We start from the raw sequence: 530,266 nt of genomic DNA, 5'->3' as shown, positions 1-530,266 counted from the left end.
AGAGTTAAAGTAAAGCCACCAGGCAACAGTGGAGAGGAAGACAAAATGGCAGTCTGCTCAGTTTCTGGTAAATATAGAATTTTTTAGATAAAGGCAGGTCAAAAAAGCTGGCTACTCTGCCCAGCCGTGGGTATTCTGTAGTGTAATAGGAAATAAGATATTACTGTATATACTCGCGGATAAGTTTTCTCGCAGATAAGTCGGGGCTTGATTTTACTGTATAATTTCTGGTATCTTATAATGTCGGTCGTATAAGTCGAATGCAGAAAACTCACGCTATTGGTCCAAGGGATTGTGATATGCTAACGCCCACCTGAGAGAGTAACCACGGAGCGCACTGCCTTTTTTTTCTATGTGGGTGCGACAATGTGCTGTATCAGCGTGTGCTCCTAACCTCATCTCTCTATTGTCCCTACGTGACCACATGGTATCCAAACTATCCCGAAGCAACGTTTGCACTGATTTGTGTTTTTTGTATCTCACACCCTCATACACCTTTATCGTAAGAACATCCCTTATCTATGATTGGAGCGTTCGTTCAGAAGAAAATATGAAGCTGGTTTTAAATTAAACATTGTTGAAGTAGCGAAAAAAATTGGTAACTGTGCTGCTGCAACAAAATTTGATGCGTCTGAGAAACTGATGTGAGATTGGTGGAGGCAAGAAGATTTAATAAAAATAAAAAATAAGTGTCTCATTTTTGAACGGGCGTATAAGTCGGGGTCTGATTTTATGATCGATTTTTCGGGTTTCAAGAGCCGACTTATACGTGAGCATATACGATATTCATGATTTTGAAGATGTAATTTTGTATTATTCTTAATACATATAGCATTAAGGCAAACAATTGCTAATGCAGTACTGATTTTATTTTGGCTTATTTAGTGTGAGCTACAAATTCCAAAGTTATCTTGTATATTTTTATTAATGCTATTTCTTTATGTGTAGTGTGACCGGTGGACAGCCTGTAGGAGAGCCAGCAAGATTAGATGGGGCACCAGCCACCCCATTTAATCGTTGATGTTGAGCCACAGAAAATAAACATAAAACACATTCAGCACTTTTATGCACACAGGAATTAATCATAACTATGGCCAAAGAGGCCAACTTAGGATGTTGCAATAGGCTTCAATAGTGGGAGCTCTGTCTCCTTCACCGGTGGTTTGCAGAATGAGCTGCCATCTTCCATGGATCACCTGTTTTGATCACTTCCAGACTGTAAGGGTGGTGCCATCTAAGCACTGAAGGCATGTACTAGATGTTCTCCTGGGGCTGTCTGTCAGAACTGCGAGAGATAAAGAAGACAGTGTTAGTAACAGCACCCCCTTTTGTCACGGGGTGATACTCCTTACCTTGACAAAGCAAGAATGATGGCCTACGGGCGCACATGCATGACAGCAGTTATGAGAATGTATCAAAAGTTCTGGGTGGTAGCATTTAGAATGAAATTACACCATAAATATTTTGCGGTTCTCGTTACATGTAACAATACACTTTAGCATGAAGTTTATTTTTAAAAGACAGCAGAGAAGGTGCTCTGCGAGAGACTTATTATCAAACTGCAAAGGGAAGGGGTTTGTGATTTTGTATACTAAGAAATGTTAGAAGCGATACTGCATGGGAATTACAGCTGGGTCCAGTGTTATTTTTATTTAAAATTAAAAGGGTTAACAAATTTGCAAGAGTTGTTGAACTCCTTAAAGGTGGACCTTGGCAAAACTGATTCGATCTCAAAGAGAGGAAATGACGTTTAACGTTCATAAGTGCAAAATGTACATCTAGGAACAGCAGAGACAAAATAAATATCTTATGCAAGAGACACTCCCTGTCCAAACAGTATATACAGTGCATCCGGAAAGTATTCACAGCACATCACTTTTCCCACATTTTGTTATGTTACAGCCTTATTCCAAAGTGAATTAAATTCATTTTTTTTCCTCAGAATTCTACACACAACACCCCATAATGACAATGTGAAAAAAGTTTACTTGAAATTTTTGCAAATTTATTAAAAATAAAAAAATTGAGAAATCACATGTACATAAGTATTCACAGCCTTTGCTCAATACTTTGTCGGTGCACCTTTGGCAGTAATTACAGCCTCAAGTCTTGTTGAATATGATGCCACAAGCTTGGCACACCTATCCTTGGCCAGTTTCGCCCATTCCTCTTTGCAGCACCTCTCAAGCTCCATCAGGTTGGATGGGAAGCGTCGGTGCACAGCCATTTTAAGATCTCTCCAGAGATGTTCAATCGGATTCAAGTCTGGGCTCTGGCTGGGCCACTGAAGGACATTCACAGAGTTGTCCTGAAGCCACTCCTTTGATATCTTGGCTGTGTGCTTAGGGTCGTTGTCCTGCTGAAAGATGAACCGTCACCCCAGTCTGAGGTCAAGAGCGCTCTGGAGCAGGTTTTCATCCAGGATGTCTCTGTACATTGCTGCAGTCATCTTTCCCTTTATCCTGACTAGTCTCCCAGTTCCTGCCGCTGAAAAACATCCCCCACAGCATGATGCTGCCACCACCATGCTTCACTGTAGGGATGGTATTGGCCTGGTGATGAGCGGTGCCTGGTTTCCTTCAAACGTGACGCCTGGCATTCACACCAAAGAGTTCAATCTTTGTCTCATCAGACCAGAGAATTTTCTTTCTCATGGTCTGAGAGTCCTTCAGGTGCCTTTTGGCAAACTCCAGGTGGGCTGCCATGTGCCTTTTACTAAGGAGTTGCTTCCGTCTAGCCACTCTACCATGCAGGCCTGATTGGTGGATTGCTGCAGAGATGGTTGTCCTTCTGGAAGGTTCTCCTCTCTCCACAGAGGACCTCTGGAGTTCTGACAGAGTGACCATCGGGTTCTTGGTCACCTCCCTGACTAAGGCCCTTCTCCCCTGATCGCTCAGTGTAGATGGCCGGCCAGCTCTAGGAAGAGTCCTGGTGGTTTCGAACTTCTTCCACTTACGGATGATGGAGGCCACTGTGCTCATTGGGACCTTCAAAGCAGCAGACTTTTTTCTGTAACCTTCCGCAGATTTGTGCCTCGAGACAATCCTGTCTCGGAGATCTACAGACAATTCCTTTGACTTCATGCTTGGTTTGTGCTCTGACATGAACTGTCACCTGTGGGACCTTATATAGACAGGTGTGTGCCTTTCCAAATCATGTCCAGTCAACTGAATTTACCACAAGGTGGACTCCAATTAAGCTGCAAAAACATCTCAAGGATGATCAGGGGAAACAGGAGGCACCTGAGCTCAATTTTGAGCTTCATGGCAAAGGCTGTGAATACTTATGTACATGTGCTTTCTCAATTTTTTTTATTTTTAATAAATTTGCAAAAATCTCAAGTAAACTTTTTTCATGTTGTCATTATGGGGTGTTGTGTGTAGAATTCTGAAGAAAAAAATGAATTTAATCCATTTTGGAATAAGGCTGTAACATAACAAAATGGGGAAAAAGTGATGCGCTGTGAATACTTTCCGGATGCACTGTATGTTGGGGCTAGAAGGGGGTGCCACCGAGCCCCATTACCTCAGACACAATTGCACCAAGTCACTCCTCGGTTCAAATCAAGAGCTTTTCTGTTCTTTCTACAGACAATCACAATACCATCCATCACTTTGACCTTCCTTCTTCCTTCACTTCTTCTTATCTCCTCCACTCCTCCAGCAGGTGTTTCCTTCTTTCTCCCAACTCCGACCTCCCATGAGAGGCAAGGTGACTTCTTTAATATTTGACCCAGGAATACTTCTAGTGCAATTGAATTACAACCAGGAAGCATTTCCAGGCTGGGTTGAAGCGACCTAATGGAGTGAAGTCTTTTTTCGGCAGTCCCTGACGAACCCAACAGGGCTGCATTCCTGACCCATATACCCAATGTAGCCCTGAGGGTGTCCCATCAGGAGGCAGCCCATGAGAACACTGCCACCTAACATACTGGGGTGCCGACTATTCTTTATAGGCCATATCCCCCCTATCCATTCATTATTTCCTCATTATGACTGGGAGGGGAAGCAGAAGCCATCCCAGCTGGGATTTAGACCCAAACAAACTGTCCTTCTGTAACAGCCTCCGGGACAGGTAAAAATCCACCATCGATCCCAGATGGGAGTCCAGTCCATACACTAAGGCCTTTACTGTGTATAGGAGTTATTAAAAAGGCTTATTCTCTTTTATTATTCAGAGAATTGTATGGAGTGCTGGGTGTAGTTATGGTCTCCATATTACAAAAAGGACATAATAGCACTGGAGAAAATATAACACTGTTCTTCAGAAACATAGTTGACCTGCATTTATGATAAACAAGATGTAGTATTTTCAGTTCCTGTATATTTATTATGTATTCTGCTTGCTGCAGATGTACTTATTCTGTCTGGGATCATTTTCTCTGCCAACTATGGCAGAGGTCTTCACTGATCATAAATCTTAAATAGAGTGTTTTATTCAGTTACTAATAAAAAATGCAGACTTTAAACTGAGCACACTTTTTATTGTAAATAATTATTTATTCATAGAAACATGTTCATGTCTAGCAAATGTTGTACTTGATATAAAGTCTTAGGCCTAAAAAAGCAGAACTCATTTGTACCGAGAAGTGTTTGAGTAGCAGGTGCCGTTCCAATCGGTTAGTTTTACTGTTCCCCTGAGGCTAATCTTAAACAAAGTAATGCGGCCCCACCTTTGCACACCAACTAAACAGCCCCGCCTTACAGAAACCTATAGGTTACTTAATTATTGTATAAACCAAAAGGGCATTACCCGAAAATAACAAGGTTCATTCATCGATTTTCTGTACCTTATTTTTGCAGTCCGTTATTGGAAAATGTAGAGCCCACTCCTTCAGAAGGATGCAACGCTCATGAAATGTGAGATGTTTTGTCAGTAGACTGGTAACAATACTACAAGAATTACAACCTAAACATCACTACCACCATCAACATCGACGTCACACCATCAAATAAAGAGTCTGGTTTCAGGTTAAATGAGACAGAACCATATCTGGCAAACAGAACCTTCATTGTCTTATTATTCACTGTTTACTTTTCCATAATGAATCTAAGAATCTGAATAACGGCTTCTAGAGCGATCCAAAAACGTCTTTTTTTGAAGTCCTGGGTTTCTCAAATGCAACCCTGTGACTTTGGGAGTCTGAAAAAGCTATCAAAGACATCTTTCATAACTGGACAATAGACAATAAATGGAATTGACAAAAGTATAAAATATCACGTCACCTTGCGTGAGTAATACTCGAGCAAAACTTCAAGCAAAAACAAAAAAAGAGGAAGACTTACCTAAAATGTTAGGGGGATTCCAGTCCGACACAGAAAATCGTCACTTGTATTACATTACATTTCAGAGCACAGTTTTCGTATTATTTGTTCCAAACTGACACTTTGTTTCATCTTTCACAATGCATGCATTTCTTATTTCACTAGAAAAATAAAGAAGACTTCCCACAAGCAAACACTGGGAGCTAATGGAATATATCACATGAGTTAAAACTAATCTCACATGGACGTCAAAGTACATTTAAGAATAACTGTGCTTTTTTTTTATTTGCATTTCTCATACCATCCCAACTTTTTCAGATTTGGGGTTGTAGTAAAGGCATGGCTTTAACTTTATGGTTCTGATTCTGTAAGGTAAAGAGCTCCACGTTGCCCTGTACGATACATGAGTCAGCCATTGCATACATACTGTTATGATTATATACTGTTAGAAACAGTACTAGGGTGTTGTACCATGTTAGCTATTATGAATGTAGTGAGAAGTCAAGCGAAATGACACCTTTTATTGGCAAACTAAAAAGATTACCTGCGGTGGGCTGGCACCCTGCCTGGGATTTGTTTCTGCCTTGCGCCCTGTGCTGTCTGGGATTGGCTCTAGCTGACCCCTGTGACCCTGTATTAGGATATAGCGGGTTGGATGATAACTGACTGACTGCCTAAAAAGATTACAACATGCAAGCTTCCGAAGCAACTCAAGCCCCTTTTCACATCTTGCCTGAAGAAGGGCGTAAGTTGCATTGAAGGCTTGCATATTGTAATCTTTTTAGTTAGCCAATAAAAGGTGTCATTTTGCTTGACTTCTCACTACATACTGTTAGAAAGAAATTCATAGTTTAGGAACAATTGGTTGCAGAAGCACCCAAAGATGAATTGATGTGCTGATTGATGTTTTTTTGTCCCCAGTCTGTCTTAATCAACATAGTTGACCTAATTATTGATGTATTTATTCTGTACACTTTTGGTGTCTCTTAATTGGCCATGCATGAGTGAGAATAGGTACAAGCAGGACTGCCCTAAGATGGACGTCTGCTTTGTCCAGGGTTGGTTCCCACCTTCCACTTCCCCTGTGGTTCCAAATTTAATAAATGGCTCATGAAACAATGGATGGGCTTTCCTCGTTTTACTTGACTTTGTGTAGGAATGATATCAAAGAAGGCGCTGAACAAGACAAAGAAACTGTTCACGTCAAGTTAGTAATTAGAAGATATCCTTATGATATGTATTCCGCAGGTCCTCTGGATAGACACTCTTCGGAAAGGACAACATTCCATGGAAGGACGTGGGGTCTTCTAATTACTTGAATGTGTCAATGTGCTTTGACTTGGAATAAGTGTAATATTTATTCAGCTTTGGTAACCCCCAGACATTTTGAAAAATACATCACTATGTGACACTTTTTTTTATTATAGCAGATTGTCAGTAAAAAAACAATGATGAACTTCAGGGTTGGCTGCTTAGCGGACACATTCATTATGGTAGATACACCCGAAGCAGAGAGAGTAGCTGGCACTCAGCAGGCAAATAATGACACAGCAGAATGAGAGTCTAGACATCTCTGTTGCCTCCTTTTCCTGCCTAATTGAGGAAGCCACTTCTGATGAATGACTCATATCCCACTCTACCTTTTTCATTTTCCCCATTAATAGAATTTTTTTTTTTTACCAGATGTTTATGTGCATTTGTACATTGGGCACTTTTTTTTTACCAGCTTTCCATCCAGAGTGTGGGGATGCTTCTTGAGCGGTTGTGATTCCAGGAATGCAATGAAAAGATTAATTACCTTTTCTAGTCCGTCTGATTGGGTTTTGTTGCATTGCTCATTAAATAGTCGAGCCTGTTTCCCTTGGCGGGGACCCAAGTTGATCCTCTGACACCTGGCCCCCTGTTCTTGTAGATATGGACTTCTGTGTCCTAACCACACATCAGGGTAATTACCATCACACATTTGCTTCACTTGTTCTTTTTAAATGTCCTTTTGAAAAACAGGTTTTGACTTTCATTTTTTTTATTCTTACTATTATTTGTCTTCATTAGATAACATTTGGATATAACATTCTGCCAAATGAATATCCATCCATCCATTATCCAACCCGCTATATTCCAACTACAGGGTCACAGGGGTCTGCTGGAACCAATTCCAGCCAACACAGGGCACAAGGCAGGAAACAAACCCCAGGCAGGGTGCCAGCCCACCGCAGGGCGCGCACACCCACACACCAAGCACACATTAGGGACAATTTAGGATTGCCAATGCACCTAACCTGCATGTCTTTGGACTGTGGGAGGAAACCGGAAAGCCCGGAGGAAACACACTCAGACACGGGGAGAACATGCAAACTCCATGCAGGGAGGACCCGGGAAGCGAACCCGGGTCTTCTAACTGCAAGGCAGCAGCGCCACCCACTGCGCCACCGTGCCGCCCATGCCAAATGAATATATGAAATGTAAATGTTATTTCATACAGTAACCTTTGTAATATGGCACCCCGTTCTCAACTATGCCTAGTTTGTACAGAGCTATATTACAAATTGTGTGCATGTATTTTTAACACTTGGAGTACAAGAAGATAAAGCAACTTGACTTGACACCAACTCTGGCTTACAGTCCATTGTCTTAGCCAGGATACCATTCTGACTGCCCTATAATATATTTTATTTTATGGTTTTAGGGTAGTACAGTAGTCATTGCTGCTACCTTACAGCCCCAGGGGCCTGGTTGCAATTCAGCTATGTCAGGGGTCTCCAACTCCGGCCCTGGATGGCCGCTTACCTGCAGGTTTTCATTCTAACCCTTTTCTTCATTAGTGTCCTGCTTTGCTGCTAATTAACTTCTTTTGAATTCATTTTAATTGGCTTACTCTTGAACACTTGAACTTCTTAATTGTTTATTTTCCTAACTAGCAGTCAAACAATAATGAAAAACAAAATGAGCCAAAACATGACCAGCAAACTGTGTCCATCATACAATATCTGAAAATAAAGAAAATTGAAGGTGCCAGGAATGTCGATCTGTTCAGGTCCACCAAAACATTTGAACAGTGCTGCTCTTAGAAAAGAGTAAATCAACAATTTCAGAAATGTCTGCTATTACACAATGAGAGCAGCAACAAGCCATGGAATTAAAGAATGGATTTAATTAACGACAAGAATCAGCACGTCATTAAGCAACCAGTTGGAGTGAAATTGATTGGAGTTTGAGGCCCTGACTTAGTTGGTCTTCTGTTGGCTCACTTACTTCACTTTTTATTTCTGTATGGGTGCCACTTAAGGAAAGAAATGAAGAAATTCAAGGGAACAAATTAGAAAAAAAGTCAATTAAAATGGGTTAGAATGAAAACCTACAGCTAGTGCGGCCCTCCAGGACCAAAGTTGGGGCCCCCTGAACTACAGTGCATCCGTAAAGTATTCACAGCGCATCACTTTTTCCACATTTTGTTATGTTACAGCCTTATTCCAAAATGGATTAAATTCATTTTTTTCCTCAGAATTCTACACACAACACCCCATAGTGACAACATGAAAAAAGTTTACTTGAGATTTTTGCAAATTTATTACAAATAAAAAAACTGAGAAAGCACATGTACATAAGTATTCACAGCCTTTGCCATGAAGCTCAAAATTGAGCTCAGGTGCACCCTGATCATCCTTGAGATGTTTCTGCAGCTTAATTGGAGTCCACTTGTGGTAAATTCAGTTGATTGGACATGATTTGGAAAGGCACACACCTGTCTATATAAGGTCCTACAGTTGACAGTTCATGTCAGAGCACAAACCAAGCATGAAGTCAAAGGAATTGTCTGTAGACCTCCGAGACAGGATTGTCTTGAGGCACAAATCTGGGGAAGGTTACAGAACAATTTCTGCTGCTTTGAAGGTCCCAATGAGCACAGTGGCCTCCGTCATCCGTAAGTGGAAGAAGTTCGAAACCACCAGGACTCTTCCTAGAGCTGGCCGGCCATCTAAACTGAGCGATCGGGGGAGAAGGGCCTTAGTCAGGGAGGTGACCAAGAACCCGATGGTCACTCTGTCAGAGCTCCAGAGGTCCTCTGTGGAGAGAGGAGAACCTTCCTGAAGGACAACCATCTCTGCAGCAATCCACCAATCAGGCTTGTATGGTAGAGTGGCCAGACGGAAGCCACTCCTTAGTAAAAGGCACATGGCAGCCCGCCTGCAGTTTGCCAAAAGGCACCTGAAGGACTCTCGGACCATGAGAAAGAAAATTCTCTGGTCTGATGAGACAAAGATTGAACTCTTTGGTGTGAATGCCAGGCGTCACGTTTGGAGGAAACCAGGCACCGCTCATCACCAGGCCAATACCATCCCTACAGTGAAGCATGGTGGTGGCAGCATCATGCTGTGGGGATGTTTTTCAGCCGCAGGGACTGGGAGACTAGTCAGGATAAAGGGAAAGATGACTGCAGCAATGTACAGAGACATCCTGGATGAAAACCTGCTCCAGAGCGCTCTTGACCTCAGACTGGGGTGACGGTTCATCTTTCAGCAGGACAACGACCCTAAGCACACAGCCAAGATATCAAAGGAGTGTCTTGAGGACAACTCTGTGAATGTCCTTCAGTGGCCCAGCCAGAGCCCAGACTTGAATCCGATTGAACATCTCTGGAGAGATCTTAAAATGGCTGTGCACCGACGCTTCCCATCCAACCTGATGGAGCTTGAGAGGTGCTGCAAAGAGGAATGGGCAAAACTGGCCAAGGATAGGTGTGCCAAGCTTGTGGCATCATATTCAACAAGACTTGAGGCTGTAATTGCTGCCAAAGGTGCATCGACAAAGTATTGAGCAAAGGCTGTGAATACTTTTGCACATGTGATTTCTCAGTTTTTTATTTTTAATAAATTTGCAAAAACCTCAAGTTAACTTTTTTCACGTTGTCATTATGGGGTGTTGTGTGTAGAATTCTGAGGAAAAAAATGAATTTACAGTAATCCCTCACTTATCGCGGGAGATAGGTTCCAAGGCCGACCGCGATAACTGAATTTCCGCGAAGTAGGGACACCATATTTATTTAATTATTTAACGTGTATTTGGATGTTTTTAAACCCTCCCTGTATTATTTACAACACACCATTTACTCTATTAATAACAGGGACAACTGCTAAGCAATATAAAATCGGTAGATAAGTTTACACTGACTGTATAGCGAAGTACACGTAGCAGCTTGTAGGCGGTCATGACGTCATTGACCTTGTTGCAAAGATTCCTAAAGCAGATTACATCCAGACTACTGCCTTATCACTTCCACTTGCAACTCATTTTGCGCCCTTGTTAAAAGAAAAAGCAGCCGTAGATCTTATATGCTTTTCCTCCTTTTTAAATAAAAAGAATCGTGGATTCATTGATGCTGTAATGGTGTCCTCCAGCGGTGTAGCTGTTCCCTTCCTTCAACATATCCAAAACTTTTACCTTTTCTGCAATTATTTGCATCTTCTGTTGGTGGTTGGACACGGCCCCTGTAGGAGTAGCACGTTAATGCTGAATGAGTGAGATGAGACTTCCTGGTTAATGCAACACTCCATCGCCGAGCCAATCAGCAGCACACAGGAACTTAACTGCGTGCTCTGATTGGGTAGCTTCTCAGTCATCTGCCAATAGCATCTCTTGTATGAAATCAACTGGGCAAACCAACTGAGGAAGCAAGTAAAAAGACCCATTGTCCGCAGAAACCCGCAAAGCACCGAAAAATCCGCGTTACATATTTAGATATGCTTACATATAAAATCCGTGAAGTCGTGAAACCGCGAAAAGTGAACCGCGAAGTAGCGAGGGATTACTGTAATCCCAATGTGCTGTGAATACTTTCCGGATGCACTGTAGGATGAGAAGCTCAGTCACCCGGAAGGGACTCAGAGTACAGCTGCTGGTCCTCCGCATCGAGAGGAGTCAGATGAGGAGGCTCGGTCATCTGATCAGGATTCCTCCTCGACGCCTCCCTGGTGAGGTGTTCTGGGCACGTCCAACCGGGAGGAGGCCCCTGGGAAGACACAGGACACGCTGGAGGGACTATGTCTCTCGGCTGGACTGGGAACGCCCCAGGATTCTCCTGGAAGAGCTAGAAGAAGTGGCCGGGGAGAGGGAAGTCTGGGTATCTCTGCTCAAGCTGCTGCCCCCTCGACCCGATCTCGGATAAGCGGAAGAGGATGGATGGATGGATGGATGTATGGATGGATGAGTGCCATTATGAACAATGCTGTACATCCACTCTCTGACACACAAATACTGGGGACTTTCAGGCAGAAGTGTGTCAAGAAACACTACGGGGGCTCCTTTATACCAACAGTACTATGTCTGCATAATGCCTCAGTGTGACTGGGACTGCCAAAGCAGAAACTTCTTTTCCTTTTAAATTTTCTTCATTATTAGTCGTTCTGATGTGTGTTCAGACCATAGTGTGTGCGTATTTCCCATATATACTCACATTTAAGTTCTTCGGGCTTGATTTTAACTGCATAATTTCTGGTGTTTTATAATGTCGGTCGTATAAGTCGAATGCGGAAAACGTGCTATTGGTCCAAGAGATTATGATATGCTAAAGCCCACCTGAGAGGGCAACCACGGAGAACACGGCCTTTTTCTTTTCTATGTATTTTGCCAACGTGACCACATGGTAATACCCAAACTATTTCGAAGCGATGGTTGCACTTTTTTGTGTTTTTTGTATCTCGCACCATCATACACCTTTATCGTAAGAGCATCTCTTATCTACGATGGAGCGTTCAATCAGAAGAAAATATGATGCAGGTTTTAAATTAAATGTAATTGAAGTAGCAAAAGAATTAGTAACTGTGCTGCTGCAACAAAATTCGATGCGCCTGAGAAACTGATGTGAGATTGGAGGAGGCAAGAAGATGTAAAAAAAAAATTAAGCGTCCTATTTTTGAAAGAGCGATTTTGAAAGGCGAGGTCTGATTTTATGATTGATTTTTCGGGTTTCAAGACCCAACTTATACGCAAGTATATACTATACAGTACTTATATATTTATGTGTTTATTTATTTGAAAAGCTTCAATAAAAAGCCAAATTTCCCCCTGGGGGCAAGCAAAGTTCTATCTATCTATCTATCTATCTATCTATCTATCTATCTATCTATCTATCTATCTATCTATCTATCTATCTATCTATCTATCTATCTATCTATCTATCTATCTATCTATCTATTGTATTATATAGTGCTTTCATATCTATCTATCTATCTATCTATCTATCTATCTATCTATCTATCTATCTATCTATCTATCTATCTATCTATCTATCTATCTATCTATCTATCTATTGTATTATATAGTGCCTTTCATATCTATCTATCTATCTATCTATCTATCTATCTATCTATCTATCTATCTATCTATCTATCTATCTATCTATCTATCTATCTATCTATCTATCTATCTATCTATCTATCTATCTATCTATCTATCTATCTATCTATCTAGGAGGATGATTAAGGGTAAATATCACCCCAACATTATAGAGACTGCATGCTATGGTCCCATACATGGATCAAGTTACTAAGCAGTATTGTAGATTTTAGTTCTTTGCAAGCTTTTAAATTGTTGATTGAATCGAGATTGATTGACATTGTTGGAGTAAATATCCTGATGTCTTAAAAGTTTTTCTTAAATTGGTTTCATTTACAGTACAATTGAGCACAAGTAGGTTGAAGTAGCTCTCTCAAGGTCACAAAATGATTTTGTAGAATGAACTGAACTGACAAATGTGAGCCTTCTAGTCCAATGCTTTAGCTACTAGGCAGTACCACCTACCTTTCCTTTTATTTGAGTTTTTTTTTAAACCATATCTTTTCATTTCATCTTTTTAAAGTAAAAAAATATGTTCCTGTTTGTTATGCTTTATGATTTCCCAGCTAATGTGTCAATTTTCCACATTTTATATGCATCCCGGATTTTTTTTTTTGTTGTCAATCATATTTAGGGACATGTATTAGTACAGACTTCACACTCTGGTTAAGGAGCATTTTCTGCTGGACTATTTTGAGTAGAAATCCATTAAGCATACAACATAAAACAGTTCTCTAAGAACATAAAGAGCAAGTTTCAGAAAGCGTGGCTGCACAAGCACATATGTACTGTGCGCCCAGATGAATGAGGTATTGGGCTCAGTGGGACTTACCTCTTGTCCAGAGAGAGGGCCTTCCCTTCATCTCATTGACTATATTTCTAAGCACAAATATGACCACCAATGATCGCTCATCATACATTACAGAATCACTAGGCCCGCACAGGTTAGGTGAGAATAAAAATGTCAATGATTAGGATAAGATTTCATGAGAAAACTTCAGCAGCTTAGTATAGGAACATCAGTCAAACCAAGGGGTGATAGAGAACAGGCAGGGGGGTAGTTAATGAGTTCTGCATAATCTGTAATCACTAGAACAGCTGTCACTTATCTGCACTTATACTGTACTTGACTGAGGACGAAAAACAGAAACTGGATCAAGGGATCATGTAACTTTCTCATTCTTTGATCACGTACATGAGCAACACATCTTAACTTCTTAGTTTAAATATCAAAACTAATGTGTGCTTATTTGAAGGGAGTGAACAAGAGAGTGCAAGAGAGTTAAGATGAGTCTTATCCAGTAGAAACAACAGGCCTACATGTCTTTCATTTGGTTATTTCTTCTTTTACTCAAAAACAGCCTAAAATAAAATTGTCTTTCAAATAACTACTGTATAGTGTCACAAACTTGACTCCGAGACATAGAAAGTTTTAGGGTAGCCACCCGTATAATTGGTATCCCGGCTGCAAAGTCATAAAATTATATACAGCACTGATGTGCACAAAACCAAAACAGAAATGAGTCCAAAACAGAACTGAGGGAATAGGGAAAAGGTGCAGGCTTTTAAAGGGGAAGACAGGAAGTGAGATCATAGGGATCGGATCATGAAGGTCGTCAGCCATTGGTTCGAGCCCGGACGTGACATCACAGGGGCCGGAACTGACAAGGACTCCTTCCAATAGGCTTGGTCCCAGAAGTGACGTCAAGAGAGCCAGGTGGAATCTCCCGTGAATGGTCTACAGGAAAGGGAGAAAAAGAGTCAGTGCACTCTGCCACATCCCGGTATGACTCGGAACTGCCCTCACTCAAGCCCTTTAGCTGCCTCCCATGCGCACGTGTGTGACAATATATATTCATTCCTTACCACTTTTATTTGAACTCAGTTTTCAAAAAGGACATTGCACTGCTCTTTACAACAAAACTCCTCTCAACTGAGAGGGAACTGGAAGAAGTTAGAAACACTGAAAAATAGCAGAAAGAAAATTAGCAGACCATTTTAATATAATTTTTAATTTAATATAATGCGATCTGTGGACAGGTGGGAGGAACACTCGTAGCTTTTGCAAAGTGTTGGGGTGCCAGCCAGGTCGCCCTCTTTATTCTGGTTGCATACAAAGTAGAAATGCACTCAATGGCACCAAAATAAACATAAATTGCCTCAATGGCTGCAGCTATCGATGTGTTCTAATGGTCTGGAGAACTCCATCCTTCTCAGAGGTTTGAGTCTAAATGAGATGCCAACATTTTGGGTTTTTTTCCCTTTTATACCGGCCCTGAGGTAAGGGGCATGGTCCATTACCCTCAAGGGGCATCTTATCTGGGCTGAAGAAGAAAAAGAGACAAGGCTGTTACCCGAGATGAGTCTTTGGGGTGTCCCTCAGATGCACATGAATGACACGTTACACTGCATTTGAGCACAGGTTTGCACCTTCTTCCCATATTTGCATGTTTTCTTCTCTGAGTATTCTGCTTTTCTTCATATAACTCAAAGGCATTTATTTTAGATTAATTAGCGACTCTAAAGTGACCTTGTATGCGCGAGTATAGGTGAGGTCTGGATCACAATGCAGGGTTCATTTTTGCTTCATTTTTTTCTGTTTTTTCCCTGTTGTTCATTTTGAATTTCTGTGAAGTGCTTTGAGCACGGGAAAGGCGCTAAATAAATAAATTGTATTATTATTATTATTATTATTATTATTATTATTATTATTATTATTATTATTATTATTATTATTATTATTATTATTATTATTATTAATTTATACCCTATATCTCTAGGATGGGTGGCGCAGTGGGTAGTGCTGCTGCCTCGTAGTTAGGAGACCTGGGTTCGCTTCTTGGGTCCTCCGTGCGTGGAGTTTGCATGTTCTCCCCGTGTCTGTGTGGGTTTCTTCCTGGTGCTCCGGTTTCCTCCCACAGTCCAAAGACATGCAAGTTAGGTGCATTGGCGATTCTAAATTGGCCCTAGTGTGTGCTTGGTATGTGTGTGTGTGTCTGTGTGCCCTATGGTGGGCTGGCACTCTGCCTGGCATTTGTTTCCTGCCTTGCACCCTGTGTTGGCTGGGATTGGCTCCAGCAGACCCCTTTGACCCTGTAGTTGGAATATAGCGGGTTGGATAATGGATGGATGTCTCTATGATAGAAGCCTGTTCCCAGTCAACTTGGTGAGCAGGCATGCAATAAGTGAGTTAGAATATTCAAATAAAGCAAAAGTCATTTTTTATTCTGGTCATCGTTCTTCTAATATACTTACTTCAACAGTAATGGACATGGCAGCTATAAGCTGTAGTACCTCATGCTCATGCACATGGTGGTACGTCAAAAGCACATGGTGACCAAATATATGCAGGAAAAATACACACAGTGAAACACATTGAGGGCATCACTTTACCTTTTTTGTCAGGTATTCACAATTTGCGCTTTTCGGAAAGCGTGCAAAACTGTCTTCCTAGCCACACAGCGTGTGGTTGCCTTTTCTTTCTCAAACATTTGATGTGGAAAAAATTGCTTTAATATAATTAGTGGACATTTGGAAATTTGCCCCCACATTCAAATGTTATTAGCTTTACATTTTGTGCCTTGGGATGACAATACATTGTGGAAACTTCACTCCAAAGCTAGAGGTATCCAAATCATGGCCAGCCTAATCACTGTTTGCGACATTTAACACTAACATATGGATGGGTGTCACTTTTAGACTTTTTGCACGGGATTGTGTAGAATGAGGTGCTATGCATTACATAGTTGGTACCCTTTAGTTCCCATAGTTTTGTGTTTTCTGTCCATTTGTTTATAATGCTTTTTAATTTTTCTTGCATTTTTTTTCCACATTTTTGTTTTATTTCTTCACTAGCCAACCCACGGCGTAACATACGCCGCATAATTTTGTATTGATGGGTGAACACTTGCTGAACGACACAGTTGTCCAAATGGGGTGGGTTTGTGGATACCACTGTGAGTGAATGAAAAGATGGACCTCTGGAGAGAGCAACATACAACTGTCCGTGACTGAAAGCGGGATCGTCTGTGACGATGGAGTCCACGCTGGTGAAAGTTACTTCGTCGGTAGGGATAAGTTTCAGCACTTGTTTATTAAGGTGTAGCGAGTCTTCGTTGTTGACGCTTAATATAGCTTGCGTACTGAGTTGTTCCGGAGTCACAGTTGAGAAACACTTTTTTAATGTCTTTTAAGCACAGGGAAAAAAATTAAGAAGTGAAACATCCATAATGTAATAAGCCACCAAGAAAAGTAACATTGCAACAATGCACGCTATGATCCGATCGCTGTAAACAGAAGTGAAAACAAAATCGAGCCCAGTGCATTCTTTAACTGCTTTGTAGCGCAGTGGTAGTGTTGCTGTTTTGCAGTAAGGAGACTGTGGAAGATTTTGGGTTCGCTTCCCGGTTTCTCCCTGTGTGGATAGCGCTTTGAATACTGAGAACACCGCTATATCAATGTAATGAAGTATTATTATTCTTATGCGTCCAGCGCTCTCTCTCTCGCGCACCTGTATGTGTGTGTGTGTGTCGCTCACTCGCTGCACGTGTTCCTGCAGGCATACCAGTAAGTGAATGAAAAGGTGGAACTCTAGAGAGAGCAACATACAACTGTCCGTGACTGAAAACTGGTTTTGGCAGATACATGCACATCTTTTTGAAAGTTTGGACCTGTGCCTTATCAATTGTCATCGCACAGGCAAATCTAACAGGAAATTGTCTTTGCTCAGATGCACGCACAGGCTCTCTCTCAGCAGCACAGGAGCTTTCCCAGCAAACTGTCTATCTCTCAGCAGCACGCGAGCCCTCTCTCTCTCTGTAACATTGCAGCAGTTGTATAATCACATTTATTTTAAATTTTAAACCCAGGCTCCCTGCTCAGCTGCATGCGGAGGCTCTCTCTCTCTCTCAGCAGCACGCGAGCCCCCTCCCCCTCTCCCTCTCTCAGCAGCACACCAGCCCTCTCTCTCTCTGTAACATTGCAGCAGTTGTATAAACACTTTTTTAAAAAATTAGTTTTAAGCACAGGGGGAAAAAAGGAACATTTGAACAAATCCGAACTTTATTTAAAAGCCAACCAAGATAGTAACATTGCAGGAGTTCACCATTTTTAATCAGGCGACTGACAGTAGTGGAGTCAGGCACAGAGAAGGTCAGCTGCTGAGAAAGCGTCTTGACTGTTGCAGGGCGGTGAAGCAGGTGAGACGCTAATGAAAGAGAGGCACAGGGCTTATTGGTTTTTAAAGACTGCTTCCTTCATTGTGTTTTAACCTCAGTTTTAAAGGATTGCGCGGCTCTCTCTGTCGCGCTGCCTGTGTTTGTGTGACTCTGTCGCGCTGCCTGTGTGTGCACGGCTCTCTCTCTCGGGCTGCCTGTGTGTGCCTCTGTCTCTCTCTGGCGCTGCCTCTGTGTGAACCAAGGTTCCACTGAGGTTGACTAATGAAAAGTCAACGTGGCTCAGAGCTGCATGTGGACTATGGCACAGACCAACAGAAATGACGGCATATTTTCCAAGGCGTCGCGTCCGAGTTGGTGGGCGTGGCTCTGCGAGTTGTCGTCGTATCCAATGGTCTTAGAGTTGGTGGGCGTGGCTCCTTCCTGCGTGCGCCAAGGGTGTCTTACTTATTGGCGGCTTAGTGAATCCACGCCCCTTCTGGGGTGCTTTCCATGGGTGGCTACTTGTCTTCCGGCTTAGTGAATTATATATATAGATTTTTATTATTTTCATTTAAAAAAATAATGTTTCCAGTATATATTGTATATTTTCTGTATAAGGGGTTTATATCATAATTTAAATTATATTTAAATGCATACAGTAGTGGAGAAATTATTACAAAGGAAAGGTTACACTTACGGTAAAAGTGTAAATATTTGTCACATACTATTCTGTGTATGAAAGGTGAAAAAAGGACCAATACCCTGACACTTGTTACTCCTTGCACCTTACAACACAGCTGTTATGGTATGGAGCAGGTGTGCAATGCCACCCTTGGTGCAGGAAGCAAGATGCTGGAGGTACATATCTGGATGTTCTACTGGATGTTCTCTGGTTATCTCTGATGGTTCTGTAGTGCAGCTGAACAATGTCATACCCTGGTTACTGATCTGTAATGGCAGTTTCAAGCTGTCCAGTAAATGGAGTGTTCTCCAGTTTCCAAAGGATATGTAGATCTTCCAGGTCAAAGTGATACAAGGCCATATTCATACATACTAGCCAACTGCTGTCAAAATAAATTAGCAAGGCAGCTAACAAACAACCGCTAAGATAATCTTAGCCTTTGTTTCCAAGCAGATAACACCCTGACACACGTGTCACTGCTAAAAAGGCAGGCTACACTGCCACTTGAAGAAGTTGCTCCTTACTACGGTATGAAGCAAACATTCCTGGGAGAGGTAACACTGGGTTCATCCAGGATATGTCAGGGCCTTTTCTGCTAGGAGACAAAGATCAGTGTGAGAGCGGAGCGTCACATGTAACTAAACTGTTTATTAGTTTTGAAAAGCACTTGAGGACTGAATATTCCATTACATACTCTGAACTCAGTGAATGTATTGGCTTGGAGATCATCACAGCAGCTCCTCACAGAAAACTAAATGTCCTGACCACATAGTCTGCTAGTTTCAGTCACGTAAGACACGTGAAACTTCAACTCCAAAGCTAGAGGTGTCCAAATCATGTCATGGCCAGCCTAATCACTGTTTGCAACATTTAACACCAACATATGGATGGGTGTCACTTTTAGACTTTTTGCCCAGGATTGTGCAGAATGAGGTTCTATGAGGTTCATTACATAGTTGGTACCCTTTTGTTCCCATAGTTTTGTGTTTTCTGTCCCTTTGTTTATAATGCTTTTTTTTTTCCTTACCTTTTTTCCCACATTTTTGTTTATTTTTTTCATTTTAATTATTTTCATTAAAAAAAAATTATAACTTGCCAGTATATACTGTATATTTTTTCAGTGGTAAAAATCACAGCTCACAAGGGGTTTATATCATAATTGAAATTATATTTAAATGCATACAGTATGTGTAATGGAGAAATTATTACAAATTATTACATAGGACTGAATATTCCATTACATACTCAGTGAACGTACTGGCTTGGAGAACTTCACAGCAGCTCCTCACAGAAAACTAAATGTCCTGACCACATAGTCTGCTAGTTTCAGTCACACAAGACAAGTGAAATTCTCCGATATTGGGGAAACCTGTCCCCCATCCTTCCCAGAGATCTACACCCCCAGGAAATAGATAGATAGATAGATAGATAGATAGATAGATAGATAGATAGATAGATAGATAGATAGATAGATAGATAGATAGATAGATAGATAGATAGATAGATAGATAGATAGATAGATAGATAGATAGATAGATAGATAGATACTTTAGTGCTTGCTCTACTTCTTCCTCTTTCTCATGATGGCTCCCTATCTGAGGGGCAGACTGTGCCATTGATGGCTGAACCTGTGTGTGGAGGACATAGCATTTATGACCAGAAATAGCAGCTGGAAAAGAGTGTGAGTCAGAGTTTGAGAACGAGGAAGAGTTTAAGGCCCTGATTTTCTCATGTGGACACAATGATAACCAAACACTTATATTTACTTTAAAAATAATAATTTAGGACGGCACAGTGGTGCAGTGGGTAGCGCTGCTGCCTCGCAGTTAGGTGACCTGGGTTCACTTCCCAGGTCCTCCCTGTGTGGAGTTTGCATGTTTCTCGCCGTGTCTGCGTGGGTTTCCTCCACAGTCCAAAGACATGCAGTTAGGTGCATTGGCGATTCTAGATTGTCCCTAGTGTGTGGTGGGTGTTTGTGTGCATGCCCTGCAGTGGGCTGGTGCCCTGCCCAAGGTTTGTTTTCTGCCTTGTTGGCTGGGATTGGCTCCACCAGGGCTCGTAGTTAGAATATAGCGGGTTGGATAATGGATGAATGGATAATAATTTAAAACATCAACATCTCCTTTCACAAGCCAGAGTTTTCAAGGTTCTGAGAAACCCATTCAGTCAGTTTTGTGTCAAGAAGGAAGAGTTTGATGCTGAAAGGGACAGTGGAGCCCTGATAGTAGAGAGAGAGAAATAATTGGCGCTGGTGCTGGCATGCTGATAGAGAAACTGAGCTGCATTGTGACTTCCACTCCAGTGTTACCCAAAAGTAAACCCATTCTGAGCAGGGCATCAACGCTGTAAGTACACTAAAACTTACAATCCCATGTTATCCAAAAGTACCCCGTTCTGAGCAGGGCGTCAGTACTATAAAGGCATAGCTTCTTTTGGAAAATGACCCTTGAGCTTGAGCTTAAATGTGAAGAAAGGTGCCAGGGGGCACATGCTGTGTTATTGTTGTGCCTCCTTCCTATGCCCTTGGGCTGCATCCTGCGTCTGTGTCTCCCTTCACTACCAGACATTTTCCACTCAGAGAAGGTCAAGTTCATTTAGTGCTGCCAGAGCCAAGGCAATGGTGATAGTCGCGCCTGACTGCCCCCATATGCAAGCGTAACACTCCATCTCTGACAACGGTCTTTGCAGATTAAACACATGCAGATAATAATAGCTGTTAGATTAACACTTGACCATCTGGGACCTCCGGGGTGGAGGACTGGGGGACTAAGCACTGGGATAGAGCTCTGGCTCGGCAGATTTTTACAATTACGAGAAAAATGATGCAGCTGATAGCCACAGTTTTCATTTCCTACTTTGCTCCTGTTTGACATCTGGGATTTGGATTAGGAACTGAGCCACGAGGCAGATATCACTATCATATGACACAATTAACAATCCCCTAAAGGGAGGTGTTGAGGCAGAAATCCTGATCCAAAGCCAGGAGTCAGTATATTATATAGCAACGTTCTGTACAAATAAAAAGAAAGTACCAGGCCATAATGTTATCAGCCTGCTGGTTTGCTCAAAGCAATTTGAAGGAAGTCATCTTATTCTTTAGGTTCCTCTCTGTCAAATTGTCTGTTGCCTTAAGCATAGAAATCCATTTGATTGACGGAACAAGAGTCACATGGACATTCACAAATGTTTTCATCACTGCACACTTGACTTCTGCTGCTGTTATGTTACACACATACTTTAAATACAAATGATAAATACAAATAAAACCACTTCCCAGAATCTCAAAATCAGAAAGTTAGTTTTTATTCACTGCCTATAAGGGGGTAATAAAGTTTATTTTTCTCAAGTCCAGTGTGTCAAGTCTTCCAAAGAATGCATTGTAACTAATCTGATAATGTGAATTGTGGACCAGGGCGCGTAGTGAAATTATGTTGCAATGGGGAAATCTTTGAACTCCCTGGGGATAGAGATAGCTAATATGAGGTTTGTAGGAGGAAACCGTGCAAATAGAACTTAACATTTCTAAAACTGATTAGTCTAATTCAGGGTTATGAAAGGGGCATACCCCAGCAGCAATGTGCGCAAGGGAGGAATCAGGCCTGGACAGACTGCCAGTCCATCCCAGGGCCCAGTCACGCACACAACCCCACTTACACTCAAATAGGTGATGATTTTGAATTATTAATTACCCAAACATACACACATGTTTGTACAATTGAGCAGAAAACTGGACTACCCAGAGGAAATCTACGCAAACAAGGTGAGAATGTCCATTTTCAAACTAGACAACAAGTGGGTAGAGGATTTGAGCACAACACATTGGATTCATGAGGCAGAAATGCTAAATGTTACACCGCTGCACTAACTCTTATACACTAGGCCGAGAAGTGCAAAGAGACTGCATGCTTATAAAAGAACAGACACACTCTCTACGGTGTGTGGAAGTGGGCGGCAACAATTCAAAGAGAGGTGTGGCAAACCTAAGAGAAGAAAAGGGGCGTGTTTAAAATTCAAAGGGGGGGTGTGAACTTTTAAAAAAGGTCAAACGGAGCAGATTTTAATAAACATAGCTGAGCAGCATTTAGTAGTGAGCACAGCATTTTTCAGAAAATGTGACAGAAATAAAACTTCATGCCACAATCGACATCATGCATGCCATAATAAACAGCCCGGACACAGACAGGTAGACATGTTGTTTCACCACACACACGTTTATTTACAGCTATTTTACAGGAATCAAAGTGCACAATACCCAGTGCCGCAGCACCAATCACCCCTTCAGTCCTGGCCTTTCGCAATGCCTTTAAGTCTCAGGTCCTCCTCCACTCCTCTCCTCCGAGCTCCGTCCACTTCCACCCGACACTCGCTTCCGAATGGAGGGAGGCGGCCCCTTTTATTCACACTCTGATGGGCTGTAGGTGCTTCCCGACACTCCTCCACTAACACTCCCCTGTGTGGCAGAAGTGCTCCCGGACGGATCCGGGTGTCCCCCATCCTCTTCCCCCCAGCACTTCCGGGTGTGGCTGAAGTGCTGAGGTCCAGGGTTCCCAAGGCAGCGGGGCGCCCCCTGGCGGTGACCACGGGCCCCTACAGGGTTGAGCTTCCCAGCTCTGTACCCATGGTCCCCAACACAACCAGGGCGGTCGCCCCCTCGTGGTCTGGTGGAGGCACAAGCCCTCCTCCGGTCCTCCTGGGTGTCCCGGCTGGGTACCACCCCCAGCCACGTGCCACACCATCCATTATCCAACCCCGCTATATCCCAACCACAGGGTCACAGGGGTTTGCTGGAGCCAATCTCAGCCAACACAGGGCGCAAGGCAGGAATCAAACCCTGGGCAGGGCGCCAGCCCACCGCAGACCCTAATAAAAAGCAAATGCTTTTACACAAGTGTCATTAAGAAACAAAGACGTATGTTCATTATGTTTTAATTTAAGGTGTTTTTTCCAGACCCTGTTGATTCTGTACTTTGGACAATCGTCAGAAGACATTTTCTCCAACGAGAAGGATCACACCTGACAGATGTTACATTGTCTAGTTTTATTGCCGCTGACCAATCATTTGAATACAGAGATGTGATGCTGTATATTTTTAAAGTGGTACATGTGTTTATATTAAGTTGCTGAAAAATATGTAGACTGTGGGCACTGCACATGATGTCATTACTGAAACGAAGATGCCAGTAGTACTGTACTTCTGGTCACACAGACTGTTGTGCCTATAATACACAACTGGACAACAAATCTGGGCTTCATTCATGGTAGTTGTGGGCCTGTGATAAAAGTATAGGTGGTGTGACTCCCAATCATTTTTATTATTAAAATGAAACTTAAATTATTAATATTAAATTACAGCAGCCCGGGTAAGCAGAAAGCTGAGGAGACTTCGTGCCAGCAAAGCAGCGGGTCCAGATGGAGTATCGCCACGACTGCTGAAGGTCTGTGCGTTGGAGCTGGGGAGTCCTCTACAGCGCATCTTCAACCTGAGCCTGGAACAGGGGAGAGTCCCCAGGCTTTGGAAAACATCTTGTATCACCCCAGTCCCAAAGGTATCACGTCCTAGTGAGCTGAACGACTTCCTGCCTGTCGCTCTGACATCACATGTGATGAAGACCATGGAGCAGCTGCTGCTTCACCACCTGAGGCCACAGGTACACCACGCCCTCGACCCTCTGCAGTTCGCATATCAGGAGAAGGTGGGAGCGGAGGATGCCATCATCTATATGCTACACCGATCCCTCTCCCACTTGGACAGAGGCAGTGGTGCTGTAAGAATTATGTTTCTAGACTTCTCTAGTGCCTTCAACACAATCCAACCTCTGCTCCTTAGGGACAAGCTGACAGAGATGGGAGTAGATTCATACCTGGTGCTATGGATCGTGGACTATCTTACAAACAGACCTCAGTATGTGTGTCTCGGGAACTACACATCTGACATTGTGGTCAGCAACACAGGAGCGCCACAGGGGACTGTACTTTCTCCAGTCCTGTTCAGCCTATATACATCGGACTTCCGATACAACTCGGAGTCCTGCCACATGCAAAAGTTCGCTGACGACACTGCTATCGTGGGCTGCGTCAGGAGAGGGCAGGAGGAGGAGTATAGGAACCTCATCAAGGACTTTGTTAAATGGTACAACTCAAACGACCTACATCTGAACACCAGCAAAACCAAGGAGCTGGTGGTGGATTTTAGGAGGACCAGGCCCCTCCTGGACCCCGTGATCATCAGAGGTGACTGTGTGCAGAGGGTACAGACCTATAAATACCTGGGAGTGCAGCTGGATGATAAATTGGACTGGACTTCCAATACTGATTCTCTGTGCAAGAGAGGACAGATCTGACTATACTTCCTTAGAAGACTGGCATCCTTCAACATCTGCAATAAGATGCTGCAGATGTTCTATCAGACAGTTGTGGTGAGCGCCCTCTTCTACGCAGTGGTGTGCTGGGGAGGCAGCATAAAGAAGAAGGACACCTCATGTCTGGACAAACTGGTGAGGAAGGCAGGTTCTATTGTGGGCACGGAGCTGGACAGTTTAACATCTGTGGCAGAGGGACGGGCACTGAGCAGGCTCCTGTCAATCATGGAGAATCCACTGCATCCACTAAACAGTGTCATCTCCAGACAGAGGAGCAGCTTCAGTGACAGACTGCTGTCACTGTCCTGCTCCGCTGACAGACTGAGAAGATCGTTCCTCCCCCAAACTATGCGACTCTTCAATTCCACCCAGGGGGGTAAACGTTAACATTATTCAAAGTTATTGTCTGTTTTTACCTGCATTTTTATTAATCTTTAATATTGTTCTTTATCAGTATGCTGCTGCTGGAGTATGAGAATTTCCCTTTGGGATTAATAAAGTATCTATCTATCTATCTATCTATCTATCTATCTATCTATCTATCTATCTATCTATCTATCTATCTATCTATCTATCTATCTATCTATCTATCTATCTATCTATCTATCTATCTATCTATCTATCTATCTATCTATCTATCTATCTATCTATCTATCTATCTATCTATCTATCTATCTATTAAACTCTCCATTTTGCCTATTAATATAATTAATATATACGTTTTAAAGGTAGCCTGTTTAAGAGTAGAAGTATTCAGGTTTGTAAACAGAAGTCATAGTCAATTGTTCTTTTTCCATCGATCCATCCTCTTCCGCTTATCCGAGATCGGGTCGCGGGGGCAGCAGCTTGAGCAGAGATGCCCAGACTTCCCTCTCCCCGGCCACTTCTTCTAGCTCTTCCGGGGGAATCTCAAGGTGTTCCCAAGCCAGCCGAGAGACATAGTCCCGCAAGCGTGTCCTGGGTCTTCCCTGGGGCCTCCTCCCGGTTGGACATGCCTGGAACATCTCACCAGGGAGGCGTCCAGGAGGCATCCTGATCAGATGCCTGAGCCACCTCATCTTACTACCCTTTCTATCAACTTATTACAAACATGTTGTACTGCTTTAAAACATGCAATTTCACATCTCACTCAAATGATTAGGAAGCTGCAATTAAACTAGACAATGGAACATCACTTCTTGTGTCAGGTGTGATCCTTTTAGTTAGAAAGTGTGTTATCTTCTGCTGTTTGTCCAGGTGCAGAATTGACCGGCTCTGTGAAGCAGCTTTTGTTAAAGTATAACAGATACGTCCTCATTTCTTAACAGAAGTACAACAACGCAGTGGCGGACTGTCAGGGCCTGCAAGGCCTTCTCTGCTGGCCTAAAAAAATATCTGAATCACAAACTGATGTTAATTATATTTTGTCCATGAATACTTATTAAATAATTCCAAATAGTCTGTCCGCTTCCTTTCATAGCTTTTCCGATGGTTGTGCCACTTCCAGACATGTATTTTCGTATTAAAGCATTTAACCAATCACATTTCAGCCATCATTTGTTGCCAGGCAGGGTCAAAGTCAAAGAAGTCTGCCCGGGAGGCCTTCACAATCCGTTCTGCAGGCCCTCTAACACAAAATAAATGTCGATTAAACTGTTGCTTCAACCAATCAGATTTTGAGTTGGTTTCACTAGGGCCCTCTAGCAGGTGTATGGTGTAATATAAAAATCTGAATGAGAGCATCATGGGGCAGCTGTACACATTGGTATGTTTGGCGGTGAGCATTCCCGTGTCCACTGCTTCTGTCGAGCGGAAATTTTCAGCCCTAAAGCGAATTAAAACTTATGCCAGAAATACGACAGGGCAGGTTTGACTTTCAGCATTAGCTTCGATGGCGATAGAAAGGGACTTCGTGACGGAACTGAAGCGCACGGATAATCTGTATGACAGAGTAATTGAACTATTTTTGAGGAAAGAGAGGAGGATGGATTTTGTTTACAAATAATCCGAATTTTTGGTGAGTAAAATGTTTTCCTAAATAATATTGCAAGTTTATGAGTTGTTATTGATGTTTTTTATGTGTGTCGCGGGCTGTAGCTTCAGTAGAAAGGAACTTGTTCACCCCTGGTTTGTCTATTCAATAAAGGCATTTATTGTGGCTACAGGAGTTATCTATCTGTGATGCAACGGCTCTTTATACTGTATTTCTGCATATTAAGATGTTTTTTATAACCATAAATTAGTGTTTGAGGGGTGGGTTGATTCAGACGGACCACTACTGAAGGCCTAGGTGTGAAATGCACGGTCCGCCACTGCAACAATGCGTCTTCTTGCCATAGAGTTAGCTTGAGATGAGGTATTCCATAGTTTAATTCGCCTTTGAAATGTTTATCATGCTTATATGCAGTAAATTTCAGGGAAATCAAAGAAAAGAACCAGAAGATGGCTGCTATCAGTGAAAAATGTGCACACATGTTTTGATATCATTTTCAATGGAAATGTATTTGCTACTATTGTTTAAAAGTATAGTAGTATCAGAGTAAAAAAAGAGTGTGCTCTTGTATAAACCAAACACCACATTAATAAACAAAATCTGAAGTTACTTATTAATTCATTACATGTTTTTGTCTTGCAGAATACTGTGCACATTTTGTTCCATGTAATGCAATTAAAATATCAGTTCAAAGACTTTGATTAACATCTGCCAATTCTGACAACAAGCTATTTATAAGCGCACCAAGGCTCTGTTCTTTTTTCAGTATTGTATGGGAGATATCATTTTTGGCAAGAATTTTTATTTCCAGCAGGCGTTTTCTGAACAATACTGCACTCTCGTCTATCAACAAGGCTTGCAAAACACCTTAAATTAAAACGTAATGAATATGTGTCTTTTTTAGTAACACTGGCATAAAAGCATTTGCTGTTTAATATTGTATGTGTGACGTTATTTCTGAAATGAATCTTTATTCCCGGCCAGATGTTTTGCTGCTCAGCTATGTTTATTAAAACCTGCTCCACCCCCCTTTTTTTAAAAACATTCACACCCCTTTTGAATTTTAAATACGCCCCTTCTCTTCTCTTGCCACACCTCTCTTTGAATTGTTGCCGCCCACTTCCACGTGCCGGAGACAGCATGTAAGTTCTGCTATAAGCACGCAGCCTCATTGCACTTCTCGGCCACTGTAGTTAATATCTTTTTCATCATCATGAAAACACAGTAAACAAAACATGCAAAAGAGGACCATTCAGACATTGAAGCGCACACAGTATAGCCCGGACACTTCCAAAATACAAATTAGGTACTACAAGATGGTAGCCTCATAAATTACAGATGTGATGTGATGAAAAACTTTGTTAACTGCTGCAGAGAACTTATAGTATATACTCCAGGATTCATCTGAATGAAAAAAAATAATTTTTCACAGAAGCAAAGAAATCAGCACTTAATTCTGAGAAGATCTAACATATTTATGTGCTAGCCTCATAAAAGAAGCCAAAAAAAGAAGAACCCGCAAAGGCTTGCTTGCTTCTCTCACTTACCTGGTCTAGGCACGAGTAAATTCATACACCTACTGATGCATAATGAAATAAGTGACAAAGCAATAAACTAAAACAGAAATAAAACACACAAGAAGCATGCCCAAGGTGTATCAATACAGCATGTAAACACACAAAACACGTAATTAAGGCAAGCAAGTGTCTCCTTTTGACACCGTGAGGCTCAAATCAAAGCCCATGATATACTGCCTCATGGCATTCCAACACATTCCCACAAGGTGGTGTGCAGAGTCCCCTTAGAGCTCACATGAAGTGGTGAGCCTAGCACTGACGTTTATGAGCTATTGCCCTTTGGTGGACCTTCAACATTTACTCATGCTTTTGAGATGAGCCTTAATTCAATGTAAGCAAACTACTGCCCTCTGGTAGCCCTTCAGCATTCACACCAGCTGCCGGAGATGAGCCTCAAACTAGTCGCTCAGAAGCCAGACATACGATATATACATCTGGAGACAACCATGATTAAATTGTGCTTAAAAATGAGTGAGAACAGTTAGACTGCTCACTGAGTATAACATCTGTACAACAGTCCAACGCCTCAAATTAGGGTCTGTGATTTTGAACTGCAAAGATCAGAGGTGCTCTTGTTAATCTGCTCCAAGCTTCTGTTTACAATGAATTATCCACAGTCGAAAAGTCTCCGAACAAATTCTATTAGACTTATAAATGTGTGTCAGGTGTTCGAAGAGAATATTTCATGTTTTGAAAATAAACTTAACTTAATGCAAGCGAAAAACCTTTCTGTTTCATCAGATTGTATATTGGAATTCAACAAATCAAAGGGCGAATGGTAAACGTGAATGATATGATGGTCTACCTTTGCATCTTGGACAGTTCCTTATCGTCTCCACACTTTGCTCTTGCCATCACTCTCATACAGGTTCATCTGTGTGTCGTCTGTTCACAAGACCTTTTTCCAGAATTGTACATTCTGTTTGAAGTCCTGTTTCACAAACTGTAATTTGGCCATTCTGTTTTTTTGGCCCACTAGTGGTTTGCATCTTGCAGTGTGGCCTCAGTGTTTCTATTCATGAAGTCTTCTTCTGATAGTCATCTCTGACATGTCCACATCTTCCTTCTGAAGGCAGTTTGTTATCTGGTGTTTGGGGCTTTTTCTTTACCACAGTGAGGATTCTTCTCTCATCAGCAGCAGACATCTTCCTTGCCCTACTAGTTCCTTTGCGATTACTGAGCTCACCAGTGTGCTGTTTCAACTTAATGAGATGAGACCCCAATGCTTATCTAAACTCTGTTTGCTGTTGACAGACAGATATCATAGCAGACAGAAGCACTTCTCAAACATGTGGAGCCCAGTAGCTTCGGTGGTCTACATATGTGTGTGTGTCTGTCTATCAGTCTCCACTGTCGCAGTGCTTATTAGAATATGAAAATGAATTATGAAGCTTCATTTACCTTGTGCTACTGAGCTCCTGAGTGGATAAGACCAATTTCAGCTTTTTTTATTTTCTCTCAGCATCAAGTCTTTTGCTCAGTATCTTTGCTCTCTCCCTAAAACCCGACAGCAGTTTAAAACACATGGACTAAAAAAATTGAGGATGAGTGTTTTAAGAAGAAGCCCTGAGATTGTAACCTTTGCAGCGGAGGATTTCACTGCTATTCACTACATACTTTTTATTGGGTTGTCTTCTCGACGTGTATTCTTGTTTGAGAATCATGTCTGGCCTGGCATGGCTACCCTCAAACTGATAGACTTGATATTCTGCACTCCAGTGGCCTCTCCACATTCACCTCACCAGGTGCGCTGACCCACAATCCAGTGTCAGTGAGCCACTGCCTCATGGTGGCCAGCAATTTTTGCAGACGTGGAGGGATTTAAGGGAAACACAAACTCTTCCCAGTAGTGTTTTACAGGACAGAAGAAGAAGTCTTGACTCAGCCTCTGAGTGGATGATACGTTGACAGTTCTCAGGTCTTTGCATGGCAGCTCATTTCTAAAACACTTTATGGCAATACTAAGTGCAGAAGGTGGGCTTGAATGAGAGAAGATGACCCAGTTTTGCTAATCCTGTTATATATATCCGATTAATGATATAACACTTCAGGTGAGCCCTGACTAGTCTGCCATCCTACAGATGCAGTTTGCCCTTGTGGTCTCCTGAAAGCAGCTTCAGTTTCAGGTATGATCTGAACCTACTGCACACGGGGATGCCATATTGATGGCATTGAGAACAACAGCATAACTTGAAACTTGAAGTAAGTACAGGTATCTGAAAGTGCTGCCATATGACTCCATCCCTTGTATGGATACCAAAATGCCAAGCCGCACCCTTTGACATTCTCTCAATATACTCCAGTAATGTCGCAAGCTGGCCCACTATGACATAAAAAAAGAAAAAGTAACACAACACTTTCAGACCCATTTAATCCACTTTTAGAACACGGTTTGGCAGGCCCTACCCAGCCAGCATTCAAGGCAGGAGTTTACCTACCCGTATACACACTCACTCATGGCCATTTTGGAATCATCATTTAACGTAAACTGAGAGTGAAAGGATAAAATTCACAAAGAAGGGTAAAGTTAAGCAGAGTGTGTCCCAACATACTGAGCAGCTGCAAAAAATATACAAGGTATTACAGAAGACACCTTGGAGTTATAAAAAGCAGTGTTAGTGATGATATCACACCTGAGTGAGCTGACAGCCTGTAAATATATGCCGATGTTCTGGGTCCCTCAAACGCACATGCTTGTGCTGCTCTTCACCATCTGTATGCTTATGATTTCAGATCTTTTTAATATAGGCAGTAACAATGAGACATATAGAAGCGGCCCCTTTATATGTGTGGGTGACTTCCAGGTGAGCCTCTTGTTAGTTTAACTGAAGCTGTAAGAGTGAGATCATTGACGGGAGAGTGAGAGCGCAGTATGATGGACTGGTGCCTTCACCAGGGTTTCTTCCTGCCTTTACCCTGATGCTGATGACACACAACACCTGATGCTTTCACAGACAGCACAGCAGCGCCCCCTAGGTGGAAAAATGTGCCGGGGGACACATTCATTTTACAGGATCCTTCTTTATTTTCCTCTATGGAAACCTGCAGATATCAAGTTCACCACTCTACCCGTGTACCTCCATCAGGCCATATGTCTCCATCTGACCTTTACTGCAAATAAACGTTAGTTAGTCTGATGGTTAACAAATAAAAAAATGAGCAAGGTGCGCTTGAGTCAGCCAGCCACTGTCGCATGTAACATATAGTACCATTGTCAATGCCACTTAATCCAGTTCAGGGTCAAAGGGCCTAACCAGCTTTGGAACCCACACTGCACAGTCCATCACAGAGCCTTATTTTACTAAGCACTTTCTTTTATACCACCCAAGTACTTTATGTGGTGTTCTTGATTTGTAGATGAAGAGCATTTTGTAGGCAAAGTCAAAGTGAACTTTATTGTCATCTCGACCATATACAAGTATAAAGACTTGCAAAGCTCAGGGTCCACAGTGTAACAACATGACATGCAAATAATAAATTAAAAATAGAATTAAAATTTAAATTTTAAATTAAAACACAAACAAGACAAGACATTGTGCAAAGACAAGACAAAGAAGTAGCAGCAATATCGATGTGTAAGATATGTAATATAATAAATAAATAATAGATACAGATAATACAGAAATGATCAGTGTATGCTAATAGTTGTTTAAGACATGTAAACAATGACAGGTCAGAATGTTTCACAGCAGAAGGATAACAAGAGTGTTAAAATACTTAAAGGTCAGTAGGAGATTTTCAGTTCTTTTCTACCTGCACACTCGTCTTTGCAGGACAGTGGCTCACATGTATAAAAGTTCTGTTTTTAGAGGTGGTGGAGGCCATGTGGAAGGTCCCAGGGGGCAGCCTGGTATTAAGGAGTCTAACAGCTTGGGGGTAAAAATTCTCTTGCAGCCTGGCAGATCTGGCTCTGATGCTGCAGTATCTTCTCTTGGATGGCAGAAATGTGAAAAGTCCTTATGAGGGGTGTAAGGGGTCCTGCACAATGCTGCAGGCCTTGCGGACACTGCGTTTGTAAAATATGTCCTGTAGTGAAGGGAGAGGCACCCCAATAATGTGCTCTGCTGTCTTCACTATCCTTCGCAGGCTCTTGCGGTCGGATATGTTGCAGTTGCCATACCAGACCGTGATGCAGCTGGTCAGAACACTCTCAATGGTGCCTCTGTAGAATATGTTGAGGATGGAAGGGGGAAGACTTGCTCACTTCAGTCGCCTCAGGAAGTGTAGTCTCTGCTGGGCTTTCTTGTTTAGTGATGAGGTGTTATGCGTCCATGTAAGTTCCTCAGTTGTGTGCACACCGAAGAAACTTGGTACTCCTAACAGTCTCCACATCTAAACTGTTGATGCTGAGTGGGATGTGGGCAGGACATGATTTTCTGAAGTCCACGATTATCTCTTTTGTCTTGTCGACATTGAGAGATAGATTGTTGTCTTCACACCATGCAGACAGCTGTTCCAACTCATCTCTGTATGCTGTTTCATCATCCCTGCTTATCAGTCCCAGCACCGTTGTATCATCCGCAAACTTGATGATGTGGTTGGTGTTGTGTGTGTCTGTGCAGTCGTGAGTCAGCAGGGTGAACAGCAGTGGACTAAGCACGCAGCCCTGCGGTGCTCCAGTGCTCAGTGTGATGATGCTGGAAGCGTTGCAGCCCATCCGAACTGACTGGGGCCTCTCTGTCAAGAAGTCCAGGATCCAATTGCAGAGGGTGGTGTTCAGGCCCAACCCGCTCAGTTTCACAACCAGTTTTGGAGGGATGATTGTGTTGAAGGTGGAGCTAAAGTCTATGAATAGCATTCTGACATACAGTATGTGTCTTTTTTATCGAGATGTGTCAGGCAGAGGTGAAGGGCAGAGCATATGGCATCCTCAGTTGACCTGTTTGAGCGGTTTGCAAACTGAAGAGGGTCAAGGGAGGCAGGGAGATTAGTCTTTATGTGTGACATGACTAACCTTTCGAAGCACTTCATTATGATTGGCGTGAGTGCAACTGGTCGGTAGTCACTCAGGCATGTCACTGATGACTTCTTCGGCACTGGTATGATCGTGGTCGACTTGAAGCATGCTGGGACTGACGACTGGCTCAGAGATGTGTTGAAGATGTCTGTGAGGACACCAGCCAGTTGACTGGCACATTCTTTGAGCACAAAGAGAAGCTCTTAGAAATATGAACTTAGTAGATGTACATTAAATAATAGTGAGTAGTATGTAAAAGCTACACAAAATGAGCACATTCATTATTTATTATTTTATGTTGTGCCTTTCGCAATCAGAAAAGGCATCGTATTTTATCTTCAATTCATGCTGTGTCATTTACAGAGAGAGCACCTTTACAAGAAAGGTTTACAGCTTCTAATTTACAATTTGCACAATGTGCCCTCCGACCTCTTCAGTCTCTCTTTGTATCGTGGCACGGCAAAGTCAGTCAATCATTTTTATACTTTTCTTCATTTCAGAAGCAAAAATCATGTGTGAATATCTTTATAATCAAATATCTATCCGTTACTTCAGTTGATTTCTATTCCAACAAAGGGTGCAAATCATGGAAGGGACGCCAGTGCATCCCATGGGAAAAGTATTTCATTAGAGTCAGCAGTAGCCTAACGTGCATTTCTTTGAAGCGTGACTGGAGAACGAAGTGTCCAGAGAAAAGTCATCCCATAATAGTGACAATACGCAAGTGATTTGAACCCAGGACACTGAAGATTCGCTGACCACTAGTTCAAATACTGTAGCCAGATGCTGAGTGGTGTCTCCATGTTCTCCCTATATATTTTTATTTTGATTCTTCAGGAAAGTTAATTGGAAATTGCACAGTGCTTTCCATGATGTTTGGGACAAATTCACATTTTTCCTTGACTACCACCCATGCTACACAGTTTAAAATTACAAATCAAACAATTCAGACGTCATTATAGTGCACAGTTCAGACTTTACTTTGAGGGGATTTGCACACATTTTAGTCTCACCATGTAGAATACTTTTACTACATCGTCCCCCCATTTCAGGGCACCATAATGTTTGTGACACAGCAATGGCAGGTCTATTAAAGCAGTCATGTTTAGAACTTTGTCACATATGCCTTACATGCACTGACTGCTTGAAGTCTGCGATTCATAGACATCACCACATGCTAATGATCTCCTCTGGTGAAGCTCTGCCAAGCCTCTATTGCAGTCATCTTCAGCTCCTGCTTGTTTTGGGGGGTTTGTCACCTTAGGTTTTCTTTTCAGCATATGGAAGGCCTACTCATTCTGCTTTAAGTCAGGTGACTGGCTTGCCCATTCAAGAATTTTCCATTTTATAGCCTTGAAAAACTCCTCTGTTGCCTTAGCAGTTTGTTTGGGATCATTATCTTGTGTAGGATGAAATGCCGTTCAATGAGTTTGGAGGCCTTTACTAAACTTGAGTTGATCAGATGTTTCCATAAACCTCAGAATTCATTGTGCGACTGCCGTCAGCAGTTTCATCATCAGTGAAGAGAAGTGTGCCAGGACCTGTGACAGCCATCTATGCCCAAGCCATAAACCTTCACCACCATGTTTAACAGATGAGGTGTTCTGCTTTGGATCTTGGGCAGTTCCCTGTTGTCTCCACAATTTGCTCTTGCCATCACTCTGATGCAGGTTCATTTTTGTCTCGTCTGTCCACAATACCTTAATCCAGAATTCTGCATTCTCTTTGAAGTCCTTTTTCACAAACTGTAATCTGGACATCTGGTTTTTGTGTCCCACTAGTGGTTTTCATCTTTCAGTGTGGCCTCTGTGTTTCTGTTCATGAAGTCTTCTACTGTTAATCGTCTCTGACACGTCCACATCTTCCTCCTGAAGACAGTTGGGGTTTTTTCTTTACCATCGTGAGGATTCTTCTCTCATCAGCAGTGGAGGTCTTTCTTAGCCTACCAGTCCCCTTTGTGATTACTGAGCTCACCGGTGTGCTGTTTCTACTTAATGAGATTCCAGATAGTTGATTCAGGTAATCCTAATGGTTTTACCAAAGCCTTAAATGGTTTTATTCTTTTTTCTCAGCCTCATAATGGCTTCTTTGACTTTCAAGGGCACAGCTCTTGACCTCATGTTGAACAATGACAACTACAGATTTAGTTTAGAAGTTTAGAAGCAAGCCTGGGTCTCTTATGAAGCAACAAAACCCACCTGAGGATTCATAAACACCTGTGACGCCAATTGTCCCAAACAGTATTGCGCCCTGAAATGGGGGAACTATGTAGAAAAAGTGTTGTCATTTCTATATGGTGGGACTAACGTATGTAAATTCCCTTAAATGAAAGTCTGTAATGCGCACAGCTGTTTCATAGGTCATTTTAAACTGTGTATTAGAGGGAGAAATAAAGGAAAAATGTGTCTTTGTCCCAAACATTATGGAGGGCATATGTCAGCCTTAGTGTGGATGTATGCATTACTTTGGAGGGCTCTGATCCCTCAAGGTCCTGAAATGGATTAAGTGAAGGTTATAATATTACACTATGTTACGCTTTTGTCACAAATTATACAGTACATACAGTATAACAGCCGGCAGTGTGGTGTAGTGATTAAGGCTCTGGACTGCAACCCCTGAGGTTGTGAGTTCAAATCCCAATACTGACACTGTGTGACCCTGAGCAAGTCACTTGACCTAGCTCTGCTCCAATTGGAAAACCAAAAGAAATGGAGCCAGTTGTATAATAAATGTTGTAAGTCACCATGGATAAAGAGGCCAGACAAAATAAGTAAATGTCAATGGGTGGGTATTGTGGAATTCCTAAGTCTGTTCCTACTAGCAGTCATGGCAGGGTTAGTACCAGCACTTCCATCCTGATTTGTATCCTAAGGCCAGCAGCTCTCTCTGGTGATGTTCACATTTCCACAGGCTTTTCTAAGCGGGCCACATACTGTATGGAGTGATGTAAGTGAAATAACAATCACCTAACTAACGTAAGCCTGCAATAGCTGGACACAATGGCTGAGATTTTTTTGTGGTCAAATATGTATTGATGTTCTAAATAATATTAGTGAGAAATAGAAACAATGACACCAAGAGGTTTCTCATAAAATAAACACTCCAAAAAACAAAAATGACTGTAAAGGCAGTAATAATCCATTTTTACGGATTTAAATTTTAGGGCCACCAATGGACTTGTGGGTGTTCCAATAATGACCTTGTCTTCTTCTTGTTCTGCTTGCCAACAGCATTGTAGTGCCCTAGAGGTGAACCCCTAATGGTGCTGAGACCTGATCTCTCTTCTCTCAGTTAACTCACTGGTTATATAATCTCTGCTATTATTTATCATAATTCTACTAATAAGGTGTAAAGTTCAGTACACACAGCTGAAAGAAACCAAACACCAGCTGTCATTACCTGTAAAAAAAAATAAAAAAAATAAAAAAAAGAATGGCAATGGAAGCATTTACTTGATACCCAGCCGCCATGTCACCTGGTATCCGCAGAGACCCATTGGCAACCTAAAACAAATACATTTGTGACAGACTTCTCTCCAAATGAGTGGCCACTCTCCAGCCATTCCACAGGTTAAGCCAGGGCAACCATGCAAGGACAGGGAAAGGGAGGCAGCTGTGTCTGGATTGAGTTTCTGAGCTCTTGGGCAGGGCAGGTGAATCCCAACACCGTTTCATTTGTTTACCCGTATTAAACGTTAATGAGGCTAAATGGGCTGTTAGTGGACTGTTGCTGCAATAATGATAACAGCTTGATATCAAACTCGATAGGTTTCCTCAGGTCTCAGTGAACAGCTTGCTAATTAAGTAAGAAAATAGCACTGGCGTCATTTGCCAGCGTAGCTGCCTCTCAGATGGGCAGTGTTTTCAGTTACTGATCGTCTGCGATGTAATCTATCCTTGTTAGTTCAGCATGAGAATCATTTACTGGTTACATACTCGCTTTGTTTGCGAAGCCAAAATGTTGCAAACTAATTTCTCTTTTTTCTGTTATCTATGCTAAGTTTGGATGTATGTGACCAGAAAAAGAAGACAGGAGAAGAAAACTTGCAAAGCTCTTGGAGCTGCTTTGTAGTCTGCCCAGAACCCTCTGAGGCTTTGCTGTCTGCTCCAGGCAATCCCACTTCAAATTTCATTTGCATGTGTCTAAACACTGAGCCTTGCTTGCCTGTTCTTTTAGTCAGACTCTAAGGCTTTTCTTTAAGCGCTCGATAAGCTCAGTTCTCTGTTTTTCTTTTTTCTACTGTTCATGAAAATCCTGCTTGGTTCAGCTATCCTTCTACTTCCCAAAAGGCACAGTCTTTCTGCTAGAACTCCCCGCACTAGACATGTTGTTACACAACAGTCCTACTAGACAGCTACTCAATGGCCACAACGTCTTGATCAACAGTTCTTCGCTTTGGTCCCTGTGACAGTGTGGGCCGGCCCCACACTACCAGGTCCTTCCAGGGAGTCTCTTGAACCCGCGATTGCTGAAAATGTCAACGAGGGATGAGCCAGCAGATGAGGGCACATCACAAAGCAAGGGGTAGGAGCATAAATGCTCCAGTGCTTTTATTAAAATCCAACAAAACAAATAGTGTTCAAAAGTGCAGTGCAAGAAAATTCCAATATGTAAATAATCCATAAAACAAAGTGATGATGGAAGTTAAAATTAAATAAAAATAATCCTTTTAAAAATTGAGGTTAAAAACTGAATTTTAAAATATGGTCCCCGGTGTGTCCCTGTGATAGTGACGCCTCCTTTCTCATCTCTCACAGTGCCTCACAGTGGAGGAGACACCCTGCCGACAGACCCAAGACTCAAGTCCCCAAAAGCCATGGCACTCATTATTGGGCTCTCACTCCGAGCTTTTGTGTCCCCCGCTGCCTTGCCAGAATTAGGCAGTGAGTCACTCTAAACAGCTGAGGTGGAGCGATCACCTCTTCAGCCCCTAAGCATCAGCCTCACACTCCCTCCAAAGGGGCTCTCTTCCTGGCTACCTGCCTCCTCTCTCCCTCTTACTCACACCAGCACTCTTCCATCTTCCTGCCTGCTTCTCTCTCTCCCCTTGCTACTTTTTAACCTCCATTCTCCCAATTAGTTTTTCTTTCGTCTTCTCTCCATCTGTTTTCTCATGCCGGCTCATCCTTATTGTATATGCCTCTGTCAGCGTAGCATCCCAATCTTTCACTACAGGAAGCCGATGAAGCAACTGAGACAGACCGCACTTGCATGTGCAGGTGCTGCTTCTCTGTCTGGAGATGATGCTGTTCAGTGGATGCAGTGGATTCTCCATAATTGATAGGAGCCTGCTCAGTGCCCGTCGCTCTGCCATGGATGTCAAACTGTCCAGCTCCATGCCTACAATAGAGCCTGCCTTCCTCACCAGTTTGTCCAGGTGTGAGGCTTCCCTCTTCTTTATGCTGCCACCCCAGCACACCACCGCATAGAAGAGGGCGCTCGCCACATCCGTCTGGTAGAACATCTGCAGCATCTTATTGCAGATGTTGAAGGACGCCAGCCTTCTAAGGAAGTATAGTCGGCTCTGTCCTCTCTTGCACAGAGCATCAGTATTGGCAGTCCAATCCAATTTATCATCCAGCTGCACTCCCAGGTATTTATAGGTCTGCACCCTCTGCACACAGTCACCTCTGATGATCACGGGGTCCGTGAGGGGCCTGGTCTTCCTAAAATCCACCACCAGCTCTTTGGTTTTACTGGTGTTCAGTTGTAGGTGGTTTGAGTCGCACCATTTAACAAACTCATTGATTAGGTTCCTATACTCCTCCTCCTGCCCACTCCTGATGCGGCGCACGATAGCAGTGTCGTCAGCGAACTTTTGCATGTGGCAGGACTCCGAGTTGTATTGGAAGTCCAATTAATATAGTCTGAACAGGACCGGAGAAAGTACAGTCCCCTGCGGCGCTCCTGTGTTGCTGACCACAATGTCAGACTTGCAGTTCCAAAGACGCACATACTGAGGTCTATCTGTAAGATAGTCCACGATCCATGCCACCAGGTATGAATCTACTCCCATCTCTGTCAGCTTGTCCCTAAGGAGCAGAGGTTGGATGGGGCTGAAGGTGCTAGAGAAGTCCAGAAACATAGTTCTTACAGCACCACTGCCTCTGTCCAAGTGGGAGAGTGATCGGTGTAGCATATAGATGATGGCATCCTCCGCTCCCACCTATAATGATGTGACCTCTTTTTAGCATGACCTGTTCAGTATTATATCTGATGATACTGTACAGATGCCTGGAATGTAAATGTGGGTGTCTGTGTCTTTAAACACGGCTTGCATGGATGTGGAGGGGCTGATAGGAACTATAATTTTGGTAACATTTTAGGTACTGCAAAGATGCATCTACCACTCATTTTACTATTAAGTAACAAGAAGTTAACAATGGCTTCTTTTGGTTTTCATATACACTAATTAACATTAATAGATGGGTTATTCATCTCTGTGAAGTGTGGCTTATTAGGACCCTTTGATACACTACTCAAGTTACTTTTTAATATGAAGGATTTACAGTTCTTAAACTGCAGTATGCAATATCAAGAGACATGTGCCTCACTTAAACCAACATGGACCATTCTGGAGTGAAGTTATTTTAGCAGGCCGCATTACACAGATGAATAACCACTTTACTAATGCTTTGTAAATGTTATGAAGACCCAAAGAAGCCTTTGCTAAGGTCTTGTTACATACAAGTAAATGAGTAATAGATGTGTTTTTGAAGTACCTAAATTAAAATGTAATTTTTGTCTACTTTGCATGCACTATAAATATACAAAATTGGGCAGTACTTTTCTGAATTACAGTCATCTTACCAGCTTCAGCAACATGAGGACTTTTGCTACAAGCTTCAACATACTTTCGAGAGGATCTGGCCTAACATCAACTTCAAGGGACTGCAGTGCCACACCTTTTCAGAGAAGACGTGCACCTCAGAAAACGCTAAAATAATTTGTGAATAATGGTGACAGGACTGTGATATTAAATTCTTTTTTCGGGAAGCAGTTTACAAAACTGGATCCAGCCATTACATCTTTTATGCCAAATAACTGTTTACTTCACTTTGGGATTCATAGACACCATTAAAAGGAAGGGCTTTTTGAGACTACATGTACAGTATATGTGATACCAGGAGTATACGTCTAGCACAGTTCATGCTGTTTGTTGCTGTTGTGTTTTTTAAATACCTGAATATATTTTGGTATTTACAATATTTTCAATTTGTATAGACATTTTCTGGTGCAATTTTATTGATATTTAGCTGGTGGTTGAACAAATATAGTAGGGCTTAGGTGTTGGCCTAAATCCTTCTGTCCCTAATTTTTTAAAGTGCAGCCGTATGATTGCTACACAAATCTGTTTGTAACCTTGCCACCCCTTTGCCAGTCAAATGCTTCTCTAGCATCTGAACTTTGAACATTTACATTTTGACCCAGCTGCTTACTACAACCTGCAGAAAAGAAACGTGATTTGCACGTGTTTCTTGTGATGAACTAGTGTGCTGTCTGGTGATGCTACCTGCCTTGATCTTAATTCTTATAAGATAGGCTTTACTTGTTTACGATTCAGAAAATGTATTAAGTGGATCTAGTAAATGAAAAGATGGATGGATGGATGGACTGGTAAAATGTTAGTTTAGGTACTGCAAACATGAATCTATTACTCATTTACTTGTATGTAACAAGACCTTAACAAACACTTCTTTGAATCCTCATCACACTTACAAAGCATCAATGAAGTGTTTCTTCATCCCTCAAAGTGACCTCCGAACAAACCTTCACTTTGGAGAGGTCTGAGCTGGCTTAACGGAGACACATTTCTCTTGATATTCCATATTTAGCGTCAGATGTGTGAATCCTTCATACTAACAAGACATTTTACCATCACGTCAATATGCCACGCTGCACAGACATGGATAACCCATCTACTGATGTTCTGTAAGTGTTATGAAGACCAAAAGAAACCTTTGCTAAGGTCTTGTTACATATGAGTAAACAGTTAATAGATGCATTTCTGCAGTACCTAAACTAAAGTGTTATCATTGGACCAAGTAATTCGAGTGTCCAGCTTTAAAAATTATGGCACTATTCTAAGAACAATCTCTTACCCAGAAGCAACTAGAACCAGCCTTCATTCATTTTTTTCTTTATCCAAAAGTCACTAAAATGGAAGGCTAGTTGTTGATACCTCTTTATCCTTTCATTAAAAACTAAACTTAAAAAAATGGATGTATGGAACAAGGTAAGTAGAGTGACCGACTGAGAAGAAGTAGTAGAGATTAAACCGGCAGTCTTCAACTTTAGTATGCAGTGCCTTAGCCATGTGGCCATATTCCTTTTCTGTAAATAACAAGGAAGTGAATGTTGATTCTCCGGTTCAAACTTTCATAGTTTTCTTCAGAATCTAACACAAACAGATTCATACCCACAATCCTCTGCTCTGGAGACTATTCCTTAGTTCAAAGTAACAGGTTTATGTTGCTGCTTCACCGCAACATTATTTATTGTGTCCACAGCTCTGGAGTCACATATCTCCTCATTTCTGTATACATCCTTCTGGTAAGGCCTGAGTTTGGTATGAAATGTGCAGATAACCAGTGCCTGACGTGTGGACAGAAAGGAGGATTATTTACCAATGTAAACACTGTCACATCTAAAGATGACCTCCAACCAGCACGATCTTCATTCCTACAGTATTGAAAAGCAGGGGCAGACCCCTTTTTTAAACCGTTATGTGTTTTATACTGTCGATTTTTCAAATGATTTTCATAATGTTATTTATCCTTTCCCTGATCTCTTGTAATAATAAGGACTTCATGTTACAAAGTGGAGTTGGCCATATCTTTGGATAATGGGGAACTGGAGGCATTGCCACTCAGCTCGATTGCCAGTCCAAACAATGTTATGAATGATTAACCACATCACTGCTCAGAACACATTATTCATCTATTCAGTTTTGAACCTGCTTGATTGAGCCATTTATTTTTGAACTATTGAACCTATGGGGCACAAGGCAGGAACCAGTCCTGGGCAGTGTGCCAGTCTACTGCTGGGCACAGTCAAGCAAACACCTACAGTTTCTTTCAATAGGGATTATTTAGACCTACAAACTATATAAAGTACATGAACATATTTACATTTTGGGGAAACAACATGCAAACCCCAAACTGCATTCAACCAGGCTGATCTCTTATATCTACTGTATAGAGTAAGAGTAATAATAATAATAGTAATAAAAATAATGCATTTTATTTATAGGGCACTTTACATTAGCAGTAAATCTCAAAATGCTACATAAAAAGTTTAAACAAAGGCAAAGCAAGTTAAAAACAGATATAAAACAACAATAATTGTAGCATTCTTGTTAATAAGCTTTCCAAAATAAAAAAGTCTTTAGCTGTTTTTTAAAACAGCCCACAATCTGCTGTGTTCTTAGGCTCTCTGGTAGGGCATTCCAGAGCCGTGGAGCAGTGGCTGCAAAGGCTCGGTCACCCATTGTATAAAGTTTGGTCACAGGGGGCGAAGGCGGTAGGTACTTTTTAAAATGGAGGTTTCTTGTAGTGGATTGTAGTATAAGGAGTTCCTTGAGATATTGTGAAGCATTTCCATGGACATACTGGTGAGTAAGCAGACAAAGTTTGTATTCAATACGGAGGTGAATAGGGAGCCAATGAAGTGTTGACCACTGTGTCGCCACACCATCTGTGATTACTAAAGTTCACTCTTAATGTATGGCTTTGCATTTCTTTCCTCCTTCGGATGTCATTAATGCTCAGTTCCATTTCTATCTATAACCACACACACAGCATTACCAGGCTCAGCTCTCAGGTTCAGCCAGGAAGGATCACCTTCACTGCCATAAAAACCATAAGAGATATTTTCTTTAAACCCGGCAGCTCAGGTTCAAGGGGGAGTGTTGGAGATGGGGTCAGGCAGCAAGAGCTAAGGTAATAGGAATTGAGTGTCATTTCCATTACCGGTAAAGCCAGGGCCAGTGGAAAAAATGAACTCAGAAGTGTAGGAAACTGCGAGCAGTGGAAAGAGGACTGAAGAAGCATCTCAGAGGAAACAGACAGTCCCTGGGTGTCATCCCTATAGGAGACTGATGAAACGGAATCTGCTTTCAGTTTGTCAAAGGGAACGTTGAAAAGTAGAGAAGTCCGACAGAGTCTCTCTCAGCTTACAGTGTTGATCAAAGCAAGCAGGGCTCAGGTGTCACAGTTTAGGCTACCTGCCGGCACAGTGCAGCAGAGCTCCTGAAGAAGAGGCCTTACTCGATTAACTCCCAGCGTGTTTGAGTCCAGCTGTGGTGGCTGATCATGAGCTGAAATCAAAATCTTTAAGTCGAGCTAAAGAAAAACATTTTAGTATTAGTAGTTTATGCCTGTATTTTATAATGAGATTGATAGCCATTCTTGTATACAACCCCTTTCTACTGTCTATAGTGGATATCATCCTAAATACAATATTAAGATCGTGTAATACACATATATATATATATATATATATACTGCTCATAAAATTAAAGGAACACTTTTTATCAAAATATAGCATCAAGTCAATGAAACTTCTGGGCTGTTGATCTGGTCAGTTAAGTAGCAGAGGAGATTGTTCATCAGTTTCAGCTGCTTTGGTGTTAATGAAATTACCAACAGGTGCACTAGAGGGGCAAAAATGAGACGACCCCCAAAACAGGAATGGTTTAACAGGTGGAGGCCACTGACATTTTTCCCTCCTCATCTTTTATGACTGTTTTGTCACTCGTTATTTATTTGGCTGCGGTCAGTGTCACTACTGGTAGCACGATGTGATACCTGGACCCTACGGAGGTTGCACAGATAGTGCAACTTCTCCAGGATGGCACATCAATACATGCCATTGCCAGAAGGTTTGCTGTGTCTCCCAGCACAGTCTCAAGGGCATAGAGGAGATTCCAGGAGACAGACAGTTACTTTAGGAGAGCTGGACAGGGCCGTAGAAGGTCCTTAATCCATCAGCAGGACCGGTATCTGCTCCTTTGGGCAAGGGGGGACAGGATGAGCACTGCCAGATCCCTACAAAATAACCTCCAGCAGGCCACTGGTGTGAACGTCTCTGACCAAACAATCAGAAACAGACTATATGAGGGTGGCCTGAGGGCCCAACGTCCTCTGTTGGGCCCTGTGCTCACTGCCCGGCACTGTGAAGCTCGAATGGCATTTGCCATAGAATACCAGAATTGGCAGGTCCACCACTGGCGCCCTGTGCTTTTCACAGATGAGAGCAGGTTCACCCTGAGCACATGTGACAGACGTGAAAGGGTCTGGAGAAGCCATGGAGAACGTTATACAACCTGTAACATCGTTCAGCATCACTGGTTTGGTGGTGGGTCAGTGATGGTCTGGGGTGGCATATCCATGGAGGGACACACAGACCTCTACAGGTGAGACAATGGCACCTTGACTCCCATTAGGTATTGGGATGAAATCCTTGGACCCTTTGTCACACTCTATGCTAGTGCAGTGTGTCCTGGGTTCCTCCTGGTGCACGACAATGCCCGGCCTCATGTGGCGAGAGTATGCAGGCAGTTCCTGGAGGATGAAGGAATTGATACCATTGACTGGCCCCCATGCTCACCTGACCTCAATCCAATAGAACACCTCTGGGACATTCAGTCCATCCAACACTGCCAGGTTGCACCTCAGACTGTCCAGGAGCTCAGTGATGCCCTGGTCCAGATCTGGGAGGAGATCCCCAGGACACCATCCGTCATCTCATTAGCAGCATGCCCCAATGTTGTCAGGCATGCATACAAGCATGTGGGGGCCATACAAACTACTGAGTACGATTTGGAGTTGCTGCAATGAAATTTCAACAAAATGGACTAGCCTGCCACGGCATCATTTTTTCACTTTGATTTTCAGGGTGTCTTTGAATTCAGCCATCTGTAGGTTGATAATTTCATTTCCATCAAACGATGTGACATCCTTTCATTCCTAACACATTACAAAAATTCGGTCAATTGTTTTTATAAAACTCAAAAGACACTGAAGGGAGGGAGGACAGACAGTTTTTTAGGGAAGGACCGGAAATTAAACTGTGGAATGAATGCTGGGAGAATTGTGGTGGAGTATGGGAGTATGATGTCATTAATCGGGAAGCAGAGGGAAGAAAGGGACCCAGAAGTGTGCATCTCTTAAAGTTGTCCGGGCGATCTTTACGGCGGCGGTGTCTCGGTCTTCCTGAAGAAGCAAAGAGAGAGAGGTTAGTACGCTGCCGTTGTCCCCCTGCAGGACTTGTCGCGATGCAAATCGGGTCCTTAAGCTGCCCCCCAAGCACTCGTGCGTGACAATATATATATATATATATATATATATATATATATATACAGTGGTGTGAAAAACTATTTGCCCCCTTCCTGATTTCTTATTCTTTTGCATGTTTGTCACACAAAATGTTTCTGATCATCAAACACATTTAACCATTAGTCAAATATAACACAAGTAAACACAAAATGCAGTTTGTAAATGGTGGTTTTTATTATTTAGGGAGAAAAAAAAATCCAAACCTACATGGCCCTGTGTGAAAAAGTAATTGCCCCCTGAACCTAATAACTGGTTGGGCCACCCTTAGCAGCAATAACTGCAATCAAGCGTTTGCGATAACTTGCAATGAGTCTTTGACAGCGCTCTGGAGGAATTTTGGCCCACTCATCTTTGCAAAATTGTTGTAATTCAGCTTTATTTGAGGGTTTTCTAGCATGAACCGCCTTTTTAAGGTCATGCCATAGCATCTCAATTGGATTCAGGTCAGGACTTTGACTAGGCCACTCCAAAGTCTTCATTTTGTTTTTCTTCAGCCATTCAGAGGTGGATTTGCTGGTGTGTTTTGGGTCATTGTCCTGTTGCAGCACCCAAGATCGCTTCAGCTTGAGTTGACGAACAGATGGCCGGACATTCTCCTTCAGGATTTTTTGGTAGACAGTAGAATTCATGGTTCCATCTATCACAGCAAGCCTTCCAGGTCCTGAAGCAGCAAAACAACCCCAGACCATCACACTACCACCACCATATTTTACTGTTGGTATGATGTTCTTTTTCTGAAATGCTGTGTTCCTTTTACGCCAGATGTAACGAGACATTTGCCTTCCAAAAAGTTCAACTTTTGACTCATCAGTCCACAAGGTATTTTCCCAAAAGTCTTGGCAATCATTGAGATGTTTCTTAGCAAAATTGAGACGAGCCCTAATGTTCTTTTTGCTTAACAGTGGTTTGCGTCTTGGAAATCTGCCATGCAGGCCGTTTTTGCCCAGTCTCTTTCTTATGGTGGAGTCGTGAACACTGACCTTAATTGAGGCAAGTGAGGCCTGCAGTTCTTTAGACGTTGTCCTGGGGTGTTTTGTGACCTCTCGGATGAGTCGTCTCTGCGCTCTTGGGGTAATTTTGGTCGGCCGGCCACTCCTGGGAAGGTTCACCACTGTTCCATGTTTTTGCCATTTGTGGATAATGGCTCTCACTGTGGTTCGCTGGAGTCCCAAAGCTTTAGAAATGGCTTTATAACCTTTACCAGACTGATAGATCTCAATTACTTCTGTTCTCATTTGTTCCTGAATTTCTTTGGATCTTGGCATGATGTCTAGCTTTTGAGGTGCTTTTGGTCTACTTCTCTGTGTCAGGCAGCTCCTATTTAAGTGATTTCTTGATTGAAACAGGTGTGGCAGTAATCAGGCTTGGGGGTGGCTACGGAAATTGAACTCAGGTGTGATACACCACAGTTAGGTTATTTTTTAACAAGGGGGCAATTACTTTTTCACACAGGGCCATGTAGGTTTGGATTTTTTTTCTCCCTAAATAATAAAAACCATCATTTACAAACTGCATTTTGTGTTTACTTGTGTTATATTTGACTAATGGTTAAATGTGTTTGATGATCAGAAACATTTTGTGTGACAAACATGCAAAAGAATAAGAAATCAGGAAGGGGGCAAATAGTTTTTCACACCACTGTATATATATATATACATGTATACATGGCCCTTGTCATTATGATTGCCTTAGGGCTGCCTCTCTACTGTGTCACAGCAAATGAGATGCACGCAATAGCAAGGCCATGAGTGAGTTAACCAAACTGGATATTTAAAACTAATTCTAAGTTTCAAGTGGAGCAACCACCTGTACGACCGAATATTCAATTTGCTCTTTGTGACTAAGTTCTCTTACCCACGTTTGATTCCTCCGGCCTAATGTGTTAAGAAAACAACACCCATTCCCCAAATACTTTGACTCGAAAGTTGAAAACTGGCAAAAATGATGATTTAAAAATGATGATGAAATGGCCAACTCCTTATTAAAATTAAAACAGACACCTCTTTAGTTTAGCCTAACATACAGTACTTCAGCTAAAAGTTGTCCAGTCATTTTAATTGGCTGTTACTAAATTTTTGCCATTCTGTTTATCTTCCTGGGGTGGACATTTTGATGAATTTGCTCCTCTTGGCATTAAGATGGATGTCACATCACAAATGACAAAACCACAACTGGACTCTCGCCATATTTCACCAGACTCATTAATGTTTGCCTGGAGTGTCCATGAATGACCAGTTGGGACCTATGAAGACTTATTTTACGTCTCTGTTGTGAGTAGTCTTTGCTTAAAACATCCATATTTTTCTTCTCAGGTATTAATGTTGAGGCATCTAAACAACAACAACAACAACATTTATTTATATAGCACATTTTCATACAAAAAGTAGCTCAAAGTGCTTTACATAATGAAGAAAAGAAGAATAAAAAACAAATAAGAAATTAAAATAAGACAACCTTAGTTAACATAAAAAGGAGTAAGGTCCGATGGCCAGGGTGGACAGAAAAAACAAAAAAAACTCCAGAAGGCTGGAGAAAAAAATAAAATCTGTAGGGGTTCCAGGCCACGAGACCGCCCAGTCCCCTTTGGGCATTCTACCTAACATAAATGAAATAGTCCTCTTTGTAGTTATTGTTCGCACGGAGTCACTTGATGCTGATGGTTATACAGACTTCTGGCTTTTAATCCATCCATCATTGTTGGAACATCATGGTGCTTTGGGTAGATGGTGGTGGCACAAGCCACCACCAATAGGACACCGGAAAAGGAAACAGAAGAGAGAGTAGGGGTTAGTACAAATTTTGAATGAATAGTTATTATAATGAATTGGATATACAGAGTGTCAGGATTAAATTACAGTGAAGTTATGAGAAGGCCATGTTAAAGTAATGTGTTTTCAGTAGTTTTTTAAAGTGCTCCACTGTATTAGCCTGGCGAATTCCTACTGGCAGGCTATTCCAGATTTTAGGTGCATAACAGCAGAAGGCCGCCTCACCACTTCTTTTAAGTTTTGCTCTTGGAATTCTAAGGAGACACTCAGTTGAGGATCTGAGGTTGCGATTTGGAATATAAGGTGTCAGACATTCCGATATATAAGACGGGGCGAGATTATTTAAAGCTTTATAAACCATAAGCAGTACTAGGGTGTTGTACCGTGTTAGCCATTATGAATGTAGAGAAAAGCCAAGCAAAATGACACCTTTTATTAGCTAACTAGAAAGATTACAATATGCAAGCTTTCGAGGCAACTCAGGCCCCTTCTTCAGGCAAGATGTAATACAGAAACTGAAGTTTCCTATGTTTATATACACACTCTAGGACAAGAAACAACATTGGTAAATCTTTAAATGAGAGATTTTGTATGTAAAAAATTAATAGATTCATTCAGGCTAGGCGACTCGAACATCACATCAAGGGATCATTTTCCTGCAGATCATCTAATGTAGTCTACCTAATTTTCTGCATGAAATGTCCTGACACTGCACTCTATGTGGGAGAAACTGGACAAACACTCCGCCAGAGAATGAACTTACACAGGTTCCACATTAAACATGGCAACACAGATGTTCCTGTGGCGGCCCACTTCAACAGCCATGGACACTGTGAGAAGGACTTTAAGGTCACAGTGCTTATGGGCAACTTCAAAACACAGCAAGAGAGAAAAGAATGGGAAGTTAAACTCATGCTAAAATTTAATACTTTACAACATGGATTGAATAAAGACAAGAGTTTTATGGCCAGATATGAGGATTGTTTACATCTCTCAGAATGACAGACAACCTGTCTACAGACCCACATTGTTTTGAAAAACTCATTACAAACTTCAAAAGACTTTGTTGGACAGTTATCTTATCCAGAGATCTTGACAATACATTGTTCTTTTCTCTCTTGCTAAATTAACCCTAGCCTGAATGAATCTATTAATTTTTTACATACAAAATCTCTCATTTAAAGATTTACCAATGTTGTTTCTTGTCCTAGAGTGTGTATATAAACATAGGAAACTTCAGTTTCTGTATTACATCTTGCCTGAAGAAGGGGCCTGAGTTGCCTCGAAAGCTTGCATATTGTAATCTTTCTAGTTAGCTAATAAAAGGTGTCATTTTGCTTGGCTTTTCTCTAAACCATAAGCAGAATTTTAAAGTCAATTCTGAATGACACAGGTAACCAGTGTAGTGACATCAAAACTGGAGAAATGTGTTCGGATTTTCTTTTCCTGGTAAGGATTCTAGCAGCTGCATTCTGCACTAACTGCAAACGATTGATGTCTTTTTTGGGTAGTCCTGAGAGGAGTGCATTACAGTAATCTAGCCGACTAAAGACAAACGCATGAACTAATTTCTCTGCATCTTTCGATGATATAAGAGGTCTAACTTTTGCTATGTTCCTTAGGTGAAAAAATGCTGTCCTAGTGATTTTATTAATATGCGATTTAAAATTCAGATTACAATCAACGGTTACCCCTAAGCTTTTTACCTCCGATTTGACTTTTAATCCTAATGCATCCAGTTTATTTCTAATAGCCTCATTGTATCCATTATTGCCAATCACTAAGATTTCGGTTTTTTCTTTATTTAATTTGAGAAAGTTACTATTCATCCATTCTGAGATACAGGTTAGACATTGTGTTAGCGAATCAAGAGATTTGGGGTAATCAGGTGCTATTGATAAATACAGCTGTGTGTCATCAGCATAGCTGATATAAACAACATTTATTTATATAGCACATTTTCATACAAATAATGTAACTCAAAGTGCTTTACATGATGAAGAAAAGAGAAAAAAAAGACAAAGTAAGAATTAAAAAAAGACAACACTAATTAACATAGAATAAGAGTAAGGTCGGATGGCCAGGGAGGACAGAAAAAACAAAAAAAACTCCAGACGGCTGGAGAAAAAAAATAAATCTGCAGGGGTTCAGAGGCCATGAGACCACCCAGCCTACTCTGGGCAAAAAAAAAGAACCAGTAAGTGGCATGACTGGGAATAAAACATTGTACCCACTTCTCGGTTTGATTGTTGTACACTTGGTTGACTGTCTTTGAGTGAGTTCATGATAAATGACACACGCAGTCAATGCCTGTGATCAATGTCAGTAAAAGATGTCACAACCTGACTAATAGATAAACGGGTAGTGGTTAAGTTGGAGAAACTATAGGTGAAGTGGGGTACATCTGTGACACCCTCATGGTAAAACAATTAAGAAACTCATTCCTAATTACTGTTGATTTTAGGTGAAGTGAGACATCATGAAGGTGTTAGAATGGTCCATATTATTGATTGCCATTGAGAAAGGGGCTAATGTTCTTGTTTAGGTACCTCAGACATGATTAATTATTGCAGAGCACCAAGAATCCATCATTATGGATGAAGAGAGGCACACTGACAATGGTGATGAAACATGGTAGATATCAGTGTGGCCCTGTGAGCTCTCTGGTGAAGTGTTGTTTGACTCTGCATAAGCTGGCCAGAGGATTTCAAATAGCTTCCCAATGTCAGAGAGCTTTGTGATTGTGGGAAGTGAACAGAGTGACAATGGATGGCAAATGTGGGCCTAACCGATGTGTGCATGTACAGGTGTGTATAAGATGTGAGTAGAAGTCATATTAGCTGAAGGGCTCATTGTGTGCTCCACTTTGTCCTCGTTTTCTCACATTCTGCCTCTCTTTTACATATTTATAACCATGACTATTCCAAGGCATTGTCCTTAACCTCTCATCATGACTTTTAGCTTTCTACAGATCATGTTTACTCTGATGACGTTGACAGAGGATGTTGGCATTGGGTTGCTTTGCAGATTCCCTAAACCTTCCTGAGCCACCAAGGCAGTCCAGTTCTCTGGAGCTCAGTATCTCCATCTCATAATCACCAAGACATGAGAAACCATCTGAAACCAGCTGCCTGTCATTCCAGTATGGCAAGGCTGACGCTTGACGCATAAACTGAATCTTGGGCACCTTTTAACTTATTTATTGTTTAACAAGCTTCTCTTTTTTGTTTGTTTCAGCGGAGCACAATACCTTCTTGTTTCCTCGCCTTTCATGAGTCACCAGCATACAATTCATTCACAGAATAAATTAGAGACTTGAGAGCAGTGTGATGTGATGCTGGCCCCAGGTGGGTTCTTTCTTTCTTTCTTTCTTTCTTTCTTTCTTTCTTTCTTTCTTTCTTTCTTTCTTTCTTTCTTTCTTTCTTTCTTTCTTTCTTTCTTTCTTTCTTGCAGGTTATCCTACCACTGCTGAATACTGTCAGCATTATCTGTTATACTTTATTGATTATGATGTAAGCTGATGTTGTTTCCTATGTTATCCTCTGTCCATATTTACATTGAAAGCTGTTTTGTGCCTGGTGAACCATATGTGACTGGGCTCTACTGTCCACAATCACAGGTGTAGTAATAGCAAACTCCAAATGAAGAGTTCCACTTTCTTAGTTTGAAGTCATCTGAGTTTATGTTTTTACTATGAACTGAGTCTTCTGAACTAGTATAAAGTAAATTTATCCATGTACATATGTTTGGGCCAAACCTAGATTTGTGCAATATGGGGAATAAAAAGTCCCATTCGACTCAAAGGCTTTTTTGCATCCAAAGGTAATACGATCTCTGATGTATTAGATTTTGTGGGTAAGTATATTACATTAAACAAACACTGAAGCCTTGAAGGTAAGTGCCTGCCTTAAATTAATCCAATTTATCTATATGATATTGCAGAAGAAAGCACTTCCCCAGTCCTTTATTATAAAGCTTTGGAGAGTATCTCAACATCTGTGACTACACAGGGACGCAAGAGATCCTCAAACCACATACTGTACAGAGTAACTCATCAGACATTGAATGAATAAAATAAAGGATTTGTATTCCACCAAAGCATGTTCCACAATCGTCTCTCCAGTAATAAACCACAAATAAATAGTAAATCACAATTATTCTTCCATCTTTCGTTGAGTGTTGCCTACTGCTTCCCGACTCTGACTTGTCCACATGGGGCAACCAGCTTCATTTCATGGCAGATCTACTTCTGATGCCATTTATTCTCCTCTAGGAAGCACTTACGGGCCATGGCCAAAATAAGGTGGCCCTCCCCAACTGATCCCAAGGGACTCCTACAGGGCTGCACTTCTGGATTCCATTTCCCTAGCATCAATGAAGGTGTCCCAACTGGGTTCTCATACGAGGGCCACTGCCACCTAGCGCTTGTGGAATGGAACCACACCCAAGTTCCGGCTTCTGTTGGTCAATCCATTATTCTATACTGGCTAAGCACAAAGTCATCCCTTTGTCCAGCTGGCCAATCCCTCCATCGTTCCTCTTGTGCCTCCCATCCAGGTAATAACCCATGCTCCTCCTTGGCTGGAATGCTGTTTTCCTCCTACACATTATTATTCAGAAGTGAAATTGGTCTGTATGATGCACACTGTAGTAAGTCCTTATTTTTCTTTAGTGTTTGGTGAAAAGTTTAAGCTGGAATTTTTTTCTCTGGCTTCAATGAATGTTGTTAATAAAAGAGTTAATTATTTTAAAATGTTTAATAAAGTTCCACTAGGTAGCCATCCAGGCCTGCTGCCTTCTCACTTTGGACTGAGTGTATAGCATCCAGTAGTTCTGAGAGTGTCAGAGGTTTGTTAAGTTCTTCTGCACTAAGAATATCAAGATGCAGTATTTATATTGTATCAAAAGCTCCTAACGGGTGCTAGAACAGTAGTTCGTAAACATTAGTAGGAAAAGTCTATATTAAATGGCAAGGGACTTTGACCTCATTCTTTTTGTTGGTTGTATTTTTCTTTCTTTCAGCCTTTCTTTTGTTGATGTTTACTTGCTGAGCTGACCGTTTTTCGTGGGCTGCCGCCGTGTATTGTGTGTCTAATTTTCTGTGACAGTAATACTGTCTTGTACAGCTCTGTTCAATAAGGGCGCGCACAAAAAGTCGAGCTTCAAAAGGGCGACCTCAATTGAGCGCGGCGAATAAAGGCGTTCATAGATAATTTAGTTCAAATGGCTCTGAAATATGTGAAGAGCAACAAAGGTGCAGATCTTTATTTACGCGCGCCTTTATTCGCTGCGCCCAATTGAGGTCGCCCTTTTGAGGCTCGCCTTTTTGGGCGCGCCCTTATTGAAGGATACCGTCTTGTACGTCCGCTGGCTTGTACGTCCGTAATATACCTTTAATTTTTTCTGGTGGTAATACAGGCGTGCGCGTCGGTAATATGCCTTTAATCTCCTCTGATAGTAATACTGGCTTGTATGTGGCTGTAATATGCGTCACTGTATTGTGTACCTTTAATTACCTCTCGCAGTAATACTGGTTTGTACTTCCGTAAAACGCCTGTAACTTTCTCTGACAGTAATATCGCGCATTGCACCGTGCCCCGCGCATGCGCACTTCACCAGAAGACACCCACACAAGGACAATATAAAAAATTTTGGATCAAGACATGATCATTTCAGAGAGATACTTTCAAATCCAGCGAGATGAGACTTTGTGCCAAGTGATGTAACCATGCCCGGGGCTGGAAATCAAATAGTTAAATCAGTTTTATTTTCCATTGATTTTTTGTTTTTTTTATTAAGAATACTTTCTGTGAAGTAAAGGCCTTTACTTGCTGGTTCAAATGTTTGAAAGGACAGCAAAAAAGTAAGTTATGTCATTTAGTTGTTTAACTGATGAATTCATGTTTACTGTTACAGGTTATTAAGATGGTGAATGGACATTAGGTTAGGGTTGCCACCTTTAATGTAGAGTTATAAGAGACAGCACCAACCCCCAAGGTGTGATGCTTTAATACATATGACTTTATTGAAAGATAATGCACGGCTGGGGGTCGGCCCTTCAGGTTTTCGCACAAGTCGTTTAAAGCAAAAATACAGAACAAATCACAATCAATATCCGTTCAATACAGAATAGATCTTTTACTTTCCAATTATGGGACAATTCTGTATTTTATGAAACAATTCCATATTTTACAGAACGGTCAACAACCCCGCATTAGGGTGTCATCTTTGTATTTTCCAATTGGTGTATATTTGTGTTGGTTTAGACAGTGGTGTCAAAGAAGTAGCAAGTAAAGTAATCCCATTACCTTTTAAAAAAAGAAGTCATTAGTAATTTGTAATGGATTACCTTCATTGAGTAACTACACCAGCTCCACTTGCTGCCCAATTCAGCATCACACAAATCTATCCCAAACAGCATGGGGCAGAATGCAAGAACCAACCCAGCTCAGAGTTCTAGTACACCACAGGGCACACTTACACTTACCTGGCCAATTTAGTCTACCCACTTAGCCCCTCAACTACATGTCTTCGGGATAGCATCTGGTAAAAAAAAAAACAAAAAAAAAACATCATATAGACATGGAGAAAACATGCAGACTCCACATAGGCAGGGACAGGGCTAGAATTTGACACAGGAGCTATGGAAAGGGGACATTATGATATATAAGAGACTGGGTCTTACGGGTGCTGGTCCCCAAGAAGCACTGCTCAAATGCTAGCTCACTTCCACAATCTCCTTATTCCGCATATGAATTTCCTTGATCCTTTTTCAGAATTTATATTATTCTAGTGACAGTTTTGACCTAAGTTCACCTCTTGTGTGATGTCTCGGGGAAATATCACACACAATCTGGAGAAAAGCTTTATTGTTCGTGTTCTCAAAGCAATTGTTGTTGTTAAACAGACATCACAGAGCATTCTGCATGCTGTGACTTGTCCTAGGAACACGAGCTTTCTTCTGTGACAGCTCGTAGCTGAATGTGCCAGGCTCTCTCTGACCAGAATACATATTGTCAAAGCTGACATGTGCCTACTAGAGATCTTGGGATGATGAGTAGACTTTCCTTATATTTCTGCTCCATAAATTCAGGCTGGACTGCACTTTGATCCCTTTACGACTGGACTGGATGAAATTCACAGCCATGGATTTTCAAAACTGAAGAGGGAGTCAGAGGTCAGAAGTGATTACAGCAGCTTATAATGTTTTAGAGCCATCACTGTCACATGTATACTAATATAATCAAAATGCAACACGCTCCACCATAATTAAAGAGTATAACTAACTTACCTTAAAACTTCTGTTCTTCCTTACCTGAAAAATCTCAGAATATATTTACATATAAATTAGTACAAAGGCCTGAAGGGAGAAGAAAAAGTTTGTGGTAGACGATAGTGAGGTATTTTTTTATTCTACAATCATCAATTCATTATTCAATTTTCTAAACCCAATTATTTTTCAGGATGCAATCCTGAAACATCACGTGAAAGACAAAAAACATTCAAGGAAGTGACATGAGTGTATTGAAGCTGACATCCATGCACGAGACAACCACACTCACTCAGAGAGGAACAAGTCAGACTGAGCTGCAAGTCTTCTTCAGGATGTGGGAGCAATCCAGAGTACCAGAAGATAACATATGGGGGCAAGGAGAGAATGTAAAAACTCCATGGTGACAGCAATGTGGTCTCAGGTCTGGAGATGGGATGCAGGAGCAGTAACGTCAAAAGAGTATCTATCTATCTATCTATCTATCTATCTATCTATCTATCTATCTATCTATCTATCTATCTATCTATCTATCGATCGTGTTTCAAGACCCGACTTATACGTGAGTATATACGGTACTTATGTATTGTGGTACGCGGCTGGGGGTCAGACCCAGCCGGGACACCTGGAAGGACTGGGTCGTGGCATATTTATCCTCCGGACCACGAGGCCCTGGAGTAGAAGAGGCCCACGGAAGGGGAGCAGGGAGGCTCAAGACTGTTGGGGCCTCTGGTCACTGCCAGGGGGCGCCCCGAGCCTCATGGAGCCCAGGACTTATTCACTTCCACCACACCCATGGAGGATGATCCTTTTAGGGTCACCTGGAGTGCTTCTGGGTGCTCTCCTGACACTTCCGCCACACCAGGACGTGACGTCAGGTAGGGCACCTGGAGCTCAACCGGGTGAAGATAAATAGGGCCGCCTCCCTCCTGTCATTGAGCTGGAGTCGGGAGCAGGAGCAGGACGAAGCTCCTGGAGAGAGGAGACAGGTGGCCCAGGGACGAGGAGAGAGATGGCCCAGGAAAAAGGTGACTGGGGCTGAAGGTACAGTGTTGTTGTGCGGGACTGAGTTTGTGTTGTGTAGAGAAGAAAAATAAAAACATTATTTGGATAAAGATGCGGTGTCGGTCTGATGGTGTCCGGGCAAATATCAAAGTATTTATGTGTTTATTTATTTAAAAAGCTTCAGTAAAAAGCCAAATTTCCCCCTGGGGGCAAGCAAAGTTCTATCTATCTATCTATCTATCTATCTATCTATCTATCTATCTATCTATCTATCTATCTATCTATCTATCTATCTATCTATCTATCTATCTATCTATCTATCTATCTATCTATCTATCTATCTATCTATCTATCTATCTATCTCTCTTATTAGCCATAATGGTCACAGTTTGACCTTTCTAGAGCATGCAATGTCCTTCATTAGGTAAGACAGTGCTCCATGTAACACCATCCCAATGGCCCTGAAGTGACCAAACAGGCTCCTTGTCTTACATTTCTGGCTCAGGTTTCTACAGGTTGCAACTAAGGAAGGGTCATTATTAATTCACCCGGTGGACACCCCATGTCTGGCGTCATTGCAGCCGTAGAGCAGTGTCTGCTTCTAAATATGGAAACTGCTTAAACTGGTGAGTTTACAGGTCACCACATATCTATGTCAGTGGTACCAGTGTTTGGATAATCTCACTCTTATCAATGAAATAGCTTGTCAGACAAGTGTAAAATATTGCAACAGGCAGGCGCTGATCACCAGTTGTTCATATGCAGCACTTAAACTAAAGAGTACAATTCAAGTGATCTTCCACTAAGGCTACATGGATCGCTGGGTGAGATTATCACATCAAAGATAAGTAAAGGGAGCAGACGTCGGTCTAACATAGGACACCATCTGCAGGGCTAGTCATTTTTCAACATAACAGCAAATAACTTTGTGTCACAGCTTATTTGATTTAATCATAAACAGGGTCATATAGGTCAGAATTAGTGTGGAGAAAAGTCATCTGTGTTCTGACCATCCAGGTTCATGAAGATCACAAAGAGGCTTCACCTCCAGACCAGACCTCAAAGTAAGTCTGCAAGGCCAACTTGAGCAGTTGACTTTACGGACTGAACAAAAAATACAAACTCAGATTTCATCCAGAAGGGGAGAATGGTACTTCTTATCTGAAATAACAACGAGCCTCACTATTTAAAGATTCTATAAACAAAAATATTTTAACAAAAGAAAACAGAAATTAACTAAAACATGATTTCGTAAAAGGCAAACCAAAACTAAACAAAACCAGTCCAACATACCAAAGTTTTAATACTTTTAACAGAAAAAAAGTCAAAAAACCAGAAACTCAAAAACTGGAACGTACAAAATCGAAATCCAAAATCAAATTCCAAGTAAGAGAGGAAACCAAAAGCCTCAGCGGCCAGCTAACTGACTGTTAACCTCTTAAAAATTCTCTTAAAACCCTTCAGCCTAAGGGTGAATCACCTACTCTGGGACACCAGTGCAGATTAAGGGGAAATGCATTTAGGACTAAAAGCAGCAGGCACATCTTTGAGTAAAGAGTTGTGGGGATCTGGAACAAACTACATAGATATGGAGTTGAAGCAGAAACCTATGCAACATTTAAGAAGTATCTGGATGAGATATTGGGACAGTTGAGCTATTAGCTAAACAAACGAGCTTGATGGTCTGAATGGTCTCCTCTTGTTTGTCTAATTTCTTATGCTGTTATGTTCTAAACAGGGGTGGGGCAGTACCACTACGACAGCAGCAGGGGGCCCTGTCCCCTTAGGCTCAATGGAATAAACGTAAAACACTTACTCATCTACAGAAATGGAAAAAAACACTACTTTACAAAATTTACAAAACAATACTAAAAAAAACAAATAAAAGAAATTTAAAATGGAAAAATTATTGAACCAGGAATGAAACCCTGTCTGTTCCATAACAATGTGGAAAGTGTCAGGAACTGGCAGAGGTGCCTTTGCATTATTTCTGCCTTTAGCACTTGGCTTCACCTTTTTGGGCCTGTTGTGTGGCAGTTTTATGATGGGCAGCCTTGAGGATTCTAGGGTGGTGGAGTGGCACAAGCTTTTGTAGTTTTGAGTTTTCAACATCCATTAGCACAGGTGCAAGCTCATATATGGGCCAAGGGAGCACTGACCACCCAGACAGACAATCTGAACTGACAAACATTTATAGCAGGGACTTAAGGCGGAGGAAAATCAAATAAAACTGAGGGTGTTTGTATGCAAATAAAACATAAATCATATAACAAGTTAGATGATGTTTGCATTTGGTGACTAAGTTATCTGATATGAAAGTTGGAGCATTTTACATTTTATTAGTTATTTCATCCAAGAGTCAGTTATTATGTTTTTGTTTATTAAACATTTCTGTAACAATGAGTCATATTTAAACATAATAAGGATAATAGAATGCAGTTCCATGTGGTGTAAGACTACATTAAACACATTCTTCTTAATAATACTTTACAATGGAGTTAAAAACAGAGCACAAATAGGCTTGTAGTGACTTTCATACACATCAGAGCCGAATTCAAGTAATGTGATAATGGCATCAGATGATGTGTGGCAGTGGTGGGGGGTCTGTGGCTAATTGTTTAATTTTCTTAAACATGACATTTTTTTCATCGCGAATACAAGCAGCTGAAATGAGTTTCCTCCGCAGGGTGTCTGGGCTTTCCCTTAAAGATAGGGTGAGAAGCTCAGTCATCCGGGAGGGACTCAGAGTAGAGCCGCTGCTCCTCCGCATCGAGAGGAGTCAGATGAGGTGGCTCGGGCATCTGATCAGGATGCCTCCTGGACGCCTCCCTGGTGAGGTGTTCCGGGCACGTCTAACCGGGAGGAGGCCCCGGGGAAGACCCAGGACACGCTGGAGGGACTATGTCTCTCAGCTGGCCTGGGAATGCCTTGGGATTCTCCCGGAAGAGCTAGAAGAAGTGTCCGGGAAGAGGGAAGTCTGGGCATCTCTGCTCAAGCTGCTGCCCCCGCAACCCAACCTCGGATAAGCGGAAGAGGATGGATGGTTGGATGGATGACATTTTTGAAAGTTCACCCAATAGAGTAGTAACCAATAATTAGCAAATGAAAAATATCTGTTAAAACAAAATGTCTGAACTGAAATAAGTTCTCTGTACAGCTATTAATATTAGGTAAAATACAGTTATTTGTTAAATTTATATAAATAAGAGCTTGGAGAGAAAGTGGTTTATTGTAACAAGATTGCAAAAGTTGCCAATTATCTTAAATATTTTATTTCTAGTCTGAAGGTACACAGAAGCAAAAGCAGTTTTTTTTTGGTACGGGAAATCCATAATGCACGTCCAGTCTGTTCTACATCATATCGCTAAGTGATCAGCACTGCACTAACGGTAATCCCTTTGCTACTAGTGGTCAGCGTGGTCCTTGTTTTATGCCCAGTGGCTCCGGTCTTCTGTGTGCGGATCAACTGCAGTTCCATTTCTGAATCATGGTATGTTTATGTCGGTTAGAGCAGCTGAACTTTTCCTGTGTCATTAATTAGTTAAAAACACCATTGAGCTGCATGTTGTTAATGTTGGCTCCTTACAAATTATTAATCAGTAGATAATATTTGTTCTGTCAATTCATTCTTATATATGCCTTCTTAATTGCTGTCCTCTTCTGGTCATTTCCAGAGAAGTAACTTTGTTGTTTTTTTTTTTTTTTTCTTACTTCTATGGTTAACTTACCTAAAGCAGCAAGAGAAGATGCTGCTATGTGAGCTCCTTGCACACTCACCCTCCCTGGCGTCTGAGTATCTGAGAGGCTGTCATAAATGTGAAAGTAAATTAATTTTTAGCTGAAGTCGCACAGAACAGTTTTCTGTTTTAGGATAGATGAGTTCCAAAATTACTCTTCCATTGAGATTTTGAAATTTCAAAAATACGTACAATGCAATCTGCTCAGCACCTCTACAAAGTTGGAACAGTCTCGACAAATTTCCCTGAAGAATAAGCATGCCACGTTTTAACAAAATTGAGCCACGAGGCATCCAGGTTGTTTCATGCAGACAGACAGTCAGCCTTGCGCTTTATAAGCAAACACACCTAAAAAAGAGTTACATGAAGATGTGTGTAGTGGACTGTAAAATGAGTGATATCAATCGTATAAGTTGATAAATATATTGTAGGTCTTTGTTTGTAATGTTAAAGAGTTTGGAAGCTGGACAACAACAATTGCAGCAACATTTATTTCTACAGCACATTTTCATACCAAGAATGTACTGTAGCTCAAAGTGCGCTGCAAATGTCAAAGAGAAAGTTACAAAAAGGAAAAAAACAAATAAAATTAGGTAAGAAGAATAATGATTAAGTGACAAAGAAAAAATCAATAAATAAAAATAGATAAATCCATACAAGCTCATAAAACATAGATAAATAATTAGTAGAAAAGTTCCATCCTTATATACAATCACTAATTTAAGTCTCTACAGATGAGTATGACGATAAGGCCTGATAAAGTAAATGTAATAGCGGATTGTGTTTCAGGAGGCATATTTTACTTTACTGGTAAGAACAATTGTGTTTTGATGTCAACGTAACCAACCCTTGACCACCTGTACCCCCCCACCCCCACCCCCAACAAAAAGTAATATTTAATGACTGAGGATGTGAAATGTATGGTGAGGGTGTTAGCTTGCATCAAACTGGTTAAACCTTTACTGGGGCATTATATCAGCCTATAAGCCATCCTCAGCAGGACAGCCTACAACTGAACAAAAAAGCTGGGGGATGGCTTGTACCTGAGCATCTTCATTGGTGAATGAATCATAAGTGACAAGCTGATTTCTTCTATTTGTTATTGGAACTGGATTTTGGCTGAAATTGGATTGGATGAACCACAGGGGTTACCTGCACCTATTGATCTAGAGGTATAGGAAAGACAGTTGTAAGACCAGGGTCACCCTCCACCTTAGTCTCTCTTCTTTCATCTACCGTCTCTCTCAAGACCTGGCCATGAAAAGAAAACCATCTCTCTCTCTCTCTCTCTCTCTCTCTCTCTCTTACTCCCTCTCTCTTTTGCTATATCTGTATGATGAACACAACTCTATCTCAGCAGCCATATTGAGACAGGCATGTGGGCTGTTTCAATAATCCATTCCATAGGCCATGTGGTAGCAAAGACCAAGGTAGACTGAAGATAAGCCAAGAGCTGTCTTTTGACAGAAGATGGAGTGCTACTTAGACTGTACTGGTAGGTTTGTCATGCTCATTTTTTGGTAATAATTTGGGCATATGATCTACAATTCAATTGATTTAAACTCTCTCCTGTTTGTCCTATTGTTCTATCCATTTGCCTGAGGGCACGGGTGTAAACGGTAGTGTAACATATGAAAGCTAAAAGTATGAGATTTAAGACATTTTGTTAAGGTCTTCATAATAAAGAGTATAAAGAGGAAAATAAGGTCACCATAGTACCCTAGAACAGGGGTACTCAATCACGGTCCTGGAGGTCCGCAGTGGCTGCAGGTTTTTGTTCTAACCCGGTTGCTTAATTAGAAAACAATTCTTGCCAATAATTTAATTTCACGGCTCGTTAGTGCTTTTACTCTGCTCTGTCAGGTCATTCTCATATCCTGGATTTTCTTCCTCTTTCTAAGGATATCATCCGAATGATCTGAACGCTAAAATGGATGAGTGATTCTTAGTCCTTCACTTTTTTCTCTTCACTTTCCTTCCAAATATTTAATTAAACCAATTAGTGCACGATAAATACAGAGGTGTAAATGGTAACAAGCTAAATAGAGAAATGCTGGTCTCTTTTGTCATTTGCATGTTACTGCTAATAAGGAGCAATTAAAAACCAAGACTACAGCTGTTTAAGACTAAAATAAGCAATAAGGGTTCAAAATCTTAACGAGTTAGACAACTAAAGTGAAGCTTAAGTGTTACTTGAGCAGTAAGTGCTTCTTATTAAGCAATTGTGTTGGAGCAAAAACCTGCAGCCACTGCGGACCTCCAGGACTGTGATTGAGTACCCCTGCCCTAGAAGATAAAATAATGTTACAATACCTTCTAGATGAAACAGACAGAGAGGCACATCCCAGAGATACAAGACATCAATGCAACCACAATCCAAAATGCTGCAATGAACATATTATCATCACTTCTTTCATTGATAAATAGTTATGAAAGGTGCTTGCTTTTAGGCAGAGGAGGAGGTGTGGTGGTGGAAGTTCTGTTAGGGTGTCGACTCATAACTACATGAGCGCCCTCATTGGAGTGGGTGAGACCGGTGGCTCATGCAATGAAGGTGCTGCAAATAAATAAAAGCATTAGACCAAAAAAGACATAAGAGTTACAGATCATAGGAAAAAAGAGAGAATAGGAAAAGAGAGAGTAGGAGGGAATGAGAGCAGCTTGTCCATTGGTGGCAGGCAGACATGTGTGTATTTGCACATGAGTGAGGACTCGATTACCTAGAGAGTTCTGTGAGTGAGCACATGGCCGCCAACATGGCATTTGTCTCCCATTGAAGGAGATGGAATGCGGTGATAGATGGGATTGGTTTTGGCCGTATAAATCCAGGGTGAGAAGCTAAAGTCTTTCTGCCAGCATCAACCTGAGAGCAAGGAACACCTGAGCAATACGTTTAGAGAAAAAAGCCTTAGAGCAAAGAGAAAAGGGGCTGCTCTGGTGACTTGTATACCCAGTGTTTTGTGTAAACAGCGTAACAAGAAAACACAAAGCCAGAAAAAGGTTTGGGGAGCCACCCCATATACTAGGAAAAAATAGTGATCACGCTGTAAACAAACATTACACTAAAGCGAGTAATCTCTCAAGACTGAGTCCAATATGGGACTAAATGGGATACAGAGGGCATGGGGTTTTATAGAGGACAGGCAGGAAGAGGCGTGTCATTTGGGCTGTATCCGCAAGTGAGGTCAGACGTGGGATTGGCTGGGAGGTCTGTGCTAGAAGCAGAAGTGAGGTTAGGTAGTCTGTCCTTCTGTGGATCTGTAGAGGAAGGAGAAAAGGTGCTAGAGTGCACTTCCAACCCACGGCCTGGTGTAACCACACATTGAGTCAAGCCCATCAACTGCCTCCCGTGTGTGCTTGTGTGACAACAGTTTGGTTTACAAATATTTACCTTGATTTTTGATTATGGAAGTAAAGAAGAAAGGATTACTTTTTTTTTTTTTGTAAACATATTTAGTCTTTTTTTGCTGTTTGTTTTGGGTACTGTAAATAAAGACTCGCTGATTTTCCACTTTTACGTTTTGTCTGTGTCTCGTTCTCTCAACCACTGGTCATCTCAGTCATGAACTAAAGGATGACTGTGGGTCAAGGGTATGGGGCATCACAGACCACACTTCTTGCCTGATATTATATTAATTTCAACTTTTTCAGACCATTTCTTGGAGATACAGCCACCTTTGAGAACTATGTGTCTTCATTGTCCATGTTCTGTTAACTGGTGATAGAAGACATTCTTTTTGAGTCAGTCCTACTTGTGTTTTTCTAGCATTTTTGGAATCTCTAAAGCTTCTGTGTTTGTGGCCCTTTTTGCCTAGCTATCCTGTCATGTGAGGTCTTCCACATTATTGAACTTCACAGTGAATATTTTTCACATACTAGACACTATGGCCTGTCTGTAACCTTACCTGGGTATCTCACATACACTTGTAGTTACACAGGTGGTCCAACCTCCCATTGTACAAGGTGACTTGTTTTTTCATTGCCAGTACACATATTGTCAAAAACCTTGTACTGTCCTGTGCCCTACTGTATAATGCCATTGTGATTGCTATTCTTGTGCTCATTGGGCTCCCATCTATTGTGTAAATTGTAAAAATGCACATGGAAATATTACGCATCACTAGACTATTAGGAATTGTTACCTTTCCAGACAAATGGAATCTAAAAATGCAATATATACAGATGTCAGCTGGACTGTGAACTCTATAGATGGTTAAGGGCTGGATGTCTTTGTGATGCAGTGTGTTTTGAGAAATTGGGCCCTGTCAGTATAAGTTCAAATGCTTTTTATTATTATTAATCAAACACTTTTCTATCATACTCTGTAACTGAATTTTCAGAGATATTTGGTGAATTACTGGAAATTTACTCCTTCTTGTTATGAGATGTTCACTTTAAAATGTATTTCTCTTGAAATAAAATTTTCTAAGCCAACTATACAAGGAAATATGGGCTTAACTATTTCTAGAACATTTCGGTGCAGTTACTTTTGCATTACAGTAATCCCTCACTTATCGCGAGAGATAGGTTCCAAGGCCGACCGCGATAACTGAATTTCCGCGAAGTAGGGACACCATATTTATTTAATTATTTAATGTGTATTTGGACGTTTTTAAACCCTCCCTGTATTGTTTACAACCCACCCTTTACTCTATTAATAACAGGGACAACTGCTAAGCAATATGAAATCGGTAGATAAGTTTACACTTACTGTATAGCGAAGTACACGTAGCTATAAATGACGTGATGATGGTGATGAATATGCTGCGCAGTAAAAATGATGACGATGGAGGTGATAATCCCCTGAATGCAGTAGCAAGAGCACGTTAATGCTGAATGAGTGAGATGAGACTTCCTGGTTAATGCAGCACTCCGTCGCTGAGCCAATCAGCAGCACACAGGAACTTAACTGCGTGCTCTGATTGGGTAGCTTCTCAGCCATCCGCCAATAGCATCTCTTGTATGAAATCAACTGGGCAAACCAACTGAAGAAGCAAATACCAGAAGTAAAAAGACCCATTGTCCGCAGAAACCCGCGAAGCAGCGAAAAATCCACGTTATATATTTAGATATGCATACATATAAAATCCGCGAAGTCGTGAATCCGCGAAAAGTGAACCGCGAAGTAGCGAGGGATTACTGTATAATGTTTTCTGATCACACTGTTATTTCACAGTGCCACAACATTATTTTGTTTTGCATATGGGGACTGCCATGTTATGATTCCCGTTACTGGGAGTGGAGTGGTGGCTCTGAGGCTAGGGATTTGCACTGGCAATTGGAAGGTTGCCGGTTTGAATCCCGTAAATGCCAATTGGGACTCTGCTCTGTTGGGCCCTTGAGCAAGGCCCTTAACCTGCAATTTCTGAGTGCTTTGAGTAGTGAGAAAAGTGCTATATAAATGCAAAGTATTATTATTATTACTGGCATGCTGCCCTTGGATGCCGTGGAATATGGCTTCAAATGGCATTGTGTTTTACATCAACAGCATGACAATTCACTCGTATCTGTGATTCAGATAAAAAAAACCAAAACAAAACAGAACATAATGTGCATTTCTTTCTGTAATTTCTGGTTTCTAAACTTATTACAATGTATTTTTCCTGCTGATTTTGATTAGTATTTAGTAATTATACTTTGGCCCAAAGGTTTCATCATCTTGGTTTCGACTTGTTTCTGGTTACGTTTCATCTCCTGGTCCTCTTCAAGGGCTTCTACATTTGTCTTTTCCTCTACACCTGATAATTCAGCAGATCTGAAGCCTCTAAAGGTGACACAGTGGCACTGTGATGGCACTGCTTCCTTGTAGTCAGGAGACCGGGGTTTGCAGCCCAGGTTCTCCTTGCATATTCTCCTCGTATCTGCTTGGATTTCCTCCAGGTGCTGTGGTTTCCTCCCACTGTCCAAAGACTTGCAAGTTAGGGGAATTGGCGATAAAAAATGGGTGTGTGTGTTTTCCCTGTGATAGACTGGTGCCCTCTCCAGGGTTTGTTCTTCCCTAGTGCCCTATACTTGCTGGGATAGGCTCCAGCCACCACGTGACCCATGTCTGGATTGAGCAGACTATAAAATGACATGACATGAAACTTCTTACATATCCGTTCAGTTTTTTAGTCTATTATTTGCTTTGGTGTAACACATTTTTCCCATTATAGACTGCCATCTCATCCTGGACTGCATGCAGATGTAACAGCTAACACATTTTATGAGTGTATTTTGCTGCATTTGCTGGTTTTCATTATGTAGATTTTGTTTGTGGAGTTTATTTATAATTTTACATTTAACATTGCATTTATGCGATAAGGATACGTCACTTGCATTAACAACATTGTGGGTTTACAGTGTTTCCTGTATGTATTATTCCTTGATGGATTCACATCTTGAAGACAAAAGCTGTATAAGCGATTATCAGCCTCTATACCCAGAAGGACCTAGGACTCTTTTTTCGCCCTTGACCTTAATTCTCATTTCGTCCTCGTGTTTTTGTTGGCCTGATCTTTTGGTGTTCTCAACTTTGAAGAGTGCTTTCTCTGATAACGATTTTTGGTTCATGCTTATCATCGCCTGGTTATTATCTCTCATCTCACAATAATCTTCAGACACATCGTGTCTCACAACAGCTGCCTTGCGCTTGATGCTGCCAGAATAGGCTCTGGTTCCCTACTACCCTGGATTAAGAGAATTTGGTTATGAATTAATTATTTTATATGTTACATTTTTTACATATGTTAATGATTCAGGAATGTTAGAAATTTGACAAACAAGAGGAGACCATTCAGTTCATCAAGCCCGTTTGTTTAGCTAATAGTTAAGATGTCCCAATATCTCATCCAGGTTCTTCTTTAAGGTTGTCAAGGTTTCTGCTTCAGCTCCATGTCTTGGTAGTTTGTTTCAGAGTCCCACAGCTCATTGCTTAAAGAAATGCTTCTTGGCTTCCGGCATAAATGCACTTTCCCTTAATTTCCATTGACGTCCTTCAGTATGTGAGTCAACCTTAAGCAAAAACAATCTACTTTATCAGTGCCTTTGAGGATTTTAAAGCACATGGACAAAGGTTAAAAGTTTCTGGGTTCAAAACTAAAAATACTAGGCCATGTTGTACTTGGTTTAGAAGTTGAACATCTGTCCATTGTCAGAGAATCACCATTCAGGTTCCTCTCAGGTATGTAATACTACCATGGGCTGAGAGGGGGTGCTGCTGCTAACTGTGTTGTCTTCCTTTACCTCCACAGTACTGAGAAACTGGGCAACTGTCTCTGCCCCTTCTGGCTCCAGATGCATTAAAGCCCAAAACCCGAAAAGAAGGGATCACTTGTTGACAAAAGAGCAGGAGAGATGGACTTCCTTCAAGTCTGAATAAGAAGCCTTTCTAGAAGCCTTGATACGGTAGGTAGCAGTTTTTTATTACAATACTGGAGGGTAACATTTCTCTTTGTAATCGTGCCATCAAGCACGGTTTTATTTTGTTTTGGAAGTAAACTTTGACAGCTGGGCTGGCACCCCAACATTTATTGGGTGGTTATCGACCTGTTGTTACCGTGGATGACCACACCATCCATTTACTTCAACTGATTTGTCCAGTAAAGCACATTAAGGAGGCTGAGCTTATTCCAGCAGCATGTTGCAAAAGGCAGGAACCATCCCGGGACACAAACGCCCATTTATTACCGGGCACACCCAGCACACACCCACACGCTCACACACAATGAGAAACACGAAGACGTTAACTTAATTGATTGACTTTGCCTTTCAAAAGAGAATTGGAGCTGAAGAGGAATGCCTCTGCTGGCTGTGACTCTCTGCTGTCTGAGGCTCCCTGTAACAATGACAGATATTAGAATAGCTTTGACCGCCTCCTCTTTAATGTCATTGCATGTCACCTTGGCATCTGTTGTCTGAAGAAAGAAAAAAATCTTTCTTAGGTAGATGAACAAACTGCAGTTCACTCTTCGGGTGAATCTTCACACCCTGACCCAGGGAGGCGAGATTAAGTAATAGCTGAGGTGGGAGACGAGCCATTGCAGTGACTGTGTGGGAGAGAGGATATGATAGGAGTGCAGTGAAGCATGCGTTATGGAAATGAGGGCTGCATATCAAACTTCAGCTCACAGAAGGGTACACTTTGAGAGCTGGCACCAGGACCGCAGGGCAATCAAAACGTCTCTGTGATGTGAACGTGTTTATGCATTTCTATATCAACACTTGCCTATAGTCTAGCTTGAGGACCAAAGCTGATGGCCACTTTGAGGGCCGAAACTGCCATCTCACCAGGAGGGAAACTTAATCTCCATGTTGGGAGTTGTAGGAAACTGTGTTTTGATGTGAGAAGAAGAATTGATCAACTAATGTTAATCAATCAGGTAATTAATTATCAGTTTTGCCTTCGGCAATACTAGTAAGAACTTACATAATTTAGTAAGGCTCCCACTTAACTTTCCTTACCTTTCACAGTAGGAGGGGGTCTCTGGCTGTTAGATTTACTTCAAGGTAACTGAAGCACACTTGTAAGTAGTAGAATAATACAATTTATTAATAAACAAGGATAACAGAAATATAATAACTGCATCTATATTAACATAGAAGACAGGACATAGACTGACAAGACAAAACAACATGTAACCCAGAAGAGGCTGACTGTTTTACTGGTGTGGTTGTCCGAGCGAGAGAAGGTTGTGATAACTGGAGAATTTTTGAAGTGTAATCTTGAATGAAAATAAAACTCGACAGCGTAAACAAAGCAACAAAAGTAATCACCACATGAAAGGGGTGGCTTCTTATTAAACTGGCTCGACCTGTGGGTAGTCAGATTTGGAGATCCTTCCTTCAAGACGCCTCCCTGATAAGTGACACATCCTTCCAGCCGGTTGTCCTATTAAAGCTCTGGGACCGGAAGGGGCGGGGTTAGTTGCCCTCTTTGGGTAGTTTTGCAGAGGAAGTAAATGACAAGACAGTTAGCAGCAGTGCCCCCTCTCAGCCTGGGGTGGTATCACATCCCTGGGAAAAACTTGGATGATGATCCTCAGGCACAAATTGCATGACAAAGGCTATTACAATAATGTTATTGTGTGGAGGTTCAAGTGGAAGTCTTTGTGATGGTCCTTTGTCCATGGTGTGCTGCAAAGTTGCCTTCCTTTGTCCTTTGCAACTTTGTAGGGTAAAGCGCAACTCTTTCCAGCCAAAGAGTGGAGGCACTGAAGTCTCTGTCTTGATGTAATGCTGCTTCTCAGGCTTCTAAGACTGGACTCAGTCACTGGCTTGGCAGAGTGGATCTTAGTGCAAGTGCAGAGCATCCAACTCCAAGATTCTATGGAGGGTAACTTCCAGGCCAAAGAAAGTTTGTGAGCTTTTTGCTCTGCAGAGAGTAAGTGGCTTCTCACCCCAGTGAAACCAGATGATTGTCAGCTTTCAGGTCCCCAAAAGAGAGCAGACCCTCAGCTTTCAGCACAACCAAAGTGAGTGGATTGCTAGCCTTTAGCTCCTCTCCAAAAGAGAAAGAAGAGGTGAAGGTGGCTTGTTTTGAAGGAAGGTGTAACCTCCGTTGATTGGATCAAGGACACATCCATTTACAGAACTAGGGCCTGCTTATTGGTGTCTTATTTTGTCCATCACTTCCAGCCAGAGTACAGTTCATGATCACTGAACTAAAACTTTAAACTTAAATACTTGGTCCTTAAACTATTTAATAATTACCTTCACGTTTAATTTGACCACACATATTAGTAAGATAATATAATGTTTCTGAATGGAAAGAGAGAGAGGAAGCCTATTCCAGCTGCACTGGGCGCAAGGCAGGAGACAATTCTGAGCAGAGCACTAGTCCATGAGAAAGCTCAGTCATACACATACCCTCGCTAACACTCACATGGGGCCAGTATAAAATCGCCAGTCAATATGGCCGGACATCACCCTTCATTGTCCAGAGCAGATAGTCGTTATTATTAGACTTCAATGACATGTAGAGCATGTGCCCCTTCAGTAGCACAAACTGTGCCCTTTAAGTAGCCCGTGTTCCTTAGCGTACGGAGCGTGTGCACTTTTGCTTTCGTAAACCGTGCCCAGTGGGTAACATTGCCCACTCAGTATCATTAAAGTTTGACGACTAGGCTGGGTCCCCCTCTGTGTCTGGTTAGCACACCCCTTAACTTTCATACATGGCGTCCCTCAGACGACAGCACCCTATGGAAGAAAACAATGTGAGAGAACAAAATCCATGTAGACACATGGAGAACATGCAGACTCCACTTAGATAACATCAGGATGCAGAATTCAAACCCAGTTGGTTCAAATCACTAGGTGGTAGTGTCACCCAGTGTGCTGATCCACATGAATTAGTATTAATTACTTAATACTTATTTACAGAAAAAGCTTTAATCAACAAAATAAATGAGCTGAATATACTGTAATAAGAATGAGTCTCCAGACATCATAAAGGTTTGGGGCAGCCACCCGTATATTATTTCCCTGCTGCAAAGATTTGTAATATTTGATCAGAGATGTTCACAAGACTGAGTCCAAAACAGAACTGATTATTTGGAGGTAAGATGGCGGTTTTAAGGGCTGGGGAAGGAAATGATGTCATCTAGTCCAGAACCGGAAGTGACATCATCAGAGGTGCCGGACGTGACGTCATCAGAGGCACCCGAACCTGGTGAGATTTCCTGGGAACTGAGAGAGACAGTCAGTACACTCTTCCACCCCCTGGTCTGGTGCAGTATTACATTTCCCCAGGCCCTTTAGCTGTCTCCTAAACACACGTATGTGTCAATGCATAAATTAATTCTACATAACCATAAAATGACAGAAAGAACAAAATACACCTTAATTTATTTTAATTAACCACATATCTAAATGTGTGGAGAAGAAGCCAGAAGTGTGGTGCTGCTGTTTCAAAGAAGTCCTGGTGCAGAAAGAACAGGTAGGGATGTAGAAAATGCTTTTTGAAATGTTTGCTGGCCTTGTGCTGTAAACCAAACAAATGCCCACATTGCATTTAGCTGTGCTATCGGGCAGCCCCGGCTTGGTGTTTGTGTAGTACGTGAGCGGTCTGTGTGTTCTTTCCGTGTTATTGTGGCTTGTCCTTTTTCACCTTAAAACCACTCAGTTCTAAACTGGAGGTGTTGCTCTTTCACTTTAGGCAGTTTGCACTCAATAAATTTTCCTGGGCAGGTGCCAGCCCACTCTCAGAAGGGCACACGTGGCTAGTTTAGAACCTAACGGGCATGTTTGTGCATTTATGTACACATACTGCAGTATGACATATATACCATAAGTGGCACTATTAGGGGTCCACTATTCAGGTTGTTTTATTAATAAAAAATAAACACATGGATTAGATACAGTGGTGTGAAAAACTATTTGCCCCCTTCCTGATTTCTTATTCTTTTGCATGTTTGTCACACAAAATGTTTCTGATCATCAAACACATTTAACCATTAGTCAAATATAACACAAGTAAACACAAAATGCAGTTTGTAAATGGTGGTTTTTATTATTTAGGGAGAAAAAAAAATCCAAACCTACATGGCCCTGTGTGAAAAAGTAATTGCCCCCTGAACCTAATAACTGGTTGGGCCACCCTTAGCAGCAATAACTGCAATCAAGCGTTTGCGATAACTTGCAATGAGTCTTTTACAGCGCTCTGGAAGAATTTTGGCCCACTCATCTTTGCAAAATTGTTGTAATTCAGCTTTATTTGAGGGTTTTCTAGCATGAACCGCCTTTTTAAGGTCATGCCATAGCATCTCAATTGGATTCAGGTCAGGACTTTGACTAGGCCACTCCAAAGTCTTCATTTTGTTTTTCTTCAGCCATTCAGAGGTGGATTTGCTGGTGTGTTTTGGGTCATTGTCCTGTTGCAGCACCCAAGATCGCTTCAGCTTGAGTTGATGAACAGATGGCCGGACATTCTCCTTCAGGATTTTTTGGTAGACAGTAGAATTCATGGTTCCATCTATCACAGCAAGCCTTCCAGGTCCTGAAGCAGCAAAACAACCCCAGACCATCACACTACCACCACCATATTTTACTGTTGGTATGATGTTCTTTTTCTGAAATGCTGTGTTCCTTTTACGCCAGATGTAACGAGACATTTGCCTTCCAAAAAGTTCAACTTTTGACTCATCAGTCCACAAGGTATTTTCCCAAAAGTCTTGGCAATCATTGAGATGTTTCTTAGCAAAATTGAGACGAGCCCTAATGTTCTTTTTGCTTAACAGTGGTTTGCGTCTTGGAAATCTGCCATGCAGGCCGTTTTTGCCCAGTCTCTTTCTTATGGTGGAGTCGTGAACACTGACCTTAATTGAGGCAAGTGAGGCCTGCAGTTCTTTAGACGTTGTCCTGGGGTGTTTTGTGACCTCTCGGATGAGTCGTCTCTGCGCTCTTGGGGTAATTTTGGTCGGCCGGCCACTCCTGGGAAGGTTCACCACTGTTCCATGTTTTTGCCATTTGTGGATAATGGCTCTCACTGTGGTTCGCTGGAGTCCCAAAGCTTTAGAAATGGCTTTATAACCTTTACCAGACTGATAGATCTTAATTACTTCTGTTCTCATTTGTTCCTGAATTTCTTTGGATCTTGGCATGATGTCTAGCTTTTGAGGTGCTTTTGGTCTACTTCTCTGTGTCAGGCAGCTCCTATTTAAGTGATTTCTTGATTGAAACAGGTGTGGCAGTAATCAGGCTTGGGGGTGGCTACGGAAATTGAACTCAGGTGTGATACACCACAGTTAGGTTATTTTTTAACAAGGGGGCAATTACTTTTTCACACAGGGCCATGTAGGTTTGGATTTTTTTTCTCCCTAAATAATAAAAACCATCATTTACAAACTGCATTTTGTGTTTACTTGTGTTATATTTGACTAATGGTTAAATGTGTTTGATGATCAGAAACATTTTGTGTGACAAACATGCAAAAGAATAAGAAATCAGGAAGGGGGCAAATAGTTTTTCACACCACTGTAAACAGGGGGAGGATAACAATAATAGATAATATTAAATCCAAGAGCCTCCCTGAGCCTACCCAAGAACACCACATTGTTCTTTCTCTGTCCCATGGGTTGGCTGGTCTACTTACCCTTTTGCCAGTTGGGCTCTTGCCATCCCCTACTCTGCTGATTCAAAACTAGCATTAATTAACACCAGAAGGAGATCTTAAGCTTCCTTCTAGCATCATGTCTGAGTTAAACTCCTTGTCCACTTTTGCTCTGTAAAACTCCTGAGGTTGTTCTTCTAACACTGTTCTTTGCAGTCCCAAGCATTATCATAGTCTAGAATCCCAGTGGACATTTAAAGGGCCAGACTGGCTTTTACATACCATTCTTCTATACACAGGGGTCAGAAATGGTGCTGTATAATACTGGAGCACCTCAGGGAACTGTCCTGTCTGGACTGGTCTGACAACACAGTGGCGCTGAACCAGAAGATCCAGAGCAGGGCTGCACTTGATAAAGAGACTATGAAACTATAGCGCAGTGGTCTCAAACTCCAGTCCTGGAGGGCCGCAGTGGGTGCAGGTTTTCATTCTAATTCTTTTTTTAATTGGTGACCAGTTTTTGCTGCTAATTAACTCCTTTTCCTTTTATTTTATTTGACTTGTTTTTTAAGATGTGTTCCCCAGAATTTCTTCACTGTTCCTCTGAATTGCTTCATTCCTTTTTCACCCAAACAGAAATGAAATGTGAAGTGAGTCAACTAACAGAAGGCCAACTACGTCAGGGCCTCAGACTCCAACCAATTTCACTCCAACTGGTTGCTTAATGAGATGTTGATTCTTGTCGTTAATTAAACCTGTTCTTTAGTTCCATGGCTTGTTGCTGCTCTCGTTGTGCAATAGCAGACATTCCCAAAACTGTTGATTTCTCTTTTCTAGGAGCAGCACTGTTCAAATGTTTTGGGAACCAGAGTAGATCAACATTCCTGAGACCTTCATCTTTCTTTATTTTCAGATATTGTATGATGGACGTCAGATGTTTTGGTTAATTTTGTATCTCATTATTGTTTTGCTGCTAATTAAGGAAAAAAGGAACAATTAACGGGTCTGAGTCTTCAATAGAAAATCAATTAAAATTAGTTCAAAAGAAGTTAATTAGCAGCAAAAACAGGTCAGGTAAGAAAATGATTAGAATGAACACCTGCAGCCACTGCGGCCCTCCAGGACCGGAGTTTCAGACCACTGGTATAGAGGAAGCTGCTGGAAATGTTCTACCAGTCCAGAGTAGCCAGTGCATTGTTCTATGCTGTAGTGTCCTGGGGAAGTAACTTAATCTCAAAGGAATCACAATGGCTGAACAAACTTATCAGGGAAGCCTGTTGAATCACAGGATGAACAATGGACACACTGAAGGCTGTTGTGGAATGAGGATGATGACAAAAATGGATGCTACCATGAAAAATCCCTTCTGTCCTATCCAGGAGGTGCTCTCTTGGAGCACTTTTAGCCACAGGGTCATTCCGCCATGGTGTGCTAAGAAGCACCTCTGGGGGTCTTTTCTGCCCACTGCTATCAGGCAATTCAGTGCGTCCTCCTGATAGACTCTTTAAGTTTATTTTGAAATATCTGCATAGTATACTTTTATTTCTGTACTGATTTATTTGTTTATTTACTTACTGATTGAATGATTGATTAATTGTATTATTTGTCCTGTGAGTCTGTATCCTTGCTTTTTATGTTTCTGTTGCTGTATGCAATTGAATTTCCCCATGGATTTAATAAAGATTACCTAATCTAATCTAACCTAACCTAATCTAATCTAATCTAATCTAATCTAATCTAATCTAATCTAATCTAATCTAATCTAATGGACACTATAAAGCAGCTCCCTGTTGCCACCTACTCATTTCTGGACTTTTGCAGCTAGCGTTCTTATACTTCAATTCAGGGTCACAGTGATGAGAGACGATCCTGGCCAAACTGAACACAAGACATGGAGAAGCTCTATTAGAGGTTCCATTCCATAAAGAACTCATTCAAACACACGGCCACTGCCACATGGGGTCAATTGGAAATTGCCACTCAGTGTATAAATACATACTGTAGAAATGTGTAAGACTAGCTGTGCTACCCATTCCTCCCCACCCCCAATCCAGGATGGATTGAAATCTAAGTACTCAACATAGACCTCAGGGTTAACGTTAGCAGTGCACCATGCAATACATATGTCTCTGTTGTATGCCATTTGGTGTTGGATTCGTTAAAAACAGTGTTAATGTTTGTGATGTGCCATCTGTTGGAATGTCAAATGCAATGCATTTTATTATCAAAAATATTTGTGACGAGACATCTTTTGGAATGGCAGACACATAGCGACTGGAAAAACACACAGTAAAATACACAGACAGACTTGCAAACACTTATCCTTTTATTAAGGTCGATGAGCATGGATATGGCAGTAGTACTTATTCTGTTCCTACAACCAAAGTAAGAGTTTTGCGTATGGTGCAGTTACCTCCAAGTTGTGAGAGCCACTGAATCTCTAACCTCATTCCTCAAGTATCAGAGAATCAAAGTGTTTAGACAGTTATGTTATTTTTGACTCCCTAGGGGAAGTGAAGCATTAAATATATAACAGGCCTCTGAGCCCAGCGTAGCTCATCTGTTTCTGGCACTGAAGACTGTCATGTGGGAAGGACATTATGACAAGATGCAGCACGACTGATTGATGAAGGCCCTGCACGGCAGAAGCCAAGACAGCACTTGTTGAAAATGGCATGACTGTGCACTTCTCAACATCATCACAGCTCCAGTGAACACTCTGAAGACAACATGAGGCTCCAGTTGTGTGGGCAGAGACCCAGTTGCAGAGTTCTCTGGCTCAGTCTTGACTTCTGCTTCTTGAAACCAGTTTTCTTCCCTTCCCAGAAAGTTCACATTTACTCACATGTAAACTGTTCTGTTTTAATTATATGATATTTTCAGTTGCTGGGGCTGTTTCAGAAAAATTACTGAAAGTGCCCTAGGGGATGGGCTGGCACCCCGACTGGGATGAAAGGCGATTCCTGGGCCAGACGGGAGGCCAGTAAAGTGGAAGAACAGGAAAAGACAATCTGGCTGGACTACAAGCTCCACTGACATGCTAGGTGACAGCCTTCCATTGTGATTGTGTTTAATAAAGAAGCCTTTTTATAAGGTGTTTGTAAAAATAAACCTGTTTATTGTATCATGACTTGTGTCTGAGGGTTTGGGTGCTGCAACGCTCCTTAGTGGTCACAAACTCTTTCTTTACTTTATAAAGCTCCTTACATAGTGTGTGTACTCTCACAGAACATGACAAAAAAGTTTTATAGAAGTTAAAAAAAATAATAAAAACATCATTGTGATAAGCAGCTTGATCAGGGAACACTGCTTTCATACTATAGAGTGTCTTCAGTAACATAGCCCATACTGTGGATTCAATGACTATTCAGACCCCTTCACTTTCTGCACAATGTGTTGTGCTTTAGATGTAACTTTAAAGGGAGAAAATTGTCATTTTTGCCTATCAATCTACACTCAATAACCCATAATGGCAAAGTGAAAACAATTTTTCAGAAAGGTTTTCAAATTTATTAAAATTCAAAAACTGAAATATTTCATTAGCATACAGTAAGCGTTCAGAGCCTTTGCTGTGACTCTCTAAATTGTATCCTGTTTGCTTTAATTCTCTTTGAAATGTGTCTAGCACTTAGAACATCAGAACATTAGAACAATCTAGACGAGAACAGGCCATTCAGCTCAACAAAGCTTGCCAGTCCAATCCACTTATTTCTTCTAAAAAACATCAAGTCGAGTTTTGAAAGTCCCTAAAGTCTTACTGTCTACCACACTACTTGGTAGCTTATTCCAAAAGTCTATCGTTCTTTGTGTAAAGAAAAACTTCCTAATGTTTGTGCGAAATTTACCCTTAACAAGTTTCCAACTGTGTCCCTGTGTTCTTGATGAACTCATTTTAAAATAGCAGTCTTGATCCACTGGACTCATTCCCTTCATAATTTTAAACACTTCAGTCATGTCTCCTCATAATCTTCTTTTGCTTAAACTGAAATCTTTCCTTATAATTCAACCCCTGTAGTCCTGGAATCAACCTAGTCGCTCTTCTCTGGACCTTTTCTAGTGTTGCTATGTCCACTTGACTGGAGCCCACTTGTGGCAAACTGAGTTGATTGGACATCACTTCAAAAGGCTTCGGAAGTCATCTGCGAAGATGGGAGGACATCCATCTGAGCAGCACTCCATCAATCAGGCACTTGTGGTGGAGTGGGTAGACGGAAGCCTCTCTTGAGTGAAAGACATAAAACAGTTTCAATGACTCTTGGGACATGAGGAAAATGATTCTCTGCTCTGGTGAATGCTTTAGGCAGAACTCTAAGCTCTATGTCTGGCAAAGATCAAGCACTGCTCATCACCTTCTTAATACCATCACTACAGTGAAGCATGGTGGTGGTGACATCATGCAGTGGGTGGTTGATTTTGCCTGTCCCAAAAGCCACTGTCAGACTAGAAGCAACAGAAAAAGGATGTCCAAGGCGACCTTAGGCAAAAATGATGGCATCAGTTAAAAAGTGTTGACCCGTTCACACACACACACACTGAACATTTTGGTCCATAACAGGGGCTGATGACATCGCTGAACATGATGCATGTCTCACTTAATATGGATAGTTTGCCTTTAACTTAAAATAGTTTTATGTCCTCAAATCTCCAAATGGTCAGCCCACAGTGTTGTAGGAAAAGAGGATAGTACACAAGTCATCTGTGCCGGCTACATCCTGGAACCCTGACAAAGACCCAATGAGTGTTCAATGCAGCAGCAAAATGCCAAGTTTTAGACCGAGGGAAGTGCAGTGTGTGGTTCACAAAAGGTCATTATGATAACAAATTCACAGTAGTGTCATACTTTCCAAGTATGAACTTCATATCATGTTGATGTTATCCAGTTGGTCCCTATTCCGATTTAGAGAAAATGCTGGACAGTAAAGGCCCAGCAGTTGGAGCAAAGCATAAATACCAGAAATGTCATGGCTCTTGTAAGTCCAGATAATGGCTCAGTGTCTGGATAATGAAGAGTGAGACAGCCACTCACGCTCTTCTCACTAGTTTCACACCAAGCTGTTTTATCCATTTCTCAAAAGCTTGCAGAGGCAAATAGCATCAAATAGCATCAATGTTTGACTGTAATAGCCATACAACAGAAAATATCTCCAAAATCAATATTTATTATTATGGATGTTCCTTGGAAGAGCTGAAACATTTTGCTCAGACGTGTGTTTAAATTAGTTTTGTCTAATTCGTAACGATTCTTTTGACTAATTTTAATCTAAAATAAATCATTTATATAGTAATTATTTCTTCTTGTTTCTTCAGTGAGATCATGGTAGTAGCATTTTGGCATTTGTTTTATGGTTGTGACCATAAAATAAACCATTACCATCATGCTGATGGTAATGATGCTTGTTGTTGGTCATATATTGACCAGCAGCACTTGTGTGGGACTTCCTGATTGGAAACACTATTTAAGATGGTGGCACGGCATCATAAGCATCATAAATAAACTCAAAACAAACTACTCATGACTGATAATTTAAGGGAAGGATATTTAAATATTAGAACTTTTGTTTTGCTTCTCTTAATCATTGTTTTTAATTTTGATGACTGGTTTCTACTGATTTCCTGGTTTTGACCCATTTCTTATTTAAATGAATATTCTCTTGCCTTCTCCTTTCTGACACCTTCATTTCCCAGTTCATCTATACAAATCGTCGTTGATGAGTGTCTTCATTTGCTTGCAGCAATGTACGCCATAGACCTCTAAATCATCTAGACCCAACATGATCCAATTGCTGTGTATTGTTTGTGGAAACAGCAACAGCATGGAGAAAATCTATAATCAAAGGGAATGCTCTTATACATGTAAATATCCACTGTAACATGGCGAATGATCAGGAAGGGCAATAGCCAAATGCTTGGGGTGCCAACCAGGCAAAACTGTGTTTAATTCCAACAAAAACAAGAAAAAACTGTAACAAAAACATGCTCATTGGCACTCTTTGCTAGGGACAATTCCCTTGGGTCAGTGCACTTTCTGGGTCACATTTTCTCTTTATTGTTCACTACTGCGGTCAGGACAGAAGTAAGACGTCATCTTCTGGGAGTGTCTCCCTTTTATGTATGAGCAGAAGGGGCAGAGCTTCTTTAGCTTTGTTGCCCTTTAGGGGTAGTTTCTCGAAGCTGTGAGGGAAAAAGGAGACAAGACTCTTAGAGACAGTGCCCCCTCTTGTCCTGGGGTGGTACTACATACCTTAGGTGAGCCTGGAAGGTGATCCTCTGGTGCGCATGCATGACACCAAATAAATCATAAAAATCCGATTGGGGTGCTGCTCTTGAAGTTAATTTAATACTGCTGGTAATGAAAGTTTTCCTGAAAAAAAAGACCATTGTTGTGCAAGCTTCTTCTAGATTTTGCAACGACAAGGCTGTCTGCGTGGAATGGAGATGATCCAAGTACAGAGGAAGGAAAAGTGTTGATACAATTAAAGACCTGCACAAATGTTCATTAAGTTCATTCCTCAGATGCATTCTCATCAAGCAAAAACACCAAAGCTAATCCCATCAGTGCTGGGATTTTGAAACACAGTGGTGCCCCAGTGAGACACTATGCTCTTACTTCCTTTGTGCAACATTTCAAAGTGAAAAAACACAGTAATCTCAACAGGTCGCCTCTAGGGGAGGTCAGACAACATGACTGTGATCATGCAAGGCTGCTGCTGCTGACAGCCACACCTAGTCTGTAATAGCAGCTAAATATTCTCAATGTTTTAATTAGGAAGGGCAGAGCTATCCTAGGGAGAGGATGTCACCAGGTTGGTTTGATTTTACAAGTTCCAGCCTATACCCATTTAGGCTGGTGCACAGGAGCTGAAAAGGGTTTATGCACAGAAGGCACACATACACACACAGGAAAAAAAAAGGAAATCTAAAATAGTCAAAGGACTTTGATCCAATAGATACAAGCTGTGCCTGTTTCTTAGCCTGGTGGCCTAGTCAGACCCTGCCTTATTTGAGGACTGGCTTGATGCCTTCAGTCTCACACTTTCATGCCTTGTCTGGCATTCTGCTTCAATGACTTTACTGTCCAAATTTGAAATTCAGCATATGAATCAATGCAAATTTTATATAGCACCTTTTTACAATGCATACTGTCACCAAATGCTTAGCAACACATTCACGCCAAAACGTCAGTATTTAATGTGGTCTAGAAAGAGAATTATTCTAGATTGTGCTATGAAAGGTGCTCCCTACTGCAGGTGCCACTTCTAATCTTATATCACAGCACAAGCTGATTCAACACTCTGCTGCAAGAGTCCTTACACGAACCAGGAAGAGAAAACATATCATACCCATACTGCTTCATCTTCAATAGCTCCCTGTGTCTTACAGGACTGAATATAAAATTCTATGAATAACCTACAAAGCTTTAAATGGCACCAGACTACACCAGTGACCTTCTCCAACGCTCTGCTCCTGTTCTCCCACAAAGGGTTAGGGTTAGGGTTAGCCACCTTGTTGTGCCCCACACTAAACTGCACTCGATGGGTGTCAGGGCCTTCAGCTCTATAGCACCCAGATTTTGGAATGACCTCCCGAAATTAATAAGATCAGCGGACTCCATTCTTTCTTTTAAAAAACAACTGAAAACGCACCTGTTCAGGAAGGTGTCTAACTTAACGTGAATATTCAGTTTACCTCTCTGTCCAGATGCTCGGGAAAATTTGTGTGTGTGTTATATCACAAATACGGTGATTTGTTCAGGCTTTTCTTTTAGTATTGAATTTACTATTTTACTCTGGATTATTGTCTTTTATTCTTTTTAATACATTGTATATCATATATTTACCTGTTTTAGTGTTCTATACAGAAAATAGTTGTATCCAATGTTAAATATACCCTTGCTATTCTTTCTGTGACTCTGTGAAGCACCTTGAGCAAGGGGGATGTCTTTTTTTATAAAAAGAAATCCTACGACGAGACTTTCTCTGAGATAATTTAAGGTCCCACGAGAGATAATTTCAAGACAAGACTTTATGCAAAGAGATTTTGAAAAGTCCTGCCCTCCTCTCAAACATTTACAACCATGCACACGGTACAATCATTTCTCATTTGTGTGCATTTCATCCTTTAAAGAAGCTTTTCTGGACAGTATTTTTAGACATACAATTTAATCGTTTTATTAAATTGAATCAAGCAAAACTTAGAACGAAACATATGGAAGGTCTCATTGATCATGATCAAAATTCAAATATCAATAGTTCCCACAAATCCTTATATTCTACTGAGTTTAAAGAAGACAAGACACAATCTAATTAATTTCTGGATGTATTACAGATATCACAAATAGATACTCTTAGTGAAGAGGAATTGGATAAACCATTGGCACTATCAGAATTACTAGATGCTATAAAGTTACTTCAGAGTGGAAAAGCAGCAGGCCCCGATGGCTTCCCTGACGAATTTTATAAGAAATTCTCCACTCAGCTAGCTCCCCTTTTATTACCAACATTCACAGAAGCTAGAGACAATAAAATTCTACCTCAAACTTTTTGCCAAGCATTAATCACCGTCTTTCCTAAGCAAAATAGGGACTTATTACAATGTGCATCATACAGACCAATTTCACTTCTGAATAATGATGTTAAGATACTCTCCAAAGTCCTAGCTAGAAGGATGGAGAAAGTGCTGCCTTCGGTAATATCACAAGATCAAACTAGATTTATTAAAGGCCGACACTTAACGTCCAGTCTTCGACGTCTGGTTAATGCAATATATTCACCTGCAAAGTCAAACACCCCAGAGATATTATTATCCTTGGATTCAAAAAAAAGCATTTGATATGATTGAATGGAACCACCTTTTCACTATATTGGAGGAATTTGGGTTTGGCCCAAACATTTGTGCATGGATCAAACTACTGTACACCAATCCAGAAGCTTCAGTTTGTATTAACAACATTAATTCAGACTACTTTAAACTAGAACGTGGTACCAGACAAGGATGCCCCTTCTCACCACTACTTTTTGCAGTCACCATTGACCCACTGGTAGTTCACTGTCAAAATGCTTATGAGGTAAAGGGGATTATCAGAGAAGGACTTGAACAGAAAATTTCTCTATATGCATATGATATGGTACTCTATATATCAGACCCACAAAATACTGTGCCTGCAGTCCTAACAGCACTAATAGAATTTCAAAAGATCTCTGGTCTCAGAATTAATTTGACTAAAAGTGTGCTCTTTCCAGTGAATTCTCAAGCACACACTATTAGATTGGACACCTTCCTTTTTATCATTGCAGATCAGTTTAAATATCTAGGGGTAAACATCACAAGTAAATATAAAGCTCTTTATCAATAGAATTTTGCCATCTGTATAGAAAAAATTAAGCAAGACTTGCTTAGATGGTCAACCCTTCATTTCACTCTAGCTGGAAGAATTAACATTGTTAAGATGAATATCCTTCCTAAGCTTCTCTTTTTATTTCCAAACATTCCAATATACATCAATAAATCATTCTTTAAGCAATTAGATTCAACCATAACCTCATTTATTTGGAACTTAAAACATCCACATATCCAAAGAGCAACCCTACAAAGGCCTATGGCTGAAGGTGGCATGGCTCTACCTAACTTTCAATTTTATTACTGGGCAGTAAATATGCAAACTATAAAAACCTGGACATGGACACAAATTGATGAACATACACAGGCTTGGTCCGCAATAGAAATAAAATCCTGCAGTACTTCTTTATATTCCTTGCTTTGTGCCCCAATAAATGCAAGTTATCGCCAATATACTAACAACCCAATTGTGCTTCACTCACTCAGAATATAGAACCAATCTAGGAAGCATTTTAAGATAGACAATCTTTTATCGGTGGCATCTCTGCATGAGAACCACCTTTTTCAACCCTCGCAAACATATGCAGTTCTTAATGTCTGGAAAACATTTGGGATTAAATCACTTAGAGATCTGTACATAGACAATATCTTTGCATCCTACAAAGTTTCACTACCTTCAAATTAGAAACTTTGTTAAACAGAACCTGCCCAATCTTCCTCACCTCCTACCTCCCTCTATGCTGGAAAAAATATTGCTCAGTTTCTAGGACTTTCAGATAGCCTTGGTGTCACAATCCCCCCAACACACTAACAGCTGTGTTTGGTGTACTCCTAGATGGGCTTAAAGTGGAGAAGGACAAACAAACTATGATTGCCTTCAATACACTATTGGCACATAGACTTATCTTGCTAAACTGGAAGAATCCTACTGTAACTCTCCTCTTTTAAGTCAGTGGGTAACTGATGTTACGTATATACTATTTGAAAGTGGAAAAAATCTAATTCTCACTTAGAGGATCTATGCAAAACTTTTTCAAAACCTGGCAAAGATCTGATCAATAATATTTTAGAATAAGCTTTTAAAGCGCTGAGGAAGCAGATTCTCTCCCCATTTCGTTTTCTTCTCCATTTATCTTTATTCACGTATTAATTCATCTATTTACTTGTTTCTATTAGCTTTACGTTTTATTCTGCTGGACATGCTCTCTTTCTTAGAGGTGGGGGTTGATTTGTTTTCAATCCTATTTTTGTAAAATTTATCTGTTTTTATGTAATGTTGTGTGATTTCAATAAAATCAATAAAATTAAAAATAGTTCCAACAAATTTAAAGTAGGTAAAACAGTAATATTACCATCATCATATCAAGGTAGTCTAAGAGCATTGCAACAGTTATATCATGATGCAATGGCAATTTCCCAAACTAGCGGTTGGCCAGATGTATTTATTACAATGACTTGCAATCCACAGTGGCCAGAAAACCGTCAATTCTTGAGAACAATGTCAACAGCAACTTCGGCTCTGGATATTCTGACTTTCTAAGTAGAATGTTTATAATCAGAAAGTTTAAAAGAACTTGAATCGGTGTTCGATCAAATCAGAGCATACATTTACACAATCGAATTTCAAAAACAGGATTTGGCTCACATGTGTGTATTGGTTACTTTGCACTACATACACGAGCGGCAGAGACGCGACGCAGGCAGGGGGGTTGGCGAGCGAAGCCCCCTAGTACTTTATAAATAAAATGTATTATTATTATTATTATTATTATTATTATATGTAACAAGAAGTATTATCCATGATTGATAGAGGACAGCTGTGGTCAGCCTGTCCACAAGTCTGTCTTCAGCATACCTTGTTTGGAATTCATTTGGAATTATTGTAATATAGTGCCTTTAACATCTGGTTGGCTTACAGTGCTTTTCAGCAACATTCTTTTAGTTTTTTAGTGTCCCTTAGCTACCATAATCTTTAGTTTACTTTAAAATAAATAAATGAATGGCCTGTTTAAATATTTGAACTGGCCTGCATTGTAAGAAGTGTGTGGAGTTCCAGGAGAGTTTCAATCCACCACTCCCACCTTCTCCTCCTCAACCAGCCCCTTATAAAATCAGCTACTCTGTCTGATCGCACAGCCAGCCGTTTGCAACACCAATGGCAAAATGTCAATGTCATCCAAGGAGCTCAACGGGGAGCAGAGAGACAGAGAAAGAGAGATGACGGGAGGGCTTGTGTAAGCTTCCTTCTTAGTCTCAGTGTGTTTATTTAAAGAAATCTGAACAAAGAAAGTGTGTTTTTTACCAGAGATTACCACTGAGAGCTGTGAGAATCATAGGCAAAAGGCTAGACGGAGTGAAGAGAGGCTGCCTTGGTGAATGGAGACTAAAATTAGCAAAGCCTCCGACTCAATCACACAGGGATTCAGCCAAGACTTCTCTCAAATGAAGTGACAAATTATGAAGTGGATAGCGGGTTCTGGAATAGTATAGTGCCATTCTCTTTAGTGCTGCAATCCATTTTTTTTATTAGATGTTATTGCGGTCCATTATTACTTACATTATTATTCATGATCTGGGGAGATCCTGCAAACAAAACCCCAAAATGAGGCTTTCAAACTAGCTGGGGAGTAAAATATATTGTAAGTCCCAAAAACTGTTTGCAAAGAACTCCACACAAGTGATGCTTACCATCTACCTTTGACTTGTGTAACAAAAAGGACAAACAAAGAATCTTTATAAAATAGAATACGTCTGGAGAGAAAAAGGGCAAAAATCAAGTACATCAAGAAAAATGAAGGAATAATCACAGAGATCTCACCAACACCCAGCTTATATAATGTAACTTCAAGGAACTATGAGTTCTTATATAATGTAACTTCAAGGAACTATGAGTTCTCTCAGCCTTTATAGGGTTGAGGGTACTCTATTGATGGTGATGGACAGGTGGCCCCGCCTCTTGGGGAACCACACACAAAATATAAAGGACGTGGTAGAACAAGCATGGGCACAAAAATGAAATAACACACAAAAATAATAAACATGTAATAATACAAATAATAAGTGTAAATAATAATATTAACATAAGCAAAGGAATCAAACATAAAGAAAGAAAGAAAGAAAGAAAGAAAGAAAGAAAGAAAGAAAGAAAGAAAGAAAGAAAGAAAATAATTTCAACACAAGCTAAGGAAGGAACCCTGGCTGAACCATAACATTATGTAGGAGAAACTGACATTACCTTTGTATATTGTGTTTCCAGCACATCTGGTGTTGAAGGTATGATTTACACCTTGTGGCCACCAGGGGGTGCACCGGCCGCCCACCCCTAACACAGAGAGGCTCTAGGCACAAGTCTTTGTAACACACATTTTATTTTCCAGGGGAAATGCTTGTCTTTCGTTCCCCCTACAGCACATTGCCATAAACAGCACACAATACTTGCTTTCTTTTCCCTTTCCCTTTCCTCTTCCTCTTCCTCTATTTTCTGCTTCCAGTCCTCCACAGGCAAGCTTCGTCCCTCTTCACCCTTTAAACTTCACCTGAGAGCACTTCAGGTGACTCATTAGCATTATCTGGCAGTACTCCCAGGTGTGATGGAAACCCAAAGTAGGGCTCTGCAGCTACCCCAGCGGTCCCTACAGAACCCAATAGGGCTGCAGTGAGCTCCAATTCCCAGCATGTCCTGCAAGAATCTGTGGAGCCACAGCAACCCTGGGGGGCTGCCTTTTAGTGCTCCGGGGGAGACAGTGTCCTGTGCACATCTGCTCCCCCTGGTCTTTCCTTTCCTTTTCGGGAAAGGGCCATTTCCATCCATCCCAGCCTTTAAAAACTTTCATTGACATGTCCATTGAGCATTTTATAAAGAGCACAGCATTACTAGGTGCTTTACTTCTAACATCTAACAACGTTAGCAACACAGTGGCAGGTAATGTGCAAAGGTGTAGGAGGGGTTAGAATAAAACAAGTAATGTGTAAGCATGGTGGCATTTGAGTGTGGGAGGACATTCTCAAACATGTATATTATGACACATTATGTAAAATAGGCTTCTTGACACCAAAACATTTATGTGGCGGCAGCAGACACTTCCTGTCTTTGTCATTCTGGACTTCATTGTATACTTTAATCTAAATGTTGTTACAGAACATACACAGAGTCCAAGGATTATTGTGAGAGGCAAAAGTACTTAGAGATAGATATTGAAAATCCAGAGACATAGTCAGGCAGAGCAGGGGGTCATGACCAGGAAGGCTTAACAAAACCTGGCAAACCAGAATCAAAAAGACTAGACAAGAACATAAATCAAAAGTCAGAAGGCAATTGTAACCGGAAAATAAAATCCTCCCACAAGGGCCTACTTGAAAAGAAGCTAACACTAAGAAGTACAAGAGTTCTTGAATCCAATGAGGGAGAGAGAATAGTGTGATCACTGCTTGCGAGTCATATGATCAACTTCCAGTCTCACCTGAGGTATGCAGTACCCAAAAGGGCAAGAGGGGGAGCTATTGCTAATAGTCTTCCCTCCTTTTGTTTCTGTCAGAGTGCCAAGAAGATGCAATTTTAGGGAAACTGAGACAGAGAAGTTCTGACCCCTCCGGCCCAGAAAGTATAAAAAGCAGATGTCCCCAAAGGATGCTTTTGCTTTTTGTATTACAGCAACGACACTAAAGCCTGACTCAATCTTTAGATAGCCAATTCCAGGCTGGTTTTCAATGCAAATTGCCTTTCTTTCAGTTGCTGAGCCCTAGAGTGCCTATTTCTTTTGTTCCTGAAAATATTTTTGTTTTGTGCATTAAACTGGGCAGCTCAATTTATTCCCTAACTTTTCTTCATGACTCTGTCAATTCAGATTCATATACCACTATATATATATATATATATATATAATATATATATATATATATATATATATATATATATATATATATATATATATATATATATATAATGTATATATATAAGCAATATAAATAATATTAAACAATGGAACAAACTAAACAACACAAACTGTTGTAATTAGGATGATGTTTAGTTTGATCAAAATGAACACAAGGGGCTCTAAGCCAGAAAATGATAGCAGGAATGGGGACTTAAACAAATGTTTGGCATCTTAAAAAGTAAGATTTATCATTAACTAAAGTCAAAATTTAACATGGATATTCTAGTCAAAATGGAAGTAAAAAATCATAACTGTTAACTAAAATTCCTTTTCCTAACTAAAAAAAAAAACACAGTTCTTCACCAGAGTTTTTGTTTGTTATCCAAAACCTGGATGTCATGTGTTGTGAGCCACCATCTTATGCAGATGGGCAGTGATGGTTATGCTTCTGTTCAAAGTTATGTGCATTTTATGTTTTACTATTGCTTTTGCTAATTTTGGATTATCATTTTTCATTTCTATATATAATTTCTGTTGATTTCATATGTGATTTTGTAACTGTATATTATAACTTTATGTTCCTTGTGCTTTGTGGGTGGAGCGCCTGGGAGGCACGGCCACCCTGATGTCACCACTCCTGAGCCCTCCCTCAGGTTATTTAAATTGTCTGTGAAGGCTCAGGCATTTGGAATCACACATTTATTGGAGTTTCTGTGAATTGTGTTTAATTTGAATTGTGTTTTCCATTTTCTGGTTTTTGTGAGTTCTTGTGTTCTGTTTAAAGGACTCTGAGTTTTGTGTTTTGTATTGGACTTGTTTGCTTAAGATGAACTTTTTGGGTAGTTCTGTCATGCTTCTTTTAACTCTTTAAGCTTTCCTTTATACTATTTTATTTTTGTCAAATAAATCCTTGACCTTTTAAAGATTCTTCATTTGCCCTTTAATACAAGATGCAGGTTTATGGTTATCCCTCCTCTTGTAGGGTTTTTGTTACATTTATAGTTGGTTTTCCTCCCTCTCTAGGCCTTCATGTTCTTTTTCAACAAAAGAAGGCAAAAATCAACAGTCATGTGAAAAAGTAAGACATTGAACATCATTTTTGAACAAGCAAACATTAGATTTTTATGCAATGTGTGCTTACTGATGAAGGCGGTATACCTGAATAACTGACACATTAAATTGACATGGCATTTTCATTCTCATAATGTAAGCTAACAAAAATGCAGGTTTGGTATGTGGAAGATCACTCCTACATTTATCACCAATTTAAATCTACAAAATTTAAAACAGGTGTTCCATATTAGTTGCCAATGATTAGAACCTTCTTAGGGGTATGCTGGTGGACCCTGTCTTATTTGAACCACAGACATCTGGGATCTGGTGTTCTCTTTGCTATTGATGTGAATGGTGTAATTACACAAAGATCTAAAGAGCTCTCTAAGGCCCTCAAAAAGAGGGTAGTAGTTGGCTAGGTGTCAGGCAATGGATTTAAATCAATCATTCAACTGCACATGTGTAGATTTCAAATGGCTGCTAATTTGTCTAGGATTGGATGACCCAGCAAATTCAGCCAAAGAGCTAACCATATGATACTAGAAGAAGTTTCCAGGAACCCTAAAATTTCATTGTGGAATCTACAGGTAATACTTAGAGATGTTGGTGTGAAAAGTGCCTGCATCTACCAAAAGAAAGAGATTCAAAGTTCTGAAGTCCAAAAAGAACATTAGAGCAAGACTGCAGTTTGCCATTGAGCATCAAGGCAAAGACCAGGCCTTCTGAAACAATGTGCTCTGCACAGAGGAACCAAACAGAATTGTTTGGCCACAGTAACAGTAGACATGTTTGTCACAAACCAATGACAGCACTTCAGGAGAAGAACCTCATACAAATTGTGAAGCATGGTGGTGGACATGTTATGGTTTGGGATTGCTGTGCAGTCTTTGGCTAGGGCAGCTTGCAGTCACTGAGTCAACAATGAATTTTATCAAAACATGCTCGAGGAGAATGTTCATTTGTCTAAAAGTTGAAGTTGAAGCAGAAATGGACCTTCCAACACTACAACTATCCAAAGCACATTAACAAATCCACTAAGGAATCACACAAAAAGAAGAAATTGAAGGTTATAGACTAGCCTAGTCAAAGCACCATTTCGAATCCTATTGAAACATTGTGCGGGGGATTTGAAACATGTAGTACATGCAAGAAACCCTACAGACGTCTTGCAACTGAAATTATTTTGCATGGAGGAGTGATCAAACATTTCATGTTGATTTCAGAGACTGGTGAGTAGTTATGCGAAATGCGTACAAGAAATAATTTCTCTTAAAGGGTCAAAGACAACTTTTGAGGCAAGAGTTGTACTTAATTTTTCTCCAGTAGACCAGTACTGTCTATCCATTGACATTTCTGTGGATTAAATAATTAAAAAGGTCAATTTTCCTTATGTTTTTATGCAAATATATCACCTTTACCTGTAGGCACCATTTGCGTAAAGATCTGCTGTTTGCCTCTTCAAATACATTGAAAACGTCAACAGGGTGCACTTACTTTTTCACGCGAGAGTATATAAGGAACACACGTTGTCCCCCAGCACATTTTATTCACCCCTTTGTATAGAGGCAGTAAAACTGTGGGACCAGAGATGTTCACCGTTCTGAAGTAAGTGTCATACTCTCTTGTAAGGTCATTCATTCGAGGAGCTGCGAGTATCACACAATAAAACTCTTGTGGGACACAAAACACACACAGACACAAAAAAAAAAAGCCGCCAGACTTCCAGACGTAATGAAGATCATAGCTTCTGACAGTTACATGCCGAGGACAACGTGAAGTGGAGCAGATTAAGTGCAAAGCATTTTAGGAGGGCCTTTTTTTCTCTCCTTTTATATTGAATAATTTACAAGGCAATTTGTTACAGTGTGACGGCGTGACCCAGGCTTTTTCTTGTCAGCTCTTTCCCAGTTGAGTGCTTTGTGTCTGTGTAATAATTCTTTGCAACTTTACAGTAAAGAAATCTAATAAATAATTATTGAGCCCACGTCTTTAGGGTTTGAAGTTTAGTTATCCAAATAGTGGGCTGTGATGGACTGGAGCTGCAAGCTTTTTCACAAAGTGCAGAATGAAAAGCAATCCATTAAGAGATCCAGTGGTATGTGTGCTGGCAAAGGAAACTTTGGTGGCCTTGTTTACCAATAGGGTGTGCTATGCTTCCTGAGTATAGAAAGGAATATTATAGTTTTATAATTCAGGCCATCAGGTAGTGGCAGGAAGACTCACTAAGGTCTTCTCTCCTCTTGTTACCCACTGCAATGCACAGTTGGCCTGGGGTCACCTGGACCTGGTACTTTAGACAACAGAGACACAGCTATGGAAAGTTCTATAGGATGGCAGCAAGGGTTTCAGAAAACATGTAATCTAGGATTCTGGAAGTGATTACTAGTTAGAGCTTAAAAGCCCATTTTAGCCATAAGGCCTTTACACTGGGATTGGGGAATATTGGTGTTGGTTTGATCTAGTGTTGATCAGTGAAATTTGCCAAAGCATTTTTTTGCAGAGAATATGCTGTATTTGCCTTATTAAATATTTTCCTGGACATTTGCCAAGCTACAGCAGTATTTTCATTGGAGGGATACATTAGGTGACCATAATGAGAATATTAAGAGTACTGCCATTAGATATATAGCACTGATCTCTGTGAGCTGGCCGCGCAGCTCTGCATGGCTAATTGTGCATTTGAATTAGCCACAGCTTAAAACAAACCTTAAAGGAGCCCTCCATCTCCCTGAGAAAGAAAACACAAGTGACCCTGAGAAATAATAATCATAACCAAACATTTATTATTGTTTACAAGGTGTTTCTGTCTTCTTCATGGAAAGTGCAAAGCATCTGCAGAAAGATTGGGAACAAAAAAGTCATTCAAGCAAAACCCAGTGACTGGATTTCAAACGATGGAAGAAAACTCCACTTCATTGCATTGCTAATGTGTTCCCCAAGATTGAAATTTTATGAGCATTTTATATATATATATATATATATATATTTATATATTGTCATGCACGAGAGCATGAGGAGCAGCTTAAGGACCCGACGTGCACTGCGACAAGTCGTGCCAGGGGACAATGGCGGGGTACTAACCTCTGTCTTTTTATTTTCTCAGAAAGAATGAAGCACCGCCACCATAATCTTACCCGGATGACTAAAAGAACCGCAGCACTTCCGGGTCCCTTTCTACCCTCTGGTCCCCGTTTGATGACGTCAGCTACTCATGCATCACCACGCTTTTCCTAGCATCCCACTGTTTCATTTCCGGTCCGACCCTATAAGTTGTCCATCTACCCACCCTTATGGGTCTGATGATTTTGTTTGAAATTACTGACCATTATTTACAGTATATGGGGCTAAAAACCCCAAACCTTTATGCGTTTGATTTGTATTTATTACAATATATATATGTTTAGTTATTACTAGTTTGTAGATATTTGTTATATTTTGTTGGTGGTTATTGTTCTTTCTGTTTCTTTTATTCAATGGCGGAGTAGTTAGCACTGCTGCCTCCCAGCTCAGATCACATTTTTGGTCACAATGATTATAGTCCAACACATTGCTGGAGGCTTCTCTAGCCATCAGGGACACTTAAAACATCTCTGCACCATTATAAGCCACTCAAAACTAGTTCTGTTCATCCTTCTCCATTGACTTTAATGCATTTCGTGGAGTTTGCTCAGGTTTGCGAACATTTCCATGACGAAGTGAACTCTGCAGAGTTTGGTCATCACTAGTGGGAACTCACCTGGTAGGACGAAGAGCAACCATCAATCCATCCATCCATTTTCTAATCCGCTGAATCTGAACACAGGGTTACAGGGTCTGCTGGAGTCAATCCCAGCAAACACAGGGCACTTGGCAGGAACCAATCTCGGGCAGGGCACCAACCCACCGCAGGAACAGAAACCAAATGTGATGAAAAGATGTGGAAAGTAAATCACACAAAGGGTTTGTAGTGGATAGTGAAGTTGCAAAACAATTTGTGAAACAAAAGGGTGCTTCGCTTCTACTAGAATTCATGTCATCGACACAAAAAGAAGGGTATTTAGTTTTATTCTGGAAGCATTTCATGCATTAATTCCACATTCAGCCTCCTGTTATTTACTATTTAAGTAAAGATCTCTAGTGAAACAGATAAAAAAAATCACCAGAGTAATTTTCTGTCGTATGCAGACATTTAGTTGAGCCATGAGACGTCTGTTGTGGTTGTTCTGGTAGTACAATCCCCTCTTTTCCAAATCTTGCCGATTGAAATTGTGACAATGTGTCAGAGGTAAAAATAAAACTTAAATGACCAAAACCAGACACGTAAGGCAAGAACATAGTAAGTTAAGAAGATCAAAAGCCAAAAATCCCAATGCTACTTTTGGTTTGCTTTCCCCTAACTTACACTATGACAAAGTAATTTAATAAAGAACTAAGACTAGTAGTGATGAGCGAAACAGCCAAATTTCATTTTGCGAAACTGACACAAAAATTCATGTTACATACAATTACACAATGTCCAAGCTCATTAAAAATAATTTTAATGGAAATTTTGAAATTTGTTTTGATTCCTGAGATGAGATATGCATGTTCAAAGCACCATAAAGAATGCCATGTGCCATTACTGACTCCTCTTTAGGATTATGATTGATAAAATAATCATCCTAACTAGCAAAGTTAGCATCTAATGTATGTAACCAACATGGGCATGACCATAGAAAATGGTCTAAAAATGGTGATGACTGAACAAACAACAATGCAATAAGGTGTTGAGGTGTCATCACTGATAAATGAGAAAAATAACTACAGTAAATAATCAGCTCACTAGCTCCCTCTGCTGGTCTCTGTGCCAGCCTAAGTCAAGCCTGCACAATCTGGAATGCTGGGAATCAGATGTGTTGTACAATCATTAAATGATAGCTGTAGAACGTAAGGAAGTAAGTATTTGGGATTTATTTATTATAAGTATTTGGAATCCCAAATGAGGCACACTACCTGCATTATGATGGCCATGTGGCGTGATTCACTGAGAATGATCATGGTTGAGGACCCAGGTAGCTGGACCAGGCCAAGGGGAATGCCCACGTAACACCAGGCTGCGGCAGATAGATGCTCATTTCAGGGAGGTGTAACAGGGCCGGCGTGTCTGCTTGGAGGGTTGCCAACCAGGATCCTGAGCTGTTTCGTCATGTAGTAGGTGTGGCAATGTGCTGTACCACTGAATACTCCCCATGACCTGGGCATCCAAGAATAAAAGACCAGATTTTTTAATAGTGATGGCCTCTTTGATTCACTTTACTAAACTTATTCTTTCAAACTATCTGTATAAGTAAATCATTTTTTTATTCATTTGTTCCTTTGAAATATTTTTAGGATTAGAAGCTGGGACATAAGGAAAACCCATTTGGGTCCCTCTCTGATCACATAACCTGACAGAACTGGAGAGGATCTGCAAGGAGGAATGGCAGAGGATTCCCAAATCCAGGTGTGAAAAACTTGTTGCATCTTTCCCAAGAAGACTCATGGCTGTATTAGCTCAAAAGGGTGCTTCTACTAAATACTGAGCAAAGGGTCTGAATACTTAGGACCATGTGATATTTCAGTTTTTCTTTTTTAATAAATCTGCAACTATTTCAAAAATTCTTTTTTTTGTCTGTCAATATGGGGTGCTGTGTGTACATTAATGAGGAAAAAAATTAATTTAAATGATTTTAGCAAATGGCTGCAATATAACAAAGAGTGAAAAATTGAAGGGGGTCTGAATACTTTCCGTACCCACTGTATATATTGTGAAGGATTGCCGGCTTTTTACTCCGGTCCTCACCCCCAGGCCGCCAGGAGGAGCTCTCCCAGCAGCGTGGACGTGCCCCGAGTTCCAGCAGGGCCGCATGGACTATGTAGTTTTTATACACAGCCCTGCTGGATACCTTGGGGGCCACCGGGAGTCGCTATAGGGGGGCTCGTGGACTCTTATGCGCCCTATAACCCGGGAGTATGTCACGGTCATGTGACAGGAAGAAACGATGTGCTCCTGGGTTGAAGAAAAGGACTGTTTACCCTGTCCCGGAAGGGATAAGGAACTGTGGACGGATTGGACAGGAACACCTCCGGGTCAGGGTGTATAAAAGGACGATGGGAAATCCCAGACGTTGAGCTGAGCTGGTTGGAAGGGTGGCAACGTGTCTGGGAGTGGAGGATTGTGTTTATTGTTATTTGTTTATTGATTTATTATTGAGTATATTTATTTATTGAGTATTGTGGAGAGGAGGGTGCTTTGTGCACATTTATTATTATTATTATTATTAATAAACTATTATTTGGACTTTTATCTGGTGTCTGACGTCTGGTCTAAGGGTTCAAGGGGTCACGGAGACCTCAATCTGTCACAATATATATATATATATATATATATATATATATATATATATATATATATATATATATATATAGGTGTGTGTAACTAAACAATTTAATATTTAACATGATGATAATTCACATCATAATCATAAACAGTAACAGGGGTTCCTATAATGCTTTGCCTTTGGATTGTAAACAGGACTCCTGACCAATGAATGAAGGGGAGAGGCAGGTCTTCAATTCAAAAGCGCAGTATTATGGGAATGCTTTTCCTGTTTATAATGTATGCTGATTTGTCCAGAAGTAATTATTATTTAGCAAAAATTGCTTGCATTTTGCCAGTTTTACCCATACAACTGGATAATTGATGTTTGCATAAAGCAACATGAATAACATGAGAATTGTTTGCTTTTTTTTCCATGGACGTTTTTCACATCAATTGCCGCTGTACAGCCCTGGTCACTATTGACTTCTATTACATCATAAATGTTTTTCTTTCGTTTAGCCTGAAGACATGAGATTACAAATTTTTCTCAGTCATCAATGTAAGCTACACAGGGTAAGAAACCAAAAAATGTAATTTTTGACTCGAATATTCCCTTAATTTTTGGTTAGCATTTTGGGTTCCAGTTATACAGAATTGTTTTGGTTGGTTTTCTGTCCATTGACCCCTCTTTGCTCCCAACTAATGATTTTTGGCTATGTCTCTTACTTCTTAGTGCCTTAATATTTCACCTTAGCAGAACATCCTTGTTTGTTCTTTCTCATTCTCTAACGTATTGCCTCACCTCTGATCATGAAATTTGCCCACTTGTTTGACTTAATTTCTTGTTTCTGGACATTTACCACCCTACGGTGCCCTTACCATTTGTCATTTCAGTGTAGTGCACCTTTGTCTTCTGTTTCTATGCTCCTCCATCTCTGAAAGTCGATAGGGTGGTTGGCAGATCCGGCGACAACTCAAAAACTGTTCCACCAATCAAACTTTATTTGATTATCAGTAATCACCATGACAAGGCACTTTAAGGTACAGATCCATCTATTGTGTAATCACTTACAAGACGAGCACAGGCAGGCTTGCTCATGGTTTGAATGGCGAGACCGAGTCCATGAGTGAACTGACAGGTCTGCTGGTTGTGGCCCAATTCATTCACCACAGTAGCTCTCCTGTGTGTTTATGCACATTTCTGTGAGGAATTGACTTACCATCCAACCCTGGCTGCTACTTTGTGTTGCTGGGATGGGTTCCCAGTTCAGGGGATGCCATTTTAGATAAGCAGGTGGGAGTGTGTGACCATTGGATAAGAAACACATCACAGGCTTTGAAAGTCATTCACGATTGAATTGTTTCACTTACGTTACACAAGTGCTCTGCACCTTACCTGATTTCTTCCTGCTTCTAAATTCAAATATTCACAGGCCTACTAGGATCAGTTATCAGTGGCAGTAAGTCAATCAATGATACCAATAATGTTCTTCCAATATTGTCACACTTATTGCATGTGGCCTACCCTGTATACTCAAGATTAGTGTCACTTTGATTGAGATAAGAATGGTCTATGCCTCAGAGTTCCCGGGGGATCGTGGTGAAAGGGACAATGGGGCTGCTGGACTCCAAGTCTAACGCCATCAAGAAGCATTCTGCAGCCGCTTCGTTCTTGCCTTGTGCTTGAAGGACTTCACCCAGGCAGTTCCAGGCCTCGTGGGACGTGTTTTGGAGCTGAACAGCATCTCTCAGGACCTTTTCTGCCAAACTACTGCGTCCCATACGATTCAGGATTGAGCCCTGTAAGGAAAGAGAAGGAGAATGAGAAAAATACAACCATAGGTGGGCTGCACTCCATGACACTGAATCAGTTTTCAATGTATGCTGGATACTCTCATCAATGCACTTGGGCATTTAGAGTTTATTTGTAACTCTCTAATTCCAATTCAGAGTCACAAGGTACTAAAAGGCGCCACATGAGACGTGTGTCCATTACGGGCAGACTTGGGAATAAGGAGGATGGCGGGGTCTTCAATTCAGAAGCCCGTTCTTGTTCAAGTATTCTGGATATTCTGACCAAGGCTACGTCCACACTATGACATTTTCATTTTTAAAGAAAAAGATCTCTGCACACACTGGAGTTTTTGCATCGTTTACAAAAATATCCCTGTCCACACTGAAACTTCCGAAAACGCGTAGGATATAGCCCTTTTAGTACACTTGGCATGCGCGCCTCAATGGTAAACTCCTCGAAGGGGCCCCTTGAACATCAGGGCCCCGTGTGCTTTATGAGCATTCAAAACTATCAGTGCAGGCAGGGCTCTGACAGCGTGTTCACAGCATAGAAAAAGAAAGAAATTCTTTAAGGAACCAGAATGAATAGCCTCCGTGTCACGTTAATTCACTGATTACAGTTCAAAACAGAGCCGCACTGATGTTTACAATCAGCGGGAGCTTTCCCGGTGGCCTACTGCCTCGCCTGGCCTGGCATTCAGAGCTACCAGTGAAATAAACTAATGGTGAAATTATTTAATGTTATTATACTGGAAAATGAGCAAGCGTTATTGCTCTATAGTGGGTACAAATGCTTTCGGTTTAACGTTGGAGGGTTTCTTTTCTGGTTTCAGGTTGGATGCTTTCTTGTTTTTTGATCTCACGCTCTGACACTCTGACAGTTAAACAGGAGCGCAATGATGAGAGGTGTGTACGTCTGGTGCTTTGGTGATTAAAGTTATATATGAAGATTGTTTAAAAGTTTATAATATACTTTGAATTATATTTGGATGTTTTATGGGTTTTGATATTTATTACTGTGTATTTATTTTGTTTTATTTTTGTTTCAAATTTTAATGAAGTTTCGCGTATGGTCACATTTTTAACCTTTTTTTTTTTGCCTGCACGAAATGCTTTATTTTAATTTTTTTATTAATGAAACACATATATGAGTGGACTGATTTGTGTTTTTAAATGTACCTGTTGTTCTTTATTTCATGTTAAGTTTGTTAATGAACGTGTCTTGTTTATACTTTATTTTAATATTTGTAAAGCGCGTCTCTCACGCTCTGACAGTTAAACCTTAGCGCTATGACAAGAGAGTGACTGAGTAGGTGACACAAAATGTTTCATAGTTTGTTGTTTACCAAGTGCATTCTTTAAAAAATGTTTAACAGAATTCTGTGGCACGGAGACATTTTTTGAGTCTTTTGTCTATTGAAGAAATTCAAAGTGGTCTTTTCTGACCAACACTTCAAACTTTGTGGAAGGGGATTCAGCATTGCCATCCAGACACAGACAGCGGCTCGGCTGTGGAGATTCCAGACTCACAGTTGAAATTGCAAACATAATCTCTGCACTACGGATTCAACTGACACCTACTTTTTATAATTCATTGCTTTTTGCACATTTGTTTTGATATAAATATTATAGATCTACATGGTTTATTTCTTAATGATGTGTTTACATTTACGAGGTTATCTTGAGACTACTATTTAAGAGTGAAATGTATGTGTAAAAGCCGAATCTACTGTCTTCTCTTTTATAAAAAATTCCAAGACAAAGTGGTGTTTGTTGGTTTTTTGAGTCTGTGCCTGTACAAGAAAACTGATGTATATTGTGTGGCCAGGGTTAGACTTGGGATTCCCAGCCTGAATAAGCTTCCCAGTGACAGTGGTCAGAACTGGAAACTGTTGTCTTGACATTAAATAAAAAATAAAGCAAATGTTAAAGCGACACTTTAAAAAAAAGTGTTTAACTCTGTGCATTCGCAAGATGATAAGCAGGCCAAAGTAATCTTATACCAGACAACATTTAGAAAACTATCTCAGTAGAGGAAATAAATAAATAAAAGTGTCTGTGTGCGTCTGCCTATATCTTCACTTTACCGTATTGTGCTTTCGTGTCTCTCTCTGTCCTGTATATATTGTGAACTCGATTGCATTTTAAACTCCTCCATTCCATTAAGCACATTGTTATTAATTTTCTCCTTAGTGAACAGATTAAGTTTAAGTAATAAATGCTGATTAGAGGCTGTCAACTGAGTTATTTACAATCGGATTTTCACGGGGCTCTGAATTTTTCACTACAATGGTAATAGCCACGTGGTTTATCACAAAATTAAATTTGCTTTTTACGTTGGCTTGCAGCATTCAAACTTTACAAAACACAATGTAGATGCTTACCGGTAAGCAGCACCACAAGCTTTTGTGTAGGAAAATGAGGCGTTGTAATAAGCAGGATGTAATCAGGGAAGGGCTACGAAATAAGCACCGACCAATCCGAGTGCGATTAGAGTATTGTTTTCTGGAAAACTCCACACCAAAAAACTGATGCTGCATTGTCAGAAGTATACAACTCTGGAGAGTGTTTTTAAAAGTCTTTGTTTTCAGGGGTCAAAACGACAGGGTAGTGTGGACGAAAGGCGAAAACATTGACAAATATATGTTGCAAAGTTTCTAAACTCTTTTGGGGCTTCCCCCAATGGGACGACACACAGAAGAGCGTCCCAAAGTGCAATCGCCTCGTCTATGAAAGATAGTCTGTCGGTTGTCTCACCACTGTGGCAGTTCACTGTGAAAAAAATCAGAAAAGATCGCGGTCACGCTATGAGCACCTGCTGTCGATGGGTGATGCAAGGAACATTATAGATGCAGGGAACAGGATTACTTAGCCACGACCCTGCCTGATTGCCATGTCTGTGTATAGGAGAGTGGCAGATCCTGCTACAATAAATAACCAACAGTTGGTTTTTCTAAAGTACTCAGACTCAGCCTCGTGTTTTGGGGTGCAAGACAGGAACTCACACGTCACAATGCGTTTTTAAATCACCTCGGCCTGAGTCACTGGGCATGTCCTGGTATTCCATGACCGTTCACAATTTTCTAACATTATGTAAATAAAGCCAACTACTACAGTGTGCGTCATGCAGTGTGATGTGGTTTAACCCAACTCCCCACTAATTCTGTCCAGACCCCCAAAGTGTCAGACAGAGGTACCCACTTCATCCAGTTGCAAATCCCACAAGCAACTGAAGGTGCTTGCACTCTACCCATCATACATCAGAGGACACCTGAGTCTGTCGACAGAACAAAGGTTAGCAAGCCCCCAGTGCGTTAAACAAGCTAAATAGGCACAGGAGATGATGCAGAGCCTGCTTCCCTTCACAGATAAACATCTAACGTCATGTTTCCAGCCCCATTTTGTGCTTCTTTTAATTCCACGTGTTATTTATGCAGTGAGTATTTTTTCCAGTTCAAATCCATATTTTTTCCCAGGGGATTGTAGACATGCTCCTCCATGTTTTATTATCATTTAGTCGAGGGAAATCAAACAGCAGCTGCACATGAGTTACTAAATCAGTGGAGAATTTATTGCTGAACGTATCAGGGAATTTTTATGGCTAATATAAAGCCAGTCACATACCAATATCATACAGCAATATCATCATAAAATGTGGTCCACCCTCCTAACGGTCATCACATCACAAACAGTGGATTATAACCTAATGTTTGTTCAATAATAATTTTGTGGGTGTCTCACCCAGAATATGACTGCAGACACTTGGCTTCTGACTTAAAATGATTCTATATTTTTAAATCAACCTCTTATTACAACTTTTTACTTTCTGTTTATATCTATTCCTCCTCCTCCTCCTCCAGGTGGGCTTTGCCCCTACTCCTTATTTGAGTTTAGCTCACCTGACTGAGGAGGCGAGACTCTGTTTTGAAGTCAGACCTTGAAATATTTCCAGGACATCTGAAGAGTACCCAAGAAGCACTTATAGACTTTAAGGAGAGCAGGGACACTGCCTCCCACTACCTCTGGTGGTCCCAGTCAGGGCTGCATGTTCAGACTTCATACCCCATGCAGCACTGTTGGAGCCCAAGCTGGAATGCTGCCACCTTGCATAGTGGTCATTTCCTCTCACTGTCTCCATTGTTATGCCTTCTTGCTATATAAATGTATGAGCCACCATCCTGGCCGAGATGCCAGTCCATCCATTTTTTCCATTACTGCCCTAAAATTGGAAAGGAACAGAATCCAGCTCCTGGGTCAGAGTGGTTGGGCCACATATTCTCCTCCAGAGGACAAAAGATGACCAGACCCCAGGAAAAAGTGGCAATCGGTGTGTGAGAACCACCTCTACTCCCAATGAACTTCTTCTTAAGAATCAAAGCAGCCCCTGATCAAGGTCACATGGGGACTCAAACTGGAGTCAACCATTCCAGAACACACAAAAAAAAGCTGGAATACTGTACAACATCTTGTATTTGCCCAGTTTCTGAAGTTGCATTTTATTTTCTTCTTCTGCTATCTGCTTTTAGGAGTAAAAGCTTTCCAAATGGCTGTTCTTCTTGAACAAGATTGTTCTTTATGCTCACAACACTTCATAAAAGAGTGACAAATCCGTTCATCTGGCTGTGTTTTGCCTGAAGCCTGCTTTACTTGACTTTGATAGCTGACCACTTCTTGCTGATGCTTTCATGGCAGCCAGTGTCTTCTGCAAAGTCTGGCCAGACATTACTCTTGTGTCTCACTGCTGCTCTGCTCAGGCACTTGAAGCACAACCAGAAGAAGATGTGTTCATGCAGCAGGAGGTCCCATTTTATGTCATGGCATTGCTCTGCAGCCTGAAATCATCAAATATTGGGGCAATATGTGAGTATTTTGCTCGAAGAGGTGCTATTGGGAAAGTTAATAGGACTCTGTGGTCTGTCGGCTGCAGGATATCTCTTCCAGTGCAGCAGAACTCTCTCTCTCTGAGGATTCCTATGGGCAATCCAAACCATCGACAAATTTTCCCAGCCACATTGACAAGAATGAGAATGCTCCTCTCAGAAGCACTTGCTCAGATTTTCAAATGACTGCTGGGGTCCCCTCTCCCACCTTTAACACTTCCACAGGAAAGCCATGCTTCTCAGTGAAGCTGGACTGTGTCTAAGGTAGCATGCCTACACCTGGCTATCCACTGGGTCCAAGGGGAGCGTGCCCACTGCCTTGCAACGCCATGTCCCGGGCCCTTACACATCCCATGTTGAGACCAGGTGCTCCAGTGCTGCAACAAGGTGAAAGAAGAGGAAGGTTGGATGTTAGAGTGAGTCTTTTAATTCCTGAAACAGTGCCCTCTAGTATCCTGGAAATGCATTCCAAGTATCGCCACCTAAAATGGTCCTTGATAATCAAAGACACATCAAATTTCCTTCAGCTCTATAGCAGGCATATTCAAACTGATCATCAGCTTTCCCCCAGATGGGAGGGAATTATTCTGGAACTGAAGTTCATCATCTCTTAGAAGGCAGTGCAGTGGGTAATGCTGCTCCAGAAGACTAGTCTGAATCCTGGCCCAGTCACCATCTGTGTAGAACTTGTATGTTCTCCCTGTTTTTGTACTTATGCTTCAAGTAGTTTGTTTTTCAGCTGCATGGAGTTTACGTGGTCTTCCCCATGTCTCCCAAAGATTTGCCAGTCAGGCTGTACAGCGACCCTAAATTGGCTGGATGTAAGTGAGCGCAGGGCAGGGCCATCTTAATGCATGGACATGCTGGGTAGTTGTCCGGGGGCCCCATGTGCGTAGGAGCCCCATGCTAATCTATGAATGTTGTGACTTACTGAGTGGTTGTGTAGGTAGGGGACCCATTGCACTGCTTTTCCCGGGGGCCTATAATGCTGTTAAGATGGCCCTGGCATGGGGATGTGCATTGGTGACAGTTCTCAGTGATCCCATTTAGGGTCGGTTTTGCCTTGTGCCCGTTGTGTCTCTGGTGGTCTGAAAATGGATGGGTCAAGTGTGGGCTTCAAAACGTACAAAATAACTCCTCTGAACTGATGCTTCATGGCCATCAGTTATCGGTTAAGGTAATGGTGGTATCCTGATGTTAGTATTTGGCATCCTTCATGAAGTGTACTGTATATAAATCAAAGGACTGGACAGACGTGGGACGGAGACTTCTTTCTCCTTTTCTTTTTTGTTTAAAGTTGATGTTGGACTCTGTGAGTTGCTACATTATCATCATGCTATCCAAGAACATCTCTTCTCTCTTCTCTTTGCTTTTTTTCTTTGTATTCCTTTGTGAGTGTGTTTTTTTTTACAGGTTGGCATCATTTGAGGTGGGGACTCTTTTGTTTATTAATGTATTCGGTTAGATGTGTTTGCTAATTTACTGTCTATTTCTCTTAGAAAAATGTGATCACAAAAAATTAAAAATGAAAAGTATGTACAAAGTGAAAGTATCCACAAGTCATATGTACGTGATAGTCCTCTGGGAAACGAAAGAGAACCTTCAGCCACATGCCGTCTGACACTGTTTCCTTTATGAATGGCTCACAACTGAGTGGTGCTCCCTCTCTCTGCCTTGTAGTTCAATAAGAATAAACTCATAGGCAAAGAAATCAAGAAACGGCCGCAAAAAGAAGAAATGTAAAGTGGGGGAGGCTCTGCTCGGCCTCAGCTGACATACCAGTCAAAGTGGGCACTTGCTCATTCCAAATTACACTGGAGTGTTGGCCGTCATCCCCCCTTTGTTTCTTAATTGTGCTGTGCCCGCCTAATCTCCCTTGGAGATTAATTGCATTGACGACAGATACATATAAACACATGGAGAATGCAGGCCCCTCGGCACAGCGGCGAGGAACTTTATTTACATCGCCATGGCTACAGTAACCTCCAAAGTGCACGTCTCCTTCCGATTACAATTTGCCCACAGCAGTAGCAGCAATAGAAATGTAGCAAGTCCTAACATTGACCTCACAAACTAACGGTCACTAAACCTGCAATCTGGCTCTCTTCTAGTAGTGAATATACCAAAATCAGCCTATTAGGAAAAGTCAACATCACACTTTGGCAAACAAGTTAAAGCACATGTGCTCTTCATTCAGATCAGACTGAGAATGTAAAGGGAGAGGAGGAGAGGAACATGTCAAGCTGGTGGCAATCTCAAGTAAATGCAGACCTACACCAAAGCTTGAAACAACACAGTCTGCCTGACAAATTCCTTTGGTCCCGAGTCACATTTCACTCATTACCATGCATTGGACCCCTGCGTAACTGCATCACGTTCAAACCTGAACATGCTTTGGCTTTCATCATTTAAAATATAACAGCAGTTTTATTTTAAAAAGCAATGTGTGGCAGCATTAGGAGCCCATCTCGATAGACTGGCACTCCGTCCAGGGTTGTTTCCTGCCAAGTAAACGCTGGCACCTGCAACCCCTTAATTTGATTAATTAGGTGTGAAGAAGTTATATTAGGAGCCTGCACAACAAAAATAATAAAAAAAAAAAATTTATAAAACAAAAACAGATGACTTGGGTATCATGTTTTCCTTTAGGCCTCATCTCTGGTTGCTCACCTGCCGCTTTTTGCACAACCCTGTCATTTCTCCTATTTATTTTAATTACTGCCTATTTAATTCAGCATCTAAAGAGGCGGGACACTTGTTAATGTACTGTATTTCCCTCAGGCGCTGCCGCAATCATCTAATGGAAACTTCAAGACTAACCTGAACACACCTTCTCTTCAGCCCCTTCCTTTAGGTGTTTCTAGGTGTGTTTAATAGCATCATTCTGTTTGGATTTTTTTTTACTTATGTTTGGCTTACACTAAAAGTTATTATTGTTTTTTGTGATTCTCGTTTTGTCCTGCGGTGGGTTGGCACCCTGCCCGGGATTGGATCCTGCCTTGTGCCCTGTGTTGGCTGGGATTGGCTCCAGCAGACCCCCGTGACCCTGTGTTTGGATTCAGCGGGTTGGAAAATGGATGGATGGATGGATTCTTCTTTTATGAAATTTAGACTTACAGTTAATTATAGAAGAGTGGAGGAGTTTAAGTGTCTCAGAGTCTTATTCAGGAGTAATGGCAGAAAGGAGTGAGAGACTGACAAGTGGATGGAAGCGGTGTCCACAGTTATCCAGTTGGTCATGGGGAAGAGAAAGCTACACTGAAAGGCAAAGCTCTTGATTGACCAGACCCTGTCCTCACCCATGGTCATGAGCTCTGTGTAGTGACAGAAACAATTAGCTCATAAATGTGAGTGGCAAAAATGACTTGCCTTTGCTGGGTGTCTGGGCTCTGCCTAAGAGAGGGGGAGAGGGTATAGTTAGGGCACAGACATTTGAAAGGAGCTCAAAGTAAAAGGGGCCAGTTGATTTGGTTCATGCTTCTGATTAAGATGCTTCCTGAAAGACTCCCTACAGAGGTGTTTTAGGTATGGGCAACCCAGAGAAGGCCTTGGAACAGACCCAGGAAATGCTGGAGAGATGATATCTCCCAATTTGCTTGGGAACACCTCTTTATTCCCCACTGGAAGAGTTGGAGGAGGTGGTGGGGGAACAGAGACTTCTGGGCATCTTTGCTTAGACTGCTGCCCCCTTGATCCAGACCCGATTTCAGATAAACATCAGAAAATGGATGGATAGACAGTAGAACACTTAATAGTTTCAGACTTTGACCTTTTGATTTATTTTTAACTACTGTTTTGAAAATTCCCTCAGCCTTGTTACTTACAAGCTTCCTTTAAGTTTGTTGTTTTGACATTTTAGGTGTGTCTGCATATACAGTGGAACCTCTGTTCACAACCATAATTCGTTCCAAAACTCTGTCCGTAAACCGATTTGGTCGTGAACTGAAGCAATTTCCCCCATAGGATTGTATGTAAATACAATTAATCCGTTCCAGACCATACGAACTGTATGTAAATATATATTTTTTTTAAGTTATTAAGCACAAATATAGTTAATTAAACCATAGAATGCACAAGCGTAATAGTAAACTAAATGTAAAAACATTGAATAACACTGAGAAAACCTTGAACAACAGAGAAAACTAACACTGCAATAGTTCGCGCTATAGCGCTACCAAACACTCGCTAAAAACACTTTTTTTTAATGAGTTTTAAGCACAGGGAAAAAAATGAGCATTTGAAAAAATCCGTAATTTAATAAACCACCAAGAAAAGTAACATTGCAACAATGCACGCTACGAACCGATCGCTGTAAACAGAAGTGAAAACAAAATCAAGCCCAGTGCATTCTTTAACTGCCTTCCTACCTTATGCATCCAGCCCCCTCTCTCTCGCACTGCCTGTGTGTGTGTGTGTGTGTGTCGCGCTCTCTCGCACTGCCTGTGTGTGTGTGTGTGTGTGTCGCGCACTCTCTCTCTTGCTCGCTGCACAGGAAATGCACAGGGAGAGACTGAACATGACTGAACAAAAGGGAAACTGGCTTGTTCATATACCGAGTGTGTGGTCGTGAACCGAGGCAAAAGTTTGGCAAACTTTTTGGTTAAAAACCGATTTGTACGTATACCGAGACGTTTGTGAATCGAGGTTCCACTGTAATGTGAAAGGCACCATGTCTGTCTGTCCGCACAAAATAGTGGACCAAATTTTTTTAAATCTGACACACTCAACCTTCAAATTTGTTGGAATACTTGCATTTTTGTTAAGATCCATCCATCCATCCATTGTCTCCCGCTTATCCGAGGTCGGGTCGCGGGGGCAGCAGCTTGAGCAGAGATGCCCAGACTTCCCTCTCCCCGGCCACTTCTTTTAGCTCTTCCGGGAGAATCCCAAGGCGTTCCCAGGCCAGTCGAGAGACATAGTCCCTCCAGCGTGTCCTGGGTCTTCCCCGGGGCCTCCTCCCGGTTGGACGTGCCCGGAACACCTCACCAGGGAGGCGTCCAGGAGGCATCCTGATCAGATGCCCGAGCCACCTCATCTGACTCCTCTCGATGCGGAGGAGCAGCGGCTCTACTCTGAGCCCCTCCCGGATGACTGAGCTTCTCACCCTATCTTTAAGGGAAAGCCCAGACACCCTGCGGAGGAAACTCATTTCAGCCGCTTGTATTCGCGATCTCGTTCTTTCGGTCACTACCCATAGCTCATGACCATAGGTGAGGGTAGGAACATAGATCGACTGGTAAATTGAGAGCTGAGCCTTGCGGCTCAGCTCCTTTTTCACCACGACAGACCGATGCAATGCCCGCATTACTGCGGATGCCGCACCGATCCGCCTGTCGATCTCACGCTCCATTCTTCCCTCACTCGTGAACAAGACCCCGAGATACTTGAACTCCTCCACTTGGGGCAGGATCTCGCTACCAACCCTGAGAGGGCACTCCACCCTTTTCCGGCTGAGGACCATGGTCTCGGATTTGGAGGTGCTGATTCTCATCCCAGCCGCTTCACACTCGGCTGCGAACCGATCCAGAGAGAGCTGAAGATCACGGCCTGATGAAGCAAACAGGACAACATCATCTGCAAAAAGCAGTGACCCAATCCTGAGCCCACCAAACTGGACCCCCCTCAACACCCTGGCTGCGCCTAGAAATTCTGTCCATAAAAGATATGAACAGAATCGGTGACAAAGGGCAGCCCTGGCGGAGTCCAACTCTCACTGGAAACGGGTTCGACTTACTGCCGGCAATGCGGACCAAGCTCTGGCACCGATCGTACAGGGACTGAACAGCCCTTATCAGGGGGGCCGGTACCCCATACTCTCGGAGTACCCCCCACAGGATTCCCCGAGGGACACGGTCGAATGCCTTTTCTAAGTCCACAAAACACATGTAGACTGGTTGGGCAAACTCCCATGCACCCTCCAGGACCCTGCTAAGGGTATAGAGCTGGTCCACTGTTCCGCGACCAGGACGAAAACCACACTGTTCCTCCTGAATCCGAGGCTCGACTATCCGACGGACCCTCCTCTCCAGGACCCCTGAATAGACTTTTCCAGGGAGGCTGAGGAGTGTGATCCCTCTGTAGTTGGAACACACCCTCCGATCCCCCTTCTTAAAGAGGGGGACCACCACCCCGGTCTGCCAATCCAGAGGCACTGTCCCTGATGTCCATGCGATGTTGCAGAGGCGTGTCAGCCAAGACAGTCCTACAACATCCAGAGCCTTGAGGAACTCCGGGCGTATCTCATCCACCCCCGGGGGCCCTACCACCAAGGAGTTTTTTGACCACTTCGGTGACCTCAGTCCCAGAGATGGGGGAGTCCACCTCTGAGTCCCCAGGCTCTGCTTCCTCATTGGAAGGCATGTTAATGGGATTGAGGAGGTCTTCGAAGTATTCCCCCCACCGACCCACAACATCCCGAGTCGAGGTCAGCAGCGCACCATCCCCACCATATACAGTGTTGACACTGCACTGCTTCCCCTTCCTGAGACGCCGGATGGTGGACCAGAATCTCCTCGAAGCCGTCCGAAAGTCATTCTCCATGGCCTCCCCAAACTCCTCCCACGCCCGAGTTTTTGCCTCAGCAACCACCAAAGCCGCATTCCGCTTGGCCTGCCGGTACCTATCAGCTGCCTCCGGGGTCCCACAGGACAAAAGGGTCCTGTAGGACTCCTTCTTCAGCTTGACGGCATCCTTCACCGCCGGTGTCCACCAGCGGGTTCGGGGATTGCCGCCACGACAGGCACCGACCACCTTACGGCCACAGCTCCGGTCAGCTGCCTCAACAATAGAGGCACGGAACATGGCCCATTCGGAGTCAATGTCCCCCACCTCCCTCGGGATGTGGTCGAAGTTCTGCCGGAGGTGGGAGTTGAAGCTACTTCTGACAGGGGGCTCTGTCAGACGTTCCCAGCAGACCCTCACAACACGTTTGGGCCTACCACGCCTGACCGGCATCCTCCCCCACCATCGAAGCCAACTCACCACCAGGTGGTGATCAGTTGACAGCTCCGCCCCTCTCTTCACCCGAGTGTCCAAGACATGTGGCCGCAAGTCCGACGACACGACCACAAAGTCGATCATCGAACTGAGGCCTAGGGTGTCCTGGTGCCAAGTGCACATATGAACACCCCTATGCTTGAACATGGTGTTCGTTATGGACAATCCGTGACGAGCACAGAAGTCCAATAACAAAACACCGCTCGGTTTTTGTTAAGATATCTTACCGTGTATACTCACGTATAAGTCGGGTCTTGAAACCCGAAAAATCGATCATAAAATTAGACTCGACTTATACACCCGTTCAAAAATGCGACACTTAATTTTTTTTTTTTTACATGTTCTTGCCTCTTCCAATCTCACATCAGTTTCTCAGGTGCATCGAACTTTGTTGCAGCAGTGCAGTTACCAGTTTCTTTCACTACTTCAATGATGTTTAATTCAAAACCAGCTTCAAATTTTCTTCTGATCGAATGCTCCATCGTAGATAAGGGATGCTCTTACAATAAAGGTGAATGAGAGTGTGAGATACAAAAAACACAAATCAGCGCAAAGGTTGCTTCAGAATAGTTTGGGTATTACCGTGTGGTCACGTAGGCACAATAGAGAGAGAGAGCGGTTAGGAGCACACGCTGATACAGTGCATTGCCACACCCACATAGAAAAAAAAGGCAGTGTGCTCCGTGGTTACTCTGTCAGGTAGGTGTTAGCATATCATAATCTCTTGTACCAATAGTGGGAGTTTTCCACATTCAATTTATAAGACCGACATTATAAAATACCAGAAATTATACTGTAAAATCAAGTCCTGCCTGATCCGCGGGAGAACTTATCCGTGAGTATATATATATATATATGGTATTTTAAAAACCTCTTATTGAGAAGCACTGGTGAAATGTGAAAACTCTGTCATAAAACAGAGAAACTTTCTAAGATACTTCAACTACAAATTAGATTACTGTCTCAGTTTCACCAAGAAAACGGTTAATTTAATTTGTATATTTTTAATACATTACCCTTTCATTTGCTTGACAGACTTTCCTAATGGCAAAAAAGCAAAACATCTGAAGTCAAGTATGCTAAAGACATGTCACTGCTGGGCTTGTGATGGGGTGGAGTCACAGAAAGGCGGAGTTAGATGGACGAGTATTACCATATAAGGAGAGTGTGATGCGGCCCTGACACAAGACCAGAATGGTAAGCAGAATGGGGGGGGGGGGTTACCTCAGCCTTATGACCCTCTGAAGTCAGCCCTGGAATGACGTAACATATGTTTTTATTCATTCAGTTTGCTAATAATGATATTCTTCAGTTATTCAATATGGTAATAATAATATTGTTTATTTATTTGTTAATGTTCCTTACTGTACCACAGTGGAGGGGTGGGGGATTCTCACTATGTGCTAACAGTCCAGCTTCTGCCTTCACCCCATGCCGTTTCTCGTGTGAACCTCAGTCACTGCAGCTCACTTCTCTTGCTCCTTGAAGTTGAAGCTGGTAAGTGACATGGTGTTCTTGTACATAAAAGTACAAAATAAAAGCAACTTAACTTATGTAGAAATGTATGAAATAAGTCTCAGTGACATTTTATGCTACAGGTACTAGACATGAATTTTCATGAACCTAAAAACAGCCTCATGACTGCATTATCTAAAGATTACAGTGATTCAGTATATTTCTCTGATACTGTAATTTTGTGAGAAAGCACCACTATGATCTGCTATCTGTCATGTTCAGATGCAGCCAGGAATTTTAACTTGAGACTTCAGCACAGATTTTAAATCTTCATTAGGTTCTTCTTTCAAAAATGCTATGTTTTGTTATTGTCTTACTTTAGTTAGGTTCTGTTTCATTGCTATTTTTGTTTAGATTGATTTATTTCCTGCCCCTGTTCATTATTGACTATTTTAATTATCACTGAAGTTTGTTAACCCTTAAACCGCCGCAACTGTATATATTCAGTTCCCAGTGTAATTTGCCACCACACCGGAGCAGCGTATAGTCAGTGCCGTACATTCGTTGAGAAGTTAGCTCATGACCACTGCTGCCCCCTAACGAATCAGCATTCACTGTCCCTGAGATTAAACCGCTGCACCAGACTAGCCAGCAAGCATCTGCATTGGCCTCTGTGTGCTCGCGTGCAGCCAGTTCATGAGCAGTTGGCTCAGTGATTTACTGAATTTCATCAATGGCGTCAGTTGCACATTGAACACGTTGACATTCAAAAATTTTTCGAAAATGCCAGATTTTGGATAGTTATATATGCTTTAACAGTTTTTCTTTCTGTTTTTTATTATCATACATTGTTGAAGAGCCAATGTCGTATGTTTCATAAATGGTTTGCACAGACACGCCGCTATCAAGTTCTTTTTAGCACTTCCACTTTCTCTGTGACTGACAACGCACGATGTTTATGTTTTACACCACCTCTTTTCTTTGCTGAATCCATAATGGGGCTATAGAGCAGCAAATAAATGATAAATGAGAAGGAATGAGCAGAAATGCCTGTTAGCAGATGCAAGCAAGACCCAACAACTGATTATCGACTACAGTGCCATCAAAACATAAATGGCGCCTCCAGAAAGCAGTGGCGTGCCAATGTGGTAAATTTGAAAATGTGCTCCGAAATCTATGCCAGAAATCTGAAGGAACCGGATTATCGATGGCCGGATTTTTGAATGTCAACCTGTACATATAATAATAGATTGTTGCTGTAGTTTTTTATAGTTTTTACTGCTCATTGGCAGTGTGTAAAACAATCAGTGTTGCAGTAATTAAGATGCTCTTTGTATGAAAAAATATTTGTTCCATTAAAATTTCACTTTTCCTTGGTGAATTGCGACATTTCCTTAAAAAGTCCAGCAAAAAAGTATTTGGTGTCCGGGGTTGCATTAACACCCCAAGTATGTGGCAGTTTGAGGGTTAACATATCTATTACTTGTATTTTTACAGTGGTTTAAAGTTTTACTATAAATTTTGGGAGTTTATTTTGTCATATTGGCCCTTCTCTAATATTGGGGTGGAACCAAGTTGATAAAAAGCATGGAGTGGAATGCTTACCTGGACCTGTGACTAGAGACTTAGCTGTTTTTCTAGTATATTGGCTACCAAGAAGGCCTCCCTTATATAGGGTGGTCCAGATGTAACTGTGCAACTTTTAATGCAATGCAATGCAATAATTGCATAATTAGATCTGGACCACCCTGTATGTGCCATGCACTGTCAATGGAGAATTGACTAACAACATGCTGAGCACAAAGTCATTTCTCTTGACCTTAGCTGTCATAATATTTGTTATATAAACTGGACCTGTTTGTTCATGAGTGGGCCTAGTGATGAGCTGGAGAGACTTCACAGTGGTCTCCTTGTACCTGATGCTGCTGGTCTCTTCCACATCCCCACCATTCTGGTGACCCTCACTTGGATTAAGTGAGTTTCAGATGTTTGGTTATGTTATACAGTATACATAGGTTTGTATATGTTTGCTCAGCCCTCAAAAAATGTCAGGTGAAAATGAATCAATACTGCATAAATAAAATTGTCTATTTGTTTGTTCATTAATCATATTAAAACAGCTAAACTAATTTTCATGAAATTTTGCATGTGCCTTCCCATTGGTCTGACTTAAAATACAGAGTATATGGCATAATGGACAGAAGGGTTATATCAGGATGGGAGGCAACACAAAAACAGCACTGACATAGGGACTACAATTCCCATCAGGCACTAGCAAGCACAATGCTTTCTACTAGTCATAGTGTGATCTTAAAAACCACAGGTACCTATGGCTTTTTCTTCTCAACTAGTCCAGATAAACGTTTCATTGTCTCACTGGATTACAGCCGTTGTCTAAGGGTATGTCTTCTTACCTAATTGTTGGTTGTGTTTAGCCAAAAGCTAGGTTGATATAAATAAGTTCCTTCAAATTACAAGACAGTCTGATATAGCTAGATGAATACAAATCTTGGACATAAACATTACAGAGGAACCAAGTTAGATGTGTTTATTTTACCATTTGACACCCCATACAATGGTTGACGTGTAGAAAGACAGGCCTAATGACATCCGCAGGCACAGAATGGAGTAGTTGTTTGGTGCTAGAACAAGTTGGATGAGTGCAGGGTTCTCACGCAACTTACTTTAATCAGTACATCAGGTTCATTCCTTAAATTGTTACAATATCTCATGACAGAGGCAAACCCAAGTCTCACAAAAATTAAACAAGTTTGTGATGTGTCCACCATATCGGACACAATCTCCACTTGATTCTATGGACATTGCACTGTACAGTTCTGATGCATCAAGGAAAAATAAGCAAATTAACCATGCGGATCAAAGAAGTGTGCCAGTACCCAAGGAAGTTCTAGTCACTCTTTATTTGATCGTGGTGACGTTGGTCAATCTCAGAAGTGTGATAAATGGAATACTGTAAGGGCAGTTCTGAAGAGTAATCCAACTGGCCTCACACACTAAATCAGAGATTGGCAGACAATTTAAGGGATGAAATGCAACTTGAAGGTGGTCATGGGTAGCTATTAGAACAACAGAACCTTTTTTAGCAGTAGAGCAAGACTGCAGTTACCATGTTTATTTTACAAAGCGTAAATGACACGTGATAAATGGCCTGATCTTAAAAAACTGACCACCATGACGTTACACGACACACACTGCGCAACTCAGCAGCACACAACATCATAGCATCAGCATGACGGTAACTGTAAAAATAGCACAAAATAAGCCATGACTTCTCAACTCCTGAAAACTTTGCTGCATCACTCAGTAGAACGGGTCCTCCACTTTGTAATGCATATTCTTTGCAAGTATGCACTACTGGGCCTTTTGAGATCCCACCCATCCCAAAACAGTGTACGTTGAGTTCCATTTTCCTTCCAAGGCTGCCCTCAGCTCAGTTTGTACTCCCCACTCACTCTTTCTGAAACACATTCCACTTGGCAGACTTCAAAGACTCACGCAGTTCAAACGCTTTCAGAAGAATTTTTTGTTTAGCCTTGTGTAAGGTCAACTGTATTCAGTAACTATGGCAAAGAGAGCTGGGTAATGACTTAATGAGATAAACATTTGTAAACAAGGCCGCTGAATGAGAGAGGCTTGGCATGCTAGGATTCCGTCATGCGTCTCATTGATTCTGAGGGGGCCACGTGCCGCTGTTTCTTCATCGAGTCGTTTGTTTTCTTCCTGACTACTGACCCAGATACACAGGATGGTGGTCATTCGGCTGGATTGGTAATAGCCTGAAACTGCCAGAATTGTAAAAGTGATGGCCCGCTGAAACAGGTATTATGTCTCATTGCAGCCATTGAGTGCAACTAGGGGTAAAGAGGAAAGACTGAAGGAATCCTCTAAAGAGCCCCCCCACAACCCCAACGGGCCTCCATCAACCCTTAGGTGACATTGTGGATCTGAACCCTCTGCTTATGTGAGTCGCCAAAACAGGTACTACCCACTCAAAAGGGTTGTTTGCCTACCCAATTATAACATAACTCTTATTCTGGCATTTAGTTGCTCCCCTACAATTTCTAATGCCCATCGTAGGATAACATCTTGTAATTAGATTAAATTAGATCAACTTTATTAATCCCATGGGGAAACTGAGATACACACAGCAGCAAAAACATAAAAAACAAGGATGCATACTCACAGGATAAATAATATAGCCAATTATAAACAAATAAACAAGTAAATAAATGTATATTGTACAGATATTTCAAAATGAATTAAAAGAGTATGTCAGGAGGAAGCATGGAATTGCCTCATAGCAGCGGACAGACAAAACCCCCACAGCCGTTTCTTAACACGACATGGTAGAATGAGCTTGTGGCTAAAAGTGCTCTAAGAGAGTGCCTCCTGGAGGGGATGGAGGACATTTTTCATGATGTCATCCAATTTCTGTATCATTTTCCACAACAGCTTTTAGTGTGTCTTGGGTTGGCCCTGTGATGGAGCAGGCTTTCTTGATATGTTTGTTCAGGCATTGTGAGTCTTTTGAGCTCAGGTTGCTTCCCCCAGAGACTGGAGTGTAGAACGCCACACTGTCTAATATGGACAGGTAGAACGCCACACTGACTACTATGGACTGGTAGAACACCACACTGACTACTATGGACTGGTAGAACACCACACTGACTACTGTGGACTGGTATCACACCACACTGACTACTATGGACTGGTAGAACACCACAGTGTCTACTATGGACTGGTAGAGCGCCGCACTGACAACACTGGACTGGTAGAACATGGATTGGTATAACGCCACAGTGTCTACTATTTACATAAAATAATTTCTCAACTGAAACCCTCCACCTACATCCTTGACCCAACACCAACAAGTTTTTTCAAAGAAGTATCAGATGTGCTAATTGATAATGTTCTTGACATAGTAAATTCATCATTAGATACGGGGGTCTTCCCAGACTGTCTTAAGACTGCTGTAGTTAAACTCCTACTCAAGAAAAATAATCTTGACCCCTCTGCTTTTGAAAATTTTAGACCCATCTCTAACCTGCCTTTCTTAAGTAAAATTCTAGAGAAGGCAGTCATTATGTAGTTAAATGACCACCTCAATAAACATGCTATTCTTGATAAATTTCAGTCAGGTTTTAGAACAAATCACAGCACAGAAACTGCACTCGTTAAAGTAGTAAATGACTTGCGGGTAAATGCAGACAGAGGCCATTTATCTGTTCTCATCCTCTTAGATCTGAGTGCCGCATTTGACATCATTGATCACAATATTCTTAGAAATTGCCTTAGTCAATGAGTGGGCCACTTTAGCAGTGTCTTAAATTGGTTTGAATCCTACCTGGCAGGTAGAAAATTCTTTGTTAGTTGTGGTAATTACAACTCAAAGACACATGATATCCTATATGGTGTTCCACAAGGCTCTATCCTGGGTCCGCTGCTTTTCTCAATCTACATCAATCATCCTCACAGGTGGCGCAGTGGTAGTGCTGCTGCTTTGCAGTAAGAAGACTGTGGAAGATTGTGGGTTCGCTTCCCAGTTCCTCCCTGTGTGGATAGCGCTTTGAGTACTGAGAAAAGCGCTATATAAATGTAATGAATTATTATTACATGCTACCGTTAGGTCAGATTATCTCAGGGCACAACATGAGTTACCACAGCTATGTTCATGACACACAGCTGTATTTATCAATAGCACCTGATGATCCCGACTCTGTTGATTCGCTAACACAATGTCTTACTTGTATTTCTGAATGGATGAATAGTAATTTTCTCAAGCTAAATAAAGAGAAAACTGAAATTTTAGTGATTGGCAATAATGGATACAATGAGGTTATTAGAAATAAACTGGATGCATTAGGATTAAAAATCAAGACGGAGGTAAAAAGCTTAGGGGTAACTGTTGACTGTAACCTGAATTTTAAATCGCATATTAATCTGATCACTAGGACAGCATTTTTTCACTTAAGAAACATAGCACAAGTTAGACCTCTTATATCATTGACAGATGCTGAGAAATTAGTTCACGCTTTTGTTTTCAGTCGACTAGATTACTGTAACGCACTCCTCTCAGGAATACCCAAAAAAGACATAAATCATTTGCAACTAGTGCAGAATGCAGCTGCTAGAATCCTAACTAAGAAAAGAAAAATCCGAGCACATTTCTCCAGTTTTGATGTCACTACACTGGTTAGCTGTGTCATTCAGAATTGACTTTAAAATACTGCTTATGGTTTATAAAGCCTTAAATAATCTTGCTCCATCTTATATATCGGAATGTCTGACACCCTATATTCCAAATCGTAACCTTAGATCCTCAAATGAGTGTCTGCTTAGAATTCCAAGAGTAAAACTTAAAAGAAGTGGTGAGGCAGCCTTCTGCTGTTATGCACCTAAAATCTGGAATAGCCTACCAGTAGGAATTCGCCAGGCTAATACAGTGGAGCACTTTAAAAACACTGCTGAAAACACATTACTTTAACATGGCCTTCTCATGACTTCACTTTAATTTAATCCTGATACTCTGTATATTCAATTCATTATAATAACTATTCATGGTGGCTCTAAAATCCGTACTAACCCCTACTTTCTCTTCTGTTCCTCTTCCCGTTTTTTTGTGGTGGCGACCTGCGCCACCACCACCTAATCAAAGCATCATGATGTTCCTACATTGATGGATTAAAAGCCAGAAGTCTACATGACCATCATCATCAAGTCCTTCCAGTGGGAACCCTAAATACAAAGAGGACTGTTCATTTATATTAGGTAGAATGCCCAGTGGGGGCTGGGTGGTCTCATGGTCTGGAACCCCTGCAGATTTTATTTTTTTCTCTCTAGCCGTCTGGAGTTTTTTTTTTTTGTTTTTTTCTGTCCCCCCTGGCCATCAGACCTTACTCTTATTCTATGTTAATTAATGTTGTCTTATTTTAATTCTTACTTTGTCTTTTATTTTTCTTTTCTTCATCATGTAAAGCACATTGAGCTACATTATTTGTATGAAAATGTGCTATATAAATAAATGTTGTTGTTGTTGACTGGTAGAACATTTCCAGAATCTTACTGCACATATCAAAAGACCTGAGTCTCCTTAGCAAGTCCAGTCTGCTTTGGCCCTTCTTGTACAGCACCAGTGTGTTGTAGGACCAGTCCAGTTTGTTGTTTATATGAACCCCCTCATACTTGTAGCTCTGCACCACTTCCACATCCTCCCCCTGAATGAGGCTCCTTTATCACAAACAAAACCTGCATTTCATAGTGTGACCTCCAGGCAGCAGCAGTGCAGACCACAGCGTCACCTTGCTGCCCTTACTTATGCAGCCATTATTTTGATTCACTAGTCTAAAGGTATCAATCAGCCAACCAAACAATCAATGAATCACTTACTCACTCATGTGCACATGTCCATCCAAATATCACTTAATCAATAAAAACGTAAATCAATCAGCTAACTTATCAGTCAATCAATTAATCAATCAATCATTCAGATGATCACTTATTCAATCAATCAAGACATCATTCACTCAATCAATGAAGCCATCAGTCAATTAATCAATCATTCACTCACATGCTCATCCAATCAAATGCTCAATGAAACAATCTAAACATTAATTACTCAATCAATGATACCATCAATCAACCAATTAACAGAGCAAATGATGAGTCACTCAATCAATAAAACCATCAGTCACTCAATTGATGAACCCATCGGCCAATCAGCCATCTGATCAAGCCATCAATAAGCCAGTGGCTGAATCAGCTCAGGCCGCCCTAATGTGAGATGTTAATAAGAAATGTAATGGAACTTTTTCATGTAGTAGGAGTACATACCAAACAAGAATAGCTGCAATTTGAAACATTAAAACGTGTGCTTCAATTTATATATTCAAACTTTAAATATTCTCGATTGTCATTTTTCATCCTCTGTGCACGGTCCGTAGAGGGCTTGATCCATAGTAAAAGATCAAAAATCAAAAAATAATGTCATATTCATAATCATTGGCCTTGAATTAGTCTAAAATGATTCCCGACTTTCTTATATTTGAAATTTGTCATTTTTATTATTCTGAGAGTAGCTCTTACAAGATTAGGACCGCCAGTAAAGAATCCAATCCATCCATCCATCCATTTTCCAACCCGCTGAATCCGAACACAGGGTTGCGGGGATCTGCTGGAGCCAATCCCAGCCAACACAGGGCACAAGGCAGGAACCAATCCCGGGCAGGGTGCCAACCCACTGCAGGACACACACAAACACACCTACACACCAAGCACACACTAGGGCCAATTTAGAATTGCCAATTCACCTAACCTGCATGTCTTTGGACTGTGGGAGGAAACCGGAGCGCCCGGAGGAAACCCACGCAGACACGGGGAGAACATGCCAACTCCACGCAGGGAGGACCCGGGAGGTGAACCCAGGTCTCCTAACTGCGAGGCAGCAGTGCTACCACTGCGCCACCGTGCGGCCCCAGTAAAGAATCAAACATCAAAAATATTACCTGTCCATGATAAGTAACCTCAAAGTAGCATAAAATGACACTCCACATGCCTGTTATTACTGATCATCCCTTTTTTCAAAGCTTTGAGGAAAGGAATAACATTAGTGGGTTAACCCCTGGGGACTTCATGTCCGTCTGATCATTTTTGCTGAAGACACGTATTGGTTTACTCTTTATCATAAGGGCGTAATTTCCTGCACAATATATGGTCCATCATCACCCACAAATGAGTGTTTTTCGGGTCTAGAGGGCCACAAATAAGGGGAAATCCCCAAAAAGCTTGACATCTAGTATACCTAGAGATCAGGACGAGTCAAACAATATATCATATGTGGGGGTTTTCTTATACCACCGACTCAGGAGATGCTGGTCAAAAAACACTGAAGTAATTTCAAAGCATTCACAAGCCATTCTTATGAACTGCGGAGGGTGGCTGGAACCATTACCTGGCTGGGATGCCCTGACCATGGAAGGACCTGGGGAGAGAGTATTTTCAGGACAGTTTCTCCTTTTGGCCAACAGAAGGCAGCCGTCTTGGTTTCCAGTGGCCACCGCCAGGGGGCGCATGGACATTTCCAGGGTCCTTATTTGGCCAAACTTGCGCCACACCCAGAAGTGTGGCCGGAAGAAGCTTGTTGGGCACCTGGTGCCCAATAAAAAGAGGTCAGTCCCCACCATTCTTCAGCGAGAGTTGGGAGGAAGAAGACAACTCCTGAGAAGGAGTGGAGGCAGAAGGACTGGCGGCAAGAAGGGACTGTGTTATGTGGTGATTTGTGCACTGTGCTGTGGAGAGAAGGGTGAAATGCCCCCCAATTGTAAATAAACGGGTGTAGTGTGGCAAAACATGTCTCCTGCCTGTCTGTGTCCGGGTTGGCTTCACAGAACATAATACCCGTGACCATAGGCCACACCTGCTGTGGATTCTGCTACACCCCACTGCTCCCACCAGGATAAGCAGACTAATAAGATGTATCAAATATTGGGGTGGGAATCAGTCATGGTGGGGCTTGTTAGTTTCATTCAGTACAAGCAGAGTCAAAGCAAATTCTAGACCGTCCAAAAAGGAAATGTCCAAATCACTTCACGGCTCAGCTAGCTGAGTCCTCTGAGGACATTGATGGAGTGAGGGTTCTCCATATGTTGTGACACAGGGGTCCTCAATGCAAGCCAGTGGAAAAGGGTCCTTATTTATGTTTTTATGTTTTACAAGCTTGAAAACATTTATTGTTAACATGTAGAAGTGTGCAACAGGAGGCAGAAAGGAGCCCAGCAGCATCACTTGGTTCACTTCATATAACCTCAAAAAATTCTGTATTTTATTTTAAGGTTTTTGAAGTAGGGGGTATTGGGGGTCAGCCTGTGTTTCGCAGGGAGAGGAGACCCCTTTGGTTTGGCTTGGGCCTCACAGCAGTTGTATGTTTGCCCTCTCGTCTTTCTGAGCCTGCTCTACTGAAAACCAAAGCAGACAAGACAGCTTAATGTGCGGCACTTCCCTACATGGCTCACGCCGTGCAGACATATTCCTCCGCACTCTCCTACTCAGGCTGATTAGAAACCTCAGATATGGCAGCGGCTTCCTGGGGAGGACGCGACACACACCTGACAGGCAGAGCTTGTTAATGGGCTCGCCGAGGGCAGCGTTCTTCCTGCCGCAGTCTGACAGAAGCGCAATGCAGGCAAGCAGAGCCACGGGGACTTGAAAAGCAGCGGGCGTTGCCCATCACTCAGCTGTCAGACAGGACTGCTCAACTGCCACTCCGCAGAGATTGCTGGGACCAGGAAACATTTACGGATCCATCTAATTAGACGGGAATGCCTCGGGGACCCAGCTCTTGCCTTTGCCAGGCTGTCAGCTGTGCGCTGATTAAAAGAACGTGTGTATGGTATGTGTCACATAAACAAAACCCAAATTCTGCTCAGAGTCATACACTCCATAGCTAAACTAAAGGCAAAATCAAATCCGTGTCACTTTCTATTGTGACAGCCAGGCTGGCTGGTGCTCACTTAGGACTTGGAGTCAGCTGCCATCTCGGCCCTGCAGTGAGGAGAAATGATTGTAAAATGATAGGGCTTCTTGGGATCAGTATGGTGGTGGAGCTGATAGGAACCCAATATGTGCTAGCAGAGGGGTAAGGGTTCAGAACCCAAATGCAGAACACCACCTTCACTACTACTGTGACCAACAAACAAATGCTGGAAGCAACACCAAAGACATAAAGAAAGAGAGCACAACATGGGTATACAATTGAAATGAATGGGCAGCACTGAACATAGGCTTGTCTTAAGTCACCAGTAAAGCAGGGTTGAGGATGTACAGGAGTGAGACGCCAACAGCGCAGCACTGAAGATACACAGGAGTGAGCGACCAGAAGAACCTGGAGAGAATGACGAAGAAAACAGGATTGAGGACAGGCTGGAATGAATTGCGATTAGGCATTAGTGACCAGCAAGGGATGCACTGAAGATAAACAAGATTGAGTGACAAAGACAGTAGGATTGAGGATGTCCTAGAGTGACAGGCCAACAGGGCAGCACAGAAGATCCACAGGAATGAATGACCAAGAGGGAAGGTTTGAGGATAAATTGGATTGAGTGACCAAGATAACAGGACTGAGGCTAGGCTGGAAAGAGTGGCCCACAGGACTGAGGTTACAAGAAAGGTGTTCATAATAATAATAATTATCATGTTCAAATAGACCATATCATCACTACCAACAAGCCAGATATGATGTTCCATGACAAGAAGTCATGTGCCTTCATCAATGTGACAAGCCAGAATGACAACAACATCCCGGGCAAGGAAGATCATCAAGTATAAAGACATTGTGAAGTCCTGTTGAATGGAACATGAGGACAAGAGTGGCTCCAGTAGTCGTAGGCTCCAAGAGCAGCTGGACACACTCCTGTAAAAAGTCAGAGCAAAAGAGACCCAGACGATCACGGCCTACATTCTTAGACGAGTAGAGTTCAAAGCCTGGGAGATCTGGTTGGCCAATGACAAACATGCCAGTATGCCTCAGTGCACTGAGAGGATGGTGGGGACAATAATAATAATTATATGAAGAAGAAGAAGAAGAAGAAGAAGAGTGGTTCATTACAAGCCTAGCCTGAAAGCCCAATTTTTGCCATTCATAAAATGCTCAGTATCTAAATTTGGTCCATAATAAACAGCAATGGAGAGTCTCTGAAGAAGCGGAAACCTGGCTGAGTGGAATGAAGTTCAAAATGATACAAACCACTTGCGTATTGTCCAAAGGTCAGCAGTCCATGTATTCTATTTATAATCTGAAACATAAAATATGACTGTGGTCAATTCTGATGTATCCATTCCTAAAGATGGAAATAAAGAAATGAAAGTGACAACTGCAGTTTAAATTTACAAAGGGACCAGAAGAAAAAAATCTAATTTCTCTGGTCTGCTAGATGGTGGCAGTGGTTTTGAATTCTAATGTTCATTTCACCACTCCTCTGGCTTGACATCAACATCTCCTTTTTTATGCAACCTTGTTTTGGTGGTTTAGTTTATCTTTTGGCCTGAATTAATTTTCTGATACAGAGTTTGTTCAGCAGACTTGTCTATTCATCTTTGACCACTCAAGTACTACTTAATGATTGGGTTGATTAAAGAGAAAACCCCCACAGAATTTAATTTATCCCCAATAAACCTTCAAAGCAAACAAGCAAACACAAAAATCTATGTTTAAAAATGCTAAGGTCTGTCAAGATTAGTCATAAACATCTTGATCTTGGTTGAAAGCTCATAACCTGATAGGTCATTTGAGGTGGTGGAAAACTCAAGAAACTGATCTGAGCTTGTGGGTTTCTTATGACAAAGTGAGAAGGTGACATGGCTGAAAAAAAAAAGAGGAGCAGCAACATCTGCTGAGCACGAAGCAAATTTCAGGTGCCGATTACATGATAGGTGGAAGAGGAATGACAGTTGAGGATCAAGCACATGTGGCATGGTAAGCTGATGGTACTCACAACCTTCTGGAGCTAGATCCTTGTGATCTTGGACTTAAACCAAAGCTGATCTGATGCATTCTGGAAGATAAAAAACTTCAAGTTTCGAGAAATTCTTGGAAAAGCTAAGTGATTGACAAAGTGACATGGCAGACAGAAAAGTAACGGCATCTGCTGATGAGCAGAAAAGTTGATTGCATTAAAAGCCCACTCCACACGAGCCCATGTATTGATAATCACTCAGGATACACTACATGTGCTTTTCAAATTCATAATCAAGTGTAAGTATTCTGTTTACTGATCATCAGCTGTGATGAAGAACCCCATAATAGGAAGAAAATAAAAGAAGACTGTCAAGCACATCACAGAAAGCGCTTAACCCAGGATATAGAATGCGAAAGCGAGAATAAGGAAATAAATTCATGCCAATAAATGAGCACTACTTAGGAATGTAACATCACCAATGTGATTGTCGTGAAGTTATACTTTTCACAGTGAAAACAAAACACTGTCTTGCCTACATATGAATCTCCTTTATTTTGAAGACTGGAAGTCTGCATGTTTCCATTCCAAGATAAAAAAGGTGAACACAAAGACATTTCTCTCAACCCATTCAGCCATCCCTCCATTATCCATTTCAGGGCTGCATAAGACTTGTCGCTGACTGATTTCGGTATGGGTGGCATGGTGGTACAGTTGTGTGGGGTAACACTGGGCCCATGTCTCCACTCTCTGAGCTGTAACTCCTGGCCCAGGTGATGTTCTTGTGGCATGTGCATATTCTCCCTGTGTCTGTGTGGATTTTCACATGTACTCCAGCCTTCTCTGCAAATGTATATCCGATTCCTGCACCTCAGGGTTTATGCAGCTGCGTTATTAATTAGTAATTTGTTAAGGCCTATGAATATCCTTCAGATCCAGCAGCACAGGGCATAATATGGGAATGATGTCTGGCATGCAGGATACAATTACTAACAGAAGAGATGAAATACAAGGAAGAAACAAAAGGAGAAGAGGCATACTCTGAACAGGAGGCATCAGAGCAGGATCTGAACCATGCACTGTGGGGCAGCACTCTACTGTCCTGCATAAACTGCAATACAGACATTAAATAAAAGCCGTATATTACCGTACCCTAGACACATCCATCAAAGACGCCATCGTGTGACGGCTCAAGGTGTTCTTTGTTAATCAGTTGTGCCCTCTCTCAGCTTCCCTGTGCCATCCTGTCCTTCACAATCTTTACAGGATGAGACAGGCTAAACAAACCACCTTTTTACTAAATCAAAGACAAAGAGTTACATGTAGGGTTTATTTTCAGCTCTTCTTCTGCCAGAGATGATTTAATGAATGTATTAATTATTTTTAATGAGGCCAGGATGAATCAAATTCCTGGTCCAAACAAGCCAGCCCTTCCTCCCCATGGCGCGCGTTCCTCTTTTTGACACCACTTTCTGTTGTTGTCTAGAATTAGAATTCATTGAAGCCCACACTGTGCCCAAAATACAGCGTCACTAATGCATTCTGCTCTTCATTATTGCAAAGTGCATCTCCTTAAAGCTGCAGCAGCACACACAGGGGCTGCTAACAAGCCTGCCAGTGTTGGTGGAGGGGGGTTAGTGGGGGGCTTAATGGTGAAATCAGAATTGCGCTTCCTCAGGCAACGTGGTAACTGTCGTAGTTCAGAAACTATGCCATCCACAAAATGGGTTTCAAGATGGAAAAAAAAAGGATCGAGTTCATTTTGGGAAATAAAATGTTAAGAGCACCACTATTGTTGTGTGAGAGACGCCTCAAGACACTTCTTCATCAAGACGAGTGAGCCTAGCAAAGCCCCTTAAGGTGCAGCAGCAAGATGATGATTCAAGGGACACACTTATGTTTTCACACATTAAGCATGCTATCTCAAAGCAAAGGAGACAAATAGAAGAAGAAGACATTATATAGCGCTTTCCAGGACACTCAAAGCACTTTACATTGTGAAGATAGAGGCACTTTAATCTCCACCAATGTGCAGCATCTACCCAAATGATGCAACGACAGCCATTTTGCACCATTACACACACTACGAATTAGTTATTAAGTGGTGCAGAGGTGAGAGAGATAATTAGCCAGTATGAGATGGCAGGTTTAGCCCAATGGTTAAATTGGCACATGTGTGTGATGGACTGGCGCCATGTGCAGGGTTTGTTTCCGTCTTGTGCCCTGTGCTAGCTGGGATTGGCTCCAGCCCCACTGTGACTCTGCTGTGAATTATGCAGGTTACAAAATGACATGTGATGATTGGGGACCAGAATGATGTGCTGTGATAAGCAATTTAGCCAGGGTATCAGTAAACACCTTACTCTTTACAAAAGATGTCCAGAGATCCTCGGTTTTACATGTCATCTGCAGGGCAAGTGCCTCTTGCTTGCCTCACCAGCACCTCTTCCAGCAGCAACCCAAGCTTTCCTAGATGGTCTGCAGATCAAGTACTAGCCAGGCCAGAACATGCTTTGATTCAACTGGATGACCTGCTCTCAAGTGCACGTGGTATGGCTTATGTCAAATGGAGGTACTGTCACATACATGAGTATATAGTGTGGTGGATCACTATAGCAGAAGTGTTCATAAAGACAAAATAGAGTTTAGAGAACCAGGGGATGAAAAGCTGGGTTTTCTAGGAGAAGACAGAGAGAGGCACTGAGACACTGAGAGACACCGGGGAGGCAGCAAAAACAATTTAAGAAGACTTGGATGAACTTCAGGACTGGACAAACCCTTGGAAAATGCAGTTTACTGTAGAAAAGTGCAAAGAGCTACACAAGGGTAAGGAGAATCTCAATTACAAATGCAAGATGGGAGAAAGTTTGACTACAGAGAGCAACATCTGGAAAGGATTTAGGGGCTTATGTTGGCACACCATTTTCATCATCAAAGCAATGCATAGAAGCTACTAAAAAGGCAAATAAAATGTTAGGTTATTTTATAAAAACCTGAAAATGAATCAAGGGACATTATGCTCAGACTATAAAATGAAGTAGTGAAACCATTCTGGTAACTATGCAGCAAAAAAGACATAGCAGCACTTGAAGTTGTGCAGAGGAGAGCAAGCATGTACATCCCAGGACTTAAGGACATGTCCTATTCTGATAGACTCAGTTTATTCTCAAAATCCTCAAAGGCATTGATAAAGTAGATCCAGAAGAACAAATTCATCTTAAGGATGAATCACGTACTTGTGGAAAATAAGGAGAAGGGCATTTAAGGTTGAAGCCAGGAAGCACTACTTTGAGCAAAGAGTTGTGGGAATTTTTGAACAAAATACTGAACCACACCTTGCCCGGGATTGGTTCCTGCCTTGTGCCATGTGTTGGCTGGGATTGGCTCCAGCAGACCCCCGTGACCCTGTGTTCAGATTCAGCGGGTTGGAAAATGGATGGATGGATGGATACTGAACCACGCAGTTGATGTAAAAACCCTGATGACCATTAAGAAGTGTATGGACAAGACATTCAAACAGCTTAGATATTAGGTAAACAAACAAGCTTGATAGACTAAATGGTCTCCTCTCATTTGTCAAATTACTTATGTTCTTCATTTGAGGCAAAAGGTCAAAAAGACAAAAATATGAGCAACTAAGTTGCCAATGAAATCCAAATATCAGTTGTATTTTAGTGGTATGTTTACCAGATATCAGTGGTAACAACAGGGGAAGAGCAAAAGTCAAAACCAAAACTGATAGACAGAAGTCCCTAAACAAAAGATTATTGTGAATTTGTAATTGCCCAAAGTCAGGCTTCTGACTTTGATGTGCCACCATCTTTTATAGGAAGGCCTGATGGCACAATACATCATGTGACTCACAATAGGTATAGCCACTGTTAACTATATGACTCCAACAATGCAAAGGCAGTCACAAAATGGCAGAGACCTTGCAGAAATGGCATCTCCAGTATAATTATTTGAAAAAAGTACTAAAATATGAATGAAAGTAAATGTACAAGTTTCAAAATCAAGACTCACAATATACACTATAGGACTTCATGATCAACAGAACAACGTCAAATACGTCTACCTACTCGTTCATTCAACTTGGGTCCATACTGAAATGAACAGAGTGCCAGTTCACTCAATTATACTGGCCCAGTTCAGAATTACCAGTTAACTTAAACTCCACAGCTTTGGCATGTGAGCAGACAAACCCTCAAGAAAGTCGAGAGAATGTGCAAACTACACACTAGCAGGGACTGGGACCCTGGACACTTTGTTGTGATATCACTCAAGCAATTGTTACACTTGATGGACACAGGATTACACACACTTAGTGGCCACGTGTTTTGTCTTTGATGATGTGAGAAGTTGAAACATCCATTTATTTTCCTGTAAAAAAGCTCAGAAATTTAGGAACTCAATGAGCTTTTTGGATTATGTACTAACTAGGGCTAATGATGGGTGTTCTTCCTTTTAGAGTTCCACATTTTATTCGCAATATCACATTTCATTTTGTATCATTAGTGTCGAATTTAGTAGATACAATTGAGGCCATAAGTTTACATACACCTTGGCTATAAACCTTCAAACTCAAAATTTCCCACTTTCACATTTTTTCCAAAAAAATGACTAAAAGATTAATTAATTTCAGATTTTAATCACTATCTCAGATTTTCAGTGGGTCAAAAGTTTACATACAACAAGTCAGTATTTGGTGGTGTTGATGACATAGATGACTTTGTCCAAAGAAGGAAATGAAAACATAGACAAACACGTGAAGGTCAATGGGTGGTCTGAAAATCGAGAGTACACCTTATGAGAAGTATTTAGGAGTCATAGTGGACTCTAAGCTATCGACTTCCCGACAGTGTTCAGAAGCCATTAAGAAGGCTGACAGAATGTTAGGTTATATAGCGCCTTGATGTGTAGAGGACAAGACCAAGGAGGTTCTGCTCAACCTTTATAACGCACTGGTGAGGCCTCATCTGGAGTACTGTGCGCAGTTTTGGTCTCCAGGCTACAAAAAGGACATAGCAGCACTAGAAAAGGTCCAGAGAAGAGCGACTAGGCTGATTCCAGGGCTACAGGGAATGAATTAGAAAAGAAGCTGAAAAAAGCTAAGCATATACAGTTTAAGCAAAAGTAGATTAAGAGAAGACATGATTAAAGTGTTTAAAATCATGAAGGGAATGAGTACAGTGGATCGAGACTGTTATTTGAAAATGAGTTCATCAAGGGACTTTCAAAACTCGACTTGATGTTTTTTTGGAAGAAATTTGTTGGGCGAGCTTTGTTGGGCTGAATGGCGTGTTCTCATCTAGATTGTTCTAATGTTCTAATGTCAGCGTGCCAACTGAGCACAAACCAGAACCATGGAACTAGCAAAGACACAACCAGGTGCAAGCAAGATGTCAAAAACACAAGATGGCCAACAACCATTAATGAAATTCAGTCATTTTCCAACCCACTATATCCTAACACAGGGTCACGGGGGTCTGCTGGAGCCAATCCCAGCCAGCACAGGGTGCGAGGCAGGAACAAATCCTCGGGCAGGGCGCAAGACCACCGCAGCATTAATGAAACTACCCTGAAAAAATGTATGTATATATCAAAAGGTCCAGAAGCAAAGAATTACAAACAAGTAAGGCAACTCAATATTTTGGAGTGCATACTGAGTTGTTGCCAATAAGTACTGGGGGCAGGTTGCTACTGTTGGTGCCACAATCAGGCTCTGAGGACAATGGCAGAAACAATTGGCAGTTCCAAACATAAGTCAAACTGCCTTCAACCAGAAACACAACAGATCTTGTTTAACAAGACAGGGGAGACACCAGCACCTCATCTGAAAGCAAGAGTAGGACTCCTTGGAACAGCACATGACTGGCAAATGAGGGTGAACTTGGGGAAGCGCTTTTGCTTTCCAGAAAACACCTTAGAGATCTTTTAAGAATCAACAAAGCAGGTAGCCATGCTGGAGGTAATACTTCCCTGGGAAGAAAGGATAGAAGAAGCAAATGAGAGGAGATGAGTGAAGTGTGGAAACTTGGTGGAGGATTGCTGCAAAAGGTAATAGAGACACATCATGTCCTAGTGGAAGCTCTGCAGCTCAATTCTTTTGAAAAGCTTAGAAACTCCTAGGCATTACAGGCATGCATAAGAAGAAAGCTATCAGGACCACCACAGATGAAGCAAAGAAGTCCTCGGATCAAGAAAAGTGAGCTGCGGACACAAGCTACAAATTGGGAACTGGCTGGGCTGTCTGGGAGAGGGCGTCTGATGTTTGAAAAACCCAAAACACCCAATGACCCCCAGATAACATCACTGATGATGTGCCCAGGTGCATCACTGGTTGTATCAGAAACGAATGCTCAAATCCAGAATTGGAGCCTTGAGCCCACTTGACGCTAGAGAGTGACAATATGTCAGAGGTTGGTTGAACATGCAAGTAAGAATTTCATTGTTCTCTACAAATGTGACAAAACTGCTAGTACTACCACTACTACTACCAATTAGGCCTTGCCTCAGGGTAATTGTCATTGCCAGGCAATGGCAAGACAGCAGGTGAGGCAAAGAGTGGAGATGGATGACAAGCAGGATAGAAAGCTATCAGTAAAGAAGAATAAACTCAAAACAGAACAATAACAGTTCTTTAAATTCATCAGCAGGCCTGCTGGAAACCAAGGAGTTAAAGTTGTGATGTGCCGCATACCAGTGAACAATGCCTAATGAGCCTGAGCTGCTCTGGCATGGAGAAGGTCAATACAAGGTGACACAATAGAGAAAGAGAAAAGCAGCAAACAGAGAAAGCATGCTGCTGGATTCTAGGTCACGGACATGTAGAGTTAGACGCATTGTTACATAACAGTGTTAATATTGTGTAGTGCACACAGGATTTACACAGCATCTATCGAGCATTAGCAAGTAGGCTCACGTGTACAGCCGGCCAGCTACAGGAGCTCGGAATGCACATGACGTGAATGAAACCGGCCAAAGATCACTACCTCCCCCCAGCCCCAGACCCCTAAACCAGCTGCCTAACGAAAACTGTGATTAAAAGGAAATGCAGTTTAATGAAGGAGGAAAGTGGAGGAAGGACAGTAGGCTGTATATACAGACAGCTATGCAGCCATCCAATTCTGGAGCCTCTTTTCCCAGCTACAGTCCTAGATGAGACGCAAATCCATTCTGCTCTCACTCCCTCTTACTAGACCAGTCTAGCAAAACCAATCCAACATCATATCTTTGTTGTGTGGGAGGAGAAACTCCACAGGAACATAAAGACATTCTACAAATTCCATACAGGCTGTGACAAGACTGCAAACTGAACTCAGATCTCTTGAGTTGCAAGGGACTAATATTAACTAGCTTGCCATTCCCGGTGCACTTCAACACATTTTCTTCCTGTTTTCTAAAATGACTTTGTCCAACGTTATAATGGGTGCAAGGCATGATGTAACCCTGGACTGGATGGTATCTGAGAGCACACACGCCCACACAGACTCATACTGGGCCAGTTTAGATCTACTAATAAGCTTGCTTTTCCTTGAGATGTTACAGCTAATCAAAGTACCCCAGGAAAACCTATGTGGACACAGGAACAAGCAAACTCCACACAGAAAGTACAGTAGCTGTGTTTGAGATTGAATTCAGGTTCTTGGAGCAGTAGACTGTGGCAGCACTATCCACATAGCTAATGTGCTGCTCCAATGAAGAGGAGAGTGAGGGCTCACTGGCAACAACATAAGAAGCACACGGGGGCTTGAAAGCAGGACACATGAATATCCAACAAGAGAAAAGTCTATAGGCAATCACTCATGCTCCATATCGGTGGCTGACAAAAGATGGTTCTGTCAGTTCAGTCTGACTAACATGGCACAGAAATGAGTACAAACATAATAATTTGTTCTCGGAATATATAATCCTATTCTGTTCTGCAGCTTCTCAGACCACACAATTGCCTACTGGTAGGTATGGACATATTATGTTTCTTTGCCTCTTTATCCGATCTTTGGAAAGCAAAAACCCACCAATAAAACCCTTTGCTGAATTTTGTCTCACCGATTTCATTTGGTCTGGACCTCTTGTTTGATCTGTTGACTTTGAATTTTGCCTCACACTCGGGCCTTGGTTCTGTGACAATGCGGGTCCTGCTCCATGCTGCCACTTCTCTTCAGGGAGCTTCTCCAACCCAACACCGTCGGTAATGAGCTGGACAATGAAGACACCAGATGAAGCAAAGGGAAAGTGCAAAGTGCAAAAGTGCTTTTATTAAAAAGCAAAACCAAACACAAACAGTGTCCAAATAATGTGCAGTGCATCAAAATGTCCACAAATTTAAGTTTCAAATTTAAAGCAAGGCTGAAACAAGACTAAAATCCTGCAGCAGACATTGGGGTCACACCAGCCTAGCACAGCTCCTTCCCAGTCCCTCCAGCTCACCCAAGGCTTGCTCAGCTGGAGAGAGTTCAGCTGCCGCGGTCCTCACACTACCGCTCGGGGTCGGTTGTCCTCCCATCTTCCTTCTCGTACACGCAGTCATCCCTTAGATCCCTAAGGCGGAATCCTCCACGATTGAACTAACTCTTCCACATCATCAGTGGGCATGATCCCTCCCTCGAGCGCAGATCCTTCGCTCCACATGGGACCCCTGACCACGCTGACTTCTCTCATCAGCTAGCTGGCTCGTCCGCTCACTATGTTCTCAGAGTATACCCTTCTGTGGCTTTTCAGACAACACAGTTGCATACTGAGTGGTATGGGCATGCAGTATGTTTCTTTGCCTCTCTCTTTGTGTTCCTCTGGAGAGTGCCTGCTCTTTCCTGCTATCTCCTAGGGTCCCTCATAGACAACCATCCTGAAGTCAAACACAAAAGACACATCTGTCTCCCTTGAAGGACATGTTTAAGTCCCACCCCCTAGTGAAATACTTTACTCATTGGCTGCATTTATGTCAACTGCAGCCCACAGCCCTTCCTTTTCTGGCTCTTGCTTTGGGTGAATGCAGGTGTGCACGGCATCAAGTGCTGCCCCCTGGGGGTCTATTCCACTGACACAAAGCTTCGCTATGTAAGAATCCCTCATTTGCTTTGTCTGCGTCATATGAATGACATCCATGACACAGGGCTGAGTCACCCTATGGACAGCGAGCAACCTATTAAGACATGCAACAATAGAAAACTAAATATTTACATATTCAGTTGATTACATAATGAAATAATAACAAAAGCAAAGCAACTGGGATGAATGCCAGTATGAAAAACAGTGGGAGGTGGGAAGGACAGGAAAAGATGCCAAGGATCCACAGATCTAATTAAATGCGGGTGGAAGTAGACTTGAGAAAATTATTACAGAAATCTATAAAAGCAACAACCCCCCTGCCATCATTCATCACAGCCATTTTAGTCTGTACTGTTGCCAGTATGCATCCCCTTGGTACCTGAAAGCCAAATCTTGCACAGACAAAGCCAGAGGTGATTCGGGCGCAGGTGACTGCTTTTACGTGAAAATCCCATTTATTAGGATTGATTTTTGGCACCTGCTTGTTTTTGTGTATTTCTGTAACTCTGCTTGTCTGCCAGGCTGTGCAGTGGGTAGCATACAAAAGTGGCTCCCTTTGACAACTAGGCAGTCAAAACAAAATTCAGGAATATTCCTGAAATCAAGATTTGGAGGACAATCCAAAGGTCCAAAATTACTTCAAGTCGAGATTTGAAATTCCTTAAAGTCCTGGGGCCTCATGTATAAATAGTGCGTACGCACAAAAATGTTGTGTACTCCCGTTTCCACGCTCAAATCACGATGTATAAAACCTAAACTTGGTGTAAAGCCATGCACATTTTCACGCTAGCTCAATCCTTGGCATATGCAAGTTCTCCACTCGGTTTTGCAAAATGGCGGCACCCAGCGTCAAAGCAGTGCTTTTGTTCAAATGTGGTTTACCTTTCTTTTTTAGATCCAAATCACAGACGCAGATTTATAAATACACTGAAATTAACCACATATTGTTTATTAGTTTAATGCATCTGATTGTAATTAACTGTAACAATATAATGGTCTGCGGAATGGCCAAACTATTCCAAATACCATAGCTGCTTTAGCGTTGTTACTCTCACTGCACCTTCTTCTTCTCCTTTCAGCTGCTCCCATTAGGGGTTACCACAGTGGATCATCTTTTTCCATATTACTCTAACTGCACCACTCTGAGTATTTATATCACTGTATCTGAGTGTGGAATCACAGCTCTACAGCAGCTGATCGGAAAGAGAATTATAGGGATACAGCATCAAGCACACGCTGCCTCAGCCATGCTGTCTATTGAACTGCTCTCATACGGCAAACGCTTCACAGCCTTTCCTTGCGGTTCAGACACAGTTTTATCCCAAGAACTATAAACGCACTCAATCAGTCCATCAAGTGTTCCTTGTAGAACTGTTTGTACTTATAAGTACAATCACCTCACTGTAAACTTGCTATACAGGTATAATATTGCACAACCTGAGCCACTTTATAAAGTGCGTATTTACATATATTGACGATATAATTTTTAAGATGAAATGCAGCAAAATGTGTTTATTATATTATACAAATAAAACTTTAACTTCATTTAAATAATCTATATTGTAGGAATCTTCACTGGCAATCGGAAGATTGCCTGTTCGAATTCCGTAAATGCCAATAGGGACTCTGCTCTGTTGGGCCCTTGAGCAAGGCCCTTAACCTGCAATTGCTGAGCACTTTGAGTAGTGAGAAAAGCATTAAATAAATGCAAAGAATTATTATTAATTATTAAACATGTGAGGAAACGGTGTCGCAGCACTAGCGAGGAGCTGGCTCTCCGTTTATGGATTGTTCCTGCCTTGCGCTGTATTCTTGCTGGTGCTGACGCGACACTGGAAGGATAGATGGATAGAATAATTAAACACGTACTACGAAGATATTTCAATGTTCCTTAAAAGTTTTGAAGAATTGGCGTTCTAAGCTTACAGATGGCTTAACTTCTATTACAGAGCTGACTGTGTGGCGATTGGGTATTTAGAGAAAGAAAAGTAATGTCAGGAATTGGGGGTTAGTACAAAAGAGACAGTACTTCTGCAATAAATTACTTCATCGAAGGTTGCGTACAGCGCAACAAGCATCTTCCCGTGAGGCGGGACCTATCACTGCGCCACCGTGTTCCCATGTTTAATAACATTCTTTAACTCCTATCATCATGAAAATGATATCAAGTATACATCTCAGTATTTTAATTATTCAGAGACACTGTAATGTCACGAATGTAATGGATTCTGTGTCCTGTCGGAGGAAGAGAAAGCCCATTTAAAAAACATGTAGTGATTCACACACATGGAGCACATAGAAGATCAAATACAAAACAAAGCCTTTAACGTGCTACTTTAGTTACAATGGGATTTGAGAAACTAGTAAATTAAATGATTTAAAGATGAAGTTTATGATGTTCTGCTTTAATGACAAAATAAACTATGTGATTAAAGTGGAAATTTCAAGATTAAAGTTGAAATTTTTTGCTTTTCTCCCTACTATGTCCCTATTCTTTTTTTTTCTCTGTACCCTAATAAGCTTTCATACGACACTCAGACAGTGGGCTACGACTCACCTTTTCACGGCGACTTTGATATCTGACAAATTCTTTTTTATTTCGGGCACTGTGCGACTTTGTGAACTTGAGCTTTCGAGTTTCTCCGACACTCTATGTCACTCGATCGACTTCATTTTGTTGTTTATGCCACTGTTTAACCCAACAAATAGTACGTTATTTTCCTTGCCTCCACTTGGTATTTGCTGAAATTCTTCTATTTTCCCCCGTGCTTTTGCCATTGTCTTTTCAAATGATGCTAAGCTTAAGGGCTATTTATATTGATTTGCATATTCAAAGAGGAGTAATTCTGGGAGGAATTGAGGAGTGCCAGCAGGCGCATGCACATGTGTTACTTTTCACATTGACCGGGATTTATGGAGCGGAAGAACGTGGAAGCTGGCGAACACACAAATTTATGCATCTGGATTTTTTTGTGCGTATGTACATTTCCGCTTTTGTCCTTACACCATGTTTTAGAGTGAATTCTATGCACGGCGTTATGCATGAGGCCCCTGCTCTCTATCACACTACCTGGTAATTTACTTCATGTACCAATTGTTCTTTGCGTTAATAGAAACTTTCTAATATTTGTGTGAAATCTGCCCTTAACAAGTTTCCAGCCATGTCTCCGTGTGCTTGTTGCAGAATTTATTTTAAAGCAAGTGCTTGGGTCTACTGTATTAATTCCTTTCACAATATACAGTATACCCTCCTTAATAAAATGATGTGTTTGTATATCTGTGTGTACGTCCAGTTGCTATGTCTCTGTCATTCCAACAGAAGGCACATCACAAATATTTGTAGTAATAAAAAGCATTGCATTTGTCATTCCAACAGATGGCACATCACAAACATTAACACTGCTTTTATGAATCCCATACCAAATGGCATATACCAAAACATGTGCATTGCACTTGTCACTTCAATGCATTTTATTACTACAAATGTTTGTGATGCACCATCTGTTGGAATGACAAATTCAATGCATTTCATCACTACATGCATTACAAAATACATTCCAGTAGATGAGATGGTGAACTGTAAACATTAACGTCGAGGTTTACTTTACTTAGATTTCAATCTGTCTCAGTCAGCAAATAGCATGGCTATTTTAAAATAAACTAGCAAAACCTCAAAGCAAACCTTCTGCTAGCAATATTATCCCATCATGCACTGCTGATCATCCAAATACTAATTTACTTTTTTAGGGGCAGTCAATTTTACTTTCTGAGAAATCTGTTTACTTTAGTCACATACAATTATATAGGGAAATTTGAATTTATGTACAAAATAGCCTAACTAAGCATCCAGCCACATGGGACAACGAGAACCTACTGTACCTAATGCCAGCCCTTCAAGACATCCGTGGCGCTGGGAATTGTAAATCACCAGCACTGAGAGAGGCTGACCAGCTGACTGCTTTGAGTCAGGCAGACTTTGACTTGCACCTGTGAGCTGCCACAGCCTTGCATTACATTGAAGCGTCCTCCATCACTGCTGGCCTAAAGATATTATGGGGTTATTATTGGCACATGTACAGAGTACAGTGAAATTCTTAGTTGTCACTCACCTGCACTAAAAGACAATAAAACTATCTTGCTTCAGAATTATTAAGCATGTCATATGTGAAGACAGGTGGCACTGTGGCACAACTGGCACTCTTTTTGAACTTTTTGCCTTCAGTTCATTTCCTGGCATCTGTATAGAGTTTGCAAGTTTTTTCCATGCCCATCTAAATTAGTGTGGCATAAGCGAGCATGCCCTATAGTGGGCCAATGTCCCATAAGGGTAGGTTTGCATTAATTACTTCTGTGACCTTGTTTTGAATAACGTTGTCACTAACAATGACTGTCATGTATTTATTATAGGCCGAGTTTGGTCTTCACAGTATTAACTGATAATCCCTCTGCTGCTTTGTAGTGCTTGAGTTCAACCTACTGTCACGGTCACTATATAAAACTAAACTGACCTGATGGTGGGGGCAGGCATTACAAACACGTGGCTTGAAACTGTTAGCCCACCAAGTTCAACCTCACCGTTGCCTCACAGTATGACCCTAAGTGGAACAAAATGGCATATGACCCTACTGTGAAGGGCACTGCATAAGGTTAAAAACAATTGTCTCGACCTGTATGGACCTCTCCTATGGTCCAAAGTGTGATCTGAAAGTGCCATTATGAGATTTGGAGTGCTGCTGTCCTTCTGAGGCTGTGTATGGTATGGATAAACTGCACTCCTTGAAACCCTAAACTTTGTTTCTTAAAACGGAGTCAGAAATTGACAAGTCACATACTAGTAGTGATGAGAATGTTCAGAGTATTCTGTACTGTTGATACAGCATGTAAATTACAAGTCTCTAGCATTTGTGATTTATAGTTCAGATGAGTTGAACACATTGGTTGGTCCCGTTCAAGTGAGCATATGCTCTGCGTATCTGCCTAGTGACTCTCACTGACAGAAAATTGCCATTTTCTCTGTTCCTGTTTGTGAAATTTCTGCTGCAAGTCTCTACTACACACCACATTCATTTTGGATTCATTTCCCTGAGATTGTGGTTTGCTGTTGTTCATATCTAGTGACTTGCTTGGGCTTGGCATCTACTTGCCAGAATTACATCTACTGAGGAGGCCATCATCATGATGCTGTTTTGTCAGCCTGCCCGACTTGCTGCACACTCTCACCTGCCATATTCTACATCTCTCGGCATGGCTGCTAAGTGTGTTTTGTTTAATCTCTGCAGGCTGTGTTTGGTCAGGAGATCCGTCCTATCAGCTAACTGTGTGGTGTAGGGCTTGTTGGTCCTGGCTAGCGCAAGCATGGGCATGGATTTTGGCTTTTGCTGAACTGTGGCTATGGAGCATCCTAAAATTGTTTTTGGTGCGGATCCCTGGGGTGTGATTTGGTTGTTCCTTTGCCGCTGCTGGATTTGCTGTAATGGCACTCAGATATTCACCCTTGCATGTGAGAAGTATGAATGTTTACCTTTGTCTTCATTCAGTGACTTATTATTGCTGTAAAGCCGAATGGGACTGTGTGATGTTCACGATATGTTCATCGCTTCCCTGGATGTTATTTTTATGTGCATCACACATCTCCCACGATTATTCCCTCAGTCTGATCCAGCAGACCAGCTTAAACTCATGGACTGGCATAGTCTTCTACTTCTTCCTCTTCTGGGAATGATTCATTCTGAGAATTCTGCAGCTCCGAGTGACACCATACTTGTTATGTTAAATTGTTGGTCCCTTACGAATAAGGCGTCATTCCTTTATGATTTAATCATCCAGAAAAAAACCTTGAGTTGTTTTTGATTTGTGAGATGTGGCAGCAACCAGGGGATGATCCATCTCTCCTCTCATTTTCTTAACCGTTTAATCCTGAACAGGATCATGAGGCGTCTGAAGCCTATCTCAGCAAGCACAGGGCACAAGGCAGGAACAACACATGGACAGTGTGCCAGTCCATCACAGTGTGAACACACACACACAATTCACCTAACCTGCATGTTTTTGGACCATGGGAGAAATCCAACGCAGACACGGGAGAACACTTAGACTCCTCAGTTTATGCCCTGCTATGATTTTGCTGGGATACTCTACATGTTAATTTTCCTACTCATAGCCTTGGTCATACATTAGATCTAATTTCTTTTCGAGGTTTCGGTGATTGTTGGGATTTCTGATCATAAACATATATAACTTTTGTATGCTTTTTCCTTAACCCCCTAGACAAAACTACCATATCCTTTTACAATATTAGATCTATTGAACCCCCACCCCAGTCCTTACAGGCCTCTCCTAATTTGGACTCTTCTCGGACTCTTCTCTTCTCAGCATACTTACACCTGCTCACCTACACACTTAAGAGGACACAGAGGTTCCTGTTGCTCATTCTTCTCTGTGGTATCCTACAGAGCTTAGGGTGATGAAAACAGCTGGCCGTCAGCTTGAACGTCATTAGAAGAAAAACGTGCCTTGCTGTCCACTCTATGGCTTACAGTGCACGTATGGTTAAGTATAGGGATTCTTCACATAAAGCCCTATTCCTCTTATTATTCGTCGTTCATAAATGAAGGTAGGGGGAATCCTGAGAACCTTTTTTTTCTGAAATAAGCACACGTAAAGAACCCCCTGTATCACCTGTTCCTAATTCTGTGAAGCATTTTTACAGTTTTTAGAGTCAATAGTACCTATCAGCAATTCTCTACAATTAGCTCCTGTAAAGGAGAACAATATCTAGCATATAGGTTAATGTTTTGTATCAATGTCTAACAATATCATATTTTAAAATGTTTAAATAGGCAGGAATGTTAATGTCTAAATTTAAAATGCAGGGACGCTGGATAAGCCAGTTGCTGCTCTGGGACATTTACTAAATCAGATAAGTACCTTTTGTTAAGCACTGTGCTCTGGCCATCTGTGATGGGGAAAGGGGGAGTTGACCACAGAGGGTCAGGTATGCAGGGAAACTTTACATTCTATGATCCCCCCACCCTCCAGGAAAAAAGACTGGAGGATGAGAGACAGGTTTTAGGTTTATGAGCCTAGTAAATATGACAGGGACAGGCCACTTATGAAGCAAGTTCTGTAACATCAGACGATGAGCTGGCTAAGCAGAGAGGAGACCAGATGACGGTGCCTTGAAAAGAGCTAACCAGTAATGAGCTGACTAGAAAGAATTGAGTGTAACTTCCAGATTATACGCTACCTGCTACTACACATCTAGCACTATCAGGTTGTGTGGTTTTCAAAGCCACATTTTATTTGCTTTTGTTTCTGGCACTAGTTACAATATTTGAACATTAAAATTTACTGTCTATGATACTTGAATAAATGTGTAGCTTTTTCTGCTGCCTGTTCTGTTACTCTGTCTAATTGCCTGGGGTCGGGGACATCAAAGGGAGGGGGACATGCTAAACTTCAGTACCTGACAGTGTAGTGAGGATATGAGATTTGAGTTACTCCCTGAAGATCCCTAGATAATGAAGAGTATAAAGGTGTCATGATCTGCTTTTGTTATGGTTTTTTTTGCTCATTGTGGATGTAAACAGTTATATTTTGTACTTGAATTGAGGGTTTTTGAGATCAAGGATTCCATTCCTGTTATTATTTGCCTAATGATTAATGTATTCTTTTATTATCAATTTTATTTGAAGAAACTAACATTCCATATTATCAAATCTAACTTATACAACAAAGAAAAGAACATTACATACAATCAAATCAAACTTAACAAACTAGAATTCAACTCCCACCCAAGAGAAAGAGACATATTTTTTTTAAAAAGTTTTGAACAGATTCTCTAAGTAAAAATGAGATTTTTTTCCAGTTCCAAACAGTATAGGACATCAGTTACCTACTGACGTATAACAGGGGGCCGTGATTTGTCTAGTTGAGCAAGACAAGTCTACATGCTAGTAGTGTGGTATATGCAATTTTTCTTTTTTTATAACGTCTTTGATGCCATCTTTGGTCCCGATCGCTGCAATGTTTGTGAACCTGTCATCAGGTTTGAGTCCCACATTTCCAGAGGCGTAGGCTTTGGCCAAATGGCCAAATTAATTTGGTTATTAAGTCAAGTCTCTTCCAGTTGACACTCCGTTCCAATGTAAAGGCTTTTTTGTCTTTGCAGGATTTTGTGAAAGGCATACATGCTTTTATTTCATCACGCTTTGACTATTGTAATGCTCTTTATTTTGGGGTTACTCAGGCTTCTCTCTCCTTCCTCCAATTGATTCAGAATGCCACTGCCCATCTTTTAACTGGGTCTAAGAAACATCATCATATTACTCAAGGCATTACATTGGCTTCCTATTAAGTATAGGATCAGTGTTAAGAATCTTACAGTTACCTTTCAAATTTTAAAAGGTCCAACCCCTGGCTATTTATCTGGCCTGATTAGCCCCTACAGTCCTGCTAGATCTAGTCTGCTGGCAACACTAAAACTGAGAGGTAACCGAGCATTTTCTCTCCTGGTTCTGAAATTATGGAAAAAGTTACCTTTAAATATTAGGATGGCTCCATTAATATTGATATATTGATTTTTTAAATCTTGTCTTAAAGCTCATTTTTGCTAGTTGACTTTTAATTCAACTTGAGAGTTGATTGTCCTCCCTTGTGCTGTTTTAATTTTTGTATTTGCTTCTGTCATTATTTTTATATTTATTGGTAATTGTCCTAGTACAGAACATTGGCCTCAACTCTGTTGTTTTAAAGTGCTTTATAAATAAACAGTTGGAAGCTAGGTTAAGAAGCAAGGTAATGATTAGTGAGCAGCAGGATGGTTTCATGCCAGGAAAGAGCATGACAGATGCAATGTTTGCTCTGAGGGTTTTGATTTAGAAGTATAGAGAAGCCCAGAAGGAGTTGCATTGTGTCTTTGTGGACCTGGAGAAAGCATATGACAGGGTGCCTCAAGAGGAGATGTGGTATTGCATGAGGAAGTCTGGAGTGGCAGAGAAGTATGTACGAGTTGTACAGGATATGTACGAGGGAAGTGTGACGGTGGTGAGATCTGTGGTAGGAGTGACGGATGCCTTCAAGGTGGAAGGGGGATTACATCAAGGACCGGCTCTGAGTTCTTTCTTATTTGCAATGTTGATGGACAGGTTGATAGACGTGATGAGACAGGAGTCCCCGTGGACAATAATGTTTGCTGATGACATTGTGATCTGTAGCGAGCGTAGGGAGCAGGTTGAGGAGACCCTGGAGAGGTTGAGATATGCTCTAGTGAGGAGAGGAATGAAGGTCAGTAGGAACAAGACAGAATACATGTGTGTGAATTAGAGGGAGGTCAGAAGAATGGTGAGGATGCAGGGAATAGAGTTGGTGAAGGTGGATGAGTTTAAATACTTGGGATCAACAGTACAGAGTAACAGGGAGTGTGGAAGAGAGGTGAAAAAGAGAGTGCAGGCAGGGTGGAATGGGTGGAGGAGAGTGACAGGAGTGATTTGTGACAGCAAGAGTGAAAGAGAATGTCTACAGGACGGTAGTGAGACCAGCTATGTTATATGGGCTGTAGACGGTGGCACTGACCAGAAAGCAGGAGACAGAGCTGGAGGTAGCAGAGTTAAAGATGCTAAGATTTACATTGGGTGTGACGAGGATGGACAGGATTAGAAATGAGGATATTAGAGGGTCAGCTCAGGTTGGATGGTTTGGAGACAAAGTCAGAGAGGTGAGATTGCATTGGTTTGGACATATGCAGAGGAGAGATGCTGAGGTATATTGGGAGAAGGATGTTAAGGATAGAGCTGCCAGGGAAGAAGAAAAGAGGAAGGCCTAAGCGAAGGTTTATGGATGTGGTGCAGAGGACTTGCAGGTGATGGGTGTAACAGAGCAAGATGAAGAGGACGGGAAGATATGGAAGAAGATGATCCACTGTGGCAACCCCTAATAGGAGTAGCCAAAAGAAGAAGATAAATAAACAGTTGATTGATTGATTGATTGATTTGGAGGTCATGACCTGTTCTTAAGAAGACAGGGTAAAAGGATGGCCTCATGGGGTTAGCTTCCTTATCAGATCTTTGGATAACAAAAACCTACAAAAACCCTTTGCTGAATTTTGTCTCATCGATTTCATTTGGTCTGGACCTCTTGTTTGTTTTATTGACTTTGAATTTTGCCTCACACTCAGGCCTTGGTTCCTATCTTTTTATTTATTTACTTGTTTTTTTGTTTAGTTTAGTTTTCTTCTTTTTATACGCACCTTCCAGTGTTACTTAAAAAGTACACCTGACAGTCAGCAGGCAGGACAAAAGGGGGGAATAGGGACACCCTAAAAACCCTACTACAATAAAAACATCTCCTTTTCAGTTTCTGATGACAACCACCCTGACGTTTCTGTGAACTGATTTTGACTTCTGTATCACTGAAATTAATTTCAAAATCAAATTCCTTCTCCCCACAACTTAATCCTACCCCTACTTCTCTTTACAACGCCTGTGCTTCAGCTACTGCTGATCCCATTTCTCACCACGTTAATACATTTCTGGCTTCCGGCTGTGTTCTTTCTTCTCTTGAAACCACTGCTGCTCTGTCTTTTCTTAAGAAACCTGGACCCATCCTGTCTTGTTAGCTTCAGGCCCATCTCTAGTCTCCCAGTATTGGCAAAAGTGAAGGAAGGGGTTGTCAATAAGCAACTGCAGACCTATTTAGCTAAACAGGATCTTAATGAACCTGGCAGTCTGGTGTCACATATTACCCACCGCTGAGACTGCACTCCAAGGGGTAGTTAATGATCTCCTTTTATCTGCTGATGCTGGGGGCACTCAACATTCTGCTGTGTCTTGATCTTAGTGTGGACTTTGGCACTGCAAATCATAATATACTACAATCTCACATTTGTTCAGCTGTCTCCTGGTTTAAATCTTGTCTATCGATAGAAAATATGTTGTTACAATTGGTAGACATTAAACCTCTTCTGCCCCTGTTACTCAAGGTATGCCTCAGGGATCTGTTCACACTCCCCTTCTTTTTTCTAATATAAGGATTCCCATAAGGCACATTATTCACTAACATGGTCTTAGCTTTCATTGCTATACAGATAACTCTCAGATTTATCTTACTATCACGTCTACCACTGATATACCCCCCTGTTGTTTGTTGGAATCGATTCTTGATTTAAAGAATTGTCTAGATGGTAAATTAGTGTTATTAGTTGCCCCCATGTCAACTGCCTCCAAAATTTCTCATTTCACCCTTAACATTTATGGTGTACTGGTTCATCAATCACAAGTTGTATGCAATTTAGGCATTCTTTTTAACACATCGCTTATTTGAGCTTCACACAGGCTCACTTATAATAAAATTGTACTTTTGCCTTTGTAATTTCGCCTGTCTTTGCCTGTTACTTAATAGGTGAGATGCTGAAACACTTGCAAATGCTTTTATTACATCTTGTCTTGACTATTATAACTCCCTGTTTTCTGACTTCATGTTAAAGCACTCATTAGACTGCAGCTGTTGGGGTCCTCATATTCACCCAAATGAACAGAACACATCCCTCCTGTCCTTTACCATTTGGACTGACTGCCTGTTTCTTTACATATCAAATATAATGTCGCACTCATTACTTTTACATCTCTGCAAGATCTCACTCCTGCAGATCTTGCCCACCTCCTTCATTGGTATAATTCTCCACGCATCCTTAGGAACTCTGGTACTGGGCTCCTAATGGTCTCTCAGACCAAACATTCTTCCCGAGGCGACAATTCATTTAGCGTTATGGCTCCCACATCTGGAACATGACCCTTCTTTACTTTCTTCTTTAAAACTAAATTGAAATTTTTTTCTGTTGAATCAACATTTAACCCTTGCAGAATCTGACTATATTGTTTTTTCTGTGTTGTTATTGCTATTTGCTGCTGGCTACTTATGTTTTCAAAAAGTATGTAAAGGTTCCTAGGGGTTTGAAAAAGGCACTATATAAATGATTATTATTACTAATTATTACTATTATTTTTTATACAGCTATTTACTGAGTGCAGTCTCAATGGACTGCAACATGCTGAAAAGTAAAATGCAGACACTACGTTAAATATTACTCATTATATAATGTATACACATAAAGAAACATATCTGTTTAAAAACGCAGCAAAACAAAGCAGATTTACAGCATGTGTTACCTTATTTTAGAATCAAGTTAACAAGGATGCTGAAAACCTCACAATCAAATATTTTATTACTGAATTTTTAAATCTGGAGAACAACACACCTTCAGAGATTCTTTCTCACACAGTGCAGAGACATGCTGTGGAATTTGGTCAGAGCAAGATCTCTCAAAGCTACGCCATGGACTGGCTGGTCTTTAACATCCATGACAAAAGAACATGGTGCCACTATGGAGTAAATAATAATGGAGAACTGAAAGGTGACAATTCATGAGACAGCAGATGCTATAAGGATGAGTTATGGGTCAACTGAGTTTGAACTTCATGAACAATTAAACCTGAGGCAGGACCATGCATGTTGGGTGCTCAGATGAAATGAGGCATCACAACTTTCAATGATCTAAGGAGTATCTTGAACGAATGAATTCAGATTGTGAGAAATTTCAAAGGCATTTTCTTCCTGGAGAAGAAATGTGGATACATCGCCATGACTCAGTCCAAACAACAGTGGAATAAATGGAAGCACAGTGTCTCCTTGTCTAACTCCTTCTCTTGTCCTCAGAAGCTCTCTACCAGATTGGTATTATGACCACATCTCTTTTCTCTACGGTCATTCCTTAGGTAATGTTATTTCTTCTCTTCTTTTTCTCTAATTTCCCACCAATTTCATCCCAAATCTCCAGTTGTATCTCGGCCAACTCATCATGAATAAACACTCATTACCATAAAATTAAACATTCAAAATCAGATATCCCGTACTTGCCTTCTGATTCTCCTTCCTCAGAATTGTCTCTAAACATTGCCCTTGATGATGTCAGCCTTCACCAGGAGCCACGGTCATGAATCTTGATGTGACTCTGGACTCCTCACTTTCATTCACTGGATATATTTCTTCAGTGATCAAATCACCTTGTTTCATTCTTCATAATATTCAGAATGATTTGACTCTTCCTCACTTAATTATGCCACAAAACTACTTGTTTGGGTTCTGGTTCTCTCTCAGCTGGACTTTTGCAACTCTCTCCTGATGGGATTTCCTTCATCTGTTATAAGACTTCTCCAGTACCTCTAGAATGCAGCTTCTCAACTGGTGTTCCCAGTTCTTCATTTCACTCCTACCCAATGCAGTGATGAGGACACTGTGCTGTAAAAATGGCAGGATGAGACGTAATACCAAGGTCCTCTTTGTGGTCGTAAAAGATCCCTGGCCAACATTTGTAAAGAGCTGGGTGTATCACAATGTCCAGGTTAAACTGCCCAGCACAGCCTAGTCATTCTGGTCCCCTAATCATCCCCTACCTCTAACTGGCTAACTGTGTCTTAATGGCTGATGTTCACATCACCCAGGTCTATGTTACACATTAGTGGTGGTTGAGGTGGCTCTGCACTCACTATGTAAAGTGCTTTGAGTAGTGAGAAAAGCATTGTATAAATGTAAAGAATTATTATTATTATTATTAGTATTATTATTATTATTACTACACTGCTTTGGTCTCTTCACTGGCTACCTGTTGTTGCAAAGATCCAGTTCAAAACTCCTATCTTGACATGTGGTCTTTGGTCTCTCCATATGTCCCCTCTAGAAGTCTTTGTTCACAATATGCCTGCCTTCTTTCCAAACGTGCCAAGGCTGCACATTGGTTTCTTGCTCCAAAGAATCACTTTGTTCGTTCAACTTCATCCAATTTACTCAAGCATCTTTTGAAGACACACCTTATCATTACATATTTTGGAACTGCTTAGCTTTTCTCCTACAGGGTATCTACTGTGGCACTGACAAAGAGTTTAGGATACTAATGTTTATCTTTGTCTAGTTGGACATATAATTAAATATTAGTAGTCATTCTACCTCTTCTCTGTGGCTTTTGATTCTTACACCTTTTAATCATTCTTGCCTGTATTATAACTAGCTTACTAAGAGCCACCTTGGATTAAAGTGCCTACTAAATAAATAACAACAATAGTTCTTTAACACCAAAGAAGATCGAGGTCCACCATCAGTATTAGTTATGATACCAAGAGCGTAACTCAAAATTACACTGATCTCCATCAGTGTTGGTGGCAGCCAATCAGAGAAAAAGAAAAGGGCTGGCCACTCCCCTTTCATTTTCTGACAATGCCCTCGCTCTCACCACATTATTTACAAGGGCTGTTGTATAAAACTGTAGGTCAGGGGAGATCACTCAGCCACCGTCTTCCCCAGACTTGTCCCCGTTTGACGTCATCTGTTCCCCAATCCGAAGGGCACTATGGGAACAATGAAGACCTCAAGTCAGCTACAGAAGGCAAAGCGTTTTATTTAAGTCATGGAAAAAAGCATCACAAAAAATAAATTGTTAAAAAAATGCATTAGTATTCATGGAGGTTATACTAAAAAATAAAGCTTGTTTGGCTTTTCCGGTGTTTATTTTAATTTAAAATTTCAATCACACCTTGTCCTTTTCTAATTTTCTACATATAATTAGAAAATTACAGGATGATGCTCATGAGCAACTTGGCCAAAGTTGACCATATCATTGCTGCAAAGCCGAGCTGATGATATATGCTATAATAAATATGAGGTCAAAAGGTATCTAAAGTCTTCCGTAGGTACTCAGTGAGCTCATTGCCGTGGCATAGAGAGTGTTCCTTGAGCTTCGCACTTGCGCTGGAGGTGCAGTTAAAAGTGTCTGATGGCTGAACTGTTTTTGGCTGCCACCGGCAGACTATAATTGAAGCTTCCAGCCGCTAGCTTGTAAAACAGTATTTTCTCAACCTCTGGAATGAGCGCAGGGCGGAGGAGGCTCTTCTTACCAGCACCGCATGACACGTGTACTTTTTAAAGATCAGCGACTCCCACCGTGATGCCTGCCGTGGGCCAGTAAAACTGTTGACAAGAACGTCATGCTGTTAAAATAGCGGGCCTGCACTGCCGCAAAAAACACCCCCAGGGTTAAACATAAAGTCTATTATATTTCCAGCGGGATGTGCTTTAAGTGACACCGTGGTGCAGCCTGAAGCTGCTGGTTTCCTTTATTTCCTACAAAATGTAGTTTACTGTAAAATATGGTGCACACCAGCTCTCTCCCTTTTTCTCTCTCTATCCTACAAGGATCAATGTGCCCAGTCACTTCCATCTGATAATCCACAGCAGTTAAGGAGCTGGCAAAATGGAAAAAAAAAAGTTCTGAAAAAGTTTTTAATTCAGTAACACCGAGTACAGCTTTCTGGGAGAACTGTGAGTTTCTTGGCAAGCAAAAAAATCAAGCTGTCAATAGTCTGAATAATGTTAATCACAGCCTGGCCACTGGGTGTACTGCTACAATGGACTTGGCAGTCGAGGGGCAAAAAGAGGAAGAATCAAAGTCCGAGGCTAAAACCAGGAAGACTAATGATACTGAGACGTAAGAACAAGGTTCTGACTTTCTCTGGTCATAAAAGATCCCTGGGTATCCTTCATAAACAGAAGGGTGTATCCCAATGTCCTGGTTAAATTGCCCACCACGGCCTAGTTACTCTGGTCCCCTAATCATCCCCTGTCTCTGATTGGCTAATTATCTCTCACCACTTCACAACCTAACAGCTAATGTGTGGTAAACATACTGGCGCAAAATGGCTGCCAGCACATCATCCATCCATCCATCCATTTTCCAACCCGCTGAATCCGAACACAGGGTCACGGGGGTCTGCCGGAGCCAATCCCAGCCAACACAGGGCACAAGGCAGGAACCAATCCCGGGCAGGGTGCCAACCCACCGCAGGCACATCATCTAGGTGGATGCTAAACATTGACGGTGGTTGAAGTGGCTCCCCATCTCACTGAAGGACTTTGAGTAGCGAAAAAAGCACTATATAAATATAAAGAATTATCGTTACCAAGACAATTTAACTCTTCGTGTGACTGAATTGTTGCTGATCCCAGGCTCCTCACTTACAAATCCTTGGCCATGTAAACTTCACACTGTAATCTACGCTCTTCTGATACTGTCCTTGTACTTCCTAAATTTGAAGCCAGTGCCTACTTTCATTTGTAGTTTCTGTTCTTTGATAGTAGCTCTCTTTGTGTGTTTTGGTGATCTCTCCTCATTGTCATATTTAAATCCCCTCTGTTTTGTTGCTCTGTTATGTCAAAGTAAACAATCCTTTTGTATTTTTTTTTGCAAAATTGTGGATTAAGGGTCAGCACAAAATTATGTAAAGGAACACTAATGGCTGTGTGAGTGATTCTTTTTCTGCTTCACCAATTGCCGATGTCCATAGAAGTGGGCTTTCCAATTAATTGAAGTTATGGACTTTGAGTTACCTATACATTTACCTCTTTTCTGTAAGTATCATGCTTTGTTCTTATCTGCCATTTTCAAATTTAATCTACATTCCTCAAAAGACATTTCCTTTGACCTGGTGAGTGTTTTAAAAGTTTGGTTTTAAGATGTTGTCAGATATCATATTTGTGTTTATTTCAAGGTGTCCCCCTACACAAATTCTAATCATTGAAGGGTACTTTGACGATTTATTCCAGCCACCATTAGAAAGCTGCTGCATCATTTTATCTGCGCGTGTCAGTCAGTTTGCTTTCACACAGGAGTTATGGGGACTCAGCTTGTCAAGGTTGCAGCCACATTACGACCTTAAAAGCAAGACACCACTTGACATGCCTTATTCCTTTAGAGCGGTGCCACAGAATTAAGAAGTTCAGTCTGAAGACTCATGTGAGGCCTGTCCTCTTCTCCAGCAACAACACAATGTAGGGGGGCTTTGAGTTAGCTGACCCAAGGGCAAAATGTCCAGCTTATTGATCCCAGATGTAGAAAGACAGCTAAAAGTCAGTGAAGGGGTTCAAAGCCAAATGGAAATTTAGTTAACGAAAGTGTTTCATCAAATGCAGTAGTAGGTCTGGAGTTCAGTGGGTTTGGTTGTGGGTGCATGGCTGAGGAATGTTCATTGAATTCAAATACATTGTGAAACACCAACAAAAAGAAAGGAAACTTTTAGTTGATCTTCCAAAAAAATCTTGCGGGAATATACTTCATTAAGGGCAATAAAATGCAGAAAACAAATATTAGGAAACAACACTCCCTTGACCCACTTCCTCAGCCTGCTCTATTTGGTCTACATGCCCAGTCATGACATCTCCATATCCTTCATAAATTGTTAAATCAGCATAAAAATGTGACTGGTATGTTGGACACCCTGATCTTTATTGCATATACCACCTTTCACACTGAACACTTATATAAGGTATAACCTAACATTTTTGAATCTGCTTAATCCAATTTAGGGTCATGAAGTGACCGAGTCTATTCTGCTGTCACTGGCAGCATCACAGGACACATCCCTGGACATTAACATGCCAATTAACCTGACCAGCGTGTCTTTAGAGATGTAGGAGGCAAATCAGTTAACCAGTTATGGAAGAACATGCAAACTCCACATGGACAATAACCAGTAACAAGAATCAAACCCAAGATGCACAACCTACCATGGTGCCTTGTGTGCATGTCTCAGTTTCAGCAAAAACTGGACTACGAGTATGTACAATCAGTGTCACTGCACCAGGTCAAATGGACAACATGAACTCAATGAATGTTCTAAAAAGCTTTTGTGATACGGGGAGCTGCACTCATTCAGAGTCCACTCCTAACTCGTTGGACACCAGACGGAGGCCATAGGCTTGGTCCTGTAGCTCTAGAGGACTGCAGGTCCTCAGCCCTGCTAAGAAGTGTCCATCAAAAAGGCTGAGAGCTGAAGAGGCTCTCAGGGCAGCAAATGTGCAACCAGCATCTGCAACTGGAATTATAAGCAGTTAAGTAAAATGTGCAAAGATGGCAAGCTAGTGGCACACAGCAGTTGTAACAAGGCTGTTAATGTACTGCTTGAAAAGCCTCATTCATACAGCTCCTTTCACAGCTAGCGCTGCCATAAATGATTTAGAAAGTAATCGATTATGAAATGTACTTTTGTACGTTTGTTACAGATATTAATGCCAACACAGCTAACTGAGGAAATGTAGAGTCATAAAGTAACAGTCGACATGTGCTTAATGAAATTTCAGTGACTGAGCAATCTCAAAGGAACCAAAACTAAGATGGTGATGCCATATAAGTCAGTGCGGGGGGTGTGTGTGACTATGCCAAGCAGTAGACTGGCATTCCTTCTAATGCTGTTTCCTGCCTCATGCCCAGTGCTGTTCTGACATGGTCTGCCTTCCCAACCCCCTAAACTGGATATGAAAATGAAAAGGTGGGAAGACGTTTAACGAACACTTGGGGGAGATACGATTAAGTTATGAAGTAGTCAAAGGATCTCAGTGGTCATGCAAGTCGTAACCACAGTACTATGCAGCTGGCCTGTAAAACGTCCAGCATGTGAAGCTGCCTGCTTAAATTACTCATTTCCGTTTGCCAGCCTGAGGCAGACATCGAGAGGAAGAAACATCCATTGCACTGTAATTACACATAATGCCCAAAATACCAGTTTGTTCAAGGAAAAAGAGAAGGAGGAGTGATCAGACTTTGGGTGGCACTGTGGATTAGAAGGACTGTAGCGGGATGCCAAAGGTCATAAGACAGCTCAACAGCGGCTCATCCTGGCAATGTGTGTTTTTTACCTTGTCTGATGCTGCGTTTCATATTCAGTCATGTGAAATGAAATGAAATGTTTTTATATTTTAACATATGTTGACAGATCAGGATTTGGTCTTTGTTTAAACAGTACTTTAGATAAAGGTGATGTAATTGGTGAAACAACTATGAAAATTTGCCTTTGCAATAATTTAATCAATGATAATGAACAGATATGCCATTTCTGCCTTTGGAAAAAATAAGCCCACCCTTGGATCTAATACCTGGTTTTGCCCCCTTTGGCAGAAACGATCTCATGTAGGCATTCCTTATAAATGTCTACTGGTTTCTGACTGGGAGAAAGTGTTTCCCACTCTTCCATGTAGAATTCCTTCAGCTGCGTAATGTTTGAGAGGCTCTTTGCATGCACAGCCCATTTCAAATCCCTCCAGAGCATCTCAATAGGATTCAGATTTGAGTTTGACTTGGCTATTCTGCAACCCTTTATTCTGCCATTCTGGGCATATTTAGAGTCTTTGTCATATCGCAAGGTTCACTATCAGTTGAACTTCAGTCTTCTGACAGATTGTATCACATTATCATCAAGCAGCTTCTGATACAATGAAGAATTCATAGTGGATTCTGTGATGGTGAGCTGCTCACGTCCTGATGCTGCAAAGCAGGTCCAAATCATAACATTTCCACAACCATACTTTACAGTTGATATCCGGTTCTTCTGGTCAAATGCTGCCTTTGCTTTTTACCAAACACGTCTTCTGTTACTGTGGCTAAACACATCTAGCTCTGCCTCCTCTGTCCAGAGTACATTATGCTAGAAGTTCTGGTCTTTGTCTAGGTGTTCATAAGAAAACTTTCATCTTGCCCTGATGTTCTTTCTGGAAAGTAAATGTCATCCTGGCAAACCTCCCGTGTAGATCGAATTTGTGCAGTCTCTTTCTAATGGTAGACTCCTGTGCTTTCGAGAGCTATCTGTAGGTCCCGTGGCGAAATTCTTGGGTTCTTAGAGACTTCAACTTATGTTGCACTCTGAGGCTGAACTTGCTGGCACAATCTGCCCTGGCGGTTGTTTGAAATCTTCTCTACTTGCTGATGATCTTCTGGACAGTGGTAGATTTCCATTTGTTAAATCTCTTCCTGGACTTACAGGCATCTGTAACCTTTCTGAAGACCTCAGGGAGCTCTCTTGATCTAGGCTGGGTGATAACGCACATTTCAACAACAAAAGAGCAAAGCAAACTAAATATTTGAGGTTTAAATAAGACCGGTTCCTGCAAGATCCTCTGTGCTGTCATTTGCACTAAATTCCAACTTTACATATTTAATAGTGATAAATGTAAGGGAGAACTTACTTTTTCCAGATGCAAAATCTGAATTTATGTTTATTTAAATTATACAATGAACTACAAAACTTGGCATATTTGTTAAATTATATATCCTTTACCTATCACTACTGTTTCAATGAAGATCAAACTTGATATGTTTACTTATGGGATGTACTTACTTTTTCAAATGATGGTATAGTGTGGATGTTTGCTCTGAGGATGTTGATGGAGAAGTACTGTATAGAGAAGGCAAGAAGAAGTTGCATTGTGTCTTTTTGGACCTGAAGAAAGCATTTGACAGGGCGTCTCGAGAGGAGCTGTAGTATTATTGTATGATGAGGTTGGGAGAGGCAGAGAAGTGTGTAAGAGTTGCACAGGATATGTACGATGGAAGTGTGACAGTGGTGAGGTCTGCGGTAGGAGTGACGGATGCATTCAAGGTGGAGGTGGGATTACATCAGGGATTGGCTCTGAGCCCTTTCTTATTTGCAATGGTGATGGACAGGTTGACAGACGAGATTAGACAGGAGTCCCCATGGACTATGATGTTTGCTGATAACATTGTGATGTGTAGTGAGGGTAGGGAGCAGGTTGAGGAGACCCTGGAGAGGTGGAGATATGCTCTACAGAGGAGAGGAATGAAGGTCAGTAAGAACAAGACAGAATACATTGTGTGAATGAGAGGGAGGTCAGTGGAATGGTGAGGATAGAGGGAATAGAGCTGGCAAAGGTGGATGAGTTTAAATACTTGGGATCAACAGTACAGAGTAATGGGGATTGTGGAAGAGAGGTGAAAAAGAGAGTGCAGACAGGGTGGAATGGGTGGAGAAGAGTGTCAGGAGTAATTTGTGACAGACGGGTATCAGCAAGAGTGAAAGGGAAGGTCTACAGGACAGTAGTGAGACCAGCTATGTTATATATGGGTTGGAGACGGTGGCACTGACCAGAAAGCAGGAGACACAGCTGGAGGTAGCAGAGTTAAAGATGTTAAGATTTGCATTGGGTGTGACAAGGATGGATAGGATTAGAAATGAGTACATTAGAGGGTCAGCTCAGGTTGGATGGTTTGGAGACAAAGTCAGTGAGGCGAGATTGTGTTGGTTTGGACATGTGCAGAGAAGAGATGTTGCGTATGTTATGTAAAGGATGTTAAGGATAGTGCTGCCAGGCAAGAGAAAAAGAGGAAGGCCTAAGAGAAGGTTTATGGATGTGGTGAGAGAGGACATGCAGGTGATGGGTATAACAGAACAAGATGCAGAGGACAGGAAGATATAGAAGAAGATGATCCACTGTGGCAACCCCTAACAGGAGCAGCTGAAAGATGAAGAAGAAGAAGAGGTATAGTGCTGAATTTATTTCTGTCATTCCTTTGCTCTACAGTCATGAGTCTTGTGGGGGAACTCTACTTGTATTGTATACTGTATATAGTCAGGGCCGGATTGAATGTTTACTGTGCCCCCTAGGCATGTGCACCTCTGGGCCCTGTCACACATGAGAGTCACCTTCTAGGCTCATCTAAGGTATGCAGTACCACCCTGGAATGAGAGGAGGCACTGTCACTAATGTTTTTTTCTCCTTTTTACCTCACAATACAATGAAACTGCCCACCAGAAGGCAATGGAGCCTGAGTAGGCTCTGCCTCTTCCATTCTGGATGATATTAAAGCAGATGTTCCTGGAAGGTGGTGTGACATTTTGGACCTGAGCTCCTGACAGATTGGTGCTCACCCAAAGACTGATGACCTTTTGTTTAAATGAGGATGACTGTTATGTGATTGCCTCTTTTATTTGTATTTGAGCACCCTTGAGCACCTGTTGCATTATTTGTGTTCTTCCCAGTGGGCACCCCAACGTTTTTGGGACTCATTCTGCCTTTCTCACTCACCTCTCACATCCCCTGCAACACCACCCATCCCCGCCACCTCTCAAAGTGAAATAAACAACACACACCCACACACACACACACATTCAAATGCATTATGCTATCCGATACTTCATGATTTCTAAGAAAAAACACCTGCATGAAAATTTTGTAATTTTCTTTGTAATACAGCCAATAAAGGTGGCATGCAATTTTAGTTTGACTTGCAAACTCCCAAATAGTTTATGAAATTGGCACAAATTCACATGAAAATTGTAAAAGGTCGTAAAGTCACTACTGAAATGGTATGAGATACGTCACTCCTTGATCCAAGTGGCTTACCCAAACAACCAGGTCCTGGTGCCCCGGGCACTCATCCAATTGCCCATATGGTTAATCCAGCCCTGCATACTGGATAGTGCATGTAGTAATAAAGTCACGCTAACACTGCACATATCATAAACAAATACAAAAGTGTTAAGTATCTGCTTTGTTACGTCTTACGGTCATCCAGTCTTAGAAGATTAGAAATGACATGAAATATAAAACAGAATGTCAATTAATGTGTGTACAAAAATGTTCACTAATGTTTTGAATTTTAATAGTGGATACTTGCGGAAGATTGAACATTGTAACATTTTTGAATCTCTTATCTCTTTTAACGCTTTGTTTTTCAGATGCTGTTGCTTCATTTTAAAGATGGTTTAACTAAACCGAGAACACTGGCTGACTGATCCAATCTGCACATGAACTGCGCCGTTTCCACCTTACACGCTTTGTTGTAATGGGAAGGCCTTCTCTGATGCGGTAGTAGCTGTTTAGGCAGATGGTGTGTTGAGAATACATGATACTTCCAGACAATTGTCAGATGGGTCCTGCCTTGTGTCTAATGCAGCAAGGATAGGCAGGGGCTCCTTGGGACTCTCACCTCGTCAAATGGGCTTCAACAGTGGAAGGATTGACAGACATTATACCTGCTTGATCAACCCTGCTTGATATTGTCAGGGAAGACTAGTTGGACTGAGTTGGACACTCGTTAAGATGACTGAAAATCGCTGGAAAAGTTTTGTAATGTGACGGGGCCCTTTAGTTACTTTGCTCATCTCCCTTTGTTCACTTTATTACAACATGGAAAAAAGCTTTCCCTAGTGGGGAAAAACAGGAAGACAGATGTTTTGGATTTGAGGGTTGTGCCAGTCATTATGGGCACATAGATATTAGAGTTTTAATAAGCTAAATAATCAGTCACTTAATATGAGGGCTGCACATCTCCAACTGCATTTATGGGCTCTCCAGACCCCTACCCCATGACGTCTTTTGATGTTTTTTTGCAGGCATCCTAGCTAAAGGCCCCCTGTTTTATCCACCAGCTAGGGTTCCTTGCGCCACATTAAGGTATCACTAAGCCTTATCCAGTCAGACCACTTGGGAGTACAAGGTTAACGGGAGAAACACCACTATGGAAATATCAACCCCACATGCCAAGAAGTTTCCCAAAAAGAGGCAGCTTGGACAAAGAGGACTTGAAGAGACAGCACACTCACTCAGTCATACGAACAGGATGAGGATAGATGATGACACTTAAGTGTTCCTTGGACACAGCAAGAAGACACAAGTGGTCGGAGACACCACGTGTTAGTGCGAATAGTCTGAGAAGCTTAATTTATTGAAGTCCTCAAGACATTGGAAAAATGAAGGGGATGTCTTGTTTCTAGAGTCGTATATTTTGGTTTAATACCAGTGTTGTTCCACGTGATTTCCTAAAGGCCCCCACTGCCTGCCTGACCTAAAATGGCCCACTTGTCTATCTGCACATGGTTCTTAAAGCACTTAAGGACACCTTTAGTACTTCCCTGGATGCACTCTGTGTTTTTAGTGCACTCACTACTCAAGCTAAACGGATTTGTTGCTTACACGTTACACATACAATCTGTTGTGTCATCATCTCCTCTAATATAACCTGCTGGAATGAGAGTGCTCAGTATGGAGGGAGTATTAAAAAATGACAATGAATTAATCAATTTACTGACTCTAACACTAAGAAGAATAAATAATTGTTGTTTAAAAAGATTTAAGCCAACCACCTGAAGTAGTTAACTCTCCAAGAACAAGTGCACATTTTCAGAATATCAGACTTACAGCCCAGGAGTTCCAAGGAAGTACACGCTCCTCTCCCAGTGCGGCCACCACTGATTTGACTGGCATGTCCGATGGACACAACTATCATTTTCAGTCCATTAACCAGGAACATTAGCAGTGCCTTAAGGGATTGTCAGAAGGAAAATAATTTGGTGTGCCAATGAGCTCACTTGGTAATTAATACCAGGGTACTGGGCATGCAGTCAAATGGTGCACAGCCACAGCTAATCCAGGGAGAATTTCCACCAAGTGCACATTAAGAGATGCCTCTTCAGATTGTCAGCATTGGTGACACTAAAACAGCAAAATGGAAAGCAGCTGAAATGTTTTTAGACTGAAGGGAAGAAATATCTACTAGGACTACCTGCTCTCTACATTTATGTCCTCATAATCTGGTGGACTAACCTATCATCCTGGACTTATGTTCTGCTCATATTCTCAGACTATATGGATAAAGACACAGAAGAGGGGATATAAAATGTAAGATGTGCTCAGCTTCCTACATCAATGTTAGGCTGACTGAATGAATGTGAGCTCATGTAGTTTAACCGCATTGCTTGACTCCCAGGACTGTACAGTACAGTGGTGTAGTGGCCAAAATTAATCTTCAAAGCTTTAAGGACCTCCGTTCAGCCTCTACTGTGGTTGCCTCCTGAAGTGAGTGTACCAAGTTCTCCCAGCATGTCTACATGATTTTTCTTCAAGTACTCCAGTTTCTGCTTTTGTTCAGGGGGATCAGGTTTATTGGCACCTCTAAGCTGGCCTGAGTGTGTGAGTTTGCCCTGCAATGGACTGGCATCCTGTTCTCTTTAGTCCCTACCCTGAATTGGAAATAGCAGGCCTGGGAAATGAATGGTAAGAATGGTTAAGACTGGACCTCCAATTTACAAGGCAGTTGGAGGTGCATTAAAAAGAATAAACTTAGGTGTTTCTTCACCCTAAGTTTTATGTCCTGTAGTCCTCCTGTTTAGTCCCATCCATTACCACCAACCAGAAGCTTGAAATTCTGACCCCTTCAATGTGCTTCAGAAGTGGCTGAAGACTCTTGTTTGGTGAATTCCTGTCTAAATGATTTTAGATGTTAGGTTTTTGTAAACTAGGAATTGTAACTCACTTGTGGTTTGTTCTGAGCTCCTCACCTGTGGCGGATCAATTTTGTTCCTTTGTAGAGACAAGAGTTTTATGGCCAGATATGAAGATTGTTTACATCTCTCTGACTAAAACAGATAACCTGTCTACAGACCCACATTGCATTGAAAAACTCATCAGAAACTTCAAAAGACTTTGTTGGGACAGTTATCTTATCCAAAGATCTTGACCATATATTGTTCTCCTCTCTTGCTTAATGAATCATAGCCTGAAGAGGTCTATTCATTTTTTACATCTAAGATGTCTCACTTGAAGGTTTTCCAATGCTGTATCTATCCTAGTGTCTATATAAACCCAGAGAATTGTGTTTCTGTATTACATCTTGCCTGAAGAAGGGGCCTGAGTTGCATCAAAAGCTTGTATATTGTAATCTTTTTAGTTAGCCAATAAAAGGTGTCATTTTGTCCTGTAACATTTCTTTTCCAACAGTCCCTCAGATTGATGTTTACTTGATTACGTTGACTTTCTTCTGTAAGTCACTTTGGATAAAAGTGTCTGCTAAGCAAATAAATGGAAAATGTAAATAAATGGGTTTGTATAGCACCATCTTCTTAGACTGACCTCTAACTCAGCCCAATGCCTGACACATTACAGAGCAACTCTTCATATTCAGTATGATACCACAAATAGTATTGCTATAAGAAGTGTTTGCCTAGACTTTTTATTTTGGTAAAATTTGTAATCTTGGGTGTCCCATTCTCCATTAGCCACACTGTATTTCAGGATTTAGGAGGCCCAGGCCCCTCATGGACCCCGTGATTATCAGATGTGACTGTGTGCAGAGGGTGCAGACCTATAAATACCTGGGAGTGCAGCTGGATGATAAATTGGACTGGACTGCCAATACTGATGCTGATGCTCTGTGCAAGAGAGGACAGAGCCGGCTATACTTCCTTAGAAGGCTGGCGTCCTTCAACATCTGCAATAAGATGCTGCAGATGTTCCAGGGCTCAGCTGCAGCATCCCCTTGGCGGTGCCCCCAGATCACAACACGGCTGTATGCAACTCCAATTCCCATGAAGCCCTGCAGGAGTCATACGTACCGCTGCAACCCAGGGGGACTGCCATCTAGAGTTCCGGGGCAGGTAACACTCTGACCACACTTGCTCCCCCAGTCCTTCCAGCGTGGAGGTATCCCGGCCGGTGTCCTTCCACGACAAGATATATCCAGTCAGGTACTTGGGCTAATATGTTAATAGATCTCTTTTGTCTTATTACCTTGGCCTCATGCTGGGTTGAAGGAGCATTATGAGAGTTCCTCCTTGTGTTCACAAACTATTTCATACAATAAATTCCACTGGATCAGCTTATTGGTGAGGTTCAATATCCTCAGCCTGCCAGGGTAGACAGTGCCATCCATGTCTGATCTCCTCGACAGAGGACAAGCACACAGTCACTTAGATGTGGCCTGACTAGTGCATTATATAAAGAGTGAGTAGACTAATCCCAAGCAATTATTTTAATCATCCTTATTGTAATGATTGTAATTTAAGGCGCTGTTTTACAATGCAATGAAAATCATCTGATGCCCTTAAGGTTTCCATGAGCCTAGCAGTTTACGTTTTAACATTTGTCTGCAGTCACACTCCCTTCTGAGGCCTGTTCCACAGACTGAAATCATGATGTTGCTACAGAGAGGAGGGTTAACCAAGGTGAACGTGCATCAGCTTCATCTCTTGTTGCTCTGGGGCTCATCCCTGCTCACAAAATTATAAGGCTGTGGATGTTCTTCTTGAGAGCCTGAGCCATATAAGCAAGTAAGAAAATGAATGGCTAATGAATAAAAAAAGAAGGTCAAATTGGCCGTGCTACATTTAGCACGGTGACAGCATAGAGCTTGAAAGCCCAGCCATCATTTTTCCAAGTGCTTAAACGTCCTCATTTGCATCTGCGGACACCCAACAGTCTTCGCTGATTTATAATTCGGGCGGCGCCGCCCCACCCCTATGCTTTCTAGGCGATCGTGTAATGCACTGGATGCGATGAATTTTTCATACGCTCACTCTTCAGTGGAATACATTTCCCTGTTGCTAGGCGATGGACTAATGTGAAGAAAGGGGATGAAGTAAAATAAATAATGCATTTGCATTATCTAATCAGCTGAAAATGTTTCCTGGCTTGCTGCCACCAACATTGTACACTTCTCCACAGAGGCAGCTTAATGCAGTGCGGCCTCGCTGAAATAACAGGCTTGTAAGACGGGCAAAGCTTTATGGAGGCTGTTCCTTAACCTGAGTCAGACTTGGTAACTTAAAACCATGCTGTGACTTCTACAGGTGCCACACACCTCTCACCCAAGGGAATGTGCTTTAGCGGCCATATCTTTGTAGAAGAATTCAGCAAGTACAGCAGTGTAGAAGATAAAGCACATCCCATAAGACATTACTTGGGTATATGAAAAGAATGGCAGGTTTACTCACCTGTAAAGAAGTTTCTTTCGGCTTGAATAAGCCTTGTGGTACACCTTCTCTTCCACCTGCTCCAATGTGCCACAATAGCAGGTGAAAAGACGTAATGCGTGGCGTATGCCACACGTAGGAAAAGGTCTAAAAAAAAATGCTTCAGTTCTTGGACAATCCAAGCCGAACAAACCTTATATGGTTAAGTCTACTTGAAAAAGAGTGAATGAGAAATGGTGCTTGATTCTGATTTATGGTGGCATGGTAGAGCAATAAAAAGCCTCTGCTTTATGGCCCAGTGTAAACTTGGCATGTTTTCTCCGTGTCTGTGCAGTCTTTCTTTGTTGTTCCTTTCACATGCTAGGCAGTATGGTGTAGTGGTTAAGGCTTTGGACTTCAAACCCTGAGGTTGTGGGTTGAAATCCTGCTATCGACACTGTGCTACCATGAGCCTGTACTCCAACTGGAAAACCAGAAGAAATGCAACTGATTGCATCATAAATGCTGAAGTTTGCCTTGGATAAAGGTGTCGGCCAAATAAGTAAATGTAACATACTAAAGATACATGTTTTAGATTAACTGTAGACTCAAGACTGATTAAACATGAGGTAGTGTGAAGGTGTGGGTGGGCGGACGACTGGTATCACATCCAGTGTGGAGAGCACCCAATGCTAACAGGATCACGTCAGGCTCTCTCTAAACTTCGATTAGGAAAGTTCAGTAAATGGAGGGATGGGTGGATGGACCGATTTAGATTTGTATTTATTTGAAAGTGTGCTTTGAGGAGGCTGAGTAATGAAAGGTCAATCAGGACATCTGCAGTGCCTATAAAACGCATTCACCACCTTGGAAGTTGTTTTGAATACAAAATGGATGGTCTGAAAATCGAGAGTACAGCTTATGAGAAGGACTTAGGAGTCATAGTGGACTCTAAGCTATTGACTTCCACACAGTGTTCAGAAGCCATTAAGAAGGCAAACAGAATGTTAGGTTATGTAGCGCCCTGATGTGTGGAGTACAAGGCCAAGGAGGTTCTGCTCAAGCTTTATAACACACTGGTGAGGCCTCATCTTGAGTACTGTGTGCAGTTTTGGTCTCCAGGCTACAAAAAGGACATAGCAGCGCTAGAAAAGGTCCAGAGAAGATCGACTAGGCTGATTCCAGGGCTACAGGGGATGAATTATGAGGAAAGTTTAAAAGAGCTGAGCCTTTACAGTTTAAGTAAAACAAGATTAACAGGAGACATGATTGAAGTGTTTAAAATTATGAAGGGAATTAGTACAGTCGATCGAGACTGTTATTTTAAAATGAGTTCATCAAGAACACGGGGACACAGTTGGAAACTTGTTAAGGGCAAATTTCGCACAAACATTAGGAAGTTTTTCTTTACACAGAGAACCATAGACACTTGGATAAGTTACCAAGTAGTGTGATAGACAGTAAGACTTTAGGGACTTTCAAAACTCGACTTGATGTTTTTTTGGAAGAAATACAGTTAGGAACATAAGTATTTGAACACCCTGCGATTTTGCAAGTTCTCCCACTTAGAAATCATGGAGGGGTCTGAAATTCACATTGTAGGTGCATTCCCACTGTGAGAGACAGAATGTAAAAAAAAAAAATTCAGGAAATCACATTGTATGATTTGTACAGAATTTATTTGTATTGCACTGCTGTACATAAGTATTTGAACACCTGAGAAAATCAGTGTTAATATGTGGTACAGAAGCCTTTGTTTGCAATTAACGTTTCCCGTAGTTCTTGACCAGGTTTGCACACACTGCAACAGGGATTTTGGCCCACTTCTCCACACAGATCTCCTCTAGATCTGTCAGGTTCTGGGGCTGGCGCTGAGCAACACGGAGTTTCAGCTCCCTCCAAAGATTTTCGATTGGATTTAGGTCTGGAGGCTGGCTAGGCCACTCCAGAACCTTGATATGCTTCTTACGGAGCCACTCCTTGGTTATCCTGGCTGTGTGCTTTGGGTCATTGTCATGTTGGAAGACCCAGCCACGACCCATTTTCAGTGCTCTGACTGAGGTAAGGAGGTTGTTGCTCAAAATCTCACAATACATGGCCCCATTCATCCTCTCCTTAATACAGTGCAATCGTCCTGTCCCCTTCGCAGAAAAGCACCCCCAAAGCATGATGTTTCCACCCCCATGCTTCACTGTAGGGATGGTGTTCTTGGGATGCAACTCCTCCTTCTTTTTCCTCCAAACACAGCGAGTGAAGTTTAGATCAAAAAGTTCTATTTTGGTCTCATCTGACCACATGACTTTCTCCCATGCCTCCTCTGGATCATCCAGATGGTCATTGGCAAACTTCAGACGGGCCTGGACATGTGATGACTTGAGCAGGGGAACCTTCCGTGCAATGCGTGATTTGAAACCATGACGGCATAGTGTTCTACCGACAGTGACCTTTGAAACTGTGGTCCCAGCTCTCTTCATGTCATTGACCAGCTCCTCCCGTGTAGTTCTGGGCTGATTCCTCACCTTTCTTATCATCTGTGATACCCCACGAGGTGAGATCTTGCATGGAGCCCCAGTCCGAGGGAGACTGACAGTCATCTTTAGCCTCTTCCATTTTCTGACAATTGCTCCAACAGGTGATCTATTTTCACCAAGCTGCTTGGCAATTGCCCCGTAGCCCTTTCCAGCCTTGTGAAGGTCTCAATTTTGTCTCTGGTGTCTTTTGACAGCTCTGTGGTCTTGCCCATGGTAGTAGTTGGAGTCTGACTGACTGTAGGGTGGACAGGTGTCTTTAAAGAGCTCAGACAGGTGCTACTAATTAAGATTACTAAGTGGAGTAGAGGTGGACTTCTTAAAGGCAGAGTAACAGGTCTTTGAGAGCCAGAATTCTTGCTGATTGCCAGGTGTTCAAATACTTATGTGCAGCAGTGCAATACAAAGAAATTCTGTACAAATCATACAATGTGATTTCCTGATTTTTTTTTTACATTCTGTCTCTCACAGTGGGAATGCACCTACAATGTGAACTTCAGACCCCTCCATGATTTCGAAGTGGGAGAACTTGCAAAATCGCAGGGTGTTCAAATACTTATGTTCCTCACTGTAAGTGGATAGTACTGGCGAGCTTTGTTGGGCTGAATGGCCTGTTTTCGTCTAGATTGTTCTAATGTTCTAATGTTGTACTTTATTGTTATACAACACTGAATGGCGGTAGATTTAATTTGGCTTTTTTGACACTGAGCAGAAGACAAAGACTGTATAATGTCAAAGTCAAAGCAGGTCTCTGCAAAATGGACTAAATTACTCACACATGTAAAAAACAAAATGGTTGAGTCACATATGCATTCAGCTCCTTCAAGTTAGCATTTAGTGGATGCACCTTTGGCAGCCATGACAGCCTGGGGTCTGTGTGCACACGTCTCCCTTGATCAGCTTTGCACATCTGAACATTTCCATTTTTCCCCATTCATCTTCTTCTTTGCCAATCTGCTCCAGCTCTGTCAAGTTGCAAGTTGACTGTCAGTGAACAGCCTCTGTCAAATCCGGCCACTAATTCTCAGATGGATTGAGATCTGGACTCTGACTTGGCTACTCCAGGACATTAACACTGTTGTTTTTTAGCCATGCCACTGTACCTTTGGCTTTATGCTTATGACCATTGTATTACTGGAAAACAAATCTTCTAGCAAGTTTCCTGCGGACTTCACCAGGGTGTTTCTCCAAGACTTCCCAGTATTGCACTGTACTCATTTTACTATCGCAAGACTTCTGGAGCCTTCTGCAGAGAAGCATCCCCACGTAATGATGCTGGCACCACCATACCAGCACAACGGGGATATTATGTTTTTGTCAAGGGTGCAGTATTTGCATTACACCAAACATGGCATTTAGTCAAATAGATAAAAAGTTCAATTTTAGTCTCAGCAGAACCTTCTTGCAGCTGACTTCTGAGTCTCCCAACCCCTTTCTGGCAAACTCTAGATGTCATGTGTGTTTTATTTTCTTTCTCTGTGACAACCTCAAGTTAAGCGTCAAGCCAAGTGGTTTTGTTGTCATAAACACAAAATGATTGAATCTCACAGGTATTTCAAGTCAGTATTTACTAGATGAGCCTTTAGCAGCCATGACAGCCTCCAGTCTACTGTATGTGCTCAGCTCTCTCTTTATTAGCTTTGCACATCTGGACACTTCACTTTCTCCCCATTCTTCTTTGTAAAACTGCTCCAGCTCTGTCATGTTGCATTTTGACTGTGACTGAACAGTCTTTGTCAAGTCCAGCCACACATTCTTAATTGGAGTGAGATCTGGACTCTGACTTCATCACTCCGGAGCACTAACGTTGTTTTTAAGCCATTCCAGTATAGCTATAGTGTTGGCTTTATGCATGAGGTCTTTGTCCCAAGGTTCTGGACTCTTGCAGACCTGTACTAAATTGTCAGTTGTTCCAGAACTGGACAGGCTTTTAAAAAATGTTTTCTGGCAAAGTCTAATCTGTCCTTCCTAATCTTGAGGCTTACTAGTGGTTGGCACCTTGTGGTAAACCCTCTGTCTTTACTTTTGTGAAGTCTTCTCTTGATTGCAGACTTTAGCAATCACAGGTCTTGGTTGTTATAGGTTCTCATAGGTTCTTGGTGTAATGCTAAATGTTGTGAAGGAGTTCTTCTTTACCAAGAACAGAATTCTGCAATCACCTAGCACAGTTGTCTTCTGTGGATGTCCAGGCCTTCTGGTGTTGCTGAGCTCACCAGTGCATTCCTTCTCTTTAAGAATCTCCCAAATGGTTGATTTGACCACTCCTGGTGTTTCTGTTATCTCAGCCTAATGATGGCCTGTTTTTACTTGCATGGACAACTCCTTAGACCTCATATTGGGAGTTAAGAGCCACAGCTTCCAAATGCAAATTCCACACTTGGAATCAACTCCAAACCTTTTACCTGCTTAATATTTAATGAAGTAAAGAGGGACCTGGACATACCTGGCTATGGAACAGATTGTCAGTCAGATGTGCAAATACTTTTGAGCCCCCCAAAATGGGGTGACCATGTATAAAAATAGCTGTCATTCCTAAAGGACTCATACTATATTCCTGTTAAAACCTTTGAATTAAGGCTGAAAGTCTACTCTTCAATCATGGAATGATTTCTTCATTTCAAATCTATTGTGGTGGCGTACAGAGCCAAAATTATGAAAACTGTGTCACTGTCCAAATACTTATGGACCTAACTGAATTGGTACTGTAGATGTCCTCATTAAACTTTCATTATTCAAGCATATACTTTGGAATGAACACAAATCCAAATCATTCATTTATCCGACTTTCAATTACCAAACTTAATCCAAGATGAAAGAAGGAGTCTGACCCCATCCTGCTAGCACTGGGTACAGTCGGCCTCGGATGTGTCACAAGTTGTCCGCCCACCCACTCATACACAGTATCTTCTAAAACAAGAAAGTCTTCCACTTCTACTTAAATGTAGTGAGTTATAACAGTGTTAAGCCACCTAGGTTTTTTTTTGATTAATAAAGTCCAGACTCAGCCGGGTTTTTCAGTGCAATGAACCTTTATTACTTAAGGACTGAGCAGAAATCCTTAACACATCATTTCACACTACACTTCCCCTGTCCAACCCCCTGTTAATCCAGCATTCCCTGTCCAAAACCATCATGGGAGCTGTAGTGCTTATATATAATACCTTTGTAAGCCCATGATGTAAACAGTCCAAGGTCCTAGAAACTATTGAAATTGTCAAAAAAAAAATTGAAATGTAAAGATGTCAGGTAATTGAAAGAAACTACTCTGGGCATCTCTCTCCTAGGAGGTTTCGTTTTGCCGACGTGTTTGCATCACTTGTATATTAGTGGCGGGAGAAAAAGTAAAAGGGATACCGTTTTGCCAATGTTAGTGGCTAAGTGACTTTGTCTTTGGAGTTTTCGTTTTGCTGATGTGCTGGCCCCAATTGTGTTATTAGTGGCTAAGCGAGTTTTCTGTTTCCTCGAGGTGGAGCTCATACCCCAACTCCACCTCTCACTTCCGGGCCAGACAGACACACAAACTTCCATAGCTTGTGGTTTATATATATATATATATCCATCCATCCATCCATTTTCCAACCCGCTGAATCCAAACACAGGGTCACGGTGGGTCTGCTGGAGCCAATCCCAGCCAACACAGGGCACAAGGCAGGAACTAATCCTGGGCAGGGTGCCAACCCACCGCAGGACACACACAAACACACCCACACACCAAGCACACACTAGGGACATTTTAGAATCACCAATCCACCTAACCTGCATGTCTTTGGACTGTGGGAGGAAACCGGAGCGCCCGGAGGAAACCCACGCAGACATGGGGAGAACATGCAAACTCCACGCAGGGAGGACCCGGGAAGTGAACCCAGGTCTCCTAACTGCAAGGCAGCAGCGCTACCACTGCCGCCCTAAAAAAAAAAATATATATATATATATATATATATATATATATATATATAGATATAGATATAGATATAGATATATATACATATATTGTTTGGAACTCCCCGCAACGGGACGACACACTGAAGAGAGATTGCTGTGTCTATTGAAGACAGTTTATCAGTTGTGGGCTCCCAACATGGAAGTAGCTCACAGCTAAAGCAAATCCGAGTCGATCGTGGTCGCAGTATAAGTGATTGCTGTCGATGGGCGATACAAGGTACATTATAAATGCAGGAAACAGTATTACTTGGCCACTAACCTGGTCACGACCCTGCCTGATCGCTGTGTCTGTGTATAGGAGAGCAGTAGATCCCACTACAATAAATAACCGTGCTGTTCCTGTTTCAAGATGAATAAAGCTGGTTTTGCTGAAGTACTGAGACTCTGCCTCGTGTTTTGGGGTGCAAGACAGGGACTCATATGTCACTATATATATATATATATATATATATATATATATATATATATATATATATATATATATATATATATATATATATATATATATATACACATCTCACCACAAACAGTAAGATGTGAACGCATCCAAAGGGGGTTGATACTTCTTCTAGGTACTGTAGTTGCCAAATCACTTTTTCCATTACAGAATCCTAGAAAGCTGGCAGCTATTCCAGGAACACTGAGAAAAGGAGGGGGTGAAACTTGCCTTGAATGCCAGTCCACTGCTGGACTGGAGACCCAGGCTCACTCATTAAACACTGCAGCACTGAGGCAGCAGCACTGTGCCAGTGTGCCATCTATCATGAAAGATGCCACACACAATCAAGCTCATGCTGATCTACTTTTTATGTTAGTGCATAACACTTTGACTTTGCTCTCAGGGTGCATTTAAGGAGGAGGGTAGCAGTTTTGTACTCTCACACCCTCCTAGGATTTGTTTGTTAAGCAGTATTGTGTATGGATGTTTTGGCATTTTTTGTTAAATGTATATTCTTGGGGCAAGGTTCATAACAAAAGTGGCAAGACTGTGTAGTACACAAATCACAATGCTGTTAAGCTCAGTAAGGGTTAAGAGTGGCATGAGATGCAGTTTATAAAAATAAATTATCCTCATAGCCATGTCAGATGAATCAGACATAAAGAACAAGGTCTGGGGAACAGAATGGAGAGCTCTGGGAAAATGTTTGAGCCAGAAGATTCTCTATAAAAGGAATCTAAAGTCCTGTGAGAAGAGCCAACCCTTGACATGCTCCTTTCTTTCACTTCAATACTTGCCAAATATACAGTAGCCGTGTGCTAAACAAAGGGTGCCCATCAGCAAACCCCTGAAGGTGAAGCACTTTACAGAGACAGAGACAGAGAGACGGAGAGAGAGAAAGAGCAGCTCTTTTCAATGCTTTGTCACCAGGAACGTGGGAGGCAGGGTGGGAGAAATTCTAAGAACACTAGCAGGAGGCCTGAGGTAAGACAAGATTTTTAACAGGCAGTCAGTGCAACCGACAGTGAGTTTGCTTTAGTGTCTTGTGTCAGAGATGCAGCTTCTAATCACTGCAGAAGAAGAAGAAGAAGAAGAAGAAACCTACAAAGGGATTTCATTCTGCACGAGTCAGATCTAAGCTGAGCCCAGTTCCACTTTAACCTCTTGGAGTCTAAACTGGGCAGATGTCAGCATCCTGCAGTAATATCTCCTTAGACATTGATCCTGTAAGGTCTGGGCATCCAGCAAGTTTACCCCATTTGAACCTAATCTGATTGTCTAATTCATACAGCTTTATTGTTCTGAAGTACATCTTTGTCAACCTTTCACCCTTGAAGTGTGGATATTCTATTTCTGGTCATCTCCAGAATCTGATCATCTCATATCATAGCATAATTGAGCTTTACCACTTGGGAGTCTGATCCTGTCAGTCTCTGTAACCTGCCCTACTCATTTGTATCTGGTCTTGCCCAATCTCCCTGCACCCTAAAAAAATCTGATTTTCTTGATCTCAGTGTCTTCAACCAAAACCCCTTAGTAGTCTGATCCTGTCTGATCATGGTATCATGCTGGTAAACTCCCTTTTAAGACCTCCTTTGAACGTGGTCTTAATAGATACCAGCATTACAGAGCCTGCTTCTAATTTTGACCAATCTCTGTACCCTGAAAGTGCTCTGATCCCAGTCTTGCCAGAGCTTTGCTGTCCAACTCCAGCCCTTCAGGGTCTGATCTTGTCAGACTGGGATTATCTCTTTCCTTTGTTTGAGTGTCCTTTAATCAAAACTTAGTAGTGCTAAGTTTGGGTCAGATTTGGCCAAATGGACCCAGATCTAGTCAGAACATTAATGTCAAACTGACCCTTTTGGAGTATAATCTGGTTAGATGCCATTCTTCTGCAACATGATTCACTTTAAATTTGATCATACTTACTGCAGGTTCACATAACTTGACAAGCCTGCCTGATCATTTTAGATTTCATTATTTTAAAGAGTGACCTCCTTTAAGATGCCAGGATCATGCAACTTTGTAATCCTTGGAGTTTGATCTTGTCATATCTTATTAACCTACAGTATGACTAACTTTGAAATGTATCTGGTCAGACTACAAGATCATGCAGGATTTATGTCCTCTGTGTCTGATCTTGACCAAATGTCCCTTTGGAGTCTGACCTTATTAGGTGCCTGATCATTGCCGACTTTAGGACATTTTACTGCACACAACAAACGGATGTCATCCACTCTCTAATGCTCTAAGCCCTTGTATTCTAAGCCTATGACAGTATTCTTTTGGAAAGTTGCTGTTAAAAAATTTCACAGCTATGGGAGATCCTACATGATCTTCTGATCTGAAGCTTTAAGTTCTTTAAATCTGTCATTGTCACACCCAGTAGCTCTACCCCATTTGAACTTCACCCTCTCAGACTCTCTCAGTGTCTGATCTCTTTCATTCTGATCTTGTCATTGTGATCATTTAACAATTTACCTCTGTGTACTCTGATTGTTTCATCTCTGGTCAATCTCCTCAGATCACAGCATACCTTTAAATTTTAATTCCTTGAAGCCTAACATTTACTAATCTCTGAAACTGTAACCTTTTCCCCCCATGGAGAATAATCATGGCAGTTTTCATTTTGAACCAGTTAAAACATAGAGGCTGATCGTGTCAGCTTAGCGTCCTCCATTTTCTATAGTAGGTTATCCAGTTATAATTTGGTTCGCTTACTCCAATGTCTACCCCCTAAACCTAAGCTTAACCCTAATCTTAAAGCCTGACGCTGTCTGCTGCTAATGCTGTCAGATTTCAGTATCTGAGGATCAACAGAGCTGATCATTGATCATTGGTCAAATATGATACATTTAGGCTGGTTTTGCCACAGGGTTGTCCCTTAGCTTTTAACCTCTTTGATGGGGATGTGGATGCCATGCTGCACTCAGTTAGGCTCATCATTTGTTGTCATTTAGAATTCTGATCTCCACAAGGCTAGCTTGGGTTTGTAGAAGACTAGGTGGTGGGTGCCAGGTCATTACTTTATCATATGTCAAATTTTCTCTGGTTCCTGTAAGATGCCAGCTTTTGTGTATTTTGCAATAAAGATTTGATTTAAAAAGAAAAGAGATGTCCATATCCAGATTGCCTGGCTTCATGTTTTCAACTAACCTCAAGAACTGATCACCACTGATCTTAGCGTCATTCATCTTTATTCTCTGGAGTTTGATTCAATTAGATCTCAGCATCATGTAGCTTTGCCCTCTTCAAGTCTAATTTTGCCAGATGTCTGTGTCCTGCAGATTTACTGGTTTGGGAAACCAGTAAACCTTCCTTCATCTGAAACCTTCATCCCCTTGCAGTGTTGTCAGATGTAAGAATCCTGTGTTGTATTTATAATTATGCAGTTTAAGATTTTTGTTATGTTATTATTTATTCATAACAATATTTTGTTCATACGACTGTAATAAATTTTTGTTTAATGCTATTGTTTTATGAGTGCAGACATTTTGAATATTTTTTTCTACTGGTCACAGTGATTACAACCTTCTGGTTCCCATCCATCCATCCATTTTCCAACCCGCTGAATCCGAACACAGGGTCAGGGGGGTCTGCTGGAGCCAATCCCAGCCAACACAGGGCACAAGGCAGGAACCAATCCTGGGCAGGGTGCCAACCCACCGCAGGACACACACACCAAGCACACACTAGGGCCAATTTAGAATCGCCAATCCACCTAACCTGCATGTCTTTGGACTGTGGGAGGAAACCGGAGCGCCCGGAGGAAACCCACGCAGACACGGGCAGAACATGCAAACTCCACGCAGGGAGGACCCAGGAAGCGAACCCAGGTCCCCAGATCTCCCAACTGCGAGGCAGCAGCGCTACCCACTGCGCCACCGTGCCGCCCCCTTGTGGTTCCCATCACTGATATTTTCATAACGGAAACGAGAATTAGAACTAAAAATATTGTTTTTCGTTTTACAAGAACGAGAACTGAAATTAAGGCAAACAGAGAAACTAAAACTAAATAAAAATAAAAATTAGTGATTTGTGAATGAACTAAAACGAGAATGAAAATTGAGTAAAAACTAAAAAAACAGCAATAGCATTTTCGTTCAGTCCGGTTCAGTCGTGCAGAAGGGTTGTTTGTAGGTCGCCCTGAGCGTTTACTTACGTTGCGCTGTTTACTATGTGGCGATCTTGTAACTTGGGCTTACTAGTGTCACATGGCGCAACTTCTGTAAATGATCGTTGTTTGTTTGTTGAGCACATATTAGCTCGTTGGGTTGAAGTAGTAATAGCTTGTGGTTGACGATAGCGAGTTTTGCACATATGTTTGCGGGTAGAAAGTAACGTGTGCAAATACTTTAATTACAGCGCAGGTGATAATAAAAGCAAATGTAGCGTGCAAGAAGAAGAAAAGAGTCTCGGAGGTTCAGTGCAGGGCCATCAGGATCAATGCCTAGTGGAAGTCCAGCACTTCTCTAGCACCATGACTGCACTTCATACAGAGACATGCGGTCTCACCTGTCTTCATGAAAAGTAAAAAAAACTAATAATGATAACATAAAATAAATGTGTCCACTGGTCTGTGCTATAAATTTGTTTTCTCTATGATTCCAATCATTTTGATGATTGTATAGTCAAAATCACTGAATTTGCGCATTTCCTTTTCAAATACAGAGAATACGGAGAAACGTGAGGTGCGATGAGACGAGCCTCACCTCAGACTGCACTGTCCCTCATACACAGGGTTGATGCATGCAATTGCCGCGTGCCTGTTGCTGTCTCTCTGTATGTTGCCAATAAAATGTTTGCACATGTGTTTATTATACACCCTGACTTTCCACAGTCTGGCAAATACAGTATATTTAATAAATGTGTGTGACATATCTAGTCTTGCTGATCGGATTTATAAAACCGCAGTGAAAAGGTACAAGGTTGTGACCCAACATGTGCTTGTTGCTGCTATTCTTCTACGCATAGGCTCAAGGCCCCAATAAGTTAGCGATATCAGAAAGTAAAGTGCACTGCAGCGGTCCGTTTATTTTTATTTTTTGATCCAACTGACTGCCAAAAATGGAAAATTAAGAGTTTTTAAACTAAAGGAAAATAAGCAGGACTTATACAAGAAAGAGGCGAAGATTTTCATGGAGAAGGATAGGCGCATGGACTTCGTTTACAAATAAAGGTAAGACCATAAACACTTTTAAATTTTAAATAAATGGTATCAGACTAAGAAAAAAAATCCAATATTTAAAAACTAAATTTTGACCTTATATAAAATATACTTTTGTTGAGCAGTCTGTATTAAAATTGATTAAAGCATCAAAATTAAAAGCATTTAAAAACAACTAAATATTTCAATGAAGGTCAAAATTGAAATCAGTTTTTTTGTACACCAGTCCATACTTTCATTTGTATTGAATAAGTATAAATTGTGAAATTGCAACAGCAAATTTAGAGTGTGAGGAGCAAATGCGCTCTCTCCGCTCTTTCTTGCCGCTCTAAATGTAACGTTCTTTCTTAGCCAAATATGTACCTTACCTATCTGTGTGTAAAGAATGCTGATGAGATATGAAACATAACCAGTAGTCAATGTGCCTGCTGCCTATTGAATAGTGAATCAGCTACTCTTTTGGGGTCATATATTTGTAACTCTGACTCTGAAGGAGTCAGTGCCTCACCAGCCATGAATCTCACCGCATGTCACTGCTTCAGTACCAGCAGCAGCAACATACAGTCTGCTGGCGCCAGTGGCCGAGGACCTCGTCTTTGCACCTGCATTACAGGTGCTCGTCAAGCGAATATTTTCACTGTGTGGCTGTCTGTGCAATGGACATCGTTGCAACATGAACAAATCTCTCGAAATGCGTGCTTGTTTAAAGCTTAACAGTAACATGCTTTCATGGACTGGTTTCTTGGGTCGAAACATTTGATCTTGCTGACCATACTCATTAGGCCACTTGATCTGTTTGATCATTCATAGTCAAGCTGTGTTTAACGGCATTATGACCTGTGAGTGTATTTTGTTGACTGAAACATAACTTGCATTAAAATATGTGTAGGCCACCATTTGTGGTCTTGCAACAGAGAAAAACTAAAATTGTACTAATATTATGTAAAAAAAGCCAGAACTAAATAAAATAAAAACTAAAATTTTAAACACAGAACAAAATAAAAATAAAAATTGTTGACTAATGAAAACTAGAACAAAATAAAAATGAAAAATAATTTTATAAAATAAAATAAAAACTAAAACTACAATTACTATCAGAACTGAAATATCACTGGTTCCTATGCCTATTGCTAACAATGTAAAAGGACGCCAATGTGACGCATGCTGTTAAACACACTCAGTATTTAAGATGCTGGCAAACATCTCACATTGTCAAAGATTTCAGAAAAAAATTTGCTAATATTTATCACACCATTTTTGCATAATTAGGGACAGTATTACCAATTACATTAGGACCTCTTGCTTTCCTTTTGACTTACTACTCTTGGTTTTTATTTTGATTTAATTGCTGTTTTTTCTGATGTTTTGAAAATGATGATAGTTTCTGACTGTCTAATTTTTCTTTCCAAGTCTCTCTCTTCATTTCTTGGTCCTAGCTATTTACTCATGGTCTTTGGTGATGCCAGTTTTCACCTTGGCCTCAGTATCCTGAAGGTTTACCCCATGGAATTTTATCTTTTTAGCTATTTGGTTTTGCCTCAAACTTTAACTTCTTTGATGACGATGGTGCAGTTAGGCTCCTCATAATGGCCTCTTTAAGCTATTTAGCCTTATTCAGGAAGCTGATGTAGCAGTGGTCCACACCTACAAGTAACTGGTGGTCCACATCAATAGCAGGTTGAACTGGTCTCGTAACACAAAGGAACTATATAAGAAAGGGCAGCGTAGGCTCTTCTTCCTTAGGAGACTGTGTTCCTTTAATGTGAGCAGTGACATCCTTCACATCTTCTACAACTCTGTGATGGCCAGTAAGATTTTCTATGCAGTGGTGTGCTGGGCTGGTAACATCACTTCAAGAGAGGCCCACCGAATCAACAAACTAATCAAAAGGACAGGTTCAGTTATAGGACACACTCTGGAACCCCTTGAGGTCGTAGCAAAGGAGAGAATTAAAACAAAACTGAGTGTCATTATGAACAATGCTGCACATCCTCTCTCTCACACACTAACACTGAGGACTTTTAGATAACGAATTATTCAGCAGAAGTGTGTCAGGAAACGCTATGAGGGCTCCTTTATAACAACAGCAATATGTCTGCATAATGTCTCACTGTGACTGTTACAACCAAGTCAGAAGTTTCATTTCTTTTAAATTTTGTTCCTTTTCAGTTATTCTGGTGTGTGTTCAGATCAAAGTGTGTGTGTGTATACATTGACTTATCTATATTTTTTTGCATGTATTTATCTAAAGAGTTTAGACAAAAAGCCAAATTTCTCCCCAGGGGACAAATAAAATTCTATCTGTTATTCTGCAAAAGCCCAACATCCTCCTTCTATGTACCCACTGAAACCAAATTTAGTGAAATCTCAGTATTAGCAGAGTCTGATCATGTCAACTTACAGCATCCTTCATGAAGTTCTCCGATTCTTCAGTGGCTAATTCCCTCAGATATCAATATCCCACAGCCTTAACTCAACAATGTGTGATCCGTCCAGATCTCTACATCAAGGATCTTCATGGCCTGACTGACATATACGGTGTATCCTGCATCTCTGACAGTCTACAACTGTCAGATTTCTATCTCCTGTCATTAAAGTGTGGTTAAAATGTATGCTATGATTTAAGATGTGAATGACCAGAATGGAAACAATCAGAGCTTAAGGAGATAAATCCTTAATTAAACATAATGATAGGATTTAAATGAAAGAGAACAAAGCTGTATGACTTTGACATCTGGTAGGTAAAGTTCAAATGGGGTATGGTGGGCTACTCCATGACAGATTTTAGGAGTTGAAACCTTCAGGTCAGTTAATCAGGTAGGATCTCTTATAGATGTAAACTTTTATAACAGCACTTTTCAAAAGGATTCCATCATAGGCTTTGACTGCAAGACCTTAGAGCTCCTGAGATCGTATAGTACTCATTAGACCTGGATGTTTAATAAGTAACTGGTCGGAAGCTAAAGGGAAAATCTGCAGTGGGGAGCTTTTGCTGAGTCTGTAACCACTGAGCAACTAGAGCCATCTCTTGACAGCCGAAAACTGTCAGATTTTGATATCCTGTCACTAAAGTGAGGTTAGAATGCTGGCTATGGTCTGAGATGAGAATGACCAAAACTGAAATGATCCAATCAGTTCAAGGAGGCATATCCTCAGTTTTAAAACTTTTGATTTAACTTCATCATACTTCACTTAATATTCAAGTCTCACCCATCAAAATAATTTTTACAGTTGGAGAATTAGTTATGTTTTACACACATATTACAGAACAACAAGAGCAAAATTCAGGCCGTACACTGAAATGAACTTTGAATTTTATTCTAAGGATTAGAACAAGCTTACAAACACCATAAAACTATCACTGAAGATGGCTGGAAAAATTTTAAAAACTGCTATGAAATATCTGCAATTGACTACCCACATTGACTATTCTGAAGCAAACCCTCCCCGTTATTTCTCTCTCAGTTGATGTCTTTGTCATTGTAAAAAAAAAGCTGAGGTTTTGTTATCTCGCCGTTGGTAGGCAGTAGAAAAGCACACTCCATCTTGTTGAATGAGTGGAACCTGTGGAATAAATAAAGCTGATTGCTGAGTCACCTGACTGTCATTTGGATTTACAAACAAGCAGTCCAATAGGTGACAAGTGAAGGAGGGCACTATAGTATTGCCATTCAGATTGACCTATCTGCTGATTTCCATGACATAAAAAGTTGAATAGCGTGATGTTTGAAAGTGGAAACTCCCATCTTTTTTAGTAGGTAACAGCATGTCAGTCAAATTAAACATTACTAAATTAGGACATTCGAGAATTTGGAGGGGGATTTGCTGCATTACAGAAGTTCAGCAAAAATTGATGGAAGAAAGAAGAACATTGCAACATCGTACGGGACATGAGGTAAGGCGTTCTAACAGCAAAATGCTGAACTTCATTTATAGCAGTTAATGAAGGACTGATTCTATGCAGGTGTTTTTAAATTTTGCCTTATAGGTCGGTGCCACTCGGGGGATGCTGAAACATGAGGGCCGAGCTTAAAGAGTTAATTAAGCACAATCAGTGTGTTGATCTGCTCCTTAGGGACAAGCTGACAGAGATAGGAGTAGTTCATACCTGGTGCTATGGATCGTGGACTATCTTAACACTAGAATTACCAGAGCCTACGAAAAAACTCGTAAATCCGTCCCACCTTAAATCGCGTCTTAAAGCCGTTCACACATCTCCGCCAGAGTCTTTTGTCATCTAAATGTGATGATAAACAAAAGCTACTAGCAGCCAGCTATTCCATCCCCCCACCGACTTAGAATGAACTCCTAGCTCATGCCTTGCCTTGATTTGATTATTTGGGATTGAAGTGGAGTTTTACAGTGGAAATAATTCGAGCGTTGTTTGGAATACACGCATTTCATGTGTGTTCCGTTTCTACAGTATAGTAGGCTGTGCAAACACATTTTTAAAACAGAAACGTTTTTCATATTCTAACAGTAAATGACAAAATGTAGGCATAAACTATATAACGTATGAAGCCTGAAGTCCATATATCAAAGAAACACTTTCACAAAAGGTACAAATAAGAGAACACGTGCGCTTATCTTCAAAAATATAACTGCACAAAAAAAAAGCCGCGTTAGCATGCCACATTGACACTTTTACTACTGGTGGCGTAATGGTATCAGCTCCTGACTGAGGACCAGAGGGTGGCGAGTTTGATCCCGCACGGCTCCACTTCGAGAAGTGAAACATAAATTTCATTTCAGTCTGTAACAGCCGGTGTAACTTATGATACTGGTAAAGGTTAGCTTTTTTTTTTTTTTTTTTTTAATTCACTTTTCATTCTCGCAGTCGATGCATACTAACGCCCCCCCCCAAAAGGGTTCTGACACATAAACGCTGGCGAAGCTGCCTTCCTTCGTATCTCACCGTCACTTGATTTTCTTTTTATTCAGTGTTATTGAGTGTTCCTGCCAGTCCCCACATGTTGCTGTATGCTGTTTCTTTTGTACTCCAGGACATGCAGAGGAGAGAATGATTTCATATTATTTATGCTGTTTTCACATAAAGACTGCAGAATACTCGTGACTGCATTCTCGTACCAATGCACTTTTTCCATCACCTTTTCCTGTAAGAAGCAATGTACTCACTTCTCTCTATGCTGTGGTTTCTATTACACACCTGAAAGAGACAATATATGTGAAAACTTCATCGCACTAATGCAATATTATTTGAAAACGAACAGCGTCAGATCAGGTGTGAAAATTTTATGTGAGCTACGAAGAAGGCAGCTTCGCCAGCGTTTATGTGTCAGAACCCTTTTGGGGGGGGTGGGCGTTAGTATGCATCGACTGCGAGAATGAAAAGTGAATTAAAAAAAAAAAAAAAAAAAGCTAACCTTTACCAGTATCATAAGTTACACCGGCTGTTACAGACTGAAATGAAATTTATGTTGTTATTCTAAAATCGTAAGAATAAGAGCAGTTCACTTCTCGAAGTGGAGCCGTGCGGGATCAAACTCGCCACCCTGTGATTCCCAGTCAGGAGCTGATACCATTACGCCACCGCAGCAGTAGTACTAAGAGTGTCAATGTGGCATGCTAACGCGGCTTTTTTTTTTTGTGCAGTTATATTTTTGAAGAAAAGCGCACGTGTTCTCTTATTTGTACCTTTTGTGAAAGTGTTTCTTTGATATATGGACTTCAGGCTTCATACGTTATATAGTTTATGCCTACATTTTGTCATTTACTGTTAGAATATGAAAAACGTTTCTGTTTTAAAAATGTGTTTGCACAGCCTACTATACTGTAGAAACGGAACACACATGAAATGCGTGTATTCCAAACAACGCTCGAATTATTTCCACTGTAAAACTCCACTTCAATCCCAAATAATCAAATCAAGGCAAGGCTTGAGCTAGGAGTTCATTCTAAGTCGGTGGGGGGATGGAATAGCTGACTGCTAGTAGCTTTTGTTTATCATCACATTTAGATGACAAAAGACTCTGGCGGAGATGTGCGAACGGCTTTAAGACACGATTTAAGGTGGGACGGATTTACGAGTTTTTTCGTAGGCTCTGGTAATTCTAGTGTTAAAGACAGACCTCAGTATGTGCGTCTCGGGAACTGCAGATCTGACATTGTGGTCAGCAACACAGGAGCGCCGCAGGGGACTATACTTTCTCCGGTCCTATACATTGGACTTCCAATACAACTTGGAGTCCTGCCACGTGCAAAAGTTTGCTGATGACATTGTTATCATGGGCTGCGTCAGGAGTGGGCAGGAGGAGGAGTATAGGAACCTAATCAAGGACTTTGTTAAATGGTGCGACTCAAACCACCTACACCTGAACACCAGTAAAACCAAGGAGCTGGTTGTGGATTTTAGGAAGACCAGGCCCCTCATGGACCCCGTGATCATCAGAGATGATTGTGTGCAGAGGGTGCAAACCTATAAATACCCGGGAGTGCAGCTGGACTGCCAATATTGATGCTCTGTGTAAGAAAGGACAGAGCCGACTATACTTCCTTAGAAGGCTGGCATCCTTCAACATCTGCAATAAGATGCTGCAGATGTTCTATCAGATGGTTGTGGCGAGTGCCCTCTTCTACGTGGTGATGTGCTGGGGAGGCAGCATAAAAAGAGGGACGCCTCACGCCTGGACAAACTGGTGAGGAAGGCAGGGTCTATTGCAGGCATGGAGCTGGACAGTTTGACATCTGTGGCAGAGTGATGGGCACTGAGCAGGCTCCTATCAATAATGGAGAATCCACTGCATCCACTGAACAGTATTATCTCCAGACAGAGGAGCAGCTTCAGCAACAGACTGCTGTCACTTTCCTGCTCCACTGACAGACTGAGGAGATCGTTCCTCCCCCACACTATGCGACTCTTCAATTCCACCCGGGGGGGTAAACGTTAACATTATATAAAGTTATTGTCTGTCTGTATAACTGCATTGTTGTCAGTCTTTAATTTAATATTTTCTTTATCAGTATGCTGCTGCTAGAGTATGTGAATTTCCCCTTGGGATTAATAAAGTATCTATCTATCTATCTATCTATCTATCTATCTATCTATCTATCTATCTATCTATCTATCTATCTATCTATCTATCTATCTATCTATCTATCTATCTATCTATCTATCTATCTATCTATCTATCTATCTATCTATCTATCTATCTATCTATCTATCTATCTATCTATCTATCTGCACATACATAACACATCAGGTTAAGGTGAATAACCCGGTTAATTCCGAAACCTGTTTTTTGTTTAGAAATTCGCATTTACATTTTGGAAAGTAATCTCCTGAAGTTCTCCTTTATCAAAATGCCTCTATGGCAATATACTGCACAAAATCGACCTCTGTAAATACTAAAACACGCATGATGTATGTAATAATTTTCTTGTGTTTTATAAATATGTTTAGTCAAATTGATGCTTTATTTATAGGTTTCTGTTACCGGGTTCCAGGTAGCGCACTCTTTTCTGCTTGACTGTTTGATTTAGCCCTGCAAAGGACTGTGTACGTGTGCTCTTCGACTTACACCCAGTGCTAATGTGACAATAGAAACACAGGCATTTTTATTTCAGTAAGTATTTCATTCGGTTACACATTACTTTAAAAAGTAATTGGATTACATAACGCACTTTATTGTTACGTGTTATCCTACTGCCCTAAATATTGTGTATGTTCAGCTCATCAATATAAATGGAGAAATTCCGAAATATTGAGACCAATTCCTTCAACCAGGAATAATAATGTGATCACCCAAAACGTCTGCCTCTAGTAATTTATTTTGTGGACACTTCTACCTATGGCTGCTGAAAGCGTATGATAAACAAATATATCTGCAGGCCGACAGTGTGCAACATATTTGTGCAGACTAACAAAATCCTTAACAGTAACCCAGTTAAGGGTTTATAAGAAATTAGGGTTAGGCATAGGTTTAGGGTTAGGGGTAGGGTTAGTTAGTTAAGGGTTTTCATGGCCTCATATTCATGTTATTCACAGAGAAATCTACCTTACTGTTAACCAGATTTCTCGGAGGCCAATGACCTAACTTCTCTAACCAGAATAAGATTTTGCATGCTATTTTAGAAATCAGGTTTCGGGTTATTGAAGTGCATGTAAACTCAATGGAATGACATGATCACAATGAGACGAAGTAAAGCTGTATGACACTGAGATCTGGCAGGGTAAAGTTCAGATGTGTGCAGCTACTGGGTATGACCATGACAGATTTACTGAACAAAAAGCTTCAGGTCAGTAGATCTGATGGGATCTCTTGCAATGGCAAACTTTTATAGCAACACTTTCCAAAATGGATGTTCTGTTAGGCCTTGAAAACAAGGGCTTAGAGCTTCAGGGATCATATGATACTCATCAGACCTGCTCTTGTTGGATGTTTATTAACTGGTCAGTAACTAAATGGAAGGTCTGCATTTTCTGAATCTGTAGGCACTGAGCAGTTTACAGCAAACTAGTAAATGAAAGGCAAAAGAAGACCTCAAAACCAAGTGACGAATAAGGAGTACGCAACAGGAGTCTCGACCAAGTCTGAATGTGGTACAACACAAGTTCACTTGCTAGGATTAAATTGTAAACTGTACCCTAACTAGAGGCTCATTAGCAAAGTCCTTTAATGTAACTCTGAGCAGCCTGCCAGGCATATTAATCCGTCACAGGGAACTCAGTGCTTTCAATGGACTCCTGCAAGGTTAAGCCACAGTGATCCGTGGCATGGTGCCCTCCACATTTTAATGAATTGCTTGATGTTGTTGTCATGAGGAAAGCAAGTTAATGAGAGTTGTCATCTACTGGATGTGGCCCAGATGAAAAATAGCTAAAAATAGGAGGAGTACAGGGTAGTTTGTTGTAGAACATAAAACAAGTTAGGGTTGTGTGATGTCATTTTTTTTTTTTTAATATCGGTTCCTGGATGGGGAGGATGGCTGTAAGGAAAGATAAGTAATGAAATTGGGAGTGGGCTACCTCACAGTCCTCTTTCAGATGGGCATACGTTCCTTTTTATAATAGTGCCTCAGGGGACCACTTTACATTCCAGGCCACTTCTGGATTGTGTGCCTAATGCCTCGAGGGGTTCACTAAATCCTCCGGTTCAGCTGCAGCATCTTACAATGTGACACATCAGCTGAGAAATGTATGTGTGCCAGTGATAATTATTCATGTTATCTGACTGACGGCGCAGTGAATACACCAACACATTGTACAGTACTTTACTATGTGGGTGGCTGCTATTCAGAAAGCCGAAATGTGCTCAGCCCATGATGGGAATCAAGCTCACATAGCCTGTGTCTCCAGAATACACCCTGAGCTGAAGGGCTGACATGGCGTCTCTGGAACAGAGAGCCTGACTGTCAGGTTTAGAGTAAAGTTATCCTTGTATAGAGCTGGGTAGGGTTCAGGTGGGCGAAGCACTGGCAGCAGGCCAGCAACCTGCTGGGAACTCCAAAAGAGACTTGCAGAGTTCATGCCCTCCGCTTTCAGGCACTGTCAGCCCAGAGAAGTTGGTGGTTTATTTGCTTCATCATTATTAAGACACAAGCTACCCAACTGCTTTGACAGGAATTGCTATAAATCAACGCTTGACAGCAATAAGAGGGTCAAAAAATAAAGAGTGAAGCGGCAGCAGGAATGAAAGGACCTCCGCTCTGGTTAAATGGGTGTACAACCTCTGAAGGGTGCTGGCAGGATACTTTGTGTGAAGCAGAAACAGTGAAGTCCATTAAACACACACTCATGTTCATTTGTTTAAAGAACTTGTCTGCTCAGATTAAAGAAATAAACCAGCAGGCGCGATCAAATATGCAATGTGCTGCCGGGAAATTGTCATTTGAATAAAGAAGGCGAGACAAGGTGACAATAGGACCGACCGGCCTTACAGGAGGACACTGTCACATCACTTCATTCAGGGTGGTGGTGTGGGAAAGCTTTAGCGCCCCCTAGAGAACATTTGTGTGAAAAGTCATACATAAGGTAGCTCTTTAATTGTTGATCCTGGTTCTTTCCCCTTATATCGTATACTTAGAATACTTTAGAATCTGAGCATCCCCATGGCAATGCTGATATCAGGACTTCGATACCAGTGTCAGGGAAACATGGTTGGTATTTGGACTCATTGATGTCACCCCCTGTGGGATATTTAAAGAATGGATTTCCAGAAGCCAATGATCTGATTGAAGACTGAGACTGAAACAACATGGAGCCCTGCTGCAACAAGACTTGATTATTAGCAAGAAGAGAGGCCACGAAGGATGCAGAATCTCCAAAATTAACTCGGGAACTTTTCTTCAATTTTTCCTTTTGCAATAAACAGGGCAACAGCAGGCTCCAAATCCTTTATTTTCTTTCTCTCTTGTTTATTTATTCTCTTAGAGAATCATTCTTAGAATTTTACATAAAGTATAGACAGTTAATCCCTGTAACCCCTCACTCTTAAATAAGATGGCAGGTGGTACTCCATCAATTGATCCATGTGCAGTATCCATGCTGGCATCATCGACAAAGAGACAAAATGAGCAAAAATAAAAAATAAATTTTCAAGGAAACAAGAAGAGAAGAATATCCAAAAGGAACAAAAATTACCATTAACATACAAGCAATCTTGATTGGTTACAATAAAAAGTTGTGCAAAGAAATAGAAATATGTGTGATAGTAGGGGGTGCTAAGAGTAAGTACAAAATAAGGCCAAACGTAACAAACATACTGTATTACCAACAAAATATCCAAGGCATGGACACACAAAATGGACAACATAAAGGAAACTAAGCAGAAATACTACACCACCCTGCTTCATCTGGTCTTCAGACACTTTCTACCCAATGGAGTTGCTTTCCTAATGTCCCATCTCAACAGCACCAACAAACACTCCCTTTCTTACTTTTTCACTTCCCATTTCCCTCTTGACCTTGGCCTCTTGTTCCTGGCTCCATTGCTCTGGACTTCAGATTTAAACTTTCAATGGCCAAGAAGCCTATTTAACCCCTTGTAGGAGGAAGTCCTGAAATTGTCTAACTTTTATAACAAGAATGCCTGCTTAAAACTTTTTCAAGCAGCCACTATAAACCTCTGAACCTTTGACTACCCTTCAAGCAGAAAAACAATAACTACTGCTACTTCCTTAAAGAGGACAATGTTCTGCTGCCAACTAGAGATTGGGAGGAAGATTGCTGGCCTCCAGTCAATCCTTGCCCTTAGAAGAACAATGTGAGTTCCAAACAAGTGGCTATGGGATACCATCTGTCAGCCAGACGTTCTTGAACAGGTAGCTATAATGAACAGATAGGATAGGTGTTTAAATTACACATTAGGGTCCAAAATGGATAACCATGCGATTAAAAGAAGCTGAGAGGCAGGAACATTAGAACAGTCTAGACAAGAAGACACCATTCAACCCAGCAAAACTCACCAGTCCCAGCCATTTATTTTTTTCCAAAATAACATCAAGTCTAGTTTCGAAAGTCTCTAAAGTTCTATTGTCTACCACACTACTTGGTAACTTATTCCATGTGTCTATGGTTTACTGTGTGAATAAAAACTTCCTATTGTTTTTGTGAAGTTTCCAACTGTGTCGCCATGTTCTTGATGAACTCATTTTAAAGCAACAGTCTTGAACCACTGGACTAATTCCCTTCATAATTTTAAACATGTCTTCTCCTATTCTAGTCACTCTTCTCTAGACCTTTTCTGGTGCTGCTATGTCCTTTTTGTAGCTTGGAGTCCAAAACTGCACACAGTACTCCAGATGAGGCCTCACCAGTGCGTAATAAAGCTCGAGCACAACGCCCTGTTCTTGCACTCTACACATCGTGCTGTATAATCCGTTGTCAGATAACAGGCTGGGGTCAAAAATACCAAGAAGCTAACCAAACTGGAAAACAAAACCAGAAAGCATAGTCAAAGCAATTTGAAGAGAAGACGTTCAAACTAAGCTAACACTAATCTCAATGGTAAGTTATTCCTTGCATCCAATGCATGAATATGTAACTGTTGGGTGCTGCCATTATTATAGGCAGAATGTGATAAAAGTGTGCATCTGGTGTTCAGCATGTCAAATGATTGGCAATGTGTATTGCAACAATAAAAAACATGGTCATGACCATTGTGAGGGATGGCCGGCCATTTACCCCGGCCAATACCCCCAGGCCACTAGATGGAGCCCTCCCTGTAGCATGGAAGTGCCCCGAAGACCAGCAGGGAATTATGGACAATGGAGTTTTTTATTCCCAACCCTGCTGGACACCGTGGGGCCCACCAAAGGACGCTGCAGGGAGGCTCAAGGACTCTTACGTGCCCTATAACCCGGAAGTGCGTCATGATCACATGACAAGAAGAAACGACGTGCTTCCGGGTTGAGGAAAAGGACTTTTACCCAGACCCGAAAGTCATAAGGACTTGTGGGATTGTTAGACAGGAACACCTCTGGGTCAGGGAATATAAAAGGACGATGGGAAATCCCAGACGTTAAGCTGAGCTGGGTGGAAGGGTGGCAACGTGTCTGGGAGCGGAGGATTGTGATTATTGGATTTTTGATTATTGATTTATGAGATTTGTGGAGAGGTGGTGCTTTGTGCACATTTATTATTATAATAAACCATTATTTGGACTTTTATCTGGTGTCTGACGTATGGTCTGAGGATTAAAGGGGTCACGGAAACCTTAAACTGTCACAGTTGGCGTAGTCGGCAGGATTCTCTGGCCGTCAGTTTGGCAGAGGACCTGTATTTAAAAAATTTTACTGTGGACAGAACCCTAAGAGGACAATGTCCAGACACGCAGCAACATCGCCTGAACCTACCTTCACCACATCCGATATGGGGAAGAAGAAGGACAAGCAGAGCGGCATCGCCAGCGGGAGAGCCACACTCATAATGGCCGACGCTCGGGAGGAGCTACGGAGCAGCTACACAAGTCGGGAGAAACCTCCGTGTACAGACTATCGCTCTGAGACAGACGATCGCTCTGAGTACGTGCTGGGAATTTAACAAATAATCCGTTTAAAATAACTCACTTTGTCCCGTGCATGTACCTCGGAAAAGATCACTTGGAGGCTCTGCAGGAAACAGATGATATTCCCGAAGATAGTGGCACGCTCCTGTTCGAGCCGACGAGCATTAAAGACAACTTTCACATGTCGGCGGCCAGCGAGGGACATGTGATCGATCCCGGTGTGTTCTGGGAAGGAGGAGGTCCGTGTCCCGCTGTTTGTGCCTTTGTCTCCGAAGAGACGGACTTGGACTTTTCGAAGGGAAAGGGGGAGGCGAGCGAAGCACCACTCACCCTGCAAGAAGGTAAGGATGGCCGGGAAATGGCTGATCGGTCTGCCGACAAATTAATAAAGACAGACCGCAGTCCGCCGAAGAAGGCAACCCGGTCCTCAGACAATAAGAACTCCAAATCCCAGAAGCCTCCGCGAAGCCCATCAGAGCACGTGCCGACAGCGGGCGTGCTCATTGGCTCCCGGCTGGCAGGTAAGGAGAATGCGGAACTGAACCTGCCTATGGCCGAAATAAATAATATTGTGGACGTGAATGAGCTGGAGAAGTTGCTTCAGCCTGTGCACAGTTTCTTACAAGTTGTGAAGACGATAAAGAAGATCGTTGGGGATCTGGGAGCAGGGGCCGAAGCGCCTTTTAGAAAGGTGGAGGAATACCTGCGGCGACTAGGTCGTGAGCGTCCCGTCTTATATGATTTGGCGGTACAGGTAGGAAATGCCGGTACCGTATATAATGAAATAGGGACACAGTGTGAAATGGGCCCGCGTTTGATAAGTAGTGGATGCCAAACCATGGCGAGCCCTACAAGAGAGTGTGGAATGATAACTGAGTGGTCAGGAGAAGGAGCGATCGAGCTGGGGCAGCTATACGAGACGGCTTCCCGGAGCAAGGTGGACCTCAAGACCCCGATCCACGCTATAAGGGAGGTGTCATTGGTAACCGAAGGGGCGGGGGAAGCGCCAATCAAACTGGAGCAGTTGGAAGGTATTGTCTCTCGGGGCGATGTGGTGCTGAAGACGCCAACTCTGAATAAAATAAGGTCCACGGGCGTACAAACAGCGAAGGGGCTCTCTTCTTCCAATAGAGAGACCCAAACTGTGTACAAGCCCCAGAATAAGCAGGAGATCCCAAAAATAAAACGTGGGTCTCCTGACAAATCAGAGAAAAGGGCTGAGTGCATTGAAGCGGCCGTAGAACCTCCCTCGGTGGAGAAAAGGGCGGAGTTGACGGAGTTCCCGAGGTGTTTCCAGTCTTGCGGAGAAAGACAACCAGGAGGGTGACGACTTTGCTACAACTGTCGTCAGCTGGGCCACATATGGCGAAGTTGTCCTCGGAGGACAGGGGATCGGAGGGACAACCGATACACCGTTCCCCCTAGGTTCTCTGGGGAGTCTAGACAGCGCAGCCAAGGCCCGACTGAAGGGTTCTCCTGGAGGAAGACGTCCCTCACAGGGCTGGCTGCTCCACCTCAGTGGTCTTCGATTAGGGGAGGGAACTGTGAGGGATGGCCGGCCATTTACCCCGGCCAATACCCCCAGGCCACTAGATGGAGCCCTCCCTGTAGCATGGAAGTGCCCTGAAGACCAGCGGGGAATTATGGACAATGGAGTTTTTCTTCCCAACCCTGCTGGACACCGTGGGGCCCACCAGAGGACGCTGCAGGGAGGCTCAAGGACTCTTACGCGCCCTATAACCCGGAAGTGCGTCATGATCACATGACAAGAAGAAACAGCATGCTTCCGGGTTGAGGAAAAGGACTTTTACCCTGACCCGGAAGTCATAAGGACTTGTGGGATTGTTGGACAGGAACACCTCCGGGTCAGGGAATATAAAAGGACAATGGGAAATCCCAGACGTTGAGCTGAGCTGGGTGGAAGGGTGGCAACGCATCTGGGAGTGGAGGATTGTGATTATTGGATTTTTGATTAATGGTTTATGAGATTTGTGGAGAGGTGGTGCTTTGTGCACATTTATTATTACAATAAACCATTATTTGGACTTTTATCTGGTGTCTGACGTGTGGTCTGAGGGTTAAAGGGTTACGGAGACCTTAAACTGTCACACCATCAGAAAACTTAAATAAAAATTAAATGGTGGCAAACAACCTTCTAAAATGAGCAATTCATTGGCATCGCTATCAAGTATGTCCAAAAAATGTGCCAAAATATCCAAAAATGAAATGAACAGAATCCTTGCCACCTACTGGATGGTCTGCCTGCAAATTACCTCGAAGATGTGCCACATCTTCTATCCCAGACTGGAAGCTCCCTCAATGCTCACAATAAGTCAACAATGCCAAAACTGACATACATAAACAAAAATAGCCTTATGACCAACAAAATATCCAAGCCATCGACACACAAAATGGACAACACAAAAGCAACTAAGCAGAAAGGTAACAAAACCCTGCCTTCCTCTGCGGAATTGCCTCACCTGGTCTCACGTTCTACCTGAAGGGGCTGCTTACCTAATGTCCTATTTTAACAGTAACTGCCTTTCTCACTTCCCATTACCCTTTTGACCTTTGCCTCTTCTTCCTGCCACATGAGTTTACGTTCCATATTTTCTTCCAGGCTTCATATTCAGATGGCCTCTGCCTGCTTCTCTTTCTTCTGTACCATCACTCCATGGGGTTTTTCTCGTCCTCACTGGTGTTGTTGCTTTATGCCACCCTGGTGGTGACTCTGCACCTCACTAATAAAAGATTCCCAACTAAAAGAAGGAGGGTCTAAGAAATTTGTTGAGTATATGCAACCTTTAAACAAGAAATGTTTGATGCTGATTTACCTGAAGAAAGAAAGAAAGAAAGAAAGAAAGAAAGAAAGAAAGAAAGAAAGAAAGAAAGAAAGAAAGAAAGAAAGAAAGAAAGAAAGAAAGAAAGAAAGAAAGAAAGAAAGAGTAGGTGGAAGAACTCATCATTTAAGTTCACCATCATCATTGGGTGACCAGCTGGATGAAGCCGCCTCTGATTATGAACTGGTCCAGGACAAACCAAACCCCAGTTTTGCACATCTTGATGATCATGGCTCCTTTTCAGTTGTGATACTGCCCCTGACTAAAACAGTTATGAAAGCTGATTGCATTTTTATACCAATGTGCTCAGTCTCTCTCAAATTGTTTTAGCATCTGGCATCTCCATTTGACAATGTGACTTGTAATCTGTTTTCACAACTATAAATCAGAAGTGCCCCTCCTGTCAGGCTGCAAGTCTTTTGTGTTCTTCCTCACTGCAATTAAACTTGGAGATTGTTGTTTATGTGACAGACTCCAGCTTGGTGGCATACATAGACCTACACTATAATTTATGGTAGCGGATCGCTCTCTCTGTATCTCAAGCGCTTTGTGATGTCTACCCAAATTAACATCCTCCTCCCCCTTCCCCCTTCACTGTACGCAATATGCTTTGATGTTTGCTTCTCTTTACCACTGAACTGTATAATGCTGCACAAAACAGGGATGCTGTGCAACCAGTACAGCCTGGACATGCAGAAACAATGCCAATTCAAAGTGACTATCGATTCATCAGTCCATCTTGGCCTGCAGGACACCAATTATAGACACGTCTATCAAAAGCACATTGACTGCAGGCTTGAAACTATTGGACATGACAATTCTAACCCACAGAAGGCAATGAAAAGTTGGTTTTGACTGAACCAAACACAGCCAATGAGCTTCCAAATTCTGCCTTAATGCAGAAGTGACTTTATATTTTGCTTTTTATGGTCAATTATCACCTTTCAGAAAGAGTATTTTCAGAAGTGTGCAGTTCAATAATAACAGACCAGCCTTCAGTACAGGTTGGCCAGGAATGACCTGCTCAGCGGGCAAATGTCCCAGTCTTACAGACCAAGAGTGTCGTCATTCCCCAGTTTCTCCAAAATGTTGCATATGCATGGGCCAGAGTTATCGTAAATATATGCAAGTTCACCCATCAAGTTTTCTTTTATGAATCCAGGTGTTTGCTTGAGAAGCTGTGCACCCACAAAAAGAGGCTCACAATCTGCGTATGCAACTTCCCACACAAACTTTTTTAAATGAGGCCAATGGCCTGGAAGAAGACACAGGCCGTAGACACAATACACTTGCCCTGGGACTGCAGATCTGACCGCTACTGTGCTTTACTTCTCCTATTAGAGGACGTCTCCTCTTTTCTCTGTACTCCAGATGGCACGACAGAACAACAAGGCAAGCAAGGGGAACATTTCACATTTGTAGATATTCTTAATGTGTCAAAAATTTGAAAGCAAACAGAAATAAATGAATGTGGCAAATTAATTAATAGAACCTTTAATGCTTCAGGAGTTATCATAGACGACTCTGGCTGACACACCCAAATGTGTGTGACTTTCAGTCTCTTAACGTTAGAAGGTAGGTCTCACAGCTGGTCTGATTGTGTGTGCCATCCAGATGGCAATGTTCTTCCTTATCCTCTCCCTTCTTGGTTCTTATCGTATCTCTTCCTGCCATAAGTTGATGACTTTTGAAAGCTTATCAGGGCCTACAGTTGAAATTAACATATATTTAGGGCGAATTCTTTAAAACTCTCTTTATAATTAATCCACAAATTTTATATTAACAAAATATAAATTTGGCATATAACTTAAAACATATAAATTAGGCAGGGCAAAAATAATTATGTCCAACAATGTTGATGGAGTATTTCATTTTTATTGAATCTATCACAATTCCAGCAGGTCACAAATTTACATACAGTTTGTTAACTGGGCCTTGAAACAGCTTGGAAAATTCCAGAAAATGTCAAGCCTTTAGACAATTAGACAGTTAGCTTCTGATAGCCAAATAGCCTGAAACTCACTGCCGCTTTGCTTGGAAGAATGGAAAATCAAAAGAAATCAGCCAAGGCCTTAAAAAATTTTTGAACCTCCACAAATCTGGTTCATCCAAAACAATTGGGAACAATTTCCAAACGCCTGAAGATTCCATGTTCATCTGTACAAATAATAATACATAAGCATAAACACCATGGGACCACACAGCCGTAATACCATTCAGAAAGGAAACACATTCTGTATCCTAGAGAAGAATGTAAATTGGCACAATAAGTGCAAATCAATCCCAGAACAACAGCAAAGGACCTTGTGAAGATGCTGGAGGAAACACATAGACAAGTATCTATATCAACAGTAAAACAAGTCCCATATCGATATAACCTGAAAGGCCGCTCAGCAAGGAAGAAGCCACTGTTACAAAGCCGCCATAAAAAATGTCAGACTGCAGTTTACAGTGGCACGTGGGGACAAAGATGTCACCTTCTGGAGAAATGTCCTCTGGTCTTAAGAATCCAAGATCAAAGTGTTTGGCCATAATAAGCATTGTTATGTTTGGAGGAAAACGGGTGAGGCTTGGAAGTCAAAGAACACCATCCCAACCATCAAGCATGGGGGTGGGAGCATCATGTCTTGGGGGTGCTTGCTGCAGGAGGGACTGGCGCACTTCACAAAACACATGACATCATGAGGAAGGAAAATAATGTAGATATACTGCGGCAACATCTCAAGACCTCAACAAAGAAGTTGAAGCTCAGACACAAATCTGTCTTCCAAATGGACAATGACCCCAAGCATAGCTCCAAAGTTGAGGCAAAATGGCTTAAGGATAACAAGGTCAAGGTATTGGAATGGCCATCACAAAGCCCTGATGTCAATTTGTGTGCAAGCAAGGAGGCCTACAAACCTGTCCCAGTTACACCAGTTCTGTCTTGAGGAATGGGCCAAAGTTCCGGCAACTTATTGTAAGAAGCTTGTGGAAGGCCACCCAAAAGTCAGATTAAACAATTTAAAGGCAATGCTACCAAATATTAACAAAGTGTACAGTATGTAATCTTGTGACTCACTGGAATTGTGAAATATCCATCCATCCATCCATTGTCTCCCGCTTATCCGAGGTCGGGTCGCGGGGGCAGCAGCTTGAGCAGAGATGCCCAGACTTCCCTCTCCCCGGCCACTTCTTCTAGCTCTTCCGGGAGAATCCCAAGGCGTTCCCAGGCCAGTCGAGAGACATAGTCCCTCCAGCGTGTCCTGGGTCTTCCCCGGGGCCTTCTCCCGGTTGGACGTGCCCGGAACACCTCACCAGGGAGGCGTCCAGGAGGCATCCTGATCAGATGCCCGAGCCACCTCATCTGACTCCTCTCGATGCGGAGGAGCAGCGGCTCTACTCTGAGCCCCTCCCGGATGACTGAGCTTCTCACCCTATCTTTAAGGGAAAGCCCAGACACCCTGCGGAGGAAACTCATTTCAGCCGCTTGTATTCGCGATCTCGTTCTTTCGGTCACTACCCATAGCTCATGACCATAGGTGAGGGTAGGAACATAGATCGACTGGTAAATTGAGAGCTTCGCCTTGCGGCTCAGCTCCTTTTTCACCACGACAGACCGATGCAATGCCCGCATTACTGCGGATGCCGCACCGATCCGCCTGTCGATCTCACGCTCCATTCTTCCCTCACTCGTGAACAAGACCCCGAGATACTTGAACTCCTCCACTTGGGGCAGGATCTCGCTACCAACCCTGAGAGGGCACTCCACCCTTTTCCGGCTGAGGACCATGGTCTCGGATTTGGAGGTGCTGATTCTCATCCCAGCCGCTTCACACTCGGCTGCGAACCGATCCAGAGAGAGCTGAAGATCACGGCCTGATGAAGCAAACAGGACAACATCATCTGCAAAAAGCAGTGACCCAATCCTGAGCCCACCAAACCGGACCCCCTCAACACCCTGGCTGCGCCTAGAAATTCTGTCCATAAAAGTTATGAACAGAATCGGTGACAAAGGGCAGCCCTGGCGGAGTCCAACTCTCACTGGAAACGGGTTCGACTTACTGCCGGCAATGCGGACCAAGCTCTGGCACCGATCGTACAGGGACTGAACAGCCCTTATCAGGGGGGCCGGTACCCCCATACTCTCGGAGTACCCCCCACAGGATTCCCCGAGGGACACGGTCGAATGCCTTTTCTAAGTCCACAAAACACATGTAGACTGGTTGGGCAAACTCCCATGCACCCTCCAGGACCCTGCTAAGGGTATAGAGCTGGTCCACTGTTCCGCGACCAGGACGAAAACCACACTGTTCCTCCTGAATCCGAGGCTCGACTATCCGACGGACCCTCCTCTCCAGGACCCCTGAATAGACTTTTCCAGGGAGGCTGAGGAGTGTGATCCCTCTGTAGTTGGAACACACTCTCCGATCCCCCTTCTTAAAGAGGGGGACCACCACCCCGGTCTGCCAATCCAGAGGCACTGTCCCTGATGTCCATGCGATGTTGCAGAGGCGTGTCAGCCAAGACAGTCCTACAACATCCAGAGCCTTGAGGAACTCCGGGCGTATCTCATCCACCCCCGGGGCCCTGCCACCAAGGAGTTTTTTGACCACCTCGGTGACCTCAGTCCCAGAGATGGGGGAGCCCACCTCTGAGTCCCCAGGCTCTGCTTCCTCATTGGAAGGCATGTTAATGGGATTGAGGAGGTCTTCGAAGTGTTCCCCCCACCGACCCACAACGTCCCGAGTCGAGGTCAGCAGCGCACCATCCCCACCATATACAATGTTGACACTGCACTGCTTCCCCTTCCTGAGACGCCGGATGGTGGACCAGAATCTCCTCGAAGCCGTCCGAAAGTCATTCTCCATGGCCTCCCCAAACTCCTCCCACGCCCGAGTTTTTGCCTCAGCAACCACCAAAGCCGCATTCCGCTTGGCCTGCCGGTACCTATCAGCTGCCTCCGGGGTCCCACAGGACAAAAGGGTCCTGTAGGACTCCTTCTTCAGCTTGACGGCATCCTTCACCGCCGGTGTCCACCAGCGGGTTCGGGGATTGCCGCCACGACAGGCACCGACCACCTTACGGCCACAGCTCCGGTCAGCTGCCTCAACAATAGAGGCACGGAACATGGCCCATTCGGACTCAATGTCCCCCACCTCCCTCGGGATGTGGTCGAAGTTCTGCCGGAGGTGGGAGTTGAAGCTACTTCTGACAGGGGGCTCTGCCAGACGTTCCCAGCAGATCCTCACAACACGTTTGGGCCTACCACGCCTGACCGGCATCCTCCCCCACCATCGAAGCCAACTCACCACCAGGTGGTGATCAGTTGACAGCTCCGCCCCTCTCTTCACCCGAGTGTCCAAGACATGTGGCCGCAAGTCCGACGACACGACCACAAAGTCGATCATCGAACTGAGGCCTAGGGTGTCCTGGTGCCAAGTGCACATATGAACACCCCTATGCTTGAACATGGTGTTCGTTATGGACAATCCGTGACGAGCACAGAAGTCCAATAACAAAACACCGCTCGGGTTCAGATCAGGGGGGCCATTCCTCCCAATCACGCCCTTCCAGGTCTCACTGTCATTGCCCACGTGAGCATTGAAGTCTCCCAGCAGAACGAGGGAGTCCCCAGAAGGTATGCCCTCTAGCACCCCCTCCAGGGACTCCAAAAAGGGTGGGTACTCCGAACTGTTGTTCGGTGCATACGCACAAACAACAGTTAGGACCCGTCCCCCCACCCGAAGGCGAAGGGAGGCTACCCTCTCGTCCACCGGGGTAAACCCCCTCCTTTAACCGTCACCTTATCGTGGTGGAGGGGTTTGCGTGTCCCAATGATCCTAGGAGCTCTGTTGTCCGGGGCTTTATGCCCCTGGTAGGGCCACCCAAGGCAAACTGATCCTAGGTGAGGGATGAGACAAAGAGCGGTTAAACAAACCTCCTATGACGAAAAACAATTTTGGACGGCGTTTTCCCTTGCCCGGACGCGGGTCACCGGGGCCCCACTCTGGAGCCAGGCCTGGAGGTGGGGCTCGATGGCGAGCGCCTGGTGGCCGGGCCTGCACCCATGGGGCTCGGCCGGGCACAGCCCGAAGAGGCAACGTGGGTCCCCCTTCCCATGGGCTCACCACCTATGGGAGGGGCCAAGGAGGTCGGGTGCAGTGTGAGTTGGGTGGTGGCCGAAGGCGGGGACCTTGGCGGTCCGATCCTCGGCTACAGAAACTGGCTCTTGGGACGTGGAATGTCACCTCCCTGAAGGGGAAGGAGCCTGAGCTAGTGCGCGAAGTTGAGAGGTTCCGGCTAGATATAGTCGGACTCACCTCGACGCACAGCTTGGACTCTGGAACCAATCTCCTTGAGAGGGAATTGTGAAATAGCCAATAAAAATATTGTTGGAAAAAGTTGCGCCAAATGATATACTATATTTATAGTTTCTTAGTATAAAATCTGTGGAGGGATTATAATGTGAGTTTTAAAGAATTCACCCTAAGTGCATGGAAACTTTGGACTTCAACCGTAGATGGCCACCTCTAACCCATTCCTGTCCAAAGTCATTTTGACAGACCGCATTAGTACATCCCTATGAGGTGTGCATACATGAAGATAACAATGGTTCAAGGGCCTTGCTTCTAATGCATATGGGAAGTTCAGAAAAATGACCGGTTCACAATATAAGGTTCTGGCCTTTTCATCTCAGTAAACGTGTCTGCAAAAGTTGTCTGTCTGCTCTTCTGCCTGCAGAAAAATGTCCCCTCTGGAAAAGTGCCTACTGCCTTTACTAACACTTCTTCTCTCCATGGCTGGCAATACTTCTTTACTGAGATTCAAAAGCATTTTTTACCACAAATACATCATTTATAATCCTTCTGGTCATGTTAACAAGAAATATAACCTCTAGTACAATGACAAAATCACATTCCCCTGCAACACAAGTGAGTCAACAATTTGGAATAAGTAAGTATGCAAGTCTCGGTTCAGTTATGAGAGTAAGTTTGCACAGGAGTCATCCTCATGATGGCCAAATCAGATGGGATAAGCTCAGGCCTCCCATGACCCTGAATTTTGGCTTCTGAATGCTTTCTGATGTTAAATAAGTAAAAGCAAATGGGGAGAAAAGAGTGTTTAGCTTGAATTATAACACAAAATAAAACAGTCGCCCTGTGCATTCTGATGGTACTGGATGAATTTTTGTGTGGCACAGTGGTTAAGGCTTTGCACTTCAAACCCTTTGGCTGTGGCTTCAAATTTCTTTATGGACACTATGTGCAAGTCACTCCACCTGCCTGTGCTCCAATTGAAAATGCAAAATAAACATAAGCAACTGTAACTCAAATGCTGTAAGTCGCCTTGGATAAAGCCATCAATTAAATGAAACTAATAGTAACATTAACCTTAACTGCCTGAAGACCAAACAACATGAATGCCCATTGAATGAAATTAGAGTGCCAGCATGGCCAGCCCTTACAAGTGCATACAGTATCTTTTATTCTGCTTACAAAAATGACAAAGGCAGCAATGGGACGTATGGTTAATGATTAGCATCACAACAACTTGATTGTAATACAAATGGTTCATTGTAGCCTACTCTGTTAAAAAAAAAGCAAAAGTGACGCAAAGTGGCACTGCCACCTTAAACATCCAAGGTGACAAAAACTTACATGCATATTCACAGCAGGTTCCAAAGTGGCTATTAATAGTATTTTGAGAAAAAAAGAATTGAAGTCGAGTATTATGTGAAATAGCTAATTATACCTCAGCAGACAATGGGCAGCTGTTGTCGACAAGTGGATGTGTTCTGCGCCATCAATTAACCTCGACTACTGGCACATGGCAATCGCAGCGCATGGCAACTGACTGGCAAGTCGCCAGATTGTTCAGAAGTTAATTTGGGTACAAACTAATTAAAAGCCAGCGCAGCCCGAGAGTGATATCACTCGCTTTTATATGCTAATGGGATGGATTGTGGGGACACTTCAAGTGAAGTGTTTAGCTCAGCAGCTCTGAGTCAGCTGGGACTCTGTTATCAATTCTGCACTTTTCAGGACCCCCAATCGAACGCCTCCTGTGAGATCTGTCAGCAAGATCAAAACTGGCACCAGAAAGTTTCTAAAGGAATTGAAGATCTTAACTGAAGGCCAGGTGGTCTTGCCTAATTGTTAGACCAAAGCTGGCTCATTTTGCTTGACTGAAAGAAAGAGATTACATGGGCAAAAATGGAAAATGAGGCATAGCGTGGGTAGGCCCAGTCTGCACTATAGGGTGAGAAGCTCAGCACTATGGCAGGAATCACTGCTTCTATGGATCAAGAGGATCCTGCTGATGTGACTTCGGGGGTGAACCAGGCACAGATCAATGGGAGATGAGCAGGAGCGGGCCCAGGGTACACCAAAAAGATTACTGTGCATTTCTCTGCTGAGCTGGGTGAAACTGTAAATTCCTCAGGAGAAGCTGGATACTGTTGTGGCCTCATCTGTTCATCTTGGGCTATGCTAGTGAATTTTCATTTAAAAAATGTTTTTTAAAACAAAAATAAGTCTCCATCCATATTACTTTTTTCACAAAATTTATAAGAGTATCTCCATCCACGCTAAAACAAATAAAAATGCATATGACATCGATGTTTACCTATACTGTATATGTGCAAATATCCAGAAAAGTTCTTGAAGAGATGGTAAGGCCGCCGGTCACAGGATTTGTGGCAAAACTTCAGCGACCGGTAAAATATTTGCGTTTTGTGCAGACTGTACAAAACACAATGTACAGTAGATACACATGGGAAAACAACACAACAAGCGCCATGGAAAGCAACCACTCCATGTCTGCTGTTTTTGAATTTGAAGGGTAACTAATTAAGGAATGAGGCACTGTAATGAGCAGGATCCAAATTAGGGAAGGGCTTACATAGCAAGCACAAAACAATTCAGATCTCGGTTAGAGTTTACATTTTTACAACTGTCCACATTTCAGTGCTAAGGCTGCATTTTCAAAAGTCTCTGTTTTTAGGGATTAAAAATGCTGGGGAAGTGTGGACGAAAGGCAAAAGTGGAGACTAATGTCTGTGTTTTTAAATGAAGATGTAGAAGTGTGGACAAAGCATCAGTACGTTGTCACTGCCGCTCTCAGCAGGAGAACATGAAAAGATACAGTAATTGAGTGAATGGAGTGAATTACTGATTTTTTGTTCCACAACAGCAGAGCTTTTGTAATTCTGTTCATGAGAGCAAAATATGTGTCTATTTTTACCAGTTAACCTGCTGCTAGTGTGTTGTGTTGTCTATAAACATTTGCTGTTACTTCTGTTTTGCTTGCACATCTTAAAAACATGAATGTTAAGCCAACTCAAAACTAAATACATACGTGTGAGAGCACACTGAAATGGAAAGGCAGCTCTGTTGAGGATTGTGATGTCTAGTATAAGCTTCAATAACCTTGTAATGAAATAGTTTGGTGGATGGATGGAGAGAGTGCTACCATCACAAGGAGTGGTGCAGCAGAATGAAAGAGATGAAGAACTAAGAAAAAGAAATGTGAGACAAAGCAAAAAATTTGAGTCAGATTCAAGAAATCAATCAATCTTTAGTCAGACCCAAAACAATGTATCAAAAATCAAATTCAAAAACCTAGAAAAGTACAAAGAAGGAAACACACAAGGCTTTAAGACAGTATCCACAAACTTGGACAAAGTCTTCTAGGCAGTACTGACATAACTACTGTTAGGGTGGTGTCATGTGGCCTGATTTTTGGGACACGCCCCCTAGCAACCTATCACCAAGATGCCCATATTGATGATTAAAATGGCATTGCAGTCAAACTCAGACCAAGATGGTGAATAGGTGAATAGGTTTTCTAGGTGGAAATAACGTTTTACAAATAGAAGAATCCATGTGATTCAAAACATAAGAAAAGAAAAGAAAAATCATAGTCTTCAAATTAAAGAAAGTCAGCAATAACAACAAACGGATGGATGGATGGATGGATGGATGGATGGATGGATGGATGGATGGATGGATGGATGGATGGATGGACTGCTTCATCCTCACTACTGGATCACTGCACAACACCTTTGACCTTTGAGTTGTGTTGAAGCACTGAACTGCTCTGAGGTGAGGTTTGCCATAAAATGGCTCCTCTGATACTTTCTTAAAGTTAGAATATTGAAATTAAAGGGGTTGACACTCCTAGTGTGAACATTGGTCTTCAGTCACTGGTCATTTCTTACTCAGAACACAGAGCCGAATAGTCTGCTGCTTGTTATTTCAGAGGTCTATACCCTTGTGAAAGGGGTTTAGGAGAATATTTGAAAGTTAACTAAGATGACCATGCAGCCAAATATTTTGCCTCTATAGCACCTAAAATATTTGGCCAATGACTAAGCATAAAAGAAAGAAATGTATGTGTGCCACACTAGACAGTCACGTCTCATTGAGGAAAGATGAAAAGCCTCAGAAGACTGACCCCCAAATGCATATTAATACTCAACTCATTTCCTGCAGGTTACGGTAGAGGTGCCTCTCTAAGCATCAGACAGACAGTAAGCAGGGAAGAGGTGGCAGGAGAGACGTGTCACCTTGTGCCCCACTGGTATCAGTTTGACTAAAACAGAACACACAAATGCATTTATTCTCAGGCTCTTGGATGAATCATCTACAAGGCCACCAGACTATTCTTAGTCTTGTGGCTTTTCTCTCAGGACCCTGACTATTTTGTCATTTATTTTCTTTTCAATAGAAGAAGACAATTCTGCAGCATACCATTTTAATGATGTTAATCTTTTTCATCTACACACACACTGCTTAGCGTCACTGCCAGCCCTCTCATTGCAAAAAAAAATATCTGCTGGATGAAGAATGACTGAAACAAAGTAAACTGAAAATGATTTCTCTGAGACCCAAGAGGACGCAGCTCAGTGGCATTTTACACATGAAGCTGTCTGGTTCAAGTAGCAGGCCCGTGTCATGTTTGCTGAAGCGGGCAAGCTGAAGTCTTGTATTCAAACGGAATGAACATAAAACAGAATAATTTTCTAGAGCTACATCAGGGCTATAAGCTGCCTTCTATTTATAAAAAAGAACACAGCGTCTGTCAACAGCGCATACAAGAAACAAGACACTGGCATGCTGCTGCATGTGCCTCAATTGGCGCCCACACCCTCAGCGTTGTCTAGCTTGGCTCTTTCAAATCTTTTCTCTTAGTACGTTTTTTTTGGAGGATGACTGATACATTACCCATTTAAACATCTTTTTACATTTAGTGCAAGTTACAATATACTAGAAACAAAATAATCCAACATAGCATCACTCTCATGAATAACGAGCAGCACAGCTCAACACACAAGACCAAATCTGAAGTGTGTGTGTCTGAAGATCCCAAGACGCCTCTCTCTTTCTCTCTCTGTACCCAGCCTCCAATAACATTCCTAAGAAGGCCAACTTGGAAGTGCCCCAGCACCATGCCCAATAAGGAGAATTCGGAAATAATTCAGATACATGTCCTAGAAGGATTTCCTACACACAACCAGCTAAGACGTTCATAGGGCTGCAGTTTGCACACTGGGAGGAAGGAGAGAGATGGTAAGCAAGATTAGATGAGGAGGAGGAGAAGAAGAAAAAAGTAATTTGTAAAATCCACCAAAGGGATGAAGCTTGAACAGATGGATGGACAAGAAGTATTTTACAACGTTACAAAACAAAAGCAAGGTGACTTGGTGGCTAAGGCATTGTGTCTATAAATCACTGTCATCCCAATCGCTTACTCAGGGTGTGACACTCCGCAATGTACAGTACCTGGGCTCCATTTGGAGAATAAACATACAGTATCTACCAAAAAGCTTGTAAAATTGTGAATGTCCATTATATTTTGCAGGACTGTAGTTAGACTTCTTGGGCTTTCGCAAACCATTATATATAAGAAAAATCGGGAGTGGTCTCCCTTAGACTTTCTCGTATACTCAGATACGGGGATGGATATTTGAGGAGTAAAGTACGAGACAATGATTATATTTGTAAATTATATACATTAAAGAACCATCAACAACAAATCAAATCAAATTAATAGTATATTGAACAATTATTACACAAGTAAAGTTAAATAAATCGAACTCTGCAGCTGCATGAATAAAAGGTAAAGCACCACTTTTGGTTAGCAAAAATAGCCCAAAAGTTGATAGAAATCTACGTTTTGTACCTAATACTTGTATGCAAAATTTGGTTGACCTAAGTGAAAGCGTACTCAAGTTATCTTGTTTACATACACACGCACACACACAGACATAATTCCAAAAATAGTATTTTCAGGCTAAGGGAGGTCTAAAACGTCGAGATTCATCCAGATCTCGACATCAAATTTTTGGATGATTACAATACTTTCCCTATACTTCATATGTGAGAAGGTCAGGGAGGTCTAAAATGTCGAGATTCATCAAAATCTCAACATTGAATTTTTGGACGATTACAATACTTTCCCCATACTTTGTATATGAGAAAGTAAAAAGCGGTGTGCATAAAGTGCAGGGCTGATGTGCCCGAGATCTGCTACCTCATTTAACACTTCAGAACAGGTGTTGGTTTACTAAAAGAGTGCATTAAAAGTGGTTTCAAGGCAAGCATGGTGTCAATGCCACTCTTTATAGAGACAGAATCAAAGTCAAGGAAGTATCTAAACATTAGCCTCCATTTTTCCCTTTCATTCATGCTATCCTGAAGTTTTCAACACACAAAACCAGATACTTGAAAACGCAATCCAAAGTCACATACTTATGAAAATGCTGGCTCAATGTTTCACTATGGATGGGCAAGCATGAGTTTTTTTGAAAACGCAGACTATATTTGTGATTTAATTGGTTTGTGCTTATTACATGACCTTTCCTTAACTGAGTCACACTCTTTACAATGTCTCACAACCTGATTGATCACCCTTCACGGAAGAAAATCATATTCCAATATAACAGGCATAAAAGAATTGCTTTCAATGCACTTCTTGTGTTGCTTACAATTATGCACCTAAATGGCATTTTGTACAGTTTGAATTCTGCATACATGTGTAAAAGGCAAATAATTTACCAGTTTCTCCAGTTCTGCAATTACTCCTGCAGCCAGTGGGCATTACCATTCCATCAAGGATCGCCAGTTTTGGGTAAAAGACGTACTGCACGCATGCCCACTGTTGACCAATGACTATGTCATATGCTGGAGTGTGGATGGAGGTCTTTTTTGTTTTAAAATGCTGTTTAATCAAATAAACCAAAGTAAAATGTTTAAGCAATTCACCACAGTCAAAATACTAAATTAAAGACAGCATTAAATACATGTTGCAAAAGTCTAACACTAGGATATCTGAAGCTGTGATCTGTCATTTTTTATAGAGAGCTACAATATATGACTCACACTTTCAAGTGACAGATAACAAGTATAGTGACCACAAACAGTATGGCTGCAGCCATGTAAAATGGTCACAAAATGGTGGCAATCATCCACAAACAACATGGTATCACTGGCATAACAGTAAAATAACTGAACAATGAAAAATATATTTATCTAATTCAAAAATTTTAAAAAGACTCCAGGGAAGCTATAAGACAAGGTCATGGGTGAATCACATACTCAAGGACACCAGTGGAGATTTAGGGGAAGTGCAGTTAGAACTAAAGCCAGGAAGTACATCTTTACACAAAGAGTTGTGGGACTCTGGAACAAACTACCAAGACATGGAGTTGAAGCAGAAACCTTGACAACCTTTAAGATGTTTCTGGATGAGATATTCAGGGCAGCTTTGCTATGAGCTGACCTAAGGGGCTTGATGGACTGAATGGTCTCCTCACATTTTTTTTTTAAATTTCTTATGTTCTTATTTATGACTCTCTTTCAAAAACAGCTGATGCCAAATTTGCTATGAAGTCTCACCACAGAAAAACACCTACATTGCTTATTCCGTGTGTTTGGCCTGTCAATCCTGTTTTTCATCAGGAGAAAAATCCCAAAACATGAGACAAGAGGAGGATTTCGTTCAACTTAGACCAGGGAAAAGAACTGTAGTGATAGATGAAAGAGCGAGAACAACACCTGATAAAAGGGATGTTTACACAGACTCAATGGGAAATTAAGACAGGATGCAAAAACGCTAATTTGTTTGAGGATTACCTATGATTATAATGCTTTATTCTCAAGTGTTCAAGTCACAGCCCCATCCGATAGTTAATTAAAAGGCTGTAGCAAGGATCATTAGGAAACATAATCATATTACTCCAGGTAATATGTCCCTTGGTTTGCTTCAAGTTAAGTTTAGAAGTGAATTTACAACTTTACATAGTTTGTCATGTCAAGAAGCAGAATATCCCTCAATCTAACAGATAAAGGAAACCAGTTAAGAGGCCCTAAAAAGTTTAGAATGTCATTGTAAAGGAATGCCATCGGTTATGACTAAGGATGAACATCCACTTCTTGTTAGAGCTGTTGATGCTGCTGTTCATGTTACAGTATTGACTGTCAATATTCACTGTTGCTATCATAGTGACAAGCTGTTCTATAACCAAATAATTTCTCTCAGTCCTCTCAGTGTCCAGGATTCTGCACCACCTCTCTTATTTCAGCCACACACCTTTCATGTCCTTTAAAACAGAACTTCATTGAGGATGGGATGAACCATCTCAGTTGCTACATATCAGCTTATTACAACTGCAGTCACAGCCAACTTCTTAGAAAGCTACTGCATTATGAAATGGCCCCGATGAGGTGTAGGCAGCAAGCTGGACTTGGACTACCAGTGTTTGACCTTTCCCAAGCACTGGTGGCTCCAGCAGTTGTATTGCTGAATTGTGTTCTGAAAACACAAATTGAGCAGGAAAGAATGTTTTAACAGACTAGGACATGAATCCAAACTCTTAATTAGAAACAAGTTGAAAACCATCAAGCCAAAGCCAAAATGCTAACTAAAACTCAAAGTGAATAAGGGGTAGAAAAATATTTTAAAACTAAAATTCACTATAATAAGACTCACAGCGATCCTTAGTATCACCTTCATCTTAGATTATTCTACATTCATAGCCTTGACTTATAAAGCACCATGTCAATAATATCACAAAGAACAATTCTAATGCCCTTAGCAACTGAGAATTGTGTTTTGACAACATGGAATACCAATTTGGTGGTGCCCACAAACAAAACAAAATATCAAAAAAGGGCAATATCAAAGATAATAATTAACGTTAACCACAATTATTTAGGGGTGTTCATAAGAAATATTTTACTTTATGAGGTAGGATACTTGCGTCAAATATCAAACTATGTGCTTCAGTTTAAATGTTTAAATTCTAAATATTCTCGATTAAAATAAAAAAAGTTTAATTTTTCATCCTCTGACAGAGGTCCATAAAGAGCTAGATCTCTAGTAAAGGATCAAAAATTAAAATACCATATATTCATAGTCACTGACCTTGAAAATAGTGTAAATGATACCCCACATGCTTATGCTTGGAATCTGTCATTTTTAACCTGCTGTGAGTGATGATCAGAAACTTCGAAACAGCATAAAACTCCACTCCAAATGCCAATATTACCAATCCAAATTTTTTAAAGTTTAGTGAAAAGGAGTAACTTTTGCCCCTCATATTCTATTACGAGGAGAACTCCAGGGGCCAGCTGACATGGCATACACAACTTCAAGTCCTTCTGAATATTTTTGCTGAGACACCTATTAATTTACTTTTTATCATAAGGATGTACTTTTCATCACAAAATATGGTTCAAAAATTGATTAAAAATAAGAGTGAGGTCTAGATGACCTAAAATAGGGTGGAACACCAAAAAGCTCAATGTCCTACATAACTAGAAATTTTGATGAGTTGAACGGTATATCATATGTCAGGGTTTCCTCAAAACCAGTGAGTCAGGTGGCATTAGATGATAAAAACTGAAGTGATTTCAACACAATTAATAAATAAATTTCTACACAAATAATAGTAACAAAACAATCAAGTTTAAAGACATGAAATTGTGAATGGAGAAAGTAATTTTAATAGAGTTTAAGTTGTACCATATGGAAACTTCTACCCAAGCTGGATCCTCGTTGTGTAATTTTTATCAGCTGATAACTGCACAGAAGTGATGATCAGCAAGTACAAAAACATATTAAGATGCCTTAAAGTAAAAAAAGAAGCTATGCACTACGGGCTTAAAGATAAACCAGCTGTGCTTTATTTAACTCACCTCTTTGTAAATACTAGGGGGCTCTGCCCCCTGCTCGCTTCGCTCGCCAACCCCTGTGTTTGGTTTACCGGATATACAATACAATTTATTTTTTGTATAGCCCAAAATCACACAAGAAGTGCCGCAATGGGCTTTAACAGGCCCTGCCTCTTGACAGCCCCCCAGCCTTGACCCTCTAAGAAGACCAGAAAAAACTCCCAAAAAAACCCTTGTAGGGAAAAAATAGAAGAAACCTAGGGAAAGGCAGTTCAAAGAGAGACCCCTTTCCAGGTAGGTTGGGCGTGCAGTGGGTGTCCAAAAGAAGGGGGTCAATACAATACAGTACAATACATAGAACAGAATAAATCCTCAATACAGTATAAAAATAAAAATTCTAGAAGTACGGACTAGAATTTCACATAAGATGATATCACATAATATGATTTGCAATTGTCCTGGAGACCTCATTCATCAAGCTGCCTCCCCCATTTTGCCATTCCACATCTGAAATAGCGCTAATCCGATGAAAGGACCCATCATTCCCACGTCCCCATTCATGACTTTACCTTAGGCAGGCAATCTACAATTTAAAGAGATTGTTATTTTCTTGTGAATTGTTACATATGCATTATTTTCACTTTTACTTTAAAAACTTTTGTAAAAACAATACTTGTTTCTTTATTTCCTGCTTCGCACGTGGTTACATCTCTTTCTTCCCAGACGTATAATACTGCTCGTGTTGTGAAGGGTGTTGCGGCTGAACGTACGCTAAGGATATGCCTTTGGATCATTTGCTGTCTTTTTGCTGCTTGCTAGCTGCCTCTTCTGCCTGTCGCATGTCGTTGTTTTAAGAGCTCAGAGCACATGATGCTTGCCTGCCAAAAGCAATCCAACAACTGCTAGCTTAGAGGTTTGTTGACTTGTTTTAAATGATGGCTCACTGCGTGGTCTCACATGACATTGTAAAAGCAATACCTGTCTTTTATTGCTGGCCCCGGGCGTGGTTGAATTCTTTCTTGCAGAATGTATAATGCTGCTCGCGTTCGGTTGGGGTAGCTGCTGTCGTGCTGCCCTTCGATCTTTTTAAAGCCTGCACAGCTGCTGTCCTTTTTGCTACGGCCCTGGGACAATCTCTTAGCACCAAGTCTCATGTTCACGGTCCTTGTGAGACGTACCGTGGCAAGTCTCCTTGGTCTCCCGGGTCTTTAAAATGTCTTTCGAGATTATCATGTATCGTAGCCTTGCATTTGCTTTCCATTCCAGGATTTTCTTTTATATAGAGAGAGATGTGAGTGCCTGCCTGAAGTAACCAGCTCCTAAAGAGCAAATAAAAACCATAATGCTTAAAAAAGAAAAAGGGCAGATAACATGCGCAAAATACTGTGAAAAAAAAAACAATGCCAAAAGAAAGTCTCTGGTCATTCCAATAAACATTAGAAAAGCTAAGAATTATTTTCTATTTTCAAACCTCTTCATTAAGGAAAGGTTTGCCACAGTAATGTCATTCATTAGTATACATGTGCCACAAAATTGACCTGAAACTTGGAAAATATAGCAACAACACAAAGCATATCAGCATCTGTGACAATCACAACAGGAAGTGACCACCAAGCAACTACATTTCCCAAAAGCTCTAATATGTTTTTAGTGTGAATCTACCAAAGTTTGCATGATCTTTGACCAGAAAATGGACAAAACCTACCTAACAAGGAAACCACCATACTTGTAAAGTAGATACATGCAGAGTGGTATAATGGGGCTTGCCTCTCCTCAGATGACAGATATTTCCAAACCTTCTACACTCTCTCTTGGCAGACGACAGTGAAGTTTACAAGTTCTTTCCATATCCATGCAAGTTTTTCACAAAGTTCTGTAGTCTTTCTGTCCAATAACACAGACATGCACTCTAGATTTAATTCCACATTGGCTTGTTATGAACAACTGCAGGTGTGTTTGTCCTGCATCTATAACCCTAAAATCAAGCAGTCGAAATTAATGCTTTGTTTTGTCCAACTTGGTTTTCCTGAAGCAGTGGTTATTTAAAAAATACTTTCCAACAGTTGAGAATGGCCTTCTGACAAACACATTTGAATTTCTACATACATAATGGCACATGAAAAGACTAAAATGACTGGGACCATCCACTGGAAATGCACTGAGAATGATTTATTGAAGCATTTGTGATGGTATGAGTACGACGATGCCCTGTGAGATACTTCTGTCCCATTCCAGTATTGGCTGAGTGTCTAATAATGCTAGCGCAGGGTCTGGATCCTTGTGTTCCTTCACGGAGATTCAGAGAAACAGATGCAGAACATGAGAAGTGGCATGTTTTCACCATGTATCTGAATGTTGAAATGAAGCACTTGGAAACCACTGGACAGAGTTCCGAAGAAAACTCTGACTGGCCAAATCTGTTCAAATTTTAACTGGTATTTAGTGTATATTGGCTTTGGTTTGGGGCCAATGTGACAGTGTGACCTTTGACTTACACAGAAGTATCTTAAAGTGGACATAAGTGTAGACATGAAGATTAACCCTACAGTTAACCCTCCAGAACATATATAACATGTACACAGAAAGCTCAAGACTGGGGACCGCTTCACAGTGTGATCTGAGTTTTAGCTCCCTGTAAGGCTGTCCTACACGTTGCCTGACAGGACAGAAAGATGACTTTTGATGCCAGGCTCAACTCGGCAGCAAGCAGGAGCTTCTCTTGTGCAGCTGCCACACTCAGTTCAGTTTCCTTTGTAAATTATACAGCATGTTTCTACAGGCGACCACTGTCTCATACCCTGACATCGAGATGCTTTTTTCCCAGAAGGACAAAAGCAGGGCCTCTGCCAGACAATGGTTAAATAGAAACTGACAGGATTAGCACTCAGTTAAAGGGATTAAGTGAAAATAATCCTGGCAAATGGCAACTGGGATATCTCTTATTAGTAAATAAGGATTTCAAGTTTAAACAGAGCACAAACATAAAGTGAATCTCATTACTCAATATGCAGTAAAACCCTTGAGGTTACTAATGTTTGTGGTAGAAGTGACTAAAAGTGCCATATTACCAGGACATAAGGCACTTAACCAAGAAGCTACAGTGGATTCAAAAAGTGGTCACTTTCTGTTGTAGATTTAATTTTAAATTGATGAATTTCCCATTTTTACCCATCAATGTACACTTAATACCCCACAATGACAAAGTGAAAACTAATTTTCAGAAAGGTTTGCAGATTTATTAAAAATTAAAATCTCTTCTTCATATAAATATTCAAAGCCTTCGATGTGGCACTCCAGATTGTGGTCAGGTCCACCTTATTTGCTTTAATTTTCCCTGGGATGTTTCTAGACCTTCATTGGAGTCCACCTGTAATTGAAACGGAATCATTTGGAAAGACACATGCCCATGTATATAATGTCCCACAATTCACACTGCATGTCAAGACAAAAGCCAGGCCATGACATGCAAGGAACTCTCTGTAGTCCTCCACAATCAAAATGTGGGGCGGTATAAATCACAGTTAGGGGTTAATACCATTTGTAAAGCTTTGAGTGTTCCCATATCCACAGTGGCCTAAATAATTACGAAATGGAAGGAGTTCGGAACAACCAGGACTCTTCCTAGAGTTGGCTGTCCAGTCAAACTGAGTAACTGAACAAGAAGGACGTTGGTCAAGAAGCAACCAAGAACCCAACAGTCACTATAACAGAATTCTTTTCATGGGATCTGAGAATGTGTCAGAATGATGACCATCTCAGCAGTACTCCATCAATATGGCATTTAGTGGCTTAGACAGAAGACAATTTTGAGTAAAAAGCATATGGCAGCCCGCTTGGACTCTGAGAGCATAAAGAAAAAGATTCTCTGGTCTGATGAGACAAAAATTGAACTTTTTTGGGCAGAAATCCAAGCACTATGTGTGGTGAAGACCAGACACTGCTCATCACCTGATTAATAACATCCCTATGGTGGAACATGGTGGTGGCAGCCGCATGCTATAGGGTGCTTCTTGAGACTGGCCAGAATACAAGGATGCATGAATGTAGACAAAAACAGAGAGGTCCTTGATAAAAACCTGCTCCAGTGTGCATGTGACCTCAGACCTTTCAGCAAGCTAATGACCCAAAGCTTACATACAGTACAAGACAAAGCTGGAGTGGCTTTGAGACAAACCTCTAACTGTTCTTGAGTGGCCCAGCCAAATCCTCCGATGTAGACCATCTGTAGATAGACTTGAAGACTGCAGTTTACTGACCCTTCCTATCATATCGGACAGAACTTGAGAGGATCTGCCTCAATTAATGAGATAAGCTGCCCAGATTTACCAGATTTAAGAAGACTCAAAACTGTAATTACTAATAAAAAGGAATCTACTGAAGCCCTTTTCAGTCATAAAGTACTAATTTATGGGTGTGAATATTATTACAAATGAGAGATTTCAGTTTTTTATTTAATCAACTTGCAAACTTTGCAGAAAACAAGTTGTCACTTGTCATTATGAGTTATTAAGTGCAGATTGATGGGCAAAAATGGGGATTGAATCAACTTAAACTTAAATCGACAGCACAATAAAGTGTGCAGAAACTGAAGGGGTCTGAATACTTTCTGATTTCACTGTAAATGTGCCTTAAAGAGAGAATGATAAAAGAGTGTGTTATAGTTGCAGATCCTGGCATTTAGTAATCGTCATGGTCTCCTGATATCTGCATGAGTTTCCCGCACATATCCAAAAAGAAGCGTTGGTTAGACTGACATGTGACTCCAAATAGGACCAGCATGACTGTGTGAAGAAGACTTTAGGTGTGTGCACAAGTAGGCCTTGATGCAGACTCACAATCTGTCCAAGATTGGTTCCTGCTTTGTAGCTGATACGTCTGGCCACCATGATGCTAAATTGGATCAAGTGGGTTTGAGAATACTATGTTATAATTTCAAATGAGAGGTGTTAGGGCACAGTGGTTAATGCTGCTCCCTCAAAGCTTAAGAGACCAGGGTTCAGATGCAGGTCCAGGCCCTACCTGTGAGGAGTCTGTATCTTCTCACTGAATGCTCCAGTTACCCACCACATGTGAAAGACATGCAAGTTAGGTTAAAAGGCAACTCTAAATTGGTCCAGTCTAGGAGTGCCTTGACCAGGGTTGGCTCCTTCCTTGAACCCAGTAGTGTTCAAATGTGAGCTGGACTAAGCAATGTCAGGCACACATGTCTAAGGAGCATCTTGAGGGCTTAAAACAGATAGGAACTATAGGGATTGAGAGTGGAGAAACGTCGGGGCTAACAACTGTTCCCTCTTTATCCATAGACCTGGAGGACCAGTGACATCACAGAAGCCTCTGGTCTACCCACTCCAGTCACCATATAAGAACAAGCCTAACTGGAAATTAGCACTCACTATTGAATCAGCCTCTGAAGGTGATGGACCATTGTCCCTGTGGTAGGAACTATTGGGCTGAAAAAGAAAATATTTGACCATTATTTTAGACTGCCATTAAATGGGGCTTCTCCATGGACCCCTACTCTTTATCTTTGTCCTCTCATTATATTTTATATTAGGTTAGAAAATAGATGGATGGATCACGTAGGTGAGGTAAAGGTAATTACACAAATAAATTAATAACTTAATGGAGTGGTGGCTCTGAAGCTAGGGACCTGCACTGGCAATCGGAAGGTTGCCGGTTCGAATCCCGTAAAAATGCCAAAAGGGACTCTGCTCTGTTGGGCCTTTGAGCAAGGCCCTTAACCTGCAATTGCTAAGTGCTTTGAGTAGTGAGAAAAGCGCTATATAAATGCGAAGAATTATTATTGTGGTGAGTGAGAAAAATTAGAAAGATGTGGTAAAACTGGCATTAGATGGTCTCTGCAAGTGACCTAAAGTAACGCCTGATTAACATGACTATGCTTTTAACAATAAAACAATTATAGTGTTCTCAAAGTTGTCACCATAAACGAAAAACAAACCTTTCTACATTAAAAATTCATAATTTCTGGCAAATTTTAAGGGGTCCCCAGTTTAAACAGCAGCATAACATTAGTCTGGAAACTTTAAGGCTCCATAATGTTTGTGCTTTGCTTTCTTTCATATCATCATTACTTCCAACTACAAATTAAATAAATTAGCATTTAAAAGCAAGCATCATTTTTTGTGTCAACTAGGTAAATGTGATCTCCATTCAAATTATGCTTTTAAATTTTAAACTGCCTCATCATTCACACCATATTCATGTCACATCCTAAATAATGTAGCTAAGCATTGAAAAGGGATAAACAATGGAGCTGCTCCCGAAATTATATCCAGTTTATACAGCTACAGAGTATATGAGGTCCTTGAAAGCAATGTTTGCCCCTTCATTTATGCTTTTTTTGACATTAAAACACTAGCTTGACTGCTTTTTTAATTCTTTACTATTCTTCATCTTGTGTAATCTTGCAAGCTGTTTTGTAATGGTAATAAATTATTCATGTTTTCTCAGGCTTCGTGGCCTCTGGTCAAAGTTGCTTGCAACTTTCTAGTTATCAATAGACTTACATGAATCATTTATGTGAAATGCAAGCCAAGCAGTTACACACCTCCATAGCAGCCATTCGTCTAAATGTGACATAAAAAGGATAAAGTGACATTAGAGAAAGTCCGGAGAAGAGATGACAGGCTTCATTCAGAGTCGGGGAGTCGGAGCTCCTAGGAGAGATGAAAGGAGGCTAAGAGCAGACCTGAGAGAGCAATTCGGGATTAGAAATGGAGTTCACACAATGGTGACAGCTGTTACTTTACAATGCAGTCTTCCAAAAAGTAATTTGAAGCAGATGAATCACAGATTTGACACAGATTTTATAAAAATGCATATTTATGCCAAGATTTCTCAATACAGGCAGTCAGCCACCTACAGTAGTGATGCAAAGCAGCCCACTGGGGGTCCTCAATCCACCACCGAATCTGCCTCAGTTACATAAAAAAACAGACTTTTGGTGGATGCAGTCTTTATGCACCATTGAGGCTTTTAAAGATTATATTATATTATATTATATTATTGCTGATGAGGGCAACATGGTGGCACAGTGGGTAGTGCTGCTGCTGCCTTGCAGTTAGGAGACCCGGGTTCACTTCCCGGGTCCTCCCTGCGTGGAGTTTGCATGTTCTCCCCGTGTCTGTGTGGGTTTCCTCTGGGTGCTCCAGCTTCCACCCACAGTCCAAAGACTTTTAGGTTAGGTGCATTGGAGATTCTAAATTTCCCAAGTGTGTGCTTGGTGTGTGTGCGTGCCCTGTGATGGGCTGGCGCCCTGCCTGCCTTGTGCCCTGTCTTGGCTGAGATTGGCTCCAGCAGACCCCCGTGACCCTGTAGTTAGGATATAGCGGGTTGGACAATGGATGGATGGATGGATGGATTATTGCTGATCTAACCTAGGTTTGATTCCTACAGAAGGTGCACATTCTCTCCATCTCTGGTGTTTTTTTTTTTTCTTTTTTTTCTCTAGGTACCTCATTTTTGCTCCCATGTCCTCAAAGACATGATCCAGTATGAGTTCCAATGTATCAATGAGTGGGTGGTGTGATGGGCTGACAACCAGAACAGGGTTGTTTGGTTGGTTTCCACTTTGTGTCTGTTTCTGCTGGGATATGCTCTGGCCCCTATAACCCTGATATGGATTAAAAGGTTTCAGAATTTCATCATCCTCATCATCATCCTCATTATCATCAATTTTCATTCTGGTTATCCTGGTGAGGGTTGTAATAGAAACGTTCTAAGCTGGGCTGACCAGTTCACCTTACACTTAGCAACTTCTTTCAACACCTTCTGGGAAATTGCCAAAAGCTCTCAGGCTAGCTGACAGATACAATCCATCCAACACACCCTGGGTCTGCCTCTTCAGTTTTGTCCCAGTGCATTGTGCCTCAACCATCTCAAGGCCAAGGGTGGCATTCTAATTAAACAAACAAACTATCTCAACTGGCCACTCTCAGTGTGATGAAGCAACTTTCCTACTGTATTGCTAATCTACTGTCACAGAAAGTGAGCCCAGCAATTCTGCATAGGAATCTCTTTTCTTGGCTGCTTGTTCTCACAATCTCACGCTTTTTGTCACAACTCAGAACTCTTGACCTCAGGTAATGACAGAGATGCAGAATGACTGGTAGATCAAAAGTTGGCTTGGGGGATATAGACATTTATTTACTGTCAGATTCCTGTAAAAGGTCTGCAAAACTTGTAAATAAGGAGGCTGATTCCACATCCCAAAAGCCAGTTTCCATTGCCAACATCAACCATGTTTGAGTAGGTCCCACTCTTGCTCGTCACCCAACTGGATTTACACCCGACTTTATCCTTCACCTATTGTGAATTCTGAGCCCACGTTGCTACTCTATGAAGCTTTATCAGACTTAACCTGCCATTATCTACTCCTCTATTCTGTTCTATTATTCTTATATTATATTATTTGACACTTGTTAAACTTGCTTATTCCAGTCAGTAAAAGAGAACAGAAAACTATAAATGGGGAGAAAGTTTAGCCTCCACATTAACAGTGAACAGGGTTATATTTGAACACAGGACCTTGACTCTGTAAGGTAGCATCCCAAATCAATGTGCTACAGCACCTATATGTCCACAGTCCAACTTCTTAGCCACTAATCCATTAGAAGCACATTTTCATTTTATTATTATTATAGTCGCCCTGTGATGGACTGGCACCCTGTTCAGGATTTGTTCTTGTTTTGCGCACTATGGTAGCGGAGATAGGCTCCAGTACCCAATAGTGACCCTGTTCAGGACAAAGAGATTTAGAAAATGACTGACTATTATTACTGAGTATTTGGTAGATATTTACAGTATACCCAATTCATGGTATACAATTTTTATAATTTTTTATATCTAGGGAACAGAGAGGTTAAATGCTGAGGAACACACAGTGTGTTCGAAAGAGGGCTTCAATTATCTAATTATCTATAATTATATAATTATTATTATATTAGTCTTACCTGTGCCATTAGACCACCCTGTCAGTCCCATCCATCTCAGCACTTTATGTCCACTTTGAACTTTCTTTCTTTCTTTCTTTCTTTCTTTCTTTCTTTCTTTCTTTCTTTCTTTCTTTCTTTCTTTCTTTCTTTCTTTCTTTCTTTCCTTTGTGCCACTTGACTCTCCCCCTCATTTTATCTCTGTCTCTCTAATCTGTTGTCACATGCATGCAGGACATTTTTTAAGCCATACTCTACTGGCATGATAATTGCTTTACGACATAGCTCACTAAGACAAGTACTTCACATAAACATGAAGTAACTGATAGTGAGATGTGAGTCAAGTGCACAACACAAATCACTGAGTCTTCTTTTACATCTTTCCACTTCCCATCAGTGTAGTGCAGACTTAAATCAACCTAAGAGTGAACTGCCTGCACTGGGTAATGACAAGGGGATCTGGAAATGTTGCAAAGTCATAATAGCAAGCTAAAGGTCAAAACTGTGCAGATGTGACTAAAAAAACAAAGCTCGGGGCATGAATCAAACATCGAAGTCAAGATTCAGTTTCAAAGCTAAATGGGGACACATAGAATAATGAGTGCTAAATAGGGCTGACATTAAATGAAGTCAAAGAACAGAAGAATTCATAATTGGAACACACTAATAGAGGAAACTGAAATCTCAATCGATCAAGAGAATGAAAACGCTGACCTTTACCCTGTCGCGCTGATGATGTCACGTGTTGCGCACTCCCATCTGGCAATGGCATAATAACAGTCAACAGAAATAGTGATTTTCAACATTGTTAAAAACACTTTGAAAGAAAAAAACAGACATAACCTATAGATTACTTGGTCTTTGAAACCCTCAAAACGATGAAAAGAAAAATTTAAAAGACCAAGAAATAGTCAGAAAAAATTAATGTAGCCAGACCAATCATGACAAAGAGAGTTTAAGTTATCTTCCATCACACTCTAATTAAAACAAAGGTTTAAATCTTGAAAGACTAAAAACAAAAGGACATTCATTAAACCATTTCCCCAAACCTGCTTATTCCAGTACACAGCCACATTACTGTCGAGGACTAGGAGTCCCAAGGGTTCCAAAACACTCCCAATAATGCCCACTAGAGGCGGATGTCATTGTCAAACCCCAGCTAGTAATAAGGGCAAGCATAAAATCTTGATAAAGTAATAATAATAATAATAATTCATTACATTTATATAAGTAAAAGGGTTATTCTTCACAAAAATACTTTCTAATCACAATGGAACACAAAGGCAAAGTAGAATTGCTTGAAACACGTTGGCAATCCAACACAATCCAATCCAACACAAACAAGTCCCAATACAGATTTCAAAAACAAGGTAAAAAGAACACAGCAGGAAGCGAAAGTTCGAAAAAATCACAATAAACACAAGAACACTCACAAACTCCCTAGTGTATTCACAATGAACTACCAGGAATTGTGGAGACCCAACAGATTTATATGGTGGAAGGGCAGTTCCTGGCAGTAATTGGCAGGTGGCTCCGCCTCTGGGGGTACCACCCACAAAACACTTGGAAAATAAAAAATCCAACTTATATACATCGACTAAACCAAAAACAAAGAATAATGCACATAATCAACATAAACGAAAGAATCAAAAGTGAACAAAAGAGACATAACACATGAATTTGAACCACAGCCAGGGGAGGAACCCTGGTTGAGATGTGACAATTATGACATATTTAATTTAATAACGTTTAACCTTATTTTGTTGTTCTTGTGTGCTCTGGGTTTCTGTTGTTGGCAGTGGTACCCATAGTCCATCACATGATTCACTGCCTTGAGGTGTAAGACGTCACTTTCTTTACTTCTTTATTGGGAGCATGAGCTGATGCAGCACATGACGGACCACCCAAATTGGAAGACGTCACTGCATCACTGTTATTTAAGATGGCTGTGTGCTGTAAGCCAAATCTAAGCTTTGGATAAATCAAAAACATCTTGAACACCTAATAAATGATTGTAGTGAACACTTTTCATTTTTAGTTATGAACAGGACATTATTTTGGATATTTATTTTGGTAACCCTTTAGTTTAGGTACTTAAAAATGCATCTATTACTTATAAACTGTTATGTAATAAGACTTTACAAAGGCTGCTTTTGGTCTGAATTATGCGAACAAAGCATCAATAAAGTTGCCATTCATCTCTGAGCAGTGTTGAATATTTAGAGCCTTCCATAAGAAGTGAATATGAAGGATCCCATACTCAGGTGTGCAATATCAGCAGAAATATGTCTCACTTGAGCTCCCTTAGACCATTCTGAAGTGAAGTTATTTTAGTAGGCCACATTGCTGAGATAAATAAGCACTTCAATGTTGCTTTGTAAGTGTTGTTACTGAACTCAGAAGAAGTCTTAAGGTTTTGTTGCATAGCAATACATGAGTAATACGGAGGGGAACCAAAAATTTAAAAAACATATTTTTTAATACAACTTACAGCAAATCCCTTTTAGTGACCATCAAAGTACATTCCTTGAGATGCACTGAACTTATCCTAGCACTTCTGCCATTCCTAGAAACATTCCCTGTACTCATCTTTTGTTACTATGTCTACAGTCTCCAATGATATTTTCCTGGATTTCTAATTTGGTGGCAAATCATCATCCCGTCAGTCTCAGTTTTAATTTTGTGAACAAAAAGAAGTTACAGGGAGCAAGATCTGGCAAATATCGGAGGAATTAAGCAACAGCCACATAGGATTTGATCAAACCTGCCATGGCTCAAAGTATAATTTTGCATATAGCACTGCAGGTCAGGTCAGGTCAGGTTGGGGAGCATGTACTGGTACAGTCTGTTCCCACACCCACAACACGAGGAAACAGCTCGGGATCCTGGTTGGCAACCCCCCAGGCAAATATACGATCCAGTCCCACCCTCTTGAAATGACAATCTAATTGCTGCAGCCAGGTGTTACGTGGGCATCTCCTTGGCCTGGTCCAGCCACTCGGGTCCTCAACAATGAGGATCCTGCAAGCCGAATCACCCTCAGGGAATCGCGTCACATGGCCGTAGTGCCGTAACTGATGCTCCCTCACAACGCAGGTAATGTGCCTCATTCGGAACCCCATGAGCAACAACTCATTTGACACAAAGTCAACCTAACGGTACCCAAGTATTCTCCAAAGAGACACAGTATCGAAGAAGTCCAGTCTTCATCTCAGGTCACTGGATAGTGTCCATGTCCCGCAACCATATAAAAATAAGCACCAGGACTCTAAAGACTTGGGATACAGGGAGCACCATACACCCCTTTCCAGCATCCTCATGACCCTTCATGCTCTTCCCAAACCCATCTACTGACTTCATAGGAAGAGTCACCAGAGACATGAATGTCCCTGCCGAGGTAAGTAAACCTCTGGAAACTGCACTGCTCTGGATGTTTTTTTTTCCCCTGATGCCAGTGTAATGCTGCTGATTAACAGTCTGTTCATACACATAGAAAAAAACTCTGTATTAACAAATCTCTTAATGTCAATAATCATAGTGTCTTAATGGCTTGTAGAAAAATTGCGAAAGTCAAACGTATGATGGGAGAATTAACATCAGAAATATGCATCTGAACCAAGTCAGCACAGTGGTACTATAGTAACTAAACCACACTCTCATGCTATTGAACAATTCCAGGAATTTTTGGGTCCCACCGCATAGATACATTTTTATAGTACCTAAACTACATTTATCTTCAACCTCATTTCTTGTTCCATATAATTACTCTGAAAGTCAGCTCCCAAGAGTTTGTTCTACCACTGACCCCTGTAGCTATTCTTTAGTATTTTCCCATTTTAAACTTTTACCTCTTCTGTCCTGCCATTTACCACCTCGGCCTAATATGCAAAGAGGTTCAATTCATTCGTAGGGCCATGAAGAGTCAAATCCCACCCTGACAGAATCATCAACAAAACAGGATCTGACCCTGAACATGGTGCCTACTTACTTTTAAGAACATCATTGTTTTCATCTGGCCTGATAATGTCAAGAACATTGATACATGGGTTACCAGAATAAACCAACAGTTATATATATTTTCTTTTTGGATAAATGTCAGACCTTTCTTAGAGCAAGATAACAACATTAATCAAAAACTACAGCATTTTAATTAGAAAAGTCATACTAAGATATCAGACTGCAGCCCTTCCACAGCTCATATAAATGGCATCACCATTAAAAAGAAACCATCTTTTACAAACAGGTAAACAGCTTAACAACATCACTGTTCTATGTTAAATTTATTTATATGTATTCACAGTATATCCAAAATATTCTATATCATAGACCTCTTTGCTTTGGGTGATTTGCACACTCTGGTGTACACTCGACTTTTTACATGATGGAGCCCAAGGGTCGTAGGATAGAAAGTCAAAGCTGCTTCTAAAAAATAGCACCAGCTTCACTTCATTGTCAAACACGCACACACACGTATGTGACTGATACAAACAATCTGATCAAACTATTTTATTGATATTCTGACAACACTTGATGTCATGATTTTAGAGAATTATTATAAACAATTGTCAGAAATAAGTTCGGCCTATCAGAGATCAGTACTAGGCTCATCCTTAAGTTCCACCTGCCAAATTTTCTGTGACTTCAGGCATTCTACAGGCTTCAGCATGGAGTGAATCAATCTAGGGACTAGCTAGGCGGGACCCATTGTGGTGTTGTGAATAGCTGAGCTTTACCCAGAACTCAAAAATCATCATTTAAGTGGTGCATAAATAGTGCTCTAATTCTATTTTCATCTTCCTTTGAGTTTTATTAAAGGAATATCATATGTATTGTATATACAATGTGGAAGATCAGCCCTGACATAGACAGACACAGAGTCACAAGTGCAAGCACACATGCTTTTATTTCTTCTTCGGCCTTTACACAACACAGTGCACAGATCACCAACCAAATTACTCAGTCCCTTTTCTCTCTTCTCTCTTTTATGCCACCTCCACTCCTCTCCTCACAAGCTCTGTACTCCATGTCCCGACTCCGGCTTTTGGAATGAAGTGAGGCGGCCTCTTTTATATTGCACCCGGAAGTGGTCCAGGTGTGCTCCCATTAGCTTCCGGCAGCACTCATGGGTGTGGTGGAAGTGCTGCATGGGCACCTGGAAATATTCCAGGTGTCCCCAGATCTTCTTCTTGCAGCACGAGTGTGGCAGCACAATTGTCCAGGTGCCCCCTGGCGGTGGCCACGGGCCCCAGAAGGGTTGAGCTTCCAAGCTCCAATCCCGTGGCCCCAATGCAAACCAGGGAGGCTGCCCACTCGTGTCCTGGGGGAGGTATTGTCTCTCTCCCAGGCCTTCCATCTTCAAGGTATCCCAGCTGGGCAATATCCCCAGCAGTCTACCAGAACTGTATACATATAATGCTGTATGTGCAGGATTACATACTAGAGACCAAGTTGGCCGACGTTACAAAATTTGCAGACTACATGAACTGATGTCTCATTCTACAACACAGTTGATGAAACATACTCAGTAAATGCTGGGCATCACAAGGCATGTGAATTTAGTAGGGGGGGAGGGGGATGCTTAAGAGATTGACATGGGGTCTGGTCCATCCATCCATCCATTATCCACCACTTATCCGAGGTCGGGTCGCGGGGGCAGCAGCCTAAGCAGGGAAGCCCAGACCTCCCTCTCCACCTCCTCCAGCTCCTCTGGGAGGACCCCGAGGCATTCCAAGGCCAGCCGAGAGATATAGTCCCTCCAGCATGTCCTGGGTCTGCCACATGGCCTTCTCCCAGTGTGACATGCCCGGAACACACCCCAGGGAGGCGTCCAGGGGGCATCCTGACCAGATGCCTGAACCACCTCAACTGACTCCTCTCAATGCGGAGCAGCAGTGACTCTACTCCGAGTCTCTCCCGGAAAACTGAACTCCTCACCCTATCTCTAAGGAAAGTCCATCCACCCTGCAGAGAAAACTCATTTCGGCTGCTTGTATCTGTGATCTTGCTCTTTCGGTCACTACCCAAAGCTCATGGCCATAGGTGAGGGTAGGAATGTAGATCGACTGGTAAATCGCCTTTTGGCTCAGCTCTCTCTTCACCACGACGGACCATTGCAGAGCCCGCATTACTACAGATGCCGCACAGATCCATCTGTCGACCTCCCACTCCATTCTTCCCTCACTCGTGAACAAGACCCAGAGATACCTGAACTCCTCCATTTGAGGAAGTAATGTGTTCCCAACCCGGAGAGAGCATTCCACCCTTTTCCGTCTGAGAACCATGGCCTTGGATTTAGAGGTACTGTCTCTCATCCATGCCAGTTCACACTTGGCTGCGAACCACTCCAGTGAGAGCTGGAGGTCACTATCCGATGAAGCCAACAGAACCATGTCATCCGCAAATAGCAGAGACGAGATTCTGAGGCCACCGAACCATACCTCCTCCGCTTCTTGGCTGCGCCTAGAAGTTCTGTCCATAAAACTTATGAACAGAATCTGTGACAAAGGGCAGCCCTGGCGGAGTCCAACCTCAACAGGAAACAAGTCCGACTTATTACCGGCAATGCGGACCAAGCTCCTGCTACTCCTGTACAGGGACCGAATGGCTCGTAACAACGAGCCTTGTACCCCGTACTCTCGGAGCACACCCCACAGGATGCTTCAAGGGACACAGTCGAATGCCTTCTACAAATCCACAAAACACATGTGGACTGGTTGGGCAAACTCCCATGCCCCCTTCAGGATCCTGGCCAGGGTGTAAAGCTGGTCCAGTGTTCCACGGCCGGGACGGAATCCGCATTGTTCCTCTTGAATCTGAGATTCGACCATCAACCAAACTCTCTTCTCGTCTTCCTCGTCCACCTCAGGGCCCCCCCCCCCCCTCACCTCGGAGCTTTTTAACTACTTCAGCGACCTCAGTCCCTGATATGGATGGGGCCCCCCCGGAGTCCTCCAGCTCTGCCTCCTCTAAGGAAGACATGCTTGTGGGATTGAGAAGATCCTTGAAGTATTCCTTCCACCGGTCAATAACGCCTGCAGTTGAAGTCATCAGGGCCCCATCTCCACTATACATGGTGTTGGTGGAGCACCACTTTCACCTCCTGAGATGCCTGACGGTTTGACAGAACCTTCTCGGTGCCGACCGAAAGTCATTTTCCATGGCTTCCCCAAACTCCTCCCATGCCCGGGTTTTTGCCTCAGCAACAGCCGATGTCGCTACACACTTGGCCCGCCAGTACCCCTCAGCTTCCTCTGGAGTCCCACTGGTCAACCAGACCTGGTAGGACTCTTTCTTCATCTTAACGGCTTCACAAACCTTAGGTGTCCACCACCAGGTTCATAGATTGCCGCCACGAGTGGCATCGACAACCTTGCGGCCACAGCTCCGTTCTGCTGCTTTGACAATGGAGGCTCGGAACATGGCCCATTCAGACTCAATGTCCTTCACCTCTGTCGGAATAAGGTTGAAATTCTGCCGGAGGTGGCAGTTAAATTTCTTTCTGACCGGTTTCTCCGCCAGACGTTCCCAGCAGACCCTCATTATACATTTGGGCTTGCCTGGTCTGTCCGGCAGCTTCAACCACCATCTGATCCAACTTACCACCAGGTGGTGATCAGTTGAAAGCTGAGCCCCTCTCTTCACCCAAGTGTCCAAGACATAAGGTCGCAGACCCAATGACACGATTACAAAGTCAATCATCAAGCTGCGACCTCGGGTATTCTGGAGCCAAGTGCACTTATGGACACCCTTATGCTCGAACATGGTGTTCTTTATGGACAATCCATGGCCAGCACAGAAGTCCAACAACTGAACACCACTCGAGTTTAGATCAGGGAGGCCATTCCTCCCAATCGCACCTCTCCAGGTTTCACTGTCGTTGCCGACATGAGTGTTTAAGTCTTCCAGCAGGACAACAGAGTCCCAAGGAGCTGCACCTTGCAGTGCTTCTTCCATAAGCGCAAACAACAGTCAGAGTCCTTCCCCCAACTTGAAGGCACAGGGAAGCAACCTTCTCGTCCAATGGGGAGAACCCCAATGTACAGGCCTCGAGCCTGGCGGCCATAAGCAAGCCCACCCCTGCCTGCCACCTTTCACCTACAGCAACTCCAGAGTGGAACAAAGTCCAGCCTATCTCAAGAAAAATGGTTCCAGAGCCCAGACCGTGCGTAGAGTTGAGCCCGACTATATCTAGCCGATACCTCTCAACCTTATGCACCAGTTCGGACTCCTTCCCCGCCAGAGAGGTAACATTCCATGTCCCAAGAGCCAGTTTCAGCAACCGAGGGTCGGAACGCCAGAGTTCCCGCCTTCGGCCACCACCCATATCGCATTGCACCCGACCCCTATGGCCTCTCTTGCAGGTGGTGTGCCCACAAGAGAGCGGAACTATGTTGCATTTTCAGGCAGAGCCTGGCTGGGCCCCGTAGTCAAAGGTCCAGCCACCAGGTGCTCACCAGAGAGCCCTCCCCCGAGCCTGGCTCCAGGGTGGGGGCCCGGGTACCCTTTCCCGGGCAAGGGAAACGCTGATCCTTGGTTTAAAGCCATATGGGGTCTCAGGATTGAGTTAGTCTGGATTTTCACCTCAGACATGTTTGCCTTGGGAGCCCTACCAGGAGCATGTAGCTCCTGATAACATAGCTCCAAGGATCACTAGACCACGCAAGCCCTTTTGCCACGGCAAGTTCTCGATCCAAGAAGGGATGGGGTCTGGTCCTCACAAGCATATACAGTGTCTGACAAAAACTTCTTAATGAACCTTAACCTGTAAAATACCTACCAAGAAATAATGGGCTAAAACAACAAACAATAAAAGGTAAATAAAGTATTCTTATGATGATAGTGCTTTGAAACTTTCCAATTATAATCTTTCGAAATCCTTTCATTTCCCCCTTTGGAAACATCTTCCATCTGAAATATGAAGTACAGCTAATGCACCGATGAAGATGTGGTAAAGCCAGTTATACATATATGTTGAACTGCTGACTGCATCAGGGGTTGAGGAGGCATAATTCAATTTTGTGGATTTCCCGTGGAGCCACAAGATGGTGTAACAGGCACCACTTGTATCTCATGCTGTGTGAACCATGGTTGTGAGAAGCTTACACATTTCCCCCAGTGACTCCTGCTCTGGAGACCTACTCAGTGCAAAGTTCTCACCTGGCATCCACAACTTATTGATAGCATACTGACCATGACCAAGAGAAAAACACAAACTGATGGATGACTTCAGTTGTGTTCAGTCACCAATCCATTTCCTCTGCTCTTTTATCCATTTACAACCAGGGTTAGCGTAGAGATCAGCTCAGGATGGGTGGTGTCATACATGCATATCAGAGGACCACCTCCTGGGCTCATCTCAGGTATGTAACACCACCCCGGGATGAGAGGGGGAGCTAGTGCTAACTGTGTCACCTCCCCTTTCCTCTACAGTGCTGAGAACATGCCAAGTGAAGGCAACTGACTCCACTCCCTCAGGTCAGTGCCCTACAAAACGGGGGCACCTACAGAAGAAAGTGTCTATTTGTGGGCCGAGCAGACAGCAGGACAGAGCTCCTACCAAATTTGACCCACTCACAAGAGCAAACTAACCTAACATCAAGAGGTGACATATTGTTACTTGCCTTTGTTCCTTTCTCCATACCAACATGTACTTGTTTTGCTTTGAGAACTCAACTGATTAAATGGGACAACCTGTTTGGCAACCCAACATTTCTTTAGGGACTCAGCCCTTTACTCACCTGAACAGTGGTAACTAATGTCATTTAAAGAAATAATATGGATGTGCTGTACGTACTGTATATGAGCTAGTTCGCCTTGTCTTTATTATTATCTTCTCCATTCTTTCATTTAACTGGCACTCTCTTCAGGTTTAGCTCCTGCCTTGTGCTCAAAGCTTCTAGGACAGACTCTGGCCTGCCACAACCTTGAATTGATGAAATGAGTTTGGAAATTAAGAGATGGATGAGTAGAAAAAATTTATTTGAAAAAATACAGCTGGAGTCACCTGTTCTCTCCCAGCAGGACATATTAAAATCTGGCAGTAAAAAATGAACTGTACAACCAACTATAAGGTTAACAGTGTAATAAAGACAGCACAACAAATGAGTGACCCCAAAAAGGACGGGTCTACAATTTCTGTAATTAAAGTTTATCCCCAGGTCACCCTGATATGAATCGAGATAATAACTTTAAACCTTATTTACCAATGTGTCTGTTTCTCTCTGATATACAGTAACCTTTTTCAAAGTGAACCCTATGAGCGTGAGAAGGAATTTTTGCTGAAGATATTGAGGTCTAAAATGTCACGCCGCACCCCACCGAGAGGCATTTGCAGACTGAGAGTAGCATGTAAAGTGTTTGTTCTCTAGCAAATTAAAAAAGGCAGTGGGGAAAATAAAGGGAACTGCAAATGTAAAGCAACTTTCTCAAGCTGGCTTCATCCAATCTGAAGCCTATCTCAGGTGCATTGAGCACAAGGCAGGAACCAATCCTGACAGTGTAATGCAGGGTCCACTGATACACACACACACACACACACACAGGAACAACTGGCAATCAACACACGCACATCTATGGGATGGGTTAAAGAAAAATGAAGTGCAGCTCACATGGTGAAGGAGGAGATTATGCAAACTCCACACAGAAAAAAAATGACTTCAGTCCAAGATCTCTGAAACAGCCACACTAACCCTTGAGCCACCATGCACCCAACTGAAAGCATATATTTTCAATTATGCTTTTAAAATGAACAAATAGTAATTAAAAATTACAGAATTTGCCAATCCACCCTCTTCTATCGCTTTGAACCCGGTACTTACATTGTTGTTTGGCAGATCTTCATGACCCTCGTAGTGCCCATCTCGTTACATGTCTATACAGTATGTTTTGATTGATCCTGTACACTGTAGATCTCCTGGGTTTGTGTAGCTCACTTTGACACCTGCCAGTTAAAATCTGTCATGGGTAAGTACTTCCAAGATGGTCCTGGTGTCTCTGAGCGGGACATGTCTCGCATCCGCTTTGTGTGTATAATTCTAATAATATTTAACTGTATTGTGCACCCTGTGTTTTATTTTTGGCTAAACTTCGCTAAAAATTTGGTCATAAAAAATCCTGCTGGCCATGTAAAGGGCCTTGAAGTGAGGCATACTGTTAATGGAGCTGTGTAAAGAAAAAAGGAATTGATCAAAGGATTGATGTGCACCATTAAAATCAGTAAAAACATGACAAAACCTTGAAATTTCAGCAGGTTGTGGTCTTTGTATTAACTGTCATGGGTGGGGTGGCATCCCAGCTGGATCAATAGGTCTTCCCTTACTCAGCTGGGAGGCCATGAAGGAGGATAAGAATTTTGGATGGAGGTACATCCTGATAAAGGGGTCCAGCATTTCTTCTCACTGCCAGGAGATTTGTATGGAAGGACAAAATATTGGATGGACAAATCTGTGTTGCACGGTGTTCCATTGCCTGGACAGGTGATCATAGCAGGGGATGCTCATTATCCGGGATGGATGGATATGCTGAACTGGGATGCAGGGATAGTGGATGGACAGAGAGTGTTTGCCTCCCAAAGACATTTGTTTCTTCCATATGCTAGGCGGCAGTGCAACCCTGGGGGTGGCCCTCTAGGGCTGTGTGGGACCTGTAGAACTGGAGGGCAGTCCAGTTGGGCTCCTCAGTTGCCATATTTTTTGGCAGTTCCGTCTGAACTGGAAGTGCTTTCTGTGTGCAATTTTCTGGCCTAAAAGCAACTGCTCTGGTCTACTCAGGCAAGATGGAGTTGGAAGAGGAGAAGGACAATGTTTACCTGGGAATGAGTGGAGGTTTGGAGGAAGGCAGAAGAAGACTACCTGTAAGAAGGTATTGTCTAAATAAACAGGCCTTTTGAACCCATGACTGTCTTTGGTCTAGTTGTGTCTGGGGTCAGGGGCTCTGCTACAACCCCTACAGCCTACATACCCAATACACATTCCTTTTCAACTTTGACTGCTTTCACTAAATCTGTGACATGGCACCATGATTAGAACTCCATGCATATTTTTAAAAGTGACTGCAGGCTTAGACAGACTGAGCACCCTAAACTCACAAGTGCCCCAGTCCATGCTGTTCGTGAGTCTGTCAGCTCAAAACTTCCTTACACGACACTGTTTTTTTTAGCATTTCATTCTCACTTTTTTCTTTTACATTTCTGTTAGTCTAATATGAAATATTTGAGCACAGAAATCTTCACTAACAATACGACGGTGGGCAGCCTACCAGGCTCTGAAGGATCTTCACTCCCTCGGGGTTTATGGTGAGTGCCTCGTCATAAAACCTCTTGGCTTCCTCCATGTTCCCCTTTAGTTCAGCTAATTTCCCGCGAGTCAGCAGGACACCGTGAGATGCTGGAAACAACCCGGCAGCCTCCTGAATGCAGAAAGATGCTTCCTTCAGTCTTTGTAGCTCCATAAACATCTCAGCTAGGAGGAAATATATGAAATGTCAAATAATCAGCCTTTCTTTTATATAATGCCTTAGATACACTACTGGTTAAAAGTTTTAGAAAACCTTAGTTGTTTCAGTTTTCCTTCAAATGTAATTGGTTGACGTGCAATGAATGACTTAAAATGGTGAAATGGTAAGCAGTAAACTGCCAAAGGTTTAAATGTAAAGTTTAGGTTAGCAAATACTGGGAAAAGGGAAAATTCAGAATATTAGAAATGGGCCTATTCAGGGAATAATTAATAGGTTACAACCTACAGATGTTCTACGGTAATTAAAGTAAATTAAGCCTTGAAAGTGGCAGAAACTCTGATAGAAAGAGATCTGTCAGAACCAAAGTCACAAGCCAATCAGAAGACAAGTTTCTGAGGGTCACCAGGTTGTGTGATGATCGCCTCATAGCACAACAGCTTCAAGCACAGCTTAACAGTGCAGGTGGAAAAAATCAAGTTTTGGTTTCTACTGTGAAGAGGAGACTTTGTGCTGCAGGTTTGAGAGGGTGAGTGGCAGTAAAGGACAAAACAGGGTCTTGAAATACCAGCTATGGACTACTGCAGGCTGGAAGAAAGTCTTATGGACCAATGAATCAAAATTTGAAATCACGCAGGGTGTTTGTACACAGTTGAGTTGGTGAAAAGATAGTTCCTCAGTGTGTGACAGCAACTCTCAAACAAGTGTGGTGGTCTGGGGTTCTTTGTCTGGAGGCAGAGCTGGTGACTTGCACAGAGTGAATTCAAAAGGGTTACCTCAGTTTGGATGTTACATCAGCAAAAGGTGGCTACTTTGATGAATCAAAAATTGGAATCAAATTTTGCACATTTAACGATTCCTTGACTTATTTTTTATTTGCCACTGTTGTATGCCTCAATTTCACGAAACATTAAGATATTAAACTGTGCGCAGTTCCATAAAAACTGAAAAAACTGAGGTGTTCTAAAACTTTTGAATAGATAGATAGATAGATAGATAGATAGATAGATAGATAGATAGATAGATAGATAGATAGATAGATAGATAGATAGATAGATAGATAGATAGATAGATAGATAGATAGATACTTTATTAATCCCAAGGGGAAATTCACATACTCCAGCAGCAGCATACTGATAACGACAATATTAAATTAAAGAGTGATAACAATGCAGTTATACAAACAGACAGTAACTTTGAATAATGTTAACGTTTACCCCCCTGGGTGGAATTGAAGAGTCGCATAGTGTGGGGGAGGAACGATCTCCTCAGTCTGTCAGTGGAGCAGGACATTGACAGCAGTCTGTTGCTGAAGTTGCTCCTCTGTCTGGAGATGATACTGTTTAGTGGATACAGTGGATTCTCCATGATTGACAGGACCCTGCTCAGCGCCCGTCACTCTGCCTCAGATGTCAAACTGTCCAGCTCCGTGCCTACAATAGAGCCTGCCTTCCTCACCAGTCTGTCCAGGTGTGAGGCGTCCCTCTTCTTTATGCTGCCTCCCCAGCACACCACCGCGTAGAAGAGGGCGCTCGCCACAACTATCTGATAGAACATCTGCAGCAGCTTATTGCAGATGTTGAAGGGCGGCAGCCTTCTAAGGAAGTATAGTCGGCTCTGTCCTCTCTTGCACAGAGCATCAGTATTGGCAGTCCAGTCCAGTTTATCATCCAGCTGCACTCCCAGGTATTTATAGGTCTGCACCATCTGCACACAGTCACCTCTGATGATCACGGGGTCCATGAGGGGTCTGGTCCTCCTAAAATCCACCACCAGCTCCTTGGTTTTGCTGGTGTTCAGTTGTAGGTGGTTTGAGTCGCACCATTTAACAAAGTCCTTGATTAGGTTCCTATACTTCTCCTCCTGCCCACTCCTGACGCAGCCCACGATAGCAGTGTCGTCAGCAAACTTTTGCACGTGGCAGGACTCCGAGTTGTATTGGAAGTCTGATGTATAGGACCGGAGAAAGTATAGTCCCCTGCGGCGCTCCTGTGTTGCTGACCACAATGTCAGATCTGCAGTTCCCGAAACGCACATACTGAGGTCTGTCTTTAAGATAGTCCACGATCCATAGCACCAGGTATGAATCTACTCCTATCTTTGTCAGCTTGATAGATAGATAGATAGATAGATAGATAGATAGATAGATAGATAGATAGATAGATAGATAGATAGATAGATAGATAGATAGATAGATAGATAGATAGATAGATAGATAGATAGATAGATAGATAGATAGAGATGCTTTATTGGAGCAGACCCGACACAGACTGACACCAGAGGCACGGGTAAAACAAACAAAAAGTCTATATTTTCTTCTTCAGCCATTTGACACATCTTCCCTGTGTCCCAAAGGCCCTAACACAGCCCCAAAGTAATCAAAAGTAAATCACACCCCAAATCACACTCTTCTCTTCTTCCACTCCTCCCAGGGCAGCTTCATCCTCCTCGTCCTGACTCTGAGTAGTGGCTGCAGGCTCCCTTAATAGCCACATCCGGAAGTGTTTCAGGTGGTAATTAACCTAAATTAGGCTGCACTTCCGGGTGTGGCTGCATAGCCGCCCACACAGGCTCAGGAAGCCTTGCAGCTCCCCCTGGCGGTGGCCATGAAGCCCAACCAGGATGAGCTCCAGGGGGACGCTGCCACCAAGTGTTCCATGGGACGTAGCGTCCACCCCATGGCTGCTCCCCTGGATCCAATGTTGAAGGGGCGTCCCGGCCAGGCATGGGTCCCAACCATCCGCCACAATAGATAGATAGATATATAGATAGATTGATAGATAGATAGATCTTTCTTACTTTCTTTAATAGTTAATATTATTGGATTTGTTGCTTCTACTAGCATAACTTGAAAGCTCTGCCAAGGAGGGGCATCCATTCTAACCGAGAGAACTTTACATAACATATTGCTGTTGGTATAAAGGAGCCCCCGTAGTGTTTCCTGACACCCTTCTGCTGAATGATTTGTTGCCTGAAAGTCCTCAGTGTTAGTGTGTCACAGAGAGGATGTGCAGCATTGTTCATAATGGCACTCAGTTTTGTCTTCATTCTGTCCTTCGCTACGACCTCAACGGGTTCCAGTGTGCTTCCCATAACTGAACATGACCTGTTAATTAGTTTTTTTATTCGGTGGGCCTCTCTTGAAGTGATGGTACTGGCCCAGAACACCACAGCGTAAAAATGCGATCTTGTCATCATATAGTTGTAGAAGATGTTAAGGATGTCACTACCCAGGGCCTGCTATACCCTTTCTTATATAGTTCCTCTGTGTTATGAGACCAGTCTAAGCTTTGATTGATGTGGATTCCTAAGTACCTGTAGCAGTGCTCCACCTCTACATCCACTCTCTGAATAGTAACCAGCACATTGGTGCAGTGAAAGCCAATAACCAGTTCCTTGGTTTTGCTGATGTTAAGTTGCAGACAATTCATTCAGCACCAAAAAACAAAGTTCTCCACCTAACTCATACTCTGCCTCATCCCCCTTAAATGCAGAACCATCTGGAGAATTTCTGCAAGTGACATGACCTTGTGTTATATTTAAAGTATATGGTGTACAGTACACAGTGTACACTTTGCAGCACTTTTGACAATATGCAGGTAGACAGGAAAATTTAGAAGATTTTTTACATAAATTCAAATATATCCATCCATCCATCCATTTTCCAACCCGCTGAATCCGAACACAGGGTCACGGGGGTCTGCTGGAGCCAATCCCAGCCAACACAGGGCACAAGGCAGGAACCAATCCAGGGCAGGGTGCCAACCCACCGCAGGACACACACAAACACACCCACACACCAAGCACACACTAGGGCCAATTTAGAATCGCCAATCCACCTAACCTGCATGTCTTTGGACTGTGGGAGGAAACCGGAGTGCCTGGAGGAAACCCACGCAGACACGGGGAGAACATGCAAACTCCAAGCAGGGAGGACCCGGGAAGCGAACCCAGGTCCCCAGATCTCTCAACTGCGAGGCAGCAGTGCTACCCACTGTGCCACCGTGCCGCCCTAAATTCAAATATATGCTGGGTATAAATGCATGAAAAAAATGTATGAAATGACTTTGTCTTTCCATTTACCCAGAATCAATTCTGCTAAATTCCGTTCACAATTGTTTCGACTGGGTTGGTGTCTAGCCTGGAAGTATAGGGTGCAAAAAGCATGAGCCAACCCTACATCCGCCGAGAGTGGCAGCCTTTTCAGCAGCTCCGTGTATGACTGTATGTGTATGTGTATGTGAATTTCCCATTGGGATTAATAAAGTATCTATCTATCTATCTATCTATCTATCTATCTATCTATCTATCTATCTATCTATCTATCTATCTATCTATCTATCTATCTATCTATCTATCTATCTATCTATCTATCTATCTATCTATCTATCTATATGTCAGGGTGCCGGCCTACTGCACACTCCCCACACACTCTCTCCTGCCAGGCCAGTTTAAACTTGCCTATCAAACTACTCTTTGAATTTAGGTATAAAAAGAGATTTATGTTTTTGGGGTTTTTGAATGTTGTGTATTATTTATGTTGCTCTTGTGTCAGACTGAGCCAAGCCAGCACTTCACCATTATAGGCATGCTCCTCTCTGGGCCACATACTCAGATCCTAGAGGTTGCTTGACTGTTCTTGCAGTTCACCTCATCTTGCCTTATCTTGTCTCAGCTCATTTCATTGTTTTGTTCTTTGCAAGCTTATTTTGCATTCTATTATATTTCCATTTCATCCTTTCTTGAGGGCATGGGGTTGTCAAGTGGGCCTCATATATTAGATGTTGGGGTCTGGAAGCTATGGTAAGAGCTACATTGACATTGGCAGTCAAGGTAAGCGCTGAGAAGATAAAACCATCATGCTCAACAGGTCGGCGTTGATTGTGATGTGTTACAAAGGCAAAATGGCCAAATAAAGCACAGGGTTTACTCAGCAAAAACTACATTTAGATAACAGATGTCAGATCTTCATTTAAATCCTTATGACAAATGAAAGGACCTGAAAGGAGCACATGATATCCGTTTTCAAGTGTATTCTATAAACAGCCATCACCATGCTTTATCCATATGGGGATGGCACATTGTTGACACTGTGCAGTGTTTTGCTTACACCCAACATAATGTTTAGCCTAATGGAGGAAAAGCTCAATTTTGGTCTCGTCAGGCCACACAGCCTTCTTCCAGTATTCTATGTGCCTTCTGGCAAACACTAGCTGAGATGCCATGTGTGCTTTTTTAAACTCCTTAGTGTTACATTTTTTCTCAAAAAACAGGTAAAAAGCATTGCATTTTTTGGTTTGAAAAATTACAGTTTCATTAAATGTCATCTTTCTACTTTAAAACGTGCAAAGCACTAGTGTCTCCTGACACCCTTCTGCTGAATGATTTGTTGCCTGAAAGTCCTCACTGTTAGTGTGTCACAGAGAGGATGTGCAGCATTGTTCATAATGGCACTCAGTTTTGTCTTCGTTCCGTCCTTCGCTACGACCTCAAGGGATTCCAGTGTGCTTCCCATAACTGAACATGCCCTGTTAATTAGTTTGTTTATTCGGTTTAGCCATCACCATGCTTTATCCATACGGGGATGGCACATTGTTGACACTGTGCAGTGTTTTGCTTACACCCAACATAATGCTTAGTACATTATGCAAAGCACTAAAAGTACAAGTCAGAAGTGTAAAAAGTAAAATAATGATACAAATAATAATAATCATAATGATGATGATGATGAATAATATGAAATGAATAATATGAGAGGGAGTCAAGCTAAAGTTAGAAAATGGGATTTATTAGAAAATGGAATGAACCTTAACAAAACTGATAATTAGTTTATTATGCATTTATTACCACACATGCACCCGAGTTATTGCCGGACACTATATGCCAAGGGGTACTACAGGCACTAGTGAAAGTTACTGTGACTTGCTGGAGACCAATGTGACATCTGCAATTCGATCTAAGCAGCGGGGACTGCTGTCTCAAGGAGTCCTTTTGCTGCAAGACACTGCTAAGAACAACAAGGCTTGTCTGGAGGAACTGACGTTTGAGGTACTGCCACATCCTCCTTATTCACCAGATTTGGCATCATGTGATTTCCACCTTTTTGGACCCCTTAAATAAATATCTGGGTGGTCGTCGATTCAAGACAGATGACGATGTGAAGAAAGCAGTGCCCGAGTGGGTGCGAGGAGAAGACAAAACCTTTTATTCTGCTGTAATCCAGGCACTGCCAGGCAGGTGAGGGTGAAGGTGAGACTACACTGAGAAATGACATTATCAAGTTTGTTAAGATTCATTCCATTTTCTAACTTTAGGTGGACTCTCCCTCATAATAATAATAATGATGCTAATATGTATGTACTGTCAAAATATGTCTTTTGTATTGCCACCATGGGCAACTCAATACCTCCCCCAGGACACTTGGTGGCAGCCTCCCTGGCTGGAGGTGATGCCTCCACCTCCTGCAGGGCTCCACGGGAGATGGAGTCCTCAACAGCCCGGTTGGGGGCTGGGGTGGCCACCAGGGGGTGCTGCATGGATTCCACAGCCCAGCTGGACAACTCTTCAGCCCCAAGCTGAACACCTGGAACACTTCCAGGTGGGCTATCATAGGGGCCAGTCACCACCACTCAGTGGCCAGAGTCGGAAGGAGAGGACGAAACTTCAAGGGAGGAGTGGTGGTGCCAGTAGGGCATGTGTTGGTTTGATTAGTCTGTGCTTACTTGGACTGTGCTGTGGCTGGGGGGTTCACGGGGAAGACGTGCCCTCCAGCTGAAGAAAATAAAGTCTATTTGTGTTTTTTACACATGCCTCAGTGTGAGTCTGTGTTGGGTCGGGCGCTATACAGCGTCCTTATCACAGTAAGTAAATATGTCGTTTATCTGACACTGTTCATCGTAAAAGTTTGTCTCAGCAACAATTTTTTCTATAACTTCAAGTAAGTAGGTGCATATTGGATGTCAACTTTCACTTTTATTCCTGGCTGCCCCACAAAATCAAAACGAGGCGGTGCTGGTTTATTTGAAGCAGTGTCAACAAAAACCCAAATGCGAGTGTCACTTTCAGATTCATCAGAATACACTTTTGGTTTCACTGCCTGAAGACAGATACACTTCATCGTCACTGATGATGAGAGGCTCCTCAATAATCACTACTCATATCTCTGTCAAGAGCGTGCAACACCTGGACTGCTGAAAAACATTACTTACGAGACACCATTATGAAGCTAGGAGAAGATGTGTCTACACCGCTGTAACGCTTGGGAATAATGCTGTTAGCACTTTTACAACCCAGGTAAGCCTTAGTTTTAGCACTTATGCGAGACACATCTATACAGTTGCCAGAGTGACTTTCGAGACTAATGCTTTTAGCACTGTTTTCACAGCCCAAGTGGCACTCAGATCTAACGCTAGACGGGTTTTTAACAGTGGTTTTCTCTTTGCCACTCTCCCATAAAGCTGTGACTGGTGAAGCAGCAGTTGTTGTCTACACAGTCTCTTCAATCTTAGCCCCTGTAACTTGAGACTCCTTCAGAGCTCTCATAGGTCTTTTGGTGGCCTCCCTCTTCAGCTTCTTCTGTACCATCACTTCATTTTTTGCGGATGGTCTGCAGATTTACAGCTGTGCCAAACTCTCATCATTTTTTAATGACTGATTTAACTGGACGACAGGGGATATTCAGTGACTTGGAGATTTTCTTGTCTCCATCCCCGAATTGTGCTTTTCAGTCGCCTCTTCACACAGTTGTTTGGAGTGTTCTTTTGTCTACTTAGTGTATGTAGGTTAGGCCTTGACAACAGCTCACCCTACGATGGACCTTCCTGATGAGGTGAATTTATACCACAGTCAAGTGAAACCCCAGATAAGTGATGTCCATTCAGGGACCAAATGACTACACCAGTGATGACTGAGTTGTGTCATAATAAAGGGGGTCAATGCTTATGACATCAAGTGTTTTGTGTTTTATATTTGTAATTAATTTTGACCACGTTGCAGACATTTGTTTTCCCTTTGACATTAAGGAGTCTTTTCCTGTTGATCAATGTCAAAAAAGCCGAATCAAATTTTGTATTACAATAAAATGTGAAAACATCCAAGTGGGTGAATACTTTTTATAGGCACTATATATTAGAACCCCGTAGCTCTATGAGTTAGGTTGAGTTTCATGGATTGTCTTATGAACACACTCTTGTATTTGCTTTATCTTCTCATTGGATTGTATTTTATTAATGTGTTCTAAGGTTCTAATAACATATTTCAAATTTTCTCAGGGTTTTCTGTACAAGGTTTCAGGAACTGGGAGTATAACTGAACAACTTATATGGAAACAGGAGCAAGGAGGTATGTCAGGTAAATTGATTTATGTTTTCTATTAAATAATATAAAGTTCAGTTTTTTTAATACATTCTTGTTTATCATGGTACTAGAGAGTGGCCACTTATCACATTGTGCAAGTAAAACTTTTGCAGTATTCTGTACTTGTGACAGAACTATTAACAATACTACTGCACATGACATGACATAACAGAATATAAAATAATATAACAATTCAATCCAAATCAGAGTTATAAGGGGCCAGGATCTCATCTCCCCAGCCCATAACAAATGCTCAGATTACAAAGATACCCCCAACAATACCATACAAAATTAGACTTAAAGACATTACAGACCTTTGAACTAAAGCCAGGCCCATCATGAAACCTACCCGCCAGCAGCCAGATGTGCTCCAGAGTGGTCCACACCTGCACGGGCCCAGACTTCTGACTAGAACTGTAGGCGGACATCTCTGACATGGCCTGCTCGAGACGTGACGCCGCAATGGAGGGGGCGCGTTGGGAGCCTGGGAAAAGAAGCAGCACAGCAGCAGCATTGGATGAAGGTCAGGGAATTCCTCACAAATAAAGAAATCAACATTCTCTTATCTTCTTATTAAAGATACATTTTCCTAATAAAACGTTATTTTGGATTGCTTCTTGTATGAACTCATACTCTAAAGTTTTGTGGCTCTCTACTGCACAATAAAAAGATGATGATTTAAACTAAACTAAAAAAGCTTCCCTTGCTTAATATTTTGTGGTGGCCAGACAAAGGACACCGGGTATAATGTTGCCACCTTGAGTTGAATGTGTGTTTCCTTTTAATTTAATTTTTATTTTATTCTTACTGACAAAAGGTCATTTATAAAACTGATAAACTTATAAGACACCCTGATAACAATCAATCTCTACTTTATAAAGCAGCATTTCAATGCACATAAAGGCACTTTATAAAGGGCGTGCAAAGTCCAGAAGTGTACACACAACGAGTAAATACTAAAAGGATTATTTCACCTTCACTCACCAGCACTAATTCAACTCTGGCCCATTCATCTTTATATAGCGCTCCTCACTGACGACAGGACTCAAGTGTGTGCACAAATCATTAAGAACAATGCATCCAGTTACAAAACCACACAACATGTGCATACATATAACAGAGACCTGGCTAAATAACAAAGACAGGAATGAGTAGAAAATTGAGGGATACACATTTATTAGGAAGGATAGACAGAACAGAAAAGGAGTTGCAGTTGCTGTTTATATCAAACAGAATTTAAACTCAAGTCCTCTTCAGTTGGACGATGAGTTCCATCTTAGTGAGGACATGTGGCTTTGTCTGGAAAGCATTAGAGAAAGAGGCCTTGTTTTAGGAGTGAGTTACAGACTGCCCAAAGCAGACAGTAATTTCAATACACATAGAGAGGTGATTGAACCACTGGGGTCAAGTGACCATAATATAATACAGTTCTCAGTGTTTTGGAAGAGTGCAGATGCAAAAACTAAAACTGTTAAATTTAATTTTGGTGGGGCAAATTTTGAACAGATGGACAAAGTATAATGAGGATAGACTGGGATAAGCTTTTAATTGTGGAGACAGTCGAGGAACAGTGGAACAGGTTTAAAAATGTTTTACATGTAATGCAGGACAGGTACACACCTACATTTGGAATTAATAGGAAATTAAAGTCAAGCAAAATGACACCTTTTATACCAATAAAAGGAGTCATTTTGCTTGATTTCTCACTACATTCATAATGGCTAACACGGTACAACACCCTAGTACAGTACTAGGAAATTAAAAAAAATTCCACAGAGGGTTAATAGAGTTAAAAAAGAAGCTGCAAAGGAAAAAATAGCTGTAAAAGGCATATAAGACTAATATCTTCAATGTGAATCATGGGGCGCATGAGAACATCAGGGCAACCATTCAGAAGGATATTAGGGAGAATAAAAGGGAGTTAGAAAGGAATATAGCAGATATGGAGAAAGACGGCCCAAAAAGATTCTTTCAGTATTTTAGTAGTAAAAGAACAAGTCAAGGAAGAGGCGGTGAGCATCAGGAATAGTAAGAGGGAATTAAAAGATACAGACAGTGAAATAGCAGATGGTCTTCACATGTGAGGAAGTGGATAATCAGCCAGCGGTAAACGGGACTACTAAGGAGGTTCTGAGGGATTTAGAAATCGTAGATGGAGAAGTACTGCTCAGATTAACTAGGCTGAAATCAAATAAATCACCCGGACCAGATAATATTTACCTTCGAGTTCCAAAAGAGGTTAGCGAGTACATACAGTATATAATCACTTGACGTACAGTCAACCCTCAATATACGACCGGCCTGACATGCGAACAACTTGGTTTACGAGCAAAATTTTTGTTTTGAATTACAACCAACGTCTTGAGTTATGACTCGAATGCGGTCACGTGTATCCGCTTGTGCGACTGTAAACTGTAAGCGTCAGTCGGAGCCCAGATACGTGTGTTTGTGGACGTAACTTCTGTCAGTGCAGTGATTTATATAATTTATTTCGATAGTTGCTATCAAAATGACCCCAAAAAAGCTAGAAAAGAAGCTAAGGAAGGAAGAGAAGGTAACGAAGGTAAAGAAAGCGATCACAATAGAAACAAAGAAGTAAATTGTGCAGAAATATGAGAGTGGGGCTCTCCTTCCAAACAATAACCACCTTCTATTTCATTCTCCTCCTCCTCCCTTCCTGCAAGCCAAAGATGTCAGCTTAAATGGTGAGTACAATATGAAATTGTTGTTTCTGGTAGGCTAAGCACTTTTTATAACTTTTTGGTTAGTACATTAGAATAATTATTGATGTTTTTGATAAATTATGCACATTATACAACCCTTTTCCATTATAAAAAGGTTAAGTAAGTGTTGCTGTGGGAGGTTCAGAATGCATTATGGGTATTTCCATTATTTCTTATGGGAAAAACAGTCTTGACTTACAACCAACTTGAGTTACAATCAGCCCTTGCAAATTAATTGAGTTCGTAAGTCAAGGGTCCACTGTATATTTTTAGGAAGTCACTGCCCACTGGGGAAATTCTGAAGGACTGGAAAATGGCAAACATTGTCCCATTATATAAAATGGGTGACTGGGCAGATCTAGGCAACTATATGTCAGTAAGCTTAAAGTGCATCAAAGGAAAATTAATGGAAGGAATAATTAAGGGAAAGATTGAGCAACTCATCGCATGGACAGAGGTTTTACTGAATAATCAGCATGGGCTCAGAAGAAGGAGGTCATGTTTTACTAACATGCTGGAATTCTATGAGGAAATAAGTAAAGGTTATGACCAAAGTGGAGCATATGATATTATTTATCTTGACTTTCAGAAAGCATTTGATAAGGTGCTGGGCATCAAACTACACTAAGTGGAGAGTTCACGGTGATGTGTTTAGATGGGTGCAGAATTGGCTCAGACACAGGATGCAGAGTGTGTATTGGTACGAGGAACCTTCTCAGAACTGGCTGATATTAAGAGTGGTGTCCTTCAACGGTCAGTGCTAGGCATGCTGTTCTTTTTCATATATATAAATGATTTGGATAAGAATATAAGTAACAAGCTGGTTAAGTTTGCAGATGATAACAAACTAGGTGGATTAGTAGATAATCTGGAATCTGTTAAATAATTAGAGGAATTTAGACAGCATACAGCCTTGGTAAGATTTGCGGCAGATGAAATTTAATGTCAGTAAATATAAGGTATTAAACATAGGAAGTAAAAATGTTAGGTTTGAATACACAATGGGAGGTCTAAAAATTGAAAGTACACCTTATGAGAAGGATTTAGGAGTTGTAGTGGACTCTACGCTGTCAACTGCCAGACAGTGTTCAGAAGCTATTAAGAAGGCTAACAGAAATGTAGGTTATACTGTATAGCGCCCTGATGTGTGGAGTACAAGTCCAAGGAGGTTCTCCTCAAGCTTTATAACACATGGGTGAGGCCACATCTGGAGTACTGTGTGCAGTTTTGACCTCCAGGCTACAAAAAGAACACCGCACTGCTGGAAAATGTCTGATTCCAGGGCTTCAGGATATGAATTATGAGAAAAGATAAAAAAAACAGAGCCTTTACGATTTAAGAAAAAGAAGATTAAGGGGAGACACGATTGAAGTGTTTAAAATTATGGAGGGAATTAGTCCCGTAGATAGAGACTGTGACTTTAAAATGAGATCATCAGGAACATGAGGACATAGTTACAAACTTGTTAAGGGTAAATTTCACCCAAACATTAGGGAGTTTTTCTTTACACAGAGAACCATAGACATGTGGAATAAGCTACCAAGTAGTGTAGTTGACAGTGGGACTTTAGGGACTTTCAGAACTCGACTAATGTTATCTTAGAAGAATTAAGTGGCTAGGAACGGTAAGCATTGTTGGGTTGCATGGCCTGTTCTTGTTCAGACTATTCTAATGTTCTAATGAACACCCAAAGGATGTTAAACTCAAAACGACACAGAGCTCTTCCAATTTGACTAGCATAAACAAATAAAAACATAATAAAGACAAACTGATCCACTGGAAATGAACCGTTTCTTTCTGTATGACATACGCTCTACATTTCATTCTTTTCTAAATGCTATACAAGCAGCAGGCCAGCTGGTGGGCCAGAGCAGCTTGTGTCAGGGACTTTCTTGAACTTCCCACCTGTCCGTCTCAAGCAGCTGTTCATAGCTAACATACCAGAGAGTTCTTTGCACAACTGGGATGTGACCCAAATGTAGGAGTCCAAGCTGCTAAGGGGTCACAGATCTGCAATGCCACACCTTTAATGCTTTATTAGACTGCTGAGGCGACAAAGCTAACAATTTTTTTCTGGCGATGGCATGCCTCCAGGCTGTGTCAGGTTTGAAATGCTTTTCTCTTGTGCTGATTCACCTAAAATATCCTGGCATTTAAGCTATCCAGAGAACTGCACCTTCCAGCAGTCTGCAATGCCACAAAATGAGTACTTGAGGTGACTGACATGGCAGCAGGACGAGGATCCCAAATGCTACAGCAACAGCTTGTCTGGAGAGCTTCAGTGACCTCGGGTCACATGCCAGCTAACCGCCAGTTAGTTTTGTCCAGCAGTTCAAAGGATGGTGGCAGGTTTATTGGTGTCACTAAATTTCCTTGGTGGATTAGACTGTTTATATGCTAGTTATGATGCCAATAATGTCTGTAAGGACTGTGATGTGTTGTCTGTAATCCTGGACAGCCAGGTTTAGGTGAACTATATGATAGCACCTGCGAAACCTGAATTGGTTCAAGAGTTTGTGGGGAACGAATCAACATCCCAGACTGTATGGACCTCACTCCTTTATTTGGCCAGGAGTCCCTGCTAACATAAAGTCAGGGAGGGTGCGACAATATCTCCTTTCCATACTAGGACCCATATGTGGAAGGACTTTACAGTGGCTACATCAGGGCTGACATTCTAACAGCCACTGAGTGGCATCCGGGATAGACTTGGAAACCAGGAAGTATACCACAATGGAGGGCTGCCTGCTATTGACAGAGAGTCAATAGCATCCTGTCTGTCAAGCGCTGGTATGAACTCACAGCTTGGGAGTTGTAGTCCCATGGGTCTGACCTGTCAGGTTTTGTGGGGGCCACCAGTGTGGGATCCTTAAAGCAACTCTCAAAAGATCTGAAAACAAAGATTGTTCAGTCGCATGGTTTAGGGAAAGGCTACAAAAAGCTATCTCAGAGGTTTAAACTGTCAATTTCAACTGTAAGGAATGTAATCAGGAAATGGAAGGCCACAGGCACAGTTGCTGTTAAACCCAGCAGGTCTGACAGGCCAAGAAAAATACAGGAGCGGCATATGCGCAGGATTGTGAGAATGGTTACAGACAACCCACAGATCACCTCCAAAGACCTGCAAGAACATCTTGCTGCAGATGGTGTATCTGTACATCGTTCTACAATTCAGCACAATTTGCACAAAAAACATCTGTATGGCAGGGTGATGAGAAAGAAGCCCTTTCTGCACTCACACCACAGACAGAGTCGCTTGTTGTATGCAAATGCTCATTTAGACAAGCCAGATTCATTTTGGAACAAAGTGCTTTGGACTGATGAGACAAAAATTGAGTTATTTGGTCATAACAAAAAGCGCTTTGCATGGCGGGAGAAGAAAACCGCATTCCAAAAAAAAACACCTGCTACCTACTGTCAAATTTGGTGGAGGTTCCATCATGCTGTGGGGCTGTGTGGCTAGTTCAGGGACTGGGGTCCTTGTTAAAGTCGAGGGTCGGATGAATTCAACCCAATATCAACAAATTCTTCAGGATAATGTTCAAGCATCAGTCACAAAATTGAAGTTATGCAGGGGTTGGATATTCCAACAAGACAATGACCCAAAACACAATTCGAAATCTACAAAGGCATTCATGCAGAGGGAGAAGTACAATGTTCTGGAATGGCCATCACAGTCCCCTGACTTGAATATCATCGAAAATCTATGTGATGATTTGAAGCAGGCTGTCCATGCTCAGCAGCCATTAAATTTAACAGAACTGGATAGATTTTGTATGGAAGAATGGTCAAAAATACCTCCATCCACAATCCAGACACTCATCAAAGGCTATAGGAGGCGTCTAGAGGCTGTTATATTTGAAAAGGAGACTCAACTAAGTATTGATGTAATATTTCTGTTGGGTACCCAAATTTATGAACCTGTCTAATTTTGTTGTGATGCATATTGCATATTTTCTGTTAATCCAATTATCTTAATGCCACTGCTGAAATACTACTGCTTCCATAAGGCATGTCATATATTAAAAGGTAGTTGCTACTTTGAAAGCTCAGCCAATGAGAAACAAAAATCCAAAGAATTAATAGGGGTTCCCAAACTTTTCCATATGACTGTAAGTACAAACTCTGTCTCAGAAGGTGGTATTGCTCACTTTAGCAGAAGTGACTTCTTGTAGGTGTTTTCCATAACTGGTCACCAGTTTCTGATATTAAGAATGGAATTTTTTACCATTCCTCCATTCAAAAATCCTTCAGTTGCAAGATGTTTGCATGCACTGCCCATCCTTGCATAGCAACACCATGATAACCATAAACAAAAGGAGTCACCAAATACACATTAAAACAATCTAGATGAGAACAGGCCATTCAGCCCAACAAAGCTTGCCAGTCCTGTCCACTTAATTCTTATAAAATAACATTAAGTTGAGTTTTGAAAGACCCTGAAATCCTACTGTCTACCACACTACTTGGTAGCTTATTCCTTGTGACTGTGGTTCTCTGTGTAAAGAAAAACCTCCTAATGTTTGTGCTAAATTTACCTTTAACAAATTTCCAACTGTGTCCCCATGTTCTTGATGAACTCACTTTAAAATAACAGTCTTGATCCACTGTACTCATACCCGTCATAATTTTAAAAACTTCAATCATGTTTCCTCTTAATCTTCTTTTGCTTACACTGTAAAGACTCAGCTCTTTTATTCATTCCTCATAATTCATCCCCTGTAATCCAGGAATCAGCCTAGTCTCTCTTCTCTAAACATTTTCTAGTGCTGCTATGTCCATTTTTTAAAATTACAGTATGTGTAGAGTAACAATTAATGGCTATGCGTAAAGATGTAAATGATTTTTAATGTCATGAACAAATTCTGAATCTACAAACAAAAACAAAAGATTCATGTTCTCCAAAAAGCAAAACCACAAGCAAAACCCAAAATAACCACAAAAGACTGCAGGAAACATCTCAGAATATTAAAAAATGAATCCAGTGGGTAACAATCACTGAGACCTGTAATTTGTCATTCCCTGCAGTTCCTGCTTGTGTAATCTGATATTCTCAAGGTGACGAGTTCGGAAACTGCAGTCGTCAAGTCTGACATTCACCTCTGACTACAACTTGTGTCATGTGCCCACATGGCTTTGAATTACCAATCCTTCCTCCTAGAAGACAGTAAACCTTTATACCGACACAAACATAATTAAACACCAAAACCACTGAAGCAGTGCCTGGGTATTTGTAGTGGATATCCATGTGCATATTGTACTCTTGTATAGATGGATCAACAGCAGAACCTTAATGATCTGCTGCTCGAGGAAATCCAAACGTGCCACATCATAATGACTACTAATTAAAGTCTGGCAAGACAGTAGTTTTAAGGGAAAGCTAACAGAAGAGGGTTATCAGGTCCATAATGCAAGTAGAGCATTACAATGAAAAGAAACGGTAGCAACAGATGAGCGACAATGACACCACTGCCACAGACGTCAGAAGATGAAGGCAAGTGTTAACAATGAAGAAAGGTTAAGGACTTACTTGTCACAAGTCACAATATATGAAAGGAACAAAAAAAAGACAACTTACAGCATTTGAGATACACTTGGTTGCATTTCTTTTCTTTTTCCAGTAGGCGGACATGCAGGTGAAGTGACTTTCTCATGGACACACAAAGTTTCAGCAGCAAGATTTGAACCCACAACCTCTCCCTAGACTAGGACCCCATTTCCCCTTCTAAAGGGACTCCATCTGCTACTGATTCTCTCACACAGGCTGCCAGATCTTCTTTATTCATCATCAGTTCCTAGAATTCCTTGCATGGCTCTGCTTTTCTTAAGTTGCCTTGTCCACCACATTCATGGCTTCTACATTGTTTTTTCAATTGAATTTTCCCCATTGCCCTGCCATTCCCGTTTTATTCTTTCTGTATTGTGACCATATGCTTACACAGGTTTATCACCCTCTGCCTGTTTTGATTGTGTCTTTCAATTGTTCCAAAGTAAATCTCAATGCCCATTATACTGCACTTCAGGCATTTATTATTTTTTGGCATCCAGTTGAATTCATTCACCTATGGAATAAACAGGAGGCTCAACCTGATGGTGAAATGCATTGCTTATTGCTAATGATCCCGCTATGCGGTGCAGAAAAGGTCCTCGCGATAGCCACTGTATGGCCGCTGGGAGGCTTTGTGCTGTAGCACCACAGGCAGCATAGTGTAGTGGTTAAGCTTTTGGACAGCAGACCCTAAAGGTTGAGGGTTCAAGTCCTGCTACTGACACAGTGTAACCAGGAGCGAGTGGCTTCACCTGTCTGTGCGAGGCAGACACATGAATTAAGTTACCGAGTAATGTGGTGAATATTAGGACTTGATGTTCTTTTGGAGGAATTAGTTGGAGTGAATTGATAAGCTTGGTTTGGCTGCATGGCCTGTTCTCATCAAAAATGTTCAAATGTTTTAATTTCCGAATATGCTATAGTATTCAAAACTTGAAATACAGAGTCCAGACGAAACATCACATTACGGTTTGTTTTTAAAAATGCAATGGCTAACAGAAGATAAGCTAGCTTCTCAAGATCTGTGCTTTAACTTGAACTGCCTTATGGAATTATCAGATTAACTAAAGAAACAAATTCTGGAATAAAAAAAGGAAAAAAAAAACAGCCAATAAAAATCTCCTTGTTTCAGAGCTTCCAAAGAGATTCCCTATAGCACAGCAACTTCAGGAAAACGTGCTGCTCAAGAATGCCAGTATGTTGTCAATGAGCTCCACAGCCAGAGGATGGACTGGCTATCATGACTACCAGGATAAATCCTTGTGGGCTGCTTTCTCTGCGGATTGTGCTGTTAGACCACAATTGTGGAATAAAGCGAGACAGTGAATGAGTGAGAGCAAAACGTGATTGGCCCGTTCTACATTCTCAGTGCACTTGTTCAATCATATGATCCTGCTAGGCCCTGAGCTGTCCCCTGCCATCCAAATCTAACTGTTTAACTGAACCTAAGAACAGGCAACAGCAAAACACATGATGATAGTGGAGATGAAGAAAATGTCTTCAAAAAATTAAAAGAATGAAACGAGCCTGAAAACTAAGGGATAAACAATTGAAATCAATGCAACAAGCAGCCACGAGTTGTAAAAAATGTAGCAGTTTATGAGCGAGGGACGGCAGCAGCAGGACATCACAGTTAAAAGACTTCTCATTGATTTTAATTCTTTTAGTTTAATGGAGCCAAAAACTGAAAGTGTTTCATGCTTTATTTTGGCAACTTTCAAACACTTGTTTGAAATGGAGTTTACATTAGCTAGCAAAGAGCGAACAGAAGATAGATAGATAGATAGATAGATAGATAGATAGATAGATAGATAGATAGATAGATAGATAGATAGATAGATAGATAGATAGATAGATAGATAGATAGATAGATAGACTTTGTTTGTCCTCAAGTGGAAATTAAAACAGAAGTGCAAGGAAAAAGAAAACTCCCCTTGCTCTTTCGTCACGTCACCAAAGTCAACCTGACCAATCACATTGCTCAGAGGAACTAGACACACACAATCCTAAGTAATTTATTATACAGTAGATATTGTCACACATGTGTGATTGGGGGCGGCACGTTGGCGTAGTGAGTAGTGCTGCTGCCTCGTAGTAAGGAGACCTGGGCTCGCTTCCCGGGTTATCCCTGCGTGGAGTTTGCATGTTCTCCCCGTGTCTGCGTGTGTTTCCTCCGGGTGCTCCGGTTTCTTCCAACAGTCCAAAGACATGCAGGTTAGGTGCATAAATTGTGCTTGATGTGTGGGTGTGTGTGTGTGTTTGTTTCCTGCCCAGGGTTTGTTTCCTTCCCTGCACCCTGTGTTGGCTGGGATTGGCTCCAGCAGACCCCCTGTGACCCTGTAGTTAGGATTTAGCGGGTTAGATAATGGATGGATGGATGGATGGATGGATGGATGGATGGACGTGTGATTGGGAAGCAGGTTACAGGCTCGAATAAGTATATTAATCCGCCAGACCAGGGGTTGGCACTGTCACCCAATACCTCTGCAGACCATCAGAAGGAAGTCCCGCCTGATGACCTCACTTCCAGTTCTGGCTCTCCCAACTTTATTTCCGGTTCCCACCATATACCAGGCTATTTAAAATGAAAGAGCAGATTTCAAAAACTTATTTCAAACAAACTGTATAAGACAGAAAACACATTCTGCACGTCACTGGATAGAAGAAAGTTCAAAGTTTAAAAGCCCACCTAAAAGTACCAGTGAATGCCACCGAGAGCTGTTTCTCGTTTATAGTAAAATGCCGACAGCACCACAAGAGAAATCATTTTGCGTTCTGCAATTTGTGAAGTGTGAGTCCATTGTTCAAGTGCAATTGCATTGGAAGAAGTGGACAACAAGATCTTACTCATCGTCTATGGCCTCCCAGGTCTCCAGACCTTACCCCCTGTGATTTTTATCAATGGGGGTACATTAAAGAAAGAGTCTCTGTTCCACCTATGCCGGCTAATCTTCAAGATTTGCAACATCAAATTGAGGAAGCTGTGAATTCAGTAACTAGGGACCAGTTGACTCGTGTGTGGCAAGAAATGGTCAACCGTTTTGATGTTTGTCGCTCTACACATGGTGCTCATGTTAAGTGCATGCAACCTCAAGGACCATAGGACCAAACTTTGAACGTTCCTCTATCTAGTGATGTACGGAATGTGTTTCTGTCTTATACAGTTTGTTTGAAATAAATTTTTGAAATCTACTCTTTCATTTTGAATAGCCCCGTGTAATAGATAGATAGATAGATAGATAGATAGATAGATAGATAGATAGATAGATAGATAGATAGATAGATAGATAGATACTTTATTAATCCCGATGGGAAATTCACATGTCCATCCTTGTTAGACCGATTAATTTCTGTATTGAGCTCCATCTGAAAAGACTTCATTTTCTCTATGCTTGATTTTCAAGTATATGGGGTGGCTACCCCAAACCTTTTTGAACATTCTGTGTTTTCCTTTGACAATGTATATATTATAACAAAGGTGGCAGTAAGGTGTGGTCAGATCTTCTTATTTCTTCTGAAGATTTACATTTAAAGGCATTGACATTCAAACAGAGAAAGCCCTTCTTGCTGCATGCACAAATCCAACATACTAATTTGTTCCAACGTACCAATGGTTATGTCATCAGCATTCTAGGGTCAGTAATGATTCTTTCATTAGAGAATTAGAACACAGAGAATCATTTCTGTTCCAGAGTTAATAAACATTCATTCTGCACTAAGTTTAAGTGGAACCAAAAACTAAATTTGTCTGTGAGTTGAACCCTCACAATTTCTTAATTTTTTATCAAGTTTCAGTAAAGTGTAGAATCCGCACAACCTCTGCTTTTACCACAGTCAGCATACTATACTACTTATAGCTCCTTTGAGAATGTTATGTGTACGGGAACTGAACGGGGCCTCAAGGATTGTGGTGGGTGAGCCTGGACAAAGGTTCAAAGTAAGTTTTTGATCCCACCTCATCACTGGTCACAGATGTTGTGGATACTAACATTGCTTCTGAACTCAGGCCCTGTCCACACTACTACAACCACAGTGATTCTTAAATGTACTTTGACTTTTATTTCATTGCAGACAGTATGAACTGCAGATATTCCATGTTTTGTCTGGTCAACTTCATTTAATTTGTTAATATGCATACATTCATGCATTTCAGGTCTGCAACACATTCCAAGAAAACTGGGATGGTAAAGCATTCACCATTTTGTAATGTCGCCATTCCTTCTCACAACATTGAAAAGACATTTTGGCACTGAGGATACCAAGCGATAAAGCGTTTCATGTGTTTTTTTGTCGCATTCTTCCTGCAAACATGACTTAAGGTGTGCAGCAGTACAGGGTCATCATTGTCACATTTTTAATTGCAGAATTCTCTACACATTCTCTTTTGTGGACAGGTGAGGACTACAGGCAGGCCAGTCCAGCACCCTCTTCCTCCACAGCCATGCCTTTGTAACGTGTGCAGAATGTGGTTTTGCATTTGTCTTGTTGAAAAATGCATGGATGTCCCTGGAAAAGATGTCGTCTTGAAGGCAGCACCTGTTGCTCTAAAATCTCAATGTACTTCATCACAGAAGTATAACAGACCTCTGCCAAGGGTGATGACACAACAACATACCATGACAGACCCTGGCTTTTGGACTTATTGCTGATAACAGTCTGGCTGGTCCTTTTCATCTTTGATCTGGAGCACATAGCATACATTCCTTCCACAAAAGATTTGGAATATTGATTCGCCTGACCACAATATACATTTCCATTGCATGACGGTCCATCCCAGATTCCTCAGAGCCCAGAGAAGTCAATGCTGCTTCTGAATATCGTTAACAGAAGGCTTCTTTTTTGCACAGCAAAGTTGGAAGTGGCATTTGTGAACGGAACTCCATATTGTGGTGCTTGACAAAGGTTTCCCAAAGTAATTCCTTACCCATGTGGTTATATCTACTCTTGATGCAGTGCCTGCCACCTGAAGGATCAGAGATCACGGCTGTTCAGTTTAGGCTTGCACCTTCTTAAAGAGCAGAGTGTATCCCGGTGTCCAGGCTAAATTGCCCTCCATGGCCTGGTTACTCTGATTCCAGTTGGCTACGCCCCTCACCCCTTAACCACCTAATAGGTAATGTGTGGCGAGTGTACTGGTACAAAATAGCAGCCATTGCATTATCCACGTGATGCTGCATTTTGGTGGTGGTTGAAGTGGCACCTCACACTTTTTATGTTAAGTGCTTTGAGTAGTGAGTTAAGCACTATATAGATGTAAAATTAATATTATTAATTAAATGTAAAATATTCTAGAAAAAATAAATAATAGCAAAATCAATTTTAATCAATTCCTAATGATTTCAAGGAATCAGGCTGAGCAAATAGCATTTCCACAAAGTGATAAAGTTCAGAACTGTGTCGCTGGCAAACTTTCCAGAAAGGTTTAACGTGTATCTTTGGGTTGTGCCACTCAACACACTGACCAGTTAGTTCAGTGCCTTTCAGCTTTATAGACAACAGTGAGCCGCCTGCTGGATGGGCTGTCAAAGGTTTTAGATGAGCCAGGAAAAGCAGCCTGCCTGGTTGTGTTACTGTAATGGAAGCATCTTTGAGTGCAGATCTCCATTATCTGCTGCTAAGAGGGCACTTAGCACAGCAGTGGCACAGCAATTTCTCCACAAAGAAAGAAATGCTCAGAAATGAAATTTGTAAAATGAAAAATACAGGGGGAAGACAAATGGTGGACCCCGCCTCCTGACACAGATGCGCCAAGCTTGAATACAGATAATGATTGTTGTATATAAATGTTAGGCCCAGATTTGTTTAAGTGACACTATTTTATATGTGTAAGGGATTTAAACAGTATCTGACACAGATGGAATAAAACATGAGGCATGCAGCTTTTCTCTATTATTATCTAACAACACCCTACCCTGAAGATGATTCAGGAAGCCATGCCCTGCTTTAATGAATACTGACACACTGGCACACTACTCTCAAGCAGTCATTATGACACAAAGAACCCCACCCAACTACTCAGTAGATGTCCCACGTTTTATTGTGTAAGCCTCACCAGTCTCTGGGTCTTGGAATTCTGGAAGGGTCAGATGTAATCCGCTGGGCTTCCTGCTCAAAGGAGAGGCTTCTGCAACACTGCTGCCATCATCCACCTCACTGAAATGTTAAAAATGAAAAATAAATTACACACTCACGTGAAGTGAGGTGCTCATTCTTAATAAGCCCACCCCTCCACACCATGTTTCCAAAATCAGACATGACATCTTTAGAAGAGAATAATGCTACAGCACAGTGTCTGCTGACAACAGAATGATGAGTAGAGTCTCCTCCAGAGTCGTCAGACTGCACTGAAACTTTCATTTCTGAAGTTAAGACAAGTCACTCTGAACCCCAGATACTTACTGCACTCTATGGGGAAAAAGACAGATGGCAGCACCCAAAATAACTCCTAGATGACCAAGAAGTAAAGAAAAATGTCACCTTCACTGCACAATTGTGAATTTCCCATTGGGATTAATAAAGTATCTATCTATCTATCTATCTATCTATCTATCTATCTATCTATCTATCTATCTATCTATCTATCTATCTATCTATCTATCTATCTATCTATCTATCTATCTATCTATCTATCTATCTATCTATCTATCTATCTATCTATCTATCTATCTATCTATCAATAACACTAGGAAGAGATACATGCAGGAAATAAGCACACGATAACTAAGTACACCAAACAAAAAACAAATCTGAACGTAACTCTTACAGTGTACTGCCTTGAATGGGAAACACAGCAACACTTTTTGATAAAGACCAGATGATAAGACGTGAAATGAGAAGATGGGCAAGATTCATACCAAAAAGTCAGTAACATAAGCATCAAAAACAGAGACAGAACCCTTATTTGTAGTTAAAAGTCACTGCACTAGAATCAACTCATAACAAACACACTTAGTATTGATATTTCTCTGTAAATTTGGATTAATAGGAAATATTCATTGTGACCTTTCTACCCACAGCCCCATAAAGTCGAAGTCACTCACCCTCCAGGACATTTACCTAGCAGCGCTGTGACAACTACTTCACATAATGGTGACGGCCAAGATAAACAAAGACACTTTCTGGATGGAAACTAATGTCAAATTCAGACTCCCTACGTTTTTTTCAGGAAAGGCCAAATAAAATTAAACTAAAATGCAAATCACAATTACGTTCTAAAACGTCTTTGGCCCTTTTGTGGCATGGTTCACTTATTTGACCAGACTAACAAGTTCTCCAAAGCATTCTCATTCGCATGCCCCTTCTCTCTGTCTCAACCGTGGCCTACCTTCCTCCCACCAGTTGAACCTTCATATTAATGTCCTTCTGGTTCCAAAGTTGAGGGTCACTTCCAGAGAGTATCCTGTAGAACTCACCGAGTGGTTACCTTAAGAATATTCATCAGTATCATTTCTGGGGTCAAGAATGAAATATGAAAGTCTTATAGCTTTAATCCCGGAGCTCCCTTTGGTGGCCATTCACAGTATGAAGCTGGACTCAGGTCTACTGGTGAAAGAATATTCTTCTGGATGCTTATTATTCTCCCTTGGCCAGTGGCTACAGAGTTATTACTTTTAGGGACATTTTTTAAATAAATATGTCACCCTTCTTTCTGGTGGTGATATTGCTTTCATGCTGACATGTTAATATGCATTGCCGGTGTCAGCTCATGCTTCATTCCCTTCTGTTAGTACCATGCTGGGTCCTCTCCTTGTCTCACTGCACACTTTCCTGCTGGCAACAATGCACTGATTTGACCACACTCACCTTATCAGGTTTATATGCTGTGGTCAGTTGAGGACACTCTTGAGTTGTACCAGACATCAAGAGTAGAACCAAAGAAACCACAGAAACATAACAATTGCAGTTTAACTATAAAAGTAACCACACAAGGAAGAAATATTAATAAGGAGAAAGCAATATACAAATGAATATGTGGAAAACAAATAACCTGCTGCTCCATGGGCCTACCTAAATAGTATTCACATCATTATCAAGGTGGGGCACCTAACCTGTACTACACAATGCAATACTCCAAATAACCTCCTTCACAAACCCCATCCTCTCCTCCGCCTGCCATCTGAGCTCCTACAAACCACTTCAGACCTGACTCCAAGATCAGATGTCTTTTGGCCAGAAGGACCTTTTAAACGCCAGTCTATGAATATTACTTTATAACTGTAGACACGTTGAATAAATGACCAAGTAGTGTGGTGGTGAGTAGGACTTTTAGGGACCTTGAAATCTCAACTTGATGTTACCGTGCAGATTCTAAGTGAATAGGATGGATGAGCTTGCTGGACTGAACAGCCTGTTCTTGTCAAAACTGTTCTAATGTTCACATACCACTTGGGAAAAGCTAATCTGATTCTGAACCAGAGACACCAGGTGGTTGGTGGCTGCCATCCCTGAAGTCCCATGTGAGCTTGTCCATAATGTACAGTGCCAAGAAAAAAGTACTCACCCCTTGGAAATTTGCACATTTTATTGTCATAGAACATTGAATAAGAGGGGACAGAATCTGGCTTTTTGACATTGATCCAAAGTAAAATACTCCTTAATGTCATAGTGAAAGTGGCACTCCACAAAGAGATTTAAATTAAGTATAAATATGAAATGCAAAATTATTGATCTCAAAAGCATTAATCCCCTTTAAATTGACACACCTAAGCCCTCACTGGTGCAAGGAATTGGTTTTAGAAGTCCCATAATTAGTTCAATGGAGATCACCTGTCTGGGGTGTGATGGACAACCAGCTACAGACTCCGGTCGCCACCCCCAGGCCGCTAGGAGGAGTCCTCCGGACCGCATGATGGTGCCCCGAGTTCCAGCAGGGCCTCATGGACTTTGTAGTTTCTATACACAGCCCTGCTGGATACCTTGGGGACCACCGGGAGTTGCTGTAGAGGGGCTAGTGGGCTCTTGTGTGCCCTATAACCCGGGAGTGCGTCGCAGTCACGTGACCGGAAGAAACGACGTACTCCCGGGGTGAAGAAGAGGACTGTTTACCCTGACCCGGAAGGAAACGGACTTGTGGGTTTTGCCAGGAACCATTTCCGGGTCAGGGAATATAAAAGGACTATGGGAAAGCCCAGACACTGAGCTGAGCTGGGAGGTAGGAGGGCGAAGTGTCTGGGCGAGGAGGTATTGGTTTATAGAGAGTAGTTTATTGTTTATATGAGTGTGGAGTGGAGGGTGCTTTGTGCACGGTACAGTAATAAAATAAATAATTATTGTACATTCACCTGGTCATCAGAGTGGTACCTGAGGGTTCAAGAGGCGGACAAAGGGCATATTATTACAGGGGTTTCAATAGACTGGAGTGGAAATGCTGGAAGGTCCAGCTTGTGGTGAGTCAGTAATGCAGCCTAACCTACACAATGAAGACAAAAGAACCCCATGAGAAGAAGGGGATGGAGGCAAGAAAATATCCAAGTCTCTGAATATATGTCCATTTAAACCAATCATCAAGCAATGGAAGGAGTATGGACCAGCTGTAAATCGGCCCAGAGCAGGTGCTCCACAAAAACTGAGTGACTGTACAAAAAGGAGGCAGTGAGGGAGGCCACCAAGAAACCTCTGATAACTCTGAGGAATTACAAGCTGCATTTGTTCAGAACGGAGAGACTCTGCAGAGAACAACTGCTGCCTGCGAGATTCTCCAGCCATAGCCTTATGGGAGAGTGGCAAAGGAGAAAAAATGCAGAGGACATCCCAGCTAGAGTCTGTCAGATGACACAGACTTTCGTATCTCCAAGAGGGAATCTCCCAGGCTGTCACAGGACAAGAAAGTGTTGAGCACCCTGGATCTTCTTTAGGTTTGGGCGCAGTTTTCTTAGTGTCTAGTATCAACCTACATGAGAGCCCATTTTAGTTTTTGACCGTCTCCCATGCCCCTTAGTTGGCCAACTGTGAAAGATTCCCAGCTAGACCGCTGGAAGGGGGAAACAGCACATACTGTACTGCATAGCTGAGTATTTCTGTGTAAATGACTAAAAATAAAATTTTAGTTGCCATTGACCGTCACATGCATGCACAGGACTAGTTTGAAATCACCGATTAGCTTAACACTGATGGGACATGGGGGGAAAACTGGAGTGACCAATACAGACAATGTGCAAAGAGAATGGCCGATGAGGGATTTAAACCAAAGATGTTGCCATGCTAAGCACTGTGCCACCACATTCTTTGACACTGTGATGGCCTTAAATAATCTAAAATCTCATCATGCTGAAGACAAAAAAACACGAAACACTCCTCTGAGTAACGTGGGATTAGATTAAAAAAATGTAAACAATTCAAAATATTACACAAGAACTTTGCTCCAAAATGGACAGATGCATTTAAACGTGACACAAAGGGAGACAACAGACAGATAAAATAAGAAGTCACTTCTGTGACAGATCAGCTGTGTAACAGGGGGGCGACATTGGGGGGAACCCCTGAATACCTGGAGTGAGTCAAGTTGAAGGACGTCTGCCAGAAGGTCAGCATCTGTCTGCAGGTGGCCAGTGCTACATCCGGACCCTTCAGTTGTGCTTCAATCTTAGCCTTTGTGAAAAGCAAACTAGGAGGGAAAAAAAAGAACAGTTGAATGCATTGTATTCTGAAAAGCCGGTCAGAAACTGTTTTAGTGCGTAGCACATTTTAAAGTCGGGCCTATCTCAACACCAAATACACAACTGCTACAAGAGTAGAGAGACAGCAGAGTGTCCACCCACGAATATAAACAGTGACTGCAGTGAAGCAAAGGCATGTGTTAAGGTCGTAGGAATGAAGGCGTAACAAAGACAAATATTTGGGCTAAAGTTCCAGGTAGAGAGTGGCACAAGGCTGAATGTGCACCAGCGGCATGGCTTTTAGAAGGTTGTTTTTTTTGCTTACTTATTCAAAGGCACCTCAGTTATTAACATTGTCGGCTCAAATCCCTAACCAGCCACTACCTCTGTGGAGTTTGGATGTCCGTTCTGTATGTATGTGTTTTCTTTTAACTGGGGATTCCAGTTTTCATCCCAAAGCCGGGCAACGTTGATTTACCGGTGTCAATAAAATGGCCCACAGTGGCTAAGGTTAATAATAATAATAATAATACATTTTATTTATATAGCGCCTTTCCCATGCTCAAGGCACTTACAGAATATAATAAAGAACGGCAGAATATACAGTATATAGCATTGTACAAACCAGATAAATAAATAAAGAAGATTAAGACAGTAAATTCTGAAAAAAAAAAAACAGACAACATAATTGATGGTCTAGCACACACATACAGGTTACGTTGGCATCTTGACAGAGAAGTAAACTGAGAGAAAGGTAATAAAGTCAAGTAGAGCTAAAAGCCTTCCTGAACAGATGAGTTTTGAGTTGTTTTTTAAAAGAATTCATGGAGTCAGCTGACCTGATTAATTTTGGTAGGTCATTCCAGAGTCTGGGCGCTATACAGCTGAAGGCCCTGTCACCCATGGAGTGTAGATTAGTGAGGGGCACAACAAGATTACCAGAATCAGAGGACCTTAGTGGGCGGGCAGGCACATAGTGATGGAGGAGGTCACTGATGTACTCACACTAGGCATGTTTGTTTCAGACCATGCCTGAGCGCTGGCCTGGGGACATTTTCGTCATCCCCATGTGACTTTGTCTAAAGCCAAACCAAGATCTGAACACGGAGTGACAGCATGTATGTCAAAATGCTTTTACTTATTTTGTTTTTTTTTTTTTGGAGTCGTGTAGGGCAGGATAACACTCTTTCCTCTTAGATGTATTGAGTGTGCAGCACAGTGTTTTGCTGTCAATCGCGCTGCACTTGCGAGAAGATTTTTACGGAGACAAATGGTTTTCAGGAAGGAATTTTCAGCTTTTCTTGCCAACTACAATTCATGTCCATCTGTGAGAATAAAAACCTGTTTTTAAATCAAATGGTATCAAATGAAAGGAGAATTGCACTGTCTGACTTGTCACATCATCGTGATACACTTTTGCCGAATTCTCCTGAACCATGCCTGGGCACATCTATTCCAAGGTACGGAGCGATCACACCAGTCAAACAAACTGGACTTTGGAGGAGTTACATGCAGACAAATGTGCTCGGGCACAGAATGAACTGCTAGTGTGAGTACACTCTAAGTGAGAATGTGCCCCGTGCTTAACTGTTGCCCAGTGGTGTTGTGATAGGTCACTGCAGCTCTGAGTAACATGAATCAGATTAGAAAATGGATGGATGGATTCACATCTTTATCTCTTTCATAGTCTAAGGCGCGGGTGTCAAACTCCGGGCTTGGAGGGCCACAGTGGCCGCAGGTTTTCATTCTAACCATCTTCTTCATTAGTGACCAGGTTTTGCTGCTAATTAACTTCTTTTGCTTTAATTTTAATTAACTTGACTCAGGTCTATTAGTTGTCTCTTTTTCCTTAATTAGCAGCCAAACCATATGATCACACAATATCTGACAATAAAGAAAGGTGAAGGTCTCGCTAAGGATGATCTCTCAGGTCACCAAACGGTGTTCTTAGAGAAAAAAAAACAGAAAATCAACAGTCTGCTGTGGCAGGATGAGAGCAACAACAAGCCATGGAATTAAATAACGGGTTTAATTAACAGCAACAATAATTGGCTTCTCATTAAGAGATTCGTTGGAATGAAATTGGTTGGAGTTTGAAATCCCAATTTAGCTGGTCATCTGTTGGCTCATTTCACATCTCATTTCTATTTGGCTGTCATTTAATGAAGAAAGGAATCAATTCAGAAGACTGAATCCTTAAAAACATTAAAAATGAAGGGAAAACAAGTTCATTAGCAGTGAAAACTGTTCACTGATTAGGAAAAGGGTTAGAATGGAAACCTGCAGCCACTGTGGCCCTCCAGGCCTGGAGTTCGACACCCCTGGAGCTCACAAATTATTTTTTGTTGCCTTAAGATGTTCCACACAAATACTAGAAATAGTGAAATATACCCTTCTTGGATCAAGATTTTAAAATTTTTACAAAGGTGACCACACTGCTGTCAGTATGTAGGCTAAAATAAAGGAAAAGGTGTAGGGACGGTATCTAATGTCTGCTTCCTCCAGGGCTCTGATGTGGCTGACCTGGAAAAAGAAAATCACACAACCTGACACAGTAAAAGACTTTGCCAAGTCAACAATGGGTATTATGCCTAGATAAAGAAAAACGGCTTGTCCTTAAAAGGACATTTAGTATAAAAGGCCAGAGACATCGTGTATAAAACATGCCATTTCTTATGCAAACGTTGGTATTTAGAAAACACAGGCTTGATGTGAAAATTGGGTTAACATTATGGAAAAATCTGACCATCTACAAGTCCTACACAGTCTTTTTTGGTGTTGACATTTTAGCAACACCAAGACAATGAAGTGAACAGAGAATGTTGCTTCATTGTGAATTTCAATGACACATCAGTTATATTTCAATGATCTTGAATGAATCATATCACAGGTATGTCCACTCAATACAGCTGTCTTCAGTGTTGGTAATAACACCCAATGCATACACCTACTGTTAATTGTCTTAGTGTCTAGCCACCTTAATAAAAGGATAAGTGTCTGCGTCTCTGTCTGTGTGTCAGCCCGGTTGCTATGTCTCTGTCATTCCAAAAGATGGCGCCTCACAAACATCTTTAGCAATAAAATGCATTTCATTTGTCATTCCAACAGATGGCGCATCACAAACATTGACACCGCTTTTGTAAATTCCATACCAAATGGCATATAACAAAGACATATGCATTGCATGGTGTACTGCAAACATTAATGCTGAGGTCTATGTTGATTACTCCGATTTCAACCAATCTTAGAAGGGTAGCACAGTTAGTGTTGGCTAAAAAAAGAGTACAACACAAATGACAATAGCAGCGTAACCAAGAAGGGAACCATCGTTCACAGCATTACCCTGAAGTCTGCTTCCCAAACTATTATTTGCTAAAATAAAGGAATTCTGGTTTCAGCTGGGCCACCTCGCAACAGTGTTATTCAGACACATTTGAGCATCACATACATTGGGATTAATAAAGTATCTATCTATCTATCTATCTATCTATCTATCTATCTATCTATCTATCTATCTATCTATCTATCTATCTATCTATCTATCTATCTATCTATCTATCTATCTACAGTATTAGTTGTATATTAATTGAAAGTGTACAAAGCAAATTTATTTTGTGATGTTACATTTGTCACAACATGTGTGTTGTCAATTGTGCCAATTACATTGCTGCAAATTGTCTTTTGATCTCAGCCCGCTCAGCCCTAACCATACGGAAATTGGATGCATCTGGTGTAATGGATGGCATACAGAGATTGGCATCCCAGCGACGATTCAATAAGGACCCTTACCTGGCCGGGAGGCACAATGGAAGGACTGGGGGAGATGAGCATGGATAAATATTTTCTCCCCCATTATGTTAGGTGGCAGCTTCCTTGGGTTAGGATCCCACACGGACACCCGTAGGGCATGCTGGAACTTGTAGTCTCATGAGGTAGCCCTGTTGGGTTCCGTGGGGGCTGCCAGAGGTAGCTGAAGGGATTCACAATCCCTACTTTTTGGGACTTTTGAATGACCTGAAAGTACTTCCATCATTCTATGCCCTGGCACCAGAAGTACCCCCGGGTCTAGCATAAAAGAAGCCACTCGACCAGGGAAGTTGGAGTCAGGTGGAAGAAGACAAAGCTTGCCTGGGAGGTGTGGAGAAAGGGAGAGAAGAATTGTATTACTATCGTGTCTTTGTTGAAACCTTTTTAAGATACTTTTGTATAATAAACACATGTGTTTGCACCTGGGACTTGTGCCTGTGCAGTTGTGTTTGGGGTACTGCAATGCCCCTACTGGTCACACTGGGTAGCTTCTTAATTATGCTATCCCATACAGATGGCATAACACAGCTTAGGGATGACTGTGGGATTCCTGACTGTTCAGCCAGTTCACGGCGAAAAACACCAATCGCCAAATACCTTATGGTTGTTAATACCTGTAATGGGACAGGAATTGTTTGATTTCTGCTCCTGCCATCTTAGATAGGCCAAGATAAGCATACACATGACCCAGACCCTGTCCCTCAGGATATGCCAATTCAAGTTAGCTGTGTTGTCCCCTCACCAGCCATTTTTCAGATGCACACCAGCCTACTTGTCGCCTCCTCTTTGCAATGTTTTTCCAACACATGAATCATCAGGTCTCCTAACTCTTGTTTCCTTATTTTTGCTCCTCTGCACAGAGTACTTTGTCTCCTCCATTCAGCTCCTGTCATCCATTTGAAGTCCTCTTCACACAGGTTGCAATTCACCATCACCTGCTACCGCTGCAAACATCAGACCTCTTGATCCTCATGGCCTGTTTTCATAGCCTATGTCACAGGGTGCCCAGCTCCGGACAGCACTCCCTAGAAATCTGTGGAACAGACGAGATGCTTCTAGAGAGTTCGTTGGCTCCAATTTCTCTCAAATGCTATCCACGTACTTGGCTCCAGTAAGATTGACAAATGCTTCAGTCTGATGGTAGGTCCAATATTTTGTGTGTTTCATTGTTTGAAAGCTCAAAATTTTCATTTTTTTCAAAATAACATATTTATTTATTTAGAATTTTGTTCATGATTCCCATTATACACTGTATTGTGAGAGTATAGTGTTGTGAACACTGTATCCATCCATCCATTATCCAACCCGCTGAATCCAAACACAGGGTCACGGGGGTCTGCTGGAGCCAATCCCAGCCAACACAGGGCACAAGGCAGGAACCAATCCCGGGCAGGGTGCCAACCCACCGCAGACACTGTATCACAATACATATTATATATGGATTATATGTATTATCTAATGTCTAATTAAGGATGGGGCAGCAAAAATGTGGCTTGCCTCAGATGGCATTATTTAGTGCATCGGCCCTAGGCACAACACTTACAGGCATCATAACATGCCACTTGAACTGAAGCTCTCTCATTCTTTCATTTTTTTAAATTAGCTTCTCCACACTTGTTTAACGTGAAAGTCTTTCCTGGCCTGGATTAGGTATAAATCTAAAAGTCAACTCCTTCACAAAACCTCTCACACCTATTCAGTGCCAGCTGCTCTCCTCTGTTTACTGACAGACAGCGTCCTTCACATGAAGGTCAGCCTTGAGATTGATTTTTTTTAAGAGCTTATTCCCGACTTGGGGAAGGCACCGTGGACAGGAAAAGCCAACGCCAGCAGTTAAACAGAGTCATTTATCATTTAGGGCCTACCTTGACCCAAATTCCTAATGTTCTTGCACCAGTGTGCTACAGATTATAAAAGGGCATTAGCATAGCTGGATTCAAGCCTTTCTAAAGAGACAGAGGGCTACAAGGAGCAACAATGGGTTCATTATATTGCATCCATATGATGCATCCCATTATTTTCTCCTCCGTGAATGAGTGTGTTCTATGATGGGCTGGTATCCCATGAACAGATGGTTCCTTTCCTGTCCTGTCTCCCTTCCTGTTTACTCCTCTACAACAACAGACTTCCAGTACCAAACCAGCACTTGCCATTTACAGAAATTTTCAGATGAACATCCATCATAGGCTGCATTACTAATGAAGACAAGTCAGAGTTCAGGAAGGTTGTGGACGACATTGTCTTGTGGTGCAGGTACAAGAACTTGAAACTCAACATCAGCAAGACAAAAGAGCTTATGGTGGACTTCAGGCATGCCAAGGAGCCTCTGAGACCAGTCACTATTCAGGAGAAAGACACGGAAATGGTACCTAGGGGTCCATATAAACAACAAACTGGACTGGTCAGACAACACAGTGGTGCTAAGAAAAGCCAGAGCAGACTGTACTTGATAAGAAGAATCAGGTCTTTTGATGTGTGCAGCAAGCTACTGGAAGTGTTCTACCAGTCCATAGTAGCCAGTGTGGTGTTCAACGGTGTGGTCTCCTGGGGAAGCAACTTGAGCTCAAAAGAAGCACAATACCTCAACAAACTTATCAGGAAAGTCTGCTCCATCACAGGGCAAACCCTGGACACACTGGAAGCTGCTATGGAAAATAGGATGACACTAAAATTGGATGCCATCATGAAAATCCCCTCCATGCCATCCAGGAGGTTCTCTTTTGGAGCATTTTTAGCCACAGACTCATTCCAACAGGGTGTGCTAAGAAGCACGTCTGGGGGTCTTTTCTGCCCACTGCTATGAGGCAATTCAATGTTTCCTCCTGGGACACTCGTTAAGTTCATTTTGAAATACCATTTTGAAATATTTGAACAGTACACATTTATTTATTTTATATTTATTATTTATTTGTTTTTATTAACATATCGATTGACTGATCGGCTGTATTATTTGTCCTTTGAGTCTGAATCCTTGTTTTTATGTTTCTGCTGCCGTATGCATGTGAATTTCCCCTTGGGATTAACAAAGTTTATCTAATCTAATCTTGCAGCCTATGCTTACATGCTAGTCTTCAACTCCCACTGACCTTCAATGAGATTTAGAAGGTTCAGAAGATAGGCAGAAGGATGGAATTGGCCCCATTTCAATGGCTGTATGTGAGTGTGTTCTGCAGTGGATTAGTGCCCCATCCATGGGTAGTTCTGGTATCTTCAGCTCTTAGCTGCACTAACCATGTCCAGTAATGGAGTTGCACTCCCCACAACAATGGCCTTCAGTCTCTATTGAAGGAGGCGCACGGTTTTCATGGGTCAGGGAAAATATTACAAGGCCAACAGAACAAGGTGGAGAAGAAAAGATTATTCGAGAACTGAACTTGAGCTCCGTAAGGGAAATACAAAGGGAGCCAAAAAATTGTATACACACTTTAACAAAAAGAAACCTGTATTAAAGTTGTGATATTAAATTTATACAGATAGCAGGGGATGAATTTAAGTAACTTTTGACTTCTTCATTTACAAACGGTGCTCAAAATGGTTTCCATGAGCATCCAGACACTTCTGATTGGAGCAAACTACTTCTTGAACAACGTTGGCCAAAGGACAGCATGGAGGAAACTCAGCTGCACCTCTTCATTCTATCAATTGTCCATTGTCCTCAATTGTTCAAGGTAATCTCTCATGGTGGTAGTGTGGTGGTGCGTCATCTTGTCTGATGTAACACCGTTGTTCTTTTATCTATGAAGGACTCTTAAGGATGTTGTGTATCGTAGAAAACCAGCTACATTGGCTGCACTTCGAGAAGAAATTGAAATGACATGTGTATCAATCTCACTGGACACTTTGGCCAACGTGGTTCAAGCAGTAGTTCACCGTAATCAGAAGTGTCTGGACACTCATGGTAACCATTTGTCACACGTGTTGTAAATGCAGAAGTCAAAAGAAATTTAAGTTCACCCCTTGATATCTGCATAAATTTAACTTGCTTAACTTTCCAACCCCCTGGGATGGGTGCTGAGAGCCTGCTATCATGTGGCTGAGCCGCTCAAAGGGTGTCAGTGTGCCCCTCCGTTAGAGAAAGCAATTGTATTTAAAGAGGTGGTATATAGAAGAGTATGCAGGGTGCAGGAGGAAGACGGTTTGGTCCTTAGTTATTATAGACAGACAATCAGTTGCTCTAGTATTTTACTATTTTAAATACCAATGAATAATAATACATAGTGAAAAGTAAAAGTAAAAAAGTAAAATGTAATGAGAAGTAAATAAAAAATTAAATTACATTAAGGCCTCATCAAAAACAATATTATGAATTACTTTATCCTTTAACCTGCATTCTATAAATGTTGCTTTTATGCATTTCTGTTCACATATCGTTCAGGATATTCTTCTCTTTTTTGCTTATTGAACGATTCTATTTGTTCTTGATTTTTATTATATGCCGCTCTTTTTTCTTCATTTTCTTTTTTTTTTTTTGACGTTCATTATTAGCTCTTGCTGCTGTTTTTCTATCATGATCTAAAATTTGATGTTCTTGAATAGATCATTTGCTTTTCTGCCTTGCCATTATAACCGACTGCATTGAAGGGCAAGTTAGCGGTACTGAGAGCGTCATGGGGTGCTACGAAGTGAGGATGTGCGCAGTAGGAGTGATGACTGGGTGAGCGGTGTGGAGGGGAGTGGTCAAGGTTGAATAACGCGGACACGACGGAAAACGTTTTTAATATAATAGAGATATATCCCAATTTTAATACAGGATTTTCTTTTGTTGAAGCGTGTACACATTTTTTTTGACTCCCTCTGTAGATTAAATCAAGGTTGAAACACGACGCTTTAACATTGTGTGATTAAACTCCATGATTCATGTAAGATGTAGCAATAAAAGTAAAGAAAAAATATACATTAAGGTTTAAAGAGGACCTTCATTTCAGACAGACATTTACTTGGGAAGAAAAAAATTCTTCTTCTTTCCTTTTTCTTAGATTGGATGAGGGCTACAAAATGTTAACATTTGTCTCCACCACCAAAGCATTCCTGTGATGTTTGAGGTGGCCATCCACACTTCTAAGGCATGAAAACTGTCATTTAAATAAATAGCGCTGAGAATGTAGCAACACCATGTACTTTGCCAGATTCACCAAGTTGGGTGCCCCTGGACTGTGACATCTGTAATAAGAATATAAGTTTAATGTCACTGTGCTCTGTAGAAAAAATATTTTATAAATCCACTCACATGTACAGGCCAAATTTAGCACACAGGGGCTCATCATTTGGAACTGCTAGGCAAGCATTAGACGAGAAAGGGACAACTACGTAAATGGGCATTGTACTATTTCTGTGTGTATGAAATTGAATTCTCTCTTTGCCTTCTTTGGAATAGCATGATTTACCTAAGTAAGAGCCTTAACATGAAGAAAGGGTATAAAGCCTTGGAACATTGCCCGGCACACCCTGAAGCCGGACGGATGGGAGATAACGTCATCCGATTGTGAAAACCCTTCCAGCGCAGTGACGAAAATGGCAGACTGTATACATCAAACTCTCTTTTCGGTAACTGTCTTGCCATTGGCTTCCTTTCGTCTATTATCCTGCGAAAATCGTTATTAAAGAAAGCTAAGTTATTTTCTCTTATGTGATTTCTTACCGCCGTATCATTATGGGAGAGGTATTGCCTTTTAATATTATATCTATATACTTAAAGCGCCACAATTGCAAAAGAACTTATTCCAACCAGGGAGCTAGCGCTCTCTAGAGGAAAACAAACAACATCTCAGTGCCCCCAGCCCATGTTCCCACCTTTTAAAACAACACAAGGTAACGGGATGAAAACAATCAAGCGAATAACAGCAATATCATAAATGGAATTGAAATAAAGAAATTGTCAAACTCGAGCCTAAATAAAACCAAACACATTCGACTTTGCAAATTACACAAGGTACTCAGAGGAGGAACAATATGACAGCCAAATAAATAACATATAACTAATTTTAGAAACTCACCTCAAACTGACTAGTTAGACCAGCCATTCTCAAACTTTTTTTCTCTCACAGCCCTTCTAACATGAAGGTCATATCTGACGAGGGTCCCTATTATATGTTATTTCTTGTAACAACTGTGTGAATCATACTTTATCAAAGCAGTATCTCTCAAGTACTGGATAAGTAAGTGATCAGACCTGCTTATATCAGGTGATTCATCTAATTTGAGTGCAAGTGTTTCATTTTGCAAGACCCCTTCAATCAACTGACCTTCAATGTCTTGTGCCGTGTCATCGATGTGTCAGACAATGGCATCACAGACATGGATTTTTTGTTCAAGCTGGCAAGCAACCGTATTACCGTGCATGACTTTGCTTGTTTCAGTGGCTGCTGGATGAATGGGGCTCTCTCTAATTGTATGAGACAAGCTGCACTTGGCCATTAAGTACGCCCTTTGTGCTTTATTGTAAATTTTCCTTTCTTTAGTTATGATTTCTTGCTGACCCTGTAAACTGCTATCTTTATGACGAGACCATTCCGCTTTTGAGCATGTGCGGGATGCCTTCATTCTAAGTGTCTCTTAAGTTTAACAGGTTTTACGCTGTCATGGCTGAGGAGTTATGAGCACAAAACACACAGAATACAAGGGCTTACCTTCATTAAGCAAGCATGTAAATCCATAGTGTAGGAAGTCAGCTTGGTGTTTACACTTTGTCACATTCTTTTCAATAAATGCTGGCTCTTTGCCTTATATTTTATTATTATTATTATTATTAACTAGCCTTCCCCCGTGGCTCTGCCCACGTAGTAGTGAAACAGGACAGTAAGGAGGGCCCCGCCCGGCTCCCCACTCCTGACGTCATGCTTCCTCTTCACTTCGGCCCTCAGCCTGTATCTCAGATTAGTGTGACTATATCGCTCCTGTAAGCGAACTATGATTCTTAGTGTGATGAGGGAAGTCGCAAAATCAACCAATATGCTCAAGCAAGTTATAGAAAAAAACCCGATCTAAATCCATTAAGTAGTTCTCTCGTTCGCTAGCTAAGTGGATGTAAGATACGCTCCGAGGCCGGCGCGTGAGTGAGGAGGGCCCGCCGCCCTCCCCTTGGCCCACTGCATCTCTCTCGGATTCGTGCAAATAAATCGGTACTGCAAGTGAACTATGATACATAGTGCAATGACAGAAGTCACAAAATCAATTGGACTGTTCAAGCAAATTATAGAAAAAAACCCGATTTAAATCCGTTAAGTGACAGACATAAAGACAGACATTGGATTTTATATATAGAAATAATAATAATAATATTAATAATTATTTACATTTATGTGGCACTTTTCTCACTTCTCAAAGTGATTCTCATAGTGATTGGGGAGCCACTTCAACCACCACCACAATGTGCAGCATCTGTCTGAATGATGCAAATGCAGCCATTTTGCGGCAGTACCCTCACCACATGCGCTGTTAGGTGGTGAAGTGCTGAGAGAAATACCCAATTAGAGACAGGGCATGACTAGAAGGCCAGAATGACCAGGCTGTGATGGGCAGTTTAGTCAGGACATCGGGATACACCCTACTCTTTATGAAGGATACCCTGGGATCGTTAATGACAAAAGAGAGTCAAAACCTCGGTTTTAGATCTCATCCAAAGGAGGGAGCCATATTTATAGCGGAGCATCCCCGTCACTGCACTGGGGCATTGGGATCCACATTCAGACCCCAACACCTCTTCCAGCAGCAACCTAAGCTTGTCCTGGTTGGTCTCCCACCCAAGCACTAGCCGGGCCTGAACAGGCTTAGCTTCAGGTGGATATCCTCTTCTGAAGTGCATGTGGTGTTATCATCTTCTTGAACAAATCATTCCCACTAATCTATTAGATTTGTCATATAATCTTTCTCTTGATTTTTTTTTGCTTGTTTAGCATGACAAAACTTTCCATTTTCACTACTGAATACATACAAGGATTGTTGCAAGAATGAGTGATGGTGTGAACGTCAAGAAATGAATGTTTATAATGAATGTAACACCACCACTTACAAGCTGTCAGAATAAAACAGTTAAAGTGAGACGAGGTGCTACTGATGCCCTGCACACCACTACATGAAGAGTTCAGACACTTTAGAAGTGCCCTCCCAGAATTTCCCTTATGTACCCCCATTTTGAGAACCATCAAATTAGACTACAAGTTCTTGACATTTTTTATTGTTTTTTTAGCACCACATTTTTGTATTTTAAGCAGCCAGCAATACACAGCAAAACTTAAAGACAGTCATGTTTAAGGTTGTAGCTATTTGTTCCCACATGAACTGTCATCCTGGCTAGGACAGGAACCTGCTACACATGATTCCGAATTGGGTTAAGTGTATATGTCAAAGTGTAGCCTACAGTCAATGCTCTTGGTCAAGGCTAAAATAACGCTAATGCAGGTTGTTGTTAATCTTTTCAATAACAGTAGACCATGATACCCACATTTCTCTTGCCAGAGTTGCCTGAGCTAAACAATTTCAGGTTAAGTACCTGTTCTTTCCCTTCATGTACAGTAAATACACAATTTCACAATAGTTATCACTTAAAGCTAGAGAGTTCTTATCTCCAAACTTAAGATGCTTCCATCTTTCTTTGATAGAATCAGCAACTGGAACCAACAGTAATCATTTTCTCTTTGGCTGCTAAACCAGTACCTTTCTTCCTAACCCTAATTTGGCTTGCAAAAATGCAGTTTTCTCCTGTTAAGGAGCGAGCTGAAGTGCAAGTTCTGCTTCCCACAAGGTGCCTGTGACATCATTCATCTGCTCTGCCTGAAATAATGTTGAAAAATTTTAGCTTGGGGTGTGAACCTGAAGATGAGACAGAAGGGAAAGTCAAAAGGATTAGTAGCCAAAAGATCTGAATCTAACCAATTGACACCTCTCAAAACATGAATCATTAAAATGCTTGGCCAAAGTTACATTACCGAAGAATGATTTATAGAACACTAAATAAAGAGAGAAGGTCTGATCAAAGTCAAAGTCAATCATTAAAGCTTCTTTCCAGATACTACCGGGTATAATTTGTAAACATTAGTCACTGCATCTTTTATAAATTGGATTATCTTTATTAACTTTGTCATGACTGCGGTGGGCTGGTGCCCTGCCCGGGATTTGTTCCTGCCTTGTGCCCTGTGTTGGCTGGGATTGGCTCCAGCAGACCCCAGTGACCCTGTAGTTAGGATATAGCGGGTTGGACGATGACTGACTGACTTTGTCATGATAGTGTATCTGGGAATCAGCTTCCTGGCTCTGTTAAGGTAAGCATCACCACTCCGGGACAAGAGAGGGTGCTGTTGCTCACCGTATCTTCACATTTCCTCGCAGTTCCAAGAAGATATCCAAGTACAATGCCTAACCCCACCCATGATGCCCAGAGCATCATACTCCTAACCAGACCTTATAGATGAATATATTTGGACTTATATGTATTCAAAGAGAATCATGAGCACATAAGAAGACACGTATTATATCTTATTGAGCACTAATATTGTAAAGGTTAAGCTTAACAAGGCGTATGCCTATATATTTTTTATTTTCCTGAGTAAGTTAGAAACCACCAATATATTATAAGTCAAGGGTCTGGTATGCGAAGAGGGGTAGAGAAAGTAAACTCCTCTCTTCCAGATGGAGAATGTAAACTTTTAGGCTGGAAATTTTGGTGGTGAACACTGGACTCATACTAAGCAGGGATAGGGCCAGTCAAGTGAGCATGATGAATAGAAAGAGTGCTACGCCCAATAATTTGGGTAAATATTGGCAAAACCAGTTGGAGGCAGAATTGAGGGAATGGAATGTTGGGAGTTGAATGAGGATGACAAATGTGTTGGGTGATAAGAACTGTAATAAAAGTAAGGTTTGCCCATCACTGGGCGTTCATTTCATTTGAACTGGGACCATGTGCTCAACACCAAATAAAGCTTGATTCTGCTGCCTTTCCCGAGGCTCCGAGTGCCTTTCTTTGAAGAGGGTGCCTCACCTGTCCACAACAACCTCCACTTATGTCAGAGCTCCCATGTGATTTACACGTTTTGCTCCAGACAGAGAAGCTTTTGTCTTGGGCCATTGTGGAGTGGCATTTTCATTGTGCTACAGCATACTCTTTGTTTTTGTTTTATTATTACATGTGGTGGTCTAAGACTCCTTGGTGATTGTTTGTGGTCTCTCCACCCAGTCACAACTTATATTTATAAGCTATGAGCTGAATGAATTCAGGTCTGTCGCCCTGACGTCACATGTGATGAAGACCATGGAGTGGTTGCTGCTTCACCAACTGAGGCCACATGTCCACCACACCCTCGACCCTCTGCAGTTCACATACCAGGAGAAGGTGGGAGCGGAGGATGCCATCATCTACATGCTACACCAATCCCTATCCCACTTGGACAGAGGCAGTGGTGCAGTAAGAATTATGTTTCTGGACTTCTCTAGCACCTTCAACACCATCCAACCTCTGCTCCTTAGGGACAAGCTGACAGAGATGGGAGTAGATTCATAGCTGGTGGCATGGATCGTGGACTATCTTACAGACAGACCTCAGTATGTGCGTCTTGGGAACTGCAGGTCTGACATTGTGGTCAGCAACACAGGAGTGCCACAGGGGACTGTGCTTTCTCCGGTCCTGTTCAGCCTATATACATCGGACTTCCAATACAACTCGGAGTCCTGCCACGTGCAAAAGTTTGCTGACAACACTACTATAGTGGGCTGCATCAGGAGTGGGCAGGAGGAGAAGTATAGGAACCTAATCAAGGACTTTGTTAAATGGTGCGACTCAAACCACCTACAACTGAACACCAGCAAAACCAAGGAGCTGGTGGTGGATTTTAGGAGGACCAGACACCTCACAGACCCCGTGATTATCAGAGGTGACTGTGTGCAGATGGTGCAGACCTATAAATACCTGGGAGTGCAGCTGGATGATAAAATGGACTGGACTGCCAATACTGACGCTCTGTGCAAGAGAGGACAGAGCCGACTATACTTCCTTAGAAGACTGGCGTTCTTCAACATCTGCAATAAGATGCTGCAGATGTTCTATCAGATAGTTGTGGTGAGCGCCCTCTTCTACGTGGTGGTGTGCTGGGGAGGCAGCATAAAGAAGAGGGACACCTCACGCCTGGACAGACTGGTGAGGAAGGCAGGCTCTACTGTAGGCATGGAGCTGGACAGTTTGACATCTGTGGCAGAGCGACGGGTGCTCAGCAGGCTCCTATCAATCATAAAGAATCCACTGCATTCACTGAATAGTATCATCTCCAGACAGAGGAGCAGCTTCAGCGACAGACTGCTGTCACTGTCCTGCTCCACTGAAAGACTGAGGAGATCGTTCCTCCCCCAAACTATGCGACTCTTCAGTTCCACCGGGGTGGGGGGTAAATGTTAACATTATACAAAGTTATTGACTGTTATACCTGCCTCACACTTTCCACCTTGCACTTTTTAACTTGCACTGTGTTTTTTTTATCTCTCTTTAATTAATATTGTTTTTATCAGTATGCTGCTGCTGGAGTATGTGAATTTCCCCTTGGGGATTAATAAAGTATCTATCTATCTATCTATCTATCTATCTATCTATCTATCTATCTATCTATCTATCTATCTATCTATCTATCTATCTATCTATCTGTCTGTCTGTCTGTCTGTCTGTCTGTCTGTCTGTCTGTCTGTCTGTCTGTCTGTCTGTCTGTCTGTCTGTCGGTTGGTCGGTCGGTCGGTCTGTCTGTCTGTCTGTCTGTCTCAATGCTAAAAAGAGTTGCTCCAACTTGTTAGGACATTCATTTTCAGTCTTTTATTCAGGCACACAGATTGATTTTGCTACTTAATCGCTGCTCTCATCACATCTCCATATTTTATTGACTTGTCTATTTGGTCCTTTTATGGTTAAGATTTCGTTATCTTGTGTGGACAATGGGTGGAGCTGTGGAATCAACCCCAATAAAAAAGAAAGCCAATGAGGCCAAAGTCACAAAACGTCTTACATTTAGCTATCTTATCGAAGACAAATAAATTGAGAGGAATGAACACTGGTGTGGAGTTTTAGATGATTCAAAACAAAGAGAACTGTGAATTTATAAGCAGACTTGGTGTAAATTTAAATGGTTTATTGGCTGAAAAAACAACAAGGCTAAGCCATGCAAAAACAATGAAAAGGAAATAATGCCAAGAAATACAGAAATGATTCAGAATGGAAATTAACATCAAGCCATACAAAAATATTCTACATGGAAAAGAGGCCAAAATAATTCACAAGGAAGTAAGGCCAAGTTAGGATCAAAAAGTCCCTAAAAATTAAAACTCCCTGAAATACTCAAAAAAGATAAAGACTCAACTACTCAAAAACAATAAAATGCCTAAATGCCCAGTGAAGCTAAATGCATAAATATTAAAAAAATCCAAAAGGGGCCAAAATGCACAAAACCAAAGCTGACCTGAAGATACAAGAGAAGAGGAAGCCACCAATAAACAGAAATACTTGATAATTCAGCCATTAGCCTGGGGTCTGTGCAGTCTTTAGACAGGAGCGGCCCTAGCGTTTGTCCAATCTCATCTTCTGATTTCGAGCCCACCAAAGGTTAGATCCAAAGGAGCTATTAAGGCGCAGGTGGTTACCATTTCAACTTCATTTTGCTTTTCTGGTTTCTCTGCCACTGGAGTAAGTACTTGTGAGGTCCTATCCATAAACAGATGCACTACAATCTCAGGCCACAGTTCATCTCACATGACTCCTTACTTCATTCCTGCCGGAGGTTATGATATTCGTACTATCAGGACTTCATCGGTCCATGCATGCCCCAGGCAAGGTAGCACCCTGCTTGTCTTCAGCACTGGCCCCTCTCTGGTATCCATTTATTCCTGCTTAAAGTCTAACCATAAAAGTAAGTTAGATCTTGATATATTCTACTGAACTCTCAAAATGGACTAGACCTAACCTACTATTACTATACTGTTACCTACCAACCTGAATTTTTTGTTAGTTTTCGTCTTCGTTTTTATTACTTGTTATATTTTATATATTTTATGTAATGTCTATAATTGAGTTCTGTCACTTTAAAGTGGCATCCTTTCCATGTGCTCTGTGGGACACACCACAGGAGGCGGGGCCCCCTAAAATCACCACACCTGAGAATTCCCTCGGGCCATTTAAGCCATGACAAAAGGCAGCTCAGGGGCTATTCCACAAAGTGTGCTTATGAAATTGACACTTAGCCAAATAAGTTTTGCTTGAGTAAGACTCATTTTCCACTCGAGGCTCAAACAGCTCCACAAACACAAAGTGTTTCTTGTTAATTTAGGATGGGCCTAGGCAATCCACAATTAAGCAGCCTTGACAACCAATCTTCAATAACATCCACAATGGCTCAAACCACACAGAGGAGAGTGCAAGATCTTCAACTTGAGTACCTTTGACTTTAATTGTGACAGTGATAGGATGTGTGGTGTATTATGGGACAGCTTACATTTTTATTTAATTGTAGTAAAATAGAGGAACATGTGAAACAGATGGTGGTGGTCATTTCAGCAGTTGATCTAGAAATAAGACTTGATCTGCTGTATAATAACACAAAAAGGAAATGTGTCTGCTATTAAGAAAGTGAGATAGGATGCATGGCAATCTATAGCAGACTGATACCAGTGTACATTGTGGGTCTGAATTTGTGCATTGTATAATTAAATGTTTTTCAAATTTAAAAAGTTTCCTTTAAATGGAAAATTTGATGGTAAACATCGTAGTTTGTAAGAGTCATACTTGAAATGCTTACGTTTCACAGCAATGTGAAGCACATTTAGTAGCAAGTGAAAAGTATATTCAAGAACATAGTTCAGAATTACTGGAATATACATTTATATTCAAACATGCATTGTGCATTTAGCAACTAAAAAGAAAGATGTAGCTTCTTCCGATGTCCTGATGTCAGTCCTGCTGAAGGAGTTTGTCCTACTCAGAATGTTTGATTGCAAAACACGACTGGCCATTCAGGTGAAAAAAGTCATTTAAAAGGACTGACCCGAGCTCTGATGTTATGAATGAGTTTACACAGTCAGCATCTAACAAGCTTGGCGGTGCCATTATTCACATATAAGAGCAGGCTATTATGCTTATGACGTTTGGGAAGCCTAAATAACATTATCAAGTGTGTCTGATGCAACTTAGAAATAATGTATTTTACAGAGATCCATCCATCCATTTTCCAACCCGCTGAATCCGAACACAGGGTCACGGGGGTCTGCTGGAGCCAATCCCAGTCAACACAGGGCACAAGGCAGGAAACAATCCAGAGCAGGGTGCCAACCCACCGCAGATTTTACAGAGATTGACTTACCAAAAAAATCTGCATGGTGGTCAGGCATTAACTGTGGCGAGTTGACTTTGCAATGGCTTCAGCTAATCGCGTATAAAGTTGGTCTTTCTACAGTCGTCAGGAAGTGTCAAGTCTGAGCTGTCCTTTAACAATATTTGTTATGAACAATGAACAAGCTCCCTCATTCATCAGCTTTTCAAGGAATGGGCATACAGTGTGTGATCCTACAGGGCAGTTGAATGCAAACTGACTTCTTATGCATTGAATGCAACCACAACCATCTGTATGAAAATCAGCCTCATGGGTACCGAACCATACCTAACAATTGTATAGTAAGTGTTTCTATTTTACTGGCAGATCCTCAAAGACAAACCATTGTGTTTTTTTAGATAGATAGATAGATAGATAGATAGATAGATAGATAGATAGATAGATAGATAGATAGATAGATAGATAGATAGATAGATAGATAGATAGATAGATAGATAGATAGATAGATAGATAGATAGATAGATAGATAGATAGATAGATAGATAGATAGATAGATAGATAGATAGATAGATAGATAGATAGATAGGTATTATGCAGACATATTGCTGTTGGTATAAAAAAGCCCCCATAGTCTTTCCTGACTCACTTCTGCTGAATAATTCTTTGCCTGAAAGTCCTTAGTGTTAGTGTGTCAGAGAGAGGATGTGCAGCTTTGTTCATAATAACACTTAGTTTTGTTTTCATTCTCTCATCAACTACAAATTTCAGGGGGCCCAGAGTGTGTTCCATAACTGAGCTTGCCCTTTTAATTAGCTTGTTGATTTGGTGGGCCTCTCTAGAAGTGTTACTGGCCCAGCACACCACAGCATAGTAATTGCACTGGCCATCATATGTATATCTTAAAACTGAAAAAAATAATATAGACTGTTATAAAAATAATTTTGAGTTCAAATGCATCAGATTATTAAGGTGTTCATTTGAATCTATTTAATATACTGAATGTTACTCTTTATTATTTAACAATATACATACAAATACTGCCACACATTATATTATAAATGACAAGGAGCTGTCTTTCTAATCATTATTTGTGCTGGTGGCATACGTAACACGCCAACACAGGAGCAAACTATAAGTACTTTTTTTTCTAAAATGACTTAAAGTGTGGTGGTTTTTCTTGTGCAGTCCATTACTATGAACAACTGTGCTACATTAGGGTTAGAGGTGGGTTAGAGGTTTACTGACATACATTGTTAATATTAAAATTGATGATTTTACAATAATGGGACACACCTTTTCAACCTATTTTTGTAATTGCTACATCTTCTTTTTTTTGGGACAATGGGGACAAGTGGCAGAATAATTTAAATATATTATTAGTTCAATTTACCATTTACCATTTTGAAACAAACATAGATTAATTTAAATGACAGTGTATCTAAGAATGCAACAACATTAGATCTACAAAACGCTGATACTAACAAAAAAGGTGGTAATGAATGACATCATTTATTATTAATATTTGCATTTTTAAAACAATGGTTTAGGTAATAAAATACTTTGCCATTATATAAAAAATATGCAAGACTTGTTTTAAATGAAAATTCAGCAATATTAGATATGCTGACTCTTTCTCATCAAACTGGAGGATCATGAACTCTCAATCTGTAACACTCCAGTAAGCTTCATCTTTAGCCTGGTATGGTGCAAGCTAAGAGGTTAGGGTTAGGGTTAACTAAGTTGCCTCAGTCACTAAGCACAACTGGTCCTGATATTCTTAGCTCAGGCAAGCCTGGTGTTTCAATTTAAGGGAGGCTTGCTGGCTAAGTGTGCGTCATAGAATATATGGTGCATTGAGAAGTGGTAGAAGTGGTGCATTGACTTTGAAGAAATCTGTCATTAGCATTTGCTTATTTTGTTTTAATTTATTGGTTCCAGACAACAGAAAGGACGTAACAGCACTAGATAAAGACCACAGAAGAGCAACTAGGCTCATTCCAGGGCAACAGGGGATAATTTATGAGGAAAGATTGAAAAGTCAAGCAAAATGACACCTTGTATTGGCTAACTAAAAAGATTACGATATGCAAGCTTTCAAGGCAACTCAGGCCCCTTCTTCAGGCAAGATGTTCTCACTACATTTATAATGGCTAACATGGTACAACACCCTAGTACTGAGGAAAGATTAAAAGAGCTGAGCCTTTCCAGTTTAAGCAAAAGAAGATTAAGAGGAGACCTGACTGAAGTGTTTAAAATTATGAAGGGAAGTAGTCCAATGGATCGGGACTGTGACTTTAAAATGAGAACATAGGGAAATATAGTTGGAAAAGTATAGGTACATTTTGAACAAACATTAGGAAGTTTTTCTTCTCACAGAAAACCATAGAAACGTGGAATACGTTTACAAATAGTGTGGTAGACAGTGGAACTTAAGGGATCTGTTATTACTTTAGGAACCTGTGATGTTATTTTCGAAGAATTAAGTGGTGTGAGGAAAGGCAGACAGTTCAACCTGGCCAGAATGCCCCAAAAGTGGAAAGAGGGGGGAAAGCAACTACTTTGAAACCCTGCTTCCCCCAAAACGATAGATGGCAGCGTCCCTATAATATAATGTTGCCCAGGACATCCGCAGGGCATTTTGGATTTTGGAGTTCGGAATCGCCACCCTGCTGGGTGTCGTGGGCAACACCACAGGATGCTACAGAAACATACAAGGACCTCTATTTTCTGTATAGCCTGGAAGTACAATCAAGTCATGAGGACGGAAGCCCTGAAGAAGAAACCTGAGTTTTCCGTCTGACCCGGAAGTGTGGATGAGTCACGTGATCGGAAGCACAGAAGCACTTCCGGGTCAAAGACTGTTTAAAGAACTGTTGGAAACCCAGCAGGTGGGCCAGAGTCAGGTGGAGGTGAACAACGCTTGCTGGGAGATGTGGTGGAGAAAGAGAGAGAAAAGAGTATTGTGTTATTGAGTTTATTGCCTGTAATATTGTGGCTGTGGTGCTGTTTAAGAAGAAAATTATTAAAAGGTTTCTTATTGCTTTTACCTTGTGTCCGGAGGATCTGTCGGTTGGGGTTAAAGGGGTGACAGCAACCCCTAGTGTCTCCACTGTAGATTGTTTTAATGTTCCAATGTTCTTGTATTACATTTTGGAATTGTATTTTGGATTTTGTTCACCTTAGGATTGCCTTTTGGCAACTCCCTTCTGATTTTATGAGCATCTTTATGCTAATACATTTTTGTTCAAAAAAATGTTTTTTGGTTAAAAAGGATTTGCACTGCCATTGGTTCATAAGCCAGACTTTTTTTATGATTCCTCCTGTCTATGATGCATTTTTGAAGTTTATTTGTGAATTTTTATCTAGGGTCTTCCTTTTGGGGCCTGCTAGGCCTGATGCCTACTGCAGTAGGCTGTTTAGAGTAAGCTGGACTGGGTGAACCTCCTGTGGGTTGGCTAGTGAGGGTCTTGGCCTTCTTTACTAGCTTGTTTGGAGGCCTCACACCTCTTTGTAATCACAGAACATATACCTCAAGAGGTAACCCTGCAGAATCTATTTTTATGAAAAAAATGTCTGATCCATATACTAAAGAAAGCAGTTTCAGAGTTCTGCATTACTGGGTTATACACTTAGGTCCATAAATATTTGGACAGAGACAAATTTTTTCTAATTTTGGTTCTGTACATTACCACAATGAATTTTAAATGAAACAACTCAGATGCAGTTGAAGTGCAGACTTTCCGCTTTAATTCAGTGGGGTGAACAAAACGATTGCATAAAAATGTGAGGCGACTAAAGCATTTTTTTAACACAATCCCTTCATTTCAGGGGCTCAAAAGTAATTGGACAATTGACTCAAAGGCTATTTCATGGGCAGGTGTGGGCAAGTCCGTCGTTATGTCATTATCAATTCAGCAGATAAAAGGCCTGGAGTTGATTTGAGGTGTGGTGCTTGCATGTGGAAGATTTTGCTGTGAACAGACAACATGCGGTCAAAGGAGCTCTCCATGCAGGTGAAAGAAGCCATCCTTAAGCTGTGAAAACAGAAAAAACCCATCCAAGAAATTGCTACAATATTACGAGTGGCAAAATCTACAGTTTGGTACATCCTGAGAAAGAAAGCAAGCAGTGGTGAACTCAGCAACGCAAAAAGACCTGGACGTCCACAGAAGACAACAGTGGTGAATGATAACAGAATCATTTCCATGGTGAAGAGAAACCCCTTCACAACAGCCAACCAAGTGAACAGCACTCTCCAGGGGGTCGGTGTATCGATATCCAAGTCTACCATAAAGAGAAGACTGCATGAAAGTAAATACAGAGGGTGCAGTGCAAGGTGCAAGCCACTCATAAACCACAAGAATAGAAAGGCTAGATTGGACTTTGCTAAAGAACATCTAAAAAAGCCAGCACAGTTCTGGAAAAACATTCTTTGGACAGATGAAACCAAGATCAACCTCTACCAGAATGATGGCAAGAAAAAAGTATGGAGAAGGCTTGGAACAGCTCATTATCCAAAGCATAGCACATCATCTGTAAAACACGGTGGAGGCAGTGTGATGGCTTGGGCGTGCATGGCTGCCAGTGGCACTGGGACACTAGTGTTTATTGATGATGTGACACAGGACAGAAGCAGCCGAATGAATTCTGAAGTGTTCAGAGACATACTGTCTGCTCAAATCCAGCTAAATGCAGTCAAATTGATTGGGCGGCGTTTCATGATACAGATGGACAATGACCCAAAACATACAGCCAAAGCAACCCAGCAGTTTATTAAAGCAAAGAAGTGGAAAATTCTTGAACGGCCAAGTCAATCACCTGATCTTAACCCAATTGAGCATGCATTTCACTTGTTGAAGACTAAACTTCAGACAGAAAAGCCCACAAACAAACAGCAACTGAAAGCCGCTGCAGTAAAGGCCTGGCAGAGCATTAAAAAGGAGGAAACCCAGCATCTGGTGATGTCTATGAGTTCAAGACTTCAGGCTGTCATTGCCAGCAAAGGGTTTTCAACCAAGTATTAGAAATGAATATTTTGTTTCCAGTTATTTAATTTGTCCAATTATTTTTGAGCCCCTGAAATGAAGGGATTGTGTTAAAAAAATGCTTTAGTTGCCTCACATTTTTATGTAATCGTTTTGTTCACCCCACTGAATTAAAGCTGAAAGTCTGCACTTCAACTGCATCTGAGTTGTTTCATTTAAAATTCTTTGTGGTAATGTACAGAACCAAAATTAGAAAAAAGTTGCCTCTGTACAAATATTTATGGACCTAACTGTATCTTTTGAAATGTAATCCCAAGACCTGCTAATAATCTATCAAGAAGGTAAATTACCCAAAAAAGAACTGAGTTGAAATTTTAGAATCATTGACAGGAAGAAAATCATCAAAGAGGTCATATGACAAAACAATAACCACAACACCGCTAGAAGCAATGGAAGGCCAGCAAGCCCCTACCATATTAAGTCATTCCTTCACAGACATATTTGATCACTACAAAAACAAAAAGGCTGTTTCACCACATAGCAAGTAACAACTGCCAAAAGGGGACTGTCAGCAGGAAGAAAACCTCTGCATATGTAAGCAAGTAGACATCTTGTTTCCTTTGCTGCAGAGTGAATTAACAGCATCAACTCCAAAACTCTAATCTGCCTGGACAGGACATGATGTACCTATTAATTTTGCCATCGGCAGGACATCTGTTCCCATACTGTAGCATCTTCTCCCTCAGGGGATTTTTTTTCTCTTTTCTCAAATTGCTGTGGATAGATACTTCTCAGTATGTGTACCGGTGAGTGGCAACACATGCTTTAAATACAAAGGGGGATCAACTGTGCCTCATGAAACATTTAAGCTACGGCATTAACTTTATTTGCTAAGATTGTCACATTAAGCCATTGCTCGAGATGGATTTAGTATATTCAGCCAGGCAGAAACCTTTTCTATAGCTATGGGCAGCATAAAGACTATCCACTTGTGGCTTCCAGGTTGACAGACACCAAAACAAGTTAAATGCAGTATCCGCCGTTCATCATGTTCTTACATTATTGGACAGGAAGAATCAAAACAACACAGCATGAAACAATAACGTCAAAATTAAATAATAACTCATGAAAGCTAAAACACTGCTGCCTGCTGAAATCATTTTAATACATATTGTAAAAACAACCTTGAAGAAGTCAATGCGGTTAGACTTAGTCTGCTAAATAAAAATCAAAACATTGTTTTTCATGAGATGCTGTCTCCCTGCAATCTGAGGCCATTTTCATTCTGGAGTGCTGTGGGGAGTCTTAATGCAGCCACCCATAAAGCATAAATTGACATGTGCTACACTTACAGACAGATAAATCAATTGATTGTCAAATCTGTCTCAGCTCAGCTGAGTTCCCCTACAATGTCATGAGGGGTCAGTGAACCTTTTAACAGTCCTTCGCATTTTCTGCATTTATAAAAGACAGTGTGATCTGACCTCCACGGACGTCCTAATGATATACAGTATAAGAAGAATAGGATGATACAACACACTGAGTGAACCTTTTCATGTCTTGATAAAGCATATTATTCTTTGTTGTGGAACTCCAGGGTAATCAGCACTCTTAAGGGGTCACTTGAGTCGGATGTCCCAATCAGTGAGATGACAATCACATATAGTATTAGGTGGGGGGCTTCAGAAGGAGTTTGAAAAGTTTTTCATGCTGAAAATGGACAGGTCAAAGGCCTATGATTTCCTAAATCCACAGCTGCATGCATACTATATTCTGTAAAAGAAAGAAATGCCTAAATGCAACTGCTCTTCTCAGGTATGCCATTCCAATGAAAGTCACTTCATGAGCACACCTTAGAATTCTCCAGGTCCAAATGAGAAAGGACAGCCACACTGGCAATGAAGCGATCAGTAGTAGTACATACAAGAATTGGAGAAATGGGGTCAGAATGTGTTACAGCTGCAGCAATTACCTCAAAGAGAAGGACATTGAGGCATGTAAGGGGTCCAAAATGCCAGGATGCCACTAAGGGCAACCACACTGTTCCAAGGATGAAGATGAAGCACACGTTCAAAGGATAAGATCTGGAAAGACTGTTGGGAGACTTTCTCAACTAAGCACAAAAAATAAACCTGAATTATTCATTCAGTTGTTGAGTTCTCGGAGAGAACAAACTAAGTACACCATAATGATGTAAGAGAATCTAACAGGCCCTAAGGAACTATTCATAGGTCTTATGGTGGAACTCACAAAAGCCTGCTTTGGCTCTATAAGGACTGCATGAATATCTGCCTATTATAGACTATCTCCTAATGAGTTGGGTCCAAAGTCTCATATTTTTTACTGCATTAATTTGCTACACGAGTTTTTGAAGTTTCCACTTGTGATGTTACACCATCCCACCACTTTCTAGTCACTTCAATATCTAGCTGCAGGTTAGCAAGAAATGTGAAACCTGCACTGCCAAGGTGAAGTGAGTGGCTGTGTAGAAGAAAAAGAGACAAGAAGATGAAACGCTGAAGTTCAACACCCAATAGTCTACATTTCATTAAGCCCAAAAACAGCAAGCTTAAATTGCAGTAAAAACTTCAAGGCATGGAAGCCTTTTATGAGGAAATAGCAATGAAATCACACACACCAAAGTTCTGATAATTACAAAGAAACTTCAAGTTTGTTTCAAATTTCATGAAAATAAAAATTGCTTTTATTAACTTACATATGACATTTCATGCTAAGCTTTTTTAGGATTTTTAACTTGTTTTTTTGGAACCTCTTATACTCACTCTTGTATATTTTGAATAGATGTATCTTTTGTTATTGAAATGTTTGAATTATTTTATCATTATTCTAAGATGCCCTTCTGTTTTCTGTATGGTTGCCCCCACTTTATTATAACCTTGGCATGGCTGTGACTGTGCTGTTTATGGTTGTCATTCCTATTGGTGGTCAAGTGACATAGAGGTCGCTTGAAGTATTGTGTCATCAAGATTTTCCTATATAAGGTAGTGCACTACTTCTGGAAGCTGTATAGAGGGTATTCTTTTTAAAAGAAATTCTACTTTTGTTCTTTAGCTTTGCTGAAAGCAAAAGGAGAAGATTTTAGTGATGGAGACTTTCGCTTTGAGTTTGTGCTGACTGCGCAAGGTGGCTGCAGTTTTTAATTGGAGACAAAAATCAGGAGATGACAGAAACAATAAAATAGTAAGTAAGGGGTCAAAACCAGAAAGATGATTAATCAGACAAACAGGCTCAGGACGTGACACAAGGATTATAATTAGGAAACGGTGTGGGAGACTCAAAATCAAAAAATTACAAAAGAAACATGGAGCCAGAGCCAAATCTGTAAACACTAGTAGTCAAGAAGAGGACTAAGAATTTTGAAAACAAACATTGAGAAACAAAAGTAAAGATAAGCAAAGGACATTGGGAGAACTGAATCATTGACTAACTAGAAGTCTATGATACAATACAATATAATACAATACAATACAATTTATTTTTGTATGGCCCAAAATCACACAAGAAGTGCCACAATGGGCTTTAACAGGCCCTGCCTTTTGACAGCCCCCCAGCCTTGACTCTCTAAGAAGACAAAGAAAAAACCCCAAGAAACACCCTTGTAGGGAAAAATGGAAGAAACCTTGGGAAAGGCAGTTCAAAGAGAGACCCCGGTCCAGGTAGGTTGGGCGTGCAGTGGGTGTCAAAAAGAAGGGGGTCAATACAATACAACACAACACACAGCTATATAGCTAAAGCCCAATGATGTCACATCTAACCCACTTAAGTCTGCATAGAAACAATATAAGAACCAATCAAAAAGAATGCTCAAAATGGCAGTGTCCATATAAAAAGAGAAAGTAGCGTCACAGGAGAGACGTTAACAATTTTTGAAACCGTGAAAGACACGTCAGGTACAAAACCAAATGTGTCCACAAGGCTACTTGACCTTCAAAGTCAACAAAAAGGAGTCTCAATGATTCTTAACGACCAAGAAAAAAATGATAACAAATATAATAATGGGAAACAAATCCTACTAATGACAGCCTTCTTTGACTACGACTTTTGTTAAACACCTCTAGCTTTGCTTTGTTTCAATTCTTGATAGCTTTTATTGCTTTCTACACCCTACCAATGTTTAGACTTTGTTCTTACCATATTCTAGCTGTCAGTTTCTTGCTCGCAATCCTCTATATTGCCTGCTAACATTGTTATTCATTTCTTAGCAAGCATTATTCTTCTTCTTATTATTATATAATACAGTGGAACCTCGAGATACGATCACCTCTGTATACGAGAAATTCAAAATACGAGGAAAGTATGAACGAAAAATTCGGATCTAAATACGAGCATTGGCTCATGTAACGAGCCACAAGCCAGGCTGTGGGTATGTGTGACGCATTTCCCGATCCGCCTTGACTCGGGGATTCACCCAAGCTGACACTGCCCGCCCGTCAGCTCACTCAGTGTTCCTTGTTCTTACGTAGCGTGCGCTTGTGATTTCATTGTCTTTTTTGCATTTAACGTGAAAATAATTATTCCACGATGCCTCTCAAGAAGATTGTTGCCTCAGATAGTGCTGCAAAGAAAAAAAAGGAAGCCATGGCCTTTGAAATTAACTTACTTACTCCCTATCGTCTCCCTCAAGCCAGCCAGGACTCTTCATAAAGGTAAACTTCAGTTATCTTATTTACCAGTGTTATTTATTAGGAAAATTGATTTTTATGTTGATATTTTTGGGGGTGCGGAACAGATTAACTGGATTTCCATTATTTTCAATGGGGAAGTTTGTTCTAGGTACGAGAAATCCGCTATACGAGCTCAGTGCTGGAACGAATTAAACTTGTATCTAGAGGTTCCACTGTATCTAAATCTTAGTAACGAAATTAACTACAAAACAGGTGCTACTTGCAGGGATGTTCTGTTTTACCAATGAATGCAGCAGTAACTCAATTGTAATGTTATGCCATATTCAGAAGTCAGGCTTTTATACAAGAAACAGGTTGAAATATCTCCAACATGTGAGACTGATCAATAAGTCAATGTTGCTAAAGGAGGCCGCGTCAATTCCAAAATCTCAAGTTTCACGTTTTTTTCAGCCAAAAGATTAATTGTAGGATCGATGTGTTCATTTAAAACAAGATACAAAGTCCAATGATTAGTATGATGTAATTTAATCAGATTCTCTCTATCTAAAATTAGGGCTGACAAGAAAATCAAATCACACTTTAGGTCAGTTTAGTATATGAATGTCAATCTTTCTTCCCACCTGCTGGGTTACTTCCTTTTTCTCTTTCTCTTAAGGTCACTTGCTCTTTTCCTTCTTGTTGCAGTCATTAAGGCTGCTTTTATTAAGTTGAATCAGCAAAAGCAAAGACCAAATGCATCTCACGAAGCCATAGGGAATGCTGTTGTGTTTGTTATCAAAGGCGGAAAGGCTCTTTGAAATTTCCCAGAGTCGCATTGAAATCTAGTCAGAAGGATCTTTTTTTACATCCGTTGGGGACAATAGCAGAAAAAATAGCCTACTACAAGCCTTTAGAAAACAAAATAAAAGATTTTGGTTTGTGAGTACAAGTTGGCCTTGGGGGGGGGGGTTCTTTGATTTCAGAACACATTTGTTTTTCTACATTTGTTGACAGCATGTAAGAGTCCAGTGTCCTGCCCCAGGGGCTTCATATGACTCTTCTTTTCAGATGGAGCAACAGCAAGTAAAAAGCAAGTCCACAGACCAATGCATGACCCTACAACATATGGTCTATCTTGATTTTTTATTCAGCAATTTTTTTCATTAATAGATGTTACTGAAGCTCTTCTTTATGCAAGGTCAATTTCCAATTACAATATGCAGAGCATATGTCCCATATGTATAGGAAGGGCAGCCGTAACACAACTAGGTAGGAAGATTTAGCCATTCATTACAAAACCTGCCTAATTCTAGTCATGGAGGCCTAATTGGCATTGACAGGTGCAAGGCAGGAACCAACACAGCATGGGATGCCAGCCTGCCACAGGGCACACTCACCCACACACTTCAATTTAGAGAGAAAAAAAAAACACCTACGCACTTTTGGAGAGCATTTAAACTTCAACACATGCAGCATTTTGAGCTCGCATTCACATCTGGGACCCTGGAGCTGTGAGACTACAGTGCTAACTACTGCACCCCAGATATGATAATACTTCGCAAAAACAGCACAAGAGGGAGGATCCAGTCTACATATGGCGAGTCCTAAACAATTTATTGCTGGCTACATTAACAATTATTTCAAAAGATTTCAGGATTTTTTTTTCTGTTTGAGTCTTCATGTTCCTCTGGAAGTTGTGTTCCTTAAACATTTAGTTCAGTCTCAGAGGTTAAATTATATTGGGCTGGGCGGGTAAACAATAAAAGACACCTAACAGTTGACCAGGTTATTCCAACAGCTCACCCACATGATCATGTTGATTACGGTGATGTGAGGCATAACTGGATCATTTGCCTACCAAACAAATTAAAAAAGAATTTAATGTCAAAGATGGAAAAAAATTTGTCCCTTAAACTCTAATGTACATATTAAAACAAACCACCAAAAAGACTAGACCAAATGAATGCAATATAGTGGAAAATCAAACAAAGGGCACATAATGTAAGCTTTCACAGTGGTCCTGTATGGATGTCTGACACATCCGCTCACCACAGAGAAGTGGCTTAATGGCTTTTCAGTTGTGCTCACATAAAACGTCACCAAAATGCCAATCTGTCTGTCTCCATCCATCCATTATCCAACCCGCTATATCCTAACACAGGGTCACGGGGCAGTCTGTCTGTCTGCCAGAAACAAATCCCATCTTCCGGTGCACTGATTTGTTGAAATTTGGCACAATTATATTACCAGGAAATTTGTCAGGTAAGTTCAATTTCCATTGAGATATCTCAAATAGCCGGCGCTCAACACCTTTTTGAAATTTCAAAAAATGATCATTTAAACAGAACTGGAGGATTTCTGAAGTCATCTGTCTTAAAACAGTGAAACGTTCTGTCCTCCTTCACTTGCTTTCAAATATATCTTGAGAAATTATTTTAACTTGTATATTTTACTGATTTGCACATCAGACAAAGAGTTATTCATTTGCACAATGTTAAGTTATTTGATATTTGCACACAGTAAACATTTAATTATTGATGACTATTGTGCATCCTTTTTATTTTAGTCTTATAAATCAGCCCTTGGCTTGTTATTACGACTTGTCATGCATGTTCAGCCAAATGTGAAGATATGAAATATTCTATAAATTATGTGATGTCTGAAAATAAAAATTGTCTAAGCTACCACTGAGGTTATATAAGTATTTAATTCTAGATAATGATATTCTCTGATGTGGGCTGGTGCCCTGCCCAGGATTGGTTCCTGCCCTGTGCCCTGTGTTGGATGGGATTGGCTCCAGCAGACGCCCGTGACCCTGTGTTAGGATATAGTGGGTTGGAAATGGATGGATGGATGGATGGATGGATGGATGGATGGATGGATGGATGGATGGATGGATGAACCAATCTCAGCCCGAACAAACTGATTGATCAAAGATACACTGGCAGCTTGCCCTAATGTCGACTATCAGATAACACGCTCAGCTACTTTGACCACCTTGACTGCACCACGATGAACTGACACACTGTCCAGGGTTTGTTCCTGCCTTGCGCCCTATGCCAGCTGAGATAGACTTCAGCAGACCCCCATGACCTTGGTCTGGACTACATAAGTGGGTTAGAAAATGACTGGCTGACTGACAAATAGGCACATTGTGCCTCAAAAAGCACGGACAGGGCAGGATTGCTTTTTGTATGAGCTGTACAAGCTGCTTAGCAGTTAACATATAACAGACTGAGCTGGGGTGACAGTTTATCCATTCCAGAAGAACCACCTTTGCTTTTGAGTATCTTCACACTGGAATTAAAATGTTTGGTATTCCGGTTATACAATAAATGATTTCCATTTGAATTTCTTTTTTATTTATATCATTTTAATGAATCATTGGGATTTAACAAATAATAGCTAGATGGAGAACTTGTTTCCGATGCTTTTCTCCTTTCATAGAGTAATATTGGTAGTGAATGTATACTAGTGTTGGTCATTTTGCATTAATAGCTATTTTTTGGTAACTATAAGGTACTACTCTATTGGGTATACTTTCCAAAATATTATGTTAAAGCAAATCGATCAATAGTTAGTCACAGACCCTCCGCCACCAACACATTGAACTAGAATCTGTTGTTTATGTTACATTTTTAACTACATGACAGTGTAAAGTGCCGTCATAAAGCACATATTTCATGTAGTCTACTAACACATTATACACTCTGTAACAGTAGGGGGCACTATTACTCGCTTGAACCCTCAGGTACCACGCCAAACACCAGGTAAAAGTGCAATACTTCTTCTTTTTATTATAATAATGTGCACTAAGCACCCTCCACTCCACACTACAGTAATCCCTCGCTATATCGCGATTCGCCTTTCGCGGCTTCACTCCATCGCGGATTTTATATGTAAGCATATTTAAATATATATCGCGGCTTTTTTGCTGGTTCGCGGATTTCTGCGGACAATAGGTCTTTTAATTTCTGGTACATGCTTCCTCAGTTGGTTTGCCCAGTTGATTTCATACAAGGGACACTATTGGCAGATGGCTGAGAAGCTACCCAACTTACTTTTCTCTCTCTCTCTCTTGCGCTGACATTCTCTGCTCCTGACAGAGGGGGTGTGATCAGGGGGGCTGTTCGCACACCTAGACGATACGGACGCTCGTCTAAAAATGCTGAAAGATTATCTTCACGTTGCTACCTTCTGTGCAGCTGCTTCCTGAAGCGACATGCTGCACGGTGCTTCGCATACTTAAAAGCTCGAAGGGCACGTATTGATTTTTGATTGAAAAACAAACTCTGTCTCTCTCTCTATCTCTCTCTCTCTCTCTTTGTCTGCTCCTGACGGAGAGGGTGTGAGCTGCCACCTTCAACAGCTTTGTGCCGCGGTGCTTCGCATACTTAAAAGCCAAACAGCCCTATTGATTTGTTTGCTTTTCTCTATCTCTCTGACATGCTCTGCTCCTGACGCGCACTCCTTGAAGAGGAAGATATGTTTGCATTCTTTTAATTGTGAGACGGAACTGTCATCTCTGTCTTGTCATGGAGCACAGTTTAAACTTTTGAAAAAGAGACAAATGTTTGTTTGCAGTGTTTGAATAACGTTCCTGTCTCTCTACAAATTTCCTGTGTTTCTGCGCAAATCTGTGACCCAAGCATGACAGTATAAAAATAACCATATAAACATATGGTTTCTACTTCGCGGATTTTCTTATTTCGCGGGTGGCTCTGGAACACAACCCCCGCGATGGAGAAGGGATTACTGTACTCATATAATACACAATAATCAATAATCAATCACCAATCACCAAGCCTCCACTCCCAGACACTTAGCCACCCTTCCTCCCAGCTCAGCTCACTCGTCTGGGTTTCCCACAGTCTTTTATAGTCCATGACCCGGAAGTGCTCCTGATCCCTTGTCCATGTGACTCGTTAGCACTTCCGGGTCGGATGAAAACTCTCCTTCTTCATCCCGGAAGTACGTCGTTTCCTCTGTCGCGGTAATTAAGACACACTTCCAGGTTATAGGGCACATGTAAGTCCTTGAGCCTCCCTGCAGCGTCCTCTGGTGGGCCCCATGGTGTCCAGCAGGGTCGGGAATAAAAACTCCATTGTCCATGATTCCCTGCTGGTCTTTGGGGCACTTCCATGCTACAGGGAGGGCTCCATCTAGTGGCCTGGGGGTATTGGCTGGGATGAACGACTGGCCATCTCCCACAACTCCTGTTTTGAATACAGTTCATTGTTACAAAATTATCTGTTAAACCAAAACATAATAACTGACTCTTGAATGAAGTAACAAAAAATGTGAAATGCTCCAACTTTCAGGTCCATTAACTTAGTCGTTGAATGCACTTGAATGTCGCGCCATTCGTGCATTTTCTAACATGTTATTTACTTGAATATATAGCCAGTAAACTTACTTGAGAGGTCAGAATTATATCACAGCACAGTGAATTCAGGTTTATCAGGTTAATCTCTGAATTCTCTCATAAGACATACAACAAAGACGAGCTTTCACATGACATTTCCCATAGTATGTGAACTCAGCAGTTGCGGAAAAGCTTGTGTGATATTATTAGGCAGTAGCTTTCACGGATTCTTGAGATAATGGATGACTGACAGTCATACAATATTAAAATGAAAAACAAAAAGAATACAAACAGCATAGAAATGGCCTCAACCAGCTGGTGTTACCTCCTTGGCTTGGTAATTTGAGGCTCACCAATGATGGGAAGATTGGCTCTCCCTTTATTCAACGTTTTTTCTTTGAGGCAGTACTTCCATGAAAACCGACATTTTTAATTAAGAATTGCAGTAAAACAAGTGAGATACATTTGGGCAGCCCGCTGTCATTTATGCTTACTGAAGTCTTTCCTCTGTGTAGGTGAATTACGTATTCAGACCACAGACTGTTAAGAATATCACCGTCATCATCAGCCTGGTAATTTCTCAGCCATTTCCATGTTGCCCACAGCAGGACCAAGCATACAATTGTTTTTCTTTCATCCAATTAAAGACTGCACCAGTGCAGTGAACCATGCCCTCCTTCTTACTGCCAGCAGATGTGCTTGCTGCTGCACTTTTCATATGAAAATTTCACATTGATGACTCAAATGCGTCCGGGCAGTTGTCATGGCATACTTCATGCTCTACACTTGGAGCTCATTTTGTTCCTTTAACAGGGAGCTAAGGCTTTGTTCGACAGAGCTAAGATTTGCTTACATAGCTAATTTGCTAAAGGGAATAATATCTCATAACTCACAGATGATCTCTGTGACAAAGAGCGAGAGAGAAGGAGAGGCAGGATTTCATGACTAATGCATATCACAGCCATCCAGCTCCGAGACAGCAGTTACCCAGGACATATCTTTTCCATTGTTTCTAATATGAAAGATTTTTGGAATCATTGTTTAAAAAATGCTTCAAGGTCAGTTCTTTGGAAGTGTATTGTTGGCTTGATTCAGTGATCCTGCTGACAACGGTGAACAGTGATTAGCGCGTGCTGCTCTGTGACACTTCTCTGTGTGGGATCAGGCTGTCAGGTCTGGTGTGCTTGTGTGGGTGAAGGCCTGTTGATGAACGGCGACCTCATCCCTGTTTGTGACAGGATGTGCTCTTGGCGTGTGCCATTTCTGATCCTGAACCAATCTGTGTCTCTGTATGGTATTCAAACCGTAGCTTCTTGATCTCAATAAAGCAATCTTTTGAGCTCGGTCAGGTGTGGTGGAAACCTATGTCTGATTTAAAAGACTGAAGAACTCCCAACATTTTGTGAAGATCCATTTTGGTTCCAGTTGGATAATTCCTGTAAAAGCCTCAACCAAGTCTAAGTCTATGTCCACACTACTACATTTTCATTTCAAAATTGTGTTTTTAAACAACATTAATTTCCGTCCACAATTTTTACGAATGTAACTCTGCTCACACAAAGATGTCTGAAATTGCATATTATGTAAGCATTCACCTACATAGGACATGTGCATATCAACAGAAACAGGAACACTGTGTCCTCCACACTACACATTCATTTATAGCTCGTGTTTACATACAGAGAACAGTAATGGAAAATATGAGAAACAAAAAAAAGCTTGGACTGACAATGGATGGATGACAATGAGATGGAATTGTTATTGAGAGTAACGCACAAGTATAAGGTGAGCAAAGTGGCTAAGAAAATGTAATGAGCACCATCCAATCAGGGAAGGTCAATGTAATAAGCACAAACCAATCATAGTCTACGTTTTCAAAACTCTCCGTTCTCACCCATCTATAGTTTGTTCATGCAATAAATTGCTAAATACAATACAGGGATGAGTAGAGTGAGAATACTAAGTAGCAAATGATATGACTTGGATTTGTTTTGAGTTTTTTTCCCACATTTTTCAAGGCACTTTTTTGGATTTCATACATTCTCTCGCAACTTTTTTAAACTGCAGAAGTCATTTATTGTATTTACTTTCAGGTACAAACTTGCTTTAAAATAGCTGAAAATATTTTTCAACTTTTCTGATGCTATTTTGGTTTTCAAATGACATCACTATGTAAGACTGGCTGAAAGTGCATGCCATGTAACATCTTGTCGCGGCGGTATAAAGGTCATCTCCATGCATTTCTGGTTATCCCACTGTGGATTCCACAAAGACATCTGTGTATGTGCTTCATTTCTAAGAATTCCCAGTTACAACACTTTAGCTTGACTACATTTCTGGATTAGCACTGTTTTCGGCTTCATGTTTTGTTTTTTTTTTTGACCTCCTGGTTTTGATTTCTGCTGTATTATTTCAACTATGTTTAATCTTTTAGTTCCTAATTTATGTAAACTGCCATTCTTGCTACTCTTAGAAGAACAGCAGATACGTAATACAACAAAAGCTGCAGCTGCTGATGAGGAAGTTTCAGGCCATTTTTAAAGTACGTCAAGCACTTCCAAACCCTCTTTCTCTATCTTTGTATGTTGACAACCTTTTCCTCCCTGTAGATGAGCCCAACTCACCTTCTCACTTGAGAAGACTCTGTAAAACTATAAGAACACAACAGCTTGAAACTTCATGCATATGTCTATTATGATTGTCAACACTGTGATGGTCTGGGTTAGCTCCATTGTCTCTGGCAGCTGGAACTGTCAATAGACTGAGGATGAGCAGGGCAAATGAGGACACAAACACACAGTCAGCAAGAGGTAGGTGCAAGTGCTTGTGCTTTATTTACAAACAATAAAGTGCAATGCTCCAAATATTGTTAATATCAATAAAATCAGTGAAAGTCTGTGAGTCAAAATCCAATAAACACTCCAACGATAAAACTCGATTAAAAGCAGAAAGTCACTGGGTGTTTTCTCTTTTCACCACCTGAGCCCAGCGTGTCTTTCATTATCTGTCTCCTCAGCTCACCCAACAGGTCGCTCAGCTGGCAGAGACACCAGCAAATTGCAGGTTCCCACTTGGAGTTCCCTTGGAGTCTTCTATACCACTCAGAGCTGGCTGTTCTTCTGTCTTCCACCACGCTCTCCTAGCGTCTTTGGTATCAGTAGAAAGGACACCGCCACCACCATCGTATTTGCTCCTCTATAAATTCAGCAGGAGAAGGTCCTCCCTCTGGAGCACCGTCGCTCACTCTGCCTCTTCTCTGTCATACCGAGTCAGGCCCATGATGCTGTCCCCTTGGTCACAGTTCTCTTTTTCACCCCCTCTATTTCCTGCTCAGTCTTCTTTACACATTTCTAAGGGTGCTGGTGCTGATTACAACCTTCAGAGCGCTAATGAGGAAATCAAATGAAACTGAATGTCATGGCTCGCTCAGCCGATCACCCTAAATCACACCCTGGAGTCACCCCGCCATGCTACCACACACACACCTACACCCCGAAAAAGCCTGAGGGCATATTTATGTATTTAAATTGACACAATTTCCATGGACCCCACTATTCCACAATACATAAATAACCTGGAAAAAGTTGATAAAACCAAAAATTGAAATCATGGTATAGGAAGGGGTCGAGGAGACCTGAAAGGACCAAAACTCAAAACACAAACACGTAGTCAAATGCATGTAAGTCTTACTTCTTTTCCTTATTATTACCCAATTATATAAAACGTTGAATTGAAAGAGAATTCAGGGAATGACGACTCGATATGCCATGTGACAGGCAATGGCCATTTTCACCATCAATGACATAGTCTTAAGTGTGAAGAGAAGTCACAAAATAGCAGTGCTGGTGAGGCAAGATGCATTCAAAATGATGTGTTGTCAATATTCCAATGCTAAAAAGAACAAACAAAGCTAAAACGGCTTAGAAAATTCAAAAAATAGTAAAGATAGATATAGAAATGAAAACTATAAGTAATGAAAGTCTTAGCTAAATTAAAATTTTAAATCATACATTGCAATAGGTAGGAGGGATGCTGGGTATATTAGGGAAATGATGCTAAGGATAGAACTGCCAGGCAAGTGGAAAAGAGGAAGGCCTAACAGAAGGTTTATGGATGTGCTTAGAGGGGATATGCAAGTGGTGGGTGTAACAGAACAAGATGGAGAGGACAGGAAGATACAGAAGATGATGATCCACTGTGGCGACCTCTAACGGGAGCAGCCAAAGGAAGAGGAAGAAGAAGAAAAGAAGATTGCAATAGGTAGGTTCAGCATGTAGTGAGTGTGACTGATCGCCTCAGGCAGTGTAAGAGTTAAGTATTAAAGGCTAAAGCCAATACTTTTTCTCTAAAGCAATCTGGAAGACCACCATTAATTACAAAAGCAGGGTTTAGTAATGAATCAAGTAAATAAGAGATGGACAATCCTGTGGCCAGAAGGCAGCCATATATTTCTTAGGCCATAAGATAATGGTGGAAAAGTGATCGTGCCCTTTAGGAGATTATTTGTGCACGTTAAGCAAAAGGGTACCTTGTTAAAACTTACACGGCAGAAGGAAAGAATGTGACAGGTAAATAGAAGAATAGGGTCTCTCCTTAATATGCCCTTTGGGTCAAGGTAATGAAGGCTGATAATTGGGCAATTACATCCATTTAGAAATGTGTCAATGTTTATTAGGCATTAGAAAATATTGGTGACTTGACAAAAACACATTGTCATCAGATAATGATGAGAAACATATACAGAGTGAGGTAATCTTATGATAAGAAATTGTATTAAAATGAGGTATTGCTGGACTTACGATGCTCACTTCATTGAACTGAGACGACTTCTCTGCATCTATGCAATAAAGTCTAAATTCTGATTGCCCATCCAGAAACTCTGCGTGTTTTATTCCAAGATAGAAAGATAGAAACATTGACTAGTATGGAATAGTATGGAATAATAAGAATAGTATGGATGGATTCCCAAGGTGCTACACCTTCTGTGACCCCTGGCCTCTATGTATCCCTGAGTCTTCAGTAGCTCTTGAAAGACCAGGGGTCTCTCAGACACTATTTTCTTCCTGGTATCTCCTGGCCTGACGGGCAACCTATCACTGTACATTGTCACACATGTGCGCATGCGAGGCAGTCTATGGGCTTAACTAAGGGTAAAACGTCAAGTTGGGGATTGATGAAGTGCACTAACATTTAATCTCCCTCCTCTGCAGAACCACAGAAGAGAAGACTGACTACAGCCTAACCAATATCCACTTCCCTCTCCAGACCATGCCCTCCTGCTGACCTCACTTCTGCCGGTGCCCTGTTGGACCCTCCTCTTCCTTTCACTGCCTTTAAAAGCAGTCACTTGCCTTCCCCTGTCAGTACTATTTAGTACTCAAACTTTTAAGATTACTCTATGGAGTTCATAACTTCTGACAATATACGGGGTGGATCCCCAAACCTTTTCTTATTTCTGTGTTCTTTTTTTACAATGTGTGTATATATTTATTATAAAAGGGCTATGTCTGTAAGGGATTCTTGCCCCAGCCCTCTTCTTAAAACTACAACATGGTCCTTATGGAAGGTATGGCTTTTTTGGTATCTGCTCTTCTAACTTCTTGTACCCACCTTGCTCACATCCTTCAAAGTCACCCTTCACTCTCCCTTTATGGTGTTACCCTAGCTCCTGCACTTCTGGGACACTTTGTCCACATACAGGACATGTGGCCACCTTCTGGTGGTATATTTCTTTTAGCACGGGCATGAAAACATCTTTTGACCTTGCCAGTGTCTGCTTCACTCACTCTCATTTGGCCTTGCTGCCCTGTGCCACCCTTTCTGGCCTGTTTCTGTTCACTAAGCTTCCCATCCCAAAACACCTACATTGTGCTTGCTAATAATGCTGCTGAGTTTTTGAAATATTTTACTAAAATGAGTGTTAATTCTTCAACTACAATTACAAATGTAAATTTCAAATATCTTAATGCAGCATGCGTTAATGACGGTGCTACAAAGACTGTGCTTTAAAGTGATGTCACAAGAGATCTGAATGAAATTCGGCACTCATTCTTTCCAAGCTGCAGTTTGTCAGCTCTGATTATTTTTTATCAAGCAAGTTACAAGACACTCTTTGACTAGAGTCCTGCAAAGCAAGTCTTACTTCGCTTGAAGTTTAGCAAGAAAGCGATAAGATGACGGCAGTCTGGCACCAGCCCAGCAGGAGTGAATTTCAGAAGACGTCGGAGAAGGAAATCCATCCAGTCCGGTAACAAAAGACTCGTACTAGAGTATCTGGCACCTGCTATGTTAAGATGATGAAGTCACACGTTTGACTGGTGACCCTCCAAACCAATTTCACCGTGAAGGGAACTCGCCAGTGGCCGGGTGCCAATAGTTCATGCACTGAATGGCTGCCAAGTTTATAGAATGTGTAACTTCACACTCACACACCAGTAATTTTTAAGCCATGGGCTTAGACAGGTGCAGTGACATTTGAAATGGGCAAGGTTGGATACGGTTCAAGTTAGAGGGATGAAACCTTCATTCACTCTGCAATTCAGTGCCAACACTGTCGGTAACGCTGCCACACTGCTTCAGCTGGAATAGCACTTCACAATCATTGAAGTATATTTATAGAATGTAAGCTGCACTGCAATGAGGTGTCACTTTAGGCTTTTCAGACTCAATCGATTTAACACAGTGAGGAGAAAGTCTGCTCTAAGGGTGTCCCAACTCCGATCCTGGAGGGCCACAGTGGCCTGCTGCTGTCTTAATCAGTGACTGGACTCCTATTCCTTTTTAACACTCCGTCCTTTGAATTGCTTCTTTTATCCTTAAATAGCTGCATGTGAAACAAGCCAACAGATGACCAACTAAGTCGGGGCCTCCAACTCCAACCAATTTCTTAATTAAAAGCTGATTCTTGTTATTTAAACCCGTCATTTAATTGCATAGCTTGCTGGTGCTCTCGTTCTCTGCCACACCAGACATTTCCAAAACTGCTGATTTTCTGTTTTTTAATTGTACCAAAAAAATGTTTTGTGGACTTGAGCAGATCAGCATTACAAATACTGATATTATATTGCATAACTTTGCATCACATTTTTCTTTGGCTGCCATTTAAGGAATAAAGAAACAATCCAGAGAAATGAGTCTTGAAAGGCAAATTATTTAAAATTAAGCAAAAAAGTCAAATAGTAGCAAATACTGCTCACTAACTAAAAAAGTGGTTGATCCTCCAACAGAGATAGACACTCCGGTCTGCTCCTCAGAACCCAGAGCAGTCACCTGAAAGAGTGAGAACAATTCATTACAGGCGTGACTGACCACTAAGGAGACAGGGTGACTGGGAATCTGAACTGTTTATCTAGGGAAAGAACAACCCAAGATTACGAAATGCCATGCACATGAAGAAAGCCTTTGAAGAGACTTTTAGTTAATTCCAGACATCATGTAAACGCCAGTGTTAATCTGACTGAGATATGGGCAACACTGGTGGGCAACGCTGTCCTGCAGGGAGCACCTGCTGATAAGGATTTAGGGGTTTACATTGACACAGCAGTCTCCATGTCAAGGCAATGTGCAAAAGTGATTAAAAGGGCAAATAAAATGTTAAGGCTAAACTGGGAGAATATACTGAGACCTGTAGAGGGTACACCGGCACCCTCGAACATCCAGACACAACAAACTACAAAGTCACGGGTTCAAAGAAAGAAATTTTTATTAAACAAAATACCATTCACAGGTTTTTATCATTTGGTAAATCCCAGTCTTTCCTTTTCCACCTCCACAGTCCTCCAAACAAGCCTTGTCCAACTTCTCCTGACTCTGGATGAGGCAGTGCAGCTGCTTTTCAACCTAAACCCTGGAGTACTTCCGGTGCAACAGGACTGCCACCTGGAAGCACTTCTGGGCCCGGCGGGGAGCCTGCTCCCATCAGCTCTCCCTAGCAGTACCTGAGAACCCCCATAAGGGCTGCCCAACAAAACTACAACTTCTGTGAAGATCTGTGGGTGTCCAAACAAGAGCCATACCAGGGGGATACTGCCACCCAGTGCACTGGGGGAGCACATAGCTTCAGGAGGTGGTCTCCCTCTGTCCTTTCCTCATAATGGCCTCCCATCCGGTTTGGTTGGTTACTGTTACCTTTCTCAGTAAGAGTCACATTTGCACATCTGTCCATATCTTTCCTTTCTCATGGCTTCTCAGCTAAGGTGCCTGCCAACCCGTGTCTTCTATGCCAATACCTACAGGGGTGTTCCAGCAGACTCTGTACTGACTAGCAAGACCACATCTGTGTGGTCAACACAATACAGAAAAGACACAGCAGCACTAGAAAATGAGAAGAGAAGAGCAACTGACCAGACCCCTCAACTTAAAGGGGTACACTACCCAAAAATGATATAATTTATCTGAAGCTTACCCTGCATTGTTGTTGTGATGCCCTAGAAAATTTTACTATTAACAGACATAACAGAGTTTATGATACAACAGTCATCAATGGGGGCTGGCATGAGACCAATAGTGAACTGCAAACAATATCAAAACATCCAAAAATATCTCAGGTTACTCGTGTCTCATAATCCTTGTGTCAGTTAACCAATCTTATCCTCACAAAAACACCTGTATTTTTTTTGTAAAATAAGGTTAACCCTTATACCGCCACATACTTGGGGGGTTAATGCACCCCCGGACGCCAAACACTTTTAACGGAAACGTCACAATTCACCAAGAAAAAGTTACATTTTAATGGATCACATGTTTTTTTCATGCAAACAGCATCACAATTACTGCAACACTGATCATTTTACACACTGCCAATGAACTGTAAAAACTATAAAAACTACTGCAACAATCTATTATTATATGTACAAGGTGCAAATGACACCTTGGATGAAATTCAGTAAATCACTGAGCCAACTGCACTTGAACTGGCTGCAAGCAAGCACACAGAGGTACACGCTGATGCTTGCAGGCTAGTCTAGTGCAGGGATAGTGATGCTGATTCGCTACGGGGTGGCAGTGGTTATGAGCTGGCTGCTTAACGAATGTATGGCTCTGACTATACTCATGCTGGCGAACTGCACTGGGAACTGACTATAGCTGATTGCGATGTTCAACAAATGTATGTCGCCGAACATACTTGGCTTCTTCATCCTGGCAAATTGCATTGGGAACAGACTATAGCCGGTTGCGGCGGTTTAAGGGTTAAATAGATACTTCCAGGAAATCAGAGTAGTGCATAATATATGAAGCGTGTTCAGATGGGATCAGGCTTTTGCATTGAAGACCGGATTCCTGACCACTAAATTATGGGGGGAGGTGGATCTTCCAAGTCAATGCTCAATTCCATTTTAATGTACTTCATGTTTTTTTATGTTTGGCATTTGCTACTTCATGTCCGGCCTCTTGATATCAGATCATGCACTATGCTTAACATCTAAGGTTGAAAAGCCAAAGAGTTCTCTAGGAGTTGTGACTACAAAAAACTTGGGAAAAAACTTTATTTAGAAAGGGAACTGATTACAAAAGATGGATAAAGGTCATCTACAGTAAAAACACAAGCAGTGAGTAGAAGTTTAGGACCATTGTCTTTGTCCCATTTGTATCCAGTCCAGCCCTGGTTAAGTGTACCACTAAGTCTAGTAACAGTGTTACTGAATGCTGCTACCACTTGACTTTACTCAAGCCGGCTTAATCCAGTTCATGAACATGCTAACCAGCTAATGACAGGGCTTTCTGGAAATACCCCTAGACGGGAGCCAGCTTCTTCACGGCTGCACAAAATCTCCACTTACAGTTGGAGTCATCAGGACTAGAGTTCTCCAAGCAGAAGGATCAGCTTGTAGCAATACTTTGACCAAGTGTTTTATTTTATTACTTATTAAGGCTTAAGGCTTTTATTTATTTATTTGCAATTTCTCGAAATGAAAGGCCTACACTTCTAAGGGTAATAATGCTCTCTATCTCATTTCGTTTGTTATTTGCCATTTTCTTTCCATTATCACTAGAATATTGTCTAAGTAGTACTTTAGAGGGTGTAGTAACATAGTCTGTTCCAACTCTGCTTTAAGACAGACAGAGGGGTTTTTAAGTAATCATCAGAAGTTGGGACAGCTGTGCAAAGTGTTTGCTTCAACTGGCAAGGATTAATTTACTTTAATTGCTGCAGAACATCTGTACATTGCTACCTATTAGTTGTTCACTAAAGGAGGCCCCTTTGTAATATTCTGAAATTTCAGTGGGGTGGGGGGGTTGGGAGGAAGGTTCAGCTTTTCCTAACTTAAACTTTAAATAAAACCTCTGGCAGTTTACTGCTTACCTTTTCACCACTTTTGGTCATTCATTGCATTTCAACAGATTAAATTTGAAGACTAACCGAGGTGTTCCAAAACTTTTGATTGGTAGTGTAAGTCTGAAAGAATTAGCAGCTATATTCATGAAAATATCAACTGCAAAATGAAACTGTGTGTCACACTCCGACAAACGAAATACCATTAAGTGAGCTGATAACGACGCAAATGAAATACTCAAAACCTACGAATCAGCAAATCATCCTAACAACACCAGTAGATGCACAGATGAGACTGCACAACATCCATCTTCTGACTGCACGTCTAAACAAATAACTTAAAGTAGTTAACATTACTGTCTAATGGGAAATGCAAACATGTCCTGTCGGAATTGTTGCAGCATTTTAACACATAACACTGTTGTTATGTCACATAGTTAAAATGGCAAAAAGATATTGCAGTGAACTGAAGCATTTCTCAAAACATGTGTAGCTGCGGTGGTCTATGTGTGTGTGTGTGTCACACCTCTGTCATTATGACATACAAATTCATTATGAAGCTTCAGATACCTCGTGCTGCTGAGCTCCTGAATGGATAACAGCAATTTTACCTTTTTATTTTGCCTCATTGCCAAGGCTTTTGTTCAGAATCTTTTGCTCTCTCCCTGAAACCCCAATGGTGTTTTAAAATGCATGGACTGGAGGAACTGAGAGCAGGAGTTTTATGAAGAAGCCCTGAGGTTGTAGCCTTTGCAGCGCAGGATTTCACTGCTATTCACTACACAGTTTTTAACGGGTTGTCCCCAGATGTGTATTCTCATTTGAGACTACCTCTCCACTAAACGCAGCGTCTACCAAAATTCTAAATGAAGATGAAAAACTGACATTGAATCAAGTAGTCATTACACACTCCGAGCTAAGTGTGCCTTTTGATCAATCTTTGTGCAGCCGTTAATTGTTTGATTAATTGCTACATCTATAAGAAAACATGGAGAGAAGAATTTGATGTTCCCTTTAAAAGAGTGGGTTATAAAGGTGTGCGGCCAATGTCAAAAAAACAGTGATGTCAGAAGCTTGGGCCAATTTGTCTTTGGATGATCTTAAGGATGGTTACTTCATAGGACTCCTGGTGACATGGAAGCACAACAACAATTCACCTTTTAATTGTCTAAAATGTAAATTAGGCACATATCCAGGTTTGGTTCAAATCTTGATCCAAGTGTTGCTGGATTAGGATCCAGCCCCATGACCTTCAGCTGAATTATGTGGGTTTGAAAACGAATGTATGCATGACAGGTTTAATTTGCCTTTGCCCAATTAAATATCACACCCATGATTAGGAGTAATTAATTCATCTGAACTGGCCAACTGAAAGTTTTGAGTGGTAGTGTTACAGAAAAAATATAAAATGTAAATATGGCACACAGGCAAATGAAAAAATCTCACGAGACAGAGACAGGAAACAAGAAAATGCCCAGCCAAGTGGTGCTCTGAAACAGACGACTGGCGTCTAAGCGATGGGAACTGAACGGTGCCCTGAAATGTTCCAGGTCAGAGAACAGCACAGCTCTAGTGATTGTTGGCGGCAGCAGGCTGCCAGAGGAGCTGAATGCAACCGTAATCATCCCCGTTGAGTGGCATGTTTCAATACACTTCATCTGATCAGCCTGCCGGCGCTGCCCTGAGCCATGCTGCACGGATACAATACTGCACAACTAAACAAGCTGGAGGTCGGCGAATGTAACCGAAAGACTGTCCCAATAGAGCCAACTGTCTGCTCCAGGCTCAGACTGAGCACCAGCTATTCCTGCTCTGCAATAATTTATCACTTAAGTGATATTGGCGTGACCCTGACTAAGTCGCTTAACCTTCAGAAAACACATGCACACCATAGTAGTAAAAAAATGACATAAACCTGGAGGCTCTCAGGGCAAATTTCAGAATGAGAGCCACTAGATAAAAGTTTTGCAACCTCTGGGCTTCCGGTAAAAAACTCCCACTTATAAACTTAGCCCATGAGCAGAAATTATTTAAAATCAGAAGATGCCAAGTAAAAAAACTCAACCCTTTCACTGACTAGTATGGTAAAGGGTTTAAAGCACACATTACAGAACCCACTCAGCTGCTGAGTCTCGGCTTGGCCCACTACAACAAGGGTTTTGAATTGTCAGTTACTGCATATGAACTCAAGCTCAGTCGGGACCCACTACCTGGACAGTTTAAAACACCAGGTTTCCACTACAGACACAGACTCCCGCTATTTAAATGCAGTATTCCTTATTACACAAATTGTGAGTCTAGACAAGCACACAGTATAAATACCATTTTACCATCCATATTTTGTTCTCGCCGCTTCAAAAAATGTTTGGCACAAGACAGGATACAACTGTCAACTGAATGCCAGACCAATGTTGGCGGCTCTCATTCCTGGCCCTCAGTTCTGTAGAACTTGGGAGGAAACTGGAATCGCTACAAGAAAAGAGGAAATCATGCGCTACTTCCACCTAGCCAATGAGCAGGCTGAAAAGTGGACTCGTGCACCACAAAGCTGGCCAACTCTAATTACTAATAATCCAAGCTGCAACAGGTGGACACTTACTGTGAATCAAACTGACACCCCGGAGAAGTACAGCAGCAGCAGCAGTGCCGATCCGTGTGTCACCGAGCTGCCCGTATGTGACTCCCCAAGTGCACACGTAAAGCAGGTAAGTGATTATTGGTAATTAACCCGAGATCCCTGGAGAGGCCCAACTCTGAGTGCCTGTAAGCTCATAGACAATAAATAAAGACTTGGAACAGGAACTGAATGTGAATCCCTTGAGCTATAAGGTACTTCGCACCATTGTGCCATTAGGCCACCTAGCTCCTATTCCCTGTAGGCCCAAATACAGCAGGCAAACCGTAGGCAAAAACAGAACCCTAAAGGTGTTAGGCATCATCTTTCATCACTCTGCCACCACGAGGCCCACATCTGACTCCCTGTAGGTCTGAGTACAGTTGGTAAAATACTGTCAGTAAGTGAACGTAGATCTCCAGAGCTGTGAGGCAGCAGCAGTGTTAGCATTGTGCCACCACGCATCACAACATTCACCTGCTGCATTTATATACGCAGGAGGTACCAGGTCATTGAGAACTGCACATAGATCCCTGAAGGTGGGAGACCACTACTCTGTCAACCTGCCCAACTTCAAAAAAGAAATTTGCACCTCTGGAGGGGTGAAGTACCAGCTCAAACCACTGTGTCACTCTTTTGCCTAACCCTACATACATGATTACGTGTTGTCAAAAAACGGAATCCAAATCAATGGAGGTGTGAGGCAGCCATCTAATTTCTACTCCCCCTTTAGCGATATACAGTAGGTAAAGGATGCTGGGAATTAAATCTGGATCAGAGGCAGCTATGCTAACCACTGTGCTATCACGTTTCCCCACTCTGAGTACCTGTATGTTCATAACAAAAAGCAAACACTTGTTAGGAATTGAATGCAGCCATTTTCTTACCATTATCACTAGAATATTGTCCAAGTAGTACTTTAGAGGGTGCAGTAACACAGTCTCTTCCAAATCTGCTCTAAGACAGACTGAGGGTTTTAAGTAATCAACAGAAGTTGGGACACCCGTGCAAATTGTTTGCTTCAACTTGCAAGGTTTAACTTACTTTAATTGCTGCAGAACATCTGTACGTTGTTACCTATTAGTTGTTCACTGAAGGACAACTATTCTGAAATTTCGTTTTGTTTGTTATTTTTAAATGCATGGACTGGAGGAACTGAGAGCAGGAGTTTTATGAAGAAACCCTGAGGTTGTAGCCTTTGCAGCGCAGGATTGTACTGCTGTTCACTACACAGTTTTTAATGGGCTGAATGGATAACAGCAATTTTACCTTTTTATTTTCTATCAGCGTCAAGTGCTAACCACCATGCCACCATGCTGCCTGACTCATCTGCAGTAAGTTAACAGTTTTAAAATCCAGTGGACGCTCTAACTGGTTAAGAATGTATAGCATTTGACCCCCAGCACTCATCTGCACTCAGCTCCTTTTGTGACCGAGGGGTTTAAAATCAGGAATTCCGCAGTATATACAGTAACGTCTGGTGTGCTCACTCCTATGTGTTGTGTTTCTGAGGCATGGGGTGGCAGGCCTTTTTGAATCTGATTTATAACTGAGTTACTTACCCCGTGTTGTTGGGAGTGATGGTTGACAAAAAATTTTAATCTCACGTTTACATGGAGAACAGATTTAACGTTTCTGATTGAATAAATGTCTATAGTGAGCAACGCTGGACAACAGCCAACAGTATCAAGAACATTCATGAAAAAAATTCACATATTACTTGTGTTTTGTAGTGTAAAAGTATTCAAGAGGGGCACATTTACCTCCAAGGTTCTTTTTTTTATAATGATGGACAAGTTAATACTGGAAATGCCTAAATTAAGAACCTTGATTTACATGTACACCCCATAATACTTACTGTGCTCATTCATCACTCATGTCTCAAACACAACAGTGGCCATGGGCCTGTCACTGCCCCTACTGGGTAACAGATTAAATACAAAGAAACCCCAGAATACCTCTACGGAGGCCAAGGGCTTATCACAGCCCACCAAGCACTTCCACCTGAAAGGACTACACTTCAGAATGCCTTAGCAAAGGTCAGGAGCTGATACAAAAGCCGCACTCCTGCTGGGACGTCCCAAATCGCTACCTTTAAAAGAGCTGCACAAATCAAACACAGCAATATGGCCGCAGCTAGCAACCTTGGTTCAGTATCTTAGCAGGGGCCAGAGAAACGCCTATAAATCATTAGCTCTGTTATCCCTTAAAGGGGTTCCTGATGGTGGTTGGCAGGACCTCTTCGGGGACCACCCACAAAATACATAACATAACCCAGGAATCTTATATACATAGACACAATCAAAAAAGAATAATGCAAATAATCAACAAATGCATCATTAACATAAAAAAAAGAATCAAAAATGAACAAAACAGACCTAAAACAGGAATCTGAATGCCAGCCAGAGGGGAAACCCTGGCTGAAACACAGCAGTATCTGAATAAACAGCAGGCATGCATTATAAAAAGCAAAGACTCCAGCTTTGTTACAAGACCTTCACTGTCCGGTCTGCTGTCCCACCCAGCGATCTGTAAGCCCACACAAACCTGTCTACTCAACACATGGCATTGCCAGTCCTCAAAATATTTGAATGCTGAGGTGTGATTGGCACTGCCCACCTCGTGAACTGTATGAACTCTGTTGCAGTGGAGACCAGCTGCATTTCCACATCTATCTTAGTGCCGACCTGTCATTTGGCATCCCGTGCGACGTCATGAGGCATTTCTGCAGATGTCTGTTAATGTCAGGACATGTCAAGAAGAAGAACAAGAAATTGGGAAAACATGTGCTCACCATCAGTAGTTGTGGATTTTATTATTTCTAATTCTAAACCCAGTGGTTGACTTCCATTAAAGAGCAAATTTGGGATTGTTTTTAATTGCTGCCTACCCCCACATGAGTGAGAGCTTGAGGTGGGCACGGTGGGCAAGGGTGACTGCAATCCATGTTAACACCCACAATGATGCCATTGTAATATTCAGAGAGCTGGATATGAATTCTCTGCCTAGGTGAGGTTTCTATATTTAAAAAAATAGTAATAATGCATTTCATTTCATTTACATTGAACAGCGCCATTCCCATGCATCCATTTTCTTTGTTCTAACGTGAGATTCCTCCTGCATTAGGAAGACTTGTACCTGATTACTTTCTAACTCTGAACTGGCCCGGTTTGAGTGTCAGTGTACCCTGTGTGGGGAACAGCCCGGACACAGACAGGTAGACATGTTGGTTTCACCACACACATGTTTATCGTACATATTTACACGTTCCAGAAGTGCACAATCCCAGTGCCGCAGCACCAATCACCCCTTAAGTCCTTGGCCACACAACACAATGCCTTCTAGTCTCTGGTCCGCCTCCACTCCTCTCATCTGAGCTCCGTCCTTCTTCCACCCAACTCTTGCCAATGACTGGAGGGAGGCGGCTCCTTTTATACACCCCGGATGGACTCCAGGTGCATCCTGAGGAGCTTCTGTAACCACACCCCTGTGTGTCGGAAACTCTGGTGGTGTATCCGGAAGTCCTCCGGGTGTCCCCAATCCTCTTCCCCCAGTACTTCCAGGTGTGGCGGAAGTGCTGAGGTCCAGGGCTCCCAAGGCATCGGGGCGCCCCCTGGTGGTGACCACGGGCCCCTACAGGGTTGAGCTTCCAAGCTCTGTACCCGTGGCCCCCAAAGCAACCAGGGTGGGCGCCCCCTCGTGTTCTGGAGGAGGCACAAGCCCAGTCCTCCTGGGTATCCGTACCACACTTGTTATAGATTTGGACCCCATTTTCATGAAACTGATAACTTTTGTATCGAGAAACTATTAAACTTGTTTGAAAATACATCCAAGACATTACTAGTGTTGCTAATGGCTGCTTGAAATGTCTGATTTTTAATGTATAACTAGTGAAACACATGGAGCCAGCTAACCGCCTCCTTTGATGTGCTTTATGGTCAGCAGATGTTGCTACTCTTCTATTTCTTTCTTCTTATTATGATGTTCCATATCACATTAACACCCTCCACAATTTGCTTGACACTCAGCAGATGCCACTGCTGTTCTTTTTTTTTCCTGCCATGTCACTTGTTTTGGGCGATCACTTTGCCATAATGAACACAAGACCACAGATCACTTTGCCAAAGTTGCCTAAAATTTTTTGAATTTTCAGAAGCTTTTGACTGAGACCAAGATCAACATTCCAGCCTAGTGGTTTGCAGGTAATCCAGTGACACACACACTGACTATAGCAATTTATTATATATGATGATGATTCACATAGGACTGCAAAGCCCCATTTTCATTTCCTGATGGTCATCTCCCTTAGCCTATCCTTAATTTAGTCATGTATAAATATTAATTGTTTATTAGTGAAATCTTCATAATTATAATAGATAGATAGATAGATAGATAGATAGATAGATAGATAGATAGATAGATAGATAGATAGATAGATAGATAGATAGATAGATAGATAGATAGATAGATAGATAGATAGATAGATAGATAGATAGATAGATAGACTTGCTAAAATCTACTGTTCAGTTCAATAAAACAAGCATGTTATCCTTCCTTGGGCTGCAAGGTACTGGAATTCAGTTCTGGGTTCACAAATGGCTAAAATAAAGCAGATTTCTGAAGAAACGTGTTAGCCTGTTGCTTTTCTTTTGCAGATTGAAGGCTATTCCATTTGACAGACTGCCAAGAAACTGAAGATTTCATATAAAGGTGTCTCTTACTGTTTTGAAAGAAGAAGTTAAACTGGATCCACCTGAGACAGAAAAAGAAGGGGAAGGCCCAGCTGCCCAACTACATAAGAGTAAGAGTACATCAGAGTGTGAGAGATAAATGCCTTACAGGCAGGACTGGCTTAAGGGTACATTGTGCCCTGGGTAGACTTGGTTGCAAAAGCCCAAAAAGAGACATCCAAAATAGAGTCCCCTATTTTAGATCAGCATCGGTGGATCTGAAACTGAAATTGATGATTTTGGGGGTAGGTGTGAGATATCCTTGATGAGTGGCGCCCTCACAATCGCATATGAAATTGATGAGCTGGCGCCGGGGGCGGGGGGTAGTGGGGTTCTCTCCCTTTGACATTGATGCCCTTACGATTACATTAGAAATTGACAAGTGGCCCTGCATACCGGTCCTCAGTTGGCTTCTTCATGTCAAATACCGCCAATACTGATGCTCGGTGTAAGAAAGGACAGAGCCGGATATACTTCCTTAGAAGGCTAGCGTCCTTCAACATCTGAAATAAGATGCTGCAGATGTTCTATCAGACGGCTGTGGCGAGCGCCCTCTTCTACACTGTGGTGTGCTGGGGAAGCAGCATAAAGAAGAAGGACGCCTCACGCCTGGACAAACTGGTGAGGATGGCAATTGTTGGCATGGAGCTGGACAGCTTGACATCTGTGGCAGAGCGACGGGCGCTAAGCAGGCTCCTATCAATTATTGAGAATCCACTGCATCCACTAAACAGTGTCATCTCCAGACAGAAGAGCAGCTTCAGCGACAGACTGCTGTCACTGTCCTGCTCCACTGAGAGACTGAGAAGATCATTCCTCCCCCAAACTATGCGACTCTTCAATTCCACCCGGGGGGGGGGTAAACGTATGCTGCTGCTGGAGTATGTGAATTTCCCCTTGGGATTAATAAAGTATCTATCTATCTATCTATCTATCTATCTATCTATCTATCTATCTATCTATCTATCTATCTATCTATCTATCTATCTATCTATCTATCTATCTATCTATACAACAACTTATACATTATATTGTTATATTATTACAAATTAAATTATTAGAAATACATTTTCATGTTAAATATTTTTGGAAACACAACTGAACCCACAAACTCACCTAAAAAACAAACCACAGTTCTTCATTAATACAGCCACATAATATACTATGCACACACCATATGATTTTAAACTTGTCAAGAATCTATCTATCTATCTATCTATCTATCTATCTATCTATCTATCTATCTATCTATCTATCTATCTATCTATCTATCTATCTATCTATCTATCTATCTATCTATCTATCTATCTATCTATCTATCTATCTATCTATCTATCTATCTATCTATCTATCTATCTATCTGCAACATGGAGAAGAGACCATTCTGGGATGCTGAGCATACAGGTAATATACTTTTCCAGTCATCTTCCTGGTAAGATCCTATTCACCCTCTTCTCTTAAGACAGTAATAGGTCCATTTGCATGAAATCTTCAGTTTCCTGACCATAAGTCGCATGCAATAACATTCATTCTGCAAAAAACAACAGACTTGACATGTTTTTTGAGAAAGCTGTTTCATTTTGGCCGTTACTTAAACCAGAACTGAACTTTAGGAATGTTAGTACCTTGCAGCCCAAGTGAACAGGTTCCAGCGGTGCTAATGCAATTGCAAAGGCTTCTCTAATAACCAATTAGCATTAACACATGATTATTTAAAGATAAGCTAAGGGACTGGACATTTAGAACACTGAAGACTTGGCTGATATAAGAGGTTTTACAGTCATATGTGAAAATAAATTAAAAAACAGTCATTTCAAGCAGTAATAGCCATTAGCAATGCCTTTTCTGCACTTTTAAAACCTTTTTATGGCATCTTGATAAACAAAACTATATCAGTTTCTATTAAAAATGTTTACGTTTCTGGCTGTTTCCAAAACCGTGACTTGTAGAGTATCTACGTCTGTGGAGTCGGACTTGTGTGCCTTGGTGGCACAGTGGTTAGCATTGTTGCCTCACAGCTCCAGGGCTGATTGCCAATCCTTTTAACTTTAGCACTGATGTGAAACTGACACTTTATCTGTGATTACATATATTTTCTTCCATTGTTACAATTTCCTGCTAAAACCCAGAGATGCAGGGTTTGGCTTAACTGGCACCTCTGAACTGGCCTGCTGTGTGTGAGTGTGACCTGTAATGGCCTGACTCTAGCTATTCCTGGGCTTGAAAACCTTTTCATTTCTAATACTGTATGTGCCATGCTTTGGATTTCCTTTCAGTGCCACCTGGCTTCTGACCTATCAGACTGAGGATGGAGGTGAGGCTTCATATTTAGGGTATTTAGGATGATAAAAGGCCCAAGCTTTCCACCTCAGTGGTCAAAGACAGCCATGGTTTTCTTTCCTTACATCTTTTTCTTCAGTATTGGATCATTTTCAAAGATATGTGTTAATATCTTATTCCAAGATGGACCTTTATGTCTGAGTGTAGCGTGTGTTAAACAAATGCTCCATCCAAAATACAGCATGTCCCGGCATTATACACATTGCTGCTAGTATACACTTCCACTCCTTCCAACCAAATAAAGAGAGTTAATAAAACAGAAAGTCAAGAAGGATGCTTGCTGGCTTTTTTTTTTGTCCATCACACACAAACAGCGTTGGGCTAGGCAGTGATCTAATGGCCACTTATTCACCACCACTCTTTTTCTTCACACAGCCTCCATTTCCCAGAATAGCTGCATATCTATATATGTACTGCATATGTTCAAAGTCATTTCAAAAGCAATTCCACCAGCATTTCTGTGCTAATTTCAGATCACCAAAAGGCAAAATAAAAACCAGGAAAACACCAAAAGGACCACAGAGACATAAAGCATACCATGCAAATGGTCCCTCGCTCTTTATAACTGCACTTATTTTGCTCTTAAAATATTCCAACCGTAAGACGACGAGCTGACAGCTTGCAACTCCCACACGTCGCACATCTTTACTCCGCACGAGGTTTCGCAGATGGCAGTCTGCCGAGCGCTGGTGAAAACTGCTAACAAGCAGATTGTTTGCCTACCGATATCTTTAATAAAGAGTCATCCATCTATCTCTAGAATGTGAGCTGAGAGATCTGAGTGACAACAGGCCTGGAAATAAACAAGTTAAATTAAAAAGAAAAAAAAGATTCCTGGCCTCAATTGCATGAGGTGCATATTGGAAAATCACTTCTGAGCATTTTGAAAAAGGTAACTTAATTATAAGTATGCATTATAACTATGGTGTATGTCCAGCCTGTACCTAAGGTCACAAGAGCCAGCAGGTCCCACAGCCCAAAATGAACCTATGTGAGCTGAATTAAAATGACGTCACTCAGGCACTAGGGAGAGACAGCATGTTCAGTCCTTCACCCACCCATCTATTGTTAAACTGACCGAATATCCAATTAAGGGGTAGAACATGTCTGTTGAGGCCATTTAATGCCACCAGACCAACTTGAAGGGACAAATAACGATTTCAGATGAAAGGAAAACACAGAAACTCCATGGGAAAAACCACCCAGATATGCTTTCTGATAAGCAAAAAGACTGAGCCACAGAGTTAAGTCCTCTTCTACACAGACATGGTATTTGTATTCAGGTCCTCAGTAGCTAAAATATAAGTATGTGGACACCTCCCCAGATTATTGAGTTTGGGTGTTTTAGCTGCACCCATTGTTAATAAGTGCGTAAACTCAAGTACATGGCCATGCACTCTCCATTGACCAACACTGGCAGCGGAATGGGTTAAACTGAAGAGCTCAGTGACTTTAAACAAGACACTGTCACAGGATGCCGTCTTTGTCCTTATGTGAAATTTCTGCTCTGCTAGATCTGCCTCAGTCAACTTTAAGTACTATTATTGCATCTAGAAGCAACAACAGCTCGGCCACGCTGTGGTGGACCACTCATGATCTGTGCGTCAGGAGCTCCATGGAAATGGTTGCACATGAGCCTCATGGGTTTGGCGGAGGCCAGGAGAATGCCACCTTTTGGACTGCATAGTCCCTACTATAAAGCTTGGTGGTGGAGGATAATGGTCTGGGGATGCTTTGCAGGGTTTGGGATGGGCCCTATGGTTCCAGTGAAGGATACTGTTAATGCTATAGCATACAAGGCCATTTTAGACCATTGTGAACTTCTGTTGGGGTGAAGAGAGATTCACTGATCTTAACTTTGCCGACGATGCTGTGATCTTCACGGAGTCAATGGAGGCTCATGAGGGACTGAGCGAGGAGTCTTGAGTGTCTGGGTTTGTGAGTGTCATAAACCAAAATCCAGGCCTTTAATGACCTCCTGGGCACAGCCATCAGCAGTGCGTCTCTCTGCGGAGAGAGTGTTAACCTCGTCAAGAGGTTTACTTACTTTGGCAGTGACATTCATGACTGTGGTGACTCTTCCTATGAAGTCAGTAGATGGATTGGGGGAGCATAAGTTTTCATGAGGTCACTGGAAAGGAGTGTGTGGCGCTCCTGATATCTGTGCAAAAGGATGAAGGTCCAAGTCTTTAGAGTCCTGGTGCTTCCTGTCTTGCTATATGGTTGAGAGACATAGACGCTATCCAGTGACCTGAGACGAAGACTGGACTCCTTTGGTACTGTGTCTCTTCGGAGGATCCTTGGGTACCACTGGTTTGACTTTGTGTTAAATGAGCAGTTGCTTATGGAGTCCCAAATGAGGCACATTACCTGCATTGTGAGGGAGTTTCACTTATGGCACTATGGCCATGTGACGCAATTCACTGAGGGTGATCTGGTTCACAGGATTTTCATTGTTGAGGACCCAAGCGGCTGGACCAGGCCAAGGAGACACCCACGTAACACCTGGCTGTGGCAGACAGATGGTCATTTCCAGATGGTGGGACTGGACGCGTGTCTGCCTGGGGGGCTGCTGTTTCGTCGTGTGGTGGGTGCGGCAACGTGTTGTACCAGTGCATGTTCCCTGACTGGACCTGACCTGTGAACTTCCAACTTTGTGGAAACATTTGGGAGAAGGGTCTTTACTGATCTGGCACAATTGTACCCAACTGCAGAAAGCCAGGTCCATAAACACATGGAGGATCTTGAGTGACCTGCACAGAGCCCTGATCTCAACCCTACTAAGCACATTTGGGATAAATAGGTGTGATGGTCGGGTGTTCACAAACTTTTGGCTATAAAGTATAACATTTGAATGTTTTTTGGATTACACAAATAGAATGTGTATGACTACAGTCTGTGGGCACATAAAGTAAACATGGCAGAGGAGGTGACATAATATATGTTAAAACATTTGGTTTAAATTGAACTACATTGTAAACAAGAATAAAACAAAACCAGCAATTTCTGAAACCTATCTGGAAATCCCAACTCAAGACATTACACTGTGAATCCAAGACCCTTACAGTGTCTTAAGCATTCACCCCCTTGGACCTTTTATTGTTACACAATAAATCCACAATATAGTGGATTTAATTTGGCTATTTTGACATGAGTCAGCTCTTTAATGTCAAAGTAGAAACAGATCTTTGTAAAGTGGTCTAAATTAATTACAAGAATAAAACACAAAATAATTGATCACATAAGTATTCAGCCCTGTTAATATGACACACATAAATCATCATTGGTGCAGCCAATTGGTTTTAGAAGTCTCACAATTAGTTCAATGGAGATCACTGGTCTATAGTCGTAGGGTTTCAGACTGATTGTGGTATAAATGAACCTGAATGTGGAAGGTCCAGCTTGGGGTGAGTCAGGATGTTGGCCTAACCTACACAATGAAGACTAAAGAACACCTCAAGCAACTCTGTCAAAAGGTGATTAAAAAGCACGAGTCAGGAAATGGAGACAAGAAAATATCAAAGTCACTGAATATCCCTTGTGATCCAGTTAAATCAATCATTAAGAAATGGAAAGAGTATGCTACAGCTGTAAATCTGCTAAAGAAAGCAGATCTCAAAAAATGAGCGATCATGCAAAAAGAAGAATAATGAGGGAGGCCACTGAGAGACTTAAAGGAACTGTGAAGGAGTCGCAAGCTACAGTGGTTAAGATTAGAAACTATGCAGACAACAAATGTCGCCTGGCTGCTTTACCAGTCTCAGCTTTATGGGAGAGTGGCAAAATGAAAAAAAAAATGTACAGGACACCTTAACTGGATAAGAAGAAACTGATGAGTCTGAGGAGATGAAAATGGAGGCCTTTGGTTATCAGACAGAGACCTGTGCATACAGACTCAAGCCACCAAAGGAGCATAAAGCCACAGCTACACAGGAATGGCCTAAAAACAACAATGTTAATGTCCTGGAGTGGCCAAGTCAGAGTCCAGACCTCAATCCAACTGAGAATTTGTGGCCTGACTTGAAAAAGGCTGTTAGCTCACAATCAACAGGCCATCAGACAAAGCTTAAGCAGTTGGACAAAGAGACATGGGGAAAAGTTGAATGCCCAGAAGTGCAAAACTGATAGAGAGCCTCAAGCCTCGAGGCAGTCATGTCTGCCAAAGGTGCATCTATTAAATCTTGAATTGAAGGGGAGAATACTTATGTGATGACTCTTTTGTGTTTTCGATTTGCAATTGAGTTAGACAACTTAGCAGATATCTGCTTTCACTTTGACATTAAAGAGTCTTTTCCTGTTGATCAGACTCAAAAGAGCTAAATGAAATTCACTGTGATTCAATGTTATATATTGATAAAATGTGAAAGCTTCCATGGGGGTGGATACATTTGATAGGCACTGTATTTGAACATCATGTCTAAACAGAGTTTATCGTGATGCATAATCTGTGCTCATTTATTGCCATCCCACCTCTGTTTTGTTCAGAGGCCCTAATCGGAAGGTCAATCAGGACAAAAGGTCAGCCAGTGCTAATACACCAGATTTCTACAGGATTGACAGTCAAGCAGAACAATAAGCTTCCATGATAAGATAAAAATATGTGTGCAATCAAAATAAAGCTCAAAAACTCAAATATTATGGCCTTCCTGCAGTTACTGAGAAACTGCAGTGTGTCCTGGGCACAAAAATCTGCGACACACATGCCGTACGTACAGCACTCATTAGTTATTTATTTATACTTTTAATTTATGTTAGTTGTATGGGTGATTTTGTTGTGTGTGAAGAACCTTGTGTCACCATTACGTACAACAACAATATATTAATATAATTATTGCATTCGTTTATCACAGTATTCTGCCGGAAGCGACTGTGGTGTCTCAACCAGGGATTTAAGGTTTAACGCAGAATTTTACAAATAATGTAAGCAGCTCCCATCCATGTAATTTTTTGTATATGGTGTCCTGGCAGCTCCTGTCGATTCCTTTTGAATCCTTTCTTGATGGTTTCCAGAGCCCCGACCATCACAGGCACAACTCTAGTTTTGGTGCCCCTCCAAATCTTTGTATTTGCTTTGCATTCCAACTTCTTTGTCATGTGGGATTGCTACACCGATCAGCACACATTTCTTCTTCTTCTTTTTGTGATGGATCACTATATCAGGATGGTTAGCTGGAATGGTACAATACGTTTTCGTTACCATGTCCCACCTGATGGTAGTGTCTCCATTGTTGGTGGCAGCCTCTGGTGTGTGCTGGTGCCAATTTTCAAGCATTTCTACACCTAGTGCACCATAGATCAACCAGTACAGAAATGCCGGTGACCTTGTTATGCTGGTTTTGGATTCAATAGAAGTCAGCATTGTACATCCACCTGTTATTATTAACATAATGACTGATCATAAAACAGATCAGGGGCGGCACGGTGGCGCAGTGGGTAGCGCTGCTGCCTTGCAGTTAGGAGACCCGGGTTCGCTTCCCAGGTCCTCCCTGCGTGGAGTTTGCATGTTCTCCCCGTGTCTTCATGGGTTTCCTCCCACAGTCCAAAGACATGCAGGTTAGGTGCATTGGCTATTCTAAATTGTTCCTAGTGTGTGCCCTGTGGTGGGCTGGTGCCCTGCCCGGGGTTTGTTTCCTGCCTTGCGCACTGTGTTGGCTCCTTATTGAACCCAGGTCTCCTTACTGCGAGGCAGCAGTGCTACCACTGTGCCACTGTGCCGCCATGCTGGTTGCAATTTAGTATATTATTATCATTTAGGTAATTTTCTAATTTAACTCTTCTTGTTTTTTTACCAAAATTTTGCATGGCACTTTTGCGTCTAGCTGGGGTTTCTGATTAGATTTCTCCCTCTAATAGGGAGGTGAAGTGTTTTTGGGACTTATGTGCTGTGGGACTCCTAATCATAACAATAATAAAGTGAGGTGGGTCTTGTGGTACATACTGGGCCCCTCAGTTGGACAGCAGGCAACATCATACTTATTGCTCATCGGGCTATTTCAACACATCACAAGGAATTGGTCCAAAGGTTCTAAAAGAATGACAGTGAAATCTGATTTACGCAGTGAAACCCCCAATTGAAAAGTTTCTATGTAGTCAAGCATGTGTCGGATGAGATGGAATAGGCTACTAGAATAGAGAGCCATGACACTCTAAAGCACCACTCTTCTGTTTCACGTGAAGTACGTGTTCTGATAAATTCAGTATTTTCCAAGGGGCATACAAGAAGTCATGTCATGTCATTTTCTATCCTGCTCAATCCAGACCAGGGGCACCGGGGTTGAAGGGGTAGCTGGAGCCAATCCCAACAGGCAAAGAGCATAAGGCAGGAACAAACTCTGGACAGGGAGCCAGTCCACCGCGGGGAACAAGAAATCAAATTGCCTATAAAGTGGCCACTCAATATGCATTATATAAAAAATAATTTAATTAAACCATAATGAGAAAACGTGTTTCTTCCGTGAGTCAAACCTAGGTGACACTGCCACTACTCTTAAATATTATTTTTCATTTGTCATAGTACTCTGTTGGCACACAGTGTGCTTTCAAACATTATGACATGAAAAAAAAGACACACAGGGAGGGGGAAGGGGGAATTCAAGCTATTAAATGTTACACATTATTATCTTGGAACATAATAAATACGAAATGCACAGGAAAACACCACAGAAAACAGGAGAGCGTGAGAAGCACTTATTTGTGTATAGCATTTCACAGTCGCCCTCCTAAGTACTGAAGCCATACAGCTATTAACACCTCGTTTGGCAGCTTCAGCGCACGCCACCTCAACAGAAGCACACAACCGGAATGAGGTGTAGCCACCAGCAACATAATAGCCAAATGCATTAATACAGTTATTCTTTATAGATAAACATATTATATTTATTCATTTTTTGAATTCACTCAAACCTGCTGGTATATCCTGGAAGAATCAGCATTAACTAACTGTACAGAACTTTAACATTGCAAGGTGAAGAAAAAAGTACAAGTAGTGCACAATTTTACTAATTTTAAATCAATGAGCCGGTATTCCAAAGAAACATTTCAAATAGAAACAAAGGACGGTAGTAAGGAGACCTGGGTTCGCTTCCCTGGTCCCCTCTGCGTGGAGTTTGCATGTTCTCCCCCTACCTATTAGAGGGAGAAATCTCATCAGAAACCCGAGCTAGACACAAAAGTGCCATGCAAAATTTGGGGAAAAAAAACAAGAAGAATTAAATTAGAACATTACCTAAATGATAATAATATGCTAAATTGCAACCAGCATGGCGGCAGGGTGGCACAGTGGTAGCACTGCTGCCTCTCAGTAAGGAGACCTGGGTTTGCTTCCCGGGTCCTCCCTACGTGGAATTTGTATGTTCTCCCCATGTCTGCTTGGGTTTCCTCCCACAGTCCAAAGACATGCAGGTTAGGTGCATTGGTGATCCCAAATTATCCCTAGTGTGTGTGCTTGATGGGTGTGTGTGTATACCCTGCAGTGGGCTGGCATCCTGCCCGGGGTTTGTTTAACCTGCCTTGCGCCCTGTGTTGGCTGAGATTGGCTCCAGCAGACCCCTGTGACCCTGTAGTTAGGATATAGCGGAAAGGATAGAAATAGAAAGAAAGAAAAAATATTTTTTAAATAACAGAATAGCATTCTTTAAATGATAGCACGGTGGCACAGTGGTGGTGCTACTGCTGCTGCCTTGCAATAACAAGACCTGGGTTCATGGCTCTTGTGTTTCCTCTGTGGTGTTTGCATGTTTTTCCTATTTCCAAGTGGGCTTCCTCCGGGTTCCCCGGTTTCCTCCCACAGTCCAAAGGCATGGGGGTTAAGTGACTCGGCATTGCCAAATTGGCCCATTTGTGCTTATGTTCACCCTGTGATGGGTTGGCACCCTTGTCCCAATGTTACCCAGGTCTTCCATCCTATGATTGTTGAGAATGGCTCCAGCTGCCCCATAACTAGGCCATGGATAAGCAGGTTATGAAGATGGATGGATGGACATTCTCCAACCTGTTTAATTCAATTTAGGGCTTTAAAGGGGCCAACACTTACTCTGGCAGCGTTGTCCCTTTTAAAATGAACACCTACCACAAGACAATTTATAAAAAGTAACAAGAACACTAAAGCAAGATTACTAAAATGCGGTCTTTTGGATTTCCTCTATTATTCAACATTTTTGACACTGAATATTTTCGGTTTATTAAACAAAATCTAATTTTAGATAAAGGTCAAACCAATAAAATATCCATCCATTTGCAAGTATGTGTATCCTGAGCAGGGTCACGGGGATGTTAAGCCAATCCCGGCAAGTAAGGGACGCAAGGCAGAAACAAATCACTAGATGGAGAACCAGTTCATTGCTATGTGAACACACACACACACACACACACACACGCACTCAGCAGCACCACTTCACACAATCTGCCTGTCTTAATAAAGAATATTCTTACCTAAATCTTTTATTGTATGAACAAAGTGACAGAACACACTGGCCCGTATTTTAGGATCAGATTGAATTACAGCTGTTTGTAAATGTATTTTTTTTACAATTACACTATAAACTACAGATAATGGAGCTATGAGATTGGTTTAGTGCAAGGTTAATACTCAGAAAATATTTATTTGCTCAGTGCACAACGTCTTACACGTCACAGGATACTTCATTCATATCTCGATAACCTTTTGTTTTCCTGGCTTGTATTTTATACTTTTATGGTTAGGAAGATCATTTCACTTTCCTATTAGGGAGGAGTGAGATGCTGCACCAGTTCTTTATAAAGCAGAAACAATTTGTTGGAGTAGAGATTTCCAGCAACGACAGAGAGTTCCAATTTGAGGTGTTTTATTAGCTTGTACTGAGGATCTGTTTGCCATCAGTAGTGGCTATTCGAGCTGAAAAATAGGAAAATATACAAAATATGCAAGTTGGTGTAACCACTGACAAGGTTAAATTGAACCAGTAAACAAATTCATAGTTGAAGTCGCACAGAAACTTTTTTCATTTTAAAACAGCCAAGTTGGCAATTTCACCAATCTTCTTATATAATACACTACCGTGGCTGTTTGTTTGTCTGTCCAGGATTTTAAATCACCTGTAGCTCGCAAACCATTTGACCTATTGAACTGAAATTTGGTACACATATACTGCGTCACCTCTACTGCCCGCTTTCGGGGTAATGATTTTTATTCCTCTTTTTATTTTTATTTCATTTTATTGTAGAATCAACTTTTGGCAGCAGCCAGCAGGGCATCTGTGCGGTGCATGCGTACGGGCACCGTTCTCATTCCCTACCACCTTCGCCGTCACTTCCTCTACCTCTTCATATCTTAAATTATTCTTGAGGCAGATTGAATACTTAAGTGAAAAATGAAGGAAAACGTGCTAAGTAATTGCAACACAAACACTGACTTAATCAGTTTTAACGTGAAAAGATGCCGACAAATGAAGAAAAGAAGTGGGCCGCTAGGGTGGAGAAAAGAAGAGCTGCTCAGGAAGCAGCAAGCGCATCAACCGCTGAGCAAACGAATGCTAAACGTACAGAGAAAGAGGATGAAAATTAGGAATGCTCAAGTCAAGCGTATTCACTGCACGTTATCATTCAGTGCGCCGTTACTGGTGCTTAATAAAGGGAGATTTTGAAGTTTCACAACTTTGCACAGCACTATCTGTTCAAGATATCTCAACAAAAATTGAAAAGGCTTAACCAATTTCATTGAAGAATGAATGTGCCCCATTTTAACAAAACTGGTCCATTGGTGGGGCTAAAAAAAAAACAATATTTAACTTAATCAGTGATTAACTACTTGGTTAGAATGAAAACAGCCCTCATGATTTTAGACTTAATGAATCATTGATGTGAATTTTAACAAAAAAAAAATATTTAGAGATGTATTAAGAACTCAGTAAGCAGAGCTAGGAGGAAATGTGACTTGTATCCCTTTGGAATTTCAATCTGTAGTGAATGTACTGTCTGTGGGAAATCCCTCTCTCTTTAGTATGACTTTTCTTATTATACAAGGATGATTAAATTACTGCTTCACTGAGCAAATGGTCTTTCAGCACTCATTACCGGGTAATAATTCTTCTATGTTATTTCATCCCTACCTGGATTAAATACTGCTTGACTTTATTAACATAATCTTTATTCTGCTAAAAGGTTAGTGCTGGCTTCAGAAGGCAGAGGCTGAGCTTTCAGTTAGGCCTGGGTGGGATCACTTTCATTACTTCCTACAAATCTCACTAGAATGCTTACTTTGTTCTACTAGAAAGTTTTTTAGGAACAGCTGATAACATTTAGTTGTCCTATTTCTACTTTAGGCTAACATGTTTTGCAGAGTCACTTATCATAATTTATGTCACCAGGCCATAATAATCATAAGGGGCTCGAAGGAACTGTCTGAGGTCACTTGGCCACAGAGCTGGGAGATCCTCCTCCAGCTGATGAACTGGAGAGTCCGGAGGTTTTAAGACAATGTGGTTATGAAGATACTACAGAATACTAGAGTCACATTAGGAGCCACATTGCATGAACACAATTTTATTTGATTTTACTTGTTTTGTCACAGAGAGGTACAAAAGTGCCAAAAATGTTACTTGTTCCTCAAATTAACACTCTGTGTGAGAATAAAAAAAAAGATTTGAACACAGACAGAGTACTACAACTTGCATGATGCCAGGTAACAAAGGAAACAAATACTGGACAACGACAGCAAAGGAATGATTTATCAGCCTAAAGCAGGCCTAAATGTGGGGGTCCTTAGCATTGGGTTAGTGATAGAAACAGCTGCGTCATGGAGTCAGACTGGTGCCAAAAGTTGCAACTGCTCCTCCAGAGAAGTAATGGTCAACCAAGGGTGGGTGAGTCTAGATGATGTTTCAAAATGTTCACACATGCTCTAGTTGAGACAAGTCCACAGGGACAACTTGCCACCCCAGCACACAGAAGTCGTGCGTATTCTGGCATTGACATTTTTCAGAAATAGCAGAAGGTGGGCCTGTCACCAAAGGGAAGAATGATGATATCACAGAGAGACTGGAGCCTTATGTGGTTTAGCATTGCCCTATTGGAAAATGGCCCAAGGCATGCCTGTCAAAAGATTATGGATATGATGGGAAAAAGGAGCAGGTGTCATGCAGTCCATCCTCTATGAACATGCAGGATGAGGAGGCCAGCTATAATAGACAATAATGCCCCATACTATGACCCCTCGCTCACCTGGCTGTGGCCTGTTTAACAATGCAGTCAAGACTTCACTTTTGAATGTGTCAGCTTCATGAGTGATGAAGCTGTTGACCGTGAATGTTCTGAATGTTTCATGTCATAGGACAAGACTCTTAAGAAATGAATGAGGGGGAGGCACAGATCTTCAGTACCTAACTTCTAGGCTGTGCTGCCTGCTCCCTGAGAACTGATGGCTGAAAGTTCATAAATGCAGGCCTGGCACTCTTGATAATGTAGGAGAAGGAATATTTAAACTTTAACTCTACCAGCAGGCAGAGCCATCTCAATTACAAACCTCCCTGCAGCCATGTTGGGTGTCAAACTAGAAGAGAGGTATTGCACAAGATGTAAAGAAATATCAAGCCAATGCCCTCCTATCCGGGTTTAGTTTAGTGCTTTTTTGTTCATTCCTGCTTTGGTGATGGCTGCCCCCGTGCCTCATTCCAGTTCCATTTCACTGTAGATATCTCACAGGTTCACTATAAGTAAATTAAGGGTTAAGTTTGTAGTTCCATACAAACACTGTGGTCGCAGCAGAGGTGCACACACTTGAGACAAGCAACATGGTTATTGAGGTCAATTGACAAGTCAATCATCACAACTTTATTATCATGCATAGAGTCACAAGACAATCGCGCTCAGGCCTGAAAATGTTCCTGGCCTGGCTGGTAGCCTGAGGCACATGCAGCCCTCATCACTTTGCTATCACCCACCGAGAGCCAACAAATCATGAGATCTTAAGAAGAGCCAAAGGCTGACCTCTAGTGGTAGTATGACTGAAAAATGAATGAAATGCTCTGCAACAGCACCGCCAGTTCAGTGAGCAGCTTGGTATGTCAATTTCCCATAACCCAAATTTGCTTAACAAGCAGAAATCCGATTAATGGGACCGACCTGCCTCTGCAAATACTGCATCCAGCACATCAGCCAAACAGGCACCTGAAATAAAAGAGGCCCAAGCTTGACTTGGCACTCTCACTCACTTTTTTGAGAAAGGCTGTTCAAAAGACTAGCCAGAGACTGTAAATCGATCTCTGTAACACAGCAGTGATTAACCCTTGTGATTAGAAGACATTAAAGGAAGACAGTTATAAATCTAAAGAAGCTTCAGAAAGCCTTGTTCTTGGACAGACCCTCAAGTTCCAACACAGATTGGTCAGATCAGTGTCTTGTTCATTCATAGTGTTTAAGTCCTGAGATTAGAAGACATTAAATGAAGACAGATAAATCTAAAGAGACCCCAGAAGGCCTTGTTCTATCTAGGGCCGATCCTAATGTTCATGGACAGATTGGTCAAATCAGCATCTCATTCATTCGTAGTGATTAAGTATTGAGATTAGAAGACATTAAATGAAGACAGAGATAAATCTAAAGAGACTCCAGAAGGCCTTGTTCTATCTAGGGCCAATCCTAATGTTCATGGACAGATTGGTCAAATTAGCATCTCATTCATTTTTAGTGATTAAGTCTTGAGATTAGAAGACATTAAATGAAGACAGAGATAAATCTAAAGAGACTCCAGAAGGCCTTGTTCTATTTAGGGCCGATCCTAATGTTCATGCACAGTTTGGTCAAATCAGTGCCTCGTTCATTCATAGTGATTAAGTCTTGAGATTAGAAGATATTAAATAAGAACAGATATAAATCTAAGGCTCAAGAAAGCCTTGTTCTGTTTAGGACAGATCGTAACATACATCGTTCAAATCAGCGCCTTGTTCATTCTTAGTCTGTATTGTGTGTTTTGGACAATTTGCTATTTGAATTCAGTCCTGCTTCCTTGGGTGGCATGTAAGCATCTTCTGCTGTGCTGCTCAGGTTTACTCCTTCTTTGGACGGTGATGCTCTTGTGCAGGACTGACCTTTCTCTATCTTGAACATGACCATGGAGCTGAAGCTGATAAAACAGTCCACACAGATCGTACAGTGCAGTCGTGTAAAGTGTGAAATTATTGGTAAAATAAACAAACTCTGGTGTTCACACACATCACTAAACAGATCGTATCTTAAATAGGACAATGAGCTAAAGTATAACATCATATAATACAAATAGGAATTATGGTTTCTCTTTCTAGCATTCATCTGTGTGTATGTGAATGGCATCAGAGCACTCAGGCATATCATGAAACAGACAAATTTTATTGAGCTACTGATGAACTTGTTCAGGACCAGCCAGTTCATATCTTGAACAGGACCCTGTAAGTGCTTAAGTATAGAAAGACAAGATTGAAATATCAATATCACTTTCCCTCAGTGTGTACCAGAAAGGGAAGAAAAAACTAATGGAATGCATGAAATGGTGAGTCCTTACTGCCTTTCTGAAGTTTTACCCAGTTGCTATTTAAAGAAGAACATGCATCATATTTACATTCCTTACACTGCATAGAGGAGAGTTCAGTCAGGATGGGAATTACATGCAGGAGGCAGGGTCTTCAAAGAGGTGTAGCACTAGCCTTGTGCCTCTGCTGAAACTACACTACTGACCCTGACCACAGAAATGAAACCCAGAAATGGCAATGGGATTGAATTTAAAGACGACACTTGATCAGTGGTGAAGGGAGCTCAGAGATAGAAGCAAAGAGGTTGGCAAAGCTTGACTGGCAGAAGAATGAAAGATCAGAGTCCGAGAAAGAATGTGGTAACCAGGGACAGGGACTAAATAGGGGACAGCATTCAGATGTGGGCAAGGGGACCAGCCACCCCATGGATACTGTGAGATCTGTACCCTTAGTGCCAGTGGTACCAGGTATTGATCTGTTTTCTGTTCCTTCAAACTGTGCCCCACTGTTTGTTTACCCTTTTAGTATTTTAGTCTCTTTGGCATTAAAAGTGCCTCCTGTCTTCCATAACTGACACTTGATCAGCATTTCCAGTATGTACTGAATTCAATAAGAATGTAATTATGAAGCAAGAACTGGTTGTATTTGTCAATCTGAACCTGACTCGGACTGCACTGCTAAGGCCTAACATGAAATGATCGATCTAAATGTGTAAAACCTGGTGCTCCTATGTGGTACGGAGAAGCTTGAAGCACTGCACCTGTGTACCGTGGGAAATGATCTTGGTAGGAAAAAACAGTGTATGCCTGACTGAAACCATGCCTGAAATGATCAGTCTTAACATGGAATAAGGTGCCAAAACACTCTGGACTGAATTGATCATAATATCCAAGTTATACCGTGGGCTTAAGCAACCACATTGCTCACAGAATGGGCACAAATGTCTCCATCAGACTGGAGCATCCTATCTTATATTATAATAGAGCTCTGCAATGGATTAAAGTCCCATCCTGCCTTGTGCCCAGTGCTGACAGAATAGGCTTCGGCTCCCTGAGACTTTGAATCGGATTAAGTAGGTATGCGTGGATAATTGTTGCCTTACATGTGAGCATCAGGAAGATCTCACTAGGTTGTGTTTGTGGAAACAAAGAGGGGGAAGATTGAGGGTGTGACACAATTGTTACACTCTGTTTGGTTTCCACTTTTAAAGTGGAGAAGAAGCAACCAGAAGACATCTGACATCAGTTTCAGTTTGATCTCACCAGCCCCGCCTCTTCCACCCACACTGCTACTTAAAGCACTCACTGACCGGAAGTCAGAATTCATTTCTGGACCAGGTAACTAGGATGTTGGACCTCATGGCAGCTGTACTTGAACCCTGGCTGAAACATGTGATCACTTTGATTGTTTTTTGTCTTTGAACCTTGTTTTCAATCTCAGACATTAAACAGAACATCCCTTGAGACCCCAACTCCGTATAATTTGTTTGTTTATATATATAGTGTATTATATATCATAATGTATTATAATGGTTAAGTTTACTTTTAAGTGGAGTTCGGTTTTTGGCCACCATTTGCAATAATAAGGCCATTCATAGACTTCCTGTTACCAGTTTCCTCTGATCAATGTCTGTTACATGGAAGCACTCCACATTCAATTCCTATACCCTGTGATACACAGACAGAATCACATATAGAGGAAAGGCTTGAGGAAGGAGAGCAGGGCAGTTCAGGTCTGCCAACTGCATGTGCCAACCAAAGTTTGAACATTAGATGAGCACAACCAGGAAAAGGAGCAGCGACATGGTTTGTAAGTGTAAATTTAATGGTATATTCATTAAAGCGTGGTCAGCACAGTGGTGCAGTGATTAGTGCTGGGTTAATTGCCAACCGGATGTTGGACTGGTCAAGGTGTCCTGGACCTTTGCCACTCCACCTGGCGCTGCATGGGTCAGCACTTGATCACAAGCACTCAAACTGGAATTCAGCTAAGCAGGAGGATTCCATGTCTGCAACAGATTTTTAGATCAACGCTCTCTGAAAGGAAGATAAAAAAACAGACCACCTTAAATTGAGGACTACAGTTCTGATCTCACAGGTGTCTCTCTTGTTGCTCACATTTCCACATTTGGTGTTATTGTTTTCCACAAATGAAGCTCTAGTGGCAGCATTGCCTTTGTGGTTTTCAGCCACAACTCAGAATTGCAAGCTTTAAGAGTATTATGAAAGCAAACACTCCTCGTGTTTCTCTTGACTGGCTCGTTCCGGCTGTCTCCTAATTTACAGAATAGAGTACTACTTCTGCATTACAGGCGATCTAAACTGAGACTGCAGGGGTGATGTAAGAGTGTCAATTCCTGTCACAGGAAGACGCTGAATCGGAATTTCTCACATGCCTGCAGATGAGATTACTTCTTAATCAGGGCCTTGTAAAGCCAACTACAATTACGTGACCTAAAATTAAAACCTGATTGCTTTCTGCTAGACATTCGGAAGGCACGGCTTCGTGTCATAGTCAAAGACTCCATGCAGAAGGCATAACTTCTAATGTCTTCCCCAACACCAGTCCTCTATGATATTGTCCCACAGTTTTTGTCAGGATTCAAATTCCCACCTTGGCTGCCCTTACATCATGTAAACAGCAAGGCTTTGGCTTTTGTGTGAGGTTTGTTTTCTATTATATTTTTATTACTCGTTTATTCATTTCCTGAATATGGAGTTTCAGGGGACTTAAACATATCTCAACAGCACTGGAGATAAGGTAAGAACCAGTCCTGGAAGGGATGTCAGACCACTGAAGTACATGTTCACTTAAACCAACTATAGTATAAGTAGTGTTGGATCATACAAAAATTAGACTTGGGTACGGACACCAGCTTCAGAGATTAGGGCCAGTACCAAACAGCTTCAAAGTAAATAACAGATAACTCCAACCCAACTCTTACTCCAAATTCCCTGGTGCACCGTGACATTGTGTCGCAATATGCACTGCTTACCCCTTGATAGCCGTGAATAACAGGGGGTCCCCCATGAAGTTCTAATCACGTCAAAGTAGTAAGGAGGTTCCAGGTGAAGTCTCGATTGCATTGAAGCATTAACTGACCACATTGAAGCATGTAGTTTCCTTTATTGTGGTCTACAAAACAGATGTTTTTTGCACAGTTGTAATGCAGAGCATTGAGGTATGCAGGATTGAAAGGAAAGCTGACATTTACTTCTAGTACCGAAAATCCATCTTAAAATGTGTGTTTTTCTGTACTTTTCCAGTTATCGGTATACTGCGCAACCTTAGTATACAGCAAATGCTAGTCAAGCCCCTAGCATCCACAAAGCATTCCAGACTTATACACTAAATTGTCAAAAGTACTGGGACCCTCACTCCAAATCATTGAAATCCGGTCTTCTAATCACTGCCATGGTGACAGGTGTATAAACTCAAACACCTAGGCATGTAGATGGCTCCTACAAACATTTGTGAATGAATGGGCTGCTCTCAGGAGCTCAGTGAATTCATGCGTGGTACTGTGATAGGATGCCACCTGTGCAATATGTCCATTCGTGAAATTTCCTCTCTACTGAATATACCACGGTCAACTGTTAGTGGTATTACAACAAAGTGGAGGCAATTGGGAAGAACAGCAACTCAGCCAGTGGTAGGCCACGTAAAATCACAGAGCGGGGACAGCACATGCTGAGGGGCACAGTGTGCAGAAGTCACAAACTTTCTGCAGAGTCAGTAGCTACAGACCTGCAAAAGCTCATGAAAAGTGCGTAGAGAGAGAGCTTCATGGAATGAGTTTCCATGGCCAAGCAGCTGCATCCAAGCCTTAAATCACCAAGTGCAATGCAAAGCGTCAGATGCAGTGGTGTAAAAGCCCATCACCACTCAACTCGAGAGCAGTGGAGACGTGTCCTCTGGAGTGACGAATCACGCAATCTGATGGCCAAGTCTGGGTTTGGCGGTTACCAGGAGATCGGTCCTTGCCTGACTGCATTGTACTAAGTGTAAAGTTTGGTGGAGGGGGGATTATAGTGGGGGTTGTTTTTCAGTGGTTTGGCTTGGCCCCTTATCTCCAGTGAAATTAACTCTTAATGCTTCAGCATATGAAGCCAGTTTGGACAATTTCATGCTCCCAACTTTGTGGAAACAGTTTGGGGATGGCAACATGACTGCGCACCAGTGCCCAAAGTAAGGTCTATGAAGAAATGGATGAGCGAGTTTGGTGTGGAGGAACTTGACTGGCCTGCACAGATCCCTGACCTCAACCTGATAGAACACCTTTGGGATGAATTAGAGTGGAGACTGCGAGTGAGCCAGGCCTTCTCGTCCAAGATCAGTGCCTGACCTGACAAATGCTCTCCTGGAAGAATGGTCCAAAATCTCATAAACCCACTCCTACTCCTTGTGGAAAGCCTTCCCAGAAGAGCTGAAGCTATTATAGCTGCAAAGGGTAGGGCTAACTCCTTATTAAAGTCTATGTATGAAGAATGGGATGTCTTTAAAGTTGATGTGTGTGTAAAGGCAGGCATCCCAATACTTTTGGCAATACAGTGTATATTGCAGAGGCATCTGGTAATTCCAAAGAATTACTCAGGGCAGAGAATGTGAAGGCATTATTTTGGAAATAGCATTTGCTTCTTCCAGAATTTATTGCAGTGTTGTGATTACTACTCACTACTGACTGACTGTCGAGAGAATCGCTCATTGTCAGCAGAAGCCGAGTTGACTTAATGCAAATGAATTTTTCCCTACATTGTCACTCACTTTAGTGCACACACATGTATGAGGCACTTGATCGTACTGAGTTTGCTCTACACAAGCACAAACGCTGAGGCATGATACACACCAAGCAGTAGTAAGCTAGCACTTAGAACGTATGTTGTATGTGCCGGAAAAAGAAGTGCCGTACATACTGTACATACTGTACTTACCATCCCAGAAAAGGACTCTCATGTAAAGGTAATGATTTTTCTTTTTACTTATATTTTCTTCTAGAGAAAGATTTGAGTTTAGCTCAACTGCACCCTCTAGAGACCACGACTGATGAATGAGTGATATGGAGGTGCCGGACATACTTACTTACCCGACCAGTAAAGCTATTGTGCAAAGGAATCCATAAGTAGAATGTCAGTGTGACTTATGCTCTTATTGTTTATGCAGACATATGTGGGCTGTTGGTATTTTGCTCTGTTGACATACGTTACACCAAGATGCAGCTTGCATTGTATCCACACGCATAAAAGTAATTTAGCTTGTACTAGGAATATTAGATGATATATGAGCTGTGAGTCAATGGTGTCTTGTAAAAGTAAGAGAGGAACTTCAAACAGAGATACAGCTGAAGGTCTTGTCATGTCATTTTCTATCCTACTTAATCCAAACCAGGGTCATGAAGGGTACTGAAGCCTATGTTAGCTAGCATAGGGTGCAAGGCAGAAACAATATCTGGACAGGGTGCCAGTCTATCCCAGAGTAAATACACACATCCACCATACACTAGGACCAATTTAGCATCGCCAGCTCATCTAACCTGCAGGAGAAAACCCATGCAGATATGGGGAGAACATGCAAATTCCTCACAGGGAGGACTCACGACACGAACCCTGGTCTCCTTACTGTGAGGCAGCAGCACTACCACTGCACCACCATGACTCCCACAGCTAAAGGTCAAACAAAATCTTTTGTATAATTAAGAACTTTCCAGAATATTCATTGTGAAAGAGAGGAAAGGCAGAAGGTATATGGAATTGCATCGTTTAGTAGGCTATTTCCTGTTATTTGAATAGGACGATAACAAAAGAACAGTGCAGTTGGCTCTTTGTTCATCACAAGGGTCACCTGAGTGTTGTCCTGTTAGGACACTTAAGAGTCATCTGGCCTTTGGATCTTTTCTCCAAAACAACTCACTTTAACATCACCAAAATGCTAAGACGGCAGCCAGAGACAAGACGCTCCCCCATGTTATTTTGCACTAGAGGCTCTTGTTCTGATTACGGTATGCTCTTTCTTTATACTGTATGCTGCAAAATGTGTTTGTTTCAATAAGCTGAGTATTAAAAGTCAAGCCATGTGCTAATTTTCTTTAATATTTGAGGATTTCTCTCTCATTGCCTGGTTTGAGGTATTCACATGAGTTGTTTGGGCTAGCAATACGTTGGAAGATCAAAACGCTGAGTGTGCAGGCAGCAGGTACCCCCCTTCAAAACCCACCGATGCTCACTTTTATTGGGACAATTCAGAGACACCAGTTAATGTCACTTCCACGCTTTTAGTGAGTGGGAAAAGAAAATCCATAAAACTTCACAAGCATTGACCAGGTGAGAAAATGAATCCAGGTCCCTAAAAGTGCGAGAAGCACTCTGCCTTTTTCTTATTAAAATGATTGTTGTTGTCTGTGTTGCCATTATTCAGACATGCTGCTTGGCTCCCCAAAGGATTAAAGCTTACACTGTTGAAGAAATGGCTTCAAAGCCGAGATAAGCTGTCCGATCACTAAGTCGAGATCAATTAAAGGCAACAATTTGGCATCAGGCTAACAAATCGGAATATAAGGCATTGTAAATATTTGACTCTCATGCAAATGAAATACAAAAACAGAACGTTTCACCTGACATGAAGCATATGCTGTGGGCAGCGTCACGTGCGTCAATCCTTCTTGCTAACCAAAAAAACCTTAAAGATTTTGTTTTTCAGCTTAACTCCCTCTATAGCAGAGCCCATAATGCTTCAGGCATAACTCTGACATCAGCTCTAGATTTGTTTTCTAAAAGAAACTGGATGAGCAATTTATTGCTCAAAATGCTTGAATCCTAACCAGAAAATATTGGTTAGTAAAAATGGTAGGAAAGATTGATGAGGGGGCTTGAAAGTCATAAAGTGGTTTCCATTCTTCAAACCTCATGTCCATTTACTGTATTTCATTTGAGGGTCATGAGCCAGTAGCACTAAGGCTGTTAGACCATCGTGCCATATGTAACACTCATCAAAGCACAGACCCACTTTCACACTCACATTGGATCAGTTTCGAGCCCCCCGATTACCCTAACTTGCACACCTCTGGGATATGGAAGAAGAGCCAGATAAAAAGTACACCACCACAGGCAGAACAAACAAAATCCGCACAGTGTGATGGACGGCAGGGGTGGAGTGACATTCCAGCTGGGATAAACAACATACCCTCACCTGGCAGGGAGACCACTGTAGGGGATGGACAGTGGGAGACAGCCTCCCAAAAGTGCATGCTCCCCCAGCACACTAGGTGGCAGCCTTCCTGAGTCAGTATACCCATTCATTTGCCTGCAGGGTAGGCTGGGAGTTGCAGTCCAGTGGGGCGGCTGTCCCTGCATTCCATGGCTCCCATCTCACTTGGGAATGCTCCTTTCTTGACACCAGAAGTACTTCCGAGAGTCAGAGTAAGGTGGAAGAGGACAAGGCTTGCCTGGAGGAGGAAAAGAAAGGAAAGGAAAAGAAAAGAAAGGAAAGGAATGAAGAAGAAAAGAACAAGAAAGAGTGTTGGTAATGGTGAGGACTGTAAAAAGGTATTTTGTTGTTAAATAAAAAGGTCATTTTGAATCTGGGACTGTAGTCTGTGTAATTGTGTCTTGAGCTTTGGTGTCCTGTGACGCCCCCTAGTGGCCACAGCAGACACTAAGCAGGCCAGGATTTGAGCCTCGTCCAGTCTCTGTCCCTAAGAACACATAACGGGCTGTCAGTTGCTGTGATGGAGAAGTAGTGGTCTTTAATTTCTGAGAGTATTTTACTGAACTGTGTGGCGCTGTCTACATCTACATCAGGGGTGGATCTACCATCAGGGAGTTCTGTGTGTGCGTCCAGGGGTTCATGACAGCAAAGGGGCCTCTCCTTTCAACCGCTTAATGAAACCATCAAGTATCCATTAGTCGAAATGACCAAGGGGTGGGGGGGAATGAAACAATTGACTATAAGCAAGACAAAACGCCACAAGGGGCAATGAAGAAGTCAAGTGTGAGCGCTGCTTTAAACGACCTGCCATTGTTTAAAGCGCGATCAATGTTCTGTAAAGAAGCTAAGTCACCCAGGGGCCTGTGGGGGTCTTGATCCACCCCTGATCTTCATAGCGATGATTGACTGGGAAATATTTCTAAATGTGGCTGTCACAACACAGCAAAGATGTTGGTCAGATATGCAAATAAGAATTTCATTTTGAGCATGTGACAATATTAACACTACTACTACTACTATTACTACCAGAACTATATGAAAATAATGGATTTTAGCAAGGGCTCACTACTCAGGTGTCTCCTTTTGTTCAACTAAAACCTCATAATCTTGAACATATCTCAATAACACTGGAGATAAGGCAAGAACCAATCCTGGATGAGATGTCAGACCACTGACGTACATGTTCACTTAAACCAGCTGTAGTATAAGTAGTGCTGGTTCGTACAAAAATGAGACTTGGGTATGGACACCAGCTTCAGACCTCAGTACCACAGTTTCTAAATGTTCCTGCTAAATCATTCAAGGTCCATGACACTGAAATGTGGGTTTTGATCATTGGAGTGATGACATTGGCTTCAACTGCCCAAACCAAGGGAGCAAACTTTTTGTAAGAGACGCAGCAGCGTGGAAATGAAGAGCGTGGTGTGTGGTTATGTAAGAGCCGAGTGCTGATTTAGATAACTGCCACCTTTCTTTTCTCTCTCTCTCTTGTTTTTTTTTTTTTATTACGCATTCTTGTACTGATTCTTTGGTACTAAAATTAGATGGTGCTTAAAAAAGGGAAGTCACGTGGACATGATATAAAGAACATGCAATCATTCTCTTGCTGGGCCAGATTACAGAATTCTCCGTACCAACTGTACTTTAAGCGCAGTGAGAAACATACATAAAGAATCAGGCTGCATTAATGGAAACAGGATTGTTATTATTATTATTATTATTATTATTGCTATTGCTTAGTAATTTAGCTGACAGCTTCAGGTAAAGTGACTTTCAAGGCTGCAATCATCCCCCATTAAAGTATTGCATTAAAAAACAATGCTTTTAGAGTACAGAACGCAGCTGTTTGTCACTGACTGCTTTTCTAACACAACGTTACTGCATTCCCAGTCATAAAGAGTGTGAATTTTTTTTTTAATAATATGGTAGGGACGGGCATAGTATTCATCAGATGAGCAGCAGGCGAGGAGGGGACATAGAAGAAAGAGGAGTGTGTGTAACTAAAGTATAGCTAGATACTCTTCTTGTAAATAGTCAGCTCTAAGCACCTTTCACACAAACATGACAACCTTGTACTTTTTTAACAATTATTCTACACGGTGTGCAAATGTATACCCATGTCAGGCTTGGCTTGTTTTAAATGTGGGTTGACCCAAGCTGGTGGTTGAAGGTGTCTAGTTAACAGCTAGAGGTCCCCACACAGATTTTGTCTGTACCTTACCTAAGAGTTTAAAGAAAGACCCCCCACAAAAAAAAATAATAGAAAACATTTTTTGTTTATGAATCACACGTTTCTGACTAAACATTCAAGATTATGATTGCTGGTTTGCTCCTTTCTGGAAATGTTTGCTGCATCATTCTACTCTCACTTCTAAGAAGATCGTAATTTTAGTTTAATATTTTCAAATATCGGTCATGTGAGAAACAAATAACTAGTGACTGCCTCTTTTTTGCATGTAACTGTCTACTGCATGGTAAACCCAATGGTGTTGCGTCACTAGGCCTTGTAAATTCTTCTCAATGGCCATGAGAGCTTATCTGCAATTAGAGTTGTCAGCATGGGTGTTGTGGTATATGGCCGGCCATTCATCCTGGCCAATACCCCCAGGCCGCCAGATGGAGCCCTTCCTGCAGCATGGAGGTGTCCCGAATGCCAGCAGGGAATCATGGACAATGGAGTCTTTATTCACAGCCCTGCTGGATACCATGGAGGCCGCCAGAGGACGCCGCAGGGAGGCTCAAGGAATATTTTCCCTACAGTCCGGAAGTACGTCATAATCATGAGGACAGAAGAAATGACGTACTTCCGGGTTGAAGAAAAAGGAGTTTTCACCCGACCCGGAAGTGTTACAAAGTCACATGGACAGAGAGAAAGAGAAACACTTCCAGGTCAAGGACTTTAAAAGGACGATGGGAAACCCCAGCAGATCGAGCCGAGTTGGGAGGAAGGGTGACTGAGCTGCTGGGAGTGGAGGATTGGTTATTATTGATTGTGTATTGTTTATTATTGGAGTTTTGTGGAGTGGAGGGTGCTCTGTGCACATTTGTTACAATAAATTTAGTTATTGGACTTTTTATCTGGTGTCTGGCATCTGATCTGAGGGTTCAAGGGGACAACAGCACCCCCCTATCTGTCACACTGTACATCTGAATGGCCAACGTGTGCTGCAATATGTCAGGTCAATAATCTGGGCACACAAAGTAAACGATTCGCTCCAGTAAAATACACACCAATGTCTACACGGCTGCCTGACACATCATTGAGGCCTTCTTGCACTGGAGCAGTGATGCAGTCATTATGGGACAACCCTGTCTTACTGAGTTGTTTTGTTTTTTTTTTTAATAACAAGCCAAATGAACGGTTGCTCCAATGGCAACTGTGCATACACATAAAGATCTCCACACCCAGATGCCAATTTACATGCCATTTATTTTTTGTTAGACAATGTACAGCCACAGTCATTTATACATTTTTTGAAAATGTGAAGGCAATGATTAGTGAGCATTCATCAGTTGTAGATGGTTTGAGTCGCACCATTTAACAAAGTCCTTGATTAGGTCCCTATACTCCTCCTCCAGCCCATTCCTGATGCAGCCCACGATAGCAGTGTCATCAGCGAACTTTTGCACATGGCAGGACTCCGAGTTGTATTGGATTTCCGATCTATCTATCTATCTATCTATCTATCTATCTATCTATCTATCTATCTATCTATCTATCTATCTATCTATCTATCTATCTATCTATCTATCTATCTATCTATCTATCTATCTATCTATCTATCTATCTATCTATCTATCTATCTATCTATCTATCTATCTATCTATTTGAAACTCGGATGTCTGTTTATCTATGAAGTGTATCCAGTACACATGGTACTAACCTAAGGAGTATGCCTGGTGTGTTCTTGTCACTTTAACAAAGTCAACTCACTTAGTATGAAATGGCACTCAAGGTCTGAATAAAGACGGGCACAGCCAGATATGGAGTCGTACTGTCATAGAGGCCCCACATTTAGCATAGTGTGAGCTGATATGTAGCTAGGTCATTTTTAGGAGGCTGTGGTAGAATCCTGCCAGTGAACCAGTAAGGCAGGCATTGGAAAGGACACCAGGCTCATTGTAAGCAACACAGTTATTTATCACTTGTAACTTGTTTTATTATGTTCAATAATAGCACAACGGTCTTTGCATGTGGTAGGAGTTCACTTACTGGTGCACAAAATACAATAGATATAGTAGGGTTTGCTAAAAAAGGCAAGTCAATTCTAGAGGTTTCTACTTTTCCCTAAAATGTCCTTTTAGTCATTGAGCAGGTATAGATCTCAAGTTTAGTACTATGGCTTGAGAGAGAGACTGATTATGGCTAAACTTTGATAGATAGATAGATAGATAGATAGATAGATAGATAGATAGATAGATAGATAGATAGATAGATAGATAGATAGATAGATAGATAGATAGATAGATAGATAGATAGATAGATAGATAGATAGATAGATAGATAGATAGATAGATAGATAGATAGATAGATAGATAGATTCTTGACAAGTTTAAAATCATATGGTGTGTGCATAGTATATTATGTGGCTGTATTAATGAAGAACTGTGGTTTGTTTTTTAGGTGAGTTTGTGGGTTCAGTTGTGTTTCCAAAAATATTTAACATGAAAATGTATTTCTAATAATTTAATTTGTAATAATATAACAATATAATGTATAAGTTGTTGTATAGTTGACTGATGTTTTTGACAATAAAGTTTGTTTTTAAAAATAAAAATAAAAAATAGATAGATAGATAGCGTGGACACCAGGGGGCACTTCAGCTCCCCAAACACCCAACACAAACAGGCACGGAAACAAGGTTTAAACACAAAGAGTATTTTATTGTGGGAAACTCTTTGAATTAAGTGTTTCCCAGCACCACAGCCACAAGTATATGCCATAAGCAGAATAAAACAACTCTTTGTCTTCCTTTCTCTCTCTTGGTCACTGCCTCCTCCACTCCTCCTCACAAGCATTGTCCACCTTCCTCCTGACTTTGGCTTGTCCATCTCAGGCAGGCAGCTCCCTTTATCTTACACCTGAGAGTACTGCCGGTCTTCCGTACATGTGGTCCAAAAGCAGTTTCAGGTGAGGTAGAAACTCCATGAAATACGACTCTCCAATCCCTGCAGCTCCCCCTGGCAGCACTCATGGAACCCAACAGGGCTGAGTTGAAGAACTCCATGTCCCATGCTTCCCTGTGGGAATCTGAAGCACCGCTGCAACCTAAGGGGGCTGTCATCTAGTGATTTGGAGGAGATAATGCCCTATTCACACTCTCTCCCAGGTCCTTCCATTTCATGGGTGTCCCGGCCAGATAAGGATAGATAGATAGATAGATAGATAGATAGATAGATAGATAGATAGATAGATAGATAGATAGATAGATAGATAGATAGATAGATAGATAGATAGATAGATAGATAGATAGATAGATAGATAGATAGATAGATAGATAGATAGATAGATAGATAGATAGATAGATAGATAGATAGATAGATAGATAGATAGATAGATAGATAGAGTTGCTTCTGACAGCAGATATGATATCTGTATTTATAAAAGTGTAAAAACTGGTACATGGGGTTTATTAACTGACAAATGACATCACAGAGGCAGATACTTATCAAACAATTACTTAACAAGACAAAACGTATTGTTTCAAAAAAAATGCAGATCAGCCATGAGTGGCACAGTACATGCAAACAAAGAGCTTGAAAAATGAAGTACCTGAAGTTCTCAGGGTGCTCACTAGTCACCAATTCAATGACATCCATGGCATGCTGATAGTGCTTCTGTGCGGTGAAAAGAAGCGCCAGTAGGTGCAATGAATTGGCATCATCTTTGCGCAACATCAGAGCTTCCTGCAGGGGCGCTAGAGCATCAGATATCTGCAGGGAGGACCACACTTTGTTAGTGTATTATTGTTACTGAAGTACTGAAAATGCAAATAAATGTAACAGTTAGTGAAAACATACTTCATTCATTTATCTTTACCTCAATTAAAATGCGTATGGCAAATTTATTGTTATGCACTGTTGCTGATAATTATCACTGAAGCCATGATTTATTTTTCGTGATTTGTAACATTTCCAAATGTCCTGAGCCTGTACTCAGTAAAGAGAACTATACAAAAATAAACTGAATTGAATATTCACTCTTTTTGGAAGACAATTTTCCACAAACAAAGAGATCAGTAGGAGTATTTTACGTGATTAAATGTCTTGTTGCACCCCCTGTTCACCACCCTGCTGTGCCTGTTGTCACTGGCAGTAAGTTGTCTAGCTTGGTGACAGCATTTGGGGATATTTAAAGCTGACCTTGGCCAACACAGACTGCTTCATTTAAGAGTTTATATTCAAGCCTTCTACAGTCGTGGCCATACGTTTTGAGAATGACACAAGTATTGGTTTTCACAAATTTTGCTCCTTCAGTGTTTTTAGATCTTTTTGTCAGATGTTTCTGTGGTATACTGAAGTATAATTACAAGCATTTCATAAATTTCAAAGGCTTTTATTAACAATCACATTAAATTTATGCAAAGAGTCAATATTTGCAGTGTTGGCCCTCCTTTTTTTCCTCTGCAATTCACCCTGGCATGCTGTCAATCAACCTCTGGGCCAAATCCTGACTGATGGCAGCCCATTCTTGCATATTCAATACTTAGAGTTTAAATTTGTGGGTTTTTGTTTGACCACAAGTTCTCAATGGGATTAACGCCTGGGAGTTTCCTGGCCATGGACCCAAAATTTCAATGTTTTGTACCCGAGCCGCTTAGTTATCACTTTTGCCTTATGGCCCAGTGCGCCATCATGCTGGAAAAGGCATTGTGGGTCACTAAACAGTTCTTGGATGGTTGGGAGAAGTTGCTCTCGGAGGATGTTTCTCTACCATTCTTTATTCATGGCTGTGTTTGTAGGCAGAATTGTGAGTGAGCCCACTCTCTTGGCTGTGAAGGAACCCCACACAAGTCAGGATTTGGCCCAGAAGTTGATTGACAGCATGCCAGGGAGAATTGCAGAGGAAAAAAAGGAGGGCCAACACTGCAAATATTGACTCTTTGCATAAACGTAATGTGATTGTTAATAAAAGCCTTTGAAATTTATGAAATGCTTGTAATTATACTTCAGTATACCACAGAAACATCTGACAAAAAGATCTAAAATCACTAAAGCAGCAAACTTTGTAAAAACCAATACTTGTGTCATTTTCAACATCTTTTGGCCACAACTATACTTTCTTTGATTCTTAGATCTTTCTTGTGCATCTTTGTTCCGTTTTGCCTCGCCAGTTTCCAGCTTTTGTGCTCTCGTCTGATCACATTTGATCTATGCTGCTGTCTGTCCCAAACTGTTTCTAAGCTGCCTGACTTTCATTTTCCTGATGTCTTAAAACAAATTCACAGGCAGTTTCTACCATTTCTGGTACCTGCACAGTAAGTATGGGCTTCAGGAAGGTAGAATTCAAGTGTTAGGATGACACCAATAACTGTCTTTTAGCACAGGCACGGACATTAAGACGCTCCAGCATTATTGTTTGTATACAATAACAGACAAACATGATAAATCACAGTAAAAGAAACAGATCCAGAAAACTGCTTAGTGTTTCATCGTCTTAGCACAGCATTTCTTCTCGGAAGTCAAATGATTTTGAACAGGTTATAACTTAAAACTCAATTTTAGTAAAACATTTCTGACAGAGAGTAGGCATATACGGTGGATATGAATGCAGTGTACACAAAGCTTTGTTTGGTGGTACACACTGTGACTTTTGTTGAAGACCCTGGAACCCCACTCCTTTTGCTGGGGTGATTGAAATGGGGCACCAGATCACAATTTGAAGCCATTGACTTTCCAGTGTATTCCAATTCAGGGTCTTGGAAGAACAGAATCTGTTTGACACTCACACTGTGCACAAGTGATCACAGCTCACAGATATGAAGTATATATAATATGATATTAGATGATACTGTATACAAACTTGGACAAATTTGTTGGTAAAATTAAAACTCATTGAAAAAGTGCTACATACCTCCTGAAAGTCATTATATGAAAAGCCGTTGCCCCCTGTATTCCTGCCTGTCTTTGATATGACATCAAATAAATTAAAGCAAGAGTGATAAAAGATCAAGTGCTGCTTATTGTAGACAAAGATATTCTAAAATGGCCTGGACACATTTGTTTGATACCCCTAGAAAATACCCTAAATAATTGGATTAGAGTGATTTTTTTCTAACTAACTGTTTTCTTTAATTAGTATCACACACGTCTCTAATCGTTTATTCAGTCATTAAGTTTATTTAAATGGAGAAAAGCAGTCATTCTGCTGTTGGTATCTTTGTGTATCCCACACTGACCATGGACCACAAAGGGCAAAGGAGGAAGTTCACTGAATAGATCATAAAGAAAATGATAGACAAGCATGTTAAAGGCAAAGGCTGTAAGACCATCGCCAAGCAGCTTGTGTTCCTTTGACAAGAGCTGCAAATGTTATTTAGAAGTTTAAAGTCCATAGGACTATAGCCCAACTCCATGGAAGCAGTCTCAAGAGGAAATTTGACTCCAGAATGGACAGAAGGATGGTGAGAATGGTAGACAAAAAGCCAAGCACAACTACCAAAGAGATACAAGCTGAACTCCAAGGTCAAGGCCCATCAGTGTCTGATTGCACCGTCCATCACTTTATGAGTGACAGTGGGCTCAAGGGAAGAAGACCCCTGAAGACTTTACTGTTGAAAGAAAAACATAAAACAGCCAGACTGGAATTTGCTAAAATGCACATTGACAAGCCACAATGCTTCTTGGAGAATGCCATTTGGACAGATGAGACAAAACTGGAGCTTTTTGGAAATTCACATCAGTTCTGTATCCACAGATGAAATAAATGAAGCTTTCAAAGAAACCTACACCACACCTACTGTGAAACATGGAGGAGACTTGGTTATGTTTTGGGGCCCATTTGCTGCATCTGGCACAGGGAGCCTTAAGTCTGTGCAGGGAACAATGAAATCTCAAGGCTATAAAGACATTCTGGAGCGAAACAGTGTCAGAAAGTGTCAGAAAGCTCGGTCCCAGTCGCAGGTCATGGATCCTCCAACAGGATAATGATCAAAAACACACAGCTAAAAGCACCCAAGAATGGCTAAGAACAAAACATTGGGCTATTCTGAGGTGGTTTTCTATGAGCCCTGATTTGAATCCTATCAAACATCTATGGACAGGACTGAAACATGCAGTCTGGTGAAGACACCCGTCAACCCTGACACAGCTGGAGCAGTTTGCTCAGGACGAGTGGGCCAGACTACCTGCTGACAGGTGCAGAAGTCTCACTGAGAGCCCCAGGAATTGCTTGTTTGCAGTGATGGCCTCCAAAGGTTGTGCAATAAAATGTTAGGTTAAGGGTTCTGTCATTTTTTTCCATGCCATGTTCATTTGTGTTATTATTTGAAATATTCTATTGAATGAAAAGCCTAAAGCAAAGTCTGATTTTTGTTAAATATGGCAAAAACAATGATGGGTGCCAATTAATTTTTTCAGTTTTCAAGTTATTTCAGAGACAATTGTGGGGACTTCTTTTTTCTCAGAAAGGTACCAACAAATTTGCCAATGTGTATAGTTAAGTAGGTATGCTTTCAGAAAGAAAACGTAGACAAGACTGCTTCTTTAGTGTCACAATTAGCCTCAACCTCTGTGACTGACTGGCAGCCTGTCCAGTGCTTGTTCCTGCCTTGTGCCCAGTGCTGTTGGGATAAACTTAAGCCACAATGTCCCCCAAGTGCATTTAAGAATGCTATGCTGTGTTGGTCCTATGTTATAGTTATTAAGTCAGGGCCGTCTTAATAGCGTTATAGGCCCCTGGGCAAAGCAGTGCAATGGGACCCCTACCTGCACAACTACTCGGCAAGTCACAACATACATAGAATAGTATGGGGCCCCAACTGCCCAGCATGCCCATCCGTTAAGATGGCCCTGTTACCAGTGGAGGCCTCACTACTTACAGCAGGATGAGTCTTACGATGGGTCACAAGGGTTGCTGGGAAAGCCTTACATTGTCTGAATGCCGTGCACGCATTTTATTTCGTAACTTAACTGCTGCCATGTTTTTTAAAGATGGGGCAGGGTGTTTCTCTCATCTGACTGTTCAGCTAACTAACAGACAGACGTTTTGTGCTTTTGAAATACTATAAAGTTTGTTTTAAGACTTTGGATTTAAGAAATTTCAGACTTCTTACCTCTACTCATCCTAGCTCTGAATTCTGATTTTGAATCGAAGAAATCTTTTTGACCAAAGCCTCTCTGTGTACATGAGTCTGGTTTCCTCTTCCTCTACTGCTTTATCCACAATATTATAACATTTTAATAATTAGGCATAATTGTTGGTTGCACAGGCAACATTACCCTGAACCTGTACATATACAAATATACAGTAGTTCATAGCACATCGAAAATAAAATTACTAGAACTAAACTAAATAAAATATAATGGTCAGCAATGGCTGCATTTATATCAAAATGACTGTCATGAGGAGGAGCTATGCTCTAGTTAGCAATGCTCACTCACTGCTCCATGAATCCTGGCTGTGTCAAGTGTCAAAGATATCATCCCAGTGTCCATGCTGGTTTTTATTTTACTCGAGTTTCCCTCTCACATCCCCAAGTTGTCCATTTAAAGTTTCCGATTTTTCTAAATTGTCAGCTGTTGGTACTTCACTGTCTGATGAAGGCTGGTATGGTCTGGTCTGTATTACCAATGCTGTATTTCTGTGAAGCACAACACTGAAATTACTGCAAGCTTTTAAAACATGGCAAAGCTAGCTGACTTTATCTGTACTGGGACAGTTCATGACATCTATCACAAAAGTCTGGCTGATGGAATACCAGAGGGAAACAGGCATCAGGAGCTTTGTGGTCCTTCTACAATAGGGAACTCGCAGAGGCAGCATAAATAAAAACAAATCAAAAAATTGCTGGCTTCTCCTTCCTTTATCATTGATCACATATAATCATAACTTGTGCATATATATATATATATATATATATGTGTGTATGTATGTGTGTGTGTGTGTTTGTGTGTGTGTGTTTACAATGAACAAAGTACTGAAAATCTTCAATAAGATTTCATTCGGTATGTGGTCTCTCAGGCACAGGCCGGCTCTGGGTGTCAGCCCATAATATCATAAGTGACAGCTGGGTGTTGACATTATTTAGAGCAGATCTGATAGTCTCTTACTTCCTTCACCTGCTATCTACTCTCATTATGTGGGTCACAGTTATATCTTGCTGAAATATGAAGCAGAGCAATGAAGGAGGCAGGCCTTCCCACCAGAGATGATGGAGGACAGCTGCGTAGTGCCTGGCAGCAGATGTTACTGCTCTTCAAATTAAGCGTCTTATTATACTGTTACTAAAGGCAGCCTTTGGTGTCCAGGACAGTGCATTAGGGGCTCAGTGGATTGAGCTGCCCCTCTTAAGTGCTGGAAACAAGGCAGGTATGATCCCCAGAGCAAGATGGCAGAGGTACTGTACGCAGGATGGAAATTCTATTTCAGTAAGTCTATTCTTAAAGGGTCATAATAAGGCTGAGCTAGATAATAGGCCCGCTGAGTGCATAAAATGGAAAATTCCACATCAGTATGACGGCTGCCTACTAGAAAATAAGATCATTGTAAGTATAATGAGTTTTCAAATGAATTCTCCCTGTTGGCCTCCTTGTAGATGGAGGTTTGCAGACTGTCAGCTCACTTCTCCAGAAATATGTTGTCGCTAATTAAGGATAAGGACTTTCACCAGACATAAGAATAATCACACAGTCTCCACTTCTGGTGGGATGTTCACTTCTGCTGCTTCTGAAGCATTGTGTTCCTTGGCTGCTAACCTACATAATGACTATCTACCATGGTGCATCCTTGGGAGTCATCAGTCACAGATAGTACAGCATATCCAGTGAAACATTCATGAATCCATTTTTGGTGCCAGCTTTGCTCAATGTTGGGTTGGAGCCTGTCAAGGCAACTTTGAATGCAGCATGGAAACAAATAAAAAATGGAGCACCAGACCATTACACACTCACAAGGCATACAGGGCTCACTGGCATAAAATCTTAATTTAGAGGTCACATTGAACCTAATACAGATATCTATCTATCTATCTATCTATCTATCTATCTATCTATCTATCTATCTATCTATCTATCTATCTATCTATCTATCTATCTATCTATCTATCTATCTATCTATCGACATCAGGGGGCACTCCACTTTCCCAAACACTCAATACAACCACCCACAAGTTAAAAGCACAGAGTCTTTATTTGTGGGAAACTCTTCTTTATCAAGCCTTTCCCACCACTGCCACAAGTACCAGAAACAAGCACAATTCCCAGCACAATAAAGCTACTCTTTTATTCTTTTTCTGTGTCACTGCCTCCTCCACTCCTCCTCATAAGCATTGTCCATCTTCCTCTAGACTCTGACTTGTCTCTGTGAGGCAGGCAGCTCCATTTATCTTAAACCCGAGAGTACTGCCAGTCTTCCGTACATGTGGTCCGAAAGCACATCTATCTATCTATCTATCTATCTATCTATCTATCTATCTATCTATCTATCTATCTATCTATCTATCTATCTATCTATCTGTCTGTCTGTCTGTCTGTCTGTCTGTCTGTCTGTCTGTCTGTCTGTCTAATGCAATTGATTATGGGTATATAAGTGAGTGTATCATGCAATAGTCTGGCACTTCATCCACGGCTAGTTCCTGCTTTGCTCCTTCCATCACCACATCCCTAAATTTCAAGTGTGTTTAGAACATGGGTGTCTATAAAATTTTCTTTTTTTCTTTATGAATAACTAGCAAAATACCCGCGCTTCGCAGCGGAGAAGTAGTGTGTTAAAGAGGTTATGAAAAAAAAAGGAAACATTTTAAAAATAACGTAACATGATTGTCAATGTAATTGTGTTGTCATTGTTATAACTGTTGCTGTCTTTTATATATATATATATATATATATATTATATATATAATATACACACACACATAAACATTTATATACATATACATATATATACATATCTACATATACACATCTACATATATATACACACACATACATAAACACACACATAAGACTTACTGACTGAAACGGGCTTTCATTGACAATCATGTTACGTTATTTTTAAAATGTTTCCTTTTTTTTTCATAACCTGTTTAACACACTACTTCTCCGCTGCGAAGCGCGGGTATTTTGGTAGTATATATATATATATATATATATATATATATGTGTGTATGTATATATATATATATATATATATATATGTATGTATATATATATATATATATATAAATATATATATATATATATATATATATATATATATATATATATATATATATATATATATATAATATATGTGTGTGTATATATATATATATATATATATATATATATATATATAATATATGTGTGTATATATATATATATGTGTATATATATATATATATATATATATATATATATATATATATATATGACAGCAACACTCATAACAATATACATATATACACATACATGCAGTTTTAATAACACAGAAATCAATATAAACATTAACATCATTATCATATGAGAATATGAAGTAATATATAAGAAGCACATTTCATATAAATATAAATTATTAAACAGTTAAATCTTCTTCTGTAATTTGCTACCGTGGCAATTTGTGTGTCTGTCCAGGATTTTAAATGACCTGTAGCTCGCAAACCGTTTCACCTATACACTTGAAATGTGGTACACATATAGTACGTCACGTCTACTATCCGCTTTATGGGTGATGATTGTTTTACTCTTTTTATCTTTATTTTATTTTATTGTAGAATCAACTCCTATCTGCGCACAGCAGGGCGGCCGTGGGCAGATGCGTATGGTGTATTCACTCCATGTTATCGTGCATTGCGCTGTCAGTGGTATTTTGATAAAAGAATTTGAACAACATATAAGAAGCGTATAAATTATTAAACAGTAAAACATTAACATTTAAGAAGTAAAGTTACATTAAGTACTACTGCAGTGCCTTCGGGTATACCTCATTTTTTGTTTGCCAATTACATGCTTAAATGTATACATTTTTTGGTGCACCTACCGGAGAACACGCGACATATAACCGAGCGTGGGAGAAGCATGGATTTTAAACACGCGTTGAGTTCATCTGCTGGTCTCCCTCGTGGAATAACTGGTAATGTTTGACTAAAATGTACAGCGAGTAAAACGACATTACCTCCTATTTTTTTTTTTTTACGATCTCTGAGATCTTGCTTTTTTCGGTTCAAGGCTTCATAAGCTCTTTTATGTTGTATGGTGTACTTATCCCAAACCATCATCTTTGAATGTTGCAAGACTTTCGCCTTGTATGTAGATCGGGGTAATTACATTCATTGCATTCCTAGTCTGAATCACAATCTGATTGTATGGGTGGTTACCTGGCACTGTAGGGTTGCCACCCGTCCTTTAAAATACGGAATCGTGCCGCGTTTGAGAATGAAATTGCGCGTCCCGTTTTGAATCAATACTGGACGGGATTTATCCCGTATTTTTTTTATCATTTTTTTTTTAAAGCAGCGTCTCATGCAAATCATCCCACACGCATTTTATGAAGATGCCTCCTTTCCTACTTTTGATTGGGTAATACTTGATGTCATAGTTAGTTTGATTGGTGTTTTTAACTGTTCAGTGAGGAGGGCGTGTCTTTTAACTACAGTCTGCAAAGTGTTGGCACTGAGATGTGGCGTCAGCGCCATAGTTGAAGCCCCTAACGTTGCGGTCAGCAAGTCGGCTAACATCCGCCATGTGCCGTCTTTCAGTTGCGAGAAGCAGATCATAGAATGGTTGAAACTGTTGCCCCTAACGTTGCGCCACGGCGTGTGGTTCGTTTATACGTCGTGTCTTCTCATTAAACTTTTATCTCGCGAATATGTTATTGCAATCCGCAGCGGGAGCGTTTGTATAAACTTAATTTAAAGTTACATTTTACACCGTGCTTTGTTTCCCTTATGAACATGCTTGTATGCTTAACTCTCTCCGTTCTCATTTGTTTAATTAATTTTTTGCTCTTCGCTGTTTGCGGCTGTTCCTCCATTTCCCCCCACTTCATTCTTTTATCTCGCGAATATGTTATTGCAATCCTTAACGGGAGCGTTTCAATAAACTGATTGAAAATAGTTTTGCATTTACCTTTTTAGTAAAAGGCGAGCTTTTAAGCCTGAGAAATCACCCCGTAAATGCACACGTTTAATTGGACATGTGTTAATATGTATGGTTACACAGTATTAAAAGACAGTGAACAACGTCAGTTACCTATGTTCCCGCGTTTGATAAAAGGTGAGCTTTTAAGCCTGAGAAATCACCCCGTAAATGCACACGTTTAATTGCACATGTGTTAATATGTATGCTTACACAGTATTAAAAGACAGTCAAAAATTAACGTCATTTACCTTCGTTCCCGCGTGCGACTCGTGCTGTAAATGCCTTCCTTGTTTTTAGTTCACGTGATTACATAGGAGGCGTGATGACGCGATACGTGACTCCGCCTCCTCCATTACAGTGTATGGACAAAAAATATGTTCCAGTTATGACCATTACGCTTTGAATTTCGAAATGAAACCTGCCTAACTTTTGTAAGTAAGCTGTAAGGAATGAGCCTGCCAAATTTCAGCCTTCCACCTACACGGGAAGTTGGAGAATTAGTGATGAGTGAGTCAGTGAGTCAGTCAGTCAGTCAGTGAGGGCTTTGCCTTTTATTATTATAGATTATACAACATATAAAGTGTTTGCCCAATTCCGAAGCTTGTTCCAATATTTTTGATGTCACTTCAGTTCTTGCTAGTGCTCCAGTTCCGGTGTCATCTGGAAAACTCAAACATTTAATACATCAAAAAGACTAAGATAAATATACATTTTAACAGCTAACCAACTGAAGACAGATCACTGAGGGGCTTCACATGGCGCGCCATCATCATTCCTCTTATATGTAGACTTTATCTATATTTTATCTTTGGGCTTTTGCTGTTGGTTCAAATTTGTTTGACTGGATCCTCTCCCTCTAAACCATTGCTATCCATTACTAGTAACACTGTTTTCATACAAGGAGTCTTCCAAGTGTATTTCCACCTTTTCCATAATCTTGCCTTAGAGTACCTTAACCTCCTAGGCATTAACCCCAAGCGTGACTCTGAATTCTATGTAATTACAGTTAACCACAAGTCAGAGTGATGTTTAATTACCCGCTTTACACATTTTTGCCCAAATAATGATCAGGGCAGTATTATTCTGCCATCTAGTGGATGAAATAACATCAAGCTGCCACTTTAAAGTAACTCAACAATATTCTTGAGTGGGGCAGAGCCTTAACGAAAAGCTGTAAAGTCAGATTTAGAACAAACTGAAACTGAACCATTAATGGAATCAAACACTAGAGGTGACGATGTGAATTGGTCACCTCACGTTGACATAGATAGTGAAACTGATGCATACGGCACCATACGACCAAACTGCTGTAATATGCCTGGTGACCTAATTTGTGTAACGTTGCCATGGGGTGCAGTATCTACGTGTCAAAAAGACAAGCAATCAAGTAGAAGGACAAGAAAGATGCCAGCCCCCTAAGCACAATGCAGCAACTGTCAGTATTCATGTCAGGGAAATGTGAAAGTCACTAAGCCTTGTGCTGTGGTAACCTACAATAACACGAGGGACACATTGATTGTGCAAATCAGGCACTGACATTCTGCCTTCTTATGCGCAAGAAACACAAAAAATTCTATAAGAAAAGTGCACAAAGAAACACGCTTGAAATGTCCGATTTGTGACGTCGGAGTGTCTGTTGGTGACAGTTTCAAAACATCACACGAAGGACGTGTACTAAATCTGCATCAATACAGCACTGGACACTAGACATAACTTTCCTATCAAATTTATGTTGATGGTTTGGTATTTACATGTTTCTTTTGCACATTCTAACATTTTTTATTATTGAACAAAATTCAGCATTTTTGATTTATATATCTGGGGGTAAACATAATGATAAGAAGGTTAAGGTTTATTGATCTATAATCAAAGAAATCAATTCTGCCCCCCCCCCCCCCTTCTTGTGGATTGAAGTCAAATTTCCAAATTTGTTGTCATCAGATACTTCTTCCAGCTCTACAAACTGCAAAAATATCTTTAGTAATGGCTTACCTTTCAGATCTTTCACCATTATTGCTAAGATCCCACCAGGCTTCTTGGATCCACCAGGAACTTTTCTTAATCTTCAACCTAATGTGCTTATTGCATGAAGCAAGTCTCACCATATTTTAAAAACCTTATTTTTACCCATTAATTTCTTCTTTTATAAAGAATAGGATGAAATATATATTATGTTTGCTTATGGTGTCTACGTTTTCTACCTAGTACTAGACTATAATAACACGCTGGGGAAAAACAAGAAGAAGCCAAAGCAGTCAACTTACATATTAATAATCTTTAGTCTGCACAAAGTCTCTAAATGGGCGGCATTGTTCTAGGCTGTGTCTGTTGTTATATTATAATATATTTTTTTCTTTTTATTAATGTTAACAGCTAAAGACCCTCCACCAATATCTTGTTAGCTTAGCTGTGACTTTTGTGTTACATTCACCAGAAAAAAACACAAGATACTCTGTTTCATGGCAGCCCGCATTATTTAATGGAATGAACATACCTAGGGAGCACTGCCGTCCAAACATCCTGTGCCAATTTACTCTCTACTGCATCATCAAAAATGAATAGTCATTTATTTATAACTAAAAGAGCCAGCAGGGTTTGAAGATGCAAAGTGAAACACCCACCTGTCTGACCAAAGCCAGCTGCAGGGAGAGGTAGAGAGATGTTTTAGGATCATCTGGGTCCAGGTCATGGGCTCTAGTGAAAATAGAGAAAAACACAAGACAGTGAAGCTTTATGGAGACTCTGGGTATGTTTTTTAGAGCTTTGATTTTATTCATTGTATTCATTAAAGTGGTAGTCTTTTACTAGCCATCCTGTGAATATCTGTACATGGAGTGGCCAAACATCGGAGACTACTTGGAGCCTTTGATATAATCTCTTTTTGGTTTAAAGTTTAATGTCTCAACGTTTAAGACTATTTCTGTTTTTATTATTCCAACAAGAGTAATAAAGGCCTTCTCCAAAAATCAGTACAGATGTGGATTGCTTTTGCCATCACAGACCTTCTTTCGGCCAGTTCTGCTCCAAGGCAGATCACAACTGATGAGTGGCTACTGGTGACATTGTCGGGTGACCTGCTCAAGAGAAACTTAATGCTGTATGAGAACATTTTACTTAAAAAGAATTTAAAACAGGCCAGTGATCTGAATATGAAGACAATTCTGAATTATTACTCAACTGAACACCAAAGAAAAAACAAAAATCACAAAAAGTAAAGGGGATTCAGTAAGCATTGTAGGGCCTCATATACATTTTCTTCAAATCAGCAGCTTGGCTATATGAAAAACTGTTCTAGTATAACTCTTTTAAGTGCCATCATGGATGGACTGGAAGTCCGACTGGGATGGAAGGTGGATCCTGGTCCAGCCGGGAGGTCATAATGAAGACCAAATAAGGAGACAACTGAGGAATCTACCCAAAGGAAAAGCTGCAGGACCAGATGGAGTCAGTCCTCGAGTTCTTAAAGCCTATGCTGACCAACTTTGTGGTGTCCTCTGTCACCTGTTGATGTCTGTCCCTAAGGGTTCAGAAAGTGACACTCTGGGGAAAACGTCCTGCATTGTTCCTGTACCAATGAAAGCAGGCACCTCTTCACCTGATGATTAGAGACAAGTGGCATTTACATCTTACATCATGAAGATATTTGAGAAGCTGCTCCTGGATCATAAGAGCCCTCTTGTGGTAGACCACCTGGACCCACTGCACTTTGCATATCAGTCAAAGATTGGAGCGGAGGATGCAATTATTCATCTCACCAAGTTTAATTCTCACCTGGACAAAACTGGCAGCACTGTGAGGATTATGTTTTATGATTTCTCCAGCACCTTCAATATTACCCAGCTATCCTCGTTAAGGGGTAAACTCAGAGGAATTCAGGTGGATGGGCCTATGGTGTCCTGTATCATGGACTATCTGTCAGGCAGAGTGCAGCTTGTGAGACTCAAGGGCTCTGTTTCTGATATGAATGTGAGCAACACTGGAGCACCACAAGGGACAGGCCGGTCTTTTTTTCTTGTAACTCTGTACACCTCAGACTATAAATATAAAACCGGGTGATTTCACATCCAGACATTCTCAGACGATTTTCCACTTGTGGCGTGTATTGATAAAGGGGATGGGACAAAATGTAGGAGTCAGGTGGAGAAGTTTGTTTCTTGGTACAGAACAAATTTTCTGCATCTTAACATCAGTAAAACCAAGGAACTAGTAATTGACTTTCACAGATCCAAAGTGTCATTATTTAATGCCACTATGCAGGGAGTGGATGTAGAGGTGGTCCACTCTTACAAGTACTTGTGGGTCCACATGAATGACAGGTTGGACTGGTCAGAGGAACACAGAACTACATAAGAAGGGCATAGCAAGCTCTTATATTTAGGACACTGTGTTCTTTTAATGTGGGAAATGACATCCTTCACATCTTCTACACCTTTATGATGGTCAGTGTGATTTTCTACACTTTGGTGGGCTGGGCCAGTAACATCACTTCAAAAGAGGCCCACTGAATCAACAAGTTAATTAAAAGAGCAAGCTCAGTTATAGGACACACTCTGGACCCCCGGAGGTCATAGCAAAGGAGAAAATTAAAACAAACTGAGTGTCATTATGAACAATGCTGCACATCGTCTCTGACATGCTAACACTGAGGACTTTCAGCCAATGAATTATTCAGCAGAAGTGTGTCAAGAAACGCAACAGGGGCTCTGCTATGCCAACAGCAATACATCTGTATGATCCCTCACTGTGACTGGGACTGCCAAGTCAGGTGTTGACTTTATTTGTAATTTTTTTCCTTCTTAGTCATTTTGATGTGTTCAGACCATAGTGTCTGTCTATCTATCTAGATAGATGAAAGGTAATGCCACACCAGGCCTGGGGGCGGTGGGGTGCGCTAATCTTTCCTCTGATATTCCTGCAGATCAAATACTGGAAATTCTGCCTGAGTGCAAAGACGTCACTTGTCCACCAATATCAAAAGAACCTTAGAAGTTAACCTCCCTAGCTTTAGACCCCAAGCGTCACTCAGGCAATGGTATAGATGTGTCTCGTGTAAGACCCGAGGACAGTGCCAACAGTGCCAGGGCCTGAGGGTTACTCAGGCAACAGTGTAGCCGTGTCTTCTCCTAGCCTCATAATGGCATCTTGTAAGAAATGTCTCTCATCAGCAGTGATGACAAAGTGAATCTATCTTCGGGAAGTTGAATTGAAATGGTCAGTGAAAATCAAAAGTGATTCTGGGAATCTGAAAGTGACGCTTATGCCACTCGCACACATGTAATGTGCTGTTCATATTATTATTACTATTATTATTATACTTTCTACACTTCTGACTTTGCTCTTTTAGCGTTTTGCAAGTTTTACAGTAGAAAGGTGAAATTTAATAAAAAAGTTCTTTTTCAAGCCAAAAAATGTAACGCTTTTTATGTTTTTTTCAGAAAAAAAGTAATGCTAAGGCCGGGTTTATACTTCACGCGATGCGCACGCGTTCTGAGCGTGAACTATAGACGAGCCCTTAAGGAGGATAAAGGGAAAAAAATAATAAAATATTAGCTATTTGAACAAGTACCACTGGTTATATCAGGCTGTATCCTTCTGCCAATTTAATGCCACTTCCACTAGTACTCCTCATGTAGGGCTTTCCCTTTGGCTTTCATTAATTGACATTTCTGAATTATTAGATTTTTGGAATCAGTCCTGGCTATTGTTTTTGGTGTTGCCATTTTTGCTTACATCTACACCTTTTAGTTGTGATCCTGAAATTTACCACGAAGGACAGATATCACTCATTTGTAGCCACACGTGCTACTCCAGTTTAACACAGAGGACTTATGCCAATGCTCCGTTTCTTAGTCCATACATTGTTTTATATCCAGAGGGAAGATTTCTACATGAGACTTTTAGTTCATTGGGCATTGATTTCAAGGAAGTTGCATACAGAGTTTTCTGTCACAATAAACATCTCGTCTGATTTTAATTGGACTAATATCTTAATTAATCATGTTATGTCTCAATTTCTATGATTTGGTGTCAGTACAGAAATTGCAAATGAAGATAAGTTAATGCTTTTTTATTTTCTTTTTTAAGATATTCTTCATCACCATCATAAGTTTGATTTCACTCTTCCAGGTGTTCGGGTTATTGAAGCCATTGTCTACTAATGTGCATGCTGGAAAGCCTGACATTGAAGTAGCTGCAAACTTTCAGCACTCCGTGTTGCTGGCACTCATGTCTGCTCTGCTTGCGATTTTCTGCAATTATTAAGATACAATTAAGGGAGCAGACAAGGTGGATTTGTAGGAAAATGGTCAAAAATACTGCGGTGGGTTGGCACCCTGCCCGGGATTGGTTCCTGCTTTGTGCCCTGTGTTGGCTGGGATTGGCTCCAGCAGACCCCCGTGACCCTGTGTTCGGATTCAGCGGGTTGGAAAATGGATGGATGGATGGATGGTCAAAAAAACTATGACAAATGGCAAAAATACAAATTATTTCTAAATTTATTATAAATCAAAATTTCACACTATAGCACTGAATGCAGAACAAGAAAAGAACAAATTAATTAAACAATTATATTAATTTGAAGTAAAATGGCTGACTGATTGGAAAACTGTTTGGAAGAAAAACTTGCAGAGTCCCTCAGGACTGAGCTTGGGAACCACTTCTCTGGAGAAAACACATTTATACCTCATTCTGATGCAGGTTCGGCTTCTAGAATACTTTAGGTTGTGGCTGCTTTGCACAAAAAGAGAAAAGAGAAACCGTGTTTTGAATTTATGCTCCTCAACTTTTCCTGAAAACCCTCATCTATAATATAGTTGTTTTAAAGACAACTCAAGTTTTTTCTTGTCAAGTTCATTTGTTATCTGCCTTACTTTGACAGTTTGTTTACTTTTACTTACAGTATTTGGCTTACGTCTTTACCCAATGTGACTTACAACATTTATGATACAACTGCCTCCATTTCTTTTGGTTCAGGTCAGATGACTTATTTACGGTCAGACAGTGTCAACAGCAGGATTTGAACCCACAACCTCAGGGTTTGAAGTCTAAAGCCTTAACCACTACACCACACTGCCTGCCTGTTCACTGACTGCCAGCTGCGGGGAGCCTAGGCACCATGCTTTTAAGGAGGAGCTTGTCAGGATTTGCTTCATCTTGATTTGTCTCACATGATGTCTTACACAAGCAAAATCCACCTTGGATTTTTGTGGGCTTATAGAATAAATTCAGTATGTTTTCTTCACCAGCACTGCATATATTCATTTGCTCTAAACTTAATCATATTCCATACATTAAAAAAACTATCATGCACACATTTGTGCTTTACAATAGAGGCTATGGGGCATGGAGGAAAAATTTCAAAACTTACTAATGCATCCATTTTTCAAGCCAAGACAGTTGATGAGTATTGATCCACACCTTGTGATTACATACACATTGCAAATAGTTTATGCGTAGCATTTTTGAACAAAAAAAATAAAACTATATTATGAGATTCAGCTATTTTAAAAGAAGATCAGCTGGACCTGTTAGCTAAACAAAGACAAGATCATGTAACCACGAGGTTGGTTTTGTTTTGATTTACTTCCATATTTATGTGAGAATACATAAGTGAATATAAAAGGTATCCTCACCAAGAGAAAAACAGCATCAGGAATATATAATATGATTATTTCCAGATTCCTTTTGTTGTCACAATTATGTTATCTTATATTGAAACTTTAGGCTTTTATTTTCCAGAGGTCTCCCATGCCCCATAGCCTCCTTTATAAAGTACAGTACTGGTAAGGTTTTTTTTTTTTAATTTATAGAAAACTCTTTGCTTTAGAACACAATCTCACATGACAATTGCATATACAGTCATATGAAAAAGTTTGTGAACCCCTCTCTTCCTGCATAATAGTTTACTCTACTTTCAACAAAAAAGATAACAGTGGTATGTTTTTCATTTCCTAGGAACATCTGAGTACTGGGGCGTTTTCTGAACAAAGATTTTTAGTGAAGCAGTTGTGGCACCCCTGCTGGGGGTGGTACCCACCCGGGACGCCCAGGAGGACCGAAGGAGGGCTTGTGCCTCCTCCAGACCACGAGGGGGTGACCACACTGGTTGCTTTGGGGACCACGGGTAGAGAGCTTTGAAGCTCAGCCCTGTAGGGGCCCGTGGTCACCGCAAGGGGGCGCCCCGATGCCTACAGAGCCCTGGACCTCAGCACTTCCGCCACACCCGGAAGTGCTGGGGAGAAGAGGATCGGGGACACCCAGAGTGCTTCCGGGTACGCAGCCGGCACTTCCGCCACACTGGGGAATGCTGGCGGAAGATTGTCGGGAGGCACCTGGAGCACATCCGGGTGCTTTATAAAAGGGGCCGCCTCCCTCCATTCGATGGCTGGAGTCGGGAGAGGAGCAAGACAAGGTCTTGAAGAGAGGCAAGGAGGCGGCCTGAAGAGAGTGAGAGAGGCCTGGACTTTGGGGGAGTTCATGCGTTTGTGTGCACTTGTTATTGTATATAGTTGTAAATAAACGTGTGGGGGTGCTTTTAAACATGTCTGCCTGTCTGTGTCCAGGACTCGTTCCACACAGTATTTAGTTGTATGAAATTAAATCAAATGTGAAAAACTGGCTGTGCAAAAATGTGGGTCCCCTTGTAATTTTGCTGATTTGAATGCATGTCACTGCTCAATACTGATTACTTGCAACACCAAATTGGTTGGATTAGCTCATTAAGCCTTGCACTTCATAGACAGGTGTGTCCAATCATGAGATATAAAGGTATTTAAGGTGGTCAATTGCAAGTTGTGCTTCTCCTCTGAAGAGTGACAGCATGGGATCCTCAAAGCAACTCTCAAAAGATCAGAAAACAAAGATTGTTGAGTATTATGGTTTAGGGGAAGGCTACAAAAAGCTTTCTCAGAGGTTTAAACTGTCAGTTTCAACTGTAAGGAATGGAATCAGGAAATGGAAGGCCACAGGCACAGTTGCTATTAAACCCAGCAGGTCTGGCAGGCCAAGAAAAATACAGGAGCAGCATATGAGCAGGATTGTGAGAATGGTTACGGACAACCCACAGATCACATCCAAAGACCTGCAAGAACATCTTGCTGCAGGTGGTGTATCTGTACATCGTTCTACAATTCAGCGCAATTTGCACAAAGAACATCTGTATGGTAGGGTGATGAGAAAGAAGCCCTTTCTGCACTCACGCCACAAACAGAGTCACTTGTTGTATGCAAATGCTCATTTAGACAAGCCAGATTCATTCTGGAACAAAGTGCTTTGGACTGATGAGACAAAAATTGAGTTATTTGGTCATCACAAAAAGCACTTTGCATGGCAGAAGAAGAACACCGCATTCCAAGGAAACACCTGCTACCTACTGTCAAATTTGGTGGATGTTCCATCATGTTGTGGGGCTGTGTGGTTAGTTCAGGGACTGGGGCCCTTGTTAAAGTCGAGGGTCAGATGAATTCAACCCAACATCAACAAATTCTTCAGGATAATGTTCAGGCATCAGTCACAAAGTTGAAGTTACGCAGGGGATGGATATTCCAACAAGACAATGACCCAAAACACAGTTCGAAACCTACAAAGGCATTCATGCAGAGGGAGAAGTACAATGTTCTGGAATGGCCGTCACAGTCCCCTGACTTGAATATCATTGAAAATCTATGGGATGATTTGAAGCAGGCTGTCCATGCTCGGCAGCCATCAAATGTAACTAAACTGGAGAGATTTTGGATAGAAGAATGGTCAAAAATACCTTCATCCAGAATCCAGACACTCATCAAAGGCTATAGGAGGCGTCTAGAGGCTGTTATATTTGCAAAAGGAGGCTCAACTAAGTATTGATGTAATATCTCTGTTGGGGTGCCCAAATTTACGCACCTGTCTAATTTTGTTATGATGCATATTGCATATTTTCTGTTAATTCAATAAACTCAATGTCACTGCTGAAATACTACTGTTTCCATAAGGCATGTTATATATTAAAAGGAAGTTACTACTTTGAAAGCTCAGCCAATGAGAAACAAAAATCCAAAGAATTAAGAGGGGTTCCCAAACTTCTATCATATGTTATGTCATGTTCATGACACAACATCATCTTGAAAAATACCAAACCGGCATAACACCAGTATTGTTAAATTTGAGGATGAGTCCACTGTCATTGGACAGATTTGTGGGGATGACGAGTCAGCGTACAGGATGGAGGTGGCTAGCCTTGTGAAGTGGTGCCAGGACAGCAATCTCTTTCTTAACACCAGCAAGATGAAGGAGGTGATTGACACACGGAGGAAAAGAGGTCAGCGCCCACCACTGTACTTTGGAGAGACTGAGTTGGAGAGAGGGGCCATATTTAAATTCTTGGCATTAATATCTCTGAGGATCTCACTTGGATGTACCATGTCAAAGGCCTGGTGAGGAAATCCTGGCAGGGTTTGTATTTTTTGAGAAGACGGAGGAAGTTTTGCATGCCGAGCACTATCCTCATTAATTTTTACAGATGCACAATAGCGTGTATCCTCACCTACTCCATCACAGTCTGGTTTGGGAACGTACAACATGGGACCACAAGGCTCTGCAGTGGGTGGTAAAATCGGCACAAAATATAATTGAAACAGCACTCCCTGAACTAGAGGACATCCATAACACCAGAGTTCTCAGGAGAACACACAACATTATTAAGGACACAACCCACCCACAACATGAACTGTTGTTCATACTGCCGCCATCAGGAAGAAAGAGCATAGAAAAGAGAACATCAAGGCTAAAAGACAGTTTTCTCCCATAAGCCATCAGGCTCATAAATAGAACCCATCCACTGTCCCTCCCCTCAGCGCTGCAGGCTACCGTGTGTCTAGAGGATGGAAGACCTTCTTGAAACCATATACCTGAAGAGCTTACACCGCATCATTTATTTATTTGCACATACACTCTTACTTCTGTTTGTTTTCGCATTTCTTTTCACCTGAGCGTTTTTGTTTATTGTTGTGTATTCTTGTCTGTTGCTGGGGGACTCGCAGAATAAGATTTTCATTGTGTTGAGTACATTATGACAATAAAGTTGAAGTTTCTATCTTTTAAAACTACTTGTAGTTTACCAGATGCTACTGTATGCAAACAAAGGGTGCCTGGTGATTGAGTCCATTTTTAGATCTCCTGCTTTGTGCTTTCTTCTTACCCATCTGTCTTGTGTTTTGACCCTGGCCATGTCCTAATGACTGGAACTTCTGTCTCATACTGTGGAAACATTTTGCCTGTTTCAAGGTTTTTGAGGATGTACCTACACCCGATTGTCACCTGCTTCTTAGATTCCTGTTCCTTCATTGTCCATTCAAATATTTATCCCTGTGCCGTATTTTGAAAACATTTGCCAACACTCTCTTGTACAGTATGTCCTTCAGTTCAGCACAAAATTTTTTCAATCACATCTCCTTTATAGAGTAACATGTCAGCATCCTAGTGTCATCTCCCCTAGTGTTACTTACTTTTGGAACTCCTCAAGGGCCTTCTTATTCAGACTGTCCTGAACTTCTTTAAGGGTGGCTGTAGAAACAGAGAAGGAGAAGTGTGGGCATTAACATGGTACTCCTTACTTCCACAGCGAGATATATGTAAAATATGCTGCTGACAAGGTGAAATAACACGAGGGACATCCTGATCTTGACCCACTGTAACATAGAATTGGATTGAGTGAGTTTGAAAATGTTATACTATGTTACATTCTGATCTTTGCTGCAGGACGAAATCCTGGCCTTGACACTGCTTTTGCAGAGCTTGTATATTCTCCAAATCTGCATTGGTAATTAGGTTACTTTTCATTTGTAACTCTAACTGATCACATGCTGGTGAGCAATACTTAAAGTGTAAATCATGAGGGAATGGAATGAGTATACACTGTTAAAGGCAATTTGGGCACCAGAGCGCAGCACTGCTAATTCTGAATTACATTTTCAGTATAATAAATACTTGACATCGGCCCTGTTTACCTCCATACTCGCACGCATACACTAGTATTTCACTTGGAACTCTTGCTATCTTAAATTGTTCTGCTGTTCACACAACTATAGGAGTTTTCATTCTCCTTGACCTCCTGATGCACCTCCATCCCTATTACCTTGCACGTCTCAAGCACTGTTAACACCCACACTTGCTGTGTCAGAACCAGCTTTTTTTTGCATTGTGCCCCTCCCCCCACCATAACCTATTGTCTATGGGGGAGGAGCGAAAGCTTTCGATTTGTCAAAAATTTCAATCTACAGTTTTCGACAGATCTCAATGTTTTAGGGTTCCCTGATAATGAAAACATCAATATCTCAGTGTGTGTCTGTCCGCATATGTGTGTGTTTGTGTGTCACAGCTTCTTAAGGACGGTCAGTCAGTCATTTTCCAACCCGCTATATCCTAACACAGGGTCACAGGAGTCTGCTGGAGGCAATCCCAGCGCACAAGGTAGGAACAAATCCCCGGGCAGGGCGCCAGCCCACCGCAGAGTACACACACTAATCGCCAATGCACCTAACCTGCATGTCGTTGGACTGTGGGAGTAAACCGGAGCGCCCGGAGGAAACCCACGCAGAGAACATGCAAACTCCACACAAGGAGGACCCGGGAAGCGAACCCAGGTCTCCTAACTGCAAGGCAGCAGCGCTACCCACTGCGCCACCATGCCGCCCTTCTTGAGGATGGTCTAGAGCTAAAATGGATGGACGGAAAAATACCAAACTCGAAACTTAAGCCTGATATGAGATGACGATATTCTGATTAGTTTTTCAGCCAAATCGTGCAAGAGAAAGAGGCACTCTAGAGGAATCCTCAAATACCGTAATTCTGTAATTAATTATGAATTCTTCTCATCAATTGCTATCGTAATGACCTATTTTATGATCAGAAAGATCAGCATCAGAGCGGTAAACAATTACTGAAATGTTGTAGAATAGTTCGGGAATCTTGGTTTCGAGGTTGCAAAGCCTACTGATGCTTATGTCCAATTTTTTTTTTAGCTACATTTACCTGATGATTTATTTCGATTTGAGTGACTTCCAGAGTTTTTGGTGCACATTTTTCTTTTTTTACATCAGCCAATCAAAAAGCAGATACCTATATGCTCACGTATAAGCAGGGTTTTGAAACCCGAAAAATCAATCATAAAATCAGACCCCAACTTGTACACCCGTTCAAAAAGGCGACACTTATTTTTTTCTTTTTAACATCTTCTTGCCTCCTCCAATCTCGCATCAGTTTCTTAGGTGCATCAAATTTTGTTGCAGCAGCGCAGTTACCAATTTCTTTCGCTACTTCAATGACGTTTAATTTAAAACCACCTTCATATTTTCTTCTGATTGAACGCTCCATCGTAGATAAAGGATGTTCTTACGATAAAGGGGTATGAGAGTGTGAGGTACAAAAAACACAAATCAGTGCAAACATTGCTATGGAATAGTTCAGGTATTGCCATGTGGTCACGTAGGCACAATAGAGAGATGAGGTTAGGAGCACACGCTGATACAGCACATTGCCGCACCAACACAGAAAAAAAGGCAGTGTGCTCCGTGGTTACTCTCTCAGGTGGGTGTTAGCACATCATAATCCCTTGTACCAATAGCGTGTGTTTTCCACATTCGACTTATTCGACTGACATTATCAAATACCGGAAATAATACGGTAAAATCAAGTCCCGACTTATCCGTGAGTATATACAGCAGTCGAAAATTAAAATATGTTTTATAAAGTTTAAATAAAAGTCTTTGTAATACATTTTGTTTATTTAAACATGATATAAAATTAAAATTTGGGGTCTTGGCGTGCATGTGGAGTATCCTGGAGTGTAGAGGGCTCAAAGTCAAGGGTACCAAATCTGAGCTCCAGACAGCTCAAGCACAAAATAAACTCTGCTGGTGAGTAATCTTAAAACAATTCGGACCCGATTGGCAGCTAAACCTCTTTTGATTACAAAAGTACTGTAAAAAGTACCGTAACCACAATTGGTATCAACTTATTTGTCCACTGGAGCAGGACAATCCCACCTTTCACAATTACAACCTCCATTATCAACAATCCTAATCACCCCTGCTGCAAGCCTTGGCTTCTGAGACACACACTGTACATATTCTAAATAATCTGTAAATATTCAGGAACACTTATATGTATGGATGATAAATGAGAAGGTCAAACTCTCCATTTACAACAGTTTGGCACCAGAATATGCACTGAAGGAAACTGTTGGAAAGTGAAAGGGGTTTTGTCCTCTGCAATGCCTTGAACTGCACTTTTACACTGCAGTCACCTGAGGCGGCCTTAGTGATTACTGCATTGTACTTAAATGCTGCCTCCCAGACAACTGCCATTCATTTAAGAGCTAGAATTTTTTATTAGTTTAGCATTTATTCATCTAACTATTTCAAGAACCTGCTGTTATTGAGAGCCATAGCATATCTGGTAGGAACTGGGTTCAAGTTCGGATCTGTAAAAAACAAATATTAAAGTGAATTTATTAAATACCTACAAAACTATTACAAAACTAACAGCAAAACAAAGAACTTAATTCCAAAATTTAAATATATACAAAAAAAATGCTTTAACTATAACAAAGCCAAATATCTATGATCCAAAAAAAAACCAAAAATGAAAAAAAAATCACGGCTAGACTTACAAAAAGGAGCACAAGAACACAGCTGGCAAAGAGAGAAGCAGCAGCCACCATTTATGTATATCGCTCTCAGGTGCTGGAGCCAAATTGACTTCAGCACCATATCAGAGATTTCACATCTGCCATCACCAGCATAATCAACATAACACAGAAAGGGCTTAATTAAACTAACGCAAATAAAGTATAAAAAAATCATTAAAACATGTCAAACAAATAACCAGAGAAAAAAAGAAAAGAAAATCAGGGTCAAAACCCTTACACAATCTAACAGACCCTAATCCAATGCAAACTCACATTCACACTCACTCACTGGAGTCACCTGCATTTTTGAAATATGGAAGAAAAAACAGAATAACCACAGAAGTGTCACACAGACATGGGGAGAACATTCAAACTGCCCAAAGACAGTGACCTGGCCAACAGTCAAATCCAGATCCCTCCAGTTCTGAGGCATGAGTGTTAACTATAATTTCTAGTTAATTATCTTGAAGATAACTTGACTTTGGGTGGCGTGGTGAAGCAGTGCTTAGTGGTATGATCTTATGGATCCAGTGTCCTGGGTTCACATCTGGTGCCCAGCTGTTTTCAGTGCAGAGTTTGCATACCCCCCACCCCAAGTTTGAAGGGCTTTCCCCACACAACCCCAAAGAACTGCTGGTCAGGTTGTTTCTAAATTGACCATATGTGTGAGTGATCCTGCAATGGACTGGTGCCCCATCCAGAGCCTGGTACCCAATCCTGCTGGAGTAGAATTCTCAACTGTAACATGAATTAAGCAGGCTGAAGAATGATTTGTTTTTCTTTTTTTTCCCATGGAGAGATTACCTGTAGCAGAGTTCAAGTTATGACTATTGTAGATCATGTAAAGCACAAGACAGATGTGTATAAACTGGACCTACCTTGCCTTATTACTTCATAAAACACATTTTTTCACCCTGGTCATGCTAGGACAGCTCTGCCAGGGCATCCTAATGGTATTTATTTCAGATGGGCTCACTGTGGCAGTGGGGGATTTCTGTGCCAGCCTTGCCAGAAGGTTCATAATGCAATTACTTGAAGCTGGCCTCACTGGGAGTCGAGTTAGTACATATCTGACACCACTGAAGGCTGAAAGGTATTTCAGTACCAGACCAGAAAACAGTTTGTAAAAGTCATTGCTTAAAACTGGCAGCAGGGCCCAAGCGTGGCAGTATTACACTGTGATCCAAGTGGGTGCTGACTGCAGCTTTTCTTTATATTAATAGTATCTTATCTAGTAAGAATGTCATATACAGTATTTTCCACATATATTCTGGGCTCATCAGGCGTACACACTCACTGCACCCCCCTCTTGGGGAATCAAACCTCAACGCCAGAGGCAAAGCCTCTAACATTGTGCCACGGCGTGTGGTTCATTCATTTGACAGCATGTAGATCGGGGTAATTACATTCATGGCATTCGTAGTCTGAATCACAATCTGATTGTATGGGTGGTTATCTACCAGGTAACACTTATGGTTGGTCAGCAAGTCGGCTAGCATCCGCCTCGGTGCCCTCTTTCAGTTGCGAGAAGCAGATCATAGAATGGTTGAAAATAGTTTACTGTCAAATAATGCAAAGAGTACGCGACACGTGTTTCACCCTAATTCTGGGCTCATCTGGCGTACACACTCACTGCACCCACCTCTCGGGGAATCGAACCTCGGACGTCATATATATATATATATATTGTGGAAGCGCAGGGGGCATACTGGCCACTCTACCTGACACAGACAGGCAGACGCAAATACTGTCCAGTACACACGATTTATTACTTCATGGGGCAACGCTTTCTCTCCGTTTCCCACTAAAAAGCACAGTACAATACAGCACAAGAAACCAAATACAGTCCTCTCCCTCCCCCTCTCTCTCTCTTCTTCTCCTGCCTCCACTCTTCTCCCAGCAAGCTTTGTCCTTGACGTCCTGACTCTGGCTCCCCAAACGGAGTGAGGTGGCCTCCTATAGTGCATATATATATTGTATTTGTGACATTCTTTGTTTTTTTCCATTCTGTTCATGTCGAACCTAAGAAGTCGTAGCCGCCTCACACTGCTGCTGCAGCATTGCCCTCATCCCTATTTAATTGATTAGCAGGCCATAAGCAGGCCACTGAGGCACTTACTTCTGTTCATGTTTGTTCAGCTCTCCTTTGGATTTCAAATTGTGGGTCCTGCAAGTCCAAGTTTTTGATATTTCAGTTAATGAACTCTGATTTGTTACTTGGATTTTGATTTTTGGATTGTGGGTCTGACTTTGTCAATCTCTGAGCTTAAATGAGTCAGGTAATCCTTTTGACAGTCTTTTGTTCATGTTTTTATTTTTTTCTTTAAATTTGTGACTATAATATTCAAATACGTTGGAGACAATCGTGCTGTTATTTTGGGCCAGGGGTTTAACAGTTTCTCTCTCCCTCTATTATGATATTTTTTGTTTTTGGACTATTTTGGCATGTACAGGCTAGGAAGCTTGCTTTTTAGGGCCAAGATGATTCTCGTGTCTATTCCTCACATGAGAGCTCAGGCCCAGATGTCTGTATAAAACCTGCGCTTGAGTTTGACAGCTGACAAATCATAACAGGCGACTGTCTCACTGTGAAATCTAGATTTGAAATGTTATAGACTAGACTAGACCTTTGGCCTCTGTGTGTCATCCTTAAAGGCACAATGGCTGGGCATTTCAATTACAGTCCACCTCATCATGATTATGGGAACCAAAGAAAATCAGCTCTCCCTACAGTCAAAAAATGTACATGCGCCAATGCCATGGAGGATAAACGTTAAAATGATACAAAGTTATTGTCTGTCTGTATACCTGCATTGTTATCGGCATTGTTATCACTCTTTAATTTAATATTGTTCTTTATCAGTATGCTGCTGCTGGAGTATGAGAATTTCCCCTTGGGATTAATAAAGTATCTATCTATCTATCTATCTATCTATCTATCTATCTATCTATCTATCTATCTATCTATCTATCTATCTATCTATCTATCTATCTATCTATCTATCTATCTATCTATCTATCTATCTATCTATCTATCTATCTATCTATCTATCTACTTCACATGCCATCCAATCAATGAGGGCAGGGATGGCAGTTGTTCATCTTACCGTCTGTGGCCTGCAGGCTATAGCAGAGTCCGAGAGCCAGATGACCTTTGACCAGATGCTCTCCAGCATTCTCCCCCATTTCTGTCACCATCTTTGAAAAGGCAACACCTTCTTCAAGCTGAAAGACAAATAGGACACACTGTTATGCCTAAAGAATGAGAAGGAAACAAAAAAAATGTCACTGTTATAATGGATGTACTTTAAGCATGTGACTAATCTTAAGTTATAGGTGGCAGGGAAGGAAAGCAGGATTTGACACTGGCATGAAACAGCCCTATATGTGCCACCTCTTTGATCCCTTGGCAGGCGCTCCCCTGGCATGTTTTTATGGTGCGTTCTTTGGACATCAGTGTGCACTTCTTGTCTATTCTTATTTGATGAGAGCAAGTAAAAAATAGGGCCAGCGAAATATCACAAGAGGCCCTGTTACTCAGGCTGGCGGGATCAGATGGTTATGGAACAATCCCCCTGACATGTTGCATTTGTTTACATGTGTCCATAAGCCAATGGCTGGCTGCACTTGAACACGCATGAACCCTTCCTGTCCCTAACAACAGCGAATCTGTTCGCCTCCCAGTGCTTTAACATACCCGCCTGAATGAACCGATGCAGCAGCAGTCAAGCGTTCTCGATGTGGGAAAAGCCGCCTGCATCAGCACCACCCTCCCCCACCCCCTTGACGCACCCACATTCTTCAATGAGCAGTGCAAGCAGCAGTCACTGAGTCAGGCTGAGGGCATTCACTGTACCAGCACACTGATCACTTGACTGCTGTTAAGAGGGCTTTCCTTTGCCCTCATGTTCAGCCAAATTCCACATTAATCAAAAGCTAAAGGGCCAACGGAAGTCTTCTCCTTTAGTTTTGTGAGCTAGTGAGTCTCTCCATTAAAGTTCTCTTCTTCTGAATATCTACATTTTGCCAACACACCATCAGTGTGGAGTAGACCTGGTGAAGCTTGGGTGTCACCGTGTCTGCTGCTACCCATGGCTGTGATCGACTTCTCTATCTTTATTGCATGCAGCATTTTGCTATCTATAAAGAGAATAACTGCTGTTTGCCAGTGGTTCAGACCTACCTCCAAATTCCACTTCACGCAATACTGTGGGGATTCTAGCAGTACCTTGTGCAGGAATTACAGTACATCTGTCTGCCTCAGTGATCAAAATGAGCTTTGGCCTTGGGTCTCTGGCTGCTAATCTGCTTCCCCCGTCACCCAATGTGCTCTATCCATTTCCGACTTTTTGCACAATGCACTCGGCCAGATGTTCCATAAATATGGCTTCCAATCAAGCTTCTCTAACATGTCTAATCTCTCATCCAATCCCTTGTAATTTACATCATCACGACAAGATGAGATCTGTCATTCCCAAATACCCATGCCCACCCTCCAATTATGGGATTAAGCAGGACAGAGATACTTAGTCCGTATCTTCAGAACAGCAATAAACGTTCAAGTTGTCAACCTCTGGTGCCTTGCTGTGCTACGGCTGTGATTAATTGTACAATCCAGGCCAAGGTGAGTAAAGAAGTCAAATTGTTGGCATTGCAGGATATGGCATGCTTTCCTCACTTCACTCTTGTAAGTTCTAGTAGGGGACAAGAGTTTCCTTTCTACCCACTGAGCTATTCTCAGCTATTTACTGAATGATCTGCATATTCAAACCAGCCTAAAAAAACAAGTGGAAAATGGCGACATGGCCTTCAGTTTAACTACATTACGGGCTTGGAGCTAAAAAAACAGTAGTTGCTCCTAGATCCAAAAAGCAGTTATCCATTAGTTAGGACCATGCAATATATAGTGCCTTTCATGGTGAAAATCATCACAAATTATATTGGATGGACAATATATATTAAATACAAGTTATATATTTTTAACAGCAAACTGACTTCCTCAAGAGATTGAGCCGCCAGAGATATTTTGTGTTCTCAAGTCATTCATCATGGCCATTATCAGGCAGCACTGCTTGTCAGATATAAAGTGTGTGGCTCAATACAGTGGATCTCCTTCCAAAAGTACATCATAACAAGGACTAGGGTACAGTTAGGGGTGCCTTGCCCCGTGGCCACATTGAGTTATCTCCTTCTATTGGCCAGCCCAAACCTCCATCATTAGTCCTTCTTGCTATATCCCAAGGTAAGTGGAAGCCAGGTCATATCCTGGCAGTACTGGCAACAATGCAGGGGTCTAGGGATGCCAGTCTATCACAGGGCACACATACGCATAAAAGTAGCAAATTTAGAGCTACCAGCCAGCCTATCCTGGACATCTTTAGAGTTTAGGAGCCAACTGGGGTACCCCAAACTCCCGGGTGACTGCACAACATGCAAATTCTACAAAGATGATCTGTGGCTAGGATGTGAATCTAAGACTCTAGAACTGAGAGGCGATAGTGCTGAGCATTGATCTACCATGCCTCCTAACATCCACACATGAATGCTATTTAGTTAAAAGTCAATCTTTATATTCTATATGTCCTCTCTATATTGAATGCCATCTCAAGGCCCTTTACAAACACACGGATATAGTATATGTGTTCACAAATACGTTGGATGCTATACTCATAGCTTTTATATTTACCATTGAAGCAGGGGGAGAGTCACACAATGAGTCACTAGTGGAGATCAAATAGGCAGATCAGTGTGATTTAAAGCTCAGTGCATTAGCCACAAGGCTACGCTACTTTGAGGAGATGAGTCAATAATAAAGTAGTATGTACAGAATTGAAAAAAACAGTGTGGCATTTCGCAGTGCTGATTTTAAACACTGAGTGCTGCACATGTAAACTATTATGTTGCAGAAAAATAACATAAGCTGTTAAGGAGTATTAGCAAGTGACAAACAAGCACAAAAAAAAAAGCTGGTACAGAGATAAGTGCCTCACAGGAGACTGGGTTCAAATCTTTGCCACATTATGAAGTTTAGATGTTCATCTCCTGGCCAGGCCACTGTGTGAAGTTTAGACATTCATCTGGTGGCCTGGTTACATTATGAAGTTTAGACGTTCAACTCCTGGCCTGGACACTGTGCGAAATTGGGATGTTCAACTCCTGGCCTGGTCACCGTGTGAAGTATAGATGTTCAGCTCCTACTCTGGTCACATTATGACATTAATCCCTAGCCTGGTCACTGTGCAAAGTTTAGATATTCAACTCCCGGCCTGGCCACTGTGAGAAGTTTAGACATTCCTCCTGGGTCCATGATGTGCTTATTGTTCTAGTTCAGGGGTGAGCAAAGTCATTCCTTGAGGGCCACAGTAGCTGCAGGTTTTTGTTCCAACCCAGTTGCTTAATTAGAAAACAAACCTTGCCAATACTGTAATTTCATAGCTTGTTAATACTTTAACTCTGCCATGTCGGATCATTCTCATACCCTAGATTTTTGTTCCTTTCTAAGGATATCATCCAAATGATCTGAAGTCTAAAATGGAGGAGTAATTCTCTGTCCTTCACTTTTTCTCTTCACTTTCCTTCCAAATATTTAATTAAACCAAATAGTATGCACTAAATACACACTGGTGTAAATGGAAACAAGCTAAACGGAGAAATGCTGATTTCTTTTGTCATTTGTATCTTATTGCTAATAAGGAGACATTAAAAACCGAGAATACAGCTGTTTAAGACTAAAATAAGCCATAAGGGTTCAAAATCTTAACGATTGAGACAACTAAAATGAAGCAGAAGTGTTACTTGAGCAATAAGTGCTTCTTATTAAGAAGTTGCATTGGAATAAAAATCTGATGCCACTGCTGCCCTCCAGGAATGACTTTGCCTACCCCTGGTCTAGTTTCTTCCAGCACATTAAAGACATGCAGGTTAGGATGACTGGTACTGATCTGCAAAATGCACTACACTCAGACTATTATATGATGGAAAAAATAAAACAAGCTGTTAGTAAGTATTACAGCTTGAACAAAACCATGTGTGTAAGAAACATGTAGCTGATGTTCATGTGGCTATATCTAAAGATATGTTTTTTTTTTTCCTATAAAGACATTATTTATGATAAATGTGAAAAATGCAATATTGTTATTTGTTTAATCAAATTTCCTGCAGGGGGGCAAGCAGGTGCAGTGCACAGCATTACCACCTTATATACTCTTTCCTGAGTTCAAATCCCACACCTGGAAGTTCCCAGTGTGGAGTTTGCACGTTCTCTTTGTGCCTACTTCCCTAAAGACATGCAGGTTAGATTATTGGCCAATACCAAACTAGTCCTGTATGAGTGGGCATTTTCTGTCATGTACCCAGTGCTACCAGGATAGGCTCCAGACTCCCCACCCTGCATTAGCTTCAGCAGCCTTGTGAATGTGATGGTCCTATATTAGATTCTTTGAGGTCTCCTAAAAACACAGATGATGATCAGGTCACACTTTACAACAGTAATAGTCATTTGTTTACAAGTCATTTTTAACATTATATCCTTGATCACAAAGGTCAGAAACAAACTAACTGCTTTTCTACAGATGCCATGTGATGAGTGTGTAATTGTAAAATTAATCACATGACTTTGCTGATAATGAAATGATTCTTGAGTGCCCACAGTGACACCTGGAGGACAACTGCTAAAGTGCAGAATGACAACCTAATGACCAGTCAAGATGAAATCTGGCTTCTAGTTATAAGATTAGGTGCATTGGCGATTCAAAATTGTACCTAGTGTGTGCTTGGTGTGTGTGTTTGTGTGTGTACCCTGCAGTGGACTGGCACCCTGCCTGGGGTTTGTTCCTACCTTGTGCCCTGTGTTGGCTGAGATTGGCTCCAGCAGACCTCTGTGACCTTGTATTAGGATATAGCGGGTTGTATAATGGATGGATGGATGTAATTTATATTTGTACTGGAAGAAAGATGTTCATTTTTATTAGCTTCATGGTTTTTGGGAGCATAACTAAAGAAGTCAAAGTTAAAGTCATTCTAATGTATTGCAGTACATATGGCAAGAAAAAAAGAGAGCTGCACCTTTAATTCGGCTCTGTCAAAATCTTGCTCTGCTGGCCAGGGATGCAGAGGTAATCCACATCTGCTCTAGATATGCCATCTACAAACAGATGTTCAACTCCGAGGCAGTGACGCGCATGGAACCCTGACTCTTTATCAAGGGATAAGGGACAAAAAAGGAAAGCCTGACATGACTGTGTTTTCAACAGAGTGACAGATTAAATCTCTGATAAGCATGTTAATCCCACTGAGACATGCTGCTTTTTTCTCCTTTTCTTCCTTCTTCCTGTGCTGCACTGAGGATGCGGCACTTTCACTGCATTATGTAACAGACATTACATCAATCTACTCACCCAGTGCAGCTGGCCGATGCAGAGCTTAGCAGCCAGCAGGGGGACCGTCGGATCTGTGGGCTGGAGCTTGACACACTCCCGCAGCACTGACACTGCATTGGACGGCTTAAAGGAGAGAGAGAAAGAGAGAGAGAGAAGTTCAGAGTCATCACTTCTCATAAAAACAGACCTGCTATCAGTTCAATGCAGAATATGTAAACTCCACATTCCCACTTTTTAACCACTTTTTCATATATATATATATATTCATTGCATTCGTAGTCTGTGTCACAATCTGATTGTATGGGTGGTTACCTACCAGGTAACGTTTGTGGTTGGTCAGCAAGTCAGCTAACATCCGCCATGGTGCCCTCATTTCAGTTGCAAGAAGCAGATCATAGAATGGTTGAAATAGTTTACTGTCAAATAATGCAAAGAGCATGCGACACTATATATATATATATATATATATATATATATATATATATATATATATATATATTGTCATATAGGGTGGTCCTAGTCCATTTTCTGACTGGAAGGCCAAGAAAAAGAAAAGATAAGACACTTCCAATCTTTGTCAAGATGTTGGCAGGAGAAACCAATCATTTGAAGAGTGTCTTGGTATCCCAGCAGGAGTGACTAAAGGAGTCTTACTCAGCCAGGAGGACAATACAATGGAGCAATCGGGAAGGACTCCATATGCTAGATGGCAGCATCACTGGGCCTCAAAACCCATATGGACACACATAGGGCATGCTGAGAGCAGTAGTGCTGTGGGGAAGCCCTGTTGGGTTCCATGGGTGCCACCAGGGAATGCTGCATGGATCCCTGGTTGCAGGGACATCTGCTTGTCCCAGAAGTGCTTCCAATGGTCTATGCCCTAGCATTCCTGGTTATTGGATAATAGGAGTCGCTATACTTCACCCAGGTGAGTTGGAGTCAGGTGTGTAGTGTAGACAAAGCTTTCCTGGAGGAGATGAAGGAGAGGAAAGAAAGGAGAGTGTTTTGTGCAACTATTAACGGAAAGCCTGCATAAGATACTTTATTGTATAAAAGCTTACATTTTGACCTGAAGGTTGTTTTGTGTTGTTATGTCTGGGGTATGGGGTGCTGTAATGTTACCTACACATACTGTATATCTATCTATCTATCTATCTATCTATCTATCTATCTATCTATCTATCTATCTATCTATCTATCTATCTATCTATCTATCTATCTATCTATCTATCTATCTATAGTGCCTTTCATATCTATCTATCTATCTATCTATCTATCTATCTATCTATCTATCTATCTATCTATCTATCTATCTATCTATCTATCTATCTATCTATCTATCTATAGTGCCTTTCATATCTATCTATCTATCTATCTATCTATCTATCTATCTATCTATCTATCTATCTATCTATCTATCTATCTATCTATCTATCTATCTATCTATCTATCTATCTATCTATCGGTCTTTCTCTCTCTCTCACTATATATATATATATATATATATATATATATATATATATATATATATATATATATAATGTATATATATTGAGCTCCAAACCTCAGACAGAACCACAACAAAACAGTTCTGGGTGCAAATAAAACTTTTTTTATTTACAAATACCTTTTTCAAAGCCCACACCACACTTTTTAATTTACAGTATCTCCTTCTACTCCTCCAGATGATCTTTGCCCTCTGCCTCCTGACTTGGACACAGCTGGAGGAGGCCGGATGGCTTCCTTTTATGTTGGACCCAGACGTACTTCTGGTGTCAGGGCATAGCCTGATGGGGGCACTTCCGGGTCAAATGACAGACAGACACAGGAGGCTTTATTTTTTTTTTTTTCTCTCGTTGGAAACGCCTCCCCCCATTTCCAACAATCTCAACACAGTCCCAAAACTCAACTAAGCACAACACAATTTTTCTTCTCTCTTTCTCTTTTTCCTTTTCCTCCTCCACTCCTCCAGGCAAGCTTTGTCTCCCTCCTGCTGACTCTGGCTCTTCGAGTAGTGTCTGCTGGCTCCTTTTATACAGCATCCAGAAGCACTCCAGGTGCTTGATGACCTACTTCCGGCAGCACTTCCAGGTGTGGTGAAAGGGTCACCTATACGGGTTCAACAGTAGCTGCAGCACCCCCTGATGGCATCCCCATATCCCAACAGGGCTGTATCCAGCTCCACCTCCCATGGAGCCCTGCAGGAGCTGCCACCAAGTGCTCCGGGGGAGGTAATGCTCTGGCCATGCTTCCTCTCCCAGTCCTTCCATCATGGAGGCATCCCGGCTGGGCAAGGGCCCCTGCCATCCACCACAATGTATATGTATAAAATATAGAATTACATATTCATATGTATTTTTTCTAAAGTACTTGTTTTTCATGTACTCATATTGTACTCATATATTACAAACATTAATTTGCAGGTGTTTATCCATCCATTCTGTTCCGCTTATCCGAGGTCAGGTCGCGGGGGCAGCAGCTTGAGCAGAGATGCCCAGACTTCCCTCTCCCTGGCCACATCTTCTAGCTCTTCCGGGAGAATCCCGAGGGGTTCCCAGGCCAGCTGGGAGACATAGTCCCTCCAGCGTCTCCTGGGTCTTCCCCGGGGCCTCCTCCCGGTTGGACGTTCCTGGAACACCTCACCAGGGAGGCGTCCAGGAGGCATCCTAATCAGATGCCCGAGCCACCTCATCTGACTCCTCTCGATGTGGAGGAGCAGCGGCTCTACTCTGAGCCCCTCAACGGATGACTGAGCTTCTCACCCTATCTTTAAGGGAGAGCCCAGACACCCTGCGGAGGAAACTCATTTCAGCCGCTTGTATTTGCGATCTCGTTCTTTCGGTCAGTACCCATAGCTCATGATCATAGGTGAGGGTAGGAACATAGATCGACCGGTAAATTGAGAGCTTTGCCTTATGGCTCAGCTCCTTTTTCACCACGACAGACCGATGCAGAGCCCGCATCACTGCGGATGCCGCACCGATCCGCCTGTCGATTTCACGCTCCATTCTTCCCTCACTCATGAACAAGACCCCGAGATACTTGAACTCCTCCACTTGAGGCAGGATCTCGCTCCCAACCCTGAGAGGGCACTCCACCCTTTTCCGGCTGAGGACCATGGTCTCGGATTTGGAGGTGCTGATTCACACTCAGCTGCGAACCGATCCAGAGAGAGCTGAAGATCACGGCCTGATGAAGCAAACAGGACAACATCATCTGCAAAAAGCAGTGACCCAATCCTGAGTCCACCAAGCCGGACCCCCTCAACACCCTGGCTGCGCCTAGAAATTCTGTCCATAAAAGTTATGAACAGCATCGGTGACAAAGGGCAGCCCTGGCGGAGTCCAACTCTCACTGGAAATGGGTTCGACTTACTGCCAGCAATGCGGACCAAGCTCTGGCACCGATCGTACAGGGACTGAACAGCCCTTGTCAGGGGGTCCGGTACTCCATACTCCTGGAGCACCCCCCACAGGATTCCCCGAGGAACATGGTCGAACGCCTTTTCCAAGTCCACAAAACACATGTAGACTGGTTGGGCGAACTCCCATGCACCCTCCAGGACTCTGCTAAGGGTGTAGAGCTGGTCCACTGTTCCGTGACCAGGATGAAAACCACACTGTTCCTCCTGAATCCGAGGTTCGACTATCCGACAGACCCTCCTCTCCAGAACCCCCGAATAGACTTTTCCAGGGAGGCTGAGGAGTGTGATCCCTCTGTAGTTGGAACACACCCTCCGGTCCCCCTTCTTAAAGAGGGGGACCACCACCCCAGTCTGCCAATCCAGAGGCACTGTCCCTGATGTCCATGCAATGTTGTAGAGACGTGTCAACCAAGACAGCCCTACAACATCCAGAGCCTTGAGGAACTCCGGGCGTATCTCATCCACCCCTGGGGCCCTGCCACCAAGGAGTTTTTTGACCACCTCGGTGACCTCAGTCCCAGAGATGGGGGAGTCCACCTCCGAGTCTCCAGGCTCTGCTTCCTCATTGGAAGGCATGTTATTGGGATTGAGGAGGTCTTCGAAATACTCCCCCCACCGACCCACAACGTCCCGAGTCAAGGTCAGCAGCGCACCATCTCCACCATATACAGTGTTGACACTGCACTGCTTCCCCCTCCTGAGACGCCGGACGGTGGACCAGAATCTCCTCGAAGCCGTCCGAAAGTCGTTCTCCATGGCCTCCCCAAACTACTCCCATGCCCGAGTTTTTGCCTCAGCAACCACCGAAGCCGCATTCCGCTTGGCCTGCCGGTACCTATCAGCTGCCTCCAGAGTCCCACAGGACAAAAGGGACCGGTAGGACTCCTTCTTCAGCTTGACGGCATCTCTCACCGCCGGTGTCCACCAACGGGTTCGGGGATTGCTGCCACGACAGGCACCAACCACCTTATGGCCACAGCTCCGGTCAGCCGCCTCAACAATAGAGGCACGGAACATGGCCCATTCGGACTCAATGTCCCCCACCTCCCTCGGGACATGGTCAAAGTTTTGCCGGAGGTGGGAGTTGAAGCTACTTCTGACAGGGGGCTCTGCCAGACGTTCCCAGCAGACCCTCACAACACGTTTGGGCCTACCAGGCCTGACCGGCATCCTCCCCCACCAGGTGTTTATTAATGTTTATGTTAACATGACTGCCTTAGGAATTATGTTTTGCTTATAATCATGCTAACCAATTATTGATTAGTTCAACTCAAGTGAACTATATTACCTAAAAGAAATGTGAAGCAGATCCTCGTTCAACAGTTAACAAAAGGAGAGCAAAGTAACAAAGGTAGTTCTGTATTTCCACAGTAAAACTGTCTTCTCAATATTCCCATGAAAGTGTCTTTGATTTGGAAATAAAGGAAAGCAGAAAAGGCAGGCTTTGGCCTGGAGCTATGTAGCTTCACAAAGCATGATTAACTAGTTAGCATTATAGTACAGCTCATGTGATTGTAAGCTTTGCAAGAGAGATGAATAAAAATAATCTGCCAGCACAACTGTGTTTCCATATTGTGCATATGATTTGTGCCCAACTCTTTTCATTGATTATGGAGGCACTCGATGATAGTGAGACTGGGTGCCCATCATTCTGTAATGTGCAAGCAGGCCAGTACTATAGAGAGAGAGACAGAGAGACGTTAGGAGAATGCGCTGATACAGCGTGTTGCTGCACCCACCACATGACAAACCACCTCAGGATGCCAAATTAGGACCTGAATGCAGCCATGCAACTGGTCCCTGTCCTCTTTTGTTGCTTACTAACAAGTCACTCCTGGATATGAAGACAAAGTTCTATTTGCATGAATTCAGCAGTGTTGAGATTTATACAGCAACGTGTACTGGCTGCTGAAATAACATGCTGCCTCTGGTTAACTATAACATGGCTAAATAAGTGAAAATACAGCAAAGGGAGTGGAGTGACAAGAGTGGTAAACAGTTGGTAGGTCATTGATATTTTAAATTAGTAGTTTACATCACAATGCATGGCTTTTTCAATGATTTTCCGCTGTAACCTTCAATTACTCAATTACAAGTTACAATAAGTCGAACACTCATGGCCACTACTCATGTAGTGTGACCTGCCCAATGTAATTTAGTCATAATGCTCTCCAACTCATAACAACAGAATGAAATTTGGGAGTTTTTGTATATCCAAGAGTTGGCAGCCAATCAGCACTCAGCCAAAAGTGCAATGCATAGAATACAAACAAATACGGAAGATCAACAGCGGCTGAAAGAAAACATTGAAGAGCGAGTGTTTTGAACCGTGCATACAAAGGAGAGGCCTGTCCAAGTTTGGAGCCAGCGCATTTCTGTTCTTTTGAAAAAAACTAATAAAAGGTAGGACAAGATTGTGGCTGAACTCAACATACCCAGCAAACACAGTCACTACACTAACGACAAAAATATCACGTTAACTGGCTGCCAAAATGAGGTGATTTCGTGATACTTTTGTGGAGTAATAGTTGACTTGGTACAGTGATGAAAAGTCATGAAGGAACTGTATAATTCATCGCCCACTGCAATTTCTAGTTGCATAGTTTGACACACTCCTAGGCAACAAAATTGGGCAACCATAGTCAATAAATTTGAAAGAAACGGTTTTGAGTCATGTAGTGCCATTTTGGTTTTCTTCACAGAGTGCTGAAGATGAGACAGAGCCGCATGAAAGGTGTGATAAGAGGTCCGTGATGAAGCACGATTCTTAATAAATAATCACAAGTCCCAGGAGCTTTCAGGCTCCGAGCAGGTACAGGTGCACATCTGGATGTGCACACACCATTCTGAGGTTGATTGGGGTGCTTGGCTGATCATGTATTCACAGGCGGGTCAGTCAAATGCTTCATTCTCACTTCGGAGCAGGATGGAGGACCACACCTGCACCCAAAGAGAGCTTGCATGGCAGAAATAGAAAGGACAAAAAAGAATGAAAGAAGGAATGGAGGTCACGGAAAGAGAAAGAAAAAGAGACAAGATCAAGGAGGAGTCCATGCGAGTGGAATGGAAGCAGGCAGTCAGGAAGATGGCCCCGATTGTGCACGGCTGATGCTTGAGGGTGAAGGGGTTGCTCCTGCTGAGCGATTTGGGGAGCAAAAGTGACCAAGCGCTCCAGCAGGATTTCCACATAAGGATAAGGAGTGGCAGCGGGAGTCGGAGCAGCAAGGCTTGGCGTGGTGCCCCACTGATTGCCGAGGGACTCCAAGCTGTGTTATGGTGGACTGTGCCTGTTGGTGAATGTCTCCTCTGGCTGCAGAGATCTCGTATGGGGTAAGCAGAGGCGACGTCGGTTTTTAGAAAGGAGGCACTGTGGATTGGGATTGTTTTTAAGAGACAGATTCTACCTGTGATTATAACCTCACTTTAATTGGATTTATTTGTTGGATTTTAACCTACACAATAACTGAATTTTATGGATTATTTTTTGATTTATTTGGAGTATTTGAAGAGATCTTTTGCACTGCACTTTGGACACTTTGTTTTTTAAATAAAAGCACTTCAACCTTAGCTGACTGTGCGTGTCCTAATTTGTGTAGCTCATCCTCGGGTACGTTATTGGCAGTTCCGTGTTTCATAAGGCTCTAGTAAGCGACCAAGGGATGGTGGAGTCGACCCGGACCAACACAGAACAATAATTCATTCACGTGACACAATGAAACAGCAGTGGAAACTGAACTAGCAGGTTCTGAGGCAGAATGGACCAGGCATTGCACAAAGAATAGCAATGTAAAGATGCATCCTCATGGACAACTGCACACAATGGAAGGCACTTGTGAGGAGAAAGCAATGAGCCATTAATTTCACACGAGAAAATAGTAAAAATCTGTTATCCAAAAACTTATTTGCTATTCCAAATGATTTTTAACTTAACCCAGGTGGAAACACTATTTCTAAAACTTCTACTTTAAGAATTGTTCATGTTTCTGCTTATTATGAAATAAAATAATTGCCTGTTTGTTTTGAAACAATTCTCATTGCGTACTGATATAATACACTGAGTGATTTAACTAGATGACTTCATAGCTGCAGGCTGTTATTACAAATAAAGGGATTGAGATCATAAGATCTATTATTAATAGCTTGTCAGCACTGTCATATTTCTGCATGCCAATTTCTTTCCTTTTTTTTAGAAGTTCATGTATTAATAAAAACAATGTACTCGATGTCGTCTTTCAATGACACTTCTGTAAAACATGGTACCAAACAATGCATATTCCCAATTTAATGAGATCTTTAACCCACCTGCTTAAGGTAGAACATATATAAAAATGTAATTACTACTACATTTATTATAAGAGGAGAGGAACAAAAGTTTCATAACAGTGGCTTTCCTGATTGCTGGGAGGACTGAGCTTATTAATTCCTAGAAGACACAATTGAATTTTGACACCATAACTCTGTTAAGGTGCAATTAGTTTTGACTTGACTACTTTTGGGTTTATCCATCTTTAAATTAATTTATAGCAGAACAGTAAGGTTTCGGACATTATAAGATATACAGCATCAGGTTAAGAGAAAAGAAACTTGTGACAAGAGTTGAAGTAATGGTTCCAGAACTTGGAAGATTATTGCAGATGAGACCCTCAATGACAGGAAAGTGAAGTTGGTCAGTTCGGATGGCAAGGGAGTGGGGGTGGCGATACAATATGATGGTAAAAGTCGAGTCATCTTGAAGTACACATAAGAGAATATAAAAACACTATTCCTTAGAAATGAGAGTTGTGCTAAGTCACGGATTCAGCGGTGGAAAGGTATATGATGAAGATAGTCAGAGTACTACAACAGACTTTGCAAGCTTTATTTTCTGTACTGTAGTGCAATTCAGCGTCACTGAAGAACAAAGAGTTGTTTCAAGTGCACACCACGGATATAATTATTGGAGACTTGGCAGGTTTAATGACATGCTTTATGATGTGCTAGGGAATGAACTGGCAACCATTTCATGAAGACTACCACCTTAGCCAGAGTAATTGCTGAATGTTGTGCTTAAGGCTGGGGCATGTTTTCTGTATTATTTAAATTGTGTGATTCTGTAGATTTCTTTAATGATAAACTAGAAAAAATAATATTACTGTTTCAACACAGATCATCTTTTATGATTATTGTGAGTGCAACAAGGACCAGAAAATGAAACCATGTGGCAATATTCATCGTGAGAGACAGGCAAGCATCAGAACCAGGAAGTCAAAGGCAACCAAAACAAAAAAGGCAATGCAAAAGTCAGACATCAATGGCACAAATAAGAAGAAAAACAAAACCTGGCTACATAAAGTAATGCTAACCACCTCTAATAGAGATTTGCAAGAACCAAAATGTATCATCCGGAGGTTAAAAAAAATAAAGAAAACACTGGCATGTTTATATCGTCACACGGTATGATATAATCGCTGCAACAATCGTGGTCACATGATGAACAAATCATGTCGCATAAATGAATAAAAATCAGACAGAATAAAAAGAAACTTCACTGAACATAGTTCAAAATATGCAGAAAACACTGAAAATCAAATATCTGTGCCAAAAAAAGCATTAAACAAACCAAAATACACAAATGAAATGCATAAGCAGCCTGCATTCAAATCTTGTAATAGTGTTCTGTTTGAGGGGCCCCACAAAACTCAAGAAAAGCTTCAACTACAAACTAGTCCTCATGCACAAAAACAAGGCATAACTTAAAATAATAAAAGAAAAAACAATAAACAAAAAATAAAACTGAGTTCTTAAATAAATACTCCATATTAAATAATGCTTTTTAAAACAAATTCAGAATGAGAACAAGAACAAAATGAGTGCATAATGTTTGTCTCAAGAATAAGTTGAAAGATACTCAGTGCACAATTCCATCATAGAGTACAAAATCAATGACAGATCTCATAAACCAGAATGTCATAGAAATACTTACAAAATACTCCACAAAAAAACCCAAAAGAGAACCAAATTCACATTAGCAAAGTCAAATGTCTCAGCACTAAACTGCAACATAAGGGGCCCACCCCCTTAGGCACAACAGAGAAAAGCCAAGGAGCATCACTAACACAAAAAACTAACAGAATGAACATAAAATGATTAATAATTTAGTTAATACTGATTAAAGAATTATTAAATAAAAAAAAATGTGTCCAATAATATAAACACAAGGAATTTCATAATGACTGACATCATATAAAAAAAAAATAAAGCCAGGGATAGAGTCCTGATTAAATGATAACATCCATGTGCATACCTTAGAAGTAATTTTAACTTCACGAGAAAACTGAATAGTATACCTCGAGTTGCTAATTTGAAAGAAAATTTTTCTCTTAGACCTAGTTCCAGTTGGATTATTGAAAAACTAAATTGCAGTACTTATTATAATTTTTGCATCTTTAATGTCAGGTATTGCTTCTGAATTTTTTTAAAAAGAGAAATTTGCATTCAAATTTTCTTAAGACATGCAGGTGCATTTTAAGTGTATCTTTTTTTGAAAATGTTAGCAAAACTTGAGACCCAGAAACTCTATTCTAATTCTAATTCTAATTCTAAACATTTTATGTCCAAAACAGATGCTAAGATGCCAATGTAATATAAGAGGGGGTACCCAAAAATAACTGGAATTTGTACCTGGCGTGCAGTCTAGACTTAGTTGTGAATTTCGCCGCTAGGTGTAGCATACTTACAGTATTCTGAGGTAGTCTGCCAAGTGGCGTTGCTCTGTATTGTTTCTACAGCATTCCGTGTCAGTTTTTCTTCATGCTAATTAAATGTGTTCTGCAATTTTTGTGATGGGTGTTCATAAAGAACAGCAAGTCTACGTTAGTTTTGTTTTATCTTAGGGAAAACAGCTGCTGAAACTGTAGTGATGCTTGAAACTGCTTTTAAAGAAAACACAGGTCTACGAGTGGATTTCACGTTTCAAACCAGGGGATATGTCACTTGATCTTGCTCCATGCAACTTTTTCTTGTTCTCACATATGAAAAAAGAACTCAAAGGAAAATGTTTTTGTACCGTGGAGGAAGTCAAAGAAAAATCGCTGCAGGCCTTAGACAACGTTCCTCTTCAGCAATTCCAAAAATGTTTCCACCAGTGGGAAAACCGTTGGGACAAGTGCATTAATTCACATGGAGAGTACTTTGAAGGAGACTAAAGTTTCAGTAAGTAAATTTTTTTTTATATATTAACTTTTTTTTTCAATTCCGGTTATTTTTGGGTACCCCCTCGTAATTATTTAGAAACAGAAAAACAACACAAAGTAGAAAAAACAAGGAAGAATTCAGAGTAAGTAGATTAAAAAGCAGACCCTTGGTGCCCCACTGGGTGTGCCTAACACAAGACTTGAACCCTTGCCTAACGAGTGGCATGCCTGACACACTTAGAACACTCCATTTTCATCTCTCAAATATTCTCCTGAGCAAACTCTAGCTCTTCTTCCTTTCATTAGTCAATCCTTTGCCAACACCTATTGGCCACAAAGAACTCTGAAGTCAGGGCAAGCGTAACTTCTGGGGTTAGCCACAACTATCGGAACTCCTGTGATCATCATCCAGGAATCCCTCTTAGAAACACTAGGTGCCCTTGCAATCCTGTGCCCCTTTTTCCTGTGTTATTTTGCCAGGTAAATCCCTGGCCTTCTGCCCATTCCAGTGAGTAGCAAGGGACCAAACGTGGCACCCAAGGCCACCCTGCAGCCATCCATTAAACTGTGAAAGAAAACTAAGGTCTCATGGGACTACCTTTTTGAATTGAAAATCCAGTTCTCAATCTCATTCACTGGTCAAGAGTCCTTTCTTCAATTCAAAAAGGTGATCCCACTGAGGTTTAGGTTTCCTGACGGTGATGTAGGCTGATTTTTTTTTATTTAACAATATTTTATCAAAAAAGCATGCATTTTGCACATTTTGAGCATATAGCTTGATAACACATTGTCAGAGATGAACTTACTTTTAAATATAATTTTTACTATTTGATGATTATTATTATGATTTTTATAACCTTTTTACCATTTAAGCCTTTTGGTCCATGACCCAGTCTCAGCTGTGCTAAGCTGCTACTGGTATGTACAAGATTAAGAAGTGATAAGAACTGGTACAAGAAGAGTTGAAGACATTCTGACTCCAAGGGTCTGTTTATCAGTAACTTGCAAGAACATGAGAAATTCCCGCTAATCACATTCTTCTGTAATAAACTGTGTATTTAAAAAGTGTAATCAACAGCTGTAACTGTCATCTTCACTGTACCGCAGATGGCTCCATGTGCGTGATAATACAAGCATTCTCCCTCATCCTAAAACTGACTTTGTGACTTTATTTTTGACACTGATATGTTGATTCTGTCACACAGGAAAGTGAGATTTTTCTTTTCTCCATGGACGTTTTTCACATTGTTTTCTGCTGCACAGCACTGGTTAATTTTCTCGCCCATCACTGCAAAGTACATGGGATAAGTAACATATTAAAAAGTATAATGTTTGGGTGAAGTATTGCTTTAAAGCATTTTCTAAACAGGAGATATGTCCACATCCTCAAAGCTAATCTTCAGTGAAGTTAAAACCCATCATTAGGTCGGCTCCTACCTTTTCCTGAAGTTGCAGGGATGGCTTGTGTGTATCTGTGACACTGTAATGCAGTAAGTGGGTTCAGAAATGGAACTGATGAATTTAGTTGTGATTTGTTTATATTTTTCATCTCAAGCAGTACATTTTGAATAATGATATATGCTTATCCATAATGGAACATCAAATATTCAATCTGCACTACATAATGTTAATTCTGAATTGCGTAGGATTTAATAAAATCAGAAGCAATTTATAGTCTATAAATAGAAATGATTACTAAATGGCAATATTAGTGATAGCAACATACAGTAAAGCTGAATTCAATGTTTAAGGCAAGCAGAGGTTGATTTCCTGAAATTAATTAGTTAGAGCAATTAGAAATAAAATGTTATGAAAGAGAAAGCCTGTCCTTACGCAGTCCCAGTCCTTATGTAACATGGCACCAGCTGACATTACGTGCTAACACACCCAGCAACAGCAGCCACACACTTGACAACAGTGGGTTACTGTATGTGTATACTGTAGCATAATTAGCAAGTTCTAAAAATACAGATTATAAACAAAATAATGAAAAACAAATAAACCACCAAGCCTCATTAAAAACAAGAATTAGATCAAGCTAAGGTTTGAAACGTGCAGAACGTGACATACATATGGGTGACATGCTGGTGTGCTACTGAACTGGACTCACATGTTTGCATGCAGTGCTGGGTCAGCACTGGGGATATCATGGCGGACGTGGTCCGGAATTCTGAGGGGCTGCTGAAAAATGCCAAGTGAAACGTTATTTCTGACTTTACATGCCAATAAACATCCATCCATCCATCCATTTTCCAACCCGCTAAATCTGAACACAGGGGTCTGCTGGAGCCAATCCCAGGGCACAAGGCAGGAACCAATACCAGGTAGAGTGCCAACCCACCGCAGGACACACACAACCACACCCACACACCAAGCACACACTAGGGCCAATTTAGAATTGCCAATCCACCTAACCTGCATGTCTTTGGACTGTGGGAGGAAACCCACGCAGACACGGGGAGAACATGCAAACTCCACGCAGGGAGAACCCGGGAAGCGAACCCAGGTCCCCAGGTCTCCCAACTGCGAGGCAGCAGCGCTACCCACTGCGCCACCGTTCCGCCTGCCAATAAACAGTGAAGTAAAAACCTATACTAACTACTAAAATTTGTTAAGAAAAACCAGTCAGATTTGTATTTAAATAATTGATTGTTTCATTACTCTATCAATAGAAACAGTAACATGATTGTATCTTTGACTTCATCCAAAATACACCTACCTCATAAATCATCAGAATATATTTATAAATGTTAATGCTGGATGAACGCGGAAAATCTATAATTTTTGTAATAAGAAAGCTCAATTCATTTTCTAAACAAAAATAAAGGCCCAAAAGGAAAACAAAAACATCAGTAACTACACTTTTACTCCATAACTGATTCACAAGTATTTACAAATATTGTTCAAAAGCTATAAAAGCTGGTATTATTATTCCTGCTTGTAGTGTTTCAATATGAAACTGAGTCACTGTGAAGCGCTCTGTGCCAGTGTGTGACTTTTGATAGCATTATTGGTCATTGAGGTCAGCTGACCAGTCTCAAAGTGCAACTGTCTAGTAGGGTGAAGTGAAGTAGGAGAAAGTGTTTGAAAACCCAGTTCAGAAATGAGGGGACGAATAGTTCAGTTGAAGAGGGGAAATGTCCCTCGTGTAAAGCAGGTATAAAAATGAGTGCATGGATGTTCAAGACAGTAAACAGTTTTAAAAATGGCATAGGGATTGATGGCCTTGGTGGGCTAAATGGCCTGTTCTCATCAAACCTTTTCTTATTTTCTTATGTTCAATACAGATTGCTGCAAAAGCAATTAAAATTAAAAAATATTTACCTAAAGACTGCAGAGATAAACCAAACTCTGCAGCAATTATGTCACATCTGCATCGATCAAACCAGAAGATGGATTGAAATGGATTAGAAAATCAAGTTAAAGAGATTTTTAAGAGCAGCCACACAGATTAGTCAGACAGTTGCCAGAGTCAATATGCCAAAGGACTGAGATATAAGCAAACAAATTCATGCAGCAAAATAAATAAATGTCGGTCAACCATCAGTGGGGTCAGAACCCAATAATCTTTTGAACAGAATTGCTCAAGAACAAAAAGGTCTTTCCATTCCTTTTAAACAAAGTTCAGATGCTATAAATAGAAGGATTACTTGAAACAATATGGCCACCATGACGTCAGGCCTTACACCTACATGCCTAGCAGCATGCAGCCTCAAAACAAATCAACTTCAGAAACATCACTGAAAAAACAGCAAACACAAAAAAAAAACCCAATAATTTACTTCCTGAATCTTGGAAAAAATTAGAACTGAAAAAATTATGGTATAGCATAGTAGACTGTCATGATTCGATGGTCCTTGTATGATTTCTTTATTTTATCAACCAATTCATCGTCAGTTTTGTTTACTTGTAGTTGCCACCACAGGTCCTGCAATATTCATTTTGCGTTGGCAGTTGTCACAAATACGTCATTTATGCAACGGTGAAAAACTGATGCAATGGAAATGTATTATCCAAGTTTGACGGCTTCTGATCTAAACGTTGCAAGTTTGCTGCAGTTTTTTCCATTTTAATTCACGGCTTCTGACTCCTTGCTTTTGTGCTTGATTATGATTTTGAGTACAAATTTGGGTTCCTGTTCTCAGTTCCTTGCTTATTTATTCTCCTGGTCACGCCTTTATACTTGGTTGCACTCTGGCGTTACCATAACATAAACTTAGCTCTGTTTCATAAATTGATTGTCCTTGTATGATTTTTTTTTTTTTTCAATTAATTAATTATTAGTTTTGTTTACTTCTGTTCACTGCAGGTGGCAGTTTACTCCTGGTCCTGAGGTAGCAGCCTCATTTTGGCAGTGACCACAGAGAGAAGTCCCAGCCTTACGTCATTTATGTGACAATATAAATGCAGACACGACAGAATTATATTATCTGAGTTTGATGGATTACAATCTAAACCTTGCAGGTTTGCTTTAGTTTTTTTCCCTTTTTTCTTCATGACATCTGACTCCTTGCTTTTGTTCTTGATTACAATTTTGGATACAAATTGGTCTTTGATGGTCTCTTTAGGTTCCTGCTCTCAGTTTCTTGCTTATTTAATGACTCTTCTCATGGTATTACTTTAAACTTGGTTGCATTCTGGTTCTACCATAACATAATGTCAGATGAGTTATTTATTTTTTTATTTTTAATTAATTCATCTTTAGTTTAGTTCTGGTCACCACTTGTGGTCCTGAGATTGCAGTTTCACGTTGGCAGTTGCCACAGAGAGCAATCCCAGAAACTGCGTACCTTATGTCAGTTACATGACAGTATAAAGATCAACATCTTGTTCTTCTTCTTCTTTCGGCTGCTCCCGTTAGAGGTCACCACAGCAGATCACCTTTCTCCATATCTTCCAGTTTTTTGCATCTTGCTCTGTTACCCCCACCACCATCATGTCCTCTCTCACCACATCCATAAACCTCCTCTTAGGCCTTCCTCACTTCCTCTTACCTAGTAGCTCCATCCCTAGCACCCATTCCCAATATATTCAGCATCTCTCCTCTGCACATGTCCAAACCAACACAATCTCACCTCTCTGACTTTAACTCCAAACCATCCAAATTGAGATGACCCTCTAATGTCCTCATTTCTAATCCTATACATCCTCATCACACCCAATGCAAATCTTAACATCTTTAACTCTGCCACCTACAGCTCTGTCTCCTGTGTTTTGGTCAGTGCCACCGTCTCCAACCTATATAACGTAGCTGGTCTCGCTATTGTCTTATAGACCTTCCCTTTCACTCTTGCTGGTACTTGTCTGACATGATTCAAGAATATTATCTGAGTTTGATGGTTCCTGATCTAAACCTTGCAGGTTTGCTTACATTTTTTTTTCATTTTTCTTCATGGCTTCTGACTCCTTGCCTTTGTTCTCAAATATGATTTTGGGTAAAGAGTGGGTTTTAGTGCTTTCTTTAGGTTCCTGGTCTCAATCTCTTGCTGGTTTAACAATTCTTCTCCTGGTCATTTCTTTAAACATCACTGCATTCCAGTGATATCAAAACACAGACTAGCAGAAGACCTATTCAGGACCAAGAAATGGCTGAAAACAGAAACAAATTCAAAGTGCAGGCAAAAGTCAGAAATTGGAAGGGTAAAAGGTAAGGGGCAGCAAAGCCAAAACACAACCTGAAAGAATGGTAGCCAAAATAGCTAGTAATCGTAAATTCAATAACACTTGCTAAACTTCTACACTCTAAGATTTTACAGTATCCAAAAACTTGGAGACGAATACAGGAGCGACATCCATTTAAATACCGTTATACAACATTAGCAAAATGAAAAGTAAAATAATAAACTGAATAGCACAAAGATCTCATAAAAAATTAAACTGTCAATCAGAACATTGTATTTAAGGAGACAAAAAATTGTAAACAACTTCCAGTTATATTCCAGATTAATAACAATACTTTCCTTTTAATTTTATTATGTCTTTTAGTTAACAGTCTTTCCTCTTCGAGTTAACACTAGAATCAAAAGAGGCAGGGCCAGCAACGCCAACCCGTTCTCAGGCGCTGCTGCTGCTACTGTAATGCAGTCACCTGATGGACAATAAAAGAGGACTGTACCCTCAGTTTTGGATTAAAGATTTGCTTCTTGGTAGTCAGATTTACTGGTGAAACTTTAGAGTCATTGTTTTTCCCTTCAGATTTTCCTACTTTGCCTTTTGGTTTCCTTCTGGTTTTCCTAGTTTTTGATGATCTTGGGATTAGTTTATTTAATTAGAATTAGCGAATTCTGTACTTACCCAGCACTTGTTTTTTTTTTCTTGTTTTTGCATATCTTATTTATAAACGTCTACACATGGAAGTGTGTGTGTCTGCTTGTCTAGCCTGTAAGTGCAAGGGTACAGCTTGATGCTCAAAGAAATTGACTCTGTTGCCAAAGTGAAGCTGCCGAGAGAAGAGAAGCTGCCGAGAGAAGAGAAGCTTGCTTAGCCGCTAACAGACAAGCAAGACAAGCACATCGGCAAAACGAAACCTCCGAGGAGAGAGAAACTCGCTTAGCCGCTGATAGACAATGTGAACACGCCGGTAAAATGAAACTGCCGAGGAAAAAGAACCTCAATAAGGCGCTAATGCACAACTGATGTGATTGATTGATTGAAGTGCCAGAATCCGTGGTTTCTAGGAGCCCAGACCTTTTATACCACGGGCTTACACACCTAATTTTTTATATACAGTGGTGTGAAAAACTATTTGCCCCCTTCCTGATTTCTTATTCTTTTGCATGTTTGTCACACAAAATGTTTCTGATCATCAAACACATTTAACCATTAGTCAAATATAACACAAGTAAACACAAAATGCAGTTTGTAAATGGTGGTTTTTATTATTTAGGGAGAAAAAAAAAATCCAAACCTACATGGCCCTGTGTGAAAAAGTAATTGCCCCCTGAACCTAATAACTGGTTGGGCCACCCTTAGCAGCAATAACTGCAATCAAGCATTTGTGATAACTTGCAATGAGTCTGTTACAGCGCTCTGGAGGCATTTTGGCCCACTCATCTTTGCAAAATTGTTGTAATTCAGCTTTATTTGAGGGTTTTCTAGCATGAACCGCCTTTTTAAGGTCATGCCATAGCATCTCAATTGGATTCAGGTCAGGACTTTGACTAGGCCACTCCAAAGTCTTCATTTTGTTTTTCTTCAGCCATTCAGAGGTGGATTTGCTGGTGTGTTTTGGGTCATTGTCCTGTTACAGCACCCAAGATCGCTTCAGCTTGAGTTGACGAACAGATGGCCGGACATTCTCCTTCAGGATTTTTTGGTAGACAGTAGAATTCATGGTTCCATCTATCACAGCAAGCCTTCCAGGTCCTGAAGCAGCAAAACAACCCCAGACCATCACACTACCACCACCATATTTTACTGTTGGTATGATGTTCTTTTTCTGAAATGCTGTGTTCCTTTTACGCCAGATGTAACGGGACATTTGCCTTCCAAAAACTTCAACTTTTGACTCATCAGTCCACAAGGTATTTTCCCAAAAGTCTTGGCAATCATTGAGATGTTTCTTAGCAAAATTGAGACGAGCCCTAATGTTCTTTTTGCTTAACAGTGGTTTGCGTCTTGGAAATCTGCCATGCAGGCCGTTTTTGCCCAGTCTCTTTCTTATGGTGGAGTCGTGAACACTGACCTTAATTGAGGCAAGTGAGGCCTGCAGTTCTTTAGACGTTGTCCTGGGGTCTTTTGTGACCTCTCGGATGAGTCGTCTCTGCGCTCTTGAGGTAATTTTGGTCGGCCGGCCACTCCTGGGAAGGTTCACCACTGTTCCATGTTTTTGCCATTTGTGGATAATGGCTCTCACTGTGGTTCGCTGGAGTCCCAAAGCTTTAGAAATGGCTTTATAACCTTTACCAGACTGATAGATCTCAATTACTTCTGTTCTCATTTGTTCCTGAATTTCTTTGGATCTTGGCATGATGTCTAGCTTTTGAGGTGCTTTTGGTCTACTTCTCTGTGTCAGGCAGCTCCTATTTAAGTGATTTCTTGATTGAAACAGGTGTGGCAGTAATCAGGCCTGGGGGTGGCTACGGAAATTGAACTCAGGTGTGATACACCACAGTTAGGTTATTTTTTAACAAGGGGGCAATTACTTTTTCACACAGGGCCATGTAGGTTTGGATTTTTTTTCTCCCTAAATAATAAACACCATCATTGAAAAACTGCATTTTGTGTTTACTTGTGTTATATTTGACTAATGGTTAAATGTGTTTGATGATCAGAAACATTTTGTGTGACAAACATGCAAAAGAATAAGAAATCAGGAAGGGGGCAAATAGTTTTTCACACCACTGTATGTAATGTATAGTTATTTTTAGTTTAATTTTGTGTTAATAAACCTTCAATTATTTAAAACTCATTTTATATGTGAATAATTAGGGTATATAAAGGTTTTTTAGGTCCGGTTTTCATGGTTTTGACTTTCGCTCTGAGTTGCCCTAAGCATAAATAACCCTTCTATTTTGTAGATTCACCTTCAATAAATGTATCAGCCAAATCTACAATGATAATAATAATTGACAAGTCGATATTCATTGTAGATAAAATACACTAGATTTAAGGAGGATTTATGTTTAAACTGTGGTGGATTAAAGGTAATTCCCTTAACATGCAAGGAAATACCAACACTAATTAAATGATGGAGTCTGATTACTGAACAGAGCCAAAAGACTTTGTAATGCTAATAAATGTTTGCCATTTCCTGCCACCTTGGAATTAGCTAATGCAGTACTGAATCTGGAAGATTTTAAAATTTTATTATTGTTAAGGTTATAAAAGAAAATAACATTCAGGCGTTAAAAATTCAGGCCATTAATTGAGATTCTCCTGGGAACAGATTAGCTGAATAGCTAACGAAAGCAGTTGTGTTAAATTGTTGGTCATTATATAGTGAAACTATTTTTTTATGTTACTAGCAAGTTCATTCATAAATGATCATTTGGATTCCTGTTGCTAATGCTGCACAATCTTGTAATTGGAGGATACTATAATCTAATGTAACGAAGAATCTTAAAAATAAAATACTTGCTTATTTCAATCCCTGACTTTTCCTTAAACATTCATGTGAGAAAATGCATGAAACCCTGCAGGGCAAAATTAAGCACATAGCGGGTTCCAAAGAGAGCTGGCAGTCCTGTAGCTGAGAACAGTGTGTGCTTGTTCACACAGTGTTGATAAATGTTATGAGCCGCAGACTCATTTCTGAACTGTTAATGGCTTTATCAAGTAGACGCAAACAATTTTTGAATAATATGGATCAAATTAAATGAATGTCTTCCAGCTGCCTGTGAACATGCGGCTTTTGTTTATATAAAGGTGTTAAAATAAAAAAAAGCTTAGGTTTACTATATCCTGGATTTTCATCTTTCTCTGGGTTATCTGCTTTATGAGTAGCATGTTTGGTTTGGAATATTATTATGAATAGTGGAAATCTATCTTGCTAGCTTTTGTCAGAGTTAAAAAAAACTGGAAAGTATGGTCTGCCTGCTTCAGTCTATGAATTGAAGATTATCTTACGTGATGATAATACAATAAAAAAAACTGAAAAGTCAGTGAAAAGGTAAGACACACTTTTAGTTTTGGAGGTAATCACTAGTACAGGTACATGTTCTGCACATGATTATATTTAACCAGTCTTTGTTACATTGTCAATGAAAGTAAATGACGTCTGTGAAGCGTGTAACCCAAGGGGGTCCTGGTGGCTCACAGTGATTGTAGGTTTTTGTTCCTGTAACTGCTGCTAATAAATCAGATTTTTTTATACCTCAATTTAAACCCACTTGCTTTTTAAGATTAAGAATGCTTAGTTTTTGCTTTTTTTTTTTAAATAGTAACCAAACAGGAATGAGATACCAAGTGCATTAACATGCAACCACCTACCCTGATTCTATTTGCGCCTATGTGTTGACATAAGGGACAGCTTAGGGGCTCTACTGATGGGAATTCCCTGTCACTCCAGGGTTTGGCACTGAGTCCTAATGCCTTTTCTCTGCCTCCGTCAGCCGGCCAGAACATTGACAGTAATACCATCACTGACATCACTTCTGGTGTCCATCCACCTGGACCCACCACTTCATGCCGGAAGGACTTAAAAACCAGAAGATCCTCCATCTTGAGTCTGGAAGATTGACTTTGCTACACCACTGATGATGTCACTTGAGGTGTCCTTCCACATGGACCATGCTCTTCCCACGGGAAGGACCAAACATCAGAAGATCTGCCATCTTGAGGAAGACTGCTGTCACTGTCCTGCTCCACTGACAGACTGAGAAGATTGTTCCTCCCCCAAACTATGCAACTCTTCAGTTCCACCCGGGGGGGTAAACGTTAACATTATTCAAAGTTATTGTCTGTTTTTACCTACATTTTTATTACTCTTTAATTTAATATTGTTTTTTGTTTTTTTTTTGTATCAGTATGCTGCTGCTGGAGTATGTGAATTTCCCCTTGGGATTAATAAAGTATCTATCTATCTATCTATCTATCTATCTATCTATCTATCTATCTATCTATCTATCTATCTATCTATCTATCTATCTATCTATCTATCTATCTATCTATCTATCTATCTATCTATCTTAACACTTGGACTCATGTCTGAAAAAATTTTCTCAAAATTACTGTGAATTTGTGTTTGTTGTTTTTGTCAACAATTATATGGGGTTTGCCATTTGGTGCTCCAACTCTTTATGATCTCTTTTGTCCTTTGTTACAGTATCTATCATACAATATCTGTTTCATTAAAATATTTGAAACAAATAAGTGAAGGTCCTGTTGATGTTATCTGGTCCACAAAACATTTGTATGGTGTTCTCCAGAAGAAAATTGACACTTGTGTTAGTTTCTGGTATGGCAGACTGAGAGCATTATCAAGTCGTAGAATTAAATACTCAGTTTCATGAACAGCAAATATTAGCATCTAATTAAGAAATTTTGCAAAAATTGTGGCATTCCCAGAACTGACTTTGAGACCCCGACTATCTATCTATCTATCTATCTATCTATCTATCTATCTATCTATCTATCTATCTATCTATCTATCTATCTATCTATCTATCTATCTATAATTTAGCTGGTTAAAGAAAATGACTTCCAAATCTTAAAAAGCAATTCAGTTAAAATTAAGGCAAAAGAATCCTCTTAAATTAACATCAGTATTTGGTTACTAAGTAATAAATTCGTGGAGCAAAAACGTACAACCACAGCATCTCTCCAGGACATGAGTTTGACTCCCCTGGTGTAATCAATCAAGTGTCTCCCACAGGAAGAGTTTACTGGCGCACTCAGGATGGAACGCAGTCTCGTACCACAGATCTGCCGCTCCCACAGAGAACCTGATCTTTTAAGTCCTGCCACATCTCCATGCGATGCTCCAAATATGTAAGTGCTCCACTCAGAAATAGGTCAGTCTGGTGAGTAGGAGTTAGTTCAGACAGGCTCCACACCAGAGAGGAAAGAAGAGACAAGAAGAGAGTGGTTGATCAAGCAGTAACTTCATGCACTGACATACCTGGCAGGGTTTAATACAACACCGTACCTTCTTTGTAATAAAGAGAGGGCCCAGTTGGATCAAAAACCCTTTGTTTTTCCTGCTCCAGAGCATTTTAAATACACTACATGCAATGAGCAGCAGGAGTTTTCACAACATAAATTAAACAAAATACTAAAATTAAAAATCCTGCCAGCTCTTCTAAGGTATGAACTAAAACACAGTAACCTTGACCTTATAGTGGCTGTAGTTGCCACTTACTAGAGCTGTTTTAGATACTTCACCTCAGATGTACAGTAGTTGGCACACTTCAGTACTCTTGTTTTATTTTTATATATATTAATTTTACTTCTTTTTAGAAGATATTCATTTTGTATCATTATCTCTGTTCTTCTTTTTGCTTACATCTCATTCTCCTGGACTGGGCCATCTTAACAGTATCATAGGCCCAAAGTAGTGCACTGGGGCCCCTCTTTTGATAGCATAGGCATCAGAAACATGGTGAGCCCCTTTGCTCCTGGGGCCCCCAGCCAGTGCCCATTCGTTAAGACGACCCTTCTTCTGGGTTGCAGCACCATTTGTTAGGATCACTTTTTCCATTTTTTGCCATTTGTGCATAAAGTCAGGATGGGATCATATTTGGTGTGTGAGCTTCAAAATAAAAATGAAATGTTTAACTATTAAGCCGTTTAAGAATCACACATGTTTTTTGGAGTTTGCCTGCTTTCTAATTTCAAGCTTTTGTTTCGTTCCATGCCTCATTGCTGTTTAAACACTGACCCTTGCCTGTTGTTTTGTCTTGGTAGAGTTCTATATTACTTTACTTTGTCTTTTTTGTATTCTTTATTGTGTAGCCTCTGTCAGAATGCCTCAAATTTCACAGACTGTTTATAAGGTACTGTACCATATAACTTCTCCCCACCTTCCCTTCTACATTTATAACCTCAGGCAATTAGGTATAGTAAAAGACAAGCAGGAGTTAAGTTACAATTTAAATAATGTATTATTGATAATATTCATAAATAATAACAATATGCAAAGTACATTTGAATATTGGCAACCATACAACCTGATAACCTGATGTGTAGTTTCAGGCGGCACGCAGACTTGTTAGTTGTCTCTTGTTAATTTGTGGTCAGCTTTCTTCCGAACATGCCATATGCTTGTCTCAATATGGCTGCCGAGCTGTGCTTTTCATTGTGTTGTGTTGTCCTGTTCAGTTCATGATGTGTGATGGTCTTTCATCAGTTTGGTAAGAGAGAGCAAATTTATAGGCTTTCTGTCCAACTCCTAGAGCCAATACGGCGTCATGGTTCTTAAAGGCTTCTGTTACAAGCCAATTCCAAACATCCATACTTCAGACCAATGGGGGAATAGAACACCTTCACACCTGCCACCTCCAAACCCATATGTTAAGGTAAAGCTTGGCAGTTAGGCAGCCTGGCATTCCTGTGGGGGTTGACTGAGAGACTTCAGCAGATAAACATTAGCCAAACTTGTTTGAGGTACTTCCCCCCAACCCTGTCGTAAAATTACCCTAAAAGGGGGGAAGAGGTTCTTAAACCATTGCTGTTATTATGAATAATGTAACACTAATATTACATTGCTTTGTCTAAGCTACAAATAAAGTCATACAAAATATTTATCAACCTGTATGCAAAATTTCACATCACAACACCTGTTTTCTCTTATTAAGCTCTGCTTCTAATCTCTGCCACTTTCCAACGATTATATACATCACAGGTGTCAAACTCCAGTCCTGGTGGGCCGCAGTGGCTGCAGGTTTTCATTCTAACCATCTTCTTCATTGGTGACCAGTTTTTGCTGCTAATCAACTTCTTTTGCTTATTTATAATTAACTTGTCTCAGACCCCCTTAGTTGTTTCTATTTCTTTAATTAGCAGCCAAACAATAATGAGACACAAAACAAGCCACCACATGACCAGTTCACCTTCGCCCATCACACAATATTTGAAAATAAAGAAAGGTGAAGGTCTCGGTAAAGCTGATGTCTCTGGTCACCAAGACATCTTGACGGTGTTCTTGGAAAAAAAACAGAAGATCAACAGTTTTTTAAATGTCTGCTGTGGCAGAATGAGAGCAACAACAAGCCATGGAATTAAGTAATGAGTTTAATTAACACAGAGAATTGGCTTCTCATTAAGAAACTGGTTGGAGTGAAGTTGGTTGGAGATTGAAATCCCAGTTTAGCTGGTCATCTGTTGGCTCGTTTCACATCTCATTTCTGTTTGGCTGCCATTTAATGAAGAAACGAATCAATTCAGAGAACTGCATCTTTAAAAACAGGGCTTTTAAAATAAAGGGAAAAGGAGTTAATTAATTAGCAGTCGAAACTGGTCACTGATTAGGAAAAGAGTCAGGATGAAAACCTGCAGCCACTGTGGCCCTCCAGGCCCGGAGTTCGACACCCCTGATATACATCATTTTAAAAATGCTTAGGGCAAAATCAATATTTTTAAAAAGTATACACATGACGCATATGGGTATACAAAGGTCAGCACACAAAGATTAACAGGTCTTCTCTTGAGAAGTTGTAACTGCATGTAACTGCGCAGTAGCTTTGAAAGAGCAGTTCAGATAAAAGGAATCCCTCGATGCAGACGTCAGCCCAAAGTGATGTTTTATATGACAGTACTAGGTGATCGGTGACCCTAAACTGGCCCTCTACAAGTGACTGTGCACATGAATATGCCCTGTGATCGAGTGGCACCCTGTCCTCAACAGACTCCGGTCTTGCGCCTAATGCTGAAGGGAAAGACTCCAGCCCCCCATAACATCAAAATGGAATATGTGGGATGAGAAGGTGAATGCAGGAATGGATGGATGAGTTCACATGACGCATGATGCTTGTGCCAGAGGGTAGGGGCTGAGTAGAGGGTGGCCATGTCAAAGTCTCATTCACACAAACGTTTAGCCCAGCGTAGAGACAGGAACACAGTAAATCTCATCTCAGTGGAAATAATGGATGAAAAATGAAGCCATGTGCCCCCTAAACAAATTACATATCGCACCTTGCAAAGAAACAGAGCAGTGAAACAGTCATTAGAGATGTTTAAGGCCATCCAATTGCTTTATTGACCAATGTTCTGTCCTGTCACCTCCTAGAATTTATTATTTTCTGCTTTGTTGGCTGGAAGGAAGCACTTTATAAAATGAATACAATATATAATCAGAATTGAGAGTTTTAACCATTTTAACAATGCTGGCAAAATTTTAGATGTTTTCATTTTTAGGCACTTGAGGAAAAGACATTGACATGTTCTCACACATGGTAATTGAGTTTTACTGTTAATTGCTGCCAAATAAGAGTTGCAAATTTTGTCAAGAACAACTGTGCACAGAGATAAGATTGGAGTGGCAAAGCTTATTTAAATACTAAACAAAAGTACGACAAAAAGAGCAGGAAAGTCTCGATTCAGTTATGAAACATCTAGTGTAACCACAAGGAGGCGCCAGAGAGCCCCAGAGCACAGACACAGTGAAACCTCACACAATTTAAACACAGCACCTTTCCAGTCATCACCCTTCCAAAGACATGTCAAAATACACAAATAAACCAATCACAATTCCTCCTTCCTCCTCCTCCTCCAAAAGAGCAGCTCACTGCCTCCCGTCTCTGACTCAATCCAAATAAAGCGGCGAGCAGGCTCTTTTTTAAATCAGGCCTGGCAACTGCTTGCGGTCTCCTGTCCCATCCTGTGTGGAAACCAGGGCAGTCCTCCCCCGGCATTACCCTCTGGTGGTCCCCAAAGACCCTAACAAGGCTGTATTTCTGGACTCCAACTCCCATGCCACCCTACGGGTGTCCTGATCAGGTTTAGCTCAGAGGGACACTGTCATGTGTCACGTGGAGGAATGAACTTCTCCAGGTGAACCCATTCGCCTTCCATTATGGCCCACTGCCCAGGCATGAATCCTTCCTTTATCTCTGTCCTTCCTCTCTGGCACTTACACAAGGTAGACAGTCAAAACAAAAGCTAAAAGACAGTAATAAATCCAACCATCAAATTCTATTTTTTGATTTTAACTCACAAAATAGTGATACATTATATACTGAAATCCTTCTTTTATTCTGTCTAAAGAAATTTGAATGTAATTTATTAATCCTTGGCAGAATGTGATTAAAATGATGAATCAGGGTGCAACTAATTGAACTTTGTAGCCAGCAGTCTACAAGCAGGCAGGATCAGCCATGCTGTCCTTGTGGTTACTCGGACGTGGCTGCATCCAATGTACTGGACTGAATGGTCTGTCACCCAGCAGGCGCTTGTCTTATTACTGGCAGCAGCAAGTCAAATGTCGGTTATTGGCTGAGTTTGATGGGGGTGGCGGCATCCTAAAAAAATAGCAGACAAAGCAGAGGATCCAACATCGTGGCCACAGAAGGATTATTTTCTTAGGATTAATAAAAATATAATAATTTGAAAAGGAGAATGGCAATTTTTCAAAATCCCACAACATTTTCCTCAATGGACATCCCACTTTCTGTTCTGAACATACGTAAACAAGAGTCCTCTGGGAAAGTCTGAGCAGCATTTGCAGACTGAAAGTAAACGAAAATGGAAATGTGCCCGCGCTCATCACTCTTGTGGAGCACCTGCTTATTTGATCTTCTCTCTCTCTTGGCTGGCGCTGTTTGCTGACGCTTAACAAGAAAGCAATTTTGAAAGCAATGGCAAAGAGAAATGTTGTCCACATCAGCACTGAAGTGATTCATTGGCATTGTTTTCAGAATATCACAGCCAGCAGAATGTGCAAAGCAGGACGCCGTTATGTGTTTGTCATGCCCTTCTCTGAGTCCACATGGCCTGCTCTCAGGGTATACTCTTTATTGATTCACTTCCATGTAGCTTATTATTTAATACAAAGCACCTCACAAATAAAAGAATATGGTACAAATGTTTTCTTATTTCTGCACCTCCAGCTCTGCTAGTTGGGGTGACAGTGAGTCAGGGATGGCGCATGAACAAGTCTGTTACCACAGCCACTAGGCCACATCACATTTCATAGTCAGTCAGTCATTTTCTAACCAGTCCTGAACAGAGTCATGGGGGTGTGCTGGAGCCTATCCCAGCTAGCATAGGGTGCAAGGTAGGAACAAAACCCTGAACAGGGTGCCAGTCCATCACAGGGCAAACACACTGAAACACACACACACACCAGGGCCAATTTAGGAACGTCAAGTCGCTTAACCTTCATGCCTTTGGACTGTCGGAGGAAACCCAGATAGACATGGGGAGAACATGCAAATTCCACGCACAACTAGAATCCCGGACTCTTTACTCTGAGGCAGCAGTGCTACCGCTGCACCACCATGTCGCCACATTTTACAGTGAACTGGTTTATTTTTCTCTTTGTGGTTGGCTGCCTGTCTAGTTGATTTATTAATCGTAGGGAAAGGCTTTTAGGGTTTCGTCAGACATTTACCCCTATTTTCCTAGTCGCGGTCAGGCTCTGTCTCATTTGCACTTCTCCTTAATTAGCACATGTTAAGTGCGCAGCCCCTGCATGTCTGCCCTCCTCCCCTCTTTACTTCTGTGTTACATGGCACAAAGTCAGCTCGCAGCGCCTGTGTCTGCACTGACGCATTGCAGAGTTCATCTGTAAACCAGGGGGAGCGCGCCTGGAGTACAAAGCAATAGCACAACAGATGGGGATGTCCCTAGCTGCCCATATAAGGCCTGGGTTATTTCCAGTTGCATAACTGATTCACAGTATCATGTGACCTGACAGCCGGACAAAATCAATTTGCTTGTCTCAGCTGTTTATTCCCTTTCATATATCAGAATATCTATTTGATTATCTTTCTTTCTTTTTTTTTTGAACATCATGCAGAGATGTTCATGAAAGGAACTGACTGATGTTCATTTGGCTCAAGTTTGTGAGCTTGTCACTATAAAATACCAGAGTGACATTTGGTACTCTCCGAGGGGGAGGGGGGCTTTGTGGCTGACTTGCAGGCACTAAGCAAATTACAGCAGCGGCTGTGCATAGACGGCCACAAAAACCTGAAATCTAATTCTAATAATCTTACATTTATTTCATGGTTTAGATTAATAATTTGTGCCGATTTTGATGCACAGCTAGTAGGAAACTCAGGCCTCTTCTTTACCTTGTCTGAAGAAGGGGCCTGAGTTGCCTCGAAAGCTTGCATTTTGTAATCGGTTTCATTAGCCAATAAAAGGTGTCATTTTACTTGACTTCTCATTGCATCCATAATGGCTAACACGGTACAACACCCTGCTACTACAGCTAGTAGGAACAAATGGATGATATTAAGCTTCTTTGTCTTACTACTGTAAATCAAAACTGACTTTATTATATTTAGAGGCTGAAGTTTCCACAATGAAAAGATCTGAGGCATTCACTATAATTATTATTTCAACAAAATAATGGCATCATTTTTAAAACTGGCCGGATCATTGATTTCCTGTGCCCACGTATTGGGTTTCTACATTTTAACCAGAACAAAACTGAGGTTGTGATTTTTGGTCCCTGTGAGGTTTCTGGTATGACCGCTAGTAGTCTTGAGTCTTGGCACACTGGAACAGTACTGTACATCATCAGTTAGGAATCTGGGTGTCATTTTTGATAGCAGTCTTAAACTGGAGAAACAGATCAATTCTGTTGTTAAAAACTGTTTTTTTATCCAGTTGAGACTGTTGGCAAAGGTAAAGGCTTTTCTTTGCTTTTCTGACTTTGAGAAGGTCATACATCCTTTTAATTTCATCTCACCTTGAATACTGCAGTTGTATCCAGGAGTCGGCCAGTCCCTTCTGTCTCGCCTACAACTCGTTCAAAAATCAAGCTGCTGGGTTTTTAACTCGAACTCAGAAGCGAGTGCATATTACTCCCATAGTGGCCTCTCTTCATTGGCTGCCTGTTAGCTTTAGAGTTGATTTTAAGCTTTTATTGCTTGTTCATAAGTCTCTAAATGGTTTAGCACCAGTCTACCTCACCAGTCTACCTCACCAGTCTCCTTACACCATATGCCACATCTCGGTCTCTAAGATCTGTTACTGGTGATACCGTAGACAAGGCTGAAGCATAGGGGTGGTTGTGCGTTTGTGGTGGCTGCTCCTCAGCTTTGGAAAAACTTGCCACTGCAGATGAGATCGGCACCGAATTTGAGCATTTTTAAATCCAGGCTGAAAACACACCTTTTCTCCTTGGCTTTTAATTCAAATTAAAAGGGTTGTTGAGGAGAGGAGAAGAGAGGAGAGGTTGGGAGCCTATGCTGATAGCACGTTCACTATGCTGGTTTGAATTGTATGCATTGGATTTTATTTACTTATTATTATTCTTATTAAACTGTATATCAAACACGTCTGTGTTTTTTTATGTAAGTGCTTTATGAATAAACGTGTTTTGACTTGACTTGACATATTGCCCCTGTGGAGTCTGCATGCTTTCTCTGTGTCTGCGCAGCCTTTCTTCTGTGTACCCCCTGCCTTCCTCTCACATCCCCAAAGCTGTGCTTGTCAGATGAATCGACGATTCCAAACCCATGAGTGTGAGTGTGGGTGTGCGGTGTGAGTGACTGATGCCCTGTGCAGGCTTATGCTGTGCCTTGTGCTCAGTACTGTTGAGATAGGGGACAATGGACTATAAAAAATGACCCCACAAGGGCTATATAGGAAAGAAGCCTACTGTTTATTAAGGGATACAGAAACCCTCGACAAAAGTCAGTGAACAGCAGCCATCATAGTGCAATGTGCCTTTTAAATACAAAAGATTAATTCTTGAGAAACACCAACTTAGCCATCTATACCGACTAATTTTGATCTGGCTGAAATACTTTGAATAGCAAATCATTTAAGTAAGAATAGACTATAAATGATTGTGAACAGGATCAAATGATCCTTTTTGACGTGGTAGTGTTCATCCTTCACCAAAAAAAGGACTACTTGGACACTGCATGTTATGAAAATGAGCGGAAATGGCAGATGCCTTGCTTTTAATTGCAGTTCAAGGCCCAAGGGATGAAGTGGAACTTGGGGCTGCTAGAGGACAACATACTCAGACCCAGGATTTTGCGATGAATCCCCTGACCTCATATGGACACTTGAGAATAGGCAACCCACATAAAGCTAAGCACATTTGGGCTCAGCCAGCAGTTGGATGGAAGACCATTTAGGAAAAAGCATGGGCTGCTGCTGTAAGAGGTGCTGGTGAGGCCATCAGGGGATGCTTACCCTGTGGTCGGTGTGGGGATCACAATTCCCCTGTGCTATAAATAATGGTGCCATCCTTCAGATGAGACATAAAACAGAGGTCCCCTAATCCTCTGTGGCCATAAAAGATCCCTAGGTACCCATCAAGAAGAATAGGATCTACTCAGACGTTCTGACAAAATTGCCCATCATGGCCTTGTCCATTCTAGCCCCCTAATTATCCCCTTTCCCATATTGCCTAACTATCTCTCTCACCTCTTTACCACCTAATAGCTAATGTGTGGTGAGAATACTGGCACAAAAATGGCTACTGTCACATCATCCAGGTGGATTCTACACATTAGTGGTGGCTGAAGTGGCTCTCCACTCACTATGTAAAGTGCTTTGAGTAGCAAGAAAAGCACTATATAAATGTAAAGAATTATTATTACAGCAGAAGATTACAACTAAGATCCCAGAGAGAACGTAGAAGTGGGTCCCCCTACTCTAATAGCTAATGTGTGGTAAGCGTACAGGCACAAGAATGGCTACTGTCACATCATCCATTGGATGCTACACAATAGTGGTGGCTCAAATGGTTCCCTATTGCCTAAGTAAAGAACTTTGAGTAACTAGAAATTGGCTATATACAGCGGGGAAAATAAGTATTGAATGCGTCAATGTTTTTTCTCAGTAAATATATTTCTAATGGGGCTATTGACATGAACTTTTCACCAGATGTCGGTAACAACCGAAGTAATCCACACATACAAAGAAATCAAAACAAATAAGTCCATAAATTATGTGTAATAGAGTTGAATTACACATGGAATAAGTATTGAACATGCTTGCTGAAATTTATTTAATACATAGCCATTGTTGGTAATGACACCTTTAAGACGCCTACTGTACGGAGAAACTAGTCACATGCATTGCTCAGGTGTGATTTTGGTCCATTCTTCCACACAAACTGCCTTCAAATCTTCCAGGGGTGTCTTCTACGAACTCTGATTTTCAGATCCTTTCCATAGATTTTCAATCGGATTCCAGTCTGGCGATTGACTGGGCCATTCCAGCAGCTTTATTTTCTTTCTCTGAAACCAATTGAGAGTATCTTTGGCTGTGTGTTTGAGATCATTATCTTGCTGAAATGTCCACCCTTGTTTCATCGTCAGCATCCTGGTAGATGGCAGCAGATTCTTATCAAGAATGTCCCGGTACATTCTCTCCATTCACCCTTTCTTCAATTATATGAAGTCGGCCAATACCATATGCTGAAAAACAACCCCACACCATGATGACGTGCAGTGACATTTGTCCACCAAACATGGTGTGTGCAATGACATCCAAAGAGTTCAACTCTGGTCTCATCTAACCAGACTATATTCTCCCAGCATTTCATTGGCTTGTCCAAATGTTGCAAACTTTAAACAAGCTTCAACATGCTTTTTCTTCAGCAGTAGAGTCTTGCATGTTGAGCGTGCATAGAGGCCATGGCAGCTGAGTGCATTACTTATTGTTTTCTTTGAAACAACTGTACCTGCTAATTCATGGTCTTTCTGAAGTTCTCCACGAGTGGTTCTTGGCACTTTATGGTGAAATGATGTTCTTTCCTCTTCTGGATTATGGCCCCCAACAGTGCTCACTGGAACATTCAGAAGTTTAGAAATACATCTGTCACCAATGCTATCAGTATGTTTTGCCACAATAAGGTTGCGAAGGTCTTGAGAGAGCACTTTGCTTTCACCCATCAGGAGATGCTTCTTGTGTGACACCTCGGTAATGAAAAACCTTTTTATAGGCCAACAATTAGGACTAAACCAGCTGATATTAGGTTCCATTGATAGGGGGCTGTCAGGACTGCTTTCTAAACACTGACAGATTTCAGCTGCTTTCTTGGCCTTCCATGCCTTTTTGCACCTCCTTTTCTTCATGTGTTTAATACTTATTCCGTGTGTCATTCTACTTTATTACATATAATTTATGGACTTATTTGTTTTGATTTCTTTGTATGCGTGGATTACTTGGGTTGTTACCGACATTTGGTGAAAATTTCATGTCAATAGCCCCATTAGAAATATATTTACTGAGAAAAACGTTGACGTATTTAATACTTATTCTCCTAGCTGTAACTGCAATTTATCCATCCATCCATCCATTTTCCAACCCGCTGAATCCGAACACAGGGGTCTGCCGGAGCCAATCCCAGCCAACACAGGGCACAAGGCAGGAACCAATCCTGGGCAGGGTGCCAACCCACCGCAGGACACACACAAACACACCCACACACCAAGCACACACTAGGGCCAATTTAGGATCGCCAATCCACCTAACCAGCATGTCTTTGGACTGTGGGAGGAAACCGGAGCGCCCGGAGGAAACCCACGCAGACACGGGGAGAACATGCAAACTCCACGCAGGGAGGGCCCGGGAAGCGAACCCGGGTCCCCAGGTCTCCCAACTGCGAGGCAGCAGCGCTACCACTGTGCCACCGTGCCACCCTGCAATTTATTATTATTAATATTATTATTATTATTATTATAAAGGTTAACTTTGGAGGAAAACAGACCTTAGGTGAGGTTTAGGAGCCCACACTGTACATTGGGAGTATATTGGATTATAAAATGCGATATTAATGTGGCCAAATTACTGAGAGAGAAAATGGAAGTGAATGGGATTATGTCAGTGGCTTCTGAAGCTTCATTTAATTAGACCCAGTGGAGCAGCCAGAATTTATTACCCTTAATTGGGCTGAACTTTTTTCATTTCTTCCTGTTACCATTGATTCGTTCATTCTTGTTTCTGCCGTCTATTACAATAAATAGCATTAAAGCACAAGACCCTTCTGGAGAGGAGTACTTTACCTGAGTAGACAAGCAGACATGAGACTGGGGAATCATTGAGTAAGTTCAATAAGATGGAGTGGTATTTTACACTCTTTTATCCCCTTTTCAGGTCTATATCCAGCTTCGTTGCTACATCAAGCTGTCACTTTTACCACCCGCAAGTGATGTCAATAAAGTATTTCATTACAGTTCACACACACACACACGCACACACACACACACACACACACACACACACACACACACACACACACATACAGTATACAGTTAAGCAAAGACACATGTCCTTGGGTGGGGTATGGGATGTAAAGTGACCAGACTGACCAGAAGAAAGCCCACATCACCAAGTGGGGGGGCATGCAAAAACTCCACACAGGTACAGGATTTGAGCCAAGGATTCTGGAGTAGTGCTCACCACCATGCTACTGCATTGTCACATACATACATGTATCCTCAAACTTGCATATTATTTACACAAATATTTCACTTTTTAAGATTTCTTTAGTGACAGCCATTCATTTTGACATCTTTCCATTTTTTTCCTATGAACATCTAAAATGACTCCAAGCCTAAAAAACCTTCCAGGCGTCTGTGACTCATCTGGACAAAGGTCAAAGACTACATAAGGATGTCAGCTTACAGTCTGCTAAACAATGCATTTCTAAAAACATGTTTTTACAGCATTCAGGTTTGCTTCAAATGCAGATATTCAAGATACGCACCAGCCATGCCTCTGTCAACATGGCAGGTTTAGCTATTGCATAGCAATCAAAAAATCAATTTGATTAGAGCATCTTTGATTGTAACAGCTATTGATTACTATTCCTTGTAATCTAATTGGCATTTTGGTAATGGGATGGATTGAAAAAAGGGCAGTGGTAGCATCTCTGCAATAAAAGGAAGAGAGAGCAAGAAATACAGGAAACTACTCCAACGTCCTAATAGAAGCAACATGGCATTTAAATATGAGACTAGCACTGAAAGTGACCTTGGGAAAATGTTCAAGTAAAAATGATCACATAAATAAAAAATGAGGCGGCTGTGAGAGACATAACCTCACCTTTCCACAGGCTATTAATGAAAGTGCCAGCTGGTACCAGAGGTGGAACTCATCAAAGGAGAACTTCATGGCGCGCTCCAAACACTGCAGGGGAAAGCAGGGACAACATCAGAGTGGTTAGTGTACATTAAAGCATCAGACTGCACTCTTTCAAAAGAAACCTTTGCTACTTTGTCCTGCTTTATCGCATACATTCCTAATGCATCCATTAATTTGTCTGTCTGTATTTCACTGTTGTATAGAGCTGTGCGTGATGCACTGGGACTCCATGGTCCATGCTGAGTGCATCCAGTTGCTTAAGAGATAAATGATCGAGGATAGCAAAAAATTTTAAGCATGCAAATAACACATCAATGGTCTCGTCATTATGATTCTCAAGCAAACTTTAAGTTTGTCACTCTTTTCATGTGAATTAGACAAAAGTCCAGACATTTCTCATGACTGTCCAGATGGCTACTTTGTAATACAAGTGGGCTGCCAAACAGCAAGCGACAAATCAAATGTCAGCGTTTCACATTTGCATTCCTTAGCACATTTTACCAGAAACAATTCAGGGCAGCCGCACAAAAGAAATGACTTTGAAATACAGCTTATCTGACTTATGTGCATCTCTGTCCAACGCCATTCATCTTCTAAAGCGGTTTAGTCCTTGTTTCAGCTCATGGAGGCCTGGAGCCTATCCTATATATTTATATATTTATTTGGTAGTTAGAAATATTGACTATGAAAAAATATGGCTTTCTCAAGGATACAGTGCCCTTCACCGCCTTCCTTTGCCTTATGCATGGATGGCCAAAACCATCTATCCAAATTATCTCCATTTGATGCACTTCTGATGGAGCACTTCATCACTTTGATTATTCCAGCAACCCTTGGAAAATTTGATGGTTTAATGTGTAAACTTTGAAGACTTTTTTTTTTAAATGGAGATAAGTTAAAAGTGTTCCATGCTAGCAAAAGGAAATACAAGGATTTAAGAATTTACATTGACACAAATTCTTATCATCAGGACAATATGCAGAAACAACTAAAATAATAAAAAATTTGAAACTATAAAAGTGTTGAATATCAGTTAAGAGACATTATGCTCAGTAATGTTTGCATTTCTGGTCACCATGCTACAAAAAAAGACATAGCAGCTCTAGCAGCTGAACAAAAGAGAGCAATCAAGTGCGACATGGGAGTCCTACTCAGAGAATTAAGCCTTTTGCGTCTTGAGCAGAGAAGGTAGCATGGAGACCTAATCCAGGCCTTTGTAGTTCTCAAAGGCATCAAAAACGTTGATTCAGCAGAATTCTTACAATTAAATAATAATAATAATGGTAGTAGTTTTGGGGCTGTCACGTGTACAGTGACAGAGTACAGTGACAATTATTATGGGCATGTTTGAGCAGTACGTCACCACTCCCTGTGTAAATTATAGATGTTGTTAGAAATTAGATTCAATAAACTTTATTAACCCCATGGAGAAATTCAGATGCATATGGCAACAGAAACATAAAAATACAAGCATACAGACTCACAAGGCTAATATGAGGGGGAGTTGAGCTAAAGTTAGAAAATAGGATTTATTAGAAAATGGAATGAACCTTAACAAACTGCTCATGTCATTTCTCAATGGAGTCTCCATCCTTCTCAATGCACTTGCGCCACCTGCCTGGCAGTGCCTGGATTTCAGCAGAATAAAAGGTTTTGTCTTGTTCTTGCATCTTTTATTAAGGTCTAGATCCTAACTGTTCAATCGCATCCACTTCCTTAACTCTACACAAAATGCTAAGTCTAGACGGGCTTCCACTCTTGTTGGTGTTTTAACATTTCGTGTTAAAAAAAATCCCCAAGGCATGCAGGCTAAGTTAATTACATACACACATACATATATTTTTAAACCTGTTTCAGTGTCATGGGGAACGGGAGCCTATCCTGGCAGCACTGGGTGCAAACCTAGAAACAGCCCTGGACAGGGCACCAGTCTATTTGACGGCACACACACACAAACTCACATCGACTCACACAGAAGCCAGCTAAGAGTATCCTAATCTTCACGTTATTTGGGGATGTGGCTGGAAAATCTCAAGAGTGCCCAAAGAAAAACCCATGCAGGGACTGGGAAGAATATGCTAACTCCATGCAAACAAAGACCAGGAGTGGCAAAAAAACACAGGAAGAAACCAGTAGCACTCACCACCTCACTAGCTCACACCCAGGTTAGGTGAGTGGTAGATTCGGAGACTAAACTGGCCCTGTGTGAGGGAGGGTGGGGATGTCTGTAGACCCTGCAATGGACACCAGGTACCAAATCCAGGGGTTAGTTCCTGCTTATGCCTGAAGCAACAAGGATGCACTCCTTAACCCTGAACTGGCTTAAGTAGGTCTGACACGGTTATGTTATGTGTTAACTATTAGGAGGATTAAGAACCTAATTTACAAAACAAAATGACCTTAAACATGTTTGCATGTAATAATGTTTTGCCTTTATATACTAAATGGTGTTTTGTTTTCAGTAAGATGTTATGGAGTTTTTATCAGTTGCTATGTCTTATTCATCATATGCTATAGTTCCGTGCCCAGGGATGCTATGCTACCTGCCTTGTGCTTGATGCTGCCTGTGATGGTAGAGGTTCATAGTGGCACATGTTTTTAAAAAACAGTTTGTTCAGGCTCTGTGGGTGTTTGTGCGGCTGAGGAGTTGGGCGGCCACAGGGTAAGTGGTGGGGTGCAGAGCTGATTGCTTAGTCCGCTGCTCCACATTGGCACTCTGCAGCTTGAAGGTAATAAGAATGTCACATATATGGGGAGTGGAGAAATTAACCATAAAGTAATACTCAAAAAGAGTTGGGGAATGACCGAGGGACAAAGATGAAGAAAACAGTCAAAATAAATCAAAAACTGGTCACATTCGACACAGATATTCAGGTAAATGCCGTTTATATAAACTGTGGCAAGTGGCTGGGGGTGGTACCCAGCCGGGACGCCCGGAAGGACCGAAGGAGGGATTACCTCCTCCAGACCACGAGGGGGGTGACCGCCCTGGTGGCTTTGGGGACCACGGGAACAGAGCTTAGAAGCTTAACCCTATAAGGGCCCGTGATCACCGCCAGAGGGCGCCCAGATGCCAGGAGAGCCCTGGTCCTCAGCACTTCCACCACACACGGAAGTGATGGGGGGACAAAGACCAGGGACACCCGGAGTGCTTCCGGGTGCATGGCTGGCACTTCCGCCACACCATGGAGTGCCGGCAGAAGATCATTGGGAGGCACCTGGAGCACGTATGGGTGAAGATAAAAGGGGTCGCTTCCCTCCATTTGATGGCTGGAGTCGGGTGGAAGAGGACGGAGCTTGGAGGAAAGAAGTGGAGGCGGTCAGGAAGGGAGAGAAAGGTACTGAGAGAGGCCTGGACTGAGGGTGTTTGGTACGGGGTACTGGGTTGTGCGGAGCACTGTAAATATTGTACAGAATGAATAAATGTGTGTTTTGGTGCAAACCAGTGGCTCATCTCAGTTATGTCTGTGTCCGGGCCAGTTTCCACAAGGCAAACAAAAGAACATGGCGGGAGGAAGTGACAAAAACGGAAGAGACGTCATCGGAAATCGCCAGAGGTGACGTCATTGAGAAGCTGAAAGTTACACCATCATGGCAGAGCCGGAAGTGACGTCACCGTGCAGGGACCGGAAATGACGTAATGGATGTTCCGTTGTATGGGATGGTGGCCATATTGAGATAGTGGAAGTAAGGTAGGTGTATTAAGTTTTTTCTTCTTTATTTCTGTAGACAAAGAGAGACAGACATCGGTGCACGTAACCAACCCTTCATCTCGCGAAATAACTCTCACCTTAGGACTTGTTGGCTGCTTCCTAAGCACGCGTGTGTGACAGGGGGTATAAGGGGAAAGACTGAATAGAAAAAAAGGACAATGAAAGAAATAAACGGAGGTTAAGAGGAGGTAGAGGAAAGGATTCAGGATCGAGAGAGCAGAGGTGAATGTATGGAGGCAAGTGGTTGGGAAGAGACCCTACGAGGAGCAAGTTGCTGGCACTCAAAGGGCAGGGTGCAGGAGCAACCAACTGCCGAGGGTCGGATTGGGGATGGAGCAGGGCTCGTGGGACCCTGCAGGCACTGACGGATAATGGCGAGGGACACCCGTCAGGCTTGGGGAACCCCAGCAGTGACCGGATGAGATGGCTGTGGTCCAAGCACATGAGAAGGTTGCCTGCACTTGTCGGTGGGCATCTCTGTGGGCTGAGAAGACCCCAAAGGGGTGAGCAGAAGGGACATGGTTTTAGAATGAATCACCAGGGCTCATAATGGATTTTAAAGAAAAGGTCCCGACTGTGTTTTGACCTGGCATTTAACCTGTTTTGGATTTGTTTACTTATTTAACTTTTAACCTTTACGGCAGCACTTGTTTTTATTATGGAATACTTATTGGCCTATTCATTGGAAGCATTAAACTTTTGCATGTTGGGCTTTTGAAACCATTTAACTGTTATTGAATAAAAGCAAAAATCACATTTGCACCCATTTGTTTTGCCTATCCTAGTCTTCGTTTGCCCTGGCTCATCTCAGTTATGTTATTGATGGTTCCGGGTTCAAGGACGTTGTGGCAGCTAGAGCCACTGAGAACCGTCACGAGGGTCCAGCCCCAACAACCATGAACTGGACTAAACAAGTTCAATAATGGAAGGATAAAAGGATGAATAAAATATTTGTATATTTCTACAAACTTCTTAACTTACAAATAGAAAGTAGGGAATCAAAAACCACCCTGAATTAAACTTAATTAGGCAGCACAGCGGTTAGCACTGCTGCATCACTGCTGTAGGGTTAAGGGGTTGACTGCTGCTCTGCTCACTCTCAGTGCAGAGTTTGCACATTCTGCTTGTGTCTGCACAGTCGTGGTCTGGGCACTCTGTTTTCTCCTTACATCCCAAAGACAAGCAGGTTAGGTTGACCGGTGATACTTGTGGGTATGAGTGTGATTGGGCACCGCAGTGGATTTATGTTTCTTCTACCAAAACTCCTAGCCAGCACTAAATATACCTACTGAATGATTGATGCCCCATGAACATATAAAGGAATAAGCAGTTTCAGTAAATGGATGGACGCAATTATGCATCAAAGTTCACAATGTGCACTCTCAGCATGGAGAATTTTGCAAAATTGCAAGGGCAAACAGTACAATATACAAGCATAGGCATTCATGTCGACAGAGCATGTGGTTAATTATAGTGAAATATCTGTCAGAGAGCAGTAGTCAAGCTGCAACTGTCCAAACAGCCAGCTAATTAAGGTTAGAGTGGGAGTCTCAACCACAAGGGACCCTTCATTGACTGTAGTGTTATGTATAAAATACTAGATCTAGTGAGATCCACCAAACACCAGCATGTTTTATTGTGCATATCAGATGCTCCACAGGGCCAGCCCTGGATATACTTAACGCTATGTGATGTGTGAACTTGAGGATGGTGCTGCTCTACAAGCAGTGTACTGACTATACTTGCATACTGTAAGTAAATCTGGAGGATTCCACCAGGTGGCAGTATGAGAAATCATCACAGTGAGAAAAAAACATCCAGTTTCACTGTGCTGTGAGTTTGAGGGAAGAAAGATGTTAAAAAAATAAAAATACTTTGAATTCTGATGCTGTTGTGAAGGTGCCAAAAAAAAAGATGGCAACAGCAACACGGAAGATGGTATGTGAGACCTTTAAATGTGTCTCCTTATTACGATGGGGAATATGCAACGCTTGTATTGCCTATGCAAGAAATGGATGAAGAAAAGCATTTAAGTTTGATGATTTGCTTCACCACATCGAACCACTCATCAAACATCAAAGCAAGCACATTGATCCTGTAGGAGCTGCAAACCCGTTGTCACGCGTTGATAGGAAACAGCGTTGCTGTACCAAAACTTAACACACGTGCCACCCATATTTTTGCTGGTACTACAACTCACACATGCTTCACGTTAATTTCAGATAACATGCTCAGAGGATGTGTCAAAAGAACGATGGGAACGCGTGGTCAGCCATGATGCATGTGCATAAACATTCTGAGCGTGTTGTTGTACTGTTCTGATACAGTGGGGTATACCACTGGAAGGCTAGGCAAGCAGAGAGCTTGAAGGGGCTGTCTGGGCATCTCATCCATTAAACAGAAATATCTGCCTGTGGTTTTAATGACCGCATGGTGACTTCCAGACCTCTGCAGCCAGGAACATAACTCACGTTTCATGTATTAAGCATAACCACATGACTACTCCCTTTATTAAAAAAAGGGTGGCACACAACAAACCAGTGAGGCAGAGAAAAATCCAGTGGTATGGACAAGATCAATGAGGAAGAATCCTAGAGGAGGAGGTCAGAAGGGAGTGCAACGGTGTGGGGAAATGGACTAGCCACACCACCAGAGAAGGGAGGACCCACTTCTGCGTTTTCTCTGGTCTCTTGATTCTTCTGCTCTGCTGTAATGCTTTCTGGCCATACCTAGTGAAAATAATAAACTAATGGCATGACAAAAATGACCCTAGAAAACTATTTGTAAGGTAAAGAGCATGTAAATTACTCTGCAAACTATGATTGTGTTTTTTAGTTATTTTAATTATTTTTACCACACCATGAACTGGATGAAGCATATTACTATTATCATGACCTTATGGTGGACTGACCCCATCCAGGGCTGATTTCTACCTCCCATTTGAAGCTACCAAGAAAGATTTATCCACTTGTGACCCAGAATTGAATTAGGCAGGTTTGAAAATGTCTGTAATGTTGTTATTATTATTATTATTATTATTATTATTATTATTATTAATTTCAGGAATATATTCAACTAGTATTTGGTGTTTATCTTTACAATAATGTTTTACTTGATGGAAATTGCGATGTCATTTTTGTAAGGTACTTTAGGCCAAATTCAAAGGATTAACTGTGCAATATAAAGCATATGCCATCTGGTCTCTGACCTGTGGTATTGTACCTAATCTGTGGAAACAATCAATCATCACCCCTGTATCTAAGGTTTCTAGGCCAAGCTGTTTAAATGACTACAGACCAGTGGCACTTACATCTATTTCAATGAAATGCTTTGAACATTTGGTGAAAAACATTTTAATGACAAAGTCTTTTCAAGACAACAATCAATTTGCTTATTGTGCAAACAGAAGTATGGAAGATGCTCTGCTTCTTATCTTACATCAAATCTACACCTTTCTTGATCATCCTGGTTCATATGTCAGAGCACTATTTTTGGATTTTTCTTCAGCGTTCAATACCACACAGCCTCATATACTGATTGGGAAACTGAACAGTATGAATGTAAACCTATTTATTATACTATGGATTCAGAACTTTCTTTTAAATCGCTCACAGACAGTTAAAGTACAGGACACTTTTTCAATAGCCATTCATTCAAACACAGGAAGTCCACAGGGTTGTGTCTTATCACCATTACTGTTTACTGTGTACACAAGTGACATGAGACAGAACAATGACCACCGCTCCATTATCAAGTATGCGGATGACACCATGCTCATAGGACACATATCTGGGGAGGATGAAAGCCACTATCTAAATCAAGTGGACCTTATGTTAAACTAGTGCAATAAAAACTCTTTCACTCTGAATGTAAAAAAGACCAAAGAAATGATATTTGACTTTAAGAGACAGAAATCTATATGTTCACCCATTGTAGTTCTGGGAGAGGAGGTAGAAATAGTGACTGAATGTAAATACTTAGGAACTTACCTAGATAACAATCTTAAATGGAATACAAATACAAAAAAATTATTCTCTAAATGCAACCAGTGCTCATTTCTCCGCCATAAACTCAAACTATTCAAAGTACTGTAGACAAGGACCTCATGTTGTCCTTTTATCGCAGTCTGATCCAGTCTGTGATCACTTTCAGTTTCATTGCCTGATTTAATAGTCTGACAAACCAAAACTCAAAAAAGCTCCAGCAGATTATGAAGTATGCAGCTAAAGTTATTGGGGCTGCTGTAGATGATTTGACTAGTGTGTGTCAGAGGGCAATGTTGAAGAAACTGGAAATCATCTCAACTGATGACAGACATCCATTACATGTAGAACAAGAATTCAGTAAATCAGGAAGGAGAGTCGTTTTGAAAACCCACACAAATCGCTCCAGGAACTCCTTTCTTCCTAGTGCCATACGACTTTTCAATAAGAAATATCAGAAATAATGATTAAGGTTTTGATATATATCCTGTTTTTTTATTTTGCTTTTATTTTTTTGGTATAAATATGTATTATCTAACTGCCTTACCTTAACCTTTCTTGTTTCTTTTTGTCTGTTTTATTCTATTCTGTCTGTTATTAGATGCAACTGAGAAGGTAAATTTTATGTTTTCTTATGTAAACATGACTAAATAAAGAAACCTTAACCTTGAAACCTTAACCATTATTATTATTATTATTATTATTATTATTATTATTATTATTATTATTATTATTATTATTATTATTAATATCAGGAATATATTTAACTATTATTTGGTGTTTATCTTTACAATAATGTTTTACTTCATGGAAATTGCGATGTCATTTTTGTAAGGTACTATAGGCCAAATTCAAAGGATTAACTGTGCAATATAAAACATATGCCATTATTATTATTATTATTAGGCAGACAAATTAGATACAAAATTTAGTCTGTTTACTTGAGCAAGGTTTACATTTTCAGCTTTATAAGGCCAAGTCATCTGCACAGAGCTGAAGAGCCAGTAACAGTAATTCTTTACATTTACTGTATATAGTGCTTTTCTCGCTACTCAAAGTGCCTCAGTGAGTAGGGAGCCACTTCAACCACCACGAATGTGTAACATCCACCTGGATGATGCGACAGCAGGGATTTTTGTGCCGGTATTCTCACCACACATTAGCTGTTAAGTGTTGAAGTGGTGAGAGAGATAGCCAATCAGAGACAGGGGATGACTCAGGGGCCAGAATGACTAGGCCATGGAGGGCAATATAACCTGGACACTAGGATAGACCTTACTCTTTACGAATGACACCCAGGGATCTTTAATGACCACAGAGAGTCGGGATCACACTTACTTCTCATGGACGGTGCCATTTTTATAGCACAGTGCCCCCATCACTGCACTGCAGCATTGGGATCCACATTCAGACCACAGAGTAAGTGCCCCTGCTGGCCTCACCAACACCTCTTCAGGCAGTAACACAAGGTTTTCCGAGGTGGTCTTCCATCCAAGTACTCAGCCATAGACAAAAACACTGTCTGCGATTCTGTTGTAGACACTTCTTCTGATGACATGGTGCCTTCATCTGCCTTAATGGCTGCTATTTTCAGGGAGTTATCATTTTTGAGTATTTTGGTCTCTTCTTTACCTTTTCTGAAGTGTGACGGTGTGTGTTTGCAAGAATAAGGCAAATAGAGGGGACTATAAGATAAAAGGTTTTTGAGGTAGAGTGTACCCCATGTAAAATTAAAGCCGCACATGTAAATGAGTAAATGAAAGTACGTGAAACAAGCCCACCCACCAACAAAGGGAGAACATGCAGTCAAAATATGGAGAGTGACAGACTGGGACCCTTAAGCTACAAGACCGCATTCTTACATCATTACCACAATGTTGCTCACCACACAAACCTTTCAGAAGGAACACAATGCACTCAGGTTTAGGTCAACAAAATGACAAAGTGCAGTAATGAAGCTCTTTTTGTGCAGCACAATGAAATAAGGTGAGCCATAGAGGTGAAATCCTAGGACATGAATGGCTGCAAAGCAACAATCATTGTGGAGACCCAAACACAATGGTGTAACTCTGCACTCATCCTCCATTAAGATACAAAGGGAACCTTCTTACAAAACCAAACAGGTAACACACTTCCAGCCAGCCACATTTCTCAATTTAAAAGAAAGAAGCAGTCGTGAGTGTGTGCTCACCATTGTACAGATTCAAATGCATGAAAACTCCTCAGGGAATTTAGTAAAACACTCGTCCCTCTGCACAACCCTGTACTCGGCATAACCTGACCTTCCAGATCTGCACAGAACAATACAACAAAACTGCGCAAGCCACTAGAGACAAACAACCAGAATCAGGCATGTCATGTCCTCCTTCGGCTCTAATCAATCCCTGCTTGTCAGTGGCGTGGCCTTAATTTATGATATCCCTTTGTTCTTCCCTCTCAGTGCTGTCTTTTATCCTAATCTCATCAACTGTTTCACATTCAAACTGTGTCCTTTTAAAATACAACATGTTATTTGGATCTCTGGAGTGGGGAGGGCGGGAGGGCTTTGGAAATACTGTGATAGCATTCACTGTGTAACATACTATTTGGAAGATGTAAACAATTTTCTAAATGTGCTTGTTCTGGTCAGGGTCAGGTGGAGATGAAGTTAGCGGCAATGATGGAAAATCCCCTGGATGGGACATTAGTCTAGTATGGGGTATACTAACATTGGACCAATATGGAGTCGCCAGTCAGACAAATTCAATGGACCCAAAGGCAGAGGGTCAAACTCTATGAAGGAAATTATTATCTGACCTTTTATAAGCACACAGTAAAGTATATGCAGTAACAGAAGCGGTAAAAAAATAAATGCTAAGACAACAAAAAATCAAAAATGTGGTAGAGGATCCACAGTAGTTGAGGCAGAAGGTGAGGTGGTAAAGAGCAGGAATGCAAGTGTTCTTAAGTGGTTCAAGACAGGAGTCGGGTTGTAAAGTGTCAAGTTAAAGACTGAACTAGTAAAGACTACTCGACAGGTCATGTCAGCATTGTCAGGGTATCGCCACTTGAGGACATCCAGATGATGACAACAGGTAATTTGTGATATACTTTATTAATCACAGATGGGAAATTGTCTTTTTTCTGTATGGACATTGTAGTTCCAGTAAGAACTGTACGCTACTATGCTAACAACAAGCCATGGATTACAAGTGACATCAAGAGCCTTTTGAACCAGAAGAAAAGGGCTTTTAAAGACGGTGATCAGCATGAGCTCAAGCGCGTGCAGAAGGAACTCCGAGTCCAGCTCAGGGCGGTGAAGGAGCAGTACAGGAGAAAGCAGAAGTTGCAGAATAACAGCATGAATGAAGTGTGGGATGGGATGAAGATCATCACTGGCTGCAGCTCGAAGCGGGGTACCACCATCGAGAGAGACGTGAAGAGAGCAAACCAAATGAACAACTTCTTTAACAGGTTTGACCACCCTAACCCACTCTCACTCTCACCTCGGAGTACTGCACCCTCCACACATCCTTCTGCTGATACCAGCATAGGAGAGACATCCCCACCCATAATTACAACAGCACAAGTGAGCAAAGAGCTGAGGAGACTTCGTGCCAGCAAAGCAGTGGGTCCAGATGGAGTATCGCCACGACTGCTGAAGGTCTGTGCATCGGAACTGGGGGGTCCTCTACAGCGCCTCTTCAACCTGAGCCTGGAACAGGGCAGAGTCCCGAGGCTTTGGAAAAATCTTGTATCACCCCAGTCCCAAAGGTATCACGTCCTAGTGAGCTGAATGACTTTCGGCCTGTTGCTCTGACATCACATGTGATGAAGACCATGGAGAGGCTGCTGCTTCACCACCTTAGGCCACAGGTTCAACACGTCCTTGACCCTCTGCAGTTTGCATATCAGGAGAAGGTGGGAGCGGAGGATGCCATCATCTATATGCTACACCGATCCCTCTCTCACTTGGACAGAGGCAGTGGTGCTGTAAGAATTATGTTTCTAGACTTCTCTAGCACCTTCAACACAATCCAACCTCTGCTCCTTAGGGACAAGCTGACAGAGATGGGATTAGATTCATACCTGGTGGCATGGATCGTGGACTATCTTAAAGACAGACCTCAGTATGTGCGTCTTGGGAACTGCACGTCTGACATTGTGGTCAGCAACACAGGAGCGCCGCAGGGGACTGTACTTTCTCCAGTCCTGTTCAGCCTATATACATTGGACTTCCAATACAACTCGGAGTCCTGCCATGTGCAAAAATTCGCTGATGACACTGCTATCGTGGGCTGCATCAGGAGTGGGCAGGAGGAAGAGTATAGGGACCTAATCAATGACTTTGTTAACTGGTGCGACTCAAACCACCTACAACTGAACACCAGCAAAACCAAAGAGTTGGTGGTGGATTTTAGGAGGACCAGGCCCCTCATAGACCCCGTGATCATCAAAGGTGACTGTGTGCAGATGGTGCAAACCTATAAATATCTGGGAGTGCAGCTGGATGATAAATTGGACTGGACTGCCAATACTGATGCGCTGTGCAAGAAAGGACAGAGCCGACTATACTTCCTTAGAAGACTGGCGTCCTTCAACATCTGCAATAAGATGCTGCAGATGTTCTATCAGACAGTTGTGGCGAGCGCCCTCTTCTATGCGGTGGTATGCTGGGGAGGCAGCATTAAGAGGAAAGACGCCTCATGCCTGGACAAACTGGTGAGGAAGGCAGGCTCTATTGTTGGCATGGAGCTGGACAGTTTAACATCTGTGGCAGAGCGAAGGGCGCTCAGCAGGCTCCTATCAATTATGGAGAATCCACTGCATCCACTAAACAGTGTCATCTCCAGACAGAGGAGCAGCTTCAGCGACAGACTGCTGTCAATGTCCTGCTCCACTGACAGATTGAGGAGATCATTCCTCCCCCCAAACTATGCGACTCTTCAATTTCACCCGGGGTGTAAACGTTAACATTTAACATTATACAAAGTTATTGTCTGTTTTTTCACCTGCATTATTATCATTCTATAATTTAATATTATTTATTGTATCATTATGCTGCTGCTGGAGAATGTGAATTTCCCATTGGGATTAATAAAGTATCTATCTATCTATCTATCTATCTATCTATCTATCTATCTATCTATCTATCTATCTATCTATCTATCTATCTATCTATCTATCTATCTTTTTGTATGACCATTGGAGGTCAAAACATAGGGTCAGTCATTGTACAGCACCCTGGGAGCAATGTTCAGGTTAAGGGCCCAACGGAGTAAGATCCCTTCTGGCAATAGCAGGATTTGAATCAGCAACCTTCCAGATACCAATGCAGATTCTTAGCCTCAGAGCCGCCACTCCACAGAAGGGTGCCATGGTATTAATGTAGTTTCCTGCTGCCCATTAACATAGGCTGGGGACCTGGGGTTGTCATGTAAGCATCTAAGTGCTCAGGAATGCCCATTGTGTCATTTTGTGCTTTACAAAAAATAAATTGTAGTTGTGCTTGTTGATGATGCAGGGTTAAATGTGACCAATTGACAGAGTTCTTGGCATAAGGCCTCAGGTCCTTCCCATAGCACATGGGACCCAGGGGACACCTAGAGGTGGTCATAGGCTGGGAGTGTAATACCAGCTCTTTATCTCAGCAGTTCACTGAAAATCAAGTTTAATGAAAGGTGGAAAAAAGGTTTGACCAAGAAAAGAATGTGATGCCAGGGCAAGTAGATGAGGAGAGTGAATTGAGGAGGTTTATTAAAGTGCACTTATTGGCGCAATAGGCACCTGGCCGAATAGATGAGAGGCTAATGTTTGCATCATTTACACCAAAATGGGTAGTTAGGTCTTTAATTTTTATCTATAATTTGGTTGTTTAGTTCCTCTAAATCCTACTGTTAAAATTAATAGTTTTGGCTTTAGTGGAGTTTATTCTGGGTTTGTAGATGTCTCAAGAGTGCTCCCTACTGATCACACAATGCTGAAAAATACAAAATAGCTTTTTGTGGCATATCTCATACGTATTTACTAACTTGGAGAATTGTATACAATTAAAACATAAAAGACCACATAATGCTAATAAATAACAAGATTAAGCTGCTGTGTCCAAGAATATTAAGCTAGTCTTGATGAGATCCTTTAACCCTCACTCACTTTTGGTGTCACGTTCCCCACAGCCCTTTACTCCATGTTCAAATCCATAAGGCTTCTGCCTCTCCTTGATTCTGCCGTCTTTCTTCCCCGGGAAAATAATATGACAGAAACTTAAAAAGTGAAGGTAGAATATAAACTGGAAACCTCTGGGCTGAAAAAAATGTTTATCCTTTGGGAATCCTAATCACCACTTCCTCAAGGAAGGAAGGTGTTGGAGGAATTTGGTCAGGGATTTATGCTTCTAATGTGACACAAAAGTATAAAAGTAGTCTCCTAAAGAGTTTGCCAGAGTAATCCTTCAATTAAGGTTTGATTTCAGAGATAGGAAAGTAAAGCTAAGGCTTGAGATTTCAAAAAGAAGCTTAAGGGAAGACTAATAGGATTAAGTGGATTCTTTTCATTTAAGATTTGGTGCATATATGCATGTGCATGTGCTTACATATACTGTATATTTATATCTAAATCAATGTATATACAGTATATATTGTATGTATATATAACCTGTATGTGTGTGGGGATAATATATGAGCAAGTGGATGAAAAACAATGATAGCAATTGACAAAAAGGCTCATTGTGGCCTCTATGGCTTCTTCTTTGCTTTGCCACAGACCAGTCCACTTTCCTTTATCTGACTCTCTAATAAATGGCTACAGGGCCCCAGAGCTTATAGCACCCAAGTGGGTTCACGACAGCAACCCATTCAGTTTACAACATCATTTAAAATAAACATTCTCCTGTGCATTTGTGGAACTTGTCCTGGGTATGTTTTCTCCCTTAAAGAAGTGCATGTCAGAGCAATTGTAGAGTTTAAATCAGCTCGGAGTGAGTGTGCCTTGTAACGGATTGCTTACTTCTTGACTAACTTAATTAGAGGTTCCACTGCCCTACCAGCCTAAAATGGATTAGGTGGGCTTGAAAATGGAGGGATGAGACTTAATGTTCATACATTGTACAACTCTTCTTAAATCTTTTGGCAACTTTAGCACTAATAACAATGGATACACCGTCTTTCCTTCATCAGGAGTTAAGAACTTAAGTGTTACTTTAAAATCTAACTTGTCATTTAAAACTCATGTTAAAAATGTTGCCACATCTTCTTTCTTTCTTTCTTTCTTTCTTTCTTTCTTTCTGCTGAAAAATATTTCACAACTCAGTGCTCCTCTTACCAATCATACTGCTGGAAACATTGTGTGGCGGACGGCTGGTTCTCCTTACCTGGCCGGGAGGCCTCTATATCAGAAGAACCAGAGCCTTACCTGTGGTCTGTATGATGAGCACCTTTTTGTACCCTTTATATTGGAATTATATTCCATCACCACAGCTCAGTTGTCAATACATCCACATCATGATGAGTATAACTTGCACAGAGTTGGGATGTACCACTTTGGGAGTTTTTCCACCTCAGGAACTTTGTTTTGAGGAACCAATGAGTTCTTGTATGATGTAGGTTGTGGCACCTGCGCCTCCTCCAGACCACGAGGGGGCGTCCGCCCTGGTTGTGTTGGGGGCCACGGGTACAGGGCTGTGAAGCCCAACCCTGTAGGGGCCCGTGGTCACCCCCAGGGGACGCCCCAGTGCCTGGAAAGCCCTGGACCTAAGCACTTCCGCCACACCAGGAAGTGCTGGGGGGAAGAGGAGCAGTGACACCCGGGTGTGTGGGGCGTGTCGGTGGGAGATTGCCAGAACACACCTGGAGCACATCCGGGTGCTCATAAAAGGGGCCACCTCCCTTCACAGGATGGCTGGAATCGGGTGGAAGATGGATGAGGTCTTGGAGGAGAGACAGGAGGCGGCCTGAAGAAGAGAGAGCATTGTGTGGTTTGGCCTGGACTTTGGGGGAGTTTGGGGTTGGGCGCCATTGTGGAAAGCATACCCCCAGACACAGACAGACCGACACCAGAATGTCCAAAACACTTCTTTTATTTTCTTTACAGCACCACAATGCCTTCCTCTACCAACTCTTTCTTCTTTCTCTTTCTCTTTCTTTTTTTCCTTTTACCTCCACTCCCCTCCTCACAAGCTTCGTCTCCTTCCTCCCAACTCTGGCTCAGCTTCTGGAGGGAGGCGGTCCCTTATATACTGACCTGGATGAGCTCCAGGTGCTCCCCCTGACGACACTTCCTGATGTGGCAGAAGTGTCAAGAGAGCCCCCGGAAGCATTCCGGGTGCCCCTGGGAATTCTTCCGGCAGCACTTCCTGGTGTGGTGGAAGTGCTGCCATCCAGGACTTCACAACTGTCTGGGCGCCCCCCTGGCGGTGGCCACGTCCTCCGGGATGGATGAGTGTCCCATAAGCAGACCCGGGTGGCTGCCCCCCTCGTGGCCCAGGGGAGGTATTGACCATCCAGGCGTACCGGCTGGGTAGGGTCCCCATCCATCTGGGACAAGGTCCTGGGACACTTGGGTTGCACAACAGGAACCATAACTTTCATGTAAAATATGTGAAAGGCGCACGTTCAGGAATTCATGTGGGTCACTGCCCCCCATTTTTTCAATGCATAATGGACTTCCTGGAGGAATCATTGCTTCGATTCAGTGAATGGCGCACCACAACAGGGAGGCAACTATGAACAGTGATGCAGGATGAAGTGCAGCACAATCAGGAGTTCACAGGGGACTACTGCACCTTACTGCTTCAGAGTAATCACATGTTCACAGGGTAGGTGATTGCCTTGATGTGGGGTATTAAGCAGCACACCAGGAAGGCAGTTATGAAGACTGATGCAATTTGAAGTGTTGCACTCCATCTTCGCTAATAACTCTCATGAGTCCAAACTACCAACAGATTTATAAACTGGCACCAGTGCTTATGGTCAACCAATCACCACAATTCACTACTCAAACTCCACCCATGACAATTCATGATTGAACGAACCTACCTGGGAGCAGTAGCTAAAAACGTACCAGGAACTAAAAATGGCCCGAGTTCCTGTGATGGGAATGCAACAAAATATTTGAGACTTTCTAAAATGTCACTGGTTCCCGAAAAAAAGTTTATACCAAAGGTCAAGGATAACATTAATGAAACCAATAACTCTGAAAAGCTCAAGGTGGTGTGTTCTTTATTGTGTTGGTGATCACTGACACTGACTGACAAGCTTTTCATGCATTATATGTATATCACCAAAAAGCTACCTATAAAAAATAATGTAGAGTACATGCAGGGGGTAACCGCAAGGAGGAAGGTACCCAAAGTGCTCCAAGCCGACATTCTCAAATCTATGGTACTCTCCCATTATCTTCATGTATAAGCCTGATGATTTACACAGATTCTGTGCCTACTATCACGGTGTGACTGCCAAGACCTGACAGGATGTCTACCTCATACCTCAGTTTACAATATTCTGTAGTCTATACTCGGTGAAAGATTCTTATCATCCCTGGACCTGTGCTTGGGGTATTGGCAACTGTGCATTGAGGACGCTAATATGCAGAAGATGCTGGTTGTGACCCCTGATCTTATGTTACAGTTTAATTCTGAACCCTTTCACCTTGTCAACACTGCAACCATATTTCAATAATTACTGGAGCAAGTCCGGAATGTAAAACTTTGGAAGGTTTGCTTTGTCTAAATTGAAAAAATCATTATCTTCTTTTTGAATCAACATGAGCACCTCCAGAACCAGGAGACTTCCAAAGACTACATCATGCCTATTGTCCTTCCAATTAAAATGTCAGCCTATGCAATTCTAATTAATCTTTCTGGGCCATTCTGCCAAAGGTGTGGAGGTGGACCCTGAGAAGACCATCTCCAGTAATTATTTCACTCTTACAAACATCAGGAGTCTGCAGCATGTTGTGGTGAGTGGTATCACAAGCTTATACTTTCACAGAAACTGCTACATTATCACTTCACCAGGCCAGGAAGGGAGGACCCATCTGTGAATGTCAGAGTGTCAGAATGAGGTGAAAAATAGTATAAGAACCATCCTTTTTGGACCAATTTAATCCATGTCTTACCTTCAATGTGAACTCTGATGAAAGTACTTTTGGTTTTGGGTCTGTCCTAATGCAGCTGGAGGATGGCATGGAAACATAACAACCTATTTATTCAGAAGAAACTGGGATTCTGTTATCAACTGCTCCATCAGCAGGAATAAATGTTTGGTGGTGGTATGGGCCATGGAGAAGAAGCACCACCGCTTGCAGTGGGGTTGCATTCACACCCACCAAAGTGCCCTGACCTGGGTATTCAGACTTTCTATTGGCATATTGCGATCTAACTGGGTGGATGCTGTGACTTCAAAAATTCATTTTCCTGGTATTATATCACAAGGGATGAGACAACAAAGAAAGTACATAGTGTAACAAACAATAAAGAAAACCTCACACAGTTACAAGAAATCACATGGAGTGGTGAAGATGTATATCATGAAGACATCCCACTTGGGTGCAGTTTGGAACCCTAAGCAGGTCATAATCACAATCTGTCAAATTATTTCATATACAAAGGAAAGCATAAGGTGTGGGAGAATTCAACATTATTAAGAAAATAAATAAAAGTAAGATAATTTAATTATGCAAGATAAAACCTGCCTACAGAACCATCTGTTTAGCAGAATAAGTAAAAGCACTTTAACTGTCAGATGGCTATTATTTTAGATACATCAAGTGAATAGGATCTACAAGGTGTACCAAGCTAAATGATTTATCCTCGCCAAGCCCTGTTTGATGCTGTTGCAACTGTAAAACCTTTGAAGTGTATTCAAATCCAGTTTATCAATTGTCTCACCAATAAACATAATTGTATAAGGCAATATATCTCATCCAGCATGCTTAGAAGACAGACTTTAACTATTACTCGCAGCTCTGAGAGACATTTAGGTAATTTCAAATGTTACTGGGTGTATCCAGGCAACTAATAATTAACCAAACATTTCACAAAAGTAATATGTTTTGTTTAGACAGTATAAGTAATAGTTCTATTTTTCTCTGGAGGAAAGGACATGTTTAAAAGATTTTATGTTTCTTTGACATGTTAATGGGTGCCACCATCTTTAATAGTTGTGGCAAAATAACATCACAATCGGTGATCACATCAATTCACGTGACACGACTAGCATACTGGCCATCAAATCAATGACCAGAAATAGTATTTTGATGGGAATAACTAGTTTAAGACAATAAAGAAAAAACACAATGAAAATTTTTAGGATAAAACATAGTAATAATTAATCCTCTAGTATTAATTAATCCTCTCTTTTACAACATATGCCAATAAAGTGCTTTCTAACGTAAACTATTAAACAAAGAGTGAAGCACGTTTCTCCCACATTCACATGGAATTTGTTTCATATTAGTGCAGTCATATCAAAATTAGACTGAGATTTACCTCTGAAAGTAGGGCATACTGCCCTCTTCTGGCCATGGCTATGCACAACAGGTCATAAATTGCATTTGCATCTTTCAGGCTCACAGCTCGATCCTCCAGCTGATCTGGTGCCCTGCTGATGACTGTGTCCCTGCTGGCCTGTGAACACACAGCAATAGTTCAAGTTCAAATTAATTGTTTCTGAATGTTTCAAAATGACAAAATTTACTTGTTCATTTTCCAAATAACTATTTTGAAAAGAATTTTCAGAATTTGTAAAGAAATCATGTTAAAAATAGGAAGCTTTGCATTGCAGTTCACACAGGCCTGTTTGATCAAATATACAGTATATTTAGAGAAACACTGCCCATGAGAGACCATTAGAACGTGGAGGAAGAGTATATTGGAAAGAACCAAGGAGAGCTATACTATACTGAACAGATGAATGGTGAACAGCCTTATCCAAGAGGTTACATGGACTGACAGGAAAGGGTTTGGGAGCATGCACTGGTACAGCAACCACCTCAAATTAGGACCCAAGTGCAGTTGTACAACCTACTTCGAATGGAATGGAACAGTGTGACTTTTTTACAGTGGCTGGAGTGCCAATCCTGCCACTAACCCCCAAATTTTCCCTTGCTAGTTGGAGGACCTGCTTGCAGGGCTGAACGCAGGTTAACGTCATACTCAAGATGGAGCAATTGCAGGTTAAGGGCTTTGCTCAAGGATTCGACGGAGTGGAATCACTTCTGGCATTTACTGAGGGACAGCACCAAGGAAAAATCTGAAGGGGATTGTAATATTTCAGTTAAAACAGACCCGCTGGAACTAGCTAAGAAAAAGTGTACTTTCACTTTCGGCCCTAAAAAATGATGAAGTAACAACAGATACTCAATACTAAAATTTGATATAATAAATTAACATTTGATTTAGTTATATTTCATTAACCCTACACCACAAAAAAAGTAATACTGTTGTATTTTGAATTTCCTCCATTACACACCTACCTTAACGGATCCACAGATCTTCAGAACTGTAAGAGCCAAGAGGTTAATGGTAAATTTACTTTAGTTTTTGCTTTGTTTGAATTTAACTATAATGGAGCTTTAACATAGGTTCTGTTCCACCCCTATAAGTTAAAACTAATGGAATGTTCTTAATGTTAGCTCTGTGTGACAATAGTATACGCTCTTAGACTGAAGTTAGACAGCTAGTAAGAAACGTGGACTGTGAGACAAATAGGCATATAGTTTTCTGGCCATTATGTACTGTATGTAGGTCAAATGTAGGTCCTAGTGTATGTGATAACAGATGTAAACCTTAAGAAATGTAACCTAGATACTTGCCTAGACAAGAATTTTCCTTTTTTTGTCCCCTATCAACATTTTTCTTTCCTTTTTGTGTAAGCAGTTTACTTTGAATTTCACTGAAATTCTTAAAACAAAGACACTTGGAGAGTGGAGTTTTTTTTTGTACAATGAGCCATACTACTGCTGGAATGCCTTTCTGGTAACTGCAGTTGAACAATTTTGAACTATCTGGAAACTCATGGCAAACACAGTTCCAAGGACAATGTATTTATATAAATGTTAATGCGAAATGAATGTGCTACATGTGGAACATCCACAACTACTGTAATTCTGAAGCTCAATTCACCTGCTAAACAACCAACACTGACTCATGATTAAAACAAAATCACCAGCAATGCACTTCACCCTGTTGTGTTTCAGCCAGAATTTCTCCCCTGGATGATGTTCAAAGTTGTCTGATTTTGTATCATTTATTTGTACTAATGTTTCTTTTGTTTATTATGTATATTATTCTTTGTTTATTTGATCACGTCCCATGTGTTGTGTGGGTGTTCCCCAAGGGGTGGGGCCGCCTGCCAATCACTGCCAGGAATTCCCTCCTCCCTATATATTGGAGGGCCTTCATTAGTTCCTGGCGGTTCATTTCGAATGTTCTAGGGAGTGGAGTGTTTCTCGTGTCTAACTGTGCCTTTTGCTATTGCTTTTCATGATTTCTGGATTTTTGAACCTGTGCTCTGTTTTTGACCTTGCCTTTGGATTCTGTATTGGGACTTTATTTTCAGTGGATTGTTTTGCCTTGTCGGGCAATTCTTTTTCTGCTCTTTGGAGCTTCATGGATATTGAGCCTTTGCTTAAAATAAATCTTTTGTTTTATAAAGATTATTCAAGGATCTTTTTGATTCTAGTTGGGGTTTTGACAGTATTTACAGGTACCTTTGAAAGTGCTTTTGGGACCTATGCACTTTTGGGACTCCAGAGTCATGACACACTCCGTATCTGAGACAACAATGTTAAGAAGTTACTGCAAAAGATTGTTCAAAAAAACCCCAAGAGTTGCAGGTTATTTTACCACTTGTAGCTTTTCAACATGCAACAAACTCTGTGGAAACTGGACAGATGAGCACCTACACCACATCATCGTGTTGCTTCTGGTATAAACTAGCAGGCAGTGTTGTCCTCTGACCACTCACAAAATAAAATTATTTTTTAGGGCGTAAATTAAAAAAGGTGAAAGTGCTCAAAAATCCTTTCGTCTAAAATCGAGGAGGCAAGAGAGCTCAGTTGAGGGCACTGATGCTCCCATTTGCCCTCCCTCATCCCCTTCCATGGTGCTGGGCCTGAATATACTGCAAACCAAGGACTGATGCTATTGCTAAGTGCACTGTGTACATTAAATATAATCAACAATCTAAGCTGCACATGGCTTTATAATCATATCTCATTACAGATTTACACATAGATTTAGCTTACACAAATAAAAAGAATTTTGGCTTGTACAACAATATATTAGACAATATCAGGGAAGATCTTTAGGCTGTGAGATGTGACCCTTATGAAAAGTAAACATCCACAGAAAGTCTGCAGAAGGATGTGGAGGTGAAAGACAAGCGTTTCTACATAAAGGACTTGCTACAATGTCCTGGCTACCAAAATAAGATGTGCTTAGGACAAAATAATAAAAGGTGCAGCTAACACACGTGGAAATCATCAAGCTGCCCAGCCTTTGGACCTTTTCTTCAAACCAAGTCAACCTGAACACAGCTAAAGGACAAAGAACTTGGTAATACATAAGAATCCTGCCCACAATTCTCTTTTTGCCATCGGGTCAGACATGTCCTGATAATTCATGGTCTTCCTGTAACTTAAGGGCTGATTGTTTCAAGAAGACAAGTTTGAATTAAATAATTAAATTCTTATATGTTGGTTTTGTATTCTTGCCATCGATTTTCAGGTGTGTAAATTGTCATTGTGAAGACTGCAAGATAAAAGAACCTACAGTGAAATAGTGTTTGACCCCAGCAGAATAAACCAGAAAAGGCATCTGAGATATTTGGAACCTGCTTAGGAATCCTTAAGATTCTCCATCTATTTATTTTCTGTATTATCTGCATCTTATTCAAAGGACTTAGAGATTATGGTATCACCATCAGACTCAAGGTAAAAATCAATCCTGAATAGGAATTCCAGTCCATCGCAGGGCACACTCAGACAATGTGACAGTTTGCAGACACAAATTCGCACGCACACACTGGGCCAAGTTGTAAATGCCATTTAACCTAACACAAACGTATTGGAGGTGAAAACTGGAATACCTGGAAAAAGGCCTCAAACAGGCACAAGAGGAAAAACCATAGAATTTCCACCAAAGGTTCTGAAGCTGTGCACCAACATATCTCCACCTCATTCATTTTCTGAACCTAGTAATTCCAATACAGGATAAGCTACAGTCTATCCTGACAGCAATGACTACAAGGAAGGAAACATTTCAGAAGGGGCCAACTGTAGAATGTCAAAAAGTTTGTTCTACTTTGAAATGACAATATTTTCACAAGTCCATAAATGTCTAGTATATCCTTCGATTTCTTATTATTCTATCCACACCAATGTAAGGATAGAGATTGTTTTAGTGAAGGGAACAGAACACGAGACATTGTCAAAAAACAACCAAGTTTCTAAAAACAATAAGCTAAGTAGCAGTTGAAGAGATTCTTTACAAAGAGATTCACACACACTAAAACACTTAGTCATTATCCACAAACTCGGACAAACTCGGAAATGCCCGAAGCTAACCTTTATCTCGTCTCACTCATGACATCATGCGCTATGCACTTCCAGTTGTTTACTGTTAGCACAGTGTCTCCAAAATGGTAGTGTCCATTGAATTAAAACATGGTGTTGTAGGAAGTGCATGAGCATTTTTTAACATCCTTAAAATGATCTCTAAACAATAAATAAATAGAAAATCGTTGTCTGGTATCCTTAAAAACCATTACAGACAATACAAATTTTCTTCTAAAGGTAAGAAATTTTAAAACCAGTCATTCATAACACTCATAACGGATAAAACAATGAAAACAGCACTAGAATGGGAATGACCATAAACAATGTCATAGACCAATGTTTCTTAAACGTTTTTATTTCAACGACCTAATGTTGCCCTTCTTAGTGTCTTTGAGACCCAGTCCATGATGAATATAAATCAAGGATGGGGAGGTCCCACCTTGAATAATCGCCGCTGACAGTCACAGTGGAGCATTTTCAATTGTTGCCCCCAAGTGACCTATCGCAAAATACTTTGTTTTCCATTTCCAATTGAATATAATGGTGTCATGACTCTGAACAACCAGAAATCTGGCAACCTGTGACCCACAGTTTAAGATACACAATGTCTTAGATAGCTAAAGTGGATGCAATGTTTCACTATATTTACCCAGAATGCCATGGTTTTCTGCTATCAAATGTTTACTAACAAAAGTGGTCAGATTGCACATCACAAATGACTAACAGAAAGCTATAAGATCCATGTCTTCAAGCCCCTACATGGTGACCAAGCGGACTGCCCAGCCAGTGAAATGTGAGATTGCTCTTTACATGATAAGCAGATGTGGAACTCTTGAGTGATGGGACCATGGACTCAGTAGTATGCAGCGCTTTCAAAGTAACAAGCCACGGTGCCTGGTGCACTGTTAAAAAAGAAACACAGACAGGGCTGGGCTTTGCTTTTTGGCTTAACAGGCAGCCATTAACTAAATACAGGATATATTGAGAAGTGAAGACAGCAACACTTCCGATAAGATACTTTGAGAGGGGCTCCATTTATATGAGGGTATTTTCAGCCATTTAATTTGTTGGTTTTCCTGACTGAATGTTTTGTACAAGTTAATATTTTATGTCACTTATATATAAGATGATAAAAGCCTTCCTTTAACTTTTAATTTTATCTTAGAGTTCTACTCTCTGTTCGCCTGTCAGGAAACATTTCAGATAAGCAGCACTGTTCATACAAACAAGCCGAGTAGTGCGCTTTACTCCTTTCCACTGTGGCTTTTAAAGTAATATCAATGAAAGATAATAAAAAGTGCATACAATATAAAGTTTTAAATAGTTGCTAATATATTCTCAGCTATACCTTTTCTAATGGTGTTCTTAGTTAATTGTGTCAGTGAATCAGAAGAGTACATGAATGAAAACTACTCGTCTGTGAATACAAAAAATTAGAAATGCTAGATAGCTATGGGGGTGAATGATGCAGACCACAAAAGTCTCCTGTCACGTTTGAACTCAGTTGGACTAACTGTTAGTGTTAGTGAATAAGAAAACAACTTAGACATTATGATTGATACTACCATGTCATTTAAAACACTTATTACAAAACTATCAATGGCATACTTTTTCCATCTTAAAAACACAGGGAAATTAAGAATTTTTTAAAATTCAGTATGTAGGATACTGAAAACTTAGTTCATGCATATATTTCTAATAGGATTGACAACTACAATACAGTATTCACAGTCTATACAGTGTTAAGTTAGTTAATTAGTTCAAAATGCTGCTGCAGGAACTATTAAACAAACTATAAAGTATAAACACGTAAATCCAGTCCTCAAGTCCTTACACTGGCTTCAGGTTAAACTTAAAGCTAATTTCAAAATCCTCCTTCTTACATGGAAAACCTTAAATGGTCAAGGCCCTTCTTACTTATCTGAACTTATTATTACTCACAAACCAGAGGGTGTACTGAGACCTCAAGATTCCTGCCTACTAAAGATCCTTAAGATTAATAAAATAACAGCAGGAGGTCACCCCTTTTAGTTACAGGCCCCCAAATGAATGTGAAATGATCTGCCCACTTATGTAAGAGGTGCCCCTTCCATCTTTTAAATCCAGGCTGAAGACTCACTATTTTAACCTAGCATACCCTGACTAGAGCTGCTGATTAGTCATGTATATTACATCTCTTTGTTAGTCATTTGTTCAAAAATATAAGTATTACAAACAGTTACTAACCCTCCACTATTCTGTTTGATTTCTCGGTACCTTGTGCCACTTCTCTGCTGCCAACCATTTTTCCTGCTCATGGAAAAGACACCTGAAATATTGGCAGCATTGGAACCAATAGATAGAAATATTCTGTCATCAGATTAGACAGCTCAGCATTCAGTCTGCTGTAGAATGCCAAGAAGGCCGTGGGCGGCCAGTTAGCCGAGGTCTCCAAGACTTTGACTTTAATGTTCTTTATTATAATTGACCATTGACACCTAACACACATTTATTTTTGCTAAGGATACTGTTGGCAGAAGTTTTAATTTTTCTCTCCTTCAACATCAACTGGCCATAGTTCAACAATTAATTAATCAACAGATATTGGGAGCTCGATTTATGGTATGTTAAGCAGTTTCGCACTACTTTGTGTCTTTATGTACTCATTATGTAATTAGTAAAATTTGTAATTGCATTTAAACTGAAAACATGTCACAGCGCTCTGCACCTGCACTTGGTGAAGAGCACAATACAAAAAAAAAAATGAATTGAACTGAATATACCCCTCTAGCGTTAGTAACATCCTTAAATTATACCACCATTTACTGAAACTAAGAGGCCACAGGTTTAGCATCACATCAAGAGATTTATGAGGGTCCCAGAACAAAATGTGGTGTGGCTGCTTTTATTTTGCAGTCACTATGATATTTCTTTTCTTTTCCTTTCTAGTACTCCACTACTCCAATGGCACAAAAACTGGGATTAAAATGTCAAGTTAATAATAAGGAGTTACTTCATTTGTGACATAACAAAGTTCTTATTCTTTCAGATTGTACCACGCCAAATTCACAATAGCCTGTACTCCAGGATGAGAGCTGGTAATACCAACTGATTAGAGCATATCAGACAAAAGGGTTCAAGACAGCAGCCTCTTCTTCAGGTCAATTGTTTTTACAGGCATATATTTTTACAAAATATTTATTTACATCGACATTCCAGAGAGATGTAAAATTGCTATTAAACCAAAAAAAAAAACTCCACTGTCTTAAAAACCCAAACTTGCCATTTGTAGTAATGTCCAAACTATGCTTTGCTCACACATACACCACGTAGGCAATCACTGGGAAGTGTGCTTAGAGTCAACTTTCTTGGGAACTTTGATTCTGTTTTGTTCACAGATGGACTTATCCTTGAAATATACTGGCAAAATTTGGGGATGGCTTCCATGTGTGAAAGATATCATTGTTTTACTAGTACTGAGTTGGACTGGTCAGAATGGCCCAGGAAGAAGCAGCTATCAATCCATTCAAATGAAGTCCTCTACAATCCCTAAAAATCCCCCCAAACCCCCCCCCCCCACCCCCAAAGCCACAAAACACTTTCAATTATTTCTCCTAGCTTGATGTTCCACAGGGTCCGACACAAGTTTCTCAATGGCTTATTGGTGCCCTTTATTCACTTCACTTCAGATTCATACCCTTGCAAATGTCTGCCTGGAATGGTGTTGATGGCTGCTGTCCTCTCATTTTATGTATGCGTTTTACAAAGAACAGATCACCTTCATGAGCAGGTTATATGGACATGGCATGCTAAATGTTGTCTCTTCTGGTATCTGTAGGTTATATTCATGAAAGGGCCGACATAACTATGGGGTGTAAGTGCCCAGTTTATACATCAAGGGGATACAAACATTGTGCATCATTTATATCTCATTCAAGCATTCATGGCATTTGGGGACAAGGTTGTGTACCGATATATTAGCTCAGACACCATTATCTTTGCTAGTGACATTAAGAAGAAATCAAATTGAGAATGTAGGGAACAAGCAAGGCACTGATACACATGTCAGCCTGCCAGGCCTACAAGAAAGACATGAAGTATAGCAGTCATTTTACAAATTGAATTCTGTCCAATTCATTAAAACAACAAATCATCAGCCCCATATTCTATGGACAGAGCATTTTCTAAGGAAGAAAGACAGGGAGAGACGAAGGAGGATAGACAAGCGTGTAATTATATGGCTGGATTGAAAGAGATTAACTGTATTTGTTTTGTATTTTTTGTTCATCGTTCTGGTCAAACAGAAGCTGTAAATTTCTTCTGGAACGTTTTGTGCTTGGTAATGAAGTACAAACCAAACCTAGCCATTCTGGCAGATAAGCCTAATTTCCATTACAATTTAGCAAGTATCTAAGTGTAACTGTATTTTGAGCTTGTCATCCAGTGAAAGTAACTGGTTTACGAATATATTAAAGCATCAGTTGCTATCATCTGTATCCTATGATAAATTCTAAAAGATTGTTTGATTCTTCACATTATATCTTTTTAGATAAATTAATAATAATTCTTTACATTTATGTAGTACTTTTCTCACTATTCAAAGCGCTTCAGTGAGTGGGGAGCCACTTCAACCACCACTAACGTGTAGCATTCACCTAGATGATGCGCTGGAAGCCATTTTGTGCCAGTACACTCAGCACACAGTAGCTATTAGGTGGTGAAGTGGTGAGAGACATAGCCAATTGAAGACACGAGATAATTAGGGGACCAGAATGATGAGGCCGTGGTGGGCAATTTAGCCAGGACATCGAGATAAACCCTACTAGGATGCCCAGGGATCCTTTATGACCACAGAGAATCAGGACCTCAGTTTTATATCTCATCCAAAGGACTGCACCATTTTTACTTCACAGTGTTCCCATCACTGCACTGGGGCATTGGGATCCACATAGAGACCACAGGGTAAGCGCCCCCTGCTGGCCGTTTCTAGCAACAAACCAAGCTTTTCCTAGATGGTCTCCCATCCAAGTACTGGCTAGGCCCGAACAGGCTTCCAGTAGATTAAATTCAGACAAACACTTCTTAATTTAACAATGGCAGAATGCTCAGATTTTTAGTACATAATTATTTTAATATTTCCACTTAGCCCTTCAGGGACTCTTATGAATATAAAAGTACGTGCATTCTAAAATCTCCGGGGCCAATGCAGGGTCTATTTTGGGAAATCCCACAAAGGCCACACATTAATGCTGCCCGTGCTTGAGAGACAGAAACACTACTTCCTCATTCATTCTCCTCTACTCAGAAATCCCATAAGAAGCAAACGTTTGACTCTCTTAATATTATAACATGGCTGCCGCAAGGAAAACAGGTTTGTTAAAGTCCCATGTCACCAGTTTAAGCTTCATAGCTCTAAGAATGCTAGTGAAGTGGGGAGAGCTGCTCTCTCATAGATCTAGGAGTTTGGATTTAAGTTCTGACATGGTCTATATGGAGCTCTTGTTTGTGAAAGAACTCCCTACACTAGAGCCACTGTGCACTAAAGGACCCCTTAGGCAGGAAATGATTAGGCAGTCCTCTAAACTCAGTTCAAAGACTCAATGGAAAGTGTTGACATAATTTCCCATGCACTCTCTGAAAGTTACCAATTAAACATCCTTTGATAGAACCTGCTTGATCCAACTTCAGGGACACGAGACACCATAGCGTATACCGGCAGTAAGGCAGAAACCGAAACCAAGGCTGGATGGGGTGTTACTCAGTCACGGGACAGCCTTAAGGATGTGAGATGTACCAGAATAAAAATCCACATGGACAGAGGAGAGCATACAAACTTGACATAAACTGCAGCCAGGACAGGAGTCAGTCTCAAATGGTTTAAATGTGCTGTATAAATATAATTTTACTTACTTACAACCTTAAAAACTCAGTGTTGTGGAGTTCTGAGGCAGCAATGGCATCTACTTTGACCCTCTGCTGCCCTAAAGTTTTGTAATTTGTTCTAAATTATTTTAGCTATACATTAATGAGCAACAGATAAATGAGCATGCACTACACCGGACCAGGCTGCATATTTTCATGGAGATATCACACAGAAAGGTTCCAAATAACAGTTTACTTTAAAAGACATTAGTCAAGCACTCTTTTCAGGAAAATACATCATTATATGCTGTGAAAGCAACACCATGCATTACAACTTTAAAGAAAAAAAGTCAACATGGGAAATACTTTTTAATTTTTATGTGGATACATCAGGCCTTTTGGTCAACACAGCTGAAAAGAATGGAAAATGTAGTGAGCCTGTACAGGCAGAACATTATCTTACCATGGATTCGCTGATTAGCAGGAGAAGCAGGGCCTCTTCCACGTTATCCTGAGGACAAAACAAGCTGGCAGCAAAAAAAAAAGAGAAAGAAAGAAGATACAAATTGATTTGGGTCACCTGCACTGTGACTGGCTTCTTAGCACAGAGTCTGTAATATGATGCCCTGACACTTCAGCCATATTACACCTGAAAGGCCCGCCTCAAACCTAGACAGAGGCAGCTGATTGGCTGCTTCTGTCTCATTCTGACTTCAGTTTATGCACTTCTTCAGTGGCTACTTCTATCTCAGCCTGGCTTCACTTTACTGTCGCAGATTAATGGTCTCTGAGGCCCCTAAAAACAACTGGCATCAGAGCTGGACACATACACCACATGGTCAGCGCAGTGGTTAGCATTGAGTCCTTCACAGCTCCAGGTCAGTCTCACTCTGTGCAGAGTTTACATATTTTCCCCTGCTTGGCAATTTCTTAGTAACTCGAGTTTCTTCCCATATCTTAAAGATGTACATGTTAGGTTCATTGATGACTGTGTTGTTCTCCAGGCGTGAGTGTGTGGATGACAGAAGCCTGCAGTAAAATGGCATTCTTTCCAGAGCTTTACACTCACTGTTACAAGGTCTAAGTTCTAGCTCTCTGCACCTTGCAATGCAAAAATCATATTAAAATAAGTTAGAAAAGATACAAATGGTGTAACATTCAGATGCATTTAAGGATTGAAGTTAACCAATTTGAAAGTTGGAGCATTTTAAATTTATGATTTAAAGACGTGAACAAATTTGTCAGTACCCCTTCATGAAAAAAAAAAACTCCCCACAATAGTCTCTGAAATAACTTGAAAAGGACAAAGGTGATTGGCACCCATCATTGTTTACTCCATATTTAATAAAAATCAGACTTTGCTTTAGACTTTTGATTCAACAGAATATTTCAACTAATAACACAAATGAAATGACATGGACAAAAATGATAGGACCCTTAACCTAATATTTTCTTGCACAACCTTTAGAGGCCATCACTGCAAACAAGTGAGACTTCTGCACCTGTCAGCAGGTAGTTTGGCCCACTCGTCCTGAGCAAACTGCTCCAGCTGTGTCAGGGTTGAAGAGGGTCTTCTCTAGACTGCATGTTTCAGTTGTTGCCATAGATGTTTGATAGGATTCAAATCAGGGCTCATAGAAGTATTTTGGATCATTACCCTATTGGACCTGCAACTAAGACATAACTTTCTGTCACTTTCTGACAGTGTTTTGCTCCAGAATGTCTTGATATCCTTGAGATTTCATTGTTCTCTGCACAGACTCAGGACAGCCCGTGCCAGACGCAACAATGGAAACCCAAAACATAACTAGGTCTCCTCCTTGTTTCACGGTAGGTATGGTGTTCTTTTCTTTGAATGCTTCATTTTTCCATCCATTTGTCTCATCTGTTTCAAGGACATTTCAAGGACATTTCAAGGACATTCTCCCAGAAGCATTTGATTTGTAAACAAGCATTTTAGCAAATTCCAGTCTGGCTTTTTATGTTTTTCTTTCAACACTGGAGTCCTCCTGGGTCTTCTTCCATTAAGCCCACTCTCATTCATCAGACACTGAGGAACCTTGACCTTGAAGTTCAGCTCGTACCTCTCTGGAAGTTCTCCTTGGCTTTTTGTCTACCATTCTCACCATCCTTCTGCCCATTCTGGAGTTGATTTCTTCTTGAGGCCGCATCCAGGGAGGTGAGCTATGGTCCCATGGACCTTAATAAAATCTGCAACTGTTGTCACAGGAACATTACGCTGCTTGGAGATGGTCTTACAGCCTTTGCCTTCTCAGACAACTCTCTCCTTGGCTTTCTGTGGTCCATGTTCAGTTCAGGACACACGATGGTACCAAACAGCAGAGTGACAACTCTTCTCTATTTAAACAGACTTAATGAGTGATTGCACTAATTAATACTAATTAATGAAAACAGCTAGTTTGAAAAATCACTCAAATCCAATTACATATGATCTTCTCTAGAAGTTCCAACAAATGTGTCCAAACCATTTAAGAATATCTTTGTAGAATAAGCAATACTTGATCATTTTTTCACACTTGCTTTCCTTTACCCGATGACATCTCAAAGGCATGCAGGTATACAGAGGACAACTGCTTTCGTTTAATGACTTTTCAGGAGTAGTACAGCACTTTTTCAATGAGCTGTAAGGGGACCAACAGATTTATCCACGTCTGTCCACACGTCAAAGAGCCAATGATCACATTTTTCTTTATTAAATACCAGTAACAGCGGACTGCACAATAACGTGCAGTGAATACATTTGACTTATAGTTTTCATACTCTTTCTCTGTACGTTTAGCATTCATTTGCTCAGAGGTTGATGCACTTGCTGCTTTCTGAGCAGCTCTTCTTTTCTCCACCCTAGTGGACTGCTTCTTCTCTTCTTCCTTCGGCATCTTTTCGCATTAACAGTGATTAAGTCAGTGTTTGTGTTGCAATTACTTAGTACGTTTTCCTTAATTTTTCACTTAAGCTGGAACTAAAGTCTTCAATTTGCCTCAGGAATGATTTAAGATATGAAGAGGTAGGGGAAGTGACAACAAAGTGGTAGGAATGAGAACAGCGCCCATACGCATGCGCCGCACGGCCACCCTGCTGGCCGCTGCCAAGAGTTGATTCTACAGTAAATACATAAAATAGAAATAAAAAGAGTAATAAAAATCATCACCCCGAAAGCAGATAGTAGATGTCACGTAGTATATGTGTACCAAATTTCAGGTCAATAGTTCAAATGGTTTGTGAGCTACAGGTGATTTAAAATCTTGGACAGACAAACGGACAGCCATGGTAGCGTTTTATATAAGAAGATTTCTGTAACAATGAGCCAATTTAAATAATAACAATGATAATGGATTCAAATTACATGCATTACCAGGCTACATTTAGCCCATAATGTTGTGGAGTTTACAAACGTAACCTAAGTAGGCTTGTGGTGGCTCAATAGCATCCATAGATGATAGTTTCCAATTCAAGTGATGTGAGAATGAAATTGCTTGATATTCTGTTATTAGTTGATGGTTGTGAGGGTCTGTGACTAACTGTAGTTCAAATATCTTAAACAAAACACTTTTTAAAAGCGAACCAAACGTAGAGTAAAAATCTCACTTGAAGTCTAAAGGTAAAATTGTGGGCTGCTTCAGACCTTACATAACTCCTTTCCTGTTATGTTCATTTTCAGATGCAGGAGAAGTGAGATGGTGCAAAAGTGGCTCCCACATGTGCCTTTCCTGGTATGTGATTAACTTGCAATAGGGATGTTTTTTGCCGTCAGAAGTGGCTTTTAGACAAGTAAAAGAGGAAAATAGACAAACTTTACAAGTTGACGTGACCTCCCTCAAGTTCAATTTGAAACAGTAAACTGTAATTGAAGACACATAGAATGTTTCTCTGCTATAACCTCCTTAGCGTTAGACCCAAGAGTCACTCAGGTTGTAAAGACAGTGCTAAAAACATTAGTTCCAAGCGTCACTCAGGCAGCTGTATAGATGCAACTCACATAAGCATTAGACCTGAGGATTACCTGGCTGTAAAAGTGCCAACAGTGTTAGTGCCGAGCATTAGTCAAGAGATGACATAGGCGTGTCTTGTGTAACCAACAGGCCCGAGTGTTACCCAGGCAACGGTGCAGACACGTCTTGTCCTACCCTCATAATGACGTCTCGTAAGAAATGTTTTTTAGTCCCCCAGGTGCTACATGCTCTTGACAGTGATATGAGCAGTGATGACAGTGAAGTTGAAATGGACAGTAAAATCAAAAGTGATTCTGATAAATCCGAAAGTGACCCTTGTGTCAATCACACAGGTGTAGTATGCCGTTCAAAAGCTGATCAGTCTGGAAAGAAAATCTGCAAGGAATCACACTACTTTTGTCTCGACTGTGATGTTGGATTGTATATTTCACTGTGCTTCAAGATATACAACACAAACAACACATTTTGACAGTATATACAGTATTACATTATTATTATTATACTTTCTACACTTCTGACTTTGTACTTTTAGTGTTTTGCATGTTTTACAGTAGAAAGTTAAGATTTAATAAATATGTAATTTTTCTAGCCAAAAAATGAAACACTTTTTACATGTTTTTTCGAGAAAATATATAACGCTAAGGAGTTTAAGACTGACAAATCTGCAATTTCAATCTTTTTCAATGAGAGGTTTATAAATTTCTAAAATTGCACGGCTCAAAGAAAGTTGAGTTTTCCCGACGAATATCCTTGAAGAACAAGTTTGTCAAATTTCAACAAAACTGGTCTACCGAGAGCCGAGTTGTTTCACACAACAGACATGGCAACAGCAATAGGTGCTTTTCGCATTATATGCAAACATATCTAAAAATGTATATTCTCTACACATTCATACAAGGAGAGTCAGAGGAGTGCAAATGTAAAATTTTCCATAGCACTGACCAGATCTACAAGGACCCCCTTCAAAGTTAAAGGAAATAAATCCACTTAATCCATTTTCCTCAGCAATTACAGGTCAGCCCCTGGAATTCACAGGTTTACGATTTGCAGATCGGCCTATTCACTGGTTTGTCATCAATAATTAAATTGAAATTATTTTACAAGTTTTGTGACCTATTTGGAAAACCGCAGATGACAATGTATCCCTGCAAACCCCAGCAACCCTGGGAGTACTGCATCATTGGGCAACTTTTGACAGTTGCTGCAAAGGTTGCTGGGTGAAGGACAAGGGAGTTAGCTTTAAAAGTGAGCCGTAACAAGCTGGAAGGTTCACAATCGGTGGTGTGTTCATCCAAGTGCGCATAAACCGTAGCTATGAAAGGAAAATTTGGTCAGCAATGCCTTGCCATTCGGATGTTGATCAATGGCAATCAAGGCTCTAATACAGTATATGTCAGGAAAACATTCACCACACCATCAAACTGCCACCACCAAATACCAAACAGGATGGCTCCATGTGCTTATGCTGCTTACCCCAAATTCTGATCCTACCATTAGCATAACGCATAAGGAATTCATCTGGCCAAGCAACATTTTTCCCACCTCAACTGTAAAGTTTTGTGGTTTCTGTGCCCCCAAAAACACATTTTCCTGTTTTTCAGCAACTGACTTGGTTGTCAGCTTTTGCAACCCATTAAAAATAAAGTCCAGCAAGATGTGCATTCTGAGATGACATTCGACACATGAATGTTGAATAAGGATGTGATCCGCCTGCTGGTGGCAGTACATCGCTTGGATGATTCTCTCCATTTTACTTGGGTCTCCTTGATCCACAAACTATGTTTTTCCACAAGATTGCCTATCACTGGTATTCTGTTACTCTTTGCACCATTCTGAGTAAACCCTTGAAATGGTGGTGTGTAAAAAGCCCACCATAACAACTATTTGGGACCACAGAACCAACATGCTACGTTCAAAGTCACTAAGGTAACTTCTGTAGCTCATTCTTACACTCACTTGGACACTAATTGATTCTAGAAATGATTTATACTGCACACCGCTAAAGAAATGTAGAATTTATGTGAAGATGTGGGTATACCTAATAAACTGGTGTATGCCTGACATTTTTCATAACCGTTTCTCTTACTTACATTCTAATCCCAAAAATGTCACAACTGGAATTCATGCTTAGTCCTATATTGATCTGTGGTGCAGAATGCTGGGCTACTAGTCATCCATCCATCTATTTCTAAACCAACCTTAATCCATGTTGGCCAGTTTGCTTTATTCAGACATCTTTGGGATATGGTAAGAAACCAGAATGTTCACATGTAAGAATGGAGAGAGCAGCCAGTCCCACCACAAGCAGTCGGCTGGAGTTGGGAGGCAGCAGTACTAACTCCTCTTTCTGGTCAGCTGGCTAATAACAGGAGCTTCGTACCGTGTGTTTGTCGAAGTATTACAAAACCACAGCACACGTAACCGATCTTTCTTTTCCGACTTGTATCTATTGGAATTCTAACCTCATACATAATTTTCGTTTTGTAAAGTCCCATCAGTTGAGTCATCAGGAGAAGATAGTCTACTCAATATTTGCCTTGACAGTATGGGTTTGATCATTTTTTTTTATTTGGCTTTGTTTAACCTTTGTTTTGATATGGCAGCATTTGAAGAAAAAATTAACTACATATTGAGTGTTGAGGATCTTATTTTTCAGGTTAAACAATTTGTTGACCTTGTTGCACTGCTAGACACCTGAATCCTGAATTCATGTTGTGGCGGACAGCTGTAGCTCTTGTCTAGCCGGGACACCTATATGATGGAAGGACGCTAGAGGTCAGCCCCCCTGAGTAGCTGTGGTGCCAAGGATTCACACGGGCCACGCTGGGAGTTGGAGTTTGCTTCAACCCTGTTGGTTTCCATGGGTGCCACCAGGGGGAGTTGTGGAAACTGCAGAGCCTTATAACGTTGGGCTTCCGCCACACTTGAAAGTTCTTCCAGAACATGCGAATGGGCCACCTGAAGTGCTCCCTGGGTGTGGTTTAAAAGGAGCCTGAGTCAAGAGGAGGAGGAGGACAAAGCTTGCCGGAAGAGGAGTGGAGGTGAAAGAGAGAGATAGAGAGAGAGAGAGAGAGAGAGAGAGAGAGAGAGAGAGAGAGAGAGAGAAGAAAAGAAGACAAAGTGTTGTTTATTTATTGTTGGTGCTTTGTACTGTGCTGCTGTGGGGAGTGAGGGAGAAGCGCTTCCCCACTTATAATAAACGTGTGTTGTATACAAAACCTGTGCCTGGAGTCTGTTGTCGAGTTTTGGGTGGCTGGTGTGCCCCCTGTAGGCCACAATGTATAGATCAAACATTAAGTGCAAATAAAAAAAGTGCCTCATACTTGTCTCCAGAGTAGAGTTGTGGCTCCCGATCAAGAGAGGGGTTGATGGTCTTCAGTGGTGTGCTCTCCTCTTTGGCCAACAGCTCTTTAGGGGGTTCAGACAGGGGACTCCAGTAAATGTCTTCGCTTACCGTGTGAAGAAGCACTTCAGCCAGACACCGGGCTGCAACCTGAAATAAAAATCAGTAACTGAAATGAAACTCCTCTTCTCTTTTGGCCTACTTGTCACTAACACAACCCTTAACACCCTCACCTCCCTTTCACTGGGATCGGTACACTCCAACACAATGTGTATTAAATGGGCTAATTCCAACTTTTGATCTAAAGACCAGCCTGGCATATTGCTACTGATGCACATGACATGAGGTAGGGTCTGGTACAATTCTGCATACTGTAACCAGCATCCAATTGTCTTGACCTAACAAATCTGTCCCTAAATAAATGACTGAATATACAGCATACAGAATATAAGCTATATCACTGTACAGTAATCCCTCGCTATATCGCGCTTCGCCTTTTGCGGCTTCACTCTATCGCGGATTTTATATGTAAGCATATTTAAATATATATTGCGGATTTTTTGCTGGTTCGCGGATTTCTGCGGACAATGGGTCTTTTAATTTCTGGTACATGCTTCCTCAGTTGGTTTGCCCAGTTGATTTCATACAAGGGACGCTATTGGCAGATGGCTGAGAAGCTACCCAACTTACTTTTCTCTATCTCTCTCTTGCGCTGACTTTCTCTGATCCTGATGTAGGGGGATTGAGCAGAGGGGCTGTTTGCACACCTAGACGATACGGATGCTCGTCTAAAAATGCTAAAAGATTATCTTCACGTTGCTACCTTCTGTGCAGCTGCTTCCTGAAGTGACATGCTGCACGGTGCTTCGCATACTTAAAAGCTCGAAGGGCACGTATTGATTTTTGCTTGTTTGTTTTTCTCTGTCTCTCTCTCTCTCTGTCTCTTTGTCTGCTCCTGACGGAGGGGGGGTGAGCTGCCGCCTTCAACAGCTTTGTGCCGCGGTGCTTCGCATACTTAAAAGCCAAACAGCCCTATTGATTTGTTTGCTTTTCTCTATCTTTCTGACAGTCTCTGCTCCTGACGCGCACTCCTTTGAAGAGGAAGATATGTTTGCATTCTTTTAATTGTGAGACAGAAATGTCATCTCTGTGTTGTCATGGAGCACAGTTTAAACTTTTGAAAAACAGACAAATGTTTGTTTGCAGTGTTTGAATAACGTTCCTGTCTCTCTACAACCTCCTGTGTTTCTGCGCAAATCTGTGACCCAAGCATGACAGTATAAAAATAACCATATAAACATATGGTTTCTACTTCGCGGATTTTCTTATTTCGCAGGTGGCTCTGGAACGCAACCCCCGCGATGGAGGAGGGATTACTGTATCTGTAATTAACTTAGACCACTTTGCAGAGATCTGTTTTCAATTAGACATTATATAGTCTTTAAGTGTCAAAAAAACAAACAAATGAAATGGACTGTGTATACCAATAAAATGTGAAGTTGCCAAATATTTGAAAACTATTTATAGACGCTGTCTATTCTGGACAAAAGGTGGCTACACACCAGCAATAAGCTCTGCAGTCCTGAGGTGAGAATGGTGCCCACTGTGCTCCTGTAGAATCTGGTGAGTACAGATGGAGTTATCTGAGATGTCTGAGAAAGTAAGCCTTCTTGATGAGCCAGTAAAAACTCATTCTGTGAAAGCCTTTTCAGAAGGCCTTAAACAGTCCGACGTGCAACGCTTATCCCCCTCTTAGAACAGTTTATATGCCCATCTTAGATGTTTTAAGGGGTGGGAGCAGCAATAAGAAAGTTACCACTCAACTGACCTTATTACATTATTAGGACTGAAAGTCTGTCTGTTAATAAAGTAGCCCAGCCTTAGTACATGGCATTCAGCCCCTACAGTATATGTGTGGCACCATGAACCTTTTGACTCAACAACAGATGGAAGGCGGGTACCTAAGTGGGGAACACTAAGGAACTTACAAGTCAAAGAGAGAAAGAGATGAGCTCTTGTGCACCAGGGTGCAGTGCAGTACAGGGTCACCAACTGGATGCAGCACAGGGACCTCCTAAACCATAGGAAGATTTCTCTTCTCACATACGCATATGTAAGGGTACGCTGCCTTGGAATTTCATAGAATGGCAAGCACTGAAAAGATCAAATATAAACTGAGGGACTCCATGCTGGGAATATAGTCTGGCCCTGGACTGATACTGCATGTCTGGGTCCTGCTTAGTAAAGCTGAGGTTGTTAAAGGGCATCCCATGTCACACAGTCTCCTTTCTAGATGCCTTCCTGCTGACAGGATCCATCAGCATACCGCAGTGCCAGACTCTAGGAAGTGCTGCGCTGTTGCTAGGCTACATGTTTCTGCTGAGGAGCTGCACTGCGGCACACAGCTGGGCATTCGAATCCTGCTGATGTGCAACACTGTGAAGAGGTTGGGCCTGATGTACAATCTGGGGTGAGCCCACCCTCGCGTGTTCACTCTTATGCTCCGTCTGTGATGCGAGGCCCACTCACCCAAGGAACAAGAAGTACCTTCCACCTTGTCAACTTGTCAAACATCAAGTAATTAGAGAGACAACACAAAAGTCACCTGCTGTACAGTACATGTCATTCTGTCCAGTCCGACTAGAATTCTCTCTCAAGCCTGACTCATTTGCTCCTTCAAGTTCACTTCAAATCTTACTGGTGCCAGCCTTTACTGCACCCCTCAGACACTTACAGGGACATGTCCTGTGCACATCCCTCTGCCTAAATAAATCAGGGAGACTGATCCTGTTGTGGATAACAGACAGCATGATACCAATTCTGGGCACAGGATCAGTGGGAACAAGCTCTTGTATAAACTCCATGCAGCTCCATGTCACAAATAAGGGCATGTGTGCATGTGCCTGGTTGTTGGAATTACTGGCAAATATAGATAAATGATACGGATGAGGATGCCAAACATTATAGAGAGGAATGGCTACAGTAGGAGTACCCAGCAGGGGATACAGCTCAGTGGCAGGATGGCATGACATGGTAACCAGCAGAGAACTAGAATAAATAATAAGAGATGTTACTGCGCCCACTCAGCGCCACCACCACTTACAGTGAGCAAAGGTGCTGCTGTTTCCTTTTCTTCTTTTCTTTCCAGAATAAATCATGTCTATATATGTTAAAAGGGTATAAGAATTTCAACTGAATTTCAAGTCATAAGCCATTGTTACATGCTTAGATTTTAACACCAAGACGTGAGGGGACTAAGCTAGAGAAGATAATAATAATAATAATACGTTTTATTTATATAGCACCTCTCCCATGCTCAAGGCTCTTCATAGTGTCTCAGAAAGAACAGCAGGATAAGCATAACATTGGATACAAATATTTTCTGCATAGAACACTAAAACAAATAAATACAGGAGTCATGAAACATCCATCCATTTACCAACCCACTGAATCTGAACACAGGGTCACGCTGGAGCCAATCCCAGCCAACACAGGGCACAAGGCAGGAACCAATCCCGGGCAAGGTGCCAACCCACCGCAGGACACACACAAACACACCCGCACACCAAGCACACACTAGGGCCAATTTAGAATCACCAATCCATCCATCCATCCATCCATTTTCCAACCCGCTGAATCCGAACACAGGGTCACGGGGGTCTGCTGGAGCCAATCCCAGCCAACACAGGGCACAAGGCAGGAAACAATCCTGGGCAGGGTGCCAACCCACCGCAGTTAAAAGGCAGGGAACCAATCCCGGGCAAGGTGCCAACCCACCGCAGGACACACACACACACCAAGCCCAATTTAGAATCGCCAATCCACCTAACCTGCATGTCTTTGGACTGTGGGAGGAAACCCACGCAGACACGGGGAGAACATGCAAACTCCATGCAGGGAGGACCCAGGAAGTGAACCCAGGTCTCCAGATCTCCCAACTGCGAGGCAGCAGCGCTACCCACTGCACCACCGTGCCACCCTCATGAAACATTATATAGAAAATAAACAAGAATTAGTCAGTCAGTCATTTGCTAACCCGCTCAGTCCTGAACAAGGTCACGGGGGTCTGCTGGAGCCTATCCCAGCTAGCAGATAGTGCAAGGCAGGAACAAACCCTGGACAGGGCAGCAGTCCATCACAGGGTGAACACACACACAACAATCACACATTAAGGCCAATTTAGGACTGCCAGTTCACCTAACCTACCCCACCTACCAAGAGGGAAAACCTAAGCCCAACTAAGCAGCAATAGGATAGCCCCAAAGGCACCAGGTAAAACCTCCAGAGAGCCTGGGGCCTCCGGTGGGCCTACCCATCTCAAAAACCATAACCTACATGTCTTTGGACTGTGAGAGGAAACCCACACAGACATGGGGAGAACATGCAAACTCCACGCACGGAGGACCCAGGATGTGAGCCTTGGTCTCCTTCAATAAACCAGAGTAAAGTGCAACACTTGAAGAAAAGCCTGATCATATAACATCATTTGTGAAATAAAAAACAAACACAAAATGTCCCTGTGCATCTGCAGTAAACTGACAAAAGGGGTACAATGCCAGGTTAAGTTAAAAGTCTTCCCCTACAGATGAGTTTTAAGTTGTTTTTTAAAAGAATGAATGGAGTCAGCTGATCTAATTCATTTCGGGAGCAGAAGGCCCTGTCACCCATAGAGTGCAGGTTAGTGTGGGGCACAACAAGATGGCCAGAATCAGAGGACCTTAGTTGGGGAACAGGAGGACAGTGATTTAGAAGGTCACTGATGTATTCCGGTGTGAGGCCATTTAAAGCTTTGTAGGTTAATAACAGAATTTTATATTCAGTCATGTAAGACACAGGGAGCCAGTGGAGGCAAAGCAGGATGGGTCATGTGTTCCCACTGCTGCATGTCCAAGTTAGGACTCTCGCTGCAGAGTTTTGAATCAACTGGAGCTCAATCTGAAGCACTCTTCCTCCATTAACATAACATATTCAATCACAGGAGGCGCAATGGTAGCGCTGCTGCTGCTTTGCAGTAAGGAGACTGTAGAAGATTGTGGGTTCACTTCCCTGTTCCTCCCTGTGTGGATAGTGCTTTTTTGTACTGAGAAAAGCGCTATATAAATGTAATGAATTATTATTATTATTATTAAAATGAATTAACTGCAGGGTTGTACAGGGCAAGGGCAAAGCAGGGAACAACCCCAGACATGTGCCAGTCCATTGGAAGAAACCTGATAGTCATAAAGATAACATATGGTGGCCCTGAAAGACATAGCAGCAGCTTTAATTAAGCCTGTCAGCCTCTGCACAGTAAAAGAATCCTGGCCGATATGGAGGAGTCGCTGATTTTGAGAAGCTGATGGTCTTATACTACGTCCACATTGCTACGTTTTCATTTAAAAATGATATTTTTAAACAAGCATTTTCAAATAGTTAACGAAAGTATCTCTGTCCATACTAACACATATGATATAGACGCTTGCCCACACTGGGCATGTGTGCATTTGTAGGACAATCCTTGAAGGGATGGTAACACTGTAGGCCACGGGATCTGTAGCAAAACTATAGCAATTGGTAAATTATTCGCCTTTTGTATATGTATGCAGCACTCAGACAGTACAGAACACAATATAGATGCATACAAGTAAAAAACGCAATAAGCAACTTGGAAAGCAACCTCTATTTTTGCTATGTTGAAATATGGCTTTCTTCCATGATGGGATACCAATCAGGGAATTAGAAGTTGTAATGAACAGGATCCAATAAGGGAAAGGCTATGTAATAAGCACAAACTAATCAGAGTGCAATTAGAGTTTACGTTTTCAAAAGTCTACATTTCCAGCTGCCCCCCGAGATGGCGTTTTCAGAAAATCATAGTATGGATGAAAGGCAAAAACGGAGACAAATGTCTGCATTTTTAAAGGAAACATAGAGGTGTGGACATGGCCTTAGAAGCAGACGAGGACTACAAGGACTGGATAGAATTAAAAGAGTTTGTTAATGTGAGAGATATTCCACAACTGCAGCCCCCTTGTGTTGGCTCGTGGTAACAGAATCAGGGTGTTGTGCCCAGGGCAGTGTACATGGAGACATGACAGAAATTTAAAAGGCTTCGCCACATTAAGTGGCATCGGTACCATCCCATGACAACAATCCAGATCATGAAGATAATAATAAAGGCAGATCTCTGGCACAGGCAGAAGCCCCCATACTCTGTGTGGCTAACATGTCCTCTGTGGTGTAAGCATGGATTTTCATTTCAGGGGTTCTGCCTTTGTTTCACCATCATGCTGTCAGCTAAATTTAATTGCTCCCTGTGCTCTTCCCTTCCCAATATCAATACTTTATAGATTTAATGTCTTTTGCTGAGCACATGCACGACAATGAGCTGACAGTACAGGCCTCTGAGTAAATGAATCCAACGAGAGTTACGTGACAGCATTTTATAAAATCCTTTGAGCAATACTACTGCCTCTCGACGCCTCGTCTCTCTCTGTTAGTTGAGGGTCACCTCACGTCCCAAGACATATGGTAGTCACTACTGAATCTTAAGTATTCCTTTCAAGCATTCTCCTTTTTAGGTCTTCAAAATAATAGAAAGGAAAAAAAAACAGTGTGTTAATTCTTGATTTTTTTTCCCTTTCCCCAAATGGTAGCACAACAGCACTTCAAACTAACCACTGTCTGTCCCTTGGGCAATAAGATTTGCAGCTAGTCATTAACTTTAGCGCCCTGTCAGCCACAAATTGAGTTTTAAAATATCCCTCCCATTTCTCGCTGCCCTCCAAAGGACCTGAGTAAAGAAGATAATTCTCCAATTTATTTAGCAGAAGAGAGACATCTGCAGCTGGCTTTCTGGATCTGGGATGCAATGAGACGAAGGTAAGGGAGGAGGGAGGGGAGTGGAACGATGGAACTGAGGTTGGGCTTTAATCTCTGCCTAGGCCCCATTAAAGAGCTACCATACATTAAAAGGCACTATAACTCGGCTACTATTGCTACCTTCAGGTTATATCTGTCTTTGTATAATACCAGAGTGGGATGAAAACAGTCATTGGCCTTTTGTGTTCTTTTCTTTTAGTTTACAGGTCCGTGACAGAGGAGACATCCTTTGGAGTGGACAATAGAAGTTAAGGTTAGAAGTCACCTGGATGTCCATGGATGACAAGCAGTGCTTTATGTGCTCTAGCATGTGACATCACTGAAGGCTTGTTAATAAATTCTTCCCCTTTGTGTCTCAAGCTTATCATTCAAGTTACTTAAATGGTACTGAGCAGGGTGGTGTGGAAAAAGTGTCCAATCCCGACTCCAACTCCAGAAATTTAAAAACTCTGACCCCCATTCCAACTTTAGTATATGACATGTGTGTAGCCTCAGCTTTTATAGGAGACATTACCATTCTGTAATGATTGGTTGGTAATTATTAATCTACAGTACTGTAAATTGCCATGTACTTCTTTACCTCATATAATACTGTATATTGAAAATCAGAGTGCTACCAAATGACAATATGTGCTAGAGGTGACTATCCAGACTGGGATTCTGAGGGACTTGACATAAAAATTTTGGGTACGGAACATTTGAATCCTCAAGTAGGCAACAATTTATTTGATTCTGATTTGATTTGCTTTGATATTGGTCACCTGAATTGAAAAATGTGGGGTGACAGTTATCTATATTGTGCTTTGAATATTAACAAAAACTAATATAGTATAAATTAACACCTTGTTTAAATTCTAAAAGTCCAACCATTAAGCTTTACAGCTTTGACAAGGACATTTCTGAACACCAGATATTCAAGTCACATTGAGAAAATGGAGCAGGAAAAGGTAAATGAAAAATAACCAGTATATAATAAAAAGGTATGGAAACTGGACATTTGAAGCAGGTTTTACCGGTTTGGGATACAGATGGAAAGTTTCTGAACGATCCAATTTATGTTCAGTGCTCCTTGACCAAACCATTTTAATTTTCAGAGAGAAGCAACATGTGTTCCTGGCTAAAATGGACCAAGGTAAAAAGTGAACTTCTGTGGGAAACGCTTATCCCTGTGATTTTGTAGCTGGTTGAAGGCTCTGTGCAGCTTACTAAATACTTCATTGACATGGCTATGAAACACAGCAGATTTGTTTTGTTAAAATAAACATCCTCTTTAAATTACTTTTATTACTTATTTACTTGGGACAAGTTCCTTAGAAAAGAGGGTAGCAAGGAGGAGTAGTCAGAATATTTGTTGGAACAGGATTGAGAAAGCAGCCCCATACCCAACTCACAATGTTTGTGTGTAAAATACACAAACAGCAACTCCCTGTAGCTGCACTGGCACACACTGTCACGCCATAACTTTATTTGCATGCCTTACTTGTACTGCACGGCTCAAAACATGTGGTATCCCATGAGCCACCATTGCAGGTACCGCCATTTAAAAGGTGTCAACACTCTTGTAAAGGAATTAAGTGTAAGACAAATTGAATTTGCAGTTCATTAATCTGACTCCACAAACCTGGTCTGAGTAAAGACTCCAAGAGAACTAGAAGGCTGAAAGCAATCTCTCAAGGAGCAGAGTACTGGCAGTTCTGAGCTATACGCTCACCGGCCACTTTATTAGGTACACCTGTTCAACTGCTTGTTAACACAAATATCTAATCAGCCAATTGCAAGGCAGCAAGTCAATGCATTTAGTCATGTAGACATTGTGAAGACCACCTGCTGAAGTTCAAACCGAGAATCAGTTTGGGGAAGAAAGGGGATTTAAACTGATTTGAACATGGTATATTGTTGGTGATAAACAGGCTGGTCTGCGTATTTCAGAAACTGCTGATCTACTGGAATTTTCACGCACACCAGTCTCTAGGGTTTACAGACAAGGGTTTAAAAATATCCAATGAGTGGCAGTTCTCCGGGTGACAATGCCCTGTCGATGCCAGAGGTCAGAGGAGAATGGCCAGACTGGTTCAAGCTGATAGAAAGGCCAACAGTAACTCAAATAACCACTCATTACAACTGAGGTAAGCAGAAGAGCTGATAAAGTGACCGGTGAGTGTATAGTGCCTCTCATTATTATTGTTAGGATTTGGGCACAGCCGCTAATTAAAATGAAACTGATGATAAGGAATACTCAAAGTGATTATGAAATTGAAAAAAGAAGAAGAAATAATTACAATACAAACCAAACAATAATCAACATGGAAAGAAAATTAGATAGATAGATATGAAAGGCACTATACAATAGATAGATAGATAGATAGACAGACATAGAGTGAATGGCACTATGTAATTAGACAGACAGTGAATGGCACTATGTAATCAGACAGACAGACAGAGAATGGCACTATGTAATAGTAATTTAATTAACTTGTTGATTCGGTGGGCCTCTCTTGAAGTGATGTTACCAGCCCCAGCACACCACAGCGTAGAAAACTGTGCTGGCCATCACAGAGTTGTAGAAGATGGCAAGGATGTCACTACTTACATTAAAGGAGAACAGTCTCCTGATAAAAAGGTCTGCTCTGCCCTTGCTAATATATTCCATCTGTGTTATTAGAGCAGTCCAGGGCATCACTAATGTTGGTTCCCAAGTACCTGTAGCAGTGCACCACCTCCACATCCACTTTCCAAACAGTGACTGGGTATAGAGGCCCTTCGAAGTGGTGAAAGTAAATAATCAGTTCCTTAGTTTTGCTGACACTGACTTGAAGATAATTCTTTTTGCACCTCTCCTCACATGCACCTGTCTCACATGCTCTGTCTCATCTTTTTCTCAACCACTGGGTTGTTGGTACTGGTGGGTCACGAGTTGCTATTGTTTATAATCCTAGTAGATCACGGTGGGTCTTGAGTGGGTCGCCACTCCAATGATCACGCTCGATCCCCCAACACACTTTGATGATCATGCTCGATTCACCAAGGGGGAACCCATTCCCCACTGAAGGGTCGTGAAGTCACTTAGGTGGGGAAAAAGTGGGTCACAAAACCAGAAGGGTTGAGAAAAACATCTTGTCAATACACCCTATGAGTGCACAATTATCAGAGAATTTCTGCAAATGACATAACCTGGTGTTATATTTATAGTCAAGGGGTACAAGGCATAGCAGACAAACATTTTTAGGGCTCTAAAGCTTAAACTGTGTTGGAATCCAGCAACAAGGTCTGGGTACCCACTGTTATCTTCTTCAATATGGTTGCTCCACAATAGATCACCACAAATGTATTTTTTGATACTTTAATTACTATTATTTTGCACTGATTTGCACTATATTATTAATATTATTATTTTTTAAAAAACCCTTTTCATATAGTAGCCACCCAAAAATTTTAAGCAATGTGGACTAATGTCACTTCTGGGGCCCCTCTGTAATTTGGGGCCCTGAATCATAAGCTTCTTTAGTTTCATATGTCACAAACGTACGAATAGAGGCAGCTGAAAGGCTTAACGACGGGTAGTAACATATCTGCCTGGGGGGCAGCGGGGTGCACTGACTCTTTTTCTAAGTCTCCGGCAGACCCTTCCTGGGAAATCCCACCATGAGCCGCTATGTCAGCATGGGACACATCATTTCCGGTCCCGGACCCGAGGATGACATCACTTCCCCCAGACTCCCTATAAAACTTCACTCCCATCCTCTAGATTTTAGTTCTGTTTTGGACCCTGTCTTGTAAACACTACTCGCTGTAAAACCTTTTTGCTTTTGCAGCCAGGAACACATTATACAGGTGGCTGCCCCAAACCTTTGCAATGTCTGATGTCCTTCCTTGTTACACACAGTAGATCTGTTTCCGCAGTAAAAGGTGATCAGAAAAGGTGACAGGCCTATTCCCTGTGGTGCTCCAGTGTCATTCAAATCCGTATCAGAGACACAGTCCTTGAGTCACACAAACTGTGGTCTGACCTACAGAGAGTCCATTATCCAGGACACCATAGGCCCATCCACCTGAATTCCTCTGAGTTTACACCTTAACAGGGATGGCTGGATGGTATTGAAGGTGCTGGAGAAATAAAAACAAACATAATCCTCATAGTGCTGCCAGCTTTCTCCATGTGTGAATGAGCTTTTTGGAGTAGTTAGATTAGCATTAAATCATTAAATAAAACATCAGAAAATAATCTTGCCTGAAGAAGGGGCCTGAGTTGCCTCGAAAGCTTGCATATTGTAATCTTTTTAGTTAGCCAATAAAAGGTGTCATTTTGCTTGGCTTTTCTCTACATTCATAATGGCTAACACGGTACAACACCCTAGTACTAAAGGATAATAAATAAACATTAAAGGGAAATTTCGACCTAACACACAATGCCAAAGCCTAAAAGCAAAAACTGAAGAAACTAAAAAAGAATCTAAATTTGTTCAGCCTAAAGCCAAAAACACTAACACTAAAAGAAATCCTCAAGGTTAACCTCATATCCAAAACAGCCTGAGAAATCGACACTGAAAGTAAGAACTCTAATGTGGACTCTGAAGGAGAGTCGCTTGGCACGATGACAACACGCAATGCCTCGGTAGTAAGCCGAGTTAGCACAGCTCTTTTATTAGCCTTCAGGTGACTGCTATAATTGGCAGCACCATAATTTGCAACCATATTTCATTAAGCTGAACCACAAAACATAACAAATAATAAACAGTAAAAGAACAAAAAAAGGAAAAGAAATGTAGTGCCGGGGTCAGACTATGTCCAAACCATGATAGTGATATGGAGTTTCAACTAAACACAAAGGAATCACCAGGGAGTCAAGAAGTTGCATCAGGTCGGAGTAGCAGTCAGTTCACGGATCTGGACACAGAAGCTAGTGCTGGGAGCTTACCTCCGTGTGCCAGTCCAGCACTTACTAGCGTAGTCACAGTGTTTTAAAGTCCCTTAAGAACACTAAAGAAAGAGAGGGAACATAAAGGACTAGTTAACGTAACTCCTAAAGGCCACGAGAAGGTACCACATGCTTACTCTGATAAGTGGGACCATATGGCCCCTTAAAGAAAACACAACAAAATGTTTTCTAACTTGTTTAATCAAATTCAAGGATGCTGGGATGCTGGTCTATCCAACGGAGGACCCAATCCTGTGCAGGGTGCCACTCAATCACAGGACCCAGGTAGACATGGCACAGACATGGTAGAGGAAGCTCTGGTCTGTCGTGCTTGTACCTATAGAGGACCTGCTCTGAACCCTAAGGTGATTCTGAGGCTTGGCCAGAAGTAAATTTAAGATGGCTTTAGGGAGTACCTCCTTTTAGGGGAAACCAGATCTGGAAGTAAAAGAAAAGTAAATTAAAGGCTCGAACAAAAGTGGAGAGAGGTGGTGTGATCTTATAAAAGAGAGTAAAATAGTGAGAAAAGGATGAGTCGTATGGGATTTTGTAAGGGGGGAGCCCGCCTACCGGACCTCCAGTTATAAAAGACCAATGCAGAGCAACAGCGGGACTTCCTGTGGTTTTTGAATGCTTCCTGTGTTACATTATAGTTTCTCCTTTATCATCCCATACACATACCATTTTTTTTTTTTTTTTTGTTCTTTATTTCGCCTTATGCAATTTCTTGTATTAGGAATTTGGTAGTTTTCGCATACCCCTTGGGGTCAGAGCGCAGGGTCAGCCATTTTACAGCGCCCCTGGAGCAATTACAGGTTAAGGGCCTTGCTCAAGGGCCCAGCATTTTGGTGAGGATTATTCCATACATGAAGAGATAGAGGGCGGCACGGTGGCGCAGTGGGTAGCGCTGCTGCCTCGCAGTTGGGAGATCTGGGGACCTGGGTTCAATTCCCGGGTCCTCCCTGCGTGGAGTTTGCATGTTCTCCCCGTGTCCGCGTGGGTTTCCTCCGGGTGCTCCGGTTTCCTCCCACAGTCCAAAGACATGCAGGTTAGGTGGATTGGCGATTCTAAATTGGCCCTAGTGTGTGCTTGGTGTGTGGGTGTGTTTGTGTATGTCCTGCGGTGGGTTGGCACCCTGCCCGGGATTGGTTCCTGCCTTGTGCCCTGTGTTGGCTGGGATTGGCTCCAGCAGACCCCCGTGACCCTGTGTTTGGATTCAGCGGGTTGGAAAATGGATAGATAGATAGATAGATAGATAGATAGATAGATAGATAGATAGATAGATAGATAGATAGATAGATAGATAGCTGCTCCTCTGTCTGGAGATGATACTGTTCAGTGGATGCAGTGGATTCTCCATTATTGACAGGAGCCTGCTCAGTGCCCATCGCTCTGCCACGGATGTCAAGCTGTCCAGCTCCAGGCCTACAATAGAGCCTGCCTTCCTCACCAGTTTGTCCAGGCGTGAGGCGTCCCTCCTCTTTGTGCTGCCTCCCCAGCACACCACCACGTAGAAGAGGGCGCTTGCCACAACTGTCTGAGAACATCTGCAGCATCTTATTGCAGATGTTGAAGGACGCCAGTCTTCTAAAGAAGTATAGTCGCCTCTGTCCTCTCTTGCACAGAGAATCAGTATAGGCAGTCCAGTCCAATTTATCATCCAGCTGCACTCCCAGGTATTTATAGGTCTGTACCCTCTGCACAGTCACCTCTGATGATCACAGGGTTCATGAGGGGCCTGGTCCTCCTAAAATCCACCACCAGCTCCTTGGTTTTGCTGGTGCTCAGTTGTAGGTGGTTTGAGTCGCACCATTTAACAAAGTCCTTGATGAGGTTCCTATACTCCTCCTCCTGCCCACTCCTGATGCAGCCCACGATAGCAGTGTCGTCAGCGAACTTTTGCACATGGCAGAACTCCGAGTTGTATTGGAAGTCCGATGTATATAGGCTGAACAGGACCGGAGAAAGTACAGTCCCCTGTGGCGCTCCTGTGTTGCTGACCACAATGTCAGACCTGCAGTTCCCGAGACGTACATACTGAGATGCCACAGGGCACTCTCCTATCACATTAGAAACTGTGCCAAAATACTTTTACACAGGAGTGGTGTAACTGCCAAGGCATTGGACCTTAAACCACAAGGCTATCAATTCAGTTCCCCCCTGTGACTCACGGTGTGATGCAGACCAACTAACTTGCCTGTGCCTCAATGCATCCTGATCTCTCAGATAAATGTGTCAGACACATATAATAATAATTACTATAATATGTCTACAGATGCACAGTACTACCTCACTTGGGGCCACATGCCAGCCTGGTGCTGTAGAGCAAATGTCCATGGGCTTTAAGTCACACTGAAGCTCTGCTGACTCACAGCTCTGGAGGTCACGAGTGTAGCGCCTGTAACTCATCTCAAACCTCCAGCTCCAGGTCTCCTGTCTAGAGGTGTGCTGCCCACAACATAATTCTTAGTTACTCAGCAGTTTTACAGCTAAAGAAATAAAATATAAAAGGCCAAAAGAAAAACCATTTAAGAGCTTGAGGTTGAAATAAAAGAGCCACATATTTAAACCTCAGGGCCTGACGGCAGTCTCTAAAGTGATTTGGGAATCTGTTATGGCTGTGTGCCGGAGGGCAGGCAAGTGATTAGGTCTCCAGTTTTACACTGCCAACTGCTGGATTCACAGGGCCTCTAAGGACTCACCTGGCTGCTGAAAAGTGAACATATACTTGTGCATTTGTTGCTTGCTTCAGAAAACAAACCCCTCATTTGGTGCACAGGCCATTACTTGGCTATGAGTCTAAAAGCATAGAGTCACCTAAACAATCTGCCTTGTCACGTGAGGCCAGTTAGTACAACAAAGTGAAGGAGATGAGGGTCATGGAACACACACACCTTAAATGTAGATATGAGGGCAAGGGCATTAGTCCACCTCGGCACTGCATGTATGATACTGGTGTTAATAAATACGAGTGGAGTCTAAGAATAACACATATCAACACCCGGCGATGGGCAACCAGTGGCAATAACAGTCAATAGATCCTGTGTAAGAAAAAACAGACTTGGTGTTTTGTCAGGAGACCTTGGAGAATATGTCAATAGACGTTCTTTTTTTTATCTAACACGTTTGAAAATTATACTAGCTGTAAAAAGCATGGCGTCCTAGAAACTATTGAAATCGTCAGAAAAAAAACTGAAATGTAGAGATGCCAGGTAATTGAAAGGAACTACTCTGGGTATCTCTCTCCTAGGAGGTTTCGTTTTGCCGACGTGCTCGCCTCGCTTGTGTATTAGTGGCGGGAGGAAAAGTAAAAGGGATACCGTTTTGCCAATGTGCTTGCCTTGCTTCTGTATTAGCAGCTCAGCGAGTGACTTTCTTCGGAGGTTTTGTTTTGCCAATGTGCTGGCCTCGCTTGCGTATCCTCGGAGGTGGAGCCCTTATTCTGACTCCACCTCTCACTTCCGGGACGGACAGACACACACACGTCCACGTGTAGACCTTTATATACAAGATTATTGCGGGATAGACTGGCATTATCCATTTTCCAAAAGTTTACAAAATATTACACAAATGTAAAGATGGACTAGTGCTGATTGACCAAGGAGAAGTTTCCAAGGGTATTGGTTGTCAACAGTTCATGACAGACTTAAAAATAAACCTTATATCTGAATGTAAGGGGTCTTCTACAATGATATCTTTAAATACAATAACCATTGTGTTCCCAAACCTGGGGGCAACTGCCATTACATCTAGGATTACAAGTGACAGCCTAGAATTACCCAGAACACAAAGGGGCACCCACCTTTTTCAGGTGATGCATTCCTCTCGTCTCCACAGCTCTCAGGACATGCCGCAGCTTCTGCTTGGCCTGCACCAGGTTGCTGCAGAAAAAGAAAAGCATTTTTTGATTGTTCTAGTTAATCTGGGTCATCATCCCAGAACTAAGCTCCCTCCGCGACTCAGACAGATGGTCAGATAAAGAGGAAAAGCAAGTAATTCTTCAGAAAACCCCCAAGAAACGTCAAATAAAATGAAAAGTCTGATACGCTTAACTGATAGAAATACGTAAGCATTCCACCTCATTAACACATATAAACAAACATCTATTTTAAAAATGTGAAAGAAAAAGTTATACAGTTACGTCATCCAGAGCTGCACCTACGGGTTTTGAAGTGTAAAAAAAAGATCTTCATTTAATTTTTAAAATTAAGCTTTTTATTTTACATACACTGTGTGACCAGGTGGCAAGGTGGTGTAGCGATGGCGCTGCTGCATTCTGGTAAAGACACCAGAGTTCATATCCTAGGTTCTCCTTTCATGGAGTTTGCATGTTCTCTCCGTGTCTACATGGGTTTCCTTCTGGCCTTTCGGTTTCCTCCAACAGGCCAAAGCCATGCAGGATATGTGGATTGGTAAGACTAAATTGACTGTGATTGGAGTGAGTGTGTGTGTGTATCACCCTATCTAGGGTTTTTCCTGCCTTGCACCCTGTGCTTGCTGAGTTAGGCTCCAACAACCCCCCATCTCTGTTCAAGACTAAGTGGGTTAGAAAAGAACTGATATACTGGGTGTGTGTTTACTGTATACACTTGAGAGTATACTTGAGAGTACACGACACGAGTGTCGCCCTTATTGGGGCTAATCAGGTGTACGCACTTTTGCATCCCCTTACGGAGATCGAAACACATATGTCAGCGCCTGAGGTGAAGCCTCTGATGCTGTGCCACGGTGACTAGTTTGCTTATTTGGCAGGGTGAAGATCAGAGTATTACATTCTTTTTTAAAGTCTGAATCACAATCTGATTATTAGGTAGTTATCTGGTGGTGACCTAATAATCAGATTGTGATTTAGACTTAAATATATACATATTTATTGTCACACACATGAACATGGGAGGAAGCTAAAAGGCTCGAATGGGTGTCATTACATGGCAGACCAGTGGAGGCAGTGTTCACTGATCCCTCCTCTCTTTCCTCTGCAGACCAGCCGAAGTTAATCCCACCTGGATCCAGGGATGGCACTTGCTGTTCCAGCGCAACTTCCCGTTTCTGGCCATTTTGACATCGCTTCCTGTTCCAGCCATTCTGATGTCACTTCCTCTGGCTCACCTATATAACCATCATTTTCATTTTCTCTCACAGTCCTGTTTTGGACTCCAGTCTGTAAAGACCTGTTTTTTTGCTAAATACTGGTTCCAAGTACACGGGGGAATTACCTGATTACCAAACCCTTTGCTGTCTCTTGTGTTCTCGGTTATCTCCACTATATATATATATATATATCCTTTCTAGCCTTGCAGAAAGGAGACCAGTGTTCACGCCCCATAGCCCTGATTTCCCATTTAAATCCTGAGCACTGCACTGTATGGAGTTTGCATGTTCTCCCCATGTCTATGTGGGTTTCCTCCTGGTTCTCCAGTTTCCTCCCACAGTCCAAAGCCATGCAGGATAGGTGGATTGGTGAGACTAAATTGGCTGTAGTGTGTGCTTGGTGTGTGTGTGTGTGTGTGTGTATCACCCTATCCAGGGTTTGTTCCTGCCTTGCACCCTGTGCTTCTTGGGTTAGGCTCCAACACCCCCGTGACCCTGTTCAGGACGAAGCGGGTTAGAAAAGGATTGATATACTGTGTGTGTGTGTATGTATAGCACTGCAATAAGGAGACCACTGATTGCGTCCCATAGCCCTGATTTCCAATTTAAGTCCTGAGCATTACAACTGAGTGTATGGGGTTTTCATGTTCTCCCCATGTCTGTGTGGATTTCCTCCAGTTGCTCTACTTTCCTCCCACAGTCCAACGATATGTAGGTTAGGTTAGGTGGATTGGCAATGCTAAATTGGCCCTAGTACATGTGTGTGCTGTGCTAGTGTGTTCATCCTGTAAAAGCCAGGTGCCCAATCCAGGGATTTTTCCTGCCTTGCATACTATGCTTGCTAGGATAGGCTCCAGCCCCTGTGAACTTACTCTGGTTTAAGTGGACTTAGAAAGTGGCATGGTATCCTTTCTAGTAAAATGGTTCACTAGTCTGTAAATCCCAGAAAATATCATATTCAGTCTCAAGCCCACTTGTTATGGCAGCACTGGGCACCAGTTCATCGCAGGGCTTGTTTAAAGTCTTTGGTCCATGCTGGTTCCATGGTGCACTGAGGTGCACACAATACTGGAACAGTGAAGTCATAATTGCTGTTTTTGATGTATACTCAAAGAAAGTTTTGTTTAAGAAGAGAAATTGACTATACGGGTCAAAGAACAGAATGTCAGATTTAGTTTTCTGTAGTTTAATGTTTTAGAACACTATCATTTTTTTAGTGTTCCATAACTCCATTTCATTTAATGAAAGGATTTGGTGCAGCTGGGTGTCAGGAGTTTCATATTGATAAGATACTTTCTGTGGTAGTAACCATGCACATAAACAAAAAAGCTACAAAAATGTAAGTTCAGTGATCTCCATAAGTGCTCGGACAAGGTAATGGAAATTGCTATGTTTGATACACGTTTATATATAGACCCACGCATGCACAATAGACAGGTGCCCTCAACTTCGGTGCTGGAGGCCCACAGTGGCAGCATGATCTTGTTTCTTTCCAATTTCTTAATCAGAATTTGTTCATTCGGTCATGTCAGGTCTTTCTCAGACTGAAGATTTAGCACCTCTGAGAATATCCTCCAAAAAATGCAAAGCCAAAGCAGATTAGAAATTCTCAGGCCTTTCTTTTAAAATATTTTATTAAATCTGACACTTCAGGTGTAAATATCACAGAATATATGGTAGGTTGATAGTTGCTTTGTCATTAGTATCTCATGACTAATTGGTATCTGGTTAATAAAACAAGAAACAATTAAAACAGTGAAGCAGTCTAAAACTAAAAGAAGCAATTAAGGGTTTGGAATGTTAACAACTGAGTGAACTTAAATGAAACATGTTGCTTGAGCAGTAATTGCTTAAAGTGCTAATAACTGGGCTTCTAATTAAGAAACTGGGCTGAAACAAAAAGCTGTGGTTATAGTGACCCTCCAGAGTATAACATGAGAACCTCTGAACTGAAGAAATACAGTATATTCTTGACAAAATAGACTGTTCTGGCCTCAAATCACCCCAACTCAGCTTGTAGCCTGCTGTGGCCGACTCACACCGGTAAATGTGGGGTTTGGGTGACCTCTAGTGGCAACAATTAGTAACATAAAAATGTTTTGTTCCTGCTTCAGTTGTGGTCAGTCTCAGTCCAGGAGTTGGCCACAGTGGCTGTAAGTCATTAATCAGTCAGTGGTTTGCTTATCTTATTAGCCTCCTGGTTTAGTTCACTTCTCACTTACAGCATACGGCATAAGGTTCTGAGAAACCCCTGTTAACCAAGAATTACATGTCATCAGCTTACACCTGAACATCCTATGGAGAGGAGAAATAAAGAGCTACCCCTTACTTTAACTACTGTGAGTTTGGAGTTAGGCAGAATCCCCAACATGAGAAAGATAGACATAGGTGGGCAGAAATAGGAGAAGACACCAAAGTGCCCCTGTCAAATTCTGGGTCACCTGCCCTCTCTTGTTCTAAAAATTTTGCCCATTTCTGTCCATGGTGCATTTCTCTCAATCATGTTGGTGCCCCGGTCTACAGCTTTTCTAGGGCTGCTCATGTCCTCCCACCTTAGGCAGTCAGGAGGTTTGAGCCATCTTCATCACTGACACTCCTGCCAAACATGATTTCATGAAGGCTGTCACTTTCAGTAAAACCATCTGTTTATCTATCTATTGTAAAAGGCGCTATATAGGCACCTGACCTGACAGAGACTCACACCGGAGGCACTTGTAAAAGCAAAGCACTTTTATTTTTCTTCACCTGTGGGGTACATTTTCCCTGTGATCCCCACAGGCACAACACAGTCCCCAATACACAAATAAAGCACACCACACTCCTTTTGCACCACCGCTCCTCATTCAAGCTTCGTCCTCCTCCTCCGACTCTGGCCATTGAGTGGTGGCTGCTGGCCCCTTTTATATTCCACCCGGAAGTGCTCCAGGTAGTTGACTGCCGAGTTTCCGGCTGCACTTTCAGGTGTGGCGAATATACTGCCCATACGGGCTCAGGAGTCCCAGCTGCAGCACCCCCTGGAGGTGCCTGTGGGACCCAACAGGGCTGCACCCAACTCCAATTCCCATGGAGCCCTTTGAGATCTATCTATCTATCTATCTATCTATCTATCTATCTATCTATCTATCTATCTATCTATCTATCTATCTATCTATCTATCTATCTATCTATCTATCTATCTATCTATCTATCTATCTATCTATCTATCTATCTATCTATCAGGACTACAACACCATAAACACTGAGCTAGGGTTTCAGTGAATTACTTTGTACAAAAAAATGGTGCTAAATACTATTCTGGGGCTTTAAAAATAAAACTAATTAAAAGTAAAAATATGTGCAGCTAAATATCCCCGTAATGCCAATCAATTAACCAGGCAATGTTTATGTTCATAGCCCACAGTTTTAATGTATATTTTAATGCCTTACAATCTCAAGTGCCGTACTGTATTTATAATAAAATTCTAATTGTTCTCTAAATGCATGTCTGGTCTACAAAATGGCTTGCAAATTTCTACTCCACTCTTTTAAAGACTCCTTTATTTTTACCTTTTACTTGCATTTCTACTCTTAAGGTATCTATGGTATTCCACTTTACCATTACTTACCACAAGTAAGTAACTCTACAGTACGTCTGTATATTTTGAGCCCACCGTATGTTATTTACAAATAAGCCACTTGCAGCAGATGTGTGACTCCGTGAAGGCAGCAGCAGATGACGCACAGCCTTACCCTTGTCTGAGGTGAGTGAGGTAGGCACTCTGCAGGGCCGCCTCCAAAAAGAACCCAAGCTCTGCTTCCATTGGGGACGCTGCCATCTTCATGCTTTTTGACTACAGGACAAAAAAACACAAACATAACTAACTATGCACATATAACAATAAAGATGCATATCGTAATCTTTTTAGTTAGCCAATAAAAGGTGTCATTTTGCTTGACGTCTCATTGCATCCATAATGGCTAACATGGTACAACACCCTAGTACTACTGCCAGACTCGAAAGATCTACAGAGATTGCCTTGTCCACTGAGTAGACTGCTGGGTAACCAGATGTTGGTACAATTGCTGATTCTCAGCCTTTGGCATTCCCAGGTTCACTATTCTAAAGTCAAAAAGGAGAGGTAGTTAATATATGTCTTCTCTCCCTTTATGGAGATCATTGGGGACGCTGCTCCCCTAATCCTAATCCCTGAAAAGTCACAACACTAAAAGAAGTTCACAGTGACTACAGGCTAATAAGAATACATTCAGACTGAAGTTAAAAGCAACTCAATTCTGATTCTTGGCTCGTATCTAAGCATCTGTGCTGATATCTGGAAGGTTGTCAGTTCATGTCCCATTACTGCCAAAAAGGATCCTACTTCGGTGGGCCCATGAGCAAGGCCCTTAATTTGAAAATTGCTTCAGGGCTCTGTAGAATGGCTGACCCTGCACTCTGACCTCCAAAGGTCATGTGAAAAGACAGTTTCACATTAGGGATTAATGAAGTACTGTATATCATCATCATCATCATCTAATTTTTAGTTTGACTTTGAAAATTACTTTTGCCAGTAACTAAAATCCAATAGACTGTGTATTGATAATCTACCCTGAATCTGTAAATTAAATAAAAATAATTCCTCATAGATGTGACCTAAGAGACAACCAAGAATACCAGCTGCACGCTAAATGCTGACTTTAAATTGTTTGCAGTGCAGGACTCTGAGAATTCGTCAGCTCATGATAGCAAGTCCTTGTCAGATCTGTACATAAAAACCGGGGGTCCTTAATTAAGAGCAACCAAGCTTCTTGACTTAACACATATACTGTATAAATGAAAGACCTGTGTGTATATGGAGCACTCTGCTCTGCTCATGCTCAATCACAGCCACTAGATGGCGCATATATTGCACTTTTACATCTTTTAGCATTTGCATGACTCTCACTTCTCACTACGAAAGACCTGTGTGTAGGAGACGCCACACAACAATGTGCAAGTGAAACTCCTCAGCAACACAATGCAAGGTTGAAGTTCTCACTAAAAACATTGTCTATCTGGAGGTATTTCCTCGAGACAAAGATTAATAGGACTCATATGCCAATGATAAGGCTAAGATATGGTATCACCAGTGTCTTCTTACGAAAGCCAATGGGGCAGCAAGCACAGGTGGGTCCACGTCCTCTGCACTGGGTAATGCTTAAGAGTTAGGTGACGCCTCTCCAACTTCATGAATATAATAAAACTACCAGGGAGTCTTCGGGTTGTCTTTTGTCCTAAACACCACACGCAGCTAGTCTTTATTTAAATAATTCGTTAACAAGCCCAAAAACTTGTTAAAAAAGTAAATTCTATTCTAAAAACTATATTAAACACAAGGAAGAGAGCTGTCCAAATTGCCTTAAATTAAATCAGAATGCAAAATAAATAACAAAACAACCAAATTTAGAAAAAAAAGGAACAAATAATTGATTAAGCAATAAATGAAACTACATTTAGAATGAAAGCAACAAAGGAAAAAGAGCACAAAAGAAAAGCGTGCAAAAACTCATGACAGCATGCTCTAGAATAGATACACAAACATGGGCAAACTCCATTAATACATGAAAAATGATCATTAAGTATCTAAAATAAGAAATCCCATAAGGCTGAAATGGTAAGAGTTAATTCAAAAAAGAAGAGCTACAACCAGTCAAAAATCTGAAACACCACCATCCCAAGGAGGCAAAGATAAGTAACTTGATAAATTCCTAAATGTCTACTCTATATATATAAAATCCTAAGCCTAAAAGTGCAACAATTCTGTGCAGTGATTTTATGGGGCGTTTTAATGTCACATTTTTTGTCACGCTTTAAATCTGGCTTATTTTAAAACCTACATACAGTATATATGTTTGGTATCATTCTTTTCAGAATTTATCAAACTTTAATATGATGTTGTTAGATTTTCAGATTCTTATTCCGTTTATAAATTATAAAGTAAAAAATATCAAGAACTCACGTACTGCAAGACGAGATTTTGTGCCAAAAGATTTAACCACGCCTGGGGCTGGAAATACAAGACAAAAAGTAGAACAGCTGCTGTACAGGCTTTTAAATGTTCAAAGTGCCACGCGACATGCAGATCACGCGGCACGGCAGCAGCAGCAAGCCAGCAGCTGACCGAGCAAAGAGGAGGTAAAAAAAACTATTTGTTTCATATTGTATCACCGTTTAAGAGGGGGTTTCAGAGGAGTCACCACGTCTCCTTGGGGTTTGTTCAGTCCCCCTCTTCACAACATAAGCGGAAGAGACGCGAAGTGGCTGGCACGTAGCACAGGCCAGGGGGGTGGATGAGCAAAGCGAGCAGGGGGTAACCCCCTAGTTTTCAAATAAATCCAAAGGGAAAAACAAAAATGGCCAAGTAGGGGAAATTATTGGTAAGTGGAGGAAAAACTACACCATACAGTAGACGCACAGTCATACAGGATCAATTCAAGAGGCGTCCATCAACTCAATCCACATAGGAAACAAAACCAACACAGAAACAAAGGGAACGTGCGGATTCCACATAATGACGGAACTAAGAATCAAAGCGGGACCCTGAAGATGTGCTGCACTACTAGTTTCAGAGACCCTTTTTATCCACTTGCCATTCTCAGTAACAAATGCACAAATGTCTCTTGTGCAAGGGTGAATCATAAAGTAAAAACGCAATGGATATAAGTGGACGCAATACAACATGTTTGTAGTGGCTTATGGGTAGTTCAAACAGCCACAGCCTTTCTACCCATTCATAAACTCTACATTGAGTCATGCTGTTTTCACTTCCATACTGAGCCAACATCCTTCGGTATATTTCAGCAGGTTTCACTGCCTCTCTACCCAAGAAATCGCACTATGGCATGTTGTTCAACAATGGTGCAATGTTGAAGCATGTTCATTTGACCTTGACTTCAACCAGACTAAGGGCAAAGCTCTGGGCTATGCATGCTCAAACTACCCATAAGCCATTGCAAACATGTATTGTGTCAGCTTCTATCCATTTTTGGTCGTCACATAATTTTCAAATTTCCTTTACTTTTTGATTACCCTCATAAATATTGAATATATACTGTATATTGTCAAATGTGTACCAGGTGGACTAGCATCCTTACTGGGACGGAGAGCAAGACCTTATTGTTCCTATTCCCTTTCACAGTCTGATAGAAGAAATATTGGGTGGACTGGGGAAAGTTGTCGACAGAAAGCCGTTCATCCCCCCCGACATGACAGATAGCGGTGTTCCTCTGGCATGGCCTCAATGTGGACACCTGTAGGGTTGCATGGGAGCATTCCTGTTGAGTTTCCTGGGTGCTGCCAGGGTGGGCTACCACCGTGCGAAGCTGTGGCACCAAGGGGCTCCTGGGTCCAGCAAAAAAGAAGCCACCCACCTCGATTTGAGAGCTGGGAGTCAACAGGAGGTGGAAAAGGCTGGCCTGGGAGAAGTGGAAGGAGTGAGGAAAAGAATTATATTGATTTGTGTTCTGTGCTGCAAGCAGGAGCCTGTGAAGGTACTTATAAATAAAAATCACATGCTTTTGATCTCAGGACTGTGCTGGTGCCATTGTGTCTGGGGTTTTGGGCTCAGTGATGCCCTACAGTGGTCACAATATATATATTTTCCTCTGGGAATTTTTGTAATGTTGTTAAACTACACTAAATCACAATTGGTTTCATTTGCCTTTTTTGACCAATCAAAACGGAAAGACTCCTTAATGTCAAATTACAAACAGTTCTCTACAAAGTCTTCTATATTTATAACAAGTACAGTATAAATCACAAAATATTTAAACATGCATTTATCTATCTCCTTTAATGTGGCACCCCTAAATCACAACTGGTGCAACCATCTGGTCTTATAAGTCCCATAATTTGTTCAATGGAATATCACCAGGCTGGGGGTTCAATCGATTGTAATATAAACACACCTGAATGTGGAAGGCGGCACTTGTGGTGAGTCAATATGGTAGTCTAACCTACAAGGTGAAGACAAAAGAACACTCCAGGCAACTCCATGAAAAGGTGATTGAAAAAAGTAAGGGTATGTAGACAAGAAAACAGACAAGTCACTGAATATCCTTTGGAGTCCAGATAAATCAGTCAATGAGAAATGGACGGCACAGACGTACATCTATCAAGAGCAGGCTGTCCACAAAAACTAGTGAGGAAGGCCACCGAAGCACCAATGAGAACTCTGAAGGGGTTTCAAGCTACAGTGGCTTAAATGGGAGATCCTCTAAAGACCACAACTGTTGTCCGGATGCTTTACCAGTCGCATTTTTATGGGAGAGTGGAAAAGAGAGAGCCACTATTAAAAACAAAATGCACATGATATCGCATCTAGAGCTTACCAGAAGGCACATGAGAGACCCTGAAGTCATCTGGAAGAAGCTTCAATGGTCTGATGAAACCAAAATAGAACCTTTGGCCATCAGACTAACTGCCATGTTTAAACATGTATTTTTTCATGTATGTATAATAATGTTTCCTTTTTGTTTTTCTTTTTAATAATTCTTTATCTGGCTTTTATTTCATACTGTTACTCTTTTCTATATAAATCACTTTGGTCAACTTCTAATTGTTTTAATGTGTTATATAAATAAATAAAAGCTAAACTAAAACTAAACACTGCTATCACACTATCAGAAACACACTGTGAAGCATGCTGGTGCTGAAGGATGCTTCTCTGAAGTAGGCCCTCAAAGGCTTGTGAGGGTAGAAAGTAAAATGAAAACATTCTTATCCAGCAAGACAACGACCCCAAGCATAAAGCCAAAACTATACAAAAATGGATTAACAAAGTCCTAGAGTCAGAGTCCAGATGCCAATCCAGTTTAGAATTTGTGCCTGGACTGACAAACCTGACAAAGCCTGAGAAGTTCCGCAAAAGAGAATGGAGGGAAATGGCAGTGTCCAGATGTGCAAAGCTGATAGAGAGACCTGTGCACACAGACCCCAGGCTGTCAGGGCTGCCACTGACAAATACTGCCACTGGCTACAAGGGGGCAAATACTTATGCAATCCATTGCTTTGGGTTTTATATTTGTAATTCATTTAAACTACTTTGCAGAGATCTGATTTTACTTTAACATCTCTGTCGATCAGTGTCAAATGAGAAAAAAATTAAACCCACAGTGATTCAATAATGTATAACAACAAGATGTGAAAACTACCAAGAGGGTGAACACTGTTTATAGGTCCTATATGTGTTAATTCAACATATGAAAGAGTATTCATTGCCTTTTTAGTACGGTATTACTGTCACTAGTGTGTGGGAGACATGAAAGTAAGAATTTCATTTTACTGTGCATACTAGACAATAAACTTCAACTTGAACCTGTTTCTAAAATTCCACACACTACGAAAATGAGGTCCCACCTTGTGGGATTCATTTCCATTTCCATTATCTGAATTGACTTTGCTTTAGCAGCCAGTCACAATCCAAAGACATCTTTTCACATGCAACAGTCTCACAGCAGTTTTGTCATGAACTAGAAGCCCTAAAGCACATTAGTTCTAAACACACTTCCAAAAATGCCCATCAAACCTTGGCTAGTAATGAGGGCAAACACAAGATCTTAACAAAATAAAAAGTTTATTCTCGCAAAATGTTCTATTACACTGTGAAGCTTCTAAGAGCACAAAAGACATAAAGAAGTTGACAGCAACACACGGCAATCCAAGCAAACAAAAATCCCAATAAAGAGCTCAAGGCAGAGTCAAAGAAAAGGGTGCAGGTTTAAAATATCTAAAATCTCACAAGCACAAAAAAAATCACAGTAACTCACCAAACACTCCTACGCAAATTGAAACTGAACCGCCAGGAACTGTGGGGGACCCTGTGAATTTATAGGGTGGAGTGCAGTCCCTGGCAGTGATGGGCACACGAGGAAAATGGAAAAGGCAGCTTATATACATAGACAAAATAAAAATAAAGAATGATGCACATTATGAACAAAAGAGACATTAAGCATGAATTAGAACCCGAGCCAGAGCAGGAACCCTGGCTGAAACATGACAAATACTTTGACACAATCACCCATCCCAGTGACTCGTACCTTCTCCAGGTCTTGCAGGTAGAGGAGAGCAGCATCACAGGCTTTCTCAAAACATAACAAAGACTCGGCCTTTCTCTCAGTCCGGCGCACCACAGAGGTCGTTGACAGCTGCTGACGTTCTAAAGAGAGACCTAGAAAAGATGTGGCCTGCTATGTTGAGTTACTGAGCTGAACAATCAAACGAGTTTACTTAATTATGAAAAGTCCTTCATACGAGACATATCTCAAAGTGAGGCAACAGAATGTCAAGATGGCATCAGGGTTAGCAAGATCAAGACTCATGACTTGTCATGTTCTGGATTAGAACCGCTATCCTTGATATTAGATGCTAAGGCTTCTCTATTGCTGGAGTCTTGAACGTTCCTCATGCCAATACATATTGTACTTTATGTTTGTAATTGAAGAGCTCAGTTCCAAAATCAGCTAAGTACAAAAGATAAATTTTGGAGATAAATAGGAAAATCTGGGTCCGTAAGCAGATTTTGAAACTAAATCCCTAAATCTATAGCGCTACACTGTTGCAATTAGCAGATTTTGAAGCTCAAACATATTTTCGCCGCATGACCAACTGCATGAAAAGTCACAATCACGTGTTCACTAAATTTTACCAAAAGGTGTAATTAGCAGATTTTGGAACTCACATCTTCAATTATGCCCTGACATCTTGTATTGGTGTAGAAAATCTTCAATTTTTGAACTGCAGACAGCTTATATTAAGTTTTTAGTATTTTGCTCAAACGAACCAAGACAAATTGAATTTACAGGACTCTGAAAAGCAATTTGGCTACAGACACAATTCACATTTAAAGTATTTCTCTTTCCTACATTTTTCCTGTATTGTACTAGTAAATTATAACATTAGTGCATCTGTTTCAGTAAGTTTAAGTATAGACACCACAGAACCAGAAGCTGTTTTAATTAATTTTTAACCTGGCAATGGAAAAATATTATGGACACCACTGAGCCAGAACCTGTTTCAATTAGCTTATAACCTGGGAAAGGAAAGAAGTACAAAGTGAGTAAAAAAAACAAAGGCTTTGAGCAGCGGCATTTATCACAAGCACAAGACAGTCAATCAAATGTGTTGTAAAGGAAACAAGAGAACAAATGAAAAGGTTTGAGAGTTTCACCCCATATATTTTCAATGTCCACAAAGAAAAATGCTGATAGCGAGTAATCATAAGAGACTGAGTCAATAACAATGACTAAACAAGAGGATTAGGGAAGCGGGTTTTATAGTTGAAAGGGAGGAAGCGGCGGGTTCTGGACGAAAGTGGGGTTCTGTAGGAGGGTGCGGCCTCACAGCAGAAGTGGGCTTTTGCTCTGTAGGTCTGTAGAGAAAGGACAAAAGGCATTAGTGCAGTTCATCAACCCCTGTCTCTGCGTCTTCACCTTGGTTAAGCCCTTAGACTGCCTCCCATGCACACGTGTGTGACGGTGTATAATGCAGGGCTGCATCCATCAATGATTTAAGTAATCAAGTAATCAAATAAGAAATACTTTTGCTTTATTTAAGAGCAATAGTAAATATACAAAAAAGAAAATAAGACATCTCTCTTAAAATGAATAGCTAATTGATTTCCATTTTAGAAAAAAAACATTTTTATTGCTTAAATTATAAAACTAAACCCATTTAGTGCATTTACTTGCCATATTACATTCTGGGTTTTAAAGAAAACATTGCTTGAAATGCAAAAACAAATAAATATGAAAATATATCAATTACAAAGTAAAGTAAAAAAGGTTTACATTCGGCCTTAAAGTAAGGCATAGGTCAATAATAATAATAATAACACATAAAAATTGCCTTTAAGTTGTGCAATTTAACTTTCAGAACTACAAGTTTCAACCTAACTACAGCTCAGGAATAACGTACGCCTTCACAGTGTTCTTGGTTGGCTTTCTGGCATTTGCAGCAGGCAAAAAAAAAACTTCTGGCAGGATTGTACAGTATGTCCAGGATGAGGTAGACATGGTGTGTGTGTTTCTGTGTGCGTAAGCCTTTAAAGGAGCATGTGGTGGTTGCAATGAAGAAACACGAGCATACCAACATGCTCAGAACTGAGGCTTGCTCTGCACTTTGATGCATTGTTTCCTGCTGCAGAAAAGAGACGCTCTGATGGCGTGGATGTTGCTGGAATACACAACAAGGACTTGGCCAGCGTCGGATAGCGTGCTACATTTGCTTTCTCTCTCTTTCTCCATTTTGCAATCTGTGCCATCATATCACACCTTCATGTCATGTATACACAGTGTAAGTACGTTGTTCATCACTAGTAATCATTGTATGAAACAGGTGTAGTGATATGGATTAAATGAAGCTTTGATGCAAAGAATTTGCAAAGAGTTTGCAAAGAATTTGCTTCAATGATTTTTAGTAAAGTGTCCTGTGGGACCCTGGAGGCAGCTGATAGGTACCGGCAGGCCAAGCAGAATGTGACTTTGGTGGTTGCTGAGGCAAAAACTCGGGCGTGGGAGGAGTTTGGGGAGGCCATGGAGAACGACTTTCGGACGGCTTCGAGGAGATTCTGGTCCACCGTCCGGCGTCTCAGGAAGGGGAAGCAGTGCAGTGTCAACACTGTATATGGTGGGGATGGTGCGCTGCTGACCTCGACTCAGGACGTTGTGGGTCGGTGGGGGGAGTACTTTGAAGACCTCCTCAATCCCATTAACATGCCTTCCAATGAGGAAGCAGAGCCTGGGGACTCAGAGGTGGGCTCCCCCATCTCTGGGACTGAGGTCACCGAGGTGGTCAAAAAACTCCTTGGTGGCAGGGCCCCGGGGGTGGATGAGATACACCCGGAGTTCCTCAAGGCTCTGGATGTTGTAGGACTGTCTTGGCTGACACGCCTCTGCAACATCGCATGGACATCAGGGACAGTGCCTCTGGATTGGCAGACCGGGGTGGTGGTCCCCCTCTTTAAGAAGGGGGATCGGAGGGTGTGTTCCAACTACAGAGGGATCACACTCCTCAGCCTCCCTGGAAAAGTCTATTCGGGGGTTCTGGAGAGGAGGGTCCGTCGGATAGTCGAGCCTCGGATTCAGGAGGAACAGTGTGGTTTTCATCCTGGTCGCGGAACAGTGGACCAGCTCTATACCCTTAGCAGGGTCCTGGAGGGTGCATGGGAGTTTGCCCAACCAGTCTACATGTGTTTTGTGGACTTGGAAAAGGCATTCGACCGTGTCACTCGGGGAATCCTGTGGGGGGGGTTCTATTTCCACTAATAGTTTTTACAAACAACTCATTTTGCCTTTCAGATGTTTTCTTCCGTCTATTACTGGATGACCACCTCAGGCATTACTCTGAAAAATTATCTTCCTTCTTCAAACTTCCTGTGCTTGAGCATTTGTAGCGTTTCAGTTGCCAATTTACTGACAAGAGGACACAATTCTGGCTTCTTCAAAAGATGACATTTTTCACTTTGGCCCATAACTACAGTGCAAATTCAACGTTGGTAAATCACTTCTGAGCTTGTGTAAGTGATGGCACACTTGGCACCACGAGTAGGGTTATTATACCATTACATGTAACACATATGTGCAATTGGCTTGCAAGAACATCAGCACCACACAATGGATAGTCTCAGAACTTACTGAATGTAACTCATACAGTACCTATAAAAAGTATAAACCCCCTTGTAAGTTTTCACATTTCAATATTATACAATATTGAATAACCGAAAAAGACTCTTTAATCCATCCATCCATCATCCAACCCACTATATCCTAACTACAGCGTCACGGGGGTCTGCTGGAACCAATCCCAGCCAACACAGGCAGGAAACAAACCCCGGGCAGGGTGCGCACACACACACCAAGCACACACTAGGGACAATTTAGAATCGCCAATGCACCTAACCTGCATGTCTTTGGACTGTGGGAGGAAACCGGAGTACCTGTAGGAAACCCACACAGACACCATGCAAACTCCATGCAGGGAGGACCCTGCTACCACTGCGCCACTGTGCCGCCCAGACTCTTTAATTTTAAAGTGAAAACAAATCGGTGTTGAGTCGTCTAAATTATTACTAATATAAAACTCAAAATAACTGACTGCCCAAATATTCCCTTTATGTTAGTATTTACCAGATGGACCTTTGGTAGCCATGACACCCTTGAGTCTGTGTGCACAGGTCTCTCTATCAGCTTTGCACATCTTAACTCTGTCTCTGTGCATGCGTGTCTGAGGATCACCATCTAAGCTTTTACCAAGTATGTAGTAGCACCTAGGGCCGGGGTGGGGGCGCTGCCACTTACAGTCGTGTCATGGTCTTCCTCCAAAGCCCAGTGAAGGCAATTGACCCTACCCCTTACGGTCCTAGGACTTTAAAAGAATGGCTGCCTGAATGGAGGCATCTTTGACCAAGAAGATGATCCAGACAGAGAACCTCCTGTAAGAGAACGTGCATCACAGGCAGAAGCCTGACGATCTAAGCCACTTTGTTACATGGCAGCTACTTTTGTTGTTATTTCTGTTATTTTATATATTGTTAAAACTACACTACTAAAAGGGGAGGACTGTGATAGCACCCCAAACTGCTTGTTATGTGTTGACCCTTCTTCCCTAGACCACCATAACTGCAATTAGTGTCTTATACATGAAATCCATGATTTTGAATGTCATCATCTCGATTTTTGTTTTATATTTTTTACAGCTTTTTCCTCAGTCTCTAAAAATAATGGAGATATCATTTTGGGGATTTTAATTGGAGACTGTTTTTTTGTTGTTTTATTTTTTTATTTTAGATGTTTTTGTAGACATCATTTTTGAGATAAATCTTCCTGAAGTGACAGTTTGTTTCTATTATCGGTGCCACTGTTTGTGATGCAGAATGCCAGGCTGTTGCTTGGCAGAATGTCCAGGAGTGTGAGACATGTGACATAATTACCACAATGGTATAAAGATTGGCATTGTACACTTCCTGACTTTCCAACTTTGTGGATAAATCAAAATATAAACCCCTCACATTTTTATGGTTAAAGATCTCTCTGGTTAGGATTGTCTTCTGTTGTTCGACTTTGATTTTCTTCTTGTGTTTGAATTTCATCTAATTGAAATATTCTGGTTATAAACTCTTTTGCTACATTTCTCGATTTCTTACAATTTTGTCTCATGTCCTGGTCATGGTTTGTTTGTTTGTTACAACTCTGACTTGCTCTTACTATTGTTATCCATCACACTTTAAACGATATAGTCAGTACAGAGGAGCAAACTCAGCATCCCTGCAATGCTGTAATGGCTACTAACTAGCATCTGACTAAAATATCAGAAGTCAGCAGATGACTTTACCTCTGACTGAAGCCCTGCACAACTGACCCTGGCAGTTAAAGTGAAATACCCAAAACCCCCTGCCTACGTTGACCATGAAACAGAAGGTGGTGAACAAGCTTGAGCACTCATGAAACCCCTGCAGTAAATGAGCATGTTGTGTCACTGAGTATTAATCAAGGTGGCAAAATTCACACAACCACAGTCTCCTGGGATAGAGACAGCAAACCTTAAATTGAGAAACTTGTTATAAACATCATCTAAAGGCGTGTAGATCCACATTTTTACTAAAACATTATTTTCACATCCACTTGAGCTTCAGGAAGCCAAAGCCGGCACTTGTAGCTTTGAATATGGAGCAGTGACTCCAAGCAGTGGTGTCCTATCTTGAAGCTTCAGTTAACTGTCCTCAAGAGCTGGTGATGGTAAGTAGCTGTGTGGACTGCTCACTTATCATATATCTCACATACAGTATGAGCCCTCTGTTCTTTCTTCACTATTCAGTTTGACTTGATTTTTTACACGCCATACTAGAATGGTGGTGCCCAGGGATTTTCACGTAATTTAAAATGTTTGATAGAAACATGAAGATATCCTCCAGGAAAATTAGTTAAAATTAAAAGCTGATTTTCTGCATGGGGACAAATAAAGTGATATCTAACAATATACCTATCGGTTTATTCACTGCCACTTTGGAATCTGCAAAGTGCCTAAAGGCTTACCGAATGTCACATACTTTGTCCTTTCTGATGTTGTGTTGTTTGGCATTGCTTTCAAAAAATAGCAATGTAAGTAGATCAGCCTGGGACCAGACTTGTAGCTGGTCTCGGGAGACCCTTGACATGAGACAGACTATAACACATCCTATAAAATCACTGAGATTTGAGAGGCATGTTGTCTCTATCCTTGGAAGTGATTGGGGGAATGAGAGAATAATAGGAGTACATTGGGGAATGTTAATTCATAAACTAAGAGTTCTCCAAACCAAGAAATAGCAGAGGGAAGAAGTTCAGTGTTCCACATGGCGTGCACACCGGGCTTCTTTTAAAATGGATGACTCTCAGATTATATTGGTGGTTTTTTTTGTTTAAAAATAAACATGTATAAACTATTTAACCGCCCTGTGGTGGGCTTGCACCCTGTGTTGGCTGGGATTGGCTCCAGCAGACCCCTGTGACCCTGTAGTTAGGATACAGCAAGTTGGATAATGGATGGATGGATGGAAACTATTTAACAATGTGCATGTAATAGCAAGACACAGATCAATACTCGGAAACTGTCTTAGAAGTATTTGGTAAGTTTTTAGGAGTTAATATTCTGGTAATTTAACCCCATCAGCCTCTATTGTAAAGTGCCATTGAGGCCAAGATATTTTTTTAAATTTATAGAACTTTAGAGCACAATTTTGCACAGAAAATGCAAAAATACCACGTTTGTAAGGAAATACGTTCAATTTGAAAAATATTGAACTTGAAACTTGAACTCTGTGAACCTACTACAGTAGTTTTCTTTTATTTTTCAAAAAAAAAAAATTAATTGTTTTTTGAGAAGATCCAGTAACAGATTAACAGCAAGCTCACAATTTTTTTCCAAAACACTAAGCAGAATTTGACATGAATATGATGAGGCCTTTAATGACGTCTTGGGCACAGCCATCAGCAGTGTGTCTGTCTGTGGAAAGAGTGGTTTACTTACCTCAACAGTGACTTTTATATCTCTGGTGACTCTTCCTATGAAGTCAGTGGACGGAATTGGACAGTTCTGGGGGAGGGGGGTGGGGGGTGGGGGGGGGGTATCTGTCATGTGGGCACTGGAAAGGGGTGTGTGGCGCTCCTGATGTTTCTGCAAAAGGACAAAGGTCCAAGTGTTTACAGTCCTGGTGCTCCCCGTATTGCTACATGGTTGCGAGATATGGATGCTAAACAGTGACCTGAGATGAAGACTGGACTCCTTTGGTACTGTGTAGAGAATCCTTGAGTACTGCTGGTGTGACTTTGTGTCAAATGAGCGGTTGCTCATGGAGTCCCAAATGAGTCCCACATTACCTGCATTGTGAAGGAGTGTCAGTTGCAGCACTACCGCCATGTCACGTGATTCCCTGATGGTGATCCGGCTTGCAGGATCCTTATTGGTGAGGACCCTAGTGGCTGGACCAGGCCAAGGGGACACCTATCTAACACCTGGTTGCAGCAGATAGAGGGTCATTCCCAGGGGGTGGGACTGAACCACATGTCTGCCTGGGGGGTTGCCAACCAGGATCCCGAGCTGTTTTGTTGTGTGGTGGGTGCAGCAAAGCGCTGTACCAGTGCATGCTCCCCACCCTGACCTAATGAAATGGAAAGATGAGGTATCACAGGTCTAAAAATTCCATGGCATGTGAACACAACAGTAAAAACTCTAGTAGAGGAGTCACATCTGACCCAGGGTTCCTCCCCTGGCTGTTCCTCAAATTGATGTTTTATGTCTCTTTTTTCATTTTTGATTCTTTGATTTATGTTGATTATGTTAATGTTACTTTTAATGATGATATGCATCATTCATTCGTAACCTGCCTATATTATGTTCTATGTGTTTTGAAGGTGGTCCACCAACAGTCACCAGGAACTGCCCTCTGTGCTATAAATCTGGAGGGTCTCCCACAGTTCCTGGCAGTTCATTTCAAATGCGCTTGGGAGTGAAGAGTTTACTGGTGTTTATGTGACTTATTGGACTTCTAGATTTTCGACCTTCTGCTCTGGATTTTGACGAAATCATTGAAAATCTGTATTGGGAATCATGTGCTTTGGATTGCTTTTGGTGTTAATGGCAACTCCTTTTTGCCTTTTGTGCTCCTGCAGAGCTGCTTTATTATTAAAAGCAGGTTTGTGAACAATAAATCTTTTTATTTATCTAGATGCTGTGTTTGCCCTATTACTAGCCAGGAGTTGATGATGATATCCCCTTCTAATGTGCATTTTTGGAACTACATTTTTGGGACTATACGCTTAGAGAGGTAAAGAGATACACTGACAGGAGGACAAGAGGCCAGCATGGTGGTTCAAGAGCGAAATACTGGAAATAAGAAAGGAGTGTACATCTGTGGTCTTCATGGGCAAGTAGGCCAGCTACTCCACCAGATAGTAGGGAGCCCACTATTGCATTTAGGCAGGCCAGAGAAGCTTACAGGATTTATATTCAGTTACTCTGCACTATTTTTACATTTTGTTTATTTACCTACCCTCGTGGGTTTGGGTTGGCTAATAAATCCCCCCTTTTCATTTATGTGGTCTTTCTTTGTGTTCATTCTGGGCTTGAGATAGTTCTTGTGTGCCCCCTACAGGCCAAACACCTACAAATCAGATGATATTCAAAAGAAATCCCAGACTGTTACTTAAAGACCTCTGACTCCATACATTCACACAGTTGGACAAATGTTCAAATGTACTGCACAGATAGACGTCCACACTCTTCATGACGTTTCTACACTCTGCTGAGGCCCACCTGTGGCGCTGCCAACTGAAGCTTCTCATCTGTACTAACAGACAGGAAATGTGTGCACACTGAAACCCCAGCCAGAAATAGTCAAGCCAGATTTATCTTTGAATGCATCAATTTTCAGACTGATTGTTTTTTGAGTTGTGTTTTGCTAATTTATTTATGCAATACAGTGAAATAACCATCTATCCATTTCCTAAACCCACCTTTCCAGAGCAATGGTCTTGTTAAAGACAAAAGACATAGTAGCAACAAACACACAGCCTCGGCCACTTCCCTCGTTTGTTAATATTTTGACCCACCAGACAGCTGCATCCATGTAATAAGAAGCAGACTTGAGCTGACCAATAGACAGCAGTCACTCCATCAGGAGGCTTCTCCTTCTTTTTTTTTTTTTAACTAATTCCTCTAGTGGAACCTCCTCACGTCAACCGTTCAGCTCCGGAGACCATAATTTGAATTCAGGGCAGAAACTGTCCGTGTGCCTGGTCTTTCCTCAAGATTTCAATGTCACATTCACTGATGACTCAGAATTGTTCCCATTTCTTCTAACTGATGATCAGTCTTGCAAGATCCCCCCTGGACATGGCATACTGTAAGTTCAATACAACATCTTTGTTCTCCCATCAGAGGCCTTTCCAAGAATTAAGCTCCCAGTTTGATTCCTCCTTTTACTTCTTTCCCTCTCAGGATATTCAACTCTTAAAGATTCAGGTATCTTTTCTATCACAACCCCCCCCCCCCCCCCCCCCCCCCCCCCCCCCCTAAACTGCATCTTATCTTATCATCTTCCATTCCATTCTAAAGTCCTGGTTCTTGGATTTACTATAACTTAATCAAATTTCCATAAAAACTCCTTTCAATCAATATATGGGTAACACATGTCAAGGAAGATGATCAAACAATGAGGTGATCTTCAAATATTTCCCAGTGCTCTAGGAATCCAGATTATCAGTTCACTCAAAATTGTCCAACTCACTCCACACTAACTATACACATAAGGGGCTATCCCAATATTCACATTGTCAGTTCTGTTCAGCAAGCCGTTCAGGCACCTCTCTGCATGAGAAATTGCCCTTTGCCATTTATGTTTTTACTGGATATTCATAACTGATTATCTTCTCTACTGGATTTTTCTTTTCCCCATACTCCTCAGCTCCTTTTTCCTCTTGACTCCTCTGATCTCCTCAGAAAATTGTGTTCTTCTTAGGTACCTTAACTGCTAAACATCTAAGTGTCTTGCAAGCTTTCTCTTCAGCAAATGTTGCTCATCCTTTTTAAATTTAACACCCTTAAGCTCCATTTAGATGAGATTAGACTTACATCAGGAGATGGGGTCAAGTAACAATGACCGGAGGGCCTCTGTAGTTTTAGTCCTGTGTGAATCGCTCATGTCAGTACCTTTTCATAGACTGCATGTTCACATCTCAGTAAAGATTACGAAGCCTTCTACCTTCTTTAAAAAGTCAGTAAAAAAAATAACCCCATGTTAAACTATTCCTTTGCGAATGGACATGTGAATTAGACAGGACTAAAATTACAGAGGACCTCTGGCATTAAATATCTGATCTGGCAAGTGTGTCTCAGAGGACAATGCTAAAGAAATTGGAAATCATCTCAACTGATGACAGACATCCATTAGATGTAAATCAGGAAAGACAGTCACTTTGAAAACCCACACAAATTGCTCCAGAAGTTCCTTTGTTCCTAGTGCCATACGACTTTTTCATAAGGAATATCAGGGATTTTAAGGTTTGAAATGTATCCTGTAACCACTTTTGCCTAAATACGCTTTATCAAACTGCCTTACTTTAAACAGTCTTGTCTCTATTTGTTTTATTTCATTTCTTTTTGTCTTGTTATTAGATGCAACTGAGAAAGCAAAGTTCATGTTTTTTGTGTAAGCATGACTAAATAAAGCAACCTTGAACCTTGAAATACTTTACCTCACCGCTTGGTCCGCAGTGATGATCAAGAAAGCCCCGACTTGCTCTCGTGTATTATCGGAGAAGGTGGCTGCTATGATCTTCACAAACTGATTATATGGATATATATTTATTTATTGTGTTGTCTTTCATGCTGCACCTCATCCCCTGGCACAGCTTCAGCCACAGGGAAACCCCTCTTTTAAACAGCATTCTAAGACACACAGCCTCAGAATGGCAGTTGTTGGTTTAGCTGCTGCCACACCACATACAACTCATCGCATGTGTCTATGAGTTTTTAAAGCCAGGTCTCTCATCTGCGGTCCTGCTCACTCACTTGTCTGTCCTGACTGCCTTTAACTCGGTCCCAGCCCTTGCTGCGCCTTTCTCTCCTCTCAAAGAAGACAACTCCACATCTCTCCACATCATCCAGGGTCCTCGTGCCTCTCTTGTGTCCTCTCCTCTTCAGCTCACCTCACATGTTTAGGTTTAGGTTTAGGTCTGGGGACTGAGGCAGATATGGCAGAGGTTTGATTTGCTCAGTGGGGACTGGGTGGTCTCGTGGCCTTGGAACCCCTGCAGATTCTTTTTTTCTCCAGCCCTCTGGAGTTTTTTTTTGTTTGTTTTTTCTGTTCTCCTGGCCATCAAACCTTACTTTATTATTTGTTACTTAGTATTGCCTAATCTTATTTTTATATTTTTCTTTCTTCATCTTGTAAAGCACTTTGAGCTACATAATTTGTATGAAAATGTGCTATATATATAAATATTGTTGTTGATTTTGTTTTCCTTTAACCATTTTTGTGTTGCTGTGGACATATATTTTGGGTCATTGCCCTGCTGAAAGATCCAACAATGGCCCAGTTTTTGTTTCTTGGCAAAACCATTCAGATTTAAATTTAACATCTCCTGGTATTTCATTAAGTCCATAATGTCATGTGCCCTAACAAGTTTCCAAGGGCCTTTAGAGTAAAAAAGGCCCCAGAACATCACAGAATGTCCTCCAAACCTGACAGTTGGGATCAAGTTTTTTTTTATATAACCAGTATTCTTTTTACAACAAACACACCTTGCAATAAAGTTCTATTTTCATTTTTTCTGAACATAGAATACAGTTCCAACCAAAGTTCCAGCAGGGTTTGGCAAACTCCAGATGTTACATTTGTGGTTAAATGAAATGATAAGGCTTTTATCTGGCATGCCTTCCAAATAATCTGCTGGCATGGAGGTGGCATCTGATGGTAGTTTTGGAAACTTGGTGAACCCAAGATGCTCTCCTTTTTTCTGTATTTCTCCAACGGTGATCCTTGGGGGAATTTGTGGCCTCTCTTACCATCCTAAGCAGTGCGTGTCTGTTTGGGCAAAATAAATTTCCAGGCAAGTCGGTAAAAATTAAAGTTGATCTGAACTTTTTCATTATTGACTTACTGTAGATATGGGAATTTTCAGGTGATTAGCAATATTTTTACAGCCATTCCATGACTTACAAAGGTCTCATTTGAATTGTGCATAATCTTATCTTTCTTATTTTGATTAATGAACCTGCAGGTTTCACTCCCTCTGCCCAATGAAATCTCACTATGGTATGTAGTTCAACAGTGGCGCAATGCCGCAGCAGACAGTCCATGTTCATTGACCTTGGCTTCAACTAGGCTAGCGGCAGAGTGCTACACTGTGCAAAACATGCTGCAGTGCGTCAGCTTCTATCCATTGCAGTTTCTTCCTAATTTTCAAGTTGACTTTACTTTTTGATTTCCTGTCGTATAATATGGAAGCAGTCTGAAGGTCACGATCATAAGATGCTTCACACATGTATTGAAAAGAGTACATTAAATCATGTGTAGGAATATTGTGAAAATACACACTAAGCAATACTGCATTGTTTTGATTACTAAAACTTGTTGACCAGAGCCTTAAATATATAAAGATGACAACACATTTTAGGAAAAATCCAGTGATACTGATCAAACACATTCATAATAAAACTATTAATGTAACTCATTTTTTTTCTCAGTAATGACCTTTCTGTAATGAGTATTGATTAGCCAGTCACACTGTAGCTCAGTTAGCTAATCACACCTTCCAAAAATAAATTCTTTTTTTTGGTTTGCTAGTTTTGGAACATTTTTTGAAAAAACAACACTAACTCTATAAATAGATGGTGCAATTTACACATACATTTCTGCAACAGAATTTTCTTTGCCAAAGACACACAATCTTACAGTTTGTTGTGCCATTCCTCAAAACAGTTTCTGTGGCATGTCACAAGTAATTGGAGCAGATTGCTTAACAATAATGGAAACTATCAGCGATAATGAAATCCCATTCCAACCATTCTTGCACACCATCACACACTCAGAAACTTCATTTGCTGTGCAATTTCAACTAAACAGAGTGTCACACATCTTCTGGCTGCATGAGTTTAATCAAATGAGAGCTTACCTTAGTTAACCTACAAACCAGAGAATGCCAAGTGCACGTACAGTGGATTGTAGTAGTTGTAGATTTCATTTTTATTTGACAAGTTAGCCATTTTCCACCATACAGTAAATCTACATTCAATAGATAGATAGATAGATAGATAGATAGATAGATAGATAGATAGATAGATAGATAGATAGATAGATAGATAGATAGATAGATAGATAGATAGATAGATAGATAGATAGATAGATAGATAGATAGATAGATAGATAGATAGATAGATAGATAGATACTTTATTAATCCCAATGGGAAATTCACAATTCACAATAACCCATAATGACAAATTAAAAACATGTTTTTGGACACAGAGAGACACAGACACTTATCCTTTAATTAAAGTGGATTACCACATGAATACAAGTCCTTGAGAATGGGATGGCTGACTCCTGCAAACTCAGTGCTAAGTGGGTAATGTAACAATATGTTTTTTAGTCTAATTCACCTAACTTTCATATTAATTAACAACATGCACATTGGAAAGTGACATGTTTTTGTTATATATGTATTATTACAGCATGCAGAGTTATTAATTTAAATATGACAGAATGTTATACGGCACTTACCAAGCTTTGCCAGTGAAGCTCCCAACTGCTTCAATTTAAAGAAAAAAGAAAAAACTTTCTTTCGAAAGATGGGGAGAAAGAAAAATCAGCAAGAGATGATGGCCAGGTAGGATTGACAGAAAGAGTTGAAATGAATATAAGAGATGGAAAAACAAGAGTGGCACATGGTGGAAGATATCGGAAGAGTCAGCAGAAAGCTAGAAGATCATTTTGAGGAACAAGAAGAAAAGTCGTTTAAGTATAGAGTGAGACAAATAAAGATAAACAGTGCACAAGCTTCATCTTTAAAAACTATTACAGGAAGTTTAAAAGAAAAGCCACCTTGAATAAGTAAAACATTAAAATGTCAGGAAATATGAAACATGATACAAATGGAAGAGAATTTTTAAAGTAGTGCATAGGAGTAAATATAAAAAATAACAACAAAAGAGGAAGATAGGGGACTGCCAGGAGGAGATGATGATAGTTTTACGTAGGTATAAGAAACAGAAACCACAAATCACCAGGCTGAGGTGGTTTCCCATCAGAATCTCCCATTTATAGGGTCAGGATTGTCACATGTTCAGAGTACAGTGAAATTTCTGCTTGTTTGTGCTAATCAACATGCAACATTGCACCCCTCACCAGGGACATATTTACAGTTCCAGGAAATAAGTGAAATGTTACAAGACAAGGAATTGATCTTCCTTTTCAGATAATAATTTGAATTACTTAAACAGAAACTACATATAGGTATCTCTAGCAAATCAATAGAAATTGATTTAGGAGTAAGGCAAGAATGGGCCCATCTGCTCTACTTTTACATGTTGAATGGAAACCTTGGTGTTGCTGAATAAGAAAAGACAAAAAAATTAATGATGTGGATATGTTTTCTAAATTTCCCTCTTGAGACAAATAATGTACTATCTATTACAAGGAGTGGTGGCCAACAGACCAAAGTCCTTGTAGAAAAGGACAGTAAGTCCATACAATTTAGTTATAGAGGTGGTGAGTGATAAAGCAATAAATCATAAAAATGACGCCATATAAAATAATATACATATGGAAGTGAAGGTCTGTGAGACAGTTTGCATACTTTTAGTTAGTAATACCAGAAAGGGAGAAAATGAATCACATATCTTAAAACAGTTTTTTATTCATAAGCTTTCAACAACCTACCAGGTGTCATCATCAGAAGAAAATGATTAGACATACAGGAATCACCCCCCACCCCAACCCCCCATTTGCCTTTGATTCCGGTATGTCTAATCATTTTTTTCTGATGATGGCACCTGTTGGGTTGTTGAAATCTTACGAATAAAAACTATTTTAAGATATATACACACATATATACATATATATATATAGAGAGAGAGAGAGAGAAAAAGAAAAAGAGAGAGACTGACTTACGGCTCCACTGAGGACCGGCTATTTGGCTCTTTGCCCCTGAATCAGTTACAAAGTATACAGGTTATTGCAACGGAGGGTCTGAGGGACTGCTGTGGGTCACTGGTAAGCATACTCATACTTTTAGTATGGTGTGGCACAAAACCAACCTGCAAGTCTTGGAGTCTCCACACTGAGTTGCGCCACCAATGGTTTGCAGGTAGCCATCACTGGTTTGTGAGTGGGTCGCAGTGGCTAGCCTAAACTAGTGTTTCTCAACCACTGGGTCGTCACCCGGGTTGCCGTCTTTCGCGAGTGGGTAGTGAGTGAGTCCCAGTGGGTTACCTAAGTGATTGGTAGTGCTGCGCAACAGGTTTCCCTGCTTCTAAATGAGCTCATTTCACCAAATGACCCCCCGATCATGCTTGTTTCACTGAGTGGGAAGCGGTTTGCAGTAGCTGCTAGTAAGGCATCAATGTATTTCAAAAGGCAAAACAGTGTTGCAGGACCATAAAGTTTGAGAAACACTGGTGTAAGGAATGTGGTGTGGACCGCATACATAAGAATTAGCCACGAGGAGCAGACCTTAAATGGCCTTCCAAGAATCAGAAAACATAAGAGAACCTGTGAAATAATAAAATTAATTACAAAAGATTTATTACTGTGGCTGGTTTTGGATAATGTTAAGAAAATTATTACTATACTGTTTTCCATTTACCCTGCTCCCAAGTGCATATCACTTCAATTCGGTTGGCTGTAAATCAGTTAATGCATATATAGTATATACTAATATATAAGCTGTCATATCCATTCAAATAAAATGATTAAATGTTTAGAAGTCATGTGCATACCTTTAATCACCAAAGCCTCAGCTATGAGTCTGATCCAGTAGAGGGGCTCACTGTCGATGGAGAGGTTCTCTACACCCACCCTAGCATACATGCTCTGCGCGTCCCTGTATGAGCCCTCCATGTAGTGCAGCTTGGCCAGGATGAGCATGGCCTCTGTCAGGTACTTTGGCTATAAGCAAATAAAACAAGAGATGTTTATTTTTAAAAAGCATTAATAACCACATAACAGAGGAAATTGCACAATGCAGAAGAACAGGATTTCAATAGCCAGTTAAAAGAATGTACATCAAGATTTAAATATAAGAACATGGTGACGTTGCAGAATTGCTAATTTCCATGCAACAGGCAAAACCAAATCACAAGGGCAACAAAAGTAAATTATTAAATTAATTTTAACTTCACATATATATGTTAATACATTTTTTAGGTTTTTAAGGCTCACAATGATGGCACTGGAATTCAAAGTAAAGAAAACAGAGCTAAAGAGAAGACAGCAAACCTTTAATGACACAGGAGAAAGGAATCCTCGGGGGCCTAAAGTCTATGGGAGCCATGAAAGTTCACATCTAGGGAAAGTGGGCACATGGACCCCACCGTGCATTCTTTGACATACTACAGTGTAATGGTACAAGTTAATTTTGTGTTGTACATTGTGATGGATGGCCGGCTACATATTCCGGCCCTCCCCCCCAGGCCGCCAGGTGGAGCTCTCCCGACAGCATGGTCGTTCCCCGAATTCCAGCAGGGTCTCATGGACTTTGTAGTTTATATGCACAGCCCTGCTGGATAACTTGGGGACCACTGGGAGTCGCTGTAGGGAGGCTCGTGGACTCGTATGTGCCCTATAACCTGGAAGTACGTCCTGGTCACGTGAACAGGAGAGATGACGTACTTCCAGGTTGAAGAAAAGGACTTTTACCCTGACCTGGAAGTAATAAGGACTTGTGGACTGTTGGGCAGAAACACCTCCGGGTCAGGGGGTATAAAAGAACTCTGGGAAAGCCCAGACACTGAGCTGAGCTGGGAGGTAGGGTGGCGAAGTGTCTGGGAGAGGAGGAGTGATTATTGTAGTATTGATTGGTGTTTATATGAGTAGTGTGGAGTGGAGGGTGCTTTGTGCATGTGATTATTCCAAAATAAAGAAGTCTTGTATTTTTACCTGGTGTTTGGAGTGGTACCTGAGGGTTCAAGAGGTCGATAAATACCTCAACTGTTACAACATCTTTTGATGGGCTGCCCCCTACCCAGTGCTCTGCCAGGATAAGCTGTGACCTTCTGCAGCCCTATAATGGATTAGGTGCATCTGAAAATGGAGTAAGTTATTGCACGCAATTAAAGTGCAATCATACGATGGATGGAGGGTCACTGTTCATAATTAGTTTATAAGTGCTAGTCACCACAAGGTCCTGTTCTATTGAAAACTTTGTTATGTCAATTCTTCATGAAAACATTAGACTGAACTTTTTAATCAACCATCACTACCAACTACATGGGGTAAATAACATATATGGGTGATGCTTTTTTTAAAAACTGGACGCTCTTCAGACATTTCCCAGCTCACAGCATGCATTGGTGAAATTAAACACTGAATGGAGTGTAAATGTTTAATCTTATATTCAACAAAACAGAAGTCATGACACTAAAGCTAAGCTTAAGGAAATGAGCTCCATTTCAAAACTGTAACTCTCTGTGATGTCTACCATCAGACCATCGTCTTCTGCAAAGAATCTTAGCATCATTCTGATTCCTCCCTTTCTTATCTAATTTACTCAAATCACATTAAGAAACAATCGTACTACGACTTCACTAACATGTTTGTTCCTTTCTCTCCTGTTTCTGATACTGTAAAGATTGTCCATTGTGAAGGACCAACCGGTGTCCCTGCCAGGATGGCTCCTGCTCCTTTGCCTGCCAAGAGGCCATGGGAAAGGAAGGCCAGCTGAGGAGCGGTGATATTTACTGTAAGTGTCAGGCACTCCTATAGCAGCTCCACCAAGCAATCACGAAGGGATGCTCTGGTTGTGCTAAGGTACCTGAAACATAAGGACAGTACGGGTAGACCACCCCCCTCATACATAAGGTGTCTGAGGAGCCCCAGTATGGTTGCCCACAGGGCAGCATGGGAGTTGTGGTTCTATGGGGGCCACCAGGAGGGGCTGTCTGAAACTGAGGGTACAAGAACTTGTGGGAACCTGCCTGCCCTAGAAGTAGTTCCTGGAGGCAGTAGATTAAGCTTAAAAAGAATTCTTGGGTCCAGAGTTAAAGGAGAGCCCCCACTTGGTCCAGGTTGTTGGAGTCAAGAGGAGGTGGACAATGCTCATTGAGAAGAGTGGACGGAGGATGGAAAAACACACAGAAGAGAAACTGTAGACTGAACCAATGTATATTATGAGGAGAAGCCTGATGAGAGGTATTTCCTTATCAATAAACTATTATTTGCACCAAGGACTAGGTGTGGTGCAATTGTGTCTGAGGTTTGGGGAGCTGCTGCACCTCATACTGGTCACATCGTGCTTTTATCATATCCCACCTTGACTTTTCCTTACTGGCAAATGCCTCTTCTAATTTGTTATCTTGGCTCCAGTTGGTTACTCAGAACTACAACAGAGAGAACATCATGCTTGCTGTGTTTCACCTTCACGGGTGCCATGCGACTTATAGGATTAAATATAAAATTCTACTACTAACCTATAAACCCTTACACCCGACTATGTCAGTAACCTTCTCCATCACTAGGCTCCATCAACCCATTGAGGTCCACCATTTCTGGCAATCTTGTTGTGCCCCAAACTTACCTGTGCTCTATGGTTGACAGAGACATCAGCTCCTAAACACCCAGACTTTGGGATGCCCTCCGGAAATGAGTGAGATCAGATGACCCAAGGCATTCTTTGAAATGACATCTTAAAACTTATTTATTTGGGAAGGCTTTTTAGCTGACACTGATATTCTCACTCTTTCTTTCGATTTATCCTGTCAAGGTGTTCAGCATGACATGTGGTGTCAAGGATTAGGTGTTTCTTGTAGTATTTTTTATTTTATTCTGATTTAAATATCTGACTTATGTTAGTGTGCATTATTTTTGCTTTGCACCCTCCCCCACCATAACCTACCATCTATGGTGGTGGAGAATAAAAGCTTTAGATTTGTCAAAAATTTTGATCTCCAGTTTTCAACGGATCTCAACTTTTTAGGGTCCCTTGACACCAAAAACATCCATATCACGTTTATGGGTGTGTGTCTGTCTGTGCGTGTGTGTGTGTCTGTGTGTCACAATTTCATGAGGATGGTCAAGAGATAAAATGGCTAGACGGAAAAATACCAAACTCGAAACTTAAGTCTGCTTATGAGATGACAATGTGCTTATTAGTTTTTGATCCAGATCATGCAAGAGAAAGAGGCCCTCTAGAGAAACCCTCAAATACCATCATTCTGCAATTACTTATGAATTCTTCTTGTCAACTGTTATTGTAATGACCTATTTTATGATCAGAAAGATCAGCAACAGAGAGCGGCAAATAATTGCTCAAATGTCATAGAATAGTTCAGATAACTTGCTTCCTAGGTTGCAAAACCTACTGCTGCTCACGTCTGAATTTTTTTGTGTACTATTTATGCATTATTTTTCTCAATCCTCTTTAATTTGTGATAAGCGTACTGGCACTAAAATGGCTGCTGTTGCATTACCCACATGAATGTTATACATTAGTGGTGGTTGACGTGGTTCCCCATTCACTAAAGCACTTTGAGTAGTGAGAAAAGCCCTATATAAATGCAAAGAATTATTATTATTTTTATTATTTCATCTTAATTTGTTTTTCCAAGCATGTAATTAATTCTTTGATATCTTGTAAAGCACTTACAGCTACATCGTGTGTATGAAAATGTGCTATAGAAATAAATGTTGCTCTTACAATGCACAGCTTTGTGCTTAGTGGATTTATCTTTTATTTGATGTGTATACTGAAATTATTTTGAATCCAGTGTTTTTTGTTTGATCTTTTTCTGTGCTTTTATTTCCATTGTTAATTTTGATTTTTTGTACGTGTTAAAGGGGCTACATAAATTATATTTACTACAATTGTGCGCCCTTTCCCATATGTGCAAGTAATAATACTAATGTGAATCTGGCAAATCAAAATTTAGATTTAACAACAGTTTCTTAAAGCAATACTTCACTCTAAAATATTTTTATATATTATTTACACAATAGATTTTTTAGTGATGTTTGAGAAAATTTTTAATCGTGTTTTCATGCAAAATAGAAAGAAAAACGTTTGTTATATACGAGGGATGTTCAAAAAGTTTCCGAACTTTTAAATTTTCATTGGAAATAGTGAAGGCGGGAGGAGTAGTAATTGGGTATTAAAAAGTTGGCATGAAGCTGGGAAAATTCATCGCAAACAAAAGTGACAATGTAGAAAAGTGATGTCATTTGTTTTTGAAATTCTTAATAAATAGAGTTAAAATAAAGTGTAGAAACTTTTTGAACGTCCCTCGTAATACAATCCAGAGGTTACCAATGCTGTATAACGGAAAACGATGTGAAAAAACGTTCATGGAAAAAAAAATTTGTGTATTTGTATAACACATTTCAGTTATCCGGTTGTATGCTCAAAACTGGCAAAACACACACATTTTGTACTAAAATATTGTTAACCACATGCTTCCAGAAAAGTCAGCACACATCATAAACAAGAACACAAATTCCCATAATACCACATGTTCTGAACTGAAGACCTGAGCTCACCCCTTTAACAACATTCATTACACAAGTCAGTCAATTATTTCCTTGACTCAGCTCAGCTGAGTTTTTTTAGCAAGAAGACAAGACAAAATGCTTTCCGTCTTTCAGCAGTTCCAACAACCTTGACATTTTTGCGGTCTGGCTCAGTTTCAGTTGTTTTTCAAGTTTTGGCACATCTCTAATTTCTTGTGTTACATTTTCTTTCAGAAGTTCAAATTATTACACATAAAACATTGCAGTTTTTGGAAATGAGCCAATGCACTTCTTATATATGACCCAGATGTGACTCTGATGGGGCGAAGCTTTATGGGCACCACTGTGTCTACAACTCCTAATCCGGTATTCAAAAAGCAAATTCCTCAAAGAAACATGCAATCATCTCTTCTAAAGCTGTGACATAACACAACCCAAATTCTGATGTGTGATTTACCAAACAGGGCCTGAAATTAGAGGCCTGCATAGAAAATATCTTTAACCACGTGGCACTGGCTTTGAAAAACAAGAAGCCCTAGAAGATATGAATCGTTGAGAGCCTATCAAGCTTGTCACAGAGTCTCTGCTCTTACTTTATGTCTGCAAATCTTCAACCTGCACAAAGTGAACAGGACAGTTGGGCTGGAAACCTGAGAAGAACAGATCTGACTAAGGATTGTGAATGGATGCGAGAGTGAAAGGTGAATATTTATGACAGCTTTATTCTGGGTTTGATACATTGAAGTTTAGAGATTTGTATTGCTGGTGGGGAACCCAAAAGGATCATGTCGTTAGGGTTGTTGAAGTCTGGAGGACCTCCATACCCAAAGAACAGCAGGCGTGGAAGAGTCCCAATCTATGGTGCCAATTCATTCCAATTTGGTCCTATTTTCTCCAGAGACTGACAGGTATTGATATACAGTGATTGGCTAGCCCAGGAACCTAGCAATTGGCCCAAGTTCCATTACTGCAAGAGTCTTGAAAGTTTCAATTGACCAAAGTTCCATATTTGGTCCAAAGACCTGCATCCCTGCCCAAAAGTGCTGATGTCAAGTTCCAAGATCTCTTAAAATGGACAAACGTGCACGCTGCGATTGGCCGATGTTCCATTTTTGCACGATTTTTGCAGGGATTGATTGGCCAAAGTTCCATTTTTGGTTCCAAAGACCAGCCTCCCCGCCTAAAAATGACAGGCAGTGTGGTGTAGTGGTTAAAACTTTGGACTTCAAACCTCGAGTTTCTACTGATACTGTAGAAAACCAAAAGAAATGTAACCAATGGTATTGTAAACTTTATAAGTCATCTTGGATAAAGATGTCAGCCAAATAAGTATATGTAACTCGTTCCTTACTTGCAGCTTGCCTCGGTTCATCAGGGAGGTTAGATATGTCTTGGCTTCCTGCAGTTTGGGGAGCTTGGCAGCCACTAATACATTAGAACCTTTGAGCTGAGTGGCATTTTCCTGTAGGCACTGCTCCAAGATGGACTCAGCCAGTAGCAGATCTCCAAAGTCATCTGAAAGACACAGAGAGAGAGAAAAGCAAGTAAAGTAGGCCAGAGATCAACAGCCTCTTCCATATTAAATCAACATTCCTCTAACTTAGTCAAATGAGTCAGATTTATTTATGAAAGCACATTTAAAACAACAGCTGTTCCGCCAAAGTGATGTACAAAGAAGCACAAAAATAAACACAGTACAAACAATCAAACAGAAACAAATTAATAAAAAACCACCAACTGAAACCATACCCCATGATCTATTACACACAGTGAAAGATGGAAGAGAAGAAGCAGGTCTTAAGCAGAGTTTTAAAAACCTCGATAGATGATGAAGACCTGATGTGGAAAGGCAGCCCATTCCAAAGCCTAGGAGTTACAACTGTAAAAGCTCTGTCTCCCCTAGACGTCAGCCGAGATCTTGAAACTATGAGTTGTTGTCCAGTTAACCTCAAAGACCTCGGTGCCGAGTAGGAGTGAAGGAAACTGCAGACGTATTTGGGAGCAAGACCATGCAAGGCTTTAACAACAAACAAAAGTTGTTAAACAATACAAACAATACAAAATCTCTCCAGTAGCCAGTGGAGGGAGGCTAGTACAGGGGAGAACTGATCCTTTTTCTAGTGCTCATTAAAAATCTAGCTACTGTGTTTTTAACCAACTGAAGGCACGACAGAGCAGATTTAGGCAATCCCACATTTAAGGAATTCTAATAGTCTATCTGAGAAGTGATAAAGGCATGAAGGATTGTTTCGAAGTTCTTGTGTGAGATAAAAGATTTTAGTTTTGAAATTTGCTTCAATTGGTAAAAAGTGGACTTTAGTACCGAAGAAATTTGTTTGTCAAAACTTAATGACAACTCAAAGGTGATACCCAGGTTCCTGACATCACTGTGAATCATTCCTGACAAACAGCCTAACAGATGAGGTAGGACCAAAACTAATGACCTCTGTTTTATTTTTATGTAATTGTAAGACGTTTTGCACCATCCAGTATTTAATATCAGCAAGGCACATGATGTCAGGACTAACTATCAGGTATAGCTGCATATCATCAATGATAAATGACATTGTGTTTTTGAAAGATGATCCTCAGGGGGAGCAGATGAAGGGTGTGATGGATGGCCGATGTTTCAGTCTGGCCAGGACGTCCCTGAATAGAAAGAAGGAGGAAGAGCAGGCTTTTTAGGACACTGCCTCCCCCAGGACACTAGACACTAGCTCCCCTGGACGGAAATGGTTCCCCGGATTCCTTCAGGGCATCATGGGACATGGAGTCCGTTTCCTCAGCCCTGTTGGGTGCCATGGGGCACGCCAGGGAGAGCTCACAAGGAACCTGGGGACTCCTACTATTATTATGACCCGGAAGTACTTCGGAGGCATGAGGACAGAAGCCCGCAGTACTTCCGGGCTACTTAAGGAAGTATATGTGGCGTTTGACCCGGAGAAGGAACACTTCCGGGTCATGGACTATTTAAAGGACTTTGGGAAACCCAGCATGGAGAGCCGGAGTTGGGTGGTAGAGTAATGGAGCTGCTGGGAGGAATGGAGGATTGTGATTATTGTATTGATTATACTTTATTATTATTGTTATTGAAGAATTGTGGAGTGTGTGGTGCTTTGTGCACTTTATTTGAAGAAATTATTAAAGAATTCTTCTTGGTGCTTTTAAATGTGTGTTCTGGACGTCTGTCTGTGGGGTTTCATGGGGCAACAGCACCTCAAGCGTCCAGAAGGGAAAATAAAAGAGGGGCCAAAATGGAGCCTTGTGGAACACCTTGTGTGAGAGGTGCTGGCTGAGAGGAGTTACCATCTATGTTAACAGACAATCTACCATTAAGGTAGGACTCAAACCACTTCAATGCACAAACATGAAAGCCGACTTCATCCTCAAGCTGTTTGAACAGAACCCCATGGTCCACCGTGTGAAATGCAGCACTAAGATCTAATAAATCTATGATTGCACAAGAACCTGAGTCCATGGTTGATAGAATATCATTTGTCACCTTCAACAAAGCTGATTCTGTACTACGACGTTTTTTAAAACCTGATTGAAACACATTGCATAGATTGTTATCCTCCAGATATGAAAGTACCTGCAGAGAAACCACTTTTTCCAACATTTTGGACAAAAACTGGAACTTAGAGATCAGCCTGTAGATTGAAATAACTGTAGGATCAAGAGTGGGCTTCTTCAGCAGTGGTTGAACAATTTCATATTTAAAGTTGTCTGGCATTATACCTGATTTTAGGCAGTCATTAATAATAGCCAAAACAATTGGACTAATGACTCTAAAAGTATCTTGAAATGGTGTGAGGGTAAAATATCGAGCAGATAATTGGAAGATTTCATACGCAGGACTATATCAGCTAGGTAAGAAGAGGAAACTGGTTAAAAAAGTAAACTGGCTGTGCACTGGCCTAAAAGGAGCTGGTATCGTCACACAGTGATCATCACTGGATGAATAATGCTGGATCAAATGGCTTGGTTTTTATTTATAAAAAATTGAGAAATACTCCACAGATCTCAGGTGTACTCTCAAGGAAGCTGCTGACGGGTGGGTATAAGAGAGTGTTTATGGTGCTAAAGAATGAAACAAGATAAAAAAGGAGATTTTGCTGCTGCTCACAGCTTCTTGGTAGGACTTCAAGCGAGTTCTGAGAATTTCATAAGAAACCTGAAGTTTATCCTTCTTCCACCTATGATCAGCCTGTCTGTGTTCCTGTCTGAGAGCATGAGTGGTGTCATTTAACCAGGGCTGAACACTGGATTTAACCTTGGCTTTCCTTAACTTTAAGGGTGCGATCAGATCCAGTGTGTCCTTGTAGGTGAAATCTAGAAGCTTAACCAGATCGTGAATATCAGAGCAAACAGAAAGGGCTTCTGTCAACAAGAATTAGTGAGTGTCTGAGAAAAGATCACAAAACTACAGCACTGTATCAGCATTTATAGAACTCGAGCAGCGCTGTGGTTCAGTAGAGTTGATCAGCAGGTGTAAAAATTGAGTTTCGAAAGCAATTGCAAAGTGATCAGAAATGCCAGCATCAGAGATCTCCAGGCTATTTACAGAGAGGCCGAGTGTTAGAACTAAGTCCAACATATGCCCTTTCTGATGTGTGGGACTTGAAGCCACTTGAGCGAAGTTAAAAATCTAGGAATTCTTTAACTAGGGCTTTTGTCAGACAACAAACATCTATCCATCTATCCATCCATTATCCTAACACAGGGACAACAAACATGAAAATCTCCTTGAATCAGCAGTCTATCAGGGTATGGCACCAAGAAAGATAAAAACTTAGAGAACTCCTGAACAAATTCCTTATTATATCTAGGAGGTCTATGGACAAGTGCACACAGTACGGGATTGGTAAGCTTAATTTTAAATGACTGAGCCTCACACACTGGAGAAACTATTTCCAAACATAAATCTTCTAAATGATTATAAAAAACAGTAGCAAGCCCAGTAAGACACTCAGATAGGCCCAATGTGCTACTGTTAATCAGCCTAAAAACACACAGACAGAAAGTGAATGAGACAAACTCTACACAGAGATAACAGCCCGTTGCACAACTCAGTCCCAGGGCACAGGATCTGTTTGGTAGCAGCACTAACCATGGCACCATTATGCCTGCTACTCCTTCATCAGTAATTGTTAATAGCGTATCAAGCCGGCTCAGTAATTTTAGAAGGCAGCTTTTTTTAACTTCCTTTATTTGTCTCATGTGAAACTTTTTTAAGAGAATTCCAGTTCCTGAAATGCATTTCAGACTTATGCAAACTCTAAAGTAAAAATGAGAGAACTGGCCATGGTTGTCTTTCGTGTTCACGCACATGGACAGCATAATAGTAAGTGCTATAGAAATCGCTTAAATGATTTCAGATGTGAATACCCTCATCTCCTGGGATGTCCTGCCAATCTCATCCTCCCAGTGTCTGGTATTACTCCACCTCGTATTGGAGAATGAATTAAGAATTCAGGAACCCTTGGCTGTCTTCCTCTACTAGACTGGCAGCGATGAGATCGGTGACTGCAGTTGGCAAATCTAACTTATCCTGTGACAAAAAGTCACATGATTTGACATCATCTTTAGGCACACCATCATCCAACATTAAAGCTAGTTTCCATGGCTCTCCCACGCTTCTCATCATCTCACCCTTCAATAATAAACACCACTTTCTACTACGCCTTTGCTAATGCTCTCTGCATGGCTTACCAGGTTCAAAAACAGGCAATGGGAGAATAGCAGGAAGTTCATATCCTTCTCATAAGCCAGCAGATGGCAACTCCACATACGACAGGTGCTGACAATACAAAGGTTGGTATATCAAAAGGTCTCATGAGCTCCTTGACATTTATAGACATGAAAGGGCTCAATCGAAGGGTGTTCTGGCATACTGGCACCAGGACTGTGACTCTGAAAGTGAAGATTCCCTGAAAATAATTTCTAGGTAGGAAGCAGGCTCAGCATTATTTCTTCTACCCCCAGCTACACCCACTATTCCTAAAATCTCCTCTAAGAAGTAAGACTTGCGCCATGAAAAAATTCAGGAACAGAAAAAAGAGAAAAACACATTGAAGCAACTGATATGAAGAGTGACCTGAAGCTTGCCTAAATAAATGGGTATTCCTTTCAGCTTGGCATAAACGAGCTGCCATAAAGTACAAGTCCCTCAGTCCTTGGGTCAGGTGACATGTAAGAGATGCCCCTCCAGTCTCTGCTTTAAAATCCAGGTTAAAGACTCACTACTTTAGACTAAGATACCCTGACTAGAGCTGCTGATTAGCTGTGCTTATTAGCGTATTATAATAATTGTAAACCATTACTCATCCTCCTCTATTCTGCCTCTCTTCTCAGTATCCTGCTACCCCAGCTCTACTTCCTAACTGTTTTCCTGCCCATCAAAAGACACCTGAGATACCTGAGATCAAAGGATGGAAGGACTTTGTCATCAGTTTAGACGGCCCAGCAGAGACTTTAATGTAGAATGCCCAGGTGGGCTATAGTTGTGACTGTGTCTGACTTTGTCTATGACTGTCTGTTATAACTGACTATGGAGCCCCCCCACCAAGAGGTTTATTTTCTTCAGAAATGCTGCTGACTGGACCTTTTTGTTTTCCTCTCCTCTATTGTCAACTGCTCAGAGTCCATAGCCCAACAATTAATTAATGGATGGAACAGACATTGTTTGGTTCCACTTATGGAGACCGAGCCTTTGCAGCCGCTGCTCCATGGCTCTGGAATGCCCTACCAGAGAGCCTAAGAACACAGCAGATTGTGGGCTGTTTTAAAAAAACAGCTAAAGACTTTTCTATTTAGGAAAGCTTATTAACAAGAATGCTATAATTATTGTTGTTTTATCTCTGTTTTTATCTTGCTTTGCCTTTGTTTAACTTTTTATGTTGCACTTTGAGATGTACTGCTAATGTAAAGTGCCCCTATAAATAAAATGCATTATTATTATTATGTTAAACCTAATTTGTTTTCCTACCTGTTTAAACAAATCTGTGCCTTTATGTGTACTCATTATGTAATTAGTGATTTGTAAAGTTTCTACTTGCATATTACCCAAGTACCTTTCACAGTGCTCTGCACCTGCACTCAGTGAAGAACGCTATAGGAAAGAAACCTATAAGTGCAACCAAAGTGCATTAAACAAGGCAAATAAAGTATTTAAGGGTATTTGCATACATTTTGGTCTCACCGTGTAGAAATTATAACACTTTTTCTATGTGGTCCTCCATTTCAGGGCGCCGTAATGTTTTGGACACAGCAATGGCAGGTCTATTAAAGCAGTCATGTTTAGTACTTTGTCACATATGCCTTACATGCACTGACTGCTTGAAGTCTGAGATTCATTGACATCACCCAGTGCTGTGGATCTTCTCCGGTGATGCTCTGCCAAGCCACTAATGCAGACAGCCATCTTCAGCTCCTGCTTGATTAGAGGGCTTGTCCCCTTAAGTTTTCTCTTCAGCATATGGAAGGCCTGCTCAGTTGGCTTTAAATCAGATGACTAGCTTAGTCATTTAAAAATGTTCCATATTTTAGTCTTGAAAACTCCTGTGTTGCATTAGCAGTTTGTCTGTGAACATTATTTTATTGTAGGATGAAGTGCCATCCAATAAGTTTACTGGAACTTCAGCAGATGAGATGTTTCTACACACTTCAGAATTCATTGTGTGCCTGCCGTCAGCAGTTCCATCATCAGTGAAGAGAAGTGTGCCAGGACCTGTGGCAGACATATATGCATAAGCCATAACACTCCCACCACCATGTTTAACAGATGAGGTGTTAAACATCTGCTTTGCATCTTGGGCAGTTCCTTTTGGTCTCCACACTTTGCTCTTGCCATCACTCTGATCAGGTTCATCTTTGTCTCGTCTGTCCACAAAACCTTTTTCCAGAATTCTGTGGGCTGTTTGAAGTCCTATATCACTAACTATAATCTGGCCATCCTGTTTTTGTGGCTAACTAGAGGTCTGCATCTTTCACTGTGGCCTCTGTGTTTCTGTTCATGAAGTCTTCTGCTGATAGTCGTGTCTCTGACACACACACTTCTGGCTCCTGAAGACTGTTTCTGATCTGTCAGACAGGCATTTGGGTTTTTTTCTTTACCATAGTGAGAATTCTTCTCTCATCAGCAGTGGACATCTTCCTTGGCCTACCATTCCCTTTGTGATTATTGAATTCACCAGTGTGGTCTTCTTCATGATATTCCAGCTAGTTGATTTAGGTGATCCTAAGGTGTTACTGATGACTCAAATGGTTTTCTTCTTGTTTCTCAACCTCATGATGGCTTCTTTGACTTTCATTGACACAGTTCTTGCCCTCATGTTGAACAATGCCAACTCCAGACTCCAAAGAGTAGAAGCCATGAAACACACCTGAGGAATCACAAACACCTGCAATGCCAATGGACCCAAACATTATGGTGCCCTAAACTGGGGGGCCCATGTAGAAAATGTGTTGTCATTTCTACATGTTGTGACCAGAATGTATGCAAATCCTCTTAAATGAAAGTCTGCAATGTGCACTTTAGTCACGTCTGAATTGTTTGATTTGTGGGGCAGAGGAGTAAATCAAGGACAAACGTGTCTTTATCCCAAATATGTAGGGCACTGTAATATGTACCAACAAAATTACACACTGCAGAATCTTGGTACATACTGGATAACAAATATCTAAAATAACAGCAGTTTAAATGAAATATTTAAAATGAGTAGGAGGTAAAAACAAAGAAACAGAATAAGAAATAAAAAACGATCTGTGAAGAACTACAAATGCAATCATTCATGGAAACCATAGAAACAAAACAGCTACAGTGGTATGGACTTATAATTAAAGATGAGTAAATTAACGTGTTCTAAAAAGGTGTCTGAAATGCAGAGTGAAAGAAAAGGACTGAGGGGTAGACCTTGAAGAGTATGAGGAAGAAAACTTCAAAGAAGCAGCAAGAAGGAGAGGAATGGCTATGGAACAAGTGAAGATTCTGGCAAAAGATAGGAAAAAGTATAATCTTTGGCTCCAGACCCAATCAGGTTGGAAGCATACGGCAAACCACCCAGATTGAGATCCGAGTGCAGTCATGCAATGGGTGACACCTCAGCACCGCACTGAACAGTGTGAGATTTTTTTATGGTGGCTGGAGTGCCAATTCTGCCACCAACCCCCAGGTTTTCCCTGTAAATTGGAGGACCTGCTTGTAGGGTTGGATGCAGATTAACATCATACCCACCAATAAAGGCCTTGCTCAGGGGCCCAATGGAGTAAAGTCTCTTCTGGTGTTAATGGGATTCGAACTGGCAACTTTCCGATTGCTGACACAGATCCCTAGCCTCAGAGCCACAACTCAGCATAAGATATAATGGCGGAGAAGATAAACTAAGTAAGTAAGAACTGAATTGAATATCTGGGACCTCGGATCCCAGGCCACTGACGCAAATTGATAAAGAGGTTTGCCCAAGGAAACACTGGGAGGCCAAAGCCGTTTAAAGTGGATTCTTGTTCCTTTCTATGAGGGTCTCTCTCTGACTTTGTTCCTTACAATGCCTCATATGTCAGCTCATCACATGAATGAATTTGACCAGTGAGGGATGGGTGGTCTTTTGGCCTTGGAACCACTGCAGATTTTGCCTTTTTCTATAGCATCTCATCCTTAGACTTTGTATGTATGTATGTATGTATGTATGTATGTATGTATGTATGTATGTATGTATGTATGTATGTATTTATTTATAATCTCACCATATCATTGGATTTATCTTTAGAGGCTTAAAAAGGAATTGATATATAAGGGCTCTGTTTTTTCTATTACCTGTAAACCAATGCTATGTACATGCGTACAACATTTATTCTTATCTATTATTTTTGGTATGGCACTTAGTCATTCACATTTTTATCTATTTCTAATTTTTTTCCTTTTCTTCTTCATTTTTGTCGTTTTGCAAAGCATTTTAAGCTACTGTAGGAGGAGAGCAGGCATCCTGGCGGGTGAAGGAGGATGGTTTCTTACTCAGATGATAGGCCAGAGCGGAACAACAGATGGGTTGGCTGGTGGGATGAGATAATAACTTTGTGCCTGGCCGATATAATATACTGGATGGAGTTGGGAGCAGTTCCATATGCCAGGTGGCAGTTGTCCTCATGTGGCAGCCCAGTCAGGACACCCACAGGGGTACTTGGGAGTTGGAATCCGGAAGTGCAACCCTGTCGGGGTACCTAGGTGCCAATAGAAGGAGCTGTCAGGGAAGGACCTTCCTACTTTCTATATGGTCCGCAAGTGCTTCCAGGAAGACACGGCGTGGTACCGGCTGCATTGCTGGATATGGCTTAAAAGGGAGCCCGCTGTCTCACATCAGTGAGTCAGAGTCGGGAGGCTGCAGGCAACACTCAGCGGGTGGGAAAAGGAGGAAGAACTGGTTTATTTTGTGTATTTGGTGACTGATCTTTTGGAAGAGTGTTTTGGAAATATGCAGAGGTTTAATAAACATCTTTGACTTAAACTTTTGAGTGTCTTGGGCTTTACTGTGTTGTGGGATTGGGGCTCAGTGGCACCCCCTTGAGGTTATACTACATTGTTTGCATGAAAATGTGCCGTAGTAATAAATGTTGTTGTTGTAGTTGTTGAATGTATACAGACATTTCTTTATATAATTTACAATATAGTACAATTATTTTAGACATTTTACAATAGATATTTTGGAATATGTGTTAGAATAGTAAACAGCCACCACTGATAATTCAAAGCCATAATCCAACTTAAGGCAAATGTAGAGAAATGAGAACCTCTACTCTGAATGCTACGTTTAAAACAGGTTTTACTTACAGCATTGTATGTAAATATTCAGGCACAACTTACTGCTCTTCTGAAACTGCAAAAGTAAAACTGAGATAATCAGAAACAAAACAAACAAAAAAAACCATAAGACTGGGGTTTAATTGGATTATGTTGGCTCTGAAACCCCGACTAAAGTAAATATTTGGAAGTGTGTTCTTTTGCAGCTATGCAATAAAGGCATCCTTGGAAGGTCCCTCTATTTGTGAAGAGGTACTAAATGAGCTACAATAAATTTTTTTATAAGTCCAATATGGTCCTGTAACTGGGGGAAACTCTGCATAAAGAAAAACAGGGAAGTACAGTACATATTACTTTTCAAGCAGTCATTTTTTAAATCATAAAACGATGATTTGTGTGACAAGAATCTTTTTGTAGCAGAGTACTTGGCCTTCCCTTTTCTTAACATGAGGTCTTCTCTTTCTCACATATTAAAAAAGCAAATGTCTGCCGCCTCATATCTCTAATCCGGCAATGGCCTTATCCATGACTCCTACTGGCTAAGGCACGATGATTTCATCTACTCAGTGTAGTGAGAAGTCAGTTAAGCAAAATGACACCTTTTATTAGCTAACTAAAAAGATCACAATATGTAAGCTTTCGAGGCAACTCAGAACCCTTCTTCAGGCAAGATGTTCTCACTACATTCATAATGGCTAACACGGTACAACACTCTAGTACTATCTACTCATCTATGGCTGAATGTGTTTCATGCTAAGGATCATTTAAATTTTGCTTATTAGCTTTTACTTACTATTCTCTTCTGGACTTCTTCCAGGTTTCCCAGTGATTGCATAACGAGCTCCTAATTTAATTCACATATTGGATTTATGGGCCCACCAGAACTGATTTATCAATCTAGTGTCCTTCAACTAGGGGAGAGGCCCGTTAATCAAATTGGCAGATGTTTTGCCTGAGAAGTGCTTTGAAAACACGTACCTTTGGGAAGGTTTTATTGTGAAGAGCCCTTTTCAGAGTATGAATTCATGAGTCTTAGGCCTCGTCCACACGTACCCAGGTATTTTTTAAAACAGGAGATTTCCTTCTTCCTCCTGTCCACACACACTGTTTCTTAAAAAATCTCCATCCACATGAAAAAGCAAAAATCCGCTGTCAAGAGCACAAAACAGGCACAGATAACAGATGGAATGTCATTTAGATTAGTGTCCATCATCCTTTTTTTTCAAATGTGTTTTCAGAACGGATTTTGCGAAAATACGGGCGTCGTGAACACTACGCGCCCATTTCATTACAACGTCAATAAATGAACACTTGTAATCACAGGTGGCTTGTATGTTAAAAGAAAACCTCCCCTTTCTGTTCAAATAATCCATGGAATCTGTGGATAGCTGCTTTATTTCTACATGAATCCTGGTGAAACCCTGCTACAAGTTCCTCTACTTTGGACTCAGTGACAGGTAATCGTATACACACAGAGCCCAAGTGGACTGTAATTGCTTCACACACTCGCCTTACTATTTTAGAAACCACCTGTCTTGACAACCCAAACGCGTTTGCCGTCTTGCATAATCTCCCCTCGTCTGCTGAAACATTCAGTGTGCAGGAATATTTTTTGACAACACTGACAGGTGACCTCATTACAGTTGTCTTTCCTTCGATGAGCAAGCGAAGCAGCTCACTCAAAGACAACAGTGATGTCCATGACCAGCAAAACTTCTCTTCAGCAACAGTCACTTCTTTCTCAAAGCTGTCTCACCAACTAGAGATCCCACCGGGTCTTGTCCGGAACCGGCGATGTTGGCGGCCAGGTCTGTGTCGTTGGAGTATTCGATGTAGCAGTGACTTCCAAACTGCATTCTGATGCCTCTGTTGCTCAATATGGTGATAAAGTAATTGAATGTTTTCAATGTAAACATGTAAAAAGTCCTGTTAACAAGGTTAACACCAGCACTACTTCACCTACGAGCTCAACTGTACAAAATTACCTCATGTAAACAAAACAGATAATGGCGCCCACAATGACGTCAATCAAAGAAGATACCACAACACACTCTGACGTTACGTTTCTAAACATCTTCACCCTGGAAGGAGTTTTTCAAAAGCTCCATTTTCAGGGACCTAAAATGCAGTTTACTTGTGGTTGAAAAGGCCAAAATGCATACAAAAAGATACGCTTTGAAATATATCCGGGTATGTGTGGACAGTGTCTAAATGAGACGGGAAATGTATTTGTCTGTACTTACTAGTTTGTCTGGCTCTGATGAAGAGGTCAGTCCTGAAATGTATCAGCCAGATGAGCACTAAGGTTTTATTGACATTTTGGACTTTGTTACTTCTAAGATGTTATTAATGGTTGTTTACCTGAACTGCCTGTGTTTCAAAAATTGTTAAAAATGTTGGAAGCCTTTAAGGTCAAAAAATAATGTTAACATTTTTGTACATAAGTAAAGAAAATATCTTTCTGAAATGGAGGTTGGGAGAACTAAAAATATTTTTGATAAATGACCTGGCTGTTCCTTAATGTGTATCTTTATAGTCATAAGTTCACCATAAATAGCATATGTGTGCCATGCATGTGCTAGGGTGTTACCTCATGGCAGCTATCAATGGTAAGGCAAGAGTCACAATGCACTGCCCAGCTATGATCAGCATGTCCACAATGTCCTGCCAAAGCACTTTGGCCTGGTTGGAAGAAGAACGCAATCCTTTCAGCCTTGTAGTGAATTCCACAGTATATTCTTCCTTTAAGTCTCAACAAACTTTGAGAAGTGTCTGGCTGCAAACCTCCAGCAGCAGGCCCCTCTGTGGCACCTTTGGCCATAGGACCCTGTGACATCATTCAGGTGATAGTGACAGTAAAGTAGGTCTGGAAGGTAGAAATGGAAGCGATGCTGATGTTCACTGCTCTTGAATACCATTCATGTTCTTATTAGATTTCTTTGCCTGATGTTTTATAAAGTGCGTGTACGCCATTATTTTTTATTATTAGAATTTTGTTGCGACATTTGCCAATCTTCTGTAGATTTCGTGTCAAAAACATCTTAAGTTGCCAAACTTAACAAGGTAAGCTTCAAAGTATAACATCATCTGATGGAAATATTACAGTATATATGTTAAATTGGGGAAGCACGATGGCTCAGTGCCTTGTAACAAGGGGACCAGAGTTTAAGTCCCTTGTGCACCCTGTGTGGAGTCTGCATGTTTTCTCAGAGTGTGTGTGGTTTTCTTTCCGAGTGCTCTAATAATCGTTCTACACTTCAAAGACATACAGCTTAGGTGGATTGCCAGTGCTAAATTAGCCACGATGTGTGTGTGTGTGTGTGTGTATGTGCTGTCACATGATAGCAGTGCGCGTGATGCTTGCTGGTATAGGCTCCAGCTTCACTGTGATCCTGCTGTGGATAAGCAGGTTGAGAAAAATCAATGAATAGATAAACTTGTTAAATTTTGGCATCACGTCACAGAAATAATCACAGAGTATGAGAGTATTTTTAGGTATAAAACTGTGATGTCGTCTCACAAAAAAATTATAGAATATTTATCCTAAGAGTACTTCTACAAACTAGCTGGTTAAACGCTATCACATATGTACGTATGGGAGGCAGCTAGAAGAATGAACAGAAGGTAATTCCACACCAGGGGCCTCATGTATAAATGGTGCACAAAAATGTTGCATAAGCCTGTTTCCACGTTCAAATCACAATGTATAAAACCTAAACTTGGCGTGAAGCCACGCACATTTTCACGGTAGCTCCAACCCTGGCATACGCAATTTCCCTGCTTGGTTTTGCAAACTGGCGGCACCCAGCGTCAAAGCAGTGCTACTGTTCCAATGTTGTTTCCCTTTCTTTTTTAGATCCACATCCCTGACGCGGCTTACTGAAATTAACCGCATATTGTTTATTAGTTTAATGCATCTGATTGTAATTAACCTGTAACAATATAATGGTCCACAGAATGGTCAAACTATTCCAAATACCATAACTGCTTTAGCATTGTTACTCTCACTGTACCTTCTTCTTCTTCTTTCAGCTGTTCTCGTTAGGGGTTGCCACAGCGGATTATCTTTTTCCATATTACTCTAACTGCACCACTCGGAGTATTTATATCACTGTATCTGAGTGTGGAATCACAGCTCTACAGAAGCTGATTGGAAAGAGAATTATCGGTATGCAGCATCAAGCACACGCTGCCTCAGCCATGCTGTCTATTGAACTGCTCTCATACGGCAAACGATTCAGAGCCTTTCCTCGCGGTTCAGAAACAGTTTCATCCCAAGAACTATAAACGCACTCAATCATTCCATCAAGTGTTCCTTGTAGAACTGTTTGTACTTATAAGTACAATTACCTCACTGTAAACTTGCAATACAGTTATAATATTGCACAACCTGAACCACTTTATAAAGCGCGTATTCAGATATGATGACAATATCATTTTTAAGATGAAATGCAGCAAAATGTTTATTATATTATGCAGATAAAACTTTAACTTCATTTAAATAATCTACTGTATATTGTTAATAATTAAACATGTGAGGACACGGTGTCATAGCGCTAGTGAGGAGCTGGTGCTCCGTTCACGGATTGTTCCTACCTCGCGTTGTATTCTTGCTAGGGCTGGCACGACACTGAAAGGATAGATGGATAGAATAATTAAACACGCACTACGAAGATATTTCGATGTTCCTTAAAAGTTTTGAAGAATCAGCGTTCTAAGCTTACAGATGGCTTAATGTCTATTACAGAGCTGATTGTGTGGCGATTGGGTATTTGGAGAAAGAAAAGTAAGGACAGGAATTGGGGGTTAGTACGTTTGAAAGATCAGTACTTCTGTAATAAATTATTTCATCGAAGGTCGCGCAAGGCGCAGCAAGCATCTTGCGTGAGACATGAACAATCACTGCACCACCATGCTCCCATGTTTAATAACATGCTTTAACTCCTATCATCATGAAAATGATATCAAGTATACATCTCAGTATTTTAATTATTCAGAGAGCTGTAATATCACAAATGTAATGGATTCTGTGTCCTGTCGGAGGAAGAGAAAGCCCGTTTAAGAAGCACGTAGTGATTCACACACATAGAGCACATAAAAGATCAAATACAAAACAAAGCATTTAACATGCTACTTTAGTTACGATGGGATTTGAGAAACTAGTAAATTAAACGATTTTAAGATGACGTTTATGATGTTCTACTCTAATGACAAAATAAACTATGTGATTAAAGTGGAAATTTAGAGATTAAAGTTGACATTTCGTGCTTTTTTCCCACTGTGTGCCTATTTTTTTTCTCTGTACCCTAATAAGCTTTCATATGACACTCAGACGGTGGGCTATGACTCGCCTTTTCACGGCGACTTTGATATGTGACAACTTGAGCTTTCGAGCTTCTCCGACACTCTATGTCACTCGATCAACTTCCTTTTGTTGTTTATACCACTGTTTAAACCAACAAATAGTACGTTTTTCCTTGCCTCCACTTGGTACGCGCTGAAATTCTTCTATTTTCCCCCGTGCTTTTGCCATTGTCTTCTCACGGAAGGCTGAGCTTAAGGGCTAATTATATTGATTTGCATATGCAAAGAGGCATAATTCTGGGAGGAGTTGGGGAGTGGCAGCAGGCGTGTGCATGTGCGTTACTTTCACGCTGACCGGGATTTATGTAGCGGAAGAATGTGGAAGTTGGCGAACGCACAGATTTATGCATCTGGATTTTTTTGTGCGTACAAACATTTTTACTTTGTCCGTACGCCATGTTATAGTGTGAATTCTACGTACGGCATTATACATGAGGCCCCAGGTCAGGGGTTAGCAGGGTGCAGTAAACCTCTCTCTTTTATCCCTGCAGACCAAACACGGTAAATTCTGCCTGGGCCCGATGACGTCACTTCTGTTTACGTGGCCCGATGATGCCACTTCCAGTCCCAGGGCCTGATGACATCTTTTCCGGTTCTGGGTCCCAATGATGCCACTTCCGGTTCCAGGGCTTGATGAGATCTCTTCTGGTTTCAGTCCCGATGACATCACTTCCGTCAACATGCCTTAAAAGCCAGACAACTTCCTCTTGTGAATTCAGTTCTGTTTTGGACTCAATCTGTCCATCTGTCTGAAAAAAATCTTCAGTTTTTGCAGCCTTAGTCAAGTATACGGGTGGCTACCCCAAACCTTTTCCTGTGTCATGGCATTTTGTTTTACAACGCACACACAGTGCGACTCGTGGTAAGGAGGTTTCTGCAACAACGCAAAATTTGTTTTCTACAACAGCACAAAAATGACAACCCTTTTAAAGAAACTTTATAAGCAAATACATAAAGAGAACCCCAGCTCAGCCTGCCACAGAAATAGTCAACATCTGCATCTTCCTTCTTCTTCTCCATTTTTATTAAAAGTTCCTCGGTGTATGAGGTGAGACACAAAAATAACTGGATCGGTAAAAAAAAAAAAAAAATATTTATTGATGAATTACAGCATTCTAAACATTCTAAACATTGTCACCTTCTATATACTCCCCCTCCCGATCTTCCATTGATTGAAACGGTGCTGGAAGTCTTCTTGTTTGAGGCTCTTCAACAGGCTTGCCGTTTCTGTCTTCTCTTCATCCACTGAAGAAAAACATGTTCCCTTCAGGTCACTTTTGATTTTCAGGAACAAGTAAATATCACAGGGAGCTAAATCGGGCGAATAGGGAGGATGATTGAGGACAGGAATGTTTGTGTCAGTCCAAAACTGCTTTACGGAAAAAGCATTTTGCGCGGGAGCGTTGTTTGTTCTTGTCTCACTGTTCACTTTTTTCACCCGATATTATCGCGGCAACTCGTGTCAGTGGTTTGAGAGGGTGTGTAGGAGGGGATATAGTTCTATGATTCACGTCCAGTCGACCTCCAGACGGTTTTCCAGGAAAGGCCAAAGCCCAGTCCAGTTATTTTTGGTCTCACCTTGTATTGAATGGGCTTATAAGTGGTTAAACAAATTGCAAAAAGTCTTGGAATGTCTGTGACCTCTGTTACTGGTAATGAGATCTGGGGTATTCAGTGGTTTTTTTTTGGGGGGGGGGTATGGTTCCCTATCTACAAAATTGGTGATATATCTGTTTGAAGACCAAATTAAAATAAAAACAAATATTTACAATAAAGTAACTCATGTGCACTAAAAAAGTGGTCCCTGATTACCAGACATTTAATGTGAGAAATGGAAATACTTCAGACATCATTTATCCATATTGTCAAAAGTAATCTCAAGATTTGTGTGGTAGCTGGAAACTCAAATGAACTTTCTGGAGTTTAGGAGAACCTTTGAGATCCTGAAGTGTAAATCAGACTACAGATTCCACTAAAAAATAAATGTGTGGGCGACATTAAGAAGTTCACCCATTGGCAGAACTTCAAACACGCTGAACAGTGGTTGAAAAATGATGAATGCCCTCTCCAGGTGAGGGGTGAACAACTGCTCTGAGTGGAGGAATTCAAGTATCTCAAAATCATGAGTGATGGACAAAGGGAACGTGAGATGAACAAGCAGGCTCAAGTGGCGGCAGCTGTTTTGTGGGCTCAGTAGTGGTCTGTGGTGGTAAGGCATTAGCCGAGCCTAAAGACAAAACTCTTGTTTTTAACGGTTGATCTATGTCCCTGTTCTCTGCAATGTCATGACCTGTGGGTAATACAGTAATCCCTCGCTATATCGCGCTTCGCCTTTCGCGGCTTCACTCCATCGCGGATTTTATATGTAAGCATATTTAAATATATATCGCGGATTTTTCGCTGCTTCGCGGGTTTCTGCAGACAATGGGTCTTTTAATTTCTGGTACATGCTTCCTCAGTTGGTTTGCCCAGTTGATTTCATACAAGGGACGCTATTGGCAGATGGCTGAGAAGCTACCCAGCTTACTTTTCTCTCTCTCTTGCGCTAACTTTCTCTGATCCTGACGTAGGGGGATTGAGCAGGGGGGCTGTTCGCACACCTAGACGATACGGACGCTCGTCTAAAAATGCTGAAAGATTATCTTCACGTTGTGATCTTTTGTGCAGCTGCTTCCTGAAACGACATGCTGCACGGAGCTTCGCATACTTAAAAGCTCGAAGGGCACGTATTGATTTTTGATTGAAAAACAAACTCTGTCTCACTTTGTCTGCTCCTGACGGAGGGGGTGTGAGCTGCCGCTTTCAACAGCTTTGTGCCGCGGTGCTTCACATACTTAAAAGAAAAACAGCCCTATTGATTTGTTTGCTTTTCTCTATCTCTGTGACAGTCACTGCTCCTGACAAGCACTCCTTTGAAGAGGAAGATATGTTTGCATTCTTTTAATTGTGAGACGGAACTGTCATCTCTGTCTTGTCATGGAGCACAGTTTAAACTTTTAAAAAAGAGACAAATGTTTGTTTGCAGTGTTTGAATAAAGTTCATGTCTCTCTACAACCTCCTGTGTTTCTGCGCAAATCTGTGACCCAAGCATGACAATATAAAAATAACCATATAAACATATGGTTTCTACTTCGCGGATTTTCTTATTTCGCGGGTGGCTCTGGAACGCAACCCCCGCGATGGAGGAGGGATTACTGTAATGAATATTCTGCCAAACATATTAAAATCGCTTCAATTCAGGATTACTTAAACTCACAAATGGTGTAATTCATGTTAAGGTGGTTCCCGGAACGGCGCAAAATTTGTTATCCGCAGTGGCACAGAAAATGGTGACCCTTTTGAAGAAACTTTACCAACAAATACATAAAGACAACCCTGAAACGTAAAATCAGACTATGGACCCAGATGGAAAAAAAATTTGTGGGTGACAGTAAGAAATACTGTACACCCATTGGCAGAAAATGAAACACATGGATTTGTGGTGGAAAAATGCTGAATGCTCACTCCAGGTGAGAGGGGGAACAGCTGGCCTTAGTGGAGGAATTCAGGTATCTCGAGATCTTGTACACAAGTGATGAAAAAAGGGAACATGAGAACAAGTAGTGGACCGGAGTGGCAGCAGCTGTTTTGTGGGTGCTCTAATGGTCTGTGGTAGTAAATCCAGAGTCGAGTCTAAAGACAAAACGCTCATTTAATGGTCGTTCTGCATCCCTGTCCTCACCTATGGTCATGACCTATGGGTAATAATGAATATTCTGCAAAACATATTGGAGAGCCACCCTTCAATTCAGGCTGGCTAAATGCACACACAGACTGACAAGATAGACAATATAGGGAGCACGACAATTTTCTGTCTTGGTAGGGACTGTATTTAATGCTTTCTCGTTTATTGGTTAACCTTCCAAAATTCCACCCATCACTTTTCTGGGCACATGATCACGGAATTGAGACAACATTCTCTCACATAACACTCCTTCCCATAGGCTGCACTGCATTTGATTGACATACAAAAAACCTACCCCCATTTCTCTACATTTTACCTCACCATAGGTGCACACACAGACATATACACTCAATGGCCACTTTATTAGGTACACCTTTCTAGTACCGGGTTTGACCCCATTTTGCCTTCAGAACTGCTGTAATTTGTTGGCTGCACATCCATGATTCGAAAGTCCCATTCCACCACATCCCAAGGTGCTCTATTGAATTGAGATCTGGTGACTGTGGAGGCCATTTGAGTTCAGTGAACTCATTCTCATGTTCAAGACACAATTTGGAGAGAATCTGAGCTTTGTGACATGGCATGTTATCCTGCTGGAAGTAGCCATTAGAAGATGGGAACACTGAGGTTATAAAGAGTTGGACATGGTCAACAGCAATACTCAAGATAGGCTGTGGCATTTAAATGATGCTCAACTGGTGCCAAGAGGCCAAAAGTGTGTCAAGAAATTGTCCCCGACACCATTACATCACCACCGGAAACCTGAACCATTGATGCAAAGTAAGAAAGATCAATGCTTTCATGTTGTTGATGCCAAATTCTAACCCTACAATCTCGAAGTCGCAGCAGAAATCGAGACTCATCCAACCAGGCAAAATTTTTCCAACCTTCTATTGTTCAATTTTGGTGAGCACATGTGAATTGTAGCCTCAGTTTCCTGTTCTTAGCTGACAAGAGTGGCACCCGGGGACATCTCCTGCTGCTGTAGCCCATCTGCTTCAAGGTCCGAGGTGTTGTGCGTTCATAGATGGTCTTGTGCATATGTCATATGTAATGAGTGTTTTTTTGAGTTACTGTTGATCTTCAATCAGCTCAAACCAGTTTGCTCATTCTCAACTGACCTCTGGTATCAACAAGGTATTTTTGCCCAGAAAACTGCCACTCACTGGATATTTTCCCTTCTTCAGACCATTTTCTGTAAACCTTAGAGAAGGTTGTACATGAAAGTAGATCAGCAGTTTCTGAAATACTCAGACCAGCCCGTTTGGTACCAAAAACCATGCCTTGTTCAAACTCACCTTTCTTCCCCATTCTGATGCTCAGTTTGAACTTCAGCAGGTCGTTTAGACAATGTCTACATGCCTAAATGAATCGAGTTGCTGCCATGTGATTGGCTGATTAGATTTTTGCGTCAACAAGCAATTGAACAAGTGTACCTAATAAAGTAGCAGGGAGTGTATATGCACAGACATAAAGGCTAAAAAGAGATTTTCCTATAGATAATGACAGGTTTATCATAATGCAGTCCGAAGTAGAATACTACTTCTCCCACATAGGTCCAACAATCTGGTTTCTGCTCTGCGACAGGCCCGGTCTGGCTGCAGTCTACATGTTCTCCAACTCTCTCCTTTTGTTTCTTTCCATGTCCCCAAAATCTGTGATTTACAGCAGGCTGATTTCCAACTCTAAAATGGTCTGAAGTGAGCAGGTCTGGGTGTGTGGGTGAGTGTGCCATGCGGCAGGTAAGCATCTAGTTCAGTGTCGATCGTTGCCTTTTGCTTTTTGGATTAGACAAACAAAAACTGGAAAAGAAAGGTTTAAAAAATGGTGAAATGGAATGCAAGTCTTTGCAGAATTTATCCACCCTTCTGTTGTTATAGTTGATCATGGTGGCATCAGGTACAAAGCAGAAACCAGTCGTGAATGGGGTGCCTGTCCATCACAGGGCACATTTATGCATATCTCTTGCAAAATCAAAAAGTTAGCTAACACCTCCTTAGGAAACAGAAACTGGGAACTGCACCACCGTGTTGCTAACAAACTGTTATACAGTAATCCCTCGCTATATCGCGCTTCGCCTTTCACGGCTTCACTCTATCGCGGATTTTATATGTAAGCATATTTAAATATATATCGCGGATTTTTTGCTGGTTCGCGGATTTCTGAGGACAATGGGTCTTTTAATTTCTGGTACATGCTTCCTCAGTTGGTTTGCCCAGTTGATTTCATACAAGGGACGCTATTGGCAGATGGCTGAGAAGCTACCCAACTTACTTTTCTCTCTCTCTCTCTCTCTTGCGCTGACTTTCTCTGATCCTGACGTAGGGGGATTGAGCAGGGGGGCTGTTCGCACACCTAGACTATACGGACGCTCGTCTAAAAATGCTGAAAGATTATCTTCACGTTGCTACCTTCTGTGCAGCTGCTTCGTGAAGCGACATGCTGCACGGTGCTTCGCATACTTAAAAGCTCGAAGGGCACGTATTGATTTTTCATTGTTTGTTTTTCTCTGTCTCTGTCTCTCTCTCTCTCCCTGCTCCTGATGGAGAGGGTGTGAGCTGCCGCCTTCAACAGCTTTGTGCAGCGGTGCTTCGCATACTTAAAAGCCAAACAGCCCTATTGATTTGTTTGCTTTTCTCTATCTCTCTGACAGTCTCTGCTCCTGACGCGCACTCCTTTGAAGAGGAAGATATGTTTGCATTCTTTTAATTGTGAGACGGAACTGTCATCTCTGTCTTGTCATGGAGCACAGTTTAAACTTTTGAAAAAGAGACAAATGTTTGTTTGCAGTGTTTGAATAACGTTCCTGTCTCTCTACAACCTCCTGTGTTTCTGCGCAAATCTGTGACCCAAGCATGACAATATAAAAATAACCATATAAACATATGGTTTCTACTTCGCGGATTTTCTTATTTCGCGGGTGGCTCTGGAACGCAACCCCCGCGATGGAGGAGGGATTACTGTACTGATTTGCCCAATTAATTAGCATCAAAGAATTTCCTCAGAAATAAAATGTTTTGAGGTGAACTTAAGTTAAGTTAAGTTAAGTTAAGTTAAGTTAAGTTAAGTTAAGTAGATGACCTAAGGAACCATTTTAATTTGTTTTATTCTTTGTTGTCTTCCACCGTGACTGCAAATGCTTCACCCACTACAATTATCTCCTTACGTTTTGGAAAGCGTTGGCCAGGCCTCATCATTCTAACGATGGAGAGAGATGTCTTTCATTATTTCAAGTAGCACTACCTGACTGTGAAATCCACGCCACAAGACCAAGAAAGCTTAAGAGATACTCTGAGTCTCAGAGACAGCTGCACAAGTGAAGGAAGACCCCAACAGGACCTAACCTCCTCCTCTTCTTCCAAAAGGCCGACAAGTTGAGCAACATGCGGTATCTACTGAGGAGGCAGAATCAGAAGTTATATAATAAGCACACGATGAGCAGAAAATGGGAGACTTTAGTGAGGTCAGTAGGACAAGAGCACAAGATGACAAAGGCAGATATAAAATGGTTCATGTCAAGAAACCACAGTAGCATCTTGTGCTCGCTCTCTGATCAGTTCATAAAGCCAGGAAATCAGACTGTGATATTAAGAGTGGGAGAATATTGGAAGCTCTTTCTTATTATTCTGTATGGATGTGGTGCGAGAGGACATGCAGGTGATGAGTGCAACAGCACAAGATGCAGAGGACAGAAAGATGTGGAAGAAGACGATCCTAACAGGAGCAGCCAAAAGAAGAAGAAGAAGAAGTTTATGTAAATAAAACTGCATTTTTGGCCAGAAAACTCACACTAGAAACAAAACCTCCATCCCCCAGTCATGAGTCAAGAATGAGGATTTCATTTGCCTGGAGGCTGGCTCAGAAATTCCAAAACTGAGTCCTTATGCTTTCTGCATATCAAGTAAAGAAAACGTAGAGGAGTTGCATGCCCCTGGGAAGTTTAGCCACGTGAAGAACTGAGCCATCGTGAGAGCCAGCACTGGAAAAAAAGTAAAAGAAAAAAGGAAGACACTGGCCTGGAATGCATAATGTACCAAAATAGATACAAAATTATTACTTAGGAAGACTGGTCGTGGGCTGCCCATGCCTCCCTCTGTCCCATGACCTTCAGACCTTCATACTCTTGAGACATTAAATCAAAAAAATGCCTGGGACCAGCACTGAGAAGATCAGGCATGTCAAGAGCAGGCACGGTCCGTTTTTTTTTTTTATTTACGACAAGCAGAAACCATCAAGAAAAACGTCAATCACATGTGAAGCTGGCTCAGTGACTACCCAGAAGGCAGAAGACAAATAGGTGATGGAGAGGTCAGAGCCCTCATTCTAGAGAGGTATTAGTCGTTCACAGGAGTTAAGGACAGGTCACTCATCCATCCATGTTCTAACTCTGCCTAATTTCATTGCTGGGTCACAGGAAGGGGAGCAGGACTTGAAGCAACTCTGGAAGGAGTGCCTGTACATCACAGGACAGTCAGCCACACTGGGTCAGTTTATGGACTGTAGTTAAACCAACACAAACCCCTCTAGGATGTCAGAAGAAAAGCAGAGCACCAAATAAAACCGGCAAACAAACCTGGGGAGACAGATGATCCAACTCAGTTTCCCAGGGCTATAAGGCAGCAGGGATCATCCAGCCCATTTACTACTGGTATAAACAACTTATGAAAGAATATTCAATCCTAGGGGTGCATCACAATTTTACAAACAAGAGCCAGGCTCCCTCAAGTCGTTCTTGCTGGAGTATAAAAAGACGCAGAGGAATCAAAATTAGATGCAAGCTTAACTTTTCAAAATGTATGCGTCACTTAAACAGAGCAGCCTAAACAAATCAAGGAAAACTCAATACAAAAGAAGCGACAAACAGAACCCCACAACAAGACGCTGGACAAAACACAACCCATTCACATTTAATGACATTTGTCACATTTCATTGTACAATAACACCATTTGTTTTCATCAATGTAAAGAAAATTGCTTACCACATTTAGGGTGTAGTCACACTAGGTACATTTGTCCCGTACCGGGCCGAAGCACGATTGTCCCCCCTTCCTACTCCCCTGCTGGCCTGCACTTACACTGTTGCTTAACGTTCTGGGCCCAGGTAACCACGCAACTTCGTGTAAAGCCAAAACAAGATCCGAACACAGAGTGACAGCATGCATGTCAAAATGATTTTCCTTATTTTGTGGTTGGTTTGGAGTCATGTAGGGCAGGATAACGCTCTACTCTCTTAGAGAATTATTGAGTGTGCAGCACAGCGTTTTATTGTTAATCATGCTGTACGTCCAAGAAGACTTTTACGGGGACAAATGATGTTATGGGAGGAATTTGCAGCTTTTCTTGCCAAACACAATTCATGTGTGAGGTGTGAATATCAACCTGTTTTCAACTCAAAAGACATTGAATGAAATGACAATTGCACTATCTGACTTGTCACATCATTGACGTCAGGTCTGTTTTCCGTGCTCGGGCACCTTTAGCAATCACACTGTTACTGAATGCTACTGAACCGTGCCTGGGCACACCTCTCTAAAGCGGGCCAGGGTACGGTACGGAGCGATCATACTTATCAAACAAACTAGACTTTGGAGGGGTTACATGCGGACAAACGTGCTCAGGCACGGAACGAACTTGCTAGTGTGAGTACACCCTTAGACTTCTTTACTTTTATTGTTTGCAGAACTTTACTCCTATGTTTTACAAAAGATGGCACTACTTAATGTACTTGCATTTAATGACTCAAAATTTATAATATTTGTTTTCATCAATGCAATGTTAAGACTTTAATGCATACAGAATTGCAATTTTTTAAAAATACGTTTTGTGTTGAGATACATAACATTATATACTGTATTGGTAATGGAAAATGGAATCAAATTTTAACACTTTTCTTAGCGTTGTATCAAAGTTTGAAATTACAATATCATGATAATCCTACTGGCAATGCTTTTAGATATCTAAAACATTAAGTTTGACTAATCACAGCTCCAATTTGAGATAACGCTTTGCCTACTCAAAATGAGGATTACTGATACACTCTTAAACATTAAGGTGCCAGAGCGCTTCTTCAGAGTGATGCCATAGAGGAGCCATTATTGGTTTCCAAAAGCCCCATCCACATGAAAGTCCCAGAAAGAAACTTCATTTTGCTCTACGACAGGCTTTATACAGTAATAACCCTGATGTTAACAATTTGTGAAAATACCAATAGGTTTATGATTTTATAAATGACATTTGCTGCATACAATCACACAGACTAAGTTCAGGTTTTCTTAATCTGTTAGTGTACTGCAATTTAGCCTGCCATTCATTCAAGATTTCAAGATTACAGATTTTTGCTACACATTAGGAAGTTTTTGAAAGCACAAAGAACCTAACTTCATATTCATCCCAGAATGAAATGGTGCTCAGTCAAACAATGGATTATGATGAATCAACACAAGCCAGTAAAGAACCACAAAGTGCCATTAAATATCCATCCATCCATCCATCCATTTTCCAACCCGCTGAATCCAAACACAGGGTCACGGGGGTCTGCTGGAGCCAATCCCAGCCAACACAGGGCACAAGGCAGGAAACAATCCTGGGCAGGGTGCCAACCCACCGCAGGACACACACAAACACACCCCACACACCAAGCACACACTAGGGCCAATTTAGAATCGCCAATCCACCTAACCTGCATGTCTATGGACTGTGGGAGGAAACCGGAGCGCCCGGAGGAAACCCACGCAGACACGGGGAGAACATGCAAACTCCACGCAGGGAGGACCCGGGAAGCGAACCCGGGTCCCCAGATCACCCAACTGCGAGGCAGCAGCGCTACCCACTGCGCCACCGTGCCGCCCCCATTAAATATCCAGTGCCTTTAAAAAGTATTCACTCCCTTGATAGTTTTCACATTTTATTGATATACTAGCTGTGCAACCGGTCTAAGACGGATTGTAAGTAATCCACGTAGACCTCAGTGTTTAACGTTTGCAGTGCACCATGCATTATGTACACCCCTGTTATATGCAATCTGGTACGGGATTCATAAAAGCAGTGTTAATGTTTGTGATGACAGAGACATAGCAACCAGACAGACGCACAGACACCTATCGTTTTATTAAGGTGGACAACACAATCATAACGGATTTAATTTGGCTTTTTGACATTGGTTAACAGAAAAAGACCCTTTAACGTTAAAGTGAAAACAAATCTCTGCAAAGTGGTCTAATTCACTTACAAATGTACAACACAAAATAATAGACCACCTAAGTTTTCATTGCCTTCAGTTCCAAATTTAATTGATGCACCTTAGGTGGACCTGGGTTCGCTTCCCGGGTCCTCCCTGCGTGGAGTTTGCATGTTCTCCCCGTGTCTGCGTGGGTTTCCTCCCACAGTCCAAAGACATGCAGGTTAGGTGGATTGCCGATCCTAAATTGTCCCTAATGTGTGCTTGGTGTGTGTGTGCGTGTGTGTGTATGTCCTGCCTGGGGTTTGTGCCTGCCTTGCACCCTGTGCTAGCTGGGATTGGCTGAAGCAGACCCCCGTGACCCTGTGTTGGAGAATGACTGACTGACCTAAGGTGGACACAACAGCACACAGTCTGTGTCCACAGGTCTCTTTCTATCGGCTTTACACATCTGGACATTGCAGTTTTTCCTCATTCTTGTTTGTCACACTGTTCAGGCTCTGACAGATTGCATGCCGATTGTGAGTAAACAGCCTCCTTCAAGTCCAGTCACAACTGGATTTTTAATTGGATTGAGATCTGAACTCTGTCATTAACATTACTGTTATTGAACCGTTCCTTTGGAACTGTGTCTTTATGTTTGAGGTCACTGTCTGGCTGGAAAACAAATCTCCCCCTAGGTGCAGGAATCTTGTAGACCGCATCAGGTTTTCTTCCTGGATTTCCTTACATTTTGCTGCAGAGAAATATCTCCACATTATGACACTGCCACCACCGTGCTCCACATGTCTGTGATAATGTGTAGTGTTCAATTGTGGCAGTTAGCCCGATGGCCGTAAAGTTCTACTTTGATCTCATCAGACTATTGAAGCTTCTTTCAGCTGACTTCAGAGTCTCCCATGTGCCATCTGGCAACTTCTAGTTGACATGTCATGCGCATGCTTTAACAGTGATGTTCTCTTTGCCAATCTCCCTTAAAGCTGAGATTTGTGAAACAACTTGGCAGTTGTGGTTGTCTGCACCGTCTCTTGAGTCTCAGCCACTGCAGCTTTGGAGCTCCCTTAGATCTCTTGGTGGCTTCTCACACTATACTTCTTGCATGATCACTCGGTTTTTGTGAATGGCAGATTTCCAGCTGTGTGTTCTTTCCATTACTTAACGACTAGGGAGATATTCAGTGACATTTGATATTTTCTTGTCTCCATCCCCCGACTTGTGTTTTTCAATCACTTTTTCACACAGTTGCTTGGGGTGTTCCTTTGTCTTCATTGTGTAGGTCAGCCCACCACAAGCTGGATCTTCCAGATCAATTCCAGAGCAATGTCCAGATGTGCAAAGCTGATAGAAAGAGACCTGTGCACACAGACTGAGTGCTGTCATGGCCACCAAAGGTACATCTGCTAGATATGGAACTGAAGGGCATACAATCATTATAAAATCATTTGAAATCCCAGACAGGTGACCTCCACTGAACTAATTCTAGGACTTCATAAACCAATTTTCATGATGTAGGCGTGCCATATTAAATACATGATCAATTATTTTGTAGTTAGTATTGGTACTTCGTTAAGACCACTTTGTCATGGCTTTCAACTTTGCCCGTCTTATGACTACATCTTCTTTAGCCTTCTTCAGTCCCTGTTTATTTTTGTCCCAATAATATTTGGACACCTGTTCAGAACAGTTTGGAAGAATCTATAGAATTTTGTTTTAACTTGACATAACATTTTGATGTTAAACAATTCTAAACATCCAAGTAAGTGATATTTTGTAAAACAATGTATTGGGAAGAGTACTCTTCTTAGTCACAGTGACGTGGCAGTCCTGGCATTGTAGTGCACACTGAAGGGCTGCCTCACTGTATGACAGCATATAAGTCACTTATGGCAAAGGGCTCTGAACACAGATGCTCTATAAAGTCGTCATTTGTAAGTTGCTTTAATTAAATGTTCTAGCCAAATAAGTCAGTGTAATACAAATGAAACAAACCGAACTACTATTTCTTAACAAATAAGCAGCAGGACGCCCTTCCCCATAGCCCACTGCTTTCCATGTGGGACTGTTTAAACTCTCTCTGACAAGAAGGTACACAAAGCTGGGTTACGTTGTAAATACTCAGGCTGAATGAGATCCCAACTAAAATGACCCTTATGTATTTAATGATAAAAATGTCACAGCACAGAAGCACAAAAACGTGGTCAGCAAGCACAAAACTCCATCACAACTTTCTATCACAACTTTTGGTATAAATTGTGACTTCGTTGAAATTTTTTGAAAAATTGAAAATACAGTATAATACAGTCATATGAAAAAGCTTGGGAACCCCTCTTAATTCTTTGGATTTTTGTTTATTGTTGGCTGAGCTTTCAAAGTAGCAACTTCCTTTTAATATATGACATGCCTTATGGAAACAGTAGTATTTCAGCAGTGACATTAAGTTTATTGGATTAACAGAAAATATGCAATATGCATCATAACAAAATTAGACAGGTGCATAAATTTGGGCACTCCAACAGAGATATTACATCAATACTTAGTTGAGCCTCCTTTTGCTAATATAACAGCCTCTAGACGCCTCCTATAGCCTTTGACGAGTGTCTGGATTCTGGATGGAGGTATTTTTGACCATTTTCCATACAAAATCTCTCCAGTTCAGTTCAATTTGATGGCTGCTGAGCATGGACAGCCTACTTGGAATCATCCCATAGATTTTCGATGATATTCAAGTCAGGGGACTGTGACGGCCATTCCAGAACATTGTACTTCTCCTCTGCATGAATGCCTTTGTAGATTTCGAACTGTGTTTTGGGTCATTGTCTTGTTGGAATATCCAACCCCTGCGTAACTTCAATTTTGTGACTGATGCTTGAACATTATCCTGAAGAATTTGTTGATATTGGGTTGAATTCATCCGACCCTCGACTTTAACAAGGGCCCCAGTCCCTGAACTAGCCACACAGCCCCACAGCATGATGGAACCTCCACCAAATTTGACAGGAGGTAGCAGGGGTTTTTCTTGGAATGCGGTGTTCTTCTTCCACCATGCATAGTGCTTTTTGTTATGACCAAATAACTAAATTTTTGTCTCATTAGTCCAAAGCACTTTGTTCCAAAATGAATCTAGCTTGTCTAAATGAGCATTTGCATACAACAAGCAACTCTGTTTGTGGCGTGAGTGCAGAAAGGGCTTCTTTCTCATCACCCTGCCATACAGACGTTCTTTGTGCAAATTGCGCTAAATTGTAAAACGATGTACAGATACACCATCTGCAGCCAGATGTTCTTGCAGGTCTTTGGAGGTGATCTGTGGGTTGTCTGTAACCATTCTCACAATCCGTTCCTGTATTTTTCTTGGCCTGCCAGACCTGCTGGGTTTAACAGCAACTGTGCCTGTGGCCTTCCATTTCCTGATTCCATTCCTTACAGTTGAAACTGACAGTTTAAACCTCAGATAGCTTTTTGTAGCCTTCCCCTAAACCATGAGACTGAACAATCTTTGTTTTCAGATCTTTTGAGAGTTGCTTTGAGGATCCCATGCTGTCACTCTTCAGAGGAGAGTCAAAGGGAAGCACAACTTGCAATTGACCACCTTAAATACCTTTTCTCATGATTGGACACACCTGTCTATGAAGTTCAAGGCTTAAAGAGCTAATCCAACCAATTTGGTGTTGCAAGTAATCAGCATTGAGCAGTTACATGCATTCAAATCAGCAAAATTACAAGGGGACCCAAATTTTTACACAGCCAGTTTTTCACATTTGATTTAATTTCATACAACTAAATTCTGCTTCACTAAAAATCTTTGTTCTGAAAACATCACAGTACTCAGATGTTCCTAGGAAATGAAAGACATACACTGTTATCTTTTTTGTTGAAAGTAGAGTAAATGATTATGCCGGCTGAGAGGGGTTCCCAAACTTTTTCATATGACTGTAAGTCTGTTCAGCTTCAAGAAGAATAGGAACTCCGTAAAAGAAGAAACAACAAAAAAAAAAGTATAGTGTCTTGCAAAAGTATTCCTTCACCTTGGTGTTTGTCCTGTTTTGTTGTATTAAAATCTGGAATTAAAATGGATTTTCATTTAGGTTTAATGTAATAGATGAAGTGGAATGAAAATAAAATACCTTGAATCCTCTTTAATAAAATCCCTGTGTGTGTCCAGGTGTCCGTGTGTGTGTGTCTTCTGGTGAAGTGCGCATGCGCGGGGCACGGTGCGATGCGCGATATTACTGTCAGAGAAAGTTACAGGCGTTTTACGGAAATACAAACCAGTATTACTGCGAGAGGAAATTAAAGGTACACAATACAGTGATGCATATTACAGCCACATACAAGCCAGTATTACTGTCAGAGGAGATTAAAGGCATATTACCGACGCGCACGCCTGTATTACCGCCAGAAAAAATTAAAGGTATATTATGGACGTAAAAGCCAGCAGATGTACAAGACAGTGTTACTGTCACAAAAAATTAAAGACACACAATACACGGCGGCAGCCCATGAAGAACGGTCAGCTCAGCAAGTAAACATCAACAAAAGAAAGGATGAAAGACAAAGAAAAATACGACCAACAAACAGAATGAGGTCAAAGTCCCTTGCCATTTAATATAGACTGTTCCTACTAATGTTTATGCACTACTGTTCTAGCGCCCGTTATTGTAACGGGCTTAATGACTAGTATAAATATAAAAAAAGTAAAAACTGAAATGTTGTGAGTGCATACATATTGTTCTTCTTTGCTATTAAAACACCTAAATAAGACCTGGTCCAATCAGTTAACTTCAGAAGTCACATAATTAGTTGACTGGGTTCCACTTGTCTGCAATCAAAGTGTCACATGATCTGTCACATGATGTCTGTATAAACAGACCTGTTCTGAAAGGCCACTGACACTGCAACACTACAAAGTAAGCAACATGAAGACCAAGGAGCACTCCAGACAGGTCAGAGGTCCATCACAAGCCCCACTCACACTCACACTCACTCACACACACACCCAAACTCACACTTACACAAGGCCAGCTTAGAATTGCCAACCACCTTCACATACACACATGTCTTAGAGGTCTGGGAGAAAAACATCCAGAGATTGACATCCAGAGCGGGATGGTCCCTGCTCTCTTGACCGGCCAGGAGACCTTGATAAACAAAGGTCAGTGAGGAAGCTGTGATACTCCCCTTCCATGCCAGGATGTGGTTATGGAAGGACACTGCAGCAGTAGCAGCTACACCGGGGCTGGCCTCCCAGCAGCAATGGTAATGACACACCAGATGGAAAGACAGGCCAGTGGGTAACTGCCTGCTATGGGCAGAATGTCCAAACCCCCCATAGTCTGGGTGGTAGCATTCTATTTAGTGAGCACTCATATGGACACCCGCATGGCAGCAGGGAAGTTGTGGACTCATGGGGCTCCCTGTTGGGTACTGTAAGGGCCACCAAGGGGAGCTTACAGATATTGACAGCACAAGGACCACCGAGGTCCTGTCTGACGTGGAAGTGCTTCATGGGGGCAATAGATTGTGCACCGGACGCACTCTCGGGTTGAGCAACCCACTTGACTTGGGGAGTCAGAGTCGGGAGAGGAGATGGACAACACTTGTCTGGGAATATTGAAGGAGAAAGGAAAAGGATCGGAAAGGCCTGAGTTGTGTAATGCTGTGGAAAAGAAGCATCTCCAAGGTACTGTGTGCCAATAAGAATAACCTTTAATAATAAAGAATGAACCTGGAATTGTCGTTGTGTAGTTGTGTCTGGGGTTTGGGGCTCCATGGCGCCCCCTATTGGTCACACTCTCACATTGAGAGAACAAGCAAACTACACACAGGCACATTGACATGAAACCTGAGAGCCAGAAGTCCTAACCCCTCCATATTCATAGTGCGGTAAATGAAAATGACTTGAAAGCAAAATAATATTCAATATGTTTGCTCATTAAATTTCAGGCAAAGTTTTGAATTTGCAATCTATATGAATTGCAATGTGAACACTGAGTTCTAAAATATGGCAAAAAACCTCATGTTATACATATAATTATTTAATATGTACTTTTTTTGAAGAACCAACAGTTTTCTTAGTACAAGTAATTTCTTCATATTTCATCATAGGGTCGGAGCTGCTCAGAAATTTCTGCCTAAACTGTGAGATCACCTACTCTGTTCTTTCATGCTAAAGATGTTAATTATTGATGACGTATACATAATTGAAAAATATAACACACAAGAATTGCACAGTGATTTCAATAAGCAACATTAATTATTTAGGCATCCGTGACAATATGTATTAATAGGGCGTTCAGACTCTTCTACAGCTGAGGAATAGTGTGATGAGAGCTACAACGACAATATTGATAAAGATTGTTGGTGACAGAGAGATGTACAGTAATATGTCTCATAGATGGCCAACTTTGAAAGCACAGGAAGCAGCTTAAAAATGGCACAAGGGCAAAACTGTAGCTGACACCTTACTCTTGTTCTCACTAACATATTGGTTTTTGGGACAAATACGTTTGACATTTATTTATAGTAATCTATGTATCTAGGTCAGATTATGAGTTAGGGCCTGACTACTAGTCACTAGGAAGTGGGTGTGTTGCAGTCCGGTGAAATATGAAATCAAGATAAGGGTAACAAAAACTCTAAACATTCAGCCATGGAGCAGGAGGGTGAACTCACCTTATCAGAAAAGAAAAAAAGCATCAGAATGTGGACTGGAGAAATGTTAATCATGCTAAGTTGTGACCATATACATTAAAAGATCCTTTAAAATGAAGGGATTTACCCTCCAAGGCAATCAGGGTCAACTTTAAAGAACTCTAAAAAAAATAAAAATAAATAAACAAATGGTGAACTCTTTAACATAACAGCCAGATGAACGCACTGCTCCGCCGACTACCCAAGAAGGTAACCAAATTAAAAGGCACCCTTGGAGCCTGGCAGTCATCACTGAATACAGGGCAGCCTGCCAAATGGGTGCTGTCCAGGCACTATCAGTAAGACATCACACAAACATATTTGCATTAGGGTTTCTTATTAACAAGAGACCATGGCTGATTGATTGTCTTTGAAATTAAACTTCTCAACGAGTCCAGGCAGGCAGAGTAGTAGGTAGGAAAAGCATCACATTTAGTCGATGGGATGATAACGGGGGCAGATTTCATATCCTGCACTTTCAAGTCTTGTTGAGTTACTGGTGAAGAGCTGTTAGACCTTTCCAGTTAAGCACTTTCAGGCTCCTTTATCCAACTTTCATATTCTGTATTACATATTCTCTCTGGAATATTTCACTAATCCTTCAGGAGTTTTCAGCACTATTGTGGTCAATCTGAACGGAAAAATTAGGTTAGGTGGACAGCATACACCTGTTGTATGAGAAGGGCCCCAGCATGTTCTCAGGCTCATTCAGCTACACTTTCCGTGCCAGCATGTGCAACTACAATGAAGGCGCACTCAAAAGGGAAATCAGACTCATGAGACAGACAGACAGACAGACAGACAGACAGACAGACAGACAGACAGACAGACAGACAGACAGACAGACAGACAGATAGATAGATAGATAGATAGATAGATAGATAGATAGATAGATAGATAGATAGATAGATAGATAGATAGATAGATAGATAGATAGATAGATAGATAGATAGATAGATAGATGTTGTGTAGGTCAGTTGCTCAAACCTCCTGAATGGCTACTTTAGGATTTCAAATTTCAGTTCTGCCAGCATTTCCTTTTAATGGCGTTATGATCAAACCAAGTTTTTTGCTAAGCCATCACCAGAGGTGTTTTAACATTTGCTGTAAACAAATTTGCTTTCTGAATTTTCAATATGATAAACTTTTGCCTCCTCCAGGGGATGTTTCTTGCCTTGTGTCAAGTTCTACGAGGAACATTTCTGTCCTTCCTGATCAATAACTGGATTAACTAGATACCCACCACTAATAGATCTAGTATGACTACTACTGCTGCGTCTCCATACAGGACTACATACAATATTTTTCACAAGGTACTGCATTTCTATCTATACTGTATATATATATTTACAAGACAGGCTTCATATGGAAGTCCTATCCATATTTCAGATTTAAAATTTGATGTTAGTGCATTTAATTTCCCTTAAAACTCTCTACCCTCTCACTATATTTGTTTTTTGCTAGACATCTCAGTGGTAATCTGGACTAATTTCCTGTAAAATCTTCCACAATGTGTTTCTGCATACTTTGTCATAAAATACCTCTCTGTAAATATATTATCTTATATATAAACGTCTACGCATGGAAGTGTGTGTGTCTGTCTGTCCGGCCCAGAAGTGAGAGGTGAAGTCGGGGTAAGAGCTCCACCTTCGAGGAAACAAACTCGCTTAGCCACTAATAACATAAGCGAGGCGAGCACATCGGCAAAACGAATCCTCCTAGGAGAGAGATGCTCAGAGTAGTTCCTTTCAATTACCTGACATCTCTACATTTTAATTTTTTTTCTGACAATTTCAATAGTTTCTAGGGTCCTGGGCTTTTTGTAGCACGGGCTTACATGGCTAGTATATATATATATATATATATATATATATATATATATATATATATATGGTTAGGTGGATTGGTGATCCTAAATTGGCCCTAGTGTGTGCTTGGTTTGTGGGTGTGTTTGTGTGTGTCCTGCGGTGGGTTGGCACCCTGCCCAGGATTGGTTCCTGCCTTGTACCCTGTGTTGGCTGGGATTGGCTCCAGCAGACCCCCGTGACCCTGTGTTCGGATTCAGCGGGTTGGAAAATGGATGGATGGATGGATGTGTGTGTGTGCATATACAATGGAAAAACAAAACACCCCAAAATCTCAAGAAGAATTTGGTGATGTTGTTGAAAAAACAAAATGATCTGACAAGTGTTTTTTACTTCTTGATATTTGTCATTAACACTGAGTGGGTCATTGTAGCGAGTCTCACCACAGCACTGACAGTGATCTCACAGAGAAATGGGGAGTGCCAGTTTATGTCAATGAAGACCGCCTGTAGAAGCAAAGTGAAACTAGTAAAGTTCAGCAATGCTCAAAGAAGATGCATTTAGAAAATTCTTGCCAGATGAAGTGACTATGTACGTAGTCAGTTCCACACAGCTGATCCAGTAAGAAAGCTATTTAATATATATTACCCTCACAGCCCCTTCATCTTGTCTGCAAAGTTGAGCTAGGGACTACAATTCCCATCAGTCCATGTACTGTTCCAAACGATTTCATCAGCGCTCACAAATTTTAAATCAGAATATTGACAAAAGCACAATGTCAGCAAAGGTAGCAACCGCTGTGTTATTTTGTTTCTCAACCAATTTGCGATAACAACTGAATTGTTTTGCTAGATTACAGCATTTACCTTCCAGCAGTGTTCCTCAACCTTTGCATTCTTAGGAATAAGTTTTAACTTTTTTTAAGTTCCTTGATGACTTACAGACAGCATTTCAGGAGGGGAGTTTTCGCACTTCGTCAATATAGCATGAATTGAAGGTGAAATGAGTGCAGTCAGAAAAGGGGAAAAGTATTGCACTGCGTTGTTGGTCGCTTCTGCCGACATTAATCTGAGATAAAGTAATAGCACTATATTTCTTTAATCAGTGTATAGCCTTGTATTTTACAAAAAGCCAATACTGTTGTTCGGCTGCACATAATCATTAAACTTGTAATACCAATCAACAATCAACGTTAAGCTCCTTTTGAAGTTAAAAGCAAAGAGGAAATAAAAAAAGATTAAAGAAAAACACAAATTAATCGATAAAGCCAAACCACGATTGAACAGAATGAAGCACATTTTTTGTCTAGAGCTGATGGAGATGCTGTTTTTTAGAATGTGATAAGAAGAGAACAGTGTGATGCTTTGTAATTAGTAACTTTTGTTTTTCTGATGGTAGACATTTATTCAACCTCACTGAGATTTTTGAGAGCTTTTAGCTTTGAGTGAATCAACTTTAAACTCTGTGAGGTTTCTGAACTCTTTTAGGACCCACAAAAATGGGACGACATACCAAAGCGTGACTGCTGTGTCTGTGGAGGACTGCTTATCCATTGCCAAGGCAACCACAGGTTCGCAGCACAGCAGCATAGCGCCGCAGAAACAACTACGGGCCGATTGAGATTGCGCTATACGCGCCTGTGGCCAATGCGTGATGCGAGGGACATTATAAATGTAGGGAACAGTATAACTGACCTGGCCACTGACCTGACCCCGACCCTGCCTGTTTGCTGTGTCTGTGTGTAGCAGAGTGCTAGATCCCGCTGCAATAAATAACCCTGCTGTTCCTATTTCAAGTTGAATAAAGCTGGTTTTCCTAAAGTACTGAGACTCGGCCTTGTGTTTTGGGGTGCAAGGTTTCAAAGATAACATTTAACAACTGTAAAACATTTAAACACTGCCTTTTCTCTTTTTCCTGTGTTACATTAGTTCTATTACAGGTTCAGTTTTTCTGTAAGATGGCACACCAGATCCAAATTCACATTTCTTCATTAACACTTTTCATTGAATCAGTATTTCCAGCAGAATTGTGGCTGCAGGGGGGAGAGTGAGAAGTGCCCACCCAAAGAAAATTAATAAAAACAAAGTTTTAGCTTATTTTGGCACTTACTTGTCCTCCCTACATATCCAAAAGTTGAAGCGAAGATCCTAGAAACTGCTTTCCAGGAAGACATCTTATGGGAGCTGCTGATCTTGTGTACAACTTTGTAAGATAATATGGACAGAAATCTGGTGTGGTAACTTCCAGGACATGTCGTTCCAGTATGAACATTTATCAACAAACTAGCAGGGGCACCGAGCACTGCAGGTGTGGTCACAAAATAAATTCCCCAGAGGGAGCCATGTTGGTCCCAAACCAAAATATCATTGACTAAACACTCTGTGTGAAGCAACCCAAGTCCCAAAAACATGCCTCCCAGGGGCATGATCCTAATAAAGTGCAGATGAGAACATTAAATTAAGTTACCCATAGGGAAAAAGTTTGGAATGAAACATAGCCTATGGTCTTCTGCACAAGTGGAATCCGTGCAAAATTTGGCAGAGATAAGCTCAATGGTGTGTATTTAAATACGAGGAACGTTCAAAGTCTTCACACTTTATGTTTCCATTGGAAACGGTGAAGGCGGGAGGACTAGCAATTGGACATTAAAAAGTTGGTACGACGCTGGGAAAATTGCAAGTGACAATGTAGAAAAGTGATATAATTTGTTTTTGAAATTCTTAATAAATAGAGTTTTAAAAAAGTGCGGAGACTTTTTGAAGTCCCTCATACTAAAACAGAAAACAAACATGCCTTCAGCTTTATATCTTTATATATTAGAAGATAAATTTGGGTATAGCATCATATTTTCAATTATCTTTTCTGATACCATTTCAAAAGGATATTTCACACAACTTTTCTCTACTATGCATCACTGGACTACTGACCTCACCTATGTTTAGCCCTAGACCTCATTTGGAAGGCCTTTTACGAACCAATGTTCAGTTTTTAAAGGTTATTGAAAGTCAGTCTCAGAAGTAAAGCAAACTTTTAAGCACAACAAAGCTACAGAGCTAGGAATGACACAAATGAAAGTGGCAGAGCTCAAGTCTAAGTGACAATCCCTGTTGAAGCAACTCCATTTACAAAGGCAGCAATGAAAGACATCAAGTCAGGTGGCAGGCGGTTGCTACCATCCAGCTTGTACAGACACCAGGCTGCCCATTACAACTTCACAGAAGGCTGTCCAGTTCTCTTACACCTCCTGTGATTTGTCTGAAAACGTCTTATTGTTGCATTGTCCAGATATTCTGTAAAATGTCACCCAAGATCCCTTTCCTCTAAAGACTGGATACAGCATTGTCCTATAAGAAGTCACACTTCCCTTTTTAGATGTCATGCATATTTTGCCTATTGAGCTGTGCATTTTTTAAGACATTACACGCCACTTTCATTTACATTTCCACAAACGTTTTCTACCACAATGCTGATCACTATCTGCTTTTCAACGAGTTTCAGCCTGAATGTTCATTCTCGCTCCCTATTAGGCTTCAGAGGAGCGCGTTCTGCGCCTCTGCTTTAACTTCAAACTTCACAGCGCCGTCCTATCTGCATTTCCTAGAACTTCCTCCCAGCACTCCCATCCAGGTTGCCACGCACACCTCGAGTCCAAAGGTCGCCGCCCTAAGGTGTGCTCACCTTCCTCGGGGATCCGGAGCTGCTGTACTAGGCTGGGGACTCGCTCCCACTGTGCCTCACCCCGGCACTTCTCGATTTCCGCCTCCAGTTTGAACTGGGAGAAGGAGATCCTCGCTGCCATGTCGCTTCTGCAGGCACAGAGCCGTCAAGTCCACTGGGCAGCGCAGCGCGGCAGGGGCGGGGATGGGATGGGATGGGAGGGGGCTCTGACTGCGCTCGTGCACTGCTGCCTCTAAAATATAAAAAGGGACAAAAATCCACCGAGGCGTTACGAGCGCGGCGACGCATCTACACCCGGAAAAGAAGAAAAAATGAAACACTTTTTATGTATTACCTGCGGCTTTTGTCCTTTTTCTGCGCTCGCGTCAGTGACCGAACGATACATAACCGCGGATGGCACTTGGTTTTTCTTCTCATGTAAAGTTTGCAGTCCGGACGAAGATGCGATCTCTTGTGGGCGAAGTTTTAGTACAAGTGTTGTACAGCTAGCAATTAATAAACTTCATTATACACTCTTGAAAATAATGGATCTTTAATGGCAATTTTTGGTTCTTTACTGGGTTGTGTGGTTCCTCGTAGAACTATGGCTTTACCAAGCACAACTGCATTCTGAAAAGGGTTCTTTGTATTTGAAGTTGGTTCTTTGTGCTTTAATTTTTTTTTCTAATATGTAGAAAACCCTGAAATCTTTAATGTTGCACAGACTACCAAACAGGACACTAACAGATTAAGAAAACCTGCTTCTGTTACTGCAGGCTGCAAGAGTCCTTTAAAAATAATGAGCCATTGGTATTTCCAAATCTGTTACCATCTACTCATCTAATAATAATAATAATAATTCATTACATTTATATAGCGCTTTTCTCAGTACTGAAAGCGCTATCCACACAGGGAGGAACCGGGAAGTGAACCCACACTCTTCCACAGTCTCCTTACTGCAAAGCAGCAGCATCTAGTCAGGGCTGTCTTAAATTATGGGCACAATGGGCATAGGGACCTACAATGTTTCTGATGCCTATGTATGTTTCTGTTTTGCTGTCAAAACAGGGGCCCCAGTGCACTACATTGCCCCCAGAACTGTGATGCTGCTAAGACGGCCCTGCATCTAGTCAGGATTATTTGCTGTGTGGAGCCTGTCATTGATCTAAATTAATAATGGTTCTTTCTGGAACCTTCATGTAGATGGGTCTTTTGGGAACCAAATATTGTTCCCCTGTGGTATCGCTCTGAAGAACTGCACAAGCACCTTTATTTTTAAGAGTGTGTATAGTGCTTTTCAAGGTACACATTATTACAAAAGTGGTTAATAAAACAGCAAGCTAAAGTAAAATTCAAGTTGAATAAATTACCAAGCAGTGAAGTAGAAGAGTAGGACTACTTTAAGGGACCTTCATACTACAACTTGATGTTATTTTGGAGAAATTTAGGGAATAGGACTGGCAATGTTGGTTGGTAAAATGGCCTGTTTTCACCTATATTGTCCTAATGTTCTGATAATCCTGTTCATCCATAAATAAATACAGTACAACGTAGACACAACATGCAACATACAGTATACATATATATATTGTAAGAAGAATGACCCTTAGACATTGCAAAGGTTTGGGGCAGCCATCCATATAGTTGTTCCCAGCTGCAAAATAGTTGTAAAAACATTGACATGTTCACACAATCGAGTCCAAAACAGAACTGACTTATTATCCACAAGATGGCAGCTTTAAAGGCCAGTAGGGGAAGTGATGTCATCAGGACCAGAACCGGAAATGATGTCATTGGCTGCCCCAGAGCCAGGTGGGATTTCCCAAGAATGGTCTGCAAAAGATCAAGACGGAGAATTAGTGCACTTCGCCACCCTCTGGTCCAGCATGGAATTACATCTACTCAAGCCCTTTAGTTGTCTCCTAAACACAATATACATACAATATACATACACACACACACACACACACATATATATATATATATATATACACACAGTATATACATTCAATATACATATATACAGGAGTATGCAAAAGTAGGTTTACAGTTGTTTGTATAGAAAAAGACATGCAGGTTATGATTATTACAATAGTTTTATTTACTCAATAGCTTTATTAACTTCATTAACTCAAAAGAATGTCACAATGGCACAGTACACTTAGGTACAATCTCGTAAGTGCTCGAATTATTGGCCTTCATTATTTACACATTCTTTTAGTCTACTTGCTAATAACAATAATAAGAAGACAAAGTACTGCCAGTTCCCAGTTTGGACACACCCAGAAACGTTCATGTTTTTAATAGAAATTGATATGTTTTTTTCATTGAGACACCATTAAATTGACTGAAAAACATAGCCAAGACATTACTAGTGTTTGTAATGGCTATTACTGCAGAGAAAAAATGATTCCGACATGCTAACCCTAGACACACAGGTCCAAAGAAAATGTCATATATGGAACTAGCAAATAAAAAGAAAAGGTTAAAATGGGCAAAAGAACACAGCCACTGGATGGAAGAAGACATGACAACTGTATTATGGTTAATATCTTGGATCTTTTCTCTGTCACAGATGACCCTGGTATTTGGTGTACATTTAATGGCAAAGCCAAATGAGGACTTGTAGTTTCTCACACTAAACATGCTGATGTCCTCTTATGCAGTTGCCCATCTGGGCCTTCCTCTTCTTTTGCTATCTTGGTCTCATCCAGTTCACTCTCTTCTCTCAAGACAGTAATAGGCACCTCTGTATGAAGTCTTCAGTTTCCTGGCAATCTATAATAATAATAATAATAATAATAATAATAATAATAATAATAATAATAGGGCGGCACGGTGGCGCAGTGGGTAGCGCTGCTGCCTCGCAGTTGGGAGATCTGGGGACCTGGGTTCGCTTCCCGGGTCCTCCCTGCGTGGAGTTTGCATGTTCTCCCCGTGTCTGCGTGGGTTTCCTCCGGGCGCTCCGGTTTCCTCCCACAGTCCAAAGACATGCAGGTTAGGTGGATTGGCGATTCTAAATTGGCCCTAGTGTGTGCTTGGTGTGTGGGTGTGTTTGTGTGTGTCCTGCGGTGGGTTGGCACCCTGCCCGGGATTGGTTCCTGCCTTGTGCCCTGTGTTGGCTGGGATTGGCTCCAGCAGACCCCTGTGACCCTGTGTTCGGATTCAGCGGGTTGGAAAATGGATGGATGGATAATAATAATAATGGGCGGCATGGTGGCGCAGTGGTAGCGCTGCTGCCTCGCAGTAAGGACACCTGGGTTTGCTTCCCGGGTCCTCCCTGCGTGGAGTTTGCATGTTCTCCCCGTGTCTGCGTGGGTTTCCTCCGGGTGCTCCGGTTTCCTCCCACAGTCCAAAGACATGCAGGTTAGGTGCATTGGTGATCCTAAATTGTTCCTAGTGTGTGCTTGGTGTGTGAGTGTGTGTGTGTTTTTATGCTCAGCGGTGGTCTGGCGCCCTGCCCAGGGTTTGTTTCCTGCCTTGCGCCCTGTGTTGGCTGGGATTGGCTCCAGCAGACCCCCGTGACCCTGTAGTTAGGATATAGCGGGTTGGATAATGGATGGATAGATGGATTTTATGTATATAGCACCTTTCCCGTGCTCAAGGTGCTCATCCATCCTATTGAATAACCTTCATTCTGTAAAAAAAAAATAACAATAGTCTGATATGTTTCTTGAGAAAGCTGTCTCATTTTCACCTCTTCTGAATTCAGAACTGAACTTTAAGAATGAACCTTGCAACCTAAGTGAACAGAATAACAGGTTTCAGCTGTCTTAGTGCAAGTACAAAGGTTTCTCTAAAAACCAATTAGTATTTCTACATGACTAATTAAAGATAAATTAAGGGAGTTGACCATTAAGATACTGAAAGAATGGCTGTTGAAAATGGGGCTTTGCAGTCATATGTGAAGAATAAATTGAAAATCAATCATCTCAAGCAGTCATAGCCATTAGAAACAGTAATAATGTCTTGGATGTATTTCTAAATCAATTTAATGGTATCGTGATAAAAAAAGGTACCAATTTCTATCAAAAACATGACCATTTCTGGTTGTGTCCAGGCATCTGACTAATAATGTACAACTGACTGTTCCTTACGACCTGTGGGTAGAAAGTCTCCCTGACCCTATTGGGGCGAGTGCCAATAGTCCTACACCATTTGCCAGAAGGGGTGGTGGTGAAAAACTGCTGTGCAGGGACATTCAGGTCTTTAATTATAATGTGATTATATAATTAAACCTCCTTAATTATATTTTCTAAGGCAGTGAGTGTTGCGCATGTCCTGAATAGATAGCAACTCGGTGCTGGTGATGTTCTATGCCACCCTCACCAGCTTCTGTAAGGTTCCATCTTTTTGAGCTGCCACACAGGAGCCATACAGCAATGTTATGCAACTAGTGAGGATGGCCTCTATTGTGCACTTGTAGAAACTGGTGAGAACAGATGAAGAAATTTCATCTGCCCTTAGACATGTGACATAATCAAGGCATTGGTGAGTCTTTTTGACAACAGACGAAATGTGTGGTGCCCACTTCAGTTCATTAGTGATGGCCACTCCATGACATTTAGAGCTGCTTACTCTTAAAGCGGTTATCATTTCTGATATTGATGGAAGGGTGGTCTGCCTTTGGATTCTGAAGTCTATGATCAGGTCCTTGGTTTGACATGAAGGGTGAAGCATCACTGAGTCTTTACAAAGAATCACCCATTATGGAGCATTCTTCAGTAGGGTAACGATACAGAGTGTGAGGGGGAATTGCACTATGGCCCATGTGGCTGGAGGCCTATAGTGACTGCGTAGTTCTTGTTTTGCAAGTCTTTATTATTAACATGCTTGAGTACTTGACACTGGAAGGAGAAGGTTAATGTTGTTATTACTACCAAAACTCCATAAAGCTTATGATTCTGATTATTGCCCATTTATGTAGCTTTTATTCTTCTTGTATCACATTGATCGTGCCCATTTTTTAATTGGGTTTAATTTAATTTCACATTAAAAAGAGCTTTATTTGCATTAGTGCTCATCAAATTAATTTCCATCTGTTAAAAGTCTGTAAACATTTTACTAAGTATGCTATTAAAAATTGTAAATTATCACTATTGAAAAGGCATTTTTTACAAAAAGACACTGAAATGTTAAGTGATTCAAGTTTAAAACTGCAAGTGTTTCTTGTTAGTGAAAGTGCATAAAGGTAAGTGTGAAAACAGAATATGTTACTTTTATTGTAAATCTTTCTTCAAGTAAACACTGAGAGACACTTACTTTCAAAGAACAGAAATCCTTGTTGGTCCCAGGTGCAGCTCCAAATCTGTGGGTTACTGCGGATGAAAAAGAAAAGAAAGCGGCCAGACAAGAAACAAGGCCTTCTAGGATTAGGAGTTTAAAATGTCCACCTTTAATAACATCTGAAAGAAGAAAGTAAAGATCTCCTGACTTAGTTTACTTAATATTACAAGTACATATTACGTAATAAAAAACAGAACTTGCATGCCTGTGGAGAGCTCCATTTATCTTAAGGACGATGAGTCAACTAGTTAGACAATTTGTGCAGTGGAAACCATCAACACTCTCTGCATGTTCTTTCTTGATGAATTCCATGTACTTATCGAATACAAAACATAATTAAGAATAATTTTCTACTTCAAGATTCCTAGTGCATCAATGAAACTGGTTTTGCGCACCACCTTGTGTTTACTCTAAAAGACCACTGAAACACAGGAAATCTCCCAGCATCTACAATATAAAGCAGGGGTCTCCAACTCTGGCCATGGAACGCTGCCATGGCTGCAGATTTTCATTCTAACCCTTTTCTTAATTAGTGATCAGTTTTTGCTGCTAATTCACTTCTTTTCCTTTCATTTTAACTGACTCATTCTTTAAAATTAAGTCCTCTGAATTGCTTATTTTTTTCTTTAAACCACACACAAATAGAAATTAGATGTGAAAAGAGCTAATAAGTTGCAGCCATAAATTCCAACCAATTTCATTTCAACCAGTTTCTTAATCAGAAGCCAATTCTTGTTGTTAATTAAACCTGTTATTTAATTCCATGGCTTGTTGCTGCTCTCATTGTGTAAGAGCATACATTTCCAAAATTGTTAATTTTTTCTTTTCTAAGAGCACTGTTAAAATGTTTGGTGGACCTGAGCAGCTCAACATTCCTGAGACCTTCATCTTTCTTTATTTTCAGATGTTGTATGATGAACACAGGTTGTTAGTCATGTGTTGGCTTGCTTACTACCTTATTCTAAAAGAGGGACGCCTCATGCCTGGACAAACTGGTGAGGAAGGCAGGCTCTTTTGTAGACACGGAGCTGAACAGTTTGACATCTGTGGCAGAGTGATGGGCACTGAGCAGGCTCCTGTCAATCATGGAGAATCCAATGCATCCACTGAACAGTATCATCTCAAGACAGAGGAGCAGCTTCAGTGACAGACTGCTGTCACTGTCCTGCTCCACTGACAGAATGAGAAGATCATTCCTCCCCCACATTATGCGACTCTTCAGTTCCACCTGGGGGGTAAACGGTAACATTATACAATGTTATTGACTGTTATATCTGCCTCGCACACTCCACCTTGCACATTTTCACTTGCACTGTGTTTTTATCACTCTTTTAATTAATATTGCTTTTATCAGTATGCTGCTACTGGAGTATGTGAATTTCCCCTTGGGGATTAATAGAGTATCTATCTATCTATCTATCTATCTATCTATCTATCTATCTATCTATCTATCTATCTATCTATCTATCTATCTATCTATCTATCTATCTATCTCATTAATTACAGAAAAATAAATAATTAAGGGGTCTGAGTCTGAAATAGCAAGTGAATTATAATGAGATGATTAGTAGCAAAAACTGGCAACTAATTAAGAAAATGGTTAGAATGAAAACCTGCAGCCACAGTTTTTCTCCAGGGCCAGACTTGGAGACCCCTGGTATAAAGCATAATTTCTGTTTTTCAAGCCACAGACTAGACAATTGATCCACAGGTACTTGTCACTATAAGTCAGGTTTGTAACATAATTTTGACTTAACATTAGACTCTTTTGCGGCGCGGTGGCGCAGTGGGTAGCGCTGCTGCCTCGCAGTTGGGTGACCTGGGGACCTGGGTTCGCTTCCCGGGTCCTCCCTGCGTGGAGTTTGCATGTTCTCCCCGTGTCTGCGTGGGTTTCCTCCGGGCGCTCCGGTTTCCTCCCACAGTCCAAAGACATGCAGGTTAGGTGGATTGGCGATTCTAAATTGGCCCTAGTGTGTGGGTGTGTTTGTGTGTGTGCTGCGGTGGGTTGGCACCCTGCCCGGGATTGTTTCCTGCCTTGTGCCCTGTGTTGGCTGGGATTGGCTCCGGCAGACCCCCGTGACCCTGTGTTCGGATTCAGCGGGTTGGATAATGGATGGATGGATGGATTAGACTCTTTTGATTTTTCAGGCCATATATCATTCTTCCTCTAACCTCAACAGCTAAGAAAGTAACGGCCAGAAAAAGCATGAAGATCACCGTACACATCAACACCTCTTTGGAGAACGCTCTCATGACCAAACTTTGCAGGACAAGTAAGACACAGTGCCCAACAAACGGTTAATTTTTGTTACCAGAGAGGACACTAGCAGCAGTAGCATCTGTCATTCAACAGCAAGTGATATTAAATGTGTCCAAATGACCCTAATTATTCTACAAATGACTTCCTGCTAAAGACACGCTGATGCTGTGTGCCAGTTAAGGTTTCTTTGAGTTGAGTAAATGTTTTATAAAGAGGGAGCAAACAATAAAGACAGAGTTAAGGAGAAAGAAGCAGCAAACTGAACAGTATTGATTATCTTTTAGTTCAGTTCAGTATTTTGACACAATACGTCATCACAAAGTGTTGTGCACACATAAAGGCAGATATCTTAGAAATAAGAGACATTTTATTATGTGTAAAGAGCTACTAAAGATACCAGTTCAACCTATAATTAATTACATTTACATAGAGCTTTTCTCGCTACTCAAAACACTTTACAAAGGCACAGGGGAGCCACTTCAACCACCTCCAATATGTAGCACCCACCTGGAGGATGCAACAGCAGGCATTATTGCACCAGTACACTCACCACACATTAGCTATTAGGTGGTAAAGTGGTGAAAAAGCCAATTAGAGACAAGGGATGATTAGAGGGCCAGAGTGACTAGGCCAAGATGGGCAATTTTAGCCTGGACATCAGGATACACCTTACAGTTTTCGAAAGGTGCCCAAAGGTCTTTAATGACTACAGAGAGTCAGGACCTCAGTTTTATGTCTCATCCAAAGAATGTCACCATATTTACAGCACTATGTTCACATCATTGCACTGTGGCAATGGGATCCAAACACAGACCACAGGGTAAGTGCCCCCTGCTAGACTCACCAGCACCTCTTCCAGCAGCAACCTAAGTTTTTCCTAGATGGCCTCCCAAGACCTTTGTCTTTTTGCATAGATATCGGGAGCACCACACACCCCTTTCCAGCAACCTCATGACCCCCCATGCTCTCCCAATCCGTCTACTGACTTCAAATGAAGAGTCACCAGAGACATGAATGTCACTGCCGAGGTAAGTAAACCTCTCAACAAGGTTAACACTCTCTCCGCAAACAGACACACTGCTCTTGGCTGTGCCAAAGCGGTCATTAAAGGCCTGGATCTTGGTTTTTATCCAGGACACTAGCAAGCCCAGACACTCAGACTCCTCGCTTAGTCTCTCAGAGCCTCCATTGACTCTGCGAAGATCACAGCATTGTCAGCAAAGTTAAGATCTGTGAATCTTTCTTCACCAACAGATTCCACACAGCCGCTGGACCCCACGACCTTGCCCAACACCCAGTCCATACAAGCACTGAACAGAGTAGGGGCAAGAACACACCCCTGACGAACCGCAGAATCAACTGGGAAAAATGCAGAGGTCCTGCCTCCAC

General features: G+C 41.4%; 1 protein-coding gene across 2 annotated transcripts; it reads right to left on the bottom strand.

Moving 5' to 3' along the window:
- Positions 1-96,008: 96,008 nt before the first annotated feature.
- ttc7a (tetratricopeptide repeat domain 7A) lies at positions 96,009-521,518 on the bottom strand. 2 transcript variants are annotated; one of them, XM_028820451.2, is made up of 20 exons: positions 521,353-521,518; positions 483,470-483,633; positions 477,399-477,567; positions 461,467-461,597; positions 455,143-455,243; positions 450,125-450,203; positions 434,527-434,696; positions 427,696-427,759; positions 417,322-417,459; positions 398,123-398,206; positions 363,926-364,030; positions 358,637-358,754; positions 352,348-352,405; positions 343,489-343,561; positions 331,365-331,525; positions 251,775-251,891; positions 247,341-247,441; positions 233,367-233,501; positions 224,468-224,670; positions 96,009-96,826 (listed from the first exon to the last, which is right to left on the bottom strand). In XM_028820451.2, exons 1-20 carry the CDS (start codon positions 521,471-521,473, stop codon positions 96,605-96,607), a joined length of 2,514 nt encoding a protein of 837 aa, XP_028676284.1. In that variant the 5' UTR covers positions 521,474-521,518; the 3' UTR covers positions 96,009-96,604. The 2 variants fall into 2 exon arrangements, with proteins under 2 accessions (XP_028676284.1, XP_051775575.1); XM_051919615.1 differs by lacking the exon at positions 398,123-398,206.
- Between the last annotated feature and the right edge of the window lie 8,748 nt (positions 521,519-530,266).

Source organism: Erpetoichthys calabaricus, chromosome 15 (genome assembly GCF_900747795.2).
Source record: "Erpetoichthys calabaricus chromosome 15, fErpCal1.3, whole genome shotgun sequence".
NCBI lineage: Eukaryota > Metazoa > Chordata > Cladistia > Polypteriformes > Polypteridae > Erpetoichthys > Erpetoichthys calabaricus.
The sequence above is the reverse complement of the archived record's forward strand: the minus strand, read 5'-3'. Positions and strand labels throughout refer to the sequence as shown.

Bases quoted from the DNA above. Each gene is read 5' to 3' on its own strand.
- ttc7a (XM_028820451.2), bottom strand. From the start codon at position 521,473: ATGGCAGCGAGGATCTCCTTCTCCCAGTTCAAACTGGAGGCGGAAATC. The intron at 477,568-483,469 runs GTAAGGAACGAG...ATTTGCTTATAG, and splicing joins TGAACCGAGGCAAGCTGCAA to CCAAAGTACCTGACAGAGGC. The intron at 343,562-352,347 runs GTAAGTAACACT...TATTTTCACTAG, and splicing joins GCCCTTGAGGAGTTCCAAAA to AGCCCATGACCTGGACCCAG.